Here is a 573701-nt window from a genome sequence, read left to right as displayed (position 1 = left end):
GTGGGTCTTTAATGGCCCATTCAAGAATATAATGGTAAACCCGTGCAATCTATCACTTTTACCATGTGTGAACTATATTTTTTATTACAGCACTTTCCATTACTTTCACATTGTGTTTGCTGCCTCTGTAAAACGCAGGGAGGGTTTTCCAGTCTCTTGTAGGACTGGAGCAGCTGGCAGCTATCGGACCAAGGCGGCGCTGATGGTATGAGCCGAGGTCCCGATCCAGAATGCTGTACAACATTAAAATGTCATTTGGCTTTTGCTGCGTGGGACTGAGGTACTGTTTAGTATGTCATTTGTCACAGCGCTGCAGCTAAACACAAAGTCAATAACTTGAGATGCTGGTGTCATTAGTGGAGGTAAGTGATGAGTCCTACATTTTGAAACCGGGGAAAAAAGTCAACCATATTTGCATTTTGAGACGATTGTGTTTAGAAATCTCACATTTGATTAAGTGTCTTTTAGTACTTCTAAATGTGGCTCTGTGGAGTGTTCAATAGTTATGGATGGTAATGCGATATTTCAGTTGTATGTCTGCTGATTCAGAGACTGCCAGAATAAGACAGCGCCTGTCTGTGATCAGCTGCAGCATCGGAAAGGCTTACTGTTTCATTTCAACCAATAGAACGTCAGCTTACTGAGCGATCAGATGAAATCTTGATCACAACAAGCAGTGTTACTTGACACCGGCAAATTGCAAACAAAAAATAAATAAAAGCATTGAAATCCGGTCTTCCCTGTTTAAAATTACAATCCGTTTCAGTCTGAAAGAAAAACAACATACATACAAGCAAAACCAATCATTTCAGAGCCTGATAACCGGATCAATAGTAAGAGCTGCCTTACTACGCCCAGGGTGATTGGCAGTTCTGTTGGAAGAAACTGGTTGAATCTGATTTCAATGTCACTTCTATTAAACAGATGGAAAAAATTATGGAATTACGGAATAACTAACTCTTAATAATAGTAGCAGTATAAGTAGTAGTAGTAATGAAGTCTTAACTAACTCTTTTAAATCTCAATACCGGTCGGTTTAAGAGAGATAACTCCTCTCAAAACGTTGCCACTTTCATAGAAAGCTCAGTCCCCTGTGGTCTTGTCAAACTCGACGTACAGTCTCAGCTGCAGCTGTGCGGAGACAAGCTCCCTTAACCCCCCCCCCCCCCTCCCTTTAAACTCGCTTTTCACCGAGGTCTGTTTCATAGTTGAAACAGTGGCTTCATAATACCATCCTGAAATGTAGAAACCAGATTTTTCTCTCCCCTCAATGCTCTGTATTTTAATATATACAGTCATATTATTAAGTGGGTCAGTAAATCACTGTGGGAGGTAAACAAAAGCGTGACTGATATAGGGTCGCAGTGGTATTTAGAACAAGCTGTTTAGTTAATTAAAATAGACTCCACTACAGCGTGGCTTAGAGCAGAATATGTTACCTTGAGGGATGGGAGTGCTAAATTTTCATGTCCAATACAAAACACGTTTGGAACCCTGACAGGAGAGATGAAAAACTAGGGCATGGGGCCCACTGTGCCACCAAGACCTGAGGGGGGTATTTTGACTGGCAAAGCAACTCGTGTCCTTTCATTTCTATTTAGCCCTGCAATAAAAACAAAAATTATTAGAGACTGTCTCATGCAATTCTCAGGCGCCTAGCAACCTGTTTTCCTCTCTATGATTTAGCAGCAAAACAAATGCAGTGAGCTGGGTTTCCAGGGGTCTGGAGGTTAATTAGAATTTGTTTTGTTCCCTTGTTCTTCGATAATGGATGCAAACAGCGCTCTCCAATAAAACGTATTCACTCTGTACAGGTTCTGGGACATGCAACTGCAACCCCACACCAGTGACACCTGTTCTGTTGAAGCAAGGGAATCGCTTCTCAAGTTTCTTCCACAAAGATTGTCTTTTTACGGACAGCCCTAAAATGTGCCGTGCCCAGCCGTTCGCACGAGAGAATCGATAATTATGCCTTCTGAGTTCATTTCACCCCATGGCATGGGCGTCTCACTCTCGCACTGAGACACGAATGCATGAAAAAAATTACCGTTTGGATGAACCCTAACAATATTGTGTGCAATTAGTTTTATTCTTGGATGTGAAAAACATCCCCTCCCCCCAGATAGCCCTGTGTAACAGGCCTCTGATCACCTGAGGGGAGTCCTAGTTGACTCTCTATTGTCCGTGCTTCCTGCAAGACTGTGATCTTTCCATTCTGTTGACTCCTCCTGCCTCGACACATTACCACTAAGTTGAAAGGTCACCCTGCCACGCGATTTTTCTGGAATCAGGAGGCGTAAACCACGGCCAATTTAACAGCATGAATTCTCTCCACAAGCACTAAGCCTGGTGTCGGCCTTTTTAGAGAATAAACAAATGAATCTTGAAACTCAGTGCCAATCAGAATGTATTTGTCTTATAAAAAAATTAAGACACATTATGAGCACTGTTTATGAAGCAGTCAAGTACAGCCCCCCACCTCCCACCCAACGCCCAGCCGGTTCCTTTACCAGAATTGTTCCCTGCAAGGTGTGGTGTTTGAACCCTCACCCTTCCCCCTGAAACACAAACAATTATCTGCGGTGAGATGTTTTGGTGCGTTTGGTTATTTTGGCTGCTTCGTTTGAGCTACTTGTGAACAGTTTTTATATGTCTGCCGGTATTGTCTGATCAGTCTGTATATTTCCTCAAAGTGGCCACTTATAAAGATTCCAATGTCTGCAGGTCTGTCTTCATTCTTCGTATTGTATATATAGACACTGTTCTAAATGCTGTGATTGTATGTTTAAAAGACAGACTTTTCCATTATAACATTTTCCCTAAAACCCTAATTTTGATTTACAGTGGCACATGTATATACACTATCATATTAAAATTACATAGAAACTGATACAGTACAGAACATAAGAATTAGACACGGGTTGCAACTTAAAACAAACTTGAAACAAAGTTTGGCAATACGGCTGGGAAAATTTTTTTTACAGGAACTGTACATCTGCTGTATAGAAGACAGTAATGTGGGTTATAAAGTGGAGATCAGACGCGAAAGCACAGTACAGGACCTACCTGATCCAAAAACTGATCACATGCCAGGCGTGGAGCTCCGAGCAGAGGAAGAATAGCAAGTTTAAAAGAAAAAAAGATCCCAGGGGCTGGTTGGTTTCAGTCCGGTCTTCTTCAGACTGTAGACTCCTGCCAGCCAGCCAGCCAGCTACACTCATCTTCCCTTCAAGACAGAGCCCAATCCACAGCACTACTTCTGAGCTGCGTATTTACATACACAGCTACTTCTCCAGAGCAGTCAGGAGTTACCAATGATGAGTCACTGCTGTTAATGCATCACCAACAAATACAGAATGCAGGAGGAGAGAGAGAGGGAGGTAGGGAGGTGGAGAGCAGAGGGAGACAGTGAGGGAGAGAGAGAGAGAGAGAGAGTGGGAGAGAGTGAGGGAATGAGAGAGAGAGAGAGAGAGAGAGAAAGAGGGGCTCCTATCCAGAACAAGCACACATTTTCTCAGTCAGCATCGCTCCTCTCCCTCTCTCTCCCTCTCCACTTTTCTCTTTTCCTTTCTTCCCATTTGCTGAGCTCCACCCAGACTTCTTGATTTGTTTCAATTGCAGTGGCCTTCAGCCAGAAGACTCTCCTGTCTCTAATGAACGCTCAGCAAGGATTCTCATTCTCTCTCTCTCTCTCTCTCTCTCTCTCTCTCTCTCTCTCTCTCTCTCTCTCTCCTGGCCTCTCCCTCTCCCTCTTTTTGTGTTTTTGCTGCTTTATATAATTTACTTCTTAAAGGGCCAACGTCTCATCCCCCCCCCCCCCCCCCAAAAGGAAAATTCCCTTTAGGAAATTCCAACACCAGGTGGTTTACTGGTTGGGAGCTTGGATCTCGTGCTTGCTGACCTTGTCTCTAGTTACCAGTGGATTTGATTAATATTTAAGTGAGGATGTGATGTGTTTTAGCTGGTGTGTGTGTGTTTAGGGGGGAGGGGGGGGGGGTATATCCGTATGACCTGAAAAATAAAGAAAAAAAGGCTTTCCCCTTTAAGGTGTGTTTGCTTACCTTTGCTGCTCATGGGATTGTTCAGTACTGTACAGTGACACAGGAAACCTTTCAGGGTGTGGAATTGCAGCCGCACAGGCTAGTTAAAGGCTCATTTTGTCAGATGATGTTATTTTCCTCCGAAATGAGTTATTAAAACTGGCCTAAAGTAATTATGCTGCAACACAGTCAGCTGGCTATCATCGCTGAGACAAGCACTGATGCGTCCCTTTCATCCTCCCCTAATTTAATGATTTACCAGTTTCAGGTTTCCACGAAGGAACAAGCAGGCGTGGTTTTGGTGGATATGAGAAGTGATCAACAAGACCAGGCGTTCGTTCACCTGCATGTCCTAAAACCATGTGCCTCCTTCAAGATGGGAGCTGAGCCCGAAAAGAGGGAGAGCTCCTGATTGTCTTGAATTGATTTAAAATCGGGGCTATTGCCATTCAAACTATTGCCCCGGGCACACGCATCCAGTATAATGAAAATGTTCTGCTTTCCAGCTGGGTAAGGGTAGACGCTGATCTTTTTAAATAAATGAAAAAATACAAATAACAACCATAATAACAATAGCGGCGCACATTATCGACAGTAGAGATATAAACATTTAAATAAAAGCCGTGTGAAAGGACAGGGGGATGTTTGTTCAAGATATTGGTTTCAGGGTAAGTCTTTGGAACGAAAATCCTTTATATATTGCCTTTATATATACATATATACACACATAGAGACAGAGGCCCTGCTCTGGTGTGAAATGCACACTCAGCGCGGGTGGGAGAGATATGGATACACATGCTGATAAAACGAGAAAAGGCTGCTGATAAGCTATTTGAAAAGGTGTGCAAGCAGCACTCAAAGGCGATTTCACACACAGCCTTTTATTACTGCCGAGGTGAAACACAGGACGCAGGGTTCGTGTAAGGGCCAACTGCAAAACGAGAGAGCTGTTAGGGCTGCTAGCTTTTCAAGGCCTTTTGCTTCTTCATGAACTCCTATTAATTCCACGTCAATTGAGAAGCGCTAACATTTTAAAAAACGTGAGAGAATAACTGTGCAAAGTGTTTAACTAAAGCTCTCTGTCATCAACTGCAGTCCTGTATCACGGTGACTGGATTGCTTGGTCTAAGGAGGCCGGAGATCGTACAGAGAGGAGGCAGACGAGAATAGCCAATAATGCTGGATCCTACAAAACGAAACAGCTCTGGAATTATGTGTCCCTCCAGGAAATGCTTGCTGCAGATGCAGAGAAGAGGCTGTAATGCACATTTGCACTCTGCATCCCAACTCTCTCACACACACAGAGACAACGATGGATTAAAGTGCTGTCTCTCAGGACATGCTGTCTTAAAAACAGGAGCCACGCTGCAGACGGGTGGCTGTGTAATCCTCCTATTGTCTTTTGTTGCACCCCAGGGGTACAGTCTCCAACACGCCTGCCTGGCTAGACCCTACCTCGCATTACAAGCTCTACGCCTGAAATCCATTTGTTCTTTTTTTCTCTTTCTTTCTTTTTTATAAATATATATATATATATATATATATATATATATATATATATATATATATATATATATATATAGGGTGATTGGATTATAAAGTAAGTTTACCACATCAATGATATGGTGCATTGATGTGGCAAACTTTATTTACTGACAATGTTATTAATGTGCTTAATTGCATCAATAATTTGACAGTCATCGATATGGGAACACTGTGTGAGCAAAAACGAGTTTTCATAAGATTTCAACACCCTACACCAAAGGTAATCAGCAGCTAAACCACAATACAATGATGTGTTTCATCAGCTTCTAACCCACTTGTGTCAGAGCTTTGAAACTACACTGTGGGGTCATAAATTGCTTAAATATGGTGTAAGTTACAGGGAATGAGACCACTAGTGCTATCCAGTGACTTCTCAGTACTGCATGCTTCCTCGTATGCATTGCATTGCAGCTTCTTGGAAATCAGTAACATGTAGTAGATGTGCAATCTCCTGTCAACACGGTCTAAACGTGAACCTGCGAGTTGTGGAAACATGAGAGAGCCGACAACAGAATATATCAGCTCATTCTTATTTGAGAAATAAGGCTGGGTGTTCCAGTGGTTAAAGAAAGGGGCTTGTGCCCATGAGGTTCCCGGTTCAATCCCAGCTCAGCCACTGACTCACTGTGTGTGACCCCGAGCAAGTCACTTAATTCATGTGAAACCAAGGTAAGGGTCTCTGCAGCAGCAGTTGTGATGCATAGTTCACCCCTAGTCTCTGTATCGCTTTGGATAAAAGTGTCTGCTAAATGATTAATTATAATAATAATATCAGGAACATTGAGTCGCGCCACCCTGGTTCAGACTTCACGTGGTTGAATCCGGATCTTTATATTAGGCCAGCAGCATGGAATAGAAAGCTGATTCAAGCCTTGATCATCTCTCCAGCTCATTATCATATCACTGGCAGTGGCAGACAAGCAGACGCCTTCAGAATTACATTGAAGCTGCTTCACAAAACAAGTAATCATTACTGTGTGCATGGAGCTCGCACAGAGACCAGCTAGATAGTGCAGCAGCACACCCCTTTTAAAGGTAAGAAGCACTTTCTTTACACAGAGTGTTATTAAAGCACTGACTGGATGTTAGAAGCCCTGAGTCTGTAGTTTCCTATAGTATGCTACAGTACATTGTTAGTATTTCTTTATGATGGAAATAAGACTCCTGTTGCATAGAAGTTTCTCCTATTACAGGTTTTACTACAAGCTTGATTAGCCACAGTGTATAGGCAACAAAATCAGGTGTGTCTTATGAAACCAGGAATGGATCAAACTGCTATGCAATGGGAGTCTTATTGCCACCCCTGCTATTGTGAATATTAAAGAACCCCAACACTGTAGAATACACGTCAATACAGCCAATAGCGTCCGTCACAAGCACGCTAGAACACATGGCAGTAGCTGAACACATAAACTACTGCCTCTTCAATGCACTGCTGTCATAAGCAGGCTAGGATACTGACTGTAATCTGGGTTTGAAGAATGTGTCACTCCACGTCCTGTATTGCTTCAGCAGCCTGTCCACAGCATGCTGTTCTCACTGCCAGGGTCTCGTGTGTTTGGCAATGGCAGGAACACGGCACACAATATAATAATGACTGTGTGCAGCTGACATTTCCCGTGGAGTTTTGAAAGGTTCTGCTTTTAAAGAAACGTTTGCAGGAACAAGAACATCTCTGTGTGCCAATTATTACACGTGGATGCATTTCCTGTTGAAAATTCAAGCAACTTTTATAGTGCTGGGGACTAGTTATGAATGAAATAAACCCCCCTGCAGATTTATTATTGGATACTAGGCATGCCCAACTAACCATGGCTTTTGTTTTGCAAATCTCAGTAAAAATTCATGGCTCCCCAGGACGCATTTTCCTGCGTTTAAATAACAGAATGAATAGTTTTTATAGGTTTCTCGATTGATTTTACTTTGTAAAATAATACGCAGTGGTATTTTGAAGGCCTTTTGTGAGTTATCTGCAAGAAAGAAAGTAAAGAGGTTCTCCATTGCTTCCAAAAAATAATGACTTTTGTGCAAAAAAATCACGGCTCACTGGCACACTTATATGCATTAGCGTTGGTACCAGTTCTTCAACACTGGTGACAGTAAAAGTGAACTACTGGAAAGAAACTAGGAAAGACAACAGCGGTGAGTGCCTTGCTTACACATCTCTGCAACAGGAGTCTTATTTCCAGCCCTGAATAGTACACCCACATAAAGAAACACAAACAACGTTCTAGAAGCTAAATAACCATGCAGTTGGCGTCTGGTTCTGCTGTTCTGCCCTGATTTAAATTCAGAGAGAACAAAGAGCCTATGTAAGAAATAGAGCACACATAATGGTGTTTTCTTCATTGTATCGTAAATGTAGTCTGAATGATGTTGCAATGTTAAAAAGGGTTATTGTGAGTTTTTGGCTGATTCATGGATATGAAACACCTACAGATGCTGTCTGGCGAGGCCCACTGCTGTTTGTGTTAACAGATTATCGGCTCAAGTAAATAAAAGATATTAGGGAGTGTATTCAATTCATCTAAATACCGATGCTATTGCGAGTCTTGTTGGAGCATTATTGCTGTGAATGTTTTCACAATGCCAGGGAGGGCTCTATCTTAAGGATTAAAATGTTGGAGATCATTGAGTGGGAACAAACGAGTTTGTATTGCTGGAAGTTCTCAGAGCTGAAAAGGAATGATGTGATTTTGTTGCAAACAGGGAGTATTTAAAAGGAACCGGCAACTAGGATTCTTCAGGTGGATTCTGACACACAAACGACAACAATCGACATTCTGATTCCAGCTTCTAAATACAGAACATGATAAACGTAACATTTACAATTACTACACAGCCCAAAGTAATGTTAAGCTGCTGTATGTACAATGAAGCTGAACCCCAAATCCCACCCCATACCGAAGGGGTCTTTGTATAACATTCAGCACAGGTCATTATTGTTGTTACAGCCTTGTTAAAGGTGTGAACTTCAACCTGCCACCTGTCTGGAGCATTATTATTATTATTATTATTATTATTATTATTATTATTATTATTATTATTATTGTTGCTGGCTTAATGCTGCCCAGGTGCACGCTTTCAGGTGAAACAGACTCAAGTGAAAAAATAAATAATCAAGTGATCGATATCATTCCCTTTTCTCACAATAGAAAAAGCTAATATGAGTTCCATTACTAATTCATGCACAAGTGCGATCAGATAGACCACACTTCTTGCCCATGCATAGTCTTAAATGGATCTATTTACTGTGCCACTCTGATGAAAGTGCTGTGGGAGTTTAATTGCCCTGTGTTTCCATTGCTGAGTTTATTACATTAAGGGCTCAGCCCACACGGAACATGCTTTCCACCTGATGCAATTTGCTGCTTTATTTATGACCCTTTCAGATGCTGCTTCAAAGAGAAAGAGTCTACAAAGGTCAAATGAATCTTCTGCTCTGTGGCAACGAAGGTTTGCAGCACTTAAAGAGCAGCACAGAAAGAAAATGCATCACCCCTTTCAGAAATGTCTGAGTAATCCAACATCAGCATATTAACATGAAGAAACCTCAGCTGGCAGAACCATCCGCAGACCACAGCATCCCTGTCACTGAACAACACAATGAATTTGGAACACATGTGGTATTGTGATAGGGCACCGTGCTGCTGCATTACCAGCGTGTACCATTATATCAAAGGGTTACACCATTGTATCTTATGACAGGACTATAGCTAGAAGTTAATAGGTTGGGTGTCTCTCTCTTATTGTACAAGAGATGTTTCATGCATGCAGTTTGGGTATGAGAACTGCAATGCAAACTGTACAAAATGATTTTTTTTTTTTTGTATTTTCAAGTTGTTCTCTAGTGTCCTATGCAGGGGGGGTGACATCTGTACGCAGGATAAGATGAACTGGAACTTTGCAAACTTAGGACAACTACTGCAGTTAAAAACACCTCATCGTGCTATGATTTAGAACAAATAACAGCAGGCTGTGAATGAACAGTTTTTTGTCACACTGCGGTAGATTCTGATGCACCCCAAAAACGATTTCATGAACAGCCTGGTGTCATTAAATCATGTTTCATAGCATCACGTCCAATCATGTCCAGGCAGAGGTTTCGTTTCAAATGCAGCTTGGTAATTTTTTTTTTTTTTTTTTAAGGTGCAAGACCGGTTTCATTGAGAGACACTGCAGCGGTTTGGAGGAAGGAGTGGTTCAGGGTGGGTCTCCCTGGTGGTGCCAGCGTGGTTAACGAACGCCGGGAAGTGGTTAGCGCTGTGTGACGAAGGAGCTGACACAAACACTTTCACAGACGCAAACTGCCTCAGATATTTGCAAAAACAATCGTCAAAAAAAGATCGCTTCCCCTCAATGGTGCTGTTGTTTACACGTTGTAACAGGATATCTTTTATTTTTTTTTCTCTTCACAAAACACAGTACATGCTGGTCGAACACTGTAATCGCACTGTTATTTTTAAGTAGCGTCATTATGTTTGCAATAATTCTCTTATGCCTCTTATTGCAATTACTCAAATGCTGTGGGTTTTTTTTCCCCCTCTGTGTTGCTTTGACTACCACAGACATCTGCAATATATGCTAGAGTATTGCCAGAAAAACTAAAGAAAATGTGATCCAAAGTGGATCACTAGATGGCGCTGCCTCTTACTTTTCTAAAGACATCAATTGCAGGCGACTAGAACTGAAGAGAATTCCGGAACTCAGGTTAGCACCTTGACACAGACTTATCAAAAGTATTGAAAAAAAAAGTACAACATTTAAATAATTGCAATAAGAACCACTCCGAATTCTTGCAAACATCCCAAATGAAGAAGACAGTCACAAAAAAAGCAGAAATTATATTTGCAACTTACTTTTTAAATATGAATTCAGTCTCAGAGAGATAGATATTTTGATTGACAAGATGCATGTCTGTAATGGGTATGAATGTGACATGTTTAATGATGCACTGATAAAGGTACTGATAATACTGACCCCTACTGGTGAGGTGAAGTAATGGACAGTAAGCTGATCCTTCAGCAGAGTGGTGAGGGCAGTAAGGTAACTGGTTTGCACACAGCCTTTGGAAAAATAGATTCTGTATCCATTTGTGTTTTACTTTCCATGGGTAGTTTTGCTATGTCATATTGCTTCGAGTGGTGTTTAAAGTGCTTCTTTTAGGTTGGCCAGGGTGTCCTCGGCTCACTGTGCACTAGCGACCCCTGTAGACTGGCCAGGCGCCTGCGGGCCCAGAGCTGCCCAGAGCTGCGTGGTCCTGCGACGCTGTAGCTCTGAGGTGGCTGCATGGCAGGCTTGCAGAGTGAAAAGAAGCAGACGTCTGACGGCACAAGGTGTGTGGGTTCCACTCTTAAATATTACTAGCGGTGACCAGAAAATACCAGCAGCAGTCATTTGGAACGAGTGCACACCCCAGAGTAAACAGCTCTGAAATGGGATCTGCGAGAATGACCGGTCTCTTAACTCCTGAGCACACTTAATGCAACCTAATGGAAAATCTGGCTCCATAAAACCTTAACATCCATTATAGCAGGCTCAGTGTTACAGTAAAGATGTCCCTTATCATTAAGATGGCTTTTTGTTAAGAAACCTTTGTGATGTCACTGCCAGATAACTGCTTCACTGGCCTTGATAACTTATTTATTGAACCGGGAGCTGTTCCTTTCTGAAACTCAAGCATTTCTTTTTTTTTTTAATCGTGTTTATTTATTTGAAGATATTTGGGGTAACAGCAAAGGCTCCTCGTTAAGAAAAAAATAACATTCTTGCAAACTGATTAGGTTTTAAGAATTAGAGTGGAGCTCATTTATTATGAACCTGCCACGGCCACTCTGTGCTCCCTGTGCAGCGTGCATTAGAATCCCACATGCACACATTTAAAGGAATACTTATTTCTGTTTTTTTTTTTATCTCATCATATGTGGGCTTAGTCATCTTATATTACTGTTTCTGCATCCAGATGGATATTTTCCATTGCAGATCTTTAACAGACGCAATGTTTCAGGAGGGAAGGAATTATCGGTCACACCTAGTGGTCACTTTTAGAATGGCCACATTACAGAAATTGCTCAGACTTGCTCAGAGTCAATATGACTTTATTAAGGACGCCAAAATCCGTCAGTAATAAACGATGATTACAAACACATTAATTCAGAGGCATTCTCTTTAAAGTTCATACGCGGCACTTTTATCATGTTTCCCCTTATAAAAGTTTACCAGGGCATGTGTGCACTTTTCCCATGGCTATACTGTGCATTTACCATAGTTTACCCTGGTTTGCCATGTTTATTAATATGCTTTACCATACCTCGCTATTCTTTACAAGGCTTACCCATGCTTTACCATCCTTTCCTGTTCTTTGCTATGCTTTTACTAGGGTAAACTTTTAGAAGGGGGATCTTATACCTGCTGCACAGGAAGTGGAACTACAGTGTGGTTAATATAGCCAGAGATAAAACTAAAGGTAAAGCATACACAAAGTTCCACACATAACCCATGTGGTTGTATCGTGATGTAACAGATCTGATTCAGAAAACAAACATATATATACAGACCAAATGACTGTATATATTACTGTTTATATTAGTGTATATGCAGTATCTATGGATATATAATGCATTTCTGTCATTTTGACGACCTGTCAAGATTTTGCCCCAGGAGAGGAACACAAATTGTGTTTCTAAGCCCTGCACCTAAAGGGTAATTGCTGAGGTACGTGTAAAATCATGAATGAAAAACCTTGCTGATGCCTAGCTAACCTAATTGTTTTTGGTGGTTTTGCTTTGCTTGTAGCAACGGAAATAATGAAGCCAGGGGTCCATTAAGTGCGATTAGAGGACATCGTTTCGCCATTAATCTCCCACTTACTGGAGAGGCTTGCCAGCAAATCAAATGACATCATCGCGTTTCATTGCTGAGCCGCTGCAGGGGCGAGGTGTCTGGTCGTCTTCGCTCCCTGCTGGAAGCTTCGTCAAGGCTGGAAGCATTGATTTATCATTTAGCAGAAATCGCCAAGCCTCTCCCAGCCACTTAACATGGCAGATTCTCGAAGTTTCCAGTGCAGCCCTGATAGCTCCAGTTCAGTTCGGTATAAAAACCCTGTGCTGATTTTTTTTTTTCTTGCTTGTTTCTTGTGAAGCACATCTGGTCATGTGAGCTTCCCCGCTCGCTGTGTGTCTCCTATCGGCTCCTGTCACGCACAGCCTGATGAAACCCTGTGATGGACAGGGGCCAGTTTTCATGGGCCTTACGGAGCAGAGATTATGTTTTTTTCGGGGCTCTTGAAAGCATTGGGAAAAGCCCTGGTGGGAAGCCCAAAAAGTTCAGCATGGGGTGGTTATACTGTTAGATTCATCCCGCTGCCCCTCAATTCTGAATGCTTTAATTCTGAATACTCTGCCCCCTTTGCATCCCAGGTTTGCCGAATGCAATGAAACGGACTCTGGGTTGAGTAAAGGAAGCTCAATCTATAGAGGCTGTATACTGCTGCAGCCAGTGCTGGGCTAATCAGACTGCTAGACTCCATTTCTATCGATTGGGGAGCTTTTCATAGTCACTAAATGTAATTCTTATTGACATTATATGAGAAAGCCTTCTGGACGTTGTTGCCAAGTGGAAAATTGGACTGTATCTAGCCTGACAAGTTAGCTGTCTATCAAAATGATATTCTAAACTAAATCTGTAATATAATAGAAAATACACTGGGGTTACATGGGAACATACAGAACATGTATTTTTTTTTAATCAGGGTAAATAGACTCGTTGGTATGATACTTTGCTTTCTGTTTAAAAATGGGTAATGAAACTCTGTTATTTAGTCAGTGTCAATCCTGTGACAGTACGCTAAGTATTTAATCCTTTAGATATTCGTCAGCCACCCCTTCTGCAAGTTTACACCAGAATCCATGTTGTAGTTTTCCATTCTCAAAACTAGTCTATGCATTAACGTTACATGAGCATGCTTTGCCATTCCAGTCTGCGATATACCATGCCTTGCTCTACCTGAATGTGCTCTACTACACTTTGCTTTTACCATTGCATGTCTATTGACATTTCTCACTGAAAATTGCTGAAACGCCTTTGTGTTCAGTGGAATACACTACAGGTATGTTTAAGAATTACTACCAGAGTGATCATATAAACTATCTGTAATACCGAGTGCAGGAGAGGTACATGTCAGTTTGTTTTTGTGTTATGCAGCTGTTGACAGTAATAATTAACGTCCGGGTCCACAAGCGTTTTTATGCTTTACACGCTGTAACAAACATCAAAACAGAAGGTCTTTGTGAATAAATAATTGACGGGTTTTGCAAATGCTCAGCACGTGCGGGTTGCTGGTTTTGAAAGGCAGAGCAGCAGCGCCCCCTGGTGTTAGGATGAAGTAACAACCATCCCAATGCCGGTGAAATAAATAAATACAAATCTCTCTTATACACAACTAAGCAAGCAGTGAAGTGTAATGGTTCGTTAACATTGCACGGTGTGTAACTACCTCACAACAAATATAAAGCACAGTGTGTATTAACAGAAGGCTTCTTCTGCTCTTGCATTATATTGTTTTGGCTAACCGACAAGTCGACCTGTATAGTAATAATGAATTGTTCAGTGGCTTGAAGCAATTATTTAAATATCGGGAAGTTTCCAATCCAAAAAAACATTACTTCAACGTACCTGTACCATTTGGACAACTACAACATCCAGAATCCTTTGCTGCAACCAAGTAGGCCCGCAGAGAGACGCCTGTGAGATTCTGAAAGACCTCTCCTCCTGAACTAATGTTATCATATTCATAGAAATTATATTTAGTTTTATGTATTTTTAATTCTATTCGCTTTTTGACACCAATAAATCCTTCCTTTTTTTTTTACGAGGGACTTTAAATATGAAATTGCCCTTTTCTTGCCTGAAGGACCCTTTCAATTTTTTTAGACGTCTTTCACGAATGCCAGAAGGACCTTTCTTGTAAATGCCCTGTGTGTGCGAGCGATAGCTGTCACTGTCAAATCATTGAATCAATCGAGGTGGCTTTTTTTTCCCTTCTTTTTCTTAAATTGATTTTATTTTAAACGTACGTTTTCAGCGCACGGTTCTGCTCTTCTTCTCGTCATCATGTTCGAGGAAGCCAGCGAGGTGTTCGAGAACATGTTGAAAGCTTCTTTCCCGTTGACTTTCATTGTGTTATTACCGGCGGTTCTGTTCCTGGTGTCTCCGCTACCCGCGGAGGCTGCTCACGAATTCACGGTCTATCGCATGCAGCAGTATGATCTGCAGGGGCAAGCCTATGGTAAGTGCATACAATAAAACAGGGGACAAAAATGTATATAACACGTTTATAACGAAATGCTTCGTGCGTGTATAGCAGGTACAATACTAGCCCTTATCTAGCATTGCGAAAGACGCGTAGACCGCACATCACACACATGGACACAGGCCCTCTCAAAGATTAGTTCAATTTGTTTATGTAATTAGCAGTAGTATTTCGGGGTTTTTTGTAACGCCCGGGCTGTGTTTGATGCGCGCCTCTGTTGAGCCAGCCGTTGTGATAAACAAAAGTCACTGGTATTGTTTACTGTTTTTAGAATGTCTTCAGCTGGACAATAGAACGATAGGACCAGGGACAGCATTCCGGTGGGCAATGTCCAAGTCCATTGTAGAAAGCTCGAACATCAAGTGGGGGTTGTTCAAAAGTGTCAAATAGCTCCTTCTCACTCAATGATGAAATCTGTATTCAGAGGGTCAGGTCGGTTTAACCCATTAAGAGCCATTGTCCTCATTTGACAACAGGGTACTTTGATTTTTTTTTTGGAGCATTTAACTGGTATCATCTACCTGTTATTTAAACATTCACAGTATTGGTATGATGACTTACTCTAATTTTGTTAACCTGCAGAGTGAAGTCTAAATGTAATGTATCAAACTGCATAAATACAGCTCGTGTTGTGTATTTGGTACTTGATGGGTTAATCTTCTATGTGCAGTGTAGGTGGAATTATACATTACTGTGGTTACCGATAGTATCAACATGAAGTCCAGCCACACTGCAGATGGAAACAGGAAAGAGTGTATCTTGGCACCCTCCTCCACGCTGCAAAACCAGGCAGGTGATTGATGAGATTTAAGGCAGGTGATTGTTCAGAGCTCTGCAGTGATTAAATGTCGGGCTGTTTCTTTAGATATTGCGTGCATCTGGCTTGATTGCTTGTGTGATTTTTATTGTTTTATTTTTATGAATGAAAAGCTTTTTGCAGCCCTGGCCCATTCCCAATGCTTCTACTGAAAGAACCTGCTGGAAGCATCTAGACGAATCCAAGGCTAGGACCATTGCTAACAGGTCTCTGTCCAGTGATGTGTGCATAGTAATAGTAATAATAATAATAATCGGCATCCTATCATCTATTCAGTATGAGTTGAGCCAGTGAATCCTCCAGTTCTCTCAAGCACTTTCCAGATAGCTCGCTGTTCAATAGCCGCTTTCAAAAGTCTTGCATCAAAGCTTCTGAATGTTTTGGGGATCTTGATATTTTTAATGGAGGCTGCCAGTACTGGTGCAGCATTCGGTGTGCTACCAGTCTTGGCGGTCTGCATTGAAGAGCTGTTCAGCCTCAGTGTGTAATGCTTCTCTGTTTCGTTCTCTCTCTCTCTTTCTCTCTGCACAGGTACCAGGAGCTCAGTGTTAAACACGGAGGCCCGCACAGTGGAAGCAGATGTGCTCAGCCGGCGATGCGTGATAATGCGGCTGCTTGACTTCTCCTACGAGAAGTATCAGAAAGCGCTCCGCCAGTCCGCGGGGGCTGTGGTCATCATCTTGCCACAAAACATGTCCACTATGCCCCAGGACATTGTGCAGGTAAGGGGAGAAAGTGATGAGACCCAGAGCTGGTTCTTGGGTATTAAGACAGTCGAAGATTTCGCTTCGGGGCAGAGCTTGGTGTCGTTCTGATGCACTGCAAAGCTCTGAGGCAATATTCCCTAAATCAAGCGGGCAGTCAATTCTGGCTTTTCAAAAGTGCATCTTATCACTGAATATCATTTGCATTACAGTTGAATAAATGTGGTGAGCAGGCCGCTAAGTTTAATGTATGCACAAGGTCACAAAGGAAACGGTCTGGCTGTATTTGCATGGCGTCTCCAAGTATTGCTTTCAATTTAGCAATATCAAATGCTTGTTCTATTTTAAATGTGACCTATAGAAACCTGCTGCTGTTGCAAGCACTGGCATGTCAATCTCTTATTCTGCCGTTTGCCTTCAGGAGGGTTTGCAGGAAACTACATTAGTCTTGCTTGACTTTCTCACTTAAAACTAATTAAAATGTTTTGATTACCTAGTGTGCGTGGGCAATCAGGGATGGACATAAGGAAACTATTGCCTAGCAGTTGAATCCATTCCAGGTTTTAATACCAGCTTGATTAGCCACAGTGTGTATAGGTAACAAGCTCAGGTGTGTCTCATTAAACTCATAGTAAAACCAGGAATGGATCAAACTGCTATCCTATGGGAGTCTTATTTCCATCCCTGGCATTTGTTACGAGATTGTGGGGTGATCTAAATACCCTGATTTAACTCTGTATTGATCCAACTGGGGTTTTCCACAAGGGCTGATTCACTGACCACTTATTAAAAATACTACTTGCTGTATCAGTGCAATGAAATGTGGTCCCCTGAATATCTTTTGAGGTGGCATTATTGAGATCCGCCACGGTTCAGATCATTAAAATAGACACCTTTTTGGTATGGGATTCTCGCTTGTGATCTTGATTTCTGCTTGACCGCCTTTCCAGCAATTCATGGAGATTGAGCCGGAGCTGCTGGCCACAGAGACGATCGTTCCTGTGTATTTCGCTCTGGAAGAAGAGGAGCTGCTCTCGATATACGAGCAGACCCTGACCTCCTCTTCCTCCCAGGGCTTGGCCTCTGCTGCAGAAGGTAGGGAAGCTCCTTGTTCTAATGTGTTGTTGGGGTTTCAAATCTATACAGCAGGGGTGTCTAATCCCGGTCCTGGAGGGCCGTTCCACTCCAGGTTTAACGGGTACTTCTTTACTACCCTGGGGTACTGCAAAGCAGTGTTTTTGCAAGGATTCTTGATAAACGAATGCAAAGCCTAAACTCTTCTCCTCTTAAGGGTTAGTTGTTGGAGGGGTACGGAACCAGTTACTGCAGATGTTTTCCTTTGAATTGTAGTGATGGATTTTTTTTCCTCCTCATCTCTCCCTCTTCCAGTGCTGCTACACACAGCTACTGCAAACGGTTTCCAGATGGTAACGAGCGGAGCACAGAGCAAGGCTGTCAGCGACTGGGCTATTACAAGCCTGGAGGTGGGTCCACATCAATGAAGACTTTTTCCAAAAGCACTTGACTTAACCAGCTCACCATACGAGTGACGGGGTTTGGGTGGGTTTCTATCCTAAAAGCAACCATGGTGTAACCTTTCCCCATTATCTGCTAATGCCACCAGGCTTGATTTCATAGCTCTGCTCTGCTGCAGTAAAATCAAACCTAAGATTGAATCGTTGCTGTGAGTAGTTCAGTTCTGAATAATTCAAACAGTGAGCGGAGAAGATGACAGGGGTGAAAATAAGACTCCTGTTGCATAGCAGCTTCACACATTCCAGGTTTTAATGCAAGCTTGATTTAGCCACAGTGTGTATGTAGCAAGTTCAGGTGTGTCTCATTAAACGCATAGTAAAACCAGGAATGGATCAAACTGCTCTGCAATGGGAGTCTTATTTCCATCCCAATAATGCATTCAGTGTTTCATAGTCAAAGACGTGGGTAGCTAAAACTGAGTGGGTTGTCTTGACTTAATCTCTAAAGCAAATAGCAAGGGTCATTGATTAAGGAGCATGATGTTTTTGTTCTCTGTGGTAGTTTTCCATTAACTTTTATGGTCTAGCGATTTGAGGATGTTTTCAGATACTGAGTAATGTCGTTTAAGGAATATATTCACAGAACTGCAGAACACGACAGAGTTGCACAATTAATTACTCAAAGTATGTGCTTATTACGTGGAGGGGGTTGTGTGCATTTAGCTGCTGAAACGATCCTGGTTGTAGATGAGTGGATGATAAACAGAGGGTGATCTTAATCTTTGTATAAGCAAGCTCATCGTGGTGTTTACATGAGAGGCTTTGCTGTAAAGCTGTAGCTCTCCACATCCGAGCTCAGTCTGTTGGTACGGATCCCCTTTCATTTCGTGCCGTTCTAAAATCTTGCAGTTACTGCAAGAGTAGCAATAACGGTACCATAAAGACCCATCAATAGTAATCCAGTTCATGAGGAGGTAAAGTAGGACTCTGTACGAACACTAAGAGCAGTGCAGATTGAGCTTATCTTTGTGTTTGAAATGCAAGTTGGTGGGATTAACGTAACCTGTCCGGTTCTAACCAGTCTTCCGATCTCTTCACCCTGCAGGGAAGGCTAGCTGGTGTGGGTGGAGAAGATCTTCCGACCATTGTCCTCGTAGCGCATTACGACTCGTTCGGTGTGGCTCCGGTAAGTGATGTTTTTATGCTGCAAACACGCCTTTGTGTCCGCACCCCCGTCATGTTCACACCCTGCATTTGTACTTTGATCAAATCCTATTGAGTAGTAATGTTTTGTGCAGCTTGACTTAATGCAATATTTAGGTTTCAAGGTGAACCCCTTTTTTATTAAACAGCTGAGGTTTGCAGTTTCGTTTATTTTAACATTGTGGTGTTATACTGTGCAGTGTCTTGTTCGGTGTAGAGTTGTGTTTTATTTTTTATTTGCTTTTTTAGTGCACTGACAAAGGTGCTTAACCAAAATGTTTGTCTGCTTGACTTACTTTTTTATCTTGGAATGTACTGAAGTTGCATTGGCTTACACGTAATAGTAAAAATAAATACAAAGTACTGCCTGCATTGCAGGACGTCTTTGTGAACGCGACTGGAGCCTCTCAAGGTTTTACTATCCCAGCTGAGTAAAAGCTGCCGCTGCGCTCGGAGTCTCCCCGGTTTGTGATTTGTTTCCGTTGTGTTTCTTTGTTTAGTGGCTGTCGTACGGGGCTGACTCCAACGGCAGCGGGGTGGCTGTCCTGCTGGAACTGGCCAGGCTCTTCTCAAGGCTCTACACCTACAAGAGAACACATGCTGCGTAAGCTGCTTCATTCTGTGGGGTGTTTGCGTGGGTAGTTCACTGGGGACTTCACCCCCTTTACCCCCACACACTTTGGAGTTTTTCTACAGCAGTGGTGGCCGAGAGCCACAATCATGCAGGTTTTCTGGGTGTCTCTTTTAAATCATCAATGGTAAAGACCTGGAAAAAAATGTTAGTGTTGACCAATTAAGAAAAGAATTGGTTCAGTTCAGTAATTGAGAACTCGGGTAGAACAAAACCCAGATGACCCTGCGGCTCTCCAGGATCAGGGTTGGCCACCCCTGGACTAGAAGATCTATCCTGGGCCAGCTGAGGTGTTTAAATCCAGGCTTAAAACACCTTTTGTAATTGACCTTTTTTTTTTCTCCCTAGCATTGCAGAGCTTTTTAGAGTTGACCGTTTTAAAAACGCCTTGTACTTGAAAGATGCTACTTCGGTCACAAATTTAATTCCATTTTTTTAGAAATTGTAAAACCGTTTGTGTGAACTCTGTGGAGTTCGAGAAGTTGTCCTGCGGAAGTCCTGTGTGTGATTGATTGAGAATGCCTTTGATTGAAGGTTTAATCAGTCCTGTGTGTGATTGATTGAGAATGCCTTTGTTTTGTCCCCAGATACAACTTGCTGTTCTTCGTTTCGGGAGGTGGGAAGTTTAATTATCAAGGAACTAAACGCTGGTTAGAAGACAATCTGGATCACACAGGTACAGTAGACCTTACCCAAGCCGTATAAATGCATGTTAAAGTTATGTTATGTTGCATTGACTTTTTTCTTTTTTTAGGAATAGAATCCGATGCAGTCATTTCACTAAGACTGAAAGATAAGTCATACAGCATTGTAAAAACTGCTGCAAAAGCACAATACGTATCCATTACTAATACCAACCCCCTGTCCTGTACTTACACAAGTGGGAGCCACTCTAATTATCATTGTCTGTAAATAAATAATAGCTGAGTGAACACTTCCTTGCGTTTTGATGGTTCAGTCGCTAAAGCTTTCCATACATAGAGGGCTTTTAGTTTTCGATCTTATTTTTGTAAGTCTGCTGCCTTTTGCTTTCAATCAAGTCTCACAAAACTAGCACTTTTGGTTTCAAAGTGAATTACCAGTATTTGCAAACAAATTTTATTGTGTTATAAAAGTTATCTATGAAGTGACTACCTGAACCTTTCCTGAAGATTACTTCTGTAAAAGAATAAATACTATTATCGTCTAATAATAGCTGCTGTTTGAGAATAATTCTATGCCCTTGTAATGTGTTTTGTGTAAACGGTGGCAGTGTTTTTGGTGAACCAGAAGGCTGGGTTCCTGTCTAACCAGCTGTGGCTGGTTTCACATTGAGTTCTGTGCTCTCTTGTATCCCCTTGTAGACTCCAGCCTGCTGCAGGATAACGTGGCCTTCGTCTTGTGCCTCGATACATTGGGGAGCAGCGACAGCCTTCACCTGCACGTTTCCAAGCCCCCGAAAGAGGGGAGCCCCCAGCACACGCTCCTCAAAGAGCTGGAGACAGTGAGTTTGAGATCTGAAATGCCAGCGCCGCCTCAAAGGGGCCCTTCGGTCACAATTTCTTATTTTAAAACCGTTCATGCGAACGCTGTAGTTCAAGAAGCTACCCTTCAATAACTTTGTAAAAAGCACATAAATGCATTATAAAATAGATAAATAGATAGGAAACTTAATGTGATCCGATTATGTACGCAGTCACTGAAGGGGAGCTGTACAAATCCAGCCTGTATTTGTATAAAGAGCACCAGGGTTTCCCCATTTTGTATCTCGATTCTATCATTAGATCCTGACATTTCTCATTACAAAACACACACGGAAGAGCTTCAGTCTCACAGCGTGCAAGGGAAGCACATGCTCACTGTAGCTACCTTCGTGAGGCTCCAAGCTGGGCACCAGCGAGATAAATCGACCAAGAAGCTCACAGTCTAGAAGCCATGGGGTTTGATAATCAATCTGTCTCCAGTAAGCCTGCGTCACATCTGAGCACTGCTCTCTCCCTCCCTCCCTCCCCAGGTCTCTTCCAGCCAGTACCCGGAGGTGAAGTTCTCCATGGTGCACAAGAAGATCAACCTGGCGGACGACACTCTGGCCTGGGAGCACGAGCGTTTCGGCATTCGCCGGCTCCCTGCCTTCACCCTGTCCCATCTGGAGAGCCACCGCAGCGCAGCCCGCAGCAGCATCATGGACGTGCGGTCAGTGCCAGGCAAAGGGCATGTGTCACTTACTTGGATATTTTTGGAAGGGGGAAGGGGGGAGTTTGGGTTCTATAAATGGCAGGGCCAGCAGGTGTATTCTTTATTTTTATTGCTAATAACTGATTCTAATAAAAGTATTGTCTCTTTTTTTTTTTTCTTTTCTTATTCAGGACCCAGGTGGATGTGCAAACTCTCAGCCGTAATACTAAAATCATAGCAGAGGCACTGGCTAGAGTCATCTATAACCTCACAGGAAATGTCTGTCCTGTTTTTGCTAATTCCAATTCCTTTTTAATTTAAATTATCAATTGATCTAGCTCGGAAACGGGCATATTAAACTACTGAATGTTATACTTTGATTATCACTGCCACCTATTATACGCTGCATTAGAAAAACAAAGCTGATCATAGACTTTTTAATTAACAAACCTGAAAGGTTCAGGATCCCTTAAAACCCTGCCTTGTGTTCTTCTCTTCCCAGGGTGCCCCAGAGGACCTGCAGATCTTTACAGAACAAATGGTAAGTATCTGCAGTAACACTCGCCTCATCCCGTTCCTGGTAAAAAGAGAAAACACACACACACAACTAGTGCAGACTCCCTCCTGGAGTTTAATAACAAAGAGATTGTGGAGATTTGATCAAGAGATGAGAGTAAGACAACAGCTTTGCCTGGCTTTGAACATTTCTTTAAAAAAAAAAAAACTCATTCCATTCAAATCACGTGACCGGGTGACCTTTTAAAGCTGGTCTGTAGTGGTAACGGTGTTGACAGGCTGTGCCGTCCCCCGTCCCCCTCAGCAGGTCCAGGAAGAGCAGCTGTCATCCGTGCTGGACTGGTTGACCTCTCAGCCCCGGGCTGCGCAGCTCGTTGACAAGGAGAGCCCTGTGGTGGGCACACTGGAGTACTACCTGAGCCGATACCTCAAGGACGTCAAGCGCCACTACGTCAAGGCAGACAAGAGGTAACGCGCTGGGCTCTCCGCAGCCTCTCTGCTGCTAAATCTACATGCAGGCTGATGCTGGGGTGGTTTTAAATGTTTATTTATTTCCATCTTTCTTCCAGAGATCCAGAATTTGTCTTCTATGATCAGCTGAAGCAGGTCATGAATGCATACAGGTAAATCGTATTCCATTTAAAAAGAATGCTGAATTCCATCATCCTTTTCTGGAGTGGACCCAGCAGTGCGGTCCTGTAGCCTTTTACAATACATGTGTTCTAATGCTGCACAGGGATACGCACCTTAGGAATCCATGGCTTATATACACTTGATCCGAACCTCTAGCTGCTTTTAGAGAATAAACTTCCTGAAGATCAGATCGGTCTTGTGTTGACGAATGTTTGTCTTGTGTTTTCCTAGAGTGAAGCCTGCTATCTTTGATCTGCTGCTTGCTCTTTGTATAGCAGTCTATCTGGGGGTGATGTATTTAGCGATCCAGGTAAGTTTTTAATGTGAGGGAGGTGATTTATCATTGTGACACTGAGTTCCGGCAGGGCTGGGGTTGGATTGAAAATGATCTGTTTGTTACGTCAGTCCCTTTTTAATCTCCCCCTGTCTCTGCATTCTGTTTCAGAACTTCTGGCTTCTCTACAGTGTGGTACGGAAGGTGACTCAGCCCAAGGCTAAGCAGCATTAAACTTTTTATAAGACTTTTCACTCCTTGTGTGTTTTTGGGAAAAATCATGATGGGATTTTTTTTTTTTATTTAATTGGAATTGTCCCTGCAGAATTTAAACTGAGCCTAAAGCCGCTACCCCTTTTACAGGATCAATAGGTTGAAAGACCAAGCCCCTGTCTTTCTCTCTCCAGAGTCAATATACCTTTTCAATTCACTAGTGCGGCTATCCACACCCTGCATATAAGCTACAGTCTGTGTGGGAGCTTTCATTTTTAAAGGTGTATGTATAAAATCAATTTTCCTATCCAGGTGTGCCCTAGTTCTGTTTGATATTCTGTGTTCTACTGGATTCCCAGTTTAGCCATATGAACTTTCACTCTTCAGGTTTTCAATGTGGCTGTGATTTCAGGTAAAACAGCATGTCAGGTATAGGATCGTACCAAAGCTCTGTGTTTGGGAGGGGGGTACGTACGTTACGTTCACTCATCCTGACACATTCTACTGCGCCTCTTTCAGCACAGAGCTTTGGAAAAGTTGATATGGATAGAATGGGAGAATTTAGATTTAGGATACTGGAGGAAAACAATTTATAAATACAAATACACCTTAAAACAAATACTGCCACCCCCCCTGTCACTGGTTGTTCTGCTTCAGAGGTATGTGTTCACAGAATATTACAGAACATGTGACGAGTCAATTGTTGGAGACTGTACCAGTAACCACTGGAATCCCTGTGTGTACTTATTCATGGGCACATAAATGACACTGTTTATGACAACTGCCAATAAAAAGTGTAGGAAACAGTGGAGTCTCGTGTATTCAGAGTTGGTGTGTTTTTGACGGTTCAGAGATGTCAGATCTGCAAATACCAGAACAGGGTTTCAGGAAGGACACGTTGCTAAACTTGTCCAGACACCACTTTCAGTACCGGAAGCCCCCGCAAGGAGCGGGCATGGTGCAGTGCTGAATACTGCTCTGAAAACCTGCAAACCAGCTCAAACTAAAACCGCAGACGCTTGGAACGTCTTGATGGTGCTGTTGTATGGCAAGCTTCTCCGTTCTAGCACTCAAAATGATTTGTTTTACTTTGCTAGGTACCGTAGTGCTCTCATACCTTGCATTGTCACAATGCAAAGATACTAGGATTTGACTGATCATTTTTTTTTCAAACCCATTCTTTTTCATTGGGGCTGTTGTGTCTATTTTCACAGACCCTGACCAGGACACCCTTTCCTAATTAGACAGCTTAATGCTAATTAGGGGTTTAACTAGCTGTAATGCAACACAAGCGAAGCCTTGGTCACTGCGTGAACCTGTGCTTAGAATTAAAAAGATGTGCCGCTTCAGATGGGCGGTTCGATTAGAAATGAAGTAAAATGTGACATTTGAAAAGGTAATGAATTCTGACAGAGAGGTAAGAGCTGGTGCTTTGCTGCCTTTAATGAAGCTTGTCATTATTTATTTTGGTTCTCCATGGCTCGCTCTCTCTCTTGCCCTACTCTGAATCATTGTGTTGTACATGATCAGAAGAAAAACCTTGAAAGCTGCCGGAACAAGAAATAAATACATGTGTTGAAATGTTGTGGCTCTGGATACTGAGTTGATGCAACATACCGTAAACAACAAGCATATATACAAAAAAAAAAAAAAAAAAAAAAAAGGTTTTATTCTTGTGAACGGATAACATTTCAGTGGTTTTAAATATTTACATTTTATTACAAAAAAATATATCCATTTCTTATCTATGTTTTTTCCACTGATCACGCATGCAGAATTAGAAGGATTGGGGTTCAACATTTCTTGCCTGGCATAAGGAGAGGGGTGATGGGTTGAAATCTGTGTGTGGATATGTGCAAACACTTGGTTCGGGGCCAAATGGAAACTGCAGATCAAAAAGTCCCAGGAAAAATCAGCAAATGCGATTAAAAAAATAGTCGCTGGTACATTATCAGGCCCCTACTCTTTAAAACTCATGAATATTGAGTTCACCACCAGTTTAAGAGGACTGAAAGGAAACTACAATGCCAGCAAGAAATGTGATCCTCAAGCCTGCGGTACACCAAGCAGACCCGTGCAACGACTTGCAGGAACTCCGGTATGGGACTATTGTACCCGGGTAGCTTAAGAACCACATCTCTGCAAAACGTTACACGTGTAAACTAGATCTGTGACAACACTGTCCAGACACCAACCACAAAAACCATGTGCAGTACATTAAATATGGGACTCTAGTTTCATTTACACAACTCTGGGATTATTTTAAAAAAATAAAGATGGAAACACATCTGACTTTAAATACAAAATCTAAGAAATTAAAAAAAAAAAAAAGGTTTTAGTAGGAGACTGTAGGAGATATATATATATATATATAAATAATTCATCCTTGGGCATTGCTGTATGGATCTCTACTATTATATCACTTTTTTAAAATACAAAGATGCTGTGTGGGCAGTTACTGGTTGTAATCGATGGACCAGGTAATACATTATGAAGGGACTTTTGATTAACAGCAGAACTTCTTAGATCACTAGAAATCAGATCATGCTGATGTAATACAACCGAGTGCAATTTCCCAAAGAGTTGCTTTAATAAGTCCTACACCACTGTAACTGATGCTATGCTATGAAATGTACAGCGAAACTGGAGGTGTGCATTCTAACTTCTGCAGTGATGAAACCAAAGGAACCATTTAAAAAATGCATCATTTCCATCCTAAATTATATTTAACCATTAAAAAAAAAAAAAATCAATAGAGAGCTTTGTGTTTTACATTTGAAGAAACTCTACAATTAAAATATATAAAATTAAGCAACAAAAAAAATGCATTTAAACCCAGTTTGGGGAATGAGGGGACTTTTTTTAACATTAACAAATAAAAGGTTTTGAAGAGGCACAAAAATACTCTCAAGAAACGCTCAACACAGGTGTCGGATCGCTGCGTGCATTTGCTCAAAAACATGTTCACTGTGCAAAAGAACAGAATCCTCTGACTTGTCAAGGGAACAGCAAGATATATGCAGCTGCATGCAATACTGTGGAGCGGGTTCAAAACATCGAGATCATTCGGAGCTGTCCTGCTGTGGAAAAATCTGCATTGACTTCACGTCGTTCAGCTCAGTTCAAATCTCAACAGGGTTCGTTGTGAAGAAGCCAGAGAGTGAAAGTCTTTCTTAAAAGAATCGAGGAATGTTCAGTGAAGCGTGGATTCCCAGTATGCTCTTTTACCAGACAGTCTACTGGTTGGGTTATCGGTTGAGCTCAGTTTTTCAGCAGTAATTTCACCTGGGGGATGTCCAGTTCAGACAGCGTGGTTTGCTAGAGGCTTGCTTGAGCTCAGCAAAGTGAATCAGGTGTGGATCCAGCGTAACGGACCTTCACAATAGAGCTGCGTCTCCAGATCCGATCCCTGGCTCTTCTGAATATAATAAAGAGGAGGCTTCTGCACACCAATTCTGCTTTCTATGGGCACCAGAAAGCTCCCAAGATCAGGAGTATTCTCCGTAGCTTTATTAAAAGGTATATGGAGTTGGCAAGTCAGATACACTGGATTTAGGAAGTGTTTTTAGTGTGAAGTTTCTATACAAGATTTAGTGTGCAACGGAGGGAGGGTGATGTCACTGTAGAGCGTCTCATTACTCCCCACCCCCCCCCTCTTTAAATAGGGTGACCTTAAGACGTGACACCCATTTCCACTTACAAATAGAGGCAGTGTAAGCCCTCTTTATTCACACAGTTGTCTTTCTTCTTTTTTTTAGGATTAAGACAGAGACAGTGGCACTAGATGCAGTCAGGTATATGAGGCAGGCAGGTGCTATAGGGCCGTCCCCTCACAGCTCTGCCAGCGAGTGCGCCTCTCTCCTGCCTGACGTCAAGTCCCGAGCCTCTCAGTACTAGAAAAGGCTGCCAGCTGCACTGAACTGCGCCTGTGGCTTTGTAACATCCAACAAAGGGCTTGGCTGAGACCAGCAAACTCAATTCATTTGTGACCTGAGCCTGATTCATGCACGAGGGGCTAGTGAATTGACATTAATGACTTCAAATGTTTTTTTGGGTTTTTTTGCAAACCCAGCCAAGGTCCCCCAACTGTTTCTATTTGATCCCGCGTCCAATTTCACTCGGTTTTGAAGGCGAAAATGAGAAAATCAACTCAAACACACTAAGACCTTTTACAGTGCAATCTGAAATATAAAAAGGCGTCTAGAATGGTTTCTAGAATTGCAAAGCATATTTACATTGACTTGGATACAGAGCAGGGTGATCTTCTGGGCTTGTAGTGCAGCTCTCCGCCACAAGGTGGTGCTACGGGGCCGTTACAAGCGCTTGTCCTTCACAATGCCGTTCTTCAAGCGCTTGTCCTTCACAATGCCGTTCTTCAAGCGCGTCCTAAAATAAAACAAAGCATACCGGCACATTAAAACAGCTGCTAAACATTACTATTCCCAGTGCTACTATTTAAAAAATCATTTTCTAAGCAGAACATCTTTCTTTCAGTCTCTTTGTCATTGTTTCTCTGAATCATACACCTTTCCCGGCTTGTTTCGTTGACTCCATTTACCCCTCACCCTGTTAGATTCACTCGCTGGTTGTGAGTGAGGTATGCATGAAGTGGAATCTACAGTGCGTGCGTCGGGATTAATGGCACACAAGAAGACGTTTACCGTTCTTTCCAGGAGTTGTGATGGGGTCGCTCGTGTTGCTTCTTGTGCAGAGCGGTCTTCCTGCTATCCTCGATATCGTACTCCCGCACATCGTTCACCTCCGTCATCTGCCCTGTCAGCACCTTTACCACGAACAGCAGAATGTACTGGAGAGAGGGGGACACAGGAGTAAACGGGGGAGGCACTAGGGTTTGAATACGGGCCAACGTGCCATTGTCTGTCCCGTCTTTAGAATTAATTTCCTTCAAACATAAAAACAGTCTCTTCACAATAGCTTTTTAAACCGCTGATAAACATGTATTTTAAACCTGACCAGGGTTGCAAACCCTGTACATACTGGAACGATTCTAACGGGCATGCTTTTGTTTTCTATTACTGTTTTTAGGTTGTTTTTTTTTTGTCCTGTTTGAACGATTTGTCTCTTTTTTTTCCCCCATCTATTTTAAAATGTTACTTCTTGCCAGAACCCCCTTGCAAATAAAATGTATAGCTCAAGGATTATATCCTGGTTAAATGAATACATTTGAATTCTAATAGTATGTATCGCAGTATACCATAGCTAATAGTTATCTCCACAGTAAAATAAAAAAACAAGGCTGCTTTATTAACTGTCAATTCTTAGTTTCAGAGATGAATGCTTGCAATACAGGAAGGATGAAAAAGAAAAGAACATAGAGGCGTAAAGCTGCTTGAATGTGTCTCACTCCAGCTCGTTTGAGTGGGTTGTGAGCGAGGCTACAGGCAGGTGGGGGCAGTCCAGTGGGTCTACTCACCAGAAACCAATAGATATTCATCAGGGTGAGCGCAAACAGCAGAGTGTTGAAGAAAAAGTAGAAAGGGATATTGGGAACAGACTGCAGGCTGGAGACACAGGTGGTGTAGAGGACTTTAAGAGGGAACCAGTAAAGACGACACCAGAACCTACGAACACAGAGAGTCATACAGAGAGAGAGAGAGAGAGAGAGAGAGAGAGAGAGAGAGAGAGAGAGAGAGGGAGGGGCCCTCATAGACCCTTTGATTATTATTTCTACAGCTGTCCAGGCTTGTTTGGCTTACTCCATTTACCCATCATACTAATACAGTGATTCCTACTGGTTACCTAAGGTAAGTTGTATGCACTGCTGAGTAAACCGAGGACCCCTGCAGGTAAGGCATTGTGTTGCAGCGGGCTGGTTTCACCAGGTGGTGCCCAAGCTCACACAGCCCAGGCTGGAGACTCACCAGGTGGTGCCGAAGCTCACACAGCCCAGGATGGAGACTCACCAGGTGGTGCCGAAGCTCACACAGCCCAGGCTGGAGACTCACCAGGTGGTGCCGAAGCTCACACAGCCCAGGCTGGAGACTCACCAGGTGGTGCCGAAGCTCACACAGCCCAGGCTGGAGACTCACCAGGTGGTACCGAAGCTCACACAGCCCAGGCTGGAGACTCACCAGGTGGTGCCGAAGCTCACACAGCCCAGGCTGGAGACTCACCAGGTGGTGCCGAAGCTCACACAGCCCAGGCTGGAGACTCACCAGGTGGTGCCGAAGCTCACACAGCCCAGGCTGGAGACTCACCAGGTGGTGCCGAAGCTCACACAGCCCAGGTTGGACACCAGGTCGTTGAGGAGGTGGTAGACTCCAGCCCGGTTCTTCAAGTACACGTTGAGCTTGGTGAACTCCAGCTGGATGTCGTTTACGTCATGCAGGAAGAGAACCAGGATTCCCACGTTGTGATACCTGGAGAGGAGGAGGAGGAGGAGGGAGCTGACACACACACACGAGAGGGAGCGCTGCAGAAACACACACACACACGAGGGAGCGCTGCAAACACACACACACAGACACACATGAGCGAGCGCTGCAAACACACACACACGCACGAGGGAGCGCTGCACACACACACACACACACACAGACACACCATCATCAGCCCCATCCTGGAACTCGGCACACACTCTCGGAAGTGGCCCAGCATGAGAACAATACGAAGGATTTTTGCGATCCTTCTGTTGCTATTGAATTAACTCAATTATCTTTTTTTTTTTTACTTTTTGATATTTTCAGTGTTCAGGTTCTTTGAGCTGTGTTCAGGAGTCGCTCTTCAACTCTAGTTGCCTGCAATAGACACGCAGAGCCCAGGCTAGATCATCTGACGTGTGTACACACACACACACACTTTAAGGCATGTTAAACATACCGAAACGTTGGAACGTATGGATGAACCAGGGTAGTACCGGTCTTGTGAATCTCACCTGAATGCGTAGGAGAAGGTGATGAGCGCCAGGGTGATGATGTGGTGGAGCAGCATGACGGCCGAGTCCTTCCTCCAGGCGTCCATGTGCAGTGTGGCGTAGATCGCGTGCCCGTAGAAGCTGCCCTGGATCAGGTAGGCCACCGCGATGTCAGTGGGCACCGCCATCCCTCGTTTCCAGTCTGGGACAGGAGAGCCGCAGGGGTGAGGCAATTTTATTCGTGTTTTTTTTTTGGTTTTATTATTTCAGTTCTTGTAAAATATAGATTGGCAGCACAGGAAGGCTCTCCCCTTATAAAAGTTTACCACAGTACACCTGTCCCATGCTTCTCTGATGGTTACACTCTGCATTTACCATAGTTTACCACAGTTTAATATGCTTGCCCATACCTTACTGTTCTTTCCAATGCTTCCCTATGCTTTATTACACTTTGCTATGCTGATGCTCTGGTCAGAGTTTATAAGGGTCTTTCTATAACTTTGTTGTTCTGTTTTTTTTCAGCTGCATTTCTTCAAGAAGCATAAAATGTGATTATATGTCCAGGCTTGTCAGCAATGAACACAAGGGCAAGCCAGAGGTTACTTCAATGTTAAACAGCAATGTAGCACTAAAGCTTCTTGTTCATAGCTCCAAAGGAAGTTTAAACATAGATCCACTCCACAATGCACTTCCGAAAATGAATCCCCATCTCCTATAAGCAGGGGGCAGTGACGTTTTTGGTCTTCATTAAATGTGGTTGTATTTCTTTTTATTCATCCCCCACATGAGGTCGACATGCATGACAGGGTTAAAGGCTAACAGGCGGTTCTAGGCTCAGCCTAGCGCTTACCATACCGTAAAAGGCGGAGGGCGGGTCATGGAAGAAGGTGTACTGAGTGAAGAAGAGCAGGTAGAAGCTGTAGGACCAGGATGCCGTGTAGAAGAGCAGTTTCCACACGCTCTCCGGCATTTTCGACGCATCCTTGGGCTGCAGAGCGCACCAGCGTCCCAGCGGCTGGAACGACAATTCAAACATAACACAGAGACGGGTTTATCCCAGATTCCTAGCAGAACTTTTTGCAACAGGCTTTGTCATCTCCTGTGCTTCACTGTGCTTTTACAATGCATCTTGCTAGGTCAGACACTAATATACTTGCCAGGCGTTTACCGTGGTTTACCACACACAGTAAACTTTTATGAGGGTAGTGCTAAACCCACTTTGCCAGGGCTTCAGCAGCAAGTGCTGTCAATAATGCATTAGGGAACGAAAATGTCATTATGAAATAAATGCTGTCAGCATCCTTTAATGAGTGGTGAATGCTCTTCTTGGCTTGGGCAATATCTTAGATACCTAATGGACATACATTCAGCAGATGAAGTATGGCACAGATATATATATATATATATAGAGAGAGAGAGAGAGAGAGAGAGAGAGAGAGAGAGAGAGAGAGAGAGAGAGAGAGAGAGAGAGAGAGAGAGAGAATTCAAAAACAGCAAACAGCTCTCTATCCAAGGAGAATCAGGATCCAACAGGATTCTCATCAATCACTAGAAATTCTTAATGAAGACTCACTATTTTAATAATTAACTGCAATGTTGGGGCTTCCACCTTCAGATAGCATGGTAGAAATAGCAACGTCAGGTCTGGTGGTCCAGTGGTGAAAGAAAAGGGCTCAGCCACTGACACTGTGTGTGACCCTGAGCACGTCAAGGAACCTGCTTGTGTGTGCCAGTCCGTGTGGAACTGACTTTCCACTCCGGGGTCTTCCCAGACAGCCCGAGTTACACTGGGGACAGCCTGGGCTCGATATGCTGTTCTTTGACATAGAGAGACTGCCCAGCGTATCTAATGTGACTGCATGGGTTGCATGAGTGCCCCTTGCTCGTGCTAACTTGAGCAGCTTGACCTGCTGTTTTAAAGAATCGGGGGTGTTTTAGAATAGGAGGCCTGCTTTCGTTTTTTTTTTTTTTATGTAACCGGGGCGATCATCTAGTAAATCTCTGTTTCCACAGCAACGGTAGAACAATGCCAGTCACTGTTGCAATGCAGCAGAAGAAATGTCCTCCTCCTCTCTCTCTCTCTCTCGTCCTAAAATTTGAAATGTTCCCAGCAGGTTATGTAACCAAGATAAATACAGCTCGGGATAGGATATTCATGGTGAGATCCATCCATTCAATAACCCCCCCTGGCTGCTGCCGGACTGATAGGCTGAAACCAGCTTTGTTCTAAAGGGTTTTGTTCAAACAAACAACCTTGGAGATGCGTTAGTGACCCACTGCAGCTCACAGTAACTATCGCTTCCTTTATTTACCCAGCTAGGACCAGCTGTGATCAGGCTCTTGAATAACTGTCTGCCGTCAGGAAATACTGATCCTAAATATGCCATAAGTTGGGCATTAATTCCACAACAAACGCAGGTCGGATCTTGTATTGTTTGAAGATTAAAAACCAACTAACCACACGCTTGTCTCTCCCTGGAGAGTCTGCTTAGTTTATTGCAACAGGAAACACAACAATAATCTTCAATTGGTTTTTATTTGCGTGGAGTGCAGGATGCGCCCTATAGCCTGGAGGTCGTCGGTTCGAGTCCAGGCTACTCCACTGTCGGCCAGGGTGTCCTTGGCTCACCGCGCACCACTAACCCCTGTGGTCTGGCCGGGCGCCTGCGGGCTTGCCTGTAAGCTGCCCAGAGCTGCGTTGTCCTCCGACGCTGTAGCTCTGAGGTGGCTGCATGGCGGGCCTGCAGAGTGAAAAGAAGCGGTCGGCTGACGGCACACGCTTCGGAGGACAGCGTGTGCTCGTCTTCACCCCTCCCGAGTCAGCGCGGGGGTGGTAGCGGTGAGCTGAGCCTAAAATACAATTGGACATTTCAAATTGGGGAGAAAAACAGGGTTAAATAAATAATATAAAAATAAATAAACAAAACAATGCAATAATATACCTGCTTGGGGGTTGAAGATGACAAACGTGCAAAGTACGAATAGCCACATTAATTTAACCCTGCAATGCCTTTAAAAACATGATAATATAGAGGTGTGGCTAAGCCTTGTATCCGATGTGACACAGAAATGGGCATTACAGGGTTAAGGTGTACTTGTAGTCTTCATAATTCAGAACACTGCAGACCGCATGCAGCGTCTTCCTTTGAGTACTGGCATATCTAACCCAGGACACTGAGGGAGTACCGGACAGACAAACAGACTGTGCATTCCTTCATCAGATGCGGCGCTGGGTGTTAATTGTGCGATTGTTTGAAGTGTGCATTCAGACACTCGCTTACCCGGAATATATACGCAGAAAGCGCCTGTCGCAGCACTGTCCACCCCAGGGCACACACCGCAAACAGCACGATGTCGCTCCAAGTTAAGATGGCGTTTTCCAACAGCGTCCTTTTTGACAGCTCAAACCCGCAGCCCCGGCACTCGTTGAAGGCACTGAGCAAAGCCGAACAGCTCCTCGTTATAAGATCCGTATAGCCGGGCATGGGCTCCACCGCTCTGACGCTGATATTACCGTCCGCTTGAGGTGGTCTTCCCATTTTAAAAACCTCTATTAATAAAAGAACAGGACGAAGAGGAGGCGGCGGTCAGTTTTAGCCGCTGTTAGCTATCCAGAATGTCCACCTCCGTGCCTCTCAGGACAGGACAAGGTTGTCGCTTTTGCTTATTAAGCTGTTTTCTAATGCGAGATACAGTATCCCAGCCTCATTTCTCAGTCACGCCGTATGGTTTCCCCCCCTAATACCGATGCAATTCTGCACTGGTGTGATTCAAGACAACTGGCAGGTGTCTCGTTTTAAAAAAAATAGCGTTTTGTTCTGAGATACACTTACAGCGCTACATTTTATACAAAACGTTTAGGCTATACATAAATCTGCAGGGTTGTCTTCAAATTGCTTACTGTATCTGTTTCAGTGCAGCGGTGCTTCTGATAAATAAATAAATGCAATAAAAAAAACGCAATTGTGGTGCAGCAATCTGTAAAATTCAAATCCCGCGGCGTTTCTTTCTTTATTCTCGAATGCAACGCAACCTTCACATTATCAGTTAGGGCACTTTTTTTATGCTGGAGACAAAGGACTGAAGAAAGACTTGAAAAATGGCAGGGCACACCGCCTCCGGTCGCCTCCGCCAGCCCGTGTTAAGCAATGCACCAGACTGATGTAACCGCGAGCATCCCCGTTTGTTCTGTATTTAAAGGCGCAGTGTTATTATTAACGTTATTTTATCTTTAAAGAGTCCAGAACCCGTGTTCAGCGGGGACATGTTGTATTTCGTCAAGTTTTGGTGTGACATTCTCGTATAATTATTACAAGCACTTTTTTTTAAATTAGTCATTTAGCAGTCCAAAGCGATTTACAGAGACAAGGGGCCAAGGGGTGAACTATGCATCAACAGCTGCTGCTGCTGCAGTCACTTTTACAGTAAGACCTTGGGTTTACGTCTTATCCGACCTTAGCTCACGTTGTGCATCCTTCAAACATGCATTGATCCATTAGACCTGCAAGCAGTGCTTTGTTACATATCTTGATGGCTGATACTTACGGAGCCCCAGAGACGACATGGTTGAGGAAAAAAAAAAAAAAAACGCTGAACTAATCTGTACACACAGATTAGTAAACTGTACGCACAGATTACTCCATAATTTTTTTTTCTCAACCATGTCGTCTCTGGGGCTCCGTAGATACTGAATCCTTTTCAGGTGGATTTTTTTTTTCTCTTTAAATGGTTAAACATGTTTTTTTATAGCAGTTAGCCTGGCGAACACCCACCGCTAAACATGCACGAGTCTAAATTATTATTATTTATTTATTTCTTAGCAGACGCCCTTATCCAGGGCGACTTACAATTGTTACAAGATATCACATTATTTTTACATACAACTACCCATTTATACAGTTGGGTTTTTACTGGAGCAATCTAGGTAAAGTACCTTGCTCAAGGGTACAGCAGCAGTGTCCCCCACCGGGGATTGAACCCACGACCCTCCGGTCAAGAATCCAGAGCCCTAACCACTACTCCACACTGCTGCATACAAAAAATAAAATAAAATGTCAGAGAATGCATCTCTATATAAAAATACACGAGCAACATAAACGGCTATAGAGTGAGATTACCTTGCTGCTCTGCTGCTGTAGAATTCAATGACAGAAATAACTGATAATGAACCACGCCATAGACTTGATGATCAAACTACTGTGTATAAGCACAGACCCATCCCCACAGGAATCTTGGGTATGACATTAGACTGATACCGATGACTTATCAGGGTGGACTGGAGCCGCCCGAGTAGAATGTGGTTGGGTAGGACTCAAGCAGTCCCTCAGCATGGAGCTGCAAGCAGATTTCTCAGAGTTTGTGGTGTGGAAACTCATTAATAAACATCTGAATAGCAATTGTTTTTTTCATAATCTGGTAAAAAAACACACACAACAAACAGAACAAGTTGGCTTTTTATTGTTATTAATAATTAGAATAAACAAGGAATGCTTACGTTAAGGTATTCAGACATCTTACAGCATAGTCCTCTATAATGATGTTACCACTCAGAGATTAAAAAAAAAAAAAACACGGTGCAATTTTCCGGCACTATATACTTGCAGCCACAGCCCTGTATAGACTCTCTCCTGGTCTTGCACTATGTGTTTAAATAGAAATCTCCAATACATTAAACGTGACAAAACACTGAATTGTATTTTTTTTTTTTTAATTATTTATTCAATCAAATCAGCTCTTGAGTTATGAAAGAATTAAGAAAAAAAAAAATCCTTCGTGGAGCTCTGGGTTTTGCACACGTCCTGCTGTTGAATTTGGGAAGGGGTCCAATGCTGCACGCTTCAGGATGGGTAACCCCTGAATTCTCATGCACTGGGAGCGTACTGCATCGCTAACCGGTCAAACTCATTCTCCTGTTAGGCACAAAACAACAAGAGGATTGTCATAGGAGAGCTAGATATATGCATGCATGCATATTCTTACTGCAGTCTGCAAACATTTCAACATCATCTTTACTGCACTCTGTATTAAAGAGCAACATACCTCTGCAACAGATGTAAGAACACCAGTAAGAACATACAGCATTACATACATGTGGTATGTTTTTAATCCACAGGGGGAAAGGTTACTGGTTACACTCTGGTGTACCAGACTTGAGTATATGTGATTCCGAGAGGCAACAGGGGTGCTTTGAACATCTGATTGATTAAAATTCCCCAGGATTTGAGGATGGAAAGAACAAATATTATACAAAGTGCATCTAATTAACAATAAAAAAAATTTAAAAGATACGGTTACAACGCTGCTTTAAGAAGCTGAAATGTGTTGCAATGTTTTTTGTTTTTTGTTTGGAGCAGGCTGTTACCACTGCTGCAGCGTCAGCAGCACTCGGCACATGAAAGCGGTCTTCATCTCTTACCTTTGCCAGGTACTCTTTAAGAAAAGGGTGTCCCTTGTGTCCATCTTTCAGCTGAGAAAGGTAGCGGTTTGTTACCTAGACAGCAAATTGAACAAGTTATTGAGAGACGGCGCTACAAAGGCAGGAGACAGGACGTGCAGACTTGTACTGCACACGTTTATGATTAAATCAGAACATCAGTGTCTCTAAGCCCATCAGAAAGACTCCAGGTGTCTATAGAGAATCTGGAAACCCCCATACAGACTCTGATCACTGTGGTTATCACGGCATGTACGGTCTTACCTCTGTAGCCTTCCCGAGGTGCTGTGTCAGTACAATGAGGTTTATGAGAGTCTCAGGATGACTGCTGTCCTGCAAGAGAGAGAAGGTATTATACAACTGCATTGCCATATGCAAACAGGGAACCCACTGCACGTGGAACACAATCTCCCAACCAACACCCATGTACAGATTCAATACAAATCAGACAAGTGGCTCCTTAGATACAGCAAAAGTGCATATAGATCCTAACATACCCCTGCCCTAAAATGTCCACTTCATTTTTTTTATAACAAGGTTGTAAGGCGTTAATAAGGTGGGGTGAATAAATTACCCCCGGAAGGGGACACACACAAACAGGGATTAAGACAGAGTCAGAAATCCTGTGAACAAAATCGATCCTGAAACTAGACCCCATTGTTACCTTCCTATACAGAAATAAGCCCCCCCTGGTATATGAAGTGCAGGGTGTCAGTTGGGTGCTGTGACTGCGGCGTTAGGGACAGACCCTCGCACCCCTACCTTATCCAGTGCCTCCTGCAGCACCCCTTCTGCGTCCTCCCACTTGTTCTGTGCCATGTGGCAGACCGCCTGCCCGTTCAGCAGCAGCAGAGTCGGGGAGTACTTATCAGACATCTCCTGGAAGATGTAGTAGGCTTCCTGTAGCTTCTCACCTCCCTGGCAAACAAAGACTTATTGAAGGGCCCTGCATGATATGAAGACCAGCCCTCCATTAAGACTGTAAGTACTCAGAGGCTAATACAGTCGGATTAGAGGGATTCTTCTGGATTGCATTGACTGTGTCTGGCGTTATTTTGTTTGGACCTATGATGTAAAAAGTTAGGGTTGGGGAGTAAGGATGCTGTTTTCTTTACTAATAAATATCAGGGATGGAAATTAAGACTTATTGCAGACTTATTCCAGGCTGATTAGCCACAGTGTACAGGTAACAAGCTCATGTGTGCCTCTGACTAACAGTAAAACCAGGAATGGATCAAACCGCTATGCAACGGGAGTCTTATTTCCCATCCCTGAAATAATCAGAATTTCAATCCGCACAAGAGACTTTACAGTGCAAGATCACTGATCAGGCTCCGGTATATACCCCAGCATTAGCATGTACTAATACGGGGGAAAGCTCATGTCCGATCAGTGCTGAATCAAATGGTAATCTCAGTAACACGTTGCATTCCTCAGCTTTCACACTCACTGGACAATGCAAATTGTGAAGCAACAAGGGTCCCCTGTAACAGTCAGTAAAGACTCTTACCATCCCCAGGTTCACCCAGGCTGTGGCAAGCTGAGTCAGGGTAGCATCTTCATCCTGCTCCTGCATCTTCTTCAGCTCCTTGCTGCAAAAAAACAAAACAAACAGATTATATAATGAATTACACACTTACAGGTTAAAAACACAAACTCAAGTTTATTCATTTGATCATGTAGAAGGGTCGTTCTTCAAATAAAAACATTTAAACAAATAAAAGACAGCTTTATAAAACTTCAACAATGCTGCATATCGTACCGTGCAAATTAACAAGCACTGCTAGCATGCATTTAAAAAGTTATTTTAAAATGTGTTACAGTGATGATTTAACTTGAACAGGGAGATATTTTTTTATTAATGAGCTTTCTTTGCTTCAGTTGAGCCAAGCTAGCATCCGACTTCACCCAGAATGAACTTACCGTGCCAAATCAAGCCTGTCGAGCTTCAGCAATACCTGTATCGTCATTGCCATGCTGAAAGAAGAGAACAAAAGAATTAAGATTTAATAGTCATGGCCCATTGTTCCCCAGCCCTCCCCATCCGTGACTCTCTAGCGACACCTGCAGGTAGATGCAAGAATGGAGCAGCAGAGTAATGTCATGGGGACAATCCTTGCACAGGCTTTTGCAGATCACAGCTTGAATGCAACGGACAGCAAGATCATTTCATGAAAACATCTACAACAGGGGTGGCCAAAGTGAACCCTTCCTTCATGGCCTTTGTTCCAACCCTGTTCTAAATTGTCTAATTGAATCCAATTAAACCTCCACCCAGACCCTGAAGTAGTTAATTCATCTGCTAAACCTGGAGTGGATCTCCAGGACCGTGATTGGACACCCCTGGTTCTACACGCCTGCTGCCCTTGTCAGAAGCCTCTACTGAACACAGTTCAATATACAGCCACTTACCACTCCAAGCTCTCTCCCTGGTGCAGCGTGCGCAGGGCTGCGTCAGTGTTGGAGTCGTGGAAGTAAATCGAAGCCGCCATCAGCAAGAACGAGGTGTTGGAAACATCAACGCTCTTCCCCATCCTCTTATCCAGCTCGGCCACAATGGCGTCTCTGGAATTATTACAATTAGAACAGATCTGCTCTGAAAGAGTCACGTTATGAAGCTGACTACCTTGCAGATAATAAAGACTCACTGTTGCATAGCAGTTTCACCCAGTCCAGGTTTCAACATGAGCTTGATTAGCCACAGCGTACGGGTAGCAAGCTCAGTTGTGTCTTATTAAAATCATAGTAAAACCAGGAATGGATCACACTGCTTTGCAAAGGGAGTCTTATTTCCAACCCTCTAGTGGTTTCTTATTAGTTATACATTTAATGTATGTGCACACATACCACAGAACAAGTCTCACCTTTTGGCCTCATTAGAAAGATATTCTGCAAACATTCGGACAGCCTGAAGTTCCGCTGAAGAGCTTGGTTTGACATCATCCAGCACGACACCGTATTTTCTCTGCATAAAATTCACACACAATACAGTTAATAAAGTCACTTACTTACTCCTCGTCATATTCAAAGAGAAATAACACATCGAGTAAATGGAACAAATGACCTTAACAGTTCACTGGTCTATTCTGGCATGTCCAAGGCCTTGTCCTTTAAGCAGAGCGGTCCTCTTTAATATTAAATGTGATACAACTCTCCTACAATCATATGGCACAATACATGGTTCTAGTTTGTTCTGTTCAGGTAAGTATTTCTAAAAGACCAGAAGCCATTGAACAATATGGGAAGGTGCAACTTTTAAAACAGTATCTGTTAGTTATTTTTTTTTATGATACAGAAGTGTAGTGGAAGAGGCTGTGCAGTACCTACCTGGGCAATGTAAGCTCTGTACAAAAATACATCTCTCTCGACTTCTTTCTCAGGACTTGATGGCTGAAAAAAAAAAAAATTAACTATTACAGCAACGATAGAAGCAATCCTGGAAGCACGACTTCAGCTGCATGCTTCTTCATCTGGGGTCGTTGTTTCCTCGGATCTTGAAGTTGCATTCCACTGAGTTGTTCTGAGAGGTTACTGATATAACAGGGAGAGCAATGAGACGGTTTTACTGTGATTTGAATAAGACTCCCCTGAGCTCGTTACCTGTACACTGTGGCTAATCAAACTCCAAGTAAAACCTGCAACGGGTGAAACTGCTGTGCAATAGGAGTCTTATTCCCATCCCTGTGATAATAATAATAATAATATTAATACTATAGTGATACCGGTAGCAATCAAAAACGAAACAGACAGCAGTTCCAGCTCATTAAAAAATAAAGGAATTCATATCAATGTTTCGCTAACCATCCGCTTCAATAAACTGCCGCTCTACCAGATGATCAGTCACCAGGCGGAATGTACGAAACGGATTTAAGTTTTTCTTTCTGTGTTTTTCATAAACAGCCAATCAATCGCTCCCGAGTAATGAGCGACGGGCCTGTAGCTTTTAACCAAGTCTAAGAAACACTGGTCGCTGATATTAGTCGCTTCCATTGGTACTTTACCTTGATTTTCTGTGCCTCGTTGATGCATTGCTGGTAGCTGCCGATATAATAGGAATTTTTCACATCAAATAGCTCGTCAATTTCACTCTGTTGGTGGGACGCCATGTTGACTGAATGCAGTAACTTCCTGAACACGTAGCAACAACTACGTCACCGCCGAACTCAAAGCCACGTGGTACCCTACCTATATCAGAGCGCTATGACTTCTGGGCAATGTAGTTTTTAAGTCCTTGGACGAGTCCTTTTTGTTTAAGTCAGTTTATAATAAACGGCACGCACAGCAAGTGTCAAGCGCTCCCTGCAGCATATTGAGCACATCACTCCCACCTGCTGGACGATTAGCGCATTACACTTGCATTTATATATGTCCTAATGCAGGGGTTCTGAACCCAGGTCTGGGGGACCCCCTGTGTCTGCTGGTTTTCATTTCAACCGAGCTCTCAATGAGCTAACTATACCCTTAGTTAAACTGATAATGTGCTTAAATTGACCTTTTTACTTGTTTTCAGCGCTTAAACGGTTGCAGTTTTTCTATGTATTGCTGCAAATCTGCGCTGGATTAGCTGTAATTGTGTCAATACACTGTTATTACCGCTAAAGTCGTTTTAATGGCGCGGTGGAAAACGAACACGTTTTGAAACCTCAATCTGGAAAGGCGTTAGGAAATGCCGCACTACCCCGAAGCTCTTTTTTATTCATTGAACGGATTCCGGCCCGGGATGGAACAGCGATTATGTCAGGACCAGTGACGGGAAACTAGATATTTTAGGAAACTATGGGAACCCACGTCACGCGCTTTGCAATCGTTAACCCATCTGAACAAAAATGTGTATCGCATTTAAATACTAGCTGGCCTGTACATTGTATTAACTGCGTGCCATTATCGAAACATGACAATTCACATTTCTACAGCGCCTTTCATCACAAGGATCCCGCTTCACACACACACACACACACACACACACACACACACACACACACACACACACACACACACACTCAAAAAAAGAATCTTGTAAGCGTCTCCAAATAACTAAGTATCTAACTTCTCACTGGTCACTATTTTAAATATGATCCAGGATTAATGCTAAGCATCCCGTTGACAAGCGCTGCTGGGATTCTAGACTGGCTCCATGTGCCAAATTGAAATTCTTTTCATTCTAGAACGGTTCAAGGCCTCTGCACGGTTTTAGAATCGGTCTCTAACATGCATGGGATTATCCATTTGGGTTTATTTTTTTAGAACAATCAGAGAATTGCGATCTAACCGATTTGCACAAACAAAATGACAGAGGTGTATTTTACATATCCTCTCGTGTTCCTATTTTACATGTGCGCTGCCCCTCATTGTTTTGCTATTGTAAATTTCCTTTGGGAAACAATAGACTCGGGGGTTTTGAGGGATAATTGCTGGAAATGTGGGCCGGGGTAATGGAAAAAGAGGGTGTCACCTAACCTTTGTTCTGATCAGCCAATTGGCCCGTTTCAAGGCAGACCCGAGGGTTTTTATTGGCTAGCTTCGATGTCAACCAAACCGCCACGCTCCCACTTTCCAGTCCCTCCTCAAATTTGAAACTTTTTATCCGGGAGTCAAGTTTCAAGCGCTTGTAACCGATCCCTGAAAAAAAAAAAACATCCTTCAATTATTTACACTGGTGTTTACCTGAGGCAGCTTCAGAGTGGGCACGACAGGACTTGAATTGAAAGAACCGGGGAATTATTTGGGACAAAGAAGGATTCGATTGGAATAAATGTCCCGTCCGATCACGATGCAGATTCGGGAGTTTTGCATCGAATAAAGTTTGAAAAAAAGTATCACAAACGAGTGTAACTGAGCGGAGTTTACTGTTTGCAGACGCTAGTGTCCGGTGGAGAGGGAAGCACACACAAAGGTAGGAAATGAGTCATTTAAAACAAACAGTGAGATATTTAGGAGTGGTATAAGTCCATTTAAAACAGAAATAAAGAAAGAAAGAAATGGCAGCGTCGGATTTAAACGTATAAAGAACTGGAAGAAAATACTAGCTCCGTACTCAAGACTAATAATAATTGCCTCGTCAGGGGAGGCGTATCCACGCGAAGAGATTTCAATTTTAAAACGTCAAAGGTTAGTCTTACATCGATGAAATGGTAGCCGTGTCAGTCCAGAGATGATAAGACACAGAGAAGGAGATGTGATCGCGTTTATTGCACTAACTAAACCATAATCAATAACACGCTTTCAAGATCTCAAAGGTCTCTTCTTCCAACTTTCACCCGAAGAAACCTTTCGAGGTCTTGAACGCTTGTGATAAAAGGATAGTCCGGAATTCTGGTCAATTATTTGTTTAGTTTTTTTTTGTTTAAAAATTGAATTTCTGATCAAATGAATAAGTAACTACGTGGATGTATTAATAGATGGTGTCAGGGGCTTTAATATGACAGCTGTCATTCCATCACGGTCACCTACGCGTGGCGACACGAGCGTGTTTGACACCAGATATCGAGAGAGAGTATTCTAGCCGATAAAATTAGCATTTCAAAAAAAAAAAAAAATTGTAAGATTTTGTTACATGGAAACATTGAGGTGTGTAAGACAAAAATGCCATGAATAATAATAGGAATCGCATTTTTTACATTTTAGCTAGTTATATGAGTATTTTTTGCAGGGATTGAAATAAGACACCGCTTGCTTAGCAGTTTGATCCATTCCTGGTTTTACTGCGAGTTTAGTAACACACACTTGAGCTTGTTACCTATAGACTCTGGCTAATGAAGCTGGTACTAAAATCTGGAATGGCTGAAGCTGCTATGCAGTAGGAGTCTTATTGCCATCCCTGTTGTGGTGTGTTATAAAATATAAATCAAAGTCACCTTTAATGACGATATCAACTGCAATAATTTGTGTTCTGTATCTTTGTGTGTATATAATTTGTGTTCGACATTTAGTTGAAAAGTCCCATGTCTTAGGCTGGTGTCGCTTACTAATACCTTACATAATATATTTTATTACACACACTAACAATGAGTTGCAGTATTGCCAATATCCTGATTCAGGAACTAGAGGCGTAGTCCAAACAAACTTAGCAAACGGATGAAGTCGGAGAAACGACGTTTTAAAGTCGTGAGTCTTTGACTACAAAACAGCAGACGAGAACAAGACTTTGAAAAATAACATCGGCTGAATAGGTACAGTATTTTTTTGCTGTTGTCTTGTTATGAATTTTAAAAGAGACACTGTGTTAATCGTACATGCTAATACATCTTTTAAAATAACGGTAACAGTAAAAATAATGCACAAGCAATCCACTAAGCATATTTCCATTGCATTATTATATAGGCTATTTGTTTATTTAGGTATGCTTATACAGTATTATGGTTTAAATTGGGGGTCAATTGTAAATAAGCTAGAATTGTATGAACATAACTTTACAGAGCCTAATCATAACATACCGGTAACAGTGAATATGTTTTACACACGAGTTTGTTACCTGACAGGTGTGGTGAGTGACAGATTGAAGAGCTCAGTGATTGGTTCTCGGGGAGTTCAACCAGTCAACACAATTCACATGGGCGGGGCAGGTCTGGCCTGGCTGTCGCCTTGGCAACGCCTAACAAAAAGTGACACGCGTTGTGAAACTTTTGTCGAGGTCGAGAATGGTTGTTTACTACAATCAATACAATAAATAAATAAACAAAAAAATAAATAAAACTACTGAGAAATCGACACGGTTAAAATTGCTGTTTGTTAGACCTTTTTTTTTGCAATTAGCTTTTTTTTTTTTTTTTCAATTTTTTTGTTTAAGGACGATGCTCCTTTCTAGTTTGTTCTAGTTAGCAAATTAAACGGCGAGAAGTTAATTCGCCGTGATAAATGTCGAAGCCTGAAAAACATTCCTTTGGAGGAGTGTAAAAGAAAGCGCAATATCTATATTTAGACTTAGTATTTACTGTACCCTGGGCAACCCTTTCACTCAGGAGATAAAATCTTGTTGCCTTAAAACAAACTCAACAAGCATACCATGATAAGTTCTGAGACAGGATATCCAAACTGAAGTTAAGATCAGACTACATACTGCTGTTTTTAGCGAATGTTTCTGTAATGTCTGGTTAGCAACTGGGTAAGATAAGAAGCAAGGTAGTAAATTGTCCTGGAGTGTGTCAGCTGGATACATCAGCATTGTTTTATGGCTGGGAGCTTCCCTGTCATTGCTTGCTCCTGATAGTTGCACAGCTGTCTGTTGCATGGCAATACGAGTCTGCATTTTACTGGGAGATGAATTAATTAGTCAGGCCTGAGATTCATTTACAAAACAAATTCAGGGTGGCCAAGCTCAAACACTGCTGCAGTGCGTCCCTGAACCGATTCAATACGGTATGTCTTATTGTTAGGAAGTACAACACGCAGGAGATCATTATGAGATCGCCTCACAGTGCTCAGTAATCAATGGTGCCAGGCAGTTGAAAGCAATAGATTATGGTTCATACTGTAACCCAGCTTTTGCATGCAGTTATAAATAGACTACATTCTTGCATGATCCTGGAGTTTTATCATGCCTCCTTATCTGAAACGTTTACTTGTGGTTTATTTTTGGGGGGCCCCTGGGGGTCCTTGAGATGGTTTCAAGGGGGTGCAACATCTACAAAAATGCTCTTTTTTTTTCCTATAAAGCAATGCTCCCCACAAGGGCTGCTGTTCGCGTGGGTGCCTGGGGTTACTTTGAATGTAACATTGACGTCAGCTGGTGCCTGTGCTAACAATATGCACCATTATGCATCAAAAGGGTGTGACTGTCAGGAGAACAAAGCAGGCAATTGCAGTATATTAATGCACTTTATATTTCCAACGTTTTTTAAAATTTAAACAAATAAATAAATGCAGGGTTTCTGCCCATGTATGCTTTTCCAGTAGAAGTTCATGATATTTCTTCTCTCCCCTGCATAAGCAGGAGGCTGTGTGGTCCAATGGTTAAAGAACTGGGCTTGTAACCAGGAGGTCCCCGGTTCAAATCCCACCTCAACCACTGACTCATTGTGTGACCCGGAGCAAGTCACTTAACCTCCTTGTGCTCCGTCTTTCAGGTGAGACGTAGTTGTAAGTGACTTTGCAGCTGATGCATAGTTCACACACCCTAGTCTCTGTAAGTCGCCTTGGATAAAGGCATTTGCTAAATTAAACAAATAATAATAATAATATAATTACCGCTCCTGCTTTCCTTTACAGGTTTATGCTGCATTTGCAGTCAGACACAGTACTCAGCACAGTAATTATGGAGCGGTTTCTCAAATGTCAGAGAAATGACAAAAGGTGTCAAAATCAACATTGCGGGGTGGTGGAGGGGGTGGGGTCTTCAGTCAGGATGCGTAAGGTCATGCTGGGCCTCGAGCCTAGAAAGTTTGGGAACCCGTAGTTTTCTTGTTACAAGATGTTTGAAGTTAATGCTTTTGGATTTATTTGAGGTTTCTGAATGCCAGGTTTGCCTAATGAGCGCTCTAAACAGGCTGAGACAGTCAGCCAGGTGTGTAATTGTCAGTGAAGCTCCTGTCTGTCTATGATTCTGCCTAACTTTTTTTCTCATTGTTACAGTATAGTAAATTATTAATATACGAAGAATGTGTTCAGCCCTTTAGCATTAATAATGAATCTTCCTGGAGGTGAAAAAAACTCAAGACAACAGCAGCATGGCCAAATTCAGGAGCGAAAGACTATATTAAAACAGACAGCTGTGTTTGTGTTGCAATTACAGGAGGTGCTTAAAAGATGTACACGAATTGCTTTATATGCAGTCGTCTTATTTTCGTACAGCACACGCATTGGAAATACGTTTCATAAATGCCCTTGTCGCATCTGTCTGCTGTTTAAGACAGGGGTGGGCGTGTGTGTGTGTGTTGGTGAGGTGGGTGCGATTCTCAAGCACTTTGATATGTAAATATGCTTCACTTCAGTTCCAGATCATTAGGACCAGATAGTGAATTTAGATTTAATGACTTTTAATATATTTGTAAGTGTTCGGTGGCTGCCTCTAATCACGTTGAGAGTGTATTTTCTCTTGCACTCTTTGTATGACACAGCAATGTTGAGAAATGCACTCTCAACTTGATTAGAGGCTGCCACGGAGCACTGACACATGCTATATTACTGCGTGTAATAATTTGCTACTGGAAGGTTTTTGTGAAGTGCGGCATTCCGATTAGGAATTGCTGGTTGCGATTCTACAGTATTGTGAATATGCAGTGTAGGTGTGGCTGTGACTGCCTGGTGATGACATCATTCCAGGTGCATCCGTCCCCTTTACCTGCCTGGCTGAGACCAGGGCAGGCAGTCTGCTCTCTGTCACTCTCTGTCACTCACTGAGGCACAGCTACAGCCGTGTGACACCACAGCTCCTTTCAAATCCATCCAGTTTAGTTTACAAATTAAATAAATAAATAGCCATGGAAGAGGTGGATGTGGACTCGGATCTCCTGGACGGTGAGTAAGTTTAATGAAGGTTTAAATACTAAAAGATTAGAAGATTCAATGACATTCACATTTCTTTCATTGAATGTAATCTGTGTTTTATAATTAGAGATTAAATACAACTTAAAGGTGTTTTTTATTATTATTTTTATTTTGCTGCAGTCCAAAAAGCAAATGCTTCCACCTGTGTCAGTGTTCTTACTCAGATATGAAAGTTGTTGAAAAAGGATTATTTTTGAGCTGCGGTGCTAATGCAATAGATCCAGTTGACTGTGTCCTGAGCTCCTGATGGACAGGGTCGGTGTGGGTTCATCTTTTCTCTTTTGGTTCTTTGACAGCCCCTATTAAAAAGGTCACTGTTTCAATAGGAGTGTAGCTTTGAAAGGCAGCAGCTGCTAGTCCAGATCAGTCTGATGTCTCTGTTTGACTGCAGTGCAGCAGTTTCTATTCTCTCATGTTATAAAGCCTATGGGCTTGTCTGCAGCGCTCTACCTCATGCAACAAGCAGCGCAGCGTGGCTGGAAGCTGTAATCAAAATAAAAAAAAACGTTTGCATTCTCTGCAATCTTCAGAGTCTTTTATAATTTGTATTTTAGGGCTAAAAAGGTTTTAAGTAATGTACCTTTCGAATTAAAATTTAATTAAATATGTGCTGATTTATTTATTTATTTTGTTAATGTTTTGCACTGTAGTAAAAGCTTTGCAAAGTTAAGTAAAGGATGTTACGGGATGGCATAGCAAATAAATGGTAAAGCATTTTTTTTTTTTTTTAAAACAAATACTGCATGGGAAAAGCATGCACATTCACCATGGCAGACGTCTACAAGGAAATAATAATTGTGCAGAGGCTCCGGTAACCTGGTGCAAATATTTGAGAGGTTCCGATTGAGAGACATAGAGACAATTCGGACTCCGCCTGGCCCTTGGCTCCCATTCGCTACTGCGTGCCGGGATGCATTCCAGAGATTCCAGTCTTGACTTGTCCTGGGAAAGCAGGGAGCCAGCCCTCAAGTACAGGCAGAGCACAGGAAGCTCTGGAAGAGTGATGAAGAAAAAGCTATTTAAACTGCAGCCACGCTGCCCTTTGGAGATGCAATGTAAGAGGAGAAGATGTTTGTTTAAATCCTAGGAGCATAGTCCTCCTATAAAGTGCCCTTTTAATTTTAATTTTGAATATTCATCGCCCCCAAACTCACTGCTATAAAATGCAAACTATTACTTTGCTGTGCTGTTTTAAACCGTGACGTCAGAACTGCAGTGGCCTGGGAGAATTCAACGACACAAAACTGTGCTTATTCTGACAGTTTGTGTGTGTCTGTGTGCAGCTATGGCCAAACATTTTCCATCACTACAAAATGATTTTGCAAAAGTCGACCGGAAGCCATAATAGTAGTATAGTATTTCATGTTGGATTTTGAAATGCCACATCTTTTTAATTTGCCAGTTTTTCATTAAGTATATGGAAAACTACAAGTGGTAACGTTATTCAGCAGGTTTCATTCTACTTTATGAAGCAAAATTAGTACATTCTATAGGGTTATGCAAAACTTTTGGCCATAGCTGTATATGTCAAAAGCCCTCACATACTGTATACAGTGTTATGCATGGTCTGTCTTCTCATGAGACGGGCCAGTGAAACGGTGTTATGGGGGAAAATGAGAGCCATGTGTATACTGCTGTATGAGGGGCTTTTTTTATAAAGGCAACTGCTCAGCTAAACTGTGACCAGCCTAATGACCTGCAGACTCGGCACACGCAGTGGGCTTCGAACAGAGGACCCCTTCTCTGCAAGCCTGCAGTCGTCTCACCTACCCCCCCCTCCCCCCCAGAGCTGGGAGCTTATTTGCCAATCAGAGACCAGGATCTGCCAAATCTGCACAAGAGGAAATGCAAAAATAGCCCAGCCCAGTTCAGAGAATTGCTAGCAGTGACAGAGAGGCATTGTACTTCTCCTCTTAGATAAGAGAGAGACTGGATCCTGCTCTCTATAGTGGTCATTGTGTTCCTCACGGTGATATGAGACACACACACTCCCACACACACACCGCTGGAGACAATGATGACTTTGCATACCTAACAGTCCTGTCTGTCACAACTGCAGTTTGTGGGCTTGTGAAATAAACCATGGCATTGTCACCTAAGGTCACAGTTTTGCATGTTTGTTTAGGTAAATCATTCTCAAATAAGCCTCCCTGTTACTTGATTGATCACCCAGCAGCCAGTTAAATCCAGCCAGCACTGCAGGAATGCCATTTTCATGCTAGAATAAAATACAGAGCTGGCAGTCTTCACCTCTGGTACCTAGGTCAGGGAATTTAACTCAATGCGTTGAATGCAACTGACTGCTGGTTTTAAATAGGCATAGGGGCTGGATCATTCATTAGTTGTGCTTTGCTGCTAGTAGAAGCTAGGGGTGTAACAAATCATTGTGCTTCGATGAATCAGGATACTTTCTTAATGTGATATAGCATAAGACCAAAAACACCAAGACGAAAAAGTTATTCTATGCTAGAGCTCTCCACACTGTCCCAAGGTCACCATCTTCCTTCATCTCTCTGCCTTCCCCTATAGAGAGCATGGTCCCCTTCAGCACTAGGAACCTGGCCCTCCTGGGTTAGGGTTAGAGTTAAAAAAGTGATAGATCTCTCAACGCTACGATCTAGTGATCTAGTGTTCTCATGTCACAGTGTTGATGTATCTCTCCACACTGTCCCAGTCTCACCATCTTCCTTCATCTCTGCCTTCCCCCATAGACAGCATGGACACCTTCAGCACTAAGAACCTGGCCCTGCAGGCGCAGAAGAAGCTGATGAGCAAGATGGCGACCAAGTCGGTGGCCCACATGTTCATCGACGACACCAGCAGCGAGGTCCTGGACGAGCTGTACCGCGTGGCCAAGGAGTACACGCGGAACCGCAAGGAGGCGCAGAAGGTTATCAAGAACCTCATCAAGACGGTGGTGAAGCTGGGCGTGCTCTACCGCAACAACCAGTTCAACGGGGAGGAGCTGGCCCTGGTGGAGCGCTTCCGCAGGAAGGTCCACACCCTGGCCATGACGGCGGTCAGCTTCCACCAGATCGAGTTCACCTTCGACCGCCGCGTCCTCTCCGCCATGCTCAACGACTGCAGGGAGCTCCTGCATCAAGCCATCAACCGCCACCTGACCGGCAAGTCCCACGCCAGGGTCAACCACGTCTTCAACCTCTTCGCAGACTGCGACTTCCTGGCTGCCCTCTACGGGCCCTCGGAGGTCTACCGGCCGCACCTGCAGAAGATCTGCGAGGGCATCAACAAAATGCTGGACGATGGTAACCTCTGACCTTCTCAACGTCCGTTCCCTGTTTCGAACAGGGATGGAAATGAGACTCCTGTTGCGTAGCAGTTTCACCCATTCCAAGTTCGACTATGAGCTTGATTAGCCACAGCGTGGAGGTAACGAGCTCAGATGTGTCTTATTAAACTCATAGTGAAACCGGGAATGGATCAAACTGCTATGCAATGAGTCTTATTTCCATCCCTGACATAGGGGCTGATACTGAGTTTTTTGTGCAAGTGATAAATTAAGACTTAAATTGCAGAACATCATTCAAAGGAGACTAGAAAAGAAGACGTGACATTTGTTTTCCACTTTGGGGAGGGCTGGTTTTTACTATAAGTCCCAAAGACTGACCTACCAAACAAAGTCAAGTGCATTAAACACAACAGAACAAGCCCTCCACAATTGTAACGTTCTCTCAACCAAAGAAATGGGACGGGATGGACATAAGTCATGGTCATTTATATTTATGGTTTGAAAATGACAGATCTGCCATTCAGGAAAACTAACTATTGTGAATGCAGTTAGTTCAGGATGCAGGGGATGACTCTTCTGGCAATATAAGATATATATGACTGAGTGGCAGTGCTCTGTCCAGCACCTGGATTCCTTGAGGATTACCTGAGGCTGTTTATAGACATTAACAAGTCCAGGCACCAGGCACCTTGTACAGGTATACACGGCTGTGTGGCGACACCTGAACATGGTGATGTGTGCATCCCCAAACAGGCACCCCAGGGAAACGAGGACCTGTGCTGGTTATTGCTGCCGATCCTCTGCATACAATTATGCAGCCAAACATGTGCGTTTTATTGAAATGTTTTATTTTATGATGTATTGTTGCAATTTGAAACGCAATTGCAGTTGATTCCCGAGTAATTCACCACAACCACAAAAACCACCCCCAGTCCTGGTGAATCAGGGCTAAAATGGAAAAAAATAAATAAAACCGCACCGTGATGGGGAGGGTTTTTTATTCAGGCAGAGGTGAGCGTCCGTGTGATGTTGAGAAGAAAGCAGCGTGGATGTTTGCTCTGATGACAACGCAGTGAAATAAATTGCTGTTGCTGGATCGATCCCCCAGTCGACAAACACAGTTACGTTTCAAGATAAATTTGCAACAGAAGGCAGAAAAGAGTGAGAATGTTATAAACACCATCATCCGACTAATGTGATCTAGAACTGAAAACGAGTTTTTATCACTATCCAGCACATAATGTTAGTCTCGTTCTTTTTTTTTTCTCAAATGCAGTTTGTTTTGTTTATCTGAGTCGTGTGTGTGTGTGTGCCTGAACAGACTTGTACATTGCTGTCTCTGTTCTGCGTTCAAATTAATTCTCCTTTGCACCGCTACAAGGCGTACAGCCGAACCTCTGGGCAAAGAACAACCTCCAAGCCAAGCCTATCATCCAGTGTGAAGAAGAGAAGACAGTATCACCCTCACCCTCCATCTCTCAGACACAGTGATCTGTTGGCCAAGTGAACTGACGGAGGTGGCTGGGCATTCTCACAATAAAGAAAGTAGAAGCTGCTGGGGGTCCGTGACATACCCCCAGTATTGTACCTCTCCACGGTAACTGATACCCCATCCACACTACTGAAATAATACGCTGTAAGCACACATCATACCACGCGGTGGCCCTTCTCAATCAAACCTTTATATAGGGTAGAAAAAGGGGCGGCTGATTTGCCCGCTCTGTTGGTCAGGATTTTTCTACTCCCCTTTAAGGTGTTATTCATTCTGTTTTTGAATTCAGGCATAAAGAAACCTGTTTCCTTGTACAATGGGGAGGTTGGTGCCTACGTAATATAATATCTTTTTTTTATATTCTTAAATTAAGAATTCCATTTGGCTCAAAAGTACACCTGACAGAGGGAGGGGGGTAGAAAGTTTAGACCTTTTGTCTAGCCCTAATGCAGGTGCATTTTGTATTTTTGCCCCCAGAGGGGTGCATCTCAGGAAATATTGGGGGTAGGGCAGAGGTAAAACATATCAATCAATCAATCAATCAATCAATCAAGCTTTATTTTATATAGCGCCTTTCATAGTGGCCCACCATGGATACAAACTGGCTGCTGCATAGCAGTTCAAAACATTGACAAGCTAAATTAATATAGGATTAAACGCTCATACCACCCAGCAGCCCGCTCCACACATAAAGAAAAGTGACAGTCTGGTTATGGGGGTTATTTCTGTCTGTAAATATTAATGAGGTCTGATGCTGTCTTGTCTTTCAGAAGCACATTTGCGCCGGGTTTTAATCATTCTCAATGTTGTTATATTTGTTGATTATTGTTTTAAAATGTTTACGATGAAGGCAACGTTGATGTACAATTTGTTGTGTGCTTACTTTAAAAAAATATATATATATGTTTGTTATCTTTTTAAAAAAAAAACGTATTTTTGTGGGGTTTTTTTTATTGCTCACAAACTTCAGTCCAGGTCTTGTGTGCTCTTGACTGCCTCTCTGCATTCTGAAGTAAATCGCTCCAGATCCACCGTCATCGCGGTTTTATTCTAAAACTAAATCACAAAGACGGTAGGCAGCTTTTAAATACTGGAGCGCCGTACGAGGCGCTTGAACTAAATCGAGCTGTGGCATATCCCGGCTGGATGCTGATATTATAAATAAAGTAAAGGAAATGCACTGAGCTCCTTCCAACAGCAACTGATTGTCGCTAACACAATAATTCCATAAAACCTGTTGCGCTCTTCCGTCCGCTACATCCAGTGTGCAGTTTTGAAAGAAACACATTTTTCTCTATTTCTCTACAACAGCAAATTGCAGACCTACTGCCTGGGTCACTCTGTTAAACCTCAAGAGACAGGAAGGTTGCCAAAGGAGGCAAGGAACTGGTGAAGCAAGCAAGCAACCATGTGGCATAAATAATGAGTCTGAACAAATACTTCAGAATACCTGATTAAAATCAAGCTATTGTGTCCCAGTTTATAGTCTTTTAAAGAACCGGTCGTCATAGAAACATGGTTAGTTTTCCAAGCAATTTCAAGCAGCGGGATTTGTGTAATTGCTTGTGTCAATCAGGTATGAGAGTGTGTGTGTGTGGATATTAATTGAGAGTTTGAAATTACAGAGGAATAATGAACTGCGGACAGGACAGAGGAAATAAGTGGGGAGCCCATCAGCTAGCAAAACCACTCCAACTCTGCCATCGCTGCTCTCATTAACACCTAATTATCTGAGCTATTATAAGTTAACTAATAGGACCAGCCCTTAGCCTCACACTCACATTCTGTGCAGCACACATTGGAAACCATGTAGGTTACCTGCGTACACAGGTGTGCAAGATATAGATACTGCTATCAAACTTTCCAGCGTTATCGACACCTGATCTTTTGACTTCTCGCTGAACCAGTTTATCCGGTTTTGATGAACCTGCCCATGCATGTTTTTTCTATCAGATTATTTTCCACATGCTCTGGATCTAGGGTATAGTGACCTACCATTAGAATGCTGATGTCACAGGGTAGAGGCTGGCTGGGATTTGGGGACCGCCCCCACTGCATTGCCTTAACCGCTGTACAAAACCAGGCTCATTTGCAGGGGTGGTTCTAGAGTCTCGTCTCAGCTGACTGGGGTTAGAATCCATAACGGCAGTGCATCACACAAACACCTGCAACGTGAAGTACATATATCTATACTGTCTGCTGTAAACGACCACATTAAAGCAAATGACGAAGCAGCTGTGAACCAACAGTGGCCAATTTGGAATCCCTCAAGCCTTAATGGAATCATTGGCAAATAAACAACTCAAGCAGTTAGATCAGCCCTTGGTGGAGGAATGCACTTTTTACAGCACTGCTAACAGGGAGTCGCTGTGGAATTTTAAAACGTTTGTTTAAGATAATTGCTCCATTTGTATGGCATCTGTGTTTGTACAAGGCGAGGTGGTGTGGGTTTATCTCATTGTGCACATCTCAGATTAGTTTACTGCACCAATCAAATAGCCGTTCCCTAAATGTTTAGACCTAAGAGACAGCCTTGGAGTTGGTAGAGTATACAGTAACCACTTGAGTGACTCTGCTGGATTATTTCCAGAGGATTGTCAGCTAATGAGATGATAGTACATTAACTGTTGTGTTTTTTTTTAATGCCTTGGCTACGCTACGAGATACACGTTTCTACCAAGCAGAAAGACAGCTGGCCTCAAAGCTTGGATCTGGATTCACGGTTCTGTATACACTGCAGTACAGGTCACATTCCTGATAAATTAGGAAATGTTCCCCAGACGACCCCCTTGCCCCCTCCTGGCTTGTGCGTGCCAGCAGTGACCCTGCACAGGTTCAGTAATCTCCAGGACAATCCGATCGTGTCAAATCAGAAGCGCAGAGCAATCCCATCGAGAGAGGGGGGCTGTGTTATGCAACGGCTTCTATTCCTGTGCGTGTGTGTTTACTGAAATAAAGAATGAGACTTTGGAACAGCCGGGATAGTAAAATAATACCCTGGGGAATTCATCTCCTGTTTCTCTGAATTTCCTTAAAGAGTTGCTGCAAATGTGCTTTGACTTGCGCCTGCCATAGACACATGTTACATAGGCTAGATCAGACAGGGGCTCTATAAAAGTAAGAGACAGCGCCATCTAGTGATCTGCCATGTTGGAACTAATTTCATTTTTGTTTTATTGGAAATACACCCTTTGTGCACTAGAGGGCGCTGGCACTTGCTAATAGGAGGAGATGAAACACATTATACAGCACCAGAGGAATTAGACTAGTCTTTCTTAGCCTGCCCAGTACTTCCTGACCCTTAACCGATATCACAGGCCAGGTCTTCTGTGTGTTTGATTGCACAGCATCTGTTGTGAGCTTGGATGAGCTGTAATGGCTATTGCATATGGATACTACTGGTTTGCATGGGTATAGCAATTGGGTGGCACTCGTTCAACGACAGGCCCTTAAAGGGTAGCACTGTAACTCTCTGAACATCTTTACTAAACATCTGATGCGTTTTGATATTTACCTCTTACTATCGGATTTGAGCCCAACCAGTGAGAGGTCAGAACTCAGAGCTGAGCAACCGTTTTGACTAAAAGGACCCTGACAAGGTGACCCAGGAATTCTTACAATACAGTTAAACTACACCACACACAGCTTCAGCATTCGTGTTCTAGTGAAACAGGGTGCATGTTTAAACCCAGCATCATGTTGTTTTTGCAAAAAAACTAGAGTCCGTCGCTGGGGTTTTATTTTTGTGTTCTAACCTCAAGTGTTGCGCATGCTTTAAAAAAACAATGAGTTACAAAAACAAATATGGACAGGAGTAATCAGATCAGTGCTTCAGCTCAGAGCTCACGTGGGGGACACAGCGTCAGTGTGGGATTAAAGCAGGGACTTGATTGAAGGTACATGCAGAGAGAGAGAGAGTGTGGGAGGGAGAGAACGGAAAACAGTGAGGTACTTTGAGTGAGAAAAGAGCGGACACAGATCAGGGGGATACGTTGAGAAAGGACGGAGGGAAGCAGTGGAGAAACTGAATGAGAAAGAGAGAGAAGGAGGAGAAGGGCACCGAAGTAAGAGGAGACTGAGAAAATGAATGAGAGAAATGAAATATTCATTTAGATCCTTTGTTGAAAATGTTATTTCTCTTTTTTTTTTAAACTTAGTGCTGCATCCTGCAGCTTTGTCAATGCTAGGTGAGTCGTGGTGATAAACTGAATTCATTAGAGACAGGATGGAGGGAGAGAGGAGGGAGGAGAAAACATACAATTGATTCCAGTCTAGCAGTTTTGCTATCTGGACCATGTCTTCTCAGCCCAGACAATCAGAACCGGGATTTTTAGAAAAGAGCCACCAGAAACTACTGGACCTTATGGGGCAGAGCCTTCGGAGAGACCAACCCTTCATTGGAACGAATAGGCCTATTGAAGCAGGCGTTACTGGACAGAGGCATCAGACAAAACCGGGCTTCACTGGACCACACCGTCACAAACAGCAAGGATCTCCAAGACGGAAGCGTCAGACAGACCTGAATTTTAACAGACAAAGCGTTCAGACAGAACCGGGCTTCACTGGGCCGAAGTACCATTCAGTCCGGGATCAGATTAGCCGGGTGGTTCTGGATTTGGAGACAGTTCTGGGGGGACTGAAGCAGGTCCATCAGGAGATGAAGGAGGTAAGAGCTTCCGGCTGGAGTTGAATTATCACATGTAGGGGCGATGTGTGTAGGGACATGCATTGTAACGGATCCCCACCCTGACACACACACACACACACAGGTTTGCTGTTGTTGTAACTTCAGCACCTGATTCCTTGGACAGCGCCAATGCTCTTAGTGGAGTCCCTTTTGGCATTGCATCAGGATCTGCACATGATTACACAATCATCCTTAGTGCTGGTGTCTATTCCAGCAGCTGGAGCTGTATAGTACAAGGCTTCTCGATCCTGGTCCTGAGGACCCACTGTGTCTGCTGGTTTTCATTCCAACTGAGATCTCAATCAATTAACTGAACCCTTAATTGAACTAATAATTTGCTTAATTAGACCTTTTTACTTATTTTCAGCTGTTTGCTGATTTGTATTGAATTTAGATCCTCTTTCTTTCTGCCGTCCCACAGCTCGTCCAGCAAATAGACAAGCTGACCTCCAAGCTTGACCTGACAGGGGAGGAGTCCGGCAATGGTTACCGTAGCGACACCGTGACCAGCACCAGCAGCTCGAGCGGGGTCGTAGTGTCCAATAAGGCCGGCGGTCATCAGCAGCGGACAAAGCCAAAGGTGGCGGCGTCCTTTTCGACAACCAAACAACGTCAAGCAAAGCCTCCACCTGCACCCTTTCCAGTATTCAGAATGTCAAACAACTGTGGAGCAGACAGGCCTATCGTACCCACAATGGCACCAGCAGTCAGGAGAGACCTTCCGCCAACAGCCACCAGGGAGCGACTGCAGATGGAAGAACCAGTCTGGCTGCCGAGGCGACAGGGGAACGCGGGGGGCAGAGTCTCCCATCCTCTCTTGCAGGAGCGGCCAGGCTTCAGGTCCAGCATTACTGTCTATCCTGGGAGCTGCTCTGGGAGGCAAAAGCCACCATTCTGTCCTCCAAACGGAGAGGTTGTCAGGCTTCCCAGTGGCACAGCCTCAGCCCCAGCCAGCCGTTACCAGCTTCCCAGCTCCCTCATGAATCAACACTACCCCACCCCACGCAGGATCACCTCAACTGCAGTGTGAGGGGGGTGAACCACACAGTGGAAACTATACCAAGCCAGCCCGGCTCGGCTCCTGGCTAGTGGAAACGAGATAAGAGAGCCTGCCGACTAACGCCCAGGTGGGGAAGGACAGCTGCAGTCACCGCAGGAGACAGAGACGCTGACATCAGCTGGAGTGAAGAGGTAAAGGGGTGTATCAGGGATAGGACTGGACAGCCAGTTCCTGATTTCACTGCAAGTTTCATTCATTCATTAGCTACTGTAAACAAACCACAAGCTCAGTCAAACCTGGAATGGCTCAAACCACTCCGCTATGGGGATTCTACTTATCTGTGCAGTACTATTGGTGAAGCTCAATGCTGCCATCTACTGAGATCCCAGGGAAGTGCATTTGACGGTTTGCGTGGGGTGTTGGGGGAAAAAAAATATAACAATTGTATTCACTAGATGCAATAGGGTTAACCATTGGCTCACTGTGGTTGTTATTGTTGTCAGGACTATTGGTTTTGTGTTGCTTGTTGCTTCTCATCGCTGATCTGCTGCATTTGACCCCCAGCTGGTTTCTATAAATATTCTGGGAGACAGGCTGAGTGAGATACTCAGACGTAAAGCAGCACTTCAGACACCCACTCACCACACAGAACTAAGCAAAGAAATGCACATTAATTAGTCATCCCTATTCAGAGAGAAATGCTATTAAGATTGAATTTATTCAGATAGTTATTTTATAGTAAATGCATGTTTAAACGCAAGCTGTAATCTGAAATGCTGGAACCCACTCTCATTCTGGAGATGGGTTTGAACTAATGTATTGTATATAGTATTGTAGCAGCCATTTAAATGAGTGTATAAATGGACAGGATTAGCTAAAGCTCTGAACAGAAGACTGCGATTGAAGAATGAAGTAAAAGATGAAGAGTAGTAATTTTATAGGGAGCTGAAGTACTAGAGCTATTAACACAATTATGCCATTGTTTTCCCATCACCACTTAAACCACTTAGTGTTTGGCACCATAAAAGGCGGAGTGGTACTGAGTGAACCGTGCAGAGTAACAAAAATGTGATTGGTTCTGAATTAGTGAATACGCGCTGCTGCAGCTGAATTTGATAATGTACACTACAGAAGAATAAAGGAAACAAATGGATAACCACGATGCCTGAAGGTTTAAATAGAAAGGAACAGCAGATCGTTCCAACGATGAAGTAATAGATTTGAATAGAAATTAATTCAGGCTTTTGATGCCATGGCAACTACTCTACACTTTCTCTTGACAAAGGTATGTTAAAACATACCGAAAAACACTGGAATGAAAAGGCTGTCCTCCAATTACAGGGATTGCAGCCATAATCATTTTGATTTAGATCTTGCATGTTAAACCAGTGGCGGGTATAGGGTCAGTGTATGACAGCACCGTGTTGCAGCAGCCAGCAGTAAAGACAGACCTTCTACTAACAGCCACCAGGGGGCAACGCAGATTGAAGAAGCACTCTGGCTGTATGTAAGGTCATTACATTGGGACACGGTGCTGTAGGAGGTGCAGTCTTTGGGATGGACAAGCTGAGGACATTAAAGACCCATTGAGACTATTTGACTGGTCCCAGCCACAGGACATTGAAACAAGGCATGAGAGATCATATTATACAACAAGATCATGAGAGATCATATTATAACCAACAAGATCATTTTATTGTTTTTTTTATTTTTTTATCTGCTTGTTATAATAAATCAGAAATTCTCACAAAAAAAACAACAAACAATAGCTGGCGATCATGTTAAAAAAAAATAAAATAATGCGTTATTCATTAACCATTTCCTCAGTTGTGTATTATACTACACTTTTCTCTCTACAGTGATTGGCTGAGGAGCTGGAATGCAGCTACTGCACAGTGCTGATGTCACAATGGGGCAGCAACCCGAATGGCTCCGTTGGGGTGGAATGCTTGTACTGTAAGTTTCATTTGTACTGAATCTATTGGACTGTTTAGAATATCTGCAATTCTACAATATACAGGATGTGCACAGAGAACGGGCCTTCACTTCCTTTGCTCTACTGTAAAAATAAAATAAAAAGATTATACAGAATCATTAGACAGTGTTGGGGGATCCTTGTCTCACTCCTTGGGTTTTCTGTAGAAGTGGAGATTATTCACACGGTGAATCATCGAATCCGTCACACTGTCCCAAGCAAATCCGAGCGGATCCCGCCCCTCTTGCAGTTTTAGGCCAATCAGAGCTCGTCGTGGCGCGTTCTCGCAATGATCGTGAGCTTGGACAGCTCAGCACGGAACTTGCCTTCGTTGTGTGTCACTGAAAACAATAAGAGGGATCCATGAACACTAGGATCAAGCAAAGTGGAAGCACTGGGCTAAGGAGCCCGGCACAGCTTTATTTATTTGATATCAATGATTGCATTGCATTTTTAAATAACATACAATCTTATAACACAAGCATATGCTTCAATATGTAACGAACATTCACACTTGTAGAAATCTATACCCACAACCCTTACCCATAGCAGCGATTTTTATCACCATGTTTCATGATATGAAGCTAGCAGTAGCGCAGCACCCAGCCCTAGCTTTCAGGACTACCCTTATTTAGGAACATCACTTCAATGGAAATTCAAGGACTGATCGCACGCATCAGATCACTCAGAGTGCTTTAATTCCCGTCGATTCAAAATAATTACAATAAGATGGGAATTTCTATACAGTTTTGCCATGAGAATAGAAATGCATACACATTTAATACTGTACTTTTTTTTTTTAGTTGGCAGAACAAAGCTGGATATTAATCATAAAACAAAAGCGGCGATCAAACAATCATCGGACGGTCTTTTTATCTGAACGCAAATAAAAGAAAATCATGCTTTTCAGGCATCATATGAGGCAATCATGCACTTGCATCTTCCACATGCCCCCTATAAAAGACTAGGAGAGAGGTTTTCATCCGAGGTCTCTGTGTATGAAAGGGTTAGATTGACAGATTGGGAAGATGGAGAGCGTGGCTGACCTGTGCTTTCTCCCACCGTGTACTCCTCTGCTTTCAGCGCCACGTCTTTGTTTCCACCGACCGCCGCCTGGGACTGCAGAGAGAAGGAACGAGAGAGGAGGTGTGAGGGAGAGAGAGAGAGAGAGGGGGGGACACCTACAGGAGCGGATCCAAATCAACAGGGGCGCACTGCTCCCAGGGTTCCCAGTTCAAGTCAAAGATTCACAAAGCATGCTCTGCCAAGACTGCTTTCATGCTTGCATTCAAACTGCATTCCTCATGATGCCAGGGCTGCAGAACACGAAAACCAGCCTGAATGAATGCATTCAGAATTTAAAAAAGAAGCCGTGCAAAACAGAATGTACTTTCAATATCTCTCTCTCTCTATATATATATATATATATTTTTTTTTTGGTAAAGCAAGGCTTCTCGTAAAATAATCTATTTTGATATTCTACATAAATAACTCATCTTCATATTTCTTAATTACAGCATTGTTTTCAGCCTTCCTGACAATGTGATTACTGCACTAAAGATGTATTTTTGTTACCAATTGTGTGCATTTATAATTCTGTTCTATAGCAAACAGTACAGTTTATTCTCTCTGGGTGCTTGTTTTTACAGTGTGCATTTTGCATGACAGAAACTACCTGCCGAATAAACTACCTACAGCTTTCCATACACCAGCGATTCCTATACACAACATTCACCTACTGGACCTATCGCCTTTAAAACTTTAGCTTCACATGCTGTAGCTGGTGTTTTTTAGGTCTGGAGGAAACTCGGTTGCAAAAGGGAAATATTTAATTAAAAAAACACACCCACACAAAAGAAAAAACAGGCTGTGCTTCAGTATCGGTGTACTTACGAATGCACTGCCGTACTCAATCTTAGCGCCGGTCACCTCAGCTTTGAACTGAGTGAAGAACAGGTAGGACTTCCCCTGGGGTCTGACAACAACGAGAGAGAGAGAGAGAGAGGGGGGGGGGTGAGCGCGCTGCCGTGGAGAGGGTGAGGAGGTCAATCACAATACTGAACGAGCTCCTGCCACTCACCTCCAGACGGAGCAGGAGAAGAGCCTGTCGTCCTCGCTCAGGCCCACACTCATCTGCCATTGCTGCAGGGAACAGCGCAGGAGTTAGTACAGCTTCTCATTGTAACAGAGCAGACTCCCATCGCAGTGCAGTCTGGGACCGTTTCAGGGTTTTCTGTGAAATCAATCTCACCCTAGATTAACTTGATATATCCCGGAGGACACAGGCTCGGGTATGACTGATTAGTAAGGCTGTATTTTTTCTTTTTCACGGTTATCAGGGATTTCACGGCAAAGGAATTCCAACACAGTTATAAGCATTTCAGCACGCATGAGTTCCAGCTGACAAATCTGTTTATAAAATCAAACTGCTGGTCCTGCAGGAACAGGACTACATTTACAGCTGTGGCCAGAAGTTTTGCATCACCTAGAATGTCAGGATTGAGACATAATTAATAATGATTATAATAATATATGTATGATTTAGATCTTCTACTTAACATCACGTAATCAAAATGATATCGCAAATAGTTGTACAGTATTTCATGTTAGATTTCTTAATGTCACGGTGTGTAATTCAATATGTTAACGTTACATTATTCAGTAGGTTTCATTCGACTTTACGAAGCAAACTGAGTTAATTCTATAGGGGCGATGCAAAACTTTTTATCCATAGCTGTATGCAGGGAGGTTTTGTTTTTTTTATATATATTAGGGTTTGCTTGGAGACAGAGATGTGGAGGTACTTACCTCGTTAGTCCCGCCCTGGGAAGCATAGGTGAAGCTACAGCTGTACTCCCCCTGAGCAAAAAAACACAGCAGGGTTAGTCTAGACTTCATCATCTGAACAACACAACACCATGCATTCCAACAGCCAGAACAACACAGCAGGGTCAGGCTAGACTTCATCATCTGAACAACACAACACCATGCATTCCAACAGCCAGAACAAATCAGGTGTCTTTAAAACAATGTGACCTCCGTGGTCGAAGCTGCAGGACTGGTGCAGAGTGCAGCACTTCAGTTCCAGGGCTCAGTCACAACTATAAAGCTGTGGCAAGAATCAGGGCACAGGATAAATGTTTGAAATGACTTTCAAAATCAAAACCGGTTGGTTTGGGAGAACTGAGCCTTTTTTCTTTGTTTTCTAACCTGATTTGATTAACAAAGGATTTCCTGGTTGGCACAATACCTGGATATGAGAGACAGTCATTTGTTAATGAAATCGGGTTGCTTGTGCAAAACAAAACCAAAAAACCTACAGTAAAAGCAGTCCTTTTATAATCCTAACTTTTAAAATTAATAAGCTTTTTTTTGCTGATGTTAGTATATTAGTAAATCTAAACTGATTTCATAAAGCAAACGTTACTTAATTTTATTCGGAAGTGGTACTGTAGCTTTAAGGCAGCGCTCCAGCCCCATCAATGTGGATATTGTGTGTCGGTCTCAACACTGACGTGTCACTCCAGGTAAGCGCTACTGCATATTTCACTTCGTTACATTAAATGCAGTGCAAACCAATACATAAATAGATATATGTGTTTTTAAAACGTAATAGTTTTCACATACAGTACTTTATCAAATACACTTTTTTGGCATTAATATTTCGTCTGTATTTTACGACTGAGGTAAAGACTCAAGTCACATTGCGATGCAAGTAATACCACGTGTCGATGGAGGAAGCGATACTACTACAGAACTGCAATACCTTTCATATTTACATCATAAATGAAAGATTACAAATCCCCCGCGCCATAGTAAATATTAATACTAGCTTCTGCGCTGTGGCTCCGGGACGGTTCGGAGCAGCTTACCATTTTCTGGGAGAACGAATGCACCACTCCCCCAGGTCTGACATTAAACTCCTCGGTCTTAGTTCTCTCCTGGGAAGCCGATGCGGATTTTGCAGTTATTAGTAATAATATTAAAGCAACATTTAATACAAACAACACTGGAGAGGCAGACAACTTGCAGCCGCTAGTAGAAGCCATTTTGTAGTCCGGAAGTACAGCGAGCCACCAGGGACAAACTTCTCTGGATACAAGCTTGGTACTGTACCAGAGATACAAGGCAATTATTAAACATGGTGATTGTTTAGTCAGATTTTATTATTATTATTTATTTCTTAGCAGACGCCCTTATCCAGGGCGACTTACAATTGTTACAAGATATCACATTATTTTTACATACAATTACCCATTTATACAGTTGTTTTTTTACTGGAGCAATCTAGGTAAAGTACCTTGCTCAAGGGTACAGCAGCAGTGCCCCCCACCTGGGATTGAACCCACAACCCCCTGGTCAAGAGTCCAGAGCCCTAACCACTACTCCACACTGCTGCCCTAATGTTTGTTTGTTGCGTCATCTAGAACTTTCGTAAAATGAAACTTCTGTGTTGTACATTTATGAATCTATATATATTTTTCAAATACATGTTCACTTGACAAAGGTATGTCAATATGAAAATATATATTTAAAATAGCCGAAGAAAATTCTTACAGTTGTGTTGCGACTGTAAATTGATAACCTGGGTAAATAAACTAGCCGTCTGTTTATCTTTATATCCGTACTGTAGGCTGTTTTAAGATTGTGAATGCAGCAGCATTCATGTCGGCTTTTTTGAAGTTGTAATTTTAGCCTTAACCACCAGATGGCGTACAATCTCTTCCAGAACAGTGGATGCAGGCGGCAGACACGTACTGTACTGAGATTAAAATCCTACTGCGATTACATTTTTGCGGGCGATAGATAGTTTACCTGAAGTGTTGCTGGCAGCACTAGATGGCGCTGTTACTTACATATAAGAGCACATTCCTGAATCACTTGTCAAAGCACATTAACACAGAATTATCAAATTAAATACAAATTAAAAACCAACAATATTTCAGTAATCACTGAGTACTTTCTGGTGCCTCATTGTATACGTTGCAGCTACCAAAACGCTGAAGCAAGAATACTTACGCACATTTGCCATAGTTCCCCAGTTTTTAAGGCCCTGTAAACCGACTCACACGAACACGCTTCCAAATTCTATCCGGAATGCTGATCCTGGCAGTATTTTTTGAGTTTTTTTTTTTTTTTTTTTTTTAAGTTTGGAGCTCTTTTGGCTTTCTCCTGGTTTTTGTAAAGCGCCCTGGCATGCTTGCACACGAAGGGCGCTATATAAATTAAATTGGTAAGGCATGGTATGGGGAACCGCGATAAAAAGGATTGCAAACATCACACTGGTTGTGTTTGCAGATCGCTCTCCAAACATCTGCTTTTATTTCAGAGCAGTTTCACAGCAGCAGTAGTTAGACTGCAGTGTCTGCTTTCCTGTTTGCATGTCTGAGCACTTTATCATGTGCCTCTCTCTCCCTCTGTCTTTCTCTCTCTGTCTGTAGCTATGCTATAAGAAACTAAGTGGAGGCAAATTCATCTTTCAACAAATAGTTTCTTCTGCAGTGTTTGCCCTCCTCTCCCTCACTCCCTACCTCTGTATCTCTTTATCTCCCTCTTTCCTTTTTCATTTCAATTCATTTTTTGTTGAAGTTGACAAGGCAGGAACATTACAAATTTGGTTTGGACTAAGAATTGACAATCAGGTAAGAAAAGGATATCCGGGCCAGGTCGGGCACTTTTACAGCAAGCGGTTACCCCTGTGCCTCCAGTTGAAACCCCAAAAGGGATAACAATATGTTTAGAACAAACTTGAGCAGTACACGTGTTATAAGACTCTCTGTCCCTCTCTCTCCCTCCCTCCGAGCTGCGATCTCCTCCAGATGTGTGATGTGTGTGTGTGAAGGAACACTCCTCCTAGGTGAGCTCTGTTAATCACCAGCGCCCCGCCTCGAACCCGACCAGGGGGCATTTGTCAGGTCACGTGCTAATGTTCACTGAGGGTTAAAGTCCAGGATGCTTGGCATTCTGCTAACATGTACAGAATCACTCCTGCACCAGATCATGCACAGTATCTTAATAGTGCAATCATCCAAAATATAATAAAGTCGAAGTATGCGCCCCAGATGAGAGGAAAATAATCTGCCCATTGGCTGTTAAAACAGTGCCGAAGTTAATTGCCATTCATTGGTACTCGGTTGTAAACTTGAGGGAAGGACAGCTTCTCTTGTTTGGAAATCAAAACGGATTTACTGAACACCTGCTGAGAAATACTTCTTAAAGGCAATACCGAGTACTTGTGCTTGAGTTTCTGCACTAGGTAACAACCTTTTTAGGCATATATTTTAAGTGATACAGGACAGTACACTGTGAACCAGAATAACCACTACCAGACCATGCTGGCTCTGAGGGAATATCTCAGGGTCATTTGCTCACTGACAAGTCCACCCATGTGATATTCAGCACAGTGTGTAAGGGAGTACACTTGGCTGGCTTCCCCTCGCACACAGAAACCCTGAAACACTGAAACCCGATGGTTGTACCAAAAATAATAAAACCATAAAATAACAGGATCCCATCTCTGGGCTTTGTGTCCCGAAGAAACAGGAGTGCGAGACGCAGCTGTTCTGTTGGCAGCTCAGTTTTTATAATCTGTTCTCGGAAGAACTACAAGAACTTCAGGAGCACATTATAACTCTTCAGACAGCTTGCCAACAAACCAGCAGGGGCTGGGGAGGCTGTGCGGCTGTCTAGCACACGGCTAAATGGTGTAACCCAGACTTGCTGCCTTCTCTTGCTTCTGATGAGCATTGGCAGCTTTCTCTCTCACTCCCTTATATTGCACTGAAGATCGTTTGGCAGACTGCAGTCGGTCTTATAAATGCAACTGTTGTAAAAATGTAAGGAGGCTGAAAATAATAAATGTAGTCTTATGTATGATGCACAGGGACGGACGTTATTGTGTAGGGCAGTATGCTATGGTGGAAGGATAGGGAAGCATGGTGAATGCTTGGTGAAGAATGCTTAACACTGGAAGAGTAAATGTTTGCTCAGATAGATGGATGGACAGATGGGGGGAAGCTGTGAAAGATCCCGGTCGTTTTTCTTTGCCTGGGAATTCCACTGAGCACAATGCAAAGGAGCAGGCTCTGTCCTCTGCGTTTAAATCTTCGGCAGTGCAAACAGGGGTGTGTGAAAGGGCTCCTCATTGAAAAGCGGGGGTCAGTGGAACCGGGTGCAGGAATGTCTTCTCCTCCCCAGTGGGAGTGTTTAATCTTCACTGCCCCGCCAGAGGATCTCAGGGAATTCAAACAGCAGGGCGACACCACAGGCATGCAGCTACACCTGATCAGAGATTGAAACATGATTCTGGAGAGGGATCGGGACCCTCGCAGTGATCATAATGAAGAATCATATTCTGATGCAACATCAAAACTCTCAATCAAAATTCAAAGGGAACTAACTATCGGGAACTAAGTCAAGCAGAGCGATGTTTCGGCAAGTGCGTTCTTCAAGAGCCAAAAGATGTGTCTACTTGACTTAGTTTCCTATAGTTTTCCCTTGTCATAATCTTCTACTGCAAATACACACTATATAATTTATTACTAGCAATGACCCCCCCCACTGCAAAGAACTGTTTCTGCACAGATGACTGCTGAGTCTAGTATGATAGCTGTGCTGTCCCAGTGCTGTCTAGTATGATAGCTGTGCTGTCCCAGTGCTGTCTAGTATGATAGCGGTGCTGTCCCAGTGCTGTCTAGTATGATAGCGGTGCTGTCCCAGTGCTGTCTAGTATGATAGCTGTGCTGTCCCAGTGCTGTCTAGTATGATAGCTGTGCTGTCCCAGTGCTGTCTAGTATGATAGCTGTGCTGTCCCAGTGCTGTCTAGTATGATAGCTGTGCTGTTCCTGTGCTGTCTAGTATGATAGCTGTGCTGTCCCATAGAAAAGTGTAGTGCGGTGAAAGCATAGCCTAGTGTAGTAAAGTGTATTAAAAGCACAGTGAAAGCATGCTACAGCACACGCACATGATAGATCATAGGAGCTTTTAGGTATTGTAAAACTCATGGGTAAACAGGATAGAACTATATTAATATGATTGATAGAAGTGCATTGCAAAGTCACCCTGCAGATCTACAGCGGTGCACTTGTATCGTGGCTGTTGGGAGAGCACTGCTGAGCTCAGCAGGTTTCTGTCCATTCACTGCAATGACACAGTGCATGTGGAATTTCTCTGCTCCGTGCCATTAGGGTTACACAGCCAGAGAGCCCGGCTTCTGCATCCTGCAGCCACCCGCCTGCACATTAAACTTGAATGCAGAGCTGTCTCAAATTCAGGCTACCTATGACCCCTGGTATGATAATATATATTGTTGTTTATTTTATTATTATTACTTTTTTTTTTACGGGATCCATTTTTTTTAAGTACATCGCTATAGATTTTTTTTAAAAAAGAACGGTTTCTTCCTGGTTTGTAATCACGTACTGTGTAGTAGGTCACATGGCCTGATTGAAGCTTGACGATTGGAGTAAAACTGAGCTACAGCACTAGGAAGCCCCAACTTCTATAGCGTGTAAAATACAAGCAAGAGAATGACGCTGCCAGTGTTAATAAGGAGGTACTCAAATGGATTTTAAAAACTAGATTGGCACTCCTTTAATATTAAAAACGAATCATCCATCCATAACTCCAAACACAGGTAAAACATTGGGAAAAAAGAGCCCTGTGTCTTTAAGTGTCTGGTCCCTTTTCTCAATCTTTCTTCAGGTTGACTCAAGCAGACAACCTCACTAGACTAAATTTTAAATAAACGCAGCTCTGCCGAGCCTGCGTCCTGAGTGTCATCGCGGATAATTGTAGGACTGGAATTCCGAGACGGGTCGGAATGGAGTCTGGAGCACCCTGTCAGACGATTCATAAACACATCGTGCAAAGCTGGCAAACAGCAACCTGTGTGGGGTCCAAGATAGACTGAGTGAGAACATAACAGGGTTATATTGAGCGTTGTGCATGCCGTATGGTGCTGCTGGGTAACAGTGATGTTTAAACAATGTTCTCACTTACTGTCAGAGTTACCGAGTCCGCTAATAATAAGCGGGATTTGGCTTGTTTTTGTGATAGCCGCGGGTTGGAATTTGCATAAATCTAACATGGGCTGCGCTTGTTTTGAAGAAAGGTCGCTATTTTTCTGTCAGAAATCTGGCAACCCTGGTTACTGTGGGTTGACTCTGTACTTTTCCACGTTTCATTGAAGGCAGTTTATTCGGCTGCATCTGTTCTCAGTGAAGGGAACTGGTGAAATCCGCAATGCACACGCACATTGAATACAATTAGTCACAACCGAACTTAAGAAAATCAAAAGTCTTGAAAAGGTTTGAATTAGGTTGTTTTTTTTTAATCTATTGCTAGAAGATGAATGTTTGTTTTCAGTTTCTAACACACAAAGCCACTTTTTCAGGATCAACGGCTTGAAACCTGTTTCCAGGAGACCTGGAGACCTAATATGAGGCAACATTTCTGTATGAAACCCCAAGTCTCCCCTGGTGTGCCGTGCAGTGGCCTGAAACATAGCCTCCTGAAACCAAGGTCCAAGCCACGGAGTGTCTGATTTTTGCAGCGCAGAGGGAGGAGCGGCAGTGAGGTCAAGGATGAGCCTACGTGCTCTCGTTTACGACAGAAAGAAAAAGAATCATTCATTCCCTTTGCGTGGCCAGCGGCTCGGTAAATATAACATGACAGCTTTATATCCTCAAATCTCTGCGCTCGCACCGCCCCGTCAGTAAACACGCCGGTCTGAAAACCGCGGTGGAGCTGGAGACGGAGCAGGCAGGTGGCTTAGCGGTTCAGCTGTGGTGGACGCTTACGAAGATGGGGGATGTGGGATGGGGGGTCTTTAAATAATGTGTTGGCAGGAAACCGCACTTCCATTTCGTGGTCACCTCTTCTGCACAGCTGAAATAATCACGTGTCACAGCGAACACAGATTTATCATTTAAAAATTAAAAAAAATAAAAAAAACACGTTTCGCAGTTTGCATGCCTTCATTCATTTCAGGTTGTCTGAAAACGTTCCACCGCCTAGGTCACCAGTACTGTCTTCGGGGTCAAAGTATGTCAGGGGCTGTGAAGTGTGGGAGTCAGTCGAGTCATTTGGAAGCAGATGGAAATAATTGAAGGGGTGGGGATCATTTCATTGACCCAGAAAGTAAAGCATTCAAACGGGTTTTTCTTCAGCGTAGATTTGACCAGTTATGAGTAATGAGATACCTATTCAGCTAATGGAAGTGCACAAGGCGCGACACTAATAGGATTATCATGTTAGCCTCAGCCTTTTATTTGACCTTGTATCTTTTGCGTTGCAGGCTGGTTCCTGCATTGATCCAATGGGTCGTCGTTTTAGGAAGAATGTGAAGAGAGAAGAATATTTATTTTATGAAGCAGAGTGCTGTGAAGTCTACTTTCGTGTTTATTTAAATCTGTCCAGGATATGGTTGTGTTTTTAATGAAATGTTCCCTGGCTGGACAGAGTTAGTCGTACATTCCTATGGATATTGTTGCTGGAGATGAAAACACAGGAATTTTTAAGACATGCAAGTTTGTGCTTTGGAATCAAATAATAAGTTGATTAAGTTTCATACAAGCCTTAATTACAGTTTACCGATAATCATTGATAATGACAATAACAGTTATAATTATAAGAAATTGAACCACAACTCTACAGATGCTGGTGTGTGTGTGTCTGTGTGTGTGTCAGTGTCTATGTGTGTGTGTGTGTCTGTGTACATAATGACAAGTTTATATATATGTTTTATCCCAATAGACAAAGTTTATTGTAAATACAGTATTAAAAACATGGATCTAAAGAAACACAATGGTTTACACAGCACCGTTGATTAAATACCATTTTAAACATGACAACAGACACAGGCATCAATGACATTTATACAACACATGAGCAGAGAAAGCCCTCAGGTTCAATATAGAACGGGGGGACCCCCTACATTGTGGACCGTGGACGCACCTAGCAATACTGTGGTGTTACTGTTTAATATGCACAATGCTTCTGGTTTTGTGCAAAGGCTTCACTCAGCACACAACAGAGACAGAGGTACCTGTAACCCAATGTTGCTGAGCTGGGTTATTCAAGGGCACTGCCTGCAGGGTTTGTATTACTTCTTGAAGGACAGACAGGTTTCCAAATCAAGTACTCCACAGCTTTTTCACCTATCACCAGTCTGAAACAAACCTGACTTGGTCGTGATTAATTATTGCTGCTCTGAGCAGCTCATTACTGCACTGATTATAAAAAAAAAATAAAAATATCTGACCAATAAGTGACATGGAGGAGGAGTGACACCAGCAGAATACATCCCTCCCCTCTGTCAGCGATATAAAACACAGATCACAGCACAGACTGTGATACCCTCAACAACTAGTGCTGTGGAATGTCCATACCAAGTTTAATCACAGCTAGATGGGCAGTTATCAAGATAAAGTGAAAACAAAAGTCATATTGTAAAATAAACACAGTGTTCTTCAACACTAATGCATCGTCGCCAAGATCAATTAAAAAAAAAATACTTTAATAGGAAAAACAAAATAAAACTGAAGCTACACATACCTCTATGCGAGTGTGTTCCACGAGGATCGTGGGTCTGATTTGTGTTTAAGGAAAGTAATTAAAACGTGAGAAAACGCACCAATTAGTCCTACTAAGTCCCAAAGGAGGACTCGCACGCACTTTAGAAATCGTGGTAAAAAAAAAAGGACACATTTTTTTCAGTTTTAAAAAATAAAAACAATGAAATAAAAATGACAGCACTGAGATTCTTCCTCTTTGGGTCTTGTTTCAGTTCAGTAGCTGTTGAGAGACAGGGAGAGAAGAGAGGAGAGCGATATTAATACAGCGTGACAGAACTGCGATGCAATTCCTTCTACAAGTTTACCACGCTATTTCTGCACTTTTCCCATGGTTATACTATGCATTTACCATAGTTTACCCTGGTTTGCCATGTGGTTTAATACCATGCTTACCTATGCTTTATTACACTCTGATCTGGAAACGTTTATAAGGGGCCTGTGCTGAATGCACTCGGATGTCTTCAATCCCCCCACTCTGTAACACACTCACCTGGAGACCCTACAGTTGCGTGTCGACACGTAGGTGCCGCTGTAGGAGATGTCACACCTCACAATGTTGTTGGAGAAGTCTGACTCCTGCACCTGGAAATTAGGGTTCACAGTGACCTGGGAGAAAAACAGAGAGGGGACAGGTCAATAAAACACTCCTAACGACCCTCCGTTCTCAGCTCTTCAGTGCTGCCTGGCACCAGCGCCTTAATCACTAATGAGAAGAAGAAAAAAAAAACACTCTCGTCTCTCCAGCGCACTGCTTGTGCATTCCAGCACCTTCTCCAAGCACTGTGGCAAGCATCCCACCCCCAGCCTGTCTAAGTCAGTGCCAGTTAGTGTGATTCGCTTTAGTGCGGTTGTTTCGTGTGGATTACTTTTCACTAGAGTAAAAGTTAAAATCGCCAAATGAATTGCGGTCACAGCACGATTTGAAGCCAGGCCAAGGCTAGTGCAGACACCCCTGCCAGCCCCCCCCCCTCCCCCTCACCTCATATCCTTACACACAGCTATACAGACCACCGCTAGCTCCCCTGTAGCTCCAGACTTTATAGAAGAGCTTGTCAATATTTGCTCTGCATTCTCCGCTCTACAGAGACTCCCTCCAGCACTGCTGCACTGTCTGTCTGGGACGCTGTGTGAAAGGGCCACTCTATCATCCTCTCTTTTATAGCTGTTAAAGGAAATAAGATGACCAGGCCACACTAATAAAAGCGCTTTCTAAAGAGAGCCCTGAAGCCCTCGGTTTCAATGCAGTCTTTGATCTGCTCCTGTGAGGAGTGCAAACACTTGGGTTGGTCCCGGGGCGAGCCCCTGCTTTTCTTTATTCAATGAAACCTGTTGCTTGTTATTCCTTTACTATTAATAAACACGCTCGATTTGGGTGTTTTGAAATGATGAGCTTGACATTCATAAAACTTTCCCAGACAACAGTCTAGAACAGTTTCAGAAATAGCAAACTGTGTTTAATTCATTAAAAAAAAAAAAAAAAAACAGTTTGCCCAACCCATTCTCTAAATATAAAGCTTGTGAATAGGACCCAGAGCATGGTCCCTGCTAACACACCATATGAAAAAATGATGAGATTCTGGCAGCACCAGCCCTGTCCTTATAAAAGCTGAACTGAGTACTAAACTTGAATACTTATGTACGATAGTGGCTATTAATGGATATTCCTAGTTATCCCGAACACTAGTTCATACATCATCTTCGATTAGTTACTGAAAAATAATTCTTAATCACAAAACTAAAATGGTTCAACTCCTGAACCAATCAGAGCACAGGAGGAGGGGGGAGGGGCGTTACCTTGAGGATGTAATTTCCTGGCTGCACGTCTGTGATGTCAATCCACTGACAGTCGATGTTAGCGTTGTAGGTGTCATAGCAACCGGGACCCAATCCCTGTTGAGAGACGAACCAGAAGTTAGAGAAGCAAGTGGAGTTTCAAACTGTACTGAAGTTTCCTGAAGAATTCGACGCCCAGGGCTTGGCTGCAGTTCACCCTCCCACCTGCGTGTGCGCTGTGCAGGCGTAGCGGCGCCTGAATCCCGGGTCGCAGGACGTGTCTTCCAGGCAGAAGCTGGCCTTGTGACCCTCGGCCATTTTACGGCCAGAGGACACTTCAAGCAGGTCATAGTTACTGAAGGCGTCCATGCTGTGATAGTGCCTAGGAACGAGAGAGAGAGGGGGAGGAGGGGGTTAGTGTGTGAAAGGGATCGAGGGGGGCAAGGATTGGGGGCCACTGCGGACAGGGGCGAGGGGATGGTTCTTGTTAAATTCTAAACAGTGTGATTGCGTTGCATGTTATTCAAATCCCCAACGTATGGGAACCCCAAACGTATGGTTAACTGCATGCTGGTTAATATACTGTACATAGTGATTTTAATGCTTACTGATGGCAGCTGTGCCACTCCCATTGGTGCCTTGGCTTGACGGGTAGGAAATCTCCTGTTCCTTGGTTTTTGACCCTCTGGGGGAACCGTAGCAGCACCCTGTACTGGATGTCAGACACACCAGGCCTGTAAGCTGTCCTGAAACAAACAAACAAACACAAGATCTAGACTCATTCATTTACTTAAATGGTCAGTCATAGTTCAGACTGGAAATAAGACTCATAGCAGTTTGATCCATTCCAGCTATGAGCTTGATTAGCCACAGCGTATAGGAAACAACCTCAGGTGTGTATTATTAGGTTCCGATGGCTCAGACTGCTATGCAATGGGAGTCTTATTTCCATCCCTGTAGTTAGAACACAGAGTTAGAATTAAACTCCCAATTCCTTACTGGATGCATTCTATTTAGGACCTTAAGAAAAGTTAATTGCAAAAGTTCTGTCCATATTTTTTTTGACAATCCTGGATACCTGAAGATAAAGAACCACCCCCAAAGGGTTAACACAAAGTGCATTCTCTTCGTGGCTGGCTGTGTCGCTGCCAGGTAGGGTTGTCATCCCCACACACGCTGATCCACACAGTGATGATGAATGATCTGGGACTGGCACAGGGGTTGGCATCCCTCACTCTGTGTACAATTCTCCAGCAAAACACAAGCCAAGCTAAACCTCACCGCACGGAACGCTCCATTGCGTTCTGAACTCTGAACAGTCCAGCAATTTCACACGAGATAAACAAGCAGTCCTCAAACACACACCAACACACACACGTCAATCTGCGGAATGCTAACGGCATCCATTCTGCAAACAGAATGCTACTGTTTAAAGATTCCAAGCTTTTCCCTGGCTATCCAGATCCAGGAATTCGTGTCCAGTTCCCAGTAATGTATCACTGAACAGTTAGGCTGCTATTGTGATCTCAAACGCAGCTTACCTACAGTACACCAGTAACCTGGGGACGACCCTGAACACCTGTACCTTTGTGCTGCACGTACCTGGCTAAGCAGTTCTCCTCGGCGGCACACCTGAGAGCATACATCTGCACTCTGTGGATGTAGGTACCTGCTTGGATGTAGTAGGCGTCAGGGATAAGATCCGGGAGACCTGCACGGGAAACACAGACCTTAAACCACGTTTACTTAAAGCAGGTCGTCATTGCCAAGGGCGTGCAGGGCACGGCAGCGATGGGTAGAGCGTCCCGTGGCTTCAGCGCGAAGCAGATCGCTCCGTCTGACACATGCAATCATGCAGAATGGCATTCGGGAAAGTTTAGCAGTTGCATGCACAGCAATTGTTGCTTTTTGACTTTCAATGCCAAACATTTTTAATCCCGCCCTACAATGACAATGTGTCAGAGTAGTCATTTTATTATGAAATGAATGTTAATGAGGCGGGTTGCGTTTATTTGAGTTTGGTTATTTTTTAGTTGGTTTATGATTATTATTAATTACGCAACGGCTCACGCATATTTGAAAATCCATAGGCACATTAGCATTTACAATAGTACATGCTAACAGAGCTGTCCTGTAGTAAGCACGCAGTAATTGACCTACCGTTCTGAAAGTACCTGGTACCGAATCCCGTCCCCGGGGGTCTCCGAGTGCGAGCCGTCATGCGAGTCCGCCCGGCCCCCGAGGGCGAGGGGTAGACATTATAGAACACCGTGTTCCTGCTGTTCTTGTAGGGGTTCTGGGGGTCATCCCCCGCCATGCCCCCCACCGCCTGGTGCTCGTCGTCAGACTCTGACACCGCCACATCTCGCCGATCCGCATTGGAGCCAGCCATTGACGTTGTGGGGGATAAATTACGCATAGCGTCGTCGTCGGTTATGGTCACCGTGTCGACCGACTGGCCCCACCTGCTGTCACTCCCGGCTCTAGTTCTCCCTTGTTGTACCCTGCTTTCCTGCTGGTGCTGTGATTGTACATAACGGCCATCGTTTGTGTTAGAACTCACCGGAGCCGGCCAGACAGCAGATGGTGGCCCTGAGTTCCTTCCTGGAACCCCTGCACCAGCCACACTGACGTCACCGCGAGAGGGATTCCTCCCGCCTCTGGGGGCCCCGCTGCCTGAGAATTCTGGAAGAACCCCCGCAGCAGTGACGTTATTCCCACCTGAACTGGACCCCGATTGGAATCTGCGTGCGCCTGGGCTGCCCGCGGATCTAGCCGAGGATGAGGGTGACGCGCCAGACTGCGGTGGACGCCTGGCACCCGAGCCACGGTTGACCGTCATATATGCTCTAGAATCAGCTTCTAACATGGTCGACCCGGGGCTGGGCGTCCGCTGCTGGGCTGGACCCGGGTCCGAGAGGCTCAGTACTGGTGCCCTGGGTCCATTATCCACATCAAAAGATGCGCCCGCTGCACGGCGGCTGCTTCCCTCCCGGTTGGTGCTCAGTAAGACGCTGTGGGACCCCGTCCTTCTGTCTGCTGATACTGCCGGCGGGTGGTACTCGGACCCGGTGCTTAGCAAGCTGTACATCTGCCCGTTATTCTCCCATTGGATCTTCTGTCTCCACGGCACCCCGGTCCGTAAGCGACCCCGTTGTGGCTGCTGCTGTCCTGCTATGAAATTGAACCCGCCGTGCAACAGGTAAAAAAACAAAACCGTGAACTTCACCATGACCATTCAAGTTTGTAAAAACGCACAGAAATGTTGTTTTTCCCCTTTTGGAAGCTGTTTGAGGCGGCGGCCGGTTAGGTTCTGTTGCGTTAATCCGAAGTGATTACAAGTGTACGCGGCACCACACCCGCTGCTCTGCAGCGCGGTCTCGCTTTGCGGAGGGCAGAAGAAGGAGGGAGGAGGTGGAAAAGTGTAACTTTCTTAAACCGACTGAGTTTGCCTACGCATGCACAGAGCCACGATGCTTTAAAGTGTCTTACTTAACGCTTTAGCTGCCGTGCACACGTGTTACACAACTGTGTTTGTTTAATGGAGAGACTCCGTAAGAACCACACACACACACAGGTGGGATTTGGGGAAGCTGCTACCGCACTCCGTTGCATGTAACACATGGTAACTACGGTTTTATTTCGACTTAAGGATCAATTGTTTAATTTTAATGTATTTCAAATATTTAACCTGTAAAAAGGCAGATGAATAATGTCTTTAAGGTGTGATTCAGATACCCATAGCTCCGGGTTTAAAGGTGTCATTTATACAGTGAAAGTCACACACACACACAGTCAGCCTTGGTGTGGATTGCTCTCAGCATGACGTAAAACCAATCTGAAAATCGATTTTTTTATGTATGAAAACCGAACATTAGAGGGCATGAGCAGATAATTAATTGATGATCAGTTTGCAATTTTTTTGTTTAATAATTACCCGATTGACCAAATGCCCCATAGTAATTGCTAAGCTATATTCAACTCATGCTTAATACGTGCCAAATAAAACACTGCTGGCTCTTTCACCTGGTTTCAGCCCAGACCAGAACTACTTCATGAAACGCCTTTTACAGTCCAGTATTCCATTAAACACCTGAGCCTGGGTCAAATCAGAATGATGGAGCCACGAGATCCATTGTAAAGTATCGGCGGTGCCCTGAATTGAGTTGATTCGGGCCCTGGTTTAAGCAAGGCTCTGGACTATTCAATTCAATAACTAACTCAGATCAACAACACAGATCTGTATACACGTCTAGGAAAGATAACTCCATTCAAAACTGCAGAACACTAAGATACTTCAGGCAATATAACTCCACCCAAAACTGCACGCTGCTTAACTCAGCTAATATACTATGCCCATCTGTATTTAAGTTTCAATATAAGACACTTAACTATTTTATTCAGCCCTGTTTTTCAGTCCTGTGGTAATTTTTAGATCATTCCTCTGCAGCGCATCACCCCTGAAGTATCAGTGACAGCGCTGTGTCACAGAATTGGATGCGGGACAGCTATTTCTGAGCTGTTTGTGCTGAGAAAGAGAGTTTATTGAGCTTGGAAAACTGTTCTGTTAATACTGGCAGAACAGCCACTCGGACCAGGGGGGAAAGCAGGGCTTTCATATTTCCAAAGAGGATTCTTTTAAAAGGACTTTGTTTTTGTTCGTCTCCAGTGACTCTGAGAACTTTATAATTTGCGGGGCGGCTTGCTTTGTTGTGTTGGTTTTAGATGACTCGGAGAGCATTGTTATGTTTATATTGTGTGGTTGGAGGGAGTTGTAGACCGCTTCAACCTCAACTCCCACACTTTGCTCCCTGCCACCTCCACAGCGCCCTCTTCTGGGAAGAGCAATGTAGAGGCAGGGGCAAAAACAGAGTTCCAAATCTTGAACCTTTCTGGAACCACGAAGCGTCACCAAGCAAAATCAACGCCAGGTAGGGAGACCTTTAAACAATACAGATCAGATTACATTGAACTTGTCTTACTTTTTAAGATATTTTAAATATATAATATTTCTGTAGGAAAAGTTGTATGGGGTTGCAGGCCACACTGTTTAGGGAACTTACCAATGAGACTACTGTTTCAAAATTGAACCATAAGGTTCCAGAATAGAGCCTTCATATTTGGAACCCCTAAATATGATTCTAATAGTTCTTTAGAACACCCTCAGCTGTTCCTTACTGGTTTTAGAAAATTAATATTATTTTTTTTTTACTTTCTAAAGTTTTTTTTTTAAAAGAAATCCTGGCCCTTTTCTTTATATAAATATATAAGTCACCATCTCCTATAAACAGAAGCTTCTCGGTATGAAATAAGCACATTAGGCAGGGGGTACACGTTTTCTGTCGAAGAATGTTCTAAAAATGGGCCGTTGCTTTGAAATGAGCCGAGGTGTGGTTTACCTTAACGGCAAATGCCTTGCAGGAAAGCGAGACACTGGGGCAGTGTTGAGGCTTCTGTCGGGTTTGAAAGAGCTTCGTTCACATCGGGAAGTCAAGAAAGTGCAGTGATGTCCGGTTACAAAACAGGGAGGGGGAGGGGAGAAGGGGGAAGAGGGAAGGGGGAAGAGGGAAGGGGGGGGGAGGGGGGAGGGGGGAGGGGGGAGGGGGGGGGGGGTTCGGTTTTCTTTTTCTTCTATATTTAAACATTTACTAAGCCGAAACGTAACACAAAAGTGTCCGTGCTTATGTATGTACTGTGCAATCCACCAACTTGCTTTTAAAATCTCAGCAGCCGGGCACGTACGTCACTGATTCATACGATCCAGATGTTTGGCTTGAGTCCAGGTCGTACAATGCTATGATACTCGATGGCCACACGGGGGCAGTGTACCGCTATCGCTAAACTGGTTCTCTCTGCTTAAAAGTAAAGCATCACTTACAGAAAGAGCCATGATATAGTCAATTGAGCAAAAGAACAAATACTGTGAAACATCATCATATGTGTAAAGTTTTTATTAGTAGATCGGGTGCCATCTGTGTCCTGTCAACATGTGTTATGTTCTTAATGTGCCTGTGATGTGCTTTATTATTATTATTATTATTATTATTATTATTATTATTATTATTATTATTATTATTATTATTATTATTTTAGTTACGGCTATTATCGTTCTTGTTGTAATTATGAAATATGCAAAATATTAAGAACTCATGCAGAAAAAGGCTATGTGAGTGGTATTTTTTTACATGTTACTAAATCTGTTTTGCACGTTGTAAATGCGTTCAAGTTGCTTACAACACTCTGTCAAGGTTATAGCATAAACTACAGCGTCAGATAAGGGGGTTCCGACAGCGACGAGTAATTTTCCACGCGTGGTAGTGTCGTCGCCACGTCGCTAGTCCCGTGACTGCTTTCAGATGCGTGAGGGGCAATGTAGGGAGGGGTGCCGCGGGCGGGAGGCTACGTGCCAGCCGCCTCAACTCCAAACCAGGTCAGCTGACACGAAACTGTAAAAACGATGGGACTTCATTAACTTGCAGCGCGCGGGCCTCAGTCTTACTTATTAACTGGAATACCGTGTGCAGAACTGAACAAGAGCACCGTGCTTGCAAGTGTGACGTATACCCGTCCCTTATTCTCATCAGCCGGGCTGAATACGTGCAGGACTGCGCACACAGCAGCTGTGCTGGATGCATGGCCCCGATACATGAATGCAAACTCAATGTAAACCTCGTGGTCTCTGTACTATATTGCACTATAGGATTTTATAGGATTTCCCTTATAAAAGTCTACCACGGTGTTTTTACAGTTTGAATACGCTTTTTTCCATGGTTATATTATGCATTTGCCATACCCTGTTTTGCCATGTTCATTAATATGCTTTACCTCGCTGTTCTTACCTGTGCGTTTATCATGCTTTGCCTATTTAAACCCGCAGGCAGTATTAAGTCTATTTATCGATTATTTGATTCTACAGCATTGTGCAATGTCGAGGTACCCTTTAAAAGAGTTGCACAGAAAACCGCCGGGGAGTTTGACCTTCCCTGGTATTATTATATAGGCGGGATTGCAGCGTGTCTGAATGGGATAACTCGTGTTCTCCCGACGTTTGAAGTGGAGCACCAAGCTTATTCCATGGCCAAATAGGTACACATGTCGCGGCTGCGGGGCGCTATTAATAACCTGGGCACTCGTGACCGGAGCGCTACCCCCTCCACGCCCCGTCATCAAGTCTATAACTGGGGCAGAGGCTGCGACTGCTGACCGGCACAAGACTTTCTGCGTCAACCTGAGCGATTAATACAAAAAAATACCCCAAAATAGTAAGTATTCCTAATATAGCCTACTATCATGGAAATGTTTTCTTTATAATATTGACAAAGTGGACGTTCTCAATGACGCCTGTTTGCATTTGGTACAGTATTCAGTGATTGTGTTTGTTGTTTTAATAAAAACTATTTAATAGTACATGAAAACGTGTTTGGATTCACATTGACAGAAACCCAAAACAAACAAACAAAAACAAAACCAAACAAACTAAACCCAAACAATAAATCGAGTTAAACGGTGTGTGTGATAAATGGGGAAAAATGTACAAAGTCTCCTGTACTGTGATGCTTTTAAAAACAACATATATTTCATTTCACAAATCCAGGTACTGTGCTTCGCTCTGACCTTTGCTTCAGGTGTGATTAAACCAAGGAGGCGTCTGTACTGTAAACCTACAAGAAAACTCGACACGGATCTACCAGTTAGCCTTATTATATAACCCCCACCGAGGCGAATGCAACAGCTCCACTGCTAAGGAAAATAAAGACTTTTTTTTCTCATTAAAACAAAGAGCAACGACAAAAAATGGTGTTCGACCACGTCATTGAAGGAAGGATATTGCCGGTGAATTTATTAACGTTTTATTAACGCTATTACAAAAACAGGACATGGAAACGGTAACCCTCTCAGTACTGGTTATAAATACACCGATACGCCGTTCTACCCCAACAAGGCGATGTGAAATGTTACTGCTGCATCACTACCATTGTAAAAATAGGATGACTATTATTATTTAAAATGCATGTTTATTAAGCACGTGTACAGCGCTCTCCGTTTGATTGGCACTGTAGAGAGATGCTGGGACAAATGCCAAGGGGATAAGTTCACGTTATTGCGTTGGTGACATTTTCTTCTTGTTGAATATTGAGGCAGGTGGAAATACATAAAATACACCAGCAATTAATGACCACATCTTAATTACAAATCACACTTGCAAAGGAAACACTGTTCAACTTGATGTGTCATTGTAAGTACACACCGGTATGTCTAATTACTGCTTTATTGTAGTGTAATTCGAATGTATGTACCTGCACCTCAGAATACCTGCACCTCAAAAACAGCAGACCCGAACCCTAACCCTAACTGTATGTGATATCTTTACCAGCAAGAATCAATTATATAATCTATTGAAATGCAATAGGTTTCAATTTAAAGGCTGAGGGGTCAAAAAAAAAGATGTCTTGCTCAAGTTTCCTGCCCTGTCCCTGAATCCATGTGATCTGTGCACACAGACGACTCGCTCAGAATAGACTGTCACTTACCCCTCTCAGTTAATATGTCTGGGGCATGCAGCTCTCGCTATTCTTGGAAAGACCAGCTGCAGTGGAGATTTCCAGCTGTTAGAATGCTTGATTGAAGATAGGCTTTTCCTCGGTGCTGGAAATCATAGATGTCGACTCTGTGGTGCTCTGGGGCTCAAGCACCCATGAGGAATAATAAGAGGGTGCTCAGCACCCACCCCTTTTTGTTCGATGCAATCGAGGTGATTAATGATCTGTCATGTTAAAAAGTTTAGTGACAGGTATACCAGCAAGCAAAGAATTACAATAATCCAGACCAGAGGTTATGAATGCATGTCTCAGCATCTCTGTGCCCCACGTATCCAGCACAGACTTCAATTTGGTAACATTTCTCAAATGATAGAATGCTGGTCTGATAACAGGATTAAGGTACAAATCAAGGGAAAGCTCAGGGTCCACGATAACACCCAGGTTTTTCACTCTAGTAGAAGGTAGAATGGAATTACCATCAAAAGTAATATTGATGAGATCACGTTTCGGCTAGACCCTGTTAACAAAGCCTCAGTTTTAAACCTTACTGTGAAACGGTTTTGTCATTCATGGTCTGCTGTTGAAATGATGCCCCTGTGAAGGAAGCGGTGGCATTTTAATGGGTCATTAAAACTGTTCCAACCCACAAACCCCCCCAAAAATGCAAAGGAACATTGAGGTCTTTACCCTCAAAGGAGTTCCACAGTGCTTGAGGTCTCGGGGGGGTGTAAGAGGGGAGAGGGGGGTTACTGTTTAGAAAGATTTTGAAAGGTCGTTGTGTCCCAGCGAGCGACAGGAGCCAATGAACAGAGTGATGATAAGCCACATGTTGCTTTTCCAAAACAGTTTGTGCAAAGGTCCTCAAACAGCTGCTCTGAGGGGCATTTTGCTGGAAAGCAGCCCGCAACTGGGGGAAAAAAAACAGAAGCCAGCCATCGAAATATATTTCAGAATACATTTCAATATTTTATGCACAGCCATTTTTAATATTGCAACATGTTTAGAAAAACAATATACCGGTATATATTGTTAAGACAATAGATTTATATTGGAAGCTAATATATTTCCGAATGTATGTGAATCTATTAAACTTGCCCTTTAGTATGATATAATAAAAACGTATGCTGCAGGAGTTGATGGGTTAACAGCTAGCTTGGTTTTGAATAGTTTGCAATGTAAAAATAGATACTGCAGTCCCAGAGGTGGAAACCTGTCGCCACAGTAAGGGGTGGCTTTGGGCTAATCCACTCTCTGATTGGATTCACACATAAACCAATCACGTCGGAGCGAACACAACTTGCCCACCTGTGCGCTGCTACCTCATTGGTCAGTTGAGTTGGGAAGGAACCTGTCGCATCACTGATTATCATTTTTAATCAACACATTATCAAACCTGCAGCGGCTTCTATGCAAAGCTTGTTATTTCCAATATCTTTTCCACATATTACAATAATCTTTTGCAAACAAGCTTGCACTGTTGTCAATGCACGATGCGTGTTATATGATACAGAAAAGACGCCTACCTGTAGTGAACACTTAAGAGAATGAAGGAGTGTGCATCAAGTAAAAAAATACAATTGTATTTATTTTTCTGTTTTGTGCACGTTAATCAATGCTCTTCTTTTGAAGTTGCTTTTTACAATATACTGCACTGTAGTGATATGTGTTCAGGCCTGTGTTGTTCCAACAGACCATGGCCTTCTCTATGTTGAGTTGGACAAAGCAGAATTTAATTTGGGAGATGATATGTGTGTGTGAAGCCCAGCCGCACTCCTGCAGAGAGAAGGACCCAGCAAGGCATCTCAGATTCGGTTCCTTCCAAGCGTGCTGGCATGTGACCTGTTTCATCTCTGAGCCTTTGCAGAGCCCTGGCCAAACGCACAGGGACAGCTTGACTCAGCCTTTTCTCCCATGCTGTGCAAAGTTTCCATCAAGGGAAAAAAAAGTCTATTAAAAGTAACAAGCACACATACGCGTCCTTACTTAAGGGGTGTAGTTTTCATTTAAAGGTTACTTAAATTTGTTAATTTTCACAGAAAACAAAAACAGCAATACCTTTTTTTAAAGGTACTCTCTCGAAACAGCCTCCCTCTGCTCTGTACTGGTGGAGCAGTGTGAGGCTCTTATCCTCATCAAACAGCCTCCCTCTGCTCTGTACTGGTGGAGCAGTTTAAGGCTCTTGCACTCACCAAACAGCCTCCCTCTGCTCTGTACTGGTGGAGCAGTGCGAGGCTCTTATCCTCATCAAAACAGCCTCCCTCTTTCTTAACAACGTCTATCTGCCCCTGACACTGTTCAGTACAGCCATGTGCAGGGGAACTTTGCTGCTGTTTGATTCAGAAGCGAAGGTCCAAACTTTGCTCTGCAGCAGAACCTCAGAAAGGGAATCAGATTCCTTTATTGAGGTGCTTTGCTGAAATCGGAATTCTGTAACTCCACCTTCCTCCTCTGTCTGTCGTTGCCAGTAATTTAGTGATGAGGATGTGGAATTATACATGACGGCCCCTGCAGCTGGAACTGGCTTACAAGGGGATTATGCCAGTTGCTAGGCGACCCAGAATCAGGTTTCACCTACTATGAGGCCTCTGCTCTCTGACGCAGTTTCCGGCTCCAGTATATCTGAATTTAGCATATCAGCGCCCTGTGCCAAACATTCCCACATGGAAATGTATGGAAACGCTATATGCAAGCATGCAGGCTAGGCATAACCAGGGCACGCTCCTATTTTAGAGTAGGAACGCTTTAAAATAAAGTATTGGTAATAATAATAATTAAGCAGTATAAGTTTAATTTGACATGATTTCCATTGGACCCAACCCACCGGATACAAAACAGAAATTTCAAGTTGTTGTTTCACATCAGTAGCAGGCTCTACTCTATATATAGCTGCCAAACATGACCCAGTAAATATTGGCTCTTGTGAACTATAAAACATCCATTTCTAAATGGCTGCATGAAAGCTATTGAGACCAGCATTGCGATCTAATTATAATCTAATAGGGTGCATGTCAGGGCAAATCACTTAAAGTCAAAACTAGAGCCCAAGACAGAACTGCGTATTGCTTGTTGAGGATTTCATCTGTATTACCAGAACTCCCTGCAATGTTTGCAAGAAACTCCTTACATTGCTTTTACCATACTGCAGCGATACATCTATTTCTTTCAACATCAAGCCAATCTTGTTGGTGTTTCCATTTACACATCGTCATGGGTCATGAATTGCAGGCAAGAGCCTGTTCTGGATTCAGCAAGTAACAGGCAGTCTATATGCAGTGCTGTACCTGCAGGGCATTCATTCCTGTCTCTTTATTTTCATGTTAGATTAATCCACCCCTCCTGGTGTATGTCAGTTGGCAGGGGGAGAGCTTATTCAACAACATTGCATTGGGTGATATAAAACTGATGATGGATGACCAAAATAAAGCGTCGGTCACAGCAGACGGAGTGACGGAGCGGAGTGGAATGTCATGTGGTCGAGGTGTCAGTGATTACAGCAGGATTGCTATGTTATAGCTCATGACATTTTTACTCGCTGGTAAAAGTTCACCCAAGCGCTGAATTTTTATACTGCATATTGCACCTTCCCGAAAAAACATATAGATTTTTCTTGTTATTGTTAATGCTCCTTGTAGGTGATTCAGTTAATTCAGTGATTATAAACCAGCACAGATGCATACCAATGGTTTTGAAACTAGATCGGAGTTGAAACAGCAGAGACAAGCCAAGGTTTTGCAAATGGAAATGAGGCATTAACTGGTGATATTTTTTAATCTGCGAGAAATTTATAAAATGCTTGCACATGCCAGAGCTTGAGCCCTGCAAATCCTGAGCACTAATGGCTTTAAGCATCAGATGACCCTCTGACCAACCAGACAGCAGCCTGATCAATCCTGCAGATCAACGACAAAGCAAAAAAGAACAAAGTTGAGATTTTTAAACAGAAAAAAAACTGTTGTTATGACAAGTCTCCTGCTCGCTATTAATAATCCGCACAAGCCCTGATACTAATTACACACATCTACATTATCCAGAATTTGTCTTTTAAAATCTCCTGTGGGTTAAGATCTTGTAAAACACAGAGAATGTGTTACATTAACACCTCCGAGTTCATTCAAATCATCAGCCTGCAGCAGTATTTCAGAGATATAAAGGAGGACAAAGACATATTGTGGGAAACTGCAATATTGCATCAGCATCATAGGAACCAATTATAAATCTGAAAACTGCTAATAGCATTAAATGATAGAGAAAAACAGTTGCAGTAAATATCAGTATTCCAGGTAATTGAGAGGATCCTCAATAAACATATTTTGGCGCTAGGAAAATAACTAACAGCAGTAATACATCTCCTGTATTTAAACTGGTAACACCCTCTTAAAAAAAATCACATGCATCGTGTTCAGTAAAGTTGGAACATGAAAGCATACTTCAGTGCATACAGATCAGTTATGTTTATAGACAAAGTCACAGCATCCTATTAAGTAAACCAGCAGTAAATAAAAAGCCAAATATAACCCTCCTTCTGAAACTAGGTTAAGTGACACCACCCTCATTTGATTGTTTCTTTGTTTTGTTCCAACTTCAATTCCCAGACAAGAATCTATAATAAATACCCTTGCCTAATGCAGAGTGCATCTTCACCACTACCAACCTATGCTTACAAGTATTCTAAAAACAGCTATAGTGTTGTTTTACAGAATTTAAAAAACAAAAACGCTTTTTAAATACTCAAATATATGACATGCTCAGAAATGTACTTTGTTCTGTTGACAGTGGTAGGATAGTACCAGCTGTACACAAAATCTCAAACGCTATGGAGCACATGTTAAGGTAGTCTAGTTTTCAGTATACATCCGAGGCATGCAAGTTGCTGAATACCACTATCAGGAATACAGCTCTGTTTACATAAGATTGTCTAGTCTGAAGAGGAGTATAATTGAACCTGTAAACTAGCAAGCTGGAATCTGTTCAATCTAGGCAGCAGCATACAAGCACCCAATTGAATTAAGCCATGCAATTCTGATCAGAGTATTGGTTGATAAAAGCATGCAACATGCCAGGGAGGCATGAACTGGTTACATACCGTCATGGGTTTAAACATAGGTAGGTGGTTGTGCTTTTAGAGAAAGACCAGATGGGAGCTTTATTAATAAGCATGCCACTTTATAGAAACGCATTCATATTGCCATGCATTCTGGCTTGTAGAAACACATTGCATCTGTGCTCCAGACTGCATGTATTGTGTTGGGAAATGTGTGTGCATGGATGTGGAATAAAGAAAGACACAAGACAAGGTCTGAAATTCATAGTTTTAGGAGATGGCGTGACAAACCCAATGATATGGGGATAGTTGACATTTAAAATAATTAAAAAAAAAAAAAAAAAAGGACACAAGATAAAATACCAACAGTTACTAAAACACTGAACACTTTAAAATAACTGTGCATAGTTAACTTGGCACACTTTTTGGAAACTCTCACTGTTGAAGTTAAATTGTTTTAAAAAATATATAAGTTCATATTCTTGCTGCTTTCGGTCCTTGGATTCATCAATACAAAATACCAAAAATAAATCCTGCCACAATCAAGGGCAGTTTAATACAAGTCATTGTTTCTTCCAACTATTTACATCAAGATTAAAAATGTCTATTTGCCATTGATAATTACTTAAAAAAAACAAAAAAACAACCGTAAGGTTATTAGTACTATCCTAACTTCCTCAATTATTTACAAATTATCTGTACACAGGTCTTCAGAGCTCCACAGGTCCTGCTAAAGAGAATTAAAAAGAAACCATTAGATACAGGAACAGAGTAGGAAGAGGAAGATTTACATTCACGTTATGGATGGTACGTTTAAAAAATGTACCGTACAAATGGCTCACCTATAAATGATTTAACAACGTGTTCTGGATGTTTTCATACACCTGGTTGTAGATCTCCTCTCTTGATTTCAAGCCATCAAGATATTCTGATAATCATAAAAAAATATAATAATTCCAGCACCATAGAAATGTGCAGCCATCAACTAAAATGCACCATATTATGCCCCATAAAATGTACAATAAAAACAGTAATCAAGCCAACATAACTGACAAGATTGTTTTGACTACAACTTAAGGAGCGATGGAACTCCAATTAAACTAAATTTCACTTACCGACATTCATGCAGTTTTCTTCCATCTCTCTCCTGTGTTTGAGGTACATGGGCCAGACGTGCCCGTCAAACAGACCAGGGGGGTCGGGAACAGTGTATTGTCTTGTACTACAAAGAAATGAATCTGATGTAAAACAAAAACACCTTCAACTTTATTCAAAACAAATTAGCAAGTAAACAGCTGTGACTTTTGACATGGAATTTTTTTTTCAATGGCAAAGAAGCCTCATGACTAGAGCAAGCTTTTAAAAGCAAACCCAATTGTTACTATAAATAAACCATGGTTTGCAGAGATAAGGGGCACTCTAAGCAAATCGCACACATACAGCACAAACTGCAAAACAGTATGAAGCTAAACAGCTGGAGATGCCTCAGCAAAGTGCGATAGACCTCCATTTAGACTTTCATTTTAGTTCGGTCTATTGTGCAGTTTGAACCGTGTTCATGGGGATGGAGGGCCCAGATAATTTGTTCAAAAGGAAATAAAAAAAAAGTTACCTACCTCCTCCTCATTTTGCACTCTTCATATGGAATGGAAATGTAAAAGCATTTGTCACACACCTCTAACAAGGGCCTGCCAGAAACAAAATTATTATTATTTCTTGAATACATTTTAATCTGTTTGCAAATTCTGCTCTGAACACATTTTGAATGCAAATACTATACTTTGTGTTGTGCAGCAGTGCCATTTTATGGCAGCGCACACATTGCTAAGGAAACAAATCAAATTAAAACTGTACTCTACAAAACACTGTACTCTAAAAGATAAAGCATACTGCTGTTCCAGTTTGACCTAACAAAGTACTGCCCTCCTTATCTCAACCTAGCATTGCTGGGACAGCATTATACAGTATGTATAGGGCAATCTTTAATTGTGAAAAGGAATATCTTATGCTCCCAAGCACTGAGACGTATCATATTACAGAAGCATCCTACCTGTAGTTGTACAGCAGAAAGCCTTCCACTATCAGTATGTGGACCTCAGTCTCTGAATCTGGCTCCTCTGCTGTTGGTAATACATTAACTCCATGAGAACGGGCAAACTTGACTGGGTTCTCCATCCATGCACGGACAGTGTTCATCATGGCTTCCATGTCAAGGGATGTGATCACTAAACAGAGCAGAGAAAGAAGGGGAGAGGGGAAAGAGAATGACTCACTCAAGATGCAATAGTCAAAGGGGAAATGTAAGAAGGTGAAGATTAGAGGCTAGCATTACATTGCATTTTAAATTTGACCACAAAAATGTCTATTCATTATTGTAAAGGAGTATTTTAAAAAGGTACTTAATGAAAAACACCGTACTGTTTCCTACAGTGAAAACCACTCTTACCATCCCATTGTTTAAAGCCGTCCTCACCAACTTCTATCTGATCTGGAGGCTGAAATAACAGTGACCAATAAAACATTGCTGCAAACTCAGGGTGATCAGTTATTGGTTAGATCCGATCACATCCTGAACTACAGAAGCCAAGCACATGCAAAATGCCAGCAAGAAACTACAGCACTGTATAAAATTGCCAGGAAAAGCAGTTACTAAGCAACAACACGTTAGCCCAGGGGATCAAAGAGTGTTATCTGTTGACAAAGCAGTCATATTTGTATCAAGTTTGTTTAACCCTTAACTTATGCATTCAGGTCAATATAGCCCACAAGACTTTAAAAGCACATTAGCCTTTACTTAATGATCTGACAGTCTTGTGATAACTTGCCACAAAGTCATTTTATTTTATCACTGGACTTGAGATGGCACCAGTAGTATTTTGTTAACCTTTGTCCATCTCTGGCCCCATAAAAAGGATGTTTTCTGGCTGCAAATGCACTTGTCTTGTAGCCACAGAAAAAAGGGTTGAACTTATTTCACAACATTTAGACCCTAAAGAGTGGATTCTGCTACTTATTCCAGTAATCTGATATTAAAGGAGTCTTTTAAATGCAGTTGTGTTTCCTTATCTGAAAACGCTATGCATGCAAAGCAATTAAAAGTAGATCATAAACTACGTTTGTGGTTGGCTTATAAATGCAGATCCACACACTGGAGTGGAAGACTACAAAGTCTTCCACTCCAACTACTACCAGTAGGGGTCGCTGTGGTGAAGAAAAACGACCTTCACAGCGATAGTAAATAGGGACGACTAAAATGCAAAAGACAAAAGGCCATGCATTGAAAGCAAAAGAGCAAAAAAAACCGTATTCATACACCCTCCTCCCGCACCCAAAACTAACTACTTTTATATTTAAATATCCACGTTAATGCTTACCTTGAAAAAGCTGTCCTGGTGCACCACGGAACAGTTGGGCAACGTTTTGACAAGTCTATTCGTCACCGTGGTTTTCCCACCATTGGTCACACTACAGAAAAAGTTAACATGGCATAAACACATCAAAGTACTGTAACAAACACAAAAAAGGTCCACACCGTGGCATTAGGTATTGGAAGCAGGCAAACGTTACGTCTTGTAAATTACATTCACCCTGTGAAAGTGAATGCACTGCTATACGGTTGTACATTTTGGCGCCCTCCATTATAAAACATGTCTAATTGACACGCAAGAACAGTACACATTTTATTAACGTATTTGTACTTCCCTGTAACTATATATCCACTTTATTTAGCTTTTAATTTCTTGTATTGACACGTGCATATTAAAGTCAAGTTACCTGAAAATGGCTTAGATTTGTGCGATTATAATACACACAGGAGCATTGCTTAATCACACAAACAGAATTTCAGCATGCATGTACCGACTAACTTAATACATGTTGCAGTACCATTTTATTCATTTTAACTCTGGTCTTCTGTTTAAAATGCGCAAAAATGTAATGCAGTTATCTTTATTTTAGTACACTGACAGGGCCGGTTTTTTCTCTAGCTTGTTTACAGTACATTCTGGTTAGTGGGTTATGTTTCCCGCCCCGAGCACATTTAAAAATTACAACTCCGTCAATAGCTTTAATAAAAACGATAAAAAAAGCAACCATTGTACAAGACTTGTACGATATATAGTTATATATTTTACATTTATATGTTTAATGGAACTACAAATACAAAAAAGCGATACAATATCCACTGGTAACTTCACCCTTTTTAGATTTCCTTCAGGTCACGTCCGAATATAAATACTGAATGTATAAAAAAAAGCCATCATTTACGCCGTGTTGTACTTTTTAGTTCTGTTCAGTTAATTTTGAATTTATTTTCCTGCGAATACCGTTAAAACTGAAGGCGATGCGCGAGCTGTTCACTTGTGTTTTGAAAGTGCGCGCTGCTGTTTAAATCTCCCGCTCAACATCTCGTGCCTACAATCCAAACAGGCAGGAAATAACCCAAGGCGCGCGCTGACTAGTGATCAAAGCTATATAGAATGTATTTACTATAGGAATTAAGAAATATCAGCTAATTACTATTAAATACACAACACGAAATGTTACATTCGTCTTATTTATTAAATGAAAGAGCTAGATTAGCAGTTTAACACAGTATCCTGACAGCCTCTCGCTGCTGTGTAATAACGGGTTTGTTAGTTACATGAGTGAATAATCAATAGTCTCGCATCTATATATTTATTTTATCATCTAGGATGGTTCTTAACCCTAGATAGTTTAAAAGTGCTTTTTTTCATTCAGAGTGACTGCATTTAATTAATCCGTTATTGTGGTTTCACTCGAACACTTTATTCTGTGTATTTTCCCGAGATTTTAAAATAACCAGTATTGTTTTATTTAAAACACACATTCGCTCAAAATCCATTGTAGCCTTACTTTTAATCTACAACAACACATTCAGATTCACATTTTTTCAGCAAACGTTTGTGCTATAAAAACAAAATAAACAAGTATTTTGAAAAAAAATGTATGACTTACCCGCCAATGCCTATAATGTATTTCATGCTGTCGGTTTTATCTGGGACTTCGTCTTCTTTTCAATACAAATAAAAACGGAGGGAAAATAAACCCCGATTTAACAGCAAGGAAAAAAAACACAACAAACAATATTCTCTCCTCCAGAACCTCGCTGTCTTTTTACTATTTCATTGATAAAGATACAGCGTGCCTTTAACTTTATAGCCTCTCTCTGTCTTACGTCACTCCGAAACGCCCCCACGTGTCTGGCCGCCTTTCTCTCTCACTCTCTCTCTCTCCAATAGCTTCTTTCTTAACAGCAGCCAATCAAGCATCATAAAGCGGTCTATGGACATGAGTAGAGCCAATCAGCGCCGCCGAAGCGCGCATGCTTATGCAAGGTCGCTCATTGCAACCTGCACCTGTCGAGTTGTGTCAGGTAGCGCGCAGTGCGCGAGCTAGTCGGACTTTTCCACCTGGTCGTGGATGCTAAAAATAAACCAGGTTAGGCGATGTGGAGGTCGAGGGTGCAATTATACCCAAATTATTATAAGCAATCCCATCCGAGTTTTCAGGTTAATTAGGATCATGGTTGCATTTCTAAATGGAGCAACGTACAGTAAAAGTGCGTTTACTAATATATAGTAAAGCCTTTTCTCTCATTGTTTGTTTGTTGGGTAAAATGTAAAAGATGCCTCTCGTTTTGAGTGATGTGTTTTTTTGTATTGTTTCATACATATTTTTACAAATTTAAGGAAACGTACATTTATTTATTTATTTATTTATTTATTTATTTATTTTTAACTTTGGCATTAGTAAAGTAATTCCCCCCCCCCCCCCCCCCCCCTCCCCCTACAAAAAAAACGACGTGTAAAATACACACACACACACACACACACAAACACGGTCGAACTGTGTACGTTTCTAGTTTCTGTACTCTGTCTCATGGAGGTGAGGATAGCTCTATATAGTTTTGGACATTTAGCGGTGTATCAGTTTAACAAAAAGAGTTAAACAAAAAAATACACTAGAAATATAACGTTGCATAGTTGTGTGTGTGATACAGGTGGCAGTGAAAAGGGCTGGGTGTGAGGCAAAAGGAAGTTCAGACAATGCATAGAACATTAAACCCAGATGTTTTCTAGCACTGTGTGCGTCTACACACAGTAAACTGTATTCTTAAAGTGTTTGCAGAGATTCTCTTAACATGCAAATTATGTTGCTGCCGGTCAGGTATGATGCAATTTAAGTGAAAATCGAGGCATTTTTTCCTGCTGTATTTCCATCCCTCCTGAAAGACAGTGCTCACTTTCCCTGCTGGAGCAGTATCCCCACCCTGGCTCTGTAATTAAATATGCAGACAGACATCCTGTATTGGGTTTCGTGTATATAGGAAAAGCGTGCCAAGGCCACTGGGTAACTCAGCTGAGGCAGGAGAGAGTAGGGGGGCTGCACATTCTACAGTATGTACAGTACAGGGTTCCAACTAGAACCTAACTGGGTTCTAAAGATGCTTCCAATGGTTCTATACAGAATGCCAGCAGGAACCCTCTTTTCCTTAGTGTGTGAGAAGGGGGCATTTGTGGCTTCACATTAGTCCTTTTTATATAATTTTAAGGTATTTTTTTTACACAACAACACAGCCCAGAGCTCTTAAATTTGATATAGTATCAGTCCACCAAATAGAGAGCTCTCCATTTCACACTCTCTGTCATTGCTACACTTTGGACATTTAATTTTTTTTTTACCAGCTGTGTTCACATGTCTGTCAGTTTATTGCCTAGTATTAAAACGTCCCCAGTCCATCAGACCTAGCACTAAGCTACACTGTCCACCAGTTCTCAGCTGTTCAACCATTAGGCATTGTCTTCCAGCCCATCAGAAAACAAAAGGCTTCAGTCAGTCCCTCATCTCTAACATACTCACACACCAGAGGACTTAAAAGAGTTTTCATTCAAATCAAAAATACAGCGAGACAGTGTCGGATTCACTTGTAATTTTAATATTCACAGATCATAATTGCATCATACAAAGCAGAAAATACATCTGTACACAAACGGCAGCTAGCATGGTTCAGAGAGGGGTGGGGAAGACTCCAGACTGTCGATTTTAACGGTGATGCTCAGCGAGGTCGTTCAGAGGAGCCAGGGCTGCATTTCAGTTACAGTCACCCTCATCCTCATCTCCTCCGAATTACAAGAACCAACCCAGGAAACTGAGACAAGGAGACTTGACACTCTTCTCTGTGCCACTCAAGCACTGATTACTGGAAGGATAGTGGGCCAGCAGAAGGGTCTGATCGCTCGCTTTCGCCTCCACTGCTCAGAGGAGGAATGCTTACGGGTGTAACATAAGCTGTTACACCAGTGCAAAGTTTACACACTTCTGTCCTGCTTTTCAAAAGTTCACACATCACTATCCAGACCAGATAATCAGCAGCTGGATTACAGCACTGGGTAATTATCCCGCGATTGCCTCTAAAAACAGGTGGGTGATACAGTGCATTTGAAAATGCTCTACCAATCCAGCTGTGGTTTATCCCAGTACAGGCTGATCAAATCAACCCTCCATGCCCTCCACATCTGGAGTTACAAGAGATTACAGACTGCAAACTTTGAACAGGAGCAAAACCTTCGCACAGTAAATCCAGTCCTGTAGGTCTACAAGTTGAACTGTCATTTATAGAGTTCTTGTGTGGTCCAGTGGTTAAACAAAAGGGCTTGTAAGCAGGAGGCCCCCCGGTTCAAATCCCACCTCAGCCACTGACTCATTGCGTGACCCTGAGCAAGTCACTTAACCTCCTTGTGCTCCGTGTTTTGGGTGAGACTTAATTGTAAGTGACTCTGCAGCTGATGCATAGTTCACACACCCTAGTCTCTGTAAGTCGCCTTGGATAAAGGCGTCTGCTAAATAAACAAATAATAATAACTAAGAACCAAATTGTGTTTTTCATTCAGTTTAGTTACAAACCCACTCTGGTTTTTTTTTTTTTAATAAAAACAAGTGCAATCTAATGACAAATGTAGCACAAGCTGCATTGTTCAAATATTCTCTGTGGCATCTTTTTGACAGCTGACGCTGTGCTGATGAGCGCACTGCCTGTCCTCGTATACCTTATGCAATGTGTATGAGCGTTCCAGAATGCTGCAACAGCAGGTGTGAACTTTGTACAATTAGTTCCTGTGACCGTGTAGGACAGGTTTGTCATGAAATTTAATTCAGCAAGATGAGTTATAGCATTTAAATTCCACTGCGTGTGTGACTACTTGTAGTTTAATACCTGGTTTTTTTTTGGGGGGGGGGGGGGGGCTGAGGCACAGCGGGGTCCTGTTTTCAGTGTTAAAGAACACACTTTTTGGAACATGTTTTCAGATAGAGAAAATCTAAAAATGACAGTTCTCCTAGCGATAAGATCCCCTTAAATGATCCCGGAATGCGGTACTCATTTGTAAAACAAACCCACTGCTTAGTTTTGCAATCCACTTTTTTTTTTTTCCTTTTGAAAATAAAACCACAAGAGTCCTGATGGAGCTGCTAGAACCAAGCAGGCGCTGACAGTCAGGTGAGGGTCACTGCTGTTGATCGGGCTGGTTTACCATTCAGAGTGAAATGAGCGAAGAAACAGCTGCTTGGGTTTGTGATGACTGCTGCTTTTCTCAGACAGCGATCCACGCAAACCCAAGCAGCTGTCTCTTCACTCGTTTCACTCCGAATGGTAAATAATGTTTTCGAGGAATTGCTATAGCAGAATTTACAGAACACCCCATGAATACTTTTAAAAGCAAAGGCAACCTGCAAACGAATCCCAGAAGCATGCATAAGCACTGAGATTACTGTTCAAAGTGTACTCCATTCTGTAGAGTCTTTGAACCAGCGCGGCAGAACTGGAGGTACTGAACACACTGCTGGTAATCGAAGCATGCCAATATTAAAGTCAAGAAAACGAACGTGGTAAGAATGGTATATACAAGACTCTGTGAAGACCACACTGTTATTAAATGTTAATTTCATCATTTTGGAAGCCAAAGGTATATGAAAACATATTTCTATTTTTTTTGTTTTGTTTTGTTTTGTTTTTTCACAACATACTTAAACTACAGTAATAATAATAATACAAAAAAGGATCCCCACCCGCTACCCTCATCCTGCTTTAATTCTACTGTCATGCCAATAAAATATTAGCAAGCAAATAAATCAAGGAGCAATATCTAAATAAATAAATACACAATACAAAAAAAGAAAGTGCTTCTGAAACTCCCGACTGGTTTAGATTTTCTGTGTCAGATCCGATATGAAAATTACACAGAATGAATGATACGGTTCCAGAATACTGACAATGGAATACCATTGGAATACTGGAGCGAGGGTTAGGGTGAGGGTTAGGGTTCGGGTTAGGGTTCACTTCTTAAAGATAAAAAATAAATGAGCTCTCTTTTCATCTCTCTTTCCATCCTCCCGGACTGTAAACATGAATTTTCTTCAGTTTTTTCTTTTGTTTTCTGCAGAAAGAGTAAGAAAGAACAAAAACGATGATATGATTATTAAGTGGGTGTTAGCTTAGGGTGTTAGGAAGTAAGACTCCCGTTGCACTGCAGTTTGATCCGTTCCTAATTTTACTATGCGGTTAATAAGACACACATGAGCCTGTTACCTATACACTGGGGCTAATCAAGCTTGCAGTAAAACCTGGAATGGGAGAAACTGCTATGCAATAGGAGTCTGAATACCATCCCTGCTTTGTAGGTATGGCCAACGAGAAAATGACCAGAACGTACTGTACACGTGCTTCAGTGGTGTTCTGAAGACAGAATTGTTTGGGCTGCCAATGCCGGTTGTGTTACAGTGCCCTCTTGTGGTGGGAAACCGCACTACACCACATGGAAAGTAATACACACACAGTACTGCAGTGCAAACATGCTCTTGTGGTAAATCATGGCTTGTGACCTGAATGAGAAGCAGCTGCGGTCCATCCCCTTCACGGTTCTATGACTGCTCTGCTGTCGTTGTTCCAGGCCTGTGGTTCAAAAAGATGTCAAAAGTAAAAGTTCAGGCATGATTGGACTATGATCCAAAGTATAAATACACTTACAATGTATTTCAAATCTGCAGTGTCCCCTTTATTTGTGCACTAAAATATAAAAATCTGCTTACTGCGTTACTCTATACATGCAGTTAAACCCTCTGTATTCTCTACTTCATCAGAAACCAGCCAGTTTGATACATCCCCAACTTGTGATCTCTCCTTACCTCTCTGTCTCTGCCGGCTGCTGCTGCTGCTGTTCCTCCTCCAACCTGTAGGGGGAAGCAGAGTGCAGTTATGTTTCCGTTCAATCAGGAGCACTGTACTTGCAATGGAATTCAAGCCCACATCACAGGCTGCAGTGATGTCATGAGCAAAACAAATACATAATCCCACCCTTGTATACAGTATAGATTTAGGGTTAGAGGGTTAGATTTAGGGTCAGGGTTTGTGTGAGGTACGGTAAGGTTTGAGATTAGGGTTGCAAGTTTCAGCTTTCGTATGCTTTTCACCGCGTGTAGTTTAAATTTGCTCATGTCTAATACGTTTCCATTGAACTGAGGAGAAAAGCAATCGATGGTTATACCTGTCCTTACGTGCTTTAATTCTGTCTTCTTCAAACCTAAAAGAAAGCACACACATTAATAGCTCAGCGGCATGGCAGACTGTGACTAGTCAAGTCAAACTGGGCTTTCATTGCAGCCATACAAGGAATTTGACATGGAAATGTAAAACATACACATGGCCAAAAGTTTTGCATCACCCAATAGAATGAACACATTTTGCTTCATAAAGTCGAATGAAACCTGCTGCTAACATATTGAATTACATACAGCTTTGTAGTTTTCCATCTGCTTAACAAAAAACTGACAAAAACTGGGACAGTTCGAAATCTAACATGAAATACTGTACCACTATTATGACTTTTGCGATACCATTTTGTAGTTTCTTTAATTACATGATGTTAAATAAAAGATCTAAATTACATTCACACTTTGAATCATCTCAAGGTTCTATTTGATGCAAAACTTTTGGCCATAGCTGTAGTTTTGTAGAGAGTAGCTCAGCCAGTCTAAACTATGAAAAGATCCATTCAGAATTTAGCTGGTATTGTGTGCCCTCTTGTGGTGACGGGTACTTACTGCAGGATACACTCTGGGATCTGCACGTGCTCCATGGGGATGATCTGCCCCAGTTCCTCCAGGCTGTGGGCGTAGCGGATCTTATTCATGAACTTCACACTGCAGACAGACAGACAGACAGACAGTTAGACAGGCAGTCAGACAGACAGCGTGCTGCAGTATTGTGATCTGATAGGTGGAGCAGCAGGTTTAAAAACAATCGCTAGCCTGAAAAACTCTTTTGAACCCTTCCAGTCCTATCTTAACTGTTTCAAAGAATACCGTGGCCTCGGGAAAAGAGAAACTCCATAAAGAGGTTCCTTTTTGAATTCTAAACTAATTCAGGGGTGAAAGGGTTAATGCATGAATGCTCTGTTGCTCTCACCTGATGAAGGGTCTGGAGATTGCCAGGATGGTACGAATGAACCAGGACGGGTGAGCGATTATCAGGGACTTCAGGTTCTTCCTAAGCCTGTGCAAACACATTAAAGACACAGCAGGCTATTTCAATAATCTCAGCCTTAAATATTCCATTAAATCCGGCACCCTTTAACCCTGTATGAAACCTACCAGGTGGTCCAGGCCCACCACCACTTATTAAAACAATTATAGCAAAAAAATGATTCCATCAATCTTACCCACTTTCCATTAGCGAGTGCAGTTTCGAACGCAGCGCATGTTATGGCAAACATAATGTTTATTTTTGCCTGTCTTTCCGGTTAGTCTTCCACTCCTGTGTTCGTTTCAGCAGGGTTAACATGCATAATTTACGTGGGTGCAGAGCGTTTGAAAATAACCCCCCACCTCCTGTCGATCATCTGGTAGCACTTTTTCAGCCAGCCCAGGCCGGGCATCCTGCGTCGCGGTGTGGCCCCGTTCAGGTAGATGATCATGTAGTCCTCAGCCACCAGCAGCTCCAGACTGCTGATCACATACCTGCAGGGCAGACAGGGTGTGCAGTCTGTCACTGACCAGCAATAGCTTGAAACTGAGCTGCAGGACCCACAGAAAAGTGTCCTATAGCATAGACTCCTACAGTACAAATAGCAAGCAGTGGTAGCAGTTTGATAGACCGCATGCAGGGGTGCACATTCATGCACATCGTCAGGTGTGCCTGTGCTTCACTTTGCTTTCGTTATACTCTTCAACAGCTTGATACGCCCTGGTACTCACAGGAAGAGGTTCTCCATGATGTAATGGTAGTCCGCGCAGTTACTGTCAGGGAGGTAGCAGGCCGCGAAAACGATGATGGCGTTCAAGCCCTCTCCATAGTAACCTGGGGCAAGGCAGTCAGTCACTCAAACAAGGAACCAATCATTTCAATATCTCAAGCCTTAAGTACATCCTGTCAACCACAGTGTAGCCATTAACCTGCTCCCCCTGCAACACGCTGCTTCTTGTGAGATCATGCAGAACACAAATGATTAGGTTCAAATTAATATGGTTTACGATTTTGACTTGTTACAACCCACAGTATTTTTTAAAATAAATAAAATAAAGCATTAATCATAAGAGATGTTCAGATATTCTTTGTGCACCTCTGCCAGTTCTTTCCCGGATTGCACGGCAGTGTGCTTGCCTTTGGCACCCGCACTCACCCCCGTGCGTGACCACTCTCAGGTAGGGCCTGATGACCTGCATGTCGATGCGGTGCTCCTGCTCGCCGATGATCACCGTCCTCCATAGGCGCCCGTTAGCCCCTGACCCCTCCCCCTCCTCGCCCCCTGGCTCCGCCCCCTCTCCGGGGAGCGCCTTCGCCAAGGCCACGGGCGTATCGTCTGAAACAAGCAGGCAGAGCGGGTCAGGACACCGTGCCAAACACACAAGGGTTTTGGCTAATGTGGGGGGAACCATAGCTGGCTCATACCCCAGGGCATTCTGGTAGTTGTAGTCCTGCATCTCTTAAAGGCTGTTTCAACACCATGTAAAGCATTGCACAGAAGCACACATGCATACAGAAAGCAGCTCTACCGTATATCTGTGCTATTCAGGAATACCTTAAACTAAACCTCAGAGACCCCTAATAGTCCAGGTTTTCGTTTTCAAACCCAGATTATATTTCAGCCTCGCCTCTGTATTGCAGTAACTAAAGTCTTCGGTTAGGCTGTCTGGGAGTATGTTTTTTATTTGCATGCTGGAAAGCAATGCACATTCAAAACCAATATTTAGTTCCCGGTTGAAAACAACAGCATGGACTGTTAGTTAGGGGTGGGTTCTACCCTTCTACAGGACCCCTGACCCCTGCCCCCTGACCTTCCCACTCCAGCTCGTTGCCGTTGCCGATGAACTCGAGGGAGTCGGTCTCGTCGGGGGTCTCGATGTCGTCCACGTTGATGTCCAGATCGTCCGGAGTGTCGAGGAAGTCGTCGGACAGGAGGGAGCCCTCGCTCCGGTCGAGGGACAGGCTCATCTCGGGGGCCACCAGGGTGCGCCTCTTCCTGTGAGCCCCGCCCCCCCCGCCCACATTCAGAGAGGTGGGCGGAGCTGCAGAGAGGAGAGGAGAGAGGCATCGTCACGTCGCGCTGAACGACAAGACAGGAGCTGGTTAAAGATCCATTAAACTGTCGTTGTCCTCATTTGACGACAGTCATTTTTTGGGAGCATTTTTAACTGGCATCTACCTGTTATTTAAATGTTCTCTTTAACTTTAACCACAAAAGTCTAAATGTAATCTGTCAAATTACATAAATACATCTTGCATTTTGATTTTTTCAAAGAAAAATAGCAGACCTACATAGCATTTAATACACGTGGAAAAACCATAGAATGAGCTATACTATGCACAACTCTTCACCATGCCTAGCCTATGCTTTACATGCATTTACTGTGCTTTATTACAATTTGCAATGCTTTTACTATATAAGGGAGTAGACTGCAAATGTATCCTATGGGACTTCCATTAAAGCTGAAACCCTTCCATAGTAGATATTTCATTTTGGGCTGCATCTTGTGTTCCTATCTTGAAGACCCCTGGTTTTTAACACAGTATTCTTCTGGAAGGGGGTTAAGGACGCGGTGAAGCCAGGCGGCAGTGTTCTGTACTCACAGGTCCTGTTGTCATCAGTGAGGCTACATTCCATATCCATGTCTTCTGGCAGGGGTCTGCGGGGAGACCAAAGCTACAGTCATCATTGGCTGATGGAGCTTTCCGACGCATGTGTGGAAAAGAGTGTGGAGGAGCCCACACAAAGTATTAGAAACAGACGGGTAAGAGAATCTATATGTACTCACCTATATTTAACCTATGTTATATATATATATATATATATATATATATATATATATATATATATATATATATATATATATCTCATAAGGTGATGGATGAGTGATGAGCACAAGGTTTTGATGGAAATTGGTTATGGCTAATTCCATAGGAACAGATAAAAGGGACCCCATCTTATTTTGAACGATATGTTTTCAGTATAAATAGAAGAGTGTGAATCCGAACACTCACAGATCTCCTCCCCACCCCCAGCAGCAGTCATGTACCATCGCCCCCCACCCCCAGTAGCAAAAAGGTTATTATCTTCAATCTGCTGTTTTATGCTAGTGACCGTCTTGCATGACGAAATGTAACGGATGCGCAGTTACAGCATTTGCCCACCGAGTGGCACTGAGGTGAAATCTCATCTCAGGACCTGCTGCTGTAACTGTTTTCAAAGATACGGCTTCAGGATGCCCGAATGGCTTAACCAAACCCAAAGCCTACATTTGAAAACACCCAGCCAACGCACTGTGGCTTCCTGCGCTGAACTCTTCACACCCATTTGGCCACACAATGCAAAAACAAAACATGCAGCAAACTGTATTAGCAAATCAATCTGACTGTTCAAACATCACAGCTGCAAGACAGGAGATCAAACAAGCCTTTAGCAGCAGCTATGGCAGTACAGCACAGCACAGCACAGCTCAGCTCAGCACAGCACACCACAGCACAGCACAGCTCAGCACACCACACCACAGCACAGCACAGTAATACTGATACGGAGGCTGAACATCCCTTTGGGCAAGTGTCTCTGTCTATCTCTTTCTGTCTGCTAGCATATTTTTTATTCATTTTGGAAAAAGAGGCACCTGCAAATGCTTCTGCTAATAAAAAAATATATATATATCTCTTTGCACACACACATAAAATCTAGCTGGAATAATACTGTCTCACTTACCTGTCTGTAATGCTGAGATTTTTATATACGTATATGTATGTATATATATAATTATATATAAAGATATTTCCTGTTATTTTTGTCCTAAGCCTTTTCTTCCCTTGTTTTCAATGCAGTCCTCCCCTTGAAGATATGCACGCACACGCTTTATAATAAAGCAGTCACTGCTCCTGTTATTTTTCTAAGCCAGCCCTGCCTCCATTTTCCACTGGATGCTGTTGTTTTGTTGGTAGCCCACAGTGTCACATGACGCGGAGTTTTACCATATAAGGACAGCCTGCACCTGCTTCCTCTCCCACTCCCTGAATGGGAGGCCCTTTGGCTCAGCTCCCTCTCCTTCTCTCTCTCCGCCTCTCTCTCTCTCATCCTCTCTCTCTTATTCCCCGGGGTGGGTCACACTGAGCCCCCCGCCCTCCCATCCTCCCCTCTGATTCAAAACATGCAGACAGACGGAGATGCTGCAAATGCCTTTATTAACCCTTCCCTGTTCTGTTGGATTCTTAACTTGGCTTGACAGTAACCCTGTAACAGATGCAGGTCCGGCCCAGAACAAAATGAACTGAGGAAAGTGATCTGGTACAGGAATATGTATTTATAAATGGACAGGACTGGAGTTGAAAAAAAAAAAAAACACAGACAGAAAATGATGCGTTAAAATAACTAAAAGATCTTCGTCAAAAGAAATGAACCTTATTTATGCCCCACTGATGGAACCGAGTGGTGACCTCATTCAGATACAAGCTCTGTCGTCACTGTGCCACAGGCTGATCTGATTGAGGACTGACCGTTTTTCAATCAGGAACGAGGAACAGGGATTACCAGCTTATTCACTCTCACTTTCTCTCTCCTCTGTTCTGCTGTTCTCTCCCTCGCTCTCTTTTACATCCCCCCTCTCCCTGAACGTTGTCATGGCAACACGACTGCTCTCTCTCTGTCTCTCTCTCTGTGTCTCTCTCACCAGCTCTCCTACCAGCTCCGCAGCATGCACACCAGGTCGTATTTAATGTAATGATTTATTTCCTGACTGGGAAGCAGTACAGATCAAACTAAATGGCAATTTGCAGTTCTCTTAGGCTAAACAATGCTTTTTAAAAAACTGAAAGTGGGTAAACAACACTACAAACTCTTCGATTCATGTGCAAAACCCCAGAGCTCTCTAAATGCAAAACCCAGTGCCTTGTCACACCAGCAAGTCCGAAGCCTGCTTTCAATAGACATCTACCACTATAAAAACAGGCAATGGTAGAGAATGCAGTAACACTGAAAAGTTTTGGTTAGAAGTCTCTCTCAGTGTCTACAATGGCTTCAGAGGCCAGCAGCAGCTCCCTGATTAGTTAAGACAGACTTTAAAGAGTAAACGGAGCTCAGGTGTCGTTTTGATGAGAAAGTCCTCTCCCTGCCAGGTAAAGACAGCTCTAGAGGAAGGCGATGCTGTCCCAGCTTCAGCGTTCACCCTTACCTGGGGAAGTCTTCATCCTGCCACTCATCCTTCACCTCCATGTTCTCCATGCGCAGTGTGGCCTCAGTGGTGCCCATCGTCAGGGCTGGAGCGAGGGGCCGAGGACTGCAGAACAAGAGAGAGCAGAGATACAGGACTGCAGAACAAGGGAGAGCAGAGACACAGGACTACAGAACAAGGGAGAGCAGAGACACAGGACTACAGAACAAGGGAGAGCAGAGACACAGGACTGCAGAACAAGGGAGAGCAGAGACACAGGACTGCAGAACAAGGGAGAGCAGAGACACAGGACTGCAGAACAAGGGAGAGCAGAGACACAGGACTGCAGAACAAGGGAGAGCAGAGATACAGGACTACAGAACAAGGGAGAGCAGAGATACAGGACTGCAGAACAAGGGAGAGCAGAGACACAGGACTGCAGAACAAGGGAGAGCAGAGACACAGGACTGCAGAACAAGGGAGAGCAGAGACACAGGACTGCAGAACAAGGGAGAGCAGAGATACAGGACTACAGAACAAGGGAGAGCAGAGATACAGGACTGCAGAACAAGGGAGAGCAGAGATACAAGACTACAGAACAAGGGAGAGCAGAGATACAGGACTACAGAACAAGGGAGAGCAGAGATACAGGACTACAGAACAAGGGAGAGCAGAGATACAGGACTGCAGAACAAGGGAGAGCAGAGACACAGGACTGCATAACAAGGGAGAGCAGAGACACAGGACTACAGAACAAGGGAGAGCAGAGACACAGGACTACAGAACAAGGGAGAGCAGAGACACAGGACTACAGAACAAGGGAGAGCAGAGATACAGGACTACAGAACAAGGGAGAGCAGAGATACAGGACTACAGAACAAGGGAGAGCAGAGACACAGGACTGCCCTCGGAAAAGTTCACCTCAGTAATTCTGCAGGTTTTTTTGCTATGATTTAAATTTAAAATGCACATACCACAATGTCATATACATGTATTTTGCATTATATGGGTAAGTACACACACACATACATACATACATACATACACACATACACACATGCATACATATGCATGCATACAGATAATACACATATATAGGCTAATTTTTTTTCTTTTTCAAATGCATGCTAAAATCCCCCCCCCCGAAACTGATGGGTATTAAATACTCACAGCTCTCTCTCTCCCTATCTCTCCCCCTCTTCCTCTCGTCGCTCGCTGCTTTCCTTCGCTCTTCAGTGATGCGGAGTCTGAGCAAAGGCGTCGCTACTTCCCCTCGCAATCCCGAGCGACGAGACCACCGCCGTGCAGCAGGTGTGAGGAGCGGACCCGCAGACACAAAAAACGGAAGGGAACGAGCTGAGCACGAACGAGACAGCGCGGAGACACCCCCGGGGTGTGGGATGGATGGAGGCGGAGCGGCGGGTCCAGCGGCTCTTTGCTTGCTAGTCACGGCGTATCAGAGCATCGGGATGCTGATGTTAGCGTCGATGCCGTTCCCGATCGGGTATCCACTCCTACGTACCATGGCTGCTGGCTGCTCTGGATCTGTATAGCTGGAGGTCTTCTCTCTCTCTCTCTCTCTCTCTCTCTCTCTCTCTCTCTCTCTCTCTCTCTCTCTCTCTCTCTCTCTCTCTCTCTCTCCAGCTGTGGTGTATTCAGGACACTGTGAGCGAGCAGCACAGCGCTGTCGTTATTCCACAGGGCTAGGAAGCAGAGCAACAGCCTCCTTGCTTTTACAGCTATCTCTCTCTCTCTCTGTCCCTGTCAATGCTCGCCCCATTTTCCTGAACTATAAGCACTGCAGCCGCAGTAGCGCTGTACAGTTGAGGAGAGAGTCTTGCATAGTGGATTTGAAAGCAGAGGTAGTCCTAGAATTTTCACAGAGTGGGCACCAACGACCACCATCCCCCTGCTATCTACCAACCGTTGACATTGATAAACAATTCATTAACACACTATACATGCTTATAGTGACACATAATATCATACAATTAGGCAGGGAGGAGCGTCTGATCCTCTATGCAAAAGAGTCAGTCTGCAGGTGTTGGTAATAGAGTTCATATAGACTACACCAGCTCACTCAATAAGTGGTCCAGGTGCCAAACGAACTCCTATTGGGTTGCGATATATTGTGTATATCACTGTAAACTTCTGAAAGGAGCATTATGACTTTCCAGATCTGCTGTCTTGCCTATTGCGACTGAAACTGCAACAGGGAGATGCAACTTTTTGTTCTCAGTGAATGCATTTTAGGGGAACACTGTTGATCTGTCGTGTTGTCAGGGGCAACCTGTTGGACTTTTTGGAGCAAATGCCTAGTCGCGAAGCCTCCCTGAAAACTGTACCATCGGTACTGAAGGAGTTAACTTTCCTCCCGCGTGCGAGACTGGGTTGGGAGGGGGCTATATGAGCCTCACGTGACACGCCGCGCGGACCCGGCTCGCTTCTTGTCTGAAGACGCCAAGATGGCGGCGAGCAACTACTACGGATTCACGCATGGTGCCGGCCCGCAGTACAGGTAACCAAACTAGGGGACTGCAGGTGGGAAGAACGTACGAACCGGGGTCGCAAAATACAAGGAACAGGAGCCAGCACTGAAACGCGTTGAGGTTCAGGAGTTTCCTAGCTGACAGCTGCCGGGCAGAATAGGCCGTAGTCAGATCTCTGTTTTGACAAACAAAAATCCGTGTTGCTGGTTACTGTTAGACACGAAATGCAATGGCGCTTCGCTGCACCGCAGAATAGGGATATTCGTTAAGAAAAAAAGAGTTATATTGTGGTGTTGTTTTTTATTCCAGGAGGAGGGGGGCTTTCTCTATACGGATGAACTTGCAGAAGAACCGCCCTTCTTTCTCGCAGTGTAACATTCAAGCAAAATGGCGATGGGAGGGTGCATTATTGCCCCGAGGGTGGGGGTACGTCCACTCTGAAAACAGGGAGCAGTTTTGGTTTAACGAGACCAGAATTGCACAATAAAAATTGTAAGTCGTGCAGGAAGGTGGTATACAGAGAGGGCATGTTTTGCAAACAATTGCACAGAGTTCTGCCATGATGCAAGTCGTTATCATCTGTTATAATTTAATTGATCTGCAAAGATAAGGAAAATCTGGGCATTTTTGTACTTTAGAAGGATGTCCTTTTTTGATTATTTGAGCCATGTATGTGAATGTGTGTTGTAGTTTTTTTTTTTTTGTAGCTAGGTTCTAAAGCAAATTGCATTTCTTGCACAAAGTGTTTTTTTTTTCCCCGATCAGTGGAAAGGTTTATGAAGAATGGCAGTACGCAGTTACATTTTCATAAAAATAAGTGCTTGTGCAACAGTTTTGGTAATAACTGCTTCGTTGATTGATAAAAATACAACTGTTGCTGGATGTAGCTTGTCTGTAGGCACTTGATTAGAAAAAAAGGAGGGTCATTTTATTCTGTAATTTTAGGAAAGATCATACAGTTCTCATCATAACGTGTGACAGTCAAAAGTTGTGGCTTAATTTGTTTTTAATGGCAGGTGCTTGTGTACATTTGTTTTGTGTGCTTGGAGGAGGAGGAGGAGTGGGGAGGGGCGGTGTTGCACAAGTGGGATGCAACCCCATTGACAGTAAGGAGTCTGCCAAGTTACTTGCTGTGAATGCTTGACAAATTCAGCACTAGCCAGGGTAATCACTTTTAAGCTGTTTAACCAGCAACCTGTGGAGAGAGAATCTGTCGAGTGATTTGTTTTTGTTTTCGTCCCTCATCTAAAAGTGGTTTTATAATGTTGGTAATTGTGGTGGCTTTGGTCTACACGGGTGGTGTTCTAGTTAAAGGCGCAGTTTGTATGGTGCCCCTGGCTCAAGACCAGTCAAGCAAGCTGTGAATAGATTATAAAGTGGGGACGTTTTCATGGGGCTTGCTTGCCTTCCTTGGCCACACAAACTGTTTATCTTGTGTGACTTCGCCCTGGTTCTGGAGATGTGCTGGATGTTAGACATACTGTAATTGCCATATAACTGCGTGCTTGTAGGTGTTACAGGATGGTTCACAAGCTGGTATGGTTGACACCATAGGGCATTGTTTTGACATTGTGCACCCTAAGACGTGTTGGCACAGCACTCCCAGTTAAACAGGTTGTGGGTCATGCCGTACTCGACCCCATTGTTTACTTTTCTTGCTGCCTGCCAAGCTTCATTGCTTTGGTTTCTTTGTTTTACCCCTGCAGTGCCTTGTGTTCAGACCTTACACAGATTAACCCGTTTTCTATCACCTCGCCTAATATCATACCCCGGTTTATTATCACGATTTTTCAAAAACCACTCGCCATGCACCGTAGTTTCTTTGAGAAATTACCTCTGTTAATATCATCTCACAAACCTGCTTATTGTCACGTTTTGTGCAGCCTGTCAGATGCCGCGTGGCCGGACTTTACTAAGTAACCACAGGATATAATTAATTTCCAATGCTGCTAACAACCAATAATCATCTTGGCTGATAAACTGACATTTTGTGCAGCCTGTCAAATGCTGTGTGGGCGGTCTTAACGGGATACATTTCAGTTACAAAACCACCAACGTCACCAGATTTCTTTAACATAGACAATCTTATACAAATGTACACAAAAAAACCCACTAAGTGCAACGCCTAATTGATAGCTCTTATCAGTCAACAATTCATGTCTTTTTTTTAGATAATGACACAGTTTCGTTCCAGTTAATCATACAAAATGGATATGTCCTGTAGTAACCTATATGCATGTGTTTAAATGTGAAGAACGACTAGATGTACAGTATTAAAACACTGCTCTTTAATTCACTGTTAGATTTCTTTTTCTCGCACTCGTTATGTGCTGTCAGGCAAATGTGAAAGCCGGTTTATATCATGAATTATGCCTGCACGGCAATCATGATATAAAGCGGGTTCATCTGTATATTCCTTGCTTATAATCTGCCAAATGGTCCAAGTAGTGCAGTCTAACCTGTATTAAAGACCACCTTTTTATAAAGGACAGCTCTTATAAAGGTCACTGCCTTTTGGATCTCAATAAAAACATTTTGCAGATCTCAGACTTTTTTTTTTTTTTAACCTGTGAACATGTTATCAATTAAATTTGCTCTGTAACGCCTCTTTCTCCAGTCCTGTCCAAAAACGCGCCAGATACTGTACAACACCTGGAATACATTTTGTTGAGTATTCACCATCTGTTCCCCAGATATAATGCATAACCCACATTCTCGCCCATTTGGTTTGCTTTCATCCCTGTAGAGCTGGCAGGTTACTGGTGTACGCTGGCATAACAGTATAACAGCTCTGACTGTTGTATCTGTGAGCCTGATGAAAGAAGTGAAATTAATCTACTGCAAAAGGCAAGGAGGTTACTTCATATACATAGACACTACAGAGATTCATCTGTTTTCTTCCTTTTTAATCTACAACAGAAAATGATCTTCCAGCTGAAAACGAATCCTCTATATTCTGCTTGCTGGAAGTGCATGGACGTGGAAGTAAGACTCGTATTGTTGGCGGTGTGGGACACCCTGTGTTTCTCTTTGAGCTTGAGCTGCATGTGAAATGCAAAAAAAGTCTTTGCCCACTTCAAACCCCAGGGTGTTGCAAATGCATTTTGTAACACTAGTCTTGATTTCTAAGTCTGGGACCAACAGGCTTGTCCTCCTGTTTTGTGTTTTGCATAATCTGCCCATTATCAGATCTGGAAATGCGGTGTGCAACTGTTTTGAAGTTTGTGGTGCTTTGCAGCATCCTTGGTGCGAAAACTCGCTGCCTCAGGGACAATTTAATCAAAGATGCTGGATTTCGTTTAGGACGATTAGTTTGTCCTCGGTTTTTAGAGAATGAGTAATTGGACAACAATTACTAGTTCCCCACCTTCACTTCAGTTTTGTTTGTTGTTCACTAGGAACTTTTCTCAAACTCATTTCACAATGAAATTATAAAACAAAATTGAAATGTTACAGTACCTCCTGTGAATGAAGCGGAAATGTAGACTTCTCTAGATTCGAAAAACCATTTCAAAAAACAGTTATTCATAGTTATCCATATTGCTAATGGTACCTTCTTTAATACATCTGCATGACGAAGGCACAGAGAATTTTGAATGTGCCAAATTGTGTTAATCCTTGAAGGAATTGCATTCTTCACATTTTGTGACCTGGCAGTGGTGTTTTTCTTTAAACGAGTCACGGGTGCCATGGAAACCACTGTAGAACAGAGAGTCTGAAGTGGCACAAATTGTGTAAAAGAAAAATCACTCCGTGATCCTCAAAATGGCAGATTCATTGGAAGATTAAACATTTTTGTAGTTTATTTGATACAGCAGAACCCTTTTTTTATGTTAAGTTTAGATTGGTGGACTGCAGGTTATTAAGGGGGCTCTGCACCCGAGTTTGTTACGTGTACACTGTGGCTAATCAAGCTCAAGCTAAAACCTGGAATGGGTGAACCTGCTATGCAGTCTTATTTCCATCCCTGTTACACTGACGCGTTTTTTTTCCCCCCACCCTCTGTCGCCCCTCTGCAGCACACAGCCTGTCACTGCCTACTCCCACCCGACGGCAGTGAGCTATGCAGTCCAGCCGGCTCCTGGGGTGGCCCATGCTGTGACCGCCTCGTACGCCCCTGCGGCGGCCCAGTCTGCCAGACCAGTGGCATCCGGCGCCTACCAGGGCTACCAAACCCATACGGGGGCAGAGTATGTGTATGGAGCCCGTCAGCCGGAAGCCACGCCCCCACCGCCGCAGCCACAGCCCACAACAGCACAGCAGACGTACCAGGTTTATACAGCCACGGTCAGTCCATTTAATTGCTCCTTTAATCAATTGCGTGACTTTTTAAATGAATGTTATAATTCCCGTACTTGAGTATCAGATCTTCCAGTAGTTCAGCTCTTACCAATGGCGATATCGAAGAACTGAGAGGGATCTATATGCACTACAATGTTTTGTTTTGATAGCTGACCTGATTAAACTCAACACTTGGATATAGCCGCGTTGAATTGGGGTTTGACCATGAAAGTGATCTGTGCTTACGAGGGACTTTTTTATAAAACCGCCAGTGCACAGAAATAAAGGTTCCTTCTGAAACTTTAATAGGACCAACTATACATGGTGTAAATTAAGTTGTAAGCCCATGCTTATGCAACAGTCCCTGACTGCAATGCCTTCTGGTAACATATTGCACAGTTTTTCTGTACGTAGAAAAACAAACCTTTAAATATTTTGAGTGCTTGCCCATGTCCTGTCACTTCGTTTCTTTTAATGTGATCTGCAAGGGTAATAAAGATCACTCATTTGTCCCCAGATTTATCGCTGAAAATTGTGCCTTCATATAGAACGCTCTAATTACGGTAATGGTTGAAACCAGCAAAAGCATCGCTTTACTTTGGATCCCACTTAATTGCATATCTACTCCCTGGAACAATTGAACTGTCAAGGGCTGTTACCCAGCTTTTACAAACACAAACCAGCATTACGTGCTTGCAATTTACTGCTGTACTTAATTGCTCCCATGTCTGTTTTTTGTCGCTTCCCCCCCACCCACATCACGTGTTTACTCATGGTACTCAAAAAAAACATTTTTATTTTACAGGATAACTATAGCTATGGAAGGGCTACAGCTGCCAGTAATTATGAGAATAAGCAGTACTATCAGGCAGCAGCAACCCAGGTGCAGCACACGCCTACAGAACCGTACTACCAGTCAGGTGGGTTACTGGGAGTCCTGGCTGGGATCCTTGGATGGTATAAAGCCCCTCAAGGTTTATACATCTGGTTTCCAGACCGTAGCTCAGTCTGGAAAGGCATGGTATTACAATATTGTCAAACTCCTGGCTTTTGGGGCTTAGCATATTGACGCCTTGAGCCCCAGTGCTGGCAGTCAGATCTTTAGCGTTTTACTGCATGTTAGGTGTAGGCAACACGTCATGAAAATATTCTAACTACAAGTGTGCACACACGGCTTGATGCTTGTTGCCCAGTCTTGTGCGGGGCAGCTCAGCGTCCAGGTGGTTAAAGAACGAAGTGCTAATCCTCGCTTTGTGTTGCAGGTGTGAAAGGGGGTTACAGTCAGGCCAGCAGTGGCTACAGCCAGCCTCCTCCTCAGAGACAGGTCACAGCTTTAAAGCCCATTGCCCCGGCCAGCGCCGTTTCAACCACCTATAATATCTACCCTGTGTCCACCAGCGTACAGCAGTCTCCTGCCCCAACCTCCATCTCCTACGCTCCCAGCTCTTCCTACAACTCCACCGTCCCAACCTCCTACACCGGTAAGAAGGGTTAGTCTCCCTTTTATTTTTATTCGTTTGTTTGTTTGTTTGTTTGTTTATTTATTTTCCCATTCATATATATTTTCTGTCTAGATGTACAGACAAACCTGTATGGCCACCAACCAGCTGTAGTAAGTGCTTCGAAGAATGCACCCCTCAATGAAATGTCATTTTACAGGACAGGATTTTTAAAGCTCCTATACTGGCATGCACAGAATACGTATGTACCTAATTTGCAGGGATGGAGATAAGACTCCTACTGCATAGCAGTTTCACCCATTCCAGCTTGAATACAAGCTTGATTAGCCACAGTGTGTGTTACAAGCTCAGGTGTGTCTTATTAAACTCAGTCAAACCAAGAATGGATCTAAAGGCTATGCAATGGGAGTCTTGTTTCCACCCCTGATTTGGGATGAGTAGGATATGTCGGGGGGGGGGGGGGGGGGGGTTAGGGATTGTTACTAATGTAGCTTCCTCTCAAGGACGAATTGCTAGTACAATTATTTTTGCAACTCTAGCTTGCTATTTGCTTCTATGCTTGTTCTGCTTATGAAGGATAGGACCTGGTGGTGAAATGTTAAAACTGAAAGTACAATATTTTCTTAAAGGTTCATCTTATTTTCTATTGAAGATTGAGAAAGTCTTCTAGTTTGAAAAGATTATGCTAGTTTATCAATGTTCTTTCAATTAGCATTGCTTCACATAACACCATTGAGTGTTTTATGGTTATGGGTGATGCACAGCTAACATTTCTGCCTACATAAATCTTTTTGACAGGATCTAGCTATTCCAGCTATAACACCAGTGGCTACACATCCACCCCCTCCTATTACCAGCCTGCTCAACAGCAGCACCAGCACCAGCAGGCTCCCCCACAGCAGCACACGCAGCCACAGCCCCCAAAACAGCTCACCAATGCCTCCTGGAGCAGTGCAGGGAACAACGTCATCACCACACCCACTCTCACTGGCAACACCTATAAGAAACCCATCTTCCAGAACAAGATGCAGAAGCCCAAGGGTCCACCCAAACAGCCGCAGCTCCACTACTGTGACATCTGCAAGATCAGCTGTGCCGGCCCACAGGTGTGTGTGTGTGTCTGCAAGCTTGAAACTGTTCATTTATAATACCTGTTGTGTACAAAAAAACTGCCTTGATCTAATCTAATGCTGGAACTGCACAAACCACCCAAGTGAGGATCGGCGGTCTTGATTGGGCTAATTTACTATTCCAAGAGAAGAGAAACTGTTTATTCGGATTGAATTTAGCATGGTGTTGTTTTTGGACTAATTTTAACTTTTCTATTGAAAACAATTGAAGAAACTGCTGCTTGTACTGATTCGCTGCTCTCCTCAAAAATGCGGTCAACTTTTCTTCACCTCTGCGGAGAGCTTCACTTGGCTTGACCCTCGCCTGCTTACGGTGGAGAGCTCGGTTCTAATCGCTCTGGTTTTCTAATATCTGTAGCCATTGCGCTGACTGTCTCGTGCCTTTCCCTTGCAGACCTACCGCGAGCATTTGGAGGGCCAGAAGCACAAGAAGAAAGAGGCAGCCCTCAAGTCTGGGAACCAGGCGAACAATGGGCCACGCGGTGTGCAGACACAGCTCCGGTGTGAGCTCTGTGACGTCTCCTGCACCGGCGCAGACGCCTATGCAGCGCACATCCGGGGAGCCAAGCACCAAAAGGTACAGAAAGGCAGTGGCAGAAATGCATTGCAGTTTTGCTTCAAGTTTGTTCTTGCACGTGTTGGTTGGTTCGCCAAATTTTTCAAATAGACAGATTTCATTTGGGAACTGTGTGTTCTTGTATCAAGAAGGAATAGAATTTGAAACATATAAATTGAAGATGATTGTAAGCTGTCGCCAGATGTTTTTGTTTTTTTAACCGTTTTGTGTTCTCCCCTCTCTTTTTTAGGTTGTGAAGCTGCACACCAAGCTGGGGAAGCCCATTCCCTCCACTGAGCCTGTGGTGGTAAACACTGCCCCAGTTGCCACCACGGCCAGTAAACCAGCTCCCTCCACCACCTCCCACGCTGCGGCCCCGCCCAAACCCACCGCCGTCACGACCAGCAATGCCACCAAACCCCCGGCCACCGCCAAGAAGCCTGTCACCCCTAAGATCACCTTTGTTGGTACGTCTTACGAAAGGTTTTATTTTCACAGCACTGTTGCACTGCTCTGTTGCGATAGACATTCCCTCAGTCAGTTTCAACCTGCATTGTTTTTCACACCAATCCATGTGGCAAACAGTATACGTTTGTATTGCCCCATAATGTCCTTGCAAAATGTTTTGTCCTTAATGTCTATGTATACCCCCTCCCCCCCCCCCCCCCCCCCCCCCCAAGATCTCTATAGCATTTATATACAGGGTGTCCAACAAGTTGGGCATCATGATCAATATTTTATATTGTGTTGATTTTAGGATGCTCTCTGATTTAATAGGGCGATCACACGCCGTTGACAGCACAACAGATCAACCTGCATTCATTCATCTTTGCTTAGACATTTCACACCTAAAAGAAATAGAGACCACTATTATTAACAACTGAGCCTATTACGCCTGGCTTGTGTGACGCTTTTGATGCTCCTAAAGTTAAAAAAATAATAATAAAATAAGTCTCAATGGCTCATTAGGAGGAATGTGCGTATATGGTAATACACTGTGTGTGCATCAGGTTATTTCTGGTCAATGTGTTCAATATAAACTCAATCTAAGCTTCCTCTTTGTTTCCTGATCCATGTAGGTGCTAACAAGCCTGCTGCTGTGGTGCCAAAGCTGGTGCCAGTGAAGCCGCAGGTGATGAATACAGAGTCGCACAGCGATCTCGAGGATGAGGGGGATGGCTGTGGAGGGCAGGGGGACGTGCAGCCCGTTGGACACGACTATGTGGAGGAGGTATGAGACGCTGCCTTGTTTGTTTGTGTGTTTTTTTTTTTAAATGGTCTCAATCCTAAAATTCTAGGTGATGCAAAACTTTTGGTCACAGCTGTATTGTGGGTGTAACGGTTATAGATTAATACTTGATTATATTTACTGATTTACAAGTGCTAGCTTTCAAAGCATTTTCAGGTTCAAGTGGACATTTACAAGATGTTGTTTGTTTACGTTTTCCATATCTCTGGAATTGAGTGGAGAGAGAGAACTGTAGTCCCGAATCAGTATTTTGATCATTTCTGCCATTTCTTATTTTTAAATCCACATAAAATCATATCGCGTTTTAAATGGTATTGATTCAAAAATCAGCATTTGCTGGCGACTGAATCAAAAGGGTCAGTAAGAAATGTACATGTTATATTATAAATATTTTATGCCTGGTCTTCTGGTCTCAGGGTTGCCTTTGCCAGTTCCATGCAAGGCCTTGATTTTGATATAGTTTGGGGGGCCTAGGGTGTTATTTTATGTGCTCAGATTTGCATTTGAAACCTAGACCTTTGCAGTAGGTCTGGAGGTTTTAAAAAAAAAAAAAAAAGTGAATTGGTTTCTGCTTTGATCTAAACAAAGGCTGTCTTTTTCAGGTGCGTAACGATGAAGGCAAAGTGATCCGGTTCCACTGCAAGCTGTGTGAATGCAGCTTCAACGACCCCAATGCTAAAGACATGCACCTGAAGGGGCGTCGGCACAGGCTGCAGTACAAGGTGAGGGGTTAGTAACCGCACTGTTGAGGATAGTTTAGGTTGGCTTGAGTACATGTGGGATTGTATATGCAGGATCTGGCCATTAGGTGGCAGTCCAACAAAGCATTTTCACACTTTTTTTTTTTCAATATTCTCTTCAAGGGGGTTTTGTCTCCAGATGGGATTTCGATGAATAGCCATGAGGTGAAATTAAGGCAGACCAATTTTATTCACCTCCTGCATTGCAAACAGTATATCGTAGTTTACAAATGGGCACCAGTGTTGAAAATCCAAGTTAGACACCTCCCAGTTTAAGCAGACTAGATTTCTTTTTTTTATTTCTAAAATTTAAGCAGGAGTTTTGGAGAAGTCTCGTGCTAAAGTTGTGCATGAACCCTCTCTCTCGCTCCCTCTCTCACACTCGCGTCCCTCTATCTTTTTCTCGCTCTCTCTCTCTCTCTCTCTCGCTCACCCCTCTATCGTTCTTTCTCTCTCCCTCCTGTAGAAGAAGGTGAACCCTGAGCTGCCGGTGGAGATCAAGCCCAGTAACCGGGCCCGCAAGCTTCAAGAGGGAAAGATGAGGAAGCAGAAGCAGAAGGCAGTTCTGAAGAGGCGGAGGGATGATGAGCAGCACTGGCACATGGAGATGGGGTCAGTCTGCCCCCGGAGGAGGCACTAGCATGGCAAAGAATGGCCATCACCTGTGAATACAAAATGTACCGTGCTGGAACAAATATTTGTTCAAAATTCAAATGAATAGTCTTTCACTTTTTAATTTGTTTTGTGTCTATCAATACCATAGTAATGAAATGGTACCCCTATCAAATGACCTAATACATTTTATTTGAGTAAAGCACTGTACTGTAGAATGTGTTTATTTCAGACTTATGCAGCGTTTTTCTTGGCATGATCTTTTGATACTGGCATTCATTTATAAGTTCTATTATAGGAAGGAATATGAACTTGGTCATTTTGCACCTCATGTTTCAAGCAGTTGATCGATTATTGTCCCAATACAAAAAAAAAAAAAAAAATAACATATATATATATATATATATATATATATATATATATATATATATATATATATATATATATATATATATATATATATATATATATATATATATATATATATATGTTATATCATTTTATAACAAAGTAAAAAATGAGATTAGAAAATCTGTTCTTGATGATTCATACATACATACATTCTAGGGTGATTAGAAATTCATTTTACCACATCAATGCATCATGTTATTGATGTGGTAAACTCACTTTCTAATCACCCTGTATTTTATTTACAAGGTCATTTAGACTCTTGCAGCTTGCTTGCTTGCTCGCTCTGTCATGTTTTTCCTTTACACAGTGCTTTAAGATGCATTCGTGCATTATAAAAGCAGTATTAACTGTGCATTTTATTAATTGCTGTTTCTTTTATTACAAAGTCTGGGTGGTTTTCCCAGCAGGCGCTATGAAGAGGAGATGTACTGGAGGCGGATTGAGGAAGAGCAGCTCTACTGGGGGGAGCGAAGGATGGCACCCCCTCCCCCTTTAATGGGGCGACCCGGCATGCCTGTCCCCCCTCTTCTGGTGCGTACCACTATCCGATTAAAGGGACCTGGAATGTTCAGTATTACAATGCAAGCTTGACCTACAATCAATTCAGTGGATGTGTCTAACTTGCTGTAATATGTAAACCATGATTGCAGGCTTGATGGTAAAATTATAATTTAAAAGGGAAGAGTAGTAAAACTGACTTGTACAGTAGGAGTACCAATTAAACGTATTGGTAAGATACTATAAATGTCACTTGGTGTATGGGTGTGCCATTAATGCATGCATTATAGGGGGAAGTTTGTGTACTGCAATTGGGTGAAAATTGTGTTGTGAATTGCCTGCACCTTTCTAAATGGTGCAGTATTGTCGTAGCTTCTGCTTTTTATGGGAAAGCAGTGCAGTAGTGCTGGTGTGCTAAAAGGGCCTGGTTTTATTAGCTCTTCTCCCCCAAGCCCACCCGGCGCCCAGACTCTTCTGACGACCGTCACATCATGGCAAAGCACTCGACTATCTACCCCGTGGAGGAGGAGCTGCAGGCTGTGCAGAACATCGTCTCGCACTCGGAGCGCGCTCTCAGACTCGTCTCCGACTCCCTGCTGGAGAAAGAGGACGACCCCGAAAAGAGGCAAGTTAAGCCTGAGGGACTGGGGAGGCAGTGTGAGCCGAAGCATTAGGTGACCTGCTAGAGGTTGGGCAGCTGGCTGCTATTGAATCTAGTGTTTTTTTGAGCTGAGGGGTTAGGAAGCAGTGTGGAGCCAAAGGGCTTTTGTGCATGGTTAAGTATATGTAAGGGCTGGGCTGGTTGTTTTTAAGTTGTGTGACTGGGAGGCAGTGTGGTTTGTGGGGGGTTAGAGCTCAGGGACTATAAGTATCAATTGTTTTGTGCTTAATTGGATGGAGAATGGTTGACCATCATACCCCACTCTCCCGCCCCCCCCCCCCCAGCAAAACAGACTGCCGTGTGCTAAAGGGCGTGATGCGTGTCGGGATCCTTGCCAAGGGTCTGCTGCTTCACGGGGACAGAAACGTGCAACTCATCCTGCTGTCTGCTAAGAAACCTACCGTGGCCCTGCTGCAGAAGATAGCAGAGCTGCTGCCTGAACAGCTGGTGGTAAGAGAGCAGCTCTTCACTTGTGACACACACCACCCACAAACCCTGAGCGTCGAATCTGAGTTTTAGGCCATCGAGTCCACGCAGACTGGGGGAGTCTTTAAACTTCATGGCAGCTAGCGTTGCGTTCAGGTTTTTACTGTGCCGCTCGGGTGCATGTGAGCTGTCCTTGGTGCATCTTAGCTTGTAGTAGAACCTCAAATTACTCAAAACTGCAGTGCAGTGAAACAGATTGCTCATTTGGTTTCTAGGTCTTGAAATATGAAAGATGTTGAATCTGACATAAAAAATACCCTTTATTATTGAAATTATGCACCAGCTCCATATATGGAAAAAATTGTTTTTTCCCTTTTCTGGATTCTGCTAATTTTGTGGTCAGTTTCACTTCTTTATCAAAAAACTACAGGCTTAAGAGGAAAAGGTTATAGGAATTCCCCCATTTTAAGTCCACTAGCAAGGATAACGCAAACTGGTTTCACAACACAGGGCTTCATTTTGCAGTTGCAGGATGCTTTTAAAAAGCCACGGGCAACATATTCCCATATGGCATGTTGGATACCTCTATTGCAACTGTTTTTGTTTTGCTTTGCAGAGTTTAACAGCACACTCAGCCTCTCTGATGATAGCTAGTCAGTTTATTCTATGCATTGGACAATACTGATATTAAAGCTTGATTTTGTACTGGGTTGAAACAAACACCTGGACTGGTAATGATCTCCAAGGACCCCAGTACTGGGAGGGGAGAAGGAAACTATGCCTTTGCCAACTGCATCTTGTGGCCTGGGAGCTCGGTTTCCATAACCAGCAGTGGAAACGTAACTTCCTGCAGAGCCGCCTTTCAGACGAGGTGTAAAACTGCATGGCCTTGAATGTTCAATTCCTTTGTACTGGAGATGAATAAAAACAGCAGATCACAACACTGAAGTCAACTCTCCACTCCCAGTTCAGAGATGGGATCTCGTTTTTATGCACAACAGTTTCCAGTGAACGCTGTCTTTCACAACTGGTGGGTGTGGACATTTTAAAGCCTGGTGGTTTATGCTTCAGTGTTGTAATTTTTGCTTTTTTAATCCACTTCTTGTTTACTGTTGGGTGGTTTCAAGGACTCGTATCGCCACTACTGGGTAGCGACCATGTCGCCTGCAGAGAGAGATGGAGCCAGCTGTTGCTGGTTCCCCGGCTGCTGTTCCTGGATACTTGCATGAACTAATCCAGAATATTACAAGCTCCCCACCCCCCCCCCTTGCCCCACCGATATTTCTGATATTTTCTATTTCACCAAGCAAGGAATACAAGCTCAAAAGCCGGTGTGTGGCTTAAAAAAATAAAAAATAAATAAAAAATAATGTTTTTGCAGTCTCATTAAGATTTTGCAGACTGCTGCTCTTTACATTCTATATCCCTGGTACCACTTGGCAGTGTGATTTGATTTAAAACTATTTCCCCCAGGGTTTATGTCCCTGAAATGAGGCTGTGCAGTTTCTATCAACCAGTTACCCCCCCCCTTCCCCCATATAAAATATAAGGGTCCCAGATTTATCCCTCTTTTGTACATCCACCCTCTGTAGACTGTGTAATTTGAGTGTCCTTTTAACCGGCAGACGTTTTCGGAGGAACAGTATGAGGTGGTGGCTCGTCCTGAGGAGGCCAGCATCGTGATTTGTTCAAGCAAGGAACCACAAATGCAGGTCACCGTCTCTCTCACGTCGCCACTGATGAGGGAGGACAGTGCCACTGAGAAGGACGAAAAGGCAGGAGACAAGGCGGCTGAGAAAGGTTAGAGGAGCCACGCTTTTAGTCCACTGCACTGTGTCCCTCTCGCTTCAGAATCCGAAGCAAAACTAAAAATTAAAAAAAAAAAAAAAAGAAAGTAAATTGGCTGAATAATTTTATATAACCCCGAGCAGTTCCTTATTTTTATTTAAAGCAGGGATCTCTGACCTTTCTGCGTCCCAGTGGCAAGTGTTACTCCGCTATTAGGCAGGGCTTGTTGTCTAACGGAAACTTGAGAGGGGGGCTGGGGGTGGAGGGGTGTGAATGTGGTTGACCTAAAGGTTGTTAATGCTATTGTTTTAAAACACTCGATCATAACTGCAAGTAGACAAACGCTTAGATATTTTTTGTCGGAGTGAAGACATTGAAAGACATTTTTTGTTGCATAGCCTGTTCGTTTAGGGACAGCAAAAATTGAATTGTGGATCCAATGCACTCAATTTGTCAAATTCCAATTTTATTATTTTAAGTCCTTTGGTGTCCAGTAGACCTGAAATGTGGGAATAACTGAAAGAAAAACTTAAATTCAATCATATCTCTTGACCTCCTAATTATAAATATCTAGCATAATGGACGCAAGGCAATTTTTTTCCTTAAGTGCCACAATTCACACTTCATGTGGTAATGCCTTTTTTTTCTGTCTTAATTTCTATTGGCGAACTGAAGTCTGCATATGCAATGTGGCGCATAGTTTGGAAAACTTTGTATTTTCAAGAAGAATGTCACAGTCTTTAGTCCAAATTACAATCTTCCATTTCAGGAACCTGATGCTGTAAAAGAGAGAGGATCTGCTGCCTATTTGCCTTGCATAAGTTTGTTTATTAAGTCGTTCATGTTCCCAACACAGCCGCAGCAGGTGAATCTCGCTGGTCAGATTTCTGTGTTTCAGCCCTTTTTGGTTTAGTTCCTACCCTCACTTGTGTGCAAGTCCCAATTTAGCATGCTAACGCCGCCCTAGCGACTCTGCTGAACACTGGCAGCGAATGAGCAAAAACAATATCCTCCAGCCTTGAATTAAAACGAGAGGTGTGTGCAATCAGAAATCTGTTTACAGCTTTCTCAATTTTTTAGCCCTATAGGACTCCTTGTCCTCGTCCCCACTGTGCTTGAATGTGAAATCGGGAACCCTAAGTGCTGTTGCTATTTGCACCGAGTTAGATGTTCTCGTGTGCTTCTTACCCCTCTCCCCAGGAGCTCCAACGTCTGCGCCTGATCCTCCGGACGTCCTGAACAAACGGAAGTGCCTGGATTCCCTCGCTGCCCTCCGTCACGCCAAGTGGTTTCAGGTAAGGACACCCAGACAATCATTTATTTAAACTTTGGAAACTTGCCTTCATCCCATTGATGGGACATTCGTGCTCTGTGAAGGATGCTGGATTTGTTTTGGGGTAGGTGGAATTATCAGCCATAATCACTTCTGTGTGTTCGGCAATGCCACTGTCCCAATCGTGTGCAACGCTTCACACAATTGATTTTGACATGGTTTCCAATGTCATCTTGTGTTTTTTTTTTTTTTTATTATTATAACCTTGTCAACTTGAGAGAAACCGATACAAAATTGCTTGTGCTGAAGTTGATAGATAATTGGTCTGCTTATTGTCTTGGTACGTATTGGAGTCTCCTTTTTCATGGCTTTGTTTTTTTAGGCTCGGGCCAATGGTTTGCAGTCCTGTGTGATCATTATCCGAGTACTTCGGGACTTGTGCCAGCGTGTACCTACCTGGGGCTGTCTGCCTGACTGGGTAAGGACTTGGTATTTAGCTGTAGCCAGGACCATGTCTGTTGGTATACTGGTGCAAATGTGAGTTGTTCAACTTTTGGTCTGTTTTTGAGTAAGCTTGAGGTTTCATTACAAATGCTTCTCCCTAAATTGTTTTGGTCCTTGGTTTCTGCTGCCATAAAACCAATACTGCAGCACCTGGATCAGGATCTGACTATTGTCCCACTCAAGCAGTAATTTTGGTATTCCAAATCCAGAGTTATCCAGGGGTAATGGACCGCAGTCTATTGTCTTGTAGTTCCTTTTGTAGCTATAGTTCAACTAGGAAGCAGAATTATTATGGCTAACCATTAAAATCACAATAGAATCAGAGTGACAGTTCATTATTCTCGGTTACAGTAAGTCAACCCCTATTTTTATATTGCTATGGGTGTTACTAGAGAGAAGAGAAACTAATGCTGAAATCTGTGGTTTTCTGTATGAGTAGAACTGAGAGTTTTCTTGCTGTTAAATACTTCTAGACAATTTTAATCCTCCACCACTTTTCCGCCCCATTTGGCAAGAAGCACAATAACGTCTTCCAATTGGACTCCGAGCAGCAGAATAATAGTCTATTTAGTGTTCCTATTGCTTATCTTAATATAAATGGCTTATTTTTGGTTTTATTAAAAGCAGGCAACGGTAAAACAGGGGCTTGCTTCCAGTGTGTTAAGCTAGCCTCTCTGGTTTCTCCTGTAGGCAATGGAGCTGCTGGTTGAGAAGGCGATTAGCAGCGCGTCTGGACCCCTCAGCCCAGGTGAAGCCATGCGCAGAGTTTTAGAATGCCTAGCCACTGGGATTCTACTGCAAGGTTTGTATCTAGCATTGTACAAGTCACGTAAAACATTTTGTTATCTGCAGGCGATACAATAATCGGCACAGTTTAGCTTTTATAAACGTGTGCAGAATGCAGTGTTCTGCAGAGATGTGCCTTGCAGATGTTTGATTTTATTTCTGCAACACAGACGGCCCTGGGCTGCTGGACCCCTGCGAAAAAGACCAAACAGACGCTCTGGAAAGTATGACCAGTCAGTCGAGGGATGACGTAACAGCCAGTGCTCAGGTACAATAGACAGTGTTTTGATGCACCAGCCGTCTCGGGATTCATGCACAAAGACTGGAGCAGTTGTGTGTTTTAGTTTTTCCTATAGTTGATATTCGAATAAGAAATGAATAAATTCTAAAAAGTTAATCAGAAACTTTTTTGTTAATTTTACACGTTCAGCGTCTGCAAACCCGATTTCATCTGTAACCCACCCCCTTGGAAAGGTGTCTCCTAGATGTGTTGAATGATGATTAACCTCTTTGTCTCCTATTTCCTTAACAGCACGCTTTAAGATTACTGGCATTCCGGCAGATTCACAAAGCCCTGGGGATGGACTCTCTGCCGATGCTCAAAGCCCGCGCCAGCGCCCGCAACCGGAAACGAAGACTCGACCCCAGCGAGACGGCCGAGGGGGAAGAGGAGGAGAAGAAAGACAAAAAGGAAGACGCGGACGATGCCTAACCACTGTCCTAGCGACACCCGCTTGAAACAAAGAAGTTCACGCAACTTTCATTTTTATATAGACATATGGCAATTTTTAGTGGGGAGGTGGTAGAGGGGGTGGCATGGGATTAGGAGAAAAGACCCTCCCACCTAACCTCCCTCCTTGAAAGTATGGTAGATTTGTTTTAAAATTGTGCTAAATTGGTTTAAAAAAATAATTATTACGTCATTCCATTGAGAGACTTTGCCCTGGCAACTATACCCCCCTGCCCCTCCCAAACACTGATAAACCATCTTTAAAGTTTCAAAGGTTAAAGTCAAATGCAGTTTTTATTTGTTTTTTTCCTCCGGAAATCGGTAACCTCACTAGTAAAAGGCCAGTTTTTGTTTTTACCGGTTCATAATTGAGCAAATATTTGATTTGTAATTTATTTTTATTTTTCAAACTTGCAAAGCTGTGGGTGCTGAAGGAGGCTGGGTGGATGGATGGGGTGTTAGCAGTTCAGTGTAATTCACGCACACACAGCTTGCTTACACCGGACGGTACTTTCAAAACAGTAGTGTTGCCCTCCGACACACACGCACCCCCTTGTTCCTTGTGTAATTCAAACCTGTGGGATCTGTTGCTAGTTTGAAACACTCCTGGCCTTGCTGAGCCTTCGTTGCATTTTCCTTACAAAATTAGCAAAGTTTTTGCTCATCTCAGGTGCGCCAGAAGCTCACAGTAAAATACTGAGTGACTCAAACTGCTATGCAATCGGAGTCTGCATGAACTTGAATCTGGCGTAGCTATTGACAGCTGGTCGTGGCTGTGGGGGAGCCAACAGCAGGTATAGTCCCAGCTCCCCCCGCAGGTTTTGCTCACAGGGCCTGGGGTTTACAGAAGTGTGTGTGATCAGTGAATGTGTGCGCTGTGAAAAGTCTGGCAAGATGCCACTTTGGGGCGAAGTGTTTGCTCTCAGCCCAGCGAGTAATACATACACAGCTGTTTTTCCTTTTTTTGTTTTATATAATTTACATTTTTAAACCCTGTGCATTGTTTTATGGCCATTGATGTAAAATACTAAAACAACGTTGACTTCCCATAATCTTTGCGAAATGTTACTTGCACAATTCCCAATTCCCCCCCCCCCCTTTTTTTTTTTTTTTTAAATAGATATATATATGAATGAGAGACCATGTCACAATCATTAGGTCTTTTTGCCACAATTCCCCTATCCTTATTTTTTTTTATTTTATAAATGTTACAAGGACAAGCGTGTGTGTGGCTTTAATATTTTAATGTCTTTGTAGTGCTGCCTAAAAATTAAAATTGCAAAATGAGGAAGTTACACTTCCGCGTTGTGTGTCTCTGTGTTTTATTTTGGAAGACTGCAGGTGGCTTGTTCTGATAACTGTGGCGATGATAAAGCAGGAACCTCCCCCATCACATTACAAATGCTCACAATGCGGTCTGAAAATGCACGTTACTGCTGTAGTAATCTTACTTAGTATGAAACAAGACTGTTCCTGCCAAAGACCTGGGTTGCACTGTTAAATTAAATGTGGTGTGACTTTCATCTAATCACAATCATACACATGGTGAAACTGCCAACAATCCATTTGGACTGAAGACTATCTGCAGTGCCAGCATGCCGAAATACACCAACATTATTTTATCCCTAAGCTTTATTTATTCTGTACAATAATTAAGGTGGGTATATGATTATCTTTTATCTTTTAGGACAAATAACAACAGAACTGATCACTCTAGCTCAAGACCTGTCTCTACATGTTTATTTGCATGATTATAATTTACAACAGCGTGCAATTGTGTGGCTGTATGGAGGAGGTGAAAACCGCATTAAAAATGCATTGCCTTTTTAAAAAAAAAAAAAAAAAAAACTTGAGAGGTGTGCCAACGGCAGGCATTGAAATTCAGCCCGGTTTACTGAAGTCACCTGTGATGATCTGCCTCTATCAAACGAATTGCCACCAGGTTTGTAATCTGATGAAATAAATTTGTTTAGATAATGGCATTCTGTGTCTGTGAAACCAGACGGAATACCGGCAATCTGTGGGCGCTAGGACCGCGTGTTGTCTGCGGCGGCCAGCTCTCTGTTGCAGTTCGAACTGCAGTATAAGGAAATAAGCGCTGTTGGTGCTGGTTGCTTGTCTGCCGGGTTGAAGAAATCATGCAGTATTGTGCCTGGACCTTGTCTCCGCAGCAGGTGAGCACCGAGCTCCGTATCCAGCGGCAGCAGGACTACAACGGCGCCGACCAACAACGGGAGATGGCATAGCCTTGCCGAGACACAGAAACGGACACACAACGCAGCAGGTGAGGGAGAGCAAGCCTGGTTCATATAGACGAGGTTCCTTGTCTAATTTAGGTATGATTTCTGGTTAACAGATGAATGACAAGTGTCACCGTCTGTATGCATAAATCAATATCTAATTTAGACATTATGGAACATCGTTATTTCTACATGTTCCATATATATATATATATATATATATATATATATATATATATATATATATAGTAATTTGAAGTCAATTAACACTCCCTATTGATTTTGTTTTTAATTTATGAAAACACGTAGTCGACACACTAATATTAATGGAGAACAGGTTGCTTATTAAAGAGATATATATATTTTTTTAAATAGTCTATTAGGGTTACGTTTGAGTTTCCGTTGTGTGTGCAGTTTATTACTGTAACCGTTCCTCATTTCTGTTTTGCTCCTCTGAATAATGTCATTAAACAGATCTATAACCAATGTGTGCAGTTGTTCGTTACTTTTTTTTTTTTTTTTTTTTTTTAGTGTAATTGTAATTGAACAAAACAGCCTTGTAATTGCAATTTCCGCACACGATTCTGCTGTCATTGCCATTCTAATGGAGCCCAGGTCTCATACTGACAGCAAGGTGCATTGCCCTAGTGCGTCACCAAGCCCCGAGCGTTCTGTTCTCTGTTCAATTAGATTGTACCCCGTGGCAAATGCCCAGCACTGAACTAGGAAGTTTTAATATTCTCCCATAGCTTGTCAAACTTCTGCACACCGTTTAACAACTACAGTATGTCTATAACCATCTTCACTTGCGTACTAAAATACACAGGATCAGTGACTGTTTATTGAATTGTGCAATAGTCTAGCTTATTGAGATGTGGCTGTACTGTCGAATGGAGTCTCCTCCAGAGCTGCTGTACATCTGCTGAGTGTTCCCCTCTCCTTCTTCCAGGTGATCTTCTATACAGACTTCAGGATCCATGAACTAGACCAGAAACAGAATCAACGAGATGTCAATCGTAAGTGCCCCCCCCCCCCCCCCCCCCCCCTTTTCAAAGGTCTTTGGTTTATTTTCCTTTCAACACTGCCTGATTATGCCATTCCTTTGCTAGAAAACAGATTGCAAGGGTCGATCCCGTTTCTCAGATTGGCTGTGAAATACAAACACAAGCTTTTGAGACTGCTCTTCGTCGGGTGTCAATGGGCATGTAAAGAACAGTCTTGTTTTACAGGTTGCATATCAGAAGAGTTGTCTGGTCCATCGACCCTTGCTCCATACACTACTGAATTATTTCTGTATGCTGATAAAGTTATATATTCATTTACCTACACATCTGCTAAGTTTCATTTTTGTAGAGGTCCGTCTATGTGTAGCCTCGCTTTGAGTTCTGTAGTTGCCGTGGGGGCGGGTTGGGGTTCTATGTTTAACTCTATTTGTAACCCTGTCATCCTGACTCACTTCCTCGTGTCTTTCTCAATCCCTCCAGGCTGTCTAACTGTGCTGTTTACAGATAGCAAGCAGTGACAGCTCCTTGATATACAAGTCTGATCACCAGTTTCTGGGTCATTTCCTGGTTCTCAATTCCAATTCCAATTCCAATTCCTTTTTAAAATTCCAGTCCCTTCGAGGGATAACTGTGGTGATTTGTTCAGCTGCTTTCATTTGAAGCCAATTGAAGTGCTGAACAGTGACTTCGATTGAAGTAATTTGTTGCCACTGTGAGAAGCTCATTTTAATACTGCCAGTTGCAATTTTGATCAGTGATGTGTTGGGACTGATAAAAAGGGAATAGGATTTGGGAATTGATTTTAAAATGATTATTACCATCACTGATCTGTATGTGCTCTGTAATGCATTTGCAACCTGTGCCAGACTAATACAATCAAGGCAAACCAGGGTAGACTATGGTGAATGCATAGTATGGTGATGGGAAAAGCATGATAATCCGTGGGAATCTTTTTTATAAGGGAAGAACAGATCCGAACAATATCTAGTTTGGACATTATGGAACATCGTTATTTCTACATGTTCTATGTATATACAATTAACACTCCCTATTGATTTTGTTTTTAATTTATGAAAACCCGTAGTCGACACACTAATATTTTAGATTTTGTTTTTTTAAATAGTCTATTAGGGTTACGTTTGAGTTTCCGTTGTGTGTGCAGTTTATTACTGTAACCGTTCCTCATTTCTGTTTTGCCTCTACAAATTCGGAGGAAGCGTTTTCACAATATTCATGATGTGCAAACAGTCAATATAGAACGCTACAAATACCAGCATTTAGATATTTTACAGACTACTTCCTCTTCAAGTGCGTTTAAACAGGAAATAGGTGGGCAAGAGGTGCAGTTGGTTTGTGAAATGAACTTGACCCAGTTTGACAGTTCTGAGGTGAGCGAGCTACCAGGAACCAGACTGACACTGATGGTCTGAACGGTCTCCTCTCGCTCGGAATTTGTCTTCTTGCGTTCTTCAGTGAACAGAGTTTGATGGGCTTGACCTTGCAGAGATTAGTGCTCAAAAGAAAAACCACTGCAAGATCACAAATCTGCTAAAAACATGTTTTTTGCGGTTTGTATGATCGTGTAACAGTGCCCACTGTCCCCCACCGTCTGTTTAAAAAGTTCAGTCGGTCAGCAACCGAACTCCTGATCGAATATCTGACAGGTAATACTTGTTAAATAATGCATTGAGGAGGCTTTGTTACCCCAAGGCAAGAAGCAAACACACACACACATGGTATACATGTTATATAATATATGCATTGAGAGAACTTTATTAATTAAAAAAAGCAACTGCTAGTTTATAATATATATATATATAAAAATATAAACCATGACAATCAATAATCTATTGAATCGATTAACTGTTGCATTTTCTTTCTTTCTTTCTCTCTCCTTTCTTTCTTTCTTTCTTTCTTTCTTTCTTTCTCGATTTCTTTTCACCCCACCCCTTTAGAAAAGCTGGTTTCCAGGCACTCAGTGCATTGCCAAGTGTGACCACGCCAAGCCCAAGGCAGGGGAGCTGAGCTACCACAAGGGAGACATCCTGACCATTGTAGAAGCTGGCCTGGTAAGTACCCTGCCCTGCTGCTATGTAGACTGTGTCTTTACCCCGATCCGGACACCGCCCCACTGCACCTGGGCTTTTAAACACGAAGCCCGGGGGCAGAATCTGCCAGCTTACCCCTCCTTTAACGGTCTCAAGATGCTAAATTTCAGTTCCGAAGTTTATTCCAAGACCATGGACCAGGAAAACGGAATGCCTTTTTTCAAATTCGAACATTCCAAGTGAAACAAGTGACGAAACGACTGTTTTGATAGGCGCTGATCGCTGCTTTTCAGAGACTCCGTGGAGAACAGCGATCCACACAAACCCAAGCAGCTGCTGCTTTGACTGGTTCACTTGGCGTGGCGAATTATCCCGATCAACACAGACGGCCCTCACCTAGATCCAAACAATGGAATAATCGCTTTGCGCAGCTCTGAAACTAAAGACTAAGGCTGGGTGTGTCCCGTGGCCTGTCTGGTGTGGTGCAGCAGGTTGTGTGGTCAGTCCTAATGTTGCGTTCTCTCTCAGGGCAAAGGGGTTTACCTGGCCCAGCACAACAAGACGGAGGAGAAGGGCACAGTGTCTGCCAGCTGCCTGCGGGAGAGGGAGGCTATCCGAGTGGACCCCAACCTCAGCCTCATGCCGTGAGTGCAGCACAGACACACAAATCATACACGTTCACTGGAGAGGCTTGTGGGAAACTACAGCATTCGTTTCAATATGGGGTTGAACTCTTTCATGCAGGAGAGACTGAAAATAGCTTGAAAAAAGTCGTTTTGAACACATAATATATATTTTCATTGTAAATGATTTGAATTTTATTTCCATTGCTTTATATGGGGGGGGGGGGGGGATGGCGTCCTCATATGAGGTCATCATGCCCGAAAGGGTTAATAACATAAATATTGAATATGAAATACATTTCACTAAACTGAACTCTAGATTTTAAATGCATATTTTTATTTTATCAGTATGGTAAATGTTTACCTCTTTCAAAAAAAAGCTCCTCTTCACTCTCCTTCCTCTCTCTTCACACTCCTTCCCCTTTCTTCACACCCCTTCCCCTCTCCTCACACCCCTTCCCCTCTCTTCACACCCCTTCCTCTCTCCTCACTCTCCTTCCCCTCTCCTCATACCCCTTCCCCTCTCTTCACACCCCTTCCTCTCTCCTCACACCCCTCCCCCCTCTCCTCACACCCCTCCCCCTCCTCACCCTCCTCACACCCCTTTCCCTCTCCTCACACCCAGGTGGTTCCACGGGAAGATCTCTGGTCCAGAGGCTGTTCTCAAACTCGCACCCCCCGAGGACGGTCTGTTCCTGGTACGAGAGTCGATTCGTCACCCCGGGGACTATGTGCTGTGTGTCAGCTTCCAGAAAGAGGTCATCCACTACCGGGTCATCTACAAGGACAGCAAGCTGACCATTGACCACGTGCAGTACTTCTACAACCTCATTGACATGATCCAGGTACCACCACAGCACAAGCTTCTAGTGTCTGTCCTAAATCTGTTCCAGCAGTGAAAGCGTGACTTCATGTGAAAGCTGTAGTTTAAAGTGTGTTTCAAAGAAGCGCTGCAGGGATGGAAATAAGACTCCCATTGCTTGGCAGTTTTATCCAATTCTAGTTTTATTGGTTTAATCAGACACACCTGAGCTTGTTACCTATGGACTGTGCCTTCTGAAGCTTGTATTAAAACCTGAAATGGGTGAACCTGCTGTGCAACAGGAGTCTTATTTCCATCTCTGCTCTGCGTCAGATGTTTCAGAGAAACCCCATTGCAAAAAGTGTGAAACCGGCAACAGAATGATTAGAAATTACAAAAGCTACTCAGAAGCAGCAATAACAGGTGTGAGTGACCACAGCAGAATGGAAACTTCTCGCTTCCCTTGAGATAACAAAGTCTGCTTTAACCCAAGGCCACGTACCAGGGTAAATCTATATCCTTTGTAATGCGAATGAAAACTTATCAAGAATCCTTTCTCAGTGTCTTCCACGTGGATCTAACAGTATTTTGCAATGAGGAACTTATTTGCACAGGCTCGGTCACTCTTGGCAGCAGTTCCCTGTTACACTCGGACCTGAGGTTATCATACTGTGGTGCAGCAGTCATGAATCACGTCTCATACAAGTGCTTCCTGAGTTGCAAATAGCAACCCTGCGTTTCTCACTCGGATGAAACAGAAAGATATTTTTAGAATGCTACTGCTGTAAAACCATAATTGCCAGCAATGAAGTGAGTTTAGTTGACAATCTGTTTAGAGCACATAGTCCTTTTCAGAGCCTCACTCTGCATCTGCTCATGCAATGAAATGAACAAAGTGAATTCACTGTCCTCTGTGCTGATGTATTGGTTATACCGCCACCTTGAGCTTAAAGACTTCATAGCATCTCCGATTTCCAGTACGTTCTGTATGGGCCTCTGTTTCTGCTGTGATCGTAATTTGCCATGCTTACTGTTCTAGTGTGAGGTGGGGAAGCATTTTCACGTTGCGCCGCACACTAAAGCCCATTAAATCCTGAGCAGCGTTGATATGTTTCCCCACAATCAGCCTGCCTGGAGTAGTCTTTTCAGAAGCATTAGTAAGCATGTCAAGTAATGATCCAGGCAGAAAAAAAGCCCTTAAGCCCTTAATATCATGCTGAACAGGGTGTTTACGGGTAAAGCTAACTATTTGGGAACTTGCAGATGGTGTGAAGTAGCCCATTGAAGTGGAAAGTGTCAAAACTGATTGAACAGTTTGACACTGGGCTGTGTGTTCACTGGACTGTGTTGGTTTCAGTCTTACATGAAGGAGAAGGGAGCGATCGCCACCACTCTGCAGAAACCCAAACAGAAAGAGGGCACCAAGTCAGCCGCGGAGGAGCTTTCCAAAGGTGGGCTTTTCAATCCCGTAACGCACTGAAACATTTCAGAAACCTCTCTCTGTTTGCAAAAGATCCTGTTGATGATGGTTTGTCCTTAACTCTCTGCAGCGGGGTGGCTGCTGGACATTGAGAAACTGACCCTGGGAGAGAGTATCGGAGAGGGAGAGTTTGGAGGTCAGTGCTGTGTGTGTTGAGGGGGGGGGGGGCAATCCATGCCCTCCATGTCCTCCTAGAGTACAGAATAGTACATTTCTATGCAACATGTATATGGGAGTCGATGCAAAGTCGTGTGTATGCAATTAAACTTTTACAAAAAAAATTCCTTCCAAATCAAGCAGGGGTTGCCAACACAGACGCTATTCTTCTTGTGACCACTAGGTGGTGCCATAACCTCATCAAAATACATTTTAAGGACGCATTACAAGTTATACCTACATCAGCTTTAAATACCTCTGATCTCATTGACTGTCATCCATAAAATAAAAAAAATAAAAAAAAATAGAAGGAACAATGTCAGGTGGACAAAGTTTCAGGAAATACCTTTGTATGACCCAGCGGCCAGAGAGACATCATTTACATCTCCTGTTGAATTCCGGCTGATTAGAGCTGCAGCAGGGCAGGCAGGTGTGTTGACCGGTTCTGTGCTCTCTGTCGCCCCCAGCTGTTTTTGAAGGGGAGTACATGGGCCAGAAGGTGGCTGTGAAGAACATCAAGTGTGATGTCACCGCCCAGGCCTTTCTGGAGGAAACCGCGGTCATGACGTAAGTGTTCCTGGGTCTGTCTGCGTACCATTATGTACTGTAGGGACTCTGAAAGCAGTGTTGTGTTTTCCTGCTGTGGATTTCTATAGAGAGCAATGACAATATAAATGCAATAGGATTTCATCAGACCAGGCACTGCAGGCAGGTGGGCGGCTCCTCCCTGCAGGTTATCTCTAATTCAGTGTTAAGGAGTGTTATTGATTCCAGTATTCAAAGGTTGCACGCACACGCACACGCACATAAGCATGATCATTTATACACAGTGATGCATCTACAGACATCGGAGTGATCAGTTACCTTATTCTGAGAGAAGCTCTCGGGTACGGTGGAGGTCTGTTGTCAGGAGAGGTTTCAGGTAGCTGTCTCACTCGCACTCTGTCTTATATATATTGCCTAAATCTGTGTGTGTGAAGCTGAACTTTGTTTGCACTCTGTTCTCTTGACAGTACCAGTTTCATGGCGTGTCAGCAATATTGTTTCAGCCTCAGAACATCTTTTGCACAAGGTCACATGTTCCCCACTTTGTTCCTCCTAATGTTTCTTTAACCCTTTGCCTTACATAAAGTTTTGGCTGGATCGTCCTATCAGCCCACACAATTGTCTGTAGCTGTGGCCAATAGTTTTGCATCACCTGCAATTTTGGGATTGAATTTAAAAAAAGCTATGAACATAATTTAGATCCTTTTATTTAATCACGTAATCAAAGAAACTACAAAATGATTTCGCAAAAGTCTACCGGAAGCCAAAATAGTAGCACAGTATATTTCGTGTTAGATTTTGAAATGTCACGTTTTTCAATCAGTTTTTTTTGTTAAGTATATGGAAAACTACAAAGCGCTGGGTGTGTAATTCAATATGTTAACTTTAGCAGGTTTCATTCGGCTTTATGATGCAAAATGAGTTCATTCAATAGGGTGATGCGAAACCTTTGGCCGTAGCTGTGCACAGCACAATGTAGAAATGCATGTTGTGAATATACCTCCGTCTCTCTCAGGAAGCTGCAGCACAGTAACCTGGTGCGCTTGCTTGGGGTGATCCTGCACAACGGGCTGCACATCGTCACCGAGTTCATGGCCAAGGTGGGTCCCCTGCTCTTCCTGTGCATGGAGGGTTACAGGTCGCTCATTCCTTTGCTGCCTCCTAAAGCATGCGTCTGTTATTTCAGGGGAACCTGGTGAACTTCCTGCGCTCTCGGGGGCGCTCGCTCATCAACGCTCGCCAGCTGCTCCGCTTCGCACTGTAAGTCTCACCCGGCTCTCAGTCATGCCAAAGTGTCAGCATGCACACTAACAGAGAGCCCAGTCAGATCCATGCACACTAACGGAGAGCCCAGTCAGATCCATGCACACTAACGGAGAGCCCAGTCAGATCCATGCACACTAACAGAGAGCCCAGTCAGATCCATGCACACTAACAGAGAGCCCAGTCAGATCCATGCACACTAACAGAGAGCCCAGTCAGATCCATGCACACTAACAGAGAGCCCAGTCAGATCCATGCACACTAACAGAGAGCCCAGTCAGATCCATGCACACTAACAGAGAGCCCAGTCAGATCCATGCACACTAACAGAGAGCCCAGTCAGATCCATGCACACTAACAGAGAGCCCAGTCAGATCCATGCACACTAACAGAGAGCCCAGTCAGATCCATGCACACTAACAGAGAGCCCAGTCAGATCCATGCACACTAACAGAGAGCCCAGTCAGATCCATGCACACTAACAGAGAGCCCAGTCAGATCCAAGACTTGAAATAAACATGTCTATGCTGACGAAGGCACTTGACACTTGTTTTGCTTTAGAGTTGGGACTGAGGGTTCTGAAGTTCTGAATGGCTTGTTAAAGTGACATGGTCTTGCTCTCTCTCTCTCTCTCTCTCTCTCTCTCTCTCTCTCTCTCTCTCTCTCTCTCTCTCTCTCTCTCTCTCTCTCTCTCTCTCTCTCCTCTGTTCCGCCGGTAGTGATGTGTGTGAGGGGATGGAGTATCTGGAGTCCAAGAAGTTTATCCATCGCGACCTGGCTGCACGCAACATCCTGGTGTCCAGCGACAACGTGGCCAAGGTCAGCGACTTTGGCCTGGCCCAGGTGGACCCCAAATCCACGGACAACGCCAAACTGCCGGTCAAATGGACCGCCCCCGAGGCGCTGAAGAAAGATGTGAGAGAGAGAGAGGGGGGGGGCTTTCATTGCAATACAATACAGTACAATTTAATATTGCACCCTTTAAACCAATGCCTCACTACTGACTTCCTGATATCATTTTGGCTTGAATTCCACAGGAAGGGGCATAAAGACTAAAGGATGCCCCAGATGATCTTAACTGGCTTTCTGTAATCACCAGTAGATCGGGAGCGAAAATAATTGGGCCCGCTGGATTAAAAGAAGGTTTTATAACAGACCGCACTAGAATGCTGAGGCCTGATTTGCTCTGCATCCTCTTTTTATTTATATTATTTTTTTTTTTGAGGCTGAATCTAGGCTCGGGGGATTGTTCGGAGTTGTGTGTTTTCTGTTTGATGTGTCGCGCCCTGTCATTTCCTCCAGTCCTGCTCCATTATCATCTCTTGTTACTCTCCTGGCTGTCTAGCCGGGCTAGTCCTGTACCTGGCCCCTGATAATCCGGGATTCCTGGGCTAATTACAGCCTTCGGGACACAAAGGCGACAGACTGGGGAGTGGGCCGCTCGCTGCGCCCCACTTTTCACTGGGAGGGGCTGGCCTGCTAATTGTAGAGGAGACAGGCTGCTGGATTTGGGACCCCTTGCTGCGCCCAATGCAGTCAGAGAGGCCAGCATGGTAATTACAGTAGAGGCAGACAGCGCTGGGGACATTAGTAACCCAATCTCTAGGCAAAGAGAGATCACTTTACAGCCTTAACCCTATAAATGCTGAGGTCTTTTTTAGCTGCCGGACAGCTTGTCTGCTGGATGATAAAGTTTATAAACCTGCTGATGTCATTCCACTGTCTTTAGAGGTTGTTAATAAGGACCACTACAGTATATCACAGTGTGGTTTTATATAGAGTTAAAGGACTGGGGGTATTCTGGTCCGTCACTATTGGGATCATTACATTTCCCCTCCATCAGTCTCTGTACTTAAAGCAATTTCCTAATCCCTGATCCACATTGCATTAATGTTTTCAAAACATAGCTATGATTGAAGAGAATCGCACATTCTTTATATGCAACAGCAGCAGGGATGGAAATAAGACTCCTATTGCATAGCAGTTTGCCCCATTCCGGGTTTTAATACAAGCTTCATTAGCCACACTGTGTATATACTAGCAAGCTCAGGTGTGTCCTATTAAACTGACAACGGATCAAACTTCTATGCAATGGGAGTCTTATTTCCATCCCTGCAGCAGCGTGAATAGGGTAGAAGTAAGGTATATAGATTTATAGAAGTTACGCTTGGAATGTGGAATGCGTGGGTTGTGCAGGAAGTGTGTTTCTGATGTTCGGATTGCATGCTCAGTCCCTGCCAGTGATCCACCCCACACTGCAGTTCTCTGACTGTCTTTTGTTCCCGCAGCAAAAGTTCTCGACTCGCTCGGACGTCTGGAGCTACGGTGTCCTGCTCTGGGAGACCTTCTCCTACGGCAGGCAGCCGTACCCCAAGATGGTGAGTCTGGATCCAGGGGTACCAACTCGCTCAGTAGAGAGGGTTAATAAAACTAGAGCAACGTTCCTCAGGGATGGAAATAAGACTCCCATTCCACAGCCGTTTCATCCACTCCTGGTTTGTGTAATAATCACCTTTGATGACTGCGGGCGAGGTGTGGTGTGAACCTATGGCGCTCCTCTACTTGCCTTGAATTGGGTCACAACCCCCCCCCCCAAATAAGATGTTTGAGTAAGAGCACTGTGCTTAGTGCTGCCTATCATGTTGCAGTGTAAAGGATCTTACAGTAGGGGGTGCTGAGGGACAGCTGTAATAGTTTTGCTACCTCGAGCTTTATGATATCTCTAATATAACTGTTATCATTAGTATAAAGTCTCTCCCTGTATGTTTAAACCCCGTAAAAGACTAACCCTAACCCCTAGCTGTCTCTCCCCCACTCCCCAGACCCTGAAGGAGGTGAAGGAGAAGGTAGAGAAGGGCTATCGCATGGAGGCTCCGGAGGACTGCCCCCCTGCCGTGTACGCCCTGATGCGGAGCTGCTGGGAGAACGATCCCGGGAAGCGGCCGTCCTTCCGCAAGCTGAGAGAGAAGCTGGAGAAGGAGCACCGAAGCTGGGAACCCACGCCAGGCAGCTGAGCCAGCCAGAGGACACACACACCGCTCCACCAAGAGAGAGACTTCTCCCGTGCAGCCTAGCACCAGACTCCCATTGCACAACGCTTTCAAGAAGCGCTGATCAGTTTTCAAATCCATTTTATTGCCTCTTTTATTAGCACTAGCAATATTACCACTGGTCCCCCTTTTCATTATGTTGAAAATCTGGCAGAGCTGCAGACAGACGGACCACGCTGTTCACCTGGAGCAGAAAGACAGGCCAGTCTCAAACTGTGCTAGATTCTTTTAAACACTTGGAACGTTGTCTGAGAGCCGTTCCTTGTTCTCAAGACCACTGTACCACACCGCTTACACCTTATCCTATGTGCTGTGTTTTCATAACGGACACCGATACAGTGAACATTGTGATGGTGAGTGAGATTGTTGCTGGCACGCCTAACAGTAATTTTTTTTTCAACAATTTTGAGCGTTGAAAAATGAAACGAATTACCCTAAATGCAATTCTTCTATGGTCCCTAACCCGAACCCTAATGTTATTATTATTATTTTTTTTAACTATGGAATATGCAGCGCTCTGGATGAAAAGCTACTGCTGGTTCGTTCTTGTGCTGTAGTTCAAACTGCAGTTAGACCCTGTGAACTGCAGCTGTAGCACCTTGAATCCAGCAGTGTTATCTAGATGTGAAGTATACCCTGAATTAAAATGTAAAAAAACAAGTTAAGAACCAAGAGATTGCCAGCAGCGGTGGCGAGGCAGTAATGATGGGAATAAAGCTAAAAAGAGGTAAGAGAATGGATGTGAAAGCATCGGTCAGCACTCCAGGGCTTCACCACGGTCTTCATTGGTCACACCTGAGCTTAGATGCATCACAGAGGCACAGGGGTCACTAGAACGGCCTTTCTGCCTCCCGCAAGGCAGTGTGCTCTTTGGTTTAGGGCAGGAGCTCAGGGAGTCGGTGTCTTTGTGTGTAGATCGGAAAACTCAAAGGCTTCTTACCGGGCTGGGAGAGAGTGGAACACTTATGAATGTATAAACTTTTCAAACACTGTGAGCTTCTGTTATTCAGGATGGGATGCACTGCATGGGGGCCTGTATTGTACAGACTATATATATATATTTATCAACTATGTGAAAGTTAAATGTCTGTACATAATGACAAAATCAAAAATAAACTTCAGTTGTTTAAATGCAAGTGCTGTTTCTAATACACAATACATATAAGGCAAAGCCGGCGTGAAACTATATACTGGAGTATTGAAAATATATGCCCTGATATTTCACAAGGTTCTGTTTCCAGTCTTGTCTATTCTATTCTGGTTGAAACGTTGGACTCTTTGCAGTCTAAAATTGAAAACCTGCTTTTCTAGAATTGGTTGTAGCTGGAGTGTATTGCACATGTAAGCGATCTCGTTTTGCTTTCGATTTTGGACAGCACTCTGGGATGCCATGGTGTGAAGGGCGCTATATCAAAATCCACGTGTGTTGTATTGTATTGATAAAGGATTGCCGGGAAGTGTTGATTGAATTTTTCACAGAGGGGGAAGAGACTCAGTGCTTGAAGGGTTTCTGAGAAGGCTGTATCCAGCACGAGACAAGTTTGAAAAATCAATTCCCGTCCGAACGCCCTCCTGGGAACCGTCTAAGACACAGCTGATCGTGGATTAGAGCCGAGATCACTCATATCTTCCAGTCAAATCATTGCCCTGCAATATGGCCAGGGACTAGAGGCTTCATGTGCAAAATCTTGAATGTTATTGCTGATGTAAGAAAGGGATTAAGGAGGAGATGACATATGGCTTGGGCGTTTGTGGACATTATTATTATTATTTTATTGCAACTTATTTGAGCAATTCATGGATATGGCAGATGGAAAAGTATTTGCTGTAGATTAATGAAACGGTAAACAGCAGGATAGAGGATGTTTCTTTAGGGAGGGAGGGGGCATCACTGAGGGACTGGGAGGAAGAAGACTGGAAGGCAGTGTGGTTTAGGGGGACAGGATTAATGGTATCAAGGTCCACCACTATATTAAGAATCCCTGCGAGAGGAGGCTGCAGGGATGCAAATAAGACTCCCATTGCATAGCTGGTTGACCCATTCCAGGTTTTACTATGAGTTTAATAAGACACACCTGAGCTTGTTACCTGTACACTGTAACTGATCAAGCTGGTAGTAAAACCTGGAATGGGTGAAATTGCTATGCAACAGGAGTCTTATTTCCATCCCTGAGGCTGTATGAGTTTTCCAATCAGCTGCCACTGAAGTGACATGGAGCAGGAAGCAATGTGACTTTGTTTTTTAAATACAGAGAGCTGCAGAATCGTGCAGGGGCTTGCCACAGGAATCTGCGGGTCACACACTTTAAGCTCTTGAAGCTCGTTCGATCCTGTTGCCCCGCGGGACTGCAGCAGGTTGAAACGCTCATTCAGACAGGAGAAGACAAGCCTGAGAGATGCAGAGATGGATTGCTCCTGCATTTTCCGGAGCCCCTATTGGATTAGCTGAAATATATATATATATTAAAGGATTTGAGAGAAATAGCATTTGCTTTCTTAAGAGGAAAAGATGTTGCAGCTTATTGCTCAAGGGGGCGAGGGATTGTAAAAGGCAAATATTAATCAGGGCCAGAGTCACTAGAGTGGGTCTGTTTAAGGTTATTGGACCAAATAAGGACGCAGCGCATGTATGACTTCACTGGACTACGCCTTATAAATGTTCACCACAGTATTTCTGCAGTTCTACGATGCTTTTCCCTTTGTTATAGTATGTGTTTAGCATAGTTTACCCTGGTTTGTCATGTTTTTTTAACATACTCTACCATACCTTGCTATTCTTTACAATGCTTACCTATACTTTACCATGCTTTCACTGTGCTTTCCTACACTTTCTATGCCTTTACTACAGGGGAACTTTTATAAGGGACCTCACAAGGACCACATTACCTTGTCTCTAACCACTAGGCCACGCTGCCTCCCAGTCCCTCGGCTTGAACCATTAGGCCACACCACCGTCAGCATGATGCCTTTGTCTAGCTATCTGATCCAGTTATTAACATCCACTGAACGAAGTGACCTTGTTATGTACAGCATTCATTTTTGGTTTTATTTCATTTTTTTCTGCACGGTTATTATTTTCTCTGTACTAAAATGATATATAACAATACAAAAAAAATCACCTTTGTCTTCTAAAAGCAACCCCATTCCAATGATTAAATAATCCTACAGTACGGAGATTTTTTTTTCCTTTCTCTCCCTCTTGAAAGGATTACTGTTCTGTAGTAAGAAGCTAAGAACAAATATCTGAAATTGCTTACATATAGCTTACAACAGCAGTCACCTAGCCGTGTGGATGCTACTGCAGCGAGGATGGAATAAGCCAGCCTGTGCACTGATTGGGAACTGAGATTAGTAATGCACGGGGGGGGGGGGGGTGTTACACTGTAATCTGGGCTGTCTCCATTCCAGATCCCAAGCGTGATTGAGCTTCCATTCTAATTCCAGCACATTACTCCATCGCATCACCTCTACACCAGTAGCAATGGAGTGGGGGAGGGAAATGAAAGCAGCCATTGATATTATACACATGGAAACGGTGTCTAGGGGTTTTGCCTACAAAAAAATATTTACAGTGGCAATTGTTACAGCTTCATTCAAGTGGAAATGAATGGGTCAGTTGCAGCTTTCTTCATCTGTGCAATTTCTGCCCTTTTAAAGTCATTTTTCCTTCTTTGCATCCATTAATGTGAGCATCTCAATATGAGCATTACTGTATGAGACAGGGATGGTATTAAGACTTCCATTGCACAGCAGTGTGATCCATTCCTGGGACTAGGAGTTTAACGAGACACACCTGAGCTTGTTCCCTATACTCTGTGGCTAATCAAGCTGGAATGGGTAAAATGGCTGTGCAATAGGAGTCTGATTTCCATCCCTGTGAGATGTGGGAAATATTTTAAAAGATAAGATAGGGCTGGTACACGGAGCATTTTACAACACAGGTGCATTAAGTTCCATTGCCTAAAAATGAAATATGTGGATTACTTCAAAACCAAGCAGTCGCTCATTTGGTATAGAGATTGACACCTGGGTTATGGATAGATGGACATAAATGAAATACAGATTATAGGAAGCTAATTAACACAACATAAAGCAGGGCGACAATATCTATTGATCAGTATGTGATCTTCACAAGGCTGACAGCGTGTGATGGTGTCGCAGTTCTAGGAAAATAGTTTCTTCTTAAGACTCCTCTGACATATATGTCTACACTAACCCTGAAGCTCTTACTGTGTGAAAATCTCCTTAACCGTTGAGACTAATAACGCAGTGAGAGGAGCAGGTGAAGGACTGTGGGCTATGGGGTGAAGAGGCAGACATGTGGTCTTACTAGGCAGGATGTAATACCCATTGTATAAAAGGCAGGTTTCTGCAATGGTATCTACCAGGACTGGTACAAAACTCAATGCCAGATGAGGCTCGGCAATCACCAAGGCAGAAATATATTTCGGGGTGGGGCCACACAATGGCCACACAATGGCTCACAGGAACAGCATTGCTCCATGGGAAAGACTGCAAGCCACACCAACCGCTGTGTCTCACGTTCGTCAATTAATCATTGCTGTAATACAGGAAGCTGACTGTCAAACGGGCAATCAGCGCTTCACCCCCTTGTCATTCCGAGACGTTTATTTGAAGAGTGGATGGATTCAGGGATACCAAGATATTTACACAGTAAGCAATCGTTGTGAGTGGGGTACTCTGGGCAGCAGTAATGAAATCTGAGGACTGGTGCTCTTATTCCCTAAGACTATGACCTTGTTGTGCGCCAGTAAGGTACTCAGCATGGACTCATCATTAATACAAAGGCGGCTTTGGGTCTGTGCCAACTGAGCCTAGGCTACCGGCCACTGGCAGCCAGGCAGAGCGTCTAATGCAGGGAGCATTTATCCAACAGCAAGCTGAGAAGCGAGAAACAATCCAGACTTATACAATTAGAATGCAAGCTGCTCTTTTCACACCTGTTAGGCCGGCTATTTTTAACTTCCCCCTGACCTGCAGACAACGATGACGACCGAAGAAAAACCTCCAAATACTGAGCTCTGAAATATTCTTACTAGACCTCAGTATGCTCCTTCAGTACCGAGCCCAGCCACACAAACAGGCAAGCAGCTCACCCACCTCCATTGTGTCATAACACCAGAATGCTTTTGCATGAAGTCACTCTCGCTCTAACTTTACAGATATTGCCCTCAAGTGCTGGTACTTTATACTATTGCCATTTTCGATGCTACAGTTTCTCAGGGAACATGCCACTCCCCTGAGTTGCCTCCCGGATAGTAAGGGATAAGCGAGGGCCTATTAGCTCTCTGGACCAAGGTGAAGGCAGCCAGCTGAGAAGGGCTGCTTGAGTTAAGCTCTTTAGCCTCTTTTTTTTCTCAAGCCTCACCGACACCCAGCTCCAGTAACCTTGAAACACACCACAGCCAAGGCGTAAACACAAACGAGCGTGCCTGTCTCTAAAAACACAGTCGCACACGCCACGTTTGATTTGTAGTTTCTTTTGCTTTCTGCTGTTAAAGACCCCTCCAGCTCCCCCACCCCCCGGTCCCCAAGCTCACTCCGCCATGTCGTTCCTGCTGAAGGCGATGATCGGAAATCCGATGAAGAACATGGCCGGAGGAGCGGCGGAGGAGGAGGAGAAGAAGAAGGAGGAAGGCGATGGGAAGGAGACCCCGCAGTCTAAAGGAATGACCCGTGAGGAGTTTGAGGAGTACCAGAGGCAGCTGGTGGAGGAAAAGTGAGTCTGCGGGCCAGTTTGCAAGTGGCACTTTATAGGAATAATAGCTTGGAATAAGTTTGCCAGGAATTGAGGGTGACTTTTGTAGGAGAACATTTTAGAAATATATACAGTTCTGTAAACATGTAAATTGTTACCAAACTGTGTCCTCTTCCAAATGCAAAAATACTGTCAAAATAACTGCACTGGGTTTGTATATATAAGCAACTTTAAGCAACTAACAAGAAGCATTTTGTAAATCTGACCCACAATGTATAAACTATAGTCTATTTTGAAAAGATCCTACAAAAAAGAATTCATAATATAGGGCCTGATTTACAAAGAGATAGAGTTAGACATTTGATTATTTTTTATGTTTCCAAATCATTAATAATGTTCTGCCTGTCACCTTCGTTCTTTCTTAATAGTTTCGTAGCTCTGGGGCTTAGTAAATGTCGTGCACTCACCTATAGATGTCATTAGAGTGGGAGGGGGCTGTATTTATCCAACAGGGGGCCAGTAAATGCATAGTGATTAACTATTCTTTCATTAACACTTTGGAAATGTGTCTCTAAGTGTTACACAACAGGTCTGTTAATATATGCACAAACAAAAACTCACGCTCAAAAATGGATCTTGTTCAATATGTTTTTTAATATTATTATTATTATTATTATTATTATTATTATTATTATTATTATTATTTATTATTATTTAGTTATTTAGCAGGTGTTTTTATCCAAAGCGACTTACAGATACTAGGGGTTGAACTATGCTTCACAACTGCTGCTGCTGCAGAGTCTCTAACAACAGGACCTTGGTTTTACGTCTCATCCGAAGGCATGCATTCATGAATTGGTGATAGCAGCTATGGTAGTTAATGGGGCATCTCCAGGTCGGAGCTTGATTTCTGCTACAGGTGCTAGTTTCAGGCACTGGGGGAGACTGGTGAGAGCAGCTGTCTGGACTGCACTCTGGAAGTGAAGCTGCCTCTGGTAATGCAGTGACTTCACACAGCTGATGCAATGGTAATGCAGGGGTGCTGGAAATTAAACATGATAGACAGGCTTCCTTATTCGAGTTGTCATCTTCACTATTGCACCCAGATAACCAGGGTTGCAATGCTATATTTGATGCATCGACAGACATAATAATCGAGGCACGGATCAGGGGTACTACTCACAAATGGAGATTAGATAAAGGGGCATTCAGATCAGAAAATAGGAGGCACTTTTTTACAGAGAATTGTGAGGGTCTGGAACCAACTCCCCAGTAATGTTGTTGAAGCTGACACCCTGGGATCCTTCAAGAAGCTGCTTGATGAGATTGTGGGATCAATAAGCTACTAACAACCAAACGAGCAAGATAGGCTGAATGGCCTTCTCTCGTTTGTAAACTTTCTTATGTTCTTATGTTCTTACTGGTCTTGAAAACGTGTTTGTATTTAGTACAGCATGTTGAAGCTCTATACCCTTGAAGTTAATTTCCTGGCAGGGTTGATGTCAAGATCAGAAGTCATGTGGGTTGAATGTCACTGTGAAGAAGGGTTTAGTGTGAAAGACGCAGTTAGGAGATTGAGGAGAGTGAGAGCTGCGATCGCAGGGTATGAAGGGATTTATCAGAAAAACGTGACCTCTCCTGCACTAGGCCACTGAGTGATGTCTCATTTGCTGCTCGGGATGTGTGCCATAGAGATGGATGAGACCATCTCACTTACAAAGCCATCCCAGTCAACACAGCAGGAACACACAAGCATCATCTATCACACAACGCAATGATAAAGTCAGCTTACTGTAATTCAGCAGTGATTAAATGACTAACAGGAGACTGTGGCTTGCAGCCTTTCCATGTTATAACTATGGGTCACGTGCTTGTGTGACTCTTCCTTGGTTCAAGCAAAGCACGGGACGAGATTAAAACAGTTCCCCAGCGGAATTTCTAAGAATTCCCTTTTACTAGAACATAACAAGGTACAACATACTGAATTAATTTATTGAAGTCATTTGGGGCAATATGAATGCACACTAACAAGGGAGCACTGTATATGTGTATGTATGTATGTATGGTACTTTTCTAACCTAGCTCTCTCTCAGCTATGTAGTGGTCTGTCGTTACTCTGGGAGTCACTGGCACAGCTGTAGCCTGTCGCAGTGTTTTGGGTATAAAGAGGTAAGCACTGCAATCAGATCTGTGTCACGTCCGGGGGACACCAGGCCACAGAGACAGGGATTAAAGGGTAATAAGCCAGAAGCACCAGTATGCACTGCAAAACCAGTGGAGCAATGCAACACCTTCACAAAGGGCACTAAACACTGCATAACTACGTGCAGGATCACGCAGAATCACTCTGAAAACCCGCGTGCATGAAAGTATTCATGCAATCCAATGACATCCCTTATAAAAACTTCCCATAGTACAAGCATAGCAAGGTGTAATACAGCAGTCTGAATGTGTTAAGTGTCCGTTTGGAAGAGCTTTGACCTCCTTTTTCTCCACGTGGGGGGGGGGGGGGGGAGTATAAAGACAGATAACAGTCTGGTGATTTTAAAGTTTCAGTGACGTACTCTGACTCCCGCCCTGCCTGCTCCACAGGATCGAGAGAGACAAGCAGTTTGCCCAGAAGAAGGCTGAGAGAGCCAGTCTGAGAATTCTCATGAGGGACAAACACCGACTGCCACAGGTACGCACTTGCCCAGCCGGGATTTGAAGCTCCTGCTAACAAGCCCCTTTCTTTAACCACTGGACCCCCAAAGCCATTAGAGACGAATGCTAATAATGACGATGCTGTGTTTGCAGTGCCTGGCAACCATATCTAAATGAATGTGAGATAGCTGAAGGGGATGTGAAACCACTGTGCCGTGTCTCAGGAAAATAGATGTTGGATTACAGAAACGGTCAGCCGTGTTCTGAGGAAATAGAGTGAAGGGCTGTCAAACAGACTGCAAGCTGGAATAAAGGGCCTTTAGCTCACACAGTGGTGTAGTGAGAGGGTATGTAACAAGTTAGGAACAGGTTAGCGAGCAGCGGTAGGAGATCCATCAGTCCCAGTGTCCTCCACTCTCTGACTGGCTGGACTTAATCCCAGGTAATTATATCCCAAACCCAAGAAAATGTGTTTGTGAGAATGAGAGAGTCTGTGTGCTCTCCTGACCTGTCCGCCCCCTCTCTCTCCCTCAGAGTGAGAAGGATGACGCTCAGATTCAGATAGTGGGTGGAGACGTGGATCTGCCCGAAGACCTCGCCAAGATGGTGGAGCAGGATGAGGAAGAGGAGGAGGTCAACGACAGCCTGCTGGGAAAGATCCAGAACATGGACTTCGAAGTCATCAAGACCAAAGCACAGACCACACTGACCGAGATGAAAGAGGCGGCCGAGGAGAAGTGCGCTGTCATGTGACCAGCAGAGAGACAGACAGACAGACTCACTGGCTGCTCTCCCCATCTGGACTGTGCATTCAGCCGCTGAACAATCACTGCACAGCACCAATCTGTGTTATTCCCTCCCCAAGGTGACAGGTTCAACAGTACACTATGTAAGTCATGTCCCTAGCTCAGGGGTAGCCAAGGGGTTGGTTCTTCCAGTCCTGGTCTTTGTTCCAACCCTGTTCTAAATTGTTGAATTGAGCCAATTAAAACTCCATCCATCCAGACCCTGCAGTAGTTCATGATCTCATTTTACCTGTTAAACCTGGAGTGGAATGAGCCTCCAGGACCGTGATTGGACACTGACCCAGCCAATCAGGCAATACTTTCCTATTTTACTGTTTACAAGAACATCCCTGTGAAACCATATCATGAAATATATAAACCGGTCGCAGGTTTTGTATTTTATTTGATTGATTTAGCCCGGAAATACCTGTTGAGACGACATATCATTTCAAAAACATATACAGTGTCCAGTGGAGAATTTCATGTAGTTTTAGAAGCTTAACCCATTGTCTTGCATGCATCTTATAAGCAGGGGTGGAAATGTGAATTAGGTGGCACAGACACAGACTGTACGTTGTAATAAAGAGACAATGCTAGATTGTTAATCATTAGTCTGGTGTTCAGTTAAGAACATGATTGGTCAATGCTTCAACTACAACAGACCATGTTTTTGTTTATAAATATGTATTTAAGATTTGCATTGAACATTAGACAGCGCTCACAGAGACAGACCCTGGAGCTTTTAGACAGTTTGTAGTTCAGTGATTGCTCTTACAGTATATACAGGGTGATTAAAAAGTGACTGGGCATAGTTGACACCCACTCACCTACGTAATTGCCCTGATTCCCGCAGTACATCAAATCTACCGCTAGGGGGAACTCTGGTGATTCTATAGTGACCTTTTTATTAAAACAAGGCAATTTTTCTTATTTGCTAGAAAGTCACAGAATAGGTTTTTTTTTTTCCGGCTTCAGAAGTCACGTCAAACTATACCCTTTAATTATTGAAGCATTTTAGCATTGTAAACCAAGGCTGGATTTTTTAGAGCACTTTACAGCACTGGGGAATGGATTGCATGAATCACCCATCTGCAGTTATTTTGGGATTAAAAATAGGTGGTTGATGTCATGCAGTGGCACTCCTTGGTGCTGTAAAATGCTCTAAAATATCCTTCTGTAGGTTGTACCGGCAGGGAATAGGTTGATCAAATCACCTACTTAATAAAAAAAAACTAAATGGACAGTTTTATGTGCCGCAGAATAATCACAATTCTAAAAAAAAAAAAAAAAAAAATTGAAAAAGAAAAAGGCAAGGGAAGCCCCGAAGGAGATTAAAATCGGAACATCTTAGAATTATTATTCTTATGAATTGCTTCTTTGTATCTTGTGATTCCTTCCCTGTAATCCAGCACCAGAGGGAACTGACAGAAGGAAGCGATCAGACAAGGCTGAAGATAATAAAATATGTATTTTGTAATTCGGATTGATGCAACTGTTCCAGGAGAGAAATTGCAATGCTCTATCTTTCTGTGAAATTAACCCTGTGTGTGCTCTGGTGTCATCTGCTATACCTAGAGCTTGTCAAAGCGCACTAAAGCATAGGACAACCTGCAACACTGGACAGGTGAAAACTGGTTCACTACATTGCTGATATTATTATTATCAGTAGTAATTTACCTTGATTGTGATTTTAGCAGTTGTTTTTTTTGTCAGTACTGTTTGCCTCAATTCTAGTGAGATTTCATAGAAGAGCATGAAGTTTGTTTAAAAACGTGTATGTTTTTCACAGGTTATAATATCACAACAAAGCAGAGTCACTGTCAGCCTACTCTGAACAGGGACATGTGTGTCTCACAAATAAAATGATGCTAACTTTCTTATTTGTGCAATGAGGTGCACGAAACAGGGTTTAAAAGGGTTTAACGCTTGAACAGTTTCACGGGACAGTCAAGCGAAGGTTTTTTTTTTTGGGGGGGGGGGGGGGGGGGGTTGATTGACAAGTGTGGCGACTAATCGTTGGATTAAGAGGCAAAATACGTCAACGTTTCCTGGAGATTCAGATGGCTTAATGAAGTTAAGAGTATCGGATTAAATAAGGAAAATAGACTTTTCCAATTACTCTCCAACACAGACAAGCAACGAAAAAGAAAAATGCATTCCCCCTCTCTCTCTCTCGCTCCCTCTCCCCCTCTCTCTCTCCTTCTCTTTCTCTACCTCTCTCTCCCTCTCTCCCTCTCTCTAACAACCTTTTTTTTATTTTTCCCACTGTAGATATTTGCCAGTGACACATGAAAATAATCAGATTTTTTGGATGGTGTCTATGCAAAAGAAACCCCACCACTCATAAAGTTGGGCTAGCTGGCTAGGCAAGCATGCTGCAGCATTGCAAAACAATGAAACCTGCCATTTATGTGACCTCAAACCAGGTCCCAAACCAGTATGTCACTAGAAAAACACTCAGGGGTTTGCAACAGTCATATTCTCCTTCTGCTCTTATAACAGTTTCCCATAGTAAAAGTGTAGTAAAATGTAATACAGTGAGGTATGGTAATGCATAGTAAAAAGCATTGCAAACCAGGGTAAACTATGGTAAATGCATAGTATAAGCATGGGGGACGAAACATGGTTAAATTGCAATACAGCCTATTCTCCAGGCCAGTCAAACATACTAGCCTAATGAAAGATTACCACACATTTGTGAGAAGTGTTGCCCACAAGCACATTGTTTAAATGCATTTAATTTTCTCCTGGAGATATACCTCATTCAATTTGCGGGACAACAAGATTACTCAGGTTCACTGGCAGCCTGAATCAACCAAACCAGGGAAGAGAAAACCAGCACAGTCACAGCATTCATACATACAGCAGCACCTGGTCACAGCCAGGGCTCAGTTCTGTGGATTCCAAAAGCATTCCCTCGAGATTCCAAACGGATTCCAAAAGCATTCCATCGGGATTCCAAACGGATTCCAAAAGCATTCCCTCAGGATTCCAAACAGATTCCTAAAGCATTCCCTCAGGATTCCAAACAGATTCCTAAGGGATTCTTTTTACACTTTCGCCACAGAGATGAAAACACTGATTATATCTCTAACGAGGACAGTGACTTATTGGCTGTTACTGTATAAAAACCCATCTAGAGTTAGCAAGGGGTCTTTAATAGAGAGAGCCCAGTCCATATAGCTATGGCCAAAAGTTTTGCATTACCCTATAGAATTAACCCTGCTGAACAATATTAATATTAATATATATATATATATATTTCAATCCTGACGCTGAAATGAAATAAGGTTGGTGGAGAGGGGGGTGGGGAGTCCTTCATTGAACCATGTCTCCTGTGTTTTCCAATGACAGCAAAGAATAAGAGCAGCTGAATCGAATCAGGGAATCTGAGCATCATTACCAGCAATCCCGCTTAATCCCCCAAACATCGTTAACCTGCTTCTAATTAGGGGACCAGGAGGATGAATGAAAGGATGCCAGTTCTCCGGGCTTTTAATCTCAATACTGCTCTCAGCTGAATGGGTACCACTGGACTCGAATGTGTTCAGTTAAGCATGATACCAGAATTGTGAAACATAGGGCAAAAGACCAGGGTAACACTTAGCAATGCTTTATACAATGTGGCAGTCTTGTGAGCTCATGGTTAAGCACAGGGTGCTGCAGTGTAGGAAAAATGCCTTGGAAATGAGAGAGCTTAGGGATGGAAACATAGAAAGGGCTAAATAAATGATAGAAAGCATAGGATCTCTTATAAGGGCGAACGCAATGTCGCTTCTTTAGCAGGGTGGTCAAAGCTGGTCCTTCTATTCCGGGTCTTTGTTCCATCTCTGTTCTAATGTGAACCAATTAAACCTCCTGAAGTAGTTAATTATACAATTAGACCCTGTTAAACCAGGACCAGAATGGCCCTCCAGCACTGATTGGACACGCCTGGCTTAGCGGTTAGAGCCGAGGACTGGGAGGTAGGGTTGCATGCTTGTCGAGGGGAGGGGTGGGGCGGTTGAATCGAGGTGGCCCTGAAGAAAAGCAGCGGGTCCACTGAGGGGATTGCGAACGGATTGAGTCCTTTGAGGCCCTAATGAGTCGGAGAAAGAGAAAAAAAAAAAGAAGCATCGTCCTGTGTTAGGATGTGCGTGTAACCCCTCCGCAGCGCTGCCTGCCCCCTGGTCTTTAAACACACTTTCAAAGTGTGAAATCATCATCAGCGGACGTCACGTGGGGCCCCTCCCCGGTATGCTGACACAGCGCCCTTTACAGCGTTAGCTGCTTTGTCCCTAATAGGATCAGGGGGGAGCTTAAGTTGTCATCTGATAAAACTAAGCAGCTTGCTGGCTGCGCTGCACCTTCTTAACCAATTTGCACTCAATTAGGATAATGAGGAAACAAGCAAAGAAGTACAGCCTTAATACATTAACGTGATAAAATGATTAGAAGCCTGGTTAGACCCGCTTGCTCGCCTGCTGAAGGGAAAATCAATTCCCCGTCAGCCCTGCGCTCTCTCAAAAGGCAATTATATTCATTTATGAAGTGGCTGATTGAGTTAAGGAGTTTAGGGTTATGATTTGCTGAATGTTTACATACACAGTTCTCCCTCTCCCTCTCCCTCTCCCTCTCCCTCATGGCAGAGTGATCTCCACTCTTTAATTAAATTTTGTTTTTTTCTGGTTAGAGCAGGGGTGTCCAATCCCAGTCCTGGAGGCTTATTCCACTCCAGGTTTAACAGGTACAATGAGATCATGAACTACTTCAGGGTCTGGATGGAGGTGTAATTGATTCAATTAAACAATTTAGAACAGGGTTGGAACAAAGACCCGGAGTGGAAGGGGCCACTTTAGCCACCCCTGGTTTATTTTTCTCGGTTGTTGTATTAAATGTGTGCAAGGTACAAAGGGAGACGTGGAATCCAGTCCGTGAATCCAGACCAGTGTTTGTATGTCAGAAGGGTAGATAACCAATTTGAGCTTCTGTATGGCATTCATACCCCACAGCTGGGCGTGTCAGGAGGATTTCTGGGTGTTGCAGGGTGACAGAGTGGCCAGAGAGCTTCTAGGAGGAGGAGGTCTGTGTGCCAGCAGCTCACACTACCTAATGTAAACAAACTGGTAAGCTAACTACGCCTGCTTTCTGATGCAGTGCACAGGAGGAATGCAGCAAAACATGCACCCAGGAATCATAATGTGACTTCGAATTTGATTGTGGGACGGTGCGGCTTTAAATGTGCTGTGGGAAAAATAAACACATTCTAGCTACAATGCAGGTGAACTGTGCTAGCTTTCCAGCGTTTGTTCCAGTGTATGCTTTGCATTGATATTTGATATTTGCTAAAAAGAACAAGAAGCTTGTAGTAAATAAACCCAGCGCTGTGTGATTTGCTGATTTGTCAATTTACTGTGAGCTGGACAAGCTGGAGATCTCACTGTAATAAACCCATCTCCACTGCGCCGCCCAAAGAGGTGCATTACCCCGCCTGCACCTAGCCCTTACTGTACCATCACTTCCAGCTGGGGCAGTCAGAGCCAGCGCAAGACCACCGTTTCAATGGAATATTATTAACCTCCGCGTTTTTTCCTCTGCTAGAAACCGGCAGAGCTTCTTAAACTTATCTTTAGATTCCATTGAGGTCAGAGGAAATCTCCAACATGTCTTTAGCCTCTTTAAAGGGTAACGTTGATCTCTGTGACAGTTAGCTCTCTTAGCGCAGCCAAGACCTCAGCGCACTGCCCCGGCTTCTCTTAAAGCTGCAGGAGCCCTACTGTCTTCAAAATGCGCTTGACACGCTCCAGAAAGCGTTTAGCCTCATACACGATCATAGCGAAAAATCCTAGCGAAAGCATGGGAAAGAATAGTGAAGCATTGTAAAGCCTACAAGGATATGGTTAAGCAAACTAAATACGTGGGAAACCATGGTAAACTATGGTAAATGCATAGTATAATTATCTAGTTCAAAGTTTAATATATAATATACAGGAGCCTTATCACAAACATTACAAACATGCAGCCTTAGATTTAGCGCTCTAATTCCAATGGGTATCTCTATTATCAATTGGACCGATATAGCGCTCACTAAAACAAAGCTTCCTTCAGGTACAGTTAAGCAGGGATGTCCTCACTTATAAAAGTTTCCCGTATTGAATGCATATCAAAGTGTAATGCAGTGCAGTGAAAGCATTGTAAAGAATTGTTACGCTCTGCAAAGCACTGAGGGGTATGGTAAAGCATGTAAAAATAGCTGGAAAGCATGGTAAACTGTGGGTGTTAGGGTGTTAGCTGTGTGCTTTACGTTGTAGGTCTGCTGCAGTGTTTTAATAGTTGCGTTTCTATATAACTTGTTGCTGTCCGAATACAGTAGTATCGTCCAGGGCCCACACAGGACTCTCTTAAAAAGGATTTTGTAAGACTGCACTATATATATAAGAGTGTGTGTGCGTGTGCGTGTGCGTGTGCGTGTGCGTGTGCGTGTGCGTGTGCGTGTGTTTTATACAGTTCTCCACGCAGGTCAGTGTTAACAGCATTTTTTTTTTTCATTCTGTTTGGAATAACGAGCGTTGGGTAGTGGAGTAGCGAGGAATGTTGTGCGTCTCGTTTTGTCTCTAAAAACAATAGTTTTTTTTTTTTTGGTTGTTTTTCTTTTTGAATGAAAGTCTTGTCCCCGTTTCATTAGTTGTGTCCCCTCCTGTCGGGACAACGGGAGCTACATTTAGAGCAATTACTTCCCCAGAAAACAACTGTCAGTCATTCTTAAAGGGGAAGGCCCGCAATTAATAAACCCCTCTAATCCACTCGTCGTCTTGTTCCCATTCTTCCATGTTCAATTGACATCTGAAGGGCTTAGAAAAGATTCGACAAAAACCTGCTCGGTCTCGTATTATTGTTATTATTATTATAAATTGCTTTCTTGAAGCTAGAACGACTGAAAGGAAATACACATGAACACCCAGGGAGGATCTTGAAACAAAAGTTGACTTCCAGCAACAAAGTGGGGAGAAAAAATAAATACAACCACAAAGAGTTGGGGGCCAGTGTTTAGTCAAAACAAGTGGGAATACTGCTGTGGAAAGAGAACGCAACAAAACCAGAGAACGAGTTTCAGAGCCGGGGGTACAGTAATTCGATGAGTTTCCTATTAAACTAATGTGTTTTTTATTGCGTGGTAATTTGAAAATGCTCCTCTGTTTCAGTTTACATATTGAATTATGATTTAGTATTATTTATTTACAGGCCTGCGGCTTTGTACGATTGCATGTATTGAACAGCGATGTATTTAACGGGGGCAAAGTTACCGAGGTCATGAACATTACCCAAATATCACTTCTGTTTGAAAAATGATTGTAGGATACTGTTGTTTTCATTGATAGAGAACATGGCGCGACAAATTAAATTAAAACGTTACCAAAGTAGTTAAAAGCGATATACAGGTTAAATAACTATGTGTTTATTTGTGTATTTATTTATAAATGCGTGTATCTATTGAAGGAAGGTCTTTGATTTGGGGGAAAAGTTTACATGTATGCAGAACCGTTACAGAAGATCATTTTGTAGGCATCATTACAGAAGACAATACAGAATAGAGAGAGACACCATTCAACACAGCAATGCTTCGAAGGAATTATTTTCTATAATATGCCACTTTTTTCAAACTTATTTTAAAGTTGGTTCTACGGTGTAACATGTTTAAACTTGGAGGGTCTGAGTTTTTAACGCATAACGTTGCTTGAGGTTAATTGTTTAATCCGGACTGTCAATTTTTGTGAACGTTTAACTAAAAATAAAACACAGATGTGCTGGTAATTTGTGCATAACTTCATACATAATCATACAGTAACGTTAAAACCACAGTCGAAACGTGTGCCACTGGCTTGTATACGTTTCAGTATTACTATATACCAGCAATTTTTATAGTTATCGATTAAATGAATAAACTTCTTAGCGCACGTTTTCCATTCTAAACAACAACCGCGTCACAAAAACTACGTTTTTTTAACAGTAAAATATTTAACAGACGTGCACATGGGCATTGGATACTTAACAGACTTGTGTGTAATACATTATTTTCCAAAAGCTTATATATAATTCAAATCGGTGATAAATGTTCTACACTTTTATATCGTTTTTTTCTTTGTATTTTTGTATTCTTTGTGGAAACGCAGTAGTATTTAACAGCATTAAATAAGCGATTCGTTAATTTTGCAAATAAAAATACGACGCCGTACAGCAATTACGCATTTGTTGTGTTTTAATCATGGCGCTGGAAAACACGTATACAGATAAGAAAATTAATGTGACATAGATTTGTTATGAAGATTTGGTAAAAACAATTCTGCACAGATAATCTTGACACACCTTTTTGGTTTATAATTGAACACTGTTTTTTTGGAGCGCATAATAATAATAATAATAATAATAATAATAATAATAATAATAATAATAATAATTAGTGTGAAGAAGTACATTCCAGTTTTGTATATATAATCGTCCCTGATTATTGATTATAACTTGAATCATAGTATCCGATGCATTCGGTTCATCTCGATTATTTCTGTACAACAATTTTACAGACTGATTCTGTAAGCCTGTGCATATTTTCATTAAAATACGCAGCTTGCAAAAAGCCTTCTGCATTGCCCATGGCATAGGGAAATACTGTAAGCCGTGAGCAAACAGACACGTATAGCTGGCACTATATGGAATTCAAGCATATATCCCGTGATGTTAAACCGCGTTCATCCAAACCCTACCTACAAGAACAGAAAACACCTGTTGCGGATGCTGTACATTAATTTGGAACAGGGTCGGTCTGTTCAAGTCGTGCATTTGTTATTCTGATAAGGTAAGACGGTTGATATGTTTGCCAGTAGACGGATACTAATTTAAATGAACCGGCCCATCATTTAACACGCAGAAGGCTTTTTTTTTTTACTTTTGCAAAAGCTTAGCAAATCTGACCCTGCTTAAAAAGAAACACACGCATTATAAATAAATCTACACATTCAAGCCTCATTCAAACGTGTTAATGTCTTGAGTTTGAAATGCTACCCAGTTCAAAATAGTTACATTTTTTTGGCAACGCATTAAAAAGCGTAGCCAGACCTACACTATATCAGAGAACTTATTTTATTTAAGTATAGTTACGTTCTCCATTGATAATCAAATTGAAATACAAGTTTGAAGTATGTGCCAGTGTTACAGAAACAGTTTTTTCAGCCTATATAACGAGCCATTAAAAAAAAACAAAAAAAACAACGGACGCTTATCTGTAATTACAAACAGATTACTTACATCAATACGCAATTATTTTTTTTACAATTTTCTGCCAAGACATCTGTTCTGTAGTTATTGGAAATTAATCTGCTTTTATTAATAATACATTCATATAGTCCTCTGATTAGCCAATGGTTGCTTTTAATGTCTTTTACTAGGGGCTGTGTTTAATACAATTTAATAAAGGGGACCTGGACCGATCGTAGCTTGTTCGCTTCATATTTATCGAATTGCTGGTACTAATAATTGCTGCATTTGTATTAATTAATTTATGAGGCATAAATAAATATAAATGCAAACAACCAACCCCATATAATAAAATGCATCAAATACTAGGATAATAATAATAAAACAATACAAAATTAATGCATTAATAATAACCTATTATAATACAACCAGGAAAACACGGTCACCAGATTACACTCACTGCGTCTCACTCTGGACAGGCTATACAAACCTTTAGTTTAAATTGAAAAAGCCCAGTTTATTTTTTTTAAATGCATTATCGATTTGTTTTTCAGTCCGGCGAGTATAAGAGCCTCCCTCTGCTCTGTACAGGCCGTCTATAAGAGCCTGCCCTGGACTGGAGGGTTTTATCAAAGAAGAAAAAAAAAAGTTATTCACTTTACAGCAACCAGCACAGAGCAGAGGGATGCACTTGTATTCTCTGTAACAGAAGAAAAACAGAATGACCCAAATAGCTGTTTTAATATTTTCACTGCACTGGTGCAAGTTAAAACGATTGATAAAACTGCTTTATACTTTACCATGTTTTTTCTCATCATGATTACAATATGATTTCACTGTATTATTTTACTGTGGATAAACTTGGCTGATCTTTACAATGCTAAACCGCTGTTAGAATATTCTATAGCAATCCCAAGTATAGAGAACTCAGGAGAGCACCGTGCTGTACTGTGCATGTGAAGATGAAGCTGGTGTAAAATACAGTGAATATATTTTTCATTCTGTTTCAGATTCATTGAAGAGGCATTGAAAAAAAAAACAGAAGGGATAATAAATATTCCACAATTGAAAATATATATATATATATAAATTTAGATATTGCTCTTTTGAGCAAAAGCTTCTATATATATAAATATAAATATAAATATTTTTTTCCCGGGCTGGAAGATTGCTTGAATCCCAGTGTTTGAATGCATTTGTCATTGGATTCCATGAGTATGGTGGATGACAGCTGTCTCTCGCCCGGGAACTTTCACGAGATGGTGAAGGCTGGAGGGGCGGCGGTGGGGGGACGCGTCCACAGTATTGACGTCATCCTGGGCTTCAGCAAGGACCAGGACCCCCTCCTGAACCCTGGAGGCCCAGGGACCCACAAATCTGGCATGGAAAGTCTGGGCGACCCGGGGAAACCAGACCCCACCAACCCCTACGGACACCTCTCCTCCCTCAGGGACCACTCTGATCATGCAGCCTTCCATGGTAAGGACTTGAGAAAGCCCCTTGATCTGCTGGTCCCCAGGTTGCATGGCGCCCAGCCCACTGGCTGGTTGATTAGACGTTCCAATGTTTATGATATACGATGTGCTCGGATTATCTTCTTGTTTTCTGAGCTGCTCAGATCTCAGTAAGCAGGGTCTGTTCAGTGCTTGTGTGAATGATGGAGCTGGTCTTGTATTTTATGGAGATTGCGATCTTGGATCTTGATATAGGCTGGTCTTGTGATCTTTCAGGTTTGCGGCTGACCACTACTTGTTGGATTATGTTCTGGTCAGGCCTCAGATGCTAAGCTTGGTTAGTTCTTGGATTGATGGTGATCTTGTTAGATCTCAGGAGCTTATATATACAGAGCAAAAATACAGTGATAAACTAAGGGGAGTTAAACCGAGTTCCTGTTGCTTTGCGCACATGCACGATGGACTGCAGCTGCAGCACGTCAATGCATTATTTCCTGCCCTTGCTATAAAGGAGCACTTCAGTGTAAATGCAAATCTAAAGATTATTGCAACACCCCGGTTTAACTCTGCTCTCCCATGCTTCCCCCTGCTTTTACCAAGCTTCCCTGCACGTCACATGCATTCACATTCTTGAATCATTCTTGACTATGCTTTTACCCCTTTTTAAAGATAATCTGCTATGCTTTCATTGCAGTATAGCACACTGAGCTTGTAATAATGCCACTGAACTTTTAAAGAGGGGTGGCCCTGGTGCCTCTGCATGCTTCTCCACAGCCTTTGATATCTGCTATCTGCTACTGTGTCTCTCAGTACTGCTACCTTGTAAGCTGACTCAATCAGGAGATAACTGATAAACTTTCCTTTCTACCTTTCAGTCTGGAGGGGGGGGGGGGGGGGGGGGGGGTCAGGAGTTTGACAGGACCCTGGAGCCTTTGTGTTTAACACAGGCTGGGGTGCCAGGTTCCTAATCCCCCAGTCAGGAGTTCAGACAGACTGACGGGCCAGGAAGCAGCATCATTAGTCCCGGTTGACCTTTGCCTTTGTCTCGGTGTCACAGATTGACAGCACATGTAGCGACCCCTGTCTCTGCAGTGGCTTTGCACTGATCCCTTAACGAGAGGAAGACCAGCCAATCTAAAAACCTGCCCTCATTAGTTAATTGAGTATTTTTTTTTTTTCGTGACTGGGCAGCGGATATCAAGTTGCAGACTGGCTTGAAGAGGTGGGACGTGCTAGGCAGGGCCCTGACATTTCCACACAAAAGGGAAAGCCATTAAGCTTGTGAGACACTGGCCCACCCCAGGCTGGATTTTGCACATGTTAGTCTGTACCTGTCATGGATTTGTAATGCATTTTCTGCACATTTTACTACTGCTTTGTGTTGTAAACCCTGTTTGCATTTTTATTGTCTTGTCCATGAAGTCTTTGTTAATAAGGAGTCCACAAAAAAACTATGGGGACACATCTCTGTCTTTAACAATCACGGTCCTAGAGGGGTATTCCACTCCTGGTCTTTGTTCCAACCCTCTTCTAAATTGATTAATTGAACTCCTGACCAAGACTCGGAAGTTTGTAATTTTAAGTATTCTAAAACAAACTTGAGGCTCTTGTATGAAATCTCACTAGAATTCGAAACATGCAAGAAAAAAAGTACTAAAATGAATGCAACTATTACCTCAAGGAACTAAACCTCCTCCATAAAATAAACCCTGATCAATTCGGAAAAATATAACACTGCATTGCTGCCTGTAGCTGTATGTTTTTAATGTGTAGTTTTTATAGTTTAAAAAACAAAACCACTAGCTTCAATGTGCTCTAAACCTTATCATAATAATAATAATAATATAGTGTGCCTCTTTTCATCTGTCAAATGTTGATGGTTATGCAAGTATGCAGCAAGCACACTGTTTTAAACTCCATGTATTATTGCATTCACATGAGCTAACCTTGTACTTTTGTGGGATCTCCCTCCTAGACTCTGGCCTCTTCTCCAATAAGTGCGAGGGGGAGCTGAGCGAGCTGCGGAAGGGCATGGAGAGTGACGGGAAGTCTCCCGAGCCGCTGGAGGAGGAGGAGCAGCCCAAGAAGAAGCACCGACGCAACCGCACCACCTTCACCACGTACCAGCTGCACGAGCTGGAGCGCGCCTTCGAGAAGTCACACTACCCCGACGTGTACAGCCGAGAGGAGCTCGCTGCCAAGGTCAGCCTGCCCGAGGTCCGCGTCCAGGTGAGGAGCGTCCGAGCCAGGGGAGGGAGGGGAGGGAGGGGAGGGTACCACAAAGATACCTCCTTTCCATGACCACGGAGTGACCTCGAATCCAAGCTGATCCGGGTTCTCCCACACTCCTCCTGAACCCCCATTGACGGTCTCCCCGAGTTGAGTGATGTTGCCGGTTTTTCCCAACAAGCTTGTGGCTAAACTGAAAAGATGTTATTGCTTTGCTTCCGCTAGTCCTAACAATTCATAGGCGCTTTTTGTTACCAGAATATTAAAGCGCGGAGAAACCGGCTCACCCTGGATGTGGATTAAATGTTTACGCCCACTCGTCACTTGATTGGTCAAATAGTGAGGGAGGGGTCAGAAAAATCAGGGGCAGCTCTGATTGGCAGCCAATGCGGGTCGGTTAAGTGAACATGGAAACGCAGTCTCAGGGGCAGTAGGGTTTCAACCTGGGTTGGGTGGTGCATGGAAACGAGGTATAAGAGTCTAGCTAAAACATCTCTTGTATTCATACAGCACGCCCCTCCCTCCATTCCACCGCAGTGCTATTCTAACCTTTGCTTTCCTAACCTCCCCCTGCTGCAGGTGTGGTTCCAGAATCGCCGTGCCAAGTGGCGTCGGCAGGAGAAGATGGACGCCAGCACCATGAAGCTGCACGACTCGCCCATGCTGTCCTTCAACCGCCCGCCCATGTCCGCCAACATGGGCCCCATGAGCAACTCCCTGCCCCTGGACCCCTGGCTCACCTCACCCCTGTCCAGCGCCACCCCAGTGCACAGCATCCCTGGGTTCATGGGCCCCCCGCAGGGCATGCAGCCGGGGTACCCCAGCCACTCCTACCTCAACCCCCCCCCAGCCATGGCGCAGGGCATGCAGCACATGGCACCCCCGCCCTACCAGTGCGCGACCACCTTCGTGGACAAGTATCCGCTGGAGGACGTGGACCAGCGCAGCTCCAGTATCGCTGCCCTGCGGATGAAAGCCAAGGAACACATTCAGTCCATGGACAAAACCTGGCTGCCCATCTGACTGACCGGACAGAAGGATTAAAACAGACAAAACTGTTTTAAAATACAAATAATACAAATAATAATAATAACAATACAATTATTATTATTTTTATTATAAAAAAAAATCAAATGACGTTGAAATAAAAATGTTAAGAAATTTATAAGAGAAAAAGACTTGCTATCCCCCCTCCTCCCCCTCTGGAATCATCTACCAATGTAAGAAAAGTTACACGCAAGAGACAGCCGTTCAGTCAATCCTCCACATTAGGGCAGCTGTGCTCTGGCATTAGACGCCATCTCTTTCAAACCTAAATGCCTAAGGAATTGTATTTTGATGCTGTTTGGATGTTTGAAGCCAGCTCCCGGAGAGACGACTGTGTTAAAAATGTTCTGAGGTTAAGGGGTTAGACTTAAAAAGCTGAAAGCGATGTATATAAAGGACGTGGATTCCTGTGAATTAACTGGACTTCTGAATCAATGCAATCATCTGATTTCAGCTCAGCTCTGCTATGAATGTACATGCAAATGATATTGTCTCAAAAAAAAAAAAAAGAAGCTGGTGGTTTGTGAACAATCCATTTGATACATGGGGGGGGGGGGGAGTCGGGAAGGTTTTTAGTAAAGTCACCCAGATTTACCCCTCTACACTGAGAAATAGATCGGTCCCCACTCCCTAAGAGCTATAAAGAACAGGGGGGTGAGGAAAAGCACCCACCAGCAGTTTGCTCATTGCCCTTTTAAATTCTGAATTTATGCACTTGTGTTCTCAGACATTGTTAGATTGTATCTTTACTCTTAAAAGGGGCTCATTAAAAGGCTATGATTTGCCATTAGGATTAGATCTAACAGCTATACCTTTTGCTGTAGCGAATGTTTATGGCTTCTGTCTTAAGTGCAGCTAAGGGTTGGGCAAACCTACCCAAGGGTAAATTAAACTTTGATTTCTATGGACAGCTGGACAAGAATCTAGACAGGGCAGAGTGGGTAAGATGTGAGCTGTTTGGTTATTTTTTTATTTCTGTGGTGTTTCAATGTAACAGAAGGAACTCTTAACTTTGTAACTGTTAATTAGAGGTTTACAAGAATTGTACCTCGCACCCTTATATTAAAAAGAGCTTAGTTTCATTCTACGACTAGGAAAGGAAAATAGATTAGTGGGAGAAGTTTGTCGGGATATTGTTGTTCCAGGGATATAGTTCAAGTGTAGACTAGAATTAAGAGTGATCATCATTCGCTCCCCATGCTCCCCATTACTCCTGTCCGTCCACAATATGTTTGTTAATAAATCTGAACACCTGTAAAATGTATTCTGTATATATATTTTAACAATAGGCACCCCTATGGAGGTGTCACTCTGTTTTGACATCTCATTTTGAATTCCTGATGCCTCTTTTTCACTGCGGGCTCCGGGCAGTGGAAAGGGTATAATTCAAGAATCCCATTCAGATACCCTGACCCAAGAGATAGCTTAGAGCCATAAGCCAGGTCAAGCCAGGTCACAGAGTGACCAGCAAAGGGTCCAATGTGGATCTGGACTGATACCTTCATCCTGATACTGTAACACACTGTCCTGTTAAATACATAGTCAGCGTACAATATAACTGCATGCGTTGATTACCAGCAAGTGTCATTAACCTGCGGTTCTTATACATTGGATAGGCTGTGTCAATCCTGTGGAAACACAGCACTACAACCAATGCTATCTTCCAGTCCAGGCAGCTTGCAAACTAATTCATCCAGACGTTAACGGCTAGTTTTCTGATCTGGACCCCATTGAAGCGTGCAGATGTTTTTTTTTTCATTCCAGTTCTAAAGAATACTATTCTTTCTTGCGGGGGTGTTGGTTAGTTTTATACCATTCCTGATGATATTGTAATACAGTGTGTGTTGGACAAAACAGTCAATGGTAATATGCGAGGAAATGACAGCCTTGACCGGGTCTAACAGCATAGTTAAGATACAGAGAAGAGCATCGAACAGACTGGACCAATGCTAAGCCAAAGGATCATGTGATTAAGAAAAACAAAAAGTACATTACAGTGGAGATCTGGAAAGGGAGTCGTTATTTTTCCCGAGTTTGTGTGCAGATACGATTGTATTTCTGTGTTCTGTTTTTTTTTTGCTTTATCTGCTGTAGTTCTAGAATTGTGTTCTACTGAGATGTTGTCTTCCACGTTCTGGAAAAGGATGGGAACATTCCAAAATAAAACAAACAAACAGTCTAGTTTAACAGATCTCTGATCTTAATGTCTTGGTTCTTACTTACAGCTATAAATGGGCCCGGCTTTGGAGCTGTGACGGTCCCATTGCACACAATCAACCTCCTCACTATCCCATTCACTTACAGACAAGTTTGAGAAAGAGCAATGTGATAACCTTACAATACCATTGCATTAGCATGCGTGCTATTGTAATGGGCAACGTTGTGTGATACACAGCCGTTACGGACTCTGTCCTGTCGGTGGGATGAGTTTAAAAGCTCCAAAACCACGAATGCAGACGAGCCCGACATTTTTGCATTGTGGTTAAGACGCTCGCTTGGGGTGCGCTGGGTCGCCAGTCCGCACCCAGGAGGAGGGGCGGGTGCCAGCTGGACACAGTGCCAGGTCCAGAGATGCTGTGCCAGCAGCCTGGGCCTACACATTGCTTCTGAAAAGACTCCTGAAAGCGGATTGTGGGGAAGAACATTAGCATTGCACAGGCTTCCATGCAGAAGGGTTCAACCTATGGGCTTGAGTGTGCAGCATTTGTATATTTTCAGAATACATTTTTGCTGGATTAGCTGGTAAGTATGCGCAAAACATGACATTAAGCAGGTAGGGAATGAAAGCTTCCCTTTAAATTGCCCTACATTATTCAAAACTGGGTGTTCAAATCATCCAGGGGGTCTGTAAGCGGAAGTCCAGTGAAACAGTAGTGCAGTTCCCATCTCTCTCTCTCTCATGGTCCGGTGCCAGGCTGTTAGGAAGATGAGCACTCCAGTCAGTCAGTGCCTTGGCGGGAGGCCCTCAAATCGGGGCTGCTGGCTGGGTAATTGCCCCCAGGCCTGGCCACTGGAGCACATGCTCCACGCAGTTCGCTCTCAGTAATTACATTAGCAGCATGTGAACTCTGCTCCGAGACAGATGGAGCGTGGGGGAACCCCCTCGATTTACCAGCAAACTCCAACCTGGTTTTGCTTTTATTCCCCCCCCCATGACAATTACCGCACACACACAGCTCACACGGCTTTAGGGGTGGATAAAGGATATGGTGAGGGACTAGTCTTAATTGTATTACTTGGTAAGTGTTGCGCTTTGACACATTTTACTTGTTGTTAGTAGAAGCAGGCTGCTGGGTTTTTTTTTCAGCTTGATCTTAGCTGGGGAAATCAGCTTGATGGACAGCACTCTAAAAAACATGTTTACAGTTCAGGAATCCCTTGCGTCTGCTTTAGAGAGGGTTTGAATCTTATTTAAAATTTTGCAAGCGTTGATTAACTCTTTAACCTAAGAACATTTTCTTAAACGCTTTTCAAAAAACAGTCCTGAAAACAGTTTTGCGAACCACTTTGTGTTTAATCAGACACATATCCGGGATGGAAATAAGACTCCTACTGCATAGCAGTTCCACCCATTCCAGATTTTACTATGAGCTTGATTAGCCACAGTGTGTATAGGTAACAAGCTCAGGTGTGTCTTATTAAACTCTGAGTAAAACCAGGGATGGATCACACTGCTATGCAATGGGAGTCTTATTTCCACCCCTGCTTATAGACATATGTTCAAAGCATTTACACCAGTCTGCATTTTACATTATAAAAAGAGTACAATAGAGAAGGCTTATATTTAACATCATAAAAACTTGCAAGGCAACAATGTACTCATGCTGTAATTGGCCGTGCTGTTTAGAAATACATTCACCATAGATTATTATATACCTTTAATATGCTATTCTGTATTAGTTACATGGATTACTGCAGCGTTTTATTTAATTTTATATAATGGATAATTCACGCACCGGAGTTCAAACACACATACAGCGCACAGCGAACAGTCAGTGCGAAGGACTGCGTTACACTTATAAAAAGTTGTTCACTAAGTATTCAGGAAAGCAAAAATAAAACGAGTACCGCTCGCAGCCGGATGATTGTGCAATTCGTCAGGTGTAATGACGTGGAAAATCCTCCAATTAGTCATCGCTGTGGCTTGGGAGAGTTGAGGGCTGACGGCTCTGGGATTACTGCACTGACCGGTAACTACCATCATACTCAGCGCCGGCTGGTTTAATTGGGGGCGAGTGCTGGACTATCAGGACTCCCAAACCCATCAGCAGGCGCTTCGGAGGCGGGGGTCCGCCAGCTCATTAAGAACAATTAAGTCCCTAACTACTAATTAATGGCGTAATCTATTATTTGACTCCCTTGAAGGTTGCTAATAGGGACCGGGGTTGAATCCAGCAGTACAGTTCAGGGGACGCGTTTCTGAGCCGTGATAATGAGGGAAGCGAGCGGAATTAATCGGGTTTGATTAAGGAAGCTTTACAATGGGACACAGCTTTTTCGCATGACATCATTGGAGGTCGCAGGGGGGGAGGAGGGGGTCCGGTTTGAAGGCTGGCGCCAGTTTTTTTTTTTTTTTGACCGAGACCGTATGTCTTGTCTGTCTGGTATGATAAGGTATAGCTCTACAGCAGGCCGCGGTACATTGACCATACTTTCTCCATGCTTACACTATGCGTTTACCGGGCTTTGTTGTAACTCCCCGCTGTTTTTTTATTTGCCACACTCATTCACCAGTTCTGTGTCTCACTATCTGAGGGTCCGACAGATAGACCCATCTTGCCTTATTGGCTAGTATTTTGTAATCTAGTTACAGGGAGTCAGAGAACAGAGTCCTTCTCTAATGATTGAGGACAGGGGGGTTGACAGACAATCTAGCCAGGGGATAAAGAACATGCCCTGGGCACACAATCTGGGATCCCGCGTTGGATTGGATTACTTCTAATCTTGGAAACTGTGAATGTATCCGAAAGCAGCAATAGCACGATTCCGTTAATAGGAAAGAAAAGGTACAGTTAAGGAGAAAGGAGACATTTCAGGTCAAAGCCACGGCGAACGGTCCAATTCCTAACATGGTATAATAATAATAATGTACATCAATAACATACACGGGACCCAATGTACTACAGCGACACCTAGTGGAGAGAAAGCAACACGACACCCAATACGTTTTTACACCTCTTGACACGTGGCAATTATTATTATTATTATTATTATTTAGTCATTTAGCAGACGCTTTTATCCAAAGCGACTTACAGAGACTAGGAGGTGAACTATGCATAAACCACAGAGGTTAAAAGCTGCTATTATTCTCATGGGACGATTATACGGAATCAGCTCATTAAATATTTAGTACGTGCTGCCCAGGTTAATATAATAGAAGGTGGGACCATTATGGACTACTGTGTCGTAAACGGAAGGCTTTCGTACTCCTTTCTATTGTAATGAAGGTCAGTCTTTTAACGCTACTGGCGGTCCACTGAGAAGCCGCTTCCCAGCGAGCTGCTCCAGACAGCGCTCCACAGCACGCCGCTCAACCCGCCGAAGAAGACAGACGAAGACCTGGGGAGGAAGAAGGGATTCTTCAACCGCTACAGGGATTTTTTTTAAAAGTAGAAATATATATGTTAAGCCTATTTAGATGTATTAGATAAAGTTTTCAGTTCACAAAACTTCTTTTCAGTGTAAGAAGTTGTTGTTGTTTTTTTTGTTTTTTTTTTTTTTTTTTTGCAGCTTGCTTACCTGCGTAGTCTGCGCCTCTGTCCCCGGTTGTCTGTCCCTGACGCCCCTCACTATCAGCAGCATGCACTGTGAGGCGCTTGGAAGCGCCGTTTCCAGCTCTCTGGGAGTCGAGGGGTTAATGAGACGGTAGAGAGACTCCATTGGACCAGCAGCCAGACTTCTCTTCCCAAGAAAGTGACCTGTAAAACGGCCAGGGTGAACAACTGACTTCTAACAATATATACAACTAGGGCCAGAAGTTTTGCATCCCCTAGAAATTTAGGATTGAGACATAATTAAAAAAAAAAAAAAAAAAAAAAACAAAACACCTAGTAACATAATTTAGATATTTTATTTTACATAATGTAATCAAATAAACTACAAAACGATATCGCCAAAGTCTACCGGAAGCCATAAAAGTAGTACAGTATTTCATATTAGATTTTGAAATGTCGCATTTTTCAACTTCTGTCAGTATTTCTAAGTATGTTTAAAACTACAAAGCGGTATGCAATTCAATATGTTATCGTACTGAGCAGGTTTCATTCGACTTTATGAAGCTAAATTAGTTCATTATACAGGGTGATGCAGCGCTTTTGGCTATAGCTGTAAAGGTTAAAGGTATAACACATTTAATCTATTTTTTTTTAAATATATTAGCCCTATCGTTAAAAAAGGTCAAACATACATATATTTCATTATGAGTTTTGATTCATGAGATGCTGAGACTTGATGACGTCCTTTGTAATCGGCCGCGAGGTGCGTGTTTAGCTGACACCGCGAGGCACTTCCATCAAGCGGGTGCCGGTCACCCTACAGCTAATTTTGGAGAATATAAAGAAACCGAACTGTCAAGAATGCAATGCAGGGACAGCAAGGCATTCGTTTTTACTGTTCGGTTTAACCCGATAAAGTTAGCTTCCCTGTGCATAACGTATAGTAACACAAGGCGTGGATATTCTCGTACCTACAGCCCAGTGGTATCCTCTGGGTAATGACCTCGCTCCCACGAAGCGCAAGGTTCTGGCGGCAGGACGTCCCGAGTACACCGGCAACGGGACCACGACAAGAGGCAGAGTCCACCAGACCAACAGCCTTCTGAGGTCCATGGTTCTGTGTCCGAGTCCCTTCCTTGTCTAGAACCTTTTTTAAAAATTATTTCTATTTTCTTGCCCCTCCCAAAGCACTCACGCTAATGCTCCCTTGAGAGCTGATTTCATGATTGCATTTAGTTATTGGGAAGACGGGGTAAGTCTGCCCAAGTGAAATCCGGTGGAATGTAACACTGTGTGGCTTCAATCAATACAGGGCTCTTCAGAGCTGCGATGGCAGTCCTGAAGGCTTGACAAGTCAGCTGATGGACCTTGAGGGAAGATGAGGGTTGCAGAGGATCAGGTTGAGTTTTACATTTTCGACACTATCAATCACAGGCCTCTCCATGCTGGGGCATTCCCATAACGCGAGGGCGGGCGCACACACACACACACACACACACACACACACACGCACACCCACACACACACCCACTCACACACGCACGCACGCACGCACGCACACACACACACACACACTCAACATTTCAGCAGACAGTTTAACTAAAAAAAAAATGCAATTTTCATGCTCTAATTTGATCAGACCCATTAAAAATCAGACTTACAATATTGATGTTCTGTAATAATAATACGAATACTTTGCTGTTTCTGGTCATTAGCCTAATGTTCCGGGCATTAAGAAAGAAAAACAAAAACAGACACCGCTTTAAATAAATAAATAAATAAATAAATAAATAAATAAATAAACAAACAGACACTCATCCAAACCCGGGCTGACCAATCCCGGTCCTGGAGATTTATTCCACTCCAGGTTTAACAGGTAACATGAGATTCGGAGCTACTTCAAGGTCTGGATGGAGGTTTAATTGATTCAACTAACCCATTTAAAACAGGGTTGGAACAAAGACCAGGAGTGGAACAGCGTTACAGGGAATAAGGACCTCACATGAACAGGCAGATCAGTGAATATCCTTGTAAAGGGAGGTGCAGTTCAACCATGTTAGATTGTGTCTTTCAGCACCGTGTTCATGTAGAAATGAAAAGGGTAAAAACCCTCAATAGAAAAGAATAGAAATAAAAGAATGCTTTGAATAATTGAGTTTATTCCCTGATGTTTTGTTTGGTGAATATACAGTAAACATTACACTGGTGTTGAGGGGTTAGCTGGGGTTGGGTTAATAAGGTTCGATGATGTCTGCGACTCAACGCTATCAATCATCTTCCTTTAAAAACCTTTAATTAGGAAGTCACATCGTCCTCTAAGTATGAGAAAAGCAAAAAAACAGCAAAAACGATTTACTAAGACTTTACTGGGCAAACTTAAACTAGCATGAGTCCTTAAATAGCAGTCAGAGTTTTTATTTGAATTTTTGTTATCACTGCTAGTTTTTAAGCTTCAGCAGATACACTGCATGTCTGATTAAAATTATCAGCATTCTCGAGCTGAGGGAACACGAAGCCACTTTGTGGTTTGGAACCTGGTTTCAGGCCACTGCATGGCACACCAGAGGGGACTTAGGGTTTGATACAGCAAAGCTGCCTCAAAGTAGCTCTCCCAGTCTCCTGGAACCAGATTTCAACCCACTGTTCCCTCAGCTTTAAGAAACACTCTGTATAGCTTACAATCTTAAGCCTTCATGCCATCCTAGCTCTATAAACTGCAGCAAACATCATTAAAAGCTATTAAAATCCTGCTTGCTTCTGAATTGAAAGGGGACGTCTCCCAAGCCAGTGTAGGGCATGCTGGCGCTGGAAGTGAAACCCTGCGGGTTTTCGGAAAGCGGCCTAGGAGCCTCCAGATCCAGGAACTCAGGGCTGACGGTCTCCTCAGGCAGGTTGACTCTTGGGGAGGCTGGGTCCAGGAGCTCCCCTGGATTGGAGTGGTAGGACCAGCAGGTGGAGGCCGAGCCCAGAGATGAGGCCCCTGAGGTGCCCAGGCTGGTCAGGCTGCTGCAGGGTTCCCCCGTGAAGCTTAGCGAGCGGAGGTCGAAGACGGGGGAGAAGGGGGGAGGCGTGGACTCGTGGAGGTTGAGTTTGGCCACCAGGGGTTTGCCCACGTTGACTGTTTGGATCTCCTCCACAAACTCGTCCATGTGGCAGTACTGGTATTGCAGACACAGTGAGAACTTCAGCTCCCTCTGCACAGACACACACACAGAAAGGAGATCAGTGGTTAGGTGATTTGTATTGTTGCTAATCTTAAACCAGTTTGCTGAAAGTGACTTTGGCAGAAGTAGAGTTCCTAAGGTAACTTGGGTTTAGAATGATGACTGATAAGGCATGTGCAGAAATGTATGGCAAATAAGTAAAATATGGTAAACCATTAACCCCAGTAACCTTGTAAAGGAGAGTAGTTAGCGGTTGGTTGCACTTAAATGGAGTAACAGCTGAATAAGTAATTTCTATTGATATGTAGTAAGATAAGAAAAAACAAACTTTAGGTCACGTATGTCCTGAGCCTGCTATAGTATAAACACCAGGTATAGAGGAATACAAAGACAGAGAATCTCCCAGTACCTCCAGACTCAGAATCCAAAAAGTGATTTGTTGAGGCATCCTACTAACACAATGTGTAGTAGTCTCTGCCGTTCTTTCATTTTTTAATAGGATAAACACTGGGTTCACATATTTTGTTTGTTTTGGGGGAGTTTTATTGGTGTTTCTCTGTTAAAACCTAAAACCACAGGGCTCCCGAGTAGTGCATCCAGTAAAGACGCTCCACGTGGAGTGCAGGATACACCCTACAGCCTGGAGATCGCTGGTTCGGGTCCAGGCTATTCCACTGCCGGCCATGGACGGGAGTTCCCAGGGAGTGGTGTACAATTGGCCGAGCGCCACCCGGGGTGGGGAGGGCTTAGGTCGGCCAGGGTGTCCTCGGCTCACTGCGCACCAGCGACCCCTGCAGAGCGCCTGCGGGCCTGCCTGTAAGCTGCCCAGAGCTGCGTGGTCCTCCGACGCTGTAGCTCTGAAGGTAGCTGCATGGCGGGCCTGCAGAGTGAAAAGAAGTGGACGGCTGATGGCACACGTTCCACTGGAACCCCCCTTGGCACGGCCCTGTGTTTGCATCTCGAGCGGAGCTGTCCTAGACGACACAGTGCCTGACCTTGAGTCTCTGCAGCGCACTGAGCCGGGTGTAGAGGCACGAAGACTCTGGGAACTGGAAGCTGTCCACTGTGAAGAGCAGGCTGCCTGTGTCCTCAGGGAGCTGCCGATTGGTGATCTTCAGATCCACATCCAGGTCCTGCGAGACACAGCATGACACAAAAAAACACAGGACCACTCATTAGTACTGCCATCCAGTGCCTGGCTCGTGGGATGGGTAGATCAGTCCAAATCTGCGGGAAAGTATGCAAAAAACTGCAGACATTTTAATTAGATATCTGCAGAGTGTTCTGCGGAACATCTTATGTGTCTAGTATTTGTATTAATAATGGCTTATAAACATGTAAATTCAGTAAACATAACCATATTAAAAAATGTATGGGTTGAGTACTTTCAATGGAATATAGCAAGCATTTTTGTCAGTAAAATCTTTTTCTAGAAATGGTCAAACAAAAACATCACATGAGACTTCTTATTGAGCCACCTTTTCAAAGCCTCAGCTCAAGTCTTTAATTAACTCCTACTTTTTGAAGGAGACAAAACATCTGTGAATTTAACAAAACTAGAACTGAACAACTCAGTTATGGGATAGTCGTGGGACATGGATTTAGAATCTGCGCTCGGTCTGGGAAGGGGTCCGGGGGTGTGGGGTCTCACCTCCGGGAAGTCAATGAGCCGTGTCTCGCAGTGGATGATCTCAGATGGCTTCTCCAGGATGCGTGTGTAGATGATCATGATGTTGGAGAACTCAGCAGCGAACCCCAGCTGTACTCGCACCCCACAATCGAAACACAGGTGCCTGCACTCTGGAAGAACTGCACACAGAGAGGAGGGACACAATATCAGCAGCGTTCACAACAGGCTGGCTTCCTCTACAGCTCTGCCCAGGTGTGTTTCAGTGATGTGGTGGCCGGGGTTCAGCGGGTTCAGTTGCAGCAGAGGGGTCTCACCGTGTGCGATGGCCCACTGCAGGTTCCTGGCCGAGTCCTCCTCGCAATCCGGAGGGAGGATCCTGTCGCTCAACGCCCTTCTCTCTGAGAGGTTACTGCGCAGCTCCAGAGCCTGCCTGCCACGCGTGATCTCACACCGCCCCATGTCTGCAGAGAGAGAGAGGGAGGGAGGGAGGGAGAGGGGGAGAGAAACACAGTGAGAGAGGAACACAGAGTGAGAGAGAGGGAGAGAAACAGTGAGAGAGGAACACAGAGTGAGAGAGAGGGAGAGAAACACAGTGAGAGAGGAACACAGAGTGAGAGAGAGGGAGAGAAACAGTGAGAGAGGAACACAGAGTGAGAGAGAGGGAGAGAAACACAGTGAGAGAGGGAGAGAAACAGTGAGAGAGGAACACAGAGTGAGAGAGAGGGAGAGAAACACAGTGAGAGAGGGAGAGAAACAGTGAGAGAGGAACACAGAGTGAGAGAGAGGGAGAGAAACACAGTGAGAGAGGGAGAGAAACAGTGAGAGAGGAACACAGAGTGAGAGAGAGGGAGAGAAACAGTGAGAGAGGAACACAGAGTGAGAGAGAGGGAGAGAAACACAGTGAGAGAGGGAGAGAAACAGTGAGAGAGGAACACAGAGTGAGAGAGGAACACAGAGTGAGAGAGAGGGAGAGAAACACAGTGAGAGAGGAACACAGAGAGAGAGGGAGAGAAACACAGTGAGAGAGGAAGAGAAACACAGTGAGAGAGAGGGAGAGAAACACAGTGAGGTGGAGAGAGGAACACAGAGGGAGAGAGAAGGAGTGAAACACAGAGTGAGAGAGAAACAGCATTAGATCCTCACTGCTTTTCAGGAGGACATGGATGCAAGTGAGTTGGAGGGGGGTCCCAGTCTGCTCTCACCTTCAGCCACTTTGTCCAACAGGACCGTGACCTTCTCGTCCTCCAGGAGGCGCTCTTTCAGGAAGCTCATGAAGATCCCGTTGGAGAGGCAGCCCTTGTTCACTTCGTACGCCTCCGCGTCGACACACCTGCAACCACACAGCGCACCGTTAGGGGAAGGAATTCGGCATGACCGCACGTAGACCAGGCAATGGTTTCCTGGGACGTTTACCGTTACTTAAAAGCACAGGGCCCATTGATCATTATTGATTCCATCAAATTGAATACAGCCATTCAGGAGTTGTGATTATTAGCTGGCGATCCAAACTGAGAGCACTTACGTGGCGTATCCGAAGACTATATTCGCTGTGACCTTCAGGGCCCCCGGCTGTGGAATGATGTCATCGTTCATATTCCTATTGAAAAAAAAATACGCTTACATATTTAATACGGTTTACCAAGGTATTTTTGCATGGTATTTTTGCAGTTTTCTCATGGCTGTACTATGCATTTACCATAGTTTACCTTGGTTTGCCATGTTTATTAATATGCTTTACCATACCTTGCAATTGTTTACAGTGCTTACCTGTGCTTTCTTACATTGCTATGCAGTTACTATGATAAACTTTTATATGAGGGGAGGGAATATGTTGCAGAGCACTTTCAGTCCTTTCAGATTTTAGCTTAGCAAGGCAAAGCCTAGCAAGGAAAAGCCAGCTGGGTAGAGATAAGCACATATTAAACAGGCTAGCCCCTCCCTAATTACTGTATCTGTACGACGACCCAAATTAAATACAGGGGGCTCCCGAATTCTGAGCCCTGGTACTGCTGGCAGTGAGCAGCGGGTCCCGTACCGTTTGCGACACATGTCAAGCAGGAAGACGTTGAGGCCCGTCCTGCGTTCCTGCATGCGCTGCAGGATGTCCTGCACCCACAGGCAGTGCTCCGAAGTGTAGGAGGCGGGAGCGTCAATCGGGACCATGAAGCTGTTCCCGTAATTCTCGTACCCGTGACCGGCATAGTACAGCAGCCCTGGAACAACAAACCACAGGGTGTCATTAGATACTAATACATTAGCTGCACATGCCCTTCACTCTGGATCTCTTTGCAGTGTGCATTAGAATGAATAGACAGACACAGACAAGACACACGAACCATATGGAAGTTAAATGGAGAGAAGGGAGGTAGGAGGCACTTTTTATGGGGTGCACGGAATGGGTTGCTTAGCCATGCTGCCCTTATACGTTTCCTATAGTAAAAGCAAAGTGTAATAAAGCACAGTGAAAGCATGGTAAAGCATAGGTAAGCACTGAACAACAAGCATATTAATAAACCAGGTTGAACTATGGTAAATGCATGGTATAACCATAGGAAAAGCACAGGAAAAGTGCAAAAATACCGTGGTAAACTTTTATAAAGGGTGCTGCTATTGACTCATTGGGATCTTACAAGAGCTGTCTGGAAGCAGCCCTGGGATCAATGATGCATTAGCGACCGGACAAACACGGAACATCTTGCACTGTCCAGCAGAAAAACACACTGACACACCGACAGGCAGACAGGACACCGCTCACCTAGACTCACCCCTCCAGCAGAAAAACACATTGGCAGACAGACAGACCGACGGACAGCCGGACAGACAGACGGATGGACGGACGGCGCTCACCGTAGACACCCCTGTCCAGCAGCAGCAGGAACTCGCAGACAGCGCTGTGCATCTCCTGCCTGTCCAGATCCAGCAGAGACACCACCTTGAAGTGGAGCTGACGCAGCAGGTTGGCGAGCTCGTGCACGTCTGCCATGGGGGCGCGCAGCTGCCGGTGGAACTTGTAATTCATGTTGCCCATCAGCAACGCCACCTTGTCTGTGGCTGGAGCGAGAGGGGAGGGGGGAGAGCAGAGAGAGGGGGCAATAGTCAAGGGGCCGGATTACAAGTGTGGGTCTTAACAATATGCTAACTTTTAACCATTTACTTTTCTTGGATACTGCCGCAGAGGTCGTTTGTGTTATCTGAGAAGAAAATATTCTTCTAGTGTTTCTAAAATTCAGCACTATTGAATGTTTTATAGTTATGCATGAGATACGACTACGTTGGTAGTTCTAAAACTTGTGTTTCTATGAGTTTGGTTTGTCTTTCTGTAGTTCTGCACTTCCAAAGGGCTGCTTTATAGTTATGGAGCAGGATACAACAGATTTCTCCTGAATACATAAAAAAACTGTTCTAGCAGCATCCTTTCTAATATATTTTCTGCTCTTCTTCCTTCGGTCAGACTCACCATAGAATGGACTGAGCTGTCGAGTGGGGGTGCTCGGCTGTGCTTGAGGGGAGTCTACGGGATAGAAAAGGGCAGGGTTAGCTGCTTGCTACCATGAGCTCTCCCGCTGCACGCTGCAGGAAGGCATCCCCAGCAGTATAAGCCTGTAGAAACATACAGGTGCTCCTAGAGCTCCCCTGCTGGAGGGAGGAGCAGGGTGCATCGAACAGAAACTCAGAGCAGTCTGTGATTCACTCCCATAGCTGTGCATTACTAAATCTCTGGATCTCTCTCTGGGCAGAGCGCAATCTCTCCAACACAGGGAGGAAACAACATACCTTGATTAGCCTCCTCCCAGGGCAGGCCTGTAAAAGAGCCAGGACCTACGGAAAAGAAAAAAAAAACTCCTTCACGCTCTCCTAACAGCACAGCACACAACAAAGTTAATACAATGTCTAATATTGCAAAGAGGAGTCATGTAGCCCTTCTTTCCAGCCTCTGGAGGACAAAGGTCAGCCCTGCAGGTGTTCCTCTGAACTGACTGGGTGCCTGGTCTTTGCACTCCCCTGAGAGCATGACACCCTGCACACCGCACGGCCGTGCTTTTACCAGGTGAGCCACTCGGGGGACCCCCTTTCAGAGGCGCCCCAGCTGCTGCTAATAGGAGCTCGCTTGCATTCTCAAAGGTTCCTTACCGATCTCCACGTGCACCTCCTGGCTCCACAGCTCCTGGTAGCTGTTGTACACTCTGCAGCTGTACTGGCCCCGATCCACCGTGGTAACACAGCTGATCTACAATCGAGAGCACTGAAACTCAGAATACAAGCCTCTGGAGCGGGCATGGAGGTGCGTCTCAAAGCGCTTCAATAAGGTATAGGAGGCCCTATCAGATATTTTCAGTTTGCTGTTTCTGTTCACGTTGGGTATTTTGGATTTTAAATCACAGTGTGATCTGCACACATGGGCTTCAACAGCGCCCCCTATTGGAATTTCTTATGATTGCGTTATTGTGTTACCCATTGCTTGGTCTGTGCCAAATTTCAGCTAGACAAAACCACAGTAAGTGTGGATATACCCCAATTGATTTTACCACAGCCCTGTTTAACACCCCTATAGCTCATACAGGAGCCCCTACCTGAAGGCAGGCTCGGTGGGCCTGGGGGAGGGGCTGTTTGTTGCGGTACCACTGGTACTGTGGCGGGGGGTTGCCCTCGGCGACGCACTCGAGGGACAAGGGGTCTCCCTCCCCCAGAGCCAGGGGCTGGGGCTGGGAGAGGATCTGCAGCCTGGACACTGCTGAAGGGAAGAGCCCGCTGACTGCAATAAACAAGCACAGAGTGAGACCTGACCTCAGCAACACACAGCAGAGTCACACTGATTAGTGATCGAGGACAGCAGATACACTGCGTGAAGGAGATTCTCGATTTCCAGGGACTCCGCTTGTAGCCACGCAGCTCCCCTCTGCTGGCCGCTGGCTGTACCTGAGCTGAGGCTGCTGCTCCTGGACACTCGCACCTGAGCCCACTTCGAGAACACAAACTGCTCCCCCAGGTGAATGCGGCAGATGTAGTGACCCTGGTGCTCTGGCCGGAGCGGGCTGAGGACCAGCTCTGAACTTGTACCATGCAGGACCTGGGGAGACAGGGAGGAGCAGGGTGAGGAGGGGAGAAAGTAGGAACCTATCAACTGTACTGGCTCCACTATACTGCACTATGCAACACAATACAATTCTATACAATAATATTCTATACTATATAGCACTATACCTTACTATACTATTTTATACTATATAGTACTATTCTATTCTATATTACTCTATACTAGAGAGCAGGTGAGGCCAACATAGCTGAAAAGTATCTACTGTTCTGCACTTTCCTACTGTTTCCACACCAGGCAGTGTGACAGCAGTCCACAACCTGCTGTGTATTTAGCTTAAAGCCACATTGAGACAGCTGTGAGATTCATACACCTTTTGTTACAAACAGGTCAGCTACAAACTCAAAAGTCTTCTCAAATAAACCAGTGATTTGCATGACCCTCAGAAGCATCTTCTGCACAGCTTTGTGTACAGTATGTGGCTGAAGGGTGCCCTCCAGTGGTTAAGCAGTGCGAGTGTTTGAACGGGTACCGGTAGGTGAAGCGAGGCCAGACGGGACTCTTACCTCCTCTTTCCCTTTGAACCACTGGTAGCCCAGTCCTGGGGGGCCGCTAGCCTGGCACATCAGGGAGACCACCCCCCCTTCGGAGCTGCTCTGGGACTGAGGCTGCACCTCCACTCTGATCGGCTCCGTCAAAGCGACAACTGCAACAGCAACAACACACACGTCCCTTGTAATGGTTTACCACTGTACATTAGCATGGTAATTCAGCAGATCTCCCCCAATGCTTTCCCCGTGGCTATACTATGCATTTACCATAGTTTAAGCTGGTTTGCCATGTTTTGTAACACGCTTTATAAGGGCTTGAGTAGGTGCACAAAACTCCAGCACACTCAAATGCAGTCTTACTAGGCTGGGTGCACACAAACGACCTTGCAGCTCTCAGGTTAAAAGATGCATTGAATGAACCACACCCCCACCCCTCCCCCAGGCTTCACTGTGCTGAATTTAGCTGTAATGAGATGAAGAGCAGGAACCTGCGGCTGTCAGGTACTGGACAGCCTCCTTGTGGTCAATCTTCTTGAGGCTCTGCAGCAGGTACCCCACGGAACAGGCCCGGTCCGACAGCTGGGAGAGGAGGTACCGGCTCGGGCTGCCATTGGAGCTCAGAACCTGCAGGGAGCAACTCTCCAGCTCCTTACTGCAACACACACACACGGAACGGGTGTCAGCGCCATTAGGGTGGAGTCTAGTTCCCATCACAAGGAAGGGTTGCAAATGAATCTCAACATGGATTGAACTACTTTGTCACGCTAGAAGCATGAGACCAGACCATGTTTCAAATCTTTACCATTTATTAGTGGTTACCTGAACCCCTGGAGAGAGCCTCAGACACCACATGGATGGTCTTGATGACCTGGAGGTACTGGGAGCTTCTAAATAAACTGCCTAAAAATCACATCCCTAAACAGTATCCTAACATGAACCCCATTAAAGACACTGTGCTGTTTTTAACTCAGGCTCCTAGTAGGGTATTGGGAGTGGGAGTTTGCAGTTTTTAATGGATAGTGTTGTGAGGCTTCTGCTGCCATCTCACCTGCTGCACAGACGGGGCTCCTCGCTCACCGCCGTGGCCAGCCTCCTCCAGCCACAGGTGGGGTTGTCCAGCATCTCTGCCAGGCGTCTCAGAGCCTTCTCTCCCAAACGACCCAGGGGCAGACTGCAGTCCTCCATCTCCTGGACTGGGCTCTCTGCTTCCCTCTTTTTTTGAAACGATACGTACATTTATAATAAATAAATAAATAAATAAATAAAATACATACGTTGTTTTTGTTTGCAACCCCCCCCCCCCAAAAAAAACCCAACAACTAATAAAGTAGTACAACAAATATAAAGATACATTTCCTTGTTCTAAATAAACGAACGAATAAATAAATACGATTCACCAACATGGTGGAAATGCAAAACTGGTAATATATATATGTAAAAAGTGGCTTTATTATCAGTGAATAGCAAGCCAAAGTAAATAGCAAACAGGCCACTCTTTGTTTAATGTCCACTCACCATCCAAAACACACGCACGCTGTATTGCACGCTGTATTACGCGCTGGTACAATGCAACGCTGTGTGATTCTCCACAGCAGAGTCGAACGCGTCACGTTCCACCCGCTCCACACATACAACAAGCCCATAGATCTACAACCCAATACAACTTCAACCTGTGAACCTCGCCTCTCCGCTCAGTATAGTGCTTCCGTGCCAATGCTGTGGGCACAGTAACTGGGCAGTACAGTATATCAGTACTGGCAAGAGTGCATATATGCAGTCAAGCCTGCAGCATTGCTAGTTACCCCGGGTTATTCCACTCCAGGTTTAGCAGGTAAAATGATATCATGAACTACGCAGAGTCTGGACGGAGGTTTAATTGGTTCAATTTAATACTTTAGAACAGGGTTGGAACAAAGACCAGGAGTGGAATACCTGCTGGATTCACAAATTCGCAACGCACCTTTTCTTTCTAGTGTTTCCCCGTACAGTAAGCGAGCTCTGAGCCACTGCGCTACACCGTGCTATTGCAACTTTGCAATCCGGATACAAAAAAATAGTAGATTTTGATACTCAAAATCTTAGCAACCATTTAAAATTCAATGCCCATTTTTTTGCAAGCAAGTCGAACTTTTTTTAAAAATCCAAAGTGAACCTGTTCAATTGATAACAGCGCAGTACAGCAAAGAACAGGAAATGCAGCATGTGTGTCTAACGATAAACCACCGCCAGAAATAGCGTATGCGCTATGAAGAACACAGTGTGGAGCAATTCTACTTACTTGAGATGCAGCCTTTCGCTCACTCCCTTTGCATGTCCTCTCCCGGGAGATTTGCCTTTTTCGACCAGATAAAGAAGTCTAGCGAGCAGTTAGATTTATGTATATAATTATATTTTCCTTAAAAAAAAAAAAGTTTTAAGGTCTCTTGCAGTTGTGGGCAGAGACTGAGAAAGAGAGCACAAAGCGAGACCCAGAGCGGCTGTGTGATAATTATCATGGAGGAGCGGGGGTGTTTCTGTCTCAAGTATGCTGGTGACACTTTTTTTTGTAGAATTGTAAACTGACGCGCGCAGGCTGCACCAGATCTAAAGGAAGCCAGTCGAGATAGATAGAGGATCTGAAAGTGCTACCGGCGCAGTCGCGTCACAATATGAAAAGAACTAACTTCTGCATATTTCTGTCACCAGTTCCTCATTTTTTTTTCCTCTCAGATACAGCTATGGCAAACGTTTTCCATCACCTTATAGAATGAACTGATTTTGCTTCGAATGAAACCTGCTGAATAATGTCACTTTAGCAGATTGATTTAAGTACTGCTTTGTAGTTTCCCCATATACTTAACGAGAAACTGACAACAATTGAAAAAAATGTGACATTTCCAAATCTAGCATGAAATATTGCACTACTATTATGGCTTCCGGTAGACTTTTGCGACATCATTTTGTAGTTTCTTTGATTACATGACGTTAAATAAAATATCTAAATGATAGTCATATCGTTTTTTTTAATGTCTCAATCCTAAGTACTGTAAATGCTTGCTTGAATGAGCTCAGTGCATGCTGAAAGTCAGGTATATTTCAATATATTTCCATTTCCCTGCAGTATTTTGCGTCCTGAAGCTTATGCATGCAATCACGTTCTGTACTGACTTTTGGATCTGCTTTGTTCTCAAATTAAACTCTTTTGATTGTGACTGGCGCCACTGGTATGCGTTTCGATGTGATCTCAACCTTGGCAGTCATTGCAACAGCCCATACTGGTGAGCCAGAGCTTGCTAGAACAGACAGACATCTCCGTTCTTGGAATACCAACACATTTCAATACACAATTTCTTTATTTAAATCATTACTATTTAATAGAACAGGTACCAATGATACCGAAGCATTACAAAAAGTTGAGAACGCGCACAGCTTCAGATGTCAAAGCCTCAGTTTCCAGTCATCGGGGTGCGAGCGTGTCGTCACACGTACATTTCTCTTCACACATTTCTGTGTCCTGCGAGCTTCTTCCTGTCGATTCTCATTAAGTGCATACTTTCTGTTTCAAATTACACATTGTCACTGGTCACCACAACTACAGAAATAAGGGCCTAAGCAGATACTTCTGCATTACTTAGTTATTTTTTTACAAAAACGTTCGGGAGGGACAATATAAGTACAGCATGTTGACTTCTGGAGTAGCAGAAAGTCCCTGGTGGTACCTTCCTCGTCACACACATCATCAGCAGTATTCAACAGATCTAATCAGTGAGGGATCTAAAAATAATTCAAATAATTCACCCCTAACACTGCATGAGAGCCTCTTTCAGTTTACGTCTGTCTGCAAAAAGAAGTAAAATGCTATTTGAAGGATTAATAGCCACGGCTGCACGTAGATCCACGTCTAACTGAACAGACCCCTGTGTGGGTCAGCACTGGCTGCTGCTCTCTCTCTGTCTGTCTGTGTGCAGTTCGGTGCACTATAACTTCTTGCCCTTGTGCAGTTTGTTGAAGCGCCACATGTGCTCCTTCCTCATGAGCTTCCAGTACTCCCGGTTCTCTGGGTCCAGCTCCGAGAGCTGCTTGGGGGGTCCCAGGTCCAGCTGGAAGAGCCTGGGAAGGGGAAAAGACCGTATCGGAAAACTGAAGAGCAAGAAATATCCACCTGACATTTAAAGGGTAAAATGGGTAAAATTAAAACACAGTATACAGGGAAAACCTTCAGAAATTGCCACCGCAAAATGGCTTGACTCAACTTTGCTTCTAGTAGTTTTGACTAGTAACCAGGGCTGGGGTCAATTCCTATTTTTCAATTCTAATTGAATTCCTAATTCCAATTCCAATTCCTAATTCCAATTCCTAATTCCAATTCCAATTCCAATTCCCTTTTAAACAATTCCATTGCATCAGTGATCAAAATTGCAATTAGCAGTATAGTCTGTTAAAATGAGTTTCACACAGTGGCAACACGTTACTTAAATTTAAGCCACTGTTTGTCAATTAAATTGGCTTCAGATGAAAGCAGCTGAACAAATCACCACAGTTATAAAGTCTCTAAAATATAAATTCCTTCTCAGAAATTGAAATTTTAAAAAGGAAATTGACCCGACCCTGCTAGTAAGAGACTCAACCTAACGTGAATGGCAGTAGGTGAGCTACCTCACAGGTATGTAGTTGTTACTGTAGGTGGCAGAGGGGCAGGGGCGTGTTGGGGTACACTCACCACTCGGGGTACTCCGAGGCAGCCTGCAGTGGGGGGTCCTGGCCCTCCTTGTAGATGTTGACGCCCATGGCGTGAGTGGTCAGCTTCACGGGGTCCTTGCACACCTCAGGGCCCTTCTGGGCGTCCTTTGCCATGCCTTTTCCCTTTCCTTTTGCCGCTGCCAAAAAAATAAATATACGTTTTTTGTTGCATCCAGGAAGAATTTCCCCTCGAAGACGCAACTGACCCCTAAAACCACAAGCAGTGAATGATTCCGAAGAGAAAGATGATGCTACCCAATACAGTATGTTTGGAAGGAAAATGCCTGTTAGCGTTCCAATCTTTAAACAGAACGAGCAGTGTCTACAGAGCACCTGTTTTGTTTTTATTATCATATGCAAATAATTCACATACAACTCTACGATAGAAGGCTGGTTGTAGCCAGATCACTGGAGTACGTTTTTAACTACAGCACATGATACGATAGGCATGGACAGTGAGAAGACTCCTGTTGAGCAGCAGTTTCACCCACTCCAGGTTTTACAAAGAGCTTGATTAGCCACAGTGTGTACGCAACACGCTCAGGTGTGTCTTGTTAAAAACTCCGAGTAAAACCAGGAATGGATCAAACTGCTATGCAATGGGAGTTATTTTCATCCCTGTAAGATCTGCACTTCATCCAACACAGGAAACACAAACAGAAACCCAGCTTCTACAGTCCACTCCATGAATATGAGGTTTTCACTACACTGTTGCAGTTAACTGGTACTACACAGCTGTGGCCAAAAGTTTTGCATCACCCTATAGAATGAATACATTTTGCTTCTTAAAGTCGAATGAAACCTCCTGAATAATGTCATGTTAACATATTGAATTACACACCGCTTTGTAGTTTTCCCCCATACACTTAATGAAAAATGTGACATTTCGAAATCTGACATGAAATACCACTGTACTGCTATTATGGCTTCCGGTAGACTTTTGCAATATCATATTGTAGTTTCTTTGATTACATGATGTTAAATAAAAAGATCTACATTATGTTCATATAGTTTCTATTTTATTATTATGGTCTCAATCCTAAAATTCTAGGCGATACAAAACCCGTGTTTGTCGCTGTACTGTCAGGGAGCTGTCTATTTATTAAATTCACTGACGTTTTTTACTCTCTCCTGAGGCAGGGGCTAGGAAAGATTCGAATAATGACAGGAACAATTTATATAGAAATGGGGAAGCTGCACAGAACTGAACAGAGACTAATTAGGGTTAAAATTGGCAGGTGGATGGGGGGGGGGGGTACAGTTGACTGATTCACTGACTGGGAGGTACAGAAAGATAGAAGCGATACATTTAGACAAATATTTGTTCTAACCACAATCTACCTCCTTGCAGGCACGCCCCAATGCACAACTGCTACTGCAGCAAGAAAGAAAACTTCCTCACTAGCAAGAACTGAGCCAAGCTTCCAAAAAACACTGATCTGGTGTAGCAATGTACTTCCCTAAACAAAAAAAAAAACTCTTTAAAAGGGGGGGTTATTTTAGCCCAAATGCAAAAACAAAACACGGGTGCATCACGTCATACCCAAGCCCACTGTGCTGCAAAATACTTCCTGATACGAAGATTTGACACAACATCAACGCAGGCCTGGCTGTGAGATCTTGGGTGTGCAGTTTATGTGGCTCTGCTGCCACCTCCTGGTGGAGAAGGTGAACAGCAGGTATACACAGCTCACGAAATGTGAAGGACTGCAGAGGCTCAGTTTGGGGGCTGGTGGAATCCAGTGAGCTCACAATCTGATTGAGTGATGATGCACATCCAGCTCCTAAGCCCCTCTGAGCTTCCTGTCTGCTCCTGAAGTGTGCCTGTCCCCTCAAGGGCACGTCTCTGGGTAATCCAGCATTACCACGTCAGGAGACCCAAACAGAAGCAAGGATTGTACTGACTAACTCCAGGAGCTACCTGGCAAGAAAAGCAGGGTTGGGTATTAGGTGCCCTCCTGGATTTCAGTACATGATGTAAGCCACTGGTTCTACCTATAAACCACCTGAGATCACTGCACTGCGTCAGCTGTTATATATGTTGGGCTGTATGTACTAAGTTTTTTTGCGATATCTTTTTAACAGGGTCAGCTCAAATATTACTCGCTTTCGACAGCACAAAGCTATGATGAATGAAAACTGCTTGGAAGAAACCATTACCAACATGACTACATTTGAGACCCACTGTTCTAAGGTCTATACTTCTACACACATGGAATTAACCAAGCATTACTTACTTGGTTCTTGTTTGTTTTCAGGATCCGTTCCTGTTTTTTTCTCTTATATTAACAAAAGACACAACAGAAACAAAATCAACACACAAACGGCTCGTGGTCAGGGTGGGTCTGTAACGAGGAGCCCACGGGGCAGGGGTTCCCAATCCTGGTCCTGGGGGACCCCCTGTGTCTGCTGGTTTTCATTCCAACTGAGCTCTCAATTACTGAACCAGACCCTTCATTGAACTGATCATTTGCTTAATTAGACCTTTTTGATTGTTTTCAGCTCTTAAACAGCTGCAGGGTTCAATTTACTAATAAAATGTTATAGATAAATTAATGTGCAACTGTTTAAAGAGCTGAAAACAATTAAAAAGGTCTAATTAAGCAAATGATCAGTTCAATGAAGGGTCTAGTTAAGTAAATGAAAGCTCAGTTGGAATGAAAACCAGCAGACACAGGGGGTCCCCAGGATTGGGAACCTCTACACTTGATAAACTGAGCTAGTGCTAAAGCTAGGGGGAGGTGCTCAACAAAGCAAGACTGAGGATCACGTTTACTGAACAGAAAGAGCGGAGTTAAGCCTGATCGAGGTGCTCACACAAAGCAGCTGGGTCGAGGCTAGCTCCCATAGGAGAAGAGGACCTAGGGGAGGGACCACGGTGCGGTTTCTACCGAGGGACTGCTGTGATTGGATACATGTTCATATTCTGAACTCCTCGGCTTGTCGTTTAAAGCGCCGAGGTCAGGGAGTCTCCAATCCGGGTCCTGGAGAGCTGCTGGGTCTTCTAGTTTCAACTGAGCTCTCACTTACTTAATTAAGCCAGTTACTGGTTTAATTAGTCCAGATTAACAGGTGTTCCTTTGATAGACATTAAACCTGCAGGACTGGGGCTCTCCAGGTCCCAGGGTTGAAGACCCCTGCTATAGGTGGACGGGCTAGACGCACGGGTGCGACCTTTGCACTTACTGGGTGGGCTTTTGTTGTCCACTCCTTTATTTATAATAATGGATAAAATGTAAGAGAGGGAAAAAAAAATACAGTTCAAGAATTAACTATGTGAACAAGATACTAGATTATATACTGTATATATATATATATCATTCTTAGCTTCTCACTGCTGCTGCAGTGTCTTTTTATGCAAAGGTTATGTTGTGTATGTATCTTCTGTATTTATGTATAGGTTGATAAAAACAAGTGCATATATAGATAGGTAAATATGTACATATTATTATTATTATTATTATTATTATTATTATTATTATTATTATTATTTATTTCTTAGCAGACGCCCTTGCCCACGAAAATACATATCAAGAACACACACACACACACATATACATACATATATATATATATATACACGCCAGGGGTGGAAATTAGACTCCCATTGCATAGCGGTTTGATCCACTCCTGGTGTTACTATAAGTTTAATAACACACACCTGAGCTTGTTACCTGTACACACTGTGGCTAATCAAGCTGGTATTAAAACCTGGAATGAGTGAAACTGCTATGCAATAAGAGTCTTATTGCCATCCCTGTATACTGTGTATCTATCTATCTATCGAGAAAGAGAAAATAGAGTAAAAGTGATTATTACTTCCATAATACAAAAGCGACACGGTCACGACACAATGTTTTCACAACGAAGAACAACACGTTTCAAACCGGAGCGGCTCTCATGTAAATATCACGGCAAGGTCACAGGCAGCGGGACACTCTGCGGGACACTCTGCCTTCATCCCGGCTTGATCGTTTATATTGCGGCGTTCAGCTTACCAACTTTCTTCGCATATCCACAAGCGAGGATTTTAGGAAGGGTGCTGCTCAGTATCAATCGCAGTCCTCTCACCGTCCCGAACAACGCGATTCCGGACATTGTTTTGTGTGTATATATATATATATATATATATATTAAAATGAACAACCCTAGGGTGCCAGTGCTGCACCGCCGCTACATGTGTAAACTGCACACCGGAAGCAGTGGGATTCATTTCCGCTGCCCGTCGCCCACAGCCTCCTGGGAGTTGTAGTTAATACAGTGGTTGACGTCGGCAGTCTCCGTTCTTCAGAGCACGCATGCATGTACGTATGTATATCTGTATGTATGTCACGATATCAAAACCTAGGTATGCGTGCATTGATGGATTATTAAATCTATATTTTAGCAGCTAAGTAATGTGAATTTATTTTTAATATTTATGTTTAAGGAAGTATAGTCTGAGGCATTTTAATGTTGAATGTCATTTTCAATATGTATTTTTGATATAATTAATTAATTAATTAATTACACATTTATTAACTAAACACATAAAGTACAGCAGGACACTTAAATGTATAATTATTACCCCCCCCCCCCCCCCCCCCCAAAAAAAAAGCGAAGACAGATTTTTTTTAAATTGTTTTTATTTTCTCAACGTTTTTTTTATGTTTTATATTATATTATACAGACGCTTTATTCAGAGATAACGTCACAATTTTATTATTTTTTTTTTTCATTTCAGTATTTATAATGCTGCTCCTGGTCACTCTCGAAGCTGACCGATCTCATTAACTTTTAGTTTTTCTCCTTAAAAAGAGAGAATATATTAAAAAAAAAAAAAAAAAAAAAAAAAAAAAAAACACATCACCACATCAAGTAACTGCTCCACCTCCTGTCAGCTGACAGTATAATTTGTACAGAGAAAACAACCACCCAGCCAGCTCACAGTGGTTTGAATAGGAATTCCATCTTTAAAAAACCAAACAGTAACGGCTGTTTCACAAACACCTGCCCCGCCCCTCTAACCTGGACAATGCGCCTCATGGGACCTGTGGTGATCACAGCGCTTCCAGCCTGGCAGGGAGTACAGCACACAGACCTCTCAAAATATTCCCATGAAGGGAACAAATATAATTACAGTTACAACTCGAGAAGTAGTAATTGTCAATACTAGCAGCCTGACAAAATGAAAATGACACACACACTATATATATATATATATATATATATATATATATATATATATATATATATATATATAATTGCAGAAATTAAATTATTTAAATCAAATTAAAAACTCTCGCTACAATGGAAACCTATGAAAGATGTATTTTTTTTTTCTCTCAATAAGGAAATCCAACAGCTAGTCAGTTACACATTATTCGCAGGTTAACTTTTTTTTTAAAAAAATTATTAATTAATTAATTATTTTTTTAAATACAGCAACTAAGTATACTGGCCACTGCACATCTTCATAACTCACAACACTTGACATTATTATTTTTCTGTTTACAAGTCAAAAAATAAATAAAAAAGATTTTGATTCATGTAGTGACATCAAGCAGATGGCATCCATATTTCTCATTTGAATCCTGAATCAGTGAACAAAGGAAATCACTTGTGAACCTGGCATACCACCTTCAGGATATTTCACACCACGCCAGTATAACAGAGCAAACAAACCAATACACATGTGTACAGTGATGCCATACCCACATGCACATTACACTGACATCGGAGGATTTGGAAGCTGCTAACTATCCGTCCTGCTCTGTTAATATAATGCATGTTTCAAAGACAGGATTTTACCTGCACTGCAGAAATCCCACAAAGTGCTGGGAATTGGTAGCACTGGTGTCCAGACCTCTAGTGTATTCTGTAGAGTAGCGTGACTTTGCATGCAGAGGGAGCATGAACTGGAAGCACCAGTGTTTTTCTTTTCCATTGGAGCGTTGCTGTGGAACTGAGCCCAAAAGTGGATGCTGACTTAAACAAACTGGTAAGTCCAGGGAAAGGAAGGCACAGTATGCGTGTCTGGGGGGGAGATTCAAAAGTGAATTTGCAACAGTGGTTAAATGCTAGCTTTATTACTGTGTTGTTTCTTTCTTAGGAAATGGAGGGGATTGCTTATAAAACAGGGCACTTACTGTTAAACAGCAGAACAATGAGAATAATAATTAGAGAAGGGTTTTTTTTTTTTTTTTTTTTTTTTTTAAAACCGGTCCTACAAGCTTCTCCGGGATTTCCTGTGTCTTTGAGATGCAGGATTTGGGAATCTGTATTGGATTGCAACTGTTTGCTTTGTGTTGTATTTTCTCAGGTTAAACAGAATCAAAGTATGCAGTGTGGCTTTCATGTTTTTAGGAGAACACAGGACTTCTCTTCACTGAGACGTACAGTAGAGCTTATAAACAAGGAGAGAAAAGGTGAAGCCAATCTGAACCAGCTGCACAGCTCTGAGTTCAGGTTAGACGTATACAATAAGCACTGAACGAGACCCATCACCTCTGCTCCTTACTGACCCACCAATCCAACCATGACACATTCACATACAATTCTGCACAGGAGTCTTTAATGAAACGCCTGCCCCAGAACACTGGCTGTGCGCGGTGCACTTTTAGAGTTAGAGGTTAATACACTACTAGTGTTCAAGTCAGGTCAGCGTGACCTGCCGTAAACGCTTGCACATCCGGAACAGGAATGTGACATTGACCCGACCTCGTGTGGGGAAGCCAGGCATGCACAGAATTGCTATACAATTGGGTGACAGAAGACTTCCACATCACTGACAGATGCCATAAGAGACAGGGTCAGATGCACAAATTCATTTACAGTTTAACCACCAAGCCTCAATCCCTCCCCCATATTATCTTTTTAGTAGTCCTGTATTAGAAGCACAGGTAAACATATACACCGCCCTGCCTAAATATTAGCATCCACCCCCATCTCTTTGGTCATTAATAATAGCCTCCGAGTCTACAAGATGTGGGAAGGTCTCTTCATAGCTGCGTGGAAGGCTGAGGCTCGCTTCATGCTGATCCTCTATTTTAGCATCTTGATTGTCGTCTGAGGATCGGACAGGCCAAGCAGATGTCCTGCTGTTCTCATCAAAGCGGTCGAACCTGACCCCTCTGCGTCCACGGACAGGGGCGCTGCTGTCTTGGTTGTACTCATCCTTATTGTGAAAGATGTAGAGCATTTTCATCAGAACTGCCCCCTCTGCCAGGGTATGATGAAGTGCTCTGTGATTATACAGTCCTCGTGTCACGTGATCGATCGGGCTACTTCACTCGATCACAGCAGATTCTTTACTGGGAGGGGCTGGGGGGGGGGGCTACCTTTTGGGCAGGACTTTGTATAAAACGCCAAACCACTGGTGCTGCTTCCGTTCTATGCAAGGAATATACAAAAACAGACGAAAAGCAACATCCTAAAGGAAAAGCCACTTGCAATGCAGGTAGCTTCTACATGAAAATAAAACAACTTGAAAATAAAATAATAATAAGTGAACATTTCACAGCATTAAAAACAGTTTGGAAAGTGCATAAATAAAAGCATATATACACACATATATATCTAAATCATGATGATTGATGGAAGTATACGTTTTATCTTCATTTTTTTTTTTTGATCACCCCCCCCCTCCCCTTATTCAGCCCCCCTGGCCCACACATGGTGACGGGTTTAGTTAAATTTAGTTTGTATTGGATTTTTCCCCCACAATTTCTTTGGGATTTTTGGGGTAATAAAGAACCAGCAGGGTGCGTGGATGGGTGGGTGGATTCTCCCCGGAAGCCTTTGGATCTGGATTTCAAACACCGCAGAGTCAAAGAGTCTCCCTGAGGCGACAGAGTCCGTCAGAAACATACCTCCGTCTCTTCACCCGTCTCACGTGCTATCTGCATTGGAATTACTGAGGGAAAGGAGACACAGAGACACAGGGTTAGGAAGGACAGGGAAAACCGGTCAATCCGTCCTTCGGATGAGACGCAAAACAGAGGTCCTATTGCAAGTGACTCTGCAAACAGCAGTTGTGATGATGCATAGATCACTCTCTGTGAGTCGCTTTGGATAAAAGCATCTGCTAAATGACCAATTCATTTCAGGAGATTGTGATTACAGTCTACTGAGACACTTTGTGAAATGAACAGAAATAGGGGTGGGGTTTTCAAGGTTTTCAAGAGAGAAAAAGGATAGACTAGACTTACTGTTTCGCCCTCCCCGTCTGAATCGGGGGGCGCCTGCGAATTATAGTGAAGTGGAGAGTAAACCCAAGTCCTGTCATCTGGAGGCTGAAACGCCAGGAGTAGACAGTAGAGGGCGCAAGAGAGACAGCAAGAAGCAGAGGGGCAGAGAGAGAAAATAAAAACACTGAGAACTGTAAGAAGCATGTGAAGAATGAAAGCAGGAGACGGTTTTTAACACTTTGAGACGGATGAGAAACATATTTAACACACTGGGTGCTAGCTGGTGGTATTCCTCCACTAATCCCAGTACGATAAGCAGTCAAAGCTCCCACCAACAATGTAGCTTACCAGTTAGGGTAGGGTTAGAGACCATGTGTTAAATATGCAGTGCAAGGAACACAGGTACACACTGTAACTGCAGCAATAACGTTACTGCGGTGATCTGAAATTCACAGTTACAGTGTAGCTGTACAACAGCCAGGGAATGACTCCCCTGCACCAAACCTAGCTAAGAACTCCCTCTTCCGAGATGTGTTGCTAAATATAATCAGGCGCCACTAATACCAGTATGAGCAATGTGGTTCATGCTCAATCTGAACTGATGAGACTCATTCAAGCAGTAATTAATACAGCTCGTCTGACTGAGGGTCTGTAATTACTGGCTCCAATTTAGCAACCCATAGCAAAAAGGCTGTTCTAAAAAGCACAGAAACAGGGCTGTTTTGCACTACCCTTGTTGTTTATGCATTTGACAGCAGGAGTGAAAGTGTTAAACTAGAAAAGAGGAAGTCATTTCTGCATGCGAGAGATGACTAACACGGGCGAATCCCCCCAGAGTGTGCCTTTGACAGCATGGCATCTGTAAGCATTGCGTGCTCCTGTCAGCCAGCCCTGAAGGGAACGCTGCATGGCTGTGCTTCTGCCAAAGTGGAGAGCAGATGGCCGTTACCAGTGGCAGAATAAAGCTGCGGGCAAATTCATGTCTTTTTTTTTTTCACGTTCTATTCACTTCCGTAGTGTGCTTTTTTCATTTCGATTTAAAAGGTGACCATAATAAAGACCTGGCCATGCATGAAACTCCACTGATCTTAATTCACATGCAGGGGCATGGTGATTAAGAGAGACTATGCTATATTTAGGACTCAATGAGACTATTTATAATCCTGCATCATTTTACCTACCGTCTTTATAGAAGAGCTAGCGCCACCTATGGCACATCTGTGTATGCCCAGCAATGCAAAAGCAAACTTGATCCTCAATAAAGATGCTTTGGGCGATCTAGCCTGGGTTTCATACTGTATGTCTGTGGCAGACTACCAGAAACAGTAGAGCAGACCCTGAAGTCAGGGCAGCACGTTAACACAGGGATTATGAAAAAGTAAAAACGCTGAGTTTTTACAATAACCACTCAATGATTGCACACTTTAGAAAAAGCCAAGGGACATGAAAAAATATATGTAACTTGAAGCTACTTGCAATTTAGATTCCTGACCCTTTCAACCTGTACTGTGTGGCAGGGTTGGGGTCAAGTCCTGTTTTTCAATTCCATTTCCAATTCCTTTTTTAATCAATTCCTACACATCACTGATCAAAATTGCGATTAGCAGTATTCTGTTAAAACAAGCTTCTCACAGTGGCAACAGAATTAACTGACTGTTGGTCAATTAAAATTGGCTTCAAAATGAAAGTAGTCAAAAATAATCACAGCAATTAAGTCTCTAAAATATACATTCCTTCAAAGGGGAATTGGAATTGCAAATTGATTTTAAAAAAGCAATTGGAATTGAAAAACCATGAATCGACCCAACCCTGGCCCTGTGGCTACTCCGACCCTGAATGAATCTTGACTTACACCAACGGCAGAGTCTGTGTGTGATCTGGATCTGCGCTGTGGGACGGGGGAATAGATCCAGTACCTCCCGTCAGAGAACTAGCGGACAGGCCAGCGCAGGGGTGAGGAGGAGGAGGAGGAGGATGAAGATGATGATGACGATGATGACGAGGAGGAGTGACAGAACAAATAAAGAGATGCAAGAGTGATCAGAGCAGAGAAACGAGAACCATAAAGAAAACAGAAAGTGATCTAAAAGGCAAAACAAAAAAAAAATGAAGGAAAGAACGCATGAACGAATAAATAAATAGTGGTAAAAAAAAACAGTTTACACCTTTCCTCTACATTTGGAGAAATATGGTCAGATTTACACACACATTTCTCACAACAACAAAAAAAGCAGCACTCAAATTATGGAGCAGACGCTATTTTTCGCTCATGCATTTTAAGAACACATTCTAGCCTCTACTTGATCTGCTACCTGTCTCATCTACAGGGCAATCTGGAATTTGGACACTGTACTGTACCCACCTGCCCTAATTTTCACAGCACTGTAGTTTTCAGAGTTTAATATGGCTTGGCTTGGCTGTTATCCCAGCTGGAGCACCCCCTCCCTCCCTCCCTCCCTCCCTCCAACCAAAGCAAGGGATGCCATTACTAACTGAGCAGAGTCCTTTGGCATGAGAATCCTGGCTAGCCAGCTATCTAATCTCTACATTGACAGACAGACAGGTTAGTGTTGTGAGAGAGGGTGCACAGAGTTAGCTGTGAAAGGATGGAAGGGGATTGTAAAGTTACAGTGTGTTCTTGGACATGCAGGGTGCAAAGGGTGCCACTGTCAGAGTGTGTTTGTGTCCTAGTAAAAATACAGCACTGGGGATGGAAATAAGACTCCCATTGCACAGCAGTTTGATCCATTCCTGGTTTTACTAGGCGTTTAATAAGACACACCTGTGCTGGTTCTGTATACACTGTGGCTAAATCAGGCTCTTAAAACCTGGAATGGGTGAAACTGCTATGCAACAAGAGTCTTATTCCCATCCCTGCAGCACTGTCTTTAATGCTATTCCACCACGACTAACATACGTTATTAAGCATGCCATATCATTTATAGGCATCGGACACACTGCGCTACCCTCTGTGAACCAGGGTGGCATCCTTAGCCAGTTGTGGCACATTAATAGGTGTCTCACATGCCAGGTTTCATTGCTCAGCAGTGCAGAGTGACTTCACCACTCTGAACTCTAACTCCATGCAGTGAAGCGTCCATTGCAGCCTATATGCTGGAGAGCTCTTGCTGACAGTGACACTGTTTACACAGAGGGTGATGGAAGCTGCCAGCCCTGCAACAATATCATCAACATTGACATTCCTGTGGAATACACGGTATCCTTGAGGCTGCTTTATCTTACTAACTGCTGTAAAAGCTGGAACCTGTTTTCCAATTGCATAAAGACGTAACAGACAATGCATGCATGCATGAAACGAAATATTTCCTCTCGGATCTGAACTTGCCATCATTTTCCAGACTCTTTCCTTGGGTGCTTTGCATCTTGGACTTACTGTACAGGGGTCACCGCGTAAAGAATTAGAAAAGTCCGCACTGCTTGCAAAAGGGTTTTAAATTTGCTCCAGCGCTTGCTTGAACAAACAGGAGAGGTAATTGCCTACTGGTAACACCAAAATAAAATAAAAACACACCCAACCTTACACACACACAGCAGAACTGCTATTTGCAAATGTTAGGAGAAAAACAGTTTGCTGTCAAATCGGCATGCAATGAAAACCAATTCAAAGGAATGCATGCACACTGCATCCCTCGATTAGCTCCAAGTTCTGCCCAGTACACTTCGTTTGAAGCCAGCAGATTTGCAACACTATTTCCCCAAGAATCATGCACGTCACTGCTGAAGATACAAAACTAAAAAAGGCTGCGCATAGGTGCACGAGATCTAAAGATTCTTTAAACACAAGCAGTTTGATAGTTGTATGGACATAAATAATAAATGGTGCCTACTTTTACTGGAGCAATCCAATAAGTAATCTCGGAAAAATCTCGGAGCCAATGGAGGGGATACAGCTTTAGTGAGTACAGAACCAGACACTTCTAGGGTTTAATCTATTCCCAAACCAAAAGAAAAAAAATCCACACTTCTTGTTTCATCTCTGCAGCTCACACACACACACACGCCTCCCACTTACGCACAGCTCAGAATCTAGAGCTCCACCAAGTCATCCAGACTGCGAGCCTGTGGAAACCAAACCCATTGCACTGCGTCAGAGCCCGGTCCACAAGGCAGTGCCACACACGTGCCAGCAAGGGATCGGAAGGGATACCGCTTGCTTTCTTGGTTCGGTTAGATTCTTTTGCCCCAACCCTGGTCTGTATGCCTGTGTGAAGTAACCATCATACAGCCAAAAAGGGTCTGCAAATTCTAAACTAACATTTTCTCTTAATACTTTTTTTCACTCATTGGATTTTGTTTGAGTAGCACTACCAAAGACAGACCTACTGTACAAAATCTGAGACCGACCGCAGCTAATACACAGCAGAGCTATCCAACTATTAATAGGCAATGTGTACTATATTTATTATCTGCATTTACTAGAATATTTATTACCTGCATTTATTAGAAAGTGTACACAACGGTTTTAACCTGATGTTGAGGATTTCTAGAAATGCTGTGCATTAAGGTGTTTTTAATGCAACTCTTAAGGGTGAAGAAGAAAAATGCTTTATTCTATAAAAAATAAAATAAAATACATGCGATATCTACACAGAAAATGAATTTAAGGAAACATGGAAATAGTTATAACAGTATTGCTGTTCCGTATCTTAAGATCTGATCATCTATCCCTGCGGTTCCTGCTGGACTTACGAAGTAGATGTCTGTGACGGGCACTTCCTCTTCCTCGGCAGAGGCGTGGCTGGTGGATTCAGAGAGCTGACTGGCACAGTCCGGCTCCACCACCACCTTCGGACTGGGCGGTACCGACCCTGGCGCCGACGCTGGCTCGCTGGTTGGAGAGACAAGATTAGTTCATTTAACCAGGAGATTTACAAGGGGGTCCTGGAAAACAATACAAAAAGACAATTGCAACGTGTAAAAAAAACTATTGCAATGTGCAAACACAATAATGGTTCAAACTTAAATCAGCCGTATCTAAGGCTAGTATAAACAAAGTAATATCTATTTGTTAATGTGGGCTGATAGGATCTTTAAAACCAGACAAGGAGAGATTATCAGATTCCATCTTCATACTGTGATGGAAACAATTCTTCTGGAGCTGATCTGCAAAAGATAATTCTCCCATGTGTTCGAACCCTTGGAACAGCCAAAATGAACAGAATCCTGAGAGTCAATGCAATGCAACACAGGACTTGACCAGAGCTGGGGTGAATTGTAACTGTGTAATTCGGAATCCTTGGCACACTTGCATAATTCTAATTATACCACACATGTAGCTGATCAATTAGAGATTCACTCGCTCGTTACATTGACCACTTTTTCAACCACTTTTAGTGACCCCATTCGTTTGAAAAAAAAAAAATGGTTCTATAGTATGTTTCTGTATTTGTACCAGTGATTATTGATGGGCTATTTAGAATAAATAGCTTAAACATGTTATTGTGGGTGTTTTAACTATAATCACAATTATAATTGCAAATTACTGCAACTGTAATGGAACTCAATCTAACTGTACTTTCAGAAAACAATGCTGCTGTAATTGTAATTTGAATTGACTTCACACAGTACTGTAATATATAATATGTGCCTGTCTGTGTGGCTGGTTTGCATTACCAGATCAAGCACAAGATTTCAGTTGCTAATTTCAGCCAGCCAGATGGCTGATCACTCCCCCCTCCCCCGCCCCCTTTCCTGTCACCCCGAGCCACGTGCGTCTCTGTGTGGTTCTCACTCTTCTCATCCCCCTGACCCAATTCCGTCCGGCACATTTCACTGGCGGCTTTCACTCACTTTCACAAACCCCACTCCAGCACACAGACACTTAACCTAGTCTAAAAAAACTGTAATGAACTGTACTAAAAATACCGTACGAACAAGTGAGAAAGTGTAAACCTCTTCTGATTTCTATGTGTGAAAATACGGAGAGGCTGCTCAGCAGGAAGTGACATATGGACAGATGCTGCACAGCACACACTGTCCTTCCAATCTTCACCTTGAGTCTTGAGCATTATGCTTCTTCATCACTCAATCGTGCTAAAATTACCAAATACTAAAGAAACCCAGTTGGTGCAATAACACTGAAGACACTGAAAAGACTTCTAGACTATACTATACTGTCATTGAACTTATGAGGTTTCTTTCAATATCTTACAGTGGCATTATATGTCTAGCTGCTACAGCTGAAGATGTGCAAGTTTTTGTGTTTTCAGTGCATGTGCATTCAAAACACAGGGAGGGAAAGAAGACTCCTACTGCATAGCAGTTTCACCCATTCCAGGTTTTACTACGAGCCACAGTGTGTAGGTAACAAGCTCAGGTGCGTCTTATTAAAAACTCCTAGTATATGCGATAGGAGTCTTCTGATTCAGGGACGGGAAGGTCTCAGAAGGTGGAAGGCTGCACCTGGTCTCTGGAGAAGCGTCGGGGATGATGGCGACTTCGCTGTCGGGTCTCTTCACCTCCACCTCCACCGTGATCATCTGCTGCTGCTGCTGCTCGTCCTCATGCGGGCGCACCTCCTCGTGTGACCTACAGACACGGAGACCCAGGCGAGGTGAAGGCGGAGCCACACGGCACTCAGCAAGACAGCGCTGCCCCGTAACTCCGCCTCCACCCCTCCCACTCCCAGATTTCAAGAAATAATTCAGCCTTACCTCCCGTCGTGCCCGGATGATGAAGTGTGCCTCCTGAAAATATAAGAAAAAAAAGTTTTATATATATTTTTTGTAGTGGCATGGCAGCGGACCTCATACACCTAGTGGACCATGATGATGGATGTCTATAGAAACATCCAACATCTTGAAAACCCGAATATCACATTTCTATATCAATATCAACCCTAACTGATGCATTAACAAAAAAATGTGCAAATAATATATTTAGAGAGTGAGACAGTTACTGTAAACAAATCACTATGCATCCTTTAAACAAGTTATTGATGTTAACATTTAAAACTATAAACTTTGCATGCAGAGGAAACTTTGTGCCAGTGACCTGCTGCATAGTCCTGCTTAAACTGATCAAATTCCAGTCTGTCAACCAGACCCAGATTCTAGTTTTACATCTGGTACCTCATTTCTATAAACGTATGCAGCACTTACATATTACAGTACAATATCTAAATGTGCAATTACTGGCACTTGAAATGAAGCATTATCCAAAGCTGCACAGCGGTTTACAGTAGATTGGTCGACAGCTGTGGACAGGGTGCTATGTAATGCATGCGTGAGTCGCTCTGTGCCCTGGAGAGGGAGGGGGATTACCGGTATCGCGGGTGCTCTGAAGTGTCGGAGGGAGAGCGCTCTGGGATGGACAGAGATGTGGAGGACAGGGTCGTCGCGATGGACGCTGTCGTTGCTTCTTCGAAGGACGGAGGCGTGCAGGGCAGGAGGTCTGAGCGACCTGTGGAAGAGGAGGAGCTCTCTTGGAAGCATGGATTACTGTGAGTAACTTTTGCATGGTTACGGTGCAAAAAACCAAAAGTCAATATAGTCGTAATTCTGCAAAAGCTGATAATTGTTTTTGAAAGAGCACCAAAATAAGACATTCAGTTACACAACAGGGTTGAAATAAGACCCCCGTTACATAGTAGTTGGACCCACTCCTGGTTTTACTACTATGAGTTTAATAAGACACACCTGAGCTTGTTACCTCTACACTGTGGCTAATCAAGCTTGTAATTTAAAACCTGCAATGTGTGAAACTGTTATGCAATAGGAGTCTTATTTCCATCCGTGGATCAACTTGTGTGTGTGTGCTGAATGATGTGGAGGGTCATGATTGAGGCCATTTACAGGGAGAAAACGAACCATCCTGTAGTCCATTCTCTAAAAATGTAACCTCCCCCTCAATCAGAGATCAGCAGGTACCTTCGTCCTCCAGCGTGGGGAAGCTGCGCACCCCTCGCAGGTCGTAGATGTTCTCATCTCTCTCGGAGAGGAGCTGGCTGGCAGAGAACGCTGCCCCCGGGCTGCTGTACCTGGGCACAGTCAGCGCTATCCGCCCTTTCTTGGAGGGAGAAGACTTCAACGCTACAGGGAACCGGGACAGACAGCTCAGTGAGGCTGGGAGAGTCAGAGGAGCAGTGCAGAGGAGTTTGAATCAAGTCAACCTGGGTGTACTTACAGGAGTTCTTCCTGAAGACTGTGGTGCTCATGAACTTAAAAAACCTGTCTGCGTAGAAGCTTGGCCTGTGCACTGATACTGTGTCCTGGAAAGCAATCACAGAGTGAGAGTGAGAGTGAGAGTGAGAGTGAGAGAACGAGAGAGCGAGAGAGAGGAGAGAGAGAGAGAGAGAGAGCGAGAGAGAGAGAGAGAGAGAGAGAGAGAGAGAGAGAGAGAGAGAGAGAGAGAGCGAGCGAGCGTCAGGGTGACTCATAACCTCACTCACAACCGAATGTCTCACAGCCCATAGTAATAAAATAATTATTTACGCATAAACCTGTCAAGCTTGCACCCGAGGCCAACAACATTTATTTAAATGTGCTTCGGCTTTTTTCAGCAGTAAGAGTGAGAGCTTTATGAATATATTAATGAAGGGATCAAGACCATGGAAAGAATGAGATCACAGGACTGTGTGTACCAGTCAGCAGGAGTGGGGGGAGCGATACCCTGGCCCCCACACTTGACAGCACGGACCTTTTTAGTTTTTCTTCTACAGGAGAATGCTGTGGACTTTTCAAATAAATATTCAGATGCTGCTTGATACAAAAATACGATTCCCCGAGGACAGCAAAACCACCACATGCTTTTTTTTATTTTTTAAAAGACAAAAAAAAAGTTCTGGTTCCTTTAACTAGCGCAAACTGTATTTAGCCTGTAATGCGATTTTCTTTTCAACTGTGCTTTTTGAATCTTTAAATAGACAGAACCACAGTTTACAGCGACTCAAAATTCAAATAAAACAGAACAACTCACCCCATCGTGGACCAGCGCCTTCCAGGTATGCTCCAATTTCTTGATTAACCTAAGGAGTGAGACAAGACAGCCGATTACATAGAAGCGTTCTAAAAACAGGACTGGAAGTGAATGCCGGTATTAAGGCAACGCCTGACCTGTATGACTGCAGGATATCGATGATTCCTACGTAGAGCAACACCTGTTCTCCTTTTCCATTCACTGCAGGGATTCCACCCATCCTGAATGGAGCACAGAATACAGCATGTATGTTTAGGTAAAAGGCATCCCCCGCTTCATCTTCATCTAATAGTCAATTAGTAGCCCCATTAATATCGCCAGCATGCTGGGCACGAGGAGAGCTCGGACACAGAGGACAGACTGCATTCCAACCCTGCTTAGCTCAGACAAGACCAGACTACAACTTGCTTCAGCGTTAGGCTGATTCCAGCATCCAAACTTTTAAACATACTATTGATCTGATACACGCTTCGATACCTGGCTGCGTTTGCTACACGAATGCAGAACCTTCTTGCACCAATCGTGCTTCACCTCAAAAACGGAGAGGTGAACCAATGCGATCGGAACCCGGACTGGGGCTCGTTGTGACTCACGTGTCGTCCGTGTCGATGGACTCGCCCCTGGCCGCTCCTCCCTGGATAGACTCCATGGCGGTGGAGTAGAGCGCTTTCTGCGCCAGGGGCCTCTTCTCGTCACTGGTGCCCTGGGAGCCCTCGCTCTGGCTCTCCCTCTCTGCCTGGTCCAGGTTGTGCACCCCCAGCAGCAGACTGTAGTCCATGATCTTAAAGCTCTCCAGCACCTGCAGGGGGATGAGCAGGGACAGTCAGCAGGGTGACAGTGAGCAAAGCCTCACTGCTGCGCTCATCAAGACTCTTAAACAGCACGAAACGGGGGCCGGGAAATCACTGGAGGAGTCGATAGGCGAAGGTATGGCGCTCACACGCCATGTGTTCAAAAACGAGATCACAACATGCCAAAACAATCCAACTATTGAAAACAGCAGGAATCAGTTTGTTAAATCTCAACTCCCAGGGCAAGACGGATTGAGAAGGAAAAAAGTACCAGTGTATTGCAACGTCAGCAAGGTATTCAAACAGACGGTACACTGAAGGTACACTGAAGGCAGCACTAGCAAAGAAAACATCTGCTTGACTTAAGTTTCATATCATTTTACCTAGCGCTTTAAGCCTGCCTGCACAGCCATGCATCCATGCAACCCACTTTCTTGCTCTGCCCTCCATCAAGTATTTTTTTCCCCCCATTTAAAAAAAAAATGAAAGGCATTGAGAAAGACTTCTAGTCAGAATGTTTGCCACTGCATTTGAGTTTCTTTCAGTATTTATTTTAACAAATATAACATAACTGCTTCTTAAAAATCCTGTTGTATTGCAGTTTAAACCGTTCCAGGTTATACTACGAGCTTGATTAGCCACAGAGTATAGGTAACAAGCTCAGGTGCGTCTGATTAAACTCATAGCAAAACCAGGAATGGACCAAACCGTTATGCAATGGGGGTCTTCTTTCCATCCCTGTAGAAGACGGCTTACCAGGCAGTCCCTCTGCAGCGTCTTGACCAGCGCGCTGTAGGTGTCTGTGTCCAGCATGAGCCCGTCTTGCAGTTCCTGCATGAAGTCCAGGTCTTTGAAGGTGGGGCTGGACTTCTCCCGCTCCTTCTTGGAGGCACGTCTCTTGTAGGTGGAGCCCTTGAGGTCGTATTTGAGGTGCATTCGGACGACGCGCGGCAGGACATTGTTCATCACCACCATGCGGATGTTCTTTCCCCCGGACTGGATGCAGTACAGCCCGTAGAACTTGGGCAGCAGGGTGCGAGGGTTCTGGTTCAGGTTCTGTTTGTGTGACACACAGGGAAGCAGAGAGACAGAATCGCGGGTTTAGCAGAAAAGACACACAGCCAATCCGGTAAATCTGTTCATCTGTCACAGAACCGCGAATGAGGATGATGATGATGATGATGATAAAAAAAAAAATTAAAAAAATCTAAATTTTATTTCTACAGCGCCTTTCTACAGAAAGGATCTCAAAAAGTACTGTACAATACAAAAGTCAAAATAAAACATATTTGTATAGAGAAACAGAGTAAACAGAAAGATCAAAAAAGTAATAGCTTGTAGTAGTTTAAAAAATGGTTTACCATGAATTTCACAAAGCTACTGTAAATACAGGGGCTTGAAGCTCATACAGTACTGGCCCAGAAACCAGTGCCGGTTTTCAGAACTTCCCTTGAAATGAGTTTGAAAAATCAGACCCCTGCTAACTGTGCTCTGAACCCCCAGCACTGATCACAGCATCAGTAAGTCTATAGGGTTAATAGTAGGAGTTGTTCACGCAGCTATAAGGGAGGAACAATTTATTGAACATCAAACCCCTGATCATTTAAATACTACACTTCAATCAGTAGTAGCTGTAAAACTCAGTACTAGTGAGGATCAATCCCTGGAAATCTACAGATAGTTAAAATCTCCTGACTTGCTTCGTGACAAGAAGTAAAGCAGCAGCTTTTTATTTTTATACTAAGAGGAAGGTTTTTTTTAGACATTAACAAAATAAACCCAAGCATTCCTATTGAGGAACGAAGCAGAAACAACATCTTGGTGCGTGCATGTTTCCAACACCGTGCACAGTGATGTTATTAAAGCGATCCTTCTCCCTCGCCCTTTGTTGGTTTGTGCAGTGTTGTTACTCAGTGGGATAAGAACTGTACTGCACTGTGAGCCATATTATTCATTTCAGCGCAACCAGAGAGGAATGCACAGAGTTACAAAGTGTGGCTTGTTTTCAGGAAGAGTTCCTTAAGGCTGGCGTCTGGTAAGATTTCAGAACAAAGGAAAGCGGGGTGTTAAAAACGCCAAGACTCCTGCTGTTCATTAAATCTCTGCACGTCATTAATGCAGCCAAGCCAATAAAGCTCTAAAAACATTCAAATAAATCCGCTCTGGTATTAACAAACAAGACAGAATGCACTTGGTTGAAGTGCAGTGTACATCCCAATGAATTGAAAGGGTCTGAAAACAGACAGCTGGTCCCAAATGAGGCAGAGAAAGGTCTTGTATAATAAAGTAATTGATAAACTGAAAACTTTTATTAAATTATGAAAATAATGAGTTTTCAGTTGATCAATTGCTTTCCTTCTTCATTAAGTATTTCTAGTGATTGATGAGTATCCTGATTCTCCTTGGATAGAGAGTCGCTTGCTGGTTTTTGAATTCTCTCTAATCTCCTTTACTATGTAATGGCGTTTGTGATCACTCTCAGTGGTTCAGGGTTCCAGACAACCACTAGGTTATATGTAACTGAAAGCACTAAGTTTATTTATTTTTTTATTAATACTGTATTAATATTACAGGGCACGTTGTCGTCTTATTTTTAGCATGCAACCTATGATCAGCTTCACGCATCCACACAGTTAGATTTTCAAGATGCAAGAACTCGTGTCACTTGCTATCACCTTCCATCACCCTTTACTCTTTGGTCCAGGTACAGTGATAGAGAGAAGTGCTGCTTTCCGCTTCGTAGAGAGAGAGAGAGAGAGAGAGAGAGAGAGAGAGAAACACACTGCACTCAATGTCATCTCTGAGACTACTGTGCAAGGAACAAACCCAGGGTTAATCTGGAACAAACAGAAGCAACCACAGCAAAATCCTAACACATGTTTCTTTGTTTGTTCCCCTGCTCGGCATGCCCTGGGCAGCGTTGGTTATATAATCCCCCCTGTGTCGTCCCCCCCCCCGCGTGCATGATATCATAAGCCAGCCTTCTCAAAAGGCACGTAGATTAATCAAATTACAGGGAGAAGTTGCTGGACTGTGTATGACCAATTGGCTCATTTAGTCAAGGCAATTAGAATGACCTGTTCAGGGACATGTGAAACAGGGGGAAAGGCACCAGCGACACCGAGACTGGTTTGTTGTCCATCATCTATCTTCTGTGTTGTGAATTTAAAAAGATATTCCTTATAACACTTCTATAAAACGTACTTATATAAAATCGCCTTCAGTGACTGTGTGCACAAATTGTACCATGTTAAGTTTGCTATCTATTTTATCATATATGTTCTTTTTTGGCAGGGCAACTTCTCAAACTCCATTAAGTTCACACAAACTGGTTTTCAAATTTCAAAAAATTCAATAAAAAAAAAAAATTGTGACCGAAGAGGCTATCTATCTATCTATATACGTGTGTGTGATCCCCATGCCCTGCACCTAGTCATGCATCACTAAAACGGGTTACTAAAATGATCAGCACAGCACCAGCAATCAGGTCAATGCTAAAACCAATGCTTAATAAGCTATCAATTAAGCAATCAAACAGAAGACCTACAACCTCAAGATTTACCACTGCGTCGACCTTCTTTGCATGATGTCTTTCATATGAACGAATGATCTTTTTTTTTTTCTTCCACCGAATACATTTCAAGCAGCGTTTGTCTGTACATTGTAATATCCGTCCCCTGCACGGATGTACACTACCCCAGCCCGATCCCCAGGTGCTCCAGTCAGTAGAACGGCAGGCCCACTCACCATGTAGTATCCGGGGAGCAGCTTCTGCAGAAACTCCGCCTCCTTGTGCATCACGGTCTTGATGATGAACTCGTCGTCCCTGGTGAGGTAGAACAGGGAGCCGCTGGCGCCCGGGTTCGACAGCTCGATCAGGGGCTCGTTGCACAGAGAATACTGGGGGGGAGGAACCGGCAACAGCAGTCTTTATTATATCATGCACTTACACCAGGGATGAGAAGACGACTCCCGTTGCATAACAGTTTGATCCGTTCCTGGTTTTACTAATAGAACACACCTGAGCTTGTTAACAGTTAACTGGCTAATCAAGCTCATAGTACAACCTGGAATGGGTGAAACTGCTATGCAATAGGAGTCTTATTTCCATACATTTATCTCGTAATTAAGCAACAAGATATATTTCCATCATTCCTACCTCTGAGATTCTGCTTTAGATACTGTCCACTGTTTATATACACACACACACACATGCACACACACACACACACACACACACACACAGTTACAAATACAAAACACAAAAAGACACCAGCTGCATCCAAGATTGAAAACTTCAAGTGTAAACAAATTGAACTAATTTAAATCCCAAAAGTACAATCCAGCTGTTTTCAGCTCCGAGCTTCATTAGGAAAGCATTACGCAAAAATCTCCACCTGAAGCGGTCATGTGAATAGTTTGAATAGGAGTTTGGAATTACTGTTTAGTGCTTAGGGGTGTTACTGTTCGTTCTAGATCAATATTGAAAATGGGGTAACATCCACACTCCCTTGTGTGTAGTTAATGTATCTTTTTTTTGTAATTTCTCCGTGAGATGTACAGAGAAGTGAGGGGTATGAAACACTGACACCAAAAAATATATCTATCTACCAAGAAAGATAGATTGAGATAGCTGAAAAAAAATAATTAGAAAAAAACTCAACTGGCTCTAGGGGATAATGTATATTGGCTGCTTGAAAAATTCAAAATAAAACAAGGCAAAACAGTGAAATGTCTCCAGTCCAGGCGACGTGGAAGACGGATGATGAATTTCACTGCAGGGTCTATTACACGCTTGGACTGAGGAGTCCATAAGCATTCTGTAATGTTTGGTTTTTTTTTTCCTGCGTAGTGCGTGATCACAATCCTAGTTTGCTTTGTTTTTCCATCAGGTGCCAGCGTAGTCCCACATGCTGCATTCACTGCACTCATCACAGAGGGGCGAGGAGTCTCGTTACCAGGTAGTCGTCGGGCCGGATGCCGAACAGCTCTCTGAAGTAGCGGAAGGCGACGGGAGCGTAGGTCTTGAAGCGGAAGTCTGGGAAGTGATGCGCTGGCGTCAGATTGCTGCCCTCGCTGGGGAGGAGAGGAAAGGAGAGGAGACGCATTACAGGCAGACCAGGAGCTGCATGTGTTGCGCTGGTCTCTGTACAGTATGCATTTCGGAATTTTGTTATTCTTTAGTTTCGTAACATCACTGAACACACATGCCATCTGAACGAATGGAGAATTCATTAAGTGTGCTAGATCACTAGATCAGGAGTCAGAAATGCACAGCAGTACCGCGTCCAGTCCTGGGTTTCAGAACTCCCCTTGTTTAGGTACAGCATGTTATTGAAATGACCAGGTGGCAGGAGTCTGAACAATAAGGCTCCTGCTAAACCTACTCTGAAATGATCACACTTAACACAGCGTGACGTCTCACTTGAGTTCAGAATTGTTCATGCAGTTATAGTGGAGGAACAATTACATTTAAAAGTTAATTGAGGGTGGTTTTGAAACCCAGGACTAGGTGCAGGGCTAGTGAAGGTGTACAATAATAATAATAATAATAATAATACTACAGTTACCTGGGAAAGAAAATGCTTTCGACAACATAGAAGTCCTGCATGAGCACATCTCTCTCTGGTTTGGAGCTGAGGTTCCCCACAGTGTAGCCAATCCCCAGCTGAATGGCTCCTTTGAGAGCAGAGGAGGTGGTCTGGAGAGAGAGAGAGAGAGAGAGAGAGAGAGAGAGAGAGAGTGAGAGTGAGAGCGAGAGAGAGAGCAAGAGAGAGAGCGAGAGAGAGAGCGAGAGAGGGAGAGAGAGAGAGAGGGAGAGAGGGAGAGAGAGAGACACGCTATAGTTTCTTTACTGAAGGGTTACAGTATTCAGGACAAAGATCTTACAACAGGCAGGTGATACACAGAAATGTAGATCTGGCAAGTCAATAGATTTAACAAGGCAAAAGCACAGGAAGTGTAGGAAAGCATGACAACTTCCACTTGGGATACCAGTGAAAAATGACCTCAGCGGTTATAATGGGCTGTTACCAGGTTACATAAATAAATGCACAGTGCAAGCTTGATAAACCGCAAACCTAGAGTTCATAGTTATCATGGTAAGCTTTCATTATGGAGCATCAGGGCATACCACCTTCTGCTCGTGGAGGGAGGCTCTTCCAGTGGTAGCGTGCATGTGCCTGTGCTTATTTGCTTTTGTTCGTTTGTTTTTTACCTTTTTGTAGGTGGTCTCTCCCGACGCGTCCACTCCGCGATGGCCGATCTTCTTCCCGGGGGCTGACCCCAGCTGACCCGAAGAGGACGACATCTGGAGAAAGAACGGAAAAAGGAAAAAGGAGAGATTGGAATTTTCACTTTGTCACTGAATTCATGAAGTTTCTTTTAGTGTTTCTGAGCTCAGCACTACGGAGCATTTGACAAGGGAACAACAAACACATAATGCAGCAGTGATGGAAAAATAGAAGTCAGTAAACAGTTTGTAACTGAAAGTCTTCACAGCGGGGGTTCGATAACATGCTGTTCAGGAGCTCTCTTACCTCGGTAATGAACACCTTTTTACCAGCAGCGTCTGTAAAAGAAAGAACAAACAGAACCGAGTTATCTAGTCTTGCTCTGATCAGAGTTGTGTAGCCACTTGGCTATTGTGCATTACAAGTCAAAGCTATCAAATCCTCCACTTCTACAGTATGTAGCGCAGGGGTGGATGTAAGATCCATTGCATTCCTGGTTTCACTACAAGTTTAATAAGACACGCCTGAGCTTCTTACAGTGTCTATGCACTGTGGCTAATCGAGCACATATTAAAACCTGGAATGGGTGAAAATGCTATTCAACCAGAGTCGTATTTCCATCCTTGCACACACAAGCCCATCTGCTTCCCACAGACCCGACGCAGAGCTGGAGCAGCGAGCCCCTGGAGAGAGAGAACGGTGCTGCAGGAATGCGACGGGAGACTGTGAAGGCGATAATGAAATTCCACCTTGGGTGAGAAAATGCAAATACAACCGAGGTGCAAGAGACTCCGTCCCCCAACGAGACAGCGCTATTACAGCAGTGCAGAAATCGAGGCACAGTGGGGTTTACAACACAGGGCTGTTCAGAAGAAGGCAAAGCAGCATTGCACCCAACAGTGCAAAAGAGCTACTTACCATAAATACACAGAGAGGTCAAGGACTAAGAGACACACTGTTAGGAGAGACACTGAACGTGATCTCACCGGAGGGTCTGGTCAGAAAGCTTTAACATGAACTGAGTTTCGTACTTAAAACACGATACAAACTCTGGTATTATGATGCAAGCTAGTTTAACATTGATCTCATTAATGCATGCCTGCTTGCAGGGATGGGAATAAAGACTCCCACTGCATATCAGTTTGATCCATTCCATGTTTTACTGTGGATTCAATAAGACGCACCTGATCTTGTTACAGTACATTTACACTGTGACTAATCAAGCTCATAATAAAACCTGGAATGGGTGAAACTGCTGTGCAATAGGAGTCGTATTTCTATCCCTGGCTTGGTTGTTCTTTGCACTATTGGCCTGTGCAGGTCATAAGTGGTGACACAGTTAGTTAAGCAGTTCTCTAATAGGAATGAGGATCTCTAGATATATTAATTTTTTAAAAAAGAAGTGTGATATTTGTCAACGGCACAGACACTTCCACGATATACACCAAACTTCAAAAACCAACAAAAAAAATACAATGAAATCAAACATAAACAATGCTTTCCTTTTAGCAGATACATTTAGAACACTCCAATTAAAATTGTACTCACTATTTAAAATAAATAAAATGATACAAAAACATAAAGTACACAAAAAAAAACTGCATTCATTGATTTCACCCACCTGTACAGAACGACATAGTATCAAATTCAGGGTTCACCTCATAAAATCTCATTGATAAACCGAAAAGATTACAAAAGGACAATAAAAAAATAACACAACTATCAAGCAACAGAGAGCCTGCGACTGTAAGTGCTGCCACTGTCCCAGCGCTCTCCTGGCGTGAGTGAATCCGTCCTGAAAAGGAAGCCTGAATTGGATTCAGTATCTAATCCCTGTGAGCAGCACCAGCCTTCATGCAGCACAGGCTAAACAGCAGGCACTCCGAGCCAATCAGCTGCACTGAACAGACTCCAGCAACCAATCAGGGGCCACATGCCTGCTACAGAAGGCTCCAGCGTGGGTAGCAACAAGGACAGGGGGTGGGGCTGATGCCAGGCAGACAGGACAGGGTGGCATGTCTCGGTCAAGTGCACTCCAGATGCTATGTAAATCTAATGCATGTTCATTTTAAGAGGCTGTTACTGTGTTCTGAAATATGACGCACTGTACACCGTGACGGAATATATAGACTTGTGTACAGGGGTTTGGGTCAAGACCTGCCATATGTAGTGCACACTTTTGCTTAACCGAGCAGATTGATCTGTTACGTAACTGGAACCCCCTGTCATGTACAGTATTCTCTATTCTGCACTATATGAAAGCTGCATCTCCCTGATCATTTCCATCTTGGCAGCCCCATTGCAACCTCCTGTAAATGCGATTCCTGTAACTTCCCTGTGCATTAAACTGTATGTCAATGCTACTCAAACCTTAACATTCACAGAGACGTTAGTTCATTTATGGCCCACTGGGAAAAACCAGGCATTACGTTGTCTACAGGAAACTGAACTGAAAACTGAGATTGTTACATCAATAATGGTAATTGTTATCACTGCCGAGAATCTTGCCAATTCAATAAACTCGCAGGAAAAGTGTGTGGAAGAGAGAGGAGGAGAGAGAGGGAGGGAGGCAGGGGGGAATACTAGAGGAAGACAAAGACTGAACCAGAGAGATAGAGAGAGAGAGATAGAAAGAGAGAGAGAAATGGAAAAAAGCATCAGAAATCTATAGATAAAAGGGGAAATAAACTAATGAAAATACAACATAAATGTACAGATAGACAGACAGATACATGGTGTAGCTCTAGCACAGAGAGAGAGAGAGAGAGAGAGAGAGAAGGAAAAAGATGGGAGAGATCTATAGATATAAATGAGAAATAAACTAATAAATACAGGAGAGACAAATGTAGATAGATAGGATAGATATAGTGTGGCAAGAGGAGAGAGAGAGAGAGAGACACACACACACACAGATCCACGAGGCTCTGCATGAGACCAGCTCCACAGTAACACAGTCGTCTCTCTCTCAGCAGACAGCCGCTCCACTTTCACCTACTCCAGCCTTTTTTTTTTAATGAAAACACATCAGACAGGAGACAGGAGGAAAAAAAATGACTAAAAATGACACCAACAAAGCTGAAAGCTGGTGCATGCACTGAAAGTGTGGGATGCTGCGTGATAGAAATAGTCGCTTCTTTAGTGGACGGATGTTTTGTTGGTGGGGGGCATATTTTTGCTTCCAGTGCTTGCCAAAAATCAATCTCCTCCCTCGGCCTGCTCATTTCATCAGGCACACGGTCTCGTACAGAGTCATTCTCCTGGGGCGATGAATACTACATTAGGGTGTTCATACACTGCTGGGACACAGCACCGTAGCTTAGTGTTCAACCACAGTGCACAACATCCCAATGGAAATGAGACTCCTACTGCATAGCACTTTCACCCATTCCAGGTTTTACTGCGAGCTTGATTAGCCACAGTGTGGATTAGGGAACAAGCTCAGGTGTGTCTTGCTAAACGATAAGACTTTGCAGGAATGGATCAAACTGCTATGCGATGCGAGTCTTACTTCCATCCCTGGCACAGACACTCATTCTCCTGTTGCCTGTTTCTTCAGAGTAGGGAAACCAGGATAGCCAGCTAACAGTCTAATGTGCTATACCAGTCCTTTATACCAGCATCGCTATTGAAACCAGAACTATGGAGTCTATTTGTAATGATCTAATCAGTGGCAGAACCAACTACTAGGGGTGCAACGATACACTAATGTCAGGACATGATACATATTGTAATGTGCAGGTCATGGCATGATATGAATCATGATATATATGTAATGGTCCTGATGGCTACGTGTATGACGCAGAAGATTAAATTGACTGTTAAGACACAAGTTAAATGTAAAAACTATTAAAAACACACTTATTCTTCACTCAAGAACTACAGTGAGTCTTGTATCGCCATTCAAATGAGAGATCCCTCTATCACAATATAAATATGCATCCATGTACATTTTAGAGCAGTGGTATTACGATATGCCACTGTTTAGATGATTGAAAACAGACCCCTTTGTGTTGATTAATCTCACCGTGTTCCCACTGATCGCACTTAACCCCCTCCTGTCAAATTTGATCAAATCGAACAAAAGTCCTGCATATAGACCAGCAAACAGCTGAATACAAGACAGGCTGTGAAACGAGTACAGGAGCTTGCTTACATGTGTTCTTTCACATAACAAGAGACACAGAAAAGCAGAGTCATCCCCAAACAGAAAGCAGGCCATGGATCAACTTGCAGCTTAAAAACGTACAGTACCGGAAACAGGAGCCTTCCGCTTGAACCGAGGGCATCGCTCTTTAGTCATGTCGAAAAGCTTGAACATCATAATTATTCATTTTCCAACACCACCTTTTCCCAGAATCCTTCCCTTTAAGTGATCTTTTACAAACACTAGATATAATTTAACTCGCTACCTTATGATTTGCATTGACCTTGTTATGCATTGTTGTCAATACAGTACCAAAGCTTTCCTAAGGTTACTGTATGCAAAAGACAATGTTATTTTAAGCTGAAATGGCTGACTGTGCATGCTACAGCACAGTTGCTTTCATTCATTAATTCCCTGAAATATCTGCACAGTGATCATGTCTCGCTCTCCAAACCAGGCACGGATTTAGGTCACAGTATAGCAACACCTGTGCCAGATATAGGAGTACAGCAAGAAACAGTACAAATTCGAGAGGTCTGTAAACAGAAGTCACAATGCACTATGAATCCTAATCCAGCTGTGTCCCACTTCACAGCTGTAAAGTCCTAGCTGGTATGCATACAGATGCACAGCGTGGGAGGCTACAGCACAGTATCACCTCCTTGCATTTTGGATACACATCTAAAAGGATTTTGAAGTGCAGTTATGGGTCCCCAGCACTGTTCATCTTACACGGCAACAGAAACGAACACTGGATCAAATAAACAAGAACATAAGCAACTACTGTAGGACAAAGAGCAGCAACCAAATATTTCTTTTCAAGTTTCTCATGGGTCAGCTATGGAAGCTGGCAGCTTCTGCTTGCTATTTCCAGCAGTTCCCCTGGGAACTTCCGGCACTGCCTTCGTTGCTCTTACACCTGCAGATCTGTAGCACTGGGAGCTCTATCCTACATCTAAGCATTGACATTTTGTCATGCATTTATTTCTATTGGAAATGCATTACCTGATGGCATATATCTAACCCTTTTAGATAGTATAATGCAGGGATGGAAATTAGACTCCTATTGCATAGCACCATTCCAGGTTTTACTTCAAGCATGATTAGCGCCAGTGTCTAGGTAAGAAGCGCAGGTGTGACTCATAGTGAAACCAGGAATGGATCAAACTGCTATGCAATGGGAGTCTTATTTCCATCCCTGTAATGAATGAGGATGCTCATAGGATATAGCAGTGGGAGATCAGATCAGGCACCCAAAGACATTCTAGGGCTTAAACTTGTAAATGTGGAGATACTATATAATTATACGATTATATAATTTAAGTTAAAATCACACCTTGGTCATTAAGTTTAGGTTACTTACCACTGCAAGATATTTAAAAGGACTAGTTGAAGGCACAGGGTGACTTAAGGACTCTATAATCAAGCATCCTGGGATCAGAAGGGTTATAAAAACAGAGAGCGTTTCAGTCCACAGAGCTTGAGAACGACCAGTCACATGGGAACGAGGGCGCAGATTAGCTCAGCGTCTCTTTGGGCTCCCGTTCATCCAGGAATCAGATGATTACGAGACGGCTCATTCAAATCGCTTCACCCAGAAAGCAATCTGTGCTCCCCCAGTCTGTTCCACCTCACATAATTAAGGTTTTATTATTTGTGTTTCTGATCATTCTTTGAGACTCCCATTGCATAGCTGCCTGATCCATTCCTGGTTTTGCTAGGAGTTTAGACTGAACTTGTTATCTATACACTGGGGCTGCTAAAGCTCATGTGTACAGCTGGAATGGGTGAAAGCGTTATGCAATAGGAGTCTTATTTCCAGCTCTGATTTTATATGGGTCAATGCCGTATTAAAAAGATGCTAGGTGACTAATAACAACACCGCCCTACCTCCCCTTGTAATCACACAACACAATCCTCACCCTCTAGAATCATCACACCTACCTACTGCAAACACAGAAACTTCCTAAAAAGAACCACGAGGATGGGAGCAGCCCTAGAGACACAGGGTAAATTAAGCAACAAGACTTTGCAGGAATGGAAAAAGGACTGGATCAACCTGCTATGCAATGGGAGTCTTACAGTATTCCCATCCCTGTACAGCAATACCTATTTATGAACCATTGCATTAGCCTACTCCCTGGCATTCCCTTGCTTTGCAGTGAATGTTTTTTTACTCCAAAGCATTAATAGTGGGATTTATATGCATTTCTACTCAGGTATATACAGTAGCTATACAGGTGTAGGCAACAGCACCCCCCTATGTATGACCCATGGTAGCATCCGTTAAGTCTTGACTGGCTGTAGGCTTCTCCCATTGCTGCAGCGTGCAGGTGGGTTTACCTTCCAGGACAACCCACACGGTCCTTGGTTCAGCCCAGGCTTGGGACCTTCCTGCCTCAGCAGGTTACAGCAGCCAGTCCCTTCAGGCTGGGAGCTAAAAACAGCTTCACCCTCCGAGGGCAGCGATGTTATGCTCTCGCTCATACTTGGGATGGAAACGTTTTTGTTGTTTTCTTTGTTCAGAAATGTACTGCACTGTACATATAAGGGCATATTTGTATGAAGCAAAAAACAGATCTTTGAAATAAACTCTGAAAAGCAGGCACATCGCATACCGACGCTGGTAACCCTTCAAGGCACAAGGCATAACACACAAAATAAAAAGATCTTAACTTTCTTATTGTTGCAATGAGGTGCACGAAACAGGGTTTGAAATGTACCGAAGGCTGGATCAGGTCATCCAAATGGACAGTTTCCTCCTCGCTTTCAAAACACCTTCTAATTATATGTAGTTTTATATGCTGTGTATTATAACGTACTATACTGTATATGCTTGTATGCGCCCCAGTCTGTGGCTACCAGGAAATGCACGCCCTTAACTTTTTAAAAAGGTCATGAGTTTCTGGCAGTTCCAAACTGACACAACACGCTTGCTTTTACTTTAGATTCTTCTTATTATTTATTTAAACGTTGGATTCATAACCTTCCCCAAGCTATAGGATGAATAATACATGCAGATCAAGACCAAACAATGACATGCCACCACCATCCACTTTGTTGCAACAGCAACAATTACTTCATAGTATTATTATTTGTTTATTTAGCAGACGCCTTTATCCAAGGCGACTTACAGAGTCTAGGGTGTGTGAACTATGCATCAGCTGCAGAGTCACTTACAACTACGTCTCACCCGAAAGACGGAGCACAAGGAGGTTAAGTGACTTGCTCAGGGTCACGCAATGAGTCAGTGGCTGAGGTGGGATTTGAACCGGGGACCTCCTGGTTACAAGCCCGTTTCTTTAACCACTGGACCACACAGCCTCTTGTCAGAAAAATCACATGGACTTTTCAAATGCATTTAAATACTTGTATGTCTAAATGAGTGGCCATCCAGCACTGGGGTTCACAGCTATTATTATTACTAGTATAGTGCTTCCCCTTTATAATGCTGTAGTCGGGAGCCATAGTTACTTACGACCCTGTGTTCTTGAGTATCGGCTGCTAATGAAAAGTGGCACCATGGGGAGAATGGAAGCCACGGCCATGCTGTCTTTAACAGGTTCTGTGGTATAAAGGAGAAGAAAACAGCTTGGCTTTTAAAGCTACATTTCCTGCAGAACTACAGCCCTGACATTTCCAGTAAGGCGGATGTAAACTCTAGAGGTTTGGCTGCGTGACAGCAACGTCACTTCTACCCATGCCACCCTGTGATGTCAACTCAACGAGTCCTACAGCAATATGAAACACGTGGTTTTCTTATTAGGAGTGCATGCTAGGCTTTATTTAAATGTTGCTTTTTCATTTCTGAGCATGCCCTCAGTGCAATACCATTGTTTTAAGACACACTGCAGCAGAAACTGCTCCGACAAAAAAGGACACATTTTCAGGGTTTCCATCTGAAAGTGCAGGTTAGTCTTTCTTTGAGGTCAAAGAAAAGGTGTGAGGGGACTGAACTGCTCCCTCCCTCATCCCCTTAAGAGAAAGGGTGCTCCCTCCAGTCCAGGGCAGGCTTGAGGCATGGAGACTGAACTGCTCTCTCCCTCACCCCCTAAGAGAAAGGGTGCTCCCTCCAATCCAGGGCAGGCTTGAGGCATGGAGACTGAACTGCTCTTTCCCCTAAGAGAAAGGGTGCTCCCTCCAGTCCAGGGCAGGCTTGAGGCATGGAGACTGAACTGCTCTCTCCCTCACCCCCTAAGAGAAAGGGTGCTCCCTCCAGTCCAGGGCAGGCTTGAGGCATGGAGACTGAACTGCTCTTTCCCCTAAGAGAAAGGGTGCTCCCTCCAGTCCAGGGCAGGCTTGAGGCATGGAGACTGAACGGCCCGTCATCCCTTTTAAAGAAAGGGTATTGCCTCCATTAGCAGGGTAAATAAAGGAAGCTTGCTTGATCACATGTGCTATTCATGTATCGTGGACAAATATATCTGGACTGCTGTCAATCCAGCGCACACTAATAGAAACATTTAAAGATAAAACACATTAAATCTAAAAGGATACACACAATACCAAATGCACTGTGCTTCATCTTTGTAAATGGTTCTATAATCTCTACACACACACACACAAGCAGCTGTTGGCCACTCAACTAGGGACCAAAACAGATTGAAGGATTTAATATACTTAAGTAAAACAGCAAAGACAAAGCATCAAAACAGAGAAAAAAGCCTTGTTTTTCGCTCACCTAAAGAGGAACTAAAGAGATCAGATTGCAGTGTGTGTCTGTGTGTGTGTACATGTGTATCCTGTAAATACAATCGATACATCAGAAGCCACTGAGATCACTCGAGCCAGACCAAACTCAATGCAACGAGGCAGAGCAAAGCAATCGTCCTCACACTGTAGCACCGACGAGTATACAATAGTGGGATGCAACTTATTGTTTTAGGGCACCAAAAACTGAGCTGGAATCAGGTCCAGATTTAAACTTAAGACACCCTGTTCGAGGACTCGAGCCACGAAACACCCTTGCTAATGAATACAGTATTGAGAATGATGAATTGCATGAGTCAAATCCAGGGCCCTGGAGGTAAACACACAGTGTGCTGTCTAGAACCTGCTTTTTCATTTCTATTTAAAAACATTAAAGAAAACCTCAAGACATGTGAAACTGGAGTGGAAGGAGGGAGGGGGGGATTTTGCTCAGGTTGCCTCCCAGCCTAGTCGATTAAAGATTAATAGCCAGGAGACGAGGAATCTTGTTCTGACGTCACTCGACCTAAATTAACTTAAGCCTTTTTACGACACGTGTGTCAATTATCTGTCAGGACTAAGGCAGCAGCAGAGAGGCACCCACACAAAGGCAAAGAGCCTCGGATTGCAAACAGCCAAGCGAGGGAGACAGCGACACCTCCGGCTCGACACACAGGGACACACGGAGGGGTCAGAAAGGCGAGGCACTTCCGGAGGGGGGCTCTTGCAATCTGTTCATTGGAATTCATTCCAGGGCTCGCTCCGAGGAAGTCCGATGGAAACGAGGCTGAGACCACATGCAGTAGACTCAAAACTCTTACACTGGCTTGACCAGACTTGAACCAGGGCCCACTGTGGAGGGCAAGCAGCAACCGCCCGGGGTTAAAGGTGAATGCTTGCCAAGAGGTCACAAGGCAGTTGAAGAGTGCAGCATTTTACAATGGAATGGGAGGGGGGAGCAGCTGGGAAACAGACCAAACATGTTGCTGTTGACACAAAGGAATCAGCTCCCAGCAGATGAGGTCCTTGTGATGGGATCGCCAGCCACTCAGTTCTGCACAAGCTCTTTTATACTGCAGCATCATGGGCTTGTTAAACTGTGTACTGGGATATGCCCTACCGTTCAAAACACACAAAGATAAAAGCCTTCACTTCTGAGCTGGATATTCTTGCATTTTCAGTTTCTTTAGAAATGTTCAGTTCTCGGTACTGCTGTTCTTGTACACTTAAAAAAAAAAAAAAAAAAAGAAGCTACAGTATCACGACTTCTCGTTTCTGTTCAGATGAGGAAGAATTAAAAATGTCAAACAAACAAACAACGAAGCGAGCGTTTCATTGTGGTTTTGTTTCCTCCACAAACTTGTAGACATCCAGCATGTACTTCAATTTACAAAAGGATGCCAATTGAGATTGTTCTGTTTTTTTTTTTTTGTTTGTTTTCAATTTAATTGTTGCTTTCCAAAGAAGTCAATCTAAAAATGAAGACAGCAGGAGTTAACGTGTACAGGGCGGTGTCGCAGATGGTTAGCTGTTCAAACATCCCTGAACGGTCGTGGGCTGATATAAGCACTCTGTCTCACAACAATGACACACTTTTTAGGTTGCTGTTAACTGGTTTCTCCCAACGCTGTAGTTAATTAATCTATAACTGCCACTAAATGATATGAAACAGATCAGTACCCAATTACAGCAGATTTCAGTTATTTTCATTTTCTTTTTTCTGGCTGACAGTGGTGCTGCTATGCTGCAGGTTTCTGTTTGTGAGACAGACAGATGAGAGAGGACAGGAGGAGAGGGAAGATAACAGCAGGTAAAAACAAACAGAACGAATCGCTAGGTAGACATGTAGGGATCAACAAAGGCTAAACAATGAACACTGGAGCCCAGCTGCAGTTGTGGGAATATGATTATCTACTGAGCCAGCCCGGAGGACGTGGGAACAAGGAATTGATAAGATGGGGTACATTTTGACCCTGCTGTCTGGATCAACATTACAACACATTGATAGAATGTAGTGGAAGCAGAGTTCACAAAGTTCAGCTACACACACATTTAGGTAAGATGTACAAGACAGGCACGAGTGAGACGAGCTTACCTGAATCCTCTCCTGATGACAGACCATCTCCATACCCGAGATCTCCCCCAGAGAATCAGGTAACTGATCGTGATCTGACTTCTGTTTAAAACTAGGTGCCACATCTGCGGTGTCTAACAATCAATGTTTACGCTACAGGTGTGCAACCTGTGATTACTGGAAACGTACAAACGTAGCCACTGGAACTGAGTGCACTCGTTTGCAGACATCAGATTAAATGGGTTTGCTCCATTCCTGGTTTTACTATGAAATTGAATAAGGCACACCTGAGCTACCTATACGCTGGTGCTAATCAAGCTCATATTAAAACCTGGGTGAAACTGCTATGCAATACTAGTCTTATTCCCCTCCCTGACCTACGCTTTGTGGAACTGATTCCCAATCATTTCCTGTGGATTGTTCTGTTTGTGTCTGATGGATTTTTTTCAAAAGCCTATCAGGAATGCCATTTCTTATTAACTTTGAGGACAATGGTATTATTGGTTTGTATCAGTCAAGAGAAAATAAAACATGCATTAGAAAAGATATAAACAGCAGCCCTCCCCCAGGCTTGATTCAAGCTGCTACAGTAATAAAGGGATCACGATGCAGGCAGGCAGCAGCAGCAGCTCTGCAGGTCTGAAGCCTCCTTGCTGCAGAGCACTCCCCTTCCCTGGGTCACTGCCAGCAACAGGACATCGTTCTCAAGGAGATCAAACTAGAGAAAAAAGGAACCACACAACTTAAAGCAGCAGTGTCCTCTTACACCGTACCTCCACTGTTCAAGCGAGCCGAGCTGGGTGACCATGTTTCTAACCAGCCTGTTTCCCTTTACCACCGCAGGTTTGTCACTTTGGGGTTGCCAGGATCCATTCCTGGTTTTACTATGAAGACACACCTGAGCTTGTTACCTTTACACTGTGGCTAAGCAAGCGTTTGAAAACCTGGAAAGGGTGAAACTGCTATGCAGTAGGAGTCTTATTTCCATCCCTGGAATCCTCATCCAAAACCGGGTATACTTCGACACAGGCAACCAACTAATGCATGACGGCACCATTTTTTAATCCACTTATCTCTCCCTAACAAACGAGCAGAGTCGTGCGTTCGCTGTCTCTGTGCTCTCGGAGGTGTAAATGCTCAGCACTTCTGCTCCCCTTGCAAGCTGAAGGAATTTGCATCGGCAGTGAGTTTAATTCTTTACACGCTTGCTGCCTGTTTGCTTTTAGAAGTGTGTTGGTACAGCTCTTCTGCGTTTCATTACCAACCTGACAAATAGGATGTTTCATCTCAAGCGGCTTTTCAAAGCAAACACTGTAACAATACATACAAATATAGTACTATACAGAGATCAAATACACGCCAGCATTGACCGACTGGCCCCATTTATAGAAAAGCTTTTTCAAGGCCCTGCCCTGGAGTGGTTTATAGAACAGGGGATGTCCTGTTTTGTCTGAGACACACTTGGATAACACAGAGGGGTGCAACGATACACTAATGTCACTATAAAAACACTTATTCTTCACTCAAGGAGCTCTTGGTGAACTACAATGAGCTCTGTGCTGCTTTAGCTCGATACACAACTTTAGTACAATATATCATGGATTGCCATGCCCCTGTTAACACAGAGCCTTAACTACATGGCATGATTGCAAAATTCAATCACGCAGCTGCTGAATGCTGAGAAGTGTGGATCTGCATTAAAATATCACCTCAGGTTCAGTCTCTTCACCTTTGTGCAAAAACGACACCCACACAAATGCACTAATCCTTTCAGATATTCTATGGAAGCACTGCATAGTCACTCCGTGTAGTCCTGCAGGGCAAATTGCTTTTCATGTCCATGCAGGAAGCATGGAAAGAGCATAAATGAACAGACGGGTACAATGAGAGAAGCAAGGAAACTCAGACAGCTGTGCTGGTGAAGCAAGTGCAACTATCTCAATTTAATCAAGTATATCTATGAGCAATGACCAGGGTGCTGCATTTCCTTACTCGTGTGTCTGGAAATTACACAAATGCATGCAACCTTGAGTAATAACAGAATACTTTAAGTAAGGCACTTATTTTATTAAGCACATTATTATTATTATTATTATTATTTATTTCTTAGCAGATGCCCTTACTCAGGGCGACTTACAGTTGAATACAAAAATACATAAAAAGAATTACAGTACAATTAAGAGACAAAATACAGTGACTTCAGTCCTGATAAGAGCAAATACAAAACACAGTGCGATTTGATATCAGGGCAGTTCAAGAGCAGATAACAGTGTTGATAGATACATCAGGGTTAGATACGAGTGCAAGCGAAATACAAAATACTACAGATTGGGTTCAGTGCAGGATTAAATACAGTATGGGGTATATGTTTGCAACACCATGTTTTTGTTTTTTAATTAGTATACAAAACAATGCAATTGTCTGTATTGACACATGGATATCAATACATTTAGAAAAATGCTTTTTTTTTAACATCTATTTTTCCTCCAGATCAAATCTGCTTCAAACTGGGGATAAAAACACTACAATACATCAAACATCGAGTCGCCAGCTACTATCACCTCACGCCTGAAGCGGTATGTTCTGTATATGAATCAATAAAGCCAGTGCTTACATAAACTACAGCAAACCCCAAACACACACAGCAGAGCTGCCTGGGGTCACACCGGTGTAAACGGTGCAGAATCGACCGTTCAAACTGAAATATCAGTCTACGGCAATGCAATGCCTTTTATCTGTGTTAAACTGGGCTCGATTTATAAAAACAAGTCTCGCCACTGTGTGAGGCTTGCAGAAGCGCATAGGCTGCACAGGCAGATCACTTAATCCATTAAACCTACCAACGTGATATCATGACACAACATTATTAACAACGAGATAGATAGATAGATAGATAGATAGATAGATAGATAGATAAGACACACACACACAGTATTAACCTGCCCGCTGTTTTTCATCTATAATCTCGCGTCGACAATCTAAAGATCTGAAATTTGTGATGCGTGTAAAATCCCTATGTGTGTAATTATGAAAGCGCGTACCTGTCTCCCAGGTGTCCATCGCAAAGATAACGGTTTCCGTGTCATCAAACGCCACTGCCCCAGCTGAGGGGCTCGCTTCCCCGGCCTCGGCCGGGCTCGCCGCTCCCTCCGCCGCCGCCGCTTCCATTCGGGATCCCGAGATTAGGAAGAGGGCGAGCGACCCCCGTTGAAATACAACAACACGATGATCTCCAAACAAACAGAAAGAAATCACTTGCTATTTTATTATTGTTATTTGGTGACGGATATGCGATGAATGATGAGGAATACGAACGGACTGGCATGCAAGCCGCTTATCTGCTAGTGTTTTTTTCTTATTTATTATACAGAGAAGCGCCGCGCTAGCAAGCCGGCTGCCTCTGTTTGTGTCCGTCCTCCGACCCTCGCTTACACCGCACTCCATGCGCTCTACGTCATGAATTCTTGGGTAAGCGTGACCAACAGTGACGCAACCGTGCAACGAAGGTGCATGACGGTGACGTCATTTGTGAACATCGATTTTTTTTTTTTTTTACAAAAATCACGACTCAAAATAAATACATCTTTGCTGCGGTTTTGCAAACTAACCATTCGTTTCTATTGTATGCATTGCAGTATATGAACTGTGTGAATCATTGCAGAGTACCTTCAATCGAAGATATCTTAATTTGAAACGACAGTGTGGTCCTGCAGACTCTTATACTGCATTCTTCCACACAGCGCAATGTGGTTGCAGCTAAGGGGATATAAACTTACATATTGATTTGTCACTGTCTGAAATCCTCAATATCAAATGTCCTTGCATTGGTAGCAGCAATCGCCAGTTATAAAATAGAATGTAGACCATCAATATCCTCCTAATGTTCCTTTAATTGTCAGTTTTGACTCACTCCAGTCCTTGCTTTCAAATTGCAAGCATTGAAGGGGGGTGAGTGACAGTGGTACTGGCGCTAAATACCGGCAGTGAAAGCACCAGTCTTTCACTTTTAAATTCGCGTAGCTGTGTACGCCGTTGTGATCCTCTTGATGAAGAAAAAAATGCTGTAATTGTCCACTAGAGGGCAGTCCAAGCTAGTTTTCCATTACGCCAGACTGTAAACACACCTGTGCCAACAATAGTTAATCTTACCAACCAGATAGTGCAAGGGTTTGTCAACTCCAATCTTAATAAAATGAGTCAGTGTTTTCATTCTTTTCTGAAACAGCACTAATCTTTAAACTGGGTCTATATAATGCGGAGTCTATGTAATTAATCAAGTGAGATCTTAATTGTACACACAGTTTAAATGACAGAGAGAGAGAGAGAGAGAGAGAGAGAGAGAGAGAGAGATCAGTGCCTGTGAGTCTCTTTAACGTGTAAATATAACAAATGCCAGGGAGAGGAATAGTGTAAAGAGTCCCAGGACAGCAGTAATTAAATCTGCCTCTCCTAAATCTGCAAACAGACCCCAGTATGTGGAGAGTTCACAGTCAGTTCAGCTGCTGTTGATTGTGTGTGTGCTGTCAAGGTCTCATCAAACATATGGTGTATCGCTGGCCTTCTGACAGAATCGTTGACAGGTCTGGTTGAGCGATAACAGAACCACTTGAACTCAAAGCCGGTACAGTAAGTATATACCTGAGCAGTCTGTCTGGAATTTTCTGACAGGCTGTGATTGCACACTGAAGTCAGCAAGTTCATCAATACTGCTACTCAGACCGGTCTGATGCCTTGACTCATGAAACATCACTTCTGTTTATACTTTTTTTAACCCACTTTCCCCACATAATATGTTGCCCTGCTGAAGGCATAGCAAAGTGTAATAAAGCATTGTAAAGGCACAGGTACTGTAAAAGCCCAGAAAGGTACGGTAAAGCACATTTACAGAGGTTAACTTTTAAAAATGTGCAGTCAACACATGTCAACACATAGAGATATTTTCAAACAAAGAGCTGATATGAGTCTAAAGTTGGGTAGCGACACTAATTAACTGTAGGGATAAGGGAATAGATTTTAGAATCTACGCCTCAGAATTATCGATGATGTAAAGATTCTGGAATGCTTAAAGGCAGGACAAGAAGAGACGCAAACAGGATTCTAAAGGCGTGGAATTTGTCACAAAGAACGTTGTTTGTTCTTTTCACGCACTTGTTTTCCAGACGTTACAACCAAGGGGCCGGGTTTGTAATGTGTGTTTTTTTTGTATTATTTTTTAAGTATTAAACTTAAAAAATAATATCTTGAATAAAAAAAAAACCCTTTTTAAAAATGGGTACTATCTCAAAAACTGTGTTTCACAACCACGTGCATGCTACAGTAGGCTTACCCATTTGTACCGCTCTCGTGTCATCTGAGCCAGGCCGTGTTGGCTAGCCAGTTTGTTTAGATTATCTCGTGGTCGTTCCTGCTGCAGGCACAGCTGTGGAGCCCCGCAGTAGCTTTGCATGCTTTCCCCATGGTTAAACTATGCATTTACCACAGTTCACTGTGCTTTATTACACTTTGCAATGCTTTTACTATTTTCCAAATATATATATTTTATTACACTTATATTGGGAACGCCTATGTGCTGCTATCTAAAGTTCAGGCTTATAATGTGAACAAAACACTTGCAAGATTTGGTGCTTGTCACTGTTTCCCTGCAATGTTCTGCATTCTTTTTTTCTGCTTCCCATTGCCATGCTTTACAAGCTCTAACCATCAAATCCTATGTTTACCAGGCTAGTCCTGCGCTTCCCTGCTTTGCTGTTGCTGAGGCACGCAGCATTGCAACTCTATATGCACGCTGCAGGGTTCTGAACTAAACTTCAGCTTCTAGCAATGACTGTTGAGGAAGGAAAGCCTCTTTTTGTTAGAGGTGGGGATGCTGTAATCAGACGCACTGTGTGTGAATGGGAGTATCCTGGTATCTATCAGCTTGATCATTGTAGGCAAAACAGGTCATCTGTATTTGCTGTCTGCGACATCAGCTGACAGGCCATCACAGCAGGGGTGCAGAGCAAACCAAGAACTGCAGCTCAGGTTTAATAGGAACCGGATCCCAGGAAATCAATTCAATGCAAATCATTGAATGCAACTCCTTTATGAAAACTGAACTGTAAAAATATTTTAGCAAAAAGCACAATCCATGTCAGTCAATTTACTAGGGATACAATCTGTAAATTAAACATATATTCTATTGCTAATATTACTACTAACAATAACAACAAAATCCTCGTGTTATTCCAATTGCCTTTCAACCACGCCTTACCCGACGCGTCTTGTTTAAAGTTTCTGAATCCTGTCCCCTGGCGCTCAAACAGTTAACCCCAGCCTCCCGCCTACCTACCTCGTATGGTCACAGGAATGCATTCAGTGGAATTGATATAACCTGGCCAGGTAATGCAAATGAGAATACCCTGCGTAACAGTTAAGCCGTTTCTACCTTGATCAATGTGATCAATACTACCGAGGCGACGCGTTGTGTCTGCGGGATCGAAGGCAGCTTTACTACCTCAAGTCTGGATTTATCCGTGCTTGTTTGTGTTTGAAATAAAGTTAGTAGCTACCCGAGTTTCGTACTTCACAGCAGGTAAGCTTACAATTTACTTTCAATTAAACGGGAAGCTGCTGATGTCAAGGTGTGTCGAAACAAGTACACTTCAGGGCAGAGCGTCCGGGAAAAGTAACTCCAGATATTTTGAAGTTACTGTTTAGCGAGGATTTGGAGACAATTATAGGTTCGCTTGTAGCTGTATTCGGAGTTACATTATTATTATTTATTTTTTTTACAATGAAGATTAGCCGGCAGTGAAACGGTTACGGGTTTTATAATCCTGTATGTTTTATCTAAGATTAATAATTCTGGGTATTGTTCCCAGCAGTTACTAATCCCTAGTTTGACAACACGTGTGTTGTTGAGTTAATGTTTAATTCTTGAGCCTGATGTACTTTGTATTGGCGGTACGTTAAATTTAGTTTTGCAGTTTTTATTCAATTGGTATTATTTATTACATTTATTTCGGCCGGTTTTATTAAAGTAATTCCACAACGAAATAACAAATTATTATTATTTTGTAAATGTAAAAACTGATTAAAACACCACCTCTCTCACCCCCCTGGGCTATGACAGGGGATCCGGTATTGAATCACATTCCGAAACCGAATACGTGTTCTACCCCTGCATCCGTAACGGGTCTGTGTGCAGGAGGGTCTCGCTGCTTTCGATTTAAAAGCGATCCGCATTAAAGAATGGATCTTTGATCGCTCTCGGTGCAAGCGTAGCAGTTCCTGTAAGCATGAGTCGTCCGTTTATCAGAGCAGTAGTACTCCATACCCCCAGGGCCAGTTCTAAACTTTGTTCCTGGCTCTTAATTATTAATCCGTGCCTGCTAGTAAGAACAAAACTCTGTGTTGGAATAGCCCTGAATTTGAAGTGGAGCACTGCAGTTGTATAACAGGGTTATGAAAAACAGACTCCTATTGCATAGCAGCTACACTTTTTCCAGGTTTTACTGTGGGCTTGATTAGCCACAGTGTGTAGGTAACACACTCAGGTGTGTTATTAAACTCCTAGTAAAACCAGGAATGGATCAAACTGCTATGCAATCTGGCTCTTATTTCCAGCCCTGCCTTAACTAGAGAAGTCCTGAAACCCAGGACTGGGGGCGGGGCTGGTGCGGGTTTTAAACCTTGAGGGCGGATTGAGTCTGATACTCGGTCTTCACTTTCTCAAACCTCCTTTCTCTCTCACACCTGCCCCATGAAAAGAACTCATTACATTACCCCTCATTTATCATTTGAAATTCAATGCTGGGATTTGAAAAACTCAACAAGTTTCCCAGTCAGCTACTGAACACCACATTTGTAATCATTAAAAACAAAACCAGCATGTATAATTAATGATAACATTGTCATTCCAGTCCATTAAGAGCCTTATGTCCGTCCCTATATTATTGCCTGCATAGAGCTGTAGCAGCCAGACTGGAGAATAAGTTAAATATACACTTTAGTCTGTGTATCCTCCCAGACACAGAACTATTGCACAATGTTGTTTACAGTGTTGCTACAACAGAGCAGTAGATCTTGATAACGCAGCTGTAGTTTTAAGCGAAACTGTCACTCACACGCCCAGTGAAATACCTGCAGCTCTCAAGACTGTTAGGGAATGTTTAATGTGAATGCTCCCTCCCTCCTTCTTTCCTTCCTGCCTTCCTTCGCCGGCTCGCTGCTTCTTGCGCTACTGGTTCTACAGCCAGGACGAGTTTCTGCCTGCCAGCTCTGGCTCCAGGTTCAGTTTCGACTCGCCGCTCTCCGGATGTTTGTGATGTGAATGAATTGTCTTGTGATTTCCCTTGCTGCTATAGGGCTTCTCTCTCAGCAGTCTACAAGACAGAAGAAAAAGAACGCGCGTGTGCCTTGCTCCGGCACTGTCCGTGCAACGCTAGGCAAACTGTTAGCTGGTTAGCATGGTACCAAATCCTGTTCTGCACAGCGTTCAATAAGCTCTCTGTTTAGACTTCCCTCCCCTCCCTCTGTGAGCAGGTACTGCCAGGGCATGCTGAATGAGTTTCATAGTTTGGGAATGATGTGGGCAGATTGCAGCATTCCTCAGTTTAGTTCAGTTTAACACTGCAAGGGAAGGAAATAAGACTCCTATTGCATAGGAGTTTTTCCCCCCTTTCCAGGTTTTAATACAAGCTTGACTGGCCGCAGTGTATTGGGATCAAGCTCAGGAGTGTCTTATTAAACTCTTAGTAAAACCAGGAATGGATCAAACTGCTACGTAATGGGAGTCTTATTTCCATTCCTGTCATGTTATGCAAGCTGAACATAATTGTCAAAGATTTTAAAAACCATATAACAAGAATGGATTCTCTTTCTGTATGGGAGTGATGCTCCGCACTGTGTGTGCTCTTGTAAATAAACCAGCTTGCAAGTGTTTGTGATGGATGATGTGTTAATGGATTGCCTGCTTCTTCCCCCTTAGTGACCTGCCTTTATCCAGGCGAGCAAATAACCAAACGTGAAACCCTGCTGTTTCCAAGTAGGTACATTGTTATTAATGATGGGAAAAGTGAAGCCTTGTGAATCGCTGAGACCTTTAAACCACTGGTTCACCGATCCGAATCACATGACTGCTTCATGCTTTTAGTGCCATCTAGTGGTCTTTAAAGTCAAGGCATGGTTAAAATGTAACAGAGCTATCAATAATATTACGTACAAAGACACTATTAGTTTACAGAGAGCAATGACCTTTAATATATGATACACATTATTAAGCAGTTATTAATTCTGTTACTGAGAATACAGATGTAAATAATCACTGAAATGAGGTCCCCTTGCGAATAAGCATTTCCTATCTGCCCAGTTAGTGGAGGGGTAAATTGTAATCTGCTTTAGAGACAGCACCGCAGTTCAGTGAGCATATATATAATAATATTTTAACTTTACATTTTTAAATTACTACCAAACTCCATAGAGTTCAAGGTGCCTGTAGTGAAGCAGCATTTCTGAAGAGACCCTGCCTCAGGAAATGCTTGTGATTCCACTGGTTCAGATAGAGGAGGCTTCATGCAATTCAAATGGTTCTGTGTTTGACTGGAGCTTTGGATGATTCCAATGGGAAATACATGAACTCTTCTTTTATCATTCAAACACTGAACTATTTTAATTGACTGAAGCATTTCCTGAGACATGCTTATCTTCTGAAATGTTGGTTCACGAAGTGCTAAGGCCTCTTGGACCCTTTGTAGTGCTTCATAATAATTTGGTAGTAATTAAAAAAAATGTAAATTGAATGTGTGACGCACACACACACACACACACACCCTTACTGGATTCTGACCAGAATGTGGTCAGATAATATTTGCGTCAACGTGCAACGCTCTGTCACTCGACAGTTAAAGCAGTCAAAAGGTTCCCAATACAAGCAGTTCATGTAAGCTTGTACAGCCTTCAGAAGTGAACAATGTCACGTTAGGTTATTGTATTTATTTACTTACAAAAATATTTGTCCGTACCAGCAGGGAATTGAACCCTATTTGCTCAGTTAACAGCGGTGCGATTTCTAAAGCAGATTAGTTTACTCCTCCACTAACTGGGCAGATGGGCAGTGCTTCCTAGTAGCAGTACACGTCAGCTTAGTATTAATTGCAAGGGGACGATTTCAGACTGGCTTTATAATTTTGTGTATAAAAATATTGCACAAAACGGTTCTTTTCGGCTTGGCTGAAACCGCGCACTGTGCTAGAAACTGGACTGTATCTGTAAGATCGTTACATTTCATTACCTTCAATGCTGGAGTCAAAGGATTCCTAAAAGGAGCACTCCCAGGTCACATGTAAAGGTTCCAGTGAACCTTCATGACCCTGTTTGAACCAGCTGAAGCTTCATGCCCATTTAAATAAACTAAACGCATTATTTAGACACACACAATTGCTCTGATAAAGGTTAATCCCACTTGTCTCAATGATACAGCATGCAGTATGTCTGACTAAAGCATCGTTTGTGCCTACTTTCCATTGATTGAGATCTTGCTGCCACTGTTATTCCTGGACATCCATTAGCGAGACAATTTCGAGATGGAAAAAAATATATAAATCTGCAGCACAGTGTTTAATATGCTTCATGGCTTGCCCAAGTTTGCTATAAATAAAACAGTAACACTTTTTTTTTTTGCATGCTTGCTGCATTAGCTACAGAGTACAATTTGTTCACACAGATTTTGTATCCTATTGGTAAGCCCATCCTTTTTTAAAGAGCTTAAGGTGGCCCAGCCTGTAGAGTGTGTTCCCTGGCTGGGCATTAGAACCAGGCGAGTCAGGTCCATCTTAAAAGTTCTCAACTCATGGCCTTGGAATGCCTGTGGCGAATAACAGCTGTGGGCGGGGCTCAGGTATCTCCAGTATGCACCTGTGTTGATCAAGGTGTTGATCAAGGTGCTTTTGAGCTCAGAAACGCAGACCGAGGCTTTTCCTGCAGGCAAAGACCTTCATGCAAAGCGGTGCCTGATGCTTGCCTGGAAGCGAGGGCTCCATTTCTGTTTTGTTAGCTGAGAGAGCTTAGGGTTGCGGTTTTTGTTTTGTTTTTTAAATCTTCAAAATGAAAGACGGCTACAAGATGAATAAAGACAGCCACTGAATTCTATAACCGGGGTGCTTCTAGAGAATATAAATAAAGGAAGCTGTGAAAATGGCAGTGCGATTCAAAGATGAGGCAAGTACAGTGGTTATTTTGTGTTCAGCTGCTGCTTGCTGGTCCAGTTGTCAGGTGTTTGTGGCCTAGCGACGCTGATAAACGTCATGTGGCAGCTGCTGGTTCTTTTGTACAGGTGTTGTGTTTACCTAGCTTTTGTTCCAGACTACAATTTTGCATTCAGCTTGATTTGAATGGCGATTGTTGATCAGAAGTGTGTTTTGTTGTACTGTGTATTCGGGGGGGGGTTTATTGAAAGGGAATCTCCCGTGGCTCTAAGTCATGCCTGAGTGAGTGCAGTCCGCCGTGCAGCTGGGTGGGGCAGGTAAGGAAACTCCTCTGGGGCTTGTTGGATTTGTTTTTTCAGCTTTTAGCCTGTCTTGTAGTAGGGTGGAGGTAGGAAGTGAGGCACAAGGGGGGCAAACTGTCTCCAAAGCTAGAGCCACAGGAAAGACTTCACACTTGTTTAATAAAACTTCTGCTTTTGGGATTTTAAAGAGATTTGGTTTCAAGAGTGACATTTCATGAACAAATGCCTTTGTGTTGAAGGCTGCGTTAGTTCTGGATTCTTTCTGAAATGTTAATAAACAAACTCTCTATCCTGTGCATAGTTGTCTGGTTTCACAGTCTTACAATGTGATTGTGGAGAATGTTTTTTACAGGTGTGTCTGAAGCACGGAGCTGCAGGTAACCCTTGTAGTGTCTCCACCTCGTTTTGCATTCCAGAAGCTTGCAGATTGTAGTAGAATCAAGTTTGAATCTGTTTTTAGTACAAGTTTTGTTCCGTAGTAAAGTTTGCACCTGATCTGAAACAGACTGGCTTCTGTGACTAGGTTAAGGCAAGAACCTCATCATTTATATCCCTGGTAAAGCAGGTGTGTCTGCTGTGGATTTGTGTTTCTTTACTATGTAAAGGAATAGAATATACACACCCTTTGGTCACCATTTTTTATTTGAATTTGTAGACATTTTTAAATGGTGTCTTTATTTTTATATAGCGCCTTTCATAGTGGACCTCCATCACAAAGCGCTTTACAGAGGCAGGCTGTGAACTGTGCATTATATGCAGAGTCACTTACAATAGGACAATTGTTCATGCAGTGACTTGACGGATATATATATTATATGATAATCGCAGGCTGAGAGCTAGAAATCATAATGAAGTTTTGTGATATATTAGTGTTTTTTAAAGTTTTGATATAAAAACAGTTTTGGGAATAGTCACTAGTGACATCCCCCAGCCACCAAAATGAAGGTTAGCTTTCAAGTTTATATTGCCAGATCTGTTTGTGTATAAAGCTCTATTTGTTTATAAAGAAGGCTAAGGTATCGCATCAATAAGGTCATGCTGACTTGTTAGAATATAGATACTAGAGACAGGATGACTGTTCATTGAAGCCACATGAAGCCACTTTCAGGAACAGCGGCTTGAAACCTGGTTCCAGGAGACCTAGTTTGAGGTTGCAGTATCAAACCACAAGTCTCCCCTGGTGTGCCGTGCAGCGGCCTGAAACCAAGTCTCCTGAAACCAGGTTCCGAAGGTGGCTTAGTGTTCCTTCAAATCGTTCTGTGCAGATCAGACTTGGTATATCTTAATAGAATTGTGTTTAATATCCTATTTCTAAATCCTATTATTTTTTTTCAGTTCACAGAGATGGAAGACTTGAAAATATGGGAACAATATACTATAACGCTGAACAAGGTAGGTTCAAACAGGATTACAGATGGCTTGGAGGCTGTCTCGTAATAAGAAGAACAGCTCAATTCATTGGAATGAATCTCCACCTAGCAGCTGATCAGCTAATAATCTGCATCAGACCCGTGCTGACCTCGCTTCTACAGAGCTCTCTGTTTATGGTCTGTGAGCCGTGTGGCTTGCGGTTCAGCCCTTGTCTTCCCATTCGGTTCAAAGATCTGAGATACCAATTCTACGTAAGGTTGCACCGTTTGAGCATTAGGCATATTTAAAGTCTTAACAATGGACTGTAATAATGATGTTACCATTAATACTATTTTTTATAATGAGAACAAATGTGGTGTTCAGTAGCTGACTGGGAAAGTTGTTGAGTTTTTCAAATCCCAGCATTGAATTTCAAATGATAAATGGGGGGTAATGTAATGAGTTCTTTTCATGGGGCAGGTGTGAGACAGAAAGGAGGTTTGAGAAAGTGGAGACTGAGAATCGGAGGTAATCCGGGTTTAAAACCCACACCAGCTCCCAGTCCTGGGTTTCAGGACTTCTCTAGTTAAGGCAGGGCTGGAAATAAGAGCCAGATTGCATAGCAGTTTGATCAATTCCTGGTTTTACTAGGAGTTTAATAAGAATCACCTGAATTTGTTACCGATACACTGTGGCTATTCAAGCCTGCATTAAAATCTGGCATGGGAGTCTTATTTCCATCTCTGCTTAGGTATGTTCTTGTAAAGACCAGGTGCCAGGCGTTTGATCAATCATGCCTCTGATAAATCTGCCCTTATCAGAGCATGAATACATCTGTAGGTTTGCTAATAGGAGTGTTTCACATGAAACTCCTGGTTGCTAAACACCTGGATCATGTACCTCATTGCAGGTAGTTCTGAAAAGCAGGATGGGTGCAGGGACAGTGTGAGCTTCAAACCATGCAATATGATGAAGCAAGATGCTGTAAACAAACCCACGAAGGTCCAGCACTGGATTAAAGAACACTGGGAAGGGGAATGGGAAGGGGAGCTGGGGAGTGACCGGCTTGTTTCATTCCCAGGATTCCAAGGTGGGATTCGGGATCGCTGTCTCTGGGGGCTGGGACAAGCCCAACCCATCGTCCGGAGATCCGGCAGTCATCATTTCGGATGTGGTGAGGGGAGGGCCGGCCATGGGGAGGTTACAGTGAGTATGGGAATATCCGAGTCCTGGAGGCCAGGGATTCCTCAGCTGGGGGCCTCCTGAGGGGGGTTACATGGTTTTGAAGCTATGTTCAAATATACCAGCTGGGCTGTTGACAGTCTGCTTATTTTTCTGTTGCAATGGTGTGTCTCTCTCTCTCTCTCTCTCTTTAGAGAGAGAGGGCAAGAAAGGCAACATTTGTAATAGACATAATTGAACTAGTTTTTTTCTGGTCTATAGTTTCTTTACAGAGCATAACTTTGTTTACAAGCGGCTGACAGTATCCTCTTTGTTTGAGTTTGTGCGTAACATGGCGAGCTCAGCACTGTGTTTTGGCTGAAATGAGAATGCACAAGGCAGGGCATGCAAACCAGTGGAGGAGGAGGCAGACCACAGGGGAAGCCCAGGTTCAGATCAGAACTATGCATATTGCATATATAATACTCATTTTTTGTGCAGCGTGTAACTATTCTAGTCCATGCCAATGTTAAGTAATCTACCAGATTAGATAAAGAGGTACTGTATGTTGCTTGTGAAATAAGTGACATCACTGGGATGGGGGATTGTGGGATGGATAGGGGGGGGGGGGTTACAAAATAACACTAGAAGGATCTTCATATTGACATTTCTTTCCTTTTGAACCCCCCTGGTCATGACATATTGTCACAAAATACAAAACGGTGTTTAGGAAACAAAGACGCCACCACAGTTTTGTTTTTTTCCTCAATCTGAATGATATTTTAAAGGACTAGTCCTCTCAGGAACCGCCCCCACCACTGCTGTTGTGTGATAGGGGCTTCTATTTTGCCATCAACACGCATGGCGTGCTATCTGATTATCCCAAGCAGTCTTCCTTTTGGTTGGTCCCCACTATCCTTGGATTTATAACACAGCGTATGTCATGCATGTGTTTAACCCTTTAAGATACACAAGGATTTGAGCGCTTGCTGTTCAAACAGTTTCTTCTTAAAATACATTTGAGAGCGACTCAAGAATCACGAGGAGGAAACGGACCATTTAGATGGCCCGATCCAACCAGTGATTATTAAACCTGGTTTTGTGCACCTCATTGCAAAAATAAGGAAGTTAGCATCATTTTTATTCGTAGGGACACGCATGTACCTTGTAAGTCTCTGAGTTTTATTTCCGTCCATCAGGACCCTGGATCACATCGTCATGGTGAACGGCGTCTCTATGGAGAAAGCGACCTCCACCTACGCCATCCAGCACCTGAAGAACTGTGGCAGGACGGCCAACATCGTGAGTGCCTGTGGAAGGGTGATGAGCCCTGCCGAGGTGTATGCGGTGGTGTGGGGAATATTGGGTTGGCATGGAGGGGGGGGTGGGGGGGGGTTCAATTTCTCCCTGTCAAAACACGTGGGAATGTGGCTGGAGCCATGAATTGAATAAATGATTAATTAAGGCTCCAGCCACAGGTGTATAAATAGGGTGATCGCGGGTGTGCGTGTTTTAAACCTGCAGTTTCCTTGTCTCCGAGTCTCCTTCCTGTTAATAACAGCCTTGTCGGTGACACTGTACTGTCACAGTACCAAACACGCCCTGCCTGTCTTTCACCAGCCCAGGAGCTGCTTCAGAGGGCTTCCCAGAATCGCATCCTGGGCTGGGGTCAGCTATTAAGCGCGCTGTAGTGTAGCCAGGCTTGAAGTCTTGCCCTCTGTCTCCTGTTAGACGGTGAAGAGGCCTCGGACCATCCAGGTCCCTGTCTCGGCCCCCCGCGGAGTCTCCCAGAATTCCTCCCGGTCTGAAGACCTGTCCTTGAGGCGCGATGCCCCCTCGGATTTTGACAAGGGCTACCCGGCCCCGTGGAGGGGGTCCCAAGGGGAGAGGGCACCCCGCCCGCCCTCCGATCTCGACTCGGGCAGCGAGAGGAGCTACGACCGTTCTCCTAGCAACTCCGCCCCCACGAGATGGAGCCCCGCCCCCGAACGCAATGGGAACGTCCTGCCGCTGATGTCAGGATACAAGAGTCTCCCCAAATACGAGGACCCCTACAAACCCATCAAGGCTATCCTGGTGAAAAAAGACCCCAAAGAAGGTATGAAACGGGGGGTGGACTCAAACTGGGGTGGACTGGGGAACTGGGGGCAGGACTGGTGATGTCACTGAAAACAGAATGGGCACTAAGAGGAGAAAATCGGCGCTTCCAATTAGAAATAAAGGCAATGAAACGAAACTGTTAATGTGTTTAAATATGATGAATTCAATATAAGAACATTACTTCTAATATTGAAAGCAATCAGATACCCTCAGCCAGGCAGACTGCAGTTCACTGCACAGCTGCAGGTGGACAGAGAAGTGCATCTCACTGTCTGTCTGAGGCCACAGACACTCGGTTCCTGATTTTAAGAGAGAGGTTAACTACACAAGGCAAGTTGCTTATGCAACCTGCTGTCCAGCATATATCATTTGAACATGGCAGTGTTCTTCATTTCGATGGCTTGTTCAGCCCCTGCAATGCATTCAGCCCCTGCTATTCTGCGCATTTGTTTTTCAGAATTCGGTCTGAAGCTGGGCAGTCAGATCTTCGTGAAGTACATGACTCCCACGGGACTGGCCTCCCGGGAGGGGACTCTGCAGGAGGGAGACATCATCCTGAAGGTGGGGCTGCGACATACAAGCCTGGATGCAACACCCCGTTGAAACCAGGGTTTTTCAATTCCCATTCCCATTCCCTTTTAATTCCAACACGGCAATCGGCAGTATTCTGTCAAAATGAGTTTCTCACAGTGGCAACAGATGACTTCAATTGAAGTTGCTGTTAATTGGCTTCGTATGAAAGCTGTTATCTGTTTGTATATAGGATTATTTATTTATTTTTTGATCTCCTGTACTACACCAAGTTAAGAAAGCCATGCTTTCAGACAGTATTGGACTTGTCCTGATGCATGATTGTTTTTTTTTTGTTGTTTAGCCCCTTGTCTTTAACGTTCTCCTCCTCCTCCTCCTCCTCCTCCTCCCCCTGTCCCGTTTCAGATCAATGGGATAGTGACAGAGAACTTGTCCCTGGAAGACACCAAGCGCCTGGTGGCGAGGTCGGCGAGCAAGCTGAGCATGACGGTCCTCCGTGACGACAGGCAGTTCCTGGTCTGCATTCCAGAGCTGCAGGACAGCGATGTGGCGAGCAATGCCTCCTCTGAGCTCGAGTGTAGGAGTCTCTTTAGTATTAGTGCTGATACTCCTACCCCCTAATCCTACTCCTACTACGAACTGCCTTTTGAAAAATGTTTGTAAATAAATCTGTTCATTGTGTTGATTAGAAAACAGGAAATGTGTCCTCCCCTCACCTTTACAATCAAGCACCACTCAAGGGCTAGTTAACGTCGTAAATTCACAGGGAAATATTATTTGAAGTTAATTGCCATTGATTGATACTCAATTGCAAAGGTGAGGTAAGGACAGCATTTCTCGTTTTGAAATCAACACAGTAATGAATGGATTTATTCAATACCTGCCTTTTCTTTTTTTTTTTTTTTTTTAAATACTTCTCAAAGGCAGTTACGAGTATCCGCACAGCCCTGCTATTAAACCCTTGATGGTGCGAACTATAGAAACATTAACCAAAACTTAACACCTTGCATACCAGCAGATGAAAAAGAATTATAACAGTTGAATCATTTGAATTGTATTAAGTTTCATTCAGTATTTCTGAATTGCGACTCCTGCTGGCGAGATGAGATTAAAAGCTCTGTAACCACAAATGCAGATGAGCCCGGCTCTCTCTAGTTGTGGTTGTGGCAGAAGTCCTGGATTTCGTAGTTAATACTTTGCAAGCACTAGTGTTCATGTGTAAATGAAGGACCACAGCGACTGCCGAGCAGGCAGACCTTTTTATGATACCAAAGTTTAAAACCGCGAACCCCACACTTTACTCTCCCTTGATAGTTTATTTAATTGTTACACTGATTTTTAACTTATGGCTGCTGTTGAACAGCTCATAAAAATATGACTTATTAGTGTATTTATTTCGTGTCCATTTCTGGTAGACACCAGGCTGCAGACTGGTTTTTAATTTAATTTATTTTGATCACTTGACTAGACGCCAGTGGCTACAGGCCCCAGACCTGCTGTAAATTATGTGTTTTTTTTTTTTTAAAAGATATTTCAGATCTTGAGTCGGAGTCAACCCTGCCTCCACCTCAGAAGAAAGACCTCCAGGACAGCAGGGGGCAGCACAGCGAGAGGTAGGGAATACCTGCAGCGTGTTTATTCACGCGGACTGAGCGCTAGCAATATTATTACTGGTCCTCCTTGTTTCTGGGACAGATCTTTTAGTTCTGTGCTTGAAATATTGCTGCTGCGGTGACTTCCTGGTACCTAAACACTTCCTGTGTTCCAATTTGGGGCTAACAGACGTCCCGGGAAATCATCGTCCCGGGTGGAAGCGGCCAAACTGTTAAATCATCCTGGTTTTGCTATTGTATTTTCTTACAAACCTGTAGTAGTGTGCAATATATTTTTAATCGCATGTTTAATGTCTGATCACATTTTTCTAAGCTGGCTTTTTATAAATGTTTTGGTCAGATGACAGTAGGAAGAAAGCGATGAATTATGGCTTGTAATCAATACACTCCATGATTTAACTTTTAAATGATGATTATGTTCAATTATTTTAACTGCTTCAGAGTTGCTACACTGGCAAAGAAAAACCCCTGTTTTTTCACTCTAGAAATCTGGTAACCCTATTCCAACTCAAAGAAGCGCAGTAAAAGAGGGTTAAAATCAGAGGTTAGAAAATGGATTTTGAAGCATCGGTTAGCACTCCTTTTTAACCTCCAACCAGAGCACTTAATCCACCCCAGTATTAGTTCTTCATGTTTTATTTTTCCACACTCTGCTGTGGTTTCTTCTATCAGAATCCGGGCTGAACCGATGCAGCCGGACCTCCGTGCAGCACGGTACCCAGACAGGACTGACCACCCAAGAGGGGTCTCCACTGCGGGGCGACATCCGAATGGAGGTGGGTCTGGAACAAAGCTTAAACCCCCCAGGAGGAATAAAATGACACTGCTTTTAAAAAAAAAAAAAAAAAAACATAAGCGTGAAGTTTGATATTTGTGAAACCCTTTGATCAGTTGTCTTCAACAGTTTTCTAATTAATTCATTCCTTTTTTTTTATATTTAGACAATTCAGACCCCGATTCGGATCGCACGCCCTCCCCCTCCCCACCCCGAAAAAAAGCTGTCCAGAACAGCAGGGGGCAGCACAGAGAAAGGTAGGACTGCACTGAGACTAGGGGGGGGGGGAGTTAGATCTGCAGTCTCCATAAAAATGAGATGTGCAATATAGGGTCTGCGCAATCCTGCCAGCGAGATTCTGTGCACACTAAAAGCTAAAGCAGGGGTTCATTTGTAAACAGAAAGGTACCAGATCTTATTTAAGGAAGAGGGATATCATTTTTATTTATCAATCTAATGCACTGTCCTTGATTTACAGTAGCTCCCACATGTGCTTGTGGATCAGGGTTGCGTGCCTTGTTGTTGATACCTGTAGCTGCGTGCCGATCTGTGCCTCGCTGTGCTTTAACATAATCTTCATACGGTTCATCATTTGAAAACTGTTCACTTCTCAAATTAAAAAGGTACCGGATTTAGGGTCAGGTGAACCCCTGAGCTGAAGTATGAATCGAGCTGCTGTATGCAACAGGAGGCTGAGCACGAGCGTGCACACGCACACTCCCAGCAAGCATCCTAACGTGAATCTGCACAATGAACCTGATTTCTCCCTCAGAACCCGGGCTGAACCTGTACAGGCAGCACGAGACTCCGACAGCGCCAGCTTGCCAAGAGTGCTGCCAGCTGTGATGAGGCGCCCTGCTGAAGGTGAGTCTGGGAGTAGAAACCACCAACCACAAGAACAAAGGCCACGGAATTAAACACTTGGCTTAGATTTGATTTTATTGCTTGATAATGCAATGCTTTTGTAACTAGCTGACACACATTGAATGCTTCTGTGTGTTGTTGTTCCCTACACACTGGCTAATCCATTTTTTATTTTGTTTAAATGTAGAGGATTCGGATTCGGATCACACCCAGTCACCACCACAGAAAGACAGCCGAGACAGCAGGGGGCAGCACCGAGACAGGTAGGACTGTTTTACCTGTTTAAACCTGGAGTGACATGGCCCTCCAGGACTGTGATTGGACACGTCCTGTTGTAGGAGCTCAGCTAGCTCTGTGATTGGCTTGATTTCATAGATCAGCTCCCGCCCGGAAAATGAGAAGTCGCCAGATGTTTTCTTTTTACTCTCAGTTCATTGCAACGGGGAATGAGATTAATGGCGACAGATATGGGGACAGATAAAAACCTCTCCTAGTCTTTGTATAGGGACATGTGGAAGATGCAAATGCATGATGAACCTGTATGAGGATACAATTTTTTTCCCATATAAAGCAATGGGGGGGGACACTACACATTTTCATATAAATAATGTGTCCAAAACTACTTTTCTACAGCTATTTATTTATTTTTATTTCTCCCTCAGAAAACGGCCTACCTCCAAGCAGTCGGATGTCCGTGAAGCCAGGGACGCTGACAGGGCAAACTTCCCCAGATGGAAGCGTCCTACCGAAGGTGAGTCTGGAGCAGCTGAGCCCCACCCCCCCATCTGCTTTATCAGAGCATTGTGTGAATGCGTTGTGAAGCTTGGATACCTTACTGTGATCATCTTACTTATAAATACTATCCTTTTTTTTTTCTTTTCTTTTTTTAAATCTAGATTTGTCTGACCCTGGCTCAGAACCCGCCCCGTCTGAACACACCGCATCCCTACCCAGGGAAATACACAGCCAGGACAGCAGGGGGCAGTACAGAGAGAGGTACAACTAGTTTAGTTACACCAAAACGAAATCGTTAGGCCGAGCCATGTATTGTTCAGGAATGGCAATAAGACTCCCTTTGCACAGCAGTTTGAGCCATTCTTGATTTTACTAGGAGCTTTATAACAGACATCAGCTTGTTATGCTATGGCTAATCAAGCTTGTGGTACACGTGAACTGCATTACTGTCGAACGTCTCTTGTGAAAGCTTCTGGTTTCTCCCTCAGAATCCGGCCTCAATCCGCGCACGACTCCGACAGTGATAGCCTTCCAAGGGTGCTCCCAGTGCCGCTGATGAGGCCTCCTCCGGACCATTCGGATCTCGATTCGGAACGCACCCCTTCCCCGCCCCGCAGGGACGACAGCCTGGACAGCAGGGAGAACTTCAACGGGAGGTAGGATGAAAAAACAGTGACAATGGCAATAGCGTGCTTAATTGAACTGTTTCTGCAGACAGCAGCCTGGTTTCACTGCCTAATCGGGGTCTGTGAAACCAGCCTTAAACTAAGAATTGATCATAAATTAAAGCATTTTTTTTTTTTTTTTAAACAAACATTAGTGTTAACTACCTTTTTTTTAATAATGTTGCATTGGTTTACAATAACATGCTTAAACTAATATTATAATAAATTGGACTAAATTTGCTTCACCAAACCTGTATTGCACAAACCTGTTGCACAAATATTTCTGTACGCAACAGCGCCATCTGCTGCTCGTAGCTGTACTGAACCGTGTGACAGAGGAGCGGTCAGCTGGAATATGTTCCTCATTTAAAGTCTTCTCTCTGGTTTCCAGGCTGCCTCCCGCTCCCAATGGGAAGATGCTGGCGGGAGTGGAGGTGAAGGAAGCCCCTGCAGTGTACGGTGCGTACACAGGACCTCCCTGTAAAGGAGACCTTCGGTAGCTCAGATGAATGGGCTTGGTCACCCTTTGACTCCGTTGATGGAATTAAACAGAGCCTGGCTCATGGTGACCTAGTGGTAGAGCTGAGGGACTGGGAGAGATGTGGATATACTTGTGGTCTCAGGTTTTTGGCTGGTGGTTGCCGATCGGGGGAAATTCTCTGTGGGGTGTGGTGTAGGGATTTATCGCCATCTTGTGGAATTTTATGGAATTTTTTTTGCCTCTTGTTCAGCTGCGAAGGAAGATGAGCCAATCTATTGCCTGCCCCCAGAATCCCCTCCAAGACGGAGGGTGGAACCTAGAGAAGAGCCAAACCTGGGGTAGGGTTGACAACCGTCCTGGATTACTGGTTGAGGCAATTAAGTTATTGAATGTATTTGCACATCCTGGTTACATTCATTTATTTGGCAGAGTCCTTTATCCAGGGAGTTCTGTTACACTTTAAGGACTAGAGGCATTTAAAAATTTTTAAATTTTTTTTTATGGAACATCAGAACTTTTCAGACAATTCCCTGCCTGAGGTTAGAGCGCTCTTTTATTCTTTTTCTCCTCTCTCTCTCTCTGCAGGTACAGCTCTGATCTCAAGCGCATTGGCTTCGTGAAGGAGGACAGCGTGGGGCTGCGGCTGGCCGGAGGGAATGACGTGGGCATCTTCGTGGGAGGGGTGAAGCCGGGCAGCCTGGCCAGCCAGCAGGGCATCGAGGAGGGAGACCAGATCCTCAAGGTCAGCAGCTATCTGGATACGTCATTCCTAGAGAAACTCTCCTGTGTCTGGTTGTAGGTATGTTTTTTGTTTTTTTTCGAAATGCATAACCCCTCCTCTCTCTCTCTCTCTCTCGGCAGGTGAACGGTGTTGATTTTGGCTCCTTTACCCGTGAAGAGGCAGCCCTGTACCTCCTTCAGATCCCCAAAGGAGAGCAGGTCATCATCCAGGCCCAGAGCAAACTGGACAGTGAGTAGAACCCGGATCCTGGCTTGGGGAACGTTTAAGCACTCTCCTTCCTTTTCACAGTTCAGTGTCTGGGCTAGAGATAAGACTCTCATTGCACAGCAGTTTGATCCATTCCTGGTTTTACTATGAACTTAATAAGACATACCTGAGCTTGTTACTTGTTTGCTGTGGATAATCAAGCTTGTATTTAAAAACTAAATGTGTGAAACTGCTATGCAACAGTATTTTAATCCCAGGTTATTTAAACACTTCTATATTGACAAAGCATAATGTTTGATATTTGTGAAGCTCCAAGCATAGAACAGTTTCCAAATACTATTTCTGTCCCTGTGTGTCCATGTTAATGAACAATTAACCAGACCCCCCCCCCCCCCCCCCCCACCCCTCTCAGTTTACCGGAAGATGCTGCAGTCCAACGTGGGTGACTCCTTCTACATCCGGACGCACTTCGACCATGAGGGAGAGGGTCCGGGCACCCTGAGCTTCACGAGGGGGGATGTCTTCAGAGTGCTGGACACCATGCACCGCGGCAAGCTGGGCACCTGGAGGGCAGTGCGCATGAGCAACATCCTGCAAGAGGCAGACAGGGGCACCATCCCCAACAAGAGCAGGTGAGTGCAGGAGCCCCCTCTCCCTCTCCCTCTCCCTCGCACTGCCCAGCCCTGGTTGTCTGTCCACCTGGGGAATGACGGGCCACTACAGCCATGTGTGTGTTGAGATTCTAGTGTTCTGCTGTCCTGTATAGGGTAGAGCGGATAGGAAGTGTGTAAGAAGCTGTGTTTTAAGGTAAAGGTGCATTCTTGAATCGTACCTATCATCGCAATTACTAGTCTCTCTACAGGGATGTAACTCCCATTACACAGCAGTTTGATCCATTCCTGGCTCCTGCTACACTTGCAGCTGTAGGATGTTATAAGCATCTCCATAGCTAAGGAAGCTAAACCAGAACAGGGATGGAAATAATGCTCCCATTACATAGCAGTTTGATCCAATCCTGGTTTTACTAAGACACACCTGAGCTTGTTACCGATACACTGTGGCTAATCAAGCTTGTAGTAAAACCTGGAATGGGTGAAACTGCTGTGCAATAGGAGTCTTATTACCAACCCTGTCTCCAGTTACTCAGCTCTAGCTGGTTGGGCTTCTGTGCGACTGATTTGTCCTGCTGTCTCTCTCCGTCCCGTCCTCACAGAGCGGAGCAGCTCGCCAGCACGGAGCAGACACAGAGAAGCAGCGGCAGCAGCAGCAGCACCCCCTCCTCCAGGCTCCGCGCCGAGTTCTGGAAGCTGAGGGGCCTCCGAGGGGCCAAGAAGAGCAACCGCAAGAGCCGGGAAGACCTGTCGCAGCTCACCATCCAGGGCAAATTCCCCCCTTACGAGAAGGTGTTCCTGCGGGAAGGTGAAGTTCACACAGAATCTCGTTTTGATCGTGAAAAACTTGACTCTGGAGGTTGCAGCATGCAGCTGGTCCTGCCTTTTGATAAACTGCAATAAAATTAGATTGGACTTTAATGGTAATTTAGCCATACCCAAATACTGGGGCACTGAATTCTCTGCCCACTGGATTCCTCAAGGAAGGTATTTAATTTGATGTGTTTATGTACAGGGTTTCAGAAGCGCCCTTGTTTAGGTGTATTATTGAAATTACTTGGTATGTACTCTGAACCAGGCTTGGGGTCAAGTCCTGTTTTTCAGTTTTCAATTCCTTTTTTAAATTTCCCATTCCCTTGAAAGCAGTTGAACAATCACAGCAATTATGTCTCGGAAATATCAATTATAATTCAAATGTTTAGGTGCCGTTTTTATTAAAATCAACAAGTTAAATTTTTTTTTTTTTAGCGACATTCAAGCGTCCCATTGTCATCTTGGGTCCTCTGAGCGATGTTGCAATACAGAAGCTGTCCACAGAAATGCCTGCAGAGTTCCAGACAGCATGTAAGCAGCACAGTACCTCCCATCCATTAACAAGCTCTTTCTCAGCTGGATTTTCTTACTGCCTGTAACACCACTCTGTTGCTGTCTCCCTCTCTCTTCTAACAGTGATGGTACCCCGCAATTCAGAAGAGGGGTCTTCATCTGTGATCAAACTGGAGACCGTGAGGCAGATCTCTGAGCAGGTCAGGAGAAAGACGAGGGAATGAAGTTCCACAGAGGAGGGCCAGTGTGCTAGTAATAGTTTATTTAGGAGTCCTGAATTTGGATACTTTTTTGGGGGGGGGGTGTGTCCAATAGTTTTGCATCACCGAGAATTTTAGGATTGAGACGAAATAAATAAAAAAAACTATATGAACACAATTTAGATCTTTTTTTATTTAACATGTGTCATGTAATCAAAGAAACTACAAAATGATCCTGCAAGCGTCTACCGGAAGCCATACTAGCAGTACAGTATTTCATGTTCAAAACGATCAATGTGGTAAAACTTTAAGAAACCAAGTAAAGTAGACAAGGCTGTTTCTGAGCTGAAGAGTTCAGTCTCTCACTCTGTTCCCCCCCCGCCCCCTGCTCAGGACAGGCACCCCCTGCTGGACATCACGCCCTCTGCTGTCGAGCGGCTGAACTACATCCAGTACCACCCCATGGTGCTGTTCCTGGATCCGGAGAGCAGGCAGGACGTGAAGGCCATGCGGCAGCAGCTCTGTCCCCAGTCCAACAAGAGCTCCCGTCGCCTCTACACCCAGGCCATCAAGATGAGAAAGTACTGCCCCCACCTCTTCTCTGGTAAACGAGCCTTCCGGTTTGATCAGGGATGGAGAGAACTCCCATTGCGTAGCAGTTTGATCCGTTCCTGGTTTTACTGTGAGTTTAATAAGACACACAGGAGCTTGTTGCATACACACTGTGGCTCACCAAGCTCGTAGTAAAACCTGGAGTGGGTGCAACTGCTATGCAATAGGAGGAGTCTTTCCTTCCCTGTTGATTTATCTGATATCTCAAGAGCACCTTCCGTTCTCCTGACATTCCACAGATCAGATGAAACATTCATAGCAGAGCTGAGGCGATGGCAAACGATTGGGGAACAAAGTACCACAGAAGAGGGGCAATTTTAGTTCTTGGTTGACTTGTTCAGGTTAATATGAGCCTATTGTAAGTGGTAATTTTAGCTGTCCAGTTGAGATTAGTTAATGGATTACTCCGGTCTTGTAATGCAGAATAGAGATCTGGCTATCGATTGAATGATATTGGGCTCCATGCACAGTACTGGAAGGTCCTTTTTTAACAAGTGTTTGTTTTTTATTTGTTTGACTTCTTTGTATGAACCAATCTGTGAGTAAGCCAGCCTGTCTCTTTGCTCCCCCCCCCCCAGCGAGGATCCCGCTCCTGCCCGACTCCAACGTCTGGTTCGAGATCCTGAAGGACCGCATCAAGGAGCTGCAGGCACGACCAGTCTGGTTCTCCGAGGACAAGGTGAGCAGAGCGGGGAGGGGAGCTGTCCGTCTGCCTCGCCCCGCGTGCTGGGCTGCGGGCTCAATATTGCAATGGAGCAACTTGCTAATATAAGTTCTTGAACTTGCTGTCCATGCAGATCAATCTATAGAAGCAAAGCGATTTATTTATGAAGTTGTTGTCCTTTTGTGAGCAGGGTTGGGGTCGGATTCCTGTTTTTCAATCCCAAGCCCTTTTTAAAATCCATTCCAATTTCTTCGAAGGAATTGATAGTTTAGATACAATTGCTGTGATTTGTTAAGCTGCTTTCATTTGAAGCCCATTGAATTGATTAAGAGTTCAGTTGAAGCAATTTGTTGCCACTGTGAGAAGCTCATTTTAACAGAATACTGCTAATTGCAATATCGATCGATGGTGTGTTGGAATTGATTTAAAAGGGAGTGGGAACTGGAGTTAACCCCAACCCGGACTCATGTTTACACAGCATGCTGCCTACATGCCTGTACTGCAGCCTCCTGCCACTGTTTCATCGTCTCTGTGTTTGCAGGCTGAGAGCGGAGAGGAGGAGGAGGATCTCGATGCTCTGAGTCGCTCGCGCTCCACAGACTACCTGAGCTGTGACAGCCGAGCCACCAGCGACTACGAGGACACGGACGGAGAGGCGTGCGCCGACAACGAGCTGGACGAGGCCTTCGAGGGGCCAGCCCTGGGGCGCTCCTCCGAGCCGGCCCTCCTTCAGAACTCGGAGCCGGCGCTGGCCCGGTCCTCGGAGCCTGCCTGGGAGGAGGAAGACAGCTCCCACAAACCCTACAGGACCCACAGCTACAGCGACGAGCCTCGGGTCTGGGTCAGTGCCCCAGGAGCAGATCGACTGACCCCCGAGCTGGAAAGCACCCCCCCTGATCTCCGAGAGGTCCCCGATCATCGAGGGGTTCCCGACCATCCAAAACAGGTAACGTTTCATCTCTCTCTGCCTCAATCACGACATGCACGATCAGGGATGGAAATAAGACTCCCATTGCTTAGCAGTTTGGTCCATTCCTAGTTTTGCTATTAGTCTCGCCTATTTATTTATTTATTTATCTTTTTCTAAATACTTAATCCCACTCATCCCGATGATGCTGCGTACAGTTTGTTTATATTTTCCATTGATTTTAAGAGATCTTGTTGCCACTGTTTTTCCTGGACATGCTTTGCATAAGGGTTGGAATTCATGCTAGTTCACATTTTAATCCCCTCCTTTTTCAGGTCTAAAATGAAATGAGGTCAATGTTAAAATTTTACAGGAGGAATAATAATGATCCTGTCACCCTTTCTTACAGCCCAGCTTCTCACAACCTCAGGGACAGCAACAGAGACTTTTCGGGGGGTACGTTTTTATTTATTTATTTTATTTATTATTTATGATTTTTTTTCCAAACATGTTTTTTGTGCACATTCCTACCTGTAAAGATGTGTCCTGTATATTTTGTATTACCTGACCCCCCCGCTCTCTCCTCTCTCTTCTGCAGGGCTATAGACCACCAGGCGGTGCTGTGGAGGCGGCCTCAGATCAGAGGCAGCATGAGCTCCGAGGAGGAGGAGGAGGATAAAGACTTTGACTGGGGCCCGGCCACAGACCTCTAGGACCTTTTTATACAACTCCTACCACTCACAGAGAGAGAGAGGGAGTGGTAAACATTAGCACAATCTCCTTCCATTGGGATGCTATTTGACGATGGCTTTATGAGAGCATTCGAATAAGTTGTGAAGAGGATAAGCGTTTTACAAAACTCTGTTTCTCCTTCCGACTCACACTCCCAGTTGTGGATCATTCTTTGCCTGCCAGCATTGCATTTTAAGTGATGAGACTTCTTCACCCCACCAGACTTCAACCAAAACGAGGTTTGCTGAACTGGGGTTATAAAAAAAAGTTAAAACTGGACTGGAATGGTCCACTAAGACCTAAAGACTGAAGCAAACCCTTGCAATCCAATAACTAGAAAACAAAACCATGCCATCCAATTATCAAATGCACAGGTGAGGTACTATTAGTGTAAACCTATTCTCTGCAATTGCAGCAGACGCTTGGCAGATTTCTAAATTCGGTTTACAGTCGTGGCAAGGCATTTTGGGAGGACGGTTCAAGATTCATAGTGCCTCCTGTACACATGCCTCTAAACGGCCATCCGGGACTTGAAAGGAGGATTAAAAACTCTACTGCTGCCCTTTTAAAAGGGAGCTGCATGTTTGGAAATGCAGTGCACGGTAGCTATGGACAGATCTCTAAAGGAGGACAAGGAAAGAAGCTGCTTGCCAGCGCCCAGGACGCATAATGTGCCTTCCTACCTCTTCTGCTCTGAATCATCCTCTGATTGCACACCTTGGCTGTGTGTATTCATATCTGGGCTATTTAATAGGACATCTGTTTAGCCTTTGGCACAGCAGTCAATCAAATTGCTTTTTAAATGCATGCGAGTCGTGCCTCCAGATGTATCGGATGATGTCGCTGCCAAGCTCAGTTTTAATGCTCATGTCTTGACTCCAGATTGTATAATGTTTGTTCGTTTCCTAACCCAGTTCGTATTAAAGTGGGTGTTTTTCCCATTGGAGAAAAAAGCCTTGCGTCACGTGGCTTGATGTTTCTCATTTCCATGTTAATGTCATGCATTTAAAAAAAAAACTGTTTTTAAACATACGCTGGTATATGCTTTTATAATAAATACTCCAGATTCATTTTTAACTATTTGTTTTGGATTGTGGTTCATTTTGAATGGAAACACACCGCTGTTGCATGTTCCCGCCATACCCTCCAACTGTAACGATTTTGTCCGGTACAATACCGGCTATCTTACTGTGGTGCCGGATCCTCAGATGGACACTAGAATCTGAAATCTAGTACTGCCAAACTTCGAGAAAGTAAACCCTATCTCCATAACATGATTCCTGTCTGTAGCTGTATTTTTGTGTAGCTTCTATAGTTTTAAAAACCAGAATATATGCAAACAGGGAAGATGTATACGTTTGTGATTTTTAAATCTCTTGTGCACTATTGGCATGAATACAAGGTTACCGTCATGCTGGACAGAATTTTGGCTCTCTTCAGTAAAAAAAAATAAAAAATAACTGGGTTATTAATGTGTATGTAAATGTACATTAAACTCCAATAGAGCGTATTTTCTTAAGTTTATTTACAACCTAGTACGTTTGACAATAAAAAAAATAGGATTAACTGAATAAATAAGTTACAGTAAAATTAAAAGCAAAAAAACGGAAACTATATGATGTGAGACTGTTTTCAGTTGTAAAACAAAACCTCAATCATAGCCTTCCTTTTCCTGTACTGAAACTCGTTTCTTAAATTAAAAAAAAAAAGACTTAACCTCCAATCAGCGTCCTTGAATACCGTCACGTGTTTTTTTTTTCAATTTGCAAGTTTTGCAGAAAGAGAACGACGATGATTCAACCAGCAAGGTGGTAACGCCGCATCGAAAGCCGGATAGCTTAGTACAACCAGTGCACTGACACTGAACAGCCCGTGTGCAACGACTGTGCTGATCAAGGAGTACAACTTAGATGGAAGAGCGGCAGTGAGGACGCGAGGAAAAAGAAAGGGTGACAGAATCTGGAGAGGCAGGAGGGGGAGAGGAAATACAAAACATGTTCTCCAGAAAGAAACGAGAATTGATCAAAACTCCTTCTATATCAAAAAAGAACAGAACAGGAAGTCCCGGACCACAGACCTCATCTGTAAGTTGCATAGCATCCTTTTTCACGTTGAGCTGTTTCCGAGACTTGTGCAAAAAAAAAAAAAAAAAAAACACAACACTAACTTTCTTTACAGCGTTCGGAGTAGGAGGAGAGATATTGCAAAATAAGACCAAGACCGTTGGGCTGGGCAGTGCTCGTATTAATTCGCTAAATAATACATGTCAATGTTAGATATCTTATTAGCGAACCTACATTATGAAATATGTAACTTAAAGCAACCGTTACATTTGTATTTTAGGGTTTGTTTAGTAGAACTAATTTCGACATCTATCTTGCTTGTCTTGCCGGTACTAGTTTAGTTGTATATTTAGAAACTACTAGGGTGGAATTTGAGGCAGGCTTCAGCATGTTAATTCTGAATGCAAACGGCTTGGCTTCATTCTGAAACATTTAATATTTCAACTCAATTTAGGACTCGGTTGCATGTGGAGTTAGTCTCATAGACAGCTCCAGCGTGAGCTACACACTTTCTTATTGGATATCTAAATACAGTATTTATTCAAAATAGTTGGTATGACAAACGAACCTGCACTGCACGACGCAACGCCGCGGTAAGACGCGCGAAAGAAAAGGATATATCTATAAGATTTAGTTTTCTATAAAGTACAATGTTAAAACGTGGGGCAGGTGGTGGTAAAACCAGCTACAGTCCTTACACAGTGGGGCAAAGGAATAAAAAAACGAACTCCACTACTACCAAACAGAAAACCAAACTGGATATCCTGCCGAACAGACCCAACGTTTGGTTGAAGCAGGTAGGTGTGCAGACCGTACTTACCCGAGACCCAATAATCAATGGTCTCCATCAATATGCTTTGTAAAGAAGATGTAATCGTTTTTACTGTGGCTTGTGTTGTACTCTCTTTTAAATATGGAGCAAATGCCTATTATACAAACGTGAGACTGTGGTGTAATACAGTAATGTGAATTTAATTGGATATCTAGGTTCAGGCTTGATTTTCAATTTCTTAAATGCAACCCAAGCTATGCTCTCTTAATCACAGTTGGCATGTATATTTATTTTAAGTTGTCGGTTGTAACCTACAACAGTCTGACCCCACTCTTTCAGCGATGATAATAATATAATGGACATTTGTTTATAAATACTGATGTACCAGTTTCACTGGGCACCTGCTTCTCCAGCTGCGACAGTCGTGTCTTAGTTGTTTATGTGGTAATAACGTGCTTCCTGGTTTTATTTGATCGGTTTCCAAAATGTCTGCTGGCTGATGAAGTCTGTTCACTTGAGTACCCTGTGTGCTTGTCTCCTGGTTATATATGGAAGAGCCACGCATCATTCCGGTGCAACGATTTCAGGATACGACACGTGTCGCGATATGGAATACGATCTGTGTCGCGATACAAGCCAGTGTCCTGATTAGCTACACGTAGGAGGCCTTTAATGATGGACCATTCTGTTAAAAGACAAACGTTAAATGAGATTGTGATAGTGTTTAGCCACCTCAAATATACAACACCTTTATTCTTAATTCAAGAAACATTTGAGGCTCAATTGAGTATCCGTTATGATATATCATGTAAAGAAAGTATGACAGTTCATCGATGCACAATGAATTGTTACAACCCCTACACGTCATGAAAGTTTCATAGCTGCAGCTGAAAATCCACTTGGGCGAGGAACTGTTCTAAGCTTCTCCCATGCTTTGGCTCCATGCTGCTGGGACAAACGCAGGGTGTTCCCTGTTAAAACATGCCTTCAAAATGTAAACCAATATTCTTTTGCAATTAGCTAGCAAACCAAAGCCCAGCGTAATCGAGACCATATTTACCACAGTAAAGCTGGTATCGGTTGAAATTGTCCATTGAAAGGGAGAGAAGCTGTGATCTGTGTAATGGTGCTTGGATATTGTTGTATAATTAATTGTGCCGTGTTTAAGAACATGTCCCTGTGAATAAGGCAGTGCCAGGGCATTCATCCTCAGCACTGGGGTGATTCCTGATCAGTATACAGGACTCCTACAAGCCTCTTGACAAATGGTGTTTTGAGTCTGTAACACCTGTCTGCTCAGGATCCAGCAGGTTTAATGAGCCACGAGTCAAGCATTGAGAAGAGGATCAATATTATGTGTTGAAACATGAAAGAAAAACAGTATTGGAAACCCACCTACAAGGCGAATATCAGTTTTTTTCCAACACTGTTTGCTATTCTTTTGCAAAGTAATGCAAATTTATAACCACCTTGCTGCCCCCAACATCCTGTATTTGCTCTTCTCTTCATCCACGGGGGTGCTTTTTATACTCCGAGAAGGAAGCATGGGCTTGGAAACCGAAGGAGTGACTGCATTTTCACACAGAACAGCCCTAGTTTCATTTTTTAAATCTACTAGAGGCAGTGTTGCAGGGGGACAGGTCAATGGAGTACCAGGTATACTTGGACACCCTTTCTATATTCTGCAGAGCTCTGTTGAGGTCAGAAGAGGTGACTGTATTTCTGTTAGTCAAGTTCCATCGCAGGTGCTGCCCAGTTACAAACTAACTGCTTCCCTGCAGCGTGGTCGTCCGTTTCAACCCTGGCTGTAGTGATGATACGGGCCACGCCTCTGCCTCTACCTGCGCGACGTCTTCAGCTTCGGTTCACAGGTGTGTTCTCGGTCCGTCGAGGCCGATTGTTAGAAATCAGCAGTTCGCAGGCATGTGCTATCGTTGGGGATTTTCCGTTCGTTGTTTGTCGGCAGTGCTTGAGGGGGAAGTCTTGCACGTACGTTAGTTCTCAGAAGAGAGGATGACTTGACTAGAATTCAGCCGTCACCCTTTTTAAAGGTTCATCTCTGCTTGTGACTTTGGCCGTTTATTATTATAGGATGTGATCACTGTATGGGATAATCGCCTATTGAATATAGGCATGGACGGGCGTTCTCACAAACCATTAACAAAAGAACAGGTTTAAACCCTGTTCACACCTGTGATGATAACCATGAATCCTTTATGGAGCGGTCACACCAGAACGAAGAAGGGCTCCGATGTATTGTACAGCAAAAGCCAATCAACTTTGGTACACGCCCACTTTTATTTCCAGCAAGATGAGGGGCAGTGATGAGGAACATTAAGACATACTCCTGTTGTACTGGATCAACAGAAGGTGTAGGAGACAGAGAAGACGAGTGTGGGGACACAGAGTACTACAGAGCTCGGAGGAGTTAGGGGAATTCCACATGCTCGTTGGTATGGGCTAGTGGTGAAAATTACACCGTGGAAGTATGCAACCACTTCCCATTAAAGTACAACACAATAAGAACATGGTCTGTATCGTTGATCACCAATGTGAAATAAAGCCTTTCAACCAGTGTGTGACATGTCATGTATTTCAACATCCCAGAAATGCTTTCCCCTTGCATAACTGGTTTATCTATTCTGTTCTGTGCATACAGACTTGATATTGTTGTCTCATTTTCAGCAATGCTTGTGCTCATGTTACTGATACATGTCCCAACACTACTTGCTTGTACTGTGAGTAATGACTAATAACACTTTCCAAAGACAAGCAAACTCAGACTTGCAGACAAACAGACAGGCGGAGGGACACATTTACATTGGCGTTAGGTTAAATTTGTCATTTCTTCTTTAACAAATTCTAATACAGTACAAAAATAGTTTGGTTAGGTTTCGACGTGCTTGTGTGTGTGTTCCTCTTGTATTTTCTATGTCATCCTCCCCCAAGGAGGGAATAGGAGCAGTACATTATCACAAACCTATTTCAAAACCAGGCTTGTGAAATCCTGAGACACAGTTGCTGTGTTTACAAACAGAGCCAAAACTGCTTATAGTAAAGCTGCCTCAATAGAAGGAATCTGCACCGTATTCCCAATGGATCCAGTATACCAATTGCTTACGTGCAGGTGCTCAATCATGGTAGCCAAGCTCATGAATGGACAGCATTTCCACTTGGAGATGACCCTGCAGCATCTTGCAACACCTCTGTCGTGCGAGTCTGTTGTCCACAGCAAGCTACTGATTTGACGAACCAACTATAATGTGGCACCTAATGACCAGGGGCTGGTTGCGTAAAACACCTGAACTATATTAAGTTTTAGCATAAAACTTCAGGGTATGTTTGCCCTTTAACTAGGGTATTGACGTTCATGTGTTAATCTGCTTCCTGCAACATCCTTAAGTTCAATGAACTTAACCAGCATCATGGTGCATGGTGCTGCAGACACAGGGATAAGCAGTATGGGTGATAGGGCACCCAGTTGCCATTTGTAGGTGTCATAAAGATTAGTCTCATGATGAGTTGGTGAATATCACAGGACTGGCTGTGTCCACATGACTCATGTGGGTGTAACCTGTGCTGTTTGACACTGGCTGAGTTCCTCAAATTCTGTTCGATGACGTCAGTTCATGTGTGCTGGTGCGTTTTCATAGACCCCCCCCCCCCTCCCCATGCTCGGTCATGCTGTTCCGGTCCTCTGAATGATGCTTCAGACAGACTGGGGAGACGTCTAAAAATGGCTGCAAATTCTGGTTTAAAGGTCTTATCGGGGAATTGCTTAGAAACCCCTGCCAATGCTTATCCCTCGGCTCACATTAACATAGACTTATTTATACTCTCCTTAGATCTCTGTGTGCTGCTGATCAAGCTTGAACCAGATGTTTTTATTGTGATAGTTGTTGTTCGTTTTTTTGTTGTATTTTCCAGGACCCCCTTGTAAACTAGGTCTCGGTCTCAATAGGTACATCTCCTGCTTAAATATGTTCACCAGCCCCAGACCTGGGCATTCCCCTGTGTAGCTTTTGAATGGCTTTCCTGTTAAGACACATGTTCCTGATTAACACTAATCATGCCTAACCTAAGGTAACATTAGGTAGTCCCAAGCTTAGCGCTAAGCTGGGCCTGTAAGCTAATGTATCCAGTAGTTTAGTTATCTTCTTGTAAAGTTACTTGGCGCTGAAAGAGTTAATACCGCACTTGTGGAATAGCATGATTTTTTATTTTTTCTTCCACATTGCAGCTGATTTTATAATCCTAGGTATCATGTGACCTTTGTTTGGAACACATAAATCTGATTGTGTACACAGTGCCATCAGGTGGAAAAGTTCTGCAATTGCGTCGTGTCTTCTAGGAAAGGCTGCACACTTCTATTAAGTTAGGTGCAGTTTATAATGTGTGTGTGTGTGTGTTTAGTTGCTGCTCTTCTAAAAGATCAGTCCTGATGATAAAACTTCCGTTTCCTCTGGGAGTGGGAAGCAATCAAAGTCATTTAATGTTTCCAGCCATAGTAACGAAACCAACACAGAACAATGATGCTTGCTGACTGGATATTGTATATAAATTCACACTAAAAAGGGGCATGCAGTGCTTTTTTCTGGTTTTAATCTATAAACTGCACACCTATGCACAGGTCCTTTCTCGTTGAATATATAGACTGAAGCAGATTGCAGAGATGCTACAAACAACTTGCTAAGGGTTGGCCTTACAAAACCTCATTCCTTTCATTTGCCTGTTCCATCCCAACCCACATACCATTCAACTGCAATTAACCAGACTGTTGATTTATCCTCTGGATCGGTGGTTCTCAACCCTGGTCCTGGGGAGCCCCTGTGTCTGCTGGTTTTCATTCCAACTGAGCTCTCAGTTACTGAACCAGACCCTTCATTGAACTGATCATTTGCTTAATTAGACCGCTTTTCCATTCCCATTTCCATTTCATTTTTTTCTTCTCTCTTTCGTAACCCCAGCTTTCCGTTCTCCAGGAGCAGCCGCGGAAGGATGCGTCCGATTCGGCCCCCGTGTTACTGGAGCCCCCCTCCTGCCCCGGGACCCCCTCTCCGCTCAGCAAGCTGGCCCCCAGCACCTCCTCAGCCGGCACGCTGAAGAGACCCACGGCCCTGAGCCGCCACGCCAGCGCGGCCGGCTTTCCAATGCAGGCGGCGGGCACCTGGGGCTTCAGCAAGGGCCACAGGGGGGCGCTCTCGTACAGCCCGACTGCGGAGAGCGGCGAAGGGACCATCATCGAGGTGGAGGACATCGCCCAGCTGCTGCGCCACGTGGCCAGATTTGCAGAGAGCGTGGAGAAGCTCAAAGACGTGGTCCTAGGGGAAGGTAAGCCACGGCTTCCTCAGCATATTCAATTGATGCCTTTTACTGGCTAGCTCAGCACGAAAAAGGGAACAAATACTCCTAATGCTGGGATGGAAATAAGGCTCCTGTTGCATAGCAGTTACACCCATTCCAGGTTTTAATACGAGCTTGATTAGCTGTATAGGTAACAAGCTCGGGTGTGTCTTATTAAACTCGGAGTGCAAGCAGGAATGGATCAAACTGCTATGCAATGGGAGTCCTACAGTATTTCCATCCCTGTAATTGAATGCCCTGTGGATAATGGCATGTTTTTGTATGTGCAGTGCGCTAGCTGCACTGGTCGTTTGTTTTCTTCTTCAGCCCCTCCCTATCCCAGCCCATCATTCCACGTTCCTCTCGTGAGTCTCTCTTGACGTCAGCCAGCGTACTTGGCTCAGAAAAGTCCCAGGAAGAAATAACCAAGAGGGGCAGTCTGTCAGGAAAAATAGGTCAAATTCTTTTTTCGAAACTGTTCGATATTTTCAGGTAATAAATATCATAACCTACCTCCTGCTTATCTTGGGGAAAGGAAATTGTCAATTTTTAGGGTTTGGTTTTTATTTTGGTCAAAGCAAAAAAAAAAACAGTGTCGCCCTATTAAAGGATGTTTTTAACAGCATCAGTTTGAGCAAAAACAGGAAATTGTTGAGTATATTCTAGGATGTTGTGCGATCAGATGCCATTGAAGTCATGAAGTGTCGACGTTAGCTGAAAGGAGTGGCTTGTGATTTAAGAGGGTTTGACAGTGTTTGGGATGAGATCTTATTTAAGATATTTATGCAAGATATATCTGTTGAGAATGTCGGTGTCTGTAGAGGGGTGGCTTTCCATTGAGCTCAAGCAGGGATAGAAAAAAAGACTCCCACAGCATTCAATGTGATCCATTCCAGGTTTTACTACAGACAGCTATTGAACTATACATTGTGGCTATTCAGCTCAAAGAAAAATTCATACAGAATCAAACAAATATGCAACAGAAGTATTGCTTACATCCCTGTTCAGGTTGATGGAGCTGGCAAAATAATTGTAGCACGAATTTAGCCAATTTTCTTCCTGAACCAATTCACTAGGGGTGTGCTGATACTACTTAAAGGCGATTGCAAATAGGAGTATTTATCGGCAGGCATTAAATAAATCCATTCATTAAAGTGTTGATTTCAAAACAAGACGAGCTGTCCTTCCCTCACCTTTACAATTGACAACCACTCCATGGCAGTTGACTTCCGCATTGAGTTTTTTAAAAGACAATTGGAAGTGAGTTTTCCTCTTGTCCGGAGCGCTGATGTTTTTACTAGTATAATTGTAATTGCAAATACTGCAGCATAATTGTGATTGAAAAGCAAACTGTGCAGTTGTAATTGCAGTTATAATTCTAAGTGACCCCAGGGGTTCATTGAATGTTTGTGCCTCTGGATTGGAAGTGAACGCGGTTTGGCGAGGTCGGGGTCGGAGGCAGGTCCTCCGTGGTCCCCTGTGCTGGTGCAGTGTGTGTGTGTGTGTGTGTGTGTGTGTGTGTGTGTGTGTGTGTCGCTCTGCGCTGTGCTTGATCACTGGATCCACCCTGTGTGTTCACAGCTTCCTTCCTCTCGCAGTGCACGATGTGCTTGTTCCAGGCCGGGGGGGGCAGGTTTGCACAAGAGACCTTTTGGTTTCTTCTGTAGCAGCTTGCATGAGCCTCTGTGGCACACCGCACTCCAGCAGCAGGAAGCACGCCCTGTATTCTCAACACTGTTTTATATATATATTATATATATATATTTTATTTTTCGTTATTCTTTTACACAATGTGAAGTGAGATTTATTACACGTTTTGAAACCAGGAAGTTCTCACTCAGACAACAATGGCATGTGTTTCCCAATTTTAAACACTGTTTTTTTTTTTTCTTAGGTTTCATTATAAAGAAGTGCATTTATAAGCCTTCAGTCCACATTAACAAATGGATATATCTGATTTATACTATTCTTGGATCTCTGTGTGCTGCTCATTTTAAGCTTGAACCACACGTGGTTTTTATTGTGTGGTTTGCACTTTTGCGAGTTTAATTATTATTATTATTATTATTATTATTATTATTATTATTTATTTCTTAGCAGACACCCTTATCCAGGGCGACTTACAATTGTTACAAGATATCACATTATACATTATTCAGATATCACATTATTTTTACATACAATTACCCATTTATACAGTTGGGTTTTTACTGGAGCAATCTAGGTAAAGTACCTTGCTCAAGGGTACAGCAGCAGTGTCCCCCACCTGGCATTGAACCCACGACCCTCCAGTCAAGAGTCCAGAGCCCTAACCACTACTCCACACTGCTGCCCTAATACAATAACAATAAATACTTAAGTAAATGTATGTGTATTCAAAAACTGGTTTTATAATAATACATCAATTATTTTCCTAGATACAACATCTGTTTCGTGAGAGGTTTTATTTTTTGAAGAAGCGTGGAGTTAAATCTGCTCTTGATTGGCTGATTTCCCCGACTGCTGTTTCCATAACTGTTTGTGACTTGGTTGCCTGTAAGCGAGCGAGCTGTCGTGTTCCGTATGTTCCTGTGACACGTGTGTTTGTGTGCCAGCCAGGATGTGCACGGATTAACAAGGCTGTGATTTCAGAATCAAAGGGGTAACTCTGTGAGTTCCTAGCAGTGCCAGTGTCTTTAGATATGTGTTTTAAATGTATGCACTATGATCTACTTTTTGATTGTGTGTTTACAGTAATGGATGATTGTTCTGGGCTACCTTTGAAATAGAACACTTCCCCTTTATTGTACAGTCTGACTTGCACATCAGAAACATTCAGTGTTGAAAGAAGTCCATTAAGGAAGAGCCCTTACAGAATATAGAGATTTTGACAATTTACTGTCAACGTGGCCGAATGGCGATTTGTCCAGTTTATTGAATGTTTACTGGGTTACACAGTGTGCCCACCAGAGATGGACTCCCCATCGCATAGCAGTTTGATCCATTCCTGGTTTTACTAGCTTAAGACTCCTGAGCTTGTGACCTATACACTAATCAGGTTTGTAGAAAAACCTGGAGTGGGTGAAACTGCTAAGTAATAGGAGTCTTATTTCCATGCCTGTACCGGAGCAAAATAATCTTAAACTCTGCTTACAGATTACACAAGAATAGTGAGAAAGAACCTTTCTGGTTTTGAGATGGAGAGAGGGGGAGGTTCTGTGCTGTCTGCATCAGTACTGTTCTAGAGCAGTCAACAGCTCAGCCAGGATGACGGCACTTCCTGTCAGCGCAGCTATTTTCACTGCCGCAGCTTCCTGTTTACCTTCTCCGGGCCCTGCTGACTGTTGGTGGCTGAGAGATAAGCTCTGAACAGCATCTGCGAGAGAAAAATAAGAACAACTGTCCTACTCTCGCCAGGGCCTCTCTTCCATATCTCACTGTCTTCTGTGCGTCCTGACAGCCACGAAGAGGAAATCATTGAGCTTTGTGTTTTGACAGATGAGCCTCATTTAGGAATTCAATAGTAATAGTGATTAATAGTAAAACAAATGTAAAAGGCTTGTGTTTCAACACTATTGCTGAACTTCCTTTCCCCAGCACCAAAAAACTGCCGAGCGATTTTAAGTATTAAGTCTCCATTCAAAGGTGGGGGCTGACACAGGTGTAGAGTAGTGCTGTACAGATTTCACCTTCTCTATAACGTACAAATAATTTACGTTTTAAGGGCTCGGTGGCTACCTGAAATCAGCTTGATTAGGAGGTAGCCACCGAACACTTGCACACATATTCTGTTGTTAAATCTAAATTTAAAAAAAAAAAAAGACGACAACCAGATATTAACGCACTTAATCTGCTTATATAGAGCCAGTTGTGGTTGAAATGTTTAGAATGCTTTGTCATATTGACATTCTGAGTGCGAGATCTAGAATGCTTTGTCATATTGACATTCTGAGTGCGAGATCTAGAATGCTTTGTCATATTGACATTCTGAGTGCGAGATCTAGAATGCTTTGTCATATTGACATTCTGAGTGCGAGATCTAGAATGCTTTGTCAACTTGACATTCTGAGTGTGAGATCTAGAATGCTTTGTCATATTGACATTCTGAGTGCGAGATCTAGAATGCTTGTCAACTTGACATTCTGAGAGGCAACTTCAGCATTTAGGGAACCCTTAACTTGACAATCTGTTATTTAATGGAGAAATGCTAAACCGAACCTAGAAAGCCTATTGTACCGTGGAGAGCATGGCTGTTTAGTGATTCTCGTACAGTATGTCAGTCCTTTCACTGTCTTGTGTTTGTACTGAAGAGGGGAAGGAAACGGGAGGGGGGGGGGGGGGGGAAGAGTCTGGTCAGCCAGTCCGCTCAACGGCTATTGCTCACAGGGCAGGAAGAGGAAGCATGCTGCAGCTTGGAGGTGTGACACAGACGAGCAGTGAAGGAGCACACCGAGGCACTAACACACAGTGAGACACAGAGACACATCTCCCAGAAATGTGTGCATTTATTTACATCATTGGAAAATGTTTCATGTGTCGCATCACTATTTTATGATTTTTGTCTCCTGTTAATAACCAGGGATTTTGCCGACGCAGCAGAATTAGGATTGCATTATTAAAATAAGAACTGCAGGATGATTGAAGTACAGAGTTAGGTGCGGTTTTTTAAATGTAGACATTGAGATTTGGGTGTGGAGAAGATAAGGCAAAAAAAGGGCCTGCAGATCAAGCCAGATCAAACCAGATCTTCTCTGCATATGCTGGCATTGTTGTTAATGCTGTAATAAGCCATCTCGTGTAAAATACATTTCAAACTGCTTTTACCTGCATGCCACATTTAAAGAGCAGTTAGCTCTGTACCAGGACATTTGAATGACCTGCAGTACCCGTGCAGTGGGTGGTTGTGATCTGTTTTGAATCTCTCGTAACGTTCTTATCTGTGTGGTTCTTGTTGCTCAGAGAAGCTGGAGGGGCGGCGACCGCTGGCTCACGAGTGTCTGGGGGAGGTGCTTCGGATCCTGCGGCAGGTGATCAGCATGTACCCGCTGCTCAACACCGTGGAGACTCTCACCGCCGCGGGCACGCTCATCTCCAAGGTCAAAGGTACAAGGTCAAAGGACCACACACAGACACCACAGGGCTGCCCAACGGAACGCTCACAAGCCTGATCTGTCCTTCGTTCAGCTATGCAGTATACCTCTTTGGAAGTGTCCCATTCAAGAACTGCTTTGAAAAGACTGCAAGGGCAATCTCTAGTCTTAGTTAGGAGCAGGTGGAGTTAGAATGCTAGGAACATTAGAATTGCATTTTTTAAACATGCAACATGTTTAAAGGGAGCTGTTCCAGCAATGTCTGAGTGTAGTTGCTACTGTTTTGTCAGCTTCTTAGTAAAGTCTTTTTTTTTTTTTTGTTTTTGTGATATTTTTGTAGGTCTTTAACAACTCCCTAATAATCATTAAGGCTCCTTTAGCCAAAAATAAGTTGGATCACTTTGTTGCATGTTTTTGCTGGAACATGAAGTAAATAGAAACGACAACAGAGAACGATGGAGAAAACACACAACAGGATGTTAAAGAAGTGAAACGGTACGGAGATGTAGATGTTGATTTAAAGAAGTTGAGTTCATCAGGAACCAGGGAGTTTCAGAATAGATCTAATAGGTCATGCACATCGTTTCTCTAAAACAGCGCTGCGGGGGAACTGACCTCTAGAGGCCAGCCCTGCAGGTGTCTGACGTATAAAAGTTTTCTGAGTGCTAACAGCAAACCTCTCGCTCCCTCCTGCTCACTTTTCCACTCTCGCTCTCCGTCCCACACCAGGTTTCCATTATGAGTCCGGTATCGAGGCAGACAAGAAGGATTTCGAGAAGGCCATTGAGACCATCGCTGTGGCATTCAGCAGCAGGTAAGTGCTGAACCAACGGCATCGGGGATGGAAAGCAGACTCCTATTGCATAGCAGTGTCATCCATTCCAGGTTTTACTACGAGCTTGATTAGCCACAGTGAAGGTGACAAGCTCAGGCGTGTGTCTTATTAAACGCATAGTAAAACCAGAAATGGATCAAACTGCTATGCAATGGGAGTCTTATTTCCATGCCTGGGTTGCTCCAGAGATTGCAAATGGCCCCCGGCGTCCCTGTTTTGAAGAACTCCATTGTTTCCTGAGAGCAGTAAAACAACTGGGGCAGTATAAAACCAGGAATAAACAGCTTGACAGTATAAAATGTTACAGTGGTACGCTGTACAGCAGTGTAAAAGCATACCAAGAGCACAGAAGATCACAGATGAGTCTGGTTGAAAGCATTGAAATGGGCTCCCGGGGAAGCAGTCAGAGCCCTGCTTGTCTTCTCTGTACGGTTTATTAGACACACCTGAACTCAGCTCGTTTTGAATTTGGATCTGGGGCAGGTTAGGAAGCAGCTGTTTTCTCTTGAGAATCATTTCGGTTAGCAGAATGCTTGCAGGAGGAGAGCAGCGGGGTGGTCAGAAGGCTAACGAGACCCCCTGTCTTCAAAGTCGAGGCAAGTGCTTTGCAGAGCTGTGGCTTTACTGCCAGGGCCGTAGCGATTTTGCTTTCTAAATGTGACTCTGCTCTAAACAATAACGACAGCGCTTCTGTTTTCATTGAAGGACACAATGGGGAAGTTGCAGCTCTGTAGATGACAGTGAGATAACCCTGTTTTGTTTCAAGGTCTTTGGAAAAAGTCTAATGACAATAGGGGAAAAAAACAGCTTCCTTGTTTGGCTCAGATGAGACATTCAGGAACAGAATAGCGGCGCTCTGTCAGATGCAGTGAGCACGGGTTGGAGTTGTGTTTTGTTGTAGGGGTTAATGGAGCCACAGTGGATTACTTATTGGCACCAGTACTTGATACACACAGGAGGAGGTAAGGCTGTGGTTCTGTTCTAGAACAGTAGAGGAATGGAAAGTCACTTCACATGCTTGTTGAGGATGATCAAGTAACGCTGCTTGAAACGCAGTTTTAGATGATGTCCTTCACTTCAGTACAATACAAAGTGAGTTGCAAGGTTAGAATTTCATCAGTGGGTTCTGGTAAAGCTGTAAACCACGAGAGAGCAAAGCTCAAAAGAATTCACTTTGGCGCCATGTGCTTTTTTTTTTTTTTATCTTCTAATATATTCCATGACTTTGAAGGTTTATATCGAAGGCAGTTTTTAAAAGACGTTCAGGGATTTCCAAAAAAGAGTTGGGGAAACGTTGCTTAATTCTGACCTTTTGATGCAACATCAATTGACTTATTTTTCATATGGACTGAGATACAATTGCTTCTTGTGCATACATTGTATACATGAAATGTAAAGTAAATCTAAATGTTTCTGTAACACGAGCAGGTTTGTTTTAGTGATGATTTTGCCTCTTCCCCAGTGTGTCTGAGCTGCTTATGGGTGAAGTGGACAGCAGCACGCTTCTCTCTCTGCCTCCAGCTGAAAAAAGCAGGGTGAGTACCAAAGAAATCTGCATGACGCAGCCTGAACCCCCCAACACACACAGTGGGACCTGGAGCAAGTGCAGGTGGAAGGCACCGAAGAATACTTGGGTGTTGTTCTTGAACGCTTGGGTGTAGAAAATCATTGTAAAGAAACGGGGTTCACCACGGTAACACCACATACCTATAAGTTACCTGGACCTCGCCTTGTCTGCTGCACGGAGCGCCAAAGTGCTTTTTAAACGTTGCAGGGTGGTGATGTCATTTTTACAGGCAGGGGAGGACCAATCGGGTTTCAGCAACGAAATCGAGTTCCAGTTATAGGGGAAAGCATGTTGGTGTGCACATTTACAGTACCGTAGAACACTTTTAAGAAGGGACAGCGATGTCACCTTTAGTGCGCCATGCTCTTTAAAGGGAAGAATACCAGCGCCGATGGTTTGTCATTTTTTAATATGCTGTACCATACCTCTCTGGGCTTTGCAAAGCATTTTCTTTACCATCTATTCGGTGTATAGCCGAGTTCGGGGAGGGGGATCAGGGTTAGGGTTTGATCCGGGGTTGTGCCAGTCCAGCGCTGTACCGAGTCACATCGTTGCTGGTGTGATTGTCTCTGCAGGTAAAGAGCCGAGAGGAACTCGCACCTCTGCTCAGGGCGGATGTTGGCTCTGTGGGGGTAGCTTCCTGACTCTGACACTGTCTTATCTCGGCTTCTGCTTTTTACTTTTTAAGACATTGTCAAGTGTTTTTAGCATTAAAAAGGGGCAGCAGCGGGCACAGTAGGCACAGTACATGTAACCCGACACGAAGACTGGTTTGTGCGCCAGGTGTGGAAATCAGGGAGTTTTTTTTTCTTTTTGGGTCTGAAAATGTATTTATAAGAGAACTGTTTCCCAAACAGCAACCTTCTCTTTCAATCAGCTTTTACACTAAAGTAAAACTATTTGGTTTGTGTTTCCCACGTCCTCCACAGTTCACTCTCTGAGATCAGTTCTGCAGCACACTACCCCAAATACTGAAGCGCTGTTTCAGAGATTGGAATATTAAGCAGATCTTCCCTTTTTGAAAGTTTACCGCGGTAGATTTGCCTAGTAAATTTGCATAGCACAGTTTTTTTTTCCATGATTTCCCTATGGTTCCCCCCTTTACCATACTTCAGAGATGCTGATGATGTTTGTAATGATTACAGGAAACTCAATGGGCTATTATTATTATTATTATTATTATTATTATTATTATTATTATTATTATTCCTCACACAAAAAAGTTGTATTTGGTATAGGAAGCTCTACATTACGGTTCCTCAGTTTTAGCATTTTTAGCATTGACGTTGTGTTTTTAGGAATAAGAAACAAACACTGGTGTTAACGCAGCACAGTGGTGAGTGGTGCTTTGTGAAGGTGGCCCCAGTGTAGCTGTGACATGGCGTTTCTTTCTCTTCCCAGTCTATGGAGAACCTGCATGGAGGAGTGCTGGGTCAGGGAGTGGACGTGATGGTGATGAAGAGCGAGCTGCACGAGTTTGGTAGGGACGGGCGTCTCTTCGCTTCACTAGCATTAACCCTTGTCAAAGACGGAGGAGGGCGGCTGTAGTGTGCACACAGCAGGATGTGTGCACTGTGCAATGTTTTTAATTTCCTATTCATCTTTTACATGTATAATGTTGCATGCATGTTTTTCCAGAACCTCACTCATCATTGTCATCATCATTATTGATGATGATGAAGAAAAAGCTCTTAAGAGTTGCTGTAGAGGTTAGAAGACTTGCCTTTCTGTCTTTTTATTATCCTGGGATTTGCTTATCATTACAACCTGGGGCAGCTGGCTTCCTCTCTGGACCTCATGAGGGGTAGTTTTCACCCTCATCCAAAGTACGGTGCTCCGCGCGGGCGCGGCTGAGCCTGTGTGGGGTGCTGGGTGATTGATTGTGACGGAAGCGCTGGCATGCACTCTGTAACCACTCTGCCGTTCTGTTCCGGGCAGGCTTCCTGAGTGCAGAGGAAGTAGACATCATGCTGCAGCGCAGCGAGGGGGGCGTGTCCTCGGCTCTGCAGTACGCCAAGACCATCTCCAAGTACATGAAGGAGCTGCTGTGCTACGTGGAGAAGCGCACCTCGCTGGGTGAGGACACCAGATTGCGTGATCCAGCCTCCGTTTTTAAATAGATTCCAGCACTGAGCTGGTTACAGGCTTGCCCTGTGTGTACAGGACTGTGAGGCTGTAAACAGCTGCACAGTACAGCTATGGCCAAAAGTTTTGCATCACCTAGAATTTTAGGATTGAGATAGATCATTAGAAAAAAAAAAAACTATCTGAACATAATTTTAGATCTTTTTATTTAACATCTTGTAATCAAAGAAACTACAAAATGATATCGCTGAAGTCTACCAGAAGCCATAATAGTAGAACAGCAATTCATGTTGGATTTTGAAAATTTCATTTTTTTTCCATTTTTGTCAGTTTTTTTCGCTGAGTATGGGGGGGAAAACTACAAAGCGTTATGCAATTCAATATGTTCACATAACATTCAGCAGGTTTCATTTGACTTTATGAATCAAAATGAGTTAATTCTATTGGGTGATGCAAAACCTTTGGCCATGCATGTGGTCTGCTGTGCACAGGATGACATCTGCAGTGCGTACAACAAGAGTTACTGGCACGTTGTAAATTCTTAACTCCAGGGGGAAACAGTCTGACCGTGGAACTGTCTCTCTCCTCTCAGAGCTGGAGTTTGCGAAGGGTCTTCAGAAGCTCTACCAGTCCTGCAAAAACACCATCAATCAGGAGGTAGGGATGGCCAGGCACCATGCTGTGGGTGATGTCTATTGTACAGGGATGGGAAGAAGACTCCTCTTGCACAGCAGTTTTGAGATCAAATGAGATCATGAATTACTTCAGGGTCTGGATTAATTGGTTCAACCCCTGCTTTTAAAACTATTTCACATGTAAATTTAGTCAAAACTGTAACAAATCTAAAAAGTATAAAATTTGTAGCAAATGTTTTATTTTAATTTTTTTAATTTTTTGATCAGAACGATTGCTCACAGATGGCAGCTCACCTCTCTCTCTCTCTCTCTCTCTCTCTCTCTCTCCCTCTCCTCTCTCTCTCTCTCTCTCTCTCTCTCTCTCTCTCTCTCTCTCTCTCTCTCTCTCTCCACAGCCCCACATGCCATTCCTATCAATCTACTCTCTCGCCCTGGAGCAGGATATGGAGCAGAGTCACGGGGTCATACAGACTGCCAGCACCCTGCAGAACCAAACCTTCCTGCAGGTACAGCATCGCACCTAGGAGCCCAGAGACAGGGATACAATACACCTGAGCTTGCTTTATTTATTTATTTATTTATTTATTTCTGAACAATTTGATTATTTTGTCCGTGTAGCCATTGATGCTGCGCAAACAGGAACATGAGAAGAGACGCAAGGACATAAAGGACCTGTGGAATCGAGCACAGAGGAAGCTGGTGAGAAAGGGGGCAGGAGGAGGAGGGATTGGGGCATAACAGCTACTGCGAGTGTTGGGCGTAGGGTGTCTACTTTTGCATAAGAGACGTCATCTTGTCGTGTTTGGGATTCTCAAACTAATCAAAATGATGTGTCCTTCAATATATGCAGCCTATTCATTTATTGTGAACCACAAATATGAGGAACTGCCGTTAAGCATAAAGGTGCTGGACTGTAGCTTGCTGGCATCAGAGCACAGGATGTGATGTAACAGGATTTTGACCAACCCTTCGCTGTGATTTGGTTGGTAACGTTGTCGTGTCCGCGGCAGATGGAGGCAGAGTCGAACCTGCGCAAGGCGAAGCAGGCGTACATGGCGCGCTGTGAGGAGTACGACAAGGCGAAGCACGTCACGATCAAGGCTGAGGAGGAGCAGCAGGGCACCAGCAGCAGCAACACAACCAAGTCCCTGGATAAGAAGAGGAGGCTGGAGGAGGAGGCCCGAAACAAGGTGAGCCTCACAAAATAAAACTACAACTCCCACAATGCCTTCCTGGGCAGATCCTGGAGGACAGTCACTTTTGGGCCCCAATTCACAACAGTTTAAGGAATGTTTTCAAGTCAAGGGGTTCCTGACGTCTCTGTGTTTAGCTTTCCCCCGGTCTCTCTGGAGGCCAGTCTGTGTGAGAGAGGGTTCCTGACGTCTCTGTGCTCCGTGTTTAGCGTTCCCCTGGTCTCTCTGGATGCCAGTCTGTGTGAGAGAGGGTTCCTGACGTCTCTGTGCTCTGTGTTTAGCGTTCCCCTGGTTTCCCTGGAGGCCAGTCTGTGTGAGAGAGGGTTCGTGACGTCTCTGTGCTCTGTGTTTAGCGTTCCCCCGGTCTCTCTGGATGCCAGTCTGTGTGAGAGAGGGTTCCTGACGTCTCTGTGTTTCAGGCAGAGGAGGCTGAGGCCACGTACCGCACCTGCATCGCCGACGCCAAGACCCAGAAGCAGGAGCTGGAGGACGTGAAGGTGAACGTGCTGAGACAGCTGCAGGAAGTCATCAAGCAGAGTGACCAGATGCTGCGATCAGTGAGTACTGCAGAAAACTGTCTGTCCTTGTGTCTGTCAGTCCCTGCAGCTATCTGTCTGTCTGTCTGTCTACCTACGTAGCAACGTTATTTATCTTTTAATCTAGTATAAGAAAGTACAGAACAGGGCTGGACAAAATCTGGCACCAACTGGACCATTCGTCCATGATTTTGTTCTGAGCAAGGCCCTAAATGCATGCATGCACATTTATGTTGGAATAATACCCATTTTAAAACCTGTGCCCTGTCCTGTTGTATTTGTTTCCAGGCCACCATCTCGTACTACCAGATCATGCACATGCAGACGGCGCCCCTGCCTGTGCACTACCAGACCCTGTGTGAGAGCAGCAAGCTGTACGATCCGGGCCAGCAGTACGCCTCGTACGTGAAGCAGCTGCGCATGACGGAGGAGCCCGAGGCACACTACGACTTCGAGCACTACGCAGCTACCACCGCCAGCCTGTGAGTGAGCGAGACAGACCCTCCACACACACACACACACGCACTGATACACACAGCCACCGCACCCAGCCTGTGAGTGAGCGAGACAGACCCTCCACACACACACACACACACTGATACACACAGCCACCACACCCAGCCTGTGAGTGAGCGAGACAGACCCTCCACACACACACACACTGATACACACAGCCACCACACCCAGCCTGTGAGTGAGCGAGACAGACCCTCCACACACACACACACACACACTGATACACACAGCCACCACACCCAGCCTGTGAGTGAGTGAGACAGACCCTCCACACACACACGCACACTGATACACACAGCTACCACACCCAGCCTGTGAGTGAGCGAGACAGACCCTCCACACACACACACACACACTGATACACACAGCCACCGCACCCAGCCTGTGAGTGAGTGAGACAGACCCTCCACACACACACACACACACTGATACACACAGCTACCACACCCAGCCTGTGAGTGAGTGAGACAGACCCTCCACACACACACACACACGCACTGATACACACAGCCACCACACCCAGCCTGTGAGTGAGCGAGACAGACCCTCCACACACACACACACACACACACACACACTGATACACACAGCCACCACACCCAGCCTGTGAGTGAGTGAGACAGACCCTCCACACACACACACACACACACACACGCACTGATACACACAGCCACCACACCCAGCCTGTGAGTGAGTGAGACAGACCCTCCACACACACACACACGCACACTGATACACACAGCCACCACACCCAGCCTGTGAGTGAGCGAGACAGACCCTCCACACACACACACACACTGATACACACAGCTACCACACCCAGCCTGTGAGTGAGTGAGACAGACCCTCCACACACACACACGCACACTGATACACACAGCCACCACACCCAGCCTGTGAGTGAGTGAGACAGACCCTCCACACACACACGCACACTGATACACACAGCCACCGCACCCAGCCTGTGAGTGAGTGAGACAGACCCTCCACACACACACACACACACTGATACACACAGCTACCACACCCAGCCTGTGAGTGAGTGAGACAGACCCTCCACACACACACACACACGCACTGATACACACAGCCACCACACCCAGCCTGTGAGTGAGCGAGACAGACCCTCCACACACACACACACTGATACACACAGCCACCACACCCAGCCTGTGAGTGAGCGAGACAGACCCTCCACACACACACACACACGCACTGATACACACAGCCACCACACCCAGCCTGTGAGTGAGCGAGACAGACCCTCCACACACACAGACGCACACACTGATACACACAGCCACCGCACCCAGCCTGTGAGTGAGTGAGACAGACCCTCCACACACACACACACACACACACTGATACACACAGCCACCGCACCCAGCCTGTGAGTGAGCGAGACAGACCCTCCACACACACACACTGATACACACAGCCACCACACCCAGCCTGTGAGTGAGCGAGACAGACCCTCCACACACACACACACACACTGATACACACAGCTACCACACCCAGCCTGTGAGTGAGCGAGACAGACCCTCCACACACACACACTGATACACACACTGATACACACAGCCACCACACCCAGCCTGTGAGTGAGCGAGACAGACCCTCCACACACACACACACACACACACTGATACACACAGCCACCACACCCAGCCTGTGAGTGAGCGAGACAGACCCTCCACACACACATACACACACACACACTGATACACACAGCCACCGCACCCAGCCTGTGAGTGCAGGGCGCTGCCATGGAGACAGAGCCCTCTGTGTGTGTACGCACGCATGCACGCACGCACACACACACACTGCAGTGTTTTTAAGCAGTAAAACAATCCCTTTAATGATTCGCTAATTCACAAATTCTAGAACTACTACAAGAATCTTTTCAGTGACAAAGCCTTCCATTCGAAACGTACGTCATTGAATTTTGAATTTGAAGTTTCTTTTAGTATTTTGAAATTAACACCTGGAGTATTTGATAGTTGTGGACGATTGTTATCGTATAAGACGATAGCACTGTATAATTATACGCTTCTATTTTGTGTATTACTATTTAACAGTCTTATTGATTGATTGATTGATTGATTGATTGATATTCTGATTGATTGATTAAGTAACAAACGCTTTGTTTGTCAGTTTGCCCGGCAGGTCACGGAATGACAGCTTCGGCACAGATATCCATGGCAACGCTGGCTCGGAGGCATCGCCCACAACCGAGGAGGCGGGGTCAGGAGAGGGAGGGGCTTCCAGCAAAGAACAGCATGGCTGCACGGAGAGGAGGGGTGAGTCTGGGAATTCACAAGCAAATAATAACTCTTCTACAAGATGGGTAATATGATCAGCAGCTTTACTGCCTGACTGTTTCCTAAACCTATTGTGACACTTACAAAAAGCACATTACTATTTCCTGCCTTCCTGCAGGAGGGCGTGGCCACCAGTCCCACAAATCGTGGCCGTCGGCAGTGAGTGACACGGACAGCGTGGGCGGAGGCAGTGGACTGGAGTCTCCCTCAGTCAGCTCAGGTACTCGATACAGAGACTCGTATTAAAGGTGGTGCAGTGTCATCTCTATTACCCACAGTGCAGTGGCAGTGATAGCTTCCCTACACTGCAGGGACCAGCACTTCTCTTAGGGAGGTGAGGGAGTAGTTTTGTGCTCCTTTTTTTTTTTTTCTGACACTGCCTGCATGTTACGTGGACTATTGTCCTCTTAGACCAGCAAACCCGTTTCACTTGTGATCTGTTTCGCCACTGGGATCATGCCGTAGCTTGCCCCTGTGTTCAGTTTCAAAGAAACTGTTGCAGAACATCCAGTGTTAGGAGTATTAATTAATCCGAAAGTGTGTTCTGTGTCTGGTCCAGGGGACATCAGGAAGCTGCCCAGGACCTCCTCTACTGGCACCATGTCTTCCAACGAGGATCTGGATGAGAAAGACGGCAAAGTGACATCCTTTGAGCAGGGTGCGCATTATTATTATTATTATTATTATTATTATTATTATTATTATTATTATGAGATCGGTCTACCTTTGGCCAGATGTTACCAAACCTAATCAAAACATTATTGGAAGTCAGTGACATGTGATTGCTTCTCTATCCTATGATTGAGCCTTTTAAAGTTAGTGATCATTTTATAAGCAAGTTGTTGTTTCTTGTTATTAGTTTTAGAATCGCAGTTGGCTATTTTATTTGTTTCCCTTTCAGAAAGATATCATGCCAGTAACAACTTCGAATGAAATGCATTTAGAATGTTGACCTTTCGTGAATTAAAATACCGAATCTGCCTTTTTGTTTTAGTTTTGTTCTGTTTTTTTTTTTTTTTCTGCAGGTATAAACGGGATAGAGCCCGAGATCGTGGTTCCCACGGGTCCTTTCCGGAACATCGGTCTCTCCAAGGCTGCCCAGACGCATCGCCTGCGGAAACTGCGCACCCCGTCCAAGTGCCGGGAGTGTGACAGCTACGTGTACTTCCAGGGAGCCGAGTGCGAGGAGGTAACACGCGCCAGCACGGGTCTCGCCCTCTGCTTGTTTAATTCAGCCAGCTCTCCGCCCCTTAGCAAGCCTCATCCTCTGCCTTCTCCCCTCCCAGTGCTTCCTCGCCTGCCACAAGAAGTGCCTGGAGACCCTGGCCATCCAGTGCGGGCACAAGAAGCTGCAGGGGAAGCTACAGCTGTTCGGCAGGGACTTCACGCAGACGTCCCGGGACAGTCCAGAGGGCATCCCCTTCATCATCAAGAAGTGCATCTCCGAAATAGAGAAGAGGGCCCTCAAGATGAAGGTTAGATGGGTGGGGTGGGTAGAAGGGAGTGGGGCTGGTTTTAGTCAAACCCACCCCCTTCAAAAAAAAAAAAAAAAAGTGGAGTCCTGCACAATACAAAATACTGTGAGTGTACTTTTCCACATTTGCTATTAGTTATGTATTAATGCACTTGCTAGAAGAGTGATCTTGTATTGGATTGTATGGCATTGCTGATGCCACTGCCCCGGCCTCTCTCCTCCTGGCAGGGTATTTACCGGGTGAATGGGGTGAAGACCCGCGTGGAGAAGCTGTGCCAGGCCTTCGAGAACGGCAAGGACCTGGTGGAGCTGTCCCAGGCATCGCCGCACGACATCAGCAACGTGCTGAAACTCTACCTGAGACAGGTGCGCCAGCCAAACCAACACACTGCTGCCTAAACAGGATAAAACAGGAGCCTGTTTATTAGATTTAATTACGATATATGATGAATGATGATGATAATGATGATGATCTATTATTCCTATTGTGTTGTTCTATCTTTACACTGAAATCCATGCGTGTATTTTCCCTGTTTCAGCTGCCAGAGCCGATCATGCCCTTCCGGCTGTACAATGACATGATGGGCCTGGCCAAGGAGAGTCTGCAGGGCGCAGGGGGCCCGGATGGGGACGCAGCGAAGGGCCCCGAGCTGGTGGACCTGGGGCCCGACACCGACAAGGAGGTGCTGGCCTCCGTGCACAAGCTGTGTGAGCTGCTGAAGCAGCTGCCTGCCCCCAACATCGCCACGCTGCAGTACATCATCCGCCACCTGCGCAAGTAAGAGAGCAGCGCACGCATACACCTCCACTCTGCAGCTCTGAACAGCTGCAGTGTGCTCATCAGCATTACCAGGGGATGCTGTCTAAAGATGACACGGAGGGAAAATAGCTTAAAATGAGCAAAACTGCTCAAGGGAGCCTACTTAAAATAGGATTGGATACACCAGAGAGCAGTAGAAGAACATGTCCATCGACCACAAAGTTAATTTCTGCAGATATACCCTGTTGCAGTTCCGTTAAATTAAAAGGTAAATGGCTGTTACTTGTAGGCAAAGTTCCTGTCTTCTATCCCCTTGACCCTCTAAGGTCCAAGGGACGTGTGTGTCCCACAAATTCAAATTATGCTAATTTTTGCAATGAGGATCAGGGTTTACTGACCGGTTTTGGATCTGGTCATCCAAATTGTCAGTTTCCTCCTCGTGAGTCGCTCTCCAATGTATCTTGAGTAGAAACCGTTTGAACTGGGTTTATACCGCAGGGTCAGTGTGCCGCAGCGCACATGCAGAGTGACCATGCCTCTCTCTCTCTCTCTCTCGCTCTCTCTCGCTCTCGCTCTCGCTCTCTCTCTCTCTCTCTCTCTCTCGCTCTCGCTCTCGCTCTCGCTCTCGCTCTCTCTCTCTCTCTCTCTCTCTCTCTCTCTCTCGCTCTCTCTCTCGCTCTCTCTCTCTCTCTCTCCTCTTCTTCGCTCAGGATCTCCAAGGTGGAAGTGGACAACAAGATGAGCTCCAGTAACCTGGGCATCGTGTTCGGCCCCACGCTGATGCGCCCTCGACCCACGGGCGCCACGGTGTCCCTGTCCTCGCTCGTGGACTACCCGCACCAGGCACGCATCATCGAGACCCTCATCGTCTTCTATGAGACCATCTTCGAACCCGGGACCTCCAGCTCCAGCAGGACCTGCAGTCAGGTGAGGGGAGCTGCGAGCACAGCCTGGGATCCACAGCAGAGCTTCTGATGCCTGTATACTGAACCACGCTGCCCGGCCATTGAGTGAACATTTTGCTATTCCAGCGTCCTTTTTAATTAGTTTTCTTTTCTTGTTTAATTGTTGCAGACCCTATTTCATTCACAGTCTATTAATTCTGATCTCAAAATTGAATGTTGGAACAGTACTGCAGTGCAAGACAATAGTTGTCATTACAAATATGTGTGGACTTATTCCAAGAAGTCTCTGGTTTCAGTGTGTGGGCTTGCTTATGTTATAATCCCAATCCTTCCCTGCTGGTTAACGCTTTCTCCTTCTTTCCCCATGTTTTGCCAGGACTCTGCAGCTGAGGAGAGCCCCGAGCTGGGAGAGGAGGGGGCTGAGGAGCAGGGTCCAGTGGACTCTGATGACAGAGCTGAAGAGACATGTAGTAAGTGTGCGGCCGGCCTGCCTGTTCACACTTTTGTCTTGTGGGTTGTTGACGGGTGTGCATCTGAACCTTGCAAGAAGTGACTTTCTTTCCCTCGGTCCTATTCACAAAGCTTGTTGAGTTTTAATTAATGCTTGATTGCATAGTGTTCCGTTCCCAGCTCCTGAATCCCGGTTTCTTGTCAATCCAGGGAATTCTCTGGGCTCGTCGGGGTCGAGGGAACGCTCTCTGGATTCCGACTCGGAGGACGAGATTCCACCACCACGCCTGACGAAGCAGGAGAGCGAGACGAGCACAGAGCAGCTCTGCGAGCCAATCGGGGACGAGAACCACGAGTCGGACAGTGAGGTCACAGAGGACGAGGGGCAGGACCGGAACAGATCGCTGGCAGAGCACAACACCAACCAATCAAATAACACGCTGGCCAGCCCCGCCCCCCTGCCAACGGCTCGCCTGAAGGGAGGGAAGCTGGAAGTCTGTTGCAGCGAAGAACGAGAGCCTGAATTTGTATAGCCGCTGTTTCTTCACCAACGACAGAAAGAGAAAAAAATACGCTTTATTGATCCATAACAGTTTGAATTGTATTATTATTGTTAATTCTATTCTTGCTAACTTAAATACAAACTGCCTTTAAAAAAAAAAAAAAAAAAAAGTTTTAGATGTTTATATTGCACACTTCTTCACATGGAAAAACATGGTTGCCATAGTCACGTTTAATATAACATAGCTGGGCCGAGGATTTTATTGTCTGGTCAGCTGCCTCACAAAAACAGCAGGGACGATGGATGTCTTAATGAGCCAGCCAGCTACCTGGTACAGCAGGTGTGTTGGTATCCCACAGCTGAACCTGTCTTTATGGAATGCCATAGGAGTGTCCAATCACAGCCCTGGAGAGCAGTTCCACTCCACATTTAACAAGTCGAATGAACTGCTTCAGGATCTGGATGAAGGCAGTATGAGGAGCCAAGGGTGGTTCCAGGCATGGAGCCTGAGCTGATCATGATGCTGCTTAATGCTTGACAGGTCCCTCCGGAGAGCGCTGTGTTCGGATGCTTGCCAGAAAAATAGTAATGTAATCGGATGTAATGTATGTGTTTAGATTTTTTTTTTATTTTAACTTGTCACATATCGCCATCTTGTGGCTGAATGTTTGAACTGCAGCTGAAGAATCATTTGTGAGAACAAGCAAGGAACTTGTGAAAAGTCAAGATGCACTCTTTTTTTTCTTTTCCAAAAATGTAATTTTTTCAGAAAGTAAAAACGGTCCCATTAGTTGCCAAACAAGATATATATAAAAACACAGTTCGACTAAGTCTAAGTCAATTCTATTTATTTCTTGTTTAGGCTTGGAACTAGTCAAAGGTTGCAGCTGGTACAGGGTTAAACACCACTGTGTTTGTACTGTTGTATATGTGCATGCCCAGTGATGGAAGAATGGAGTTTTTTATTAATTTTATTTTATTAACAGGACAGACACAATTTGGGTTGCAAATCTTGGGTTATTAAAAACATATGCTTTGTTAATAGAAAACTGCTGAACTATAAGTAAATAAATGAAACACATTTGAACAGTTTAAACTAAATTAAAACAGCAGACTGCAGTTTAACTATTGCACTGTACTTTAATGTTACAAGAGTCCTCCATCTCAGAGTAATTATTCTTGATTCCCAATTTCTAAGTTACCTCCTGGTTTTGCAAACGCTTACAAAACATTAGGTAGTCTAGGACTATTGCTAAGCAGGGGCTGTGATATCAGACAGTAGTGCTCAGGCTAACTGAAGTTAAAACCGTACTCTGCTGTTACAACCATCTCAATGTGTTGGTTAATGGAGGCTGGCTCCTCTGATCACCACATGGGTTTCTTACCTGAATTTGAATTTTTTAATATTTGTGATTTGCATATATGGATTTGAGAGGCATTGTTTGGTTAAGTTATATTTTTGACTTTTAATATATATTAAACAAAAAAAGGGTGTGTTTTTAACAAGTGTACATATAGTAATAATAAACAGCGTTTTTCTTAAATATTTGCATTTTGTCTTAATTATTTTCAAACATGGTTTTCAGAACTTCCCTTGTCCAGGCGCCTGGAGTAAACAATAGTCAAATGCCAAAGGTGCAAAATGGGGAAGTTAAAACTGCAAAACCTGGATTCACAAAACAAGTTTTGCATAGACTTGCATTTCATTTTTAGGAAATGGCATACCTGGGAGAAATAAACCTTTCATTTTGCAGGACACAGTGATGGCTTTCTTCCTCAAAACCAAAAGAAGCTACAAGGTAGGCGGGTTCCGTTTCATATTCTGAAGCATTCGGTCACAGGGTGGCATGTCTGGAGTCTTGCGGCTGCCACTGCGTTCTGCAGAGGAGGGAGGGAGGGTGTGCTGCTCAGGGTTGAAATTTTAAAGAGGCTGTACTGAGAAGATTTACAACTGGGTTACCTTACCAACGGTAACATTGGGTCGTCCAAGATTAGTGCTCATCGGGGGTCTGTGAAACAAGACTAAAGGTACATACATCCCCACAGTCACTGTGTGAATAACTGGACCATGTTACGTTTCCTAGCGGTGTGTATTTTATAATGCAATGTGGTGGTTTGTGTTTTTTTGTTTGTTTGTTTTGGCAGGGCAACTTCTTGAGCTAGAGATCACACAGACTTTTAAAATATAAATAAAAAGAATTGTGACAGAAAAGGATATATAGTAATACCAAAAACTTAAGAGCTGTCTATGACCAAACATTTTGACTAAATGCTGAGAGGTCCGGTTCATATACCACAGAATGATATCCGCATTCCTGCTGTGTATCTCTCATCTAAGGTAACAGCAGGGAAGTCCTGCATTAGTGGAACGAGTGAAACTTTTACTATTTGATTTTTTTTGAAGAGAAAAAGAAACAGGTGATTTTACTAAACTTGTACGAAATACCTTGTTTATTTCTAGTTTTTAAACATGAACAGCTCCATATGCTGATCTCACACTGAAACTGAAGTGCAGTAAACCCTGTCACAGCTCGGTTCTTGTGCAAACTGGTCAGATTTAAAACGGGGTATTGAAAAGAACGCAGCTGAGTAACATTTCAGTGAAGGCCATATAGAAGAATAACAAAAACGTGGATTTCAGCAAAAATCGTATTTCATAGTCCAATTTTATTTAAAAAAAAAAAAAAAAAAAAAAATGAATACACAAAGGAGTGAATACAATGCTACACGTCAGTTATAGAACTAACTGAGGAGCCATTATAGTGATCAATCTGGTGCTGTCTTCAAAAGCTAAGGGATGATGTAAGCTCCTCTGCAAAGGCAGCTGTAGTACCCAAACAGCAAAACAACAGTATCACTGTTCCACTCTGGGGACATCGCAGTATATTCATACAGGTAATAGATGCTTCTAGTACACCGGGTGTGGTGTTTGCCGTGCTGTTCCCTACTGCACTAGTCTGTAGGTAATGTACCTCCCAGCTGTCTCACTGGGTCGAATGATCTTCACCACCTGCAAACAAAAAACAAGCATGACGCATGGCTGATTTGAGAGGGCAGGTTTAGAGTACAAAGGCTGCATGATAACTGATACGTCTTAATAAATCAATCTAATAAATCTTAGTTTTAAATCATCAACATTGTTTTTGTCCTCTATGGAAACTAGCCCTTGCACCCAGTCCTGGTTTTCAGAACTACCTTCAATTAAAAATACTGTACTATTGAAAAGATCAGGAGGGCAGGAGTTTGGTGTTTAATAAACGGTTCCACCCTTCGAGCAGCATGGCTCAGATGTGATTTAATTCATGCTGTGAATCGGTGCAGTCACTTCAGAGCACATTTACCAGGGACCAGATTATTCAAACTCCTGGCACCCGGTCATTTCAATAATAAACTGAAAATATAGTTGTGAAAGCCAGGACCGGGTGCGAGGCTAGTTTGAGTTTCAAGCCGTGCGATTTCACGCGACAAAGCAGTCTCACCTGTCCTCGCTTTAGCCCAAAGTACCGCGCCACTGGATCCCCGGCCTGGATGCGAGGGAGCTGGCTCTCCTTCAGTTTACTGGGTGCAGGGTTAGGGAAAACAAGGGGACAAGAGGAACTGTTCTGGATTGCTTTACTGTAATAACAGCCTTATCAAAATGCTGTACCTGGAAACAGCTACTGAACAAACACCAAGTACAGTATGCAAATAGTCATGAAACCGTAGCTCACACACTCTCCACAGGCACCGTATAAATATAATTTGTTATAAATGAAGAGCTTGTAGTATGTAAATGAAACGGGACGTGCATCTGTAAAGCTGATGGAACAGCCCCTCTGAAAGTTTAAAAGGATACTATCGGCCAAGCAACTCTGTCACCTCTTCCTTTGTCATCACTATGTGCTCTGGAACCAGCTGCAAACACACAAGCAGGCATGTTAAGCACGGTTCACAACCATAAACGCGTAGGGGATCCCTGCAGTGGGATTACAATACTGTTTCACTCAACAGTTAAGCCCATGTTGTTCTACAGGCAATATATACTTCTACCTGTAGGGATACGTGATCTGATTTAAAGTGTACAGATTAACAATTCTTAGAAATTCAGTGTAACTCTCAATACCTTTCATAAATAAATAAATGAATGCCAAACAAATTCAGTTACTGTTATGTGGTCCAAGGACTTCATAAAAATCTGAGTAACTAAATGCATGTATTTATCTATGCATACTCAAGGTTAGAAACTCAGCGAGCCCTGCACCCAGTCCTGGGGTTTCCAAACTGCCATCAATGAAGTATATTATTTAAATGATTCAGTATCCAGGAGTTTGAGTAGCCCCTGTGGAACCGATTGCTCCTTCCCTTATAGCTGCATGAACAAAATCCTAAAAGTCAACCTGCAGACACAGGGATTCAAGGGCCATCAGCTGAGAGCAGATTTAACAGGGGCCTGACTGTTCAAACTCCTGGCTCCTGTTGATTTCAATAATGTACCTAAACAAGGGGAGTTCTGAGGCTGGGTGCAGGACTAGTGGATGTTTCTAACCCCGTGCGCACTTGTGATCGCATGTCGGACTCTCACCTCGTGTTCTGTGATGTTAATAAGCAGCTCCTGCTGTAGAAACTGCTCCAGGATGTATTTGGGTGCCATGTCAACCAGCGACTAGGGGAGAGAACAGAGCAGGAACGCCAATAAAACAGGGCAACACACTTCAAAACTGATGAAAATTTAAAATATATATTATATATACAGAATCCCACACACACTTGCTAGGATTTTTTGCTGTAAATAAAAACAGAATATGCTAAACTAGCTTCCAGCTATACAGCAGTTGCCCCCAAACAAGGCTGCGGTTTTAAGCAGATGTTTTCGGTTTTATTTAGAGTGGTGCGACACACACACTGCTGTACAAAGTCATCAGGGACTGACACTGCTAGAATAGCTTTAATGAGTCAGTGAGGCATGTTGCAGCAGTTTTTAATTTAAGCCTGTGTGATGAGCTGGAGGGAAAGCAGGCAGACAGGCACCTGTTTGGCGGATGGAGTCATTCCCATCTGCACCACGATGCAGGCTCGGGTGATGTTCTCCTCCTGCATCCTCTGACAGTACATCTTGATGGTCTTGATCCCAACCTTGGGCTCCTCTGCAGACAAACACACAGGCTAATATCAAACCACGTTCTATACAGCAAGTTTTTTAAAAATTTGCATTATTATTATTAATATTATTACTGCTTAATCCTTTCATTTGGGAATTCCACTAATATCTTTTCAGAAGTTTGACTCCTGTTCTTTCGCATTATTGTGAATTTTGTGGGTCGATAGTGGCAGATCATAGTGGCTGTGAACCTCAAGCCATTCTTGTATTAAGGCAGTTTGTTAAATAGCTTGTGATTTAACTGTATGCTATTTGCCAAGGTGCTTTACATAAAAAAGAAAATAAACACAACAGCACTAAATGTCTGCCTCAAGCCACATGACACACAGTTTCCTTACTTCCCTTACACCTGCAAAGGCCAGTCCTGGAGATTCATTCCACTCCAGCATTAACAGATCCACTATAATTCACTACTTCAGTGTCTTGAAGGAGGTTTCATTGATTCAATTAAACAATTTAGAACAGTGTTGGCACAAACACCAGGAGTGGACTAGCCCTGCAGGATTGCGATCAGTTACCCCTGTGTTACACGATGCACCCACCTGGAAAGAAGACAAACATCTGGTCTGTGGGGTCGTCGTTGTGAGCCACCAGCACGGTGAGGTCGGTTCTCCGGGGCCGCCCCTCGCTGGGTTTATCCCCGAACTGGTTCTTAAACTCCTCCAGAGTCTGGTCCAACTCGTCCTGCGTCACCAGGTAGCCCCGGTCGTGACATAGCTGTCGGGTTCAACAACAGAGAAGCCGATCAGACAGAAAACACCACAGGGCTTACACACGTGTTATGAGATGTCACCTTACAAAAACAATTAAATAATAACTTAAATAAAAGCTTAACCTTTTAATTTAGCGTTTATCTGTATATATCCATCAATCTATATCATTCTACCTACCTCTATATATAGATAGACATATCTATCTATATAAAAAAAAGGTAAAAAAGCACAGTTGCAGTATATATATTATATTATATTATAATATATTATAATATATACACTTTATAGTTTTAGAAGAAATACAATTAGATAATACACAAGAATAAAGTTAAACACATGGATAAACAGACTCAATACCAGGATGTCTGAAGGTATAGGAAGGAATAACAGATCCTTATATCATTAACTACAGTAAATTACACTAATAGATTTAAACAGAAATAAGCGAGTGTCGTTACCATGGCACCAAAAGCATATATAGTATGTAAATGAATCTCTCTCTCTCTCTCTCTCTCTCTCTCTCTCTCTCTCTCTCTCCCTCTCTCCCTCTCTCCCTCTCCTGATTCGGTTAAGTGTATACACCGTTTAATGTTTTTTTTTTTTTTTTGTGACCACACCAATACGCTTTGATTACAGCTGAATTCTGCACGATTCTAACCTGCATGATGGTTTTCCTGATTTTCCACAGCCTGTAGGTCTCCTCTTCGTCATCCATGCTTCGATAATTTGATAGTAGTAATCTCTAATAAATAAAAAGAAACCTCTCGATTGAACTCTAACACGCCGCCGCTCACTTCCGCTGCATGGAAATCACGTGTTAACTCGCTGCGGGAGCAGGACCTCCGGGTGACCATCAAGGATGCCTGTTTTTAGTTTCAATAATTTATAGTTATTTTTTTTTTAAATCTTCGTTTTCCTTTAAAAATCAGACGTTTACTATATATGAATCACATATTTTTAAAAAGTGTTTTTAGAAATAAACGATACAATGATAAACAAGTTACATAGACAAAGAGCCAGCTGCCCAACGTTTCGATATGTTGTACATATCTTTCTCAAGGGAGCCTCTATATATATATATATATAGATATATATATATATATATATATATATATATATATATATATATATATATATATATATATATATATATATATATATATATATATGTATGTAGAGTCCTGAATGGCAGATAACGTTTTTGACTGACAGCTTGTTGTTGCTGGTGGGTAGGCAGGTGGGCGGGGCTCTGTGTAACTGACGTCATTCTGACTCTCGGACGGGCGGTGACGTGCTCGGAGATCTATGGAACTTTGAGCCAGTATGGCTGACGCGTGGAATGCGGTTTCGTCATGAGACGCGGGGCGGGGCTGCGCGCTGCTGAGAGCTTGTGATGCCGCCGCTCGAGGTAATGCGGGCAGTCCAGCGAGCGCTGCTCTGTGCGTTAGTGGCTGCAAGGATACCTACTCGAACCATGGTAAGAAAAATATACCTGGTTTATAATTTATATGTGTTGTTTGACGTGAGTGTACGTTAAAAATAAAGTTTTATAATAGAGGTCAGTCTTTTTTTTTTTTTTTTTAATAGACGCGTAACGTGCAGAGAGACTCGCAAGACGGTGAAAGGTTAGTTTTAGCTAGCTAGCTATACTGCCTGTGTAGCTTTTCGTATTTCTGTGACTTGCACAAAAACAGGCCGTCGAACGGGAGATTAAATGAAACCCAGTCTAGTGCATTTGTATTAATAATAATAATAATAATAATAATAATAATAATACGCTTATTTATTTATCTTAAAGATGTCATTGTCCAATTGTATTGGATTTGTAAAAATGAAATAAATAAACAAGTAATCATAAATATATGCCTTGCCAAAAAACTGAAACGATGCAGTTAAGGTAGGATAAAACAAATTATACAACTAGTCGAGTAATTAGGATGTGCACCCATTACAGTGTTTACTCGCATTGTGGTAGGCTGGCGGGATGCTGTCTGTATACAGACAAAAAGCCTAAACTACTGCAGGCAAACGAAGTTGCCTTTAATGTTTGTTTTGAATAAAACCACTTGACGCCGCTCATGCTTGTGGTGAATTTGCCCTACAGTACACAGTGCAGTCTTTGTTAAACACGCGTAATCGTATTTGACAGGGCAGCTGCTGCTTGGCCGTGATGTAAGTCCGAACACTTCAGTGCCATTGCTTACACGCTGGCACAAGTGGCATGCAAACAACGAAGTACAATTACACCAGTGATAGGATGAACATAACAGCCCTTGTGTGCGTGTTTTTATTGCTATTGTGTATAGTTTGAGAATTTCAATTCGAAAGCTGTCGAGTCCATCTCCCCATCTCCAGTGCAATGATCGCCCCCCCCCCCCCCCCCCCCCCAAAAAAGTCTCCATTTCCAAAAAAATATCAGAAAATGAAAAGCTGAACTGTGGTCATGGTCTGAACTTTCCAAATGTCATTCTGTGCTTAAGGTAAACAATCTAATCTAAATGTTTAGATATGTATAATGGGTCATTGCTATTTGTAAACAGATATGTCCTTTTCCATGCTCCTGATGCTCCTTATTTCTCGGGAATGCATTGAAACAGGGTTTCGTTGTCCTTCCTCCACTGTGTCGCATTTTATGTGATCAAGCGCAATCACAGATGCGGGCATTGATGCTGGAAGGAATGTCCAGGCATGCACGGTTTGATAACTTGTGTGTGGTTAGTGATCAAGGCAGATTGCAGTTATCTAAAGAGACTGCTGTGTGTGTTGTGTAACTTGTGCTGTGTACGATTTTTTTTGTTTTTAAGCGTTCAGGTTTTGATAGCATTTTTAAACAGATTGCAAGAGACATGTGATCCAGACCTGTGTAAGACGTTCAGTCATTATTGCACCATGCATTAGTCAGAGGGACTAAGAGGATTAAAGGTTGTCAGAAAGACTGTAGAAAACGATTTGAAAATCTAGCCCAGAGTGTCATGCATGCAGGTCACTAATACATCAGAACATTAAAACATGACTAAAAAACATTGCCTAAAAAAATTAAAAATAATTTTAAATGTGGAAGCCACACTTCTGCATAGCTGTTCTTTTTCACTTCTACAAACTGTACGCTAAACCGTGCAACAGTCCTTTCCTTTCCTCTGAAATGAGCACCATTTCAATTGGAACTCCCCCTCCACCTGTGGTCAGTACTGTTCAGTGCCAAATCAGTACCTATAGGTGGTGAAATGTCAGGTTTCAAGAATGAGCTCCACTCTCTCTTTCTTAAAGGGCTCAACATTGGCTGGAGTACATTTTTCGAATACTTTTTTTTCCATTTAAACAAAGCAGTAGTGTAAATGCGTGTCCTGATGCTTCCAGTTTTCAGACTGATGTCACAGAGAGTGGGTTTACTCTGCCCAGCGCTGTGTGACGCTGAGTCCCCACAGCCCCTGAAATACAATTCAGAATTCTAACAAGTCACTTATTTCACTGAGAGTGTAGATCTGTCACTCAGAATGCCAATGACGAAGCATTCTGAACGTTTAACCCACAGCAGACTAAGTGCATTAATATCGGGTTTTCAGCAGATTTATTATTTAGATTTAATGACCTTTTAATAAATGCACAGGCGTTTGGTGGCTACCTCTGATCGATCTGACAGTGTACTTTCTCTCACACTCGTACGATGGACTCGACTGGCAAAGCAAAGAGTGTTTGAGAAATACGCTCTCGACTTGATTAGCGGTAGCCACGGCACACTTGGAAACATGCATTATAATAGACTTTACAACCTTGGAAGAGTTTCTTCCTTTATTTCTGTGAAGGCACCACTTCTGTTTTTACCCTGAAGTCTTGGCGCTCATCTTTATAACTTGGGTGCGCTGTGTACTTTGTCCATTTGTGCACAAGAGTGGCTTGTTGGTCTTATCAGAGCTGATGTCCTCTTTGGCATACACTACAGTGGCTCATTATCCTGATCCCTTATCAACCGGGATATCCGATTTAGTAAGCAAGGATTATCAGGTTTCGGAGAGAAATTTAATGATTCATTTAAAGTTGTTTTCATTTTGGACCTCGTAAAACAGAAAAGCCTTTGTTGGATGTATCGGCAATGCCAAAACTAACCAGGAATTGAGCTTGAATTTCATCGACATTCGCTGCTGTTGCTGCTTCGCATCTCAAAATGAAAACACTGACAGCGATACATTTAAAAAGCCGATCTTGTTTAAAGATGGTACTCGTAATACAAATTTGAGTTCCTTTTTTTAAAAGTGGAAACAATTCCATAGTAAATACATTTCCGTGGGGTGATCGAGACACCTTGTCCCTTTGCAGTCCTGATGCATGTAGAATTGCTGTAGTGATGAAGCATGCAGAGACCCGTCTTGTGGGTGACAGATGGAAACGAGAGGAGAGTTGTCGGCACTGCCCAGCCTGACTGATCCGTGCTTTTGTTTGTTTGTTTTTTCTTCCAGTGTGCGCAGGTAGAAGACTGGCAGAATGCCAAATCCATTTACGAGTTCACAGCCAAGGACATCGACGGCAACGAGGTTTCCTTGGAGAAGTACAGGTCAGTCATCTTTATTTACGTCCTGCGTGCAGAAAGGGTCGGTTCGTGTCCAGCTCTTTGGTTTTACAGAGTCCAGATGGTTAATCCAGCAGTCACAGATTTCCCGTTTTTATAAATGTGTTTTTTGCAGTTCTGCAGTTTTAGCGTCTGTATTTTTAATAGAGTATTTGCAAACAGCACTCTAATGCTCTCTGATGTTCTGACCTCGGTGTCTTTGTGTTTACCCTCCTTCACTCCACAGGGGCTACGTTTGCATCATCACAAACGTCGCCTCCAAGTGAGGAAAGACCCCTGTAAACTACACTCAGTTTGCGCAGATGCACGCCGCGTACGCTGAGAGAGGTTTACGTATCCTGGGCTTCCCAAGCAACCAGTTTGGGAAACAGGTACGGTTATTGAAGGGGGTTTGGTAACCGCAGCGCGGGTTAGGCTTCACAGTTATCTGGCCGTTCAGATTGTAAAAGGACGTGGGTGGTTCTTCAGTCCTGCTCAAGCTTCCAGATCCAAAGGGTGGGAGGGGAAAAAAGATAAAGAAAGGGTGTTTCATTGCTAAGATAAGAGTGTGCTAACCTAAAAAGAAATTCTGCGTTCTATTGTACATTGTTTTATACAGTTATATGTACATGTTTACATGTGTTTCCTGAAACTTGAGGTCTTGGGTCTCATTGCTCAATAGTTTAAAGGGGCTGGTTATCTACAGTACACTAATATGCAGCAGCTGTGATGGTGTCGTTCCATTCTGTAAGTACAGTGCAGAAACGCTTGGAGGGAGATTTACAAATCACTTTTATTCTGGAAGTATAAGTAAGTATAATCTGTGCACTGCTACAGGCTGTTGCATGCTGGGAGCTGTGGAAAGCAACTAACTCCCAAAAAAGGAACTAACACACACACGCAGGCACGCACGCACACACACACACTCAAAGTTTGTTTTTGTGTTAGGAGCCCGGGACGGAGGGGCAGATCAAGGAGTTTGCCAAGTCCTACGACGCAGAGTTTGACCTGTTCAGCAAAATCGACGTCAACGGTGATAACGCTCACCCCCTGTGGAACTGGATGAAGTCTCAGCCCAAGGGGAAAGGGACGCTGGGAAAGTGAGTACACCTGCAGAATAACCCTTTAGAGGTGTAGAGCGTGCTCTGTGCTGTCTCCCAACCTGGAGAACCGCTTGAGACCAAGGACAAGCACGGTCACCAAAAAATGCTGATCACAGGCTAAAATACCTGGTCATTTTAAAGGGTTCAGTAGAAATAGATGTATTTTATAAACGGGTTCATGATTTTAGTTTCTCTCTTCTCTCAACAGCAACATTAAGTGGAATTTCACCAAGGTAAGCTGTGGTTATTTGCTTTTCAATAGTAGTAACCTTTTATAAATTGCACGGCCAGCGAGTTAGTGGCAGGGTGTGATTTTTTTAAGTTCGGTTTCCTAGTCCCCAGTTTGACTTCTACAGTAAGACCGAAGTACCGTAACATCTGGGTTATTTAAATCTGCAAGGCATTGAGAAGAGTAGTGAACCGGCAGGGCTGCAGCTGCTGCCTTTATTATTATTTTTTATTTTTTTAAATGAAGTTCCCCATTTTCTTGCACAGTCTGAATCTGCACTGTTTAAAAGGTCAGGGTTGTACAGTAATTGGAACAGAGTGCACGCTTCAAAAGACACAGTTTTGCAATGACATTGCATCTGTAAAGGAGTGGCTTAAAAGAATTGCCTGAGGGGGGGTGGGGACACGTAATCCGAATGATTAAATTGCAGCGATACGTGTAAAAAGCCTATCATGTGCTATAGGAGTCCGAGCCCCCAATTTTAACTTTTCAAGCACCCAATGCAAAGAAAAAAAATCTGGTGCATGACCTAATCTACTAATGAAAAGGAGCGAGAAGTCTTTCACTAGGCAGGCATAACCGTACACATGGCGTGTGAGCTCTGAGGTTCTGAGTCAAACTCCAGCTGTGCAATGGTGTCTGTGTGAGATCCTCGGTGTGATGGAAATGCCTGCCAATTCAATGATTTCTTTTATTTTTCAGTTTCTCATTGACAGAGAGGGACAGGTTGTGAAGCGGTATTCCCCAATGGATGATCCAAGCGTAAGTGAAACGGCGTTCCTCGGGTGTGCAGGGTGCCACGCGGGCTGGACCATTACTTGCAGCTCTCCTGATTTAGAGATTTGCGCAACACTTCAGATGCTTTTTTTTTTTCTGTGGCGATCCACTGATTCATTTTGAAAGCCATCCAAAACAATAAAAACTCGTCAGCTCTGCCCTGCTTCAAGCCTCATTGTTCTGAAATGTTTGTTGATGCTAAATCGGGGCATGTAGACACAGAGGGCTGTTTTATCTTTAGTACACGCAGTTCTGTTCAGCCCAGCTGTGGATTTGACATGCACGATAAAGGATGTGCCATGCTTTTTAGTAAGGGTGCCAGTTTGTACCCCTCTAGTGACAATGCCAGCTTGTTCTCTTGTTTCAACAGAAGCACACACTTCATGTGGAGCATTAAGTGTTAGGAAATCCAGTTGATTTGTATACCTAAGTAGATTGCAGCACAAGCTTACGTGACATTAAGAATCCTGGTATCTACATTACCGGCATACACACAAAGGCTACATTTTAAGGGCAAACGGGCAAGCCATGGCCAAATTGTATTTGTCCTAACGTTGGAGTAATGGCGTGTGGGTTTCGGAGCATGTACACACAATAGTCAATTGTTAAAGTTGACATTCATCACTTAATAAAACCTCTAGGCTGAGTATTTTTGTATAGATTATTTTTTTTTTTTTTCAAACAGGTGGTTGAAAAGGATCTTCCCAAGTACCTGTAGGAGTCCTGTTTGAATAACCAAATCCTGCTGTGTCCTCCTCTCCTGTGCCCGGCTAGGATTCTGTGTTTGGAACCCCAGGCGAGTGACGACCTGCCTGTAAACCCGTCTCTAACGGGGAGGGCAGGTCTGATGAAACAAGGCGTGCAACCTTCTGGGAGGAAATACAGATGCCAAGCAGCACTGCGCGAGAGGATGTGCTCGCAACATCTTACTTCAGCATCTTGCACTAATTTCATTATGTAATAAATATATATAGCCCGTTCAAAGACATGTTCATTTGTAATGCACAATAAAACTCATTCACCATTGTATTTAAGTCTGCGTGTTCTTCTTGGTTGTGGTATGGCCAGTCCTATGGGATTTGCCGAGGTTCATCTAGCGACCTTCTTGATTAGTTGTACTGTTCAGTTTTCTTTTGACAAGCAAAACAAGTCATGTTGGAGGGTGATTGGTGTAAAATCATTATCAGAATTGGTATGCTGCTCCTTTGGTGGTTAGAATGAAACTGTGATTACAGGGTTAATATCAGATGTGATTATTGCATAAAATGCTAACCGTATTACAAAACAGGTCTGTAATCACTTACTCTTGAGCAAGATCTGACTTCGTTATCTCCAAACGCTTGAGCGATCCGTAATTTCAACATAATTCACCTTCAAAACCCTGATGCTTGAATTTTGAAATAGTGCAATGTCTATTTACACGCATAAGTGAAACAGCATTTTAAAGAAAGTAAAGAAAGTGTGCCAGAATCCTCTGCAATCTTTTATTTATTTTTGTTGAAGATGAGATTGCTTTACAATATATTCCTTCAGGTGTAAGTAGAAAACTTTTAAGAATTAGTCAAAAGGCACAATTTTTACAATATATACAGTTTGATCTAAATTATAAATATATATAGAAAACAAAAGGAAACCCAGGAAAAAAAGTGCTAAACACAGTTTTACAGAAAGAAAAAATACATACAATCAGTAGCATACTTTTTTTTTTTTTTTTTTAAGTTTATTTTCACGTGATTTTATCCACCCATGTCGGGGAACTGTCAGGTTATGTGTGTGTGTGTGTGTATATATATATATATAACACACAAACTTAGAAACAAAACGATGCACTTTTTTGTTTTTCAAATTGTAAGTTTATGCCATTCTTGGTAAACTAAATATTAAAATCTAAACTTAGAATAATGAGGATATGTAATAAAAGTGGTAGGGAGCTTACTGGAGGAGATTTTTTTTTATTTTTCCTGAAAAACTTGATACGGTGCTACTGCAGTATTTCAGATTTGAAAATATAAATATACAGATGTGGAGGACTTGTTTATTAAGCAACAAATGGAACACGAATGCAACTGAAAGAAAAAAAAAAAAAAGCACGATTTTCTCTGTGTTCACAGAAATATAAATTAAGGGACTAGTCATCTGTACAACAAGGGTTCACAAGCTTGTAGTTCACTTGTCCTACCCCAACCTGTTGCATTCCAGCGATGACAATTCATTGCATTGTAAACTAACCAGACAGGATATTGCTTCTGGAACTGTAATGTAATTCAAATTGTAGCTAATAAATGAATTCATTAAAATGAGCTGCATGGCGTTAAATCGTTTAGGGGTTGGAAGGCTGAATTGATTTTCTTTCCCTTCTCAATTATGCAGCATTTTAACTGCAAGAGGTCTTCTACCCTTCAGCAATTGCAAATGCGCTCTTTAAATGTAACCACTTGCAATTCATCGTAAAACTAAATTAATACTTAAACATACTCTTCTTTATAAAAGCGACCCCCCCCCCTGCCAACACTAAGAATGCATAAACATTTGAGATATTTTACCAAACATTGAATAACATCAATAACGTTAAACACGCAATCATACAGCAGTACTGAAGAAAGAAACAGAAAAACACGCAGCAACGACATTTAGACAAATAGTTGCCCAATAGCTTCTTTTGTGTCAGTGACCCAATTCTCGTTGAAAGGTTTGTCTCATTTTATTTCTGTTTTATTTCAGTACTGCTGAACATTGTAAAAAAAAAAGAACAAATAGAACCCCAGGATTTGTATACTTTTTTTAAAAATCAAGTCTTGACATTGAGAAAGACACAGTATTCATGTATTTTTCTTTCATTCACAATGCTGAACATTCATTCAGCCCTCTTCACGGATGACCTCCACGCTGTTTTTAGATTTTTTTTTTTCTTTTTTTGTAAGAAATTTTATTCCTGAGATAAAGGATAGTTTTTAATATACCAGGTAACTTCAGGTGCTGAATACTTTGGTATAGCTCCATACTGTACAGCCCTATATGGACACAAAGTATTTATAATAATTTTAATAATCAAAATACAAGAACAGGAAAGAGAAATTAATACAGCGTTTCTGTACACCAGTACAGAACAGTGCAATATATTTGGTGGCAGGTTACAATTATTTTTAAAATGTATTTCTTTTTCTAGAAAAGTCCCTGACATAACATTTTAACTACAGAATAGAAAACAATTTCCACTAAGAAGTCCCTTAAATATAAATAATAATAATAACAATAATAACAACAACAACAATCTATAATATAATACATTGCTTCTAACCCATTTTACGTAAATACAGGACAAGTCTTCATTTTCTGTGTAAAAAAAAAAAAGACCCATAGCTTTTTTTTTTTGTTACTATATAAAGTTATTTTGTTAATGCAGCAGGTCGATTCTGTTTAAAATTGCTTGTTTCAAAGTTTATAAAAAAGGGAGGGAGGAGGTTTATTTACTAATTTTTTTAAAGTTGGATAAAATGTGGTTCATTTGCATCTCTGTATGTGTTCATTTTATTGCTAAACAAGGTGTATGTATATTTGTTTAGGTTTAACAAGAGGAAAGAGCTATTAACCCTAAAAGCAGAGCTTCCATTAACAAACTTCAAGACCTCTGCAAAACATGCTGTGCCGATTCAATGCATTCAATCTTGTTGTACTGTTTAATTACACCAGGGGGCAGTGCAAACTCAGGGTTCAAACTATCCCTTTTAATCGGTTGCTTGCAGTCCCCTGGATTTAAACAGAGGAGCACAAACTCCCCTCAGTCATTTATTATTATTATTATTATTATTATTATTATTATTATTATTATTATTTTTGTTAAATTAACCAGTATCATTCTGGCTCCAGCAGAATCATACATTCAGGAGGCGAGGCTACAGTGCATTGCTCTCTTTAGTGGTGCTTAGTTGAGACCAGAGTCACAACCTGTCAGTTAAGCAAAGAGATCAACTACATCGCCAAGGATTTGTGTGAGTCATTACTGAATCATTTGAAGCAGTTCGGAGGTTTTGGAAGGGTTAATGGAAGCCTGTTACTTGGGTGTCTGACTTCTTACTCAGAATGACAGCTATAAGCCACAGCGTCATAGATCCCTAAAATATCTCGCCGCAATGGCTATAGTCAAGTTTATAGTATGTACTGTCCAGAAGGGTGGGTCATTGGGAGCCTGTTATTAATCATTTTAATAAATAAAATACAACTGCTTTCACTGAACAGCAAAACACAATATACATATACAATACAGACTGCATTTCTTTGCATGTTCCAAAGGCACTGTTTTAAAGCAGGTCACGTTCACATTTATCCAACCCCTGGGAAAGTTACAGCATTCACATGGCTTGAAATCGGCTTGCTATCTCGTAAGAAGGAGGATATGCATTCGGTTTAACAAACACACCAGATTACAACAAGTTGCAGATAAAATGGAGATCATTGAGGTTTGAGGACATTAAATTAAAACAAACATCTCCACCCATCCCCTTACGGGAAAAAAAAATAAAAATAATCATATTCAATATGTACAATTTCAAAGCTGCTGTCCCAAAACATCTGCATGCATGCTTGTGTTTAATGTAAGATTGTAATACTGGTCTTTAGACTCCCCCCTACCTTGGCTTCAGCTTCAAATGAAAATTTTTCCACAACTTAAAATTTCATCACTGCAGCTGAAGTTTGTATTAGGAATGTTAACTTTTTTTTTTTAATTTTTTTTCATACATATCTGTTGTATGAAGTTTCACCCTATTTTAGTCTACACATGAGAGAGATGTAAGCAAATTACTTTTGCAAAGAAACTATTTGTCAGGTAAGCATCCTATACAAAGAACTGTGCATATGGCTATTTATCCTTTAACATGTGCTGCAATAGCAGACGCAGACAGCTAGGGGCGATGCAGCGATGTAAACTAGGGGTGGGAGGTGGGGGGTGGTGGGTGTGCTGGGCTGGGCGATACCAACTACAGAAACAAGGTACAAAAGTAGCACGCTCAATAAAAGAAAGAAATTAAAAACTTGATACACACCAAATTACTTTTTAAAAAATTTCTATTGGCCTAATTCAAATTACTTTAAAACCAAACCAGAAAATTCCTTTGCCCTAAAACACCACTTTTTAAAATTTGAAAATATAAAACTTTATTTCTTTTAGTTTTTTTTTTTTTTTTTTTGCTCTTTCCATCTGTGGATAGACCAGCTCTGAGTGTCGCTGCAACGATGTATACTCTGCTCTGTACAGTCCTGCTTGTCCGATGCTGAGATGGGACGTCTTCACAGTTTAGATGACATGACTGCGTTTTCCATATTCCAATGTGAACTCCAGTTCTATTCGGATTTCACAAAGTGTAAAGTGGGAAATACTGAATGGAATACGCAGGAAACCTCGTCTGTTCTATAAACGCTGGGATGGCTGGAGGGATGACCGCATCAAGTGTGGCAGTTAGGCAGCAGCCAGGTCAGGTAAGTCTAGACACACAGATTCCCTGCTGGGTATTAGTAGTTGGGTATCACAAAACTAAAAAAAGAAAAAAAAATGGAGGAGCATCAATTCATGAAGCTTCGCAGGTTTTTCCGTGGTTAAAATAAATAATATAAATAAATGCAAAATCCAACTGAAACTGTTGGGGGAGACTAAGGTGTCCTGCTACTGAAGCATTAGGATGAGTTCTCATTGAAAAAGAAACAAATAAACAAACAAACAAACAAACAGAGAATAAACAGCTGCTATATGGAAACAAAATGGTTTGACTTGTCTCATATATATCTTTATATATATATTTATAGTATATAAATAAAATCAAAATCTCTTTTTTTTTTTTCCAAAGACAAAATCCTCCCATTGAAAAATAACAGGAGACCCTTTCATCTTTTTTTTTTTTTTTTTTTCCATTTTGGTGGTGCAGTTAAAACAGCAATATCCGAGAGCCTTTTAAAAAAAACAAACATTAAAAAGGTTACAAAAACCAAAGCGGCAGGCATGGAAACCCTGCCTGAGCTGTGAATCTGAAGCGTGGTACCGTTGCAGACCAGGGAGGGAGGGGGGGGTGGGGGGGGGGGGGCTGTGCATTAATCGTCATCCCAGAAAGGCATCAACCCGTACTGAATGACAGACTGACGCTGGTTTTCCTGGGTGGTCCGAAACATATTATCTAAAACCTCGCGGAAGTTGATGGCGTCCAATTCGCTTTGCCCGTTGGACAGCTGGGGAGTCTGCAAGAAGCCTGGCTGCTGCTGCTGTGAAGATGATGATAATGACAATGAAGCAGAGGAAGAAGCAGAACCAGGGGCAGCAGCAGGGGCAGCGGCAGGGGCAGCGGCACTGTCAGTGATAGCCAGCTGGCTGGGTAGTTGGTAAGACTGAGGGAGGCCCAGGGTGGAATCAAGAGAGAAGCCTGGAAAGTTTTGCGTGATCAAAGACGGGAGGCCGACTTGGCTTGACTGCAACTGCTGCTGCTGGGGCTGCGTGATGAGAGACTCCAGGCTGAACTCTCCCTGCGGGGCGGTGCTTCCGGAGCTGGAGGAGCCGCTGCCCTTGGTGGGTTCGAGCCCCAGCCCCGCACTGCTGTCCTGAAGAGGGATGGGGCTGATGGTGAGGTCCAGGACGTCCAGGCTGTGGCTGTAGTGGTTGTGGAGGACCATGGGCTGGGTTAGAGAGAGGTCGAGGGGCTGGGTGGAGGTGGCGCGGGAGTCGGAGACACTGGCATTAGCAGCGTAGAGTTTCTCCAGGAAGTCCTTCTCCAGCAGCTCCCTCTCCTCCCGACGGGCCTTCTCCTGGCGCTCCTCGATTTTCCTCCTCAACGCCTCGTTCATCTGAGTCAGCTCTTCCCGCACACGGGCGATGCAGCTCTCCGGGATCTTGATACCTGCGAGAGCCAGGGAGACACTGCGTTACGAGCCTGACCGCCAAGCATCACCACACAGAGAAATTATAGCGCAAATAACCATACAGCTGTGGCCAAAGGTTTTGCATCACCCTACGGAATGAACTAATTTTGCTTCATAGAGTCGAATGAAACCTGCTGAATAATGTTACTGACGTATTGAACAACATAACGAAAAACTGACACATTGAAAATTTCAAAATCTAACATTTGGAAATACTGTACTACTGTTATGGCTTCCGTTATAGACTCTTGTCATATCATTTTGTATTTAAAAAAAAAAAAAAAATTATTACATGATGTTAAATAAAAAAGATCTAAATTATGTTCATATAGTTTTTTCTCAATCCTAAAATTCTTGGTGATGCAAAACCTTTGCGCCATAGCTGTACATCATAGCAGAGCCACAAGATCTTGGACTGCTTAAGTAAAATAAAAATCATGCAAGTCAACTCTCAAGTACTAAGGAATGCCCATAGCAAGTCACAGCTGGATTCAACACATAGCTACACATTTAAACTTGCCATACCCATGTATAATAACAGTTAATGAACAGCGATTCAAGACCACTTTCTCAGTTGAGAAGCTAGCTTGTGCCTTGCTGCCTCTCTCATCTGCCCCGCGCAGGGACACACACTCACCGACTTGCTTGGTGTGCTGCTTGGTCTTCAGTCGGACGATCTGCAGGATGCTGGAGCTGGTGATGTCAGAAACCGCGTCGGCCACTTTCTTCCAGACGCGCAGCAGCGCCCCGCACAGCATGTAGTACTGCCGCAGCCGCATGCCCTGCCAGCACTCCTTCCCCTCTCGGATCAGCTTGCACTCCCCGTTCCTGAGGGAGAGACACAGGCAGGGGATTATTCAACTGGTATGGAAGAACCTGGGAATTTCCTGAGACCACAGACCTCCCTCCCTAGCTAAAGCAGCAGCTTGGAAAGCTAGGATGCAAACTGCTGGAAAATACGCTCTGACATTTAATACACAGTGATCTGCTCTGTCCAGCCAGGCACTTACCAAGTGGCGTGGCTGCACTTCCGGCGGGAGAAACTGTACTGACTTTCCCAGGCATCTTTGGCTTCTTCTGGGCTCACCTACAGTTTATATAAAAAAAATAAAAAAAAATACATTAAATTAAGCATAGCAATTTTGGACGAAGGAGTTTATTTAATCATAAGAGTGTCAGATTTTGCGATTGCATGTTTAAAAATGGCACATCACTATGGGCGGTTAGCAGCGGTGGCCCCCTGTCTGTGGCCCTGCGGTCTCACCTTGCGGTACCTCTTGAAGAGGTTGTCCAAGCTCTCATGCTGGACCTGCTTCCCGATGTTCGCTTTGTACAGGTTGAAGTTTTTCCCCCGGCCTTGTTCTGCCAGGAGCGCGTTGGGGTAAGTTCCCCTCAACTGTGAGAGAAGGAGAAAATAAATAAATAAAACACAACAACTATAACTGACAAAACGAGATGAGACACAGAATACTTGACAGAGTGCGATGTTTTAACCGGAAATACTGTGCCCTTTCGTCTCCCGCTGACAGTGAAAGGGCTTCTCCCGCTGGCACACTTCTTCCTACTCTCCTGTTCACCTCTTGAATTGAAATATAACTGATCTGAAAGTTTGGCCGAACATTTCTTTAAAAAGTTTATTGAGCACCTCTCTTTCTTAGAAGTTAAAAAGGGATTTACTGGAAGATGAATTAAACTTCAAATGGGACCGAAATAGAAGAACCCCTCCCACTGAAAGATAAATGGAGAGGGTTTGGGGGGGAGGGGGGGGGGGTGAGGGTCTTACCTTGTATGAGAGATAGAAGCCATCATCAGGTCCGGTCAGCTTTTCGAATTTGCTCAAGGCTTCTTCCCACTTCATGCCTCGATCCACGGTGATCTACAATTGAAACAGAATTTACTTTCCCTTCCTTTTCTGTCTTTGACAATGGCAGCTTTGCATTGCACCTCATCAATGTCGCTAGTTTAAACAGTAATAACATGCAGTTCCTGGATGACCAAACCTTGGTTCTGGTTGGCGTTCTTTCCTTGAACAGATGCAATACTGAAAGGGGAATGCATACCTTATAGAGTACCACCTGCCCGTCCTGAGGGTTTCCTGGAGTGAGGAACTTTTCCTGGGTTTCCTCGTAGATCTCATCGTTCCCTGGTGCCAAGTCTGGAGGAAACAGGGACCAAAAGTGTTAGGGTCAGGTTACTCAGTGGTAAGGCAAAGGATTCCTGAATTCAGGTTCAGCTACTTGAGCTTTAAGGACTGATGTAGAATATTAATTTCAGATTTATCAGGAGAAGAGAGGAGAGGGCATTTTGACATCTCTAGGCTTGCTATAGATTTGACTGCAATGCTTGGGAGTGGAAGGGAATAGGGGAGTTAAACCTTTAAGAGATGATAGTCCAAAAAAAGAAAAAGTAATTTGCAGGCGAGACTGGGTGCCAGCGGGTGTGGGCAGTGACAGGGAGAGCCTGTAAAGCGGGGGGAGCAGCAGGCGTCATACCCAGGATTCCCAGGTCGTATTTGCCCTCTTTCTTGTCCTTCTCGATCAGGTAGTCAAAGTTGTCAGTGAAGTACTGAAAGAGGGAGTTCTGCTTGTAAACTTCCAGGCCAAGGATGCGGTTCAGGAACTTTGTGATGCTACAGTCTGAAACAACAACAAGCATGTCAGCAAGTTCACAATCAGAGCCGTCAGCATGAAGAAAAAGCTGATGATTGACTTCTAGCAACAGTATGAACAGAACACTACAGAATAGGAATTAGCATGTAAATGGTTAAAATCACAATTCGATACTAAAGGGGATTCCTAGTAGCTGACGCACGTGTCCCCACCCAGCAGCTAAAGAAACCAAAACAGATTTATGTCATTATTTCAGTCAAAAAGAAGGTTGTTACAATAAACAATAAGCTCTTTTTTTTCACGAAACCACTAGCGAAAATGTACCAGAGCAGTTTTGATCACAAGCTTCCAAACTACAAAAACGCTGATCTCTCACCTTTCTCGACGCCGACTCCAAATCGGGGTTCTCTGCAGAAAATTCCCACGTCCATCAGTCCACGCTTCATGTCTAAAATACAAATCACAATAGAGAGTCGTCTTACGGCAATGTTCAGTCTCCTTGTATCATCACAGAAAAAAAATGTGACTGCAGGCAACATTAGAGACTGGAAGCTTTCTCACCTCTAAAGAACATGGCGTCTCCACCGGGATAACCTTTAGGAGTCGGCACCTTGCTCTCAATCTGCCCCATAATGGCTTTAATAATCTTATCCAAAGCCCTGGTACCATACTGCAGGAGAAAAAAAAAAATGAAATAGTTCTGCTTTGTCTTTTTGTCCAAGAAACTACTGAAATCGCCACACAGCGTTTAAATCCTTTTGAGAAATCGATTTGAGAAATATTTTTCAGTAGAGTGGGACTCGACTAAAGCAAACAGCTTAACCAAGCTTATCTGCATTTTGTTTCTAGCAGTAAATACTCGTTGGCAGCGTGTGAGAGACACACACGGCACCGTTGCCATACCTTGTTTTCAAAGTTGTACTTGCTCAGGTCTCGCGACTCCGTCGCCCTTCTGTCTCCGTGGGTTAAGGCACCCTGGAACAAGAGAGAGCGTGCGAGTTGAAAACAGCCTCCCAGCAGAAACCAAACTCAACCAACAACTTCTACAAACAAAAGCAGTTTTATTTAAAGTGGTTCTAAAAGTGATACAAAACGAGCACTGTTCCTGGTAAGATCAGCAAGTGTATCCTAACAAAGAAAGGCTAGTTTAGGATGAGTCGGAGCTGAGAGAACAAGTGTGACGCTCTCCGATCACAGGATATCTTGGTCATAACCTCAGCGTCGGTGTGCACAATAGCTTTCTATTATCAGCAGAAGGCATTAAAGTTGGCTTGATTATTATTATTATTATTATTATTATTATTATTATTATTATTATTATTTATTTCTTAGCAGACACCCTTATCCAGGGCGACTTACAATTGTTACAAGATATCACATTATTTTTTTACATACAATTACCCATTTATACAGTTGGGTTTTTATACAGTTGGGTACCCTTGAGCAAGTACCTTGCTCAAGGGTACAGCAGCAGTGTCCTCCACCGGGGATTGAACCCACGACCCTCCGGTCAAGAGTCCAGAGCCCTAACCACTACTCCACACTGCTGCCCCAGACACAAAACAAAACAAAGGCTGGGCCATTTCAGGCAGTGCATTTCAAGTCTTCCAGGAACTGAGCTATGATTTACATTGGAAAAACAAACAAACAAAACACACAGCCTCTCAGTAGAATGCTGACGCGCCACACTGTCTGGATTTACTGGAAGCACCTACCAGACTTTCCAGCCGCTTGGCGACGATGGACGCAAATCTCCTCTCCCCCGCCAGCTCGGAGATCAGAAAGATATACTCGGGGGCATTGATCTGATTGGAGCGGTGAGTCCGACCTGGAAACCAGCAGCACAACAGCAGAGTCAGTGCTGCTTAGCAACTGAGCACAAGGGCAAGCGTATGCAAAAAACATCCACATTTACATAATAAAAATCAAAGAAAGGTCTTGGTCTGGTTCAGTGGTAACGATTCATTGTGTAAATCGCTGAATCGGGACACTTTCTTTACATGATATGTCGTATCGTAACAGAGGTATATATCGTTTGTATCGTAATATATATCGTGAAGTCCTAAAGCAACAGCTCAGTGCAGTTCGACAAATGGTTCTTTAATGAAGAAGTGAGAGCTACAAGCGAGTACCACTCATCTAGTTAGTAGATACACTTATCTGTGCCATTTCAGTACCATCTACAATACAGGAATGGAAGAGGTAGACAGACAGTCTAACACCAATCTGTAATATTAAATCTATGATGTTAACAATGTAAAGGCCAACACACCGAACTGCTGAATGGCTCGGTCTGCGCTCCAGGGCAGCTCCAGGGTCATGTGGACCCTCCGCCTTTGATTCTTTATCCGCCTGTCAGCCTGTAATGAGATCCCAGAGCTGGCTGCTTCCGAGATTATTGCTACAAACTGTTACCAACAAAGGGTGGGAGGGAGAGAAAGAAAGAGAGATATGTTTTAAAAGGAGCACCTTCATAAAGTCTTGGCATGCACTTTATAAGAAATTTCAATTAATGGTGGATTTGGGGGTCATAACAGCATAAAATTCCATAACTAAAAAACAGCCCTTTTTACTCTTTATCAGAATTATGACTAATACAGTGCAGGTAAACGGTAAATGCAAATATGGTATCAGTGTGTGTGTGTGTGCATGTCTGTTTTAAATAAATTTAACTACCATATTGCCACCAGGCAAAACAAAATAAAAGCAGCAACCTTCTCCACAAGTTAAATCTCATTTCAGCAACAACTCTGTAGTATCGCTGGTAGGATGTCAAGAAGGTAACACAGACTCCGTTTGCATAGCAGCAGTTGGAGGCAGTCCTGGTTTAGCTATGACGTTTAGCAGTGTGGATGTGACCTGAAGCATTGACAGTGAGATGATGCAAGCTCAGGGAAGCGGGTCACAGTAAACCCCGCTGTGCAAGTAGAGGGTCTGGGTAGTGGAACCCACTTTCTCTCCTGACATGAAGCGCTCCTTCTCCTTGATATTCACGTGGTCGATGGACAGGCCCTGCTCTGCTCGAGACTCGTAGCGCACGCTGCCGTCCGGCATCCGCACCACACGGCCCTTCCGCCCGGTCATCTGCACAGAGAGGGAGGAGGGGTCAGGCACAGGAGCAGTGATGCTGCTGCTGGCAATCCGAGATCACACACAGGAGCCCAGCCTCTCAGGGCAAAGACGTAAATGCATAAAGCACTGAGCAAACGAAGGTCAATTTCAGGGCAGTTTGGAAGGCAAATGCAGAGAATTCAGGATTAGACAATTTGGAAAAGACCCCAATCCTGGAACAGCATCTTTCACTGAAGCAAATAATAAAAATTCCCCCTCGTGTTACTGAGCAAGAGTCAGTGTTTTACCTCCGCCACACCTTCGGGTCCGCCTAACTTGTCTATCAACGCATCCAGGGTATTCAGAGGTAGTTCTTGTCCCAGCACTGCAATCTTATTCAGAAGGTCTTGCTTCATTTCTTGTAGTTTTGCTGAAATAAGCGAGCTTGTGTTAGTATTGCAGAGGCAGTGCCGGTGCTAATCGAAAATGATTTTAACACTAAATACAGTGATTACTAAAAAAAAGGATTTACAGATAAGGTTAAAAGTTTTGCATCACCCTGTAGAATGATCTATTTTTGCTTCATAAAACCAAATAAACCTGCTGGACAATGTTACGTTAACATACTGAATTGCATATCGCTTTGTAGTTTTCCACATACTCAATAATTGAAAAATGTGACATTTCTATATTTCACTACTATTATGGCTTTCGGGAGACTTTTGCAATATCATTTTGTATTTTTTTTGATTACATGATGTTAAATAAAACATCATTTTTTAAATTATGTCTCAATTCTAAAATTTCAGGTGATGCAAAATGTTTTGGCTATAGCTGCACACATACTAAATATGTATTTTTATAAACAGGTTATCCTTTTCTTTTAGGGTGGCAGATTGGTCTATAAATATGTGAAGGTGCTCGCCCGTCCTCCCAGAGATGCACAACCCGCTGGTATCGCCTTTTCCTGAAGAGCGAAATCTAGGGGACGTACCAGCATAACAGTTAATGTGGTCGACAAAAATGACATCATCGTTGTCGTGGAGGGAGTCGGGGGAGGAGTTAGAGTCACTGTCCATGACGTCAGACTCCGTGCTGCTGTCATCGCTGATGTTGATCACACCCCCAATCTCAGTGCAGTGCTTCAGGAACTTCGTCTGCCGCCCCTTGGGTTTACCTACAAGGCAAAACACCCTGATTAAAACGTAGTAGAGCTACAGCTTTATAACACAAACAAACCAACCAATACATTCAAATAACAATGAAGTTAAACTTGAATTGATCGTATGTGCTCTTGTCATCTCCCTCTGGGTCAGACTGGATTTCGTTCAAAACTGAGGATGAAGCTAAGACCAGAATGAGAGTTAACAAAACGTCTGATAAGACTTTGACAGTATTGATGGGGTGCTATAGCAAGAGCCTTGACATTAGCCTCTATACCAGATAATCGTTTCTATGTGGTGTGTTAATGGTACAATATATCATTCAAGTCTTAGTCTTTCATGCCAAGTCCTGAAATGGAAACCCAGCACATGCAAATAACATTACAATTTTTTTTTTATTTTTTTTTTTAATGAAAATCATTCAAATTCCCTTACGTTTCCTTTTATTTGCCGGCCCCTTCTCCCTTTTCCTTTTCTCAGTTGGAAAATGCTTCTGTACCAGCGACTGAAACACTCCCCTGAAATGAAGAAGCGAAGGTTTATTGCAGTCCTGCCTCCTTGCTACCATGTGTTACAGTGAAAATCCCCTACAGGAGGCTTACTCTTACTTCTAAAAGAATGACGTGGTGACTCAATGCAACAAGAGCAGCAAGACCTTTCCCATGCCCTCCAATCAGAAACACAACTGTAAGGATCCTAAAACTGGTAGCTAGTCTGTACCTCTGGGATGTGGAGTTACAGAACAAGCCAGCTCGTGTGTGAAACTAAACAGTGGGCGTATTACTATACCAGACGATATTTGCACAGGGTGATTCAGAAGTCACTGGACAAATAGGATGAACACATTGAATGACATGGATAAACACGGTTCACAGTTAAAACTTTGAATCACCCTGCCTGTATGTACGGCAAACTGCAACATGTATGTACTCACTCTGCCGCAGACACGAATCGGTTCAGGCGCCCGTCATTTTCATCCAGGACCTCGCGGGTTCGAGCTTCCCCAGTGGACTGCAGACCGATCACGATGCACTGGAAACAAACAAGAGCTCCTGGTGAGGCCGACGCATTTTTTTGGTGAAATGCAAGAATCAAAAACGTAAAACAAAAAAGACCAGAGAAGGCTTTTTTTTTTTTTTAACACAGCAACTTCTTACAATCAGCGCTCTGAACAAAATCACTCATCTGAACAGGGTGCTGTCCCAGCTGGTTTGGATACAGATAAAAGTCTACTGTGTTTATATACACACTGCTTCCATTAAAGTACACTTAAGGAGGAGCGCTTGTCTATCTGGCTCAGTTTCTTGTAAGCACTTCCTTTGCTTCCATTAAAAACAAAATGTTCCGGTAATGATTTATTTCTACAGGAGATGCTGCTGCTCACCTTGCCGTCAGCCAGCTCCTTGTTTGCCAGCTCCACCAGGCGGCGCACCTTGGCTGCTATGCAGAGGTATTTAAAGAATCGCTGGTGTGCCGACCAGAACTGGCCCCACAGGGACTTCCGCGATTCCAACCCCAGCAGGTCAGCAGCTCGCTGGAACACAGCCAGGGCTTCAGCCCACTGGAGGAACAAAACAGGTAAAGAGGGGATTGTCAGCAACGTACCCAGACAAGGACACACACACACACACACACACACATACACACACACACCACATTGCTTGCATGGGTCACCGTGATCTCCATCTACTAGTATAACAAATCGGTTTTGGTTCCCAACACTTCAATAGTGAACTTGTGGCTAACTTGCTCTAATGAATGCTGTTACCAAGAGTGGGGATGCATTGGCAGACAGAGGAAGGAATGGAGTATGGGGCTCCTTACCAGACGTGCTGCTTTGTTGTAGACCAACATGTATTCTTTGTCCAGGCTGATCTCCTCTACCCGGAAGGAGACGCCAGCGAAGCTGAGCTGCCGGGCGATGTACATCCCGCTCACTTTCATATCCATGGCTACGATCTCCATCGCACCCACACCCCTGGGGGTACAGAGACACGGGACACAATTAACCAGAGGGGCAACAACACTCGCAAGGTTTTCTTTACACACACACATACACTAGATGTACTATTCTGAGGAGAGCTGCATGGACAGAAACATTAATGACAGCTGGGGCTCAAGTAAATACGGCAATTAAAGCAAGTTTTCTTTTATGTCCGATATGTATGTTTAACCCTTTGCGGTCCATTGTCGGACTGGGTCCGACATTGCAATTATTACTCACAGGTCCTTTGTCGGACTGGGTCCGACATCATTATAGCAACGCAATAAACGGGTGTTTAGTCGTTTTTTCTCCGGAAAAAGCCGAGAAAACCATTCAATTGCCGAGTGGGAGCGACAGGAGCCGAGACAAGTCGGGAAAAAAAAAAAAAAAAAAAAAGGCGTATCTCATGAATAGTCATACATGGTATCAGGTATCAGATAACGGGGCGTTCATAATAAACAAGCTGGCTGAGTGCGTCAGCGCACAGAGACTATCATGGACATTTGCAGAGCTTTTTTCAGATGTTATAGTAATAAAATAATGACTTGGATCGCATTATTGAGGAGTTTGGTGATAAAACGAGTGATCCGGAGATGATCGATCGGTATGTACGACTATTATTATTATTATTTATTTCTTACATAGGTGAACGCTATAGCAAACGAAAGGGTGGGGCGGGGCTGAAGATGCCTAGTGAGTGCTTTGTTGATATGCAGGGCCATTTAAACCCGTTTGACTGTGAAAAAAAATACTTTTAAACAGCGCGTATAAAATTAACTGCGCGTGTGAAAATTAATTAGACCTGGCGTGCCTGACGCGCAGTTAATAAATGGACTGCAAAGGGTTAAACAACATGCTCATCAAGGTCCCCTCGGACTTGACCGAACACGAACACACACACACACACACACACACACACACACACACACGCACACACACAGGGTGAAAGTCGACAACAAGCCTATTTAGCATATTTAGTTATAAAAGGTGGTTTACAAAGTGGGGACGTCCCCACAACATCTTTTTTTAGGAGTTACTATCATTTTGTCCGCACATTGATAGTAATACCTGCCCACGCCCACACCCACAGTGACGTTCCATTTTAGGGCAGGCCAGGTTGTTTAAAAGTTGGGATCAGAGTGGGGTATCTGATTCCACACACAGATTACATGAAGTAGGATTCCCCTGGGGTCTCACCTTTTTTCAATGGTGTGAAGGAAGTCCTCGAACGTCCTGAAGGGGGTGCCATCCCCCCAGATCCCCAGTCGACTCATGTAGATCATGTTCTTTGGCTCAGAGGCACCTGGCAAACCGTGGGGATGGGACAACATGTCAGATCAACAGACTTAACTTGCTGCTTGAGTGCATTCATACACGAAACCTGCTTACCTGTGGCACTGGCATAGACCACCCTTGCTAAAGGAAGCTTGTTTTGAAGGTCCAGAACAGCCTTGCCCATTTTCGTCGACGTGGCGTTTTTGGCTTTATGACACTCGTCAAACACAATCTGTGGAGGAGCCGCAGTCAAGGGAAAAAGCTGGAGGTTTTAGTGCAACTAACAAAAAAAATAGCATTTTCCAAGTTTTCAATAGCTACGGTTTCCTGTTATGTTTCTCCAATACTGAAGTTCCAGATCAATAAGTATATTAAAAAATACTTATTATAAATGAATAAATAAACTAAATCAATGCATAAGTAAATAAGTAAACACACAAACAGATCAATCAATCAATCTTGAAAAGGATACGACTCCGTCAAATCGCTCCCCACACCAGTCCAGGATCTGTTTTAGTCTTGTTCTGTGCTGCCCCCCTGCCTGGCTCTCTCCAATCAGTGCAGAGTATGTCGCAAACAGCACTCCTTCTGAGGTAGCTGTGTCACCGTATTTAATCTGGGAAGACAAAGAAACAAATAAAGCGTTTACTATAAGAACAATTAAAAGTTCACAATACAAAACACCACGATGCAAATGTTCATCTAGTGGACAGCCAATATGTTATTACTGAAATACATTACAACACTGCACCAGTATCCATGGTACAGCTCTCACCTTGTTTAAGGCATGCACAGGGATATTTGGAGCATCAATATCTTTGAGATCTCGCTCTGCGTCGTACTTTAGATCATTGGAGACACTGAACCTGGGAATGACAACAAATCAGAAGGCAGTGAGTGAACCCAGCTCAGTAAATGGGGCTTTCAAAATTAAAAATGCGCAGCTGACAGACCATTTCAATGGGTGTCACAGTGACTCACCACTGGACCATGTGATCACTCAAACGATGGCATGCAGCCGTGTAGGGAATTCACTGATAACTTACCACAGTGCTTTCTTTCTTCCGTTTAAGTAATTTTCGAGAATAATGCCTGCCACGGTCCTGCCCTTGCCCACGCCGGCTCCGTCCCCCACCAGAAAGCCTGCTCTCTGCCCATTCTGCAAAATCACCTCATGTTGCTAGGAAACACAGAAAACAAACCTGTTACAGACGCGGAGAGCAACAAGATCATAACTAACGTTGATAAGAAGTTTGAGCCTTGCTAGTGAGCCCATCTTCAAACCAGCAGCGTTAGGTAACAAGATTGTGAGTCCAATTCAAAAAGCCAAAAGATATTTCAAAATTATTATGAATAAAGCACAGTTTGATACATAAGAAACTGTTCTAAACAGCTATTGGATTACTTACCAATAGTATTGAACAGTTTTCGTAAAGACAGAAAAGACCTTTATAGAGCTCTGTGAATAGAGCCCTCTGCATCTAAACCTCCACACGCTCCATACCTGGCATGAATATATGATAGCCTCCAGCTGCAGTGCAGACAGTAGCCCGTTGTTTATTGTACTGTCAGGGATGGAGACAGTATATGTAATATTCGGAGGGGGTACACTGGATAATGTGCTTGTTTCAACCACGATATCTGGGTGAGAGTTTCCTATCGTAGCTGTGAAAATACAAGGAGAGAGAAAGATGGAGAGAATGTTCACTTAACTAGTTCATTGAAAAATTATTTCACAAATCTGGCAGCAGCAGCTGCTCACAGATGATTTAAAACGAGAGCGCCCTACTGCAATAGCAGTAACATGTGTCCCAGGATCTAACAAGGATCGAATCGCTTTAGGAGTAAGAATATTAAAGTTCTTTACATTTGGATGGTTTGTAGTCTGCGTAGGTCTCTGCGTGTCCCATTTCCTCGGCCTCTTCATTGTCAACCTCCTCTTCCTCCTCCACTATCGGCTGGGGGGGTATCTGGGGATGAATAAAGCACCACACACAACAGACCATGAGGTACCTGCTTACTGTAACAGCGATGGGATTCAGACCTTAACCATGCACACACACCCAAAAAGAACCCGGAAGCAGTAGGTAGAAGCTTGTTAGATGGAATCACTGAAAAAGAGACACTGATTCCTTAATGACTCAGTTAGGTGAAATAACATGGTATTAGTGTTAGGAATAGCAAGTCACCTCGTCTATCAACAATAACCACTTAGGAATCATTTTATACAGAAAGCTGCATGTTCATCACAGCAATACCGTCCAGGGGGAAACTGAACCCCTGCTTTTTCTAAATCAATCTTTTTTTTTTTCTTCTGAATTTCAGGTCAATATCAGTTTGTGGGCTAGGAAAGGAAAAGAGGATTTTACAAAAACGACAGCAAATACAGAAATGAGGAGAGCGCATAAGAAAGCCATCATGAGATCTCGAACATATCAGCTGTTCATCAGAAAGATTAATTTTTTGGACATGATCAGTGGCAGTTGCCTTCACACCCAGTTTAAGCCATGATGTGCAATCCCACCAAACAACAAAGCCTGTCCCAGCTCCATTAGTTACTTTAATGAAGTAACCAGATATAGAGTCAGAACTAATCTGCAATGGAGTGTCTCAGCTATTAAACATGTACCGTGCTTTAACTGGCTAGTTACAAAATAATGGCACACATACAATGGGAATTGTAAATTACATCAAATGTAACTGTAAAGAACTACAGCAATGGCCAAACGAATTCAGCCAATTTCATTTTGATTTTATGAAGTAAAATGAGTTATTTCTATAGGGTGATGCAAAACTTTTGGCCACAGCTGTATGTATGTTTCCAGGTCAGGCAGCATTTCGAATTCCCAGTGTACCCACCTTCACCAAACCCACCACCAACAGATCCTTTACACTGGAAACTGGCCTGATCAGTGATAACAATCCCAGGGCATGGCAGTTTTATAGTTGCATGTGACCACATGGTATGGTCTAAGCTCATTGCAAAACCTGGAATGGCTTTCACCGCTATGCAGTGGGAATCCCTTGTTTTCTTTTCAGATTATTAAGTAAGTAAATGAGAGAGGCCATGGCTACTCTACCTGGTAGCCTCCGAGAGGAGGAGCGTTGATGATGGCAGAGAGTTCTTCCAAACTGTTTATACCTTGAAACCTGCTGGGGTTCAGCTGCAACGAAACAGAAAGAGACTAAAATGCACCTCTGCCTTGCTATGTACACTACACTGTTTAAAGTAGCAGATAAAGGAGATGGCATGGCATGCATTGGTGTACAATGAACAGCACCTCAGTTGCCACCAATAAACAAAATGTTGCACTTTAAGACTTAGATTTAAGGCTTATTTCCATCCCTGGAGCCCACAACACAAACCTTTACTGACAGTGCTGTTTCCCTTTGGAGATGGAAGATAGCATCTACTCATTAGAGCTGAATGTGAAACTGATTCATCCTCACATCCTCCCTGTCCTTACAAAGCCCCACCCAATTCCTGTTCCCCAGAATGCACTCTAAACTGACCCGCATTCGGTTTTATTCCCAGCAAAGGATTACTGTCCCATGTGCCAAGGTTAGGCAGCACGCAAGTCAGCTTAGCAAGGACATGGCAAGAGGCAACCTTCCGTTCTGTAAGTAGCCTTAACCATTTCAGTACCAAATGACAGCATCATTATAAAAAACTGTGCCTGGCCAACTGCTCAGTAAACCGTGTGCTGCAGTCACTTTAATTGCCCCATCATCAACTTGTCTTTTAAACCCATATTTATTGCATAAAAAAATAAACATTGCATAAAAGACTTTGGGATGGAAATAAATCTCCCATTAGAATGCACTTTAAATCTTTCCAGGTTTTAGGGGATTTTTATCCTCAGGGATCCAGGTGTTGGTCACACCAGGACCTTTACAATCCATCAATTGCCCCCAAGTGAGTTCAGGACTGTAGTTATACTAAAAGACACTTGAAGACATTGAGAAAGACCTATAGTCTAAACACGTTCCTTTAGCATGACTACATATTATACTACTGAGTGCTTTACAGCTTGGGATGAAGCTCAGGAATGAGTGACTAAGGTCACAGTAAAACCTGGAATGGCTCAGGCTGCTATGCAATAGGAGTCTCATCTCTGTGATCCCTGTAGAGTGCAGGACAAGAGGATTTTGGAAGAACTGGGGTCAATTACAATTGTAATAGTGCAAATCGTAATTGTTACTATAATTCTTGCATATAATTGAATGATTACAGTTCAATTACGCAAATATCTGTAATTTGATCGCTCTTGTATTTTCAACCACTTTTGGCGAGTGACCCCATTTGTTTCAAAATTATATAGTATGTTTTTATATTTGTATCTGTGATTACTGCTTGGTAATTGTAATTATAACTGCTGCAGCATAATTGTAGTTGCAATGTCAGCAAGTATTTCTGCTGTAATTGTAATTGAGCCCAGGTGTGGTTTGTGGCACTCACCTCTGGGGGCTGCGACGGCGTGCTCACGTCCCATATCGTTGGCACTTGGTTCAGGCTGTCTGAGTTGAGGAAGCCTTGGTTATCGGCGTACTCAGACAGGGAGTCGGTGGGTGAAGAGAACAGGGAGTTGTTGGATAATTCCTCGAAGTACGAAAGGTCCTGGGAAAACACAAATACGAGAGATTAAAATGTTAGGCGTGTTGCGTCGCCATAGAAAACGATTGTTCGATTAAATAAATAAAGGGAGTTGAATTTGTTGTATTCAGAGATAACGACTATAATTAAAAACAGAGGAAACTGGTGGATGTGTTGAGACATTTGCTTGACCTATGCTTTTGTAGAAATGTATTGGAGCAGTTCAGATTTCTGTCTGTGTGTGTGTGTGTGTGTGTGTGTGTTTGTGTGTGTGTGTGTGTGTGTGTGTGTGTGTGTGTGTGTGTGTGTGTGTGTGGGTGGGTGGGTGGTGGGGGGAAGGAGAGGTGGTCACAGAGCTTGATCAAGCGAATCAAACACAAAATCACTTGACCCATTTCCTAATAGTTTTCTCTTAGAAACAGAAGATTCCAGCAGCGAACTGGTTAATGTTGACAAGCATTCTTATAAAGCAACGCAGGCCTATTAATTAAATAGGAGGATGTGGAAGGTCCTTTAACAGAGTGATAACAGGGTCAAGTTTAATCCGGCAGATGTGTGCTGAATGCTTCATTTCAAGCGTGAATGACTTCCAATGAAATCCATTTAATAACATTCATTCCAAAGCAGTGCGACCTGCAGCTTTCTTGCAAAGGGCATGCATTTCTACAAGGCATAAAAACTTAAACAATGGGGGTGGGAGTGCTTGTATCTCTTACACACACACCCTCAGGCAAGTTTGATTGCTATTTGTGTTACAGAATTGTACACGGCTCCCATCAACTATTCAGTCATTACATGCAGTGAAACATTTTTACAATGAAGCACACACTGTATCAAAGCTCAGCTCATTCTTCATGCCTCTCAAGCTCTTGATATGCACAATTCAGGAATTAGCTTTTTAAATTAATAACCCTGGTCAGCCAGATAAACACAGTCATTAAACTAGACTATGAAAAGTTTTATCACTGAATAATCTTTTGACTGATCCCTGTTGAAATTCATGAATCAGAAATACAATTTAACACCAGCCTGTATCGGATAGAAATCGTATCGCAAAAGGAAACATACAGTTCAGAGTCAGTCAGCCACTAACAAACTGAAGGAGGGGTATATTGGATAAGTTTTGACCACACAGCAGAGAACCCAGCCCTTTGGGGCGACTAAAACAAGTCCAGTTATTTTCTTTATTCGGCCGGTCTGAGAAGTATAGGACACACAAAATATCCAACACAGACTGTCAAGTTCACAGCTAGGCTGTGGAGTGATTTTTTATTTTTTTAATGCAAGCAAGCCAGGCTTTTGTGTCGCATCACCAGTGCCCCGGGGTTAAAGCAATCTTTGCCCTACAAACAGCTGGCTAAAAAATTGGAGAGCAGCATTGCAAAACAAACAGGACAGGGAAACAGATTTTCCGAGAAATGATTCTGATCATTCCAAGAAGTTATTGTGCTGGCGTGTGTAAACAAAAGGGAGGGAACGAACAGAGAGTACTGATGTGCCTTCACTGCGAGGGCAGCAACAAGCGATAACAGGATTAACAGGATTAATTCTACCTACATCTTAATTTGCTTAGATTCCATCTATTATTATATTGATTTATTTCTAAGCCGATGTGGCCACTTTATTAGGATCCATCCTTGTTTTGTATTATAGGCGTAAAAAAGAAAACAAGAACTATTTGCAGAAAAGAGGCATGCTAAATGATTCAACGACAATGTGCTAGACTATGATTATTATTACGTCCTTTTCTCCACAGCTGGGCAGCTACATTAATTAAAAGTTTCAGAGGCAACGTAAGAAGAACTGCTTCCTTTGTGTAAATGTCTTTGCCTACATATACTCCAAACATTAATAATAATAACCATAATCATCATCATCATCATCATCATCAAGTCTCCACTGTGCAATGAGAGAGGAGATTAAAAGAAAAGAAAGCGTCAGGCACCTGTGCTAATTTATTGGATCACATCGCTGCCATAGAAGCCCAAATTACATTATTCCAGTGTTAACATGTACAAACTTCCTTAAATCTGTAACTTCCACCCCCTTCCTTTAAAGCAGGGAATCCCCTACTTGCCTGCACCAGGAAGCAGCCAATAGAAAGGCCTTTAATGACATAATAACACGGCATTAGAGGCAATAACCAGGATTGACAGTTACAAGTTGTATCAAAAGGTAGATTATTTGCTACTGCAAATTTGCCAACACGTCTTTATTTTTTTTTATTTATGCAATTAATAAATTTAAGTTTGCGTGTTATTTTAAGTATAGCTCAAACACAAATTTGCATCTCAAGGATCTGATTAATAACTGGAATAAAACAGCCTAGATTACTTTCCAATACTCAAAGTATTTTAATTTAGAAACAAAAGATTTATTTTCATTGTTTGATTAATTAAATCGATTTTACACTGAATTCTATGCTTGGAAATAAAGTCCTTTTACCTATAGTCTTCAGAGGTGGAAATAAGACTCCTGTTGCATAGCAGTTTCACCCATTCCAGGTTTTACTACGAGCTTGATTAGCCACAGTGTACAGGTAACAAGCTCAGGTGTGTCTTATTAAACTCACAGCAAAACCTGAATGGATCAAACTGCTATGCAGTGGAGTCTTATTTCCATCCCTGCTCTTAATCAAATTACTGAATCTGTTTAAAAACACTAGATAGTGTATCCCTCTGCTATTAAACCAATCCATCCTTAAACTAACCTAGACTGACCTCCATCCAAACAGACTTGAGCACAGTGCTTCAGTTCCCACGCAATCACCCCAGGGTCAGTTTTGAAGACCAAACAATTTCAATTGTTATGAAACGTCTGGGAACTAATATAACCTCAACAGTTCACCAGGGAACAGATCTGAAGGGACTGATTTGGAGGTTAACAGAAAAGCTATTTGGATGAGTCAAGTTATTAAACTAATTTATACAGGGCGGTAATCTAGAAGAAGAAAGTGAATCCACCTGCTTCTCCTTGTTCCGAGGTCAACGTCATACCAGCATTTGAAGGGTACTGGTTATAACTATAACATTCAATTTGATGATAATACTATTTCTGGATTTATCTACACGTTTATTTTATAGCACTTTTTTTTTTTTTATTTATTTATTTTTTTTACACAAAACAAAAAACAAAAATAAATTACAATAAATACATGTGTTACTATTATTGGCTTTAACTAGACATGTCCAGGGATGTAGAGTATAGAGAGAGAGAGAAATAAAAACTCCATCAATGTCTATTTTTAGAAATGTCACTGCTGTTTTATATTGCTGTAGTAACTGTGTTTCCAAGCTCCAGAACACTTACGAAGCAAGAGGCATAACTTGAAAGTGCCGCTGTGAAACTGACAAGTAAACTGAAAGCAGATCCAGACAGGATACACTATCCCCTTATCTCAGAACGCACGTCACTCAGTCATGAGCTGCACAATGTTCCTTTCATCACAGCAATCAGAACTGTGCATCGGATCAAGAAAGACTGTCCCGGTTTCACTTCCGGTGACGGGAGTGCTGTACAGGAATCAGCACATTTATTCTTTTAATCTGTTTTCGGTTTTATAACAAAATATGATGGGTCAAATGACCTTTTCAATTGCTGTATCTCCTGATTACTTTAGCACTGTACTTGCGAGACGCGATTACTGAATACAGCACAGCACAATGTTGCTTAGATTGAAAAAATGTCTACTGACAGGCATACAGTAGGGCAGCAGCGTGGAGTAGTGGTTAGGGCTCTGGACTCTTGACCGGAGGGTCGTGGGTTCAATCCCAGGTAGGGGACACTGCTGTTGTACCCTTGAGCAAGGTACTTTTACCTAGATTGCTCCAGTAAAAAAAACAACTGTATAAATGTGTAATTGTATGTAAAAATAATGTGATATCCTGTAACAATTGTAAGTCGCCCTGGATAAGGGCGTCTGCTAAGAAATAAATAATAATAATAATAATAATAATACTACAGTACACTCATATCAAATGGCGTAACATGGCTTCCGAAAAACGCTTATTAAAAAAAAAAAAAAAAAAAAAGACTAGTGTATTAATCCACGTACAATCTAATTAAATATGTTGGGCCGACATATAAACACAAAATAAATAGTGAAGCTTTAATTAAATTGTTTTTAAGAGCCTCAGAGAGATAAACCTTACCGCATACAGATTTACTCCACTGTAATTAAGATACGTGTCATTAACTTGTTTCAGAACTTGCAATTGCATGGAGACTTTTATTGAAAACCCATTCTAACTGCAGTTGTGGTGGTATTACTGTAGGATGACCCTAGGTAATGACAGCCGTGATGGATGATGGTATTACTGCCACAGACTCACAGTGAATCTCAATTACATAACCCAGGTGAAAGATATTTGCTTTTTTCTTTCTTTTAAATAGCTGTTTAATAAAATCTTTGAACAAAGCAGTATCTTTTGTATATATACTGTACTGTAGCAGCCTACAGTTAGCAAAACAGAACCTGCTTTGATGATCAAGGACAAAATTATTCCGAAATACTATGTCGGCTGTAAAATGAGTTGATGAGAAAGTGCAACACTTCCTATTTTTAAAAGTCTGGGAACTTTGCGTTTGGGGCAGCGTAGCAGAAAGTGTTGCCCACCTCGCAGCCCTGTTTCTGGGTGGGGCTAGTGGCTTTCCAGTAAGCGAGCCAGAGCTGATACCAGCCGTGTCAAAGCTCTGACGTGAGGACCCAACAGCACAGACCACTGCCTGTGTCATAGCAACGCTAACTGTCAATATGTGAATCAACATCATTACATCAGCGACTAGGAAATGAGGCGAATCAGAACAAGAGTGTGCAAGAGGAGTGAGGCAGAAAAGAGAGAGACCACATTAGGTGTCTTACAGAAGCAACCAACAAGTCGTGCCCATGTCAGACCACGGAATTTGCATGACCACAGCAATACAAAATGATGCACGAAAATCCGAGAGGAGTTACGCAGGACAGCAGTGCCTGATGCCGACAGACATCGCAGACAAAACGAACACTTTAGGACATTTTATTGGTCACCTCTTCTTAACAGCCAGTAAATCTCATATGTCCCAACATGTTCAGTCTGCAGGATTTAATAGAGTCCTTGCTTCGATCTGCATTGAGGGTATGATGAAATGATATGGAATGGGGTCACATTTGCATAAAGCCGCACTGACATCACTGTAAGGCAGTGGCTCTTGACACACTTTTGTTTGAACAAGGAACCCAGGTTTTAGATCAGCATTGCTTTCCAGTGCACACATACACGCAGCACTCAGGATCTCTGGTCTATAGCTAGCGAATGCTCTATACAACATACCAGACAGCAAATAATTCAAAGTATGTATCTGATAGGGATAAAAGAGAAATTGAACCACTTTCCTAGTTTGTTCCTAAACAAAGGCTGTACAGCTATGGCCAAAAGTTTTGCATCACCTAGAATTTTAGGACTGAGACCGAGTTAAAAATAAATACAAGTAATATATGAACATATATTACATATAGCAAGTAATATACAAAATGATGTTGCAAAAGTCTACCAGAAGCCATAACAGTAGTACAGTATTTCTAGATTTTGAAATGTCAAATTTTTCAATTGTCAGTTTTTCGTTACGTTAATTAGTTAATTCTATAGGGTGATGCAAAACTTTTGGCCATAGCTGTAGATGAAATTTCAACTGCCAAGCTAGCCTGTGCTATCTAGATCTTTTTTCATCAAAATGTTCCCAATCCTGAGCTGATCTGGGTACGCAAAGACTGAACGAAGGATACTGTAAATCCAAATGAATCAGATAAATCCATGACGATAAACACGACTTCTTTAATCATATTAGTTCTCTATAAATGTATCCTGGCCTTTGACTGGAAATGACATTAAAATTATCAAGTCATGGACATTAGGACTAATGGCATGCCTAATATTTTTTTGTGGCGATACACACAAAAAATCTGATCATCCGAAAGTCTTGGGCTTGCTGTTCGTCAGATATTGACGACTTTAACAATGCAATGCTACATTTAATGGCCTTTTTACATGTAGCAGTCTTAATCCCACAGTAAGCCGATACTGCAGCACTAGCCATGCAAACCAACTTTTTAAACTAATTGTTTGTTAAATATTTTAAAAGAAGAATTTTAGACCTGCTTTAAAAAAATAAAAATAAAATCAAATGCCACAATTACAGATCTACTGTAATAAAATCCAGTAACAAAATCTAACTTTCACACAAGGTGTGTGAATGAAAGTTGTGCAAACACGGTATTAAATTAAGATGAACTGAAATCTTACTTTACTGGAAGCCACATGGTTAATCAATATATTGTTCTGATAGTGGTAATGCTAAAACACACACAAAACACAGAGGAAACAAACTAAGAAAATAACTGGCAATCTGTTACATACATACATACATACATACATATATACATACATACATACATACATAACTTAAATCTTACTTACACAAACTATTTGTAGATGCTGTATATCTGAAAACTACTGTAAAAAATATTTAGTTAGTACATATTATTTAGGCTATTAGATACTTTTCCTTATACAGCTAGCCATCTTTAACAACCCCAAGGATAGGGGCTTGAGACAACACACAGCAAAATACAATGTCTCTAAATCCCGGTTGTATAAAAATGAACTAAAACCCTAAACTGAACAGTGACTTAAAAAGCAGTATCCGAATGTCAGCGGCAGCTGATTCAAACACCACAACAGAGCTTAAAACACGAACCGAGTACTTTTCCATTTTCCAAACGCCAACCCCAATGCAACCCCAAGTACCTTGCGTTACCTTTGGCAGGGGCTTTCCCGCTTGAGAAGAGTATTTAAACCAAAACTGCATCTGAGACATTAGACAGAAGGGTCCTATTCAGCAGCAAAGAAAACTTCAAAAAATCCTTCAGGAGGTACAGCAGATTCTGGTTGCTTTCCAGCAGCAGTTGTTCACGACAGCAGCATTTTAACCAAAGATCAGGCAACTATTCCAAGACACAGACACTAGAGCAATCTATTATAAACATAAAGGCAGGTATATGCTTTGCTCTACATGTTTGGAGAGACCGAGGCCAGTCTGTTTGTCCCTGTGAATAAGCACAGGCATTTGAATAAAGTTTAGTCATATTGATTCTGGTTAGTTCCTCACTGCAAAAGGTGGTGGGGAGGGAGGGGACAAAGGGGAGGCGGCTTTCAGGAAATGATGCTTTTGTTGGTAAGTGAGTGAAATTACTGGCAGTCAGACCCATTTTACTGTACATGGTGTAACTCAACCGCATCTGGAGTGTAAACAATGCAGCTTGCTGTCTCTCTCTATCATATTTAATACAGTACTGTCAGAGGACGGAAGGAGATTTTATTTTGCTAAAAAATTTGCCAGACAAATGCTTTTTTTTTTTTTTTTTAATGATCTTATACTATCATATCGTCTCTTCTATTGCTTGAATTGAAATGATTTCCCAACCTGGGAGCACATAACTTTTTTCACCCCTGAATTGCTAGACCCAAAAGTCTTTTAAGCCTTCAGTGCAGTGTAATCCTGTCTTCTACTCGACTTACATGGTAGGCATACACTTGTAGTTCAATAAGGACATGTTAATTCATATGCTGGAACAGAATGATAGTAACTTTTCTGTACTGATGGGACTCAATTTGTGTTAAAGCATCTATGCCTACTCTGTGTCAAGTACCTCCTTTACTTGAATATTCTGCAATTTAAGCATTAGGATGTCCATTACTTCAGAAAAAACAAGCTTAAAAAAAAAAAAGGGTGGGGTAGGGTGGGGTGGGGGGGGGGGGGGGGATCAGTCATGGTAAACTGAAATAGCATTTATTCCTGTTAAATAGTGGATATTAACAGCAATTAAACAAATACTTTACGCTCTACAGTAAAAACAACCAACGCTGACCTATGTAAAAGTAAGCAATGAGCACTATCTGCGTTTCATATTGCCGCAAACAACGACCTGCCTAGATCACCAGTGGGAAGCTCATTCATAAGCAGTTACAAGCATAGGGCTCTCACTTACCATTACAAATCCTTCATTTGGTGTGTATTAAAGCACTTTGATGGACGCCTCACTTGTCTAGGCTATAGCAGGATACCCCACTTGTGAAGGACATCGCATAGATATAGCATAAACAAAGTCATTTTTTCTCTTTCGTGGTTTTCTTTTTTGCATTGCAGGCCCACTTTTCAACCCACTTAAAAACAAAAACAAAAAAAACATTTTCAGAACTGTAACAACACCACAGTAAGCCATACCATGCTGGCAATCACCTGCCATTGTTATCTCGATTCTGTTAACATTGACTTTGTTTGCACTCAGCTCTATGTAAAATTCCCAAAAAAAAACAAACTGATTCTGCAATACACACACACAGGTTGAGACTAGTCCTGTAATAAAGATTTAAAAAGGCTTAAAACAGGGGTTGATACATGCTGTATAAATTATTATTATTATTATTTATTTCTTAGCAGACGCCCTTATCCAGGGCGACTTACAATTGTTATAAGATATCACATTATTTTTACATACAATTACCCATTTATACAGTTGGGTTTTTACTGGAGCAATTTAGGTAAAGCACCTTGCTCAAGGGTACAGCAGCAGTGTCCCCTACCAGGGATTGAACCCACAACCCTCCGGTCAAGAGTCCAGAGCCCTAACCACTACGCCACACTGCTGCACTAAAACATGCAGTTTGCATACGGGCAGCAATAAATCTTGTGTAATAAGGATTTACGGCAATGACCGAAACTATGTTGTTACTGTGATAAGTCGGCTAACACTAACAGGGAGATTAAAGAGAGGCGTGGTTCTACTAGAAATCGGTCTAGAAAATTCGCTTTTGCAAGATTTGCAAAATTGCTTTTTAGAACACTGGCGATTTAAAAAAACGTCGCTCTGTGTCAACAGGGACTCCCAAGCAAAGACATTTAAATAAACAGACATAAGGACATAAAATTAATTTAGGATTGTTGGACTTAAGTCTGTTCAAGTATTGTTTTGATCATCACAGACAACAAGCAAACTCCTTAACAAGAGGAGGACACTTCGCCTGCATTTACCGAAAGCATACTGCACACTCAAGGCATATCATTTCATTTTATGGGACTGAAGTTCACCTATTGTTCTAAATACACTGCTTTTCAACATGATAACTCTCGCTCATTTTAGCAAGGGACTAGTGTTGCAATGTGCTAATTTAACCAACCGATTGTCATTGTAACTGCAAGCTGTATGCTGAATAGCTGTTTTGATGCATCGTGGAGGACAAAAAAAAAAAAAAAATGGTTTAGGGGTGAGGTCGAATCTCATGGACCACATGCATGCGACTCTGATCTAACGGACCACAGTCATTCTTGTTACCTGAAAACAATGGAAACTGGCTTATTACAGTGTTTCCTCAACTGTTAATCATCAGTTTACTCTTTTTCTACAAGCGTATTGTTCATAAAGTAACACAATCCACAATATCAGGATATCCTGTAAGAGCTGGAGACAACGGAAATCAGCAGCTAGCACGGGGCACAAATATTTAATCAAAGCCAAAACGCACAGAAACAACAACAACAACAACAAGGAACGAGCTCCAAGGAGAAATACTCTCCTGCGGTAACATTACAAGGTTTTAGAAGAAAAAGGACAGAGAAAAAAGGAAATGAAAAAAAGGAAAGAGGAACAACTAATACAAAAAAGGAGAATGTTGCAAATCTGATTTAAGAAAAAAGTTCAAAACAAGAGTTAAATAATTACGGATTATCGTGATAATTGCAAGCTGGTAAAATCGTTCTCTGAAAATGGCATTATCACCAAGCCTAGTATTTCTGTTATAAGCAAACAGAAATACCCACATCCGAGCCATAAACAGATTGCGGGGTCCCACCCCAGGTCTTTGTTCCAACCAGGTCTTTTAATAACTATATCCAGCCAGTATCCTCCCTTGTTCCAAAGCCATACACAGTACCTTCTCCCTGCAGTTATCTAATCTAGTGTTCTTTTAAAATGTCTATTAGTTTCGTGGCCCGAGGCAACAGCAGCAATATGTTTGATTAGTCACGACCTCATGAGTTACATTTTCTCTCATGTCGAATGCTTGTGTCCGTATTGCAGCGGCAAACTGAGGAGATACTGCAGAGTAAAACAAAGTCCCAATGACTTGGAGCCAAAAAGTCCTTCAAGGGTAATCCGGGGTGAGTGCGAGACAATTTTCACATCTTCCCCGCTCAAGTGCATAAGGGTAAAAATAAGACAGCCCTTTCAAGAGCTTGCATATTATTACAATCCTTTTAATTGATTTTACGTTTTGACAATGGCAATCAATCCAATGAGTAAAATCCTAGCTTGAGGGTTTTTTTTTTTTTTTTTTTTTTTTAATATAATTTCAGATACACAACATCTCATACAACATCACTACTCAGACCCAGGCTTGTTTTGACTCTTACTGTAAATGTTACTAAATGTTAATGGCAGATGTTAAAATCTGTCACTCATTTCTGACAGGCGTCAAAACTTTCAGAGCATTTTCCCTGACGCGATCGACTAGACTGGCCAACTCATTTCCTATTACACACAATCTCACATCTTAGACTGCTGTCAGGCTTGTATGGGCTTCCTTCAAGTACAACAATGAAGACAAAAAAATAAAATCTGTCTGCTTTTTAAGCTTTAAAACTATCAGGCTTTGTGCGTAGGCTGCTGAATCAGATCAGTTTCATTTTGAACTGCTGTTTGCTATACGGTAGATGAAATGAAAAAAAAAACATTTAGAAGGTTTTATGAATAGCGTTCTATCCTGTTTTCAGTTTTTACTGACTTTCACCGATAAATGCGGCTTATCACTGAAAGAATGTACCTGTTTTCATATGTAAAAAATAAATCTACAAAGTTTATTTAACGGTACACAGTCCCAAATCTTTCATTTTGAAACAAAAATCTGTCTTCCCAATGTACAGTACCACCCATCTACTGTATCTCTCAGCATCTGCAGATATATTGTACTTTAGGAAAAAAAAAAAAAAATAGAAGAAATAACTCAGGAGACAGTACAGGAAGAATAGAAAACAGAATGAAAAGGATAAGGGGAACATCTTGGGCTTTCTGAGTGGAAAATCACACTCCCTGGTCGTGAACAAAAGGTCGTGTGGCCTAGCGTGACAAAGTTAGCGTATTTTCAGCGTGGGAAAAGAGTTGCAAAATCTTGGAGAGCTGAGGAACTGTAGCACACTTTAACTTATATTGAGAGCCTTTTATTTCTGCTATTCCTTAGGACACCTGGTTATGGATTTTCTACTATTAATTATTTTTATGAAGATAGTTTTCTGCTTTGTTTCGGTTTGCCTATCAACAAAATTGCCCTTTTTTTATGACCCAATACACCCCTTACTGTAAGTTTTCTACAAACAGGCTAGCTAGATGAATTCATTATGAACAAGCTGCTGATGGAATAAGGAGTTAATTAGAGGGCAACATGGCAAACTATCAAAACTCTCAAAGCAACTTTCATGTTTTACTATAATTAGATTAAGCAAGCAATCTGCCAGTAACAGAGGGACCTCGGTCTGCCTCGTTCAACTGGCTACGAGTACAGGACAGGCCGTAACATAAATACAGGAAGAGGCACTTTTAAGATGAGACGCCAGTACTGCACTGTATTCCCAACTGGTCGGACATTTTAGAGGACTTGTTCAGCCACGTTTTCCTGTCCACTTATCCCCTTGCTTCTGACTGAAACAAGAACATCACTCCACCTGGAGGCACGGGATCGCTTGCAGGTACTTTCCCATGATGTCATCTGAAAACAATGTTCAATAGCAAACCACAGCACATTGTAGCTGGCGTCTGGGCGTGGGGAAGGTGGTTAAGCAATGCTTCGGGCTTCGTGAACATGTGATTAATCAATTCAAATCATGTGTGCATGTGAATCACAAGGACCACCAAACTGTAACAGGCAGTAAAATCCATCTTTTACATGGAAATGAAACTCATCAAACTCAGGGCAAAGACAGACGTGCCAGAAACCTCATTCACCATTTTTTAAATTGCCTGAAGGATTTTTAAACCACTGACCGGACAGTATTTGCAAGTGCTGCTTACTTTATTAGGTTCACATTTTAGTAAAGTCGACTATAGCCTAAATATTAACATAACTGATTAGATTGAATATTGTAATATTATATTACAAAGTCTTGTCCCCGTTGGAACGTATTCACAGCAACTACACTTATAACATCGCCGAGAGTGTAGATCTCCCACTCAGAATGTCAATGACAAAGCATTCTAAACACTACAGGTTCTGTAGAAACAGATTAAGCAAGATGAAATCAGCTGGTTAGTCTGTATGACAGACCCGACTCAAAGCACAGCAAAGAGAAATACACTCCCAACTTGATTAGAGGCAGCCACCGAACACTTACAAAACATACAAAAATCAATTAAAAGCCATACTTTACAAAATGAAGTCCTATTTACATATGTAGTACCGGACTAAAGTACTGATGTCCTCTTACACACACAAAAGAAACCCATCAGAACACAGCATGGGCTCCAGTATGAGGAAGAAACCTTGAATGCCTTACCTGAGAAAAGTCTCCATTTCTCACATGGCTGGTGAGGTTTAAATCCCCGTCTTGGAAATGGTGCGGACTGAACGTTTCCATGGGCATCTCTGAAGTGGTATTAAAATATTGCCTGAAGACAGACAGACACAATAGCATTGATTATTCACACTGCTCTGTCATGCAATGAGAAGAGGGGGAGTTCCAAAGTGAATGAAAGCCAGTGTCATTCTTATTTTTCTTTTCATTCCAACAAGTGTGGTATGACATGGTAAAAAGCACAGCAAAGTGCACTCAAGTATTGATTGAAGTCACATGCAAGCATAATAAACACTGTGGTTTTCTTACTTCTACAGTACATACAGTATTTGTGTGTGTGTATATATATATATATATATATATATATATATATATATATATATATATATATATATATATATTATATAATATATACACACACAGAGTATATATACACATACTGTAAATGAGACACAGCACTCCTACGACAGTCATTTACAATATCTGTGACTGCAGTCTACAATGAAGATCAATAAAAAGAAAACCGAGCCGGTAAGGAATTAATTAAAAAAATGAAAGGAAAAAATATACAACAGCCTACAGCACTTCTGCATTTGAGGAGGAGACTCTGCGCTCCAATGTTGCTCAATTTTCTCTCCAGCTCATTGACTCAGCTGTTCTCCTACCTCATAACGTCATTTATCCCAGTCAAACTGCCAAATTAAAAAATATTACATGTATACACCCCTCAAAAAGTTCGGCTTAGCTTCCTTTCAGAACGTTCATTTCACTTTTTTGTTCAGCAGGTCTGTCGTCCACTCGCTATGTATGCCGTGCACAGTTTCTACTTTCAGTTTCATTTTGAGTTGGGAGTGATTAAAAGGTTTACACTTCTCTATAAAAAATAAAAAAAAAGTCAATATAATAAAAGTCTTTTAAAACGAAAGATCAGCAGATTTGTATAACAGAAGCTGCTGGAATACTTCATGGGCAATAAGGAGACTCTACAGGGCATGGCCACTTTTTAACCCCTCAACAAGGAATTGAGCAGTTCAAACGGTATCTCAAAGAAAACTGACAATCTGGATAACCAGATCCAACCTGTCAGCACATTATAAACCCCACGCACCTCACTGCAAAAATAAGAAGGTTTCATCTTTTATTTGTGGGACACATATGCCCCTTGTACCTTCATAATACTTCAGAGAATTCAGACACCTTCCTTCCTTCTATAGAATACTGATAGTCTTTAAACTTTTTGAAATACAGTAATTATTAGACAATGTCATCATAGCAATTTTGGATTTTAGGAAAGACCAGAAAAAAGTCGAATTACATAAATATTATAGAAGAGGGACACCTAGACATTTTGAATACATCCAAGGAATAAAATACAAATACTGCAAACTAGTGGGGTTTAGCTGAAGGCAACGCTTGAAGTTACAATCTTTTTCAGGTAAGCAGAAACATGTTAGATTAACTGCTTATCTCTTCACAAAGTGTAATTGCATTCCTTTCTCCAAGGGTTCACAAGCAGTGTTCTGTCTTTCAGTTTCCATTTTAATAAAACCCAACCCATACTGAAACAGACAGCTACCTCCAAGACCACTTTCAGCCACTGGGTTATATAATGAATTCAAACCTGATAATAATACATATATAAAGTGCTTTTGTACTGTATTTATCATATTTAAAAATTTATAGTAGTCTGTTCTCATGTTGTTTTAGTTTTAAGATTCTCATTTTTTGTTAAAGATTTCAGTGCACACCCAATAACATTAAATATCGTTCTATGTATCTTTCCATTCATCTTCTTATAGTCTCATTACATTGCAATAGCTGGAATTATAAAATTAGCTGTTTATTTGATACTACATTGAAACTATACAACAGGGACAAAAAAATAACTGTTTCTGTGAACAACCTGTGGCAGTTACACAAAGCCATTTACTCTGAAGTGTCTAAAAAAAGGAGTACCCATTAAAACAAACTGCAAACTAGGAATCCATTTCGCAGGGCTTTTAGGTAGATTCTTAAGTTATTTATTACTAGTCTTGTAACAGCATAAATAGGTGTATGTTTTGATCAAATGGTGCCACTTAAACTAAAAGGATTGTGGATTCCCCTCATTGTGTCTACAAGCAAGCTAAAAATCACATGAGTCATATTAGGTCCTTGTCATGTTCATGTAACTCTGCAAATATGAAGTCTGAATCTCAAGTGGTATGAGATTTTATTACATCCCTTAATATATCTAACTGTTACCAATGCCCCACCCCCAAGCCCTAAAAACAAACTGCACGCCCATTATCTGCACAGACACGCTATTTATTTACTGTGTTACGTGGCACGTCTGTGACATCACCTTAGAGAGGGGGGGGGGGGTTTCCAAACTACAGATAACACATAAAAACTATGACAAAAATGGTAAACATTAAATGCGACAGGTGTTTCGCTGAAGGGACAATACTAAACTTTCCAAACACTTAAAAGTACCCTGGTGTCCTCAACAAATACCTGCGTCAAATTGTGGCCTGGCTAAATTCCACCTAGTCTCTACTTCTCCTGTACTGTAACTGCAGTCAGGATACATGCCTGAAATGAGCTCTGAATATCTCCTGTATTTAACTGACTGGGACCTAACCCTCACCTTGTAGTGGTGTACATTTCACACCCTATTTCATAAAATACTCACACAGCAAACAGCATGCTTTGCATGTTCAAAGTGCACTTCCCGTCAGTGTTGAATGTTGTAACTCACAGAGCACGAACGAAACGACCTACCTGAAGACAGCCGCCTTTTTCTTTGTGCGTTTTCTTTTTTTTTCATGAATGGCAGCACCGGAGATTGGAGTTTCTATTCTTAACCCACACAGAGACAGGGCAGCACATGCAGAGGCACTGCATGCTTTCCCCTCACTGCCCCATAAGCATGCTCAGGCCTGCCCAGGAATGGAAGGACCACACTTTATCCTTTTTAATTTTCATACTTCTTGTAAGCGTGCCAAGTGCCGTTTGTGTCGAATTAAGTGGCAGTTCTCCGATGTGTCCACTGGGGGCTAAAGCACCCAGCTCGTTTCACTTGTGACCGCAGCTGTATTCAAAGCCAGGTCTTCAGAGGGAGCATTAACTCACTGTGCTACCTGTATCATAAATATACAGGGATGGAAATAACATTCCTATTGCATAGCAGTTTCAACCATTCCAGGTTTTAATATATGCTTGATTAGCCCCAGTGTATAGGTAACAAGCTCAGGTGTGTCTTAGTAAACACAGTACAATTAGGAATGGATCAAACTGCTATGCAATGGAAGTTGTGTTTCCATCCCTGATACAGTATACTACATTTACAGCAGCCTTCTGCAAAAAGTTCTGCATCACACTGTGTTACAGTACTAGAATTGATGATGGTGTATCTTCAAATGTTCATATTATTCCAAACAAAGAAGAAAAGCCCTCTTGCAAGTATACCAACAAGCTGAGCTTTGCTGAAGTTCTGCATACAAGCCTTGGTGCCCATGGCTCAATTTCACACTTGGAGCAATAAATCACTGCTGAAACTTGTCAGCAACACCTGGGTCATGTGCTGTGCTTTAAATAGCAATAGTGTTGCACGCATACCATTAACTAATTCTACAAGAGCCTGGTTACATTAGCAGGAAACAGCAAAGTTACACACAGAGAAGAGAGTGTGTTTAAATAAGATTGTAAAGGGCTGCCCTGGCTGCTTCAGGAAATGCCTTGGCTTATGTGAGCCAAGAACCAAGACAGTGAACCAAGTCCATTCATGACTAGGTTATTTTATTTTATATTTAAAAAGAAAAGCCTCAAGCTGAACCCCACGCCTTGACTTGAAGTGGCAATTGATTCAGAAGTAAAAAATAAAGTTACAGCTTGTAAGGGGACCGTATTACTTGTGGGTGGGGGTGGAAGCACTGTGATAAATAAATAGCCCTTCACTTCCTGCAAAATAGCCTTTGCTTGCCTTGAGGGCTGTAGAGGAGGAGGAGGAGGAGGAGGAGGAGATTCATTTTATTTTAAATCCTGAAAATTGTATTAATTAATTCAATCATTCCTTTTTGAATTCCTTGCAGCAAACCAATAGAATGTTTATGGCATGTTGCAACAGTAATAGTTTTAATAATACATATAAATCTATCCCCTGCCTGAAAGTTTAACACTGGAGATGTGAAAAATGCGATTAATATTCAGACGTGTCTAGTAAAGTGAGTGATCTCATGCCATTTTAGTGGGGGTGTGGGAAATGAGAAACAAAATTCTCTGTAAGTTTTAAAAAATACAATAAGCAAGCTACATGCAAAATGCCCACATAATGACAACCACAAATGCAGCACATAAAACGTGTGTGTGTGTGTGTGTGTGTGTGTTGGGGGGGCTTATCCCTTAGTTCTGATACCCATAAGACAATTTACAGAATCATTACCTAAATCTAAAAGTTACCAATTTTCTGTTTTAGCCAAGTCCTAAAAGAATGATGTACACATGCTAATGAACACATACTATCTCTGCCTTTATCACCATATAACAATGCAGATTTAAAAATGCGGGAATTAGGACAAAAATTATGATTATTGCTATTCATCGTCATTTGTAATGGTTGGCACAGTTCTGGTGTCCCATTTGCAGTACGTACTACATCGCTCTTTACAGTTTAATATACGCAGCTTCAAGCCACAGAAAATCCTGCTCTCAAACCAGAGATTCAGATTAACATTAAAGTGTACTGCCTGATTTCAGTGGAAGAACAGGAAATGTGAAGACGTCACCACTCAATGAGCAATGAATTCTTATTATTTTTTATCAACGACGAAGATGGCATGCTGCCCTGCACCACAGACAAACAGGGAACAGTTTTCAGAGATACGAGAGAAAGAAACTCCAAAAAGGGAAATGGGAGACATACTCCATGGAAACAATAAAAATCACCTGATCTTTTTTTTTTTTTGGTTTTGGCACAGGTTTTACTCCACCCCAGGGACGGAAATAAGACTCCCCATTGGATAGCAGCTTGATCCATTCCTGGTTTTACTACGAGTTTCAGAAGACACATCTGAGCTTGTTACCTACACACTGTGGCTAATCAAGCACATATTAAAATCTGGAACGCGTGAAACTGCTCTGCAACAGGAGTCTTATTTCCATCCCTGCACCCTGACGTTTGCAAATTATCACTCTCAATGGAGTCAGGAGGTTTTTTTATGTAAATAAAAACACAGCCTGGAGGACGAGGTGGTTTATACAGTGACTTTGGGCAGTAAATCAGTAATAAAGGTAATAAATCTAGCTGGCAGAGTTGCAACACGCAGATTGTCACTTCTATCCTGTTCGATACAGAAACCATATTTGCCACCACTTAGGGACATCAAAAAGTCCTAGGGCTGGTTACATAAAAGACCTAAAGTACGAAGTTTAACAATAACAGGTAAGGGTACATTTTTCCCTTAACTAGGGTATTGACCGAAATTTGTTAAGCTACTTTCTGTAATACCCTTAAACTCAAGGAAAACTTATGGGGAAAACTAAGGAGAAATTGTACTTAAGATGTTCTATGCAATTGGCCACTGGCCCATAGTTTTTGTTAAGAAAAGCATTAAAAAAGGAAGGCAGAAGTGATCAACACAGATGATAAAACACACATGTATATATAAATAAAAACACGTACTGGTTTCCAGATTGCATAGGGTAGTGCAAGTTATATGTAGCCTGATGTGAGGAGAACGTGGCCCACGAACTAGATGGAGACATATGGTTCTGAAACAAACAAACAAACAAAAAAAAAAGAATTGGTTATTCCTTGCTAGTTTTATAACACTGCTACTGATACTCTGTTCCAATACGTTTCAGAGACATGCTCTTCCTAATAAGAAAAAACGTGATCTGGGACACTGTTCAAGGATAAATCGGGGCAGATTGCAGGGAAACTGATTTTTTTGTGCATAAAAGATACACGGTTTAAGACATCAAAGTTGCCCCGTCTTTGAGAACAAATCATCTATAATAACCTGGGGTGCTGGTAAAGTTAATATTTTCATTTCTTAACCAGTGCGAGTCAGTTTGCAAGTTGACACATTACTTTAAATTCAGCTCAAGTTCAGTTGAGAGGAATAGGCAATAGCCTAACTGGAGACAGAGAAGGAGAAACGCAACCCAGAATAAAACATCAAGCCTGGATAAATGAATTGTTCAGAGAGCAGATCTCTGACCTGCCTACTGTGCAATAGGACAGAAAAAGTGGAAGCTAAACAGGGTTCATAACTTAATAACAATCATATCTCAGGGGCTATTATTGGCCTTTGAAAAATTACAAGAGCAGAGACAGGTTTTTCCAGATTTTCTAGATAGTGGGTACAAAAAAAAAAAAAAAAAAAAAGGAGGGTGTGCAATCAGTCTAAAAACACCTTTCAATGGAGGTTTGGAGACCAGGATCACTGGAAAAGGTTTCTATAAAATAACCAGCTTTGGCTGTCAGTACAGACAATAGAGACAGCACTGTAAAGGGTTTATGGAGTGTCTTTGTTGATACTTTCTTAGATACAAACTTCAGACGCAGGTAGGATGCTTCTGTGGCACTATATCCATAGATTAATAAGAGATCTTAGAAGCAGGATTAGGCAGCCCTAGTTAGACTGATGCATGTTTATTTATTTTTTTGGGGGTGGTGGATTATCCTGTTGAAAACTTCCACCTCTGTTAACTATACATTTGACATTCTTGGCAGGACAAGACTATAAAATTAGTGTACGAGTAAGTTCTCAGGATAAAATGTGCTCATTAGTGATCTCTTACCCATCTTTCTCATAAACCCAGATTGAACAGACCATGCTGTTATGTGTCTCCGCTTGGCTACACTTACCTCCATTGCTGTGGGGAGAAGTGAAGGGTTTGACAGGCTGAACATCGGGCTGTCTAGTAGGGGTCCCTCTGGGTGCAGGTAATTCTCCCCGTCCATGACAGGATGTGTAGAGACCAAGAGCATTAGGCTGTCCGATGCATCGCGGCTGAGTGAGGGCCTTCCAAAGGGATAATGAAGTCTTTATCTAGACAGGCTTCTTGCCACCCATGACCTGAGAGAAAAAATAACTTGCATGATTTACGGGATATGAAGTAGTGATGGCGGCTTGACAAAAACATATAAGCTACCCTCGCTGGGATGCTCAGTAAAGTGAGCTTCGGATCAGTATTGCTTTAACTGTGCTATGCTGCAAGACTGCACAGCTCTCTCCACTGCACACAAATGTATGGAAGTTACTGCTGTATACACCAGGTTCAACAGTTTCCCACATACTGTCCTAATATTTCATTTTATATTGACCAAATTCTCTCATGCTTCACTCTTCTGTGCATAGCTGCTGTAGTGCCAGCAACAACCCAGCTCCAGACAAAATCAAACAGTAAAACAGACAGCAAAGTATTATTATTAATGCCTAGTTGAAGCCTGTATAAATCTATTTTCTATCAAACGTTTGTTTAAATTGTTTTATTGTCATAACAGTACATTCTGAAGAGGAATAATAGTCTCTATGAAATGTTCCTAAAGGCGTTCCTGGTATAGAGCAAGTAACTGTATGTGAACAAGATCAATAAGCTGTAGGTAGTGATTCATTTCTCCTAGTGTTTGAAGAACACACACTACACATGCAAGTGAAACTGGTGGGTGTTCAAAAATATTACTCTGTACAAAAGACGCAAAGTTCAAGCCTGCAATCTCAGGGGTTGTAATGAATCAGAAAAGAGACATGAACTTTGCACTTCTTCTTTGTTACGATAATGCTATTAAAAAAAATTTAAATACTGAGAACAGTACTGTGCTTTAAAGCTGTAATGAATGTGAAACTCAATAGCATTTAAAGTTCAGAGCCTCGGAATCTGAGAAAGTGTGCCAGCAGAAAGCCTTCAGTCAAGAGGCTACCTTACACCGGGCAGCCCATTACAGACAATGAGAATTCAGGGTTTACAGTAGCTTGAAAATTTACAATAATACAACACAAACGTACTCTTATTTAGCGTTCTTCGTGCCAGGGCATCCCAGGACGCTTTAAAAGTTGTAATGAATGTGAAACACACTGCTTGAGATGCAGGGCTCAGATCAGCGATAACCCCCATAATAGAGATTTTATTAAGTCTGGCTTTTTCTATTGCATTGTGCTTGTAACGTTTTACAAATACAGACAATTCTGATATCAAATTGGAGGTAAATAAAATGATGCAACTACTTCAGTGTAGACCTCAAGACTTTGCCGTGGTGTAATGTAGGACTGGGTATCAGCAGTGTCTTCACGATATGAGGGTGTCTGCAATAACACTGGTAAAGCACTTTTGGTCCAAAATGCTTCACGGTCTGCTTTGCTTTTGCTTCCTATCTATTCTTTACATTTCTTTAAAACAAAATTACAAAATCAGGGCCCCAGACAACGTTGCTGAGTTTTTTCTCGAGGAACACCAAGTCCTGGTTTGAGTGCACTTCTCTGTGCTGTTACCACACCTCTAGCAGTGGAGAACACTCCGTCAGCACAGACTGGTCCCTGGCATGCACAGGTAATGCTTTGCTAACACGCACGGATGTTGCAGATAGTTTTGAACATTGTTTCTAGTGTAGCTCGTGCATTGCGAGTTATCATACCTTCACGATCTGACGCCGCCTGTGACCGTGATGGCGATAATGTGCTGTTGATCTGATGGGTTTCATGGCCACTCAGATTGGTTGTATTCCCTGAATACTTGATTTGAGCCTTACACATTTTACACACAGTGTGTCTTATCAAGAACATAATGCGAGTCCACACTGGATTTTAAACCGGCCAGAGCAGATAGAATTTCTCTGTCGCCCTGAAGAGATTATCAACATTAATAACCCGCCTCTGCCCAGCTTCCACTTCGCACAGCTCCCGGCGGACTTGACAAAAACACCCTGAACACAGCGATTGGTAGGTGAGGCTGCTAGAGGACATGCTAATACATAATATTCTCCAATTATCAGTGTAGACACGTTTTAATGCATGCTCATGTTTATGTTAGTAGATAAAATTTCTTTATAAAAAAAAAACGTATTAAGGGTCACTGTATCGATAATCGTATCGTCAAGAAAAACATCACGGTTCACCATGTGAACCCACGCACCCCTAGTGCAATGGCATTTTAAGACGCTTCTAAGATTAAACCACGAAGCCCACTGATGTTGTCTAAATAACTTTCACACCCCTTCCCCACCTTGCAGAAGTGCTAAACAATGCTTACAGAAAGATGTGCATTGTCAGTAAATGACAAACCATAGATTTAAAGCTAAGGCAACAGTTACAAGAAGTGTGTTACTTTTAAATTAGCTGGTAGTGCTCAGGTCAGGGATGACGACATTAGCTCAAAAATAAAAACACCCTTTATTTTCACAACTTTCCACCATCTTTCCATAAGAATTCTAAGAATAAATACAGTGATTTGCTTTGACTTGTTTTACCCATCATTTCAACCCTTACAATCAAATGTTCAGCTTGGTTAATGAAATAAAACTAATTCCTATCACCCTTTACAAACTTAAAGTCAAATCATCATATTATATATATAATTTTTATTTTATTTTAATAAGGGTGACCCAGACACTGTCTACTAAACAGAAAGTTTACTCAAGTGTAAATGATCTTTATCAGGAGATTAAAGGAGAAAAACAGGACAAACAAATAAAGGTTACACTGTAGTGTTGTTAATTATTGATCTAGGGCTATTTATTTACATGGGAGCGCTCGAGACTCAACGTCTAATTTACAAGTAGTAGCCAGGTGCAAACATTTTAAAAATTACTATTTAACGTGCAAACGATCCGGCGATATCGCTCCGATGGGAAGAGAATGTGTTTCCCCGTTTGGGTTCAGTTTTGCATTGGATGCAGTCCTTTCTATCCACGTGAGATTTGCCATTCTGCTCTGTGCATACAAGTCCTTTTCCCTTTAGAAAAAAAAGGTAGTTTTACAGATGTTATCTTTCACATGCTTAATGGAATACAACTGTGTGGAACAAACAAAAAATAAGAAATGACAACGTACCAGGGCATCGCTGTTAGACCACTTTTCAGAAAGGATATACTGATGCTAAAGCTTTTCTAAACCCACCAATCACCGAGTCCAGTCTTTGAAGTGGTGAATCAAGTTCTTGATAAGAGAACGAACACCATCATTTCTCATCAGAAGACTGAGCCATGAGTAAACAGAAAAAAGTGATCTTTTTATCACCAGTCGGAATAGATTTTAAATAACCCTTTTGCCCAAAAGGTGGTTAAGAGTGGTTCTTTCTCTGCGTCTAATAAATCAATAGAATACGAGAAATCTCCTCAGTGCTTCAGTTTCCCAGAAACTGAAGAAGATTGCCTGAAAACGAACTTCGCATATGACGGAGTCTAAAATGGAATAGATTTAATCTAACGAGATTAAACAAAAACAATGCAGATGCATGCACAAAAATACACCTTTGTTCACAAATATATATGGTTTAGCAGTATATTGTTTACTAGATTACAGCGTACGTTTGCTCAGTGGTTACAGTGTGACACTGTAAATCAGAAACATCACACTATGATCATGGTTTGTGAGTTAGTCTATAGGCAAGTCAGCCAAATCTTCCTAAGTCAAAGCTAAGTACCAGTTCACAACATGGTCATGCTGGATGCACAGTGTCTGTGCTACCATGCTTTCTACACAGTTTGGGGTTCACTTTAAGCTGCTAGCAGTGCTGTGCAATGCTATTGCAGGACTCCAGTAAATCTTCACTTATAACCTGCATCTATGACTCCACATTGGTTTCTGTGCCAAAGGTCAGCTCTTCAAAACCTGCTTACTGTAGGAGAAATCCCTTAAACAGCAATTCCAACACTCTTGCATGGTGTGTACAGTATTTTTCGATTCTCTGAGTTACTGTTTTAGTAGCGAATGAGAAATATCAGGACAGCTTTTGGCATCCAAGCAGCAACCAGGAGTTTGAAAATGTTTCGCTGCAAGGAAGTTGGATTTTGAAAAGAACGTCATTATCTTCGGAACAGGGGAAGCACAGTAATGTAATAGTGCATTTTACTGAACTTAAAAACTACATTTCCAAGGAACAGGCTTATATACAAATAAAAACTAGCCTCTACTTGCCTATCCTGGTTGCTGATATGAAGCACAAATAATAAAATGCAACTACATTTTTTGAAGCGTGAGGGTAACCACAGCATCCTTGCTAAATTTAAATACTTGCAGAATTTCACAACCTGACTAATGCAATTATTTCACTTCCATGGCGACAGAAATCCATGAAATAAAACACCTGCACTTTATCTAACCTGTATGAATACCTTCTGGATTCTACTGCCTTACTTAATTACTTGCTTACAAAAATGTATGGTGTGTGCCTTGAGTTTAAAAGCATTGCAAGAGCCTTGTAATGATTTCCAATACAATAACAGATTAGCCTCTGAAAAAAGAAATTTATATATATCAGAACTTACAACAAAGCATGGCTACCTTGCCAACCCTCTACATTATTAATCACTTCTAGTAAATGCAGGACAGTAGCTTTTAATTACTCTGGGTATTTGTCAAAATATATCCCAACAAACATTTTTAAGTGAAACTTAATGCAAAAGGTTATTCACAGACATCTGTTTTTAAAGTACAGTTTACCAACGTATTGGTAAAAGCAAAACACCCCATATTGACTTGTTAATAATACTTTGTATTCTCTATGCCGTGTGCTACTCAATCAACAATATTTGTTTAAAGCATGTTTTAAAAGGGACAAGTAGGCAGGTTACACCTTTTAGACATAGGTCTATTTAAACCAGTGCTTTTGCATGTATCAGATAACTGCATTTCAGCCCCCTGTTGTTTTATTGCACCAAATTCCATTATCAAGTCTTAACCCAGAGAGACCTCGCATTGTCACACCGCAACAAAACAAGACACAAAACCAGACAAACTGGGGAGATCTCTGACAAACTCGAATAGACAGATTTAAGATAAGAGAAACCTTCACACGTGGCAGAGTGGGGCTCTTCTTTTTCAATTCCAAACAGAGTTTACACGTGGTCTGAAGCAAAAACAGCCTGTATCAAAGTCATCTTGTTTTGAAGAAGGTAACAATTAAAACGAGGCGCCTGTTGGCTAAGAATCAAAGATCCCCCTGTAGTCACACTGTCAGAACCGTCCTGTCCGTACAAGACACAAGAGCGTGGTGCGTGAGCTGCTGTAGCTGCAATATTTCTAATGAACTTTGCAGCTGAAACTGGTCCTGAACATTCACTCTTGGAGGGGCTGGGGGGTTATCATGATGTGCAGAACGTCATGTTGGGTTATTCCAGCTGTCTACTATACAAATCATAGGAGTTTGAATGGGTTCAGGAACACCCTATTGACTATACAGTACAAAAGAATCAGAGATGGGAAGGGCATGTTTCCTTCCCTGGGGGCAAGGTAGTTCCCGCCTCCACCTCATAATAATGACTTCAATTGTTATTTATATACAGCTATGGCTAAACGTTTTGCATCACCCTATCAAATTAACTCTCATTGCTTCATAAAGTCAAATGAAACCTGCTGATTAATGTCACATCAACATATTGAATTGCATACCACTTTGTAGTTTTCCATATACTTAACGAAAAACTGACAAATTGAAAAATGTGACATTTCTAAATCTAAAATACTGTACCTTCTATTACGGCTTCCGGTAGACTTCTGTGATATCATTTTGTAGTTTCTTTGATTACATGATATTAAATAAAAGATCTAAATTATGTTCATATAGTTTTCTTTTTTTTAATTATGTCTCAATCCTAAAATTATAGGTGATGCAAAACCTTTGACCACAGCTGGAGAGGTGTACTTGTCTTAATTCATGCCTGGGTATACTCAGCAAACTTGCAATGAGTCAAATATCATCCCAACCCTGTGGCTTACTGGAAGTCATTTCTCTGTTCGGGTTACAGCGGATTCAAACACTGGTGCAGGTGTTGATTATTATTATTTTTTTAATTAGAATTTAGCAATTGACATTTATGAACATTCCAGTCATTCTTCCAGCTTGTCCCTAAATATTCAGCTGTAACCATCTGCATTGCTTTCCGGTGCACATAGAGCAAGACAGCACTCATGCACTTAAATAGACAACTCCTTAGTAATCATATAGGAACAACATCCAGCCTACAGAGTGGTTATCAATTGGGATGCCCCTTTGCAAAACAACCCAAACCAATTTAAATGATGGCACATGTGCATACATCCCTGCTATGACTATTCTTCTTTTTAAATTTGCATAATATTTGACAATGAAACCCTTCCAAAGGGTGCCTGTAATATGCACTTCCTGCAATAAAACATATCCATATCAAAATGATGAGCAACACACACACACACACACACAAACACAAACCTACCTCAACGGAAGTGTCCTACAGCCTTTATAACCAACCTGGTATATAAAACACGGTCAGAAACATACACATCCTTTTGGCTCCATTTATGTACATAAAATCACTAAACTGACGAAAGAACTTGCCAAAAAAGGTTGTCCACTTGACGTTGTGCCTTATACAACTTTACAAAAAGACTACACAAGGGCAACCAATTAAACAGCTTCAGTGTACAGAAAAATACCTATTAATGATTAGATTAGTTTAGTGGTCTTGTTTTGAGTGGAGTTATCTTTCCTATAGAGCTAGAGTGGTGTGCAGCTGATCCACAGGCCCTGAGCTCCACACACAGAAGCACACTGCCTCAAAAACATGACCTGTGACATTAACACAGTGTGACTTACTGGTCTCTGACCTTTCTATTTCTCACGCAGTGATAAGTTTTGTGAAGCAGGTGGCTAGAGGCATCCTATCAGACTAAAATATTGACTGGCAAAAGCCAGACTGGCTTCATGAATGCAGGGTGGCAGAAAGTTCAGAAGCGTAGTTTGGCAGTTTTTTTTTCGCCCACGAGGGGTTTCATTAGAATTACTCAACGTTCCCAAAACACCCACAAGATCAAGGACTGATATTGTAAATACGGTTTTTTATTATTCTTTTCATTATTTGTGATGATTTTTTGGTGCGCAACATGACAAGGGTTGTATTGGCAGTGATCTCACCTAGATTGCACCTCATAGAAACTAACAAAGCACATCATTATGAGGTACTGTGAAGGTGCAGCAGGGGCAAGGCGAACCCCTGTGTCCAGCGAGCTTTCCCCCTCTTCATGAGGGAGCAGTTCAGTCTCCAACTCTGTACAATCCCCTGCAAGACTGCATGCAGTTCCTAGTACAATCTGTGCTAAACAATCTGTGGGGCAGCAGTGTGGAGTAGTGGTTAGGGCTCTGGACTCCTGAACAGAGGGTCGTGGGTTCAATCCCTTGTGGGGGACACTGCTGCTGTACACTTGAGCAAGGTACTTTACCTAGATTGCTCCAGTAAAAACCCAACTGTATAAATGGGTAATTGTATGTAAAAATAATGTGTAAAAAAGAATGTAATTGTGTGTAAAAATAATGTGATATCTTGTTACAATTGTAAGTCGCCCTGGATAAGGGCGTCTGCTAATAAATAAATAATAATAATAATAATAATAACTGTGTGGTGATTATATGTGGATTGTTACTGTCTGCAGAGGGCTAAAGTGTGACTACCAAACTAATATGTGATTTGAGAATCATGGATAAATAGATCTAAAATAAATAAATTACTGAAATGCTGTACCTGCAGAGATTGAGATAAAAACAATAACTTCTAAGGAGGCCCCAGCCGTTGCTGCTACCAAGTACTGGAATTCCCAATTAATTTAAACATTTATTCTTTCATGCCTGTAACCCAATTAACACTTACTCGTCTGTGACATTTAAAGTGATAACTGGTTTGAGTCTGATTAGACACATGAGTCCACTTCATCCCCTCCACCACCGCCTCATCCCATTGAGAAAGAACGCTTTCAGGACCAATCAACCCTGGAGTCATAAATACGATTTATCACCAGATTACAATCAAAAAGATAATGAATGCAGTTAAACACAAAAGAAAGTCAGATGGGATTAAATAACCTGCTGACTGATGCGGTTTCTGGTTATATGGCACTGTGATTAAGAAAATGATACCTAAGGGGGTCATTTCAAGTTGCTATTGTTCAAATCACGCGGTCATTTATTTATTTATTTAATTTATTTTAAATGGTGTTTATTGCATAGAATAATTACAGTTTGAAGTCAGCATGGTACTTTCCGTGCACTGACAGACTACTGAAATGGTAGGTTCCAGAGCTGCTTCAATTATTAAACAAATCAGGGATTTTGAAAACTCAAATTTGCGTCCATCAATAAATCCAGACTATGGAACATGGTCTGTGTGAAGAACAGCAGCCCACAGTTTGTAAAGTAAGATTCGACATGTGACTCAATAACTTCTTCAAAAAGTCTCGAACTCGGTATGTTTTTAAACTCTCTTGTTTCATTCTATGTAAACCCAATTAGATTGATCGTGTTTATATGATATGATTGTTTTGTTTCACTGCGGTTTGCTCTGCTGTTGAATGGGACTCTGTGTGCACTCCAAAATACCAGGCTATGCAAACAGCATTCACCTCTTGGGTTAGACCAGGGTTTCCCAATCCTGGTCCTGAGGACCCCCTGTGTCTGCTGGTTTTCATTCCAACTGAGCTCTCAAGTTTCTTAACTAGACCCTTAACTGAACTGATAATTTGCTTAATTAGACTTTACTTGTTTTCAGCTCTTAAACAGTTGCAGATTTCAAGTTAGCTATAACATATTATAAGTAACGTCAACCCTGCAGCTGTTTAAGAGCTGAAAACAATCAAAAAGGTCTAATTAAGCAAATGATCAGTTCAATGAAGGGTCTAGTTAAGCAACTGAGAGCTCTATTTGAATGAAAACCAGCAGACACTGGGGGTCCCCCAGGACCAGGATTGGGAAACCCAGGGTTAGATGACAGTTTGCCACAAGAACTGTGCCTGAGCTTTGAAAACTTTTCAGGCCAGAAGTAATATCTGCGATTATGTAATCACTGAACAACAATGCATGCACTGCATGAAAACTTTATGTGGAAATACGGGAGGCTTTGAAGGTATGCCCAGATATTTTCTCATGTAAAATACGTTGGCATGTTTAATAGACATCCATTCTGCAATACACCCAGGACTGTTGCAAAGTCATTACGCATTTAAAAATCACAACTAGATGCTTACATTCTGCCACTGCAAACAGTAGGTATTGTATACGCTGCTATTGTACATACACAGTCATGTATGGATTAGCATTACATATTGAATCAATTCTGCTCTTATTTTTTTTAAAGCTAAAATACCTTATTCTGGGCCTTACATGACATATCTGAGATACCTGCAATATAGGCTTGCTGTGTTTTGTATACTTCAAGGGAAAAGAACACACCATGTAAACTGTAAATCCACAGCATGGTCTACATTTGTAGCGAGTCTACATCACACTACAGGGGTAATTAAGCTCTTATTTCAAACCTGGAAAGGATCACACGCCCCCAGCTGACTTTATAAATCACCCCCCTACCAGACAAGCCTCTGCAGAGGCCAAAAACATCGGGGTCTTTCAGGAGGCATTTAACAGCCAGGCAACTCTATACCCTGGAGGAAATGATGTAATAAAGAGGACAAGTCTCCATGGGCCGCATGGGCCTTTACTGCCACCCCCATCACATCCTATGAGTGCTTCAATTGTAGCAGAATACTTTCAGTCTGAAATAAATGACACGCAGGCTACGGTACAGAACTGCTGTGCCTCCTCCAAACCCACATCCCAATCAGAGGTCACAAGGGGGGGTTAAGAAGGTAGCAGAGTCAGGCAACAAGACTAGGTTACACCCATCTACTAAAATGAACACACACACATCAGTATAGACGTAAAGCAAGATGTCTATAGAAATTAGGCATTAGGAACAGTTCCACAGCATTGTAGGGTAACTGCTGGAGGCGTGAGCAAACATAGATGCCTTCAGAGCACAATAGGAAAAGAAAAAAAAACTTACAATTCAGCTTATCTGCTACTGGGGTTTACAGAAAAGAGTTGCGATTCACTTAAAGCTGTAGCGGTGTCTGTGTACACTGCACCATTACTGGAGTTTAAAAAAGGGAATCATACCTTAAAAGCTATGTTATTGTTTAGAAATCAATGGCGTTTTTGTTTTAGTAATAACATTTACAGTCACTACACATCTGAGAGGACTAACTAGTATTTTATCTAACGTTTGTACAGCAGGTGGAGGGGTTCAGACTTCACTGTGTAATTATAGGCAAAAAGCAAATATGCATTTGGTGTGGTAACGTGTACAGCAGCCATTGAAGTTCGCTGTCAAACCCCCACATAATGAAAATCCCCCTCTATTTTTTTATTTAAACTTAAAGATAAAACACCATCAGAAACAAAATGCACCAATATGAAGAAAGGATTTTGATAATAAATAACACACCTGGCTGCAGGGTGCTTCAAGCAATAATTAAAAAAAAAAAAGCCTAGAGAAACCATCTGGCAGTTAGGCTTCTAAATATGTTGACTATTATGTCTCTGGAAATTTTTAAAAAGTTACATTTTCATTTAAAAAAAAGTTTCATTTCAGCATTAAAAACTCCAGGGCTGCCCCCCTATCTGAATGATGCACTCACTAAACCACCATCACGAACAGCGCTTTTTAAACAAACGGTCGCCTTTGTGTTGTTAGAAAAAGCAAGGAGGTCTCCAACCACCCAAACAAACATAGCTTACTCACAACCCTTCAGCACCAGACAGGTGCTGACTACCAACTTTGTAGTTTGCAAAACAAATCTGGTACCCATCAACTCGGCAACTGCTTCGCTCTAAAGAGCAGATTATTTTCGTCTACAGTACATCCGCATTATCTAAAATATAGGAAGAAACTGTAGGAAGTAGAACTATAAATGATTACCACAGTACTTGTAACATGTTTATGAAAATGGGTATTAGTTAAGAATTGTAAATTAACATTATCCATTTGGAACAGTAAAAGTGCAGTGTCTTATTTAACTATACTTGGTGTCTGTAGGTTCATTATAGATGTCTAATGTGTTACACTTGAGTAAAATGTTATTTTATGCCACCTTTAAATTTAATTTCAGCTTATTGTCTAATTCATTAGATAATGCCCATTTAAATGCCAACTAACTTCTAAACCCGTGGTCACTCAAGCGGCCTTGAAATTAAGCTTTCCAGAGATCTGAAAGTGTCAGGGAAGCTTTGTACTATACCACAGCAATTTGTGGAGTAATTTATTTGCTAATCCTGTTAATGGATTTCTAGATGTGTATTCAAGTCAACAGCCCAAGTGCAGAACTCTACAATGTGTCTGTCTGTACAAAAATGAGGAATCTCAACTGATTGTGAGCTTCAGAAAGGTGCAGTGTGTGCATGAGCCTGTGTGTATACAGCGTAATCAAAAACGCACTTTAATGAGTGTGTCTCTGGCCAGTATGAAATGTATCTCTCAAAATAATTGCATTTATCATCAGCCATATCTGCAACCATTTGTTCATAAATTACTAACGCGGCCAAATATTCACAAGGTGGTATAAACCATGCAGTGTATGAAATAGCAATATACACATAAAAGGAGCAAATCTTTTCTTGTGTTTTTTTTTTCATGTTACCCAGCTGTAAAGAAAAATAAATGACAATGCCCAGATGGATGGTTGTTCAGTATAATATGTGATTATTTATTTTTATGGTACTGTTTTAATTCCTTCTGCTCTAGTCCCAGATGAGCCCACACCTCACCCCTTGTTTATATTTTACCAATCTATCACAGCCTGGGAGAGGAAAACAATTTCTGAAAAAAACATTATTCCAGATTGTTAAATGCATCTTACCAATGGGTAAAAACACTTGTTATACACGACAGCAACTTCTGCGTGAGGCCTGTTCTATATCCATGGTTTTATTTGAAATAGAATTGTGTTTGGTAAATATGTATATTTGCTCAGGTCGCTAAGGGAGGGAGGTACTGCCTTTTATGTAGAAAGCACCTCTCTGATAGCGTTTCTGTGCAGGCTACAGCAAAGTGAACATGCTGATGTTTTGTACTGTATATGAATTCAGCACTCTTTCCTGCAAGCTGCATGAAAAAATACTCTGCAAATTCAGCATCTTAACCTTCTATTGCCACAGAATTGTTATCTTCTTCAATCATTTTTCAACTACTTAAAACAACCAAGAATGAGTTGGAACCCAAAATGTTTTTTTTGGTATGGTATTCTATCTAAAGCACAGACAGCACAAGACCACTGTAGACAGGGAGGGGTTGAGACCACTCCCCTACAGCTTAGAATCACAAACCTACTTCAGTCTAAATCAAAGCAACATTTTGTCAAAACGTTTCTGCCAGCTATTGACTTTAGCCAGCCCCAGACAATACTCTCATTAATGAGTTCATTTCTTCCTGGTATTCAGAAAGCTCAAAAGGAAGCTGTCTACAGGTTACACAAGACAGTACAGTAAAGTAAGATAAATATCTCAGGAACACCCGTTTAGACAAAGATAAGTTTGTCAAAGCAGGACAGGCATGGACATTTGCGTAAATCATAAATTCATGCTATTAACTACTGGCTTAATATTTATTTAGATTTGTCCACAAAATGCTAAGAATCCATCAAAAATACAAACAACTCCATGTTGACTCTCTGTGTAGCTCTGCTTGAATAGACTGATATGTATTGTATCTTGTGTTACAGAGGGAAGTCCTGGTTTGATTTCTATGTTAAGTTGTGGTGGAAAGAAATTAAAGGCCACATTGGAGTAACACACTAGAGAATTAGCCTTATTTCTACCCAGCTGTAAAAATACCATCTCCACCAAACAAAACTACAGGGATGGAAATCAGACTCTTATTGCATAGCAGTTTCACCCATTCAATGTTTTATTCCAAGCCTGATTAGCCACAGCGTATAGGTAATAAGCTCAGGTGTGTCTTATTACAAACTCATAGTAAAATCAGGAATGGATCAAACTGCAATGCAATGGGAGTCTTGCTTCCATTCCTAAACTGTATGCAATATCACCTGGGCTATTACTTAGCGATTTCTAGTGTCACTTGTACATTGTGTAGTTTGCATAGTTGGGCTATTATTTAATGATCTCTATTGTGACTTGTAGATTGTGTGTGTAGTTTGCATAGTTTCTTGCAGTCTATCTAGGTTTTCAAAGTCATATTTGCCTAACCAATACTAGCTATTATACCGTGCGTATCTAACTGACTTTACATATTTTAATTGCTACGGAGTAAGTACTGAGGTACAAGTAAGTAACACAGTGAAGATACTTATATTTCCTTTGGATGATCATCAGTTTACTTACAATAGAGTGCTGATTATAATCTATAAATATTGATTTTTTTTGTACATTTAAAGATATCACGGACTGCACTGCGCATGTCCCATATTACATTATCTAGCTCAGGGTTACTCAACCCTGGTCCTTGAGGGCCGCTGTCCCACCTAGTTTTTGTTCCATCTCTACCCTAAATTACTTAATTGTACCAATTAAGTGCTTATTGGGATGATTAGTCCAATTAATCAATTTAGTGTAGTTAAAACAAGGAGGTACAGCGGCCCTCCAAGACCAGGGTTGAGTAGCCCTGATTTAGCCAGAGGAATTACAAAACGTGACCCTTTATCGTCGAAAGGAAGCTTATTTAGTCTATGACAAGCCCAAACTCATTTCGTGAACTTTCTAGCCAAAAATAAAAAAAATCCAAAAGCGTCAGCAAACCTCACAAATCAAAACTCTTATCTCAGATCTAAGGCCGTGTTTATTTGAACGTTAGTTTTACAGAAAGACTGGCCCAAACCACTTTCTTGACAACTGTACAGGATTGCTTATCACAAGCCACGGTCCGTAACTTTTACACAAAGAGGAGAGAGACTCGAGATCACTGTACCGACTGCAGTTCGACTCCACTTTGCAAACGACACGGTTTTTAAAACGACACAAGAGTCAAACTCCGAGTGTACGTTTGTAATTTTAAATACTTCCAAGTTTACCGAAAACGAACATATCTCTTTTTAAATCGAGAAAGTAAACATGTATCGTGAGCGATAATTACTGTCCCTTACCCCGAGCTACAAATAACCATCGTAGGGAAGATAATCTGACTTAATTCAAGAGGCGTGTTTGTCTTTTACCTTTATAAAACGTAGCTGGTAGTGCTCCTGGTCTCCTTCGAAACGCGTCCTCGTTGATAAAAACAGGTTTACTTGTTCGAATCGTGGATTTATTTGTGTTTTTTTTCCCTTCGGATTATTTTCTTCACTTCCTGATTGAGGACGCCATTTTGAATTGGTAAACAGACTTCCGTTGCTGTGACGTCACTACCCCTCCCGGCAGAGCGTGCCTGTCCGCTTTGGAGAGGACAGGATTGCAAAGCGAGCGAGCTGCTGAGACACGCAAGAATTATACTTCAACGCAGACAAAAGCCATGCATCAACGCAGACACGTCTACGGGTGCACCAGAAGGATAGGAGACCACTGACTGGAGACCAAAACTCGGGTCGCAGTCGGAAGTATAAACCAACCTGTAGTTATCAATTTCCGATATGAACCGTTCTGCATGTTGTTATTAAAAACTTTACATTTCATATATCAAAATATAAGTTACTATTTTTGATAGCAAGAATTTTTTTGTGATATAAAAAAAATATATTGAGAATTGTTGATATCTAAAATATTGTTCCCGATATGAACTACAAAATTACTGATTTGAGGGTAAAAGGTTGCTTTATATTCTTCAGACTCGGAATTACGTTATCCGCACTCTTGCGTTATGCGTCTTTTTTGGAAAGTCGTGCAGCCTTTTCTCATGCGGCTGCGACCTGAAATCACACGGTCGGATAATGCCTGGTCGGAGTGAATCTGCACAGCTTTAGCTGTCTGCGTCTGGCGTATCACATTCATCTGCGAGAAAAGTATGAGCCAACAAATGCTACAAACGGCTTGCTTTGTACAATGTGTTCCTGCTATTTATAGTCCCATTGAACTAGGACAAGAATGGCTAATATTTCAACCAAAAAGAGACCTATGTGCTCGAACAATGGTTTGATTCAGAGACCTTCCTCGCAGTGCTAAAGAAATGCTAGCCAATTCTACACAATCCATCTTCCAATGAGTTTGAGATGTCACTGCTGTGCACATGGTGTCTTTGCTGTAGGCGAGTCACATGATCTGAGTGCAGCTTGCCCATTGGAATGGGTTTGAACTGCAGCACAGGAAGTGACCAGCAACCAGGAAGCGACAGCAGCAGCTGCTGTTCATCAAGCATTGCATTTGGAAATTTCTGCATATTCCAAACTGGGGTATACAATTCATTAGCAAAGGACCTGTCAATCTTCAGTTGCTTGGCTTGGAACAATGCAGTGTTTAGCAGCTGTGTTCATATAGTTGCAAAATGATACGCAACTGGACTGGTATGAATAGTTACAAAACCATTCAGATTTCAAGAGCAGGCTGAGTGCTTAAAAACAAAAACAAGTGTGTCGCAAAAGCTGGTCGCGTGGAGCTGCCGTTATTTTAAGGAAATTCCTGCTCACAAGACAATTGCAGAAGTACGCTGAGGCATTCCCAGTATTAGCAAGTCGTGTTATTTTCTGACCTCTTGCACATATACCCATTCCGTCTTTATAATGGCTGGGATAGGTTTCCTTTTTTTTCTTTTTTGCGTGGATGACTCTTAAAAGTTGCAGACCGAAAGGAAGGATGTGCAACCCCAGCGTTGGACCTTAAGCCACGGAGAAAAAATAGTTTATTCACTTTGTGACCACATGGGCCAGCACAGGCACATCTCAATAGTGCAGCACTAATACAAAAAGAGATCTAAACAGACCAAACTCAATAAAATAACAATACAATGACCATACATCTAAAATTATATATATATAAACTTGACATAGATACACAACAGGTCTACACTGTTGCTGGAGTCTTCCCCAGACTAATACACAATAGCCTATGTATTTTACAATACAGTCAGCCCTGTAGTCCTCCCTCTAGTGGCAGCCCTGAGCTAGGACAGCCAGAGAGATATGACCGTTGACCCATTCTGTGAAAATTCAAGTGGGTTCCCAAGAGAATCCTTCATTTTGCGAGCTGTCAAGGAATTCTAGGGACATTCCATTCTGAAATAAGTGTTCTGTATGGAATTCTGCAGCGGTCATCCTTTCCGGATATGTTAAGAAGAAGAAAAAAACAGATGTAAGAACCAGCGTTCACAGATTCACTTCTGGCTTGTTTCTAGAATACAGTGATTTATTTTACAATTACAAAATCGTCTGCCGTTATTTTTTGATGCAATATTTTATCAAACCATACTAACAGTAACAGTAATTGCTTCAGTTTTCTGCAGATGTAAACAGGGGAAAGTGGGGCACAGTGAGACGTTTTAAACGGGCACTGACCTGTAATGCTGAGAGATTAAAAACATCTTTCAGCGTCAGGCTGTAGGCTGTGAAGTTATTTATATTTCCCTTCAGCGTCTCACTCTGCCCCGAAATCTGGTCTCGCTGTACCCCGCCAGGACTTTCTATATTGAAATCGAAATTGCCATTCTTTATGCGCATTGATTTCACTCATCAATTCATTGTTTTGTTGTGTAATTATCACTAGTTATTGACAGCAAATGCTGCCCCGGTAGTTCTCTGTTAACACCAATATAATACAAATTTGCTTCAAAGAGAAAAAGTTAATGTTACCTCTTGAAAGTCACGCGTGGGCTGCATTCCAAGCAAAACAGCAGCTCACAGGAATATCCACGAGAAAGTGTCCTGAGGGCATCAGATGATTCTTAATGGTTAGGTGTAGGGTTAGGTATTGGGGTGAGGTTAGGTTTTAGGGCAGGGGTTGCTTAAGGTTGGGTTTGGGTTAGGGACAGGGTGGCTTAATTTCGTAGAGTTGCCGAGCTCTGGGAGAGAAAAGATGGGAGTAAATGTCAAATGCCCTCGAATCATCTGATGCCCTCAGGACACTTTCTAGCGGATATTCCTTTACGCTGCGGCAAAACACATGGTAGCCATTTGCAAAGATGGCAGAAATGAAGCTCTGTAGTAATTGTTTCTAACACCAGAGGGAGGCCAGCTATGATTCGAGTGCTGGCAGCCTTGGTTTCACTGTGCCCCATGTCTCACCGTGCCCCGTGTCTCACCGTGCCCCACTTTCCCCAAATCATTACTTACTCTTGCATACCGGATGAAATTATCAGATCTGTTTCATAGATTTAAAACCTCTGCATGTGGCTCACGATTATACTGTGTTACACACGTTCTGCCGAGCGATACACCCAAAATGCTCTGTCTTTCACAATGTAGAAGAGACATTTGAACCCTTGCTGGATGGTAAGGACTTGGTATTGATTGTGCAGGGTGAGGATTGATAGAGGATTTTAAAGACAAGGCCTCATCAAAGTGCAATTTTTTTTTAAATTTCATATCAGAGCTTGAAGGTTTATAACCACCTACTGCTGCAATCAGTAGCCCGTCTATGTCGCACTGCAAAACAAACCAGAACGTGTCTTCAAATACTTGCAGCGGTGGGAGGTTATAAATGACATAAACAATCTCTTTTTACAGTTCAAGAAGCAAAATATGAGAAATGAAATAGAAACCCGTTTTAAAGGGCAGGCTAATTAATCTGACACTCCGGAGACTAATATAGGACCTGCACGTTTCGGATTGTGGTTACTGCTGGTTCCGTGAGAACATGCACCGTCAAGCCCTTATCAGATTGTATGCAGTGTACTGTAACCGCACAGTGTGTTGGTTACAATTGCAAGCATTGTGATTGTGGTACGGGTTCAAAAAAGCAATATCTATCTGTCTGTCTATCTATCTATCTATCTATCAAGTTTTTTGCTCAAAAGAGCCAACTCCCTAACGTTTCACTGTGTTTAACATACCTTTTGTCAAGGGAAAGTGTGTTTGAAAACAAACAGTGTATGAACTTATAGGCTTTTGATGCTCAGGTAAGTACACTCATTTATTTCTGTTTAAATCTATGAATGTCTTTGTGATGTCATTTACTACATAGTTCATGATGTAACGATCCATTATTCCTTTCTATTTAAACCTTCAGCCATCCTGGTGTTGAGTCTCCGTGTATTTTCCTTTGTTCTTCCATATCGAACATTATCTAAATGTATTTCTTCTAAAACTCCAAATTGCAGGTCATTCGTGTTAGGTTCATTTTTTTGCAATATTATTATTATTGTTATTGATGTTTCTGCAGCGGTATTGATGTTTAGTGCTGGAAGTTGGCCAGTGGTTTCCAGTAAAGCACTGTGTATTTCCTCTTTTCCTGGCGCCTTCACCCTTGTCCCGTACCGGGAGGAGATTCCCATAAATACGCTCCGATTCCAGCCGGGAGTCTAGCTAATCAATGCAATACGTGCACTAGTTAATCTAGACAGAAAAAAAGAAGTCTATACACTACTTTTGTATTCTAGTGCTTATGTTGCGAGGTTATTAGTGACTTATTTTCACATCTCATTTTGCTTTATACCATTGTAATGGTATGCAGAGGGTTTAGGATTGTACATTTAAACACGATACTCATCTCTGAGGTGTTTAAACAGTACGGCCATTCGTGGAAACCAGCCAGGATTCACGAACACGGCTGCAAATTCTAACAGGGATATATAGAATTGGACAATCTTCAACGAGAAAAGCCCTGGTTAAAAAAAAAAAAAAAAAAAAAAAAAAAACGCCTAGCCCAATGTGTGGGGCCAAGAACAATTTATTAAGTAGAAGGATTTCACTTCCTGTCTTTACACTGGAATTCCCCTAGTCTCTGGGCCAATGAGGCTGGGTTTGGGCACAGTCATTACTGGAATAGATGACATCATCTTCTGAGATATACATTATCCTTTGGACACTTGTGACTGTACTCATTTTCATTGTGATCTATATCTGTGTGTGTGTGTGTGTTTAATATTAGCTCCCATACATAAACATGCATTCCAAAAATACACTGAAGAGCAGTCTGTTCATTTAACCCTAATTTGTCTGTTTATAATAATAATAATAATAATAATAATAATAATAATAATAATAATAATAATAATAATAAATTGTTGCTGTTTTATATTTTGAATTTAAATTATTTCTCAAATGCAGCCATGAAGTTGGTTTGTTGATTAACAGACCCTATGCTGCAGGGGGGACCAGAGTTCCTTTCCAGTCCTGGTCTTTGTTCCAACCCTGCTCTATTGACCCAATTAAACCTCCATCCAGACCCAAACACATATCATTTTACCTGTTAAACCTGGAATGGAGTCGCCTTCCAGGACCGGGATTGGACACCTCTGCCCTACTGTATATGAGTCAACTTTTCAGTCATGTTGCTTAGTCCTGGTAGGTTACAATACACGACTACTGTAATGCTGTACTGTATTTGGTTATACAGTGACCTCTGGTGGACGTAATTTGTAATCGCAATACATTGTTTTCAAACAATATTGACATTTCTTAACAGGTGTTTTATTTTGATGTCCCCTGAGATGAAATACTTTAATAAAATGCGGCCTGTGTGTAAATAGCCTTTTAAAAAAGATATTAAGGAATTCTGCATATCCACACACAAACACAAACTCGTTTGTTTTGCTGTTTTTCATGCACATTACATTGTCTCCCATCACGATCCCTAAAAAAAAAGTTAATGACATCATCTATGGAAGTTAAAGTCCCATTCCGGTTTGACTGCATCGCGTCGTGGCCGTGGACTTTGATTGGAGAGCTGGCCGGAGAGACGCGACAGCGAGCGTTCTTGCACAACCCTTCAGCGTGAAGTTGCAACCAGCTGCTCCCAGATAACTTTTTGAATGAACCGATTGGAGACTGGAGATAGAACCCCTAAAACACAATGCACTTTTTAACTTCAGCGTTGTAAAAATCAAGAGCTTTGTTTCATTTTTTTTTCATTTATATATATATTTTTTCTTCAGATTGCATAAATTTGACTCTGTTCAACCCCTATCATTTGCACTTTCAGAAGCAACACGCCTCCGAATACTATTAAAGATGAAGATACCGCAACCGGTCTGGGTTTTTATGCTCTCGCTGTCGGCCATTCCAATAACCTACGCGGTAAACAACATCCCTGCTTCTGAAGAGTAAGTAGCGAACACCCATGATTTATTTCGCTTTTGTGTTTCGTATTAGCTATATAGTAGTATGTATTACTAGATCTAACTCGGCTTCTTTTATTTGGGTCGCCATGTTTGTGTTTCTTTGATTTTTTTCCGGTACTCTTTTAACTTTATGGTATTCACTTAAAAAAAAAAGTGATTTTAATTTTTTCGGCAGTAATTGTGCATAAGCCCATGTGACAGTTAAATTGGGTTTGTTCTTGTGCACGTTAAAGCTAAGACACGCTCTATGCTAAATTCCAGCAAGCAAGGTGTGCTGACACGGGGAGCACGCATTTTAATCACTGTGCGCCAGTTTTGTCACGGTGACCCGAGTAGGTTGGCGAGCCTATGAACCAAGTTGAAACACGTTGAGTTTTGCAGGTGAATAGTTTGAACTACTCTACGTCGTAACCTGTATTTAAAAAGTACACATCGCATACACTTTGTGTACACAATATTGATTTATATATTTCAACAGAGCGCTAACTGCTTTGTTAACTTATACTGTAAATTTCATTAATTGGATCTGTCTTTATTCCCTTGTATGTAACAGGCATAATCGGCCATTTTTTTTTGGGGGGGGGGGGGGTCTAAGGCTGGTTTCAGAAACCCAGAATGGCATTTAACCTGAAGTAGCCGTAGATCAATGCTAAAGGGATCCTGTGAAACCAGCCTGAAACCCGTCCGTTCTACCATCTGGAGAAGCAGATACTATACCACCTGCTGGATCCTTGAATACCAGCAGCAGACAGAAATTCGTCTTAATTTACATAATGCTGTTTTAGTATATTGATATAATTGGAGAATCCCATGGGGGATGTTAACAGCTGATGAATGATGGTGGAAAGCCCTGCCTTGCCCTATCAGTCTCTGAGCAGGACAACCTTTGAGTCTCCTAGTGAAAGGGACTTTGATCCGCTAATTAAAAGTGTTTCTGACTGTCTTAGCAAGACTGCATTAGAAAGCCCTCAAAACCAGCTATACCGAGTCCCCAGAAAAGCAGTCTCGCCCCGTCTGCTCTCTGACTGTCCGCAGGTCCCCCCCCCCCACTATCTGTCCCAATGGAAAATGTGTAGTTCAGTAGATATAGTGACGTTTAAAACCATATTACAAATGCTTATGGGCTACACAGTTAAGAGTGAACACAGAGTTTATTTTTCTTTGCAATAAACTAATTGTTTGCTCTCAATCCCCCCAGTCCCTTCGCTATACTGGGAATTGGAGTGGCTGTACTGGTGGTGCTTTTTTTTCTGGTGTGCTTTGCCGCCCGCAGCAATCCTCCACAAGACCCCCTCTTCTACAGTAAGTAACCAGAGCTCGTAACTCCCGTTCAACAGCCTGTGGAGTTTTCACTATCTGTCTTTCAGAAGCTTTGATTTTCTTGTCACTTTTTTCATTAGGAAGGCTGATGGTTTCCAATTTTAAGAGCTTTGAAAGCTGCATGCCTCTGGCAGCAGTGATAAAGTGGAGGCACCACTCTTGTATTTCCAGAGGCAGTTTATAACATTACAAGGACTTCGATAAAGCCCAGTCCTTTTTTTTTAATTAGGTCAATGCACATTGTCGCTTTCCCTCTATCTGTCATTGTAAGTATCCGTCTCGGGCGTTCTCTGTCATTCTCGCTCTCTAAAGCTACTCCCTATTCTTCAGTTTATTTGTATTCCTTTGTACTCTGTTGTGTGTTTTCTGATTTTGAAAACTCCTTTCGGCTAGCTGGCGCTTTTAATAAGGTACTTTCAGTAAGCATCAACAAACCTCAACCTGCAGCCCCTGTATAAATATCAGAACTGACGGCTTTCAGACACTGTTTTCCCAGCAGAGAAATCCATAACCGGTTGGCGCTTCACAGCTCCCAGATACCGTGAAAATATCCACATGATGCGTAGCTGCTAGGAGATGCTTTATAAATAACACAATCTCTGAGCAAGATCAAGGATTTGAACTGTTTTATCCATTTATTTACTTCTCCAAACAGTCGGTCACAGTTGCCCTAGTTTTTACACAGTTCCCTGGGCTGACTGGTTTGCATTGAGTTGACGTCATTTATTAACCTGTCCATTTTATGCACAACATGTAAGGCTGCTTTGGACGGTTATTAGTGCAAGTTCTGTATAGAAGGACTGGTTGTCATTTGGGATTAGGACAGGGGTTTATTAACACACCATTGCATAGTGAGTCCTGTCTGTATGTGTGTTTCTCTTCCAGTGTTCACTGTTTTCTCGTTCACGTGTGTCATTGATCTGATCATCTCTCTGGAACAAGACGGCTTCATCAGCGGCTTCATGGACTTCTACATCAAGGAGGTACAGAACGCCACTCCCTGTTTTTAGAAAAGTCATTTCCCACGACAGGCAGAGAATGCACTGGCCTGTATTTTATTGCTGTTTTAATTTTAACCCAAAAATGCGACTTAAAAAGATCTTCGGTTCTGATCCCCAGTCCCTCGACTCGCACCGTTGAGCCATGCTGCCTCCCAGTCCCCCTGCGGTATGTGTCCAGCACTGCCTGTAATAGTGCCTGTGTGTGTTTGCTTGTCAGGGAGAGCCCTACCTGCGCACTCCTTATGGGAGGATGATCTGTTACTGGGACGGCACGGTGCACTACGCTCTGTACCTCATGATGGTGACAAGGATATCAAAGAGGTAGGTCCGATCGCATCATCAGCATATTCAACAGTAGAGACCAGGAGAGCCACAATCTAGCAGGTTTTATAGGTAACCCTTAAATCGTCAGTTTCTGAAGAATGTAAGTTTTTGATCAATTGGTCAGCTCAGGTCCACGAGAGCAGGTTTTCGTTCGAAATTATCTCAGTTACTTAATTGAACACATTACCTGCTTAATTAGTAAAAATGAAAAGGTTTCAAAATTTTGTAAAGAGAAAAAGACAACACTACCCTACAGCCATAAGTAATTAACAAGATTCGGTGCCTTGTAAGTCATGCAAAAATGATACAGGCGATTCACATGCGTGGTTATACTGTATGCCTTGTGATCTTCTGTGTTTAGTTAGAACCCTGCAATACAGCACTCCCACCCGCCCCAGGAGAACAGGCTATTGAAACGCTTGACTCAGCGTCGTGGAGTCTAACTCTCTCTCTTCCCTCTGCAGACAGGGCTACCGCAGCGCCGGTCTCTACTGGCTGGGCTCCATCCTTCTCAGCATGTTCGTCTTCCTGGCCGGGAACATAGTCGGTACGCAGAACAAGTGGGGTGCATGCTGGGAAGCGAGCTGTCCCTATTGCACGGGGGACTGGGGGGGGTGGGGGGTTAATGTTTTTTCAAGGTATTTTACAGTTGATGATTTAAAAAATGCACATGACTTATGAAACATTTTGAGGCCTGGAGAGAAGTGTTACATTTGTCCAACTAATCAAATAATTAGACCAATTAAACCAGAAGACACTGCGGTCCTCCAGGAACTGAATTTGACACACCTGGATTAGAGGGGCTCCCCAGTTGGCTTTGCATATTTTGAAGCAGAAGCCGCAAGCACTTTCTTGTCTGCTGTAGCCAGCCTCAACACTGCGGACGTGATTTTCAAAGCCTGGTTACTTGGGTTGAGTGAATCGTTTACGATAAGTTCTGGAAGCTAATCATCTCTCTCTCTCTCTCTCTCTCTCTCTCTCTCTCTCTCTCTCTCTCTCTCTCTCTCTCTCTCTCTCCAGGTAAATACGGCTCTGACATCCGTCCCGCCTTCCTGCTGAACATCCCCTTCCTCTTCCTGCCAGTGTGGGCGGGGATGAAAGTGTCTGAGAAGCCCCGGACACTGACGCCCAGAACCGCCGCCGAGGCGAGTACTGCCTCCTGCTGGCCAGCCCGTGTACTACACTGAAGAGGGCACTTGCCGAAACCTGATTTTAGTTTCTAAGAAGTTTTATCTGTGCTGTATGATCGCCTAAAGAGAAGCAAGCGCTTCTATGATAGGAATACATACTATTATAATATTATAGGAAGAAAGGACATTTGAATCAAAACCAGTTTCTTCGTTCTCTTCCACTGTACAGAAATGTAATAGGAGTGCGTGCAATTACAGTAATAATAATAATTAAAGGCATTCTTCTGTTGCTTCATTTCTCAGGTTGCTGTTGAACAGCAGAAGCTGCCTCATCAGCGCCCCCTAGATCTGCTCCTGCTCATCTTCCTGCTCTCTGCAATCGCGTACACCCTCTTCAGAGGATTCGTGAGTACTGACAGCCTGGGCTCAGTTACAGCAGCAGTGTGCGCTGAAATTACACTTACAACGCTATTCCGTTTAATTGCAATTAGTTACAATTATGCTGCAGTGATTACAATTACACTAACATAAACCACTACCCACATCAACATTTTTACTCTGTGTATTTGCAATAATCACAGGCACAAATACTGTATAACAAACTGAGTCACCAAAATGGTTGAAAATACAAGCATAATGATCGAATGACAATACATGCGTAATTGAACTGTCATTGATCAACGATGTGGTAGAATTGCAATTACGCAGGTGTGCTCAGGATCAGCTACACTTACAATTCCATTAAAACTGCAATTCATTACGAATCTCTCCTTTTAACAAACCCTGGTTGCTCCTTTCGCCCTGCAGGTGGCCCTCGATTGCCCTTTAGAGTCTTGCTTCAACTACATCTACCAGTACGAGCCCTACCTGAAGGATCCCGTAGCCTACCCCAAGGTCCAGGTAAGGGCAGGATACCATTTGCAACTTCTTTTTTTAGCCACGATTAGATTGCCTTGTGATCTGAGCGCTGCAGGGTTTGTGAATGGGGTGCTGTGGCTGTGGAGAGGCCTAATGATGTGCGATACAAAGATTTAAAGAGGTGCTTTTAAAGCTCTCTTACAGTGATTTGAGAGTTAGCTTCTCAATAAAAACAGTTTAAAAAAAGAAAGGTGGACTGCAAACTTTTTGTCAGCAGTCCTTGTTTCGCTGGTCACGAAGGCCATTGATCAGGAAGGAGGGGGATCAGTGGGAGTGTTGATAATCGAATCTCTCCCTGGAGTAACGGGATCTCAATGAGCTGGAAAGATTGTACAGCTAGAAGCTCCTACTGACCCGACTATAAAACACACTTATTCTTCAATCAGGAACCACTTGGTGAACTACTATGAGTTACGTTGTGCTTTTGGTCTTCCAAATAATAAATACCTCTATATGATGCGTTATATATATATATATATATATATATATATATATATATATATATATCATGTAGAGAAAGTGTCCTGATTCATTGATAGACAGTGAATCGCTACACCCCTAATGAATGCTCGTGTCAGTGTGTTTGGTGGACCCTGTGTGCTCTGTCTGTGTTAAACTCTCCCTTGCTTGCTGTGTAGATGCTGGTGTATCTGTTCTATGCGTTGCCCCTGCTCTGTCTCTTTGTCTACGGGCTGCTGAAGCCTGGTTGCAGCTGGATGCTGGACTGGACCCTCGTCTTCGCAGGAGCTGTAGCCCAGGTACCAGACAGTTAAAAACCATTCTGCCTTTCACTTGCTCAATATAACATGCATTTTGAAAAGGACTGTCTTTCTTTTTACTGTGCCTATTTTTCTTTCTCATTTTCTGTCTTTCTTTCTTTCTTTCTTTCTTTCTTTCTTTCTTTCTTTTAGCCAGTGATTGATTATTAGACAGCTCTCTCCACTCCAGGTTTGTATGGTCCTGCAGGTTACCGAGCCCAGCCTGGTCATGCGGATTCAAGTCTTAGCTGATCCAGCTTGACTCAATATATGCAACACGTATGTGTAACATCGTCATCCGGGTATTTTAATCGCATTTGGGCCAAACAGTAGTGCTCCATTGTTCAGTTTTGATACACGCTCACTAGCTTTGATCCCACATCCCAGCATGGGGACTGCGTCTGCTTTAATACCAGCACCTCTACTCCGAGTGAGAGCAGGGCGGCTTTGGAGACAGGCCTGCGTGATCAGATGACCCTGACGAAGAAGGATCTTCGCTTCATCCAGTTCATCATTTTGAGATTATTTTACAACCCCCCCCCCCTATTAAGCATTCCAGTCTATCAAGGTTCCAGGTTATAAGCCTGGAAATTCGAATGTAACTTTCTCTTTTGCTGCAGTACAGCATTCATCCCCCCTGGATGGAACTGTCTCTGATGCCTAAAAATAAAAATAAATTTGAAAGTGTCATTTTAGCAAGGTGGGTCTACCTACAATAGGAGGTTATAGATGATATAGTTTAGTAAGACACACCTGAGCTTGTTACCTTTACACTGTGGCTAGAAGCTCGTATTCAAATCTGGACTGGCTGAAACTGCTATGCAATAGGAGTCTTATTCCCGTCTGTCTTCTAGCTCTGAAAGCATAACATACAATCTAAAAACTCACTTTGTTCCTCTTGTCGCTTGCGCCCCACAGTCTCAGTTCACACACATCGGGGGGTCCCTGCACCCCTGGACCCCCTACACATACCGGGTCCCCGAGGAGACGATGTGGCCCTTCCTGCTGATGAACCTCCTGTATGCTGTGGGACCCCAGATCCTGGCCCTGCGCTGCCTGATGCACCCCGAATTCTTCCTGAGCCCCGCGGCCCTCAGAGAGGCAGACCAAGACAAGAAGCACAAATAACTGCAGAGAGGACCTCCCCTCGCTTCTGTGGACTGGACTTCGGAGTCACAGTCATTCACTGTCTGAGATCAGTGGATCTCAAATGGGGCTCGGCAATCCCTGTAGTCTCCAACTGGTTAAAGAGTAAAATGTATTGGCATTCAGAACTTCAACCACCCAAACAACTTGAACAATGATCACATTATTAGCTTTAACCTTCACATAGATATTTAAAAAGGTGTTATTATTATTATTATTATTATTATTATTATTATTATTATTATTATTATTATTGTTGTTGTTGTTGTAGGGAGTTTTGGTTCTTAGATATTTCATGTGTATAATGGTTTAATTCAGTTAGCAGTCTTAGTTACAAATCTCTCCCATATGAGCTCAAGATTGCCTGGAAACAATTGCACAATAAAGCATGCAACACTTTTCTATCTTTTAATTAATGTTATCAAAAGTTTGTAAATAAAATGCGGTACAAAAGTAGGAAAGAAGGTTGATCTCAAAAATTGGATAAGGGTGTCTGCTAAGAAATTAATAATAATAATAATAATAATAATAATAATAATAATAATAATAATAAAATAGCAGAAATCAGCACCTTCATCTCGGAAAGCAAGAATGGTCATGCAGCATCTGAGTTCAATGTAATGTGAAAGATAGAAAAACATTAATGGGCTATAATTTGTCTACTCTGTAAGAACGGATTATATTCTCAAATCAGTAACATAACCTCTTGCGTTATCTCTGCACCCCTGCACTAGAAATTGTCATTTTAACCTTTGTCAGGGTGCTGGAGTGCATGCCCTGTTCTTGTAAAACCGGATCTCTGTTCTAAAAAGGTGCACACCTAAACTTCAAACATGCTTGTCAAGGCACGTTTCTGCAGAGCACAGTTACACCAGTATCAAAGGTTGACCATGATAAGTGTGCGCTGTGATTCACGTCTTTGCCATGCTTTACCAAGACTCTTTGTAGTTTTAGAGGGATTCTGTTTGATTGTTTTGTTTTTTATTTGCATGATATTGGACATGAAGTGCCTGCAGGTGTGATATCTGCTCCTAATAAAATCCCGACCTTGATCAACCTTTAAAAGCTGTATTTAAAACGGCCTGGGATGCTGCACCTTTGCCTCTGCCGGCGTTCCTCCTCTGTTTATCCATTCATCCATTGGAGAATGCAATTAAGACGTCGCCTCTGGTGATTCGAAAAGGAGGCCAGCCAGCCCAGTGTCCGTGGCTGCATCTCTCTGCACCCTTCATAGAAACTAATGTATGCATGACGGCAGATGTCTAGAAAAGGGATCCACAGCTACACCTGCAATTTGTCATTTTTATACCTTTTTTTTTCAATGAGTGTTTGCTACTCCCTCCTCTATTGACCCAGTTTTTTAAACTAATGGCACCAATAATGTGTTACAAAGGATAGAGGATATGTATTTGCATGTTACCTATACCCTGTTAATGTAGAACCCAGTAACACTAGTCTGTCCTTGTGCCATTACAGCAGAATGGTTAAAAGGCTAGCAAGCACAGAGGTGAATGCAGTGTATTGCACTTGTTCTGAATTTGCAGTCTCCTAGTCGGAGGGCTCTCATTAAAAATTCTCCTGGTGTAGTTGGACGCCGGCAGAGGTCCATGAAAACCAACCTCACGGCACGGGTTCAAATGATTTCATTTTCAGGACATTCCCACAGCGAAGACCTTGAAATGTAGCTCTGCGCTGTGACGAGGCCCACGCAGAGACACCCAGACAAGCTGTATCAATCACCTGCTTTAGTGTCGGGGCAGAGTGCTTCATGCAGTGACATTTGCATTGCAGTGGGACTCGTCCCCTGGTCTTTAGAGCACTGACCCATCAGAGCAGCAATGCAAAGAGCACAGTGCAGCATGGTGCAGGGTAATGTATACTGCTGTAAGGCAGGTAAAGGACAATGTAAGAGAGGAATTTTGCCCAACATTAAAATATTTCCAGTGCTTCTCTCCTCTATTGCCTCATTCTTATTTTTCTAGAATCAAATCCAATAGGCACCCTTGTGCAATTTTGCTCGTGTTAAGGTCATTTTAAGGAATAATTAAGAGAATAATTAAGTACCGGTAGTTGTAGTTGAGTGTTCAGAAGTCTATCCCCAGCATTCCAATAACTGACAGGCTATAACATAATCACCCGCTAGGTGGTGCTCTAAACATGCCTGTTTAACACGTTTGTGCTGAAGGTTTTATCAAAAGTTATTGCCTATGAATTCAGTAAAATAGCACCGTTTTCACATGAACGTATGTAATATGATTTTAATTTAAAAAATAACACGTGTTAATTTTCACATTATGCCCGCTGAGATCTCACTTCAGTCTCACTTTCTGTACATTATGCGGTCAAACTGAAAATGAAATATAATGACACATGTGCATAATTCACAGTGCATCTGATTTCAGATTATGGGGTTTAGGTATAGTGTTGTAGACTCCAGCAGTTCAATAGTCTACTGTATTTTCTAATAATACCGCATCACTAACAACTTTCACCCGCCTTTAATTGAATCAACCTTTAACTTTTACAAAGGTCATTTTGAATCTCATATTGCCCATAAAACACATTAAATTGAATCCATCATTTAATAAAACGATGTCTTTGGAGAATGCGGGCATCGATCCCGCTACCTCTCGCATGCTAAGCGAGCGCTCTACCATTTGAGCTAATTCCCCTTCGCTTTCAACAACGTCAGAAATGTATTTCAAAAACGGTTTACTAAAAACAAGGACGCATTAAAGCGTGTACTGCATAAATGCATCAAGTGAAATGTAATTTTGAGTTATATACAACTAACAATACACTACATGAGATTTGACATTTTTTGAGAAATAAAAATGCTTGGAGAATGCGGGCATCGATCCCGCTACCTCTCGCATGCTAAGCGAGCGCTCTACCATTTGAGCTAATTCCCCTCCACGTGCATCGTCCCTCTATATAAAAATAGGACTTATTTTACTCCTTATAATGCATTGCACAGTAACGAGAATGCATATACAGCGTACCAGTTTAAACAAAGTATCTGTATTTATTTATGTATTTTACCCGCCTGCCGACCCATATTGAAAAACGTGATGCAAACTTCTGTCACCTACTGAGAACGAAGGTAAGACTCTGTTTATATATTTAAGTTAGGACGTATTTTTTTCTACGGCTGTAACTTCAACAGAAGATGCATTTTGAATAAAGGTCAGCGCTCTTTTATTTGAATGAAAACAGTTCGATTAAAAATGACGTGTGTTTTTAAACGGCAGGGTAGACCAGCAAGGGAGAGCAGAAATTAAATAATGAAACGTCACACAGCACGAGCCGCTTCGATCGCCCCTCCCCTTTCTGTGCTCTACGTGTACTGGACTTCTTAAAAGACCTAATATAAAGAATATTAAACCTTGAAAAAAGTAAGCAGGGCGCAGCATTACGTGTAATTTAATTTAAATTGCACACTTATGGCGACTAAATACACTCAAAATAGCCCCCCCTTAACCTAAAACATTTTTTTTAATTGTTCTTTATAAAGTAAATAGAAAAAAATACACTTTTTATAAATGAAATCCCAAAACATTTGCCTCTGTGAATACATTTCTTTGCAGCCGAGTGTGTGTACACGACCCGGGGGAGACACGGACAGGTGACAGCCCTAAGTATTGTGCTGTTGAAAGGGGCTGTGTGGACCCCCGTTTCCTTCCCAATCCCTGCAAGCGCCTGATTGTTTGCTGATCACGAGAAAACAAGGCTGAGTGCAGGAGCTCTAGTGTACCGTCAGCATATTCCACTGCACTGAAAAAAAAAAAAAAAAAAAAGGGACTGCAAGAGAATAGAAACATGAGAGAGAGAGAGAGGGAGAGAGAGAGAGAGAGAGAGAGAGAGAGAGAGAGAGAGAGAGAGAGAGAGAGGACTGCGCAGAAGAGCAAGAGACATAGAGAGAGAGAATAGAGGTAGTTGAGAAAAGGGTACTGGGATTCTGCTCTAGGACTGCTGCTTCTGCTGCAGATAACTTTTAAGTTGTTTTTTTTCATCCTCCCAGTGGCATTATGGTAAGTTTCTGTGGCGTAATGCAGGACTTTTCTGCTGCATGCTTGATCTTGCTTGCTTGCTTGCAATGCTGTCTAACCTTGAGAGATGCTGCTGCTTTGAGTGTGTCAGTGCTGCGTATCTGTGTGTGATAATGGGGGGGGGGGGGGGGGGGGGGGGGGGGTCTGTATATGATCTCCTTGGATACTGCAGCACAAAAAAAAACCTGTAATTTGGATCACGGATACTGGACAGTACCACAATGGGCCAGAGTCACGAAAGTATTTCTACCAGCTTGTTTTTTATTCAGATAAGGAAACTCAAATGCTACAAAGAAAAAAACATTTCAATGCGTAGTATAATGTAAGATCACCTGCTGTATAGTTGTTCTGCAGTAGGGCCAGTTTACTAAATGAAACTGATACAAACCTTGAATCTGGCACGAGAGCAGATCTGACAGGGCTGCCGATAGTCTGCTTTCGTGGGGCACCTACACCCTATTGATGGTGTTATGGTGGGTGTTTCACTATCCAATCCCTGTATGCAGAACTGCAAATAAAAACCAGGAATGATCTTTACTTGTGCATGCTGGTTAACTCCTGGACAGGAGGGATCTTCTTAGCATCTTCTACATGGTCAGAATATTTGATTTAAGATTTTTTTCCAGGTCATTATTTACCAGGCTTACTGACAATTCTAGCAAGAACGACCCTTTACAACCTCTGGGCCTGCTTCTGAAAAGACTCCTTGATAAAAACGACCATGAGGGTTGTGCAGCTGTAATTCCCGTCCCCTCTGAAATGTTGTCGAGATCATTTCCATTTGCTAACCCACTGTTGCCACAGTTGCAGATGGGGGAAGAATTTACAGTTGCACGCCCCCCTAGGGGTAATTTCTGTAGAAAAAAAAAAACAAAACACCATATTAATCTAAGCTGAAACAACAATGGGGTATTAGGCAAAACTCACGTAACAGGATATTAAACGGAGAAATGAAATGCACTGTAGATGGCTTAAAGCAAACCTTTAACTCCTGGAGTGTGTGTCATTAAAGGGGTGGGTCGGTCTGGCCTGGCTCGCTGCTCTGCTGTTCCTGTCTGCTTCGTCTCAACTGCCTGACACTGACAAAGGCAGGAAGAAGGTTGTCCATGTGCTAGGTAAGAGAACCAAATGGGGCACCCTGCCTGTAATGTTAATGCACTTTATTGATGGTCCCTTGCAAGGGAGTCTAAGAATTTATAGATGCTCCCTTAACTACACTTTAGAACGAAAAGGTTGTGGGTAGTTGCCGTTCTTGTCTTATAGTATGTCTGGTAGGTGTGAAGATCTACAGCTGCCAGCTATCTTTTCCATCTGCAGCGCCTTTAAGGGAACATTCTTAGACTCCCTGGCAACACTTCTAACTACCTTTGGGAAATGGAGATCTGTACAGCAAAAGCACTCCTAGTCTGTATAAAAAAAAACAATCCTTTTTAGTTAATTTCCCCGAGTGAACTTAACAATATAACCTGTCACTGCTGATAGTATTTGGCTCATGTGGTGACGCAGTGGCAAGCAAGATTCAAGAGGGAAAGAAGCTACTGTTTGGTGAATGTAAACAAACTGGACTGTCAACAAAGGTCTGAGTGCACAGAAAGCTACAGAAAAAATGTAGTAGCGTTATATTTTTAGTGCAAAACGAATGCAAAAACAGCTTTTACATTTGTGTCCTGCTGTACACTTAAGCATGCGTGCCAAGCCAGGGCGCGCTGACTAGGATCGAATCAGCAATCCCGCACGTTCTGAACTCTACCCTCCGCTCCTGTTGTCCGGGGCTGCAATGGGGCGAGCTGTTCCCCGTTCATAAGCATCTCTCCCCTGAAATAACAATATCTCTGCTCAGTATTCAGCTCACACAGGCTGGCTCCTGAGATGTGCACAGAGAGCTGTATCTCGCAGACAATTGAGCTGCCATGATGGGGTAAGTCCGTTTGGCAGCTCGGGGTCTGAGATGGGAACACAGTGTTTTTAAAAGAAAGCAAGACCCTGCCTGCTAATGCAAATCTATGAGCTTTTGAAAGCTTGTAAAAACATCAACAGCCTAAGGCTCTGGAGTAGAAGCCTCTGTCTGATCTGTGTTTCAGTAACAGGGTGAGAGGGAGTGTTGTTGAGAGAGAAGCACACAGGAAACGTGACAGAAAAAGACAGAAAGGTGTCTCCAGAGACCTCATGGAAATCACGTGTTTATACAAGACGAGCCTTCAGCGGAAAGCATTGAAGATACAAACGTGAGAGGATGATTAGACACAGGATGACATAAACCCATGCTTTTAAAATCTTATCATACTACACTTTTAAAATGGCAACATATTTAACTCCAGTCCTTTTCCTTCATAGATTCTATCGATTTTTAGTGCTGGGTCAATCGGTCACAATTTTGTTATTTAGTTTTTATTGAGAAATCATTGTAGTTTGTTTCCGATGAGTGCAACGCCTTAAAAATGTTTTTATTTGATTGTTCTGTGTGTGTGTGTGTGTGTGTGTGTGTGTGTGTGTGTGTGTGTGTGTGTGTGTGTGCGCGCGTTTCTGTCTGTATGTATGTGTCTCTGTCTGTCGGTCTGTCTGCGTGTCTGTATGTGTGTCTCTATCTCTCTCTGTGTGTCTCTTTCACTGTCTGTGTGTCTCTCTGTCTGTGTCTATGTCTCTGTCTGTCTGTGTGTGTCTATGCGCGTCTCTTTGTCTGTCTCTCTGTCTCTGTGTGCGTCTCTCTCTGCGTGTCCCCCCCCCTCAGAGGATGAGAGCGGGGCAGTGATCGTTCAGACAGCCCCCGGGAAGGTGCTGACTCACCGGGGCGGCTCCATCACCCTGCCCTGCCGCTACCACCACGAGCCGCAGCACACGGACCCCGCGCGGACCCGGGTGAAGTGGACCAAGGTGACGGACGCGCTGGTCTTTGAGGATGTCTTCGTCTCGCTCGGCCGGCAGCAGCGGGCCTTCGGGACGTACCGGGGGCGCGTCTCGCTGCAGGGTGCGGGGCCGGGGGACGCCTCCGTGCAAATCCACAACGTGACCCTGCAGGACTACGGCCGCTACGAGTGTGAGGTCACCGATGACATGGAGGACGACACCGGCTTCGTCAACCTCGACCTGGAAGGTCAGGGGGCAGAGTCACTGACCAGCCGCTGCCCTTACAAAAGTTTCCCACAGTAAAAGCACAGCAAAGTGTAATAAAGCACAGTGAAAGCACGGGTAAAGCGTAGGTAAGCATTGTAAAGAATACCGATCCGGTAAAGCATATTAATAAACATGGCAAACCAGGGTAGATTCTGGCTAATGCACAGTATAACCATGAGGAAAGCGTGGGGGAAAACTGCAAGAATACTGCACAAATATACTGTGGTAAACTTTTATAAGGATGGACCTCATTCACATAGCTAATTAAATAACGCTTATGAAACTAATACAGTGGGATATTCATGTTGTCACGGGCTGTTGTTTTTTGAATCTAAAACTTTTTAAAAAAAAATTAAAACTAAGTTAGTTAAAGCTTTCTCAATAGGTCCACGGCACTATTTTTAAACTGTATTTACTTTTATTTTTTATAATGCTTTCTATCATTGTGAATGGCTATGTGCAAATATTGTTACAGGGTAAGAAGCATCCAGTAGTCTTGCGCGCTGTCCTGGGCTGCAGAACTCCCCTTGTTTAGGTACATTATTGAAATCAACAGGAGCCAGGAGTTTGAACGGTCAGGTCCCTGTTAAATCTGCTCTCAACTGATGACCCTTGAATCCCTGCGTCTTCAGGTTGATTTTTAGGATTTTGTTCATGCAGCTATAAGGGAAGGAGCAATCGGTTTCACAGGGGCTGCTCAAACTCCTGGATACTGAATCATTTAAATAAGTGATGGCAGTTCGGGACCCCAGGACTGGGTGCAGGTCTAGGACAAGTTTCTAACCCTGTTGTTATGGTGCCTTCAGGGCTGCATCTTGAGTCGTAACTGCGTTTCTGTATGCTTATAAAACTTCTACTTCTAAACTGTCTAATTATAAACCGTACTTTATGCTATTAACCCAGCGAGGCTTCCCTGTTAGGGTTACTGTATGACTCCATCTACACTGGGACGGTTTGGGACAGTTCAGGCTTTTCAACTCGCATCACAGTGCATTCTGGTACGTTTGATCAGCCTTTCACAGCAGGACTACACTTACCAGAATGCATTGGGGTGTGAGCTGAAAAGCCTGTCCGAGTGTACATGGAGTCATACGGCAGCCCTGTCCCCCGTCCTCGCAGGCGTGGTGTTCCCCTATCACCCCCGGCTGGGGCGCTACAAGCTCAATTTCCACGAGGCGGAGGAGGTGTGCGCTGCGCAGGACGCCATCCTGGCTTCGTACCCTCAGCTCCACGCGGCCTGGCTGGACGGGCTGGACTGGTGCAACGCGGGCTGGCTGGAGGACGGAACGGTCCAGTACCCCATCTCCCGGCCGCGGGACGAGTGCGGCCGCAAGGGAACCCCCGCCGGCGTGCGCAACTACGGCTACCGCCACAAAGACAGCGAGCGCTACGACGCGTTCTGCTTCACCTCCAACCTCAACGGTGACCAGCGCTCATTTTCTCTCTGCTGCTGCACATGCATTTGAATCCCGTGATGCTCCCAGCGCATGAATTCCCTTCACTAGCTTGGTTAATTCACTCTGAGGCTATATTGACAGTACATTGTAAAAGTGCCCTTAACTAAGTGCCTTTTCTAAATCACTGTTTTCAACAGCTCACTTTTTTTTTTTTTTTAAACATTTGGACGACTTTATAGATGTCTAGTAGTATAGTGAATGAAATGCAACACAAGTTTAAGTAATTTAGATCTAAGCTGGCTAATTCCACATTTCTGATCCCTTCTAAGTGTCTAAACCAGGAGTTATAAAACAAAAAGGCACACACACACATACTGATACATTCACACACACACACACATCTGGATACCTCAAGAGGCTAATTTACTCAGAAGTTTTCCAGTGTAGCATCCTGACATAGGAAATGATAAAGGGCTGAAATATAAAGAGATTTCAGAAGCCCAGTGGTCTGATTTATTCAGGGAAAAAAACTCCCTTTTGAAAAAAGGTCAGTGATGCAGAAACGACAAAGAAAAATAAAAATCAATGTCTATGTTATGATCCATCCTCTCGCAGCCCGGTACGGCATGCCATCGATTTTCTGTTGGTTTGTATCCGGGATGTCTGTTCAGGTAGAAGGCGCTCTCGTATCTCTGAGGAGTAAATATCTCCCAGCTGTGTGGCTTGCTGGTCCTGCCGCCTGCAATGCTGCGTTTGAAGCTAGAAAGAGCGGCTTGTTAAATCTGCTCAGCCTTGTGGAAATAATAACTGAAGGGGTGAGCTTCTGAAAGTCCTCAGTGGTTACTCAACAAGGTTTTGGCGCATGCCTACCGTCAATGGTTTACCATTGGTATGAACGCACTCAACTAATGCATTGTATTCCATGTCTGCTGCACCCAAAGGTATTGAAACCTTAAAGGGTACATAAGGACCTTTTTATTTTATTGTGTTTCATGTTCCCATGTGTTGCTACAACTGTTTACGTAAGGTGTGTGTATTGATTTAATTTTTTTTTTTTACATTTTGACCACTTTTTTAACTTTTAAATTGCATTCCCTGCCTTAAGATGGCTTCACATGTACCCGCATGGACCTCTCAGAACTACATTTCCCATCATCCTCCTGCTCACATATGTAACTGAGATGGATTTACCAGTCTCAAGTTGTTTGTTTCACAGTTATGTATCATTGACATGAGATTTCGCCCATAATATAAGTTAACGAAAGACTGGTCCCTTTAAACGTTTCCCATAGTTTAAGCATAGTAACGTGTAATAAAGCATAGTGAAAGCATTGTAGTCCAGAGAGGTATGGTAAAGCATATTAAGTAAACTATGGTAAATGCTTAATATACCCATGGGAAAATTGCTAAATGACTGTGCAGATGTACCATGGTAAACATTTCTAAGGGATTTCCTGTGGGCTCACTGTTCTAACTGGATAGTGAGCTTTTCTAAAGGCTTTGAACAGATGTAAGACAGTTAAGCAGACTCCCTTCCTGGCTCACGCCCTCGCTGTGTCTCTCCCAGGCGAGGTGTACTTTCTGAAGACCTACAAGAAGCTGGCATACGGGGACGCTGTGAAGGCCTGCGAGCGGGACGGCTCTACGGTGGCCAGGGTGGGCCAGCTCTACGCCGCTTGGAAGCTCCAGCTCCTGGACCGGTGCCAGGCAGGCTGGCTCGAGGACGGGAGTATCCGCTACCCCATCGTGAACCCGCGGGCGCGCTGCGGGGGGCCAGAGCCGGGGGTCCGCATGCTCGGCTTCCCTGACAGGAAGTTCCGCCTCTACGGGGTCTACTGTTACCGGAAGAACCCGGATGCGGGCGGTAATGAGATCATCGGCAACGCATCAGCAAAGACGCGCAGCCAGGTCACCAGCACGGGGCCCACTAACATCTAAGAGGGGCCATCAGGAGCCACTCTGGAAGCACTGACTGTGCACCCCTTTATATACATAGCCACCTTCATTAACAAACTCTTTATCACTGCCACACATTATGACTAGTATGCAGTACATTGCACAATTATTGAGTGATTTTAAATGGACTTGCACAATTATTTATAGACAGAATATAAAAAGGATTGATTTGCTCAACCAATACCTGATAAGCCACCGCTGAGGGTTTTTTTAAAGAACATTTTACAGCAACAGGGCCCTCATGCAATCCAGGGTGATTCCCCAAGTGCTGTAAAATGCTCTGAAAAATGCAGCTATAGCACTAGTGATCATAGCAAGGCTAGTCATGTTAGCCATATCAAGCCCACAGCAGAATCAGCTAAAATGGCATGTGAATAAAAGGGGGTTGACAGCATGTGTAGCGATGACGTCACGGGAGGGGGCGGGGCATTTTAGCGGGGTGTCAACACCTTATCAAATCTGAAAACTGGACTTAAATATGTCAAATAATAGTTTGCTAGTTAGTACACTATTCCCATACGGTCAGGTCAAGTTTCTATAAGAGGAGATCTTAAATAGTAAATGGCTTTAATTGGGTTATTCTTTCAGCTATTTGATGGTGCTCACAGTCATTTTGAGTGGCTCTGGGTTCTGTTTCTCCCACATCATTTATTTAAGCTTCTTCAAACTTGAGCAGTAGACAGTGTCAGCACTTAGGATCTTTAGCACAAATTCAAAGCAGAGTTAGTGGCAGGTTTAGAGAAGGAGGATAATAACTTAATAATGAAGCAGCAGCAGAAGCCAGAGGCACTGGCTGAAGCACAGCATGATTGCAAACACCATAGCAAGTAATTCAAATGCTATTTAAAGATCCTCACTATTGTAGTGTCAAGGGACTTGCAGGTCTAATTGAATAATTTAAAAGCAGGGCAGCTGATTTAGAACAGTCACTGTAGAACTCTACAGCACCTCCTCCATTCTAGAATGCCCTTTCCCTGAACCATGTGACCAGGTCTCACCTGCCTGCCATTGCCAGTGGCTGGAGTGGATCTCCTCTTGTGTTCTTCCTCTGTTCTGTGTAACTCATTGAAGCCGTAGCGTAAGCGCCCAAACCTGATCATCATACTAACCATTGAGAAAGGCGTTATTATTGTGATCAGAATTGTCTGGGCTTAATTCCAGTGACATCATAAGTAAACAGGGTTCTTAATCTATGACATCATCAGCCTGTGAAGTGTAGCACAAAGATTCCAGTAGCCTGTGCAAACCGTGCAGCATTTAAACATGCTCCATTTCCTTTAGTTTGAAGGTGTCCCATATATTTCTTTAATATCAGATCAGAAGCAGGAGGTCAGATGTGTTGAATGTACAATGTTATCCGTGTAACAATAATATTATATTTTCGTTTTGCTTCCTGAGATATAAATGTCGTTTATAGACAACACAGACAAACTGGAAAGTCAACAAGGTTTGCTTTCTTTCTAATAAAGCAGTGCCTGGAAGGCTGCCCCCATGGAAGAATGTAATTAGCCACCTTCTTTTACTATGAAATGGAAACGGATTTGTGGGACGCTGCAGTTTTTAAGTTTTTAAACTTCAAAGCAATACAAAGTAACAACAGCCACATATTGCATTTTAAAAAAACTCTAGCTGCAACCATAGAACCATCAATATGACATCATCAAAATGTGACCTGTTAAGTCATCTTACTAGTAGCCATTAATATATCAAAATACCATTACCACAGTTAAATAATCAAAATGGTAACCTTTCATAATGACTTGAAGAATAGGGGAGGACCAATATATTCTGGCATTCTGACTGGCCACCTAAATGAAGACAGTAATATGGAAGACAATGAGAGAGGCGGGGGGTCCTTCAGACGTATCTTATGCCAGAATATCTTAAATCATATTGAAAACCAATGTAAAAAAACGAACCATCGTGACATCATTTTAACAGCATTGGTGTATTTTTTTAGTGCTGAGGATTGTGATAAGTGTCCCAACAGTAGGGGGCGTTGTTGCAGCGGATGTTTGCACAGCAGTCTCCTCTTGAGTCACATGATGTAATGACTGTACAGTTACATTGTAATCTCTGCAGGTCTCTGCACATCTCAATGTACTTGCAATGTAATAATAACCCGTCAATGATGGTTTGCCTGTCTACTGTGTTTTTATTTAAACAACGCTATTTATTATGAATAAACTTTAGTTTCTTAAATGGTAAAAAAAAAAAGTGAGGCAATAACTAGACCCTTTTTGCTCAGCTGACTTGAATTGAGGCAAATATTGTTACTGCACTCTGGTTTTCCTGGTTGCCAAGACAACAGTTACCAGGAGAAGGTGAGGAAGCATGCCCGGAAATGACACCTTCCAGCTCCCTGTCCTTTAATTAACACTGAGGCTTTCTCATTCAAGACAAAGACTGGATCTTTGCTTGCTAGCGCGTCTTAAAATCTCTTCATCTGCCTAGCAGCCTCCCCCCAGCCACACGACTATACAAACCGGCTGTGGTTTTTTGCTCTTTGTGTTGACGGTTGTTTGGTTAGAGATGTAAATTAAAGATAAACGCTTCGTTTGAAGTTTGAACGTGCACAGCCCCAAGCCTAACCCCCTCCGGCATTAAACCCAATCTCACCCTCAGGCACCAGGTAGGCATGTTTCATTTTATATTACAGCGGTAACGCGCTGAGGGAATTAAACCCAGGAATGACGAAACCAGAGCTTTGCAGTCCTGTAAAAATTCACACAGCTTCCAAATATATATCAAAGGTGTAATAAATACATGGCAGTGGGTTGCGCTTTACAGTAAATTGTAATCCCAGTATAGAAATCACACGGCGGTGAATCCGCTATCATTTTAAACGCATTTAATCCAAACCTTTTAAAACCACTAGACAGGAATTAAAAACACACATTTGCCATCATGCCGTGATACTGACAAGGAGTCAGCTTGTACAGTAAGTAACGGATGGCCCGATGCACTCCTGATGAGATTTATGGAGATATTTCATTAGCTTGATGTGATTTAGAAGGACTGCTCTCATCAATGTCAGCAGCTGAGCCACACAAAGAGCAATGTGAAACACTGCCTTTCATGTCTGCATCTCCTGGAGCTGTGAGGCTCCTGCATTAGAGATTACCAGCATGCTTAATGAATGATGCTTTCCAGCCCATATCAGCCAGAAAACAAGCTTATCGCTGGCACTTGAAGACCTATTGATGAATCCCAGCTGACTGACAATCCTGAGAGGCAACTGACACACAAGCACGCACACACCTTTTATCATTTAGGCTTAATGCTTCCCCATCTGTGCAATGCGGGCAAACATTGTAATGTTTTAATGATTCCAGCCATTAGCATGTCGTTGTCCTAGATCCCCAGGAGATAGGTATTGATGCACTGTGTCTGAAGGTCGCTTCTCAATGACAGGGCTTGTTTAAAACTGCTTCATTGTTTCAGTGAATGGAGACAGGTAAGGAAGTCATACCTCAGTGACTGCTATGACCCACGGTTACAGAAGCCCATTAAAAAAACAAAAAAGCCAAACGAATTGGGACCAGGGTGTCAGGAATAACGGGATTGTGGAATTGTTTATATGACTTTCCCAATCAAGAAACCTCCTGAAAAAGCCCTTTACCTGTAAATATAGAACACAGCGTTCACTAAATACCAGCAATTGAGGGCTGAATAGCGCATTTCCTCAGAAGAGCGCAGCACACGCTATGACAGGTTACCATGGGGCTGTTTGGAGGATCAAGGTTTTATTGCAGTATGATAATTCTGATCAATGTCACCTGACCCCACTGTAGGTTCCTCAATGTGAGCGGAAGCTTGGAATCATCATCACCAAACATTCAGGAGATTGGGAGCATTGTCTAATTCCTGCAGGTCGGGCTTGACCATGATCTGAGATGGGATCACAGCAAGGGCTAGTGAGGGAGTTCAGCACGGTCTAGGGCCAGGCAGCCAGGACTCTCAATAACAGGGAGGGGGGCTTGGTGTCCAGTATTGAGGTTTGAGTAAACGATTCTGCTCACCGCTGCAAAATCACTCGATCGAAGTCCTGAAGACCCAAGGGTGGAAAAACAACAGTGTGGAATAAATCAGCCTATTAGGCATCGAGAAAGGACTTCTCCCTGCCAGAGCGCTGGCAGGGAAGAGGGATTAGTCTCGGTGTCTGCCTGCGATCGATGGCAGTGGAGCCCTAAAACTGCGGCTGTTAACTCTTCCTATGAAAAGCTTGTGTAAAACTTTTCAGGCTGAGAAATGGTCCCCATGCTCACCTCCTAAAAGACTGGCATATAATGTACATATAATCACACCCCAGGGCGACAGATAAACAGACTCTGGTAGTGCATATAATGATAAACAAATAAGAGTGTGTCTTAAAATGGAGACATGTGTTACAGTGCTGAAAGAGCAACGGGAACATCTGTGGGCCTACTGTAGGAGATGCCAGACGGGCAGACATGCACGCTTTGTGGGACTCACCCAATTTTACTGGATCAGGAGAATGACTCGTGGAATCTCCTCTGTTTGCGAGTGGATCCAGTATTAGACAGCCCCAAATGTTCTTTTAAAATGTTTTTTGATAAAAGAAAGGGATGCAGTTACAAACTCTGGGAACAGTTTTAAAAAAAGCTTTATTAAAACCAGAGAAACGATACAGAGGTCCACAGTGTTTCAAACAGGAGTATCTCACAGCACACTGCAAAACAGCAACACAGAGAGCAACACAAACACACAGGAAACTAGAGCAAGAGAAGGCAGCCCTGGATCGGCACTTAGAACGCACCTGCTTTACGTTTCTTATGACGGTTGAAAACGTGAGTCTTGTTTCTCTTTTAATACCAGGACTTTATCTGTCTGTAAAGGTAGAAGTTATGTCTGATACGGACTCTTCATTCGAGAGTTGTTTTTTTTTTTTTAATTATTTCATAAAGAATAAATAACAACGACAACAATATAACACATAAGAACATTGATACATATGAATACCAACAGCTCATGGATAAATAACAAACACATTTTTAATGAAAGTTTGAAATGCACTGTAATATTTACAGCAACACAAACAATTCTGAGTTTTGTAGGAAACGCTGAGTCCCACATTTCATTAAAAGTGTCGTCCCCCCCCCCCCCCCCCCCCCAATTGTCAAGTAATACGTTACCAATCGGGATTAAAAGCACATTAAAAATATTACAAAAGGGATGAGACTTTTTACAAACGCCATCGAAAATGCCTGTTCCAGGGCTGCTTGCACAAGAAGCAAATTAACGAAAATACAGCAGGCCTAAAAAAGCTGAAATTTCTTTACATGTTTTGTCTGAGCATGGGATTTTTTTTTTTTAATGATTTGAAGGGGAAGAATGTTTGGGTGGGGGGCGGGGCTGAGTTATAGAACAATACTGATCAGACACATTATAAATCAACTCACAGACTTCAACTCCACAATGATCGGGGGAGCAGTGAAAACCACTTGAATGATGGGCAGCAAAATAGCCTAGTGTCTACAGGCAATGAACCATGACACGCACTGAAGACAACAGCCGAGGCATTTGTCAAAACTGAACGTGTCGAATTGAAATCGAAACCCCTATTGCTTTAGATTGCCTGAAAGCAGGCAGCTTTTTAACAGGGTTGACTCCCTAGCTTTATCATGGAGACTCTGTTAAACCAGGACTTTGGTGTCAAGGTGTTCTTCTTAATAGCTTTGCCTTGTTGTCGGAGAGGAGACTCTGAAGGTGGATTTACATCACAGCTTCATATCCAAGATGCTGTTAAGGAAAAACTAATCCTCGGAATGAGAATGGAGAGCTGGGAAGACGTGCATGCGGGTCATTTTAGCAGGAAGGAAGCCTTAAAAGGAGGAGAGACTGCTGAGGGGAACTTAAGAGTGCGTGTGGTATTACACAGCTTAATATCCAACCTAGAACAGCGAGCTCAAGGGAAATCCTATATAAACGTTTACTTCAGTACATTCCAACGGTCATTTTGCAGTTTTACCATGTGCATTTACCATGGTTTATCATGGTCTGCCATGTTTTTAATGTGCTTTACCACACCTCTCTGGGCTTTACAATGCTTACCTATACTTTGCCATGCTTTGCATTATTACACTTTGCTATGCTTTTAATATGGGAAAGTTTTATAAGTGAGGAAATCCCTGCTTATCTGAAGGAAGCTTTGTTTTAGTGAGCGCTATATCGGTCCAATCAATAATAGAGATACCCATTGGAATTAGGCAGTAGAGCGCTAAATCTGCAGCAATAAGGCTCCAGTATATTAAGTATTAAGCTTCAGACTAGATAACTGAGGAGTCTGCACAAAGTGGAAAATAAATCTGATTTAGCCAAGCATGAAAGCGCTTCATCAGCTGAAATGATTCAAAATGGATTTCTGACAGCAAACTCTGCTGCACTTCGGGCATTTTAGCTGATGAAGAGCTTTTTATGTGTGAATATAATTTAAAAAAAAAAATGTAATTAATTTATTTTTCTTCTTTGAACGCATTCCTCAAGTTTTCCTTCTTAATATCTGCAGTTAATATACCCACGTTGGGTCACGATTTTTTTATTGTCATTTAAAAACAGTTTGAGGGAAATCTATGGAGTTCAACGTTGAAAAAAGACTATATCTGCATTATAAAACATACATAGACAGGAAACTTAACATGGTACAATTGTGCACACAGTGACTGTGGGGATATACTTATACCACTAAGGGGTCTATATGTTTAACCCATACCCTGATGAACCACAGCTGTGTTGTTTAGATTGTTCTACAGCACTGGGGAATCACCCTGAATTTTTCCCATGATTTCCCCAAGTGGTCGATGCAATGCAAGAGAAATCCCTGGTAATGGGATAAGGCTCTTAACAATCCAGCTGGGGTTTAAGCTGGGTATATGTTAATCAAATCAGCCCTGTAACCAGGCCACTTGAATCATTTTGCAAAGTTATGCTTGAATAATTGAGGGGGGCTGCGGCAGTGCAGATCTTGTATATTTTTTTTTGTTACTGTTCTTTCCCGGTAGGCTCGCTCCACATCGTTTGTCTGTAACCCTCATCTACAAGGAGGCTGGTGCTGCTTTTAGCACATCCGCAGCTGATGTAAAGAGTAATTAGCAGACTCTCCACTAGCTGCTCTGTCAAGGCTGTCGAATTCAGCTGAAAAGTGGAGCCTGAGTCTGAATCATAACCTCATTCACGAAGACTTAAGAAATCCTGTCAAGAAATGACAAACCCCCCCTGTTCATTACTTAATAACCGTATAGGAAATGTATATAAAAAAAGAATAGTTGGAATACTTTACTATGTATGCTTGTTGTGCCAGACTCTCCGGTGTTCCCTTTGCATGGTCAAGAGAAAAAGTGTTCTGTATAAGGATGAGCCTTGAGGAATGTCAAAACTGCACTCTTTATAGTTAAGTGCCAACTAACATAGAACATAGGAAGCAAACAACATACAACATTATTATTATTATTATTATTATGATTATTATTATTATTATAAGAGCATTTACAAACCTAGTTTCTCCTTTTAGTCTTATGTTGAAGGGTTGGTAAAATCTAAAGGCTGTCTTGTAAAGGTTTTAAATACCCCCCCTCCCACCACAAACTCTCATCCACTTTAGTGTGGTCATCACTCCTGGGCTCCCTTATCATTGTATAGTTGAACTTTTTAACACACTTTCGTATCTTTTAAGAATTAGGATCAACGATAGCCTCTGTCTTGGGTTCTTGAAGTTCAAAGACACAATCATGTGAAGTAGTGATGAAAATTAAAAAAAAAAAGTACTCACATAGTTAATTAGGGTTTGTTCAGCTGGAGCGTGTGGCAGGCCAAACAGAAACACGACATTTAAATACTAGCGCTGTTCTTAAAAACAAAATAACAAAAGCAGGTCTTCTATTTTTATTAGAAACACGAAAAGTTGAATTCATTAAAAAAAAAAAAAACGCTTTCTGCTGGAGCACGCAACGAAATGCCCACGTGCGTAACCTGGTTTAAAACCTTAACAAGATCACCTTTAAAAAATTGAGATAAAACCAAAAAAAAAACAGCCCCTTTTTGAGGGGCTATAATAATACTTCAGAAAAGTGGCCTGGATAAAACCAAGCCAGGAGATTAATTACACTGGTGAGGGGGGGAGGGTCTGGGATTCAATTGGAATTATGGCCGCTGTCTTAACAGCATCTTAAATAGCACAAAATAGCAAAACACTGTGAATACTGTATAATTTACTGCAAATGTCCAAACACCTTTTTTTTGTACATATTTAAGCTGACAAAAACACCGCCATAACTCCAATTTGAATTCCTGTTAAGGAGAGAGTGTGAAAGGGCCTTTGAGGCCTAGCAGGAGCTGGATTTCGTACTCCCCTAGTCTCCTGGCACTCTCTCTGGGGTTGGGGGTGGTGGGAGTCTCAGGAGCTGGGTATCGTACTCCCCCAGTCTCCTGGCACTCTCTCTGGGGTTGGGGGTGGTGGGAGTGTCAGGAGCTGGGTATCGTACTCCCCCAGTCTCCTGGCACTCTCTCTGGGGTTGGGGGTGGTGGGAGTGTCAGGGTTGCGGATGGAGGGTTCAATTCCTTCACGTTCTGCGGTGTTTTTTGTTTCTGTTTTGTTCAGAAGTAGTTCCGGCTGTCGTCACCGTCGTCTTCCTCCCTGTGCCCCCTGGAGGAGTGCTTCTTGTGTTTTCTCCGCTCGCGTCGGGACTTGTGGTGGTGGCGCCGTGACCGGTGGGCTCTCCGCGCTGTCGGAGAGAGAGAGAGAGAGAGAGAGAGAGGGAGAGAGGGAGAGAGGGAGAAAGAGAAAAGCTCAGTGGTTAATATGCTACTTTCAATTAGATTTTCTTATTGCCATGCAATCTGCACTAAGTCAGTGTGAAATGTGCAGTGTGAGTCTGGGGGTGTCCCACTGTCTCTGCACTGATCAGGAACGAGGCGAGCTCCTCACATTTAGTGCAGATGATTTTGGGCCGGTCCCACTTGCCGTTGCTGCGGCACTTGGTGGTGGGAACGTGGCGCTGCAGGAACCCGTCGGCACACTGGTACCGCACGACGGAGTGGATGTCATAGTGCGCTCGCTTCCGACCAATCAGGAAGGCATTCTCCACCACCGGGGGCGTCCCGCACAGCACTGCGGACGAACGAGAGAGAGAGAGAGAGAGAGAGGGAGAGAGAGAGAGGGAGAGAGAGAGAGAGAGAGAGAGAGAGAGAGAGAGAGAGAGAAACAGACAGACAGAGCGACACACACACACACAGAGAAACAGAGCGAGAAACAGAGAGACACAGAGAGAGAGAGACACAGAGAGAGACAGAGAAAGAGACACACAAACAGAAAGACACATAGAGAGAGACAGAGAGGGAGAGAGAGAGATACAGAGACACAGACAGAGAGAGAAAGATAGAGAGAGAAAGAGAGAGAGAGGGTTACTGTACTGCAGAACAAACTTCCTAACCCACACCAAAGAAACACAGGGATATAACTTCAGTAATACTGAAGATAAACCCTGTAAAGAACATTTCGGTTCAAGGATTATTTCATTATACCCGTTACATCTGGAGTGGAAGTACCCAGCTCTGGTAAAGACCCAGCTAGCCATTCCAACACACATTTTCACATTGTAAATGTCTAGATGCAACACCTCAGGGAGCCCCTAGATGGCACTCTTGCTGCTAGCACAAAAGCCCATTTGCTTCATGTGTCTGCTGCAAGAAGAAGGACCCAGCGCTGTCTGATTATTAATATACGTGACATTTCTGTACTTCATGATACCGAGTCTCTGGGGTCTGGGGTGGATTGTAATGAATTGCAATAGTGGCGCATTGTTCTCTGGCACCGGCCTCAGGAGCCCTCGCAGAATCCCCAAATACAGAACACCCCTCCCGATACGATCGTCATTAGCATCTATCTTCATCCAGCCACAGAGCCAGGGCTGCATGCCATTAACTCCACGAGCAGGATTTCACGCAACATTTGCAAACAAATTAATCCTGAAAAGAGAGCATCTTGGGTTATCGTTATGAGAAGCTGAATTCAGGGGAAGATAGATGAGGATTCACAGAATCATTGAGCTGATCCTCCTGCTTGAAGAAGCTTAGTTCCAGATCCGATGTCTTATACAGCCTCGCAGCACTGTCTGCACCCCCCTTTTCCCTCTTAGTTTTTCTGTTTGTTTTTCTTCCCTGACCCACAGCGAAGTTGGCAAATGACACACATGACCTCCTGCTGCTGCAGGTTGCAGCAGAAGCGTGCCTGTTTGCTTTACAGCGTGACTTGGAGAAGGGGAGGGATGTGCTTGCAGCAGAAAGACCTTTGGATATGTAAACAAACTGGAAAGCTAAAACGGATGCCAAACTACAGAAGCATGTAGTCACAGAATTTAATTTATGCCAGTTGATATTTGACAATAAAAATGATTCTTGTCTACGGCTCTTTGTTCTGGAGACTTGGCGAAGCTGCCTGGTTTTACTGTTGGTCAGGTGGAAATAACATAGAGCTGAGATTTGAAGATCGCAGACAACACAGGGTTTTTCAGCATCTCCTTTTCTAACAGACACTTCTAGAGCAAAAAAAAATAATAAGTGTTATCTTTAAACCTCATCTCAAGGTTGTGCCTTCCTCAAAACAGAAGGAATGTTAAGTTGGGGTTGCTTTGCCATAGATGCTGTTTGCATTAATTCAGCAGCAGCTGCAGTTAGGCAGCGTGCCAGGGCTTTTACACAGTGAAGCTGAGCATGAAACAGACAATGGAATGAGCTCCCCCCCCCTCTCCCTGTCCTCTCCTGGTCTCCTCTCAGAGATGCAAATTGGCAATCAGCTTGCAGCCACCCACAGCAGCGAAAATCCTCCTAATCCCCGGGCTGGGATTGCATTTGAATTCCTGGCTGTGATTTCAGCGACAGAGTGGCAGGTGCCGCGGAGCAGGTTAACAGGCTGCGCTCTGCAGGTCAGGGAGACAGCTGGGCTGGCTCTTCAGCTGCACAGACACTCCCTCTGGAGAGGGAGGCTGGACGGGAGGACACACGTCTGGGGCGGTTTCTGTACTGTGTGCAAAAAAAGCTGGGTGTCCATTTAGGGTGTTTTCTAACCCGAGGTTTGGAGTGAAGGTAATAAACCCTCTTCATTAGCAAAGTGTTGATCAGCATAGTAGAAGAACAGTAGAAAAATAAAAAGTGTACGCCTAATATCAGCAGAGGAAAAGCATGGTAAACTGCAAATTTACTGGCAGGTTGTAGTGAGGGTCAAGGATCAGGGGTTAGAGGTTAGGGGTGTAGGAGGCTGGGTTACCTGTTCCCTTCTTGCAGATGTAGGGCAGGTTGTAGTTGCAGGGCACGTCATTCCACTTGCTGTTCTCATGAGCGATCATCACCACACAGTCCTCTCCGCCCGCGAAGAAGTTATCAGGCTGGTTCTCACGCCAGTTCTCGTATTGCTGCGCGGAGAGACAGAGAGAGGCACTCAGGCACAGACACTGCTGCTAACATACTGGATTGAGTAAGTGCTGAGGGGCTCACGGTGTATGTGTCTGCATTGAGTACATGGTTAATTCTGAGTGAAAACACAATGGCTCTTCATGGGTAACTCAAAGAATCCATTTAAATGAAGATATATACAACTCTGGACTATCCTGACTTCTGTCTTTCCTTGATTATTTTTGCATGACCCTCTTATACCTCGTTTCCATGCACCACTCAGCCCTGCTGCCCCTGATATTGCGTTTCCATGTTCATTTGACCCGCATTGGCTGCCAATCAGAGCTGCCCAAAACGGGATGGGTGGAAGTACGTCACAACACTGACCAATCAAGTGACGAGGGGGCGTGAACATTTAATCCCCATCCGGGGTGAGCAGGTTTCTCCGCGCTTTAATATTGTGGTATGCTTTTTTTTTTTTTTTAGTAACACAAAGCTCCAAAGATGTCAGTGCAGGACTCACCAGCGCCATGTTGTCAGTCCACTGGAAGTCCTCCTCCACAGTGCGATCATTCAGCCCAATCCAGGTGTTCTCATGACCCAGCCCTGAGCCACAGAGAGGAGGGGAACTTTACAACAAAAAACCCTATACGATTCCTATAGGGTTCTGCTATATACAGGATTAAGCAGCATTTTGATAACTCCTGTTAAAACTATGAATCCAATACTAGTTGTAATTACAAATAAACCTACACAAGACCAGTATGAAATGGGGATACGGAAACTGTAAAGCATTTTGCATTGCTCTGCACCAAAGCAAGCAAGAGGAACGTTCTTTGTCTACCTTCTCGGCTGTGATTGCTGAGTCTAATGTATCTGTTCCTAGCTGACGTTCAGAACTGATCCAGGGTTGACCATAAAGCCTGGCTTTTAACAGCCACAGAAAAACAACCGTCATGCATGATTAGTCCATGGACAAGCCCTGATCCGTGATGGGTCAGTGGAGGGTCCTTCCTAATCATTATCCCCGGGTGAGCAGAGCTCCGGATGATGGCTTGTGGATGGATGATCGGTTCCACTTTCCTTGTTTTAAGACGTGCCATTTTTTTAAAGTCATTCAGCTTCCAAGAACCACATCATTAATCCACCACCCCATATCCTTTCATATCACTACTGGCGCCCTATCAAATCGCATGCTTATATGACCTTTACTGCTGTGCCACACTGGATTGATTTAATCTAGTTTAAATATTGATAGCAAATAAAAATGTCACGGCTGTAGAGGCATATCAGAATCATAAAAAACTGGACCAACTGTACATACATCTAGAAATGGAAGACATGCATACGTGCCTGAAAACAGACCTTCCTCATACCAAACCCCCCCATGGTCAACGTGTGCTAATGAACGCCCTTACCAAGTTTCATCACAGTCGGATTGGAAAACAGACAAAACTCTATGGATGCCTCCATCCCTAAATTGCATTGCAGCAGCCGCAGCGTGGCTCTGCTGGGCTGCACCCTCGTACCGTTGATGAAGCTCTGCTCCTCGGGGGAGTGGACACTAGCCAGGTGAGCGCTGTGCTCCCGGCAGTCCTTCTCAGCGTCCTCCCAGGTGTGTCGGTGTGAGAAGTATCGGTAGCAGTGCCCGTGGAACTTCCTCCAGCCGTGATCGCAGCCCTCTGTGTCTGAGACCGAGAGGAGAAAGAGGGACAGCATCACCCACGGCCATCGGGACCCTTATTTTAATGATCAAGCGCCACCCTGAGATGTACACACCCGTGGCTGGTTGCATAAAACACCTGAAGTATTCATTTAAGCACTTGAGGATACACTTAGATTACTCTTAAACGTGTTAAGATGCTTTCAGCAACAGCTTTAAGCTTAGGGAACGCTTAAGGGGAAAACTAAGGGGAGATTTAACTGAAAGTGTTTTGTGCAACTGGCCCCTGACTTTCTGCAGTCACTGTATTGTCATTGTATGTAGTAATATTAATAAGTGGATCACCGGGGACACCAGCTGGATTAATACAGAGATAAAGAGCAGAGGTTAAATCAAAGCTCCGCCCACTTTTCTGACATTCTCCATTGTTGCAAAATTTTCAAAAAACGAATTCTCTTTAAAACCCTATAAGAAATGATAAGGCACTAGCCGAAATGTCTGCTTGAATTCCTATAATTGACCTTTCAGCTGGGGGGGATTGCCACAGAAGCAATTCCACTAACCCACTGCTCAAACTCTTGTCTTGCCATCTGAATGTTATACTGCCTCACAACCACATTGCTGATCTATGGGGTTTTTTTTTTTTGCAGCTGATGCTGTTTTTTTTTCGTCAAGGTTAAACTACCCAATAGCTTTGTTAAACCATGTTTCACTATGCTTTACTACATTTTTATCATGGTGCACCACAATATGCTTCGGTAACTGAGTGAGATGAGTTTATTAGTCCGCTGGAGACTCTATTAGCTCAGCCCCCAGCCCCCAGCCCCCAACCCCTCTCTCTGGGCTGCAGCCAGCAGTATCCACACACACCGGAGCTGCTAACAAATTGAAGGCGACACCAGCAAATTGGTAGGACGGCTCAGCCCTACTTAATATGCAGATGAATGCAGGAGAGGAGGTGAGGAGAATCTCTCACCGGGGACAGCACTGCTGACAAGCAATGTTCAGATCCACAGTGCGGTTTGCAATATTCATTAAGGCGCGGCGTTGAGGAGTGTGGGACTGTGAGTGGGAGTGTGAATGTGCGAGCAGGTGTGATCGTGTAAGCGTCAGTGTGTGTGTGTGCGCCTCAGTGTTTGGCTTCCAGAGCCATGATTATGTGTGTACAGGCCAGCGGGAGTGTGTCTGTGTGCTTTCATTTACTTCACAGATCAGAAGAGAATGTCACACAGTAAATGGCATTCAGCGACATGTGCCTGGGGAAGGGGCAGTGGTGCTTTACCTCCACCCCCTCCCTCCCCCCCCCCCCCCCCCCCCCGCCTCCCTTCCTGCATTAAGATCCCATTGCAGGATAGCATCAGCACTACTGCCCACGCTGAGCCTCAAAATTGTACGTTGTCCCTGTCAAATAAATAAATATATAAATAAAGAAGAATCTGTAATAAGTGGTGGCCTGTCTACAAACCCGGAGAGGACACTCACGCTCTCCAAGTCTATTCCTCTGACAGCGCGGGGGTCTAGCTGCAGCGAGATTGACTGCAATCACAGAGTGACAGTCACAGGCTTTAGAGACAGAGTACAGCAGGTCTGAGAACACAATGAGACGCTCATGCTACTCTATGAGTTTTTATAGGCTTGCGTTGCCTTGTGGAAATGTCAGCCCTGAAGCGTGACTTGACTGCTCTTCGCTAGCTGACAAAAAACAAAATCCTCTCCAGCTTGCAGTACAGTATCAGGCCCTTTATTTAAGTTTTTTTTAATTTAATATACCATTTTATTGGAATTACAGTGTTTATTAAAAAGAAAATCTGTGCAAATAATGAATCGAATACGTGTCAAGGGTAGTATCAGGGGACTTATTCACAGTCAGTTGCAACAACTAATGATTGAAGTTGTTTTTAGCATTGCTCTATATGTTGTAGAGGAGAGAGAGAAAGGGGGAGAGGGGGTAGAGAAGAGGGAGGAGGAGGGAGAGACAGCCAGGGGGTGGGGAGAGGTACAGAAGAGGGAGGGGGAGGGAGAGACAGCCAGGGGGTGGGGGAGAGGTAGAGAAGAGGGAGGAGGAGGGAGAGACAGCCAGAGGGTGGGGGAGAGGTACAGAAGAGGGAGGGGGAGGGAGAGACAGCCAGGGGGTGGGGGAGAGGTAGAGAAGAGGGAGGAGGAGGGAGAGACAGCCAGGGGGTGGGGGAGAGGTACAGAAGAGGGAGAGAGACAGGCACAGCTCTCTCTAAAAGCCATTAGAAACCGAAGCAGCTTCGCCTTTGCATGAACTCTGATTAAGACGAGTGGGTCTTATTAATCTTAACTCAAGCCGACAGGACGAGTCCCTTTGTTATTTCCTGTCTTGCCAAAAACTAATCAATTATACAATCCTCGGATAATAAAGAGCCAATTACAGATCTTCCACCGGGATCCCACTCAGGGGGTCTGAGGGGAGCGCTCCGTTCCCTCTCCGGGGCAGGGCAGCCCCCTGGCTCGGAGCTCAGCCTCGACAGGGGGGTGAGAGGACGGGACGGGCCAGACGGGCTCAATTAGCAGCACTTGGAAAGGACTGTGGAAGTGTACTGCCTTGTACCTGCCTGGCCTGCGCTCTCTCTCTCACTCAGGCTGCTCCACCCCCCAGGGAACAGGCTAGGGGACTCCCAGACTGAATCCTCTCTCTCACTGTCTCAGTCCCTCTGGGAGAAACTGACAAAGCTCTTTGCTGTATGACATTTTTTCCGAAAGCAAATTCCAGAGAATTTAGAACTCTGGAATACAGAACTCTGGAATTTAGAACTCTGGAATTTAGCTCAAAGGCTCTTAATTATTCTTAGATTGTTAATTTCATTGAAGACACCGCACAACACTTTTGGCACTGAATTTATGAATTTATGTCTGTTAGTATTTCTAAGCACTGTTGAGTGTTTTATAGCTCTGGACGAACATCTTCATAGTATCTGCCTATTAACATAAAAATTGCATCACCGTGTTATGAATCAACACACAGTATAATTCCACTGCAGATCCGTGTGGATACCAGTATGCATCAGGACCAGCACTGTGCAATATTTGTGTTGCCATTGCTGGTCATACAGCAAACTCATAACTGTGCCCTCCCTAGCTGCAACTTTTTACACAGCAATGCAATGGAACGCAATGCGAAGAAATGTGCAGCAATGCAAAGAAACAGAGCATTGTGACCAAGGTCTAATCGTGTGTGAACGCTAAGTGCAGTTCATGTGCTGTAACAGTCCAGTAACAGCTGGACTAATAACCATAATTGATTGCACAGTATCTGCAGTTCCAGCACTCTGTTACATTTGAGATACCTTTTTCTCTTTATTGATAAGCTGTCAGCTTTGTAAGCCACATTAGGGCTTAAATAAATCACAGGACAAGCTTGCTTAGGGATTTTCCACGATTATTCGAGAACACCTTTCACGTAGCTGAATAGATGCTTCCCTGCCCTGGGAAACTGGCTGAGCTGTATTTGCATCTGGCTCACTGACAATGCTTCAGGGTTTATTCATTTGAAACGTTTTCTTCTAATAAGCTTGTTCTAATGAGATAATCGCAACGCATTACAAAGCGCACTCTGTTCATTTATGCAATAAGTGCAATAATTGTGTTTGAATTAAATCTGCATGGATTCGGTCCGCGGGGTTGCGGCAGACATGTGTTCTGTTTTGGTTTGCCTGTTGTTTTCTAAATTAATGTAAACACCAGCGGAAGACATTAAAAAACCAAAAAAAACAAACATTCACAGAATTGTGCTTTTAAAATATACACCAATCCAAGCAATTCAGGGCTTTTCGGAGATGTTTACAGTATATTAAAAAGGTGTTCGCAGATCCTTACTGACACACATAGACAGACAGATTGACAGACAGACAGACAGATTGACAGACAGACAGACAGATAGATAGATAGATAGATAGATAGATAGATAGATAGATAGATAGATAGATAGATAGAATTTTAAGTGTCAATCAAGCGTGCCACTGACTGTAAAAAAATAAGAACAACAGCAATCTCTGCTTTTGCCTTTGGTAGACGTGTTAAATTGAGGCCCCTGAGATATAATATGGTGCTGAGGTCTGGGTTTTCTCTTTTAAGTGAGAAAGCTCTGGGGTTTTATTTACTGTATCTGCACCAGGCACGCTCCTGGTGTAAATCAATAGAGCTTTGCATCTCCGACCCTCCATAGACTCACACACACGCACATGCACACACACGCACACACACATAAACACACACATCTGCACAGACAGCAGCAGCCCTCTGGTTACTGGTTAACCCTTCACTACCCTCCTCAAGTGAAACACTGACTCACTTTTTGAAGGATTTGAAGGGTGACACAAAGGATAAGAGAGGATTTCATGCATGCCTTGAACCAAACGTGTATAATCCTGAGAGTCATTTTTTGAGAAACAGCAGCATGTCAAGGACAGAAAAACCTGGGAAACTAAACTACTCAACCGAGGGCCACCATGTGATGTGTAACCTGGCAGAATGTTCATGTCTTCCCTCTACAGCTCACTGTAAATCCCTGATGTGGTACATTATATTACTGGAACTTAGCTGCTACTCCAGTTACTGTCCTCGTCGCTAGTGCTATTATGACATAGTCAGTAATCCATTCAGTTACTATAGGAATGGAATACGTTTCTGTACTGTAAAGACTTGTATTGCTCCAAAAATCTACTTCTGATGCAAACTGAAAGAATGCGAGCATCATTAAAAAAGTAAAGGGACAAGAATAAAAATAAAATAATGGGAGCTGAAATGGGAACTGTGGTTCGGGCCTCACCCTTGTCGCAGGTCGCCCCTCCGTAGCTGGACAGACACAGGCAGATGAAGGCGTTGATCTCATCGATGCAGGTGCCTCCGTTCTCACAGGGGTTGGACTGGCAGTCGTCAATGTCTGGAAGAGAGCAGAGAGACGGGCTATCAGGCACACAACGGGTTTCTCAGAGTGTAGCGGAGACAGAGGTAGCTGGGTTTCCTCTTCCCCTTATTAAGATGTGTTTAAAAAATGCTCTTTTGTTTGAGTAAACGATGACCCTTTAAGGGAATGCTATAAAAAAATGTAATTAAACTTGTCATATCTTTTCATTTGAGTAGCTCAGTTGTTAGGGATGCAGAGTGGAAGGTAGTGGGTTTGAGTAGCTCAGTTGTGGGAGTGCTGGGCTGCAGAGTGGAAGGTAGTGGGTTTGAGTAGCTCAGTTGTAGGAGTGCTGGGCTGCAGAGTGGAAGGTAGTGGGTTTGAGTAGCTCAGTTGTGGGAGTGCTGGGCTGCAGTGTAGAAGGTAGCAGGCTTAAGTAGCTCAGTGGTTAAAGAGCTGGGCCGCAGAGAGATAGTAGGCTTGGAAATGGGAGGGTAAAGCTTCAGTTTATAAATATATATGCGCTCAGTTCCCAGTCACATGCTTCCCTGTTTTATTGTGCTGTCATCCTATTTTCTCTAAGCCATTCCCAGAGAAGCTCAGAGAATAGCTGGGCTCGTTTTTCACAGTGAAGGCTCTCCCCCAGCCTCATCACATGGAATAGGAGGCTGACAGTAGGGGCTGGCTCCCCTGTGACTGTGCTGTCAGGCTGGGCCACTCTCTGAGCTCTGGCACAGAATGAGCAGCTTCCAGTGATCTGCAGGGACTGAAACTCTGAATCACTTGCATTTACTGGAGATAAAAATTTTTAAAAAAAAACACTTGGAGTGTATAGCGCACACTTTCATTTCAATTGGCTGTCCCTCACATTAACCTGCCACAGAATCACATGTATTCTGTAATACATGAAAGCTGCATCTCCCTGCTATCAGACAATTTCAGTCATGATGACCCAGACAGCAGACCTGACTTTGCTAGTGGATGCTTGATAGGCAGGTGCTTCTCTGTTCAAGACTGCACACATTACTGGAGTTGCACAATAACTATGGGCCATTCTGGTGACTTTGCGTATGATTCCTTGAAGGTATTTTGTACAACCCCTATAGACCTGGGACTATAGGTATAATGTAGGTATATGTAACTGTAAAGCCCTAGAAGATGTATATGCACACACATGTTATTCTGCCTTATGCTGCAATGCAGCGCAACTTCCATGAACCTTATTATGCTCTGAGCAAATTGAAACAAACAGCGTGGTCACGACTCAACACCAGCTATTGAAATTGTGCAGCGAGGGAGAGAGAGAGAGAGAGACAGACAGACAGTGAGGGTGTTAATTAGAGGCATCCAGGCGGCTTCATTTCCTAATTGCAGGCATATCTGTCTGATCAGACATCCGTGAATAAACTCACAAGATCACAGAGAAGCCACACGCACCACGCTGTGGATCGCGAAGCATTCATTTAGAGAAACGCTGCGTTGCAATGTGGAAGGCGGTGGGTTTGAGTAGCTCAGTGGTCACAGCGCTGGGCTGCAGTGTGGAAGGCAGTGGGTTTGAGTAGCTCAGTGGTCACAGCACTGGGCTGCAGTGTGGAAGGCAGTGGGTTTGAGTAGCTCAGTGGTCACAGCACTGGGCTGCAGTGTGGAAGGCAGTGGGTTTGAGTAGCTCAGTGGGTAGAGTGCTGGGCTGCAGTGTGGAAGGCAATGGGTTTGAGTAGCTCAGTGGTTACAGCGCTGAGCTGCAGTGTGGAAGGCAATGGGTTTGAGTAGCTTAGTGGGTAGAGTGCTGGGCTGCAGTGTGGAAGGCAATGGGTTTGAGTAGCTCAGTGGTCACAGTGCTGGGCTGCAGTGTGGAAGGCAGTGGGTTTGAGTAGCTCATTGGGTAGAGTGCTGGGCTGCAGTGTGGAAGGCAATGGGTTTGAGTAGCTCAGTGGTTACAGCGCTGAGCTGCAGTGTGGCAGGCAGTCAGTGATGAGTTATTCTGTTTATTTTGCTCCAGTGAGTTATCAGTGCACTCCACAGGGAGCCCTGAAACCAAGACAGAATCATTTCTTCATTATCTAAAATGAGCTAAATTGATTCCCCCTACCCTTCCTGCCCTCCCTCCCTCCCTCCCTCCCTCCCTCCCTCCCTCCCCCTGAGCCGAACAAAACATTTCCTTTTCTTTATTTTGTACGACAATTAAGCTGAAAGCTGAACAAAAGCCTTATTAAAAAATCTTTGCGGCTGTGTTTTGTAACACACAAAGGTTTGGTTTAATGAACGTATTTTGTTGTGAATTTAGTTCTCACAAAAGCTGCAGGGCCATGCTATAGCCAGCCTTGGAGAATTGCATGGTTGTTCTGTATTATGAATCATGTATCAGAAATCAACTTAAGGACATGTCAAAATCCTAGTACATCTTACATCTTACAACAGATGTCATCCTGTGCATTGAAATGATGACACAATTCAAAAGTTAAATGTATGTTAATTAGTAGCAGTACAATTTACATTTCAATGATCTATAATGCATTGTGTGTAGGGTCTCTGCTATTCCAACAGTAATCACTTCACACAGCTGCAACAGACAGCGCTGCACAAGACAACGCTTGAACATAAGAACATAAGAACATGTACGAACGAAAGGAGGCCATTCGGCTCATCTAAGCTCATCCGGTTCCTAGTAGGATTGTTCTCAAAAGTTGGGTCTAAGAGGATCCAAGTGATTCAGCCCTAATTAGAGATTGTGACCTAAGCCAGGTTCGAACCCAGCCCTGCAAATGATCGCGCAGTGCCACGAGCCCCCTCTGTCTTTCTAACTGAGGTGTTTCAAACCCAGGTTAGTTATACTGGTTCTAGAACTAGAACACAGGAAGAACCTGACTCCTGCATTGTGCTGCCAACACTCCGGATTCTCATTCTATCTCATTACACTGAGAAATGCCTGTAGAAAAAAATCAAGGGCAGTTTAACTGGAGGGGCATTCAACTGGAACACAGTGACTGTGCCGAATGCTGAAGATTTTGCTTTCAGGTTATGCAGGCATTTCAAAGACAAAGCTACCAAACTAGTAGAAAAGATTCTTTGAACAATAGCAGGGGGGCCAGCAATGATGTTATTATGGATAGTAAGAACATGCACAGGTTTGAGACGGACTGAGACCTTCTGATCCCTGCAGGCAGGTGTGAATTCCAGGCTCCGAGCCAAGCTCTCACAGGGACGCCCCTGGAAATGAAATTCTGCTCTACACAAGGAGAACAGCTTGTCACTGCGCTGAGCAAACAGCCAAAGCAAAGAGATAACTAAGCTGTAAATGGATTCAACACTGGGAAAAATCAAGAGGCATCTGGTCTACACTTTACTGATCGCTCTTTCTGCCCTGCCCGTATGCTGTCTCCTGCACTGCACCAATGCCTTTTTCAGGCTTTGATATTTAATAAGGCTGAAAGATTAAAAGCTGTAATTATCCCCAATGCAGAGTTGTGTGCTGTGCTTCTGGACTTTTATATTGAGAACAGGTCCAGCAGCTTGCTTACCTTTAACCCTGATGTTATTCTTTAGTTTTCCTCACACATTTCTCAGTAGGATGGAAATCAGTGGTGTGACTCATCAATCTGGGTGATATTTACTGGAGTGTGTCGATAACAAAAGAGATCTCTCCAGGACCTTGTCCCCATTGACTCCCTTTATAATCTGGAATCCGGGACATTTCAATGTGGTGATAATTAGCATGCTTAGTGACGCTAACCTTTTTTTCCATTTTACTATGAAGTTTCAATGTTTAATCTTTGACAGCCTGGATATTTATTATATGTCAATGGCTGGACCCTTCTAAAAGTTTCCCTTACAAAAGCAAAGCAAAATGTAATAAAGCATACTGAATAAATGGTAGAGCATTGGTAAGCATTGTAAAGCCCAGAGAGGAATGGCAAAGTATGGAAAGTGCACAGTATAACAATGGGTAAAGCATGGGAAAACTGTACATTTATCGTGCAAAATTACAGGGGTAAACTTTTATAAGAGGAAACTTGTAAGCTGGCTAAAGAGCTGGGCAGTACTTTCACGATTCTAGTTCTAGAACTCCAGCTAGAGATTCTGGTTCTTGAACTCCAGCTAGCAATTCTGGTTCTAGAACTAGAACACATGTGAGCCTGGCCCTTAATTAGCACTGGGTTTTAAAATGTACCTCGATACCTACAGTTTAAAGAAGCAGACCACTACTTCAGGTAACTCCTCAGGCGTAATTGCAAACACATCTCTTCAGAGCCCTGCCTCCGAGGGATTTTAAAACACCTATTTTGCCCAAAACATCACATTAATAAGAATGCTTTTGATAAGCTTCCCTCGGCTCTTGAGAAAATAGCATTAAAACACTGGAAAGCTTCGTGGGGTAATAATAATAATAAAAAATAACAACAACAACATGAACATGCTTTTTTGTTTTGTTTTGTTTTCCAATATTACAAGAAAATCATTTTGCACTACTGTATAAATTAACCAGTCTCTCCACCATAAATCCCCCTCACTGCTCACCCTATTGGTCCTCACCCCCCAGTTCCTCACCCCTTACCCCCCAGTCCACCCCCAACCTCAAGCCCATTAACCCCTAACCCTCCACCCCTCACCCCTTACCCCGTCTACCCCCAACCTCCAGTCCATTAACCCCTAAACCTACACCCCTCACCCCTTACCCCCCAGTCCACACCCAACCTCCAGTCCATTAACCCCTAACCCTCCACCCCTCACCCCTTACCCCCCAGTCCGCCCCCATCCTCCAGTCCATTAACCCCTAACCCTCCACCCCGAGACCAGCCCACACCCCGACTCCCTCACAGCTAGTCCCTCACCGATCTCGCAGTTCTCCCCGGAGTAGCCTGGCAGGCAGTCACAGCTGTACACGCTCCCGTTGGACAGGCAGCTCCCTCCATGCAGGCAGGGGTTGGTCTCGCAGGGGTCTGCCTCAGCTGCTGAGGGGGAGGAAGGAAGCACACACAAGCAGAGTCAATAGAGGCGGTCGAGGCAGAAATTGTTCTAATAGACTTTTTCCAATACGCTTAAGAGCGGTGTTGATAGTGTGTTGAAGCAAGACCCGCAACCTGTTTTGTTCCAGATTCAACTCCTGGATACATTTTCACTCAAGTTTGAAAACAGTATAAGGTGCTCGCTACTCTGGGACCATGAAAGATCCCAGAAAAGCAGCAATGTTGATCCTAGAGTCACGATCAACTCAGGCTCAATTTCCAATGCAGTGGCCCTCATTAATGGGGATCCCTGGAAACAAAATGCTGATCAGTCCTGCACATGTCTCTTCAGCAGTCCTATACATGTGACCTTGGTCAATATTGAACTGTCCAACAGCCCTGGATAACCAGTACTAATGATACACGAGTAAATGGTCCTTTGACAGAACAAGATGAACAGTTCCATTTAATGCTGTCATCACCTCTGGCCAAAGGATTACTTATCCCTGAAATATCAAACCGTTTGTTTAAAATCGAAATTAAAGCAGCAATACCAATTTAGATCACAGGCACAGTGCAGTCACTGCAACTTCAAGCATGGAGAATGTTGCACTGTAAAAAGAACATTTCTTTACACAATTACCAATGATGGCAGACCCATGTGTTCTAATACGAAATGCTCAGTATAACTACACTGAACAACACTCATAATCCTGTAATAATGGTACAGTACCTGAAAGGTTAAAACACTGTGTATACATTTTAATTTTCGGCTGATAGCCAACTGAAGATTGCTGCAAAATCAAGACAGTTATTGTGTTCACTATGGAGGACAAGGGTGTCCAATTACGGGCCATTCCAGCCCAGGGTTAACCCATTAAGTGCCATTGTCCTCATGTGAAGACAATGTCATTTTTTGGAGCATTTTTAACTGGCATCTACCTGTTATTTAAATTTTCTCTGTAAATATATTGTTATGATAACTTACTCAGATTTTGTCAACCGCCAAAAAAAAAAGTCTAAATGTAACGTATCAAACGACATAAATACAGCCTGTTCTGATTTCTTTCAACGGAAAATGCATTTGGTACTTAATGGATTAACAGGTATAATGAAGTACTTCAAGGTCTGGCAGGAGGCTTAATTGGTTCAATTAAACAATTTAGAACAGGATTGGAACACAGACCAGGACTGGAAAGGCCAGCTTTGGCCACCCCTGCTGTAGTGTGATGGACGGATGGACGGATGGGTGGACAGACGTGATCAGCACATAAGGACAACGAGGACACTAAACCGCACTGTATTTCATTGTGCTTAAAAGCACTGGCACTAAGCAGCACAGGAGGCTGCTGTGGTTTCCTCCTCTCCCCTTGTGTAATAACATTAGGGACTCTCTGCCCTCGTCTGGTCGAAGACATTAATCTTCATTCCAGGCTGCCGTTACAATACCTTGATTTAATGACCCGGGCGGTGAGTCGGGCACATTATAATAACCTTCAAGACAAAGACTGCCGTCACTTTAATTCATGGTTTCAGGCCACTATAAATCATTTATTGAACATGTGTCAGTATAACGGGTGATTCATAAAATAACATATACCATATACTGTATGTTTTATATATATATTTCAATTATCTTTTTATTATCAGCTGGCTTATTTTATTATGTCAGTCGGAAAAGCTTTATGGATATTGAGATGTTACTGCAAGCGCGTCTTATGGCTGGTTATTGATAAGTCGAGAAGACAGCGTGTTTCCAAATATCTAATGTGCTTACTGGGCAAAAAAGTCTGTACAGGAAAACCTGCCCCTGTAATGTTTGCTTGCATCATCGTGGCGCCCCTCTGGTGTAGAGGATGGTTCACCTGCACTCTATGGGTAAAAAAGTCCACATAAATTCTACATGTGTGAGTGCATGTGAGTGAGTGTGTGTCCCTCATCTCTCCGATGGTACAGTAAGTGTCTGGGTAGAGGTAGGGGTGTTAGAATATACTCATGACTTCAGGCTTCCATTCACCCAGCTGTGTGTAAAGAGCTGAAATTACCTCTGTGATTATGCGTCTGACACTCTCCTGAATCCTGTCCCAAACTGACAGCTCTTCACCCAGAACAGAAAATCAGAGAGCTGTCACGCAGCAGACGAGACTACAATAGAGGGAAAGGGGGGTGTGGGGGTGGAAGCGAGTTTAGGAAATTTGAGTTAGCTTTTCAAAACACTACGTAAAAGCTGATGGGTTTTTAATGCCTCCCTCTTATGATCCAGAATATATTAAGTCTTGTCAGCTACTCAAGTCTCTAGTTTGAGAGTGTGTGTAAATGCCAGTCAAGCCCAATGCTTTTAAATCTATGTGCAGGACCTGTCGGAATAATAATACCAAAAAAACCCCCACATGCTCCACCCCCCCCCTTTCTGTAGAATGCAATAAAAAACATTGCTTCATGATGCATAAAAAGGCTCCTGTTTAATATAAACATTAAAGGGAGAGGTAATTCAGAAGCCATCAGTCTTTCCAAGGTATAAGAACTTTATTTAATTTTCACATAATTAGTCACGACTTGTTAGTCAGAGCTCTCCGCCATCTGCCAGCGCTTGCTTTTAAGTGTAATAAAAACATATATATATATATATATATATACAAATGATAAAACATTTGTACGTGCACACTATGGGTTTCTATATGACGCAGCATTTTTACACCTTTGTGTTCAGTTTTGCTAAAAGAAGATTCCAGGGGAACTGTTTGCGACCTGATTGGTTGACTCTCCAGTTTGTTTACATCCTCGTAATGTTTCAGCTGCAGGTGCGACAGCTATCTCCCTCCTTGATCCCCTCTGTCACTCTGTCACCATGCGAACAAAGCAGGTACGCCCCTGCTATTACCTGCAGCAGGGGAGGTCATGTCTTTCATTTGCAAAGCTTGCAGCATGTTGCTTAGCGGTATGAGATGCAATAAATGGAGCTCACATAAAAAACAAATTATTCAATGTAGGAATAAATTACTTATAAAGAGTCTAATTGCACGTCGGCCAACACAGGATTCGACACACAAGGGGAAAAATAAGAATGTGGCAATAGACAATTTCTGCAAATATGGTAGCTCGATTAAAGGTGAAACAACCAGAGTAAATATCATTTTTGACTGACAAATCTCCCATCTTATAGACCCTTGTCTTGGTTGTGAATAGGGCCCTGTGACAACACATGCATACTGGTATATTTCAGGTTTTGGAAGATGAATGCATGCTTTTCTCTTTTGTCAATGACACTTTGGAGTAGACGACTTTATTTGAGTGTGCACTGCCCTGCTGTACACGGTCCTGTAACTTTGTTAAAAATATCTTTCTTTTGTCCATATGGGTTTGCCAGTTCTTTAACTCCGTTTCAAAGGGCTGAATTGCATTAACACTGGGATTGGCATTGCCTGGCAGGAGCTCTTGTGTTCATTCAGATCTTAAAATGAGCCGTGGGGTTGAGAGAGAAACTCCTAGTCAGAGAGGAAAAGCTCTTTCCATCCAGCTGCTTACACAGTGAGGGGGCAGCTTAATGCAATATCTTTATAATTAATTACACAGCTCTTAAAATAGACCCTCTCACTGGAAACACAGCAGCTTAGCGCTGCGGAGAATGGATATGCAGATATGGGGATATGCGCAGGCACTGGAGCGCTCAGCCTTACCTTTTTTTGCCTGAAAGTCTAGGTGGCGCAGTGGAATAATGCACCACCCTGTCTACTCTGGAGACTTGGGTTCAAACAAAATCTTTCCCTAATACTTGTTCCGCATTTCCATTAGCTGCATAGGTCTCAAACGTGCAGTTTTGAAAGAAACACATGTTATAGCAAACATTTTCATTTTAAATTGTGACATCTGGTGCTACGTTAGGTTAAAGAAAGTTCTCAGTTTCCATGCCTTATTCTCTGTTGCTGAGTCTGAAGATGGTAAAGCCCCTGTTTGCTTTACCTACCATAAGATTATCCTTATGCCTGACTGAAAGCGTGTCTGTCAACAGCTGCAAACCGCTGACTGGCTAAAGGGTTTGTTGAAGGGGTTAGGGAAAGGACCAAGGAAGTGCTATCTGAAAAGACTTGGGTTCTAATCCGGCTAATGTTACAAGCGAGTTTTAAGGGTCTCCTTAAAGTGATTGTAGCAAACAGCATAATGTAATTGTGCACCCTGTGCTGTACCCTATATGTTGCAAACGATTTTTAAACATGATATTTGATCATACACGATGTTAAAGAATGATCTGTCTGCAGATAGTGATGCACACCTAGAATGGTGCAATTCACCTTCATTATCCAACCACCTGCATCCCCTATGAACTGACACGCTTTCAACCAGTAAAATAAACACACGACTGGTGGGTTGAACGGACCTAGGATGTGCAGGCATAACAGATTTCCTCGGAGTCTGTTTTCAAACAGCATGCACACCATGACTTCTAAAGAGAAAGCTTAGCATGGGCATTGTTATGTTGTTGTCTGTAATTTTATTTTCAGTTTGGTTTTGAAATGGCTAGGGGTTTTGATAAAGCAATCTGCATCCTGTGTTTAGAGAATGCTCGCTCCATTCATGTGCTGTATGGTAAATAGACTCGCTAAATGAGAGCGCTTATAATGTGGCTTGTGTGTCATTTTTCTGGGAAATGACAGTTCCGGGAGACTGCATATGGGAAAGCTCTGCCCTCTCTCTGTGTCCCAGGAACTACTGAGGCGTGTAATAGATTTTCATTGACAAGGGTCAGAGGTTCGCTTGCACACTTGAGAGGCTCCCTGCAATTACCCCCTAGCATGGCAGACCTGCTTGATTGAAATAGGACACTTGGAAGGGGTTTTGCCAAAGCTTTCTTTTAATTTTCAGAATATATATATATAGCCCTGTTTGCTTGAACGGGCATCTACCCTAAGATTATCATTACACACGAATTTTAAAATGACCATTGCGATGCCGTTATGTAAAACCAGTCTGCTGCCCTGAATGAAACCTTAGCAGAACCATAATCAGACTATATCAGTGCCAGCAACGGCAAGACCACACAGATCCTGAGCAAATAAAGCAAACAGAAGCACAGTCTATCTGGTGCTGTTAGGATACCAATTGTGTGACTACTGTAGGTGCAGTGTGGCCAATTAATTACGCTCCCAAGAAAGTCTGAAACATCCTTATCTGCGAAGCAGTGGGTGTTTTATTTATCTCCTTCCGCTACTGCAAGCCCACGCGACACTCTGCTTCTGAGAAGTCAAGATGACCAAGGCTTGTCGCAGTGGCTGATTTCTTAAGATCGCTGCCTGGCGCTTGCACAGAATCTAGAAATACTGTGTGGAAAATGGGCTCCTTTGAGTCTTATTAAATCCCTGAGCCTTAGTGTGATTCAGGACACCATCTCCTATCCTGTTTATAAATGTGCAGCCCGGCGCATTGGCTCCAAAACTGCTCTCTCCACAAATGTTGTTTTTGTGTCTCTTCCAGCTCGATATAGTAGATTACCATGCCGTGCAGCTGCTCCCTAAGACTTGTGTGTAAAATCTCTTGTGTCTTTGTAAATCCTGGACTGACAATTCACTTTTTTTTAGTAAATCTTACTTGTTTAGCAATACCATTAGCTACAGAGGTCTCACGTTTCTTTTTTTAAAACCTTTATTTAACCAGGAAAGTCCCGTCGAGATTAAAATCTCATTTTTTCAAGGGAGACCTGGCCAAGAAGGTGGCATATAATAGAAAAAAACAAACCAAAAGAAAAGAAAAAATGTAACCGTTTGAGTTTCATTAAGTTAAATAAAGAAAAAAAAGAAGAAAATACTAAATTATTTTCAAAAAACATTTCCTTTATCAGAAATATTTTTAATGCAGCAATGTAATATCAAGAATAGTTTATTTTGAACTGTATTATTAGCATGTATTTTGAAAGGAGCAAAAGCTATATAAATGTGAATGGTTAAACAGACACTTGCTTCAGTGTAGAAATGTAAAAGGGATTGCATGGAAACTTTATGCACGAGTTGAGGTTTAGGAGCTGCCTGATAATCCATAGTTTGTAAGGTGAATTGTGCTTGTTTCATTGAAACAAATTTTCATTTCCTCTTTTGTGGTCATAATACTACTACTATATGTGAATGTGTAATAGTCATTGTGACTTTTAATTGCACAGTTCATGGAATTGGATTATTTATGCACTTTAAAAGGGTAGAAAACATTTTCTTGTCTCTCGTTAGCAAACAACTTTCTTGCAAGCCTCTTACCCTATTTAACCAGTCATTGACTGCACCATAGATTCCTGTGCAGCTGGTGTGAGGATCCTGACTGACCCCAGGTAAAGTCACGTGAGCAACAAAGGTAGTGTGAAGTCCTAATACCGGCTGCAAGGAAAATGAATCTACAGTGTTGTGGATGATAAATGTACACCAGCGTCTAAGTGAAATCAAGTCTGGAAAGCTAAGCTGTTGATACCAGTAGAGCTTTGACTGGTTTTCTTTAATTCACTGTGCTGGCGAAGTCAGAACTACTTAACACTTAACAGGACGACAGTCTGGTCTGACACACGAGGGAACAGCGATTAAACACGAGGTACATTTTAAACCATATACAAAACATGGCTCGTTTTTTTTTTTTGAGAGCTTGAGAAAAAAAAAAGGTTTCTAAAAGATATTTTATTAACAGGACGAGTTAACGACTGCAATGAGTATTAATAAGAGTCGGCTGAAGAGTGCAGTCTGGAGGGGACTAATCAAGAGTGAAGACCCAGCAAACTGGCAGCTCAGGATTTGATAAGCTGGTAATGCTGTTGCAGCAGCGAGCACTCGCACACTGACAAACAATACACAGCAGAACAATAGCTTTGCAGATCTGTCAAATTACTGGCATTTTAATATATGGCACTGTGTTATTATTATTATTATTATTATTATTGTTATTATTATTATTGAAGCCATCAGTGCAAGTATTTGATAAGTGCTACTTTTCAGGAAAAAAAAACCCTGTTCAAGAATTGAATTAAAATTGTTATAGTTTGAGCCATTCCTGGTTTTACTATGAGATTAATAAGACACACCTGTGCTTGTTACCTAGACTGTGACTAATCAAGCTCATAGTAAAACCTGGAATGGGTGAAACGGCTATGCAATTGGAGTCTTATTTCCATCCCTGTAGTTTAGGAGTTCTTGCTCCTGCTGCTAAGTTACTGCACAGTGTAAATTTACCATGGAAACGGAAATAAGTAACTTCAATAACTTATTACTTATTTTTTATGACTGATGCTGGGAATCATTCTGAGTGAATATTTTGCAATTACTGCATTTTTTATTCATCTGTGTTAAGGGTGCTTCGAACTAAAATTCCAAGCCAAGGAGAGGCTGACTCCTATTGCAAACCCTTTCAGGTCTCTCCTTGCGCACAAGTAGTTCATGTTTTACAGCTTTGTCAGTGCTGGGACCAAAGCAGGTTTCAGACCTGCCACTCTCCTTTTCGCCTGCAGGCTATACGCTGTGCCACTGCGCAGGGGTGAGCCAAATAAGAGAGCCATGAGCTCGGAGAAAGACAGCCGGAGAAGAACGTGCTTGCAGACATGGGGCCGCTGAGCAGCAGGGAGATTAGACAGAACAGAACAGCCTGGTAGGGGAATAGGAAGAGGTGACTCTCAATGCATTTCAATGCCTGACCCAAATCTTCTTTGAATACCAGGTGCAGTCAAGTAAGAAGCATACACAAGCCCATCTCTTGAAGAAGTGCAGTGCTGTATAACGAGGGGCTGAAAATAGGGAGATACCCCCCCCCCCCCCCCCCCCGGCTTACAGGGACTGCTTCTGATTTACACATGCAGGGTCTGTGCAGAGAGAGATACAGGTCGGAGATCTATAACATAATACAGGGGAATGAGAAAGCACAGATTCATTATAGCACTGGGTGTATGCAGTGTGGTGCCACCCTTGTGCTGTTACGCTGCAAATTATTCAAATGTTTGTCACATTGTGCGAATGTTGTCATGAGTTTGAGTTTGAAATCCCACTTAGAGACAAAAGTGTCTGTTGTAAGTGAAGATAGTAGAGAGGACTGTGTTTTAGATGTAGAACATGAGTAGCATTAGACAAATAAGGCAAAAAACTAAGGCAATGGAAATCTTTTTATGTATATATATATATATATATATATATATATACACACACACACATTGCATCCTCAAACATGCATTATTATTATTATGAATCTGTCATTTAGCAGACGCTTTTATCCAGAGCGATTTAGAGACTAGCGGGTGAACTATGCATCAACAGCTGCTGAGTCGGTTTTACGTCTCATCTGAAGGACGGAGCACAAGGTTAAGTGAGTCAGTGGCTGAGCCAGGATTTGAAACGGTAACCTCCTGGTATCAAGCCCTTTTCTTTAACCACTGGACCACCAAGCCTCCTATAAAACCCAGTGGTTTGATATATATATTTAATTTTTTAAATGTAACTAGACCCTGTTTCTTGTACCAAACACACATTTAAAGATGTTGGTAAGGTAGGACTCACATTACGCTACAGAGTGTTGTGAAACGCTGTATCGCAGTGTGTGATGGGACCCACAGGGTTCTCTCTAATCATTGTTCATATTTCAGTGTGGGAGCTGATTAAGAGAACAATACTCCTGTCTGGGGAGACATTAAAGAGTGATGAAACCACAATGAAGACAAGAAGCATGTATGAGAGATGCCGTCAACAATGACATCGGAGCACAAAATCAATACAAACACAGAACTATTGTCAGGGATGGAAATCAGGAAAACAAAGCTCACTCGTACGTATAACCTCGAGGAAGCCACTTCACGTTACAGGCCACTATTCAGCTTTAAGGACTGTTTTTTGTTAAGGACTGTTTTTTCAAAGCCCGTTTTAATTCAGTGTTTTGATAGATTTACATGCATGAAACTTTTTTTTTTAATTTTAGTGAAAGAAACCGAAACTCTAGAACACTTTCCTGAACATCAAAATGTATTTCTAATCCTTGCATATTGTATTTTGAATTGGACCCAGGGTGTCTCCAATTATTTATTCCTAAATGCGGTAAATGATTTAGAATCATTTGAAGTGGCTACCTGCCTGCCCAATCAAGCTTGCCTTTAATCTTTCATTGCAAATAATGTCTTGTCAAAAGCTGAATACTATTTTTTGAAAATGTTTTTTGAAAGTCTGGGAGCAGCTTGATAGATTATCCTCGTTCCTGACAAGCAGTTCCACTTATTATTATTATTATTATTATTTAAGTACTGTATTCAAATGCAGATGACAGCTGCTTTAAAGAAAATCAAACTTTCTAAATGTACAGCCAGCTATTTTGACACTGTATGTGTGAGCAATGAAGCTGACAGCTTGTTTCTTTTTACTGCTAGAAAGCTGGAATTCACTCGACAGAACGACTTTCATTTGCATTCTGATTAACTGTGAACTGAACTCGGACTGTTTTTGTTTAATCGCTTGTAACTTTTTAAGTTTGACCATTATAATTCGCTACCCTTGACAAGTACTGGCGTCTGTATCAAATCAAAATGATGTAAAAAATAAAATTAAGGTGATCCGAGCACAGCGCAGGGCGAGCAAATGAAAGTGTACCTGAATCTCTTTCAAATCTAGGATAGGAATGATCAAATCAAACCATCGGCTCGTATCACTTAAACACTGAAGCAGTGCACAATGAAGAAGTCTAGCACAAAGCAGGCTGACCTGTTGTAACATTTATCATGTTTAGACCGGTTTCACTTGCACTCATCCTTGTAATCTAATATTGGTCATAGCATTTGTTCGTAACAATGCAAGATCGATCAAACATTGTTAAAACGTGCAAGGAATTTTAGATCTGCAGATTTATGTGGAAGGAATATGTGCTTGAAGGGGTTGCATCCGCTCTGTTCTTCAATAACTGCGGGAAATTCAAACATGCAGTATTATTCAGTACCTAAAGGGTTAAGTTTCTGGGTTTGTAATAGTGCAGTAATATACCTTCCACAGCAACCAGAGCAGGGCTGTGCAACGGATATGGCTCTTGAGTCCTATATTATTTGTTATTATTATTAGTTTATTTAGCAGACGCCTTTATCCAAGGCGACTTACAGAGACTACGGTGTGTGAACTCTGCATCAGCTGCAGAGTCACTTACACAATGTCTCACATGAAAGACGGAGCACAAGGAGGTGAAGTGACTTGCTCAAGGTCAGACACAGTGAGTGAGACGGGATTTGAACCGGGGACCTCCTGGTTACAAGCCCTTTTCCCTAACCACCAGACCACACAGCCTCCCATATATGGCTCATTGATCTGCACAAGATGGCTCTTTTGAACTGTCTCATATAAGGCTTTGAGTTTGAAACGACTGATAGGACAAGCTGTATTCTTAGGTAGGAGCAAAACTGACGTTGGGTTTTATACATCTGGCATGTTTAATGAGCAGAAGCTGTGTCGGAGTGTAGTTGCTATATATATATATATATATATATATATATATATATATATATATATATATATACACGTATATATTAGCTCTGGCATAGATAATTATTCATTTCTTTCTTCATTATGCACCCTTGCATTCAGACAGTATGTAATTAATTCAAACAACGACCTAAACAAATACAGCACATAGAAAAAAAAAAAACTGTAATAGTCATGGAGACAGAATCAACCACTTATACTAGGGGTGATAACAGAGGTATTTATAGAGGTCGTGTAATTGAGGTATCAGGGTGACAGGGGTTGTTTGAGTGGAATCACATGCTGTACCCCTTGATCTGTGGCTAATTAAAGGGAGCTAGTTCCCCAGTGCTGTTATTATATAGGACATGCAGAGGGCTATTTTTCAGAAAGGAGAACGCAGTGTTCTAAAAAGGCCCTGGAGTCCCCTTAGTGCAACGAAGTAGTTGAGAAGCTGATAAATCATTAAACAGCCCTCTGACTGTATCTGACCAGCGGGGGGAGGAAGGATGAGCCGCAGACATATCTGCATTTGCTCATCCTGACAAAAAAAACAGTTAAAAAATGTTAATACTGTGTAATTATACAATATTCTCACCGCCTCTGTGTCCTGCGTTCCAACGCTTAAGAGAACTTGGGATCTATTTTAATGATATAAAATGAGCCCCCTTATGTGCTGATCATGTCTGTCTGCAGTGCTGCCCACAGGGGGCAGACAACCAGGGGCCCAGACTGGATGATTTTGTTATTTTTTTTAGAGGAAAAATGCATGCCGGCATTCCTACCACTCGCAAACCTATTACAGTTAATTACCCCTTGCATTCCAAGGACGCGCGCTTGCTGTGCGCAAGCTTTTACTTAAAAAGGAATGACAGCAAAGCCATTTATATAATCTCGTCTCCAGGGGAGGGTGGTTCTAGCCAACAAAGAGTTCTATTAGGAGTTAGATACAACGGTTAAATATAAAGCCTGGAGTAAAAGCTTTGTAGATGTGCCACTTAGGGCAGAAGAGTGTTTTGACGAATTGAAAATGGTTTAATACGGTTATTCTCATGTTTTTCAACTTGAAGTGCTCCTTTGAAAACTGTGTGAAAATGTGAGACTTACATAGTATGGGAATGCACTGCAAGAAAATATTTATGAAAGGGTGCTAAGGATTTATGAAATCTGTTCTGTAGATAAAAGGGGGTGCTGTGGACATTTTAGAGATTCATTATTTGAAGTAAGGACAAGCAGGACACATCATTAAATCAATTAGTGCATGACTCATCCTCCCTCCCCATTGATTTGTCATGACCTCGGACCTTTCCATTTCCAGAGCCATCCTCATTATGGAGATCTCGTCCTGCTGATTAACAAACAAACACCCAGGCATCCTCCATTCCAAACAACCAGCCATTCACAGAACTCCTAAAGAGAGTACGCCACACACCACCACAATTAGGGGCTAGATTCTCAAGGCTATTTACTCTAAATCGTCACTGGCACAATTTTTTTCTGAATAGGTAAAACACCAATTAAACATCTAGAACGAATAAGAAACAACTTAATACTTGAACACGCAACCTTCTGATCTGGAGTTCTTAGTTATTCTGGTATGGTAACTTCATTGGGTGTGTTTCTCTCGTCTGAAAAAAAATGATGAAGTAAACAGCTTTGAGAATTTAGCCCTGGATGTTCAGCTGCTCTCCACTGTCTGATTTTGGGGACACTGTTTCTTTATTGCTTGTTACCGAACAAGGTTCAGTTTAAATATACCTGACTAATGTACATTGCTCCCTCTTTATTTCACTATCTGACTTAAACATCAAAAATCTCCAAATGTTGAAAAGAGTGAATCAGTGACCGGCCATTGTATGGCAAACATAGAACATGACAATTAACTGTCAACACGGCCAAACTGTGAAATAATGGGGGAGCACTGTATATTAAGAAGAAGTGAGAAAAAAAGAAGAAATTCTCCTACCTGGTTCTTCTGAAGCTCCTATGTCTTCCCAGTCTGTGCCGAAGGTGGATTCATTCAAGGCAGACGGAAGCTGGGAACTGGACTTCGGTGCCAGCAATGTTCCGTTCACCTGCTCTTCTCCAGGAGATACATGCCCCATTCCACTGCCACTGTACACTTCCATCTCTGGAGTAGAGGGCTGGGTTCCAGAAGGCATTGTGTGCGACCCAACAGTGGTGATAAAAGCCAGTTCTAATGAAGGCCCATCTTCGGGAGTAACCGACTTAAATACAGGGGAGGTGGCTGTGGTCATGGAGGGTTCCATGGATCTACTCTCATCAGTGGCTCTAGCCGTCACTGGATACGTCTCTGCACCTTCACTGGACACCTTGATGGTGAGAACCAGTCTGGTTGGCTGAACAGAGGAAGAGCTGTTCTCTGCCTCATGACTTGCTGGTTGATTCGTAGTCTCCAATCCTTCTGCATCTACTTCTGTTTCTCCTTCTAATTCATTCTCTGGTGACTGTGTGGCAGAGATGGTTGGTTCCATGGTGGAGTCAGTGGTTTCATCGGCAGGTTCCTTGGTGGCTGTTCTTGGCTGCTCTCCAGATGGGGTGCTCTCCACAGCATTGTCCAACAGCAGTTGCTCCTTCAGTACTTCAGTATGTACTAACTGCTCAGGGGTAGTCAACTCCAACTCTTCTCTGCTTGCAGTGGTTGGGACAGTTGGAAAGAGCATCTCCATTCTTTCATTTGTAGCAGCTTTAGTGGTCAGCAAGTCACCCACAGGAACTATGGACTCTGATGTGATCCCCATACTTGTAACTGGTGACAATGAGGTTGTAACGAGCAGGTCTTCAGTGGCTGGGCTTTGTGGGCTTCTCCCTTCTTTCAAAGGGGTCAAAGTTGTTTTTCCATCTGTCACAAGGAAGGCATCAGGTGTGGAAGGCATTCTCACATCCTTAGGTTCTCCAGAAGGAGTTGCTTCTGCCGCTGTGACCTCAGTTGGTTGAACTTCAGTTGAGTGCTGGACAAAAGCAACTTCTCCCTTTACTTCAGCCACGCTTTCTTCTGTATTCAAAGCAGCAGCCTCTGTGGACGACTCGTGGAACAGCTGACCACCTTTAACATCCAGCCTGTCTTCTGGAACCACCTCCTCCGTCCCAATGTCTTTGTTGCCACTGCTAGGCACTGTCGTGGACACAGCATCCTGACGTCCCTGGATGGTTGTCGGATTAAACAAATCTTCTTCCTTCTGTGGCTTCAGGGTTACTTCCCACAAGGATTCTCTCTCTAAGGCGTGGTCTATGTGAGGGAAAGAGGTTGAAGGTCTTTTGGTTGTGGTGGGGTTTTTGGATCCCTTAGATATAGCAAGGAGACCCTCTTCTGCATCTCCACTCCCATCTTCAACCTTCTCAAGTTCAGAATTCTCGGACGGGGATGTAAAAGGCAACATTGGCTTTGCTGAAGGTTCCGGTTCATATGAAGGCACGTTAGAAGAAGTTTGTTGTTTTGATGAATGAAAGCCGACGGTCACTAGAGGGAGGGAGTCTCCATCCGCGTCAGAGCCCCCTCCCGAGAAGATTTCATGGATGTCCAGCAAGGATGGGATGGCCTGGTCCTCTATGTGTGTTCTTCTGGCTTCCAGGGCACTGGTCATCTCTGATTCAGAGGAGTCTGCCTTGAAATCTTCCACAAGTTTTTGACGGATGGTTATATCCTCCTGCAAAGAGGGGAGGTCATCTCCCGATATCTCAGGGGCAGAATCATTGAAAGGTGAGGGCGAGGGCGTTGTAATCACCATGATTCTCAGGGTACCCTCTCCTCCACGGCTGTGCAGCTCAGCGGACTGGCCGCCTGTGATTGCAGTTAATGGCTCTTCATCCTGAAAGGATCTCCTTGATTCGTTGACTGCCAATCTCTCCCTTTCTGGAGCTCTGCTGTCCTGTATGGTGCCAGCTGTTGGCTCACGTGCCCATTCGTCTTTCCTGCCTGGCAGCGGGGTAGAAGCTGGCACTGTGCTGGCAGCACTGGGCTCTGGTGATGATTCATTAGCTGTCATTGTTGGATGCATTTTCCCTTTGTGTCCCGGTGAAATTAATCCTGTGGGGACAACACACTGTGATTAACTTGCAGAGAAACAGCGTTAGTTGTAATTAAATGTGTGTTAAATCAGCAATCAAAACACAAACTGTGTTACCTCCTGTGATGCAGTCATTATTTCAAATGTATTCTGCTCTTTAAATATATATATAAGAAGAACATTAAACTGGATTCTCCTAAAGCTGTTTGTTAGTCATTATTTATTGTACGCTCATAAAAATTCAGAGAGACAATTTATTATAATTTCTGTTCAAACTCTGTACATAATTCATCACCTCTGCCATTTCAAAGGCGAAATACATGTTTACATATTTATGTATTTTTGTAGCTTTGGGTAGACTACTTCCCCCCAGACAAACACAGACAAAAGAGGAATCTTTTCACAGCTGGTTTAATGTTTTCAGATTTCATTGACTGCCATCGTTTTATTTTTTTATTTCATTTTCTATAGTGGTTTTATCACCTTGGCAGTCAGGGCATTTCATTCATCTGAAAAGCAGAGAACAGTAAGTATTTTAAGCAACAAAGAAAGGAACACCAGTTGCCCACTTTACAGATTCACTGCTGGAGGAGGAAGCTGTTAGACTGCAAAGTAGCAGGTTTGATTTGCTTGTTGGGGTATAGAGAGCTGGGCTGCAGTGCGGATGGTAATGGGTTTGAGTAGCTCAGTGGATAGTGCGCTGGGATGCAGTGTTAAAAAGGTGGTAAGATTGAGCAGTTCAGTGGTTTGAGTGTTGGACTGCAGTGTGGAAGGCAGCAGATTAAAGTGGCTCAGTGGTTCGTGCTCTGGGCTGCAGTGTTAAAGGTAGTAGGTTTGAGTAGCTCAGTGTCAGAAGTAATAATAATAATAATAATGTTAAGGTCAGAGCATTCTATGTAGCTTTATCAGAGCACTTAAACAGCGGTTCCAATGCATTTAAACTGCAGTCTAATAGCCCTATGATTCTACTGCACTTTTTCAATTAAACAGTTAGGATCTTTATTCCACAGGTTGGTGAAAATGATCATGATAAAAGGCATGCTGCACATATATAGAACTGGTTTAAATTGGCCCCTGATGCCACTTCCAAACATTTACCCTGCCTTTTGTCTGCAGACCCTTTACTGTGATAATTGCATTCAGAGTTGGGACATAATTGGGCGGAAGATTCAGAAGACCACAGCTCTGGTAACCATTTATTAAAAGAAGCTCTGAATTAATTGGAAACCGGCTTGCATTATGCATGCAGACTACTAAAGCTACATTTTCACCCAGTGTTAAAACATTAATGTTCTGGGTTGAATCTGGGCCAGGGAGGACATTTTTATTAATGAATGTTGCAGGGTAGAATGCTGACTCTTATTGATTTGCAACCTGAAAATAATTCATCATGTTGCTGCCAAGGCACTGGCCTTTTATTGTTATGTTTTAGATGTGGTGATGAAGTGTGGCAGCGAGATCTCAGGTATTGTTTCTAATTTGATGTTTCGGAACTGGCAATAGAAACATCCGTTAGATCAGCCCCCCTCCGGGAGCTGAAGATCTGGTTATGCTTTTCAGCAGCCTATTCTTCATCATTAAAACCTGTCTGCACTGTAGCAAATACAAGGAGAAAACGGATGGATGCAATTACTTCTATTAATACACATATATAATATCTCTTATAAGATGTTGTTTTCGTCCAGTACTGCTGGAATATTAATACTATAGACAGACATGCTGAAATGCAGATACATTGCCCCTCCTTACCAAAAGCAGCGTCGTTCTCCAGTGCATTTGCAGAATCAGAAGAGACAGGATTTGACTCTTGTAAAACTGTGCCTTCATAGTCTTCAGCACTCTTTCCAGTGGGGTTCTGTGCCGAACTGGCCAAATCATCAACCTTTTCTTGTCCAGGATGGTGGGACTCATTGACACTCACTGCAGGAATGGAGCCCAGATTTGCAGTTTCAGGTGCAGATTCGATTTTTTCCTCTACAAGGAGCAGATCACTGGATTCACTGATGATATCATCCTCTTCCAAGTGTGTCTCATTAGCACTGATCTCTGAAGATCCAACATCATTAAGATGCACCTCTGTGCTGACCTTGACAGCCATTGATGTTGGGCTTTCTGCGTCTTCTTGTCCGAATTCTTCTTTTGGATTGTTTAGAAGCAAATTGTTATTATGGAGCAGGCTAGTTTCTGTCGTTTCTGGAGTAGGTCCATTAAATTCAGGGGATTCTTGGATTTTCACTTGGTTTGAATGCTCTTCAGTTGAGCTTGGTGACCCACCATCTAATGATGAAACCTGTGTGGTCTTCACCCCCAGTGGGTCCAGCATGGTGCCCTCTTGGTTTGTGGGGTGGACCTCAGAAAGGTTTGGTGGATTCATTTCAGATTCTTCTCTTGCTTGTGATGGAGAAGTGTTTAGTCCCAGGGCATATGCTATTCCAGGTTCCGTTGGCTTCTGAACTATTGGGATCTCTTCCAATTTTTCATGGGATGTGGTGGAAAAGATCTGCTCTGAAGAGTCAGCCATGAATTCTGAAACATGCTGGTCAATAGAATCCTGCCAGTGGTTCCCTTCAGGGTTCCTTGGAGGATCAACCAAATTGGAGAGCAGACTGTTCATCTCATCAGACTGTAGACCAGCTGCGGGTGCTGCTGAGATGGGCTGTTGATGGGATCTAGATAGCAACCAAGTCTCTTCTTTGATTGTCTCATCTTCCAGCTCCTTCTGCCATTCTGTGTCACCTTGCTGATGCCCCAACATTTCCGTCATGGATAAATCCCCAAGCCCCGGTGATGGCTCAGGGGTAGCAGCCTGTCTTTGCTCAGACCCCTGCGAGTCTGTCGCTTTTTGCCCCAGCTGCTTGTCTAGTGCTAAGCTGGAGGAGGCTGGTTTCAGATGGATGACCACATGCTCTGCTGAGATCTCAGAAGAGTCGTTTGATGCAATGAAGTTAATCTGCTCCTTCAGGGCGCCGTTGCCCCCCCGGATGAATGTTTTGGGCTCTCCCTGGGCTGGGGATGTGGAATCGGTGTCTTTCAGATTCTTTGATAACAGCAGACCAGCGGCCACAGCAGAAGGATTCTCTGAGAAGAAAATAATGTATAGTTATACCTAGCAGCTGACTTTTTATCTATACTTAATCTAGTAGTAGTAGATGTTTTATCAAAGCTTTGGTAAAATTAAAACTTGTTACCATAGAATTACTCATAGAGAAAAAAGAGAAAGAAAGAAAGAAGGAAGGAAAGAAAGATAGAAAGAAGTGCAATAATGCTTCCCACTCTTTTTTAAAAACACTGCAAAACAAAATAAAGAAGATCTAAGCCCCACACAGAAGCGCGTCCTCCGCTCTACCTCTGTAGCAGTATGCGTCGTAGAGGGAGGTGGTGTCGGGGAAGCCGGTGCGGTTGGGGTGCTGGTAGAGGGTTCTGACTCCGGGCTCGTCCCCGCCGCAGTTCTTGCGTGGCTGCCTGATGGGGTATCGCACGCTGCCGTCTGCCAGCCAGCCCGGGTCGCAGCGGTCAAGCCCCCCGTGCCAGGCCAGATAGAGCTGCCCGGCTGTAGCCAGCTGTGCCCCCAGGGAGTGGCAGTGCGTTGAAGCCGTGGCCAAACTCAGCTTCTCTGGGACTGTCGAGTGGAACACCTCACCTGCAGACAGGAGGAGTATTAGCTCTAGGGCGGCGTAGTCGCTTTCCTATTACAAACACTCATTTTGCATTAAACCATACTGCACATTTATTATGCTTTACTATGGTTTTTACTATGCTTTTGTGTCCAGTCTGCTTTACCATCCTTTTATTATGCTTTACTACACTTTCTTATGCTTTTACCCCTTTTTACAACTGTTATAAAGGGAGGTGTCGTAGTGGGCTGCTTCGCTAGCTGTTACTCACATGGGGTTGAATCTGGCTAAACTTTAGCACCCAGTTGGCATTAGTTCAGATTACAAATTCCTTGCCCAATTAGTCACAATGGAAGTTCAGGTCAGGGCAGAGTTGAGAGTGCAAGTAGATTGTTCCTATTGTCCCTTAACTGTAGTGAGAACTGCATGGCAGTTTTATCCCATTTCAAGCTTTTCTATGGAGTACAATCAGCTATACCTACGCCACTGGCCTTTAGGGTACATCCAATTAAGCTGAGTTGTTTATATTGCTTACACTTTATAAAAAACATGATTGAGGGCATCTGCTTTGCTTCTGATTTCTGCTTTAGGCTAACAATTTACGACCTCAGTGCAGCCGTATTCATGTGACCTATGAAGCAGTCTTTGAAAAGAAAAAAAAAATCAATGCAGGAAATAACTGTAAAGGGCTAAATATGTGAAATGCTCTTGATTAATTTTGCATTGACATGGAATGATACTGATTAACTAAATATTGAAAAGCACAATCCATTGTACTTTAATAGGCAATTGAGATGAAGGCTTACGGAGAGTGCTTCGATAGATGGGTAATGGATTTACAGCCTGCTATTTGATAACAAACTGGACATAAATGTACCCACTGCAGCATAGGGGCCGGGCCTGAATTAAAGCTAATGGCGTCGCTATAGCTATACTTCATATTTATTATGATGGCTTGTTTAGAAATGAGAATAACTTACTAAGTCTAAAAAGAACTAAAAAGTGAGGATAATTCCAACTCAAAATGGTATTATAAAACTATGTGGTTATAGAAAAATACAGAGGCTAAAATTTAAACTGCTTTAGTTCCCCCGATGGTGGAAACTGAGACCACACCAAACTCTCATTACTAAGCTGCATTGAAGCCAAGTCTCCAAACGTTTTTGGCATCAGCAGTGGCAGTCTCGCTCCTAAAAGAAAGACAATGGCAATGCATTTTAATGGTGTGTATCTCTGATTTATTCTACAGTCTTTTGTATTTTGAAACTGGCCTGCCTGCTGGAAAAGTAAAGCTGTGCAGAGACCTTTTGAAGCAGTACCTGTCATCTGTCTGGCATAGCAGTAGACATCATACAGGTCTGTGGGGCCCCTCTGCCCATAATTCCTGACTCCAGGTAGGTTGTCTCTGTCTCCATAGCAACCGGGCCGGGGCAATCTGATTGGGTACCTACAAAGATAAGATATCCAATGAAGACACCGAAAAAAAAAGATCAAAGAAAAACAATTGTTGCCAAGGTTGAAGTGGAGTGTTATCGAAGGAAACAAAACAGTTGTAGACTTGGCCTTGTTGTGCTGTGAGTGTCAGCCAGAACAAACCTCGAGGTTTGATAAGCGTGTGAGCCGATATATTAACACGACGGACAGCATGAATGCTTCATTGCTCAATGGAGGTCACTGTTTTAACTCAAGGGGAAGTGTTTTCCGTTCCAAAATGGAAATTGCAGTTAATATATGTTTTATTAAACTCTTATTAAAAATGATTCATCCAGAGAATGACGTTGTGGCTGGCCAATGCTGTTTATCATGAGGGGGAGTCGGATGACACTATTGAGCTTTTTGGGCAACAGCACAAATAATTTTTGGTGACCCTGTATGAGTAAATTTGAACACGTGTTTCAATCCAAGGGTTTATTGTGTGTGTGTATCTGTATCTATATCTATAGCTCTATACCTCTGTCTCACCCTGGCAAGAAAAACACTTCTATATCAAAATAAACAGACTGTTGGTCCAGGGGAGCCAGACTGGCAGGAGGTTTAATTCAATTAGAGCTTCAAACTAAAGGAACAGCTCCATTCACTCGGGTCAGCAAATGATCTTCTGACATTAACCTGGCTCTTCACTCTGTCGGAAAGCGTTTCTTAAATTAAAAACTGGATCTCTTAAAAGCCTGATGTCTCCATTCCATTATATCTCGGGCTAATTACACGTTCCCTTCCCGTTCGTTAATGTGCTGACGTGTTGCCGTGGAAACAGTGCAATTAAAATACCCCCCAGGCAGCCGAACTCAAGATTTATCTGCGTTTTTTTTTTTTTTCATCCTAACTTGACACTGCCTGAAGAGCTTGGCACTTTAAGAGCTAAAACCAAATTAATTAGTCACCCTTGAAGTAATGTCAGCGTAATTACTAAGCAGTGTGTGGCAAGAAATCAATTGTATTTATTATTTCATTTAAAGTATTGTTTTGTTTACACGAATCTTGGGGTTAGTATGGATGTTACACGTTTTAGGAATCAAAGACAAATCTTTATTTGGCACAGTAATTTAATACTCCTGTAGCTGGCATGTTATACAGTCACTAGGTTACTTTACGTGGACCTCCCTCCAGCAGGTCCTACCTGACGGTTTGGTCAGAGAGCCAGCCCGCATCACAGTTGTCGTAGCCGTCGTCGAAGGTGGCCTGCAGGTGACTCGGAGAGGCGATGACCGCTGAGTTCTCCAGACACACGCGCTGGGCATCGGCAAAGGTCAGGGCGTAGCGGTCACTGGGCGCACGGTAGTGGAACACCACACCTGGATAGAGGACAGCGGGAGAGAAGAAGGACGGCTTTAGGGGGGGTTTGTTTGTTGAACAAGCCGTTCAGAAACCGAATTCTCATTAACCAGAGCTGGGGGCAGCTGTGCAAAATATGAGGCAGCACAAGTTTCACATCAACGAGATGTCAAACATCATACTTCGTTAATACACAACCAGAGGCAGTTCTAGTTCTGATAAGATGAGATTTCAGTCGTGGTTTGAAATTATTAGTTCATCATAACAGATATTTTCACTGTGGCCCTATCTCAAAGTAATATCCAGGTTAATCCGAATTTCAAAAAACAATTTCAGACCGCCTGGTTTTGCACTCTTTATATTATTTTTGCAGCTATGCATCAACCGCAACTGTCAAGGCAAGGATTTCATTGGTATAAATCAATATTTTCTCATGCTTGAAGGGGCCAAACTTCAGGTATATTAGAATTGGGGGTGAGTGTTAGGACTGGAATAATAATAATAATAATAATAATAATAATAATAATAATAATAATAATAATAATAATAATAATAGATTTATTTTGATAGTGCCTTTCATTAAGATAAGCACCTTACATTTAAAAAAGTACATAAAATACATACATATACATAAAACAACACAATAAAAAATATGCAGTGCAATAAGCCCATGTATAAAAATGAGTCTTGAGGCACGATTTAAACAGACAGACTCTGAGTCCCTGATAGACCTGGGAAGGGTGTTCCAGAGATGAGGAGCCAAAGAGCAAAAGGCACGATCTCCCATAGTTCTTTATTTTGTTCTTGGCATGGAAAGGAGGTCATTTTAGCTGACTGCAGCAAAGCAGATCCTTGATGTAAGATGGACCCAGGCTATTGAAGGCCAGCAGCAAGATCTTAAAGTCTTATATTTAACTGGTAACCAGTGGAGAGATGCTAAAACTGGTGTTATATGGTCATGCTTTCTGCATGGAGGTGGAGACAGTACCCAATGAGCTTCATTTGGGGTACAACATGCGCAGAGCCGTTTAGACTGCGCCATTAGCACAGAATGTGACAACAGAAACAAAGAAATTGCAGAAACAGTTAAAACAGAAAATAAAAAGGCATCAAACAGCGCAGGTGTCTTTGAAGTGTGAATCCGCGGTCCCAGCAGGGATGGAGAGACGAGGGAGGGAGGGAGGGAGGGAGGGAGGAAGGGGGGGTTACACTTTTAAAGTGTAAATCCATCCCTCTCTCTGTCCCCTCTATGAGCGAGCGAGACCCGAGCTCTCTGGAGACTCGACAACATGAAAACAAGAGAGGCAGGAATACAAATGGATTTTTTTTTTTTCTTCTTTTGTATGACTGTAAAAATTCCTTTGGTCTGAGGACCAATTTCAGGTCACGTTTTCGGCTTAGGTTAGCTGAAAGCAATTCAGTTTTCTGTCGCCTATCTGCGGACGGATATTCAAGCAATCCCAGTCTTGCTGGAGTGACAACCTTCAGTTCGGGGGGAAGGTCGTTGGTTTAATTTGAGTCAAGCTGGGAATTGAAACACGTCCCTGTGAGAAGCTGGTGAAGCAGCTCTGTGTATAGAAAAGGATCGGGGCTTGGTTCTGGGTTCCTGTTGATTCCAAAAGCTGATGGAACCAAACCCTGACAAGCTGAGATCTTACAACATCATAGTCCAAGTACTGACCAATCCTGCTTAAGTTTCTAAGATCAGGGTAATTTTGTTGATCAGTCTTTGGAATCAATTTAGAACCCATTTAAGCTCCAATCCTTTTCTATAAACACAGCTGAGGACAGGAGCTTTTTTTGTGGAATTGAGCGAAAGTGCTGAAAAAACCACCCTGTAATAAAACCACACAGATAATTGATCCCCAGGTCCTAATTGGACAGAAACGGGTTATTGACTCCAGACAGAACACATGCAAAAAATTCCTTGTTAAAGCGCCGTGTCAGGTTTCAGTGGAGAGGCAAGTGTTCACATGCTGTCGAAATGAACGCATGAAATCCTCCAAATTAATATTATATTGATATAATCCCTTTTATCAATACTCGTTAATACATTTATTAGCACACATGGAATATTCATATTGGAAGTCCTGCAGTGTGCGGTCTTGCATGACTCCAATTAAGACTGAGGCTGTAGAAATAATTTACAGACGGGTGAGTAACTGATTCTCAAGAAGGACTTTTAATTGGTGTTAATTGATTTCCCCGGAGAGGCATTGGGACAGGGATTTTAGAGAAACAAGCACATACACTCAAAGGTGTCCTGCCTGCTGATACACTGCTCCCATCAGGGGGGCAATTAGGAGGTAGAAATGCAATTTATAGTCACCGGTCACGGATATGGCTGTGTGGTCCAGTGATTAAAGAAACGGGCTTGTAACCAGGAGGTCCCTGGTTCAAATCCCGGCTCAGCCACTGACTCACTGTGTGTGACCCTGAGCAAGTCACTTAACCTCCTTGTGCTCCGTCTTTTGGGTGAGACGTTGTTGTAAGTGACTCTGCAGCTGATGCATAATTCACACACCCTAGTCACCTTGCATAAAGGTGTCTGCTAAATAAACAAATAATAATATGCATTCCACATATAAATATTGGTGGTCTAAATAAAATCATGTTAGCACCAGTGGAGCTAGAGAGTCTGGGGCTTTTAGTCTGTTGGACTAAGGGATCTAATCCACATCATTAAGTTGTGCTTTTCTTTGTTGTATGTATTGTTATATATAATGGTTATTGTTGGTCATGTTGAGTCAAATGCTCCAGGAACATCGGAAGCCCCCATCCATAAACCTAAACACATCAAATTAAACCTTAACCTTAAAAAGTCACTATATGATTGCAATATGTAACTGAGATGGATTTACCAGTGAGCAGGAGGATGATGGGAAATGTAGTTCTGAGAGGTCCATGCGGGTACATGGGAAGCCATCTTGAGGCAGGGAATGCAATTTAAAAGTTTAAAAAATTGGTCAAAATGAAAAATTTTTTTTTTAAAACAATACACACACCTTACGTAAACAGTTGTAGCAACACATGGGAACATGTAACACAATAAAATAAAAAGGTCCTTATATGCCCTTTAAGTTCCCTAAAGTGTGATGGTTGATATAATATCCTCTATAAAACCGACGCTATTCAAAGTGTAGACTCTCCCGGAGCATTTAGTATTGTACAAATCTATCAGATATATTAAATATATCATCCATAACTTATTAAACATTCAAATGAAGACATCCAATTGAAACGTTTTTAAGTTTCTAACATACAGCCATGTCTCACTCCTCTGCCCAGGAGCTCAGTGCAGTACTCACCGGAGACCTCTAGGGGCACTGTGTCCTGCTCGTCGTCAATTCCCACGACCACCTCGCAGCGGTAGGTGCCCGAGTCGCTGGAGCGAAGGCCGGTGAGGGCGAGGGTGGCGTTGTAGCGGTTGTCGGGGTAACCGGGCAGGGCGACTCGACCCTGGAAGTCCTTCTTGACCTTGATGACGTTGTCCTTGGCGACCAGCACAGAGACCTCGATCTTGCCCCCACCCTCCGAGACGATCTTGGTCCACTTTATACGGGGGGGCTCTCGTGAGGGGCTGGGCCGCAGGGTGAAGACGCAGGGCAGGAAGCTGGTCTCTGCCAGCCCGGCCCGCACCACCTGGTGGGTCACTTTCTTCATGTTGACCAGCTTCTCTCCTTCCACCACTCCTGCATGGGGGGAAGAGAACATCAGAACATGGCAGGAGTCCGTTACCTTTAATACCCATTATAGTCCCAACACAGAGGGTAGGAGACACTGCTTTACACACAGAGTGGGGAGGCTATGGGATTTGGTTAGCTGGCCATGTTGTTAATGCTGAAACACTAGGATCCTTTAGGACCAGACTTGGTAAGGTTTTTGAGATCAATCATCGACTAGGGACTGAAAACAAATGGTCTGAATGGACCACCCTGTATAAAAAACACACAGTAATTGTCAAAGATAATTGATCCTTCGGGGCTAATTGCAGAATATTGCTATCCTTGCTAAAGCTCTGTGTCAGCTTTGTTCTTATGCCCCTATTATCCCAGCGTATTATCCTCAAATAAATGTGTGAAAAAAAAGTGTGTATGCCAAAATGCCACCTCTGTGGTGCCACTCTACCCATGGCCAATCCAAAAGCAGTATGATTGGTGCAAGAGCTGGGAGAACCAATTTACATTTTAAAAACCTGTCCACAGCGCTGTATGAAGTGATGCATTGTAGAACGGACAGCTTGAGTCTCTTGAATAGATGTGCAATTTCACTCGGCAGCGTATTACATTTACAAAAGCACTGCAGGTAATGTACCTTATTATCCAACGCAGTACTTAATAAAAATGATAGTGTTTACAAGCTGCGCTTCAGCGATAGCATCTACTTTCACAGTGCCAGGGACTGAGGAAGAAAGCAAAAGACAGGCATCTGCCTTCTGAGCCATTACAGATTGGAACATGCTGAGCCATGTTCTGTATTGTAAGCAATCAGAATGAGAGTGAAGTGCACAAATAGAAAACTATCCAAGTCACTGGGAGAATGCTGGAACAGGGTCAAATATCTTGAGGTGTTGCTGGGTTTTGCAGGGCTGACAAAATCCAGCTCTGGTCATACCTTTAGAAGCCTATAGATCTCAGTAATACTGATAACCAGCCTTGCACTGTTTGTTCTTGCACAGTCTGCTATGGCTCTCAAGCAGACAAATGTTTCAACTAATTCTATAGTTGGTAGATGAAATGGTATCAGTCCAGAGATGATAGACAAAGAGAAGGAGAGGTGATAAATTTTATTGCACTAATTAAACCATAATCAATCACATGCTTTCAAGACCTCAAAGGTCTCTTCTTCAGCTGAAAGTTCTTTCACCTGAAGAAGAGACCAAAGGTAAGTGATATCTTAGGCATGTGCCAGCATCGTGAAAACATGTCACAACGACCTACAATCAGCACGTGTTAACTACCATACCTCTCTCTGTGATATCTGCTACGTTTTCACAATGGGATAGAGCAATAAACTTGTATAAAAGCCAAAGAGTCTCTGAACAGATGTTAAGCTGTCTTCTCTAATATTCTGCTTTGTGTGTGAAACTGTCACCTCTCACATTGCAGGGCATGCCTAGCCTTCACAGCAAAACTAAGCTGGTGCTTTTAAAGAGAGACGCAGCATTTTCCCATTCTCTTTTTTTAATGCAGGCACTGATTCTAGTTGACTACAGTTTGTTTTGTTATGTTTTTCCACCCCTTCCCCCACCCCACTCCCTAGCCATTCAGCATGCTAAATAATAATTTAAAAAATCAATTGAAGATGCCTCAAACAAAATCAAACCTGATTTTTTTAATATAAAAAATGTAAATGGCTTTAATCCCTGATGGTGAAATAATGAATCTAAGCGGCGTTCTCCTCGGCACTTGAAATTGCGAATCTGCATTTAGATAGAAATGTTTTTACAAGCATCACACTCAAGTGTGCCCCTTTGTTTGAAAACTCGCCCGTGTTTTTGCAGTGACGGACTAAAATACACAATTTGGGACCAGACCTCCAGCAGAAGCACACATTTAATTAGAGACAGGCCCTGGGTGTGTGTGGCTTACATATGCTATCCAATTTCACTACATCTATTCACTATGCAAGCCTGTTGTTACCTCTGTACGTGAACGGAGCACAGACACAACTAACAATTCATTATTTTCTCCTGGTGCTTCCTGTAAATTCATACATAATTCATTGAAATCTACCTTTTCCTTCTTGATTTTGAATTGAAGACATGCTGTAGCTGGGAATTAACCACCTGGCCTTTGTGTTTTTTGACAGGTGGTTGAATTGTCGTGTGGATGATAAATAAAAAAGGCACAGCAGGACAAAACGAAAAAAAAGATTTTTATAGAACTGATTTTCCGGTTTCGAAGCTGATCATAATCTGTACCAGCATACTAGTAAAAAACGGCTTGTTTTTAGTCTTTTTCTTGTTTTATGTTTAAGCTGTATACTATGATTATATATATATATATATATATATATATATATATATATATATATATATATATATAAGAACACAGAGGTTTCGGTTAAGATTTTGCACGCTATTGGATTTTGCTTTCTCCGGCTGTCATTAGCAAGCATTTCATTTAGGATTTGGTCCGGATTTCAGGTCAATTCGGAATTACAGGTCTTGGATTAAAGTCTACAGCACTCATTGGAGGGTAACTATCTATCTATCTATCTATCTATCTATCTATCTATCTATCTATCTATCTATCTATCTATCTATCTATCTATCTATCTATCTATCTATCTATCTATCTATCTATATACCTGTCTATCTATCTATCTATCTATCTATCTATCTATCTATCTATCTATCTATATACCTGACTATCTATCTATATACCTGTCTATCTATCTAGCTATCATTTTGTTCCTGTCATATATGAGATCTTATAGTCTTGGTTGTTGTAACTATTTTTTGCAGGCATTCTGAGATTTGGTACCGAAGCTAAATAACTCTAAACTGTGGTAGCCATCTATACTGATTGAATGAATATGATTGACACTGAGATCATAGAAAATAATAATTACCATGGTAACGAAAGCCTCAATGCAGGAAAAATCTATTGTGACTGCAGAAGCTGCAGAACAAAGAGGCAGCAGCTATAGGAGCTCTCTTACAGCCCCCTGCCTTTGCACTCGTATTAATGTATAGTCTGCATTTCTGTTGCACCCTGTGCTTACATATATAAGGGACGACCACTCTGAAGCAGGAATGCATGCATGCTTCAGTCCTGTTACACAGCAGTTAGCAGTGGAAGTGGCAATCAGGGTACAGCAAACCCAGAACAGTTTAAGCGAAGTGATTGGATATCCTGCACAGCGATGGGAATGAGATAACAAGACTTCTGTTGCTTGAATTTTTTTTTTTTTTTTTATGTCCAAAAAAAAAAAAAAAAAAAGTTGGCAAAGTTTTTAGTTTAAGTAGACATGCTTTTTGGACCAAAGTGTATTTTCAGTATGTGTTTCAAAACGCACTGCTCAAGGTTGCAAATCTGGCGTTGTGTCAATAGATGCTCGCGCCAGTGTACCTCACAAAGCGCCGGCAACATTCTTTTTTTTTGTATCGCTTAGCAACCATAGATGATAGTTTCTCATTGGGTCTGGACTACTCACGTGACCCACACCCACACTCATCCACATACACAGGTCAGATGCTGCTTCGATATTTTTAAGTCAAGCTCAAAGACTTACTTTTATAGTTTAGTCTTTTTAACCTGACCTTACAAACATATTTGTCTTGATGTGTTTTATTAGCTTATTCCCGTGTTTTTAGATATTTTTTTCTATCGGTCTAATTGATTTCTTGTTTTCTTCAATTGTTTGGGGTTTTTTTGTTATTTTTGATGTCATTATTATTATAATTACTGTTATTTTGTCATTTTTTACTATTTATTAATGCTTGTTTCTGTTTTATCGAACATGTAAAGCGCTTTGAGATACTTTGGTATGAAAGGCGCTGTATAAATACAATACATTGAAATGGAATTAAAATCAAAACAAAGCTAAATTGATTAAAATAGCATTTTTTTTTTCAACCCTTAAGTACACATTCTTCTGAATCGCTTCAAATGTCATGGTCTTGTTTATATACAAGTAAAACAACACTGCAATACTCCTGCACCGCACTGCAATGCTTACTGAGCCCTATTGACTGTGCGTGCATGTTTCGCTGGGTAACTGCAGTGAGAAAGGAAAGCGTGCTGGGTGTCTAATGGTATTCCAACGACAGCAGCTCTTCTTGTGAGAAATCCTCACCGTGAGTTTGTCTGCACATGGATACCTCTCATGAATTATGAATATTAATTAGAACGCGCGGCGGCGGCTCCGGCTGCGTCTGCATTCAAATATGTGAAATGCGCCTTCGATGCCTTTCAGCGTGACTGATCCGGTCTCATAATGATGAAAAAAAAAATCTGCCTTGGTTTTTTTTTTTTTTCAATTGCATTATTCATCCACTACTTAAAGACCCATGGTCCATAACACACTTGAATAATGATAGAATTCTGATACTTTTACAGTAGATCAAATATCTTGCAGGGCCACGCAGTTTAATGTAAAAGATTTTCAAGGGGGGGGGGGGGGGGGTTGGGGTATTTTCATATTCCAGGGGGGGTACAGAGCGAGGTAGGATGTGTTGGTTTTAGTGTGCTTTAATAAGCTCCATCTTTTATCCCTTTATAAAATATTCATCTTTTATTTTACCACCCGGCACGTTAAACAGCCAGGCTCCTGCCAACAGCCCCACTTTGCTCGGCATATCAAATCTGCAGTTGCAAACTGCACGGAGAGTGTTGTTAATTGCCTGGCATGACATCTCAAGCTGGGAGCCTTGCCCAGGCATACAATTGGCTGAAGTCGCTCCATATTGTCCATTCAATCGTAAGATCTTAAAAAAATATTATCTTAAAGGTGCAGTGCTGCGGGTTTTAGAGTTGACTCCTGCAGTCGCGGCAAGTCTCATTCATTTGCAGCGAGACTCGCTCATTTAAGAAACTTTACTGGAATAGATTTTAGCAGTCACGTGAAGGAACAGCATTTTAAATGTTCATTTTCCTGCTACAGCTTTAATCACAGACACAGGTTCGGTTTAGCTACATAAACTGAGTCAAGCAGACACAGTCTCGTGGATGTACTGTGATGACGACACCAGCTGCAACGCTTGTGTTCATGACGTAGTTTCATATTAGCATTCTGTTTCGGAGTTATGGATAACTTACCAGCTAGTAGGAAGGACAGGATGAATACCGCAATGGAGAGCCGGGACCCAGAGTGACGCACTGTGTTGGACATCCTCAGTCTGCAAGGATAGGGAGAATATTGGTTTACATTGAGGCTCAAGCAGCTTCATCAGGTAACACAAGTTCAAGAGGATCAGCACAGGAAGGCCATCTGAAGGGTGCTTTGTATTCTTTAAATGTGAGTTTCCAAACACATTGCCGTTGGAATTTGAGGGGGGAAAGTGGACACAGAGAGTTGACGGCCTGTTTGTGTTTCTGTGTCCCTAAAAAAAATAACTGGAAAAAAAAGCATTGCAAAGTGTTGTAAAACGGTTAAAGCACAGAAGAGCAAGGTAAATCACAGACAAGTACAAACCGTGTTTAATTCATAAAACAAGTTAGATGTATAACATAAGCCTGGGAAAAGTATAGTAAATTGCAACATTACTGTGCAGATGTATCATGGTAAAGTTTTCTGAAGGGCTGTGCAGAGCTGCTGTCTTTACCAGGCTCACACATCACCTCTGAAGCAGCACCAGCGTCATCTCTCCTGATTGATACAGAATACCTGTTTAAATAATAGATGCTGCAGGCAGACTGACACACTGCAGCCCTGGGAGAAATCTGAACTCCACTTTGAGAGATTGGGCTGATTCAGAGAGAGAGAGAGAGAGAGGGAGAGCGATAGGCTACGTTACACCGGTCTCTTCATTTCAATGAATAAAAGGACAGGGAGCAGTTCTGTGCCTTCCGGGGGATGTGTCCAAAACGGGAACACACTTCCTTCACAGTGGAAACGCAATGTGGTCAGAGCTTCTGACCTGGTGGTCACTCTCCAGGAGCATCTGGGCTGTCATCCCTATTCTCTCCATCTCTCCCTCTCTTTCCCTCTCCCCCTCCCTCTCTCTCTCTCTCTCTCCCTCCTGTCTGTCACTGCCCCAGGTAAACTGCTGTTTTTCTTCCAAACGACCTCTATGCTGTAATCCTGTCACCTCCATCTGCAAGAGAATGGGGCTATCTCTTAATTGCATCTCTGAGCTGTAGCTGGACTGTCTCACTATTGTGCTCAAGCACACTGGCTGGAAGCAGGAAGGGAACCACTTACACTGTGACACCAGTGGGGAGGGCTTTTGTGGACGGACCGTGGTGCAGCTATGGAACTGATACACATATGTCCATTAACACTAAAGGAATAATATATTGATGTGCTTCAGTATAGAAACAAGAACTGTGGTCCAGTGGTTAAAGAAAAGGGCTTGTAACCAGGAGGTCCCCGGTTCAAATCCCACCTCAGCCACTGACTCATTGTGTGACCCTGAGCAAGTCACTGAACCTCCTTGTGCTCCGTCTTTCGGGTGAGACGTAGTAGGAAGTGACTCTGCAGCTGATGCATAGTTCACACACCCTAATCTCTGTACGTCGCCTTGGATAAAGGCATCTGCTAAATAAATAAATAAAAACACCTGTTAATATTATTGCAGAGGGTTCATTTAAAGAGGATGGAGCACCCCAGGACTTTTATAGTATTCTCAGCACTATTTTGAATGCTCAACACTCCCACCGTCTCCAGAATATCTCCAGTTTTCTGTATGAATATTGTAGTGCTGCGAAGTGTCATTGCAAACCATTGCAAATATCAAGCAAAGGCAAGGGAAACACATACAGTACTGTGCACCACACAGGAACTCTGTAAAACAACACATATATTTAATGCAGGGGGAAAAACGTTCTTTTATGATTCTTACTGGCATTAAACATCTACTTGTAATGCAGAACAGTCTCTTCTTTTTGATTCGCTCTTTCCATAGTTTCCAGTCGGGTCCCTGTACATTTTTTTTTCTTCTTTTCTGATAAAACCGCTGTTCAGCAAAAAGCTTTAAATAAAGCGCCCGTGTTTCTCTGTGGTAACAAGGATTTCACGTGGGCAATCTGTTCCTGCTGGCTCAGGAGCTGACACTTGATCATTCCCTGGATGATGTGATATAGCTGGCTCTGGAGCCTGCTGAATTTTGAATGGTCGGATTAGCAACGCTGTCTGAGGCAGAAGTTTAGCTTGGCTCTTACCATTTCAAAACACAGGTCTCCATTTCTTTCAGTTATTACAATTGCTTTGTTGTTGTTAAAAAACAATGCAATGGATGTGTGATCATTGCACCTTATACATGTTTACATTCATGCACTGTATTCTGTCTTTCTTGATAAAAAAAATACTGTACTAGCCTGCTCTAATTATCCAACTGATTGTGTTATTTTAAAAGCACACTGTCAGAATCACACGTACTCTTTTTATTTATATATATATGGGCACACTCTTAAACTCAGGGGAGACGTTTAAGGAGGACAGAGATGTTTTAAACTCCTGTAAGTGGTTTTATTCATGCACTGGGCTTGTTATATGTCCAGACAACTTTTTAATAATCAAGAAAATCACACAGACTCATTTAATTTGAAGTTTTAATGAATCAGAGCAGTAGTAGTGCTCTTTCGGTTTGTTAAATGCTTTAAAAATTGGATTGGTTTGTTGCGCAGACCACTGTAAATCCCAAGTAAAAAGCAATCTGGGTGATTCAGTGCCTTTACAGGTTTAACAGCATTAGTACTTAACTACAGTAATACAACTATGGTTATTATATGCTTAGCCTTCAGGCTATAAAATGCAAAAAGCTAGAGCACCCACATTCTAAAACATTCAATATCTCTCTCTCTTAAAACTAAAATATAATTTCTATACCTACAGCAATGTATTCAATATAAACAAGATATCAATTCAAATATATGCTTGCTTACCTTCCGGTATATGGAAGTGTAGTGTAGGATATATGAAAAATAAGAACTGATTTCAAAAGGCAGAGACTTCTGAATATGACCAAGCAGCAAACAGTTTTTCAGAGATCCTCAGAGCATGGACCACGTCAGCATGCAAGATCAAGTTATAGAGGATGTTCCCTCCATTGAATACATCAGGAGTCCCAGTTAAATCTGATCATCAATCTGCCTTATCTTTGAGTTAATGATATATTCTAGAAGGATCCGGTTAACTCTTTTAAAAACTAATTGGAGTTATATAAAAACATTAAAAATTAATTGGATATAACTCCTTGTCAAAATATTGGAACATGATCTCATGGTTCTCGTTTTCAACCCCTCCTTTCTCTAAAAGGTCAGGTGAACCAAAGTTCACAGGATCCTTGCTATAATACAAAACAATACAGTTTATATGTGTATTAAAAGAGATGCTGTTTTATATATAACATCAACTTTTTTGTGTGATTATATTAACCTGGGTCTACAATATATGCCCCTCTTAACAGCATATTATGTTACCTTTTCAGTGTGTTGTCAATGGGCCAGTTTATCTTCATATACAAATGTGTGTTAACAAAGTATTGGACAAAGAGTGTAGGTGTTTATCATAAGCCTTTGAATAAAACCACTAAGCATACAGTGGCCAGTCCAGTTATTTTCATTTAAATTCAGACTATAATGAACATGTTAAATATAATAGTCTCATATTAACTGTACCATGCTTGGACTAATCCTGACCTCTCTCTGTTTCTAAAAATCTCCTACGCAGATTTCAGACACCCTGTTTACCTTTCAAGGCTATTTTTTAATTAATATGAAACTCTACTGTAAGCGCTTTTCCAAATTCACTGCATTAAGTCATTTTTGGCTCACAAACATCATCCCAATTAAAGTAGCTACCTTTCTGATAAGAACTGATACTGTAGACAACTTTTCTAATTTCAATGAAATTTAAATGAAGAGCCATCCATCTCTGCCGCATACACCTTTCACTCAAAAAAGGTGCTCGCACCTTGTACAAGGGAAGATGGGTTTTAGAGTCACTCCGTGACAACACTCTTTTAACTGTCTAGAAGTGGTTTCAGCTGTGGTTCATTAGCTGAAATGTGATCCCATGGTTTCTGCTTGCGAAGCACAACAGCAACAGCAATCATCAAATGTATGCATGAATGCATGTATGTATGTATGTATGTATGTATGTATGTATGTATGTATGTATGTATGTATGTATGTATGTATGTATTCAGGACTAGTTCACAGAGAAGAAAGAACGTCCTTCACAGAGACATTCTGATGGCTGCAGCAAGAAGAAGGGAAAAAAGCGCTCTAAGAACCTGTTGGCTTTCCGGTTAGTTTATGTTCCCCTAAAGGTAGTTTCAGCTGCAGGCATGCAAGCCTACTCTCTTCCTGGAGGACCCAGCCTCTCTGTCACACTATGAAGTAAATGGGTGTTCTAGAGCAGCAGGAGGTTATCATGAACGCATGCACTGCAGATCAACATCATTGAGAAAGGATACACCCACCAATGGAATTAAATGAATGATGTATTGAACTGACAGATAAACATGACCATAAATGATTTGTTATATGAATTTGGCCCATGGCCTTGCCCATTGGAGCTCGATAGCCGCCCCTAGGCTGGCAAAACTATAAGCAACTAACTATATGAATTAGATGAAAACTAAGCCAGAGGGCATATATATATATAGAGGGCAGAATCTCCTTTCAGAAAAACAACCAAGTTTCCAAGGAAAGTGATATTTTCACTATAGTTTCATGAAGTACAATATTTCTGTACAAACACGTTTTTAAAACCAGCAAATACTTCGGACGTTTCTTCAAAAGAGGTACGGAATGCTTTACATTTATTTCAGAATTGCCCTCGACATGTATTTAAATACACTGCAACTGTATTCAAGTATGTTTCACGGACCATTTGTTCCATTGGCCTGATGAACATGACCTATACACATATCTGTGAGCCATCATGTATTGAAGTTAATGTTCAGATATGTTTAAAATATAACAAAATATCAAAACGGGGTACATTAACACTATAATATTTGGTGGATTAAGCACTGATGTGTTTGGGTTATATTTTCCATTATGGGTGTGATTCAGTTCTCTCTGCCTATACAGCTTGTGGACCCATCTGGACAAGGTGGAAGATCAGAAGTGTATCCTGTATCTAGCACTTAATATGCATGCAAAACCAGCCCATTTGCATTTTAACAAAAACAGCATTAATAATAAGGCTTTTCTGAAACTGGATAATTAAGAGAGATAGGCTTTTAAAAACCCTGGCACATTACCGCCCCTACCCTCAAAGAGCAGTCAATTACAATAGAGTGGGCTGAATCATGCTAACTATTTTCTATAGGCATCATTTCTTTTTTATCTGCTTTATTATTGCTTTTCATTGCTTTTTCCCTCCGGATCTCATTTTGAAAACTTCCTTTGCATTCATTCAAACCCACTATTTCAAATTACGCTGCATTGCTCAGCAAATGTGTGGCTTGATCTAAGGAAGATAATTCTTCGATATTAGCTGTTAAGTATAGGTTTAAACGTACTAAACGTACACTGTACAGAATACTCCATTAACTTTCATCAGCACCCTATTATATATTCAAATAAGCGATCTTGATGATGTTAACAGTAAACAACACACTCAACCCCATTGGGGCTCACCTGGGATATTCGTCCAGCCTCACTAATGGAATACCTCCAAGACTCTAGAACATTCACACAGAATTCTCTATGTCTTTGTTGGGGATCCAGGTGTTCTATGTGTTCCCAAACAGAAAGAAGGAACCCATGCACACACACCTGCCTTGGCTGAACTGCTTGCTGTTGTGCTGATAAGGAGGCTGGATCGATGCAGTTGTTATCCAGTGAGAAGGCAACGGCTACAACATCCTGATACATTATATTTCCAATCCACCGGCTGCTATTGATTGTCTGGTTTGCTGATATGTGCAGAAAGGGGAATGACATTGAATCCTAAGGACACGCAGGTGATATTTGTTTCTAAACACCAGTTATCTGGAGCGCAAATGATGAAGCTCTTTTATCTGTCTGGGACTCCCGGCTGGAAGTCAATCTGGCTTTACGGTGCAAAGCGGCTACAAGACATTTGATACAAACGGTTAGCTGGATAATTGTCAATGCCATTTTATGAAACAGAAGCAGCTTTGTATACAAGGGAGATTGCTGCTGTAGTAGCCTGTCTTGCATAACCTCCTGCTGCTGCAGGTAGCGGCAGAAACCAAGTCTGTTTTCTGGTGTCAGATACAGAAGAATTCTGTAAACAGGCTACCATGGTAAATTCACTTTGGTATGAGTTCAGCTTTGTTATGAGACAGCTTGTATTATAATACGGAGATGGTGATCAGGAATTTCCAATTACATCAGGTGCAGAAGCATTACTTTGAAATTTGAGGTTTCGGGCTTTCGTTCCTATCATTGACTTTATTTACGCTTTGACCAATTTGGCCTGCCACTATGCTACAAGTTCACTTCCTGTGTTACAGTTAATAGGATCCCACCCAAGCCTTTGGGGCTTGTGATTAGTTTTTTTTTTTAAATGTATTTATTTTTTTATTTTGGAATTGTGGAAAAACTGTGTTAATGAAGCATCTTTGAGAATCCAAGATACTGAGTGAAAGAGGAAAACAATTTTAAACTGAATGATCAACAGTAGAAAACTCAAGGGAGTCACGACAATTGTGCTAATGAGATGTAAGAGGATGGATTGTAAAAAGCTATTCCTCCTTTTAGTGAAGGCTGACTGACTGTAGTAATGCATTCTAGGCTAGCCAGTCAGGGAGGAAGGGAGAGGGAGATGCAGCAGAATCTCACAGTGTAGGGAAGTGCCAGTTCTGCGTTTTAATAACAATTCACTTTTGTATTGATTGGCTCAACAGATTCAAGGGGGCGGGGCGTGTTCTGATCATGTGCTATCAGTGTTGATAGACAGCTTCTGTGCCGGCTTTTTAAGAAGCAATTAGAGTATGCATTAATAAAGCCTTGCTGAATTAGTTCTCAGTGGAAAAATAATTCAGGGATAATCAAGAGGAGAGGGGGCAGCTGGATAAAGAAGGACAATGAAGAGACAATCCAATACTAATACTAATTAAGTTTGTAAATATATAGAGGCTTTTTAAATCATTATTTTTTTTATTATTATTATTATTTATTTCTTAGCAGACGCCCTTATCCTGGGCGACTTACAATTGTTACAAGATATCACATTATTTTTACATACAGTTACCCATTTATACAGTTGGGTTTTTACTGGAGCAATCTAGGTAAAGTACCTTGCTCAAGGGTACAGCAGCAGTGTCCCCCACCTGGGATTGAACCCACGGCCCTCCGGTCAAGAGTCCATAGCCCTAACCACTACTCCACACTGCTGCCCAAATCATCCCTGAGGTAGCTGCTTAGTGAAGCACAGTAAAAACAAGCAAGCATGGTAATTCACATCTAAGTATGGTAAAGTGCAGTAAATATACGGTAACTGCAAAATAAATGAATGCATTTGCCATGGTAAACTTTATTAGGGCTGCTTATTGTAGGTTTTAACTGATGAAAACTAAACTGGTGCACGTCCTTTAAACCCCAAAAGATGTTGTTTACTGTACTTTGTAGCTGCAGAGGTCCAGCTCACTCTGTGATTCCCATCTGTGCTGTTATTTGATTTGAGCAGCTTACAGGAAGCCTCAACACATTGTAAAAACTCTACCACAGTAGAAAGAACCAGCCAATTCACCTTTGGGTACAATTTAAAGATGTGAAAGCCCAGATAAAACACACATCTACACTGAAAAACAGCAGTGTTATCTATTAGGGCTTGGTTCTCAAAACCATTTACCCCAAATCATCATAAGCACGATTTTCTTTTTCTGGAAGAAATAATGCACCCAATAAAATGACCAAAGCAGAACTGAAAACTCAAATATTTAAATGTAAGTAGTTTTAAGCTGTTTTAAACAGTACAGAGAATAGATACAACAGGGCAGGCAGGCTAGCTGACTGGCAGTGAGGGGAATCTATCTCGGCAGCTTTCACAGTGCTGAAAAGAAAGAAAACAAAGCTTCCAGCCCACCCCACAGCCTGTTGGACTCCTGTGGCCTTGTGTATCTTGATAAATAAATAAACAAACCAGCCAGAAGCATCCACTGGAAAGAACAACCATGAAGGACATACAGCAAATACAGAATGTTTTGGTGGTTTATGAGAAAGGCTTCCTGTATAATTTAAAAGGAGCTTGAGAAGTGTTCAAAAGAGATGGGAGGATGGTGAGAGAGAGAGAGAGAGAGAGAGAGAGAGAGAGAGAGAGAGAGAGAGAGAGAGAGAGAGAGACAGGGGCGGGGGGAGAGACAGAGAGAACGCCCTGCTGTGTGCTCATCCCCTCTGGTGGTATTTAAACATGTTTGCGTGTTAAATCATCAGACTTAAAGCACCTAATGACACGTGAAATTTTGCAGATGTCTGCAGCTTTGGGGTTCTTGGAAGCGTAAGAAACGGAGAAGAACGACGGTTGCTAAGGAAAAGGCGAGCTCGCCTCAGTGGGGGGAGAGCTGGATTATAACAGCAGTTCAAGCTGCAGCTGAAACAGATACATTATAGATACAAACCATTAGACACTGGTAATCCATTCCAGTGCCAGGGTCATGCTTTACCCTGATTTCACTATGATTTTGCGATGCTTTACTGGTCCCCACAATACAAAAAGGACACTGTGGCCTTTGAGAGAGTCCAGCGGAGAGCAACCAGACTAACCCCTGGGCTCAAAGGAAAGAGCTGTGAAAATAAACTGAGGGAGTTGAATTTATTTATCCCAGATTAAAGAAGAATTAGGGTTGGGGGGTGGGGGGGGGGTTGATAAAGCCAGGACCAGAGGACGCAGTTAGAAATGAATTGTACACTGAACAGTATAGGACACAGCTGAGGGTATGGAATGGGTTCCCTAGCCATGTGGTTGGTGCTGAATCTTCAGGATCTTTTAAGACCTGACCCAAGTTTTGAGATCAACCAGCTACTAGGAACCTAAGGAATGTCCTCCTCACATTTGTACATTTCTGAAGTTCTTCTGTGCTACACTTTGCTGTGCTTTCATCACGGTACACTGCAGCAGGGGAAGGGTTGGGCTTGTGCTTCCAACACTGATACAGATTTTGTATTTTCCTTCTCTTGTTTTTTTTTTTTTGTAGCACAGATCACAGATTGCTCCCTCCGCACTCTCAATTTGAGAGTTGGCTGGCCTGGCACGCACCCCTGCAGTTGCACGTAATTGAATTTAAACAGATAGTTCAAATAAAGTCGTAAATCAATTAGAAACAATTCAGATGCAATCTGTGGGGCATTCATCATTCCCGAGATGCGCCGGGCAATGTTAAACATTAAACAAAGTCTCAAATAGAACAGAGAGGTACTTCACAGAGCGCTCGAGATCCTGTCACAGTGATTCAGTGTTCATGCAGTCACTCCTGTTTATATATCACAGATAACAGAACGCACAGAGTAGATCCTGAGCCCGACATGTGTGTTTATAAAACCTGCCACATACTTGCAGGCTGCTGGTTTACAAAAGCCAAGATTCAGGCAGCTTTTTAATTACGTAAAAAAATGACAGTATTGAATGTGAAGTTATTTGGTATACCATGATGCATTTTAAATAAAACCTGTATTTGATTACATTTCAGATACAGTTAGAATATATGTCTTTGCCTTGTTTTTTGTACACAAGTTCAGACCTTGTGTGGGCTGAAATCAGCTTAATTTACACAACACACTATACTACACTATATATATATATATATATATATATATATATATATATATATATATATATATATATATATATATATATACACACACAGACACATTATAATATATAGTTAAATAAGAATAATTCAGCAGGATAGCTCATTTTAATGTTGTGTTATTTCCATCTGATGCAAACTGTGTGATTCAATTAATCTAAAGAAATTTCGGATGTGTATCACGTCACTATCATGGTCTGCTATATATTTCATAAACCCACATATTAGCATAATACAAAGCTGTCAAAAGCAGCAGCGGTCATCAGAGAGCAGATGGACAGGAGGGTGCAACTCCTTAATAGGCTGCACATGTCGTACAATGAGACCCATCTAGGCTTTGCTGAGCACCCTGTGTCCCTTTATCAAGTGGGTTCTGACAGCGGGGGAGGGGAGCTGAGGCTCTTGTTAAATCTCCAGTCCGTTTGTGTTGGTGTCGTTGCACAGGTGATCAAGGGAGCTGCACAGTCTGCAAGACCATTTTAATCTCTGCTAATAGCCTAAAAGGGAACAAAACACATTGCAACTCCCAGTCTACCTGAGTGGCTATGGAAGGCTACTCCTTGGGAACAGCTTGTCCGATTCTGATGCACATTTGTTGTGAGATTCTATCCAACCGACAATGGGTCAAGCACAGGCAGCTCCTGTACATGATATGCATGTTTAATGTTGCTTATAATGTTGGGAAGAAGATGCATGAAGCTTAACGCCTTGTAAATAACTGCGCAGGTCAAAATGAAGCAATTATCAACGAATCAAGAATACCTTCCTGCAATTAATTGATACAAATGGACGTGTTTTGAATTCCGTAAACGTTTTTATTAATCTGCTGGTTATTGTATTAGTGCCCTTTGTTGATAGTGTGGTTAATATACAATAGAGTCGGTGCATACAATAAATGAGATTGCGGAAGTGAGGCACATTAATCATTGTTCCTGCTTTGCACGCTCCGCTGAACACAGTGCAGAGCGACCCAATCTGCTTTGGGCGGTGCACCTGGGGCATGGAATTGGAATGGAAATTGGTTTGGGGGCAAAGGGCAGAAGGAAGGTAGAGGGCTACGGCAAGACAATGATTTTAACCATTTCACCTCCAAGACACCTGCTGTCTCCTCTTTCTATCTTCCACACGGAGCAGTGTGCAGTCAAACATACAATTTGACGCAACTGCTATGGCTAGTTATTATTAAAATGTAATGATGCAACCAAACACATATACTTATTTTATACCAAATATTTGCTCTTCTAGCATTGTAACATTAGTCCCTATTCCCCACTGTGCTGTTACGATAAGGCATGTCTTATTTAATTTAGTATTGTCAAAAATACTAACACCTTCTATAATTACACAGGTTTCATATACTCTTACGTTACATTTATTTTCACATTACATGTCATTTAAAGAGTAAGTAAGTAAGTAAGTTTGTTGTGTGTTGAAAAGCACACAGCACATTCCCATCGGGATCAGGTTGAAAAGCACACAGCACATTCCCATCAGGATCAGATTCACTGCTGGGATCACATTTCATGTTTGCTGCTCCAGGTCTGATTGACGCTTCGTTGTTCTTCCGAGACTATCCTGGATCTTCCCGCTCCTTCGTGATGTGCTGTTGCTTTGTGAATGCCCGTGCTTCTCTTCCACATCTTTGTAAATGTTAACAAAGTGACTGAAGGCAGTAGAAAATGTACTGTCAACAGCTGCATTGTGTTCTACTGCCACTGAGAAACCCCCAACAGACTGCTGTCAGTAACATTAGGGCTGAAGAAAGAGAAATCTTGATATTTCATGGGCTGTTTAGACAAAGGTAGTTAGCAATTTGTTTTGTGCAGCTGCTGGAAGCAGCAAAATCAGCTGCCTTTGTACCAGTAAAAAACCCCATTGATTGTTAGATCTCCCAGATGTTGACACAGTAATGATGTTCTGATAGAGCATTCAGGATAGGACAATGGCGCAGACTGTGTCGACCTCAAAGAGAAAACTGTGTTCTGTCCTTTAACTTTTTTTTTCTGTCGGAATACAGTTTGTAGCAAATTTCAAAGCTTCCATTCTTCTGTGTTTATTTAATTAATCTAATTGCTGTTCAACTGTGCGTCTATTAATAAACTAGCTGGGTGACCAGTAGAAAAATACTGAACATGTGTTCCCGGTCCAGTTCCTAAATCTTACTGGTCACCAGTTCATTGCTGGAATTTTCAGCAGGCACAAATCTCTCTGCATGACAGTAGCACGTTTATTTTAAAACTTGCCTAATAGTCTAACATCATTTCTACTACTGTGCCTATTACTGAATAGAATAACAATCTCTAACCCCCACCACGTCTGCTCATTAAACGTGTACAACGGCTTTCACACCATCAGTGCAGACATTCACAGAGAAGTCCTGTTACTGAGTTATTCCAAGGAGGAGGACCGTGTGCGCTCTGTGCAGAAAGTCATCTGATGAGAGAATACAAAATAAATGAATACAACAGATGTCTGTTACTCTTTTTCCACAGGGGGAAAAGCAAATGCTACTTTGAAAGAATCATCAGCAAACCATTTAAGTTAATCGCGCTGCACTCGATCCGCGAGCACGGAATAGACGTAGACTCTGCCTTGGACCCTGAGGTTTAAATTAATAGCGCAGATAAGCCGTCTCTGACTAACAAAGGACTGTTACACCTGCCCCCTCAGGTTTTCATTACACCTCCACGATCTTTCAAAACCCCACGATTAGCAGACACCATTTATCTGCAAGGTGTGCAAGGTTGCAGTCCTCAAAGGATTCCTAAAGGACTGCACCAGGTAAAGAGCTGGGAAGGAAAGAAGAAGTTCTAGTTTACAGCATTTACATTAAATGGTACATTCGACGTGAGGCTGTATAGCTGCCCGTATATAAGCACGGAGAGTGGGATCCTATTAACTGTAACAAGGAAGTGAACTTGTAGCATGGTGGCAGGCATAATTGGTCAAAATGAAGTCAAAAATAGGAAATAAATCTTGAAGCCTCGAATTTCAATGGGGAAATACTATATGTGGAATTATCTCAAGAGCATTCACTAAGGTGTTAGGGTTGGACAATGTATTAGATCGCTGTCCCTGAGATGAATGCTGTGGTATATGAAAGCTGCATCTCCCTGTTCCAAGTCTTTTTGTTGTATGGTTGTTTGGGACCAGATGGCTTTCCCATGCTCTCTGTACAATAAGATGCAGTGTTTTAGCTTGACTGCTGTAGGTAAGGACCGGAGAGTGAAGCTCCATGCCGCTTCTCAAAACTGGGTCACAATGTTAAAGGAAAAAACAACTCTTGAAATAAATGGCCGCAGTTCATTTTAAACTTTATAGGTTGTTATGGAACAGGGCTCTGCTCTTAAGGCAAATCAAAGCAATACAGGGTTATGCAGTGAAGACCAATTAAATAGCAACATCATGCAGAGTTTGATTTATTTTTGTAATGGAAAAAACTGAAAAAAGAAATCTACAGTACACTTTGTGCTACCATTGTGGATAAATGAGTCATGACGCCTGGCCAAACAAGATTAGGACGACCACTCATACAAAACAAAGGATTATGCTGGGATGGAGCAAGACATGCAAGACGATAAAAAAAGTTACAAAGAGAAGGACGGATTCCATGCATACCATGCACAAAACTTGCATAATCCCTGCGGTCGTATTTTTTTTTTTTTCTTAGTTCAAATCTTGCAGGTCCCTTTTATGATCGGTGCATCTCTCACATCATCCAAGCATAAGCCTGCATGAAATCCTTCTATATCCTTGTTATCATCCTTGCATAATTCTTGCTTTAAACTTTGATGTTCTCGCATGCTCCTGGCATGATCCTTGCGTTTTCGATTGGCATGGAGGCACCAAATCATAAAGCCCACTTTATATTGCAGCTGAAATGTTTCTCAGCTTCAGTTACATTGTCGCTGTTCCTCTGATCATCGTTCTGGTGAAATTCGGATTTGTACGTCTCTGTAAGTTCCACACTACAGAGCAGTCTACGGATCCATGAAGAGTCCCCCCTGTGTGCCGCCCTGCGTCCACCTAATGGCAAGCCGTCCTGCTTTCCTGAAACTGAGACATGCGAGTCACACAGAGCACTGAGGGACTCTCAATGCAGGAGAAGCCTGCTCCATATAGAGTTCTCTGGAAGATCCTGGAGGAGAGAACAAATTTCTAAAAATCTGAAACACATCCCAGAGAGCTTTCTGAGCTGCAGCCACATCTGAGGATTACCGAAACTTGGCTGAAAAGCCGGCATTGCAGACCATTCCAGTTTGCTTTAGGCAATTGATAAAAATGTAATTAAAAATACGGCAAAAAACGCTTTTAATTAAACATATGGGGAAAGCAGGAACGAGGTATGCCAGAGAAAATCATTGTAAATTGACCCGGTCGGAGCTACGTTTACTGACTCTGACAACAGGGAGGTGTCCTCTAATGAGTCACATGACTCGCTGACCTCTGCTCAGTGCACGAAGCGATCAGAGTGACTTTCACTAGATGCAACTAATTAGATGAAAGCTGTCAAAGCACAGATACCCACAGAGCCCATCACAGCTGACCACTTTCCATTGGTTTTCCCCACACAGCAGTTAAGTGCAGCAGGGTAATGGTTATAATCCTGCTTGTTATTTATACTAATGCAGCCAAACCAGAAACCCACAGCTCTATTCCCAAACTGAATCATAGAATCATAAATATCAAACTTCATTTTATTCATGAGTTAACCCTTATGAAAATGAATTCTTTTTTATATGGTTTGCCATACCTCTCTTTGCAATGCTAGCCTGTGCTTTACCATGCTTTCACTGTGCTTTATTACACTTGAGGCATGTTCACGGGACATTGCGCTTGCAATCCCTGCTGTTTGAAATCTATTCAAATGACTAAAAGCAGATCTCGCCAAGACTGCCTCCTACATTTTGAGATTGGCAGCGCTGTGTAAGTAGGGTGATTTCAAGACGGAGAGACGAGGAGCAATATCAGACTGCTATTCCTCATCATCTAAAGGATTGCCTGCTGTTGGACGATTTGAACATTTCATTCCCTGCTCAGACTCACTGGTGCATATTAAAGCAATCGGAATCGCAGGCGGGTGCAAAACATAACTTAAAATAATCGGTTCTTTTTGGGGGAAAAAATCATCCAGGCCTTAGAGATCTTAGACACTGTAAATATAACAATGCATTAACTGAGTCTCTTTCTGAGTTTTTGTTATAAACTCACTGCTTTCAGTTGAGGCATGGAGACTGAACTGCTCCCTCCCTCCCTCCCTAAGAGAAAGAGTGTTCCCTCCAGCCCAGGGCAGGCTTGAGGCATGGAGACTGAACTGCTCCCTCCCTCCCTCCCTAAGAGAAAGAGTGCTCCCTCCAGCCCAGGGCAGGCTTGAGGCATGGAGACTGAACTGCTCCCTCCCTCGTCACCTAAGAGAAAGGGTGCTCCCTCCAGCCCAGGGCAGGCTTGAGGCATGGAGACTGAACTGCTCCCTCCCTCATCCCCTAAGAGAAAGAGTGCTCCCTCCAGCCCAGGGCAGGCTTGAGGCATGGAGACTGAACTGCTCCCTCCCTCGTCACCTAAGAGAAAGGGTGCTCCCTCCAGTCCAGGGCAGGCTTGAGGCATGGAGACTGAACTGCTCCCTCCCTCGTCCCCTAAGAGAAAGGGTGCTCCCTCCAGTCCAGGGCAGGCTTGAGGCATGGAGACTGAACTCTCCCTCCCTCTCCCCCAAAGAGAAAGCAAGCCAATATGGGGACACTCACATTGCCAATGCTTTTTCTAACCAAGCTCTGTGGATAAATGGAGATGAGCTGCTGTCCTCAGTGCTGGCAATGGTTCAGTTAGCCATGCACTGTTTTGTGGATGTATATTTTATTGAATGCAGCAAGCTGAAAGGATAATTGCACTCAGTTATGTAAGATTTTTTGTCATTTTTGGCATTCCTTTATAGACAGTACAAGGGTAGTGGTGTCACAAATCAAATGTAATCAGAGCCTTTTCAGTAATATTAAAATAAATTGAGTTAAGGTAGACAGCACTTTAGTTTATTTCAGAATAACTGAGCTACAGAAGAAAGCACAATCTAATAGCTTTTCATTTTTTCAAATAAAGACAGTGCTTCCATTCAGCTAAGAGAGGGAATTGTAAAACTGCTACTGTAGGTGTTGCTGCAAATGCTGGCGCGGGACAAAAAAATATATATGCAGCACACACTTTGGTGTATATAAGCAGTGTATTACATATCTGTTTGACAGGCAAATTAAAATCCCTGAGATATGCTCCGTGCTATATCAGATATCGCGGCTGCAAGTCAGTTCCAGTCAAGATAGGCAAGACAGCAGATTTACACAGAATAAATAAGACATGCATCTATTTGTTATCAAAGATTTTACAGAACCAAAGAGGAGAACTGGAAGCTATTGGGCAAGGGTTTTCTTTTTTTGTCCAGCCCCTTTACAGAATACTTTTTTTTTAAAGGGCAAGAACAGCTTTTCATGTCTTTAGTGTTAATTAATTAACTAGTATAATCTATGACATGGTCTATGGGCTGGGAAGCAGATGAGCTGCTTAGTACAACATTCTTAATACAAATTGGAATTAATATCTGTTACGTGAAGACAGACACGCACTAAACACAAAGAAAACTGATATGCTTGAAGAAGAAAAAAAAACAGCAGCGTGATCGTCTCGGATTAGGATGGAACTAATTACATTTCTGATTCAGCCGAGGACCCCATATCATCATTTTGAAATAAATCTAATTTTAGTTCATTAGGATTAAAGCATTGCCTAATCAGTGGTGTGTCCCTGTAAGACTATTATAATAGTGGCAGGGTAGTGTTCATTATACTGATTCTGTCCGTGTTTTTAAGTCTGAACTCAAAATGTATCTCTTTGATTTGGCCTTTCACTAGCGAGTAGTTTCGCTTGCTGTTGGTTTTTGTAAAGCGCCCAGGGATGCTTGCATATGAAGGACACTATATAAATGATATTGGCATGGTATGGTATGGTATGGTATGGTATGGTATGTATTCAAAGCTATGTACAGAATAAGTGAAGTCTTAAGTGGATGGTCAGGCAGATCTTGTAGCCCATTTGAGTAGCAAATGGAAAGAGCTGTTAGCAGATCAGGTGCAAGAAAGTGACCTCCAGAGCTCTGACGGACACTTCTTTGAATAAGCCATTGATCCAGTTGGGGGGGGGGGGGGGGGGGGGCGTGCAGAGATTGAACTGGTGCCCCTGAGCTCTCTGCTGACCCGGGTCAGTCTGGATCCTGTTAGTCTCCCAGCAGCGTGGCTGGATGATGCCTGGTGTCACATTTTCAATACCGGGGAGTTAAAATAGAAATCGAGCAATAGTAAACCACAGAAGGAATATTTTGCCTATCACCTGACCGATTTGACCCAGGAGCACTGATGAACGCATTAGCCAAAATGTTTGCCAACTTGATTTCTTTCTTTATATTTTCCATTCAAAATTGGCCAATTAGCCATTTACTTCAATTTTCTTGAAATGCCAGATTAGAATAAAGAATCACCTTCTGACAATATCTAGTAGAGGTGCTCCAGTCTACCTGACTCCCCAAAATGGACCTTCCAACTATATCCATGACCTCCTTCCACACCTTCCCTAAAGAAATCTGAGACCCCGACGGCCCAACATGCCCGCTCACCCCTACACTCCCTTTCACCTGACCCCTTGCTCCTCTACTGAAAGCCAAGTGGCCATAGTGGTGCTTCCTCAAACCTGTCAGTGGGCCACATCCCAATCGTCTCTTCTGCCCTAAGACTGAGAAGAACAACAGATCCACTAACTCAGGTCAGTCAGTCAAGTAATCTCTTAACCCAAACAAAGGGAACTTCAGGCTCAGCTGTGAGTGTCTGCTCTGCACCTGCAGCTGCCTGTGTCATATCTGCTGAGTGGATTAACAATGTCCCTCAAGTCTATGTGCAGTCAATCCAGCACCTTTCACCAGCTTTAAATTCATTACAGCTATAAAGCATCTCTCTGATCTCGCTGATTGGAGGCTGTTATGAGGCTGGCAGTAATCCAAGGAGACCTGAGACTGAAAAAAATGCAGTAATAAAGATGCATGTGTGCCGGGAGCAGACCTTTCTTCCATTGATCCGCTGGAGTGAGCAGAGCTTGGCTTTCTCTGCAGTACCAAAAACTACAGCAAATCCATACCATGCTTATGCCTTCAAGCAAAAAGAATACACTGTTCTGTTCAACTGGAATACAGACACCCGCTTTGCAAAACACAAGAACAAGGTCAAATAATAGTTTCCACTATACAGTATTTAGTATACCATTAATTGTATCATATGCATCTTCAGGGACAGACAGACAGACAGACAGACAGACAGACAGACAGACAGACAGACAGACAGACACACAATCAGCTAGACAGACAGACAGACCGACACAGACTGACAGATAGACAGACAGACAGACATGCAGGTAGATAGATAGATAGATAGATAGATAGATAGATAGATAGATAGATAGATAGATAGATAGATCTGCTGTAAAGTTGTTTGCTGTCCTCCAGCCAAGTCTAAACTGATGGACCTGTTTGTCTCCCTGACATTTTCCCCATAACCATCCTTCACATGCTGGGCAGCAGTGGTGCTTATGCTGGGATTGTTATTTATGAGTAACACAGTGGCTTCTCCTATACTAATCGAATTGTCCTGCAGTGATCACTGCACTGTCCTGCGTCCTCCTCCGTCCTGTTGATTCATTTGAACTGGAATGCAAACACCAAGTCAATTGTAATCGCTTCCCCCTGCTTGGGTTTTAATAAAATGCTATGGAGTTGGTCCTAATGACCTATTCTCAAGTTTCAATTGCATTTCCCATTAGTTTTTCTCCCCGTTCCACAATGTCTTCAATTCAGTTTACAAGCAGTTGAGTGAATTTGAATTTTGCTATTCGAAAGATTTTTCCATTTCTTTTTGTAATGAGTTTTCTTTTTTTCCCACGTTCATTGTATGTAGCTTTTTCTTCCAGGCATCTGCCGATGTTGTTCATTCATCATAGGCTCTATAGAATTCATACCTATTATATCCCCTTTTCTATTTATTGCTTCTTCCACGTCCCTCGCTTTTTCCGTTGTTTGCCTCCCTTATTTGTAATAAGCACAAACACAGTATTATAATACCTCGCATACCGTCATCACATAGCCACTAGCTCCTTTGGCTTCAACGAAGTACAATACAGGTACAGCGCGTATAGTATTTAACCAGCTTACCGACACTTATTAAATATAAACTTTTCAAACGAACAAAAAGTCCCCTTCAATTGTATACAAAGGAGAACTACACAAAACAACACGGTGCCAGCACGCATCTATATATTCTGTGTTACAAATTCTACAAATTTAAATGGGAGGGTTGTGCAGACGGACAGAACACAACATTAATCCAGCAACAATAAGCACTTTTAAATTTCTTGGCATTATTTGTAAAACAGTGTTATAAACCCCCCCAAACAGACAGCATTGGAATTAGTAACCTTATGTTCCGATACCTTTCGCTTTGTTTATTAGCGGTGTCGTCACATGAAATAATAAAATGACACAGATAAAGAAAGTCGAGATAGAGGTAACTCTCTCTATAAAAACGCATCCATACCTGATTGATGCAAAGGAGTCTTCTTCCTCGACTCTAAAGGAATGTGGAATATATCGCAGGTCTGTTCTGTTGACTCGGAGACACCGGAGTGTCGCGCAGGTGTCCCGGTGTGCCGCGAGGTGCTGACAACCATTGAAAACAGAAACGGATACGGGAAATTGTAATTCGAAAAGTCAACGGTTTTTAAAAAAAAATGCTAGAGGGAGACGAAACAAGAGAGCACATTTCAGCCCGCAAAGACAGATTCGAGTCAAACGTGCACTGACATGTAGCAGCGGCGCCGGGAGAAGCCGGTCTTACAGCAGCATTGATGAACAAAAGAGCATCTACAGACAACGGTACTCTCTGCAGAAGACCCTATTCAAATCAACGGAGACGGGCAAGCAATGAGGGAGGGATGGAAGGGGGGAGGGAGGGACGGAGGAGGCGGCTGTCTGACTTAAACAATTTATAGCTAATAGATTGCGCCTCGCATTAAACAGGCTGTTTGCTTATGGTGAGACACTCTAACTCTGTCTCCCCGGAGAAAACGAGAATCGACTCAATTGATCGATATTTGCGAAACTAAATATTTCTATGTAAATAGTGTTTTTTGCATGCAATGTCATGTTACGCTAATTCTGAATAACTGACGATGAACAACATGGATAATAATAATAATAATAATAATAATAATAATAATAATAATAATAATAATAATTCGTATTATTCTGTCTATATACAATAAATAATGTGTATTGTACTCAGTAGGCTACATGTCTATTGTTATCCTATTAATTTGTGCAAACGCGCAATTACATATTGTCTAAAACGACTTATTAATGTGTAATAACCCATAATAGCAACATTAACATGTGTTGTATTGGGTAATTACTAAGGTAACGAACCAGTAGATTGGTTTATAATGTTGATTTTCAATCAATAAGTCATATCAAATGGCTTAGCTAGTTCTGTAGGATGGATGCGGGAGTATAGGAGCCTTCACTGCCAGGTTTCCTCAGTATTACAGTGCCATGCCATGCGGACATTAGAATCTCTCGCTACTGAAGGTCCAGGACAGACAGTGCAATCACAGATGCCACACTGGTTTGGAAAGTTCCACCATGGTATTTCTGTAGGGTCACTTTGCAGGTTTTCTCCATGTATTTACCACAGCCTATCATAGTTTGCCTTTGTTTTGTTAACATGCTCTATCATAATGCTTTTCAATGCTTTACCCGTGCTTTCACTGTGCTTTATTACACTTTGCTATGTATTTACTATGGGAAACTTGTATAAGGGTTAGTTGATCATGTTTTTTTTTATGTCTCTCTGTGTTTTACAGTGCCAATGCTTTACCATGCTCCATACGCTCTGCTTTAGCTATGGGAGACATGAGCATATATCCACACTTGAAGCCCGGGACTGAACGGCGCTAGTATCGTGTTTCCTTTTCAAAGCCAAGTCCTCGCCGCTGCCTGTTCTATCACCCGCTGTGATCGAATTGTTCCTACAAGACATCTCTCTTTTCAGCGCCGGGCGTAGATTTATGCTTTATCGTTTTTCATTCGGCTCTTTGCATGCGCTTTATCTACATAAGCAATTTAACCATCGTTTTATAAGAATTCTCGAATCATGGGTCTTTAATGTTAATCACTGGGTTTAAAAAAAAAAAAAAAAATCCACAGTGTTTTCTAAGATTAATCAGACCACAATCGCTATGATCAAGGCAGCCAGCTGTGAGGAACCCGAGGCACGGGCCTCGATTAAAATCATACTAATCATTATTTATTTAGACCCATTTACACGTTACTTTGCCGCAAAATAAAACGCATTTCATCCCTCCTTGTGTACACACATTAATTCCCAGGTCCCGCTGATATCTACAGCCTCATGTTCACATGAACAAATACTCATTAGAACTACTGTCCCGAGGTGTAGTGCAGCCCCTGTGGTTTGGGCATTTATCATCCTTCTGGTGAGTTATATATAAGGCACCATTTTGCATTTCAAAAACCATACAGAATAGTAGCCTGAAGCAGGGAACTGTCCCAGGTCCTGAAAAACAGAGCCACATTGAATGCGTCCAAATTATACATGCGCGGTCACCGAATTAAATAAACAGATTCAGTGTGTGTCCGCTTTCCTGTATCCCCCTTTCATTTCTATAGCTAATAACAGACCTATTGAAATGCATATCGTGGACCTTTGCCCACAACCACAGTGCCCGTAGTGTCTTTAAGCGTTCTTGCTGAACAGTGCTGTGGTGTTTGACTGTGGTAATAACTGTACAATTAAAACACTACATAGTGTTTTTAGAGTCCTGTTCAATTTCATACACGTCTAGTTATCCTGGTCTACAGAAAGGCATATTAAAAATTAAATACCCGACAGTCCCTCGCACTAATACCCAATTAAGGACTGCAGATTAGAGTGATCTGCGTTTTTTACGTTGCGCACCTCCCTTTCACCGCGCCCACACAAGTTCAAAGAGTTACCTTGAGCAAGAAATAAGTACAAAAAAAACATCAAACAAAGCAACAACAAACAAACTAAATGGAAAAGTGCATCATCTGCGCCAGTGTAACTCTAACTCGCTGTTTAGTTCAAAGCAAGACCGCATATCACCAAATGCGTTGCTGTTATTCTCTAATGCAACATCACTGCACCGCACAGTTCGCCGCCCCTGAGCTAATGCTTTTACCTGGTAATGAGATTTTCCTTTTTCTCCGATCCCACGTCTCAAAGAACCAGATCAAAGCGGAGGCTTCTTGTGTTTTAAACTTCGATGTGATCTGTATCGACACCTCATATTCCTGTCAAGATAATTGAGATTAGTTTTTATTAAGCTGTTTAAAGGCCAACAAGATGCTCGGATATATTGTGAAAAGTGTTGAATTTAAATCAAGGGAAGTAATGTTAAAATTTTACAATGCATTAGTTAGACCTCATCTAGAATATTGTGTTCGGTTCTGGTCACCTCGTTACAAAAAGGATATTGCTGCTCTAGAAAGAGTGCAAAGAAGAGCGACCAGAATTATCCCGGGTTTAAAAGGTATGTCATATGCAGACAGGCTAAAAGAATGGAATCTGTTCAGTCTTGAACAAAGAAAACTACGCAGTGATCTGATTCAAGCTTTCAAAATTCTAAAAGGTATTGACAATGTCGACCCAGGGGACTTTTTCGGCCTGAAAAAAGAAACAAGGACCAGGGGTCACAAATGGAGAATAGATAAAGAGGCATTCAGAACAGAAAATAGGAGACACTTTTTTACACAGAGAATTGTGAGGTTCTGGAACCAACTCCCCAGTAATGTTGTTGAAGCTGACACCCTGGGATCCTTCAGGAAGCTGCTTGATGAGATTCTGGGATCAATAAGCTACTAACAACCAAACGAGCAAGATGGGCCGAATGGCCTCCTCTCATTTGTAAACTTTCTTGTGAAAGCTTCCTCACATTAAACTGCAATCTACCTACACCAGTTGTAGCAGATATCCCTGCAGTTTAGCAAATGCATTTCATTTATTGTTTTATAATGGGAATACCAGTAAAGGAAACAAGTGGTCCCTAAATGACACACAAACCTAAACACACAGACGCACGCACGCAGGCACGCACGCACGCACGCACGCACGCACGCACGCACGCACACACACAGAATCAATATTCATTGATTAAGTGATTCATTTCCGCAGTCTTCTGAAAGACGGTTGTCGGGCTAGAATCGTGTGGTTCCTTCAATGATTTTTATGGTTTTGACAAAATTCATTTTAGTTTGATTTCAACATAATGGATGCTTTCTGTAAATCAATTTTTTGTCTACAAATCCAGCGTGCCAGGCAGTATACAGACACACACTGCACCAAAGAAGCTACAGTACAGAGAGACACCGGAGCCTCGCTGCATCTGCCTTACACTCCTCTGTTTATCCCAGAAGAAGTCTGGCAGGCAGGCAGGATGGATCCTAGCCAGATCCAGTGTTTATTGGACACAGAGGGGCTGATACATGCACTTAAAACCAATCAGCAGACGAACGCCGCTGGTCGCTTGCCATTACTTGGAAAGCCAGGAATGATATGCAAAGAAAGCAAGATGTCATAGGGACAGGGTGATTACGGTCCTACAAGGATCTGGGTTGACTTAAACAGTTTAGAGACTTGACTCCAATCCTGGTCTTTGTTCCAACCCTGTTCTAAATGGTTTAATTGAACCAATTAAGCCTGCTTCCAGGCCCTGAAATAGTGGATTATCTTATTTTACCTGGTAAACCTGGAGTGGAACAGCCCTCCAGGATCAGGATTGGATACCCCTGATGTAGAGCAACCACGATTTCAGTAGCTCTAGGAGACGCGCATCAAAACCTCCCCCTGAAATATAATAATATAATATAATAACTCAAATTACTGCTGTGACTATGCAAATTTTTTTTTTTTAATTAGCAAAAATAATGAAAACTTGAGTTGTTTGTTAAATTAAACTTTAATAAGATGCCTGAAAAAAGGATTAAAAACAAATATATAACAGCATCAGTAAGCTAAAAGCAAAATAAGGAAGGAGATGTGCAAAAAAAATATCATTTGCATTTTTCAAATCTCCCGTGGCAGGCTGTAAAGCAAAAAAAAGGAATTAAAGATAATTGAAATGATATCGGGTTTCAAACTTGCAAAACCAGATTGCAGTTCTTCCTTTGCAAAAGTTTGATGCATAATACAGTATGGCTTTCTAACTGTATTGGAAGAACACAGACGCATGACAGTTTGTGAAATGATCAAACCAAAGCAAGCGGGGCATCTACAGCAGCACTCCACAGCAGCCTTAAAGAAGGCAGAAAGCTAGTTAGAGAAAGCTGCTGCTTGCAGCTCAGTACTGCAGCAACCAAGCTTCTGGAATGATAGCTAACATGAAAAGGGCAAAGTAAAGGTTACATTGGATTTGCCACTGTTGACTCTGTAAAGTCATGCAATGCACATTTCACGTGTTATATTGCCAGCCGCTGTCAGAGAGATTAAAGGCGGTGGCAGTGACTTTTATAAATGTCAGTCTCCCTTGATCTACATGCAGAAGAATGATGCCTGTCATCTAGGGGGATAAACAGCCTGGCGTCATAAGATCACCTTTAAATGCATTGCCATTGACCTCTGAACAAAAAACCCAAACCGAAACGAAAATGTCATTACCTTCATTTGCAATCGTGTCACGAGATCATTAAAATAATATACTCATCTACTGTGGTGTATTGCAGAGTATGTTATTATATTCTAGAAGGAAAAACACTGAGCCAAGATATGTCATAGAACATGTATGGGATGATCTTGAGATGCAACCACTTCCATTGAAGATGACCACAACTTCGGTTTGGGGATACGTTTTGCATATTGGAGTTAGAGGTAGGATTAAGGGTTTGCACATTCAAGTTAGGGTTGCTACTGTCATTGAAGGACAGAGAATAGATGTTGCTCTTGCAGTTGGGCATTGAAGTTTGTATATTTTATCCATGCATGGTCTCTCAGCTGCAGAAACAGAACATCTTTTATTTAACATCATGCAATTTAAGAAACTACAAAATGATATCGCAAAAGTCTACTGGAAGACATAAAAGCAGTATGTTAGTATTTCATGTTAGATTTCGAAATGTCACATATTTCCATTTTTGCCATTTTCGTTAAGTATATGGAAAACTACAAAGCGGTGTGTAATTCAATATGTTCATGTAACATTAGGCGGCAGGTTTCATTCGACTTTATGAAACAAAATGAGTTCATTCTATAGGCTGATGCAAAACTTTTGGCCAGAGCTGTCATGCTTTGCAAAGCAGCCCCCCTATGCAAAGTGGCTTGTTTGGTTTGCCTGGTTCCACTGTCATTCAGGAATGGTTTATTATTATTATTATTATTATTATTATTTATTTCTTAGCTGACGCCCTTATCCAGGGCGACTTACAATTGTTACAAGATATCGTATTATTTTTACATACAATTACCCATTTATACAGTTGGGTTTTTACTGGAGCAATCTAGGTAAAGTACCTTGTTCAAGGGTACAGCAGCAGTGTTCCCCACCTGGGATTGAACCCACGACCCTCCGGTCAAGGGTCCAGAGCCCTAACCACTACTCCACACTGCTGCATTGTGGATTTATCCACAATGATCCTGGGTTTACCCTCCATTTACTATCAAAGAGGTTGGTCTATTTGTCTCCTCTGTTTCAAAGTGAGGTTTGACCCTGAACAGACGCCCAAGCCTTTTGTCTCATCTCTTTATTTGAATCGCCAGCCCCTTCACACAGAACTGAACAGCAGCCAATACTGGTTTCCTGTAGCACTCAAAAAATGACTACAAACGATATAAAAAAAAATTAAAGAAATCAACATCCTCTGAGCCTCCCACTGAAAAGGGTCTGTTTGAAGTTCGAGGAAAAAATAAATAAAACACACATACAACAATCTCAGTCCGAAGGGCATAAATGTTTAATAGCTTTTGGTGTTTTTTCACTGCGTTGTGGGTGGATAGGCTCCCTTTTACATATCCTTTAATAAATACCCCAAAAAACATTAATAGGAGAAAAAAGCGGATATTTTTCCCCATAGTGGCGCGTGGGTGTTTAATATTCAGCTCATGTGCAGAGTTGCTAACGAACCCTGTTTCTGTGGAAATGCAACACTCATCCTCAAATTCACTTGATAATGAACTCTGCAGAGCTGCAGCTGAGGCGTGTCACGTTGTGATTATGCCTGTAGCCATACTAGTCTAGGTTGTGATCTGGTCAGCTGTCAGTGAAGCTTGGACAGCACTTGAACGAGAGATCTCTTAAGAGTACCTGATGCTGCTTTGAAGAATGCCATGCTTAGGATAAGATGCTAAACTGAGGTCTGCACCTGCACCTTATCCTAGGGAAGAATTATTATTATTATTATTATTATTATTATTATTATTATTATTATTATTATTATTATTATTATTATTATTATTTATGCTTTTGTACCAGTGTCACACATATTAAAATCTGAGAGAGAGAGAGAGAGAGAGAGAGAGAGAGAGAGAGAGAGAGAGAGAGAGAGAGAGAGAGAGAGAGAGAGAGAGAAAGAGAGAGCAGGTATTAAAAATGATCCTTATGGTGCCTGACTTATGGCACAGCCTTTTACTTGAGTTATTCCCCTGCATTACGGCGTCATTCAATCACATTTTCTAGCGCCAAACTGTACACTATAGGCCTTGTCTGGTGTTAACACAAGTTCTCCAAGCCTGCTCCAAGCAGCAAGAGCGAGCTCCGAATGATTGCATATATATTAGAAACGTAAAAAAAGAACATGACTTTGAAGCTGTATATAGACCCCCACACCACCCACACCTCCCCAGACACCAGATCTTAAAGTGCAGCTCGAGCTTTGTGCAAAGCCCTTGCTCCTGCTGTCCATGGCTTCAGCTTGTTGCCTTGGTGAACAGCACAATCCACGCAGAATCATTGTTTCTGTCAAGCACTTCTTCTCTGGTCTGTTGGGTGACCTTTTTCCCTGTTTTTTTGGCCTCAGCAGCTTCTTCTGATACCTTAAACAACGGTGAATATTTCAGCACAATAGGTCCTTGCTGTTATACAATCATGATGGAATAAGAGGCTAGAAAACCTGGAACGCTCTGGCTGGTAGACAGTATGGAACTCATACCCGCTTGCCTGTGGGCACCGCTCCTTTGGGTAGAAGGATGTGAGTTCAAACACTCCCCTATTCACAGTTACAGTGGCTGATCACTTGCATATGGTGGTAGCAGTGGGATACCGAAACCTAACTTCTCCTGTTTTCTCTGAACCCCTTAATCATTTTAGTCCTGCACCTGCTATGTTAAGAGAAGAAATCTGGGTCTTTATTTTCATAGTTATAACCGTACCCTTTCAACATAGAGAGTTGCAGAGGAAAAATGGAATAAAAAGGGTTAATACACCTTGTTTGAAACCGTGTTTAAAACCATTAGCTTTCTATTTATGCCCTCCCCTCCTTCAATCCCCAATGCTTAGAACTCTCATTACATTTTTTAAAAAAGGAAATTTGTACTCCCTTTTCATCCCCTCCCCTCGCCTCCCCTACCTCCCCGTCTGACTTGTTCAATTTGTGATTGGAATTTCATTCCCTCCTGAGGCATTAGACTGAATACAGAGACTAGGAGCTTCGGGGGGAAAATAGTCTTTTGAGCAGAGCATCTTTCAGGCCCATTAAAGCAGGCCGGTGTCTCTTTCAATAAAGCCTAGTGAACAGCATGAAATAGCTGTTGAGGCGAGAGAGCCGCGGTGATGCAGCTGCTGGCGAGAACCAACATACCATTGGTTGCTATAGGAATTATTGACAAGCTTTCAAGAAGTTTTTTTTTGAACAGACACTACAGTAGCTGTGCTCAGGGTTTTTATTTATTTATGTATTTATTTATTTATTTATTTATTTATTTAGTATTCCTGATGTTTCCTAAACTATCTCATTTTGGTCGATCAAACAGCCAAGCTAATCAAATTGGTCTGCCTCTGTTTAGATCATTAAAACACAGTTTGCATTTCTAATTCTAATTCATATTACGTTCATTTTAACAATGAAGTATTTTTTTCTGCAGTATATAGAGGTCTAAAGGACACCCACTCTAAATGCTGCTGAAATTCTGTGGCCTTTGAGATGAAGATACGCTGTTCACTATTAGAGACTGTTGGGTTGTATAACACTGGCACACAAGGGCCCTTTAAAGATATGCCATATTCCTTTTTGGAACAACTGAATCAGATATTATGTGCTGTGAATTATTAAAGCTTTCCAAATTTCATATCCCCCCCCCCACCCCCCACCAACACACACCTGCCCTTTCCCACTGATCATCACCGTGTTTGGCCGCACAGACCGAGCACACATTAACACCATACTGTAGACCCACGCCAGGCAAAGGCTGTCTGTCTGCTCACACCCACTGCTCCGCGCATATGGCTGTCTGAAGGCTGACGTGCATTCAAGCCTCTCCATTTCAGTATTTGTCATTTTTCCGTTTCGCGAAATCCACATTTCCTCACTGGCCTGGAAACGCCTTGTCAAGATCCAAAAAGAACAGGCTGCCTATGTAAACCGAATGAGAGCTTCCCCCACTTTCAGATCTGTGTCTGGCTTCTGTCTCTTTCTATTTGGGAGTCTATCATGCTCCTGTCTGAGCAGATACAAATAATTCACGGGCTGTGCTCGCCTCCTAGTCGCTCTGGTTTACTGTTCCCATGGAGATTGCTACACTAGCGTACAGTATCATTGCAAATACCTCTGACACTGTCGCCCCGCGAGGGTGGATGCTGTGTCCCATAGAGTAAAACGTCTGATGCTGAACAGGTGTTCAGTATTTGAGAGCCTGTATAAACCACAGTTAATGAGAATTAATTCTGCTAATTAGCGGAGCCATTTTGTCACAATTGAAGTAAACGCCGGTGCTCAGAAAGGTTGTTCTGTAGCGACTGATGCAATACTGCATATGAAACTACCTTCCAACATAATGGGGCTGCATGAGGGTGTGTCGAAGTGTCAAGAGAGTGACCTGGTAAAGGCACGTCCGCGTGGTGTGCAGGGCGAGTCCTGCAGTCAGGGGAGGCTCCCAGCTGTGCAGAGTTGCTGATCTCCCAGTCCTTACCTTCATTAGCAGCGAGGGGCAGGAGTCTTCTGGTATCCTTGTCGTTTCGAGCTGCTGCTGATATTGACCCGCGAGGTCAGCAGTAAATAGCAGGCTGATGATAGGCAGGCTGATGAGGCTGAATTATTTAGGAGAGCTCAGGGAAACGTATCCAGCCGGATCAGATGGGGTTTTGTCAGAGGTCAGGTTAACTGTTCCAGCCCCTGCAGTGTGGCTGAGCTGCATCAGAATCCATTCAGAAGGGATCCGTCCACTGCAGCCACCACAGGGCTAGTCAAGCATTGAAGAGGAATCCATTCCCAAATCCTCTTTCTATATATTTACTGCAATGCAAACCAGTCCTGGAATCGGGTTGGGAGTTTTCAATGGGATTCAGGGGTTCAAGAGCCTTGATTACTCCGAACCCCATTGAGTTTCTCATCTAAACTCTGCGCATTGGCTTTCAGATTGAAAAGAATCAATTCCATGAGGACAGATGCCCTGCTGCATGTGAACATAGTAATTGAGAGAGCTTGTCACAACAGAAAGAGATCAAATTCCATCGGTGTAATTGATCTTGGCAAATCGACCAGAATTGGTATTGAGACAGGCAGCTGAGGATCTTGGTATAATCTGTACAAGAGCATCTTCTGAAGCACAGCGCCCCCTGTCTCCATTCTGGGGCACTGGAGCCCCAGAGGGAAGAATGGCCCCTGCAGAGGCACCAGTGCCACTTTTTACCCTGCAGGCCAGTCTGTGTATTGCATTTTCCTATTACTGTCAGAATGGGATATTGCTTTGCTTAGGCAGCCTATATTAATACTAAAGAAGGATGGGAATGGATAATCTGCAAATGATCCTATTTAATTAGGTTTGTAGTTCAGTAGAGCCTGTGGTGGAAAGCTAGGAGAACAGCCATACCAGTAGAGGGCACTCTTCTCTATGGACCAGAGCTTAAATGAATGCCACTGAAATTTGGAGCCAGAGTGCTTCTCTTCTGTGTGGATATTAAAGTGAATTCCAGTCCAGCCATTTAACACATTCTAAATATACAGTTGAAAATGCTAAATTTAGCCAGGACTGTCATTTTAATTAATTAGGCACCCAGCATGGGTTACTGGCCCACTCAGTAAGGTTAATATCAAGCTGGCAAAATAGATTTCTACAGAGGACAGTACGGAGATGCATCTTGTGGGGAGAGGCAGCTAAACTGGTAAATAAAAAGCTATTGGGAATCAATGCATTCACACTGCAGATGTAGGAAACAATATAATCCATTTCCCAGAAGAATTAGCTTTAGCTGTTTTCAGGTCTAATTAACATAATGGGGGAAAAAAACTTGTGAATTAACTGCCTGTTTAATTGACTGTAACAGCATGCAGATAATCATTCAGCAGGTGTGAAGTGGATCAATTAGCAAAAACACTCTCTGGGAGCAAGCTTCCCTGTCAAAAATACAGCTGCAGCACAAAAATGCATAAATCTGATTCTAGCAATCCCTAGACTACAGTATCCAAACTATACAGTGTGTTATACAGTCCAGGGATAGATTCTGCATTGTTTTAATGTGTGTGTTGAATTGGTAGTAGGGTTTAAAGTGTATTTATTCCTGTGTGGTCTTGCTGATTGGGATCGGGGTGATTGTGAATGTGTTGTAGCTGGCAGCTGGTATGGTACAAGGAAGGGGATGTACTCTACATACAATCCAATACATCTAATCCACCCACCCGCTGCCTTCACCCACAGGCAATTCTCACACCAGCGTTGCTCCGACAGGGCTAGTAATTCAGACTTATTGATTATCATCAGCTGTTAGATTTTCATATAGAGTGTCTGGGCTTTCGCTGGAGGGGGCCTGAGTGCAATCAGGGAAGGTAATGGTGTGGCTGACAGACAAGCACAAACACACACACACACACACACAAGCAAGCCCAAGCACACACAAAGAAACACACTCCCATACACACACAGAGAAACAAACACAAGCACAACCACACACCCCGAAACATAGAAAAATGCACACACACAAATTCACACAAACACAGACAAACTCACGCACACACAAGCATTAAAACACAAACACAGAGAAAAGCACAAGCACGTGCAAAAACTCACTCAAAGCACCTTAATTTTTGTCCTGGTATATTTACAAAAAAAAGGTTCTCACAGCTACACTCTCACACACACTTTCTAAAAGAAAAAAGAAAAAAGCATCTGCCAATAGGATTCAGGGTCATCGTGGGCAGCCAGAGAGCACTGATTCGACCTGGTCAGGCTTCAAGGTGTTTAAATTGTTCCAAAGATCGTAGTTCATGACCCTTCCAATACCTGCTTTATCACCTTCAGAGGGAAGCTGTGGGGAATCTGCAGCAAACCCTGTTCCCTCCTGAAACCTACTCGCGTCCTTGTTGTTTGTAAATCCCAGATCAAACCATTATTCTTCATACTCTGAAACCCCTTGTGCAAAAATCCTTTGAACGTTATTTATTCAGTGCAAGCCTGACACCTATAGGTCACACGTGGAATAGCTTCTAATGAGTAGTCTCACTCACTTAAAAACATGACGTTTTTTTTGATCAGCAAAATAATGAAAACTTTAAAGAAACGTTAATCCTCTTATGTGGCGTTTGTGAAGGAATTTTTTTTTTCACATGCTCTTTCGTTCTGGTGCACACTCCGAAACAGTATAATCAACTGTTTCTGTTACTGTGCCATTAGTGTCGTAAAGAGAAAGCATCCGGCGGAATGCCTTTACGGTAAATTACCCAAACTGTCGGAAAGAAGAAAATGGCAGTTTCGTTGGTTTGCAGTGAGACTGTGAGCAGGTCAGTGGAGTGTCTGGAATATGAATTGTTTTGTTTGTTGTGTAATGACGTTAAACGGGAATAAAACGTAGTATTGCTTCGGATAATTGCCAGCGCCGGTTAACGTGGATTTAAGCATCAGAGAGTCAAGCTAAACACTCAAGTAGCGTATGGGTAATTCACCTAATAAAATGAGTAAAATATTTAAAAATACGTTAATATTATGCACCATTTTATTTTATTTATTTTTTTTGTACAGGATTTTCCCATACCGTATCATTATGTATTAATGCAATGTCTTTGTTTTGGAATTAGGGTGAGTTCCGTTCTAAACAGAGACGTCAAGCAGTTTGGGAAGAAGCACATGTTCGATTCCAACGAGGAAACGTGCTGGAACTCGGACCAGGCAAGCGTGAAACTGCTACCTCAGCTAGTTTAATAAGTGTACTGTGTGTGTGTGTGCACTGTTAGTGATGGCAATAAAAAAAAGGCTTGAGCACATGATCTTGATATAGTGGGCATGTTTCACACGATGTTGATAATCATAGCAAAACCAGGAATGGATCAAACTGCTATGCAATGGGAGTCGTTTTTGTCCATCCCTGACATGTGCAATGTATTTTGCTGTAATACAGTATCTTGTTTTTTGTGTGTGCAGGGTGCTACCCAGTGGGTGCTTCTGGAATTCCCACAGGAGGTGAGAGTCTCTGAGGTCAGGGTGCAGTTTCAAGGAGGATTCACTGGCAACACCTGCCGAATTGAAGGTACCAGAACAGGGTTATGGTTTTAGTAAGAATACTATTATTTTTTTTAGGGTTCAGGGACACCACTGCACTCCTTCAAAGTTTTGTACTGCTAAGCGTTCATTTCAGGGATAGAAATAAGGCTCCCATTGCATAGCAGGTTGTGCTGAGTTTAATAAGACACACCTGAGCTTGTTACCTGTACACTGGGGCTAATCAAACTCGTATTAAAACCTGGAAGGGATGAAACTGCTATGCAATAGAAGCCTTATTTCCATCCCCGTACCTAATGGTCATTTTAGGTAGATGACTATATTGTATTCCATTGGCAATGGTATTCAAATGCTATAGCCATTACCAATGTGCTGTAACTACCTTCTCCCTTCTGGTGCAGGTTGCCAAAAAGACGAAGCATTTACAAAGCTAGCAGATTTCTACCCAGAGGACAAGAACTCGCTGCAGATATCCTTTGAGATAGGCCTGGTTCGGAACAGAAGGACGTAGGAGATTCTAAATGTTCATGACCACTGTTACTACCCTAAAAAAATGAAAAACTGGACCAAGCCAGATGCAACCAAGGATTGTGTAAATCATTGCAGGGATGGAAATAAGACTCCCATTGCGTATCATTTTAATGCATGCCAGAGTTTAGTAAGACACACCTGAGCTTGTTACCTGTACACCGTGGCTAATCAAGCTCATAGTAAAACCTGGAATGGTTGAAACTGCTATGCAATAGGAGTCTTATTTCCATCCCTGCCTTGCCAGATCTTCTGCTATTTAGAATACCCCTCTAGTGGTATATGTAGGCATTGACTTCTACTTCATCTCCATCATTTGAACACATTTTTTGGGATACCTGATATGGTTTCGTAGACCCTGATTAGCACTAAACTCGGGCTACCCTATTGTTACTTTAGCTAAGGCAATCTGAGATTTAGTGCTAATCAGGGGGCTGTGAAACCAGCCACAAGTTATTTGTCGTGCAAGAGTGCAGCCCTGGGGGACAGCCTGTTCCATGTCCCTGCATAAACTGTGTGTTTAGTACCAAGCAGTTTCCTCCAGTGTCCTTTCCTTGACTCACACCCACAGCTTTCCCATCCACGGAGGCGCGCTGGTTCGCAGGGTAAAAATAGTGTTTGAGAACAGCACGGATTTCTTTGGCAGGGTTATTGTTTACACACTGGACGTCCTGGGAGACAAGGTCTGATGTCGTTTTTGTTTCTGGATCACAAACCGGAATGCCCGTTGGAAGTGACGGGCTGTGAGGAGCGGGCTGTGCCCACTGCGCCTTCCAGAGCAGGAGGGTGACGTTCAGCCAGGCCAGCAGAAATGCAAGCGGATGAACTGGGAGCGGCTGTCTGTCAGGAAGACTGGAGCACAGAACTCTTAAGAGAATGAATTGGGCCACATTCACAAACATTAACCCCAGTGATTTGTAACGTTAACACTTCTTTTTTATTTGAAAGGAGAAACAGCACTTGGGGAGTTGCTTTCAATATATTACCTAGGTGCCTGATGACCAAACATTGAAATAAAAATTCATTTTGAAATATATTTTATTTATTTATTTATTTATTTTAAACACAGATCTTTTTGTTAATTTTTTTAAATTTTTTTTTTACAAATGTTAAAACAGGTTGTGTGAACTCTACGGAGTTCAAGAAGTTGCCCTGCCATAACTTTCAAAAACACACATATGCATCATAGAATAGATTCATAGACAGGAATCTTAACACTGTGTCTGAAGAACATATACCAAGTAATTCTGATGACACCAAAAAGATTGATGAACATGTATTTATTTTTTTTTATTAATAACATACCTGTAATTTTTCTTTTCATTGTTAACATCCTGACAACTTTTTACACTTATAACTTTAAAGTCGGTTTCAAAGCGCATTTCAAAAAGTCATGTGTGTGTTTAAGGCATCACCCTGCACTCTTGAGTTATTTTAAAAAAGGCTCCTGATGAAAAACTCAAGGGTGCATCAAAAGTGCATTGTGAAGAAGGAAAGCAGTGCCGGTCGCTGACCCCTAACACTCGCGAAGTCTGCCCACAGTCTGCATCGCAGCGGGGGAGCAATTCGTTTCGGGGTCCCCCCTGCATCACAAACAAGATCAAGACATACCAAGCTCATCAAAGTCTTTGGGTACCGTCTGTAGACCACACCAGAATCTTGCATGCGTTCTCCGCAAAGACCTCCCCTCTGCGCTATTCTTTCTTCTTAAGTAAATTGAGGATGTGAGTTTCAATAGCCTGTTGGACTGAAATAAAATAAAATAATGAATCGCAGTGACGTAAATAAGACTCCTATTGCATAGCAGTATCGCCCATTCCAGGTTTTAATATGTGTTTGATTAGCCCCACTGTAAAGGTAACAAGCTCAGTTGTGTCTTATTAAACTCGTAGCAAAACAGAGAAATGCATCAAACTGCAGTGCGATGGGAGTCTTATTTCCATCCCTGAATAGCAGTCCTCCGTGAATCCTAGCATGTAAGACAAACAATGACTTTTGTACTCAAGCATGGGAAGCAATGATCTAAGCAGAAGTAACGACAGAACACACAGGTGAAAAAACTGAAATCCGATGTCTGTTTCTGGTGATCTCGGAGGATGTGGATTTGTTTAAAAGGCGCTCTCACCCTTCTTGTGTCCCAGAGCCACAGCTAAATCCATGGGGCTGTATCCGGAGTCTGCCTCCATGGTCAGGTCTGCTCCCCGGCCTGTAATACACAGGACAGAGGAAAACGAAAAGCTCCAGTAACTCTGTTTAAGCATCTGTTAACAAACAAGGATGCATCTCTAAATGTGTTATCAACAGTATCAGACAGTTACAAGCTATACAGTGCTGTAACAATGTGCAATTAAGGTATTTATAAGAAATCTGATCACTTTTTAACATGACAGGACACTAGTACATTGTCTTTAAAATGCTATTGTAATAAACTCACCAACAGTCATCAAAAGCCTTAATTGTACAGGAATACATGTTCGTAAATGAATCCTTAAAGTGTCACTGAGACTTCTAGTAAAAATCTGGTAACTTATCATAGACTTCTATTAGCCTTTTGGATTGCATTTGGGTACTGTATAATTTCTCAAGTATTTATGAGATTATGAGGCTCTCCGTATGTGCTGGTTATACATTTACTTTCCACAAGGAACGAAACTTCTTAACACACAGTGTGGGGTTTGTTTTTTGGGTTAAGTTGGAAGGATCACAGTGGGCTCCTTCTCACCCAGCAGAGACTCTACACACTTCACATGATTCCCACGGACCGCATAGAGAAGAGGCGTTCCTCCGTTCTTAAAAAAATGAGACACAAAATTAAAGAAAAACAACACCAGTCCAAAATGCTTGAAAGGTAAAGTTTCTGGGTTTATTTTATTAGCAGTGACCTCTTCAAAAGGAAAATGAACCAGACATACCCAGTCGTAAGTGTTGATCTCCACGTGGTGTTTGAGCAGGGTGTTGACGATGTCTGTGTAACCCCCAGAGCTGGCCAGGGACAGGGCGCTCTCTCGCTCCCGAGCTAGAACTGTGGGATCAGCACCCTGGAGACAAACAGGGAGAGAGGAGAGCACAGAACAACATAAAACAACGAGGACAGCAAGGCGTGGGCTGGTTTCACAGACCCCTGATTGGCACTAATCGTGTACTACCTTACCCAGTGCAACATTAGGCAATCCAAGATTGGTGCTAATCAGGGTCTATGAAACCAACCATGAAGACATGTTCGTCTTTGAATTTATTAAGGCTCTTTTAGTATTTCTAAATGTAGCATTATTGAGAGTTTGATAGCTATGGATGATCCCCTCCCTGCTCAATGCTGGCACTAGTTTACCTTTTCCAGCAGGTAGATGACCGTTGCAACCTCTCCAAACGCAGCAGCCCACATGAGAGGGGTGAAGCCCCGTTCATCCTGTTTGCTGAGCAGTGAGTCATCTACGAAAAAAAAAAACAGCATGCCGGTGAGAGAAGCAGATGAAGGTTTCATTTAGATTTTGATTAGCGATTTGTTATCTGATCATTATCCTGGAAAATGGCTTGTCTAGTGTTTGTCTTGCATTCTTGACACACAGAGAGGCTGCTTACCCTTGCACAGGTGTTCCTCCAGCTGGGTGATTTCTCCTTGAGCTGCCAGCTGGTGTACTGAAAGAGCTGAAGGGGAGAAACGCAACATCCAGTCATCAAGGTTATAAACCGACCCCTCTCAGCCAATCGGATCGCTCAATCCACAGACATTCCGAGACACTTCTCTTGCAAGAGCAACAAATTGACCAAAAGTTCTTTGCTTCTATGAATTTAATAATGTGAAGTTTATTTGGTATTAGGTCCTGTTTAAAGTGGCAATGCAACAAGCATGGTGCTAAAACTGAAATACAAGCCAGCCCGGGCTTGCACTAAGACTTGAACAGAAGCCTTGAGCTTGGAGACCATATCGCCATGGTGATACTCACAGTCGAGAGTGGCAGGCAGTGCCGTGGCTTCGTTGCCACGTTGCCGGTTGGTGAGGGTGGTCGAGTGTTTGTTGAGACCCTCGCTTCTCCTGGGGTCTGAGGAATCCTCCACACCTGCCGTAGAAATGCACAAACAGAGTCAGAGACACACTGCAGTAAATGTAAAGTCTATTATATTCTTATTTAACTACAGAATTATAAAAATACAATCCATCTCAAAGTCAGAGCAGGTACCCCTTATGGAGCAGTTATCAGCTTGTAATGCACAGCACCCTACGCGATAATCTATATATATATATGACCCTATATATTCTACTGCTGTCCATGCTGCTTCACTACACCAGAGAAGCCAGGCGAGTGCGCCTGTGTGGAACTCACCGTTGCCCAGGCCAGAGAGCTCTTCCTGGGCAAGGCAGGACTGGTGCAAGGGGTACAGGTGGAGCACAATAGTCTCGTTCATTGGATCAGAATCCTCTAGATCTGTCCCCTGGGTCTCAGTGTCTGGGGGTTCCAGGCGCGTGTCATTCCTCTTCCCCTGGTCCTTGCAGTCTTTAATGGGAGGGGTGTCCTCCTTCGTTTGCAGTGGACATATCTTTCCATCCATATCTGTCGATCCAGAATCTCCACATTTATGAACTGTGTATTTAGTCATCATTTAATGTCAAGCTAAATAAATATTTTGCTCATCTCTGCTGAGTAGGGTTGCCACACCCGAACGGAAGGGGGGTTGTCAAGAGTTTAAACTCTCTTTGGAAATCTTATAGTAATTCAATAGGAAACATTGATAATATTACTCTTATTTATTTCTTAGCAGACACCCTTATCCAGGGCGACTTACAATTGTTGCAAGATATCACATTATTTTTACATACAATTAACCATTTATACAGTTGGGTTTTTACTGGAGCAACCTAGGTAAAGTACCTTGCTCAAGGGTACAGCAGCAGTGTCCCCTACCCGGGATTGAACCCACGACCCTCCGGTCAAGAGTCCCGAGCCCTAACCACTACTCCACACTGCTGCCCTTACGATAGTATTGACAACCAATTACTATTGTGTGTCTTTTGCAGTAATATTGTATCCTGATTTATCTATCTTGTGCTCAATTTGTCTTTAATGTGCAAATAGCTTCAAAAGTCATTTTATTTATTTATTTTATTAAGTCTCCTTCCTCTTGCAATTTCATGATGTTTGCAATTCATGTAGAGAGGATGTGGGTCTGTGTTGATCCAATAGTGTATAAGAATTCAGGGTGCTATGACATACACACTATTGAGTATCAGTAGTATATAGGTTGACAGCTGGCATGCAGTTTTAATATAATGTCTTATCCCGTAATGCCCAACTTACTGAATCAACACCTAATGCACCCGCCCCCATACCCTGCTCCGTCCAGTTAACGCCGTCCGGCTGGTGCAGTACATTAGCAATGTATACCTTCCTAGCAGACCTCTACCGTAGCTACAAAAAGAGCTGGAAAGACGTAAATATACCTGGTTTGAATAATATTTTGAAATCCCCGTTTATTCACTTGCGCATTGCTTTACTTCACGCCCTGAACACTTCCTTAATCGAAAACCAAAAGTGAAACTAACTTTGTTTACGAATCCCATAATGCAACTGATTCTTTTTTAATTAATAGATTTACTTTTAGTGATGATTTTTTTTTTTATTTCACGTTTTAAAGACAATGCACATTAAAAACATAAGGGCGGTGGGTTGTTGGTTGTATGCAGTAGCGGCACAAGCAGTGTGCTTTAAACAGGGTGAAAGTGTACCGCGGATTAGAGACGCAATCTACCAATAGCTAAGGTAGGAACCATTTAGCTCGTGTCCGTGTTTCTGTTAGGCACTGAAAATAAAGCGACACCGTAAAGCAGGAGCAATTTGGTGTCAGAAGAACGGAAGCAGCGATTTTTAAACATTATAATTGAAAAATGGAGGACCAGGAAATGCAACTTAAAGTGAAAAGAGGTAACTAGATTAGACTAGAGATACAATGTAGTTAGCCCCGTAAAACGGTTCTTTATAACTGTTACTACCAATCGTGGAGTCGCTTATATTATTTGGCTGAGTAATTATTTCGTATCTTTCTCTTCAAAACAAATGCTATCTTCGCCCATTTTTCTAAGCTACTGCAAAAACGTGCCTCTGACTTGTATAAAAAGCAAAATAAATTTAATCAAAGCGCGTTCCCGTCGATTTTTAATCTTCCGCGGATACGCGCAGAGCTTGTCAATCATATTAAGTGTCCTCCAACTCCATCACTTTTAATGATTCAGCAAAAATAAACAACGTAACATAAAAAATAATGCTTTTTAAAGTTGAAATGTAATATCTACGTTTTCTAAATAAACAGCACCTATAAACCCTGCGTTGCCCATAATGTGACTCTTCTATTAAGAAAACAAGGTATTTCGTGTGGCGTTATATACTGTATACCCGTAGTGCTAAACGCTTCAGAATCTTAAATCATCCTCACTTCTTTACATTTCAGTAACGGATAAATTCACCGAGAGCATGTACGTCCTGGCGAATGAGCCATCGGTAGCGCTCTATAGATTACAGGAGCACGTAAGGAGGTCTCTGCCCCAACTCGCCCAGCACAAGGTGAGTTGAAAATCATGGGTTTTCTGAATTATAATGTCCTGCATATTGATTCCCGAAAATACCTATTGCCACTGACTTACTTGTCTATAAAAAAGGGGTTCGCTAAAAGTGAGTAACCCCTGTAGGGTTATATGCAGAGGCGTTCTTGAAGTTAGCTTTGTAACGTACAGTCAGAACAGCTTAGTCTCTGGTTAATTGAGTCAGCCGCATATGGTGGCAATCACACACGGCTTTCGTTTTGCAAAACCTACGTCTTTATTGAGTAAAGCCCTTTGTTGTGATCAGAAGTAAGATATGCTAAGATGATTGCAATCCTTCATGAGGGGTTTCCTTTTCCATGCAGACAGATATGCAGAGCTGGGAGGAGCAAAGTCAGGGTGCTATCTACTCTGTGGAGTATGCTTGCAGGTATTATTATTATTATTATTATTATTATTATTATTATTATTTGTTAAAATTTGCACAAGAGTGTGACCTGTATTTCTTTGCATTGCCAGTGCTGTGAAAAGCATGACCAACAGCATCTTGTACTTCAAGAGCATTGAGGCGCTGCTCCGACAGACCATCCACCTCAAGGACCAGATGAGTGCTTCTCAGGGACGCAGGTAGGGGGCGACACTCTGCCTATTGTGGCAGCTCAATCCGCCCACATCACTGCAGATTCACTGTGTGTGGGACTTCCGTTTCATGAAACCATGTCCATGCATTAGATTGGTAAATAAAACATACCTGGGGAAATTAGACTATTAATCATGTCTTAATTTGCTATATATTGCAGGGATGGAAATAAGAATCACATTGCATAGCTGTTTGATCCATTCCTGGTTTTACTAGGAATTTAATAAGACACACCTGAGCTTGTGACCTACAAACTGTGGCTAATCAAGCTCGTAGTAAAACCTGGAATGGGTGAAACTGCTATGCAACAGGAGTCTTATTTCCAAGCCTGTACTGTCATCAATGCTTTTCCCTAGAGTTGTCTGAAATTCACGAACCTCAGTTTATGGGGTTGGGGGGGGGAAACTATACTTGTTTTAAGGATCCTTACATGTTCATGCAATTTTTGTTTTTATGAGTTTCGGTGGTGCTTGTGTTGCTATTACTTTCTTTTAAGGGATCCCTTTAACTAGTAGTTTTTACTGTAAAAAAGAAAATACAAAATAAATGTAAAATCACAAGCATAACCCTCCTGGTATGAATAATCCAGGGTTTGAACATTCTTTATGAATCAGTCCTGGCTATTGGGATCCCCAGTATTATTTCTTCACTCTACGTTTTTGTTCTCTTCCTGTTGTGTGTTGTTGCATGCTGCTTCAGTGACGTGAGTGTTAGTTCCAGTCCCATTGCTAGCCAGCCCATTCCACCTCCTCCACCCCCCTCCTCCTCCTCCTCCTGATCACAGACAGCACGCTGACACGCCCCCTGCCTTTGCTCAGGTTAGTAATCCTTCAGCTGGGAAGACTTCCAGCTGCACTCCCAGGTTACCCCAGTCCTTCAGTGGTTGTTCCTTTGCTCCATTGTCATGCTGTGTGTGTTGGTGTTGTTGTTTAAGACAAACGACCCAGCTGTGAGCTGGTTACAAAGCAGTGTTATTGTGAAAGTGAGCTTGAGACCACCTTTGATATTCTGAGTTACAAAACACCATTGCTTTATTATTGGCAGGTGAACATGCCAGCGCTGGATCAAGGGCTGGAGACTTTAAAATGTCAGCAAAGTGCGCCAAGTACCTACTGTAATACCAGCGCTTCTGAAGTGAACGGTTTTAGTAGGTTAGCATTGGAAACATTACCACTGATCCCTTTAATTAACTTGCACTATCATCACACACACAATGGATAAAACCCAAGTGTTTTTTTAATTATTATTTTATTCTGAGAAACAAAAAGGAAATTCAGTTGTTGTTCTATACATCAGGGGTGTCCAATCCCGATCCTGGAGGGCTATTCCACTCCAGGTTTAACAGGTACAATGAGATCATGAACTACTTCAGGGTCTGGATGGAGGTGTAATTGGTTAACAATTTAGATCAGAGTTGGAACAAAGACCAGGAAAGGATGGACCAACTTTGGCCACCTCTGTTCTATACAATTCAATTCGATTCTATGTTGAATAATAGTTTTGGCAGTATGTTTTTATAATTTACTGTTACAGTTGCACAGACCAGCTTTGGTCTCCTTATTGTCATCTATACACGTCTATACACTGCCACTTTGTAAGCATTGAGTGTAGTTGTTTGGAAGGCTTTAGAAAGGGGGTCAGATTTTTATCCTTAAGAAGAATGAAGAAACTTTAGGAAATGCATCAGAGAAATAAATGGACAATTTTCTTGAAATTTTGTAATGCTCACACTTAGAGGTTTCCTGCTGTAGCGAAGAAAATATGGTGGAAATTGGTCCCAAAAATCCAGCAGTGAGTGTGATTGTTAGCATCACAAAGGTCCTGTAGGAAAGCCCAACTTGATGTTCAGAAAGGCCTGGTTTAGTCCACCTGCAGCATTGTTTTCAGGCTGCAATCACCTTTTTTTTGTTTGTTCCTTCAAGGCTTAACTGGGGGTGAGTGTTCAGTTTTTGGCTCGTTTTATTTTTGGTCAACATTTCTACATTATCTCCTCCCCTAAAATACTGACGTGAAGTTTAAAAAAAAAAGAAAAGAAAAAATCCTTGTTCTTATTTAGCCTCTTTTTATTCTGGAAACCCCTGCAGAAGTAGCCAGTGTAAACTGAGATAGTTTGTAGTTCTGACCTTACATTTTGTTTGTACGATGTTCCACTTTGCTTTAATAGGGCAGAGGCTGGGCGTGAAGAGGCGACCCGCACACCGCCAGCAAGCTTCTTAACCGCTATGCAAAACAGCCAGGCTCGTCTGCATTCATGGTTTTAGAGCTTTTGACCTCATCTCATCTCGCTGACTGGGAACAAAATCCATACCAGCAGTGCCTCACACAACACTGCCTGTTACACTAGCTCCACTCTAGAGAATACTGATGCCGTATCTAGGGTCCGGGGCAGTTGTATTGAAGGTAACACACTGGCTACAGCTGTAGGGGTATCCAGGATTCAACGAGGTTAACCCAAATCATGTGAGGTCTTGGCAGAAAACACAATCGAAACCAACAAAACAGCTCAGACCAGGGTAGAGTCTTTCCCGGTGCCTCCAGACTTCCTGGCCAGCACGGTCCTCATCTCGCTGTTGATCCCGTTCCACGGCTGAGCCTGCAGCAAGCCCGACTCTGCCGACAGTGTCCTGTGCATCCGTGGCGCGCTGCTGTTGGCACCGTGGCTGGCCGTGGTGGAGGTCACGTGGCTCCCGGAGGGGGAGGAGTACAGCAGCTGCTTGCCGTCGCTGCAGGGTGGGTAGGAGAACTGGCGGTGGATGTCCGGACGGGTCCGTGGCTTCTGTGCCTCCCTGACGACGCCGCTGGGCTCCGTGGCTGGCGTGGCGTTGACGTTGCCGTGGTCGTTCTCGAACATGGTGTTGGAGAGCTCCGAGCAGTGGTTCTTGGCCGTGCGCGACGCCTTCAGCAGGGAGTGTGCCACCATAATAAGCAGCACTAAGACCCCCGAGGACAGGATGCAAGCGCTGGCAATGCCAGTCTCGATCTCAAACAGCATCAGCATGTAGATGGAGAGAGCTGAGGCACGGAGGGGAGGAGAGAGAGAATATTTATGTTTCTTTACATTTCCCTACATTTTTAAATGAACCAGGCAAAGTGCTCAATTTTTATTGGCATGCTACTGATTAACTTTTTATAAGTAAAAAAAAAAAAAAAAAAAAAAGACAGCTGATAGTTTGTGTACCGCAGCATTACTGATCCTGTCTCATAGGATATAGTGGCACTAAATTAGCTTGCAGTTTGAGTGACGTACCTTTTCAGACAGTGCCTTGTGATTCTCTTGCCCAGCCTAAGACCAGGTCACTCGCACATACTTTTACAAATGCAGTGTTATTTTTGTGTGTCCACTGGTGCGTCCAGTAGCCACAGAAAGTTCACGACCCTTGAGCATGCCATAGGTCACCAGACAAGAAGAATCTTCACTTTCACAACAGCACTGGGTAAAAAGCTCAGTTTACAGTAACTCACAGCACTTGGTTTGTGTTTTGCAGTTATAGCTATACTGTAAGATGTCACCCACACTAGTAATATCTAAAACAGCCCTGTTGAATGTCACTAGAAAAAGACCTGCAGATCCTGGTTCGCAGAAGGATGGCAGAGAGAGGCAAAGTTCTGGACTGTGCTGAGATGCCACTAGAGCCTGGGTTCCTTACAGAAGAAACTCCAGAAACCCGACCCAGGACCTGCTGCTACACCTGACCAAACAACTCTTGCTTTCCTTATTCTGTAACCACCTGGCTCCGCTTGAGACGGCTCAGAAAGGAAAACCAGCGAATTTGATGCTGCCAGGTTCTTGCACTGACGATTTTAATATGTGTTACTGAAGAAAGGAAGTGTTGTTCAAACTTCTGTGTGTGAGTCCAAGGAAATGTAATCTTCGATTGGTTACAAAGCTGTAACGAGGGATTCTTTAAGATGCAGTCGGACCTTGTCCTGACCCCAGCTGTACAGCGCTGCTATACATGTGGCAGCCCTGCTATGGAGATGAAATCATAGGGATATTAGACAGGGACTGCACAGAAAGGTCAGCTTTCACCTGGAGGCTGCAGAACAAGGTTTAGTCTCCCATAAGGTTTTAAAATATGTTCTATTGGTGTTTCTCGTCAAATGTTCTCAGTATAACGAAAATGTAATTTTGCGTCACAGTTAACTCTCTTGCCCTTGCACTTTATATAACGGTCTTGTTTGAATCACTGCTGCCTGAAGCAAAGTATCTTGTCTTGCATGAAATCGGCTTAAAGCTCCAGTTTGTGTCAAAGCATCTGAACTCTCTTGAGTAGTAACCCTTTACTGTCCTGTAACACCTGTAAGTCGCCTTGTATAAAGGCGTCTGACAAATAACTAATAATAGTACTTATAGTGCTTACACTAGCACACACAGCTTCAGCTGGGATATGGATATTTGAATCACTGTGTACTTTTTAGAAATTAAATAAACTGTACAAAATAAAAAGCGTCTGTTTTTGTTCCCTGCTTCTCTGTGTTTACAGAACGCCTCTGTGCAGATGGTAGCACTGCCACTTGATTGTGTAACCATCCCCTATGCCAGTGACCAGACTGGAATTAAAGTCAATAAAGAAATGCATTTCGTGAAACAATCTTACCTGTCAGGTATACCGAGACCCCCAGACAAAACAGGCCAATGGCTACGTGACGGACCGCTCTGCTGTCCAGTAGGAACCAGTCTGCCCTGTGGGATACAGAATTGGGGGAGTGGCTTGTTCTTGGGGTGGTTGGGAGCAACACTTGGCAATATCCAGAGCACTGATTTACAATGATGTTTGTCACAACCGGATCATTCCGGGGGGCGGGGGGCGGGGGGCTCTAGGGCAGGGGTGTCCAATTATAAAATGGAAGAAACTCTTTGAAAAGAATGCACCACAATGTTTTACACTTTTCACTTTGGATAACAGTCTAAAAAACATGAAACAACCTGGCTGGCACCTATTGGACCAATGGATGTAGTCATCGCTGTCATACAGAAATGATATATATATATATATATATATATATAAAATGCAAGCTTCACAATTATTTCTGAGCTGTTACACCTACACTGAATATAACAATACTAGTGTGTATATATATATATATATATATATATATATATATATATATATATATATATATATATATATATAATTATTATTTTTTCAGTTCCAGGTGGGGGACACTGCTGCTGTACCCTTGAGCAAGGTACTTTACCTAGATTGCTCCAGTAAAAACCCAACTGTATAAATGGGTAATTGTATGTAAGAATAATTTGATTGCTTGTAACAGTTGTAAGTCGCCCTGGAATGTAAGCATGTAATGTACCGTCCGTTTGTTTGTGTCCCAATTAAACTGGAATGCTGTGCGGTGGAAGGCATCGGGTCCGTTCAGCGGGCGGCTGAGGGCCAGCGCATTGATTCTGTGTGACAATGCAACGTGGGAAAGGGTCGGGAGACGTGAGCGGACTGCTTAATGAGAGCGGATCATTGTTCGACAGGCGAGGGAAATATTGAACAGACATACCAGGGAATGAAAAGGTGGCCCTGGCTGCAATTATCGGATGCCAGCGGTTCATTATATTTATCAGCACTTTCCAGCATTGAAACGCACGCTCACTTTCCGTCTGGTTTGTACATGGTTACCCTAAATCGTTAACCGCGGTTAGACTGCATTAACGACTGTAATATACAGTTGTTATTATAGTGGTGAGGCACAGTTTCAAGCATGCTTTAAAGTTAAATGCTTTTGTCCTTCCCCAATGCTAGCTATGCATTGCTAGAACCAGAGCCACACTCACACGTTTATATAATTGCTTATTATTATTACTTGTATTGTAACACTTGAAATGTATTTGCTTACGATTGTAAGTCGCCCTGGATAAGGGCGTCTGCTAAGAAATAAATAATAATAATAATAATAATAATAATAATAATAATAATAATAATAATAATAATAATGAACAGGGGCTTTGGGCCTAAAAAACAATATCAGATGCCATTTCAAATGGGTTCATTAGTGTAGTTCTTTCAGTACTGAAACGGCTTTACTGAAACGGCTTTATTTCTGGATTTTCACATTGATAAATTACATATTTTATTTAATGTAACTGAATTTCACTCAAAACAATTCCCAGTGTTGTCATGCGTCATCAGTATTAAAATCCATGGTATTTATTTAGTCACCGGGAAGATTGTATAAAACGTTGCGTCAAGCGTAGGAAGCATGCGCTTGTGTTTGCAGTTTTGCAAATACTTCTGCACCTGATCCACCGCCCTTACCAAGAGTTTAAACAAAGTTGCAATCGATGCATTTGAAGTTACCTGTCAGTATCGGCGTCCTCTCTGCAGATCTCGGTGACAAAGTAGCCGTGCAGCAGACACACCACCACAGAGCTGAGGTTGAGAGTCAGGGACAGGGCGGTGAGGACAGCGGCCACAGGCAGGAGAACCGCGGAGATCTCGACCGGGATTCCCGAGGGGGGCGAGGTAACATCTTTAATTCCAGCCTGGTTCGACTGCAGCTGAAAAATGAGGATGACGGACAAAGCCGACATGATGGCTGACAGAATCCCCAGGAGCGTAAGAACAATCAAGGAGCGCTGGCTGTAGCTCGAAGGCATTGCGAAACCAAGATTCCCACAATTGCAAAAACAAAAAAATAAAGTTTTTTTTTTTTTTTTTTTTTTTTTAACACCGCACAGCGCCACACAAAATAGTTCTTCCCGAGTTTTTCTCTTCTGGCCTCACTCTCCTTTTTTACTTTACTCTTTTCACTCTAAATATCTGTAGCTGTGCCCAGGTTTAACGATTTACCCTTCTGGCTAATAATTTAGTTTAACTGCCCTTCATTAGTTTTGCATGGCTGCAGAAATAAGTCGGACTGTTTTAAAGGACGCGAGGCTGGCGAGAGAGAAACCTGACGGCGCGCCGCTGAGCAGGCTGCTGATGGAGCGAGTGTAGATACGCTGCAGAGACCGGGAGAACATGTGATACGTGCAGCACATCCACAAGATTAAAAACTTTGCGATAACAATGGGCATTTTTGATGGATTTGTGCATGTATTTTTGAATGAGAAACACGCACAGATTAATCTAGGTAACCAATCAAATTTGTATATATTTTTGCTTCTATCTTCTTTGAGTAATACATTTTTTTCTTATGTCCCTGCTAGAATTGGGCAACCCACACAAAAATAATAATTATGGTAGTTTATATTTTTGTTAGGCTATTTTTTTTGGAAGGAATGCATATTAAGCGCTTATGTTTAAATTTATGTGTGCATTAGGCTTGTATATATTATACAAATTAAAATTAATAAAATAATATATCTAACGGTGTTTATATATTCTATAAAAACTTCGGCTTTGCTAGAAAGCCTTGCTGGCATGTTTTTTGTTTCCTCTTTTTGCACTTCAACAGTCAGACTCAAAAACTTTTCTTTGGAGTCTGTTTTTCTTCATCAAACTGTTGCCTTGGAAACGCAGTTGACCCTCCCCCGGCGCGGGGGGCTCTGGGCCGGGGATCAACAGGCAGCGCGCGAGCTGTTTGCACAGAGGCATTTAGTGATGCGTTAGAGAAGTCTGCGGAGGTGTGCCTGTACCAGTGGTTAGCCTTTTCTCGCAGGCTGTACGCTGCGTGCAAGTTGAAACGTTGTTTTTTTTTTTTTGCATGTATTTACTTTAGCTAGCAGATGCCACCTGAGGTTAACACATAAGATTTTCTTTTGTTGTCACATCTATTTTACACTACAGCGACATAGGGCGGCTGAGTTTCAAACACACGCTTGTCAAGTATACAGACATCCGGGAAGCTGGAAGTTAATGACAATAAATAAATAAATAATTGCACAATCTATGTAATTCGAGCATATGCGACGCATGTATTTTGAAATACAAAAATGATTGTTAGTTAGACCAATTATAATTATTGTTTAGTTAGTCCAATAAAAGGCATCACCTCTCCATCTCTTCAAAATACTAAATGAAACTTAATACATTCAGTGAAAAAAAGTTTATTTCAGGGTCTTTAAGCCATTTTAAAAGACTTTGCATTTACTGCATTCTTTTTCCATTTCTGAATGGGTACATGTTTGCAATATCACACCTAAAGTATACAAGTTCCTTTGTGGTTTAACACCTTAGAAGTAGACAGAGAGCGAGCAGAACCACGCTTGAAGGCACTGCTGTGCTGTATTTTGAATAATAATGATAATAATAATAATAATAATAAAACACAAGTAGGCTACTTTTATCACAGGAGAGAATATCAAAAAAACATCCCTATACTGTAGGCCTACAATCACCATCTTCAAGATATTAACACATTCGATTAAAGAAAAAAAGCACTCCTTGATATTTAATCTAGTATTGTTTTTAAGCACGCGAAATACAATTTCGTGTTGCAAACGTGGTAACAAACAACAACTCAAAAAGTTACATTTAGGACTCGCATAATAACACTGTACACATAGCTGGATTGTACAGCTCATAGTTAACCACAGGGGGGCGACAAAGACTCTTGTTTTTGATAGTTGGCAGCAACATTTAACCCTATCATGTGCTGTGCAGGTCATTGGTGTGGGGGGGTGGAGCTGTTTGGGGTTCCTTGTGCTGCAGGGGTGAGCGCAGGGAGCTGCGTGGATGGAGATAAGGCCGTGGCTATGGGTGAGGGCTGTAGTCTGAACCGCAGTCTAACAGGCTCACTGTCCAGGCAGGCTATTTGTGAGTGCCGCGGCCTCACCACACACACCGAAATGACAGCTCTCAGTAGAGCGGAAAGCAGAAGTGAGCAGTTTGAGGAAAAACAAAAAATAAGACTTGAGATCCTTCCAAAGGGCTTCCTTCCTCTCTGAGAAGTGATGCTGTTTCAAACACAACTGAACCAAACGCTGCTGTTGGCGGGCGACGCGCTCTATTTATTTTGGTAGAAAGATCCTTATTTGAAGTTCCTAGTACCAAACTTCATCACAGTCATGGGTTTACCCAGCTTTTGCCGCTCCCGTGTGCAATTTTGCAATTAAAAAAAAAGAATGGAATTGCCCTTCTCTGTACAATATCAGATATGGAGTAGGTTGTGTTTGTGTTGCAGGTGCATGTCTGTAACAGTGTGGTGTGCTTCCAGTTCCTGTATCCCTGGGCATGTCTGATTAAGCACTGAACTGCAGCACTGCAGCCTCCCTCACTCTCTGCAGGATTGCAAAGCCAGGAGTCTGTCAGGCCCCTCCAGCTCTTTAGAGGAATACAGGAGATCGGTTTGCAGCTCCATTCCCAGGTATTGCCGACTATTGCATCAGATCCATTGCAAGAGAGTGTGCAGAATGAAACACTGGGAGTGCATTGGATGTGCTGCAGCCAGGGTACTCTGATTGCAGATCAAGGGTGGCGAGCAGTTATGAGATTAATTAGGTTTATTATACAGAAGTGCTATTTTTCTTGTTTTAATGTATTTAAATATCTTATATAGTATATATCTAAATTCCTTAATAATGTGTAATCTATCTATCTATCTATCTATCTATCTATCTATCTATCTATCTATCTATCTATCTATACTGTATATATATATATATATATACACACACACACTTCATACATTGAACATAGATAGTAATTTTCTATATTTACATACTGTAGGGGCATGAGCAAATTTGTTTACCCATTGACTGTAGAAGATATGTAAAACATCCCTATTTCTTTTGAAGTATAATGGTTATTGATCTCTATTGTCCCAGAGTGGGGAACATGTACTTGACTTGTAAAAGGTGGAGTACACAGGTTAAAGCATTGCAAGGTTTAGTGAAAGTGTGGTGCAAAGCATTGTAAAGCATGTGTAAGCCCAGTGTAAGCTTGGTAAACTGCAAACTTGCTGTGCCAATTTTCCATAAACTTTTACACAGGTGCTCTGTGGTAAGCTATTCTCCGTTTCCATCACCGTCAATCTAGCAACTTTCACGATGACTGAAATGCACAATTATTACGAGGGGGGGGGGGGGGGGGGGGGGGGAATCTACTTCATTACACTCCAAAATATGTATAACTTCCAGCAGATTTGTATGTCCATCTGCCAACCAATTGTTGTTGATCATAGGATGTATTATTATTATTACCTGCAGCACTTGTCTTGGCTTTTGACAGATGATGTCAGAGTGATGACAGCCATGACGACAGCCTAATTGCCCCCTGTCTCAGAACGGTACAGAAACAGTGCGTCCGTCTGAGCACAGAACATGAGGAATCGTATTGACCGGAGAAAGTCATTTGGGCAAGCATTGCCCTTCGCTGTACAGGACAATCTGTCGCAATGTATCTTCCATCCCAGTTACCTGCCATTTCCACTCTTACTGCTTGTCATTAGCATCTGTTTCAGCAGAGAAAGCAACCTCCTCCCTCCTTACTGCTATTTAAAGTCCCCTAACTCTAAGCAGCCTCCAGAGGTAGTCTCTATTTGTGCTGCTATGTGGGACCATTAATAACTGTAACTGTGGTTTGATGCACACTTTAGAAAAATGTTATCAAATAATTCGAAATTTGCATTATCCTTTCCCCAGTTCTTCCCATGCACCTCGATAACCCTGACCTGAACACCCTCCCCCCTCCCTCTGAGTTTTTGGTCTCACTCTTCTGCTACAGTATTATGTGGTATTTGGAGTATTACTGAGCTGGATTCAAACCAAGCCTCAAAAGCAGTCAGGCTAGTGTTGCAGATCTAATAGCTGCAGATCAGTTTTCTCTGCTCCCCCTATCATCATGTAGCTGAATGTTTGTATTTCACTTGTCTTCACTTATGAAGGTATGATATTATAACTCATGTTTGCACGCACCTTGTAGAGCCCCTTTGTTTGCCAGACAGAGAGAAGATCCCTTTTCCAGTCTGAACTCCACTTTGTTGAGTGCGAAAGGATAAAGACACACATTGGAGGACATTTGCAGGGACAGTAATACCTACAGATCAACACGAGGAGCAGGCTGCTCAACTGCTTTATAATTTCATTGATGTTTCCATATTAGCAATCCTCATTTGTGATGAAATGTATTTCTATGCAATTACATTGCATGTGAAGTTTCCTATCCATGTGTGTATTTGATAATGCATATATGTTTTTTTTTTTTTTTCAAAGTTATGGCAGGTCAACTTCTCGAACTCCATAGAGTTCACACTATCTGTTTTATTTGTAGAAAAATGTAATAAAAAATGTGTGACCGAAGGGGATATAATGTAAGAACAAGTGTTTTTTTTTCAATACAAATTGGTTTACAGTTACCAATATAGAAGTTGCTGTAAAAGTTCCACTTTCACAGGTTGAATGCAATTTGAGGTCCCCCCCACCCCCCTCACCTTTCCAGTAAAGACCCATGAGTTAAATGTGTCCTTTCTACATACGCATACACTACAGACACCAAAACCGACAGCGGACAAGCTAAATAAATCCCACGTTTTATTACTGTGTCCGAAAGAGACGTGACATGTAAAGAGAGCCCGATTGTTCTTCGTTTGAAACATCTCTCTTTGAATTTGCATTATTTCTTCCGCTGTGGTTGCAGCTGCAGATCTCCTTCAGAGTATTAACATGCCAAGAAATACATTGCAGATGCAAGCCTACACATTGACTGGAGAGACTAGATAACCCATTATAATAAGGCATGCTAGTAGCATGCATAACCCATACAGTACCATGAAACCCTACCAGAGCACAGGCTTGAAGGGATGTGTATGGTATATATGCATAAACAGCCAGTTTGATTTTTTAATATGAGAGAGGGCTGCAGCAGACTCCAAGGATCAATTATAGTTCAGAGTCGTGCTAAGCTGCTAATTACACTCCTAGGGATGGAAAGCAAATAGAAGTGTCTTCTAACTTAGCTGAGATGTTATTTATGTATCGTTTATGCCGACGGTTCTAAATGAATGTTTTTAGTTTAATAGTTTTTAAGACTGTAAATTGAATGACTTGCATAATGTTGCATCCAAAGTGTTCAGATGGTTTGGTAGTTAGAGCATGCTGGTCTTATTAGAGAGGTGATGTAACAGTGGCTTGATACATTTAGCACTGCTGATGGTGGCCTTAATACTGAATACAGGGGTGGTCTTGATATTGAAAGTGACTTGATATTGCCGTTAAGAGGAGCAAACTGGCTAATTGTGAAATGTCCTTTTTACCGAGGTGGTCATAAAGCCAGGGTTTAGTGTACTGAGGATGTGAGAACTGAATCATTTGCTTATGTATGCAATGCATTTTTTAGCCATGCTTCCACATTGCTTTTACCTTGGTTTCCAATAAGCTTTACTACACTTCATCATGCATTCACCGTGACCCAGGAAAGTCTGCAAAGAGGTGCAGTCTTTGTAAAACCGAGATCTCTTCTGATTTGCATGAGTGAAAGATCTTGCTGCACTACTCAAAGAATTGAGGAAGTATCGGTGCCCTGGTCGTGTTCCCCCAGAAGATGAGGCTGTGCTTCCTCCCCTCCCTGGGACAGGAGATCTTTGCAAAACGAGCATGCATGCTCGGTGAAAGAGCTGTCCTCTGTGTCTCATTCAATCACCAGTCCTCATGACAGAGAACACAAAGTCTGTATGGCACTGCACAGAACACAGTACAAATTTACACAAGTGTAATTACAGCAAATGCATGCATCAGTAAATTCATTGTGAAAAACAATATGCTGAATGTTTGTAAATTGCATTGAAAGTATGGTGCCTTATAATAAATAATATGACACATTTCAGGGAGGGAAATAAGACTCCCATTGCATAGCAGTTTTAACCATTCCTGGTTTTATTGTGAGTTTAATAAGACACACCTGAGCTTGTTACCTCTACACTGTGACTAATCAGGCTTTAAAACCTGGAATGGGGAAACTGCTAAGCAATAAGAGTCTTATTTCCATCCCTGCGTTTAATAAATGTATATAAACTGGTCACTATATGGTATGTCCTTGATCGGCACATGTGTACATTCCAATATAAAACATACATGCCAACAGTCCCTATATGGTCGGGACAGTTCCGATTTCCTAGCAAATGTCCCGCGTCCCGATGCATAGGAAGAAAGTCCAGATATTCACCCATAAAAAGAAAATTCATTTATTCCTCACAGTAGAGTTAGTGAAAACCACACGCTGTGCTCTTCGTGCGGCTGACACATCTGCTGATCACTAACTTATACAAAGGGAAGAACGCTTCATTGTGTCTATTTTTACCTTCTCACTGTCATGATGGTCGTGTGGTGTTGAGTTGTTTGGTATATGTCTATGATACAGACGTGCTCAAATTTGTTGGTACCCTTACAGCTCATTGAAATAATGCTTCATTCCTCCTGAAAAGTGATGAAATTAAAAGCTATTTTATCATGTATACTTGCATGTCTTTGGTATGTCATAGAATAAAGCAAAGAAGCTGTGAAAAGAGATGAATTATTGCTTATTCTACAAAGATATTCTTAAATGGCCTGGACACATTTGTTGGTACCCCTTAGAAAAGATAATAAATAATTGGATTATAGTGATATTTCAAACTAATTAGTTTATTTAATTAGTATCACACATGTCTCCAATCTTGTAATCAGTCATTCAGCCTATTTAAATGGAGAAAAGTAGTCACTGTGCTATTTGGTATCATTGTGTGCACCACACTGAACATGGACCAGAGAAAGCAAAGGAGAGAGTTGTCTGAGGAGATCAGAAAGAAAATAATAGACAAGCATGGTAAAGGTAAAGGCTACAAGACCATCTCCAAGCAGCTTGATGTTCCTGTGACAACAGTTGCAAATATTATTAAGAAGTTTAAGGTCCATGGAACTGTAGCCAACCTCCCTGGGCACGGCCGCAAGAGGAAAATCGACCCCAGATTGAACAGAAGGATAGTGCGAATGGTAGAAAAAGAACCAAGGATAACTGCCAAAGAGATACAAGCTGAACTCCAAGGTGAAGGTACGTCAGTTTGTGATCGCACCATCCGTTGCTTTTTGAGAGAAAGTGGGCTCCATGGACTTTTGAAAGAAAAACATAAAAAAGCCAGACTGGAAATTGCTAAAATGCATATTGACAAGCCACAATCCTTCTGGGAGAATGTCCTTTGGACAGATGAGTCAAAACTGGAGTTTTTTGGCAAGTCACATCAGCTCTATGTTCACAGACAAAAAAATGAAGCTTTCAAAGAAAAGAACACCATACCTACAGTGAAACATGGAGGAGGCTCGGTTATGTTTTGGGGCTGCTTTGCTGCGCCTGGCACAGGGTGCCTTGAATCTGTGCAGGGCACAATGAAATCTCAAGACTCTCAAGGCATTCTGAAGCGAAACGTACTGCCCAGTGTCAGAAAGCTCTGTCTCAGTCGCAGGTCATGGGTCCTCCAACAGGAAAATGACCCAAAACACACAGCTAAAAGCACCCAAGAATGGATAAGAACAAAACATTGGACTATTCTGAAGTGGCCTTCTATGAGTCCTGATCTGAATCCTATCGAACATCTATGGAAAGAGCTGAAACTTGCAGTCTGGAGAAGGCACCCATCAAACCTGAGACAGCTGGAGCAGTTTGCTCAGGAAGAGTGGGCCAAACTACCTGTTAACAGGTGCAGAAGTCTCATTGAGAGCTACAGAAAATGTTTGATTGCAGTGATTGACTCTAAAGGTTGTGCAACAAAATATTAGGTTAGCGGTCCCATCATTTTTGTCCATGCCATTTTCATTTGTGTTATTATTTACAATATTATGTTGAATAAAAAATCAAAAGCAAAGTCTGATTTCTATTAAATATGGAATAAACAATGGTGGATGCCAATTACTTTTGTCAGTTTCAAGTTATTTCAGAGAAAATTGTGCATTCTTCGTTTTTTATGGAGGGGTACCAACAAATTTGAGCACGTCTGTATGTTAATGAGTGTTTTTTGTGTATGACTCCTCCCATGTGTATGATGCGTATGAACCCCCCCGTCCCGCTGAACAGTTTCCAAATGTTGGCAAATATGTTTAGAAAATGATATAGCAGAGTCTGTTATATAGTACAGTGTAGATTGCACACAGCACTGTACACAAAACTGACAGCATTTTGCATGTGAGCAGTTGTGAAATTACTGCAGTCTTTATTGACATGTTGACACAATAACCGAGCTAAGTACATTCTAATATGAACTAACAGATCATGAAATATTAAATGCAATTTAAGAAAATTAATAATTAAAGTCCCCGCTGCCTGCTCACATACTGTATATAGGAATCAACAAGTGGGCGTGGTAATGATGCTGGAATAACACAGTGGACCAATGGTCTCGCTGGAGGGGGCGTGGCTATGTAAATTAGGCAGAGCAGTGAAGCAATCAGCGCCGGGGAGACCCACGCTGAATGTGAGTTGAGAAGCGATAGGTATGTCATGTCACGGGCACAGTTTGAAGAATATACAGAAGACCATCGGTAATACAATCGCTAGCGAGCCGCAGCACCGTGTCAGTACAGACACTTACTCGCTATTATTATAAGCAAATAAACTGTGTTTGAAATTGAGAGCACGGTGCTGGCAAAAGCAACAAGGAAGACAAAGTTACAGGCAGCTTTGAAGCTGTGTTCCGTGTTCTGCAGAAAATTGTGTTTTGCTTTCAATTTAAAAGTAAAAAAAGATATTAATATACATACTATATTTATATATCCTGAATCTTCTGGAGACTTCAAAGGAGCCGATAAGTGCATGTGTCTGGTCGCGCTGAATACGCCGGAGTGGTAAGGTGAGTACGGTAGACATGATTAGGACAGGTAATAGTGCTGGAAATACAGTATGTGTTGTTGTAATACGGTGTTGCAACCGCATATTGCAGTTATTGTGAAGGCGGACATTTTCCTTTTAAGAAAACTTTAAAAAGTATAATGAAGAAACGGCATATACTACTACTACGACTACTACTACTACTACTACTACTACTACTACTACTACTACTACTACTAATAATAATAATAATAATAATAATAATAATAATTTTCATCCATCGCAATCGTTCTATGAATCCTACTTACAGTAAGTTCTATAAATACACAAATATGGTGAGCGTTGCCAGGTTCACTGTTCTGATGCACCACCGGACAGTTCAGCATATTTTGAGGTCCAGTTCCATGGAGATTGTGCGGTACGGTAGTACATTGTATTTTGATACTACTTCCAGCACGGCGCTTACAAGAGCGGTGTGTGTAGTGTAGGGACAAAACCGAGTTAGAGTTTTTTTTTGTGTTTGTTATAGCCCTATAAAGACGTCTCTGAAGGTACAGGTGTACAAGGCTTAAGATCAAGGGTTCCAATCCCGGTCCAGGAGGGTTATTCCACTCCAAGTTTAACAGGTACAAAGATATCATAAACTGCTGCAGGTTTGTATGGAGGTTTAATTAGTGCAATTAAACAATTCAGAGCAGGGTTGGAACAAAGACCAGGAGTGGAACACCCCTGCTACAGATTCCAGCCCTCTCCTTCATGTTGTCTGCAGGTATTAGATTCCCCCCATGCTATACACGAGGTACTGAGAGGACTAGGATCTCTAGCAGGGCTGGCCAAAGCTGGCTCATCCATTCCTGGTCTTTGTTCCGACCCTGTTCTAAATTGTTTGATTGAACCAATTGAATAAACCTCCATCCAGACCCTGAAGCACTTCATTATATCATTTTAAATAAAGCCTGCTAATGAGTCTGAATTAGTGCAGTTATATTTCAATGTACTTGTTTTAATATACTTGAAATCAATCAATCAATCTATCTATCTATCTATCTATCTATCTATCTATCTATCTATCTATCTATCTATCTATCTATCTCTCTATCTCCCGATCTTTGGTTTAGAATTTAGAATTCAGAATAGATGCAATAACTATTGACCTGCTTTAACCCCATTTCCGTGGTGAAATCAGGTTTAAGTGTAATTTAAAAAGATCTGTTTCTGGGTGTAATTTGGGCTTCATGGGGTTTAACCCATGACTCAGAACTTGTAAAGGTCTTGAATGAGTCAGAGCTAACCGTGCAGAGCTGGTATCCCACTGAAGCTCAGCACATCTTCATTTCAGCCCTTCCCTTTTGCAGCATGGTGAAGTGGGTGAAGTGGGTGAAGTGGGTGAAGTGGGTGAAGTGGGTGAACCTCATTTCTGCATCACGGCTTAATTCAGAACCTATTAACAGCAACCCAAACACGGGTCTAACTATAAATACCAAACGGGATTGGACAGGGGTTCAAGGGACAGGCCTCTGCAGACGTCCCGTCAGAGAACGCAGCAACACTCTTCCAAATTAAACCTGAGACTTAAACCGGGGACGGCCAAAGCTGGCTCATCCACTCCAGTTCTTTGTTCCAATCTTGTTCCAAATTGTTTAACCAATTCAGCCTCCATCCAGACCCTGAAGTAGTTCATTATATCTTTGTACCTGTTAAGCCTGGAGTGGAATAACCCTCTAGGACTGAGATTAGACACCCCTGATCTAAACAGTGGAAGATCTTAATACCGCCCGAAAATTTGTAGACCACATTTTTTGCGGCTGTCAGATAAGTGTGTGTCTATTGTATGTAGCACTGTACTGCTGATACGTGGTTCACGTTAGCATTGCTACCTGCAGTGTTTTGGGGGGTTAGATTACAGCTACATTTCCACATCATGCGAAACTTGTAAGATGTGCGATTATACAATTAATCAGACAATTCACATGATCTGATTAAGGTCACCTGATTTATTTGTTGTCTTTGCAAAGTGCAGAATAGCATACCATAGTCCGTTATTATTTATGTATGTATGTATGTATGTATGTATGTATGTATGTATTTATTTATTTTTGTGTATTTATATTCTGTATTTATTATGCCCTGTATATTAAGTCTAAGCAATTCAAGAGTTGTTATACTTTTCCCTGTGCCATAGAAGTCAATAGGGCCTCTGGGCTATATATACTTACTAAGTACTGTTATAAGATTCTATTCAGCACTCAGTCCACACTTACTGAACCCTTCGTTCACAACGAAGAGACTGCAGCTTGCTACACTTTAAACAGTGCATGCAGGTATTCCTTCTGAGAGTCTGCAGTACAAATCTGTATCTGTGAACTCCACAGGAAATAGAAACTACAAACTACAGAAAAAAACCCAAAAAACGGAATCTTGATATCAGGATCCTTCTCTTTTTTGAGAACAATGCAAATAGCACAGAGCGGTTTTTATCATGGTCTTCGTTTGAGGGCAGACTGCTTTGTAATTAGTTTGTGATTTTGATCACCGCAAAAGTTAGGTCTAAATGTAATGCACGAAATTGCATAAATGCAGCTTGTGTTCATTTGGTACTTAATGGGTTAAACTTCAACAGGGGCATCGTTCTAGTATAAGGCCCTGTGGTGTATAAGACTGTGTGAAACATGTTATACTGTATATGGAAAATAATACATTGACTATACAAAGCACATTAGCCTTACACTGCACATGTGCTACTGTATTAGCACTAAGACTGACATCTTTATTTGACATGCCTGTTTTTGTCAGTGGATAAAACAGTGAAATTGTATCATTCGACTAATGCTTAAATGTTTATACTCTCAAGCATTGAGACTAGTAAAATATGTAAAGACAGAGCTGTTTGTCGGCAGCAGTGGAGCGTCGTCTCAGAGTAATTAGGAGCCCTGTCTATACGACTATAGGAGAGAGGGCCCCCGGGGCCACTGTGTTTGTGTTGCTGTGTTCCATTGCTGCTCTCTGGAGACCAGGCTCCTGGCTAGAGCAGAGGAAGTGGGGGCCCGGGAGGCTTGGGGTGGAGAGGCAGGTGGTGACGCTGGAGGGGGGATAGTGCAATCATTGAATCATTGCATGGCTCTGTAATGCACCTGTTCTGAGCCGTGCCCTAGAAGCAGCAACAGCAGTAGCAACAGCCCAGTTTCCCCACGATCATATCTCTTATACAAGTTTAACACTGTAAATGTGCACAGTCATTTTGCAGTTTTGCTCTCTGCTTTTCCAATGTTTCTATTACATATTTACCATAGTCTATTATTATTATTATTATTATTATTATTATTATTATTATTATTATTATTATTATTATTATTTATTTCTTAGCAGATGCCCTTACCCAGGGCGACTTACAATTGTATACAAAAAATACATATGAAAAATTACAATTAAGATAAAAAATACAATGACTTCAGTCCTGATAAGAGCAAATACAAAACACAGTACGATTTGATATCAGGGCAGTTCAAGAGCAGATAACAGTGTTGATAGTTACATCAGGGTTAGATACGAGTGCAAGTGAAATACAAGATACTACAGATTGGGTTAAGTGCTGGATTAAATACAGTAAAACAGGGAGCAGATAAGTGCAAGTTAAAGTGCATTACCATGGTTTGCCATGGTTTGCAATATGCTGTGCCGTACCTCTCTGGGCTTTACAGTGCTTCCCTATGCTTTACCATGTTTTCACTAGGATTATTACATTTTGCTATGGTTTTGCTATGCTAAACTTTTATACAGGGTACCGCAGTTGCCTAAAAGTTATCCTGCAATCAATATCTTAGTTTGCCTTGTGAAGCCTGTTTGTTTCAAAGCGTTACAAACTGCACTGTGGATCAGTAACCATACAGTTTCTTTGCATCATTTACAGAATTACTGGTTCAACAGAGGTGAGCTCTAGTATTTAAAAAAAGCCGTTGCAGTAGATTGCTGTGTCCAACACAAAACATTCTGCAACAGCTGCCGTGCGAGGTTCAGTTTTGTCGACACTGACGTCTTGTGGTTTTTATTTTATTTTTTTCTCCCTTACGGGTCCCAAACTGAGTTTAAAAGCAGTTGAGAATCCTGTCTATTGCGTAGACCATCAATTAGCCTGTGGTTTTTATACAGTACAGGGATAGCTAGAATTAGCAAGCAATGTGATGCGTGTGAATTTGATTGAGCGCGTTTTGTGGCAAACCTGCAAAGCCACATAGAAGTTAATTCTCTCTGTCTCTCTATTTCTCACTATATATATATATATATATATATATATATATATATATATATATATATGTGTGTGTGTGTGTGTGTGTGTGTGTGTGTGTATCTATATACACACATTTGCCTGTGTGTTATTACTGTATAGGCAAGGGAGAGGTGCTCATTAAAGTATTGTACAGTATTCAGTTTAGGCCATACATTTTAAATATACGGAATGCAATTATCTCCAAGTCAACCAGACAACTGGCTGGTCCCAATAAAACACGTTGTTTTGGTATGTAATTACCAGGCTAGAATATACTTAGTTATAAAAAACACCTCTACATTTTGAATACGTGTTCATTTTATAAGCAGGGTGTAAGATGCCCTGGCCCAAGGGGCAAGCCCGTGTATACTTTATAAGGCAATACTGGCAGCAGAGCGGAGTGCAGAGGAATGCCCCAAATGCCTCAGTGTCGTGTGGGGGAGGACAGATGCCTGATCCCTGGGGGGTCATGGGAACAGCGGCACCGTATCCGTTCAGAAATTGAAATAAAAGCTCCGTGGCTAAATATAGAAGCGGTCCATACACGTCAAATCCGAGAGAACATTTTCCCTGGATTGTAATTGGCATTGGGATCAATGTCAACCAAACTGGCTGGAGCTTCCTGAGTGAGGATCCTGGGTGGGACGGGTTCTGTTAGCAGTGGAAAGCTAGGCTGTACGTTTTCTTTTATTCTGAATGTATTTTGATGCTGCAGTTATTATGTTTAAAAGTAAATGTAAGGTGTTTTGGGAGGTACAGATCGGGGAGGCTCCACTCCCTTTTGGGGACCGTTTGACTCTGCAGGAGTCCTTTTGTGCTGCACTCTGATCTGGCTGCATAATGTAAACAATGTCTCAGATTTAAAAGGAAATTATAAAGTGCAAATTTATTTTGTTGTTATGCATTCCCTTAATGTGAGGGCAGCCCTGGCCACCAGTGACATGCGAAATTCTCCCTTACATTTGCTTGGTTCCCGAACCAGCCTTATCTCCCTCAGACCTCCCTGGGGCATCCCGAGAGGTAGTGCTGCTGTAAACGAGAGCCCTGGGGCCTTCTGCCAACCAAGAAGTCCTGTCTGCTTTCCATTGGAGGTGCCATCAGTCTCCTAATGGAATATCGGGCAGGTAATAATCTACAGTGAGAATACTTTATAAAACAAAATGTGTAGCCTCTACACAAAACACAACTAGAAACATGCCTGGGCATACTGTTATGCAAATTAATAAAATAGATGTAAACTTCTTCTTATGGTTTTTGCACTCACTCAAAGTGGTGGTTTCTATTATTAAGACAGATCAGAGTGGCGGTTCTATTATTGAGAGAGTTCCGAGTGGTGGTTCTATTATTGAGAGAGTTCCGAGTGGTGGTTCTATTATTGAGAGAGTTCCGAGTGGTGGTTCTATTATTGAGAGAGTTCAGAGTGGCGGTTCTATTATTGAGAGAGTTCCGAGTGGTGGTTCTATTATTGAGAGAGTTCCGAGTGGCGGTTCTATTATTGAGAGAGTTCCGAGTGGTGGTTCTATTATTGAGAGAGTTCCGAGTGGTGGTTCTATTATTGAGAGAGTTCCGAGTGGCGGTTCTATTATTGAGACAGTTCCGAGTGGTGGTTCTATTATTGAGACAGATCAGAGTGGCAGTTCTATTATTGAGACATCTTCATTTCACCGTCTCTGAAGCTTTGTGTAAACTCAAAGTGCTGTCCACGTGAGGTTGGGTCTTATTAACTGCTGTTTGCACCTGCTCTATTACATACTATGCAGTAGACCCAACCCTCGAAGGCCATCTCAACAGCTGATCAGTGTCTCCTTTATGAATGAGGCTTTGCCTGAACCCCTCCAGGTTATTCCTTTTCAGTGTCATGATCACAGGTGATATCAGACTCTTTCAGTGGCAGGAGCCCAGAGGGTTTTGATCTAGCCTCTAATTAGAGAACGGCATTAAAGGGTCATCACAGATAATTAGGAATCCCTTATGGGGAGGCAAAACAGGGAACACCAACTGTGTTAAGATGAAAAAAAAAAAATCTCTTTAACATCAGCATCAAAGTTCAGTTTTATTCCGATTTGGATGACATGAGCGTGTGAAGCTGGAGAGGGGTCAGTTTTAATGTTCGGACTACCAGCCCCCTGTAGGGTCAATTAGAATTAGAATTACAATTACAGCACCATTGCTTGATGAAATTGTGACTCCAATAACAATACCATTTTGTTCAATTACAATTACAGTTCCAACTCTGCTGCAGTAATTGCAATTAATTGCAATGACACTAAAAACGAACATTGTACACACATGAACATACTCGATTTACTCTAAATAACCAAGCAATAATCACAGGTACAAATACAGAAACATACTATACATCGCTTACATTTTTTTCAAACAAATGTGGTCAGCAAAAGTGGTTGAAAATACAAGAATAACGTCAGATAAATGCGGAATTGAACTGTAATCGATCAAGGATAATTAGAATTACAATTACAGTGTAATTGCAATGAATTACGATTTACATCATTACAATTGTAATTGACTCCTGGTCGGGAGTGAGGCTGGTTTAGGAGTTCTGGTGTAGCCAGGGGGTTCATTTGTGCCGGATCGTTCAGCATCGCATGACTCCTAATTATTCTCCACTCGGAGCTATAAAACCCTCTCGCTCCAGTTGCTGGTCCACCTGGCATACGTGATCATGGCATTTCTCTACAAGCTATATTAAGATGAGCCGATGGGAGGTGCGGGCCCTCGTTGGGGAAGTACCTGAGCCTGAGGGCCCTGCCTGCTGTGCAGCTGGACAGTGGTTTAGAGCCACACCCTCTCTCTGAGCCCGGGGGAAATCTCAGCAAAGCACAGCACACATGCAACAACATGAGAAGGCTTAACCCTGTCAGGCATGGCTACCTCATATGCGGACGGATGAAAAAACTCTGCTAGTCTTTATATTATTATTAATTTCTTAGCAGATGCCCTTATCCAGAGTGACTTACAAGATATCACATTATTTTTACATACTATTACCCATTTATACAGTTGGGTTTTTACTGGAGCAATCTAGGTAAAGTACCTTGCTCAAGGGTACAGCAGCAGTGTCCCCCACCTGGGATTGAACCCACGACCCTCCCGTCAAGAGTCCAGAGCCCTAACCACTACTCCACATTGCTGCCCATGGGGACATATGGAAGATCCAAATTCATGACCTCATATGAGGATGCCATTTTTCCCCATATAAAGCAATGGAAAAAATGTGAAAACATTTTCAATGAAAAATATATTTATTATGTGTCCAAAACTGTTTTCCGTACTTCAGGCATGAAAGTGTTAATGGAACGCTAACCTCTTCCCTCTTATTAGCACCATCGTTCCCCTTTCCCTTATAAAAGTCTACTCTAGTAAAATCATAACAAAGTGAAAGCAGGGTAATGCGTAGGTAAGCATTGTGAAGCCCAGAGAGATATGGTAAAGCATGCTAAAAAAAACAAACCATGGTAAAGTATGGTAAAGGCATAATTATAAAAATGAGAAAGCTGCAAACTCACCATGCAGATATACTGTGGTGAACTTTTATCATGGTTTCTTCTGATTCGTTGCTTGTATTTGTTACTGTATTTTTGCTTTCACTGTGCATTATTACAGTTTGCTCTGCTTTTACTATGGGACACGTTTATAAGGGTTAGTTTACCCTGTTTTTTAAATATGCTTTACCACACCTCTGTGTGCTTTACAATGCTTGCCTATGCTTTACCACACCTCTCTGTGCTTCACAATGCTTCCCTATGCTTTACCATACCTCTCTGTGCTTCACAATGCTTCCCTATGCTTTACCAGACCTCTCTGTGCTTTACAATGCTTCCCTATGCTTTACCAGACCTCTCTGTGCTTTACAATGCTTCCCTATGCTTTACCATACCTCTCTGTGCTTTACAATGCTTCCCTATGCTTTACCATACCTCTCTGTACTTTACAATGCTTGCCTATGCTTTACCACACCTCTCTGTGCTTTACAATGCTTCCCTATGCTTTACCATACCTCTCTGTGCTTTACAATGCTTGCCTATGCTTTACCACACCTCTCTGTGCTTTACAATGCTTCCCTATGCTTTACCATACCTCTCTGTGCTTTACAATGCTTGCCTATGCTTTACCAGACCTCTCTGTGCTTTACAATGCTTGCCTATGCTTTACCAGACCTCTCTGTGCTTCACAATGCTTCCCTATGCTTTACCAGACCTCTCTGTGCTTTACAATGCTTCCCTATGCTTTACCCTGCTTTGTTGCACTTTGCTGTGCTTTTACTATGGGATACTTTTCCTATCTGTCTGTTTATTTGAACCAATCACGAGAGAGCAGGAGGGTGGATGGACAGTGCTGTGAATCTTTAGAAGCTGGTTGGGTATTTATAACCCCGGTTCTCAGAAACACCAGCAGTGGTCCCGGGACACTCCACAGCACGGGGGGGTGTATCTACATTTAGGAAACTCCCCTCCTAAGCAGGCCAGCTTCACTAATAATAGCTGCCTGAAGCTGACACATTGACTGGTGCCATTTCCCATAGAAATCATTCATAGTTTCTTTCAATATAACATTAATTGGGGTGTCTATTTTTAGAAGCCCTGGCCCAAAAAAACTTCATCTTCTCGTCACAGAGTAGCTCCAGCCCCCCATTACTTTTAACTGTATTGTATAAATCGCCCCAAAACTTGTGCAGAAGACATCCGAAAGGTTCTCATAATTGATATTCCTGTGGATTACAGGTGCCTGTTTCAGCAATGCTAAGGTAAATGAAATAGTTTTAAGACAATGAGCTCACCTTTGTAAAGCACTTTGGCTGTGAAAGGCACTATTTAAGTCCAAGATTGTTTCTGTGGTTATTAACTTAAAGAACAGCACATTTAGCCCCATGACATGGAGGATCAATGACCTGTGTTTTTCTCCATGGGAAATGCATAGCTTCAACATGCGGCAAGTTTAAACTGAAAATGTAATGGGTTCAACTTTTCAGGGATGGAAATAAGACTCCTGTTGCCTAGCAGTTTCACCCATTCCAGGTTTTAATATGAGCTTGATCAGCTGCAGCATATAAGTAACAAGCTCAGGTGAGTCTTATTAAACTTATAGTAAAGCCAGGAATGGATCTAACTGCTGTGCAACGTGAGTCTTATTTCCATCGCTGCTTGTATTGGGATTAGTCGGGAAATGAGCTCAACTGGACCTTCTTTTGTCTCATCACAGAACCTGAATCAGGGCTGAGGTGCGAGGATGGGGAGAAAGAAGATCCAGATCTCCAGGATACTGGATCAGCGCAACAGACAGGTAGCTATTCACTCATCTATACACCAGAGCCCATCGCAGTGCAGACAGAGTGAGTGCATGGGAACTCCTGCAGATTAGGGAGTTGATCTTATCTTGTATTTGGCATATCTGACTTTCTCAAACCGCCTGACAGACCAGGACTGAGTTCAGTGCTTTTTGTTAGTGTGCCTGCCTCCTGGACTCCAGCAGGACGTGCTCCCCGCAGTGCAGTGAATACCGAGCCCCTGCGTTGTTGTCCCGCAGGTGACGTTCACGAAGCGCAAGTTCGGTCTGATGAAGAAGGCGTACGAGCTGAGCGTGCTCTGTGACTGTGAGATCGCACTCATCATCTTCAACAGCAACAACCGGCTGTTCCAGTACGCCAGCACAGACATGGACAAGGTGCTGCTGAAATACACTGAGTACAGTGAACCGCACGAGAGCAGGACCAACACAGACATCCTGGAGGTATAAACACCCCCTCCCCTCCCCTCCACTCTCCATCCCTCCTCTCCAATCCCTCTCTCCCCTCCAATCCCTCCTCTCTAATCCCTCTCTCCCCGCCCATCCCCTACCCTCCCCACCCAGCACTGCGAAACACTAAGTACAGCACAGACATCCTGGAGGTATCTAACTGTTCTGTGTCCTGCAGACCCTGCGGAGGAAAGGCCTGGGGCTGGACGCTGTAGATCTGGACAGCGGGGAGGCGATGAGTGTGGCAGCGGAGAAATACCGGCAACTGAACGAGGGCATTGACCTGTCCCTCGGCCGCCAGCGCTACTACGTGAGTGAAAACGAGGGGGGCTCTGGTACCCGTACTTGTACGAAGGGGGCGCTGGTACCTGTACTTGTACTTGTAACTGCCTTTAAGAAGTATGTATCAGCAGGTGTTAATTAAATCCATTAGAACATTAGAAATGTGTGTAGCAAAGAAGAAGCCATACTAATAGGGGATTTCAACTTCCCCATATAAAATGGGAGAACCCGGTGGGGAGCACAACAGCCGAAATTGAAATGGTAGAAATGATAAATGACTGCTTCCTAATGCAATTTGTCAAGGCACCGACTAAAGGGGAGGCATGCTTTGATTTAGTCTTTTCAAATAACAAAGACAGAATAACGTAAACAGAGGTCAGAGAACCATTGGCAAACTCAGACCACAACATGGTCTCATGTGAAGTGCTTTTTAAAACCACAAAAGTAACGACTAAAGCTAAGGTTTACAATTTTAAAAAGGCCAACTATGAGGGAAGTAAGCAGAGACTAACAGAAGTAGACTGGAGAAAATACACATCCACAGAAAAAGCATAGCTAGTTTTCAAAAATGTAGTACTAGAGGCGCAAAATAATTGCATCCCAAAAGTAGACAAATCCAAATCTAAAACAAAATGGTCAAAATTGTTTAATAGATCAATTTAAAAAAAATATCCAGAGAAAAAAGGCACTTTACAAAATGTTTTAAAAGGACCAAGAACAAAGTACACAGAAAGAGTACTTGGAACTGCAACCACAAGTCAAAAAGGAAGTTAGAAAGGCCAAGAGAGAGATAGAAATTGCCAAGGGGGTTAAAACCAATTCCAAAATGTTTTTTTCCAATATTACAACAGCAAAAGAACATTCAAGGAGGAAGTAAAATGTTTCAGAGATACAAATAGCAAAATCATAGACGAAGAGAAATATATATTAAATGATTACTTTTCACAAGTTTTTACAAAGGAGGACACGGACAACATGCCCCACATGTCGACCTGTTCCTATCCAGTTTTAAATAACTTTAGCATAACAGAGGCAGAAGTGTTAAAGGGACTAGGAGCTCTTAAAATAAACAAATCCCCTGGGCCGGATGAGATCCTCCCAATAGTACTCAAAGAAATGAAATAAGTTATTTACAAACCGCTAACCAAGATCATGCAACAGTCTCTTGAGACAGGGGTTGTACCGACAGACTGGAAAATTGCAAACGTAATACCGATCCACAAAAAGGGAGACAAAACCGAACCAGGTAACTACAGACCAATAAGCCTGACTTCTATTATATGTAAACTTATGAAAACTATAATAAGATCCAAAATGGAAAATTACCTATATGGTAACAGTATCCTGGGAGACAGTCAACATGGTTTTAGGAAAGGGAGATCGTGTCTAACTAACCTGCTTGATTTTTTTGAGGATGCAACATCGACAATGGATAATTGAAAAGCATACGACACGGTTTCTTTAGATTTCCAGAAATCTTTTGACAAAGTCCTGCATAAACAGTTAATTCTCAAACTGAACGCAGTAGGGATTCAAGGAAATGCACGCACGTGGATTAGGGAGTGGTTAACATGTAGAAAACAGAAAATACTGATTAGAGGAGAAACCTCAAAATGGAGCAAGGTAACCAGTGGTGTACCACAGGGATCAGTATTAGGTCCTCTGCTCTTCCTAATCTACATTAATACTTAGATTCTGGTATAGTAAGCAAACTTCATTCAGAACTGGGCAGACACATGACAAATGGCATTTAATAGAGAAAAGTGTAAGGTACTGCATGCAGGCAATAAAAATGTGCATTATAAATACCATATGGGAGACACTGAAATTGAAGAAGGAATCTATGAAAAAGATCTAGGAGTTTATGTTGACTCAGATATGTCTTCATCTAGGCAATGTGGGGAAGCTATAAAAAAGGCCAACAAAATGCTTGAATATATAGTGAAAAATGTTGAATTCAAATCAAGGGAAGTAATGTTAAATCTTTACAATGCATTAGTAAGACCCCATCTAGAATATTGTGTTCAGTTCTGGTCACCTCGCTACAGAAATACTGCTGCTCTAGAAAGAATTATCCTGGGTTTAAAAGGCATGTTGTATGCAGACAGGCTAAAAGAATTGAATCTGTTCAGTCTTGAACAAAGAAGACTACACGGCGATCTGATTCAAGCATTCAAAATTTTAAAAGGCATCGACAATGTCGACCCAAGGGACTTTTTCGACCTGAAAAAAGAAATGGAGATTAGATAAAGGGGCATTCAGAACAGAAAATAGGAGGCACTTTTCTACACAGAGAATCGTGGGAGTCTGGAGCCAACGCCCCAATAATGTTGATGAAGCTGACACCCTGGGATCCTTCAAGAAGCTGCTTGATGAGATTCTGGGATCAATAAGCTACTAACAACCAAATGAGCAAGATGGGCCGAATGGTCTCCTCACGTTTGTAAACTTTCTCATGTTCTTATGTTCTTATATAACCCAGGTTAAGGGAATGCATGACAAAAAAAATCATTTTAAGAATAAATGGAAAATATGAAGCAGGTGCAAGAACAGAAACCACAGCATGATTATTTGACCGGACTGAATTAAATACAGTACGTTGTGCATCATCTTTACAGTGATCTTCCCTCATTCACGCTCTCTTCTTCCCTCTCCTCTCTCTCAGGGCGCCCCTCTCCTCCCTCCAGAGGCTCAGTACCTGCTCTCAGGCCCCTGTGAGAACGGGTTCTCCACGGGGAGCCCAGCCAGCACCCACCTCAGCTCCCACAGACCCTCCCCCTACAAACCAGCGGGACCCAGGACTGCCCCCCAGCACTCTCCTGTACCCCCACACCCAGGTGCGTTCACACAGTCACGCTGCATCCTTCTGTAGTGCAGCCTTCTGATCTGCACTGATCAGAAAAACGATGGGGAATGTGTGAGGGGCAGGGGGGGGAGCACTTGCTGCTGAGTCAGCCAGTGCAGTGAGCTGTGCAGTCAGGAAGCGAGGCCGGCTGGGCGGAAGGACCCCTACGAGATAGCGATGCAGACCTGATTTGTGGCTTTAGCACCTCGCCCTGTGTCATGACACCACCTGCAGCCCCCCCAGCATTCTCAGAGAGAGACTACCCACTATATTTGCACAGTAGTTTTGCACTTTTAGCTTGCTTTTCCTACGGCTATACTGGGCTTTTCCCGTAGTTTACCCTGGTTTGCCTTGTCTTTTTATATGCTTTACCACAACACTCTGGGCCTTACATAGCTTTACTACACTGTGCTGTGCTTTTACTACAGAACCCTTTTATAAGGGTAGTCACACCTCGGTTGTCCAGCCTGTCACTCTTTCCATCTGTCTCGACCCACCCGCTCTCACACTTCCTGCAGTGCACTGTGTCGAAAGAACAGCACGGTATGTGAAAGCAAGGTGTAAGACAAGCATGGGCAAGCACAGTAAACCACTGGAATACTGTCAACAAACCTGCACTGCAAGTGAGCCCCTTTGCAATAAGGCAGCGTTCACACTGACACGTTACCCTTTTTGAATAGTTTTCTAACCCACTGTATGTGCAATACCCTGAGCATTGTGTCTCTGAGTCTCTATACACTATACAGCTATGGCTAACAGTTTTGCATCACCTATTGAATGAATTCAGAAAGTCGAATGAAACCACACCGCCTTATGGTTTTCCATATACTGAACGAAAACCTGACAACCTTTCAAATATGTGACATTTTGAAATTTAACATGAAATGCTGTACTACTTCCGTTAGACTTTTGCGATATCATTTTGTATTTTCTTTGATTACATAAAATATCTAAATTTTGTTCATATGTTTTTTCACTTTTTTTTTTTTTGTATTTTGTAATTATGTCTCAATCCTAAAATTCTAGGCAATGCTAAACTTTTGGCCACAGCTGTATACTTGTGGTTGGGTTGATATTGTGAGTAGTGCTATACCATGGTAAAAGAATAGTAAAGTGTAGTAAAGCATGCTGAAGCTTTAACTAACACAGCATTGCAAACACCATGGTTAATCATGGTAGCGCACAGTACAAGCATGGGGAAAGTGTGCTAAACTGCAACTGTGCTGTATTACTGTGTTTTTCCACACGAATGTAATGCTAGCTTACCAGTTCCGAAACCCTCCTCTGGGTCCTAACACCCTCCATGCCTGTGCTGCTGTCTGTACTGTGGGCAGCTCCCTTTAAAGAGGGAACCACAGAGATTATCACAAGGTTTTCCATTCATGGGTGTAAGTGCTGATTAATATGTGTGTGTGTGTGAGAGAGAGAAGATGAGGTGAGGAGCCAGAGAGAGAGAGAGAGAGAGAGAGAGGAGGCCGTGGGTAACCCACAGAGCTCAGTATCTAACAGGAAGTGGCTTCGTTGCTAACACAGACAGATAAGGCTGTCTAATTGAAGCCCACACAGTTTACACTGGGGCTGTTTGTCTGTGTTGAGGTGTGCACACAGATTGCCTACCCCTGTCCCAGGATTACCACGAGGTTTGGGTGCTAAATGAGAGATTCTGGGGTGCTGGGGCAGCACTGTGTCATAAATACAGACTTGTATGGGTCGTGCTGCTGTGTTTTTTTATCCATACCAACCATTACACTGTGAATGGGGTCCAGGGCCTCAATGTACTAATGAATGGAGTGTGAGAAATACATGTGTGGTAGCGTTGTGTCACAGACGTCATAAACCATCAATAAGGGCAACTCCTTACCACTTAAATACGGTACAAACTGTAATTCATTAAATACTGAAATATGTATTTCCCTATCAATCCTTTATAAATATGCTTTATTACACGATGCTGAGCTTTTACAAACTTTTATAAGAGTAAGTGTCACTGCCTGGTTGTCTCTCTCTCTACAGGGATCGGCTACTCCATGTTCTCCCACAGCAACCAGAACCGCGCCCTGGAAACGAAGACTCCTCCCCCCCTGGGCCTGGGTGCGGAGAGCCGCAGAGCAGAGATGCACGCAGCCCTGAGTGGGACCCGAGCTGGCCTGGGCACTGCGGTGAGACAAGCACTGGGGGGGGCAGGGGAGCTGGATCCAGCTCAGGCACGGGACTGATCCCAAATCTGGCTTGTGTGAATTGAGTTTCGATGTTGGTCTGGTTCCTAGTAAAGAGATATCTCAGTTCTCTAGGCTCAGAGAGACCCAGGCAGCGTCTAGACTTGGAGACTGAGTTACCCACTCACTTTTACTTCTGTTTTGTGTTCCTCCCATGCTGCATCACTCAGTTGATACTGTAGAAGCACCATTTATAACTAAGATAAGGAGCTTTGCTGGTATCAGTTGAAAAGCTGTAAAAGTTTAAGCAAGTGAGTGCTAAACAAAAAACTTTTTTTAAGTTTTTTTTTTTCTAGAAAAGCTGGACTACAAGTACCATAATGCATTAGGATGCAAGTTAAAAAAAAAAATTACAATTCAAAGAACTGTCCCTGTGAACCCAGATCCTTGTGGTCCCTCGAACTATAAACGTCTTCTTGCAAATTTCTCGTGTTTGATTGGTGTTCTTGGTTTGTTGCAGAGGGGGCTGTACCCAGGGATGCACACAGGAAGCCAGGTGGTTGCCATGGGGAAAGCTGGTTTATCTGGGTACACCCTGTCTGCTGCGGGGCCACCAGGTGAGAGAGAGAGAGAGCTGACCAGAGATCACACAGGCTTGATTACGCACAGTCGAGCGAGAGAGAGCTGACCAGAGATCACACAGGATTGATTACGCACAGTCGAGCGAGAGAGAGAGCTGACCAGAGATCACACAGGATTGATTACGTACAGTCGAGCGAGAGAGAGCTGACCAGAGATCACACAGGATTGATTACGCACAGTCGAGCGAGAGAGAGCTGACCAGAGATCACACAGGCTTGATTACGCACAGTCGAGCGAGAGAGAGCTGACCAGAGATCACACAGGATTGATTACGCACAGTCGAGCGAGAGAGAGAGCTGACCAGAGATCACACAGGATTGATTACGCACAGTCGAGCGAGAGAGAGCTGACCAGAGATCACACAGGATTGATTACGCACAGTCGAGCGAGAGAGAGCTGACCAGAGATCACACAGGATTGATTACGCACAGTCGAGCGAGAGAGAGCTGACCAGAGATCACACAGGATTGATTACGCACAGTCGAGCGCTCACAATCAGGGTGCTTTGAGGCTGGGCAACTTCGTGCCACTGCAATGCTGAAAAAATATATATATATGACGTCATCGATATGTTATTTTTGTTTGTTTGTTTATTTGTAGAATACTCCCACCCAGGATTTGCCCATTCAGTGTCACTCCAACGCAATCCAGTCAGTCCCTGGCATCAGTCACAGCACCAGGACATGCCTGCCATGCCACACAGCAGTCTGGGGTAAGTGACCAAATCTAGACCCAGGCTGTACAGTGAGTGGGGGAACAGTTTCATAGCCTCAGACAGCTAGAGGCTTGAATGGAACTTTGTGGAAAATCAGCCAGCTGAAATGACGTCACAGTGTGGTAGGAGTTTCATCAGTTGTCCAACAGTGCCATCTACTGGATGTAAATTGTAAATACTCTTATAAATATCATAGGTCATTCTGATCAGGGTGTTCTCTGTTAAACCGGTCAGCAACACCCCATTGACTATCTGCACCACACATTAAAATTATCTAAAAATATATATAGTGACCCTAATGGGGGTAGAATGCTGACAGCAATATGATTGATTTTGTTTTTAGCCATCTTGCTTCTTACAGGATATCCAGCGGTGGAGGCCCCTTTCTTGGGCAGAACCCGAGTCCGACCTCCCCTCTTGCTGCCCCTCCTCCTCGGTCTCTGAGCGTCAGCATCAAATCAGAACGCCTCTCTCCGGTCAACGCCTGCTCCCCGGCCACACCCCCGCAGCACCACCTCACCCGGCACTCTCCAATCAGCAACCCCGATTCCACAGACACCGCCCCACTTGACAGCTACCTAGCCAATCAGAGGGACGACTACCTGAAGGGCAGGTACTCCTGCCCACTGATCCCTGAGGACAAAGGAGGCCTGCCTGGCAGGAGGTTAGAAATCACGGAGGACTGGCAGAGATAAACGGGCCAGTCCTTTTTTGGTTTTATTTTACAGGAAAACCTCTCTTATCCGAACCGATTGGAATCAGGGTGCGTCCGGAATAGTGGAATTGTTCGGATAATCGGATTAAAACTGTCAAACTGTTTAAATGACTTTTTCCAATCGAAGAACCTCCTATCTGTAAATATATCACATACAGCTATGTCCAAACGTTTTGCATCATGTCATCAAAGAAACCACAAAATGATATTTCATGTTCATTTTTAATTCAATCTGTTAACGTCACGTTATTCAGCAGGTTTCATTCGACTTCATGAAGCAAAATGAGTTAATTCTATAGGGTGCTGCAAAACTTTTGGCCAGAGCTGTACACTGCACTGCACTGTTCTGTAAATACCGGAGACTGAAGGCTGAATCGCACATTTTCTTTGCAAAGAGGGCAGAAGAGCACAGCACACAACAGAACAGGCTGACAAGGGGCTGTTCAGATAACAGAGGTTTTACTGTATGATACGAGGTTTCAGAGTCTGTTTATCATCAATGAGATGGTATTCACTAAACTTTTAACTCACACTTTATTTAAAGACTTTATTTTTGATTAATTCAATAAGGTTTTGATATTATTACAAAAGTTGTTTGTAAAAGTTTTGTCATTTTCAAAACGCTCTCAGACCTCAGGGCATGTTTAAATAGAGTGTGAGTTAAGATCAAGTGAATTAAGGACACTGGCCAGACTTCGATAAGTCTGGCTTACATCCACATGCATGGATCTGGCTTGAATTAGGAGATGCTTTAGCTCTGTTACTGTGCGCTATGAGTGTGATAATACATGTTTATCTTCCAGAAATATCTTTCACAGAAATCTCTGCCCAGCGAGACAGCTCAGACTCAGTGTCTTTATAGATACTGCCCCATTGGCCATACAAGTGCGGTTTTTGAAAACACTGACCACTGAATCGCTCCTGATTTTAAAAAGGGAGCGTCTTATGATACTGTATGTGCATAGCAAATATTATTAAGATATAAGAGATGGGGAGAATACAGTGGCTGTGGCAGGACTGGGATTGGATAGCCCTGGTATAGACCATTTAAAATCAGGTTTTCTTAGAAAATAATAAATGTTATTCTTATTGTTTTTTTTTTTATTATTGCACTATTTTATTAATAAAAAAACATATATAATTGTCTTACTAGATATGTTTTTGTTTGGCTAATTCAATTTTTGGTTCAAGTCTTAGCGCATATCGCAAGAAACAAAATAACAGCACTGCTAGCGTCAGATAACAAAGCTGTTTTTTGACATTGTATGCAGTTTTATCATTAAATAATTTCACCCAGCTATTATTGTATGTTTTATTTTGTTGTATGTTTACTCTGAAAACGTGCCTTTGCTTTTAAATAATCTGTAGCACTGGCGCTGGTAAATATGAAATCAAAGACAGTTGCACAATTGGCCTTCACAGCTGCGAGTCTACCGTCTGGAGTAGTTCACATATCTGTCCACCAGAGGTCACTCTGTGCCCTTTAAATTGCCCAACATGCTCTTGACTCAATTGCGTTTTTCCCTCCAAGGAGACAGATCACACGTTTTATTCTCATTAATGCCCCTCCTCCCTTTTTTTTTCCTTGACAAAAGAGACATTTTAAGGAACAGCCTGGGAAAATCACTGCCAATTTGGAAATGCACGCTCTTCAAAGTCTTTTGTCATCCGAATTATGCAAAATGCGCTATTTCCATACATTAAGTGCCGCGTCACTGTCTGGCTTGTAACCCCTTGCACAATTATATCGCTCGCACAGATCTGAACTGCACGCTGACTGCTTTCATAATGAGCTTGTGCCACGGCCGCCGTACTTGGCAGCACCGTCACAATTACAGCAGCGTTGTCTTGAATTTGCTTCACGTTGCCCCCCTTGAGTGAAACGTGTCTTTGAAGGGACCAGCAGTGGGCTGCTTAAGTTATCACTGTAATCTCAAATGTCCTGCTGCTCCTGCGAATGATTATATTTCTTAAGTGTTTAGCCAATATTTATTTGTTTTTCAAAACCATGTCTGAAATGCTGAGAAAATAAACGTTTTAACACTGGGCAATATTTTTGATTTTGTAAGCTACAAATAATAATAATAATAATAATAATAATAATAATAATAATAATAATAATAATAATAATAATAATAATAATAATAATCAAAGTGTGTCATGCAATAAAGTTAATATGTAGATAAAGCTAGCATGATCTGCACTTTTTTTCATGTAGAGGTTGTGTTTTTGTCTCATTTTATTTAGTTTTTACATCCTCTCTATCTACTAACCTAAAATCACTATATATATATATGCTTAATCAGATCTAAACATGAATTATCTTGCCTATACACATTATAAATCATGTTTTATATATCTGTACACATTAATAATAATATGTTGTATATATCTATATTTCAGTATCTGTATTTCTCAATTGTTTCAATCTACTTTTAATTCTCTTAAATTACCCTTCGTCCTCCCCCCTCCCCAAATAAAAAGACCCCCCCCTTGGGGTTGTGTCTGGGCACCTCCCCTGAGAGTGAGGGCAGTCTGCAGGGCAAGTCTGAATACTAGAGTCCCTGGTCCCTATAGCAACAGCCAGGCCCGCGACTAGGCCTCCAAACAGATGCACATAATTAATGTCATTATATAGATATGTCAGTCCTGTCACCTTCCAGTTCATTAAGCAAGACACTATCCCAGACCTGTCAAGAGCCTCTTGGTTTTGTGAAAAATCTCGCCGTGACTGCCCAAGGGGTGCGTTACAATATATATTGTACGATATATACATGGGGCGGGAGCGAACTCTGTGCTGGCTGTCTATTCCATTGTTAAAATGTACCAGCATCTAAATATCCCTGCATGGAAAAGCCTCAAACTCCCAAGAATCTGAACCGCACTCTCTTATCTTCAGAGAGAACCTCCTATTTTTGTTTTATGTATTCCATGATCTTGTCCTAGCATGTAGACAGCACTGCTCAACCCCTGGGTGACAGACAGACAGACAGAGAGACAGACAGACATAGAGACAGACAGAGACAGATAGACAGACAGGAGGGCAGGAGGGCAGGCAGGCAGAGAGACAGACAGACAGAGACATACAGAGAGACAGGCGGAGAGAGAGACAGATAGATAGACAGACAGACAGACAGACAGACAAGAAGACAGACAGGCAGACAGACAGACAGACAGGAAGACAGACAGGCAGAGGTTTCCCACACTAAAAGCAAGGCAAAGTGTGATAAAGCACAGCGAAAGCAAGGTAAAGCACAGGGAAGCATTGTAAAGAACTGCGAGGCATAGGAAAGCATATCAATAAACATGGCAAACCATGGTGAACTACTGTAAATGCACAGAAAAATATCAAGAGAGAGAGAGAGAGAGAGAGAGAGAGAGGATGGGCAGAAAGGCGCTCCTCTAATAAGGTAAGGTGCATTAAAGACACAGCCTAGGGTTAACCCCTTCAACACGACCTCTGACACGCAGGGGGTAAAGAAGCCACTTGACCTCCTCGTGCCTCCCTCCCTCCGTCCCCACTGACCTCTGCTCGGAATGTCCTGATGAGGAATCGATTGTTCAGCTCATTCATTCACAATAACAACACGTTGTATTATATAGGAGGGGGTCCAATCCCGGTCCTGGAAGACCACTCCACTCCAGGTTTAACAGGTACAATGAGATCATTCACTACCTCAGGGTCTGGATGGAGGTGCACTCGGTTCAATGAAACAATTTAGAACAGGGTGGAACAAAGACCAGGAGCGGAAGTGGAACTCATTTCTGTTAACACCTTGCTAATCTGTACAATGCTTGCCTATGCGTTACCATGCTTTTACTATGGTAAACTTTTAAAGGGATCCATTAAATAAAAATAAAAAAAAATGCTTACTTTTACTATTGAATGATATATATATATATATATATATATATATATATATATATATATATATATATATATATATAATAAATACAAAAGACATCCGCCTATCCCTCCAAGTTGCTCGGCTGTCGCTTCTAATTTAGTGTGAAAATCAAATAATATCACTCATAAATCATGTCAGCGTTCAGACACCCAACGATACAGCCCCGCAGCGCTACCGTCAAATAAGTGAGGGGGGGCAGGTTTAGAGAGGCTAGCGTGGCAGGAACCAAACCTGGGCGACCCAGCGAGAGGGAGAGAGAACTCCCCGCAGCCGGACCCCCGTCCCACCTTCTCCGTCTGTCCGACGAATCCATCCGCTCCCGAGCAATACGAGGGCTTTAGGAGCAATTAAATAATAATACATGCAGGGTCGGGGTCGCAGACAGCACCAGCAGCGACTCGTTATTCCGGCTATGGTGACAGTGTCGGGGCCAACCGGCTAGACGTGTCTTATCATGTACTTGTTTAGAGAAACAGACTGCAGTTAATTAGCTTATGCTTTTAGCTTTAACAAATATCCAACAAAACCCGACGATATACACACAAAAAATCGATTTATAACTACCCAGCGCCCTTCCCATCGCGCTATTATTATTACGCGTGTCTCTCTGTGCCTTAATGTTTTTGAATGATATTCATTTATTTATTTGTGATGAAATATTGAGAGAGTCTTAATAAAACCAATGACGAATGTTTTGATAAGAAATCTTTTTCTATATCTTCAATAATTGTTTATGGGTGATGAATTTGTTTATTGGAAATATTTTGGGCCCAGAAGGCGATTGTACGCACTTTGGACTATAGCGGACAGTAATCGTGCTATTAACGTAATATTAACATTTATGTATGTGCCAATTGCTTTAACGGTCTTTAATTCTCTTAATTTACCCATCGTTCACCCCCCCTCCCCTCTCCGAGGGTTGATCTGTCTGGGCACCTCCACTGGGACTGAGGTCAGACGTTACTTGTTAAGCTTGGGAGAAATGTTCTTGTCTTTGTCTGCTACACCCCTATACGACACAGCAGATGAGCTCTTCCACCAACACTAACGTATAAAACACCCTCCGGTACTACCATATACACCTAAGACAGGGGTTCTCAAACATTTCCAAGCTGGGACACCCTTTGACGTGGTTATTAGCGCCCGCCCCGCTCCTCCTCTGGGCGAAAAAACAAAACAATACCGATATATTTTAGTTACACATCTATATCGGTTATGAAAGCACCCCACAGTAAAAGGAACCTATAATAAAATGATCTGACACAACTTCTTTCTTCATGGTTTTCCATCTTCTGAGCAGGAAACCAGGTGGGGACTCTTAATAAGTGCGGACCAACATGGAGGAGAGGGTCTCAGTGTTGTACCTTCAGAGACTTTTCAACAGATGTATAAAAATGAGTAGTTCAACTTCACAATGTTCAGAGGAGCAGGGAAACAGGATTCCAAGCCTGTAAGAGTATCTGTTTAACTAGGCTGATAGAAGGACAAGACAACGTAAAGCAGGTTTACCTTCAAAACATTGTTCTTGTTTTATTAAAACTCACACCCATCAGTCTCACAACATGCCACCGTTTCTTTTCAATAAATAGATTTATTCATTAGATTAAACTGCTACAGAGAAAAGGTTTTGCTGCGGTTTTTTTCTTAATGAAAAACACACAAAAAATAACTTTACAAAAAAAAAATGCAAGGATAATCAATCCAGATTGAGCAACTGAAATAGCTTCAGACAAACTTTATGAAAATAGCTCCAGGTAATGCAACTGAAACAGTTCATACATGTCCCTATGTGAGGTGTGGATTCATGACTGATTTGCAGCTATGAAGAAAACTCTTAAAAGCACAACCCAAGCCCTAAACTCACTACATAAAGAAACACTCCCAATGGAGTCGTCTGCACAGAGGACTGTCTCAGCAATATGAGGGAGGCGAGTAAGGACCTTTGAAAAAGATTTCTGCAGGGTCTCTAAAAACATTTCTTTTGGCTTGACAAGAAACAACAAAGGACTTCAAAATCATGCGGTCCAGGCACTTGAAATACTGTTAAAAAAAATTATAATTGGATCCTATTTTGAGGCAATAGCACAAGGCAAGAGTAAAATCCCTCCCCCTCCAAATGTATTTTACTAAAACGGTCAAATGCAAAATCGCCAGAAATTGTTAAAAAGAATCAGTCAGCTGTGTGTCGTTTTCTAGCAAGTAATATTTTAGCAACTTTAAAAAAAGTCATCCTATCAGATCAGTGCCATCCTCTGAGCTGCCAGATTCAAAATCACCCTGGCTGTGAGCCCGAGAGCTGTGCTCTACAACGTCTGACGCAGATTAAACATTTAAATTCGAAAAAAAAAAACACAGTAAGAATAAATGAAATTCTTTTAGCAACCTTGTTGGCAATATCTATAGCTTTTAACTCCTAGTATCCACCACGTAACCTTGTTTCACAGTCCAATATATTCTCCTGGGCTGGATTCAACAGCTCAGCAGTAGAGCGATCAGTGATTGAAGCTGCTAACTGCTTCAGAGTCCAAGACAAAGAGAGCAGTGACACACTGACCCGGGACTATGACTGCATGAGGTACTGGTGGAAGTAGACTCCGAACAAGCTGGTGATGAGCTGGCAGGCTGCCACCCACCAGGTGAGGAAGGCAAAGAGGCCGCGGTAGAAGAGGGGGGTGAAGACGCTGCGCAGGGAGCCAAGGGCCTCCGAGACACGGGCCACCGTCGCCTGGATGTCCTCCTCGATCTCCTCCCCCTCCTCGTCCAGGCTAGGGGACAGAACCACAGGGGCGGTGCGCACAGCCGGGGTCACCCTAGGGGACTCGGGGTACAAACCCCACGAGTAATCACCTGGAGAGAGGGAGGGCGGGGATCATAAAAATGTATCTTCAACCATCCTTTTACAGTGCCACCCTAAGGTTACTTGTACTATACAAACCTCAGACAGTTTTAAATCCATTGCAATTTGTGGTAAATGTTTCCATCTGTGTATGCTAACACAAGTTTGCAGCCTTGTTATTCACAAGTGTTGCGCGGCCATCTAGAATGGGCTGGGTGGGGCACTTTGCAGGGGTCATCAGGTTTCGTCGACTAGCCCACATCGGATTGATATGAAGTAGACACTGTTCTGGTTGTCCTTTACTCACCCATTGATTTGAGCAGCAGGGTGGAGAACAGCATGAGCAGGATGGGTCCCAGGTACTGCAGAGTCACGACAGTCAGGTAGCAGAAGATACGAGTCACCTGGAACGAGACCAGCAGGGTTAGGGGAGAGCGAACAGACTTTGACCATCAGGGATGGAACTAAGGCGCCTACTGCATAGCAGTTATACCCATTCCAGGTTTTAATACCTGCTTAGTGGGTAGGTAACAAGCTCTCTTACTAAACTCCCAGTCAAACCAGGAATGGATCAAACCGCTATGCAGCGGGAAGCCCCTGGGTCAGGCGGGAGCCTCACCTTCCTCTGGATATCGATGGCAGCGATGCGCCCCGCCTCCCTCTTCATCTGCTGCACCCAGCGGTCAGCCAGGTTGAGGTAGGCCTGCAGGTGGATCCGAGTGACCGCCAGGCGAAGTGCGCACAGAGCCACCACCGTCCACAAGCGGACAGAGTCAAAGGTGGAGCTGGACATCCTGGAGACGCACACAGGGGGACAGACCAGAGATCAATACCAACACAGGGCTGACAGTGAAACAGAGAGAGAGACAGAGACACACTCGTATTGGAATAATGACTGAAAAGGATCTCGAGGACCACAGCTGTGCTCGTTGGTATAGAATACAGATTTTATATTAATGCAATTATTATTATTTTGACATCTGTGTATCCTTCACCAAGACGTTGTGATCCTACCAACAGAGTAATGCAAACAGACCCCAGCAATGCTCAGCCCCTCCCCCTGGTTCTCTTCTCTGTACTCACAGTGTGACGGACTGCTTGCCGAGGGGCGCGTTCTCCAGGAAGTCACGGGTGATGGGCTTCACCCAGAGCAGGACCACGATCACTGGGGACAGGAAGCTGGCGTGCAGGAGGATTCTGGGAGGAACCGAGAGAGAAAGATCGAACTGAAAGCAAGTCAGCAACACACACAAGCATGGAAGTACATCCCACATCCTTTGTGAACCAACGTCATGAAATCCTACATCTCCTACAGTGTGCACGAGGCTGAATCTCCTCACTGTCTTTTTGCCTTTACAGGAAAAACTGGAATGGGTGAAACTGCTATGCAGTAGGTCTTATTTCCATCCCTGCTTTAACCAGTGAAAGGCCAGGGAGGGAGCTGTATTAATGCTTTAACAAGCAGCTGTAATCTGCGATTGCTTGTGTTAGTTGAAAATACTCCCCAACCCCACCCCTGCGTCTTCAGCTCCAAGTCTCGGCATCACAGCTCTAGGTTACACTAAACCTCTACAGCGCCCGGGCGTTGTGAATCGCAACATTCTGAAGTGCTTACTGCATCATGGGCCTGTCTGATGTCATCTTGAGAGCGTCCAGGTGGGTCTGAGCCAATCGGAGTCCAGGGAAGGCGAGCAGGGCACCAATGAAAGAGCAGAAAGCAGCCAGGCCCAGCTTGACAGTGAGCTTGGTGAAGGGCACCCTGCAAACACAGCCAGGAAGAGGCATTAAACAGCAGCCTGCAGAGCACACGAACATGGCCGTACAAAACGAGACGGCAGATCACCTAGGCTAAGGGATTAACTCAGAGTTAAAACCTTTAAACATGATCCAAGCGCTACAGAAATCTATAGTATAACTGGCTTGACTGGTATATTTCAAGATGTTTAAATGTAACTTACGACCACTCCCATCCCTGCTGTCTGAGGAAAATCTCCAAGTTATCAAACAAGTTTGCGAAACCTGGAACATAAAAACATATACAGTGTATTATAAAATATCTTTAAAAAAAAATACAAAAGGTCAATTACGAGCTTGATCGTGCCAGCTCAAATTCTGAGCGGGGTTGCCTCCATTTGTGGTTGAACGCTAGGGGTGTAATGATACACTCATGTCACGATACCACACACATCACGACATGCAGGTCGCAATACGACATGAATCACGACACACGTGATGGCTGCATAATAAAGATCAAACAGTCATTTAATGATGGTCCATTTGGTTAAGAGTTAGGGAGAGTAAGTTGCCATACCAACTATAAAACACACTGTGTTCTCCATTCAAGAACCATTTGATCTACAACGAGCTGTGCCGTGCACAACGAACCGTTACACCCCTATTTAAGACACAAAGATACACTGGGATGTTTTGACTGCCTGATTTAGACTGGATTACCGGGCTCCAGTCCGAACTCCAGGTACTCGTCTCGCACCACCAGCACCAGCATTGCGATCAGCAGGGTGAGGAAGCCGAAGGCCAGGCACACCGAGCGCTCGCCGCCCTCCTCCGAACGGAAGTAGTGACTCATCAGGGTGAAGAGCACCTTGCTGGGGAGCAGCGGTCAAGGAGACTTAGCACATAGATTAAAAACGCAGAGTACTAGATTGCAATGGCAAGCAGCATTACTCTCAGTGATCAGATCAATGTTAAGCATGCAAGTTACAGAAAGCCTGGCAAGGATACAGGGAGAACGCGATGGTCAGGAGGCACCAGATGGCCCCGATATTGACCTCCTTGCTGCCGTCCACCAGGCAGTAATATCCCTCCGTGAACAGGGAGACGCCAGCGGCATAGACAGCGAAGTCAATCAGCCACTGGTACTCCAGGAAGAAGCGCAGCACTGGAACGCAAGGCAAGAGAACACACAGGTTTAACATTACCAAGAATACCCCACTGAGTCACGAACAGAGCTTCTGCCCTCCAAATACTGACCCGCCCTGCTTAGAAACTGCATTTCTAGTAGGGCTTTTTTTTAAATATATTCTTGTAAAATGTTAACAAATATTCCTTAATTTTGAATTAGCTGAAAAACTAAAAGCTCAATTGCAGGGATGGAAAGAAGACTCCTATTGCATAGCAGTCCCCCCCATCCCAGGTTTTAATGCAAGCTCAAGCAGCCACAGTGCCTAAGTAACAAGCTCTGGCGTGTGTTATTAAACTCAAAGTAAAACCAGGAATGGATCAAACAGCTACGCAATCAGAGTTTTATTTCACATCCCAGAATTTGTACCATTTTGGTTAAAAAAAAAACCTGCTATCAAATGATCTATTAAAGAGACTGTACAGCACATCAGAATGCCTGCGATTTATTTCAGACGTCATTCATGCATTGGTTTCTTGTGCATCTCGATTCAGCGATGTGGAAATTGCGTTAGATGAACCTGGTTGTTTTAGCCTGTCCTATATTGGCCCCTGCGCTCCTCTCCAGTGTGTCGGACTCACCCAGAGCGTCCATAGCTTTGACAGGAGCCGCTTCCAAATGCAGGTCGATGTCTTTCGGCACGGTGAGCGGTTTGTTCTCAGACACTCCATTCTGCCTCCTATTAAAACAGGGAAGCTGATCAGCAGAACTGTGCTGAAATTGCAAGTTGTTCACTTACAGTTATGCTGCAGTAATTCCAATTAGAATTACACTAGTTACACTAAAAAGTAACTTAAACAACTCCACATGTTAACGCGTTTGCTCGATTTATTCTAAATAATCGCAGGTACAAATACACAAACATGCCGTGGAAATTGTTGATTTATTTTTTTAAATAAATGGTGTCACCAGAAGTGATTGAAAATACAAGAGTAATGATGGAATCACAAATAAATGAGCAACTGAACTGTAATCGATTAATTACATTTACAGTAACGCAGGTAACTACAATTACATTGCAATTCATTACAAATTACAATTGTAACTGACCCCAGGCAGTATGCTAAACAGTCAAATACCCTGTACTTAAAAGATGCGCCAAACAGTGTTGGAGTTCTGAGCTGTACAGACTGGCACACTGATCTCTACCTCTTTCTGAGTTGCACAGACTGGCACACTGATCTCTACCTTTTTCTGAGCTGTACAGACTGGCACACTGATCTCTGCCTCTTTCTGAGCTGCACAGACTGGCACACTGATCTCTACCTCTTTCTGAGCTGCACAGACTGGCACACTGATCTCTACCTCTTTCTGAGCTGTACAGACTGGCACACTGATCTCTGCCTCTTTCTGAGCTGTAGAGACTGGCACACTGATCTCTACCTCTTTCTGAGCTGCACAGACTGGCACACTGATCTCTACCTTTCTCTCTTGGTGTTCTTGGGTATCTGCTTCCCAGCCAGCGCACACAGCTCTCCCTCCGAAGGGTGTTTGAACCTGTACAGGCTGTGGAAACAACAAGCTTAGTTTACAAAAGAAATCCTCGAGTCTGGCTTCCAAGCGGACTCCCGTCCCATCAAATCACAGACGATGGTTATTTCTGCCTCGGAATACATTTCAAGCAGAAATAGAGTTTGTAATGCATAATGCAATTCAATGAGAGTTTGTCCGAGACATTGCAGGGTTGGAAATAAGACCCCTGTTGCATAGCAATTTGATCCATTCCTGTTTTTACTATGAGTTTAATAAGACACGCCTATACACACTGTGGCTAATGAAGCTCGTAGTAAAACCTGGAAAGGGTGAAACTGCTCTGCAATCGGAGTCTTATTTCCATCCCTGCTCAGTGCAGAGCGAGGGGGTGCCTACCTGCCGTTACAGATGAGCCAGCGAGCGAAGGAGCAGTGAGGAGCCAGTCTCTGCATGATGCTCGCCATTAGGAGACTGACCACCAGCTGTATCCCGATCAACCCCTGCCAGAGAGAAAACAAACACAAACCACTTGAAAAGACAATTCCAATTTTTTTTTTTTTTTTAAATCAATCTGTTACTGCATGGGGTGTTTAAAGTGGTCCCTTCCACTCCTGGTCTTTGTTCCAACCCTGTTCTAAATGGTTTAATTGAACCGATTAAACCTCCACCCAGACCATGAAGTAGTTAATCTCATTTGACCTGTAAAACCTGGAATGGAATAGCCCTCCAGGACCGTGATTAGAAATGTTCACGGTGGACAGCACTGCACTTTCAAATCACACAGAGGCAGCCACTACTTCTGAACAGTCCAAAGAGAGACCGCTTTGGAGGCAGCTCCTCTTGAAACATCAGTAACTTGCGCAGTCTTTGATAAAGAATAGTCCCTCTAGCAGCATCTGCTGTCCAGCAGGGAGATGCAGCCTTCATGCATTACAGAGTGCAACACAGAGGCAGGCACTGACGCATGAGCAATGCGGGAGGTAGGGCAGCTGGAATCAAGACGCGTTTTTATGTTTATATGCACACCTGAGTCCAATAGATGACCAGTGAGCCCCAACCTGAGGCTGTGGTAGATCTTCAGCTGACGACACCGGATCTGACGACAGCTGTTAATTTCACCGTTACAATCAGGCAAGTCCTCATTTTTCTAAGAACCCGATTTTTGGCATGATCATTCATGACCCAAGAGTAAATATCTTCTTATTGTAAACTTTTATTATAAAAATCGTTTTAAATAAAGTTTTTGTTGGAAACACAAAAGTTAGCAATGTGTTGCCCACAGTCACGTGTACTCTTGTTTAGACCGAAAATGTAACTTTTTAAAGACTAAAGCAGTTTTTTGTTTGTTTGTTTCATCGCTAGGCATTATAGATCTCCAATTGTATTAATTATTTTTTTAAATGAAAGCAAATATATATATATATATATATATTAAAGTGGAGGTAACTACAATAATCATTGCACGATCAATAATCAAATGACACTCAAAACATAGCGCTACATAAGATTTACTGTCAATATGTGTTTCATGTGCATCGTTCAAAAATGCAACTACAGTAAAATTCATGCAATTTACAAAGTGACGTTTCTTGTAGCAGTTCAAAAGCTCCTCTACAGTTCTGCGATGTAAGTTTTAGTTATAACTGTTTATAAATCAAGCATGCTGATACATTATACTTACCATTCTGGAAAGATTTAATTAAAAAAAAAATACATCAAGTGTTGACTGAAACGCTTCATTCGGCGTTTGGTCTTTTCAATCAAACAGTTTCCATGTCATACAACAGCTGTACTGTGCACCGCCTAGTTCATTCCGCAGGACCCAATTCCCCGGTCAACCTAACCTCAACACTGATTGGATGAGCCATGATCTAGAATGGTGATGATTGGACGATTTAGAAAGTTTGGCATGCAGGAGGCGGGATGATCTACTGATTCAACCAATCGCACACCATTAAAGTAGAACGTGTACTATATTTGGCGATATTGAAGGAAAGGATTCTGGGAACTGTAGTTCTTAAAGTTTTACAATAAACATTTCATTTTTTTTTGAAGTAGCACGTTGATGTAACATAAAGACAGTTTTAATTAAAAAGATAAGAAAAAAAGTCATATGCTTTCTCCTAACGCCCAATGCTAAAATTAGTTTTCAACGCAGTGTCAGTCAAAAACAACTTAAATTATTTAAAAAAATAAAATGATTAAAAAAAGACTACATACCCCATAAGTCTTTGCGTCTTTGCTCATCTGTGATTTTGCCCGCACGCAAATAAATAAACCGTCAGTGTGACACGTGACAGGCAGGGATTCGGAGAGGTAAATTACAGGCTTGATTTTATGGAGTTCTGCGTTTATTTATTTACTTTGTTGGGCAGTAAATGCAAACTGACGCGTTTAATAATTCATGAACCACATGCTTCGTTTACCATAAAAGGTAAGAGGTAAAAATAGACCTTCGTATTTAAAGAGACAGTCCCCGTTTTCTATTTAAAAAAAAAAAAAATCTGTTTTTTTAATGACAGTTTCATAAATATATACATTTTACTTTAAAAAAATCATCTGCGCTACATATTATTTTCATACTATTTCAGTGTGTGTATGTGTGCGCCTTACCGGGAGTGCTGAAGTGGCGTTAGCTTTTACAAGTGCTTTTAAAGAAAGGTCACAACGTGTCGTCATTGTCGTAGTACCACATTCAAAATGACTTCGAGCTCAGCATTGCGCATCAGGGAAAAAACAAAACTGACCCGCACCCACCTACATCATCTGTGCTAAAGATCGGCCTTACCATGCTTGTCTTGATCCATGTAAAATGTATGAATGAAAGGTAACATCATTATCTATGTAAGCATGAGCCGTCGGGGATATGCAACCCCCCCGCGAAAGTCGGGGCTGGGCGCAGGGCTATTGAGAATTGCAAGCCCTGGCGTCACTTCAGTAGCAAAGTCATCTCGCTGCTACTAAACCTTTTACCGCAGCGTTGCTTCTGCAGCACACTCTAGAACTACTCTGAGCGCCGGCATGGGAATTGCTTTAATGTTAATCTTCCCATGGCAAGCTTTGAACGTGGCTTGGTCCTCACAAGTCTTACATGCAACACACTGCCTGGAGAGCGAATTATGCAAATCATTAAGATTAGAGCTCTTAAATATTCATGTTGAATAGCGAGACCGTGGCAGCAGCAGTACTGTGGTAGTGTTGTTAGCTTGCATTAGGACTTTATTTTTTTAAGAGCGTTTTTTAGCCTCTGCATGGGCGGCGTCGATTTGCCGGTATATAATGACAGCACGCGGTTTAGTATTCTGGCGCGGCTATCGCTATGGAAGACACCTACGGACACGTTTTGTTCAAGAGACAGTTTCTGGTCGAACGGGAGCTAGGCTAAGAATTACATTCCTAAATAAATAACGTTAAGGATAAAGCAATGAAAAGGCCTGTACGTTCCCTTTTTTTTAACCCATTAAGTGCCGTTGGCCTAATTTGAGAAGAGGCTACTCTGTGACGATCATTCTAATTTTGTTAACCGCAAAAGACTGAATCATCTGTTTCAAATTTTATAAATACAGCTTGTGTTCGGATTTTTTTTCAAAGAAAAATGTATTTGGTACTTAATGGGGTAAAGGGTCCTGTGCACAGTGCAATCAGCGACCGATTTCCTAATCAATAATCGATATCACTTTATTATAATCTCCTCTACACGGGTCTGAAGTGGGCAGTTTTGAAATAAACGCAAATTACAGAATATAGATTTTTATTTTAAAAAGTTACGGGTCATGTTTTGAAAGCGTTACCTCCATTCTTTTAATGAAATCCTAATTTTTTGAAAGGAGAAAATGCCACGTTCATTTTACAAAAACCAAGCAGGTTGAAAGTGTTTTAGCGCATTTCATGCATGAAATATGAGGACAGATAAAAAAAATAATAAAAAAAACTTCTGGTCTTTATATGGGGGACATATGGACGACAGAAATGCATGATAGCCTCATATGAAGACACCAATTTCCCCATATAAAGCAATGGAAAACAAGTATAACCTTAACAATGAAAATCAGATTTATTAGGTGTCCAAAACGACAGCTATTATATTGAAGCTATTTCAATATGTCATGCATGAAAGGGTTAAGTGGACTTGAAATAGATCACTTAGTTATTTAGTTCTAATTGTGTAAAATTAACAGGTGTTAAAAAATAGAGTTAATTAAAGACTAACTCTTTGAGCCCTGTTTCTACTAGCACACTGAGTTGCTTTCCAGCCCATGCTTCTCCTTGATTCCTATACCTACAGTCACAGCCGCCCTGCCTATACCAGCGCACACTTGCAGCTTCACTCGAGAGCACCGAGGCATGACCAGCATGCAAATAAACAACCACCTGTGGTCTGATCTTTCCTGGTTTGATTTGGAAGCAGCAGTCTTGAGTCTAACTGATTGCTGCATTATATAATATTGAGATTGACAGGGCTGGATCCAGGGGAACATTCAGAACATCAAAGCCCTTTTTTTTTTTTTTTTTTTTTTACATTTTAAATGAACATGTCTGTGAGCCGGTGTGCTTTGGAAGATGATTTATCTCCATGCCTCCTGCATTCTCGCTCTACACTCACGACAGCTTTCGTAGGACAAAATCTACGGTATCTCAAGTGCTGGTTTGTTTGGAAAGTTGGGGACTGTGGAGTCAAGGCTGGCTCACCCAAGGAGGAGAGGGAGGGAGGGGGAGGGAGGGAGGGAGAGCGAGAGGGGGAGGGGGAGGGGGAGGGAGATATACTGCACCCAGGTTGATAACACAGCGTTCCCCGATGAAGAGGAGTGACACCTCTAAATATTGTCTCCAGGTTGTGTCTTGATACCTTTAAGGGAGTTCGAACAAAAAATGTACATCCGTGTAGCCGAGACATTTTTTTATTTTTGTAATTTGATTAACTTGTTTGTATTGGTTGAGTTCATTTGAATTAGTGTGCGTGTGTGTGTGTTTTTTTTTCTGTATTACTGTATATGTCACCATCTTGACCAGGTCTCCCTTTAAAATAAGATTTGTAATCTCAATGGGACTTTCCTGGTTAGATAGCAGTTACATAAATAAAATAAAACAAATATTGTTTGAGACAGAAGTGAGAAGTGGGATTATATGGGTGCCTAAAGAAATGGAAGGATCCATTGTAGGCTTCATTGATCTATACCTATCTCTATGTCTATAGATAGAGAGACAGAGCTATACAATGTTGTCCGGTAAGTCATGTCATGTATCATGCTGCTCAGGATATTCTCTGTTATCTATCTATCTATCTATCTATCTATCTATCTATCTATCTATCTATCTATCTATCGACATGATGCAGCGCAGTAAAAAAGACCCTGTGGTTTATAAACCTGTTCTTCAGATACACATACTGTGCAAACAAGCCTAGGGGAGTACAGCTTAGCCTTTGCTTAATTAAAGAAATGCACGGGATCCTCAAGCAATAATACCCACAGCTACATAGCTGGACATCTAGATGGGTCATGCATACAGATAGATATAGATACATGATGTCTAGAATGGATCCTTCCATTCCTTATCTAGATGTTTCTGTAGATCTGGATAAAGATAGATATAGTCTAGTTTGTTTATTCAGTGGAGGTGTAATTCTGGATTTCTCATGGCATGGTCGCTATTTCGTTTGCTGGATGAATAGGGAGTTAGAAGGAAAGACGAGCTCAATACAATTAAGCAGAACAGTATTGCTCCCCCATGTGAAATGTGACAGTGGCAGCGGTAATTCGAGCTGGCAGGCTGCCTTTTAGCCTTTGCAATGCTAGCTGTACTGCAGCCTCGCCTGTCAGGGGCAGGGCACGCACACAATGACAGAGTGAGATTTGCTGGGGAATTTTTCCAGCCTGAAGCTGTTTGTTTGAAAGACACAAGCATGGAATGAAACCGTCTTTCACTCCGCAGAACACTAACATTATACAATATCCTAAATATCAGCATTATTTTTAATTGTATGTGTGTATATATATATCATATATTTTTACTCGTTTAGTCATGTCATTTCTGATAGGCGCTTATATTTTCCTGCGTCATTAAAATAAAAAATACAAATACAAATAAATATGCTAATGCACACAGAAAAGACAAACGAGGGGGGTGTGAGTGCAGCCCCATTATTTAGTTTTATGTTCGATGGTGTCGCAGTTCCCACACTGCTAGTCTGGATTTCCTGGAGAGGCTGGGGGAGGGGAGGGGTGCTCAAGGAAGCTGTGATTGGCTCCCCATTGTCTGCTGGTTGTGATCTATTCATGCCTCATTTAAATACATGCAAATGAGCCTTTTCTTTCCCCCTCCGTTTACCCACCTTACATTTGCATGGTTCTGGCATAGCTATGGCAACCAGGCAGACGAGACACATTTCAATCCTCTGGAAGACGGGCATTAGATTCATGAACATGACATTGCAGACACTGCCACATCCCATGGGGGGTGGGGGTGGCAGAAGGCACAAATAATAAAATAGGAAAGGGGGGGGGGGGGTGGAACATCAGAAATTGTGGGAATGGGATGAGAAAAGGGAGACAGTTTTGTGCCCACGTTGGCAGCTAACTGTTTCTTGAAGAGGGATCCTGCTGTTGTGTCTGGTAAAGCACTGTAAATCCACGCATTAATTATTCTCCGGGTAACTAAAGAGCTCTCCTCGTTATTTCACGACTGAATCACTTGTAAATGTGTTTAATTCAGGGTTAGGCCGTGTCCACGGTAAATTGTGCATATACTATAACTCACTGTAAAAGAGCCATTCACTAATTCACAGTTTTCAATGTCTTTCCCAGTGTGTAAGCTAAATAGTTCATGTGACAAAGGACTGTGCCATTTGTTTGTTCTTTACACTCTTGAGATTGCGTTTGCAAGGGGGTCCCAATAAACCTGCATTATCCATAACCAATTAAAAACTGAGTCAACCCACCGAAGAGATCCAGGGGGTAAAACTACACTACTGTGAGAGTACAATTGAAATGTTGATGTGCTTGTTTAAACCATCCTTACACATTCTGTAATACTGTACAAGCTGTGTTCATAGTCTGCTGTTTATTTTCCTTTCCCATTGTAAGGGGATGACAGTCACCTGGAAACATAGCCAGCGGTCACTTAATTCCGGTTTTCCTGTCAGGCATTTCCCAGTACATATCTATACAAGTTGTTACCTTGTGCTGTTTGGGCATCTGTTGTGTACTTCTGGGTGATGTGGCCTGTTCAAAAGACAAGATCCCCAGCAAAGGGGAGCTAGTGAAGCTAAATAAAATCTTTCATGTCTGAGATTCCAGATACTGTACTGAACATCAATTTCTCTGATTGAGTCAGAATGCTCTATATCAGGTATCGCTTTGTATTACAGCAGCTGGATAGTATATCGCATCGTGCATTTTTCTTAGGAACTTTAAAAAAGAATGCAGTGGAAATGTTAAGTGTGCAGTGGAAATGTTTAGAATCACTGCCAGGGGCTTTCCAAGATTAGAGCAGGGTCTGTAAAACCAGCCAAGTGTGTTTGAACACAACCCGGAGTGCAAACGAGATGTCTCCTTACGCATTCTTTAAATAAACATCTTCAACTGCTGATCAACTACCTGGTGTGTGATTACTCATGGTCTAACATGTTCTGTGATTTTATGTTCAGTTACCATGTGTTCATTCTTTCTAGTTGTGCTAGGTGTGCCATGTTTGGTCCCCAGTATTGTTACTGTAATAGGTAGGAAAGATGGCTACATGTAAACATTCTGTGCAGAATAGAAAGTAAAAGACCACAAAGGGATTCTTTCTCTCTGAAGAAAATCAGAATCTGCCCTCCCTGAACCTCCCCCAAACCTCAGTGATACCTCAGTGACACCCCGCACTGACTCCCCTTGAAATAAAGAATGCAATCCATTCACAGATTACCTTCTTACCAACATAATGTAATGTAATGAGCAGTAAAACAAAACAACAAAGAAAACAACAGTGCAGTGTTTTTTAAAGCACTTCAGTACAGAACACTATGCCAAAAATACAACGCACTTGTCTTTTTAATGGAACTGCAGCTCTGTATATTGGGCAGTACTTTAACAACAGTAGTGTTTCACAATGGCATGAATTATTCAGATGAATGCAGGGTACAGTGCACAGTAAATGCTGATCATGTATGGGCATGCTTTTACATTTGAATGTCGACGTGTGTTAGCCTTTTGAAAAATAATGTACTGGTTTGTTAATCAATATAGCCCCATGCATGATGTGGTTCCATTAATATCAAGGATGCAACTTGTGCACAATTCTTCTTTTGCAACTGCAGTAATTTAACTTAAAAGATTGCATACTCTTAGAAATGCTGCGTTTGTTAATGATTTGTAATAGGGGTGCCCATGTTGAACCTTGATCAAGCATTGTTCCTCTTGCAGTCTGCATGTCTGATTTAATAGGCATGAACACATTTGAAAAAACAATTCTGTTATGAAATCTTCAAGCCCTGTAACAGGATCTGTCTCATTTAGATATTGAAGAAAGTGCCCCATAATTGGGGGTCCAGCTAGTCAAAGTACTGAAATGCTGGGTATTTTTCTGCACACGTATTTTCCCAAGCAGATGCTACATGGGCAACATATTGAAATGCACGCAGACAACAATTGATCCGAAGTCGCACTCGGGTCTATAGGAGCGCTCGGTTAAGTTTGAACTTGACCATGGGAATTGCATGAGAAATGAGGGAGCTCCCGTGCCCCTTGCGCCCCTTCCTTTATGCTGCACAAGTTGTTACGGCTGATGTCAACCCTCATTATCATAAAACTCAGCCCGCTTCTAATTAAAGAAAAGGAACGCTTGGGAGCGGGGTTATTTCACCAGACACCACCGCCAGAGCGCTCACGCACTACCCCGCACCAAGCACCCGGCACCACACGGCTTTCTCACTGGTAAGTAGCGTTACTTTTCTATAAGTCTATATCACATTTAAAGTAGAGTTTATAGACATGCTATTTCAAGTGCCGCGCTGTCTATGTTCATTCTCACTTTGTATTATAAAAAGGTTATTATTATTATTACAATTAGTGGTGCGCTGGCTGTTTATCCTGAAGTGAAAAGGCGTCTCAAACACTCAACACAAGCATTTAGTTCTATTATTATTTTTTGCCTCTAAGTAAAATGACTCAGTATTTGTGTATAAGTGAAATCATGTTTGTGTTCTTAGTTATCCTGCAAACTGAAATATGTTGGCGTCCCCATTCAAACACAAACTTCTGTTTTAAACTCGGTCGTTGTTTTTCTTTTCTTTTTTTTTTTACACGTGTTGTTTAAACTGCATCACTTGATCTGGTATTATACTGTACGAGATTGCTTTCGCTTTGCAATCAGCATTTATCAACATTACCATTGGCTCACCGTCACCTGCACGGTCGGCACCTCTTGGGACTACACCTTGGCATGTTTATGGAGTGCCTCTGCTCTGGGGGCGAAGCGTTACACACACGAACACAAAACCATGAGCTATTATACTTTTTAATAGTTCTTGAAAAGTACAATATATAGGCCTACACGTGTACACGCTAAAAATACTTCCAATCTAAAAGGACAGGATTCCGCTGCTGCCAGTAGCTGCACGAGACACATGAAACATAGATCCCCATTTCACTTTCTTTAAACGCGGGCCTATGCAATGTTAATATGTTTTGTTTGTCAGCCTTGATGTTACAACCAGCTGCATTTTTGGGGGTTCTTACTGGCAGCTGCCAATAGATTTTCTAGTGGCTCTCACTCTGATAAAATGAAATAACTGTGTTGTCCGATGCATTTGACACGTGTGTGTGTGTGTTTAAATATATTCCATTATATTTTGTGACAGTACAAGTTAGTACACAATGGAGATTCGATGCTGTTAGCACAATGCATGACTGTTTCGGTGTTCTGAAGAGTTTCTAGCGCATTATCGATATATAAAGGGGCTTCAGGAATGTTATATAAAGTTACTGCTGCTGGATTTGAGTATGCGGCTCCTGTCTGCTGAGAGCTCGATTCAAGTCTGAATCCTTAAATAAAATAGTGGATGCGTCATCTCTTAGAATCATGGCACACCTTGAAAATTAATACAACGGAAATCCTGGAGTACTGGGTGGACAAATAGGTTGCTGGTCGATTATTTAGCTTTCAATTGTCTATTGCTTGCCTATTAATCAGGGGCTAATCTTGTAGTTTATTTCTGTATAGTTGAATACTATAACACGTGCAGGAGTAATTTCATGCTGCTTTTCTGTTTTTTTTTTTAAATTCTATTTTAAATACAACATGTTTGCCCTATATATATATATATATATATATATATATATATATATATATATATATATATATATATATATATATAGGGCAAACATATTGTATTTAAAATAAAAATTGTAAACACTCAGAAAAGCAGCATGAAATTACTTCTGCACATGTTATATATTATTATTACAACAAACCATTTCAGTAAGACCTATTAAAAGTCCTTATAAAATTATACTGTATTCTGACATTGACCTTGTAAGTCTCTCTGTTATTGCATGAACAGCGCACCTCTGTAATGAATGATCTGGTGCAATCAGCACTAATAATATATGTGGAAGTGATGCAATCTTATCCCTTATCACGGTTTGTCTCAGTCAATTGTATTTTAAGTGTCATTTTGCATTGGAGAACGAGAGCGTTGTATTTCTATTGAAAGCATCCCACATGCCTGTAAACACACGTAGTGTCACAGTGAGTAACCTTGCCTGTGCTGGTTTTGTGTAGGTTTGCAATAATGCACGGTCGTTGCATATTGGCTTTATTAAGATCAGCAGAGATAGAGCCATGCAACTCTAGCCTTTTACATTGTACAGTTACTACTGCAGCATAAGATCTTTCAAGAAGACAGGAAAGAACAGCAGCATATACGCGCTTAAAAAAAAACAACTGCTTCCTGGATCAAATTGTTCTATTTAGAACCCATTATAAAGAACTCTCGGTATGTGGTTCTTTATAGAACTACTGGAACCATATGGTGCTATAGAAGCTCAATACCTTTTTTGTATAACAGTACAGGTACCATCCAACAGGTATTGGGTGAGTATTTGAACACTGCTGTGCTTGTGTATTGATGTAAAATGACATCATACTCAACATTGATTCAACATAGCTTACACAGTAAAACCCCTGACAAGCCTCTACATGCATGCAATACAGGAATTCAGTGCATCAGCACATACATACACAGGACCAAATTCAAAAGAAAATATATGAATGGGTAGGGCTCATACTGTGTGTGTATATATATATATATATATGTGCAATGGTCCTACAGGAAAGGTTTGTTTCGTACATAAGCATATAGCTGCTGTTATAGTCATATACAGTGCAGTATTGGAACACCTACACCTGGATGATATACTGTATATGTGCTGTAAATTGCAATATGATATCCGTACTGAAATGCTGAGAAACTGTCTCTTCAAAGTAATAACTAATATCGATAGCTTAATGAATCATATTGGCAGATTGTTTTGAAGAATGCTGCTGGTATTCTAGTATGTGGTTTAATCACATAACCAGGTGCTAATCTGTTCTCTTGTTCTTTAATATTTACAGTATGTACTGTACTGTGCACTAACAATCAGCAATAAGTGAAATCAGATGCATTCATCGAATATGCAAGCATTTCGTTTTTGCACCGGTGAATAAATCTCATGGGTTTTTGTTTGAAATCGCTGCTAATCTTAAGGAGCTCTAAATATAAGTGAGGTCTTTAGCAGTGCTGCATGGACAAAAGAAAACGCTCTTTGATATAGCCGTCATGGAGACTCAAAACGTTGTATAGGTTGGTTTCTGTGTTTGTGTGTTGATGAATAAAACTGGGGGAGGAAATGCTTTGCCACTTTCGAGGGGATCCGAGTTCAACACCTTGCTGCTGTGCATCCCCAAACACACACTGAGAGAGTGGATCTCAGCTGCTGCATGTGCTGGAGGATGGCAGCTGCATGCTGTTTCATCAGGACGGATGCTCTTGCTGTATACATCCTTTTTGTACCACTGTCTCTAAAGCCACAGCGTGCCGCAATCACACTCGATTTGGAACAAAACTGTAACGTCCATTTAGCCTTCGATTCACTCTACATTTCGGTCTCACATTTTTTTGGTATTATTATACTGACACAATTTTACTCAAAGATATTGAACAAAAATGGTTGTGTGGCACAGCATTGCAAAGTTCACAGCAATGCACTTTGAAGTCTATGAGATGTTTTATTCATTTTATATTTATATTACATTGTATATGAATCTCTCTGGTGTTTTTGCCCCAGTTAACATTACAAACCACAATGCAGGGGAATCAGATCTGCATTAAAGCATGTTTAAGAGGACTGTGGTATTAAGACACTGCAGTTTACATTATTAAAACAGCCCTCCTTTGTGATAAGTAGCTTTGAAAACCATTGCACAGAGTTATGTGTTCATAGCCTTAGGTTTAATGGTTTAACATTCCTCATTAAATGTAGCTTTTGGCTTAAAACCCACCATCAAAGGACCCCTTGTAGACCCCAGGCAGACTGGCCACATGATCTAGACACAAGTCCCTGACCCGAGAGATTCAGTGCTCAAATATTAGATTCATCTGCTGAGCGCAACGCCAGAGTTCTCCAGTCAAGTTAACCCCTATGCTACAGGGATTGCTACTGGACTGTATGTCTCAGGACTTTAGCTCTGATATCCAGATTACCAACCGGCGTGTTAAGATCAAATCTTTGAAGAAGCTAGAGTGGCTTACTGGACAGAGCTGAGGACAAGGAGCCTGGGAATAGGGTGGCTACAACAAACAAGCATTACAAATTATAGACGTGACATGGCTGGGTTTGACAGACAGGTTATTATCAATAACAATGAAACAATAGTCATAAGGTCCTGGAAAACGCCAAGATCAAGGTGTCTGGTATTTTGAAGAGAAGACGTTCTGTAACTGATTCATTTAAAAAGGACCAAGAACCGATCAGAGGCTACCATCACTCCAGGAATCTGAATTACTGTCCCCAAACACAGGCCAGGGTCCTGTCTGCAGAAGAAAGCATTGAGAAGCAGGCTTTATGGACACGCTTTGAATGTTGTTTTATCAGAAGAGGACTTGAAACTATTAAACCATGCAGGCTGTCGCATTCCCTCCCTAGATTTATCTCTCCTGCGTTTCCCCCGAATCTTGTCTTTTAATCAAATTGTTTAGATTTTAATGATCTAAAATGTGGCTACACTTCATTCCGCTGCCCTGAAAGTGGTACCACATGATAAACCTCAAACCTTTTTTTCCACTGTACTGTTTTTTACAAATGGTATTAAGTTAATAATACTTCCAGACCGTCCTTAACCTGCCTTCCTTTTTGATAATCCGTCCTTTTAACAGAGGCCTTTTCCTCTCGTTTTTCATTGCATGAATGAAATTGGGATCTGCATGAATATAACCTTTAGAAATGAATATTCTACCTGCATGACGAGAACACTGCTCGATTCAAAATGTAGTTTTGAAAACTCTGTGCTGCACTGTGAGGCATTTTATTTTTCTACCTTGTCCTCAAACAGATACAGTAGATAGATACTCATAGATACAGTTACTGATACAGATTTATATAGATATAGTTACTGGTATAACTCATGAAAATGTAACCACACGAGTGGTGTAAATACCTGCATCTGTATCTACCTGTATAATAATACCTATTATTAAAAGAATAAGATCTGGTACTCAGAAATTACTCGTGACTGCTCCTTCCTTTGAATGCATTAAGAATTGCTATTCAAAGAAACTCCCAAAACAACAGAAATAGATTTGGTCTATTGTTTTAAAACAGTGATAAAAGACTGCACCAATTCTGTCCATTAGGTAGAAGCATTTACACATTAAGGTTGGATATTACTGTAGTTAGCAGTTTTCCTGTTGCTGTTTTATTTGGACAGCTTGCAGGCTGTCATGGTTCATTAAGAGGGGTTCTGTTTAAAATGGGCCAGTCCCTGGAGTAATACAGTAAGCCACACTATCCAAACGGAATGAGAAACACATTTAGGGGCCTATTTTAAGAATATAAATACCACCGCCCCTTTAACTCTGTCTTAATCCTTCCTGGGGTGTCCTCCAGGGGTGATCTATGGACCTCTTTTATTAAAATCAATAAAGATGTATTTAAAATTACAGTGGCATGAGATTTGAAACAGAATACATTTTAGGGTCGTGGCATTAAAAGATCCACTGCTGTTTAAATAAAATAGACCATACCATACCATACCATACCATGCCATACCATTCCATACCATTCCATACCATACCATGCCATACCATTCCATACCATACCAATATCATTTATATAGTGTCCTTCATGTGCAAGCATCCTAGGGTGCTTTACAAAAATCAACAGCAAGGAGCTCCAAACTCCTCGCTGGTGAAAGGCCAAATCAAATCAAGATTTATGTTTCGAGCTTAGATTTTAAAATCCTGACAGACCCAACATTCCGGATAGAATCTGGAAGTGAGTTCTAGAGTGAAGGGCTTTGAAAACTAAAACCCTGTAAGAGCCAAACTCATGAAGCTTCACCGCAGTGCTGAGGTGAAAACAAGCTGCTAATTCTGCAGGACTACAAAGACACAATGAAGACACTTGTATGGAGCTTGGAAATGAAATTCCTTTTCCTGTATAGATAGGGCAGGTGCAAACTTATCACTGCTTTGTGAAAACGCCCTTCTGTCACTGTGTGTATAATTGAACCATGTTAAGTTTATTATCTATGCTGTACTTTATAATGCATGTAGGTTTGTTTTTGTTTTTCAAAGTCTTGGCAGAACAACGTCTCCTACCCAACACAGTTCACAAAAAAAACATTAGAGCAATGTAAAGAAGTTAAATCAAAAATAATGTTATGGGGTATTCTGAAGCAATAGGCACACTATTTGAAAAAACAGTATTTGGTCCTTGCTCAACCCTTTTTTTAAAAATGATTAACAGAATTGCAGTACTTCTTTAGAAAACATACCAGCCACACTAACTTGATGCCTGGGAACACTGGATCACTTACTTTGTGCTCGGTGATGTCAAATACCTCTAGTGCAAATTAATGTCATTTGTTAAAAGCGGGGAACTGGGTATAGTTTATACACAGTCAGTGTATATAGAGAAGAATACATACATGTGAATCTTTCACTATTAATGATAATGCTGTAGTAGTAGTAATTTATAGTAATAATAATAAACTCAACTTTTAGATATTGTAAGAAAAATATAATAACACAAGAAGTGTTAGCAAAACTTTTTTTTTCAATAGATACACTGTATTGTACACATCTATCTCTTTGCTAGCGTTGTACTATATTTCATTTCCTTAACTCCTGTGAAACGATGAGTTCCGCTGGTGGATCGAGTGGAATTTGAGTATACCGCACCAGAAGAAGAAGCATCGCATTGCAAAGCACATGTTGGGAATAACTTACATGTTTCACGAATAAAACCAACGTGATCAAAAACGCTGAGATGCGAAACCTCAAGTTTCAAATACCTGAAAAAGAATGAATATATATGTGTGTGTGTGTGTGTGTGTGTGTGTGTGTGTGTGTGTGTGTGTGTGTGTGTGTGTGTGTGTGTGTATACATTTATATAATGGAGACGAAAACTGATTGATAAACTGAAAACTCACTATTTTAATAATTATATTTATACATATATACAATTACAAAAACATATAAATATACGAATTTCATCGATTGTTGTTTTATTAAATATTAATGTTTTCTTTGAGGTTAAAATATCAATGAAAGTTTTCATGAGTAACATTGAATGGTTTCATTTTTTTTAATGTTTTCAGTTTACGAAGTATTATTACAGTACAACCCTTGCGTTCCCATATTGAATCCGTCTGTTCAGTTTATATTTAAAAAAAATGGTTTAGACCTTATAAGGTCCCAAGAAAATCGTAATAAATTAATCGCTTAGGTATGTTGTTGTATATGCTTAGCAAACTCGCTTCAAACCCATGACCAGTTTGCAAGCCATCTTGAATAGACAACTGAAACATATTGCTTGATCTTTTTAAATATGAAATCATGCAAGCGGTTAAATAAGTGGCAAGTTAGGATTTCTGTTTCAAAACTATATATATATCTATATAAGAAATCGTATAACGGAAGCATGGAACATGATTATTTTACATTTTAAAATGCATGTGTTTAGCAACTTCAGGCTGATGGCTTAATGCACAAAGGTGTATATATATATATATATATATATATATATATATATATATATATATATATAGTTATTTTTTTATTGGAAAAACGAAGAGAAGAAAATAGCATAACATCATCAATATGCTGTACATTATCTTGAGCATTCATAGACCTATACTATAGCTACATGAAATGAGAAACTAATTCTTATGAAATGCCTCTAACCTGTACTGTAAACACAATGTTTAAGAATGAAGCGTGCTTCTAATGCAGCGCATTTTAAACAAAGCGTTTCTGTCATTTACACCGCTATGCTTATTTTGGTGTTGCTTTTCTGTGAAATTTCTCTAAAATGGTTCGCAATCTCTTGCATAAGATATATACAGTAATATAGTAAGGTGTATCTAGCAATGTTCCCCCGTTCAGTAATTGGCGCCTATATCGTTTGAAACAGGCAATGTATTTGTCTCACGTTAAAGAGGCGATGGGACTCAGAAACATATTAGAAACCTGGAAATCAAAGGTAACTTAACAAGAGAAACTTTTACTAATGATGTTTGAAGCCAGTCCACGCTTTGACCCACAGAGACACAGGGGACGCTGGACATTCAGAAAACAATACACATTCATACATTAAAACAACCTTAAAGCTGAGAAGTCTAAAATAAAAAGCACGAATCGAGGAGGTGGCTAAAAGAGTGTAAATCTGATGTCCAGATGAAAGATACTTTTACCCATGAAGTTCCAAATAAAATGTTCTTTAAATAAAATCAGAACCAAGCTGTATTTATGTCATTTGATGCATTACATTTCTTAACCTTTGCGGATAACACAATTAGAGTGAGTTATCATAACAATATAGCTGAAGAGGAAATTAAACTAGCAGGTAGATTATGCCGGTTAAAAAGGCTCCAGAAAATTACAAAGTAGCCTGTCCTCGAATGAGCACGATGGCACTGAATGGATTAAAAGAAACTATATGAATAAATAAGAATCCAAAAAGCTTAAGAGACATTGTTTCTCTTGCTTTAAATATTAATGCTATGCCTTTACACAAACTCAAACAATACACTTTAATATCAGATTATTATTATTATTATTATTATTATTATTATTATTATTATTATTATTATTATTATTATCATCTTAAAAATCGAAGCATATGACACAGTGAGACACAGAGACATTCATTTCACTCCGTTGAGAGGGTTTCTGTTTCGTTAAATTCTAATTCTTATGCTTCTTCAGAATTATCATCATGAGTTTCGCCTCTCAAACGGCAAGATACAAGCAAATAGATGTTTTTGTAATCATGTTATTTATCAAAGCCTATTGCAAGTACAGACACGAATTGCTTTGTGTTTGCTTAAGGGACAGTCGCATTTAATATATTCACTTTATTATATGAATACTGAATAGTTTAGCAGTTTAACAGGAGGGAAACTTAAACCATATGGATTATTTTTCATGAACTAAAAACCAATTCACCATTACACATGCACGTGATGTACCTTCATAGTGAGGGCTGGAAACTGACAACATCAGACTGTTTTGTTCAGTACGTGGTAAACTATTATTATTATTATTATTATTATTATTATTATTATTATTATTATTATTATTATTATTATTATTATTATTATTTGTTTGTTTGTTTTAAAGTCATGCTACTGTATATTTTACATATACGTTTAGGAAAATAATAGTTTTTAAAAATATGTAGAATAAATATTCCACAGGTAGGCAAGTCTACCATAAAACTATAAGACTTTGAAAATCTATAAGAGTTTGAAAATCAAATGATTTGCTGTATTATATTTCAGCCCTTTTGATCACACCCTACAATTAAGATTGAGATAATAAAAATAAAATTATATATATATATATATATATATATATATATATATATAGCTAACCTATATCAGAGTTTTACACCAATACAGGAAAACACAGAATAAAACGTCACATTTACTGCAAAATGCAGTAATAACATGATAACATTGGTAATAATCCGTGTTGAATACTGTATTCCAGGGATTACAGTAAGAATCTGGCAGACACAAAGCTGAATCACTGAGGGAACACGGAACGAATTCGAATGTCACACCGGAATTAAGAATCGAATTCTTGATTTCGAATGCCAGCGTGCGCGCTTCTCGAGAACATTCTGAACACGTCATGTATGCAGCACATTTCCGCTCTCATTTGTTTTCTTTTTACATTTTGGAAACAATACGGATCCGTGTGTGTGTGTAGAAGAGACTGGCATGGAATAAAAGTCAGGCTGATTCTGAAATGTGTATTTTGAAATGCAGTTAGTTTTTATTATTATGACTATTATTATTTGCAACATGTTTGTTAGCTGCCAGATAATGTGAATAATGTCCGACCGATAATAAATTAATTTACAGTGCTGTATTATATTACACAGAGCATTGTACAGCTACTGTGTGTAATCTTATTTGTATAATCTCCCTTTAAAATTCAAAGGATGAGTACCGCCCGGCTATTTGATACCAGCCTTTGGGTTAAAAACTATGAACAAAGACTTGATTATTTATATGTAACTTACTGACTACATTAACGTGTTTTAGATTGAGTATATGGTTATGTAACCTATAATGCATATAGAATGACGTGTATTAATTTAAATAAAACCCTATATTATATATAAATACATATAAATGCACCTATAGTTAATAATAAAAAAAGATCGTACATGCAATTAACTTTCAATAATACCATTTCCAAAATTATTTCTGGTCATTATATTAACCTAGATACATAAAGCAGCTAGCTAACATGATGCTATAGATGTATTCTACCGTACAAGCAATAAAATAATGTTAAAATAATAATAATAATAATAATAATAATAATAATAATAATAATAATAATAATAATAATAATAATAATAATACTTGGTGTGTTCCTTGTTTATATGGAACCGTTCAGTCCTCGGTCTTTCTGTGGAACCCCTGTTTTGTTTAAAGGGGTCTACATCTATCAATATGAAACCAGACGGGTCTGGAACCCTCAAGCGTTCCTTACAATCAGATGCTTCGACTGGAATTTAAAATTCTAATTAGGATTCTGTTAGAACAAATGGAATCTGCTGTACAGGAATGGTTCTAAGCGCGATCAGAGTTCCACAAAAGCCAGAAGTTACAATGGGGTTCGAACGCTGAGGTACCCTCTGATTAACATGTATGAGGAATAGTAAACATGAGAAGGATGTAATAGTGTATTCTGTATTGAGACTTGAATGCCTCTACTTGTGTATATTATTTGGTATTCTAATAATCACTTTGAATTGAACATTGATTTAATTCATTCGTTGTATTAATAATAATAATAATAATAATAATAATAATAATAATAATAATAATAATAATAATAATAATAATAATAATAATATCACGAGCATATTCTGAAGACCTTGTATCGTTTGTCCCCATTCTTTACCAGTAAGACAGATTTGAAGCAGTCCATATATTAAAAGCATTGCCACTTTGCTGCATTAACAGCTTTAGCTTCTGTTTTATTCGTTACTGCGTTCAAATTGTAGACAAGCTGAATCGTCACTGTTTTAAACCTACGTCATAAAGCACCCTGTTGCTGAAGCCCGCAGCAAGTTAATCCGGGACCACGTGCCTGAGACGGATGCCTGCCGCAACATTTCAGGCTGCTGCTTTCTACCTATAGGTGTCGCTGTTTCCCCTGCTGTATAACACCGCTCTGACTGCACGGTATGGAGACCCTCCTTCAGACACGAGCTCCGAGAGGAATCTTTATGCAGCAATTCTCTACAGAAATAAACATATACTTGACTTGAATAGTATTGTGTAGATCAGTTTTATTTTCCCTACAGTAGCAATTCCTTTCAGAGGCAATTAAAGAAAGAAACAAGTATAGAAGCTAATTAAGACAATGTATTTATTTGAATAATATTTGTTTTTGTTTTTTATTCCTGAAAGCGGAAAAGGTGACCACATTAAAGTTTTTAGTGTAGTGCGGTATGACAGCTATACGCGATTTAATATATGCACCATTCATGCTTTCTTTATTATTTTAATTTAAATTGTTAAATGTTTAGGCTTTCAGTACATTTATTATTATTATTATTATTATTATTATTATTATTATTATTATTATTATTAGGGAACAAACATTTTCCAAATGTCTCCGGTTTTATTTCATTTTCACAAAAAAAAAAAAATCAAACCTCGCAGACTTGCGCATTTTTTGTCAAACAGAGGCTTATCTTTAAAATGCAATGTAGCCTCATTCAATCAGTGCACAGTAACCGCTTATGAAGTATTTCTCACACAGTGCCATGTACCCAGCGTCGTACACCTAACCAGTAACGTGTACAGGAATGTACAGCTATTGGAATATCTAGCTTTGCCATGCAAATCTATTTTAAATATGGGAGGCTTTGCATAGGAATGCGTCCAGTTATTTTATGGGAACTATAGCTACAATATAACTTATAATTCATTCAACCAATGCAATGAACATGCAGTTGGTTAAGTAAATAATAATAATAATAATAATAATAATAATAATAATAATAATAGTAAACAGTTCTTAGCTGTATTATGGCTATTGTATGATCACCACACGTGTTTTCATCTGTTCTAACAATATACATTGAATCTAAGCTATTACTGAGATTATTAGTTCATTACAGTAAAAAACGCAGTATTTTCTGGCTCGTTAAAGCTGGTTAGTTCGAGGTGTTTTGATGCGGCATGTTTAATATTGCTGTGTTTGGATTGAAATGGCGTAAACCCGCATACTTTACATATAGCAACGCGGGTTCTTCAGTCTTTTATTTCTCAGTCTATATTCTCTTATATAGCAGGCTGGTCCCATTCATGTTTGAGACACTATTGTCAGATTTTTATTATATTATCAGCAGGGGAAACTGGAAGGAGTATGCCCTTCTGAGGATGAGGTAAATCGACACGTATAAAAAATAATAATAATAATAACTCCATTCCAGGCTATAATTACATAATTTTTATACTTCATAATATATATGAGTTAGAAAAGGAGGAGTTCTCGATAATGTAACACGTTCTCAGTGGCCGCCACTCTCTGAAACGCACACACACACAGCTGTGTATATGCTGTGCTTAAACACTGAGCTAAAGCTTGCAGTTTTTAGAAATGCAGAAGTCCCAAGATTCACCCATTATTTAATTACTGAAGCTTATATACATGTATTAACAGACTGACGGTGGACGGGATGCAATGCATCACTGCTCACTACAAAATCTAATAGAAATTTACAGGCAGATGTTTATAGATAGATAGATAGATAGATAGATAGATAGATAGATAGATAGATAGACCCTTTCACTGTAGAAACATATGTTATTTGTGCTAGTACTGCTTGTCTGTTAATAAGTTACACAACTACACGATATACCCAATATTCGTGACATAGAAAGAGTAACACACGCTCTACACTAGCCCAACCGGCGTGTTTTGCTCTTTGAATACATATTTGTATCATTGTACAAACGTAATACTTACATTTCAACAACCAAAAGAAATGTTTGTATAATCGGTGTAGTTTTTAGTAAAACTGCGATACTGTATTTTTTTTTTAATCGTGCATTCACGTCGTGGCAAAACAGAAGAAATAGAAATGACTAAAGGAAAATTAAGATAAAAAAAATTCTAGAACAAAATATATTGGCTAATTACGTTTTTCTAAAGTCGGGAAATAAGGCTTGTATGAAGAAAATGGCTTCTAAGGTAAATTGCTCCTGCCAGTCAATAACACACCTGTTAAGCAAATGGCCCGTGTGTTCATATCGACCGAGTGAGCTGTTTCTATAGAGCCATCCACACAAGAAATCCCTTACACCTGCCTACCCATTAATAGTTATCTGATTGTTTAGTATTGATACTGAAATTATACTGTACGCTGAATACTTGACTACCATACAATATACAACACCTTCTCAATACACCATGACCCAAACTTAAACTGCACACTGTATTTTTGCTAAAATATTGATAGGTACACTTTCAAATTAAGAAACGAGGTTATTTCATCAAAAACATTTTGGTTTTATTTTATGAAGCTATATTTTTTATGGTGAGGTGCACTAAAAACATGTTTAATTTTCTTGCTAGTTCCGCTGTGCGTTGTTTGTATTGGTACAGCCATTCTGCAGGACGCTGTTCTCTGTTCCACTAAACACAACGCTATCTGTTTGTGTTTTATTTTTGATTCGTATTACATATAATGGCACATAATTGAGATATGCTGGTCAGTCGATCATAAGTCCATCCGATCCCTGCTGCTTGCTTGGTCAGTCCACTTTTTAGACAAATGAGTTGACCTCGCATTATCACGCAGTGGACACGTGTGCGTCTGCCTATAGGGAATAGCAACCGTGTCTTAATAAAGCTGGTTTATGCATTTTATTATCAATAAAAATACATATCTATCCCCTTCAGTCACGGTGTGCACATTGTACCATGTTAAGTTTCCTATCTCTGTATCTGTTTCATATTGCAAGCGCAATCTTCTTTTTAAAAATGTTAAATATATATTTCTCCTATTTGATACACGTGCACAGCACACCTGTTTGGGCGTGTTATCCGGCTATGTTCGTCACAGTACAAGGGGCAACACCCTTATTTATGAAAGATACAATACACAGTAAAGCCTCGGTCCGAAAATACAGCATTACAATTCAACCAGCGCAGGTGTAAAAGTACTTGCTTGCTTTTATTGGGGTGAAAGGACAGGGTGTTGTAACCTGCATCAAGCCAAAAGACATACAGAAAACTACAAACTAAATAGCAAGGATAATATATATATATATATATATATATATATATATATATATATATATATATATATATATATATATATATATATATATATATAGCATAGCTGCCTAGGTGGACTAAACACCTACACTGCTGGTAACTTTAGACTGCAGAAATGCACGAATCACATTTTATTAGAGGAGAAATTCATAGTTCTCGTATAGTAAAATGATATTAAGCTTCTTTAATAAAAACGTATTATTATTATTATTATTATTATTATTATTATTATTATTATTATTATTATTATTATGGTTGTTGTTATTGTAGAACACACACACACACACACACACACACACACACACACACACACACACACACACGCACAGTGGGTTCTGACCTTAAGAGGTGCAAAATCTGAAGCATCGAATTATGGAACCCCTAACGATATGTACCCGTTGTATAAATATATAGAGAAGCTTTTTTCTTCTTTTTTTATCAATGTGTCATAATGGTTCTTTAAAGGACGCCCATGAACCATGTTTTCTAGCGTACAGTAATTAGTTACATCAAATAATGGTACAAAAATACACAACTTGATATCTGTAAATGTCTCGACATGTAGATGGAAAGCACAGACTCTCATTCAAGACCACAATGTGTGTTTTATCAGGTGAAAGCCTAATAATAATAATAATAATAATAATAATAATAATAATAATAATAATAATAATAATAATAATAATAATAATAATAATAATTCAACCTTATATAATCCTTAAACAAAGCCACAACTAACCAGCCCTTTAAAACACTTCCTTTGTGGGGCTTTTCCAAAGATTATGAAGTTTGTGTTAAATAATGTGCATTGCACTCTCTTTGAAGATCTGTATACATTTACCAGTACTGTTTGAAAGGAGGCTGAAACCATAAACACTCCTACTGTATTTTAAACCCATCTGCAAACTGTATTTGTTTCAGGATGTGATGTGCGTGCAAGGCACTGTCATTTACATTTGCATCAAGCATGGAAGTGCAAAGCGGTTTTATGGCGAATGAGAACCCAGAAATGTTGCTGCTGAGAAACCGTTTCAAGGTTTAACGTTGCTTATTAAAGAAACAGCGAATTCAGTTACATTAGGGACCAGCTCTACGTCCGCATCTCTGTCCATTTGCTTTTTTAACTTTGCTCATCTATAATGTATATGAGATTAATCTACAATCGTGTGCCCTTCAGTTTAGTAGATTATCTGGGTTCTGGATTAGGGTTTATTGTATTCCATGTTGTGGGATAAAAAGGGTCATTTTCCAGATTACAGCTACGTTTTTTCCCTTTACTTTTCGTCATTGTGTGTCTACCATTTATAAGAAGAAAAAAAATCTGAAAAAAATGCTCCAAATGAATTTGAAGAAAGCAAACAAACATGCGCACAAATATCATTATCCTTCACCTGAACGCACCTGATATGACAATGCGATTTCTTAATAAAAGCACATGGTGTTTACCTTCATCAATAACTATACAATAGATTAGGCTGAGCAACCCACAGTAACAGTTAACCTAATACAGTGCGTAAAACCAGAGAAAAAATCATCCCTCTAAATATTAGGGTGCGGTATGCAGTATTTTTTTTTTTTAATTCTGAGCAGACTATTGTGTTATCATTCAATCAGATCAATATTTTAGATGCAATACACTACAATGCAGGACTGTTTGAATATCTCACGCGTATTGCTATAATGTGATAAGTATAATATTTCCAATAACACAGTAATTACGACGAGGTGACTGGAGGTGTTGTGGATACTGACATGTTTATTAAAGAAAAGGGCGTTTTCTTTTATAAACATATATTCATCTGTAAACCGGTAACGAGTCCCGAGTCATAGGCGTAAGTGTAAAGAAAATGTAGAGAAATGATCACTTCTGGGTTCATTTGTATCGCTCTGCTGGGTTTATTTTAATTGATATTTTTTAAAAATATATATTATTTTACTGTGTAAATTTAGCAAACACAATGTTATATTAGGGCCGCCTATGTGAGTCGTATGCTTTGCAATATAGTATTAAATATTTCCTATGTGTATCAGACACCTGCTTCTATTTCTATAATTAGAGGTGTTTTGTCTTGCAAACATCCAGTATTCATTTTCATAGATCTGCTTACAACAGGGAGCTATCGATTGCTATTTTCAAAACATAATGCAAGCAGTATCAACTGTCTGAAACCATGAATAACCAATACCCATGCCATTGCTTTCCAGGGGTGCAGGCATTGCATCGTTTTAAATGCGTGCATGATGTGCACCAAAACCCTCCCTTTGTATTGCATAACTTTACATCTATAAATGAGCACCTCAGATACCCGAAGCACCACGATGACTGCCAAAAGTCTAAAATCAAACAGATTTGCAAATGCATCTTCCTGGATGGTTTCTAATCAACGATCTTCAATGCATATGCCAAAAGAAAAAAAATGAATCAAATGCAATGTAAAAATGTGCAGCTTTTTATTATAAAAATCATTGGTCATATCACAGTGTTTTGGGGGAATTGCTGCACTCTAGCATACATCTTATATAGCATTATATATATATATATATATATATATATATATATATATATATATATATATAAAATTCACATGTATCTTAATTTATACACACCTTCAGAATACGCATTAAAATATGAATCAGGGTAACCTATCCTGTTCTCTGACGTCAGGACGCAATCCCCCACGTAGTAAAATGTGAAGAGCTCGGGCAAACACTATTTTGCGATGTCGAGGCTCAATACGGAGATCTGCATGCAGCGTTTCAATCGCGGACGAGGAAATGCGACTCGCCAGCTCGCTGCCGGGGATGAAGATCGCGCGATTTAATGAACAGATTCCAATCAAGGCTTGATAACACACTCGAAACAAGCGGGGACGCATCTACTTAACCCCACGCAAAGCAACGTGACCCAGAACCTAGTTCCCAACACTCGTCTTGCAGTGCCTCTTCGGAGCAGAAGCGCCTTGACTGTGTTCCAAGCACCCTCTTTCTGGCTCTTGGATTCGCCTGTTCTTTCCTTTGCAGGGGAATAAACAAGTCTTGCTTTTTTTGTTCTCTTGCTTCGTGCTTTGATGCGGGGTCGGCGTTACTACGAGGCAACTATATCAGACCCTCATTTGGTCTTAATGCTTTCTGCCGTTCCTCCATAACTCCAATGCTTTTGATGCAAGCGCGTGGTACCTAAGTGCTCATCAAGGATGCAGATTTTTTTTTTCGCCCCCTTTCCCATCCTCGCGCCAGCGCTACACTTGGGCACGAATGATTCCATCACCAGATCCTGGATCGGTGACACGAGCGCCAGCTGTGCGCCAGCCTTCTTAACAAAAAATGTACTAAAATTGAACGCATAAGGAAAGCTCTTCTGCAGGGTCGGTTTATCGTTGTTTGTTGTCGTTGTTGTAGCTGCTGTTTTTTTGTAGTTTCTTCCGTTTTTCCGGTGCACTAAAAAAAAGTTTGGATATCGCTGACACAAATAAAAACATTAAAATAAAAACAGATCCACGAAAACGAGACAGCGCTCGTAATTTCTAGGCTCCAGAGCTATACTGGTGTAAGCTGTGGCAAAGCACTGTATAGGTGGTCGTTCTTATGTTTTCGTATATTTTCTTTTCTGTAAAGGGGGTCGGACGCAGGATGTCTTATGCAAGTTCTGTTTTTTTTTCAGGGGGGGTTAATAGGGCTCTTTCGTGTGTTAGTCCTACCAAAAACGATTGAGGAGATACAAGGCGTAACTAAAATAAAAAAAAAAAAAATCCGATCACGCAGAGCTGGCACAATGGACATCAATTCACTCCGGACAATGAGTTGGAGAGCTTGGCTGCTTGAGTTTCTGTACACGTCCACGCCAGCTTGGACAGTTTGAGGACTAACAACGGACTTCCACAGACTCCCGTCTCGGGGGCTGTGAGAAAATTAGGACTGGGCTGGATGGCTGACAAACTTGGGACATTGTCGTAGTTCCCAAGCTTTCTGTCTCGGCTCGCTCAGGCACAAGTAATCGCGGCGTTTGAAATAAATTGCTTCGGATGGGGTGGACTCCCGAACAGCTTGTCCTGCTCGAGTTGTAAAGCGGCTGTCTTTAGGAGCGGCTTTGGGTCTCCGGTGTGCTCGGTCTTTTACACGCTGCTTCCACGCTCGTTCACTTTATTTTATAAGGAGTGTTTTTTTAATTCCTGTATACCTGGACTTCACTTCTTATTATTTTGGATTATCACGTCTTCCTCACACGTAAGTACCAATGCAATAAGTAGAGAGTATATAAATATACTTTTGTGCATTAAGCCATCAGTCTGAAGTTGCTAAACACATGCATTTTAAAATGTAAAATAATCATGTTCCATGCTTCTGTTATACGATTTCTTAAATACTCTATATAGTTTTGGAACAGAAATCCAAACTTTTCTGTATTTTTTTTTATTATTTTATTGTATTATGTTATTTAAAAACAAACAAAACAAAAAATCCTTTTACTCTTTTTTTTTTTATAAGGTGTTCAGTGCGTGTGTGTGCGCTTGCACTGGTTAACACGCCCCTTGTGCTAATCTTGTATTCTACGTGTAATCGTAAGGCAAACTTCGTGCCCCAAACGCCGGCATTGAAGACACACAGTTGTGTGATTGTTGTAAGAGCCTGGGAAAATGTTGCGGGGTCTGGCAGAGTGACTGTCGTGACGCCAGTCCCTCTTGTTAAGAAGTCTCTGTGCTGCCAGACGGCATTGTCATGCTAATGATCGCCGGCACGTTGTTGAACTTGATGTTGACTTCTTTCTTTGGGGAGACTTTTTTATTCTCGGTCACTTGTTTGTGGGAAAAAAAAAATCTCCCGAGCTACAGTGTGAAATTAATGAATCTGGCTTCTATTGGAATGAACCCGAATAGAATAGAATGGGGAGGGGGTTCTATTTCACAATAGAACTGGAGGTTTTTTCTCCTAATTCTCTCGAAATTAGACTGAGAGAAGAGGAGAGGGGAGAGGGGGATGCTGTTCTGAAACACTGGGTATGATGATAATATTTTAAGAAGTATTTGTATGCACGCACCATCGGTGCATGGCAGTATACTGTAGTCATATGTGCCCTCTAAAATGTAAGTAGTCTATGAGATTCTCTTTCAGATGTATCCCTATTGATTCATGCTATGGTGATTATATGCCTCCCAGGTTTTATCCATCGTCTTCATGTACACCTCGTGACATTTTTGGCCACAACAGTCTGAAGACAAACAAATTGGCTTTTTTAAAAAATATGGTTATTTTTAGTTACTCGTTTCCATTTCAATACGGACCCAGCCTAAATTACATGGCAATATATACGGAATACAGTACAGCGGTCATTTTAAAAGTAGGGTTGCAGTGATTTTGGTCCATGTGTCTGCATATAGGACCAAAACTGAAAAATTTTGAAATATTATTTTTCCACGAGTACATTTCTGTAGTCTATACCATTTTGTTCTCACAACAGCTGTTTTGTTTTTTATATTACATATTTTTTTAAAAAAAATCTAAAATGGAATAAATAATATTTGACATTGAACTGTATTGTGACAATACTGCAGGATGTTATAAAATAAAATAAGATACAACTGCGAAAGCAGAAACCAGAACCAGTTTGTAATAATAACTGTTTATATATATATATATATATATATATATATATATATATATATACACACACACAGACACAGACACATATGGTGCTTATATATAATCGTATATAGGTTGCACAGATATAACATTTTATTTTGAATGCTGTATTTAGTACAGACTGGCAAAGGTGGGATTATTAAAAACAGTGCTATATATATATATATATATATATATATATATATATATATATATATATATATATATATATATATATATATACACACTATATGTACATTTAACATGTATTTTTTTTTGTTTAGAGTTTGGTACATTATTATTTGTATTGTATTTGTTTTCACTGTGGCACATTAACTCATATAACATATACAGACTGTTATAACTTTGTTGTGTTTTTTATCTTCATTAATTTTCCTGAATTAACCTCAACTTAAATTAACAATAACCTTACCTAAAAATATCAAGGTTTATTTTAGCTTTTTATTTTTTTAAGAGGGAGCGAACAAACAAACACATATCTTAGCTGCATAATTTTATCTATATATCTATATATATATATATATATATATATATATATATATATATATATATATATATATATATATATATATCAATGATTTAATGATAAGTAAAGTCATATACCGCATGACAATTTTAGTTTGTTGAAGACTATTTTATTCTATAAAGATATAGCATTGTGTTATTATACTGTAAGTATAAAATAAAATGGGCACCTGTGTAATATAATAGATATTGCCTTCATCACATTCTCATCCACATGCTGTATGAAAGCAATGTGCACATATTATCTATATTAATACATTAGCTGAAGCACACAGGGGGTTGTATTAAGCATAGCTTTACAGTGAGATTTCAGATATTTGCATGGGGAATTGTAAATTCAAACACTGCAGCTAAGTGTGTATATTGTATCTTTCAGTGCAGACCAACCATGCGTTCGTTTTACTCCTTAAGGTTTTTTTTGTGATTTTATATTAGAGGATGTTCAACAGGAACACACATTGATAGCCTCTAAGTGTGAACAGAAATACAGCGTTTTTAATTGATTTGCTGTTTTGTTTTTTCCTAATGAAATGCTGGAAGTGCAAACCGTAATTGATAGTTTTGTTTTTATGTATTTTACAGGCAACAGGTGCCGAAGGAAAGCATCTCATTGGCTGGAAAAGGTAAATACATTCTACTTTTAAAAGACTGTGATATTCTGTCTGAAGGCGTTATGGTTTTTGATTGAAGTCAGTACACTCTCTGTGCTATATTATCAGTTCTCTTATCAGAAGTTTGGTTTACCTGATACAGATCAAACTGCATACAAATTATATTAACCATCTTGATTCAGTTCAAAACACGAATGGGTTTATTAAATATAATTCATAAGAGTGTTTTTATTATTATACTGGATTGTATATGACAACATGTTTGGAGAAATGGGCATATGCTTTTATAAATGTAATATTTATTAATATTTCAAGTGATTTGCGAATCCAGGCGTCAGTACATCTAGCATGCTCGATAATGATAATGTCTTGCATATACTAATGTTATGATGTTATGTTATATATATATATATATATATATATATATATATATATATATATATATATATATATATATATATATAGCTTATTTTTGCATAAGTTGTTTCGCAGGCGGTTTGAAGCATTATATGCATGCAGACCATTGTGAAATTTTGCTCGCTGATTTGAAGTGAGTGTGGGAGGGTGTGTGGCGTCGAGGGGCAACGGGGGTGGGCTGTACAGGAATAGCATTAGCAATATGTGAATGCAAGCAAAGCAATGGGCAGCTGAAAATAAAAAGAGACGGCAGAATGATTTCCAGGAACAGTAAGCTGATTAAATACTGGGGGGTGGGGGGGGGGGGCCTTATACTACTAGCAATCTCAACGAGAAGGGGTTGTCGTGCAGCCGTAACGCTGGAGATGAGGTGTAAGCAGGCCGCCTCCTTCTTCAGCCTATTCCGAGTTGGGAAACAGAAGTACCGCGCGCTCCTCCTCGGCGCTCTGCACGAGTGTCGCTGTGTTATTGTGCGGCAGGATCGGCGCTGGCTGGGAGACTTCGCTTAAAATATAGAACACCGGTTTAATTTCCGCTCTCAGCCGGGTCACGTGCCCCGACATCACAGTCGAGTTAATGTTTTCATCCCCGGGGGGGGGGGGGGGGGCTTTATTTTGATATTAGTGTGTTTCGGGGATAAAAATCATATTAAGCACCAATTTACTGAACTGTTTATAAGAAGTGTTATCTGATTTTATTATTATTATTATTATTATTATTATTATTATTATTATTATTATTATTATTATAATTCTTATTAGTAACTTTTACTCTGGGTGACCTACAGAATACACTTGTCTTGGTAAGACCTCATTCCCTTTGTTAAATGCTACCCCTGCAATATTTACACAATAATGTTTTTTTTCGTGTATTGAATTGTGTCGCCTGTATACTCTGTGTACAGTATTTTTCTTACCTTATATAAATTATAAGGTCAACTACATTACTGCGCTATTTATATGAAGTATTTATAAGAACGATGCTCTATGTTCATATATATGTTATATTTGCTTACAGTTTATAGCACAGCGTGGAAGATACACGCCAAATATCTGTAAAATTATATGAAAAACGTATTAGTATTTTGCATCCATTTGTTTTACTTGAGTACGCCCGCATTCCTCTACGAAGGATATCTTCCAAGCTGTACCTATGAGATTAAGGAGTCGCTTTGGTGCAAAGATCAGATATGGACATTGCATCTAAGCATGCATCCTCTCTTAACGACACCTGCCTGCCTCCCTCCGCTCAGCAGTGGCACGAGGACATTAAATTAGCACACCATAGCAACGCCGAGAGACAGTCTTAGATCAGCGTCCTTCCATTTTATTCTCAAAAAAATGAATTTGTTGAAGATGACGTGCTTTGTCTTATTGTATGTGATATGTGTATACTATAACACATATCAAGCATGGGTATACTGTATGGAGAAGTAGCAGTCAGTGGTAATGGATGCACCAACCGGCAGACCTCTCTGGTGTAATTACGGGGGCTGCTAGCCATACACGCCGATGCAGCGCGGTTCCTCCAGTGTCTGCCAGGGTCAAGCCCACCCCCAGCTGTTCACATTGTACTGTGACGTATAGAAGGCAACAAGTTCCATAATGTGATTCCAGCTCCCCGGATAATACGTTCTAGAACTCCAGAACTTGGCGTGGAAAAAAAGAACACACCCCTATTTTAAAGCTGTGACTCCTAAATAAAAGAAAGAGATGCCAAATAATAATAATAATAATAATAATAATAATAATAATAATAATAATAATAATAATAATAATAATAATCCACACTTTCTATAATGCTATATGTAAAGTATACAAAATAATATTGTTTAGAAAACAAATACCTATCCTCAAACAAGCGACTTTAATATAGGTTGAAAGTAGGCGCAGACTGGAGTAGACATCTCCGGTGAGCACAGTAGGGGGCAACGTTTGGTATTCAGTTAGGAAAAAAAAATCTTGCATTGTGCTACTTATAACCCAGTATCGCTCTGTGTGTGGATGCGATTGTATGCGCATTACAGATTCATTTGGCACGGTTTTGCTGTTGGAATCACATTAAAGGCTGATTGTAAAAGAATACGCCAGTCATTTAAAAGGCATCACATCTGGAGCGGAGCACGCTTTCAGGACCCTGGACAGCGCAGATCCCAATAACTGCAGCAGTGCAGTGCTCTGCTCGAAAATACAGTGTACAGAACTCAATTGAGGCAAAAACAACACAAATAGATTCACAAACCAAAGGTGGTGTTGTTTTGGGGAGGGAGTTTGAGTTCCAGTTGCTACAGATTGTTACATTGTTTTGAAGTTCTTGGGCCTTATTCATAAAGCATTAGTAATCTGCCGTAAAACCTCTGCAGTCCATTCACCTGGACGCGTATAGGTGACGTTGACAAAACTTTATCGCGTGACTGTGTAAGTTTTTGTGTTCTTGTCTGTTCTGATGAATTGATTAACGTTTATATATTCACGAGACTCATCGACTGCTACTCTGTACGCAGTAGAAAAGTTTAACGGGACTCGCCAAACCTTTATTCAGTTAATCAAAACCATTATTATTCCATTATCTCCATGGTTAAAGCCGCGTAACTTTAATCCTGTGTAAACAAACTGAAAAAATCGTCCCACTGTTTAATAAGATAGTCACATTTTACAGTTCCATTTATTATTTCATTTAATGGGATTGTTTTAGCTGGGCTATAAACAAACACGTTCCCAAAATAAACACTATACTGTAAATGCGTTTATAATCTGTAGATTTAATAAGATATTTAATAAACACTGTCTCTTGCAGTATGATCGCTGAGAGTTTGCTGTTCGTGTTTGTGTAAGTTCAAAGAGTTGCTATTTGCTAGAATGTACACATGCCTCAGGCTTTTCATTTAATGTATTTAAGGCCCGAATAAAACAAAATTATCGAGATGTTTTATTTGGTCTACTGAATTTTGAAATACATTGTGTTACAGGCAATGACTGTGTTTTCGTTATTTGCCACGTCTTTGCCTTACCAAATCCTGATATAATTGACAAACGACGTCAAAGACAGCGGTGGTGTTCTGTTGCGTTTTTCTCAACACATTTTTTTAATAAAAACCCGACTGATTCCTTTGAATCCACAGGTAACGGGAACAATGCAGCCGCGTATCAGATACTGAAGCGCCGAAACTCCATATGTAACCCAGCGTGAGGGGAGTATTATTGAATCAAAGAAACTGCAACACCTGCAGCCCGCCAGCATTAATTAGAGGCTTTAATGTATTATCATCCCAGCTACAGCGGGCAGTAGAGCCATGAAACATGCATACAAACCTGCCCATGCTGATTTTATATCATATGCGTGCTGAAAGAGAACCGGCTCTTTGTAAGACAAACAGAAAGCCTCGCTTCATGCATTCAGATGTACAATTAATGTAGAAATCTGGGGTGACAGACTTTTAAAGTATATTAGCAGATCTATCTATCTATCTATCTATCTATCTATCTATCTATCTATCTATCTATCTATTGCAATATAATGTATACAAATAATAATAATAATAATAATAATAATAATAATAATAATAACAAATGACTTTTTGCCAAATGTATGTGAGGTTTCAAAGACTTAGATGTTTTTAAAAAACAAAAGAACAAGATTTTAATTTTACTTGAACCGTGGCGAGGTTTTCAACTTTTTATTGAAACTCGTATTGCTTGAGTATGGATCTTTCTGTCAATCTGTCTACCTGTCTATCTATCTAGCTAAATTATTTACTGATGTCCAGTACTGATTCTAGTCGCCGGGCACTGTGAAACTGTACATTTACTTTTAAAGATACATCATACATGCGAAGAGACGTGCTTAAGGTTGCTTATAGTATCTAGAGTACTCTATACATAAAATATGAATTTAAAATAACTTGCACCTTGAATCACAGACACACACATTCGCTGCACATAGTGAGGCCTCTGACATCGCCCCTATTTAAAACCTCTATATGCTAATTATAGACTGGGTGGCTAGTTTCTCATTGGCTGACTGGACGGTTGCCAGTCACTATTAATCAATGTCAGAGTATGAGTGCAGATTGTAATTGATGGACTGCGTGTTAGCCTTTTAACAGACTGAAAGTTAGACAGCGCTGTCTGGACAGAGAACGCGGGAGATGGACAAAGCACCGCGTGTAGGTGGGGTGTGTGAAAGGAGGCAAGCGTACCTCCATGGGCTGTCACGGCACATACTCTGTGAGAGATTTGGCACAGTCGCTTTCTGAGCACACTATGCAGATTTGATGTAGCAAACGCGGCGCATACCTCTTTTGTTTTTCTTTGTTTCATTTCATTGGGCAGCAGTGTGGAGTAGTGGTTAGGGCTCTGGACTCTTGACCGGAGGGTTGTGGGTTCAATCCCAGGTGGGGGACACTGCTGCTGTACCCTTGAGCGAGGTACTTTACCTAGATTGCTCCAGTAAAAACCCAACTGTATAAATGGGTATTTGTATGTAAAAATAATGTGTAAAAAATAATGTAATTGCATGAAAAATATAATGTGATATCTTGTAACAATTGTAGTCGCCCTGGATAAGGGCGTCTGCTAATAAATAAATAATAATAATTTTAGCTTATATGAGTAACGAAAACCAAAAATAGAATACAATACTAAAACGCTGAAATACAAAATCCTATATGGATGCTATATGTCAAAATATATTTAGTGTTTATTAAAATGACAAAATAAATGATAAAAGACACGAATGTACAATGGTATAGTATTATAAAGATATGAATGGTGTCGTCTGATTAAAGCAACACACTGATGGGTATTGTATTTGAGTGTGATATTGAGTCTTCCTAAAATCCTAATGAAACTGTGCATGCAATAGATCTACTTTCATACTGTATTCACAATGTTATTACATATGGACGGGAGTCATGTAATCCCCAGATGCAGCCAGAGATGCTTTCTCCTTTCCTCTGTATTTAGTTGCATATTACTTGAACTGGATAAGTAGCCCACTTTCTGCTCACATATCACATTATTAACTGTGTGAGTGCTGTGGGTTTTCAATTGACTTTTCAGCACAACCCTGCCTTTACCAAAGTCTTTTAATCGGGGATACTGTTTGTATTACAAGTAGGCCTACCGTTGCCTCATTATAGGGAAGAATGACAAAAAACAAATCAATATATATATATATATATATATATATATATATATATATATATATATATATATATATATATATATATATATATATATAATTAATATAAACTAGTAAATGACTACCAGTACTGTGGACTTTTTTTAACAATGAAAAATACAGTAAAATAAGACATCGATAGATAGATGGTCAAGTTTCATATATATGGTCTTTATGATTGCATTGAAAAAATGAAATATAAAAATATATTTTTTGAGTGGCTAATATTTAGCTATTGCAGTATATATCGATTTAAATACAGTTTTTTAAAAAATCCTTTTATACTATGTAATCAAATCGAACTTACAATATATGTATATCAGAAAGAATGTACAGTAACGTACTGCAGATTCTAGCTGCATTTAAAAAAAGACTTCTGAGTTTATTTTGTAGCTTGCAGGTGGTGGTAACATGTATTTCACTAATTAGTTCTTTCCACCCCTGAACCGAATGTAATGTGTTTGAAGGTGCACACAAATGAAGCTCGGGCTGTCTCCGATTCTGAAGGTGTCCTGTGTCGCTCCTTCCGGCTGCTTCGGAAATCCTGGGCAAAGAGGAAGCGCGTGCCGACACCGCCAGTCCAGGTGCCACGAGCCCCACTGAAGTGTTAATTAGCGAGGAGAGTGTTAATTAGAGAGGCACATTAATAAAAGCAGCAGCTTCCTCTACCATCTACAAAAGACTCAGACCGAGGTGAATGTCTCGCTTTGTCTTTCTTTCTTTCTTTCTTTCTTTCTTTCTTTCTTTCTTTCTTTCTTTCTTTCTTTCTTTCCTTCCTTCCTTCTTTCTTTCTTTCTTTCCTTCTATTTGTATGTATTAATTTATATTTCCTCCTTTTTTCTTTTATCATCTCCGCTGTTTTATCTCTTCTTTATTTCTCTTGGTATATATATATATATATATATATATATATATATATATATATATATATATATATATATATATATATTCTTTTCAAAACGTTTTCTTCTTTTTGTTTCATTGTGTTCTTTGAATTGTTTTATTGTCTCACTTTTTCTTTCTCGCTTACTTTATTTTCATTCTTCCTTTCTTTAGTTCGTGCGTTCCGTTGAGGTATCAGTTCAGCTTTTTAACCCGGCCAGGTGTCTGTTTCACAGTTATAGTTTAAGAGGTGCACAGGTGCAGTTCACCTGGTGTAGATCATGATCGAGGATGTAACCCCAGTAAGATTAAATATTCCTCATTAATTTCATTTCTGATAATCTGGTATTTCTGGGAAAAAAAGTCCGCACTGACAAAATGGAATATCTCAAATAATAATATATATATATTTTATAAATACACCATGGAACATGAAATGGCAAAGGACACAGCGCAGTACGAGACAGGGAGTAACAGTATAGATGTGAACCAAACATCAGATATAGAAAGCATGGCCTATTCAAAAAACTAAACGGGTTGTTTCCCACAATCGAAATAATTGTTTATACGAAGAAAATATAGGGAAAAAAATCCATCCATTCTTCAAAAGGACATTTTAAAAATGTTTCTTTTTTTTAAAATTGTGTATCTTATACCTGCCTAAAGATTATCGTCTTTATTATCTTTTATTTTATTTATTTTTGCACATTTACTCCTGTAACATGTTATGTATACTTGTTAGGATGCAACATTTCGAAAGTAGCGGAATTGTTAGTTATAAATATTAGACATCTGCTAGATACAATGTAACATTTATATATAAAAAATACTTTCAATTCCGTATATATATATATATATATATATATATATATATATATATATATAGTTGAACGACCACGCTTTATCGATAAAGTAATGTATTGTATTTTAAACAATGACATCGAATAATATACATTTTTATTACTATTTCTCTAGGAAAACGTTTTTTTTTTCAGTAGGCCTATATTTTTAGACGTACATAAACACAAGAGTATATATAAAAATGAAATGTGTAAGGCTTAATATATAATGTATTTATTCACAACGAGAAACATTGTAAAATGTAAAATACAGTGTATTTACCACCGAAGGAAAAAAAACAAACATTCCACGTTGTGATGTCCGCAGGAATTGGTTCAATGAAATAGAATTACATCTAAAATTTCATAATGAAATAAAAAATAATAATAATAATAATAACAATAACTAAATACCAAGCCAACCACAAATGCCAAAACTGCAAATGACGAGTCACATTCTGAGCAGAAATCTTCGACGTGGTCGCGTAAGTGCAGAATTACACATCAAGTATCCATTCTTCCTTTTAATATTAAATGACTAAGCAAGCCTAAAGAGCCATATTAACCTACACCGCCTTTGTACTGTGTGTACCCTATACCACAGGACAGCTACACATTATTATTATTATTATTATTATTATTATTATTATTATTATTATTATTATTATTATAGAAGAATATTAATAATATTAATAATTACCACCACAACATAATGTGCTAAGCACTGTTGAAAACATAAGTACACAGAGATCCAATGTTCAGTTGCACAGTATTCTGCAAAAAGAAACCGTGTTCTAATAAAATGGACAGAATTTTAACACAAGCTGTGTATTCCTTAATAAAACTAATTACTGACTTCCACACCTCTTTATGTTGCGTAAACACGAGTATCGCAGAACATATACATGCGTGGTATGCGTTATAGTTGTATCTTAGTATTTAAGTCAGTAGTGGTTCGAGCTAGTACTAGCATACCCCCTAATTGTAAGCACTGGTAGTATCGGTTCATTACTATGGTTTTACCCTGTACAAAAAAAAAGGTCAGACAAATGCAATAGATAAGCAGGGGTACATTTCCCTGTTCCATATTTCCCAACGACAAAAACCCAGGAGGATGTTTTATGTTTGTGGTGATCTTTTTGAGTGTGCGCAGTACCTACCTGCCTACCTACCTTGTGATGCAAATCCATCTGAAATGCAGTAGCAAGCTGACGCGACTGCACCACGAGAGAATATGAATTACAGCCCAATTCAAACGCAATCCTTTCGAATGCGATGATAACACGAACATTTATAAAGAAATATACCATCACACCACTTTGAAACAGTGCTATACTCAGCCAATTCGATCTAACCAGCAGATTATAGAAAATAAAAAACGTATATTAAACTAAATCTGTATTTTATAGACGGTAAGAGGTTTAAGGACCGGTAAACAAAAACTGTTCGTTTTACATTTAAATTATCTCTGTATTTCTGATGAATATAACAGGGCTATCGCGTTTGCATTTGTGCATCCCATATAATGCGTCATAACGTGTTACATCCGTCAGTCTTACCGACATGAAAAAGTGGTAGCTTATTTGCTATTTCAGCAAAAGTAACGCTTCCCAATGCAAAACGGAAGCATATGTAAAATATGTGTTGCAATTTGTCGGTGGTGTAGTCCTCTGAAACAGAATCATTTATAGGAACATATACTGCATTGTATTTAAATTATATATTATTATAGACGGTAAGAGGTTTAAGGACCGGTAAACAAAAACTGTTATATATTACAGTATAAATAGCCTACAAATGCAAGCTAGCTTTAAAAACACGATGAACTTGAACTAAAGCCTTTGGCCTACACCTATCCTCTTTCAACGTCCCCGTGGAAACGGCAATTGAGTATCATCTTTACCGACATGATGAATGTAAGACTAATTAATACACACACACACACACACACACACTCACACACACACACACACACACGTGATTTATTTATTTCATTGCGATGTAAAATATCTTAAGTCATCATTATTCTCTCTAAAGATCGAACAATAGGCTTGAGCATGGCTTTGTAACATTGTTTCTGGAGTATTCAATGTGAGGCCTATCGTTCTTTATTAATGTTCTTATTAATTGTCAGTTCTGGTATACTGTGAATGGAAATAAGCACAAACTATTTTAGATGCAGTCTATAGCCTCCAATATATACAACACAGAACCAACCATTCACAAACACAAAAAGGCAGCTATCATTATAGTTTGTGAGGGGGAATGCAAAAATGTAATTATTATTCACCCTTCCTCCTCCTCCCTCCCTCGATGTCACGCTTTATATAATATGAACAGAAATATATTCTCATGAGGGGAGGAGCTCTCCTTAGAATGGAGTGGCCTAACCCACCTTTTACCAAATAATAATAATAATAATAATAATAATAATAATAATAATAATAATAATAATAATAATAATAATAAAAATATTATTATTATTATTATTATTATTATTTTTATTATTATTATTATTATTATTATTATTATTATTATTATTATTATTATTAATGTGCTCAAATAGTCGTTTCTAATGGGTTGCTCGATTCTATTCAAGAAAGGAAAGTCTCAGAAATGAAGTGTAATTGAGTATACTGCTGGAAAACGCACACGGGTTGAATTATTCCATTGTCATAAACAGCCTTCATTTCCACCCTTAGTATGTTAGGGATATGAACAACGCGTGTATGCAGTAGTGTGTGGTTTCATAATAACAAACAGCCTACAGTATTACAATTTCAAATATGGAGATTCTGGTAACTTGTGCATTTTTATAGAATATTGATTTCCATCTGGGAAGACCCCAACATTTCTACCCATGCAGAGCGGCTCGTACTGTATAAAGGTGTCACTAAACTGTACCGTCTGGGAGAACTCAGAAACAGAATCTTAAAGTTCTGTCAGTGCCTAGGCTGATAGATCGATAGATCGATCGGATATCTGCTGCGTGTTCTGTTTCCACAGACAGGCCTCTGCCTGCATACAGATGCACACACAGATGCACAGTCCACCTAGATGTCCAGCTACGTAGCTGTGTGCATTTCTTTAATTAAGCAAATGTATGTGTGTTCGTCTGTCCTTGGTCCGCTCTCCACCCCTGAGATATGAGGCTAGTGGTTACAGCTTTTCTTGTCTCGAGGTTGCTTGTGTGTATCAATAAGCATGGATAATGATGGTGACATCACAATTGCATTGGTGGAGTGACCTCCGTGCCCTATTCAGGGCCGCCAGCCGAGTGTTTCCCTCAGTGTCCCTCCCAGCAGCGCGTCCCCAGCCTGGCCCTAGACAGCGCGGCGTTCAGCATTGTCCCACCACCGTCCCTTCTATTATGAGAGAGAGAGAGAGAGAGAGAGAGAGAGAGAGAGAGAGAGAGAGAGAGAGAGAGAGAGAGAGAGAGAGAGAGAGAGAGAGAGAGAGAGAGAGAGAGAGAGAGAGAGAGAGAGAGAGAGAGAGAGAGAGAGAGAGAGAGAGAGAGAGAGAGAGAGAGAGAGACTCTGTGTGTGTGGCGGGGGGACCGATCAGCACCGTAGCTACAGTCTCAGTCATAGAGACTACTTCTACAACTGATACTGGGCGAGCGGGTTCACGGTGGAGCTGGATGCTACAGTTTTAATTGTATTTATGTATTTATTTATTTGGACAAGACCTATGGCATGACGTGGTGGACATGTTATATTATTTTTTTTTTAAAATAAGGATTCCTGTTTTTGTTTTTGTTTGTTGCCATCCCAACAGTTTTTTTTTCTTTTCTTGTTTTTTTTTTTTTTTCAAAAAGGACGTCATTCACCCGAGGGTTCGTGAGAAAACCCCCACCTTCAAAACCCACCCAGACAACCGGTCGTTTTAACAAGGCAACTCTGACAAGCAGAGCAAGTAAGTATAACTTCACGGGCTGCTTGACTTTTTAAACAGTTTATGTAATGTCCTTTAACTCATTGCTTCGTAGATTGCAAAGACACCGCAAACTACATATAGTGTAACTAACAAACATTTTTAAATGCGCTTGTAATTCAGTTAAAATAGTGTATGTATGTGTATGTATGTGTGTGTGTATGTGTGTGTGTGTGTATATATATATATATATATATATATATATATATATATATATATATATATATATATATATATATATATATATAAATGCAATGAACCAACTGTTAAATAAAAATGAGCTCTAGCTGCAGATGGAAGTAGCTTTTAAACGCATTATTTTAATGAAAATCAATGTGTACGTGCTTTATTAGAATGGTGGATTTTGTAACGGTAGAACCGAAGTGGAATGTTGCTGCATACTTCGTGGATTCACAGGCCTGTGATTTTGGTGAGCTTGGAGATTCGCGTTGATGCATTGGTTTAAAGTTTGTGTTGAACAATTGTAGTTTGGTGTCCTGTTGGGACCTAGTTTTGTTCAAGTGGCTTCAAATATTTCGTATATTTTTTCGACTGCTGCTGGTTTATATTGCTTAAGCATCAAGTACTACTTTAGAACACAACTTGAATACATTGTGAACGAGAAGTCACGATCGGGCCTGTTGTATGTGAATTGTAGCCGGGTGAATTGCTTTGCAATTTATGGACCTAAAGTGTTACCGAGGAGCGACTCTCTGCCCTTCGTTCTTACGCGGTACCCCGATCCTGAATGCTTTTCAAAACATCAGCTGAGTCTGTATGTAGAAAAGTGGACTCGGGGTCACAAAATATAACTTGGCGTTTTAAAAAAAGTGGTTTCAGATGCAGGATCCGGGCACATAGTTAAACCAAATGTTTTAGAATGAAACAAAGTCCTATGAAACCCGTGTGTTGTTGTTTTTTGCTTTAGACCCACATTCTGGCTGTAAAGTTATAAAGTATAGATTTACAAAAAAAAAAAAAAAGTATCTTGGGAGTTGCGAATGCTTAAAGAGCCTTTAAAATAAATATCCGATGAACAGCACAGCAATAAAAAAATCTGGTGGGGGAAAAAAAGCCAAATACATGATTTTAATAATGCATATTTTATAGTAGGCTTTTGCAAATTATTGTGCATTCTTAAAACGCTATATTTTGGGGGGTCTCATCTAGGACAAATGCTGAACTGTCTTTTGAAATAAAAAATAATAATACATAAATAAGTGACTGAATAGATAAATAAACGGACCCCGTGTAATCGTATCAGATAGAGACAATACTGTACCGTGCGTGGAGTTGAGCAGATTCTCTACCGGCCTCTCTGCTTTCCTGTGTAGACAACAGCAGCTGCTGGAGACGCGCGGTCCCTTTAAGAGAGCTGGGTTAGTTTTTCTCTTTGGTTATCTAGCTGTATGAGTGTATCTGATATCATAAAGCTAGAGAACCGAAAGTAGAAACTAATTCCGAGGACTTCGGCACCTGCCTCTGGAGCGCGGAGAATGGGGAGGGTGGAGGGGGGCAGAGACTGCTACGGCTGAGGGACATTGTGCGTTCGTTTCAAGACCATAAAATGCCGAGATGTGAATGCCACTGGGAGTGTGATTTTAATGGAATAAGTCCAACTGAAAGGAGTGCATGGGCGAGGGCTGCTTCTGAGAGAGATGTATCCATCTACTGTAAATATCTATATAAAACCAGGGTAATACAGCATTTGAACCCAAAATTGAGGGGATCGATCAAAAATAGATCTGAAAAGGCGAGGGAATCCGAGAAATACGGCCTTAATACTAATCAGGTATTCTGTTTGAGGTGGGTGCTGACGCCGTTGTGGGTATTTTTTCATTTGTGTGTGTGTCTCTGTGTGTAAACACGGTAAACAATTGGGTTGCAATTATTCAATGGATGCTTCGCAATGGAGATAAAACGACGATTCGAGCGATTGGCCTTTCTCGTGAGTCACGTGCTTAGCAAGCTGCAGAATGTAGTTGTGCATTCTGTTAGACAACAGTCTCCTTTTATTATCGGTGTGTACAGGTGCAGAAACCAAATATGCATATTTATCATTATTAGTAAGCACTTTGAATGCATGTTTAAAAAATATGATCTAGGTTAAACTTTAATAATAATAATAATAATAATAATAATAATAATAATAATAATAATAATAATAATAATAATAATAGGGTTGGGAGTAAATATGCAGTATCCTATAAACAAAACAAAACCTTATTTGATACATGTGTGTATAATTCATATTCCAAGTAGCTTCAGGTAGCCTATACTTCCTGCAATGCTTTTGAATTATCCTGATAAATACTTTGGATAGGAATGTATTCATTGTGGTGTTATATTATAGGTTTATCTGAATGCAAATATTACTAATACTAAAACTAATACTACTACTACTACTACTACTACTACTAATAATAACTGTAACCTATGTGCCAGTAATCACGAGAGGCATTAGGCAAATATGGACTGTAAAGGACTCTTGTCCAGGCGTTTGTCTAGTTTGGTTTTATGCGTATTTGGATAGTTTTAACACTAACTCTAACCCTAAAACAGACTGCAGAGCCTTCTATGACTTCTGGAATGGAAGTCGTGTTACTGTGCAGCGGGTTTTGACGTCAGTTTGCAACACAAACTATATGCGTGGGCCTGTAGGGCTGAATTAAAAAAATATAGCCAAAGATATTTAGACATCCAACCATATTTTATATTTTACTTTTTAGATGACCTGCTTATTTTATAATATAGACCACGTGATTGCCATTCTACTTCATTCACAATTACGTTTTCAAAGCGTGACGATCGACCATTATTTCAGGTAATGTGTAGCTTGAATGGGGACTTCATACAAACCTCTATTTTGGTATTATAGATTTTCTCATTAGAATAAAAGATTTATTTATTTTTTGGGGTTGTTGTTGTAATTAATGCCAAGGTGAATTCTGCTGCGCTTACCCGTCAACCTCCACGCGCACGCGGTATAACGGTTTCCTGCGCGCCTCCGCCACGGGGCGAGCGCGAGCGTATTTACAGTACTGGTAAATGGACAGCGACCAGTTACCGCCATTCTCTTCACAATACTTACCAATATGTTTTAACTTTGTGTGTAAATTACAGTATATTGACTGGTAGACTACTGCTAATTAAAATAATAAATGTGTTCGTTTTTAAGAAGAAGAATTGTCAGGTAATATTACTTTTACTAGTATTATTATTATTATTATTATTATTATTATTATTATTATTATTATTATTAGTAGTAGTAGTAGTAGTAGTAGTAGTAGTAGTAGTAGTAGTTGTAGTAGTAGTATAGTTTGAAAATTTAAAAGTAAAGCTGGTTATTCTGAGCTTGGCAGTTGGTAGCTTAGCAACCGTCTCCATCCAATTCACATCAGATAGAAAACCTTGGTTTTATAACAGGTTTGTGTAGGCCTTACCATTTTTTTTTTTTTTTTTTTTTTTAGCAATACAATATCTCTCTTGTTGCACATTTAATACATTTTATTTATAACCAATAAAACGACCTGTTTGAAAATGAAATTTTATACTACTGTTTATAAGGAATACAGTGTTAAAATGTTTAAAATAAAACATAACAGCTTAGGCAGTGAGTTTTACATATTGCAAGATTATAATTTAATATAGGCTACTTGCCAGTATCATAATGTTAACCAATTTAGCTAACAATATAATTGGTTCTTTGAAACATAGATATTATTATTGCAGAGGAAGTAATTGTGCCACAATTGTATTCCAGATTACAACCAGTTTATAAAATTTAATATTTTGTATCTGTTAGGTGCCTAAAAAGCTCACTCTTTATTAGAAGAATACACCACAAATACATTTCATGAAGGAGCAGAAACTCATGGAAGTTAAAATACATACAGACCTAGAGTAGAAGTCAGTTATAAAATAGCAAAACAATACAAAACATTTAAAAATAGCAAAACAATAAAAATGTAATGAACCAACTGTTACATAGAAAGGAGGTGTAAGTTGAATGAGGAAGTCGATTTTAAACACATTATTTTAAAGAAAATAAAATAAAACAATTTTAATAGTGCTTTATTAGAATGGTTAATATTAGTTTTAAGGTAAAACCAAAATGCAAAGTTGTTACGTGCGTCATTATACACCAAAAATAAAAAAAGAATAAAGCCATTAAAACTTGGATATCCTAAATACAAAATCACTGCGTTTTATTTATTTTTTACAGTCGTGGTCCTGATGCTGTTGTAATGCTGTTGGAAGGAAAATTATGTTTATAACTCACTGTACAGCACAACAAGGATTCTTGAAAATATCACTCAGAAAGTAGTGAATAAGTGGCTCCATTTAGAACTTTTCTGTGATGGGCAAATGTACTTTATTTGTCTGTGTGTGTAAGCTATGTTTGGACAGAGGATATAACCCGGGTTTCAAATCAGTGGCATTCTTGTGAGGACTAGTAACCAATAAACGAGGAGAACCACATCAATGTCTTCTTCTGAGCCCTTTTAAAACAATTAGGGACACAAGATGGGGGTAGTTTCTCAGTTGTTAGTAGTGGCACTGCACTGGTAATGCATTGCTTGATTGCAATGGTAGCTCAAGAGCAGTACAATGGTAAGTCTGCCATTGATATAACGATAACTACAGTAGTAACATTTGATATTTCTATGGAATAGCAAAGGCATGAACCAATATAAGGTGCTGTTAATCCATTACATTAACATGGTACCATATCAGGAGCTGACAGTGTGCTTCCCTCTCAAAAGTATGCGTTTAACAAAAAGAAAAATCGCTGGTAATTGCGGTTTGCTGGTCATAGTGGTTCTGGTAAGGTATTTTTCATATCCCTCATGGTTATGTAGTTGACTCGAGGACATTTTCAGGTAATGTTTGACTTTTAATCATTTGAAGTTTTGAAGTATTCAGGGTCTGGGTTAACTAAGAGCCATAGTTATTTGTAATAGTAGAAGTCATTAGTAATTGTGATGATTTGTTAACACTCGTCATCCATTTTTATTATTGTGATTTCCTGGCAGCTTGCAACTACCATACTCTTAACACCCTGAATCTTCACAACACATATCAAGCACAAAGCTCCTTTCATCTTATAGGAACTAGCCATGACCATGGTGGTATTGAAACTTTACTACCAGGGTAGACGTGAATGCATTCTGATTTCTGACTTTCTCTTTGCAGTGAGTTCCACCAGAGGTTGGGTGAGAACCACCCTGCACCCTAGGACTTGGATAGATGGGCCCTGAAGCGCCACAAGCAAGCCGGCCCAAGCTTGAGGAATCTCTGGGGATGTGGGGATGGCTTCTGTTACACATAATTAGCGGTTCAGAGTGGTAGCCACGATAGGTAAGAGTTTTTTTTAATATAATTCCTAAACTTAGCCATAAATATATAAATAAATAAATACTACTATTACTACTACGTATGACTGCTACTACTACTACTGCTAATAATAATAATAATAATAATAATAATAATAATAATAATAATAATAATAAATGTGACAAAAGTACAGGTAATAAGGTCTGTCCCATTCTTCATTAGAACTCAGATCCCCTCCCCCACCCCCAACCCTTTTGCCTTGAACCTGACAACAAACTAAAAAAACTTTTTTTAAATCGCCTGATCCAATTTGTCAGGATCCTCGGTTTGAGGAGATCAGGGAAAGGAGCTAGCGACTTGTGTAATCTATATTTTAATTCCATTGTCGGGTGGCCTCCTTATCCCTTTAAGATGCTTAGGAGACCCTGTCTGTCTCTCCTTATGAGGGGTGCTCATGTGGAAAGTCTGAGGGTGGCTTAGACACTCGCTCCCTCTAATTCTCTCTCCTCTCCCCTCCGATCCCTCCTCCCCTGCCATTGCAAATGGAAGACCGGCAATGCTCCTGTCAGCAGCTTCCAGCTTACTCATCTTGAAAGCCTAGGAAACCCAGTTGAAAGTTCAAGGGCTTTTCTTCCATTTTCGGGTGGCCTTTGCTCAGTGCATAGCCACCCATATGGAACACGGCATCTCTACCTCAACCTCATACATAATCTAAATGGTTGGATCTAAGTACCGCCACGCTAAAATATGTAAACCTTCTGTATCCACATTTTTTAAAATTTGTCATTACTGATTTTTTTTTTTTTGTTTTTTTTTTTTTGCTATACTGGTAGTAATTTAATTATGGGATTTTTGGGATATGTTTTATATTGCAGTAGTGACCTCCACCTGCATTATAATCAATATCTTTTTTTTTTTGTACTCCAGCAGTATAAATGTTACTATTGCTTCCTGGTATCTTATGATTACTGTACACAGGGATTTGATTATTTAAACAAATTGGTTTCAGGCTATTTAGATATTCCAAATGCAGCGCTATAGATAAACTGATGCTACTTCCTGGTGCCTTTGCTGTAGGTTTGTCTGATTGCAGACCATTGGAGTTTGATTACAGCACATAAAGTGATGTGCCAGGAAGCAGCAAGGACTTTTTGGTCTATATATCTGCATATTCCAAATTAAAATACAAGCAAACAATCAAATGATCTTCAACAGAAGTAAATGAGGTACCAGTGATAATAAAACCAAGGTGGGTTTAAATGGGTTAAAAACAAAAGTTAGCACTCCTTTAAAACTATCAGCATTGTTGGTGTTTATTACAATGCACTTCTGTTTTGAGTCATGATCTGTAACATTGCTTAATGCAATGTATAAAACCTCCTACTGCTGCACATATGAGTATGGGGATTTATTTTTACAATAAAGTAAAAATGTTATGCAGAAAGTTAAATGAAAACAACCTTGTTTGATTCAGGCACACAGTAACTACAGTAAACCCTTTCCAGAGTTCCATGGACTGCATACGAGCTATTGGTTTAGCAATCAGCAGGTTGAGGCTTCTCTTAGCCACTGAGAAAACAAAGCAGCCAACAAGTGCAGTCTAGGAAGTCTGTAGAAAAAGTTTTTTTTTTTTTTTTATAAAAACTGCAATAAAATCATTCAGATTTTCTTTTCCTAGAAATAAAAGGTTTTTTTTTGACATACTGTGGCACGCTGTTTATATAAATCTACCTTGGGGAGGAGAGGGGGGGGAGAGACATGGATTTTAAAAATAATAATGATAATAATAAAAAAAAAAACAGATCAGAAAGTGAAGATTCAACCCTGTGGCGGTTCGCCATACTCTATAGCAACCTTTTAAACCTTACACAAGTTGAGTTGTGTTTTAGATAAAACTAGCTGGTGGTTGGAAATAAGCAGTCGATATCAGGTTCACACACAGTTGGATCAATACAGAATGAGGATGTCAGCTATCATTGGAGATAATGGGGAATTGAAAGGAACTGACAGAGAGAGTGTTCTTGATGGTGAGCTGATTCCATGTTGAGCTGGTTGGAAAGAGAATTTGCAGTGTACTCTTACCAAAGGATCTTTGATAGCAATGGCGGGGCTCTACAGTGGTTACGCCGATGGCAATGTTTTGTACCTGGTGGCAATGGTTGCCGGCTACAAGTTAAAATGGTATTTTAAAATGTTCATATTTTGACATACCAATGATAACATAATGGCTTGAACCAATAGTACAATGGTACCATATTAATCAACCAGCTTGTTTCTGTATCTGTGCCAATCGTAGTGTTGCTGGTAATGGTCTGCTCTATTCACAGTTTGTTCAGCACGAGTGGGGTTATTATTGCGTGATTCATTCATTTCCACATCTCAGCTGTTTCGTTGTTTGTTTGTTGGGTTGTTCATCCAGCTGGAAATCTGGGGCAAAAAAAACAAACAAAAATAAACAATAGTCTGAAGGCATAAGGCACTGTGTGCTGTGCTCGTCCGGGCGATCCTGGGAGGGAGCTTTTTCTAAATACCGGTATACATAAAGCCGTTCCACACCATTTGCCTTGCTTATGGATAAGCCTAGGGCAGGATGAGTAATCCCTTAATATACAGGGCAAAGTCTCGGATACTGCAACTGTATCTTTGGGTTCTGTTTTCAATTTAATTTTTGTTTTTCACGGGTGGTTGGGTTGGTGGGTGTAAGAAGGTTCGAGAGGCCCACTATGCCTGCTACCCTTTACCGATCCTCCCCGCGTAGCCGTCTTCTGTTTGTTGCAACAACCGAAAGAACGCCTTCTCTCTTATGAAGTGTTATGTTTAACACTTAAAGTATATACATATATATATATATATATATATACACACACACACACACACACACACACACACACACACACACAGTATGTATATGTTTGTGTGTGTGTGTATGTGTGTGTAGAGTAGGTGGGGACATCAGAGTTCAAAGGTTATTTTACAACATGACCTAAATGGAATTAGTCTGTTCAAGACGTAGGATTCTAAGGCAAGCTTAAAGCAAACTCAGAGCCAGGCTAGAGTAAGGCAGATATAGAGAACAATTATGATTGCTCAATTTTGGAGCAACAGAACCCTGAGTCATTCATAATAATTGCAAAATTAAAATGACATGTGAAGCTACTTGCTCTAAATCCGCTATATAACGAGGGCAGTGATATATTGAGACACGTAGAAAAAATAAGCTGTCAAATAATGTAACTGTAATATGTATCTAATGTACTTTATTGCTTTACAGATTTAGTGAAAAATGGGGAAATACTTTATATTGCAGGGCAAATGGTAAAAATACCAAATGTCATACTGACCCAGTCATAACTACTATATTACTAAACAAAATGGCATGAGCAAAAAAAGTAAAAAAAAAAAAAAAAACAACACTCTGACTTATTTTTGTTGTTAAATACAGTAACAAAGCCTACAGACTGGTAGCATCCAACAGGTAGCACTGATAGCATATCTATTATAGAACTGACAACCAATTCATATTGTACGTCTAATGCAGTAATATGTTATTGTCTTCAACTTACGGTACTGGCATTGCGGTGTTACTGTATAATCTACATGGATGTGGAAGTATAACAAACTGGATAAGATAAAAAAGCAGGATCTTTTAGTGTCCCGGGAAGACATATTGAAATCCTGGGACACCTTCCTCAAAACCGGGATGATCCCAGGAAAACAGGGAGAGGTGGCGGCCCTAATACACAGCCAGTACACTTTCAATTTCTTCACTTTAAGCTCCAGGCAGCAAAATGTTTACTGATATAGTCTGATGGGGTAATTATTATTCAGAGGCACGCGGTTACATTTTAAAGACTGTTGAAAAGGGGAGCCAGGATCGTAATATATCTGAATCATAGTATAGTGAAATGCGCTATACTGAAGGGTGGGTGCATTCTCTTTTTGAATTTGTGTTTTAAAATATATTTGGGCAGTTGTGATCTGACACATTTGTCCCAGTACTCAAAGTCTTCTCTCGCAGCTATACATTTTAAGGTATTTCCAAACTTTTCAACATTTTCTGGCGATTGGTAGGATCTCAGCAACTCTGCCAGGCTTTTAAGATTTGTATGCGAAAACTGTTACAGCTCTTCTTATAAGTTGATTTAAATTATGCCCTCCGCATTATACAGCGTGATAGGAAATAAATCTCTTTACATGGATTCAATGAATAGGAGGGGGGCTGCTTTTATGTAAGGAATACCAGAGCACATTAACATAAATTAAAACCAATTGGAATTAGGGGGTTGGGGAGGAAATGGAAGTACCGACATTAAAATAAAGATAAAAAATAAAATAAGGAAGACTCCTCGCGTCTTAAAAAAAGTGTGCTGGAATTAGTTTTGGTCTGCAGGCAAGCAGGGAGAGAGAGAGGGAGGAAAAGGGAAAGTGTGCCTGTGCATCTGGAACCTGACTTGTTGAGATTGATGGACTTTCAGACGTAGGAAAACGGCAGGCTTCACCAGGATACCAGGCCTCTGAAATTTCTATGCAAACAGGACCTTGGATAATGAGGCGTATTTATTAAGGGGGAGGGGGGGGTATAGAGGCACTGTGAAAGGCAGAAGGCTGCTGGATGAATGCAAGGAAGAGGGGGGGGAGATGGAGAGCAGAAAAAAAAAACCGACTAGCCCTTCATTGGTTCAATGTAACGAATGGAGCAGCTGTGAAAGGAGGTCTCCTCTTTTTCTCACGCCCAGCGCAAGGGGAAACAGTGGTCTTGCTGGCGAGGGTCAAGTCGTATTGCTAATATATACACAGCGGCTGTGTACTTATTCAATACATACACTCTGCACACTTATTTTATGCACACACGCACACACACACACACACACACACACACACACAAGCAGAATGCAGCCTGACACTAATTTCATGCACACTGGGGCCTTTGTCTAGGTTTAGGCCGGCAGTCTGGGTTACTCTCGGGGTCTGCAAATTAACTAACTGTCTGTAAGCAAACTAACAGACAGACACCCCCCTGCCCCCCCCCCCCCCCCCCCCCCCCCCCACACACACCACCACCACCCCAACCATACAAGCACCTGCCACCTTCGGGTGCACATTCTATAATTCAAGTGTGGCTGGGCAATCTGCATGACCACCTGGACTTCACAGCCTGCAGTGGAAATGACACACAGATTGTAATATGTTTCACTTTGTTATTTTTATAGCCTGCTTAAGTTGTTAATGAAACGGAATACAGTGCATACAGAGAGATGAGTGGAATGCTATATGGCTACTGTCCTAAAATGTTACAGAAGATTTCCTGTCTATGTTTTTTTTTTTATGTTATGGTATAGTATTAAATAAAAAACATTTTTCTGTTCCTGTCATTCGCTTGGCTCATCCATAGATAGGGTAGATTACCGGTACTGAAATTTCACATTCAGCCTTGATATGTGAACCATTAAATAGCAATTAACAATGCAGTAGTATATGCATGTACAAAAGTAGAGGATCCAATAATGTTTTTACATCCGACAGGCTTTCTGCTCTCATGATTCAGTACCTGATCAGGGGTCATTTAGATGTTTCTGTCAGCTTCTTAAGGGCCAGCTTTCCTCCCACACAGAGTGGGCAACCGGTCTCCCAGTATCCCAGTAAGGTAACCTCTGAGACAGATCCTTTGAGACTGGGAGCCTGAGGCGTTCATGGATTCATCGCAGGATCAAGAGCAGTGTCTTCTGGAGTTTTTATAGCTGTAGGATTACACAGTAGCCGCAGTGTTTGCCTGCTTGCCGTGCTTGTTCCATAAAAAGAGATTTTTTATCTTGGAGACTCAAAATAAAAATGGGATTGTTAAAATATTTAGACAGACATATATGGGTTTGAAAAACAAATTATTTTTTAACATGCTGATTATTTGAAGTGGTACATTTTTGAAGCCATCACAGCTGGCATAGTGCAGAAAGAGTGCTGACATGTATGATGTTCAGGATTTAAACGTGAAAAACAAATGCCATTGCTTTGTAAGCCTGCCTCATTGTCTTGTATGTTCATTATTTAACTCAAGGAGTTGGTGATGACTTCTAACCTGGCCAGTGGCACTGCAAAACTGGGCTTATGCAAGTAGCTGGAAGTTCAACCCAGCTTAATCCCTAAATAACCTCCCGTCACAAAGTTGTTTATTAATTTAAGAAAGGCCATATGTGAGGCGATGTTGTGCTTTCAGCAGAGAAAAAAGGAAAACAGTCGTAAATTATTGGAAAAAAGTGCAGGGAATAAAAGAGGTGGGTCATGAACGGGTCACCTGGAGTTCAAATCCCAGTGTACTGCTTGGGTCCTCACAGTGGGGTCAGGGTAGGTGTGACGAGTTTGTGCTGGGGCTCAGCCTTGGAATGAAAGAGAATTATTTAGAAAGGCAGGGCCAGTAACTCATTTTGGGGGCGCAATATTATTCATATGCCAGTGTTGATTTAGTTTAATTTCTTCACTTTTATTTAATACTGATATATTTAAACACTTTGTGAGACTGATACATTATAACTAACTTTACTAACTCACGATTAGCACTACTCTTTGACTACCTTACCCAAGCCAGGTAAAATGCCAGAGCATTACTGTAGAACAATATAACAGCCAAGGCCTTAAAGAGGATGGCAAATTTAAGCAGTGTTTCAAATCACACAGCTTTGCTGCAGCCATGTTCTTTAAAAACACCAGGACTTGAGATGTTTGACTCAACACAGACAATTATCGGTCATTACAGCACCCTACTTTTACGTCTTGCAGAAAAATCATTTCTGTGACCATGATCTGAATGGACTGCGCACAACAGAAAAAAGATCTGTACAATATTCTTGTGTTACGTTATTGTTTATGAATATTGTTAAAATAACAATGATGATAATTACTCATTGAGTAGTACCTTTGTATCTTTGCATCACCATTTCTGTCTTTCCCTTTTTTCTTCTTTCTCTCTCCCTCTGTCAGATTCCCTCCCCCTCTATCTCCTCTCTCTTCTCTCTCCATGCCTCGATCTCTCACTTATATGCCCTAAACCCTTTTCTTTCTTTTTCTTTCTCTCTCTCCCTATCTCTCTCTCTCTCAAATACCTGGGATCTTCCTCTTGTTTCTGGTCTCTCTCTCTCTCTCTCTGTCTCTCTCTCTCTCTCTCTCTCTCTCTCTCTCTCTCCTCTCCCCTTGCCACAGCCCAGCCGCAGAGTATTCTGGAGGAAACGTCAAAGTTAATCTGGGCTCTGCAGGCCATGTTTACACCATTTTCCAGCAGATTTACCCTCAAAGGGGAAACAACATGCCCATTCTTCCATTAAACGTGTTCAAACACATACCCTGCCTGTCTGACACCCACCCATTGTGTGCCAGCTCCCCTCCTCCTCCTCCGCCTCCCTCCCTTTCAAATACAAAGGGCCTCAACGACCATAACAAGACGTAAAGGTGCTACCAAAACCAGTAATACCAGTAAAACTAGAAGTACAGAATGTACAGTAAGCATAACAAGAATACAACTTAAACTCACGTTAGTTCATCTACTTTGTTTTGGTGGTGCACTGGCTACATGATAACTGGCACCGTTATTTCTGCTACTTATTTTTTTGTCCCCCAAAAAGATTTCCCCTTCCTGGTTGTAAGCAACATTCAATCGGCATGAGAAAATATGTTCTCTTGTATTTCTTTGAGTTTACAACAGTGGAGAATGAAATATCAGTTTCAAGTTCTCTCTCCGTCCCCCACTCTCTCTGTTCCCACTCATGTTTTCTCCTGAATGGACAGACTTCTTCTTTCTGCCGACTAATTGCAACTCTCTTCTTCTTCTTTTGGTTTTGATTCTATTATTCTTTCTTTTAAAGGCTGTTTTTCTTTCCATTGTCCCCACGTTCATGCCTAATTGCTCCCCTGTTGTTAACTCATTCACTGTCATTCTTCTTCACTCATTAAATTGAAATACCGTTTAATTAACATCGCGGGTCCATGGAAAAAACAGGATGCTATTCAGGCGCTGTGTTTTGAATATGCACTCCACAGATTATCTTAGAATATGGATATATTTCTAGGTATTACCCTGAAGAAACCCTAGCATGACCATCGGCAGACACCTTTCATTACCAGCAGTGGTGGCAATATGGATTTGATATGGTGCTATAGCATCACCAATAATTACCAGTGTGTATCTATACTGTTGTTATACTGTATTTGTAAGTATGAAAATATTACCACTTGATTGTACCATTGTAGCTGACCATTAAAACAATATTTGGGCTGTTCAGCAACAAGGGTTTGGTTCTGTAGGAATCTATTAAGTTGAATGTAAAGTATCCCAATTGTTATATTCTGCCCTTGTATTTTTTTTTTGCTAATATAAAAACTTAAAAAAAAAAAATTCTAATAGCTACGATATATACAACACAGGGTTCCCTCTTACCCTCTTTCTTCTATCTCATCCCCTTCTCCCTCTCCCTCTCACTGTCACTCTCTTTCTCCTTTGACCGACCCCCACTCCCTCTGTGGTTTAATTGAGTCTATGAGTCAGCCTCCCCCTCATTCCCCACGGGCCCCTCCCTCCCAGGAGGGGGACATTGTCTGCCCCGTCCCGCTGATGTAATCCCCTGGCCGGGACAATGGCTGGACCTTGGCGGCATAGGGGTATTAGCCCCCCAATGAGAATACTGCTTCTCAGCCCGCCCCTCCTCCGACAGCCCCTTACCCCAAACATCTCTACAACCCGGGCCAAGAAAACAGGGCACCATTAAACTACACAGACCATGCCAAATGGACTCAACAAAGGAGTGGTGCTAGTCACTAAAACAGACTTCATAAAGTATATTGAGAAAAACCATTACTGCTTAACCAGTGTGCCTCGTAAACAGTGGTGGAACAAGCCTACCTAATTAACAATATAGAACTAACTCACTTCTTAGACTATATTATGCCTAATAAATACACCTAATAAACAGTATTGTAGGAATCATTGAAACTAGCTAATTATAGCTCACAAACTGCATTGAATGGGCTAAATTGATAGTTCATTATGCATCTTTCTTAAGTTCTGTGTTTTCCAGGTATCGTTCTTGAATAGATTGTGAAGATAAGGAAACGTTATGATTTCTGTAATGGACGTTTGCTTAAAGAACGGGACTTAATCGAGAAGAGTTCTCCGTTTCAAATTCACAACTTAAATGAAGTAACATTTCTTGATTTGTGAAATAATTACTGTACTGTGAAACACGGGAATACGTTTCATTGCTAGTTTTATAACATTAAAGAATGCAACAAAAACAACAAATGGAGGTAGAAAACTATGCATTGGGGCAAACAGAATGGAAACTGTGCTCCATAATCCTGCATCATTTCACATGCTCATCGAGGGAAGGGAGACGCAGTGTTGTGGAGTTAAGGAAGCAAAGGACCCTTCTAATGAGGGGCTGGGGAGAGCTTAGCTTTGCCTGGTGATGACCATGGAATAGCGTTGCCATGGGAACAAATTGGTTATGTTTAGCAGAAAACAAACTGATATTTGTGAAGTGGATACAGAATGCTCTTAAAAACGTGACTGCAGATTCAAAAATGGCCTGGTGACTAAAATGTGACATTACGTTACCATTTGGGCACTGGGCTACAAAACAAAGTAGTCAAAGGAAATATGACATTTATGCCTGTGTTTAGAATTATATCCTTTGTCTTGAGTACTTTACCCAAAATTTGAGGATTTCATAATTGCATAAATTAAGTTTAACTGAATAAACAGTAGTATCAAACAGTGGAAAATGACTTCAAACAGATTGAAATAGATTACTATTGGTGTACAGTCGTTGCCATTTTTAGTTGTCCAATTCTTATCTTTAGGTTGCAAAATGTTGGCCAGCTACCTAGATGATTTATGTGTTTTAGAAGAATATGGGAAGCTGTCACCATTTCTGTCTGTGCCCATGTAGCAAAAACACATTACAAAAATACAGGGCATATGAGAGCGTGATCTCTCAATAGTAAAGCCATCTGAAAAAAAAGAAACACTAGACCCTGGAATGTAAAAGAAATCTCGTGGTTTTAGCATCACACGATCAGACAGCAGCAGCAGCAGCAGTTCCATATCACTGCTCCTCCGCTCCATCCAAGATGAAAAAAATCAAATTCCGAAACACAATCGGAATACCCCCCCACCACTCCTTCCTTACCCCCCTCTTTACCCCGCCATCCCCCACTTGACTGCTTAAATAATATTTATAGCATGATCTTTCCCTCTCTCTTTTCTTTTTCATTTGGAGAATACAGTCTCAAGTCCAACGTTGAAGGCCAGCCTTTCCTCCCTCTTTTCAGTCCTGACAGTTAGACAAACGCTCTGTGTCCCGGCATTCTGTTGCTTTTTGCATCTAAAGCCTCCCTCGCTGCCTCTGTCCCTCCGTCCAGCCAAGCCAGCACAATACATATCCATTATACCATAGCGGGGAGAATGCAGCCCTGAGCTAACAATATGAGCGAGGCCGCCTCAATGCCAGGGTCCCCATTGTGTCCAGTGGAGGGGAGTTAACACCCATGTCTAGGCCCTATGAATAGCATTATTGTGTCTGAGACACCCAACTCTTCCCTGCCTTCACTCAGCTATGCACACCAGCGCTGGCTTTTTTCAAACGCTACTTAGAACTCTGAAAACTTTATTTCAACCAACCAAGAAGGTTTTTTTTTTTTTTTTGTCAGCCCCTCTCCCTATTTCTCACAATAGGAAGAAAGCACAATTGGGGCTGTAAACCCCGTAAGAATTTCCCAGAATTGATTAGCATAATAACAATGCGGTTGTGCAAGTGTTTATAATATTATACAAATTCAATCTCATACATTTTTATAAAATGTTTTTTAAGTTTGCTTCTTTTTTTAACTTTAATTGGTGGTGTAAGTTACTCCACACCCGGTAAACAGAGAAATACATTTCTGGGAGTGTACTGTTTTGATAATTTTAATAGTATTATGAAATTCAAAATGAATATAAGGTTTTAAAGAGAAGATGGAAAAAACACACTTCAAAGACAAGGCAGTATTGCTTAGTGAACATTCAGTATTGTGTGTTTGTGTGTTTGTGTGTTTATTTCCAAATCACTATGTTATTCAAACAGCCAATGCTTTGCATAAGTAAAATGTATTCAGGACTTTATGGACTTAATTCTGCAAATTCTACATCAGCTAAAATGCCAAAGTGAAGCACAAAAATTTGAATTGGTGTTACCAAACTGAGTATTGGAAAGAACCAAAAAAAAATTGTTGTCTTTGTGTGGCTCTCTCTTTTGACGTGTTTTTTTTTTTTTTTTTTTTTAAGTGTTCTGCAGAAACAGAATCCATAATGGGTTAGGTGGGGGTAGGGACAAGGTTGGAAACACCTTAAAAATAAAAAAAAAATCCTGCAATTCCTGTTTCCAACCTTATCGCAAACCATTACCCCCATTACAGACGAATCTCATTACCTCCTCTTGCCTGCAGGGGTCAGGACTATCCCCAATGGATTTAGCATCGCCTTAAGACGGCACGACCTGTTACCACAATTAAAATCTTGCTCGTTTTGTTGTTAGCTTAAAAAACGATCGCTGAATGAGAAGTTGAACTTTAATCTTATTTTTTTTGCAGAGGAGGAGGAGGAGGAGGATACAGCTGAACTCAGAGCTTGCAGCTGCTCATTGCCATGGGCTCTTCATCCCTCACCGTCTCCCTGAGAAGACAGGGCTATGTACAGGCTCGGCCCCGGAGTGGGCAGGCAGGCTCCAGAGCCCCGCGGCTCCCCGTCTATACAAGCCGCCTCAGCGAAATCAATACGCCGAATACACAGCAGGGTCACACCACGCAGCCCTCAACGCCGCACGCAGGGAGCCCACAGCACACGCACTGGAGCAGTCAGGTCCAGGCTGTACAGGGCAGCAACACAACCTTGGCTTGCAGGGGTGCAGTGTTTAGTTTTGCCGACGGGAGTGGAGACGGTCTACTTTCTAACCTGTAGATCAGCTCTAAAAGTTACATACATACATACATAAAAAACACAAGAAGCCTTTAGCTTCAGCACAGAAGAAGCAGTTTTGAGAAGGGTAGATCACAATAAAGAAACAAAAGTCCAATGTAGTATGTACAAATGTACACAGCACACAGCGACTGCCACACTGCGCCAGTACGCCGCAACTAGAGGCTACAGAGGTGGGAAGCCAACACATGCACGTCCGTTAACATCACAGACCTCACTCCAGTGCCAGAACCATCAGGCTTTCACTTTCTTTCAATGTGACAGTCTGGCATTTCGGGGGGTACACCTGTCCATTCCTACCAACCAACATTTAAGTTATTTCATTAAATCAGTGCAGACTTTGGGACACCCAAAAAAACAGGACCATTAAAAATAAGATGAAGTTCTAATTCAGAGCAGCATGCAGAATCTAAAATAAAACTCTTTTACAGCGAGGTTTACCTTTTTGAGCTGTTCCCCCTATTGGATTTGCGATGGGATCCAACTGCACTAGTTCCCTAACTTGAAAACACTTGATAAAGTGACTGCTGGGATGAACAGGGTTATCTTTCTCCAGGAAGACACAGCCATATTCCCAGCCTTGGCTATCCAAGGATTGATCCAGTACCCTGAGGGCATCAACCGCAAAGTGAACGGACCTGGAACTGATTTGACTGGATCGGAATGTCTCAAAACGGTAAGCAGAGCTCTATTAGAGAAACTAGGAGCTCTATTAGGAAAGCATCTTGTTTGTACAAAAAGGTTCAGTTGAGATTCTCTAATGTCTTTAGAGAATCTCAACTGAATGGTGAATTCTTCTTCTTCTTCTTTTTTTTAAACACTATTGACTTAATAAACGAGCTGGAACGCGGCAACCAAAGGGGACAGAGACAGCCGCCAATGTGTACACTGCCAGAGAAGGAGGCATGAGAGAATACCGGGCGCTGTGCCTTTAAACGGCAAGCGCTGTCTACAAAATGGCCGCTGGCAGACTGGTGCAGAGCCCAAGATGGTGCCTGCTTCAAAAGACGGCATCTGTATTTGTAAAACCGTTAGCCCGGCTAGCTTTGGCAGTTTATGCAAATCGGGTACTAATTAAATTGGAACACGGTTGATCTCATTAACCCTTGAAGTGTTGCCAAGAGCGTGGGAGTGTGTAGATTTGACTAAAATACATTGTTAATTATAATAATGATCAAGTAGACCAATTTTTTCCTCCCTCATTTGGCGACAGAGCAGGCTTTTGTCATTAATGCATTTTAAAAAGAAATGTATGTTTATATTCTTAAAAGGATGAATGCTCTAGGTCGGCACATTGTAACATACAGGAGATTTGTTTTACTGTAATGTGCTTGCAGAACATATTTACCCTACCTAAGTATCCACCTCCACAAATAGGAGGTCTTCACTGTACTGGATACTGTGCAGAATGTCCCTCTGTAAGGCAGATACTATCATCAGTGCAGAGATTTGTAAATTGTAAATAGGCCTACTTCTTAAAACAAGAAGCACTACATATTTTAAGTTTTACATTTGACCCCTTTTCTCCGCAGGACATTTCTCAATTAAAACTGACAAGGTGCTTTTTTGTAACTGATAAAGTTTAAATCTTTTATCCATACCTTTAAACACTCCATTGCAAGAACTATAACGTATAACTAAATGTAATAGTAATAAAATTAGAGATTACGTGCAGTATCCCTTCAGAGCAATTTCAACTCTTTGCAGACTCCTCACACCAATGTCCAAACGATTTCAATCTCTTTGTCAATGTGCTTCACATGTAGATATAGATATGTGCAGTAGAGATCTACAATATCTATGAGTAAACTACAGTTCTACCAAAACCACAGTACCCCTTACTAAATTACATTAACAACTACAATGGTTTTAGTATTGGATTTACATATCAAAGCAATGTGAATTATTGAATCAGCAAGGCTTCTTTACACTACAGCGCCTGTAAAATTGATTGTTAACATGGTCTAACCGTGAATTATCAAATCATGAAATAACCCAATGCAGAATATATTATAGTCTGAGGACTATAGTGGCTTGACTTTATGAGCTTATGCCTTTTTATATGTGCTTAAATATATAAATATATAAATAAATATACTGTATATATACATCCTGCAAGGTGGGTTGCTACCTTGCAAGAATACACTATGAAAATTGTTATCATTATATTATTATTATTAGTAGTAGTAGTAATAGTAGTAGTAGTAGTATAGTAGTACTATGAGCATTCATATATTTCACGCCTGTATGCATGTTTATAAGGAATGTCATTGGATCTGATTAACTAGAATTTAATCAGGCGTGTGTATTCAATTATCAGGTGCTAAATATGATAAAGTGACATGCACTGTACCGTACTGTCGTCTGATGCCTTTACTCTTGATATGGAAAGAAAAAACGCAAACGTCAGACGGCCCTTGAAATGTATGAGATCCTAGAATGCTATAAATGGCTGTGTATTTGTCTGGCAACACTTTTAAATTTGGGTGTGGGGGGGGGGCTGTATTTCTTGTTCTATGGAGGACCAAATCTTACACGCATACAAAAACTTTCAAAGAAAATGTAATACTCAATTCCCATTGATATATTTAATTGAAGCCACTGGATATTGTCAAAAGGCTAACCGTGGTTTGCCGTCAGGGTTCGTCCAAACAAGCTTGGGTTCTGTACAGTATTCCTTTGTCGGTAAAATGGCGGTCATGCTTTTATGTGTCTGTCATGGCAGAGAGCTGGGGTGGGGGGGTATGAGACTGTCTGGGACAGTATGCATATAGAAAATGATTCAAGGAGAAAAAGACGGGAGGGAGGGGGGAGGAGGGTTGTGTGCAATTTGCATATTCAGAGCAGCTTGGTATCCCATATGTTTTTGAGATGCACCAGACAAAATTAGGCACAGCATTTTTTTAATAATTATTATTATTATTATTATTATTATTATTATTATTATTATTATTATTATTATTATTATTATTCACTCTGCATTTGGCATTCAGGCTGGGAAATAGCACACGTAGACACACACACGCGTGCATACAGAGGCCCGCAGATACAAAAAAAGAAAAAAGCTTTTATGATAATTATTACCGGAGCCATGTGGGTAAGTATGTCACAGCAATTATGCATTATTCAGTGAAACAAGACGGGAACTCTAGGTACAGTAAATCCTGTTAGAGAGGGAACAGCCTGGCAAGGGAGGGAGGGAGGGAGGGAGGGAGGGCAGACTTTAACTACTGAGGTGCCAGAGATTAGAGAAACGAACAACGAAACATGAAGAACGAACTAGACCCCCACCTCCCCCACTACCTCGCTGTGTGCTCTTGGTTGCATTATTCTGTTTAATAAATGGGCTGTTCCCTGGCGCTTTTATCATAGAAACACAGAGGGATTCTGTTCTTTTAGAGAAAAAAAATGCTTGAGATAAAGAATATGCTTTGTTTTGTGCTTTTTTTTTTATATAAACCTCCTAACTCCATTGATATGATTCATCTTGTTTACAAGGGTTTTCCGGGAGACAGAGACAGCAGCCATACTCCCTCGTTTCAGGTTTTAGGTAGTCTGATCATTTAGTCCTCATCCCTTTAGTTTTGCCTTATGTGATTAGAGGAACTGTTGTTTTTTTTGTACTGTAGAATTTTTTTTTCATGCTGGATGCTTGTCCAGTTTGATAAATATAGAAACATGAAACAAATATTGCCAAGATTCGACACGTCAGTTCAAGGAAGCTGATCTGTTCTTTGCCTATCATTCTTCATGGATCTTGTAAAAGTAGAAATCCTCTGATTCCAGCACAGCCACTGACCCCGGGAGGGAGTAAGGTTGTTTAATATTGCAAATGTGTAGTTGCATTGTAAGTACACAACCATCTGTGTTAGTACTGTGTAATTTGGAGCCTCTTAATGAAGAGAGTGACCACAATGCACTGAATTCAGTGAATTCAAAGATAGTACTTTCTGATTTGCAAAAATGCAAAAATGTGTTGGATGTTATATATTTCTACAGACTTCAATTATCATACTAACGGTTGTTATATTATTATTTAAATTCACATCTTTCTAAGACTGAAGGTTTATGCATGCTAAAGTACTATACTATCTTCCAAGTGATAACTCATTTCATTTCAAATTGATGCCCTGTAATTGTTTCTGTGGTTGGTTGTTGCTACTGGCCCTGTCCTGGAACTGTATTGAACCATCAGCTCTGTGATACAAAAATAGCAAATAATAATGTGAAAAAGTTATCAGTCATGTAGCCCCCCCACCCAAATATCCCTCTAAAAACTAAGATCGGGACGCCTCCTGGTCAGAATCACGGTAACACCCTTTGTTACGAAGTCAAGAGAGTTGTCTTTCCAGGGACCCAGAAGGCAGGCAAACAAGACAGCAGATTAGAGATTAAAAATGAACCCCAGGGTGAGACGATAAAGAAATACAGCCCCCAAAAAAAGAAATACAAAAAGACAGAAAGAAACGGTTCAGAGGACTAGATTAAGGGGAGGCAGTGATGACCGCGACTACCCTCTACCGGAGAATCTGTAAACACCAGAGGAACCAGCCTGCACAGAAAGAAAGAAAGAAAGAAGCAGATAATAAAAGCACTGGCAGCCGTCGTACAATCCGCTCCATAAATATTATATTGTGCCAGAGACACGGTGGAATTTCAAGAGGTGCTAGCCAAGCGTGGGAACAGGCGAACGAGAGCATAGAGCTGTCAGGCACTGGCTAGACAGCCCAGCTGCGCTGAATGCCTCCGCAGCAGGTGAAAAAGGACCCGAGAGGTCAAGGTCAAAGAGGAGCCTCATCAGTTATGCAGTTCTGTCTGGTCTGGCCCCTCCAGACTAAAACGTGTTTGATTATTTAATAAGCGAGCTGCATGTATTTGCATACATGACAATATCTGAGATCTGGAAAGGAGCAAAGAAAAGGGCCTTAATTTAACTGAGCTGCCACCCATCCACCCACTAAGAAAATACGTTGGCTGCTTTTTCTTTTTTTCTCACTGCGTTGCTGGAATATGACATCACCAGCTAGGGCCCCCCCCCCCCAAGAGAAAGTGACAGACACAGCGATACAGTATGATTCTGTAAGATATATGTGAAGAAAGCTTGTGTAGAGACAGTGGATATGCATGTTTCCCTGGACACATTTACACCACATCCAGTCTACAGCACTGACTAATGTCCGGTCCCATCTCCAATCTGTTTTACTCATGAATGAAATTACCTATTTGTTTTATTTGCAAGCTACTGTGCTTTGCGTGAATTGTAGAAGAGATCTTGCTTTTTAATAATTATAATTCTAAATCAGAACATGCATACTCCTCCATCATATACTACACTTTCAGCTACCAGGAATCAAAACTCGATTCCTTAAAAAAATAATAATAAAAATGCTATTCCTTTAAGAGGTGGGACTACAAAGGGGTGTCTGGAAGAGAAAGGAAGTGATTGCTTGAGGCGGGGGGGGGGGGTAGTTTTCATTCCCCCCTCTTTGTGTCTCTGGTAGATTCCATTATTCAGCTGAGTTTAAGCTTCATTAGTTCAACTCAAAAAGACCCACCTCCCCTAACTCCCGTCCCCTCACCAATAGACCTGTCTGCAGAACTGACTTGAGAACCCTCCTATGCCAAGCTGGGATCATGTAGTGCTTCTTAATCATTTCACATTGCGGTGAAATATAGCTTAGTAACGGTCCTCCTGTGTGCCCAAATACACAGGCGACCCCCCCCCCACACACATACCCCCCCACACACACACACCCGCCCGCTCATCTCCATCACTGTGTCAATAAAAATGGCTCCTCTGCTGGGGTTTACACACAGACTCTCCCAGAGTTTAACCTTCTCCCTACCAGGAACATTAAAACCTCAATTTCCTGTCCATCTCTTTACTTAATAACCTTATTTAAAGTTTTTTTTTTTTTTCCTGTGCTTATAATATTCATTTACCATGTATGCTTTAATAACGTCCCAGCGGGTGTTGTTGGCCACTGTGCTTTACTGCACATTATTGTAACACTTTAATTGTAACACTTTTTTTCTGTACCTTTGTAATCTGGCATCCCTGATCTGTATTCTGTCATAGATAAATTCTATGCCATACCGACAGAGTTACTGCAGGTGTTACTGATAGAGCCACAGTTTTTGAGAAATCTATTACAGCAAACTCTCTTTGCTCCGAACTGACCTATAAACCCAACCATGCTGGTATCATAATAAAAAGTCCGCTGATAGCATCTGCAGAAACAGAAATTCAGCACAGGTGAATTTGAATATTATTGCGTGCGAACAGTGACTAACACGTGTGAGGGTTCGATAAAAACACGTGCCACATGTGGGCAAACCGTACACTGGTCTTGTATAGCAAAGAACAGTACAGTGATGGCTGAGAGCATATTACACTTTTACAGCTGCCTCTGTCTTTTTCTTTATTACTGATTTTTGATGTTGCAACTCAAGAGTCTATTCTGGCTAGAGATTTTTGAAATAAACAAAACTAACACATGGATTCAATCGCAGAGATACCCTACCCCAACTGAAGCCAGACTGACTCAATTAAATACAATAGTTTTTTTGGAGCTATGACCAAAGTAGGGTGCTTTGAACCAGACGACACAAGACTGTGAACAAACTGGCCTGTCAACACGGTCCACCCACAAGGTACACAGACGCCAAAATTGACTCTTTTAATTGAATTCCGGTCTGGGTTTTTATCCACCGCTGTCCTGTCAAATACCCCGGCCCCTGGGTGGTCTGTGTGAACAGCCAGTCTTGCTCGATGGATTTGTAATTGAAAAGGAAGTCCGCCTCTCCCTGTTAAATAGATTGTATATTTTGAGCTGAAGTTCCAGCCGACTACTGAGGTTCCTACTCCTGGTGTCTTACGCCTCCTTTTCATCTTGTTTGCTTGGGGGCTTGTTCTGGTTCAGTTCTTATTGGGTTGTTCCTTTCTGTGATGGATTCCAGCTGTCATCTTCATAGGGAAACTACTGTAAATACCTGGGGTCCGGTAGTGCATGGAAATTATTATTATTATTATTGTTATTATTATTATTATTATTATTATTATTATTATTATTATTATTATTATTATTTACTTTTCAGATATGAAAAACTGTACTTGAATTGAAATGGATCTTCTAAACGTAATTGTTCCACTGTAATGTTATTGATTCATATTGAAATGTCAAACTCTTGCTATATATTAGGGTATATAATACAGTAATATAGTAGCTACAGCTGTAATAATCTCATCAATGCACATAAACTGAACAAGGTTGAGCCCATTCAGTATTTGGATGGACCCCCTCAAGAAAACAGATGGTACTAGGGGTTCAGTAGTGAGCACTCACTTACTCTCTGGTCTGGAATAGTAACCATGTTGTCCTGGCTGACTAAATCCAAATTTAGCTCAATACACTCTGCCCTGGATGATTTCCTCCCCACCTCTCCTGGCTGATTTTCAACCAAATCTACAATTCGCTTACCTCTGTAAATATGGATCATCTCTGTAAACTGCTTGTTCCATCTGTGTGGATATATCCAGAATAAAAGGTGTGTAAATAAAGAAGAAATAGATAGATAAACTGACTGTGTGTGTGCATGCGTGTGTGCGTGCATGCGTGTGTGTGTGCAGGGCGTACAGTAGACAGATGGTGGTGGTGTTATTTAACATTCACTCTGTTCCTGTGAAGGATAGTGCTGCATATGGAGTGTCAATGTAATTAGAACTCTGCGAAAGTGACCAATCAGAGGGAGCGTGAGGCTGGTGTCCTGATAGTATGCCCAGCATCGCCTCTGCTGCTGTTTCAATAAACACTGGTGTTATTTTATTATTTTTTTAATCGAGAATGCCGTTTGAGTTAATTCACAGAGGTGAAAAGTAATCCTTATGTAAATTTATTCAAATGAATTCTTCGACCCGAGTTGCTGGAGACGCAACGCTCAGCAGGACTATCTTGCTAATTCTAAAGGAGGAGCGTGTTTTTACCCCATTGCTTTTGAAACTTGGGAGTCTAGCTGCCCATATTAACCAGTCAGCTCTCCCAGCTCCTCCGTCTGTATTATTAGCTAAACCAGCTGATTCAGATTGTCAATTTAAAATGGCTTCGCCCTCCCAGCCAGAGAGACTAACCATCTCCGGATACTCCTGCTCTTCTCTCAGGCATTCTGAGTTGACAGCTATAGAAAGGATTCAAGGGGTCCTTGCTCCCTGCATGCAGAAAAAAAACTCTGCCAGTCCCTTATTTGATTCTGTATGGGTTGTCCTTTTTTCATTGTAGCTTAAAGCTGCATTATCACACTCTCAGGTTCTGTTGCATGATAAAATATGATCACTGTTTGCTATATTCTCCCATAGCGTATTCTGCCTTAACAGAACGAGCATAGACATAGCTGGCTGGCTGGTTTGTTTGAATTCCCCACAAGTACAAACTTCTTACCCACCTTGAAGCTAGTTTGCCATTACTTCAAGCCAAATATCCATGCTCCTGCTACAATGCAACAGCAGATTTTATATCATAGGCAATATCATAGATTTATCCAATTAGACACGCCCTGTTGACTATCTGCACCATGCATCAACATGACTTGCATTCGTTCCTCTTTGCTTAAAAGACATTTCTCACCTGAAAGAAAGAGAGTGGCAACCTAGGTTAACATATGTTATTCCTATGATGCCTGACGTATTGGATACCCTGTAGCAATGTTTCATGAACAGCCTAATTAATGACAAAAAGTTTACTATCAACATGGCCTAACCGTGAATTAATGAATTTGTGAACTAACATGGGAGCACTGTATATATATATATATATATATATATATATATATATATCTCCCCATGGACTAAACCTGGAAGACAGTGCATCATTTTAGGATTGGATCTCCACCTGAGAGCTGTCTGTGACTCAGTGTTCTTAGAACATTCATCTTTAAGTCACTGTGCAACTTTCAGACTTAAACAACATCAGTCTACCTGGCTATTTCTAGCATGCTATCTGAAGAAGGCGGAAGCCAAAATGCTGTAGCTAATTATTAAAATAGTGAGTTTCCAGTTTGTCAATTACTTTTCTTCTTCATTAAGTATATCTTGTGATTGATGACTATCCTGTTGGATCCTGATTCTCCTTGGATATAGAGCTGTTTGCTGCATGTGTGTGTGTGTGTGTATATATATACAGATAGATAGATAGATATGTATGTGTGTTTGTATGTAAGTATATACTATGACTCTGTGTATGTAGGATGAAGTTAGCTTTGCAGTCTATAAAAGGCCCTTTCCATGAACAACAGTGAACAACAGCTGAACAATGGCTAAGTAGCCCCCCTTGGAGAGGAGGTGGTTCCCATGGACTAAGGGGGCCCTTGTATGCAGCTCTGTTGGTAAAGCCAGCCTTGGCCCTCTTTCACAGCTCCGTCATGGCTACTTATAGCACAGAAAAATCACTTGATTCATGTGAGGTGTGATCCAATGACATGTATTTTTAATGAGGGGCTACGTCTTTGTTGAGGAGCTACAATCTATAAAGATTCCGAGGCCCCGCACAGCCTCCCTACGGTCATACTTCTTCTTCGGCTAGGCAGGGAATAAAACAAAACAAAACAAAAAGAAAAGAAAAGAAGAGAAGCTTTCTTCTTGACACATCGTCAGGGTTCTTATTTACCATGATAATGTCATCAGAGGGCTGTCTTTTAGACACCGACAATGAAGGTTTTTACTCTTTAGTTTTGTGTTTGTAGGACACATTTTCAAAAGCAGTTTTGCACCATTATGTAGTTTGTATTGGTTTCTCAAATGGAATATAGAAAATGCTTCAAAACTCAGAAATCCATCTCATTTGGCCTTATTCCATTATAACTGCAACATTTTAAAACTAGAAAAAAACTAATTAAACAAGGGCTTCAACCTAAGTTGGGGCAACTAAGTTTTTTTCTTGCTAGCATTATAATACTGACAATTGGGGGACATTTTGCTCTTGAATCAAAATTGGGATCAGAATATGTGTTGAAAGTTTTTAATTGTCAGCAGGTTCCCCTTTGGACCCCCCCCCCCCCCCCCCAAAAAAAATGGTGAAAACTTTATTTCACTTAAAGATTAGTCAGATGACTTTAAACTAGGACCGAACTATTACAAAATATATAGCATCAATACAATTGTAAATGTTACGATGCAGTGTAGCCTACATTTTAGCAACAGCGCTCAAGATCTTTGAAAACTACAGGGTATTCATAAAATAATGAACACATTGCCAAAACCTTCATCACGTTTTAGCCCACTCAGTTTTATGGCTCATGACGAAACCACAACACAGTCTCACGGTGGTGTTACTCCTATTTTGATTTCTCTTGATTTATTTTACTTTAAGAAACGGCTTGGTAACTAATTTGCTGTGGAGCTTAATGTAACATTCTCTACTGCTGTTGAAAAGGGCATTGGTTTACATTTAAAATTACTTATTTAAATTAACTTATCCAAGTTTGAGATTCAGACAGCAGACTGGCAGAGTTTAATATTTACTCGTATGAACGCTTTTGGGGGCAGAAGGGGCTAAAGTTACTGTTCCCGGGACAATAGGCAGCCGTCTAGGAGAACAAGGGTCCCAGACGTGCCACACTCATCCCAGCCAAACTGCATACATTAAGCAGCGCCCAGACCCTCATCAGCCAGATTGCACCACGCGGTCTACTAAACTGGTTCAACAAAAAAAAGACGCCCGTCCTCAATTGTTGTCGGTATTGGTGATAAAATTGTAATCCCCAGTGAATAACGCAGAATACAGTAATTAGAAAAAATAAAAAGACATGAATTCCAAAAAGTCATGTGTAGCTGTCTTGATAAAATCTAAAAATAATAGATGTTTGTTTTTTTTTAGAACATGTTCACTAATCATTATTATTATTTTTTTGTTGTAATGGCACAATGGTATGTACATTTAAAAAAAATGTTTTCACTAGATTAAAAGCTCAGTGATTCCAGCCCGGTGTGTTGTTATAACTGTAACTATATCTTCTTCTTATAATTACTATATTAAGCTTACATCCATAAAGAAAGTGCTCTCAATATGTGGTCACTTTAATAACTGCAGTGTACTGCCAGGCTGGTAACACCCTTCAACTACAGGGGACATTGGGACAGAGAGAGTGTTGACAAACTTTGATCTTCCTGTGGTTGTGTTTGTCAAACCCAGTCGAGCTGCCACCCCACCTCCCTGTCGCCTAGACTGTCTTTATTGTCGACATGTGTCTGGGCAGAGTCCTGGGGTCAACACAATGACCTCCCAGTCTGATAAGAGCATCCTCAGGACCAGACACCAACAAACCACCCTGAGGATGTGAGCAACTCCAACAGAGGGGATTGAGGGGGAGGGGAGGGGGGCTAGCAAGCTGAGCTGGGGTTGGGGGGGGTGTAGTGGGGCTAGCGAGCTGAGCCAAGTGTTCCAGACAAGCCCTGCTGCGGCTGTTTATATTTTTCTTGTTACAACAATTTAGGAGTGTGCACTGCCTAGCACACCAATGTTCCATTGTAAATCATTATGTTCATAGGTCTATTTATAGCCAGTGTGGGAGCTTTTGAAGAGTTCCAGGGGAACCTTCAGTAAAACCTGTACCTGACCATTGTGAACCCGTGTACAAATATTCACATCAGTCCAGCGAGGCATTTAAAAGCCGTCAACAAACAAACAAGAAAAGTGTGTTTGCAGGGCAGAGGCTTGCGGACATGTTAATTGTGTGGCGTTTGTGTTTTTTTTTTTTAATTATCATAACACAGTTGGTTTGTATGTTTGTATCCTCACAAAAAGTATATGTGAAGCATTTATAAAGCATGTCAATTTGGCACTTGCTCTGTAATCCCTTATGAATACAATTTACATCATATGTTAAGCTTCTCTATATAAGCTTTATAATATTAAAATAATGACACCTTGTGTGTGTTGGGTTTGTTATATGTGGTGCTGTGATCTGAATCGTGGTGCAAGGCAGTGCAGAGTTTAATTTTTTTTTTCTTTAATTTTCAGGTAATAAAAGGCTGCCCAGATGTGCAGAAAATAAACTCCTCCACAGCGACAGGATGAAATAGAACGCGAAAGCTCCGTGTTCCTAGCTCTAGAACCCTCACTGTGCAGTGCCAGCATGGGGACGGAGAGACTGAGATATCAAGACATGGCAACATCAGCAGGAATGTGTCTGGAAATGTGTTGGCACTGATTGGAGACCTGGACAGCAGCAGGTGAGGTTTTCTGCAGTGGGGCTTCTGCTGCAGATTAAGATGAAGTCATCGTCTATTTATAATGGGAGTGTAGGTATTCGCAAGTAAGCATATATCTCCCAATAATGAGTTTCACATGTTCTGTGTGCTATTTAAACATATTTCACAAGCACTGCATTAAAAAATAATGAAGGAAAAAAAATAAATCAGTTTGAAGATGAATTCTGTATTTCTTTTGCATCTGGCATACTGAACTTAATAACCTATTTTGTAATATTTAGTCATGTATTTTAGCTGCAGTATTTGATATTGTGCTATAAACCTGATTTAAGTTTAATTTTGGGGGGGTGGCATTTAAAAAATGTTACATTTTGATCTTTCTTATCCCTTAAGCAAAGTTAAAGTGTTTTTGCATGAATCTCTGGTATTTCTTTTTAATAAAATTCTGTTTAAAAAAAAAAATTGTGTGTGTCTGATTCTCTGCTCCCTGCTGTGTACTTTACCTCCAAACTTTACACTTGCTCCTTATTTATACAGTCAGACCTGTGATAAACATCATGGTGATCATAGCTTATTAACATGTAAACTCACGTTCATTTATATATATATATATATATATATATATATATATATATATATATATATATATATATATATATATATATATATATATATATTCTTCATAAACTGTTATTAATAAGGTAGTGGGAATTGAAACACACATAATAGATTTCTTGCTGGTCCCCACAAAGGCTTAGGGCAAATAAACCAAATGAAGTGTTGGCAATAATACATTGAATGTGAATTGTTGAAAAGGACTTTTATTTATTTTTTAAATGCCCACAATAACCAGTTCCATCAACATTATATTTATTTCTGGACATAATTATTTATATATTAAATCTAATTTCCAGAGGTTTTCTGTTGGCAATTTAACAAATGAAACATAAAACTGAAAAACCATAACCCTGCTTAAAGAAGAGTGCATTTGTGCTATTGTAAATACATTGTCTGGTGGATTCCATGGGTGTGGTGCAGCAAACCTGATCATGCAGCTGTGAATTAGCACATCATCAGCACAGCCCTAACCAGATGACTTTCTGAAATTCAAAAAACTCATTAGAGGTAGCTATAAGGAAAACAATGTTTGAAAAAATATGTATATTGATTTACATGAAGAAAGAGGAAGGAAATAAAGAGGAATTTACTCTTGCATATAAAATATAGTGGTGGTGTATCAGATTCAGTTGATCTGAACTCTGGCAAATCTAAATACTGCCCCTGTTTAAGTAATTAAAATAGGTTATAAAAAACAAACATCTAACGTGTGTTCATGTCTGCAAAAAACAAATCTGTAAAACTGTGTGGAGGCTCTTTCTAATTGTCTGAATGATTAAGAATGGCTGGAAATTGTAAAGCGATGCAATTTTCATGACCCGCCTGTAAATCCCCTTTCCTTTTGTTTGCTGATGTCCTCCGCTGCGCTGCACGCCACTGCACTGCGGCATTGTGGGAGACGTAGTCCTGGCCATGCTTCATGCAAACTACAGGAGGGGTGTCGTAAAGTACAGGGGTCCCATTCTGGAAATCTGACTGTAACAGAGTTTGACCCGAAATTAGGGCCAAGCTGCCTTGGTAATGACTGATCTGTTGGGAAGGGAGATTGTAAAAGGGAGATTATCCTATTTTGTCCAGCCAGTGAAGAGTGTAGCGCTGACCGTGGGCCACCCATGGAGTCTTCAGTGAGCCGTGAGATAGCCCTGCATACATGCTTACCAAGCCTGGCTGAGTCCACACATCTCAGGACGGATAAACTTCAGGACACAAGCCTCTTTTTAAACATCACTTGGGAGATTACAATAACACCCCCTGAGCTTGGCTTTGAAATCCACCAGCAGGGCTGAAAAAGGGAGATCCACATTATTATTATTATTATTATTATTCTTTTTCAATAGTGAAAGAGTGGATATACAGCGAATGTGCTGGGAAAAAAAATGCTTAAAAAAATAGAAATATGCTCATTTTGTGACAATAAATGAAAATGTCTACTTTTTTATATTAAATTATCAATACAGTTTTGTGTTTAAAAAAAAAAAGCAGAGGGGGAATGGATAACACATGGACGTTTTTCAGTCCAAACTGACCATGATCACCATAATCAAAAAACTGTACCATCTATACTGGGTACTGACAGAATGTCTTTCAAAATGAGTAAACACGTTCTAAATGTGGCTAGGGATGATATTTTCATCAGTACATTAAAGAACATGCCCACACACAGGATCCCAAGAATATCATAAAGTACACATCTGGGTTAATGCTGGTGTCAGTTCAGTTTCATGATGGCTGCACCGATAAGACCTGCTGCTGCAGGTACAATACAGCAGCAAGTGGACACTTCCATCAGAAGGTACTACAGTAATGAAAATAAATTGAACTTAGCAAACCGCATCTGCATTGATGGTGTGTAAAAAAAATATTATTTAAGTCTCTGATCAAAGGCAGTACCTTACTGACAACTCCAACAAACCAAAATGCGGTTGCTTCCTGGTTCTTGATCACTTCCTGTGTTGTAGTTCAAACTCACTCCAATGGTCTGGTTGCAAACAGACCATGTGACATGTAGCCTTTTGGAACATGTGCATGACAACAACAACAACTGAAGACCCAAGAGATGATCAGCACAATAGAATGGGGGCTACCAATGATGTCAACAAAGAAGAATTCCAAGGCACTGGTTAGCACTTTTAATTAAAACATATAAAACCGTTTTGAAACGGCACTTTTGAGATTATTGTACCCTTCTGTCATTGCCACACCACCCATCTGCAATGATCTAATAACCAATAATACCAACATTGTGAAAAGAGGGGTAAAACGGGGACAGTGGGGGGTGGTAAAGGTTACAGGTCAGCCAGTAGTTAACCCATTAATGCCCAGTGCCCCATTCACCGGACAGTCGCTGTGCTAGTGGCCAGCCAGCGGTAGGGTGTCAATGGAAGTGTGCCTAACAAGCAGGAGTTGTAAACATTTAGGACCCTCAACAAACAGGCATTTAAATAACCCCCAAGCAGCCTTTGAAACAGACACTGAGCATGCAGGGCAGGGCATTGTTATCGGGCATTAAACCTCATGTAAATACACACGAGAACACACACACAAGGAGTCCTTCTTTTAATTGAAAGCCTGATAGACGGACCTTTTAAAAACAGGGCTGCAACGTTTTAGGAAGCGGTGCCTGGCTTTCTAATAAGCGTCCTTTTTTTTTAAAAAAAACTGTTTTTATTTTACAATGAAGGAAGATTTAAAGGAACCCCGTTACCCCACACATCAGTAAACATGCTGTTTTTCTAAAACACAAAACTCCACGCAAGAATGCAACAGTCCATCATGCGCCATACGCAGCACCAGCAGCCATGTATATGCACCGAACCATAGGGCATAAGGGATCAGCAACAATCAATCTCGTTATATATATTTTTCCCAGAACTAAACTTCTTAATTTTCAACGTAATAATAAATTAAAACAGGGACACCCATTGTCCGCTCCAGTTTCCCTGCAGTTTATTGTTTTTGATTTGTGCAGATGCCTCAGACGAGGCCTGTTTGAGCACCGTATTCAATAACCCTGATTTACAGAGGGCCCTGATGAATATGCGTGCATGAGGAGAGGGTGCTGCCTGGCTGGGAGCGGAGTTTGTTATGCTAACTATTGCTGGCCCTATTGAGCCCAGTGTCAGGGCAAACACAGAGAGCAGACGGTTCACAGGCTCTCTCCCTTTGTCATGCTAACACCATCCCCACCCCACCCCCCAAACAAAATACATATATATTTATATATGGGCCTGCTTGCAATTCAATGGGGCATGACTTACACATTGCTGGAGACCCCCCCCCCCAGGCAGGTCAGATGCAAGGCAATGCCACACAACAATGCCCCAGGAAGAAGTGGGGAGAGGGGAGAATTTGGAGTAGTGGGTGCAAGCATCTTCAAATTTATTTATTACCTTCTCAATTATTCCCTCACTAGAGTGAATTCCTCAACCAGCCTTTACAAATGATGTTTGTCTGGTTGCAAACTTTTTCCCACAAGTTTCAGAAGTGAAGGTTTATGCATGCCAAGTACCAGGATGATCTTCTACAGAAAAAAAAGACTGCAAATCAAAGGACTTGAACTGCTCAATTTTTAAAAGAAGAAAATGAAGATGTTGTCTTGAAAGGCTTGTCAGCGACATGGTAAGGGTGGTGATGAATATATTTCTGATCAATAAAGGCGGTAGCAGATTCAAGGACTCGCTTGGGTCTGGTCGACTGAAATTAGCAATAGAAATGGTTGTTAGGTAATTAGGCTTGTGAGTAAGGCGTCCCATATCTTGAAGTATATAATTCCCTGTGATAATCCTAAATGATACAGAATCCCTGCGTCACGACTTGAAGATTAGCACAGAGAGTGGGGCGAGAGGGCAATTATAGAACCAGAGTAAAACTTTAGAAAGGAAGGTAGGAAGCACTTTTTCTGCACAGAGAGATAAATGCATGGAACAGCCTACCAGGTGAAGTATCTAAAACACTGGGAACATTAAGATTCTGTCCTATTTAATGCGATCTCCCAAATGGGGCCAAGGGTGCGCTAAACAGGGACGCGCCTTGATTTGCTGAACAGCCTATTCTCGTTCCCACTATTCTCTTATGTTCTTACATATGTTCAATAATCAGGGCATGGTTAATTGATACATTGCTGACCGATCAATCAGTGCGGTGCCCTATTCACGCCTCTCATGTATATTATATGACAACCAGATGCATGTTTATTCAGGACAGACAACATTGCAGGACTGCATTCTGTCATTAGCCATTCTAGTACTTCCAGGCGTGGTGCCTGGGCAATAGGGAGGCATACAGAGTTAGAGATACCGGTATGCAAAACACAGTACAGTTCTGCACTGAACGATTCCACAGACCCCGACCAGCACTAATCTCAGACTCTCTAATGTTACCCCAGGTAAGGAAGTCCAGCACTAGCTAATCAGGGTCTGTAAAAGCCAGCTGTTATTCTTGCAATGGTTTGTCGAGTGACTCAGGCAAGTGTTCGGGCTGTCAATTAAAAAAGAAGTATGGATCTGAATAGTTCACAAATAATAAAAAATAAGTCAACGAACAAATTAAGTACGCCATCAATAAAATGTTTCCGGGCGCAGTAGATGTCAATTACAGCGAGCAGTGTTATTCCCACACTGATTTGTAACCCTGCCGTCTCGTCATTTGCCCCAACTCTCCCTTCTGGGGGTTTCTCTTCAGTTCTGCTGTATGTTTTTAGTGTTTAAAGAGACCTAAAGAGATTACACAGCCACTGTGGGGAACCCCTTCCCACAGTTACTGTATGTCATTACCATGTAATTACTGAGCATTACATTGTTACTGCATTGTAATTACACTCAATACATGCTATTACAATGTTATTACAAAAGGTGTTAGCAACTGCCCAAAATGC

At 42.2% G+C, this 573701-nt stretch overlaps 29 protein-coding genes, 5 long non-coding RNA genes and 2 other non-coding genes across 88 annotated transcripts in view; 18 read left to right on the top strand and 18 right to left on the bottom strand.

The window, feature by feature from the left end:
* Positions 1-3638, bottom strand: part of LOC131721086 (uncharacterized) — an 8101-nt gene extending 4463 nt beyond the window's left edge. The window contains exon 1 of the long non-coding RNA XR_009319849.1: positions 3067-3638. This is a non-coding gene — a long non-coding RNA (uncharacterized LOC131721086). The remainder of the gene's footprint in view (positions 1-3066) is intronic.
* Positions 3639-14521: 10883 nt separating this feature from the next.
* Positions 14522-23822, top strand: LOC117428972 (BOS complex subunit ncln). Of its 4 annotated transcripts, none has more exons than XM_059014192.1 (15): positions 14522-14871; positions 16244-16434; positions 17367-17511; positions 17806-17900; positions 18997-19077; positions 19595-19698; positions 20313-20401; positions 21069-21208; positions 21719-21915; positions 22071-22158; positions 22382-22420; positions 22703-22863; positions 22965-23018; positions 23260-23338; positions 23474-23822. In XM_059014192.1, exons 1-15 carry the CDS (start codon positions 14697-14699, stop codon positions 23534-23536), a joined length of 1701 nt encoding a protein of 566 aa, XP_058870175.1. In that variant the 5' UTR covers positions 14522-14696; the 3' UTR covers positions 23537-23822. The 4 variants fall into 4 exon arrangements, with proteins under 4 accessions (XP_058870175.1, XP_058870176.1, XP_033903933.3 ...); XM_059014193.1 differs by having other exon boundaries at positions 14523-14871; positions 21719-21897; XM_034048042.3 differs by having other exon boundaries at positions 14523-14871; positions 22700-22863.
* Positions 23823-25167: 1345 nt separating this feature from the next.
* LOC117428976 (ceramide synthase 1-like) lies at positions 25168-34580 on the bottom strand. 2 transcript variants are annotated; one of them, XM_059014194.1, is made up of 7 exons: positions 33671-34580; positions 31245-31404; positions 30411-30591; positions 29734-29895; positions 28950-29097; positions 28177-28322; positions 25168-27901 (listed from the first exon to the last, which is right to left on the bottom strand). In XM_059014194.1, exons 1-7 carry the CDS (start codon positions 33926-33928, stop codon positions 27829-27831), a joined length of 1128 nt encoding a protein of 375 aa, XP_058870177.1. In that variant the 5' UTR covers positions 33929-34580; the 3' UTR covers positions 25168-27828. The 2 variants fall into 2 exon arrangements, with proteins under 2 accessions (XP_058870177.1, XP_058870178.1); XM_059014195.1 differs by lacking the exon at positions 33671-34580 and adding an exon at positions 33332-33621.
* Positions 34581-35830: 1250 nt separating this feature from the next.
* LOC117401342 (coatomer subunit epsilon-like) lies at positions 35831-40977 on the bottom strand. The gene is made up of 10 exons (XM_059014191.1): positions 40824-40977; positions 40150-40212; positions 39687-39787; positions 39235-39387; positions 38746-38799; positions 38333-38414; positions 37585-37740; positions 37087-37155; positions 36805-36879; positions 35831-36298 (listed from the first exon to the last, which is right to left on the bottom strand). Exons 1-10 carry the CDS (start codon positions 40926-40928, stop codon positions 36251-36253), a joined length of 906 nt encoding a protein of 301 aa, XP_058870174.1. The 5' UTR covers positions 40929-40977; the 3' UTR covers positions 35831-36250.
* A 1382-nt stretch (positions 40978-42359) lies between these two features.
* On the top strand, positions 42360-52330 carry LOC117428949 (tumor necrosis factor alpha-induced protein 8-like protein 1). 3 transcript variants are annotated; one of them, XM_034001810.3, is made up of 2 exons: positions 42360-42715; positions 50016-52330. In XM_034001810.3, the coding sequence occupies exon 2, from the start codon at positions 50021-50023 to the stop codon at positions 50579-50581; it is 561 nt and encodes a 186-aa protein (XP_033857701.2). In that variant the 5' UTR covers positions 42360-42715; positions 50016-50020; the 3' UTR covers positions 50582-52330. The 3 variants fall into 3 exon arrangements, with proteins under 3 accessions (XP_033857701.2, XP_033857702.2, XP_033857700.2); XM_034001811.3 differs by lacking the exon at positions 42360-42715 and adding an exon at positions 42782-42930; XM_034001809.3 differs by lacking the exon at positions 42360-42715 and adding an exon at positions 47144-47274.
* A 153-nt stretch (positions 52331-52483) lies between these two features.
* On the top strand, positions 52484-57918 carry LOC117401231 (uncharacterized). Its single transcript, XM_034912168.2, has 2 exons — positions 52484-56712; positions 57155-57918. Exons 1-2 carry the CDS (start codon positions 56341-56343, stop codon positions 57761-57763), a joined length of 981 nt encoding a protein of 326 aa, XP_034768059.2. The 5' UTR covers positions 52484-56340; the 3' UTR covers positions 57764-57918.
* A 1488-nt stretch (positions 57919-59406) lies between these two features.
* Positions 59407-63804, bottom strand: LOC117428983 (myeloid-derived growth factor-like). Its single transcript, XM_034048058.3, has 6 exons — positions 63581-63804; positions 62517-62567; positions 61789-61850; positions 61602-61683; positions 60755-60827; positions 59407-60049 (listed from the first exon to the last, which is right to left on the bottom strand). Exons 1-6 carry the CDS (start codon positions 63755-63757, stop codon positions 59970-59972), a joined length of 525 nt encoding a protein of 174 aa, XP_033903949.2. The 5' UTR covers positions 63758-63804; the 3' UTR covers positions 59407-59969.
* LOC131721066 (uncharacterized) lies at positions 63192-70358 on the top strand. The gene is made up of 3 exons (XR_009319841.1): positions 63192-63235; positions 69103-69365; positions 70006-70358. It is a non-coding gene; the product is annotated as an uncharacterized LOC131721066 (long non-coding RNA).
* Positions 70359-70449: 91 nt separating this feature from the next.
* LOC131721065 (protein-lysine 6-oxidase-like) lies at positions 70450-76557 on the bottom strand. The gene is made up of 7 exons (XM_059014189.1): positions 75218-76557; positions 74660-74768; positions 73666-73803; positions 73283-73439; positions 73079-73174; positions 71775-71890; positions 70450-71504 (listed from the first exon to the last, which is right to left on the bottom strand). The coding sequence occupies exons 1-7, from the start codon at positions 76293-76295 to the stop codon at positions 71498-71500; spliced, it is 1701 nt and encodes a 566-aa protein (XP_058870172.1). The 5' UTR covers positions 76296-76557; the 3' UTR covers positions 70450-71497.
* A 10337-nt stretch (positions 76558-86894) lies between these two features.
* Positions 86895-91869, bottom strand: LOC117401338 (nicotinamide riboside kinase 2-like). 3 transcript variants are annotated; one of them, XM_034001940.3, is made up of 8 exons: positions 91616-91869; positions 90013-90103; positions 89085-89133; positions 88689-88863; positions 88255-88326; positions 87754-87860; positions 87481-87566; positions 86895-87365 (listed from the first exon to the last, which is right to left on the bottom strand). In XM_034001940.3, the coding sequence occupies exons 1-7, from the start codon at positions 91639-91641 to the stop codon at positions 87481-87483; spliced, it is 606 nt and encodes a 201-aa protein (XP_033857831.1). In that variant the 5' UTR covers positions 91642-91869; the 3' UTR covers positions 86895-87365. The 3 variants fall into 3 exon arrangements, with proteins under 3 accessions (XP_033857831.1, XP_034767682.1, XP_034767683.1); XM_034911791.2 differs by having other exon boundaries at positions 86895-87368; positions 91616-91865; XM_034911792.2 differs by lacking the exons at positions 89085-89133; positions 91616-91869 and having other exon boundaries at positions 86895-87368.
* A 1706-nt stretch (positions 91870-93575) lies between these two features.
* LOC117401310 (caytaxin-like) lies at positions 93576-105157 on the bottom strand. 3 transcript variants are annotated; one of them, XM_059014209.1, is made up of 13 exons: positions 104510-105153; positions 103361-103465; positions 100782-100837; positions 99989-100219; positions 99334-99513; positions 98909-99011; positions 98540-98671; positions 98121-98207; positions 97757-97855; positions 97201-97236; positions 96842-96886; positions 96539-96608; positions 93576-96093 (listed from the first exon to the last, which is right to left on the bottom strand). In XM_059014209.1, exons 2-12 carry the CDS (start codon positions 103435-103437, stop codon positions 96578-96580), a joined length of 1077 nt encoding a protein of 358 aa, XP_058870192.1. In that variant the 5' UTR covers positions 103438-103465; positions 104510-105153; the 3' UTR covers positions 93576-96093; positions 96539-96577. The 3 variants fall into 3 exon arrangements, with proteins under 3 accessions (XP_058870192.1, XP_058870193.1, XP_058870194.1); XM_059014210.1 differs by lacking the exon at positions 97201-97236 and having other exon boundaries at positions 104510-105157; XM_059014211.1 differs by lacking the exons at positions 103361-103465; positions 104510-105153 and adding an exon at positions 101902-102253.
* A 558-nt stretch (positions 105158-105715) lies between these two features.
* Positions 105716-124228, top strand: LOC117428951 (zinc finger RNA-binding protein-like). Of its 9 annotated transcripts, none has more exons than XM_059014206.1 (19): positions 105716-105857; positions 109848-110115; positions 110915-111029; positions 111372-111590; positions 112368-112675; positions 113094-113276; positions 113506-113722; positions 114335-114486; positions 115107-115226; positions 115711-115856; positions 116675-116798; positions 117218-117390; positions 117711-117876; positions 119478-119652; positions 120841-120935; positions 121296-121391; positions 122108-122219; positions 122374-122471; positions 122736-124228. In XM_059014206.1, the coding sequence occupies exons 1-19, from the start codon at positions 105805-105807 to the stop codon at positions 122913-122915; spliced, it is 3000 nt and encodes a 999-aa protein (XP_058870189.1). In that variant the 5' UTR covers positions 105716-105804; the 3' UTR covers positions 122916-124228. The 9 variants fall into 9 exon arrangements, with proteins under 9 accessions (XP_058870189.1, XP_058870190.1, XP_058870188.1 ...); XM_059014207.1 differs by having other exon boundaries at positions 116672-116798; XM_059014205.1 differs by having other exon boundaries at positions 116654-116798; positions 117203-117390.
* On the bottom strand, positions 115778-126587 carry LOC131721071 (uncharacterized). The gene is made up of 3 exons (XR_009319844.1): positions 126497-126587; positions 126091-126155; positions 115778-115906 (listed from the first exon to the last, which is right to left on the bottom strand). It is a non-coding gene; the product is annotated as an uncharacterized LOC131721071 (long non-coding RNA).
* LOC131721069 (megakaryocyte-associated tyrosine-protein kinase-like) lies at positions 125023-145074 on the top strand. 2 transcript variants are annotated; one of them, XR_009319843.1, is made up of 15 exons: positions 125023-125217; positions 126123-126189; positions 128133-128246; positions 128754-128869; positions 129474-129693; positions 131008-131101; positions 131201-131266; positions 131754-131853; positions 132848-132932; positions 133019-133092; positions 133815-134010; positions 135384-135473; positions 135918-136498; positions 144457-144544; positions 145042-145074. XR_009319843.1 is itself a non-coding variant. In XM_059014208.1 (13 exons), exons 2-13 carry the CDS (start codon positions 126181-126183, stop codon positions 136107-136109), a joined length of 1356 nt encoding a protein of 451 aa, XP_058870191.1. In that variant the 5' UTR covers positions 125023-125217; positions 126123-126180; the 3' UTR covers positions 136110-137276. The 2 variants fall into 2 exon arrangements, 1 of the variants encoding a protein (XP_058870191.1); XM_059014208.1 differs by lacking the exons at positions 144457-144544; positions 145042-145074 and having other exon boundaries at positions 135918-137276.
* On the top strand, positions 140476-147169 carry LOC131721070 (complexin-4-like). The gene is made up of 3 exons (XM_059014212.1): positions 140476-141885; positions 144457-144544; positions 145042-147169. The coding sequence occupies exons 1-3, from the start codon at positions 141713-141715 to the stop codon at positions 145258-145260; spliced, it is 480 nt and encodes a 159-aa protein (XP_058870195.1). The 5' UTR covers positions 140476-141712; the 3' UTR covers positions 145261-147169.
* Positions 147170-152082: 4913 nt separating this feature from the next.
* LOC117401216 (retinal homeobox protein Rx1-like) lies at positions 152083-161458 on the top strand. 3 transcript variants are annotated; one of them, XM_059014251.1, is made up of 4 exons: positions 152083-152393; positions 155688-155999; positions 157950-158203; positions 158783-161458. In XM_059014251.1, exons 2-4 carry the CDS (start codon positions 155711-155713, stop codon positions 159224-159226), a joined length of 987 nt encoding a protein of 328 aa, XP_058870234.1. In that variant the 5' UTR covers positions 152083-152393; positions 155688-155710; the 3' UTR covers positions 159227-161458. The 3 variants fall into 3 exon arrangements, with proteins under 3 accessions (XP_058870234.1, XP_058870233.1, XP_033857640.3); XM_059014250.1 differs by having other exon boundaries at positions 155531-155999; XM_034001749.3 differs by lacking the exon at positions 152083-152393 and having other exon boundaries at positions 154436-155999.
* A 5645-nt stretch (positions 161459-167103) lies between these two features.
* On the bottom strand, positions 167104-178118 carry LOC131721052 (mucosa-associated lymphoid tissue lymphoma translocation protein 1-like). Of its 2 annotated transcripts, none has more exons than XM_059014088.1 (17): positions 177620-178118; positions 176390-176553; positions 175830-175993; positions 175357-175496; positions 174676-174826; positions 174330-174511; positions 173890-173986; positions 173533-173577; positions 173216-173269; positions 172606-172809; positions 171794-171971; positions 171281-171355; positions 170961-171088; positions 170073-170219; positions 169780-169937; positions 169124-169261; positions 167104-168158 (listed from the first exon to the last, which is right to left on the bottom strand). In XM_059014088.1, exons 2-17 carry the CDS (start codon positions 176524-176526, stop codon positions 167694-167696), a joined length of 2463 nt encoding a protein of 820 aa, XP_058870071.1. In that variant the 5' UTR covers positions 176527-176553; positions 177620-178118; the 3' UTR covers positions 167104-167693. The 2 variants fall into 2 exon arrangements, with proteins under 2 accessions (XP_058870071.1, XP_058870069.1); XM_059014086.1 differs by lacking the exon at positions 177620-178118 and adding an exon at positions 176857-177210.
* Positions 178119-178654: 536 nt separating this feature from the next.
* LOC117401493 (large ribosomal subunit protein mL54-like) lies at positions 178655-184282 on the bottom strand. Of its 2 annotated transcripts, XM_059014089.1 has the most exons (5): positions 184059-184282; positions 183247-183270; positions 182298-182339; positions 180041-180197; positions 178655-179430 (listed from the first exon to the last, which is right to left on the bottom strand). In XM_059014089.1, exons 1-5 carry the CDS (start codon positions 184156-184158, stop codon positions 179298-179300), a joined length of 456 nt encoding a protein of 151 aa, XP_058870072.1. In that variant the 5' UTR covers positions 184159-184282; the 3' UTR covers positions 178655-179297. The 2 variants fall into 2 exon arrangements, with proteins under 2 accessions (XP_058870072.1, XP_033858146.2); XM_034002255.3 differs by lacking the exons at positions 182298-182339; positions 183247-183270 and having other exon boundaries at positions 184059-184278.
* Positions 184283-185448: 1166 nt separating this feature from the next.
* LOC117401243 (phosphatidylinositol 4-phosphate 5-kinase type-1 gamma-like) lies at positions 185449-218557 on the bottom strand. Of its 6 annotated transcripts, none has more exons than XM_059013839.1 (19): positions 218138-218557; positions 204496-204527; positions 204174-204266; positions 203527-203657; positions 202915-203032; positions 201704-201856; positions 198713-199012; positions 197759-197964; positions 197303-197386; positions 197166-197214; positions 196374-196458; positions 196118-196279; positions 195512-195650; positions 194903-194935; positions 194652-194777; positions 192939-193077; positions 190081-190158; positions 188250-188333; positions 185449-187954 (listed from the first exon to the last, which is right to left on the bottom strand). In XM_059013839.1, exons 1-19 carry the CDS (start codon positions 218262-218264, stop codon positions 187952-187954), a joined length of 2142 nt encoding a protein of 713 aa, XP_058869822.1. In that variant the 5' UTR covers positions 218265-218557; the 3' UTR covers positions 185449-187951. The 6 variants fall into 6 exon arrangements, with proteins under 6 accessions (XP_058869822.1, XP_058869823.1, XP_058869826.1 ...); XM_059013840.1 differs by lacking the exon at positions 218138-218557 and adding an exon at positions 205811-205993; XM_059013843.1 differs by lacking the exons at positions 188250-188333; positions 190081-190158 and adding an exon at positions 192262-192308.
* Positions 218558-221405: 2848 nt separating this feature from the next.
* Positions 221406-243934, top strand: LOC117428997 (tight junction protein ZO-3). Of its 4 annotated transcripts, XM_034912240.2 has the most exons (29): positions 221486-221667; positions 224065-224121; positions 227917-227973; positions 229013-229137; positions 230292-230394; positions 230824-231190; positions 231650-231753; positions 232129-232300; positions 233252-233336; positions 234009-234112; positions 234278-234368; positions 234884-234975; positions 235163-235238; positions 235638-235726; positions 235872-235971; positions 236199-236366; positions 236767-236834; positions 237107-237194; positions 237442-237598; positions 237718-237826; positions 238218-238437; positions 239019-239224; positions 239665-239760; positions 239866-239942; positions 240336-240546; positions 241133-241233; positions 241760-242164; positions 242535-242581; positions 242724-243934. In XM_034912240.2, exons 3-29 carry the CDS (start codon positions 227926-227928, stop codon positions 242836-242838), a joined length of 3624 nt encoding a protein of 1207 aa, XP_034768131.2. In that variant the 5' UTR covers positions 221486-221667; positions 224065-224121; positions 227917-227925; the 3' UTR covers positions 242839-243934. The 4 variants fall into 4 exon arrangements, with proteins under 4 accessions (XP_058869817.1, XP_034768131.2, XP_033903981.3 ...); XM_059013834.1 differs by lacking the exons at positions 221486-221667; positions 224065-224121 and adding an exon at positions 221406-221474; XM_034048090.3 differs by lacking the exon at positions 224065-224121.
* A 691-nt stretch (positions 243935-244625) lies between these two features.
* LOC131721019 (rho GTPase-activating protein 45-like) lies at positions 244626-271430 on the top strand. 4 transcript variants are annotated; one of them, XM_059013838.1, is made up of 23 exons: positions 244626-244941; positions 250675-251023; positions 255974-256117; positions 256834-256918; positions 258402-258474; positions 259908-259986; positions 260445-260582; positions 261184-261248; positions 261622-261732; positions 261845-261925; positions 262237-262416; positions 262839-262976; positions 263244-263437; positions 265629-265774; positions 265914-266015; positions 266355-266453; positions 266821-266984; positions 267082-267270; positions 267498-267635; positions 267809-268047; positions 268740-268956; positions 269311-269404; positions 269595-271430. In XM_059013838.1, exons 1-23 carry the CDS (start codon positions 244852-244854, stop codon positions 269915-269917), a joined length of 3438 nt encoding a protein of 1145 aa, XP_058869821.1. In that variant the 5' UTR covers positions 244626-244851; the 3' UTR covers positions 269918-271430. The 4 variants fall into 4 exon arrangements, with proteins under 4 accessions (XP_058869821.1, XP_058869820.1, XP_058869819.1 ...); XM_059013837.1 differs by having other exon boundaries at positions 244627-244941; positions 250660-251023; XM_059013836.1 differs by lacking the exon at positions 244626-244941 and adding an exon at positions 245058-245717.
* Positions 271431-272570: 1140 nt separating this feature from the next.
* LOC131721020 (DNA-directed RNA polymerases I, II, and III subunit RPABC1) lies at positions 272571-276720 on the bottom strand. The gene is made up of 7 exons (XM_059013845.1): positions 276395-276720; positions 275566-275740; positions 274894-275009; positions 274448-274528; positions 273722-273780; positions 273366-273444; positions 272571-272896 (listed from the first exon to the last, which is right to left on the bottom strand). Exons 1-7 carry the CDS (start codon positions 276449-276451, stop codon positions 272831-272833), a joined length of 633 nt encoding a protein of 210 aa, XP_058869828.1. The 5' UTR covers positions 276452-276720; the 3' UTR covers positions 272571-272830.
* A 338-nt stretch (positions 276721-277058) lies between these two features.
* Positions 277059-283417, top strand: LOC117428936 (phospholipid hydroperoxide glutathione peroxidase). Its single transcript, XM_034047977.3, has 7 exons — positions 277059-277213; positions 280191-280285; positions 280527-280671; positions 281228-281379; positions 281591-281615; positions 282314-282373; positions 283074-283417. Exons 1-7 carry the CDS (start codon positions 277130-277132, stop codon positions 283104-283106), a joined length of 594 nt encoding a protein of 197 aa, XP_033903868.1. The 5' UTR covers positions 277059-277129; the 3' UTR covers positions 283107-283417.
* Positions 283418-284086: 669 nt separating this feature from the next.
* LOC117962509 (protein strawberry notch homolog 2-like) lies at positions 284087-338678 on the bottom strand. Of its 3 annotated transcripts, XM_059013831.1 has the most exons (32): positions 337729-338678; positions 323412-323622; positions 322221-322309; positions 316541-316652; positions 303830-303988; positions 302451-302534; positions 301238-301340; positions 300875-301035; positions 300417-300550; positions 300146-300236; positions 299843-299986; positions 299485-299602; positions 299293-299398; positions 297936-298089; positions 297496-297672; positions 297046-297143; positions 296547-296629; positions 295943-296125; positions 295257-295378; positions 294850-294981; positions 294170-294305; positions 293613-293725; positions 292801-292872; positions 292459-292567; positions 292274-292345; positions 291781-291924; positions 291349-291443; positions 291072-291164; positions 290553-290684; positions 290299-290375; positions 289926-290116; positions 284087-289266 (listed from the first exon to the last, which is right to left on the bottom strand). In XM_059013831.1, the coding sequence occupies exons 2-32, from the start codon at positions 323532-323534 to the stop codon at positions 288470-288472; spliced, it is 4404 nt and encodes a 1467-aa protein (XP_058869814.1). In that variant the 5' UTR covers positions 323535-323622; positions 337729-338678; the 3' UTR covers positions 284087-288469. The 3 variants fall into 3 exon arrangements, with proteins under 3 accessions (XP_058869814.1, XP_058869815.1, XP_058869816.1); XM_059013832.1 differs by lacking the exon at positions 302451-302534; XM_059013833.1 differs by lacking the exons at positions 316541-316652; positions 322221-322309; positions 323412-323622; positions 337729-338678 and adding an exon at positions 310757-310997.
* A 4581-nt stretch (positions 338679-343259) lies between these two features.
* On the top strand, positions 343260-351377 carry LOC117966229 (transmembrane 6 superfamily member 2-like). 2 transcript variants are annotated; one of them, XM_034911948.2, is made up of 10 exons: positions 343260-343697; positions 344914-345017; positions 345921-346018; positions 346254-346357; positions 346825-346907; positions 347381-347505; positions 347794-347895; positions 348298-348390; positions 349047-349166; positions 349320-350069. In XM_034911948.2, the coding sequence occupies exons 1-10, from the start codon at positions 343606-343608 to the stop codon at positions 349335-349337; spliced, it is 939 nt and encodes a 312-aa protein (XP_034767839.2). In that variant the 5' UTR covers positions 343260-343605; the 3' UTR covers positions 349338-350069. The 2 variants fall into 2 exon arrangements, with proteins under 2 accessions (XP_034767839.2, XP_058870179.1); XM_059014196.1 differs by lacking the exon at positions 349320-350069 and adding an exon at positions 350085-351377 and having other exon boundaries at positions 343270-343697.
* Positions 351378-352911: 1534 nt separating this feature from the next.
* Positions 352912-352984, bottom strand: trnaa-agc (transfer RNA alanine (anticodon AGC)). Its single transcript has one exon. It is a non-coding gene; the product is annotated as a tRNA-Ala (tRNA).
* Positions 352985-353151: 167 nt separating this feature from the next.
* trnaa-agc (transfer RNA alanine (anticodon AGC)) lies at positions 353152-353224 on the bottom strand. Its single transcript has one exon. It is a non-coding gene; the product is annotated as a tRNA-Ala (tRNA).
* A 961-nt stretch (positions 353225-354185) lies between these two features.
* On the top strand, positions 354186-362962 carry LOC117428958 (hyaluronan and proteoglycan link protein 4). Its single transcript, XM_034048016.3, has 5 exons — positions 354186-354343; positions 355374-355476; positions 357090-357452; positions 358592-358894; positions 360437-362962. The coding sequence occupies exons 1-5, from the start codon at positions 354341-354343 to the stop codon at positions 360805-360807; spliced, it is 1143 nt and encodes a 380-aa protein (XP_033903907.3). The 5' UTR covers positions 354186-354340; the 3' UTR covers positions 360808-362962.
* Positions 362963-368599: 5637 nt separating this feature from the next.
* Positions 368600-432945, bottom strand: LOC117966242 (neurocan core protein-like). Of its 2 annotated transcripts, none has more exons than XM_059014077.1 (15): positions 432569-432945; positions 413323-413402; positions 407866-408249; positions 404403-404577; positions 403105-403232; positions 401518-401811; positions 399921-401249; positions 396110-398191; positions 383591-383710; positions 378687-378800; positions 373761-373919; positions 372755-372837; positions 372107-372251; positions 369770-369952; positions 368600-369566 (listed from the first exon to the last, which is right to left on the bottom strand). In XM_059014077.1, exons 2-15 carry the CDS (start codon positions 413393-413395, stop codon positions 369439-369441), a joined length of 5397 nt encoding a protein of 1798 aa, XP_058870060.1. In that variant the 5' UTR covers positions 413396-413402; positions 432569-432945; the 3' UTR covers positions 368600-369438. The 2 variants fall into 2 exon arrangements, with proteins under 2 accessions (XP_058870060.1, XP_058870061.1); XM_059014078.1 differs by having other exon boundaries at positions 383591-383707.
* Positions 432946-444897: 11952 nt separating this feature from the next.
* Positions 444898-447266, top strand: LOC117428926 (nuclear receptor 2C2-associated protein). The gene is made up of 5 exons (XM_034047959.3): positions 444898-444987; positions 445282-445372; positions 445625-445730; positions 446104-446171; positions 446800-447266. Exons 1-5 carry the CDS (start codon positions 444950-444952, stop codon positions 446917-446919), a joined length of 423 nt encoding a protein of 140 aa, XP_033903850.2. The 5' UTR covers positions 444898-444949; the 3' UTR covers positions 446920-447266.
* A 228-nt stretch (positions 447267-447494) lies between these two features.
* LOC117428850 (DNA-binding protein RFXANK) lies at positions 447495-460779 on the bottom strand. 5 transcript variants are annotated; one of them, XM_059014028.1, is made up of 9 exons: positions 459708-460779; positions 458001-458086; positions 450175-450288; positions 449810-449875; positions 449559-449659; positions 449143-449268; positions 448953-449019; positions 448356-448436; positions 447495-447977 (listed from the first exon to the last, which is right to left on the bottom strand). In XM_059014028.1, the coding sequence occupies exons 1-9, from the start codon at positions 460004-460006 to the stop codon at positions 447925-447927; spliced, it is 993 nt and encodes a 330-aa protein (XP_058870011.1). In that variant the 5' UTR covers positions 460007-460779; the 3' UTR covers positions 447495-447924. The 5 variants fall into 5 exon arrangements, with proteins under 5 accessions (XP_058870011.1, XP_058870014.1, XP_058870013.1 ...); XM_059014031.1 differs by lacking the exons at positions 458001-458086; positions 459708-460779 and adding exons at positions 450553-450810; positions 451668-451871 and having other exon boundaries at positions 448953-449268; XM_059014030.1 differs by lacking the exons at positions 458001-458086; positions 459708-460779 and adding exons at positions 450553-450780; positions 451668-451871 and having other exon boundaries at positions 448953-449268.
* LOC117428985 (BLOC-1-related complex subunit 8) lies at positions 451997-457849 on the top strand. 3 transcript variants are annotated; one of them, XM_034048062.3, is made up of 5 exons: positions 451997-452148; positions 452672-452784; positions 453128-453192; positions 453282-453389; positions 456956-457849. In XM_034048062.3, exons 1-5 carry the CDS (start codon positions 452112-452114, stop codon positions 457020-457022), a joined length of 390 nt encoding a protein of 129 aa, XP_033903953.1. In that variant the 5' UTR covers positions 451997-452111; the 3' UTR covers positions 457023-457849. The 3 variants fall into 3 exon arrangements, with proteins under 3 accessions (XP_033903953.1, XP_033903952.2, XP_033903954.1); XM_034048061.3 differs by lacking the exon at positions 456956-457849 and adding an exon at positions 454102-454220 and having other exon boundaries at positions 451998-452148; XM_034048063.3 differs by lacking the exon at positions 456956-457849 and having other exon boundaries at positions 451998-452148; positions 453282-453393.
* Positions 460355-464584, top strand: LOC131721042 (uncharacterized). The gene is made up of 3 exons (XR_009319828.1): positions 460355-460482; positions 462475-462657; positions 463521-464584. It is a non-coding gene; the product is annotated as an uncharacterized LOC131721042 (long non-coding RNA).
* Positions 464585-468735: 4151 nt separating this feature from the next.
* Positions 468736-487755, top strand: LOC117966348 (myocyte-specific enhancer factor 2B-like). 2 transcript variants are annotated; one of them, XM_034912260.2, is made up of 9 exons: positions 468736-469104; positions 478567-478647; positions 478891-479094; positions 479279-479410; positions 482048-482219; positions 484241-484386; positions 484904-485000; positions 485626-485737; positions 486102-487755. In XM_034912260.2, exons 2-9 carry the CDS (start codon positions 478594-478596, stop codon positions 486433-486435), a joined length of 1251 nt encoding a protein of 416 aa, XP_034768151.2. In that variant the 5' UTR covers positions 468736-469104; positions 478567-478593; the 3' UTR covers positions 486436-487755. The 2 variants fall into 2 exon arrangements, with proteins under 2 accessions (XP_034768151.2, XP_034768150.2); XM_034912259.2 differs by having other exon boundaries at positions 486084-487755.
* A 4112-nt stretch (positions 487756-491867) lies between these two features.
* Positions 491868-500399, bottom strand: LOC117966347 (transmembrane protein 161A-like). Of its 4 annotated transcripts, none has more exons than XM_059014330.1 (12): positions 500381-500399; positions 497989-498092; positions 497542-497625; positions 496701-496798; positions 495942-496098; positions 495654-495805; positions 495158-495218; positions 494815-494958; positions 494283-494396; positions 493819-493993; positions 493507-493603; positions 491868-493210 (listed from the first exon to the last, which is right to left on the bottom strand). In XM_059014330.1, the coding sequence occupies exons 1-12, from the start codon at positions 500381-500383 to the stop codon at positions 492924-492926; spliced, it is 1476 nt and encodes a 491-aa protein (XP_058870313.1). In that variant the 5' UTR covers positions 500384-500399; the 3' UTR covers positions 491868-492923. The 4 variants fall into 4 exon arrangements, with proteins under 4 accessions (XP_058870313.1, XP_058870312.1, XP_034768142.2 ...); XM_059014329.1 differs by lacking the exon at positions 500381-500399 and adding an exon at positions 499813-499854; XM_034912251.2 differs by lacking the exon at positions 500381-500399 and adding an exon at positions 499274-499428.
* Positions 500400-506384: 5985 nt separating this feature from the next.
* LOC117428833 (uncharacterized) lies at positions 506385-568672 on the top strand. 5 transcript variants are annotated; one of them, XR_009319855.1, is made up of 7 exons: positions 506385-506504; positions 527396-527436; positions 533490-533715; positions 538561-538658; positions 543873-544037; positions 555624-556684; positions 568020-568672. It is a non-coding gene; the product is annotated as an uncharacterized LOC117428833 (long non-coding RNA). The 5 variants fall into 5 exon arrangements; XR_009319854.1 differs by lacking the exon at positions 506385-506504 and adding an exon at positions 523252-524875; XR_009319852.1 differs by lacking the exon at positions 533490-533715 and having other exon boundaries at positions 506387-506504.
* Positions 568673-573701: the final 5029 nt, after the last annotated feature.

The sequence above is a fragment of the Acipenser ruthenus genome, chromosome 47 (assembly GCF_902713425.1).
Source record: "Acipenser ruthenus chromosome 47, fAciRut3.2 maternal haplotype, whole genome shotgun sequence".
NCBI lineage: Eukaryota > Metazoa > Chordata > Actinopteri > Acipenseriformes > Acipenseridae > Acipenser > Acipenser ruthenus.
Note: the sequence above shows the minus strand (reverse complement) of the source record. Positions and strands in the feature narration are given on the sequence as shown.

Bases quoted from the DNA above. Each gene is read 5' to 3' on its own strand.
- LOC131721019 (XM_059013835.1), top strand. From the start codon at position 245,571: ATGTTAAAACGTGGGGCAGGTGGTGGTAAAACCAGCTACAGTCCTTAC. The intron at 262,977-263,243 runs GTGAGTACTGCA...ATTTGTTTCCAG, and splicing joins GTGACCAGATGCTGCGATCA to GCCACCATCTCGTACTACCA. The intron at 263,438-265,628 runs GTGAGTGAGCGA...TTTGTTTGTCAG, and splicing joins GCAGCTACCACCGCCAGCCT to TTTGCCCGGCAGGTCACGGA.
- LOC117401342 (XM_059014191.1), bottom strand. From the start codon at position 40,928: ATGGCGTCCCACCAACAGAGTGAAATTGACGAGCTATTTGATGTGAAA. The intron at 37,741-38,332 runs GTAAGAGTCTTT...TTTGTTTGCCAG, and splicing joins CCTGGGTGAACCTGGGGATG to GGAGGTGAGAAGCTACAGGA. The intron at 36,880-37,086 runs GTAAGACCGTAC...TTTGCTGTCTAG, and splicing joins ACCTCGGGAAGGCTACAGAG to GTAACAAACCGCTACCTTTC.
- LOC131721065 (XM_059014189.1), bottom strand. From the start codon at position 76,295: ATGGTCATGGTGAAGTTCACGGTTTTGTTTTTTTACCTGTTGCACGGC. The intron at 73,804-74,659 runs GTACGTGCAGCA...TGTTTGTTTCAG, and splicing joins GAGGAGAACTGCTTAGCCAG to GACAGCTTACAGGCCTGGTG. The intron at 71,891-73,078 runs GTAACGCCCCTC...TTTTTCTCCCAG, and splicing joins CAGGAAATTACATCCTCAAG to GTCACTGTGAACCCTAATTT.
- LOC117428951 (XM_034048000.3), top strand. From the start codon at position 105,805: ATGGCGGCGAGCAACTACTACGGATTCACGCATGGTGCCGGCCCGCAG. The intron at 113,723-114,334 runs GTACGTCTTACG...TGATCCATGTAG, and splicing joins CCCTAAGATCACCTTTGTTG to GTGCTAACAAGCCTGCTGCT. The intron at 122,472-122,735 runs GTACAATAGACA...TTTCCTTAACAG, and splicing joins ACGTAACAGCCAGTGCTCAG to CACGCTTTAAGATTACTGGC.
- LOC117428985 (XM_034048061.3), top strand. From the start codon at position 452,112: ATGGAGGACCAGGAAATGCAACTTAAAGTGAAAAGAG. The intron at 452,149-452,671 runs GTAACTAGATTA...TTTACATTTCAG, and splicing joins GCAACTTAAAGTGAAAAGAG to TAACGGATAAATTCACCGAG. The intron at 452,785-453,127 runs GTGAGTTGAAAA...TTTTCCATGCAG, and splicing joins CCCAACTCGCCCAGCACAAG to ACAGATATGCAGAGCTGGGA.
- LOC117428949 (XM_034001809.3), top strand. From the start codon at position 47,238: ATGGAAGAGGTGGATGTGGACTCGGATCTCCTGGACG. The intron at 47,275-50,015 runs GTGAGTAAGTTT...CTTCCCCCATAG, and splicing joins GGACTCGGATCTCCTGGACG to ACAGCATGGACACCTTCAGC.
- LOC117428976 (XM_059014194.1), bottom strand. From the start codon at position 33,928: ATGGGAAGACCACCTCAAGCGGACGGTAATATCAGCGTCAGAGCGGTG. The intron at 31,405-33,670 runs GTAAGCGAGTGT...TTGTCGTTCCAG, and splicing joins TTTCTGCGTATATATTCCGG to CCGCTGGGACGCTGGTGCGC. The intron at 29,896-30,410 runs GTGAGATTCACA...CCTCCTCTCCAG, and splicing joins ACCTTCTCCTACGCATTCAG to GTATCACAACGTGGGAATCC.
- LOC117966347 (XM_059014329.1), bottom strand. From the start codon at position 499,839: ATGAGCAAAGACGCAAAGACTTATGGG. The intron at 495,219-495,653 runs GTAATCCAGTCT...TTTATGTTCCAG, and splicing joins GGAGTTCGGACTGGAGCCCG to GTTTCGCAAACTTGTTTGAT. The intron at 493,211-493,506 runs GTGAGTAAAGGA...CCCTCTCTCCAG, and splicing joins CCTGCTGCTCAAATCAATGG to GTGATTACTCGTGGGGTTTG.
- LOC117966348 (XM_034912259.2), top strand. From the start codon at position 478,594: ATGGGGAGAAAGAAGATCCAGATCTCCAGGATACTGGATCAGCGCAAC. The intron at 479,411-482,047 runs GTGAGTGAAAAC...CCTCTCTCTCAG, and splicing joins TCGGCCGCCAGCGCTACTAC to GGCGCCCCTCTCCTCCCTCC. The intron at 485,001-485,625 runs GTGAGAGAGAGA...GTTTATTTGTAG, and splicing joins GTCTGCTGCGGGGCCACCAG to AATACTCCCACCCAGGATTT.
- LOC131721070 (XM_059014212.1), top strand. From the start codon at position 141,713: ATGTCGTTCCTGCTGAAGGCGATGATCGGAAATCCGATGAAGAACATG. The intron at 141,886-144,456 runs GTGAGTCTGCGG...CCTGCTCCACAG, and splicing joins AGGCAGCTGGTGGAGGAAAA to GATCGAGAGAGACAAGCAGT. The intron at 144,545-145,041 runs GTACGCACTTGC...TCTCTCCCTCAG, and splicing joins ACAAACACCGACTGCCACAG to AGTGAGAAGGATGACGCTCA.
- LOC117401243 (XM_059013839.1), bottom strand. From the start codon at position 218,264: ATGGAAGCGGCGGCGGCGGAGGGAGCGGCGAGCCCGGCCGAGGCCGGG. The intron at 197,965-198,712 runs GTAAGCCGTCTT...ATCCCCCTGCAG, and splicing joins CGCTGCAGAGGGACTGCCTG to GTGCTGGAGAGCTTTAAGAT. The intron at 194,936-195,511 runs GTAATCCCCCTC...TTATATTTTCAG, and splicing joins TCAGAGCACCCGCGATACCG to GAGGCACACTTCATCATCCG.
- LOC117428850 (XM_059014027.1), bottom strand. From the start codon at position 450,829: ATGATGACTAAATACACAGTTCATAAATGTGGAGATTCTGGATCGACA. The intron at 449,269-449,558 runs GTAAACTAGTGC...GTTTGTCTCCAG, and splicing joins TCATCTACCTGCTGGAAAAG to GGTGCTGATCCCACAGTTCT. The intron at 447,978-448,355 runs GTGAGAGCGCCT...ATTTTATTTCAG, and splicing joins GGCTCTGGGACACAAGAAGG to TCCAACAGGCTATTGAAACT.
- LOC131721020 (XM_059013845.1), bottom strand. From the start codon at position 276,451: ATGGATGACGAAGAGGAGACCTACAGGCTGTGGAAAATCAGGAAAACC. The intron at 274,529-274,893 runs GTGCCTGTCTGC...TCTCTCCCCTAG, and splicing joins TGACTCCATCCGCCAAACAG to TCGCTGGTTGACATGGCACC. The intron at 272,897-273,365 runs GTGAGACTGCTT...TTTTGTTTGCAG, and splicing joins TTGGGCTAAAGCGAGGACAG to GTGGTGAAGATCATTCGACC.
- LOC117966229 (XM_059014196.1), top strand. From the start codon at position 343,606: ATGAAGATACCGCAACCGGTCTGGGTTTTTATGCTCTCGCTGTCGGCC. The intron at 348,391-349,046 runs GTAAGGGCAGGA...CTTGCTGTGTAG, and splicing joins TAGCCTACCCCAAGGTCCAG to ATGCTGGTGTATCTGTTCTA. The intron at 349,167-350,084 runs GTACCAGACAGT...TGCGCCCCACAG, and splicing joins TCGCAGGAGCTGTAGCCCAG to TCTCAGTTCACACACATCGG.
- LOC117428997 (XM_034048089.3), top strand. From the start codon at position 226,269: ATGGCAGTGCGATTCAAAGATGAG. The intron at 235,727-235,871 runs GTGAGTCTGGAG...TTTTAAATCTAG, and splicing joins ATGGAAGCGTCCTACCGAAG to ATTTGTCTGACCCTGGCTCA. The intron at 242,165-242,534 runs GTAACGTTTCAT...CCTTTCTTACAG, and splicing joins TTCCCGACCATCCAAAACAG to CCCAGCTTCTCACAACCTCA.
- LOC117428983 (XM_034048058.3), bottom strand. From the start codon at position 63,757: ATGGCTTCTACTAGCGGCTGCAAGTTGTCTGCCTCTCCAGTGTTGTTT. The intron at 61,684-61,788 runs GTGAGTGGCAGG...CGTTGTTGTCAG, and splicing joins TTCTCCTGCTCCGTCTGGAG to ACCCCAGGGGAAGTCCTACC. The intron at 60,828-61,601 runs GTAAGTACACCG...TTCTCTCTGCAG, and splicing joins TTGAGTACGGCAGTGCATTC to TCCCAGGCGGCGGTCGGTGG.
- LOC117428926 (XM_034047959.3), top strand. From the start codon at position 444,950: ATGGCAGTTTCGTTGGTTTGCAGTGAGACTGTGAGCAG. The intron at 445,731-446,103 runs GTACCAGAACAG...CTTCTGGTGCAG, and splicing joins CAACACCTGCCGAATTGAAG to GTTGCCAAAAAGACGAAGCA. The intron at 446,172-446,799 runs ATATCCTTTGAG...ACTCACACCCAC, and splicing joins AGGACAAGAACTCGCTGCAG to AGCTTTCCCATCCACGGAGG.
- LOC117428972 (XM_034048042.3), top strand. From the start codon at position 14,697: ATGTTCGAGGAAGCCAGCGAGGTGTTCGAGAACATGTTGAAAGCTTCT. The intron at 23,019-23,259 runs GTAAATCGTATT...GTGTTTTCCTAG, and splicing joins CAGGTCATGAATGCATACAG to AGTGAAGCCTGCTATCTTTG. The intron at 23,339-23,473 runs GTAAGTTTTTAA...ATTCTGTTTCAG, and splicing joins TGATGTATTTAGCGATCCAG to AACTTCTGGCTTCTCTACAG.
- LOC117401216 (XM_059014251.1), top strand. From the start codon at position 155,711: ATGCATTTGTCATTGGATTCCATGAGTATGGTGGATGACAGCTGTCTC. The intron at 156,000-157,949 runs GTAAGGACTTGA...TCTCCCTCCTAG, and splicing joins TGATCATGCAGCCTTCCATG to ACTCTGGCCTCTTCTCCAAT. The intron at 158,204-158,782 runs GTGAGGAGCGTC...CCCCTGCTGCAG, and splicing joins TGCCCGAGGTCCGCGTCCAG to GTGTGGTTCCAGAATCGCCG.
- LOC117428958 (XM_034048016.3), top strand. The intron at 355,477-357,089 runs GTAAGAGAACCA...CCCCCCCCTCAG, and splicing joins GAAGGTTGTCCATGTGCTAG to AGGATGAGAGCGGGGCAGTG. The intron at 357,453-358,591 runs GTCAGGGGGCAG...CCGTCCTCGCAG, and splicing joins CGTCAACCTCGACCTGGAAG to GCGTGGTGTTCCCCTATCAC.
- LOC117401338 (XM_034001940.3), bottom strand. From the start codon at position 91,641: ATGAAATACATTATAGGCATTGGCGG. The intron at 88,327-88,688 runs GTAGGATGCTTC...TGTTTCTGGCAG, and splicing joins TTTCTGCTGTACAACTACAG to GCCCTTGTTAGAGGTGTGTG. The intron at 87,861-88,254 runs GTAGGTAACTTT...ATTTCTTTGTAG, and splicing joins GAGTGCAAAATGAGGAGGAG to TACAAGACAATACACTGTTC.
- LOC117401231 (XM_034912168.2), top strand. From the start codon at position 56,341: ATGTCTTCTCAGCCCAGACAATCAGAACCGGGATTTTTAGAAAAGAGC. The intron at 56,713-57,154 runs GTAAGAGCTTCC...GCCGTCCCACAG, and splicing joins TCCATCAGGAGATGAAGGAG to CTCGTCCAGCAAATAGACAA.
- LOC117401493 (XM_059014089.1), bottom strand. From the start codon at position 184,158: ATGTCCGGAATCGCGTTGTTCGGGACGGTGAGAGGACTGCGATTGATA. The intron at 182,340-183,246 runs GTAAGTGCAAAG...TGTTAATATAAG, and splicing joins GGACAACAAAAGCCCACCCA to AGAAAAAAACAGGAACGGAT. The intron at 179,431-180,040 runs GTGAGTGTACCC...TCCCCTTCCCAG, and splicing joins GCCTCGGAGTACCCCGAGTG to GCTCTTCCAGCTGGACCTGG.
- LOC117966242 (XM_059014077.1), bottom strand. From the start codon at position 413,395: ATGTCCAACACAGTGCGTCACTCTGGGTCCCGGCTCTCCATTGCGGTA. The intron at 373,920-378,686 runs GTGAGGCCCGAA...TCTCGGTCTCAG, and splicing joins AGGGGCGACCTGCGACAAGG to ACACAGAGGGCTGCGATCAC. The intron at 369,953-372,106 runs GTAACCCAGCCT...GTTCGTCCGCAG, and splicing joins CATCTGCAAGAAGGGAACAG to TGCTGTGCGGGACGCCCCCG.
- LOC131721052 (XM_059014086.1), bottom strand. The intron at 169,938-170,072 runs GTGAGACCCCTC...CTCTGTGTGCAG, and splicing joins GCAGTGGGCCATCGCACACG to TTCTTCCAGAGTGCAGGCAC. The intron at 169,262-169,779 runs GTGAGACCCCAC...TGTGTCTCGCAG, and splicing joins GGCTCATTGACTTCCCGGAG to GACCTGGATGTGGATCTGAA.
- LOC131721069 (XM_059014208.1), top strand. The intron at 128,247-128,753 runs GTAAGTACCCTG...GTTCTCTCTCAG, and splicing joins CCATTGTAGAAGCTGGCCTG to GGCAAAGGGGTTTACCTGGC. The intron at 135,474-135,917 runs GTGAGTCTGGAT...CCCACTCCCCAG, and splicing joins GGCAGCCGTACCCCAAGATG to ACCCTGAAGGAGGTGAAGGA.
- LOC117962509 (XM_059013831.1), bottom strand. From the start codon at position 323,534: ATGCTCTTGGTCTCTACACATCCTGTCATGGACGGGGAGAATTACCTG. The intron at 296,630-297,045 runs GTGAGTACATAC...TCTTCATTTCAG, and splicing joins CGATTCGTGTCTGCGGCAGA to GGGAGTGTTTCAGTCGCTGG. The intron at 290,376-290,552 runs GTGAGACCGCAG...TATAAACTGTAG, and splicing joins TCTTCAAGAGGTACCGCAAG to GTGAGCCCAGAAGAAGCCAA.
- LOC117401310 (XM_059014209.1), bottom strand. From the start codon at position 103,437: ATGGGCACCACTGAGGCCACACTGCGCATGGAGAACATGGAGGTGAAG. The intron at 100,838-103,360 runs GTAAGGGTGAAC...GTCTCCCCGCAG, and splicing joins CAGGATGAAGACTTCCCCAG to ACCCCTGCCAGAAGACATGG. The intron at 98,672-98,908 runs GTGAGTACCAGG...TCTGCCCTGCAG, and splicing joins ATCATGGAGAACCTCTTCCT to GTATGTGATCAGCAGTCTGG.